Raw genomic sequence first — 547,299 nt, forward strand, 5'->3', positions numbered from 1 at the left:
AGAAACTGTTTAAAGAAAGTTCTGCTCGAGGTTATAAACTTAAGCAGGCATTATGTATATATATTTATTTCTAGTGAAATAAATTCATGGGGTGTGTTTTATAACAAATCAGAGAGGAATGAAAATGGTATACAGAGACTAGCACAGGGGTTCTCAAATTTTCTCCATCCACTGCACCCCTTTATCCTAATCAACGCTTATCCGCGGCTCCCCAGAGCAGTTTAACAAAGAATCTCTTTTATAAAACTTCGGGTTGCTCCGCGGTTCCCCCGACAAAGATTAGCGGCGCTCAGTTTGAGAAACCCTAGACTAGGGAGTGCTTGGTTTTTTTCCCCTCGTTGTTTGACCAGAGAGCCTTCGGTTAAGTGCTGACAAACCGCACGATGGCAGTACATATTAGTAAGCATCGTAAGCCCACGGACAAGTACTAATTGAAAAAAATTAGATAATCTTCTAAGACTTACAAAATTTTGCGGGCACTTTTTATTTTTCCCGAAATACAGGGGAAAGACAAAATAATGTGACACCTGCGCAAAAAACAACACTCAAGGGAACCTGTCGTATCGTGACCTACGTGAGTGTCACTTGAGTATTACTTTCGAAGGTCACAGTCGTATACGCCCGCCCTCTAGTGTGGAAGAGTTCCACTTAGTGGGCGATAATGTGAACACATCAGTCTAGTCGTATCAGTGATAGCGTTCGGATGCGATGTATATTGGGGCGTTAAAACTTTGTTATGGCTGACCTCACAGATTTCGAAAAGAGGCGTGATTGTTGGAGCCCGTCTTGCCGGGGCCACAGTAATAAAAACAGCCACCCTTGGTGTCGGGAGAAGTACCGGAAGAAGTATCGATGGTAATGACACCCTATAGCAAACAGGGAAAGACATCATCTACCAAGCATAACAGTGACCGAAAGTCGAAGATGGCTGATAGACCCAGAAGGGTTTTGAAGCGGATTGTGTGTGGCCAGAAAGCACAAGATAACAGCATCCCAGATAACATCTGAGATGAACACACATCTACAGGAGAAGGTGTATCGACAAAAACTATACGCCGTGAACTGCATGCAGCAAACATACAAGGTAGAGCGGCTATTCCAAAACCATTGGTGAAAACCATGCAATGCCTTGATACGACGAACATGGTGTCACGAACATAAGAATTGGACACCACAACAATGGGAGAATGCCATCTGTTCAGACGAATCACCGTTAACATTATTCCATACTAACGGACGTGTTTACGTTTGGAGAACGCCAGCACAAGCCTATCATGTTGATCGTCTCCTTCCTACTGTTAAGCATGGAGGGGGATCAGTGCTGCTGTGGGGCGCGATGTCTCACCGTGGTCTCGGACCACTTGTTGTCTTGAATGGGCGGGTTAATGCAGCGGTTTATGTCAGTATTCTGGCCAACCTTCTTCATCCAATCGTGCAATATTTGTTTTAACGCTGCGTGCGCTGTAGAAACTTGCTGCTAGGAAAACCTGGCTTAATCGCGAGTACGCGCGCACTCGTTGGCGCTGCTACTGAGCCGCAGGTTTTCGGGTCCCACGTACACGATTCTCCGTATTCGGTAGCGTTTCCTTTTAAAAATAAAATAAATACGATGGACTCTTCGCTCTTTCTCGTATGAAATATTGTTTAATATCAATGTTATTTACATAAACACGGTATGTAATCAATTATTTCTTCAATTAATACCTGAATTATTTTATTTCTTTCTGAATTTTTGTTAAATATTATTGTTCTTTCGTTAGTTTTGACTTTTCATTAGCTCTAAATTTTCATTCCCTATGGAATTATTTTAATTTCGGAATATTCTCTCATTATGGTATTCATTAATTTCAGACTTCATTATGGGATTCATTAATTCGGAATTCATTATAGGATTCGTTAATTTCTGAATTTTCATTGATACACCGAATTTTCCCTAACTGGGTGATTTTTTCCAAATTTTGAACTGCCATTAATGAAGTTATTTTCATTAATTTTCAGCAGTTTTGGAATTATTTATTAATTTTAAATTGTGATCAATCCTTTCATTTGTTTCGACTTTTCACAATTTCCAAAATTTTCATTCATTATGGGATTAATTTCGTTAATTTCGGAATTTTCATTCATTCCAATTTCTATCAATTATATAATGATACTGTACATAATAATCTTTATTTTAATTGTATGATTCATTCCAAATTTTGAATTTTCGTAAATTCTAAATTTTCATTAATTTATGTAAATTCACCTCTAGTTTTTTTTGTAAATTACGGAATCATTTTCCTTTACTTCTGAATTTTCATTAATTAAAATATTTCATCAATCAAGGAATAATTTATCAGAAAATCTGAATTTTTTCAATAGTTTCGAATTATCATCTCAATCCTGATGTTTTATTACTTTTATGTATTCACGTTTTTTATATATATGGCATTTTAATAGATATTTTTCAGCTTTCCCGTACTTTATATTTTAATTAATGTTATGCCTTCATTTTAATACCAACTTTTTTTAATGACCAATATATAACATCCAGGCTGCGGGAGCCACCCAAATGCCAAGGTTCCGAGACCCCGAAAACGCTCGTTCCCTCTGGGCCATGCGTACAGAGTTCACGAATGAGCTGCGTTCCAATATGCGCATCCCCACGCTACGCGTGGGGCGTGCTAACCTCATCGTTCCGCCCACTCGCGAACGCTGCACGCGACTCAATGGTGATGGCGGGGGCACTGATTTCTCAAACGTTATTTAAGTAATCATATGTAAAAATTATGGGAAATTTAGTTAAGGAATTAGAAGAGCGATCAATGTGTTGATGCATGTCATAGAAGAAATGTTTTTATTACCGTCCTTTGCTGCTGACTTGAAGCACTAATAGTTAGCATTTGGAAATTATTTCTGAATAGATGCATATTATAGGAACATTTGTATATTGTTCCGGATAATGTCTCTCACAAGCACTCGAGATGGCAAAGCACGAAGCAATTCGGATTTTTCTGCGTATTTTCTAAGTATTTGCTATACTTTATTTCTATTACCACGCCAATTAATCATAATTTATCATTGAAACAGTGGATTCAGTGAGTGCAGCCAATTTTTTGCCAGTTTTCGGACCCTTGATATCGTAGCTTTTAGTTACTTTCCCCTTTTCACCATTAATTATAAATGTCTTCTTTTAATGCCAGCTTTAGGCATTTTTAGTGCCGGAACTTCCGGGCTCTATTCATGGCCCCCACAAGGGGTGGGCTGACAAGGCTCCGGCCCTGGGGCCCGGGAGGATTTTAATCATTTTTTTGTTTTTTCACGCTATAAATTCATCATAAAGGAGGCCCCGTGAAAGTCTGGTCGGGGGGCCCGTAAAAGATCCCAGCCTAGGGGCCCTGCTTCAGGATGTGGGGGCCATGGCTCTATTCATTACTGACTACAGATCCTGTGAAAAGGAAGTATAACGCGCTAGTCGACTTTTATTTTTTAAAAATTATGCCGTTTCTGGTGCGCCAGATATCGTAAGAAACCGAAGTCTTAATTTAGTTTGTCTTCACTTGATTGCTCCAGAAAAATTACTACTAAACCGAACATTCCTTTGCGGAATTTCTAACGAACTGGTACATGCTGGAATGTGCGTGTAGGTGTTGTAAACCTAAGGTGAAATTTGTTACTGTGTAATGCTAGTTATATGCAGTGCTGCCATCGATTTTCCAGCCTATGGTTGAAATGTAATGATTGAAGATTTGTACCGTTGTAAGCCTGTTGCTCTCTGTGGTGAGAGTTACTAGAGAAGAAGACTGTCGTTTTGAGACAGAAAAATTACTATATGAGGGCATCAACTTTGTGATGAAGTGCATTCTTGTTTCTGGTATTACTGTCCCAAGCTGTCTTTTCCCTCAAGTTCCAACATCTTTGTCGGCAAGGTATGGCTCAAAAGCAGGATGTCACGTGCAGAGGCATATTTACAGGAGGACTTCTCGGGTTATAGCCCAGGGCGACAAATTTGAAAAATTAGTGGTCAAGAAAATTAGTAAACTGGGGGAATAACGCCGAAATCTTCCAAAACTATAAATCCGCCTCAGCCCAGAAACCGAGGGATTAGGTCGGTGAATAACCAAATGAGTGGACTAGAGTTTGCAAGCATGTGAGTGACCAAAACAGTGTGCAAGCATGTGAGCGACGAAAAAAACTAACTTAAAGAATAAGGGACCAAGCCGATGAGTGACCTAGAAAGTTTGCAAGCATGTGAATGATCAAAAATTACCAAGAGAGCAAGGGACCAGGTGAAGAGGGAAAGAGTGACGAAAAAAGCAACAGAGAAACACATGCAAACATAGGAATTAAGAAATAAATGGTCAAGAAAATTAGACTAGTTTTTAGTATTGGAACTTTCTAAAAAAAAGCATTGATGTCTAACTAAAGCTCAACCTGCCGCCCGGGTGCACCGCACTCCTTGCACCCTCGCTTAAGTCACCCCTGTCTATAGTTAAAAATACGAATTTCCATATATTCTGAAATTATTTTTTCATCAAATATGAGTAGTACGTGTACCACTTTCGTTCAGATAAAAATATTTCAACGTTCTTATGTAGACTGACAGATGTCAGCAGAAGCAACACCTTCTAGAGCAGGCTTCTGCTCTGGGTGTTGGCAGAGGCTCGGTTTCTTTCTCTACTCCTCGTGACCATATGACCAGTGGCGTCGGAGCCGGGGGTGCTCAAGCACCCACGGTAATTTGTGACATGGATCCGAGCACCTCCAGAATTGATCCAGAAATTAAAATTTCCGATATAAAACTAAAGACGAGAGCACCCACAGTTTCGAAACATTTCCGACGCCCTTGCATATGACCCACATTTCTCGGGACATTTTTTTTTTCAAAATGTCCCTTTTTTTTGTCGTATATTTCCAACAAAACACACTTTATGAATATTATAAATTATATGATAACAATTTTGATTATAAATATGAACATTCATCTCATATACGTATTTTATCATACGTTCGTTAAAAGCTTTATTTCGTGGAACTGATTGTAATACACTGAAACTTGCAGTTCTGCGATTGGCGGTTTTTTTGGTGATTTTCACAATAATTAGCAACTTTCTCACCTTTGGCATCATTTTCGTTGATAATTGCAGATTTCCCATATTTTTCCCAAGAAAATACGGTCAGCCTAGCGCTACAAAAACATGTGAAACAATCCCCTTTCAAGTATTACGTAAGCAAATTTTTAGCCATTTTTGACCCCCCCCCCCCTTGTCAGCAAAATTTCGTCATCAGCTCTGCCCCTCTGAATCCTAACTCATATTTTCATAAAGGGTGGTTGATGACGTAAGCATTATCCAAACCCCCCTCTCCCCCCCTTGTCATCAAAAGTCAGCAAATCGGAACACCCCCCCCCCCCATCGATGATGACGTAATACTTGAACGACCCCTTACCGAGTAAGGTCAATATCAGCTATAGTAGATATATCTATCATAGCTGGTGTTGGCAAGGCTCCACCCCTTGCGATTCTCAAAATTTCTTACTTGAGCAAGCGAACCCTGATGACGAAGTTTTCAAATGAGGATTTTCCGCTGCTGCTGCGAACTATATGGTGATATTTTCTCAAAGCAGCTAAATTTGCATTTGCGGAAGACGATGCTCCGCACCTCTGAAGGTCGGGCTGACAAGGCAGGGACTGACAGGCAAGCTCAGGGACCCGAGACATTTTTTTTTGGTTTTGCACACTCAAGTCCACTATACAGAGACCCGTGAAAAATCTGGCTTAGGGTCCGCCAAAGATCCCTTCAGCGCCCGGGTGGTGCAGTGGTAAGATGATCGTCGTCCACCATGAGGGTTGCCGTCAGGGTCCACGGTTTCAATTCAGCGGGAAGAATATAGAAAATACGTTCTTTACCTTCTGAGCTTGGGGCGATCACTGACAGATATGGCGCCTTCATTTTCCCACCCAACTCCAACGGTTGGAAATTGTCGTATGGCGATATGACCGAGGTCGGTGTGCACTAAAGTAGCCTAGGGACCCTGCTGCCCACCCAATGCTGCAGGACACCTCTCATCCCCCCCCCCCCCACTAGTGAAATTATAACTTAGTGTAAAAAAATAAAAAAGTGATAAAAGTCATCTCGTCAGCAGAGCGAATACCAGCTCTGCTGAAGCTGGTGTTAGAAGGACCGTCTTAACAACACCATGGGTGTGGCACCAAGAGTGCTGGCCACTTCACTGATTTCGAAAATGTGTCGCGGGGGCCACTTACGTGATCTGTAAATGTGCCGCAGGCCACTCATATGATCAGGAATGTGTTTAGGGTCCCTTAAGAGATCTCAAACAGCGCCCCATGTTACTTAAGTGAAGTGATCACTTTGTAAAAAATGTACGCGAGTCATTTAAGTTATTTGCAAATATGCCGCGAGTCACTTTAGTTGTCTGGGAATGTGTTTTGGGTGACTTAAGTGAACTAGAAATGGGTCGCAAGGTCATTTAAATCAGTGTTTCTCGACCTTTTTCAGCCTGTGTGAGACCATATTTTCTTCTCGTGCCTTCCAGTCTTATCCAAGCCCCCCCCCCCCATCGAAGACCTTCTCTATTTATTGAATTGGATTCAGTCAGAACCAAATTCATAAACAAAATTTTATAAATATGATCGATCTCTGGAACCCTGGGCCAAGCACGGATCCACATTGGGTGGGTCACGACTATGGGGTCCCACCCAATAGTCGAATTATATGGGAAAAACAGGTCTCTGTAAAATACGAAACGATCCAATGAACCTACGCAATAAATCAATCATTTCCATAGGTGTACGCAGAATTTTCTCAATAAGGGGATTTTTAATTTTTTTCTTCTTCTCATGGGAGGGGGGTTTAAGTTTTTTCCTGAAAAATAACACTATAATCTCGGCTTGGGGAGGGGGGGGGTTTGAACCCCAAAATCCCCCTTTGCGTAAGCCAATGATTCTTTCGACCTGATGGGTCCTCACCCTAGGCTAGAGTTCAGTGAGATTCCCTCGTTGGTTTTATGCATGATAGTCTCAACATCATGGGTACCCTGGTATAGCGATGTTCTACTTTACTGTACACAACTCCGGTCATATACCACCATACGGTAGTTTCCAAACAGTGGAGCTGGGTGGGAAACGAAGGCGCCATCTATCGGTGGTCGCCCCAGGCTTGGTAGGTAAAGAACTTGTTTCGGATGTTCCTTTGCCCGGATTCGAACCCATGGATCTTGATTGTAACCTTCATGGTGGAAGACGAGCATCTTACCGCTGCGCCATTCGGGCGCCTTAGTGATGTTTTGGAGCCCCATACTCAGCTGGTAGTAACAGCTTACATATTTGCATACTTACACTCGAAAATCATAGCACCAGATCTCTTCCTGTAGTCCCAATGGAGATGAAGCTCCGGGCTGTAAACACATGGGTAAATGTTGCCCTGGTACCATGGACAGCAATGCTAGATCCTGAAAGTAGCGACATTTTTTCCCACCATATTTTCACTTGGAAGCTTCATTTCTTAACAGTTCTTTGTGGCCCACTTAACCACTTGCCATGACCACCCTAGAACATCCCAGGACCGTGAGGGGACCATATGGCCCCAGGTTGAGAAACACTGGTTTAAATTATCTAGAAAATGGTCGTAATCTGTAAATGTATCGAGGGTGATTTTAAGGAATCTGGTTATGTCCTGCTTGGTTCATTTTTACAAAATTAAGTTTGAAGTCCCGGGCCTCATCAGATGACCCCGAGGGCCACATCTGGACCGCGGAATAGGGGTTGAGGGGATATGGTCCAGTGGTTCACCGACTGCGTTACGCCCATGCATTGTACGACGAAAATTGCTGGTTCAGATGTGTTCTATCGCTCAAAATTTTGCCCATGAGTTTTGAATCACCCTAAAAAACTTCGTTCTCATATCCTGACCCTTCAAACTGCTGAAAAATCGCGAGCCTTTCATATTGGGCCGGACTTGGGGATGCGGTCGCACATATTACGGGCGGTTAAACTGGATTTTATTGCATTGATTACGTATAATATATTTTACGATAACACCTTAAAAAAGCCAGAACTTGAAAATATGTCGATTTATTAACAGACTCATATCACATGGTAGTGAAAGCGCAGCCCCCGCACATCCTCGAATGGGGGTCTTGATTCTTGACAGGATCCGAGACTAAGATTTTTAGCTGACCCCCCTATATTGATTTTCAAGAAAATTTGTTTGTAGTTTTCAGTGTTGGAAAAATATGGTACCGATACCCCCCCCGGTGGTCTTTACAGCGCTATCAGCCCTCGAGAAAAGGGTCTCCCTGGACCCGTCAGACTTGAGGTGCACGTCAGCCCGGTTCAAAATTTTATCCTCATGTATAAGACATTATTTTGTTTTTCACATGTTTCGTTAACGTGAGGCACACGCACAATCCACCTTTTTTTTTTTTTTTTAACCGAGCACAACTCAGGTCTATCGCCATAGGCAATTCACTACCTAGTGAGTTGTGCCGGAAGTGTAAGTGTGTGTACCTAACTGTCTTAGTGCGTATCTAGTGTTGTGTATGATTTTTCAGTGCTGCCATCTATATCTCAGAAGTGAAGTGAGTGATGTGTAGTGACTGAATATTTGTACTGTTTGTAGGCCTGTTGCTCTCTGTGGCGAGACTTTTTAACGGGGAGACCGGCTCGCATTTGCGCCTCGAAGTTGGGAACCACAGAAAACCAACTTCAGCCGACCACCAGCACAATCCACCTGCATTATCCAGCATGCTCAACAGGCAGTGCCGTCTTAAGGCACGGCCCGGGGGCCTCAACAGGAAAGTGGCCTCACAAAAATGAGATCTGGTTGAGATTTTCGAGAATTTGCCTGGTCAGAAAAATCCTTTGGCCCGGGGGCTCATGATGCTCTTAAGACGGACCTGTCAACAGGGCCGGATCTTGAATCCTGCTAACTACGCGGCTGCAGAAGGCGGCCGATTTTTCATGGCACCAACTGAAGGGGTGGGACGAATTTTTATCACCAAAATATTATTCGCTTACACTTGAAAAATGTTCACAACCGGCCCCGTGTGCACTAAGACGGCCCTGCTTACTGGAACCTCCTGAGAGAGGTTTTTTTTTTGACGCGTGCCGAATTTCAAGACTTTTAGCGGGCCTCCCTAAATTTAATTTCGATGGACGTGTAGAGCAAAAATAAATTGATCTCTGGGGGCCTAACCCCTTATCACACCTGTCTCGTAATATTGAAGAGGGCCGAAAAACTGTTCACGCACCTGTGGCAGTCCGGCCCTGCTCTTTCATATATATCAAATCTACAGACATGTTAATTCAGAGAAAAAAAACCAGTTTAACCTCATACTGATTAAATCAGCATAGGGGAGGGGCACATCTCCTCCCTCCTAGGGCCTTGTTTCCAGACATAGCCTACATAGTAAATCTCATTCGAAGGAGAAAAAAAACACACAAGAAAAATAAATCCGTCTCCCTTCTCGTTCAATAATAGAACATAGTTGTTTTCTTTACACTGCAATGTTTCAAAAACACTATATATATATATATACGTTTCCTTTCTTGAGACCCATATAAAGAAAATTTTGATTGGCTGTTCATGTATATCGGAAAGGGTGGTGGAGGGTGAACGTGTGGAGGAGGGGGGGGGGAGTCGTAAGGAAAAAAGGGCTGACCAACCTGCAGTATACCAGCTCTATAACATCGATCATGCCTGGGAATAATATAAATTTAACTGCCTCTTCCCCAAAGCCCCCACCCCCCATCCCACACGTGCCATGGATCGATAATATCGTAATAGTTCTCAAAGCCCCCCCCCCCTCCTCCCCACTCCGTCATTCCTGCCATTCCCGATCCCAGCCATCCTTTTTGCCAACAACAGCCCTCCCTGCTCTGCCAATCGATTTTTCGGTCGTTCCTTTCCGACCAGGAGGCTGGCTGGGCTCTCTGATGGCAAGAGTTTGGCATGCATGCATGTATGATGCCAAAAACTGAGAGAGAGAGATAGGGAGGATGATGGGCTGGGGCTGTGTGTGTAGGATGGATCGAAACTTTGTTTCGTGAAAATTTAATTTACGTAAGGCGAGGGGATAGGTGGTGGGTATAATGCCAGAAAGCTCCAATTTTGAATTTAAAAAAAAAAAATTGAGGTATATATCGTTTTATTTTTCTTTGATAAAAAAATTAAAATGAAAAAAAGTATATATATATATATATAAGCTTCTTTTCTTATGGAAATTTTGAATTTCATCGAAGCCATTAGCGCTTTTGTGAAATATTTTAAAAATAATAACAAATAAGTGAAAAAAGAGCCGTCATTATTCTGCCATCATTAGAAATTTAATCAGATAAGAATTTCAAAGAGGAAATCGTTGAAGGGAAAAAAAAAAAAATTAATTTTTATATTTTTAATAATGATATCGATATTTTTTTCTTCTCCCTTTTGAAGAAATAAACGCGTTTCGAAATTAAAAAAAATTTAATATGAGTGAGTAGCAATGTGTGGAGAAAAGAGACCCGCTGTAGGTAAGAAAAACCAACTTTTTTCTAGAAAAAAAGTATCTGCCGATATAATAAAAATATCGGACAATTTTTTTGTTTTTAAACGCGGTTTTACCGTGGGGTCAGGGGTGTATTTACCAGGGGGGCGGCGGCTAAGCGGGCTATAGCGATGAATCCTCCAAAGATGATGTCACTCTTCGCTGTTAGTTACTTATGAATGTTTCGAAAGCTGGCTGATGCGAAGGTAAATCCAGGTAAGGAAATTCAACTGGGTTTGCGGGGAATCGAACCCAGGCGTCTCACTTCCCGGGTTAGTGTCCTAGACGTCTTTTTCTTTCAAACCGAGCACAACTCCGGTCTATCGCCATGGAAAATTTACTACCTAGTGAGTTGTGCCGGAAGTGTTAAGTGTGTGTACCTAACAGTCTAGTCCAGCGGTTCTCAACCTTTTCTGACTCGCGGAGCCTTTTTTAGTATATTATTTATATGGCGGTACTCTTAAGGCCTCTTTTTTCCTTTATCAAATTTATTTATTTATTTATTTTATTATCCTCGAGTGGCCGCGGAGCACCGGTTGAGAACCGCTGGCCTAGTCTAAGTACATATCTAGCGTTGTGTCACTAGATTTATTATCTTTCAGCACTATTTGTCAGTGCTGCCAGCTATGTTTCAGAAGGGTAATTGATTGAATATTTATACCGTTCGTAGGCCTGTTGCTCTCTGTGACGAGACATTTTAACGGGGAGATCGGCTCGCATTCGCGACTCGAAGTTGGAAACCACAGAAAACCAACTTCAGCCACAACTGTGGCGCCAGTGGGGTTCGAACCCGGACCTCTCGATCACCACAGACCACTAGACTACAAAGCTAACGAATCCCTTTTCTTTAGAGCTCGTATGCGCTGAACGAGACCGTACATGGACAGATTGACCCGAGTTAGGTCAGCACCTCCTGGAGATAGAGATCTATCTCCTAGAGATGAGGTGCTGGTTAGATCTAGCTGTCCATGTACGGCTTCAGCGCATTCGAGCTCTAAGGAAAAGTGATTCGTTGGCTTTGTAGTCTAGTGCGCTCACCCGGCTAGCTCGCAAGCGGCTATAAATCCACCTTTCTGCCGTGGATCATAAGAGCCTCGAGGCGGATCAATGAATTAATCCAACTCTAATTACTAATTGCACTACTAGTTAATCCTGGGATTTTTACGCGCTAAAAATGCAATGTCTTGATGATTGGTAGAAAAACTTGTATTCCAGGTTTTAAGCTAATTAGGGCGGTATTCACCGACATGGTTTAAACTGTAGTCACAATTTTTGGATAAGAGGTCAACGTAGATTGGTTAAAAACCTGAATTTAACCAATATCCGTGTCGATCTCATCAAAAAATTGTGACTACAGTTTAAATCATGTTGGTGAATACCGCCCTTAGGGGGAAGAGAACGCACTCACGGTAACAGAAGTTAAAAAAATATACGTATAGGTATTGAAAAAAAAAATCTCCAAATTAACTCCTTTTTTCATCAAAAATTATACAGGGACGGCGAAACTATATGTTTGCCCCGGGTGACTAAATTCCTTTTTTTTTTTATTGTGGGTCAAAGTGACAAAGAGCCCCCCCCCCCAAATAAAATAGGCCGGTTAAATTATTGAAGGCTTTCACCATGGCCCCCATATACTGGAGCAGAGCCCTTAGGCTGAGATCTTCATGGGCTCTTCTATATTGAAATTTATAGCGTGAAAAAAAAAAAAAAAAAAACACACACACACACACAGAGAGAGAGAGAAAACAAATGATGAAAATTGCCTCGGGATCCCCCAGGGCTAAAGCTCGGCTCCACACTAATTCTTCTCTTCGGAAATTTCTCTCATCAGTTCTGGAATTATTTCTGTAATTAATTTTGAATTTACATGGGGGCTGAAAAACTTTAAAAAAAAATTAACTTAAAATTTCCTCAAGTTCTGAACTTTCATCATTTCGAAATTTTTCTTTAATTTTGGTGTTAATTTGCATGTAATTGTGATTTCATATTTTTTGTATGAATATTTTCCAGCATTCCTATACATTCAACAATAATGTATGAATTTTTTTGGAAAACGATTCCTCTCCTCCAGAAAATACTTAACACCGGGTCCGAAATTTGTTAAAACATTTCAGGTCCTGCCATTATTTTCACAAAGAGCCCAGCGTCTGGTAAGGGCGACTCTACTGATTATCGTTTTCAAAAGGGGTCTGTGCACCCTTGGGAGGTGTGAGCAGAGGCGGATTTATAGTTTTGCCGCCTTTGAGTTGTACAAACTTTGAAGCTCCTTTACTCATTTTTTAGTCTAATTTTCTTGAACACCGATTCCTCAAATTGGCCGCCCTGGGTTATAGCCCGCTCAACCCCCCCCCCCCGTAAATATGCTCCAGCTCTAAGTCAACTCTCTTGATCATTCCCATGCCCACACACTCTCTAGGTCACTCTCATGTCCACACACTCTGTAGATCACTCACTGACTTTACCTCTCCCACTCTAGGTCCCCTGTTACAATCACTATTTGACTTGACACCTTGCTCTTTAGGTCATTCTTTTGGTTACTCAACATGCTTATATACTGTTTTGATCACTCACTGAAGTGGTCTTTCGCTTCCTAGTTCACTCTTTAGGTCATACACATTGCTTGCATACACTCTAGGCCATCCCTTTGCTTACTGACGTGCTTGCACACCCTCTTTCTCGCTCACATGCTTGCAAACTCTCTATGTCACTCGTTTAGCCGCTCACTGACTTAGTCCCTCGCTGGGCAGAGGTGGAACTACGACGAGCTATAAAAAAAATTTGCCACCCTTCTCCCGTGTTCTATTAATTTTCTCAGCCACTCATTCCTCATATTTTCCGCACTTCCAAACTGGCCGCCCTGGGCTATAAGTCCGCTAAGGCACCCCCCCCCCGATGAAAATACACCACTGAATGCTGAAAAGTATGTATACAAAATACGAACACGCAATTGGATGCCATTCACGCACACAAATAGTTCATGAAACTTCCGAATTTCGAAAATAATGAAACACTTATTCCAGAGCTAATGAAACACTTATTCCAGAGCTAATGAAAACTCGGAATCGATAAGCGATTCAATTCCGAATTCTCATTAATTCTAAATTTTGATTAGTTCTGTGATTATTTCTTTCATTACTTTTCCCGGGGGAAAATAATTCCGGAATTGATAAAAATTCGGATTCGATAAAAACTTCAAAATTAATGAAATTTTTCCTGAACTACTGAAATTCTCAAAACCAATAAAAATTTAGAATTAACCGAAGAAATGATATAATAATTGAATAATATGAATCATACATGCTGAACATACGGACCACGAGTCAAATGTGACCCTCAGAGTCATCTGATGTGGCCGGGACTTCAAATATAATTTTGTAGAATTGAACCAAGTAGCACACATTTCCAGATCACTTGACACTAGAAAGACAGGCAGGAATCTGTGTGACCTCATACCTTTTTCCGGCAAATTTTTGAACATTTTAATATTTTAGAGCATATTTTTATGACACAGAATAGAGTTATAACACAAAGAATTAGTGGATGAAACCACATTGATATCTATTAATATATTTCTATTATTATTTAGTTTTTAAAGCATTCTGTGCAAACGTCGTCTCTCGTCTGTCCTCGCCAGTCAGTGTTCTAGATTAAAAAAAAAAAAAATGCACACAATTCCAGCAATGTGGAGTACGTATCTGTAAGCAATGAGTTTCTCGTAAAACATTTTGGAATCCTTGCCGTCCTATTGGCGAGGGAGGGTTCCCACAATATTCCATACACTTTCATCTGCAATATTTTCGCTACCGTAGAAGGGATAGAGTATTAAAATCTCAAATATTTATGGTATCAAGTTCACATTTGGGTGTGGTACAAGGTTTTCATTGGTGGCTTCAATGTGGTCTGCGTTTATTGTTTTCAGTGACAGTTTCATTTTGCATCAGCCGAGGCAGCGGTTCTCAACCGGTGCTCCGTGTGTACTTGCCGGGGGCTCCGCGGCCACTCGAGAATAATAAATCAATAAATTTGATAAAGAAACAAAAAAAAAAAAGAAAAAAAAAAAGGCGTAAAGGGTACCGCCATATAAATAATGTACTAAAAAGGGCTCCTCGAATTAAACAGGGCTCCACTAAAAAGGGCTCCTCGAGTTAAACAGGGCTCCGCTGTAGAAATTATTCACTGAAAAGGACTCCGCGAGTCAGAAAAGGTTGAGAACCGCTGAGCTGAGGCATTGTTGGACATATTATTTAATTCTTATTCATACATCCACCCTCAATACTGTTGCTTACTTCGCAAAGGTTTTTCCTGGGGTGGTTTTCATTCTCTGAATTCTCATCATTACCACCACTGTTTCTGGGGAAAGAGTGAGGGAAGTAAAAAAAATGTAAGGAAAGAACATGTATATAGTACTTGCTATAAAGAAAGAACAGATCCCGGATAATACAGATTAAGGAATTCATCGGATGATTTTGTATTTAAAGTTCTGTATAAAATACAGTGAAAATTCGATATACATAACGATACTGGACCAAAAAAAAAAAATATTTGTAGAGGAATTATCGTTATATATATATAGAGGCAACATCATATCATCACGTGTCATCACATTTATGTTGCTGTTGGCAACTTTTCAAAAATCGACATTCACCAAAAAATGCGCTTTTGAGTATTTATTCGCTGCAAAATATTTCAATTGATTAGCTGATAAAAGAAATTCAGCTAAATGCATATTGCTTCCGTAAAGGGGGTTTATCGTAATACACGTTGGTGTATGACACAAAAAGTATCGATACCGAACACTTTCGGTGATGCCCAATACCGATATTATTAGACGTCCTCGGAAGAACTGAAACGTGTGAGATGAGTTAAAAAATATACTAAACGATAGATATTTCGAGCGAAAAATAGATGAAAATAACCGTTGTAGCAGTTTCGAAATCCTTCTAGAAATATATTGCTATAGAGGGGTATATCATAGTAAAGGATATCGTTTTGTCGAGAGAAGTTTAACATTACAGACTATAGGTTACTGCAAATAAGATTTGGAAAAATACCGTTGTAGAGGGATTTATCGTTATATTGAGTATCGTTGTAGCGGGTTTCACTGTATATGTATCTGTTTTGTGAGCTTTGCTAATAAATTGAGCATAAGATCATTTTAACGTTGAAAACAGTTATTTTGACACGACCCCTCTCTGAAATGTGTTTTTCCTGTCATATAACCTCTATTCGTCGGTCACCTCCGCAGATTGAAACTTTTTTGAGGAACGCCGACTGGGCGTCTTAGAGGAGTTTCACTGTATATGGAAGGGTCAGTGTGACACCCCCCCCCCCCGTCGAAAGGCGTGTATCTCCGTTGCTAAAAACTTGCAAAGAAAGACAATGAAAAAAGCTGTGGAGTACAATAAGAATATGGTAATTCAGGAAAAGTCGAGAAATTTTTGAGCTTTTGATTTACTTTTACTTGAGATATGGGAGTGAAAAGAGCAGAAAAAAGGGTCACACAGACCCCGTCCATCTTTCTAGTGCTAAGTGACCCGCGGAATAATTAAAGATCAGTTGGGTGACCTGCGGCACAGTTCCACAGCACTTACGTGGTTCGCGACACGTTTTCAAACGAATGAAGTGGCTTGCACTCTTCTAAACGTTGAGCACCTTTGATATAAGTGATACAGTGGTTCTCAACCCCTGGGGCAATATGCCCCCCCCCCCCCACCCTTGCGGTACTGGAATATTCTGAAGCGGGGGATCACGAGTTAAAATCGAGTAAAGTACATCTTTTAAGTGAAATACGGTGGGAATAAAACTGTATGGATTTTCAGAATCTACCAGAGTTCCCTCATACAACCCGGTGTTCATCGTACTGCATAGGCCACATGGACTTCATGACCCCAAATGATGAGATCTGGTACTATCGAGCTCAAGTATACAAATATGTAAGCTGCTACTTCCAGCTGAGTATGAGGCTCCCAGAACAGGCTCTCCAACATGAAAACCTGCCCCACCCCCATCTCAAGAGGGAGGTTCACCAAAATTGCAAGACCTTGCAGAACTTTTGTTCACTATAAATTTACTGAAAAAGTCAATTCAATAAGTATGAAGGGTCTCGTTTTAGGGTATGGGGGAATGCTGTATAAGTCAGGGGTTCACAAGGGGCTGTGGGAGGAAAATAAGATGTAATAAATTAATAATAATAAATGAATTAGTGAGAAGTCTTCGATAATTTTTTTTTCATTAATCTGCGCCGTTGCCCCACCCGAAGAACGGGGGAGGGGTTGCCCAGCTTTCTGTTAAAGCCAGATTTATGTTAAAACGGCCATGTATTGGACTACGCGCTAACTGGTTCGCCCAAGGGCACACTGTTCAGACGGCCCTACTTATAGCTTATAAAAAAAATATATAACCAAGCGTGTTTCGAGTATAGAAAATAATTTTCGAGACTTCCGAGGTTGCATTCCTCCTGAAACGCAGTCGTAATAGGAAAGTGTAGGTGAGTCTAGCCAACACCAGCTATATAACCCCTAGGCTAGTTTATTTATTTTTTTTCAAACTAAGATTTTTAGTGGACCCTTTCGATGGTTTTTTACTAAAATTATACAGAGTAAGGAAATCGAAGAAATATAAGATATAAGGCCACACACACAGGCCAGATTTTTTTTAGCGGGCCCTTTATTTTGATCTTCTCGTGGATTTATTTCGTAAAAATTTAAAAAAATATAAGTGATCCCCCTCAGGCAACATACCCTCTAAGTTTTTCCCTACCTTTTTTAGACCCGTTTTTCTAGTTCCCTCAAGGCATTTCTACCATTTTCAGATATTTGGCGTTAGAGGCGGCGCACGCGCACACTGTTTAGCCTTAAGCACTTCACGATCAAGGACGTAATATTGCGTCCAAACGCCAGTGGAATAAATTGAAACAAATTCTCTCTGTTTTATTTCCTTTCTCGTCATCATCGCGAAGCTTTCTTGTAACCCTATATATTTTTTTCTCCTCTTCGTTTTTTCTATACCCTGATAGTGAGTTTTTTCCCACAACTACAGTATATGCGCTACTGCAAAAGCCCGAAGTTGCCCACTTTGCAAACTGGCCAGCCCAGTTGACCCGGCCAATATCTGAACTTAGAGCTTTAGCCGGTCCCATATAGATCTTTAAAATGTCGATATATAGGTTCCTTGATCGTCAGGATTGCCATAGCTAAGCATAATAATTATGGTTAGCTATGGCTAATTATACGTTACCACAATTATCATAAAAAATACGCCAAACGGGTGTTAATCCGGAATTAGAGATCGATAGATATATGTAATTTCGGACATTGGCTGGGGTCAACTGGGCTGGTCAGTTAGCGAAGTGGCTAACTTCGGACTTTGGCAGTAACATATACACATGAGTGAAAGAGAACGACGACCCTACAATGGTGGGGCTAACAGGGCTTCAGCCCTGTGGGCCGGGATGAATGTCTTCATTTTTTGTATTTTTCAAGCGGCCCACCAAAGGCCCCAGTCTAGGGGACCTTCTCCAGGATGTGTGTGTGTGTGGGGGGGGGGGGGCATGGGACACGGTGAAAAAAAATGAAGGGAGCTCATTCATGAGACAAAAATTTTCTTTAATTCCTCCATAAACATTTTCATAGTTGAAGCTCAGCCATCTCGTTATAAAATTACAATCTATACCCGCGGCTTCGCTCACGTGAATTTGGTAATCTGAAAATTACTCGGCGATGATTCCCCCCCCCCCCCATAACATTTGAAGGCCTCATGATTCCTCCCCCAGCCCCTTGAGGGCTGAATTTTCGGAATTCCCATCTTAGTGGGTATCTAAATGTAAAATATAACACTGAAAAAATTTCATATTCATAGCTTGAGTGGTTTCGACTCGTCGTGATTTCTCTATGTAACCTTTGAGCCCCCTTTATCACCTCCCCTTAGGGGTCGAATTAAAAAAAAAAATTCTTCTTAGTCTTTGTTTCACTAAATAAAACTATTCACCAAATTTCATAATTATAGCTTCGGTGTCACGACAGTTCAGCGCAATGATTGTGTTTTGTAAATAAAGATTCTCCCTTCCCACTTTGTCCAGACTTAGGACCGGCATACTTTGAAATGATTTTAAAAAATAAGAGGTGCGGTTAGAATTTTTTTGACACAAATATGTCGTCACCATGAGAAATGTATCATATCATAAAAAGTGGTTACGTTTGCAGCTGAAAAAATTATGTGCCATTCCTCTCAGAAATTCATCTGATGCGATTCTCGTAATTTTCAACTATTTCAAAAATTCTTTTTTCAGTGTCCTCAGCTCTTTTACGACACAGTATTTCTTTGACCGAAGATGCACTGCTCCAATTTAATTTCTGTTAGTTTCTCCTCTTTCTGCAGATCCGTTACGAATTTTCAAACATTGGGATGATGGACCTTTGGGGATGGACCCATTGGGATGATGATCTTCAACCTTTTTCCTAATCACGAGCACTGCCTGCACCCATCAGCAAAAGAAGAGCACCCTTTCGGCAAGTTTGACATACCAATGCATAGTGCCGCTGAATGAATTATGCCAGCCCTCCGTATTATTATCGGTTTTTGCTAAGCCGTCAATAGCGGCGTCGAACTGACTCCATAGTTCTATAGCAAATTTTTGATCTCTCCGACGATTTCTTCGTGTTGGCCCTCCAATCCAGGTGTCTTCGAAATAATTTAAAATATCATATGAATCTTCTTCGTTGTCTATGTAGTACTCGCTATCTAACAAATCAATAATGTACATTGGCGAACGCAAAGGGGGTTAGAACCCCCCCCCCCCCATTGAGCCAAGATTATAGTGCTATTTTGCAGGAAGAACGTAAAATCCCCCTCCACCCCTCAGAAAACATTCTGAAAACCACTCTAGAGAAAATTCTGCGTACGCCTATGGTAATGTATCATCAGTTTTAAGTCTGGAAAAAGTGGAAAGGGAATTTTTATTTATAAAACACAATCACTGCGCTGAATTGTCGCTGCACTAAATTATTTCGAGCTGAATTGTCTGCACTGAACTGTCGTAGATCCATAGCTTCGGCGGTTTCGGCTCGACGTGATTTTTCTCTATGTAACCTTTAAATCCCCATAGGGTCGAATTTCAAAAATTCCTTTTTAGTGAGTCCTTACGTCATGAAATAAAACTACTCACCGAATTTCATAATTATAGCTTCAGCGGTTTCAGCTCGACGATGATGAATCAGTCAGGATATGTTATTATATATATAGATTGAAAAATATATTAATATAGACAAAATTATAATAGTTTCACACACAAACACTGATAGTTTTTCACTTCTGTTATCGTGAGCGCAGGGCCCAGTGTAGCCGCATATGTCCGTCAAACACCCCTCATCCCCCTAAAGACAGCTCTGTATGCTTGCGTGTGGGGGGGCATGACCTTAGAGGAGATATATATATGAGAAGGCAAATGCACGATTGCTTTGAGTGACGAAGACAAAGTACAATTGAACCCCGATTTAACGCCACCATTTATTTTGCAGGATTTTGACGCCATAACGAGTTTGGCGTTATATCGAATCACAGTTTAACACGTGTTTGCCCTAGAAAAGAAAAATTTGTTCATTTAAAATTTCTGGCGTTTGGAACGGGGGTTGCGAGACATTGGAGGGAGCGCTGTAACGTGGTTTCGACCGTGCATACTGTATTTGTAACCAATTTCGGCCTTGAATACAATGTAGGGTCTGATTTAGAGTGAGCAAAGTATGGGCATTTTCCCACGGCCCATGATTTTGTGGGCCTCAAAATTTAAATGACATAGATTTACTGACTTACCAAACATCTTTGACCTTGAAGTATTGCCTGAGGCTTTTATGGTCGGCGTTCAATGAGTTGCAAGGGGTTTCCGACTATTAAATCATGGTCTAGGACAGAGGTCTTCAACCTTTTTCCAGTCGCCACGCTGTTATTTTGATGGTGGCTGCCTGTGTCCACCATCAAAATAAGAAATTCAATTCGAACGTTGATCCAGTGCTCGCGAGCACGAAATCGGTCACGAGCATCGAGCAGTTTGGGTGCTTCAGGGGAGCACCATGGTGCTCGCGACCAACGGGCTGAAGATGCCTGGTCTAGGACATTTTTCTTCCAAACGTTTCGCCTACACCTGTAGCAGAATCTTCTGAGGTTAAACACCACCACCTACATAAGAAGGCCTCCGCACGAAGCTCGTGACGTCACTGAAGAAGGCCATCTCACCTATAGCCATCGGATATACTGCAGAAAAGGGTAAAGATGACGGATGCGTCGGCCTGCTATATTCAATGGATATAAATGAAATGGTCTTCTTCAGTGACGTCACGAACTTTGTGCGGAGACCTGCTTCTATAGGTGGTGTTGGGTTAAATGGACGTAGGTCTCTGCGGCAAGCGAGAACGACAAGGTACGAAGCCTATCTCGTTCATCGCGGAGACCTAATCCGTTTAACCTCAGAAAATGCCCGCCACAGATGTGGGCGAAACGTTAGGAAGAAAATGTCCTAGAGACCATGACGTAATAGTCCGGAAACCGCTTGCAAGTCATCTTTGACCTTATTCGCAGGGGGCTCAGTGATTCCTGCTTTTCCCATTGCCGCACGAAACCCGAATGTCGTGTCCTGCTACTATACGAGAGATGAATTTTTTTTTGCGGGAGGGGAGAATGAAAAATTGCCAGAAAAATATGAGAGTGAATACAACTCTCGTAGGTGAGATGAATAAATTCATATACCATACAGTGCTGGGTTGGTGGCAAAATGAAAAAAAAAGGGAAGAAAACCGTGACACACACTCTCTATTCATCCTCTAAATACATCTCTTCATATAAAATTGATTTTCTGTATGTGTGTTCCCTATACAAATCTAGAATTTTAGACCGATCTCCGCTTTTTGCATACACACTAAATACGACTGGGCTTAAACGATAGACTACTTCAGAGATCTTCAACCTTTTTCCTAATCACGAGCACTGCCTGCACCCATCAGCAAAAGAAGAGCACCCTTTCGGCAAGTTTGACATACCAATGCATGAAATCAGGATGATTTCAATCCATAAATACAATTGGTACAAGGTGTTGATGATCAAGTGCTCGCGAGAGCAAAATCGGACATAAGCATCGAGCACTCTGGGGGCTTCAGGGAGCACCATGATACACTCGGTGCTCGCGAGCAACGGGTTGAAGATACTTGCCCAAGTTGGGCTACTTTAAAAGTTCGTCAGAGCTGGGAAAAAAAATGTCCAAAATGGGCGAAAAAGTGTCAGGCAACACTTGAAGAGCTAAAGTAAAAAATTTTGTCTAATCAGCGAACGCCGTTTGAATACGGGCTTCCCTAAATCATTGAGGCTCTTGGTAAATGCCTTGCCTGCCCATGCAGAAATCAGACTCCGCGGAACTCGTCAACAACAACCTACGTAGCCAGATAACCGAGAAGCCAACTACCGGGATTTCCTTCGTTTAATCCACAGATGCAAATTTCGCTACTTTGAGATAAAAATGTCATCGTAGAGAACCGTTGATATAATATAATGTTAATCTTATGTCTAGGTAGCGTATAGTGTTTCTCAACCTTTTTGATTTCACGGACCACTGTACAGAAGGTCAATGCCTCGCGGATCCCCAGTAGTGAAAGTCGATGCTTCGCGGGGCCTCTCTAGTGTCAGAAGGTCAATTTGACGCCACTCTCCCATAAAATTCGGAATATATTGCTTTTCTATAATTCACATATCATAAAATACAGTAAAACCTAGACGAGTCGTCATTCGAGTTATCGAGAAATTATGACGTCTTAAGCGAGGTGTGCAGTCAGTTTCAATGTCAAGGACTGTGGGTGGATATATCCTATAAATTAAAAAAAATAATACAACATTTATCAAAATATGAATTAAAACTACAATATTAATAAAATTTATAGATAATAATAAAAAAACGAAGTTTGAACTTCTTAAGAAAGCGTTCTTTTGAGCGTTTAGTATCAAACTTACTGTATCATGATTGAATACACTCGTAAAGTTACGATTTATAAGCGAGTACTTTTTTAATTTATACTGATCAGAGTAAATGTTAGAATACTTAGCATTTCTCTACAACACGATTGATAAATATTAATTTTATATGTACGTGACACATTTAATTTTAGTGATTTGAATTTTTTTATCAGTAACTCATGGTACAAACATGAGGTAACCTCGAACACAGGGCCGACTTTGCACTGGAGGGGTCCCTGGGCAGGGCAAAACAGACATTAGAGAGCATTTTCAACTGGGAAAAAATGTCTGGTTTTTATCAACTTATCAACAAAGATATTTTGTTTAAATTTGAACCTCGAAATTAATGAGGGGGGGGGGGAAGGCATGCAGGAATTAGGTCTAGCTAGAACAGTCCTTAAGGCTTCAAGAACTTGTCTTTTTAGTCGGAAAATGACTTCCTCCGTGTCACTTTCTTTAACTGAGCTGTTCTGTTTTGGTATATCAGACTTTTATGGTCACTTTTGAACATATAGCAGTGTTGTTTTATCAAGCTTTTTATTCAAAGGAAGACAAAGAATTCATCTGTGTTCCTCTCTTTCTCAAACTTTTCCATAACGTCGAGTTAACCGAAATTAAAGACGAGTAACCGAGGGTTTAATAACATTTCTATCTATGATAGCTGGAAGATTCCATAGTATTGGATAGTAAACACAATTTCACAGCTCAAAATGTGTCATTCATACAATCGTAGTAAATGAAAATCAGTGAACCCCTTATAAAGTACTCACTGTGATCACGGGTTGGAAAAACACTGGTTATAGTAAAAAAATTTCATTCATCAGTAATGAAATCATAAAGAATGGAAAAGGTTGTGCGAGCATTTTTGCAGAGAAATTTTTTTACTCTATACACAGGGTGCATAGCTAACTGCCTCGAACTGCAAATTACTGGCGAACCGCTGATCCTGAAGGCGTACTTCCAGTTAGAAAACGTATCCAAATAACGTGTGGACCTCACATACGTCATTCATATTGCGAGGGGGGTCGTATAATTATGAAAATAAAAAAAAATTAACTTTTTATACGGACATCGTGTGCTCAAAAATCCCGTTGGGAAGTCGTTGCCCTCTGTCTCTCCTGAGGCCAACAAAAGAAATTCTACGTTTCTACGTTTCTTTGTCAAGGTATTTAAATTAAAAAATGGGGGGGGGGGGCATTTTCCGTTAGTTTTTACGCTGTTTTTTCCCAATTAAACATCAAATAAGACGCAGCGATGAAAAACCCGCAAGAAGAAATTCCGATGTTTTTTGACGTATAACAACACTATGTAATAAAAAAAAACTTTTCCTTTGTCCTTGGGTAAAAGTTGTTATTTCTGTGTTTACGCTTGATCCGAATAACCATGAAAATTATGATTATTTTCCTCAAACTTTGTTTTTGTGGTGAGAAGATCGATGTTTGCGAATTGGTCATTTAACATTATCTGATTGGATGACTGGAACATTGAAAATGATGGAAAAATAACTTTTCGCACAGTTAATGAAAACTGTAAATAACTTTTTCTAGACGTTTAACAGAAAATAAAATTTGAGTTAAAATAAAATTTTAAAAATAATGGGACTTTTTTCCTATCTTTGTTCCTATATACATTTCATATTCCCTTTCTTTTTGCTCCCAAAAATAATTTTCATGATATTTTCGATGTGGTCTCCCTTATACATTATAGATTCGATAATTCTTTGGTGAAGGTACTTTTTTTCGGTAACCCCACTTATGCTTTCTTTGAATTTTCCTAGATGAGCGGGGAGGATGCGATGTGTCATGGTGAAACATTGGATATTCTATATTTGTATAGATTTTCATGTTTTTACACAAGCTCAAGATGGTTTTTGGTCCAACGTTTACCTAAGAACCCGAACAGATATATCTCAAGCTTCTTTATCGGCCTTTTGACTTTTTTGGGAAGTTCTTTGTATTATACCCTCTTTACTGGACTTACAGTACATATGACGCATCGCATCCTCCACGCTCACCTCGAAAAGCTCAAAGAAAGCATGTGTGCTTACCCAAAAGAGCACTTTTCACCAAAGAATTCTCGACTTGGAGCATGCGTATATAAGGGGAAACATATCGAAAATATTTTGAAGATTATTTTTGGGAGCTGAAACGTGAAATCAGAATGAAGAGTGGAAAAGTCCCATTATTTTTTAAATTTAAAATTTTATTTCCTGTCAAACGTCTAATTACGTGACATATTTTAAAAGTTATATTTACAATTTTTAAAACTATTATCAGTGCGGAAAGTTCTTTTTTTTTACGTGAATATGTCTTTCAAATCACCTGACGATACTGGGAGAATTCACACAAAGTTGCGTGACGGAATTCTTTGAACACTCATATCGCAGGAAGTACGCAACGCAAGTCAAAAGCAATGGTATCGTCAGATGCACATTGCGAAGGTGCATTCAATGATATTACGTACTCTGGTTTCAATATTCCGTCCCGTCTGAACCAGGCCCACTGCTCTGATTCATAAAAAATGGTTTTCCGCTATACCTCGAACAGTTCACAACGAAAATAGATGACATTGGTATCATTTGTTCAGTACGATTTGAAGGCACAATAGCGTATTCATGCCAAAACTTGCGGCCGTGTCTATCACACAGCATACGAATATACCCCAAATTATTTTTTTTGTTTTCAATATTCCAGTCACCCACTCAGCCAATGGTAAATGACCAATTTATAAATATGGATCCCCTCACCACAAAACAAAATTTGAAACATAAAAAATTATTGTATTCAGTCATTTTAAGCTGCAAACCATTGGGAAATATAGGCTTTTAACAGAGGACAAAATTCGTGTTATATAGTGAAATTCACTGATAAGATACGCAGCGTATCTTACACGGGAAAATAGGACAATATAACTTTTGAAGCACCCTGTACAATAAATGCCCTTTCACTTTTCACAAGCAAGGAAAGATATTCCATAAATTGTGCTCCTTTCGACGCAGAATTTGGAAAAGAAAAAACGACAAAAGGAGTAGAAAAACGAAACAAAAAAAAAAGACCAAATAGGAAAGAGACCAGAAAAATATTAATAATGAAAAAGTAATAATAATCCCTCTTTTTTTCCTATTTTTTCTTTTCCGCTAGCATGGGGATATTTCATCGTCAGAGTGGGGATTTTCCTCCTCCTGCTGCGTAGGGGAAAAGGGACGTCAAAAATAATAAAAAAATCCCTAAAACCTCATTCTTGTATCACCATCGAGCGGAGCAGCGCGTTGTTGTCCCTACCACGTCAATCAGACTTACTTTTATTTTTACTTGTGTGTGTGTGTGTGCATCGATGTAGAGGAAATTATATATAAGTACGTATAACATTTTCTCTAGCCTTTTTTTTATTTTTAATATAATATTCGAATAATATTTTAATTATTATCGCGAATCATCGCATTTGTATTTGATTCATAATGAGATCTCATTATGGTCACGGAACTGATCTTGTTGAGGTTATGTATGTAGATGTGAATTTTTTTTTTCTTTTTACTGTTGTTATTGTTGTGGCTATAAAGTTAGAGATCGTTTTTGTTTGTTACTTTCTTAACAATCGGATGTCATTCATGTTCGTAGTACTCGAGAAACTCGATTCGCCATTCCGATCTTTGTGTTATTGAGAAAATTCTAGGGTAAAATTATTTTGATCTCTTCTATGGAAGAAAAGAGTATTTGGATATAGAATTATGCTAAAGATCGGGAATTTTCTCGTGGCTTTCAATGACTGTATTGTCTATTATAATGAATTGATTGTGTGCTTTGTTTAGGGGACAAAAATAATTTTTTAATTGTTCTTGACTTTGAAAATTAGATCTTAATATAATTATGTCTGTCAGATTTAAATCAAACATTATAGAAATTCTACTACAAAATCTCTACAAAATTCTTAGGCATGGAACCAACCGAGTATATTGGTTTGGAGATGTTGGCATAAATTTCTAGTTTTGTGTTCACCTTAGACTAATTTATAAATCACACAGAAAATTTCAGGAGCCAATCTCTCAATACCAATTTTTTAAGTTGCTTTGATCTGATACCTGGGATTTATATCATCTTCTTTACTAACATTGTTCTACTATAAGCTACATATTTCAATCTTAAAACTGTGATGTTTTGGGCTATTAAAGACAATTTTTGACTCTAAAAACTAATAGGCCTACTTCAATCTAGCTTTGATCATTTTAGCGTGTCTACTATCATGGCCAAAAATTTCTAACTAAGAGAATTGCAAATAATTCCCTGTAGCCTATTCTCAAAGCTCTTATACAAAGATTTAAACTCAAAAAATTAACTTGCGATGGACAATAATTGAAAGGCATAAGGCCAGGTGAAAAATGATAAAAGAAGTTGCAGTAAGAATTTTTCTTAATTTTTTTCAGGGATTATGAATAGAAAGATGAATATCTTGGAAACTTATTCAAAAATTCAAAACACTTTTAGTAAATTTTTTTTTCTGATTATCAGTGTAATTTAGTTGGAAAAACTGTAAGGCTGCTTGTCTTTTCTCACGGTACTTACCTTATTTTCATATCCTAAATGGCATTTTCACGAGCTTCTCAAGTTATTCAACATGGTTTTTTTCAGCAAAGTTCAGTTCATAAAGATGTAACAAGGTAAGAGACTATTTCTTATGGAAAAAAGGTAATATCCCTGTTTTAAAACAGTGTAAATTGTGTTCTTGAGAAATTGCATAGAATTATATAAATAAGCATGTCTAAAAAATATACTGGTTAATAATTTCTTGAAGAATGGCAAATGTTATTGTGGTCATAAAAATACAATTAGGCCATCTTCTTCAACAGATTAGCAGAGAAGAATAGCAATAATTCAAGATGTGAACAAGAAAATATCGGCAGAGAAAATTTCAAGCAATTTAGACCAGTAGAAATGTAAACAGTAGAGAATTTAGAAATATCCACAGTAGAGGATTAGGAGGTTTGCATACAGTAGTGGGTTCAAAATTAAAGGCTGCCCTGACCATCTTTTATGAGAATACACAGTGATGAGATTGGATTTCGCTAAAAACATTCAATTTTAAAAGGGATATATACATTTGAAATTAAAAATAGTTTTTATATGAAAAGACTACATTTTTTTTACCATTAACCTGTTTAAAATTGAATGCTTTTTCCAAATAATTTCTTAAGAATTTGAGTTTTTAAATTTTAATTCTCATGAATATTTGAAGGAAGTGAATATAAAAAAAATAAATTTCATGAAATAAAATTTTTCAGCAGTTTTTAATAGCTTTCTAAATGTGTGTACACAAACACACACATTAAACAAAATACTGTATACAACAAATATATTATATGTTACATAAATGTGATAAATCAGTAATTATTCATAATTACCAAGTTTTAGAAAATTTGATAAATTTTCATTGCATTTATCACTTTTACCGGTGATTATGAATAATTCTCAAATGGAGTTGGTAAGTTTGATAAATATGGGAGAAATCATGCAGAAATATCACTTTATTTCAACAACAGTTCTGCCCGTATGAGATGCGTGCACTACGCATATTTTGCCATAAAAATTAAATTAAATTGAAATTTCCAAGGCCTAGTTCATGTTGGCTTTTGTTGAATTCATGACCAACATTACCGATCAAATTCATCATTCTAGACGGAAGTTCGAGCATAATATCAGAAAAATTTAAGTAATTGTTTGACGATTTATCATACCAATCAATAAGAGCTGGGGATTATACATAATCTCCGGTAAAAAGTGATAAAAATGAAATGAAATTTATCAAACTTACCAAAATGGTTGGCAATTATGTATAACCAATTATTATGCATAGTAATCGGTTACATAATTGCCAACAAATTGATAATATATGTGGACCGGATGTGTATATATATAATAATTAACAGTATGTGAGACATATAATGTGTAACCTCTTTTTTTTGCTCCAAAGTTACACATATGTGAATCTCCATTTATAAGGTAATAAATGGTTTTTATAATGATTCCTTTTTTCCAGTTAACACCTGAGGTACACATATGGCCTTAACTCAGATGGTCCTAATAGATAGACTCGAATTAATTTTCTTTTTAAGGGCATTTTGACATACAATGAACACAAATCAATAATTTTTTTTGTAGTAGTTTTTTGGCTCAGGCGTGAAGAGGGTATATAAGCCTACTACTATTTTTAGAAGTAGTTATATATTATTATGCAAAACTGTCATTGTCTGTGGGGTGGGTGAGTTATCATTACATTCTTTTTAGATAAGAGATTCAAAAATATTTGTCATAAATTCCTCATTCTGAAAAGCATATTTTGTTCAAGTTGTGAGAAACTCGAATGAACTCACTAGCTTGCCAAATCTTGCAGAGACCTATATTTCGGTTAAAACTTTATAAAACTCATTACTTCAATTATTTACTACCAAAAAATTATATTAAAACATGTAATAATGACTCGTGACATTTGAATTTTCCCAAAACATAGAACTTTAATTAAACTAAATCTAAAATGGAATCGTTGAAAACTGAAACTACAACAAAGTCCATTGAATTGCCAATTTAATATTCTAATTTTTAATTTATAACAAGGAAAATGAGCAAAAATTTACTCAATTGTGAAAGTACACTGGTCCTTCTTTCCTAAACCGTCCAGAACATCCAAAAGCTGTGCAAGTGGTGATCATTCTAATCAAAAATAAGACAGCAAGTGAAAATCGTCAATCAAACAGCCATAAGGAAAGCATTGTGAGCGAGGTTCCCTGACCTGTCTTTTGACCCGCAAGTCACGTGACTCCAATCCTTTCCTCAAATTGTAACCCTTTGCGCTTCCTCTATGCACTATTATTACTCTTTGGTTCTAACTAGCAAGAATGGTTTATGAGGATATAAATCAGTTATATTAAAATACAGTTTTAAAAAAATTGATCAGACTGTTTAAGTTATGTCAAGAATGCAAATGTATTTAGTGATATAATTATTCAAAAATGCAGGCTATGTTTTAATTATTGTAATTTTTTTAATTTAGGAAGCTATGAACAAAGAACAAAGAATTTATTGCAATTCATAAGCTGAGTACTTTTGGAAAAATGTGCTGCACATAGGCAAAAAAAATAAAAAACATCCAAGAAGTAACTACAAGATACATACATGATGCTGTTAGCATGGAAGTACCATGGCTGATGATAAATTTGATGATAAGGTAGCAGAAGATGAGTTCAGCTTGGCTAAGGTGAAAGAAGAAAAACTTGATCCAAAGGAAACAACCCACGCTGACACTTCAGATCATGACAAAGATGTACTGTTGTGTGAACCTATTTCTGCAGAATCTGATGTCAGATCTCAAGCCAGTTCTCCAGAGCCATCATCATCGGATGACGAGGAGGCTTTGTCTCCTAGAAGTGCAATTTTATTCCACTATTCGGACTCGGATACTGAGCCAGATCCGTCTTCCTTACCAGTCGACCATGCAAGTTCACATGGCTCATTCGGATGGGCGGTGATAGGAGATATTCAATTCCCATATCTGAAGCGCAACGGAGAAGGTTTCGTGGCTGTGCGTATGGTCGAAAGCAAAATCATTGGCACCTACATCAGTATTCTTCCATGGACCGTGTTCGCATGCACCAATATAAGAAGCTATTATGTGACACCGAGTGAAGCTAATTTGCTAAATGAAATCAATAGTTTCCATTGCGAGTATTTCTTTGGTTATGGAGTTTACTCTGAACAAGATGTTGTTGTCTCTTTAGAAGACACTGCTTGGTTCTATGAATTCCTAGAGAGCTGCCGAGCAAAAATACAGCCAGAAAGTACAAATTCATATTTTAAAGAAAAATGCGGATTCATCACGATTAATTGTTCACCGATCCCATATGTAAGGAAAGGAACACATAAGTTCATATTGTATAACATGGTTTATCAGGAAGGCATTTCAGCATCGTGTACAGAAATTATGTCTGAGTGGGATTTCGCTTATTTTCGATTTTTGAGTTTGGTTACAAATATCGATCAAAGATTTTTGAAAGTTGGTGCAACTTTGTGTGCTGTTGACGATCTTGAAGGACTGGATGAGGCTAAAACTGTGGAAGAATGGTGGCCAACAGCACCTTTTCCATGCCAAACCGATAAGCCAGATAAAACATTGTCTTCCCATCTAGTTTTACCAGGGTACGAAGACGATATACAGTCTGTTAAATCCAAAACCAACAAAGACGAAGAATATGCAGAAGATCTCAATGAGATTCAGAAATTTAACAAAACCATGGAGTTTGATTGGTCTTCGTCCTTCAAAGATTCATCTACAGCTGATGAGGATAGTTCGAAAAGAGCTGATTTATTTCCATCATCGTTAGAGAGTTTGTTATCATCTGCATCTTCAGAAAAACCAAATTTCTTGATGGACAAAGAAGTTTTATCGAGTCCATTGACCGGAGGACCAGACTCTCGTATCAGAAGTAGACTTAGCTCGCTTGCAACAAGCAGGCCCAGACCCTACCCACCACCTCCACCTCTTGTGAGAATTCAACAAGATTCTGGTTTTAATATTCCTCTGAGGCAGATTCCTGATGATGGTGATAAAAGTTGTCAGCAGCCTGCACCATATTCGTGTTCAAATCCACAGATGATGTCTTCTGGGTGCATGTCCTGGACACCCCCTGATTGGATGTCGAAAGATAGTGAACAGATCAAGGAAAGTGTTTCTACTGATCCAGTTGCTAGTTTGGGCAGCGAATCTTGGACTGCTGTACCTACGAGTTGCCACGTAACAACATCTGGCTCCTTCAGTTACGTGCAAAGTAACAGCAGCGAGAAAAATGTTAGAGAAGGTTTTGATGCTACTCACTATGCCATGTTTCGAGAAGACAGACACAGTGGTTTTTACAGAGGGAGTCCACGATCAGCAACGAGCACTGGCACTCCCCATCATTACCCAACTCCGCCGCAGTCTTCTCCAATGCCTCATGTTGATTTCCATCCCCTATCTGCGTTGGCAGACTTTTTTGGCACAGCACCTCGCAGTATCATCGGACTGTGCAGTCCGCCACCATCTCCAGATGTGAGAAATGCAATATCAGTAAGTCCTAGGGGTAGCAGCAGTGATATTCCACATTCGATCCGTCTTGCCGAGATTCAGTGCTGCTACCTCTTAGCCACAAACACTGAACCGTTCAATTTCAGATCTGAGTTGGTCGTGCCGATTTCTGAAGTGGTCAACAAGTTCCTTAAAGGCAAATCAGTGCATTCCTGCCAAGTCACTCTAGAAAGTGATTTCGGGTTCAAGCTGTATGATTGCACCAGGTAAACATGCTCAATTCCTCTTTCATTATCCATTGCCATCTGGTTTCTTTTTTTTACTTTAGAGCTAGCTGGGCTTGACGAATCGAGTCCAACTTTTCTAGGACTTGGTGACGTCTTTCTGTGGCAGACAAGCCAACATAAACTTGAAAAATTTTAGGTCCCCATCCCCTAAAGTAGAATATTCCAGAAACTGCTATGTATGTTGCATCACAATCTGGGGAAGATTTTCAAGGAAAGAGTAGCAATCATTCCCAGTCAGCTAAGGGCTCGTTGCAGAAAAATGTAAAACAGTCTGCTTTGAGGCCAATTTCTAAGTTTGTCTGGGATTTTTCATGCCACTGGCAGTACACAATTAGAGTAACGCTACAAACGAGTATCATTATTGAAAAAACTGAAATGGCAAAACAATCTTACATAAGGCTTGGCATGGATTTTTATCGCCAATTAGCAGGCATCACTATAAATAACCAATACCAAATAGCAAAATAAAACCCTGTCTTTCTCAAACTGAACGGCACAACCATTGGTTACATTTAGTTCTTGACAGGTGCAGATCTAGTGCAATGTGTTAGGAGGAGTGACTTATTGTGTAGGTTTGTTGGGTTAACCCATATTTTATAAGATAGACCAATTTCCCCCATACTATTCACCTGGGCGGGACAAATCCCAGGTGCCAAGGCAACTTGAAAAATTAGTATTGGTGCCTAGAATTTTTTGTGTGGGATCGTTAAACAACATTTTGTGTGGGAGTTTGAAAACAACATAAAATTTTCAGAACTTATTTTAGCACGTCCACTAGCATGAAAAGGGATAAAAAAAGGTTATTTTAAACTATTTTTTTTCTTGGAGAAAAATATGCTTGGCTCCTGAGAAATTTGGCTGGCGCCTAAATTTTTCTTCAATTTGTAAAGCAATATTATCAACCTCTAGGTAGGAAGAATTTGATCCCCCAAAATCCATGCCTACTTCTCAATGTCTCTCCACCTAGAGGTATCTTAAGAAATCTTCGGAGGCCTTTAGTCCCAGTTTCATATATTTTGGGAGGTGGGGGGAATCAAAAAAATCATACATTTTTTCCATAAATGCATGATGTTGAAAAAATATTAATCCAAAAAAAAACCATGTAGACACAATTAAATGCAAAATAGCACATAAATTAATGAAAATGTCAAATTAACGAGAATCCAGTACAGGAAAAATAATTTTGAATTAATGAAAGAAATAATTTCAAAACTAATGAAAAGTAAGAAGACACCAACGAATAAGGCAAATACATGAAAATAAAAAGTCCTAATGCAGTCCTATTTTCGTGAATTTGCCTTATTCGTCGGTGTCTTCTTAATATTCTTGGACAAAGTTGATCAACTCTTCTAATGAAAAGTAGGCCGTAATGAAATTGTCTGAGAACAAATTAAAATTTAGAATTCAATTTAAAACAAGAAAAAATAATTGAAAGAAATAATTTTCCAGAATTGATGGAAGCTCAGAATGAATGAAAGAAATAATTCCAGAATACCATACTTGAAGCTTGATACATATTTTTCCACTTCTACCACTGTAGGTATGGGCTTCCCCAAAACATAGGGCTCGATGGACGTAACCCATGGAGGAAAGAATAACAGGAGGTGACATCAGGAATGAAAATTAAAGCCGCTGTGGCAACCCTATGGGCTGACGAGTAAGCCCAAACAAACCACTCTTTTCCCTATACTTAACATGTGTTTTGCCGGATCGAATTCTTTTAAAATATTAATAACTAAATAAATTTAACCGCTATGACTGTTTAATGCATCTTCAGGTAATCTACATGATCCAATAAAGGGGAAAAATAAAATCTCATCCTTATATAAGGGGTTGTTATATTTTTAATTTATTTTTGAAAAAGGGGAAGATCACTTTTCACTCTCGACTCATCATAAGTTTTTAGTTCAGTGCTTCAATTTATTTTAAAAATTTTATGCATCACATTAATGTCTATGGGAATATGATTAATTAAAATAATATGAAGTTGCAATAAAATGCAATTTCATAATTTTTTTCTTTTAACTGTTTATCTTGCCTTTTTGTTTCGTTCATCATTATGATAGATCCGGGACATTTCGAAAGTGTTTCATGCCCGTGGGTGCTTGTCTTAAGCTTTACATGAGGAATTTTTATTTCTGAATCAGTTCTGAGGTGCTCGAGCACCTTCTGACAGGGCCGTAGCTAGGATTTTTGCCACCTGGGGCGATTCAGCCGTCCGGGGCAAACAGCATTTTGCCGCCCCCACGCCTCAAAGTACTGGAAGTGCTCGAACGTCGTCCGCCACTGTGTATTTATGGTTTTGCTGCCTGTAGGCTGTACAAATTTCGCCACCCTTCTTCTGTTCCACTCTCATATTCTTAAATACGTATTACTGGAAATATATGCCGCCCATCCGAACTTTCCTCTATGTAGACGTAGTATTGAGAAAAAAATAAAAAACTTTTTTTACGAGCCGCGATAAGTCATCTCTCTGGCCTATAGTATTTAGAAAAATAATCTGGGCTGTTTTTTTTTCTTCGAAAATTTGACAAAAAAGTTTCGAATTGAATTTAAAATCTAAAATTGTGTCTGTGTCTGAGTTTTTACCTGGAATGGAGAAATACATATTTCTACAATATTTTAATATAAACAGCTGAAAGGCATTATATATATATGCTAATGTTTTGCATACATAATGTTTTTCGCAAAAAAAGTCAGATTTTTTCAAACACCGCTTGTTCAAGTGTCTTTAAACATTGTCTTTCTCTCAGCACTGAGGTGTTACATACTTTGGCATAATTTTTTTTAAATTGAAATGCCGAGAAGAAATTTTGTGGCACAAGATATGGGTAAATTTTGGTTATTTTTGCAAAAGGTTTTATGTTGTTGAAGTTAATATTCGAAAACAAATAACAACTAAAGTTGTAAAAGCTCTCGTTCATTTGTATAAATATATCCAAAGAATTTGAGGGAAAAAAATCGAGTTCCTAAAGTGAATAGTAAATTTTTAAATGATTTTTAAAAACGGGAATGTTTCTCATAGGAAAGCATGGGAAGCCACGGTTTGTTTGGGCTTACTTGGTCCCTTTAATAGAGCGATCACTGGCTTCATCTGGCAACCCAGATTCCTCATGCTTTCTCAAGGGAGGCGCTGGTCGCGTCACCTCCTGTTATTCTTTCCTCCATGGACATAACCTCACCTGTCGCACACACAGGACAACTCTGGGGATATCCTAAACTACTATAGATATATAGCTTTCATCGCTCAAAATTTGTGGATGGGAAAAAAATTGCCAAATTACAGCATGCCTTAAAATAGAACTTTTAACCCTTTAAGTAGTTTTTGAAACTTTCCTGATCCGCATTATAACTGCCTCATTGGAAATAGAAGCATGTTAAGAAACCTAGATATTTCGGGATGTCCGAAATAAAGCAGATCAAGTTTGACGAGATATCTTGGGATTGCCACTGTAAGGGTTAAACAGGGTGACCTTCCTGTCAAAATTATGGTGATTCCATTTCTGAACAAAAAATATACTAATTCATGATGTTGTTGTTCCCTCTCCTATAGGTTACAGCAGGAAGCCTATGCTCAACATTATGTATCAGTTGAATTAGGAAGCAAATTGGTATCAGTGACAGACTTGAAGAGCTGCATAAATAAGCTGAGAGAAGATCACGAAGCTGAGAAGAAGAACAAAGAAGATGAAGAAAGAAATCTCAAATCCTCGACTACCAATGAAAACGATCCTACAGATTTAGTGTTCAAAAAATGGTGCGATGATGGAGATATTTGAACCAATGAACTTCCAGCAGTGGGAGTGAAGATGTTTCTTTTTTTCAGTAGTATTATGTTCATAGTTATTTGATAAACATTGAGAGATTTACAGAGAGAAAGAGCATCACTGTGCATTATTGAAATCCCCTAATTATACTGTTATTTATTACATTTTTCGCTTTATGTTGTGTTGCTGTTTGAAAATTGAGGGAGAAAAGTTACCATTTGATTCACAACCTCTTCCCCACCTTTTTTTCATATGTAATGCAACACACTAATCTCAGTCTTTAAAACAGTAAGGGCCTTACTAGAACAGTTTCTCATACTGACCACAACCTCTGACTTATGCTGACTTATTTTTTTTTCTGCGGAATAACAGAGTAAAGATTTGATAACCAACCCAAGTGAGATTTCTGTACACATGGTTATATACAGGGTAGGAGGAAAAGCCACGACACATTTTAAAAATTAATAAAAATTCACCCAATTAACGTAAAAAGTGCAGTTTCCAAAATGCTTATCATAAAGTAGAACTTTTTCGGATAAATTAAAAAAATATATATATATATATTCCAACATTTCACTCACAGATGGTGCTGTGCCACAAAAAACTTGACATAACGCATAAAATTTAATACAAACACATTTGGTGCATAATTAATGCTTAGTACGTTTCAAAATGCATGAACCTAACATATTTCAATATATGAGCACCCTCTGTATAACTCGGGCTACATTTAAACGATTCCCAATTTCAACCCCAGTATCTGCTAACATCGATTGTGAAAGAGTTTCAATCACTTCCGTGATTCTTGTCTTCAGTTCCTTTATGTTGGCCTAAACTTAGTCTTTGATATATCACCACAAGAAGAAATGAAAGGGGTTTAAATCTGGAGACCGAGTTATTGTGATTTTTTTTTTTTTTGAATGGCAATAACAGATTTGATTCGAAAATACTAACCTACACGGTTCGTTCTTTCACTGGGTGAGTCTTTTCTTGAATGACTGTATCAGATATAGAAGCTGGGTGTGTTTTTTGCATGGGGAAACAGGACACTAGCTTGGGGCCCACAAATTTTCAGAGCCCCAAATTGGCTACCTTTTGTATTTTAGGCATAGCCCACATGCTCCCTACCCCTGCATACGCCTCTGACTCAAAGAAGACTATACATAAGGAAACTCCCAAAATTCATACTTGCCCAGGGCCTGAACGTAATAGGAACAGTCCCTGATCAGAAGACAGTGTTTTTCAGATTGTATTTCATTGTGCTTATCCCTGGTGTTTAGCGACAAGATGCGAACAAGCATGCCAAAATGCAAAACAGTTTATTCCTTCATCCTGAAAAATAAGGTTTGTGAATTTTGTTGACCTGTGTTGTGCTATATACACTATTTATGTGTTATGTTCTGTGACTAAAATTTGTAAAAAAAATTCAGTTTATGAAAAAAAACTCTGCCAGTGCCATCTATGTGTGCGAGTGAAATTGTAATTTTTTTTAATTTATCAAAAAAATAACTATGCTATGATAAGTATATTAGTGTAAACCACACTTTTTTTTCTGTTGCCAATCAGTAGAATCGTGACAAGGCATTTCTGAACCCCTAGGTGCCATCACACACTGATAGGGAATCACAGCCCTATTAATACATTTAGCATAATGTTATCCCCAAAATATCGTATAGCACACTAGGATGCAGCCACACACCTTTTTGGAGGAATCACGGTATTATAACAATATTTATGCAAGTTTGAAAGTGCTTGTTTGGCCACATCATGTTGCAGGTTGGACACCCCTGATCCATACCTTAACATGCATTCAATAATATTTTTTCGGATAGGCCAGGGATTCTCAAACTTTCTATATTTTCGATATGCACTCGGTAATGAATTTAGTGTTAGAAAAACTGCATGGCACCCTATATCATCACTACAGTATGGTTGGGAATCGCTCTTCTTCCTATGTAATTTTATTCTCTAAACATCTCATGGGACCTATTAAGTACAACATTTGGAAATGAGGTAGACAGTGATATTAGACATCATATTTGCTATACATAATGTAGAGTACTTGATATGTACCAAATTTTATTTTATATGTCTTCATCTTTTCCTTTGGCATATGGTCCCAAGTTCCGTTTTTATTTGTTGCAAACTTTCTTTTATTTTTTATATATTTTTCAGACTGCATTTATGATGAAAAAAAAATCGACGCTTGACTTCATATGCATATTTTTTATTTTTATTAATCTCTTCCATTCAGAAATCACTGAAGGATCAATTTTCAATCAGTAGTTTTGTGTCATGTGATTACTATTTTATGATTTTATTTATTTCCAATATTGATCAATTCATTACTATTAATCTAGTCTTTTTTCTACCTCGCATACTGTCTCATTCGATTCCCCCTCTATATTTTTCCTTTCCCCCAGCGTTATATGGTTTTTCCTTCAATATACTCGAAATGACTCTGATTTTTACAGGATGCAACATGCGAATAATTGCAGCAATAAGAACCAAATTATTCGTCGGATTCATACTATGCAACTTTGTATATATAAATACAGAGTACCTGAAGATGTGATGACATATATATGCATGAAAAATATATGCCAGCAAAATGCAAAATATAAGTACAAAACTAATGATATTGCTTGAAATGTGAACAAAAAAAGGGGGATCAATAGGGATCCTCTTCAAGAATGAATACAAAATGTGAAACGACATGAAAAAAAATTATATTTTTTTTATGCTTTTTCTTAAAATGTCAAATTATATCGTTTTCCATTCATAGAGATTTATTTACATTTATGAGTAACATTACTCTATGTATTTTTTTTTTTAGTTCTGCTTGTCGAATACAAAAACTTTCAATGCTTAATTTATTGCTTGTAAGGACTGAGCATTTATCATAGTCAACAAATTGTCCATGTGAGATTACTGCCGCTTGGTTACGACAAAAAACAGCATGCACGTTTGTATGTTATGAAAGAGGAACAAGGTGGGGAAACCAACCTTTTTCCAGGATAAATTTAGTTTGCGCGTCATATAGAATGACACAATATATAGCATACCTGCCAACTTGGGAGAATGAGAATTAAGTTTTTGCGTGGATCCAGATTCCATGCAAAAATAAATATAAGTGATTTTTGCAAAAATATGACATCACCATGTCATTACTACTTTAACAGGACATACAGACTTGATGGGACAAATGGTCAAAGCAGATTCAAGTCCTTTTGTCAATTTAGGAATACAGGTATTCCTGGCATGCTGGTCTCCCCTCACTGTTTCCTGACATGCAAGGGAATACAGTATACACACATACCTTCCAGTAGGCACCAATTTGTTAGAAATTCCCCAGAGGAATATTAATGAGGTGCTTGTATGGTTTAATGGTTGTGGTAAAACAACATGCTTTTGTGGTGGGTCTTTGGCACCTTTTTTTTGTTGTACCCTCTATGTCAGAAAAGATTCTGACAAGAGCCAAGCGGATATCAAACTCTTGAAAACTTAGAACATCATTTCAAATATTGTTGCATTCAAGTATTTGATTTCTCAGTGCCAAATGACTAATACCCAGTGTTCACTAATTGTCATCGGTTCTCCCTGCACATACTGCAAACCGTCAAAAGACAATGGGAGCAGTTACAAGATTCACCATTTCAATAATATGCCTGACTGAATACTATTATCATAGCAAGCTAAAACCGGCCAGTAAACCACTGAAAATCTGTTGACTAAAGCATTTTACATGCATTATTTGAATTTGGTGATCAGTTACAGTTCTATTGAATTTGTAGATTCATAAAAAAAAATTTATGACTATTCTTGACTTTTTCTTTTCGACGGCATTATAGAATAAATGGGAGTTTCCCCACCACAAAATACATTACACTTTGTTTTGTTTTTTTTCGTCAAATGTATTTTAAACCAGAGTTGCTTTGATTATAAAATTAAGTTTAGTGTGTCTGTGTATATTTAATATATACATTACATTGTGGAAAATCTGTATATAAATGTGTCTCAAGTTGGGAAATGTGAGTTTAATAAAGGATTACGTTGATATGCTGTAGCAGAGTAAATTATTCTTATCTTTCTTTTGCTAATTTCCAGAAATTTACGATAAAAACTCTGCTGCTGTAACGAACTAGTTGAAGAACTACGGATATTGGCAAAAATACAGAAGAGTTTTGCAAATGTTTTTAACATACACTCATTGCCATAAGAATTTGTGCACCAAGAAATAATTGTGGAATCGAACGAAAGTTGGCCTGAAGGTACATGTCGGGCAGATATGCAAATGATTAGAAATGCAGCGTGATTGCGCATTGCGTAATGCCACTAGAGGGCGTTGAACTTCGTTCTCCTTGGAGTATAAAACAGGTAAGCAGAGCTTGCTGGAGTGTATTTAATCGTTTGGAAAGGAAATGCTGAGGTAGACATGCCGTTCCCCCGCCGTCGAAGACCATATGAGCAGTTGTCAGAGTTCGATAGGGGAAGAATCATCGGGATGATGGAAGCTGGGTGGTCAGCTCGTCAACTAGGCCATTCTGATTTTACTGTGAGGAGGTGTTGGGACCAGTGGACAGAAGAGACGTCATTTACATGGCGACCAGGTTCAGGACGCCCTCGACAGACCAGTCGTCGAGAAGACCGTCACATCATCCGAAACACACGCGTAGAGCCAACTGCCTCATTGGCCGCTATCCAGACACAGGCAGCAGCTTCACTACGGGCCCTTGTGTCTTCCCGAACCATCGCAAGGCGCCTGACTGAAGGACATCTGGTATCGCTGCGTCCATTACGTGTGCTGCCAATGACACCCACCCACCAACGCCTCCGTTTGGAGTGGTGTCGAGCACGACGGGATTGGACTGCAACGGAATGGAACCAGGTCGTCTTCAGCGACGAATCAAGATTCAACTTGAGCAGTGATGACAATCGTGTTCGTGTGTGGAGGCCCCGTGGTGAACGCTTCAATCCTGCCTTCGCTTTACAGCGACACACCGCTCCCACAGCTGGTGTCATGGTATGGGGTGCTATTGCTTACGATACACGGTCACCCCTAATATTGATCCATGGCACAATGACAGCCCAGCGGTACGTCCATAACATCCTTCAATCACATGTGTTGCCACTCATGGCAGGGCTCCCAGGAGCCATTTTTCAACAAGACAATATTAGGCCACACACAGCACGGATGTCACAAGACTGCCTCTGCCACATTACCACCCTTCCCTGGCCTGCTCTATCCCTAGATTTGTCACCAATCGAGCATATCGGGGATCATTTGGGACGGCAAGTTGGACACCCTACGAGGTTGGTCGGACTAGAGGCGCATTTACAGCAACTGTGGAACGAGATGTCTCAGGACATCATACGGAACTTGTATGCCTCAATGCCCGCTCGTATCGCATGGTGCATTCGCACTAGAGGGGGTCCAACAGAGTACTAAAACTTCTGTTCATCTGTACTTTTTTCTGCAATAAATTATCTTTTTTCTTGGATTTTTTAATCACTTACTTATATCAACGTAGTACTTACATGTGTAAAATTTTGTTTCATTTTGACGACTTCTTCTGGGTGCGCAAATTTTTATGGCAATGAGTGTATATATACTGAGTAGTTCAGAACTCTATGTAAAATTTTTGATCAGAGATATAAAGAATATCTAAACAAAAACTGCAGATGTAAAACACTTTTATTTTGCTATTTTTGGCTATGACACGATTTTGAAAAACTAATTTTAAAAATTGTGAAATTTGGTCTGAAGTTTTGATTTTTATCCTAGAAATGAGTGGCAAATTGAAGGAATGAATCACCCCTAGAGGATGTGACAAACCAAATACAGTCAGCGATCATTATATTGCTTCCCCCAGACACTATATTGAAAGTTTGAAAAAAAAAAACTATTCGAGAGAATTCCATACTTGGACAGAATAAACTATTATACAACAGTATGACTCAATAATCTGGCCGTCCAGTAATCAGACGTTTTTAGGCGGGGGTTTCCTTCGAGCATAAGAAGAGGAAAACATGTCACTGCATGTCTGTGCACAGAAGTTTATATTATTTGAATGATTTTGTCAATTAACTCCCAGTAATCCATCGCAGCCTGTTCTGATATTTGCCGGATTAGCTAGAGTCTGCTGCATTTATTTCCTTATAATACAAGCAGTTATAGTGAAAATGAATTATATTAGAAAATTGTAATAAATAATTACATGTACACACTTATGTACCAAATTCTCCAATATCGAGGTCAAACACAAAATCTGTACATTTCTTCGTGAAATAGGAGCGGGGCAAAGCCAAGTTCTAATCTTATATTGGATTGAAAATAACATGGGATGAATAGGAAAAAATTAGGACTTTGTGTGCCGGTTGTTATAATGGAACTTTTGCAATGACGCATGATTGTTGACATGTTATGTCTGAAGTCCTTTCAACATGCAATACAACTCGGATCACAGTGGCAAAAAATAGTTTTATGAAAAAAACATTTGACTCAATGCATATTATATGTAACTGACACTTGAGATCATTACAACAGTCAACTTTATAATAGTGTATTATGAAGTAATCTGGTGGAAAATATGTGTACAAATAGAGATACAATCTATGTTTGTTATAATGATTCCACACACGCATTATAGCATTCATTCCATTACAATGACCTGTAGGAAAAGTCTCAAATATTTTCGTATAACACTGTCTCATATTTTTTCTTTTGATACGATGACCACATGCCATCCCGGACGATTATAAAAATATACAATTCTTTTGCATTGATTTTTTTAGTGAGAGAGAGAGAGGCTGACATAAATAAATGTTTTTAATGTTTTTATTTATGTCCGGAAATTTTTTACCACCTAACGCAACCCAACCTTGATACAGTGAAATCTTGATATAATGATATTCTGTGAATCAAGAAATCACTGTATAGTAATACTCTGACCTACGCTACCCCGAGTTGCGTGATTTCAGAGTTATGCGAATTTTTGTGAAAAATTCAAATTTTTGTGAAAAATTCAAATTTTTGAAATTCAAGCATAATTCATGTAGAAGAGTACCATAGCATTATAGCCATAGTAAGAAAGAAAAAGACAGGTTTTCTTTCTAAAATTTGGTTCCAGTTAAATAATATATGCTCTATGGAAAACTGCACCCCGACTTACACAGTTGTCGCCAGTCCCACCTATCACATATCTTTGGGGGTATTACTGTACTTTGTGTATTTCAGAAAAGAATTGGTTCACTTTGGGCAAAATTTGCTTCTTTCATAACAAACACAATTGCTTGAATGGTAGGGTATTGGATGTTTTAAACACTTTTGTGAAACATAATTTATGCTCATTCTTTGATTGATTAAATTAATAAGCATATATATCATGTCAATATAATTCTTAAACCAGAGAGAGAGTTTGTGTTTTTCAAACAATTTTCTTGTTTTAAAATTTTTTCGGAAACGCTAGAAGAGAAAAAATGTGGGAAGTATCAATTTTTGGTGCTCCGAAAAACCCATCATTGTCAGGACATTTTTTAGTGCAGTTTTTTCCAGCAATGGCAAAAATTTACCACCTTGAAAACTTATGAATTCTTACGGTAAAGTTTGTATTAAAAACTATCTTATTTATATGTAGAGAAATAATCAGATGCACAATAATGCCTCACATGCATAAATGGGCGGAAAAGTCCATTTTTGCCAGGACGGTTTTTACTGTAATTTTTTTTACACCTGTGGAAAAAACTCGCCAACCGTGGATTAGATGTAACTAAATTTCGACTCAAGTCTTGAAAAAAAAACAGTATGTCTGATAAAAAACTGAACTGCAGCAATTGTGTTTCCTTATTCTGAAAACTTTCATTTTTAATTTTCCCCCATGTGAATTTCTTCTTGTACTTGCACACCTATGAATTGAAAACAACAATTCATAACATCAGGTTATCAGAGGACCATACCTGCTGGCTAAACATTCATACTGCTCTAGCTGTTTCTTAGTTATGCTTGGATGTATCAGCTTCAAAGCAGAATCAAAATGTTCTTTGGTGACTCTGCATGAATTTTTAATTGCACTGAGACCAGCCTGCAAACAATATTTACAGAAATGAATCGTTAATTTGTGCAATGACAAAAACATCTCACTACTGGCATCATCCATACTTTGCATGAGTTAAGAACAAAAGAGCATACATTGCTTTTCCTTGGTAGAGGGATACAATAACTATAAGTAATTTCCTGGATCTTACTAGCTCAACCCTTAAGATGTGTGTGTATTTTAATGTATGAATTCACAAAAAAAATGTATATGAAAACACAAAAAAAATTATATTTTTCTGGTCTATCCCCACTGAGGCAATTCATGAGTATTTACCCCAGCCAAAATAGTCTGTTGGGGAACCAGCATATTGTCTCTGTATAAAGTGTGTATTCAGGGGATGGCATATCCATCTCCAAAACTAGAGGTGAAAATTTTCCAATGAGAGAAAATGTGACACTTGTTTTGTTGACATGTGACAAGGTGACACTGTGACAAGGTTATTTCATAGAAGTTGAAAACCCATTCAGCCAACCACATCTGTTGGGCACAAGGAGGTAACTTATGCACGGAGCACACTGAAGTGATATGACCACAGCACTGACACGGATTGATTAAAAACATGAAATTGGTATTGATTTCAAGTTTTTAACCAATCCATGCTGATGTGTTATGGTCATATCGCTTCAGTGTGTGCACTGTGTGTGGGTGGGGGGGGGGGTTCCTGTCATGTGCAAAGCCTATGCAATAACTATTACATAGGCACAGTAGTTTATCCATGAAGTACTGTTGAAAATAGGTTATCTTGCTCAAAAAATGTCTCTGTCCCATAATATTTAGCTTCATTGATTGAATATAACTATAGCTACATGTATATGTAGCTATAGTTTAAAACAAAATTTAGTAATAGTCATAGTTTATAGTAAAATTTAGTAATTAAAACAAAATTTAGTAATTGGACTTAAATGTTTCCCAATATGCATCTAGATATATCAAAATTCTGTTTTACTCAGCCAAATTTCATTGAGAAGTGAAAATACTCCAAATTTTAGGTAATTTTTTTTAATAGGTCACTGATGAAAAACTACCCCCTCATTTTTACAAAAATACCCTTTAAATTTTCAGAGAGGAGTGAAATTACTCTTCAAAATTATATTTTCAGGTAACACCAGTTGGATCCAATACCCACAATCGGTTCCATTAATTTATTATGATGACTGTTAAAATTTTAAGCAGCAAAATAATAATTTTAAATCAATATAATGACTATGAAAAAAAATTAATAAAGCAGGGCTGGACAAATCCCAGGTATCACCATGGAGACTAAAATATTGGTATTGGCTCCTAAAATTTTCTTTGTGTAGTAACTAAATTTCAGGTTTAGAACAGCACAAAATGCTTGGAATTTATAGTAGCATATCTGCCAACATGAAAGAGGGTCACTATGCCCTGAAAAAGTCAAAAGAAGCATATGTCGGACCTTTATCTCCTGGTAAAATTTTTTAGTGCCTAAAAATTTTTTCTGACACCTAGATTTTTTGCAATTTGTCTAGCACTGGCATAAAACTTAATCCTGATACGAGTAATATTTTGAAACAACCATATGCTTTTGTGGGTGACCATGCCATCATGTTTCTTATCGATAGTAATGTACTGCAGATATGGATTCAAGGTCGTCTGGAACTACAACTAATTGTGTAGGTTTGTAGAAACGTCCCTTATATTTAATGCGGCAGACCAATTTTTTATTATCATGGACTACACTAATCTTGACATGCTAGCAAACATTAATCGAGGATAATTGATTGAATAAAAATGTGATCAATCATGATTATGATGAGAGAGGGAAAAAAGTGTTATCTTACCATTCTGCAAAGATTTTTCAAATCAGCCCCTGAAAATAATTCAGTCTTACTCGCCAAATACTTCATGTCAACATCTTCTGGCGCCATTTTGGCAGTCATAGATTTCAGAATAGCCTCTCTTTCCTTAAGAAAAACAGAAATACATTATTTAAAATGATTCATTGAAACTAACATGTATATTGCAGAATTTCTATGACACTCCTTAGAGATCACTTCTAAAAGCGCAGTGCAAAATGTGTGAATTACAAGATACAATGTTAAGTCAAGGCAGACCGAATGGTTTTACTGCATTGTTTATTATTTTTTACAGGGATTTATTTACATGTTACTGTTCAATGCCAGCAAGATCATTTTTGACAAATGAAGCACTTTCATTTCTGGTTCTTTGCTGAGCATTGTAAATATTGTTAATGCCTCTGCATGCCCTAAAAATACAGACGACAGTGGAATGCTATTGGGTAGCATCAGAATCACCAAACCTAGAATAGGCCTATGTATCCAACTGCTTTTGTTATGCAAACATTGTTTCACAGAAAGACAAAATGTTCACCTTAATTTTTAATGATGGATGTTAGTTACTGTCTAAGACCATGAAGTGGTAAAATACAAAAATCACTTTTTCCATCCAGACAGAAGTTTTTAATGACTATGTTACTTGTTGAACCCTCAAAACTAAGCAAAAGAAAAATTAATACATCAAATGGTCCACATACAACCCTCAAATAATCTGAAAAAATGATACAATTTCTGCTTTGGCAGAATCCAAGCCATTACATTTGCATTATTTGGCAATATATCAATATGATTCCCCTCTTCATTTAAAAACAGTTACACAAATTTTGGTGACAGGATTTAGTAAAAAGTACAAGTGGGAGCCCTGATATTGTATCATAATCAACACTTTGCATTTTCTTTTGTTTTATTGATTTTGTTTACTAATTATTTCCTGTATAGCTATGAATGGCCGATTCATTATACACGCCATAGGTTGGGAATGACTTCCTTACAGATATGTCTTTGAAGAGTTGATCAACTTTGCCCAAGAATATTGAGAAGACACCAACGAATAAGGCAAATACACAAAAAATAATAAAAGTCCTAATGCATTTCAACACCAATGGGTGCCGTCTTCAGAGGAAAAATTTAACCACTAGTCTCGCTGACCGAGTTTCCCACTTGGGTTGAATACCAAATCTTAATGCTCGGTTGATCAGCGGAAGAAGTACGTCTGTTCACTTCAAACGTTGTGGTCAGAATGAAGCTGTGAGCCTGCGTGAGATACTAATGCAGCGTCCTGATTGGACATTTGCGGAATAGTGCTATCCGATTAGTCCATTCGAATTTTCTTGTAATTCCCGCAAACAACATGTACTCAATGTATGTATATATATATATATATACCATTTTTAGTTTATTTTCAAAAGCCGGGGGTGGGGGGCAACGACCCACCTGACCCCCCCAAATGACGGGCCTAGAGAAATGTCACACTTGAGTGAATCAAATTACAGCTGACACATCACATCAACAAGACTTGCATACTGTCCCTAGAATCATAGGTGAAAGTCTGTAGTGCTATGGTCAAAACCAGTTTGTGGATTAGCAGAAAAAGAAAAGAAAGAAAGCAGAAGTCAGGCAGGCTTCATTTCTTTTGTCCCAAGAGGAAACAAATAAAGCATATGTAGATGTATATTAACATACGTTGGACAGCAGCAAATGAAACATTTCCAGAAAAATAAAGATATGACAATTTTGCCATTTAAGCATGAAAAACATTTGACATTTTGAAGGCACAAATCCATCAAACACCAATATACAGTGAAACCTCTCCAGAAAAATAATTGATGTAACAATAAATCCCTTAAATAATATGAGGGGCAGCAATTTAACGTTAGATTATAGATACTTCCAAACAAGACTTGAAAAATACTTTTTTGTAGCCCTCTACAACTGATAAATAATGAAAATGAGGCAGCAATATAATTTTCACGACTTGGACATGAAATCCCAATTTACGATTTTTATAAATGAAAAAACAAGGTAGAATTTTTTTTTGGAAAAATTACGGAAGAAATACAGGAATATAAAGGAAAAAAAGGTATGTAGAATTTTTTTCCTTCATGAAATTAAATTTTAAGTGCAAAAAAAAATCTCGCCGCGTGGGGAGAACACAGGGCCGTCGTTTCAACTTGTTCCGGGGGGGGGGGGGCGGCAAAGCACATGTACTGTGTATGTATATATATATCATTTTTAGTGTATTTTCAAAAGCCGGGGGGGGGGGCAACTGTCCCCCCCTAAATGACGGGCCTGGCGGAGAAACAAAATTTTTTCCCCATTTTGGAAATGTGAGAATTTCATATATAGGCAGATGACTCCCTAATTTTGGAGGCAGTAAGTAAGGGATAAAAATCTTACTTTATAGGCAGGTAAGTATGATATATACATATTAAACCCATATATAATAACTAATAATCAATAATATAATATTGTCTACCTTTACATCTGGAAGTGGTACGAAGAGCAAAGAGTCAAATCTCCCAGGCCTTAACAAGGCATCGTCAATCAAATCTATCCTATTGGTCGCAGCAACAACTATAACATTTTCATTGGATCTGTTCTCATAGGTATTCTATAATTACAGACAATACATAACTCTATAAAAACATTTTTATTCACAATTCAACTTCGAAAAAACACATGAATTTTATGGCCCAAATATAAAATCACATGATTATACAAGAATATGGTTATAGTGTTTGAGACCACAAAGAATTTTCTGTGAATTCATTGAAAAAGGAACACACTATAGTTTAGAGAGATATAGATGGCTTTTTTCTTTCTCAGCCAGAGATATCAAGGAAACAGTTATTTTCCGGATATTATGCTGAGGTGAGCTCGGAAAGAAAAGTCATCACGTCTCCGCCGGGACTCGAACCCAGGCCTTCTTGCATACCGGGCAAGCATGCTACCATCTACACCACTGGAGACACATGAATCTGCCTTCCTAATTTCACGCACTGTGTCGTGAGGCGCTGAAGTAGAGGCATTAGTAGCCTCTCTTAACTTCAGGAAAGAGAGGCTACTAATGCCTCTACTTCAGCGCCTCACGACACAGTGCGTGAAATTAGGAAGGCAGATTCATGTGTCTCCAGTGGTGTAGATGGTAGCATGCTTGCCCGGTATGCAAGAGGGCCTGGGTTCGAGTCCCGGCGGAGACGTGATGACTTTTCTTGAGGCGCTGAAGTAGAGGCATTAGTAGCCTCTCTTAACTTCAGGAAAGAGAGGCTACTAATGCCTCTACTTCAGCGCCTCACGACACAGTGCGTGAAATTAGGAAGGCAGATTCATGTGTCTCCAGTGGTGTAGATGGTAGCATGCTTGCCCGGTATGCAAGAGGGCCTGGGTTCGAGTCCCGGCGGAGACGTGATGACTTTTCTTTCCGAGCTCACCTCAGCATAATATCCGGAAAATAACTGTTTCCTTGACACTAAAGTTTGTTTCAGGTTAACTTTGCAGTGGAGAGAAAGGTAAAGAGTGTATTCCTTCGCCGCAAAATGTAGTTCCCATACATCGGAGGTTTCTGATGATCATTTATATAGAATATTTCAAATTTTTTTATGATTTTGAAAAAGATACTGAAAAAATACCGTTTTGAACCAATGTATATTCGTTTAAAATTTTTAAATTAGAAAAATATTGGTTACCATTATCAAAAATCCATGGCGAGCTCAAGAACATTTTGGCGCGATTTCCAAGAAATTTCCCCCGCCAATATTACTATCGTGCTTTTTTTTTTTTGATTGCTCAGAGAGAGAGAGAGTTATATATATATATTATATCGTCATTTTGTTGAATTTTTTCCGATACAATTTTTCATTCAGTTTTGCATGTAGTTATAGGCCTACACACCCAGACGAATATTCAATCAGGTTTTTTTTTCTCGCGAAAATAACCTCCAACGAATTCAGATATTCACTCATAGATTACAGGAAGTGTCCCTCTTTCACGACAGTGCCGATACCGTTGTGAGAGGCTCTCTTTATGGGGGTAGGTTACGGTACCAGACCCCCCCCCTCTTTTTTTTATATATATTTCTTGCCGTGTTCGTAGGATAGGGGTGGTTTCTGAATTCCAATAGCCGATAGCGGAGGGTGTTGGCATAAGTAATGTCTCTTTTTCACCCACACCAACTTCCTCCCCCACAGCAGAGGCTGTTCCTCCAGATGACCCTTTAGTGTCTCTCCAGATAAATATAAATAAGCAAGAGAGAGAGACCCACAATGGTTTAGGCTTGCAGTGTATTTTTTTCTTCTGTGACAGTTGTATCTTGCTTTTCACCAGAGATAGACACGCTAAAACGTTCTCCGTTCTTTTTGGCAATGATGCATAAAGCACGTTATTGAAAAAGAAGAGGAATTTTGGATTGCAGGTGGCCTGATGGAACACATGTTGGAGCAACAACAATTAATAAGTAATAGAGAATCAGATTTCTACAAGAGGCGAGAGAGAATCAGAGAATCTACAACGTCAAGTGAGGATTCCATAGAATGGGAATCCGTGAAAAATGACTATAACTGTAGTGATAATAAGTGGCATCGACGTATATGCGTTCGGGTGAATGAGCGGCGGAAATTTCGGCAAGAAAAGTGAGTAAAAGAATTCTAAATTTTGCCTTATCATTTTTATTATTATTATTATTTGGGGCTATTCCCAAATTCAAACGTGAAAACCGGGTTAATAGGAGTTACTGAGATACTTTTCAATAAAAAAAAATGATTTCAAAAACCGCAACTTTGATTTCTGAAAGTATCGACAATGATTTTTTTTTTTCATTAGCTAATTTTTTGTTACTAACTGACTGCAATTTTTTCTGCAAGCATTACATTGCACGTAAAAAATATTTTTTTCTGCGCGATTGGCGAGAATCAGCCATACCTTACCGAGGCCGCGCATCGATACATAGGTTAAGAGGCTTTCGTTGTCATAGCAACGAGTGATGCGGTTCCCTCGTAGCTTCCTCTTCACTGCAAAGTTAACCTGAAACGGACTATAGAAATATTAGTTCTCTCTCTACACATTACTTTCCTGTAAAGAACAAAGGTCATTGACAATTAACATAAACAAATTTTCAGCAAACGTGTCACTTTGCGATATAATAGTAATACGACACCTTAAAATCTTCTGCGATAGTCATTGACCAATTTTATTAGGTTATTTACCAAACACCAACTCTGGCCATATCGCTGTACTGCAATTTACTGCCATTAATGAGCTGAGTTGGAAATGAGGGTGCCATCTATCAGTGGTCGCCTCACACTCGTTAAAGAAAAATATCTTATCTATAGCCTTTTCCCTGGGTTTGGACATAGGACTGTGACAGAAGCCTTCATGGTAGTGGGTGGTAGACAAGCATCTTAATGCATCAAAAATGCTACTTGGGCACTATTTGGAGGTACTACTTCACCAAACACCAACTCTGGCCATGTCGCTATATTGCAATTTACTGCCATTAGTGAGATGGGTTGGAAGTGAAGGCGCTGTCTATCGGTGGTCGCCTTGAGTTTGTTAAGGAAAATATCTTATCTATATCCTCCCTTGGGTTCGAACCCGGGACCCTGACAACAATCTTCACGATGGTAGACGAGCATCTTACCACCATGCCACTCTGGGATAGTTTTTTGACGCCGCCTTATTATTTTTCTCCCGCAGGTCACCCGATTTGGAGGTACTGGCATACCACCCTAGAGTAATGATTTAGCTCCAAGAGATTTTTAATTTTTAAACCCTATGCATGAATATACATATTTATGCATTTCTATGCATACAATAAAACTTTTCTCTTTTGTGGACAATGACGGGACAAAAAAACTTGTTCATAAAAGAGGAGTAATCGTTAATCAGAGGCTTTAACAGCATACGTTTATTATAAGGGGACAATTATCATCTGCTTGTAAAAGAGGGGTGTCCGTTAAGAAGGGTTATACTGTATTTTGTACTTTGTTGCAGATCAATGTTGCACTTTCAGGTAGGGAAGCAACTGGGAGGGAAGCAGGCGGGTCTTGTGCCCCAGCGCTGGACCAGAGGGAGCACCAAAATGCGCACTTGCCCCGGGTGATGAAGCATCTAGTTGAGGCCCTGCTTTCAGGCATGTGATGGTGTTGCTATAAGACACCATCTTCATATAACTGCACCATTGAGAATATGGATTCCAGCACAAAAATAAACAAACAAACATAAAGTCTTTTGTGAACAAAAAAAAACCAATCTCACACATATTCTACTCAAAAACTTACATCTTCCGATTTTAAGTTTTCGCCTTCTAAGATCTTGTGGGACACGGAGCATGATTTTGACAGCGTGCCTAATATTAAGAGAACTTAATTATTAAATATTTAAATGCACATATTTTGGGTAGAATTCATGCACAATGAAAAAGAAAAACTAAATAAAAGGCGAAGCTTTACCAATGCCATCCATTTCATTCAGTAAAGCAGATAGGACTTTCTCTTGTATTCCACGGTGTGAACTTGAGTAGGACCGTTTTCCAACAAGACTCTCAATTTCATCAAAAAATATAACAGTAGGTGCACAAAGCCTAGCTTGATTGAACAGCTGTGAAATGCACATGAAAACAGTTCATTATATGATTTGAAACCAAGCTGGGGGAAAAAAACACTTTCATTTAACAGATCTTTGTTTTTCACTATGAGTTTGTCTTGATTGTTTATTTCATTAGGATTTCATTAGAATAAGGTTGTATTGAATCGAAACTTTTCTCATTTGCCATGTTTTATCCCTGAAGGGGAGTGAGTTTCTTCAAAATATTTTAGCAATAACAGCCGTGAAGTAGGTGCAAATGACGAAATATATGTGTAAATATGTCCAAATATATGTGTAAATATAAGTCAAAATATATGTGTGTAATAGATATTATCATTCAATTCAGAAAAAGCGGTACATAATTGTATTCAGAATTGGTCTACCTTTTGTGGTAAAGATGGATGGGACCAAGACCACCTTGTATTATTGAGAGTGTGGATTACTCTTCCCCCCCCCCCAATTAAAAAAGTAAAATGGTAAAACAAACTTTTTTACATAAACGAAAGCTGTGGGTTACTTTAATAAAGTTTGTGGCAAAAAAAAGGCCTTTATTTGACGAAATAATTTTCTTCTGAACTTTTTTACTTAATCGTATCAGTTTTGCTCCCAATTCAACAACCTAACATTTATAGCACACACACAAAAAGATATACGATAATAAATTTATACATAGCCTACCTGTATAATAGACTTCTCAGAGTCTCCCACGAAAGGGCTGTATATCTGAGCTGGACTCGCAAACAGAAATGTTGCTCTACATTCTGTAGCTAAGACACGAACTAGAGTAGTCTTACAGCAGCCGGGAGGTCCATAAAGCAGAACACCGTGTGGACAAGGAATGCCCACCTTCGAGAAAGCGTTTGGGTGAAGCAGTGGCCATTCCACATACTGAAAAATCAATATATGAACATGAACTGTCATATTCAAGAATATCAAAAAACAAGGGCGTAGTGAAGGGGTGGGGGGGGGAGGGTCTGGTCCCCCAAAATATGAGAAAATGACTAAAAAAAGGGAAAGACATGGAGAAGTCTATTGTTCTATCACTTTGGTCCCCCCCCCCCGTGAATGAAATTTCTGGCTGCGCCCGTCAAAAAACATGTTGTGAAACATAGGGTATGTTTTACCACTGATAATGCCCCTTCGTCCCGAATTCGCCCCCATTATATAAAGTATATATAAATATTATAGTTTATAAATAAACTATTCTATTACAAGAAAACTTTAAGAATATTTAAATTTTGTTTCTTAGTCAACATTCCAGGGAGTTATCTGCAATTGAATTTTCGAAATGTTCCGTTTTGAAATAAAATTAGTGGAAATATTGCCTTTTGTTTCAAACTAGAGCTGGTTAAGTCAGCATTGAAAATTTCTACCCCACCTGTTGATTCCAGAATGTTTCACATAACCATTACAACTCTTTCATGAGCAACATAAGAAACACGATCATTCGACAGTGGAATTTCCCTCAATCATTACACTCCACTCATATTTAGAAAACTGATGGCAGATGCCAGCACTACTACTACTAAACCAGACATGCACCTCGTCCATATTCCTCTGTGGTACTTCTAACGAATTGGTACATGTTGGAATGTGTGTGTACGGATAGTGAACCTTCCATGAAGTTTGTTTCTGTGTAATGCTTGTTACATGTAGTACTGCCATCTGCAATCAATTTTTTTTAAACTATGAGTTTTTCTCTCAACTCATAGTAATCGAAGAGTAATGAATGAATAATTATACCATTGAAGGTCTGTTGGATGAGACTTTTTAACAGGGAGATCGGCTCGCAATCGCGCCTCGAAGTCGGGAACCACAGAAAAACAACTTCAGCCGACCACTACTGCGCAGATGGTGGAGTTTGAACTTGGATCCTTGCGATGTGAGTACGGCACTATGACCACCCAACCACCACCTGGCAGATGCCAGCATTACACAGAAATAAACTTCACAGAAGGTTCACAACAAGCATACACACATTCCAGCATGTACCAATTCATTAGAAGTTCTGCAGAGGAATATGGACAAGGTGCATATGTGGTTTAGTAATAGTAGTGGTAGAATTTCCCAAAATGGACACTCCTGTTAGCGAACACCTTCACTAACGAATACTTTTTAAATTACATCAACGAGACTTTATGTCAGAGGTCTTCAACCTTTTTCCAGTCACGAGCACTGCCTCTACCCATCATCAAAAGAAGAGCACTCTTACGGCAAGTTTCATATGAATGCATGAAATGACGATAATTTCAATCCTTGAATGCAATTCATCCAAGGTGTTTAATTGCAATGTTGATCAAGTGCTGGCGAGCATGACATCGGACAAGAGCATCCAGCACTTTGGGTACTTCAGGGAGTACTGCGGTGCTCACGAGCAACGCATTGAAGATGCCTGCTCTATGTATTTCACTATCCATTGATAGACTTTTTGAATGAAAAATACTGAAATGAATGAGCAGGTTCAATATGTTCCCTTTTGGTAGAAACAACAAACTTTACATTATAATTTTCTAACAAAAATATTCCCATTGGATTAAATCCTGTTGTATGATCCGATACAGCTCATCCAAAAGATTCAGAAACCATTAGAAAGTGGATTTCGGAAGAAAAAAATGTGTAATTGTTCCCCTTTTTAAAAAAATAAGCTCCTCAATCTATCTTACCAACTTCAGTTTCTTCTTGATCATCTCCAAACCTCCAATATTCTCCCAGTTGATTAATTGAATGCCGATTTGAAATTTTGATCCTTTCAGGAGCGAAGGCTTCACAACAGAAAGAGCCGCTTCAAAATCTTGTGTCGAAAGAACTCTTTCAGGCTGAAAAAACCCATAAAAATAGGCATCATAAGTTAAAATAATTTATGAAGCAATTTCATAGAAGAATTTTTTCCAATCAATCTAGCGAAATTCACGCATACAGATTGACGAATATGCTTTTCATGAGCACAACAGTTCTGATGAAGTTTATCACACATCTGAACTGCAGTGTAGAGTTTACATAAGTTTATTACACATCTGTAGTGTGAACGTCTAAAAAATCCACACCAGAAAAATGAGAAATAATCTCAACAAACCGACTGTTCAAATTCATCTCCACTGTGCAGGTTTCTAAATGCTTCATCACACAGTTGAGACAGATCCGAACCCAGATAACCCGGCGATTTCTCTGCAATTTCAGAAAAATTCACATCGCAATCATAATCGGACACCAAAACCTTCAGGATAGATTCACGTTGCGCTGCATTTGGTACTCCAATATGAATCTAAAGCAAAAGAAAAGATATAATTACATAAAGAGAAACCCACCATCCTGAACCCCCATCAGTTCAAATATAACACTAAGTACTACTTAACTAAACATGCACCTCGTACACATTCCTTAACGGAATTTCTAACGAATCAACACATGCCAACGTTATTTATGCCATTGAGTTGCAATTGCTTTGTATTCTGACTTCTATTTTTTTATGCCAGATTCTATTTCATGTTTTGTCAGTATCGTGTTTTAGGCTTACCTGCTCTCTGTGGAGACACTTTTTCAACTGGGAAACCGGCTCACGTTCATGTCTCGAAGCTGTAAAACCAACTTCAGCTGACCACCACTGTGCCGTCAACAGGTTTTAACCTGCAACATGTTTGAACCCTGTTGACGGCACAGTGGTGGTTGGCTGAAGTTGGAAACACTACACATCACTAAGTACTGTTTTCCCCTGCATTAGCCAGTAAATATTCAGGGAGACCAGCATGCCGGGAAATACAAGTATTCCCCGGCATGATGGGAAATTTGAATCGCAGAATTCTGTAAAATTCTTAAATATCTTTATTATAAAAATCCACTGAATTGGCTGAATGCATACTAAGATCCTTATTAAAGCTCGTTTTTACTAACATGCTTGGAACCAACTAGACCCTCAACATGGGAAAAAATATTTATTTCATTCAAATAGAGCCCAACTCAGGTCTATTACCACGGGCAATTCACCACCGAATGAGTTGTGCTGGAAGTGTGTGTGTGTGTACCTAACAGTCTGAGTATATATCTAATGTTGGGCCTGGTTTTTCTCAACGCTGCCATCTATATTTCAGAAGTGAAGTGTAATAATATGAAAAAATCTGGTGTCCCATCAAACGACATGCTGAAGCCGAATAATGCAGGAGAAAAACGGCAATTTGAAAGAGGGGTTGGAGTAGCCAATGGTTGTCCTCATAACCAACAAACAATGAAAATATGGGTCCATTCCAGATGTGCGGTATCATTTTTTTTTTTTTTTTGCCAAGTTTTTGACTACACCAAAATGAGATATGTTGACAACACTATCCTCTCTGGCACATTTTTTGGTATTCCTTACCATTCCGCCCGTGACCCTAGCAAATAATGTTAAATTGGGTCTGGTGGTAATAAGCAAGGGTATACTGGGAAAAAATATGTATGTGAGTAACATCATGATGACAGTACTAAATTGATGATACCTCCTTCACAAACCTGCCAGGTTTCCTCAGCACACGACTAACAAACTTCGAGGAAACAGCAGTGCCGAAAACTGTGATATTTCTCGACAACAACATGGAATCTAATAACGCTGCAACAAGACAATGAGCTTTCGATTCTTCTTTGCCAGTTAGGGAATCGAGTCCTTTGAACAAAATCACGAACCGATGAGCCGAAGACATCTTAGACATTTGTGATGCCAGAGCAAAGACATCCTGCAACTGCTGCGATTTCATGTGAACAAGTTCCGTCAAATGAACAACATGTAAGTACGCTCGCAAGTCATGAGCAAGTTTTTTGACAAGCAACGTCTTTCCTCCTCCAGAAGCTCCCGTAACAAGTATCGTATTATGATAGTTATAGTCCTGGGATTTGCCGAATGAAATGAAAGATTTTAAATACCGAAGGTGATCTTCCATACCGCCAATTTTGACACCTCGTAGGCTGTCTATCTGTTTCACTTGCATGCCCGATATCAAACCGGTGATGTCCAAGGAAGTTGTATCCGTCACTATCCCTACCTCATTATCATAAGTATTCAAAATGTCGATTTGTTGGATGCCGCACATTTTCGACATTGGATGTCCGGAGCACTTTACCACGCACCCACTCGCGACAGCGTATTGGCGGAGTATTTGGCGGATCCATTTTTTAAACTTGTCGATTCGATGAGACCATCTTATACAACATCTAATATCCTTCATGACAATTCGAACCTGTATCTTGGCGACTGGTTCCGGCGCGCATCGTTGGAAGTGATCGGGAAAAGACGCGCGCGTGATAAAGGACATCCGAGTTTCGCACGAACTAACGGTGTCTTCGACTTCGACGAAACTCACTGGCGCCACTTGAGCGTAGACTTTGCACACGATTCGAGAATCCTTCAAACTTATGATGACGTAATCCCCGACTCTGATGTCGTGGTTTCTCAATATAACATCGGGAAAACGACACTTTTGAGTGTAATGGTTGTTAAAAGTAATCAAAACTTGCTCTTCGGTTTCCATTTTCGCTTCCAAGCACATGCTGTTGTTTACATCTAGTGCAGTTGTAGTAGTTGTTGTTGTTGGGATTTACAAAATAATGTAAGTTGGATAACTCAGACCATATTTTATGAGAAATTCCTAATTTGAATCAATCGTATTTTGACGAAAGATATTCAGAAAACAAGCTTAATGACTAGGGTGATCATACGCCCCGTATTTCCCGGAACAGTCCCGGTATTTTCTGTTTTGTTAGTTGTCCCGACTTTTTGGCAAAAGTGTGCCGGTTTTTCCCGTATTTTACGCGAAGCCTACTTCGTGTCATAATGTCAAAGATTGACATTATTTTTCAGATCATAAATTATTTTATGATAATTACATCTATAAATGAGAATATTAATCTCCCACATTTATCTTGGTGAATGTTTTTTTCGTGGAATGCATTTCAATACACTGCGATTTGCAGTAATGGTTCATTTCCAACAATTGTGATTTCTCCGTAATTTCAATAATATTTAGCAACTTTGTTTGGTTTTTGGCGTCATTTTTGGCGATAATTAGCGATGTCCCGTATTTTTCCGTATTTGGAATCCCAATTTCCCATATTTCTCTCGACAAAATATAGTCAGCCTATTAATGACTGTTCGATCCGTATATTTTACGGAAAACTCCCGTGTTTTTCTATGATTTTAAACCATTTCAACCTTTTTTTAAATAAAATTGTCCCGTTTTTCAATGAGGCTTTTAAAAAGACCTAATAATCATCAGTTTGAGGGTCAGCCAAAGAATGATCTCCGAAACACACTTTCTTTTCCTTTCTTTCAAACCGAGCACAACTTAGGTCTATCGCTATCTATTTGCAATTTACTACCTAGTAAGTCGTGTTGGAATTGTTTGATTTTTCAGTGCTGCCATCCATATCTCTTGCTCCCTGTGGCGAGACTTTTTATAGGGGGGAGACTCGCTCGCATTCGCGCCTCGAAGTTGTGAACCACAGCAAACCAACTCCGACTGACCACGATTGGGGCGAATGTGGGCCCGAAACATACTACACAGGCGATTAAAATAAATATAAACTATATCTAGTGGCTTTACACTACACTGCTCTGTGAATTTCAATTTCCACAAATCAGGATTCACAGCGTTTCTGACATAACGTGAAATTACGTAACGTCAGTGTTAGAGCCTCTTGAAAAAACCTCTTATCTATCTATATATATAAAATTGATTTTCTGTGTGTTCATGTTCTCTATACAAATCTACAATTTTAGATCGATCGTCGCCAAATTTTGCGTATATACCAAATGGGACCCGACTTGAACGATAGGCTACTTTAAAATTTCGTCAGACCAGGGCAAATGCCCCAAATGGGCAAAAAACTGTCCGGCAACAATGGTTTTTGGGCCTCAACAATCACTTTCCGAACGTTTACTTTGGTTACCGTGGTTCCCTAGCAATGCGTTTCAGACGTGTATATGCCTTTACAACGGTTTGTCACTTCTTTAATCCTTTTAGTATATGTATGATAGTTTATGCCTTTATAATGGTTTGCCACATTTTCAATATACTCTCAGTAATGAGGCTTTTTGAATAGATGATATAATCATTATCAGCATCACTTTGAGAGTCAAGCAAAGGATGATCCTCATAGAAATCACTGTTAAAATTTGCCGATTTTACTGTAGAAATGTGGAAATTTGGTGGGGGTTTTTCGTCACACATCAATAATTTTAAAAATTTTATTGAATTCTAGATTTTTGAAACATTAAGTTCGCTTAGAGAGATATAACGAAGCCCAGGAGATTAAATATGAAGTAATTAGCAAGACCTACTTTTGAGTTGGACATTCATGCAATAACATTGATTTCAACTTTTTATTTATATCTTCTCAAGCATGAAAATTAATGTCTCCGTATTGTCTTTTGATATTCAACTGCTTAAATTCATATAGTTTAGGATGCTTTAAAATTAATTATGGGCCCGTAAAAAGTTACATCGAAAAAATTCCACAGCTTTAATTAAGCATTTTTTGAAGCAGAAACAGGCAGAGATTGATAACTTGAAGTTCAGGGGGGGGGGGGGTCGAAATACCTAGCACCCTTTTAAATAAAGAAAAAATGTATATTTATTTTTACGTTTCTTTAAATCTATAGATTTGTTTCTTTCATGAGTCGCGCAGGAAGTCGCCATATTGGTGAACTTAGACACGGTTCGCATGTCCCTCAAAGAAAGAGGGAGATATCGCATGATCCAAAAAGCCTCATTGAAGAAAACCCGGGCAGCGCCGGGTATTATAGCTAGTATAATATATAGATGGTCTCTGTCATGAAGGCGTCTTATTAGTCAGTGTAGTGTATTTCGGCCCTCAGAGGGCCATTCAAGTGTTACGTCAGCATCGGGAGGGGGAGGGTCTCCATATTTGTTGACTTTTGATGACATGGGGGGGGGGGTAATTGAATGATGATTACGTAAACAACTCACTCTTTGTGAAAATATTAAATATTCTTGATGACATTTTTAATTTCCATCTTCACTAAATATGCCAAATGAGTCAACGCGAAAAACATTCCCTAGTGTTTGTGGGTAATTAAACCACTGGTTCTTAACATTTTTTCCATCCCGCACCCATAGTGCAATAAGACTTCCCCTTGGATAATCAGTTTTCTATTCGTTATTATTCTTTCCCATAATCATTATTATCTGTATTAATTAATTTTTATAAACTGTTTTATACTTGTTATTTAATTCATTTTTAAAGAAACTTTTTATGGCTACCGTTAATATTTATTGTTTTAGATTTTTTTAAAAATAAATTTTAAAAAAATGAGACTAAAAAAGTTACTGTTTTTTAAACATTTTTCGTAGTTTAGGAAAAAAATTCAGACTTGTTGAATCCACTTATTAATTCCAACCGGCACAACAGTATACAGGGTGTCCTGTAAGCATATACGTACGAAGGATTTTCTCGAGAGGGGGAGGGGGCGTTAAATTTTTTTTCCTTCTGTGAACAGATTTTTTTTTACGTTCTTTCATGCAAAATAACACTATAATCTCGGCTAAACAGGGAGATTGGGTTCATACCCTTATATGAACAAGTACGAACCTTAATCGAAAAAGAAACTTTTGCTACTCAGATTTCATGTAATACATTCCTATAAGTGAAAGTTCAAAGATAAGGTGTCAAAATGCCCGTGTGATTTCTGTTTAAGAATCGAAAAATTCAATTTTTATCATCCTTTCAATTTTCCTGAATATAACCAGTCAACATATAATTTTTTTGAATCTTGCACCCCCAAAAATGCTCTCCCGCACCCCCGGCTAAGAACCACTGACTTAAGCTAACACTCCTATAGATAAGTTCTCTATGAGCCGCCCTCACACCCTGCCTTATTTGTGGAGGGGCGGGGAGTATCGGCTAAAAGTTTTTATATCCACTACATACCTCTTCCTTGAGTGAGTTACTGGACTTCCGTGTATAAGCGGATATATGCTCTTCGAACGGGGGAGGGGGGAGGCAGTTCACTGAAGGTTTCAATGATCGAAGAGGGATTGTCTACTTTCACCCTTCCACCTGTGCAAAGAATACAATTTTTTCTGTGAAGGGGTGAAGAGGTTATCACCAATGCTCCGGGACAAGAAAGGAAACTACAATTCCTAGAAAATAATTTTCTCCTATGGTTAAACGGTATGGTTAAAATTATGGTTATAATTTTCTCCTATGGCTATGGTTGCAACTACACTCATGTCCATAAATTAAGGATAATTCAGAATCACAGGGAAATCGAAATCTAAAGTAAAAATAGGATGCCGATAGTACATCACAATGACGAGAGTGTAAGAGGGGGATATATAAGGAATGGTGGCAAAGAAGTAAAATTGTTCACAAGAGTTCTGTAAGGCGCTCAGTGCCATAACCGAATAACTATGACACAGAGGACGCATGTGGATGATTTTTTACGTGGTAGAATTATGGGCCGCCTGGAATGTGAGCGTACTCAAATGGAAGTATCCGAGGAACTTGGAATTGTCCAAAGTGTCATCTCTAGGCTTTGGCAACGATTCCAAGATAACGGAAATGTCAGTAGACGTTACAGTACAACATATAGAAACGTCCTCTCCACTTGTCAATACAAGATTCATCGAAAGACTGGTTATTTGTGGAGATGAAGATTACAAGGAAGAAAATTCACCACTGCCCCCACGGGGACTCGAACCCCGGTCTCTCGCTTGTCGGTCTCTCTCACAAGCGAGAGACCGGGGTTCGAGTCCCCGTGGGGGCAGTGGTGAATTTTCTTCCTTGTAATCTTCATCTCCACAAATAACCAGTCTTTCGATGAATCTTGTATGTTACAGTACAGGTCGCCCCCGAGTTACAACGCCGAATGAAGACCGGTATTTGGCAGTAACTGCCAAAAGAAGCAGACGGAGCATAGCATCCGACCTGTCTCGTCAGCTATCTGCAGCCACGGGTACCACAGTTTAAGGCAAACCGTGTACAGACGTTTGGGAGATATTGGTCTATATGCTCGCAGGCCTGTCAGATGTGTTCCGCTCACGGCAACTCACTGTCGGCAGCGATTAGCCTGGAGTAGAGAACATGCAATGTGGACATCGTCACAGTGGGCTTGTGTGATGTTTTCCGACGAGTCCAGGTTTAGCTTGCAGCCTGATTCACGTCGGACTTTCATATGGAGAACGCCAGGTACCCGTTACCACCAAGACAACATCATTGAACGACACCGTTACGGTGGTGCAGCATTGCTCGTTTGGGGTGGAATTATACTGGGTTACAGAACAGATCTGCATGTTCAAACCGGAACCATGAAAGCCCAAATTTATCGGGACATCATTCTGGAACAACATGTACGTTTGTTTAGGGGTGCCATGGGCGCAGAATTTGTGTTTATGGATGACAACGCCCGTCCTCACCGAGCAAACATCGTAAACGAATGCCTTGAATCTGAGGATATAACCCGTATGGAATGGCCAGCATTCTCACCTGACTTGAATCCGATAGAGCATGTGTGGGACATGCTTGGCCGACGAGTTGCAGCCCGTCAAACACCTCCTACATGTGTACCGGAACTTCAGAGAGCATTGCTTGCTGAGTGGAGTGGTCTTCCCCAAGATCAGACCGATAATTTGATACTCAGCATGCCTAGGCGTTGTAAGGACTGTATTTCATCGCATGGGAGACATACAATGTATTAACCATCATACCAACCATGTAATAGTAAGTTTTTGTAAAGGAGATATTTTTTACAATTGCTCCAGGGAACAAAAATCGTAGTTTTTATGAATGGTATCATACATACACCATCGTTTTTGTTCTTTATCTTTTGTTTAATAAATGGGCTTTATGAATAAGTAACGTTTGTTTTGTTTCTGAACCTTTATTTGCCGGAGCTGGCATTATCCTTAATTTATGGACATGAGTGTAGTTTGTGCAAAGGTGATATAAGTGAGAAGCAAAAGTCTAGAGCAGTGGTTCCCAACCTGGAAAGAATTTTTTGGGTGTGCGAGATGGGGAAAAAAAAAACCATTACAACATGTTGACTGATTATTCAGGAAAATTAAAATCATGATGAAAATTGAATTTTTCGATTCTTAAAAAAATATGAATTAAACCAATATTTCGACGCCTCATCTTCTAACTTCTACTGGCGAAAATGTGTAATACGAATTTTGCGTCGTAAAAGTTTCTTTTTCGATTAGCGATCGTACTTGTTTTTCATTTCGGTTGAGAAAAATATCATTATTTACTAAGTTATTTCGTGGTTTGTTATTAGCATGTTGTGCTTAGAGATGTAAATGTCGTGAACACGCGTGACTGAGGAAAAATGTCAAAAAATTCAGTAATGTGTCAAAGAAACATTAATTTATAGTCGTTGTGGCTGGAATCAAAAAAGTGAGGAACTATTTTTAATGAATTTTTTTTGCAAATCTCTAAATATAATAAAAAAGTTTAACTTTTTTTTAGTTTCGTTTTTGAACTCATTTTCAAAAAAAATGAAGCCAAAGTTAAATATTAACAATAGCCGAAAAAACATTAGCAATAAGTAAAAGTAAAATAGAAATTACTTACTAGATAATTAAGGTAATCAATTACAGAAAAAAAACCGAATTCTCTAACAGATAAAAACGTATTATCCAAGGGGGGTTCGGGAGGGGAAGTCACATTGCTCTGGGGGTGCGGGAAGAAAAAAAGGTTGGGAACCACTGGTCTAGAGTATTTGTTTTTTTACTCTATTCCCCTGATAAACTTGATCATTCGTGGTGTGGGGCCATCCTGTGTTATCCGAAGTTATAAATTTAAAGAGTAATTTCACTCCTCTCCAAAATTTTAAGGAGAATTTATAGTAAAAAGAGAAGTATTTTTATTATTATTATAATTGAGAAATAACTCTACTAAAAAAATTACCCAAAATTTGAAAGAGTATTTTCACTCCTCAACGAAATTCGGAGATTTAAAATTGAATTTTGATGCGTGAATCACCGCCAAAGATGCTTAGGAGCCATTCAAGTATTACGTAAGCAGATTTTCAGCCATTTTTGACCACCTCCCCCCCTTGTCAGCAAAACACTGAACCCCCCCCCCCCGCCCCCTGCCCCCGTCAGCATAATTTCGTCAGCAGCTTAGAATATTTCATATCTTCAAAAAGGGGTGGTTGATGACGTAAGCAACCTTCAAACCCCCCTCCCCCTTGTCATCAAAAGTCATCAAATCCGAAAACCCTCCCCCTCGATGCTGACGTAATACTTGAATGACCCCTTAGGACCAACCTTGCTGTCGAGAAAAATTTTTAATCATTGACTAGTCAAGATCAGACACATCCTGCAATAATTCCATCCAATCGCATGGATGGATAAGAAAGGAATTTACTCCGAATTACTCAAATGACTGTTTTTAAGCAACTAACATATCTGGAATTTAGAGCAAACGTGATGAAGAAGACGAGAGCTCAATACTCGGCACTAGCAATACAATACTCGGTAACAATATAACTAACTCATATACAATACTCAATACTCGGCTACTTCACCAACTAGCAACGGCAATCTATACCATTCTACTTTATTATTTAATGTGTAAACCATTAATCAATTAACTTGAAACAAAAGATAAAAATATTGTGTTTTGTCTATACATAAAATCACGTGAAAACAGAGCCGCAACTAGGGGGGAACAGGCGGATCTCGTGCCCCGAGCGCTAGACCCGAGGGGCACAAATTTCATTCTGAAACCTCCCTTTCAACATTACAAGGGGGGCGTCAAAATGCGCGCTTGCCCCGGCTGACCAAGCTTCTAGTTGCGGCTTTGCGTGAAAAGTTCACTACAGTAGTGTCAGACGGTGCTGGTCAGACTCACGCACAATCGAACTGTAGAGGGAACACAAAAAAGTTTAAGGGGCGTTGGGGGGTACAATGAATTTCTTATAAAGAAATTTTTTTTTGAGTTATCAGCTTTTATGCAACATTGAGAATTAACAGGAATTGATTATAATTACACATAAATGTATTTTCTTTCGATATTTTTATTTTTTTAAACATTTTTTTGCATCAAAAATAAATTTTCGATCATCTTGGGAGAGGGGGGAGGGGACACGTGCCGCCTATGCCTCCCCCATCCCGCATCCGCCTCTGTTCTCTAATATGCGTTAGGAGGGTGGCAGAGCTGAGAGAAAGAGATGAAATTTTGCTTATGATCAAAAATGGCCAAAAATCTGCTGACGTAATATTTGAATGACCCCCCCCCCCCCCCCTAGCGATAACTGACAATTTCCCGTATTTCGGATCTCATACTTTTCGGTTGAAAATATGGTCAGTCTAGTCATCACGAAAATTGTGGATAAAAATGGCATGAATTTTTAATATCATAATTTTTCCTTTGTGACTTAACATATTTCTTTTGGGAAAAATATGGGAATTAGGAATCCTAAATGCAATCGTCAATTGTCACCAAAAAGAGTGCCAAAAGCAAGCGAATCTGCCAATTACGACTGAAATTACTGAAAAATTGCCCAATTGCAGAAATTAGGCGCTACTGCAAAATCGAAGTGGAATGAAATGTAATTTGAGGAAAAATAACGGTAAGCATGACAAAATTTTCAGATGGATATTTTTAATCATAATTTCGTAATACTGTATAATTAATATACTTGGAAAATTACACAGGGCAACACATAATTTGGTGCCAGGGTATTTTTTACTGATTTTATTGCTGAAGACAAGTATATGACATTAGTTTTTACCCACCAGCTCTTGTTTGTGAGATACGGCAACACATCAAATTAGGCTTACGGTATAGACGTTAAATAATAATAATAAAAAAATTCCTTAAGAACTTTTGTAAAGTATTTTAAGAGGGTTGGTGCACGCAAATTTTCCAAAAAACATATTTTACAATTTTTAAATTTTTAAATACTATGAAATTTTTTCTGCGTCTAACTGTGTTCAAGTTTTTGTTCTACATGTATTAAAAATTTTTTTAAAGTATTTTAATACAAACTGCAGGCAGGCATTGCACATGCTAATGTTTTTCACTAAAATTCTTTTTTTCTCAAAACCAAGTTTTTTGTTAGATAAGGAAAATTTTTTCAAACATCACTCATTCAAATGTCTTGAAACTTTGTGTTCTCTCAAAATTATGGTGTTACATACTTTAACACGAGCATTTTTGTATTATAATTATTTTAAAAAATTTTATGGCACAAAATATGGGTAAATTTTGGTAAAAAGTTGAATTTTGAAAAAGTTGCATGTTGTTAAAGTTAAAATTCAAGAAAAAAATAAACAATTAAAATCCTAAAAGCTCGTGTTAAAGTACAGTATGTAACACCATAGTATTGAGAGACACGAAGTTCCAAGACATTTGAATGAGCGGTGTTAGAAAAAATGTTCCTTATCTAACAAATAACTTAGTTTTGAGAAAAATGCATTTTAGTAAAAAACATTAGCATGTGTAATGCCTGCCAGCAGTTTGCATTAAAATACTTTAAAAACATTTTTAACACAGGTAGAACAAAAACTTGAACACAGTTAGACGCAGAAAATTTCATATAGTATTTAAAAATTGGAAAATGTGTTTTTTTTTGGAAACACTAGGTACATAGGAACACCTTCTGTTTTAGAAGGTGTTGTCTCAGCACTGTCAAGGCGGAGACTGCTGACGTCATACTCCCTCCCAGGCCCGTAACCAGAAATTTCGTTCGGAGGGAGACCAAAGCGATAGAACAATAGATTTGGCCATCTTTTTTCCCTTTTTTCGGTCATTTTCTCATGTTTCTGGGGGAGCCAAAGCTCCAAACCTCCTCCTCCTCGCTACGGCCTTGCTCCCACCAGTAAAATAAGCTCGATGGGCTGGCTGACTACTGCTACTACTACTAAACCAGACATGCACATCGTCCATATTCCTCTGCGGAACCTCTGCCGAAATTGGTACATGCTGGAATGTGCGTGTACGTGCAGTGAAACCTGATGTGAAGTTTGTTTCTGTGTAATGCTTGTTATGTGTAGTGCTGCCATCTACCACACATTTTTCAAACTATGACTGAAGTGGTAGAAGGCGGAGATCAAAAGCCAGAAGATGTACGTTTTTGAGTACAATATGAGTGGTTTTTTGTTCTTAAAAACTTTATATTTGATTATCTATTTTTGTACTGGAATCCATATTCTCAATAGTGCAGTTACATGAAGATGGTGTCTTATAGCAACACCATCACATGCCTGAAAAGTGCAAGTTTAATTAAAAACTGATCTGAAACAAAGTACAAAATACAATAAAATAAAACCCTTTTTAATGGACGTCCCTCTTTTGCAGCCATATAATAAGTTTCCCATTTATAATAAAAGTATGCTATATTCAAGCCTCTGATTAACGATTACTCCTCTTTTATGAACAAGTTTTTTTTTGTCCCGTCATTGTCCACAAAAGAGAAGTTTTATTGTATGCATAGGAACGCATACATAAATATGTATATTCATTCATAGAGTTTATACCTGTACCTCCAAATAACCCCCGAATGGCATTTTTGTAAGATCCTTGTCTACCACCTACTACCGTGAAGGTTGTTGTCACGGTACCAGGTTCAAACCCGAGGAAAGATTTAGATAAGATGTTTTCCCTAACGTCTTGAAGCGACCACTGATAGATAGTGCCTTCATTTCCAACCCATCTCATTAATGGAAGTAAATTGCGATATGGACAGAGTTGGAGTTTGGTGAAGTAGCCTGGGGACCCTGCTCCAGGATATGGGAGGGGGGGGGGCATGGTATCTATTTTTATTTATTTTATTTATTTTTCAGTTTAAGATATGTCATAAGATTACAATATATAACATATTATTAGTCGACAAGAGGCCGTGGCCTGTATAGTCGACCGTAGACAATTTTCTGTGAGCAAACTGTAAATAAAAGAACAGTGCTAAATGTGTTAAAGAAAATACATTTAGCACTTTCAGTACTCAGAAAATACATTTAGCATCAATCAATATAAATAATAATTATAAATATATATACATTCTTATTTATATACATTTACAAATACATTAATTGCATACATTTACAAATACATTAATTGCATACATTTACAAATACATTAATTGCATACATTTACAAATACATTAATTATATTCAAATACAATTCTCATATATCATATTCTCATTCATCAATACATTCAAATAAATTTCTTATCTGATGGTGAGGAGTTAGTATTATGGCACACGCCGACATACAAGTAATAAGAATTTCGCTATTGTATATCAAAATATACATCAATATCGTCCATTAATAAGATTAATTTGAAAATGGCTTTTTTAAATTTTGTGTTGGTAGGTAAATTTTGTATTTCTAAAGGTAATGCATTGTAAAATTTAGAAGCCAAGTAGTAAAAATGTTTCCGGAAAATTTCTTTTCGACAGTGTGGTATAGTGAAAATTTCAGTTGGTCGTCGCAAAGGTACATTATTATTTGCTATACATAATGGTTTATTCCGGTATAAAGTGAGAAGAATTCGGTATATAACATTATATCTCAAAGGTAATAAGTTTAAGGTTCTGTATATTGGAGTATGTGGAGGACTAATACTATTCATGGTTCTAAAACATCTATATTGAATTGACACTATTGATTACAAATTTTTTTTATAGTCTCCACCCCAGATTATTATACCATAGTTTATATATAGCAGAATAAAACAAAGCATAATATAAATCATTCAAGAAGTTGGTTGTAACTAATCTATGTCTGACCCTCTCAGTTTCTTAATGTTTCCAGTTCAGTTTCAAGTCATTCACACTCATATTCGAGCTATGAAAATGTGGAAATAATTTCCCCCTTTTACTTCAATAAAGAATCAAAACTCAAACTGAGAGTTGAAAAACTGTATCGGGGGGAAATACGATGATGTCCCGTAAATTACGATACCTATGGTCACGTCTTTCCCATTCATTGACATCACAGCGTCAACAAAACCGACAAATCACAAGCGGTGATGCGGATCCGCCTGCGAAACCGGTAGAATGTTTTCGCGCATGCTCGTTGTTGAAAATCACGTCTCCGGTCAACATCGAGTTGAAGCGAGGGATTTGAATCGATGTTGTCTGTCGGCTGCTGGAGTAACGACAACTCGTTCGTCCGGTATGTGCATGTGAGTGAGGAGCGACTTGTTTGTTGTTGTTGTTGTTCGTGTGTGGACGCGTCTCCCCTCTTTATTTAAATGTCTTCTAAAACGTGGGATGTTGTTCGCTAATACCAATAAGAATTCTTTTTACGAGGACTATGACGTTTTCGAAGATCTAGGAAGGTGAGATCATTTAATGAATTTGTCGTCATGAATTTCATGTTTATATTCATTACAAAAAGAATGAGAGAAATCTCATCAATATTCTTCAAAAAAGCTGCCCCCAGGTTGCAAGATACAGGTTGTAAAATTTATTTTTATTTTTTGAAATTGTGCGGATGATTACGCGTTACGGTTGTTCACAAACTGACAGTTACCGTTACTTCTATCATCGGGCCCATGGGAAGCCTTACTTAGCTTCATCCCATGGGCCTGAGATGGATGTAAATTTCTTTTTCAGTGCCGTCTTAACGCATGGACCCACCCGGGCATGGCCCGAGGACCCTCAAGAGGAGAGGGGCCTCACAAAAATGAGAGAAGTGATTGAAATTTTCGAGAATTTTCCAGGTAGGGTCTTAAAAACATCACTTGGCTCGGGGGCCCATGATGCTCTTGAGACGGCCCTTCATTTGAGCCTCCAATAAATTTTGTGAGGGGACTGAGCCCTGGACCGTCTTAAGAGTATAATGGGCCCCCGGGCCAAGTGGTTTTTTGAGGCCCTACCAGGTAAATTCTAGAAAATTTCAACCAAATCTCATTTTTGTGAGGGCCCCCGGGCCGATGCGTTAAGACGGCACTGGCTGAGCCCCAACTTCAAGTTAATTTTTGAAAAAACAATGCAATGCACCTTCCTCTACCTTGCGTGCGTGCTTGAGTCCCGTATATACGGGACGACCAGCAATTTTCAGCCCTCTCCAATGTTTTCTTCACGTCGGCGCCTCTGGCCACCAGCATTGCTCAACATCCTGGAAGAGGGCACCTAGGTTGGGACCTTTGATGGGTCCCCACACTTTTCACGTGCTCCTTTATGGTGAATTTATAGGGTGAAAAAAACAAAAAAAAAATGATGAGAATCGTCCCGGGCCCCAATGTTGGAGCCCTGTTAGCCCCCCACGCTTGTGAGAGCCGTGGCCACCAAATTCGTCAGATCAGAGATTCACAAATTTTTATGCTCGTATAACTTAGAAATGACATTGCAATGTTATAAACATCTCGGGTGGTCTCGACGGCAGTCGTGGACGAATGAATGAATAAGAATAAATGATAGTATTATAACCCCAGGTTTATAGAATATATACAAGGTTTATAGATTATAACCTCTTTGGGCGGATCTAAAGCTCGCTGTTGGGAGGGGTGATTTTACAAATTGCTTAAACAAGAAGAAAAAAGTTTCAGCATGGCATATGTACCGCATTTCCTCCCGTATTTTTCGTGCCAATCGTGTTCGCTATCCCGACTTTTTTGAAAAACGTCCCGGTTTTACCCGTTTTTTTAGCGAAGTTTTCTTGAATTTGTTGTTGCGATATTATCATATATTCCGAGAATTTCACGAATTATCGCATTTCGCTTGCCCCCCCCCCCCATATATCCGCGCCTGCTCGACAACATCATGAGCCCATGGCCTGGTGCAGGCCCCATAGGTTGAAACGTCGCATTTGGCGGGCCATCCAGATCAGATTTCTCACGGGCCCCATCAACAGCGAATTTATAGTATGAAAAAACAAGAAAATGACGAGAATCGTCCCGCCCCCCCCCCCAGGGCTGGAGCCCTGTCAGCCCCACCGTTTGAGGGGGCATTCATGAGCCTCAGGCAAAGTTATATCCCATGGCCCCTACCTAACGCATGGCTCCCACAAGGGTAGGGCTGACAGGGCTCCGGCCCCGGGGTCCGGAACGATTCTCATCATGTTATATGAATTAACTACAGAGAGGCCCGTAAAAAATCTAGCCTGGGCCCGCCAAAAGTTCCAGCGTAGAGGCCGTGTTCCAGTATGTGAGGGCCATGACCTAGCACGAAGTGTACCCATCTACCAATTTTCATAGTCAAAAATCATGGTATATTTCTTTCAAACCGAGCATAACTCCGGGCTATCGCCATGGGCAATTTACTACCGAATGAGTTGTGCCGAAAGTGTGCGTGCATCTAGTGGCCTGAATTACTGTTGTGTCTGATTTGTCAGTGATGCCATCTATACTTCAGGAGTGAAGTGTAACCATTGAAATATTTGTACCGTTGTAGGCCTGTTGCTCTCTGCGGCGAGACATTTTAACGAGGAGATCGGCTCGCATTCGTGCGGTTCCCTTCGAAGTTGAGAACCACAGAAAACTGATTTTAGCTGGTGGGGTTCGAACCCGGATCTTCACTGCGAGTCAGGCACTATGACCACTCGACCACCACAGCGGTGAACATGCTACCAAATGAAATTGTCCCGAGCCTTCCAGTGCCTTCTTAACGCATAGAGCCCACCCGGGCACGGCCCGGAGGCGTCAACAGAAGAGGGGCCTCAGAAAAATGAGAAGTTGAATTTTTCGAGAATTCGCCAGGCAGAGCCTCCGAAAAATCACTTGGCCCGGGGACCCATGACGATATTAAGACGGCCCTTCCGCCCTTATACACTTGAAGCCTCTCTGGTTGCACCCATGAAGTAAGAGTGTCTCTACTCGAGACGCGCTGAACGAAACGCTGAATCAACGCGGTACACGGGTCGGGAATCACAACCCCAGGGCCTCAACCAGGTGTAAGTGGGTCTGGTAATAGAACTTGAAAAAAAATTTAATGAAAATTTAGGAATTACGAAAGAAATTATTTCACAAATCGGTAACAATTCAGAACTAATGTAAAAGAAATAATTTCAGAATGGAAAATTAGAACACAATCATTGATCAAATCAATTTGAAGTAAATTTCAGAATTAATCGACGGAGTAGTTTTATATAAAATATGGGGGAAAATAAATGAACAAATTCACAGAAGTGATAAAAATTCAGAATAAATTGAAGAAATGATGATCTCAGAATTAATGGAGGAAGTAATTTCTGAATATCTATGGAAATTCAGAATTTAATGAAATAAATAACTGGTAATATTTGATGCAAATTCAGAGTAAACAAAAGATTTAATTTCAGAATTAACGAAAGACAAAAGTAACGTCAGCATTAATGAAAGAAAGAAGTAATTTCAGAATTTATGAAAATTTCGGAATGAATGGAAGAAATGATGAAAGAAGTAGTTTTTTCAGAATAAATGATGAAAGAAGTAATTTTGGAACCAACGAAATAAATAATTTTAGAATCGATGAAAATTCAAAATTGATGAAGTAAATAAATGGTAATGATTGATATGGAAATTCAGAACTGATGAACGAATTTTATAGAATTGATATAACAATAATAAAATACATATATCTAGTCACAGCCCTGGGTTAGCACACCAGCCCCACCTCTCGGTGAATAAAAAAAAAAAATCCGCAATTGCCGATTCCCAACGGCAGCGTTCAACATTTTCTCGCTTTTTTTTAATACTCACCGAGAGGTGAGGTTGGTGTGCTAACCCAGGACCGTGACTAGATATATGTATTTTGTCAGCAAGGACAAGCACGTATTTTTGCTCTTCGTGTAATGTAGAAGTAGCCGTTAAAGGGTGAATCCGCCCCCCTCCCCCCAGTTGCGAAGCCTGCGGTAGCAATCTTTTTCTGTGGTCACGTTGTCGCCCTTTCTGTTGTACCTCCTCCGCTTCGAGAAAGTTTCTGATAAGGACAAATTTAGAATTAATGGGAGAAATAATTTTTGAATTAAGGAAAGAAAGAAATAATTCCAGAATTAATTTTGAATGCTGTGAGAAGCATTTAATTTCAGAATTAATGAAAGAAACGGTCTCAGAATACATCACTGTCTCCCAATTTTTTTGATTAGGCGTACCCGCCCCCCTTCCCCCTCCCTTAGTGAAATTCAATGCATCGCGGACAACCTGCAGCAAAGGTAAATTTGGAGCACTTCCCTCTTTCCCTCTCCTCCATAAAATCCAAAACGTATTATTTTGTGTAAGTTGCATATGATAAAAAATTGATGCAATATAAACTACAATTTTACAGCACTAAATGTGTCAAATTCATGCAATGGTAGGGAATTGAAAAAATGATGCAGCGGATCCTCTTAGAGCAGCGATTCTCAACCTTTTTTGACCCACGGAGCCCTTTCCGGTGTATAATTTCTATGGTGGAGCCCCGTAGGCCTATTTTTTATTTATTCATCAAATTTACTGACTTATTTTTATTATTCAAAAATATTAATAATTATTTTTTTTTAATTTACTGGTTTTTTTTTTACTTTCATCGAGCGGCCGCGGAGACCCCTGGGAGTTCACACGGAGCCCTACCACGGAGCACCGGTTGAGAACCGCTATTTCTACCGGTATAAAGAGTAATAGAGGGTACTCATGGACCCCAGGCTTTGGAACACTGGAATTGATGGAAGAAATTTAATGGTTTCGGAATTAATAAAGAATTTCAGAATCGATTGAAAATTCTAAATAAATAAATGAAAGAAATCATTTTTCGGAGTTAATCAAAGAAATGGTTTCAGATTTAATGAAGGTCATTTACAATTTAGAAGCCCTTGTTTGACTCGGGATTCCGGGGCCTAAACGTCCACTTTTGGTAGCATAATCATCTCATCACCATTGCTTTGAATCTTAATTTTATTAATGGCTCTATTTTTGCCGCAATGCCGTCAAAATTTCCAAATTAAATTCAGTAATGAAGAATTGCGCATCTCGTTCCAACATTGCAAGCTCCAAAAACAAATAATAATAATGATTCATTCAAGTCATAAAGAAATACATCTTTCTCTAAAATATCTTGAATAATAACCAATAAGTAAAAAAAAAAAAGCAAACTTCTGGGTAGAGGTCAAGCCTCCGGCCATTAGTCACACATTATTATTATTATTATTATACAGTATGTAATCATTCAGTCATAGCAGGAATTCCGGGCGAAAGCTTCTCAAGGAAAATAGAAGACATGGAAAGGAGAGGACACTTTAAAAAGAAATCTCTTCTTTGCTCAAATGGCGTAGAAAAAGGAAAAAAGTAGAAAAATATACCACGAGAAAGAAAATAAATTAACAAAAGAAGAAGAAGAAGAAGCCTTTGACCGCTCAACGACTCACGCCATGTCAGGTCAGGTGTGGCGTTCGGTTGCACTTTGGCCACCTCTTGAGCCCTTTTTTATTTTAGCTCAGCTTTTTTTTTCTCTTTCGTTTTGTGATTTTCAATTCCATGTTAATTGCGGAAGAGTAAAGAAGATTTATTGGACGTATGCTTTACCTATTGTAGCTGTTAATCGCTGGTGCAAACACTAAAATTCGGCTGTTCTATACTTTCAGGAAGTTATTATTTCGTAGACAGGGTTGTTGCGCGGGCTGCAGCAAAGCCTCCGAGATAGTCCTGTCAACCTATAAGGCTTTCGCTGCTGCGAAGTCCTTGGGTGTTTCCATATCCAGAGGCGTATTTGCAGGGGGGCTATTGCATAGGGCTGCAAATTCTCAGAGGGGGCAGCAAATTTGAGGAATGAGTCATCGAGAAATAAGAGAAGAATGAGAGAAGGGTGGCAAAATTTGATATCGTAAGAGTGACTTATAGCAGTGGTTCTCAACCTTCAGAAGCCCGTGGTCCGGTTCATTTATTTTTTGTAATCGGAAGGCTCGTTCACACACACATAACACGACCAACAGAAAATGGATGGAGGAAAAGGAAACAGCTAATCACTCGCGGCCCGGTATGAATGATGTCAAGACCCGATAGTCCGATACCGAATTGAGAAACACTGACTTAGAGAGGTGTATGAGCACGTGAGTGACGAAAGAGTAACCAGAGAGTGAATGACCAAAAGAGTGACCTAGAGAGCGAGGGAGTAGGTCAATGAGTGACGTAGAGGGTATGTAACAATGGGAGTGACCAGGTCAGTGAATCATAAAAAGAGTGATTACGAAAGTGTGTAAGCATGTCAGTGACCAAAAAAAGAGGGATTTAGAGACAGAGGCGTATTTACAGGGGCGGGAGTCAATCCGTATTCGGCGCTGAAAATTTGAAAAACGAGTGGTCAAGAAAATTAGAGTAGAATGGGAGAAAGGGCGACAAAATTTGTGTAGCCCACAGGCGGCAAACTCAGCCTCTGTCCACATCTAATAAGCTTACCTGTGGGAAATGCCGTCTTAAGGCATGGGCCCGGGGGCCTCAAGCGAAGAGAGGCCTCACAAAAATGAGATCTGGTTGGAATTTTCGAGAAGTTGTTTGGTAGGGCCTCAGAAAAATCAATTGCCCCGGGGGCTCATGATGCTGTTCAGATTGCCTGTCAGCACCGGTTGCTTTTGCGTGGCTGTGTCTCTGATCAGTGTCGGCTTGGGAATTGTAAAGCGGAGTGCGAAAATGATATTGAGGCCCTCTGCAATCCATTCTTAAAAATGTACTCATAAATTTAAGCTATGGCTTTGTGTATTTTATTGCGGTTTTTTTTTTTCAACTTCGAGGCGCAAATGCGAGTCGGTGTTCTGCAACCCCACTGCGCCTTCTGTAGTTTCCCCTTTGTGGGGGGGGGGGGAGCAGGGTCTTAATAGCACCATTAGCCCTCGGGGGGAAATAGATTCTCTGGGCATGACTCCCTTTCGGACTTGAGGTGGCAGCGACCCCACAATTCAAATATTTTTACATTTCTTAGACATAATTTTTTTCCCCACGCGTCTCGTTAACATAAGGCTCCCTATCCACTTGAACTACCCTGTGGGCCTCCTATGCCCATGTGTTAAAACGGCCATGCATTCTGGAACTTCCCCGGAAATGTTCTTTGACGCACCCGAATTCATAGTCTTTTGGGGGGGGCGCATAAATTGATTTTCAGTGAATGTGTAAGCAAGAATGAGAGTTATAATCTCTAAGCTTAATTCCTATCATATCTCTCGGGCGTGTGGCATACATATAAAAAATGAAGAGGGCCGTAAAACTGTTCTTGCACTGGGTCGCTGAATGACGAAGTCCGGTACTGCCCGCAGTGACACGAGTCACAGTTCCAAAACGCTTAAGATTCCCGTGTTGCTATTCCACGTCACTGAATTAGTCCACGGACATTTACAGATCACTTTAGTAACCTGTGACGCATTAACAGATCACTTTAGTATAACCTGTGGCGCATTAATAGATCACTCGAGTGACGATTCGTGGCATATTAACAGATCACTCGAGTACTGTGCACTTCCAATGTTCTTAAGCTGCCTGCGGTGCAGTTTCACATCACTCAAGTTATTTACGGCCCAGTTCCAGATCATTCAAGAAGCTCACGACGTAGTTTCAGATCACTCAAGTGGCCTATGGCACATATTCACATAACGTCAGTGACCTGCGGCACACTCCCAGATCACTTGAATGAACGGTATATCCACAGATAACGTGAATGAACGGTATATCCACAGATAACGTGAATGAACGGTATATCCACAGATAACTTGAGTGACCCCTGGCATAGTTCCAGATCACTTAAGCGGCCGGTATGTTTGCAACGCACTCCCTTAAAGGCTGAGCACCCTCGCTGCAGAAATCTATAATTTTATCAAAATGTGTTTACGCTAATTCAATTTCATCATCGCCTTCCCTGAAGAACTGTCACCTGTGGCCAGGGCCGTCTTAAGAGCATCATGGGCCCCCGGGCCAAATGATTTTTCTGAGGGCCTACCAAGCAAATTTTCGAAAATCTTAACCAGATCCCATTTTTGTGAGGGCCCCCTTTTCTCTTAAGGCCCCCGGCTGGGCCCATGCCTTAAGACGGCACTGCCTGTGGTGGCCCCCCCCCTATATCCAAGAACGTAGAAATTTGAAACAGAAATCATTCAGGAATATTCGGAACGATTGCCTTTTCATTTATTCTTCTCCCATTTTCTTTGCCCTTCGGGCAGTATAACCGCTTTGTAAAAAGCCGATTATGAATTTGTATATATAACTCTCTTGAGGGATATGTCTGAAGGTTTTCTTACACAAGCTGTTTCTTTGAGCCTGATGGATGTTATAGTGTAGTTTTTTTGTACGGCTTCATTCGTTATGTGTAGCACGGGCGAGGTTTTTAGCACGCTTGGTTTGAGCTTGTGTTTTTTGGGGTTTTTTTCTTCTTCTTTATAGTAGTTATTCCCAAAGCCTTGGGAATTTCATCTTCTTTACTCGTTTTTTTTCGTAAAAAACCGCTTCAGATTTTCTCTTCGATGACATCTCGTGTGTACTCCGACGAAGAAGAAAAAAATGTTCGACATGTTTATGACTAAAAGTCATTCACCCGATTCTTATTTACTACGCGGGCTGTTATACGCATATTCAAATTTTTTATTTTCTAAGTAGCTTCTTATTTGAAATTTGGACTTTTTTTATTACGTGATCTAAACAAGGTAGTAAGGAAACTCCGTAGGCCACATTTCACTGGCGAACTGCAGGAGGCTTCAAATTCGAAGAAGTGTCCGGATAACGTGTAGACCTTAGCTACGTCATTCACATCGCAAGGGGTTGCTTTTCTATTAAGATATAAAAACTTACTTTTTATACGGGCAACCTGTCCTCAAAAGCCCAGTTATAAAGTTGTTGCCCTGTCTCTTCTGAGGGCAAAAAAAAAAAAAAAAAATTCACTGTGCTAAGTGCAATATTCATTGATTGATTTCAAAAATCGGTGGAAAGATAAGAAAGAACTAGGGCTGGGAATCGATTAAAATTTTTAACAAGTTAATCAAAATTTTTTTTATCGATTAATCGAATTTTAATCGAATTTTTTTTTTTTTTGTGACCATATAATACTCTGATAGATGCTATAAAAATATATTTTATTCATTTTACTCACCTATTCGGTAGATGTAAAGAAATATAGGAATAGGTTAAGAAATTAAGGCTGCCCTCTTGAAAGAATTTGATAAGCTGAATGCATTTTGGCAAAATCTGGAATTTCTTCACTTGGATCGTTTCTTTATATTTTTTTAATTGATTATTTTAGGTTATTATTCACTGATTTCGAAACTACTTTCGCTTATACTGTTGCTTGTTTTCCTAGAAACTCCTCTCGAATGGTACTTTGTGAGGAGATGAGCCGATGCTTCCAAGAATACGAAAAACTACTGTTAAATAGTGGAGACAATAAATTTTCGTCGTCTTCTAAAACTCCTGTCAAACTCAATTTGAAATTGAAATCATCGGTTTTCGTTGAATCTAATTTGATCAAAATATTGATTCAAATATTTTTAAATATGGTCACTTATCCGAAATGTTCTGCATAGAACATGATTTATAAGACATCTAATCGGTTTTTTCAAAATAAATAAAGTTAATTCACAAACTTTTAATAAAAATTTTAATCGAACTGATCGAGTCGATTAACTCAACTAAAATTTTTAACTGCGGTTAACAGTTGATCGATTAACCGATTAATCGGACCAGCCCTAGAAAGAACAGCTAACAGTCAACGCTTCTTTCTTTGACGTATGATGTTCATACCCCCCCCCCCCCGATTTCTCAATTCTGAATAGCTCCGAATATTGCACTTAAAAACGTGTATTATCTATTTATTTTTTCTTGTCGGCCTTAGAAGAGACAGAATCAAACAACTTTCTGATTGGGTTTTTTGAAGACAGGGTGCCCGTATAAAAAGTTAGTTTTTGTATTTCAATAACTATACAACCCCTTGCAATATGTATGATGTATCTGAGTTTTAGACGGTATTTGGATATTTTTTCTAGTTGGAAGTATGCCTTTAAGATCAACGGTTTGTCAGTAAAATGTGGCCGAGGGACTTTCCTTACTATCCTTTATATCAGGGGTTCTCAAACTTTTTCCACCAGCTGTGCCCCCCCCCACCCCCCCTATTCAATGCTTATCCGCGAGCTTCACTGGCTCCCCAGAGCTGTTTAACAAACAATCTCCACGAAAAACCTTTGTCAGGTTCACCACTCCGCGGCACCCCGACACAGGTTGTAGATGTACTAGGGTGCCGCGGCGCGCAGTTTGAAAACCCCTGCTGCATATTGGTTATTATAGCTATCGATCAAGTGTGGACCAGTGTTTCTCAACCTTTTCCTGTCCATGGCCCTCTTCGGACCATATTTTCTTCTCGCGGCTCCCGTCTTATCATCCTGGGCTCCCCTCTTATCATCCTGGGCTCCCCTACCTTCGTCCAAGAGCGAGATCTTTTCTGCTGCTTATCGAACTGAATTTAATGAAAACAAAATTTCAAGCGAACAAAAATTTTCTAAATAAAATTGACCTATGGAACCCTGTGGCAGACACGGATCCAGAAGGAAAGGGGGCGGGGGTGATCATCCCTTTCAAGAGCCGAATTATATAGGAAAAATAGGTCTGTGTAAAATATACGAGACGATCCAACGGACCTACACAATAAATCGAACTTACCGACACATTACCCTGAGTCCGCGCCTACCTTGGGCTAGGGAATCAGTGAGCTTCCTTCTTGTGAGGGTTTTAGGCATGAGCTTCTCAACATCATGGGTTTTTGGGCAAAGTGATGTTCTGGGGCCTCATACTCAACTGAAAGTAACAGCTTACAAATTTATATACTGATATTTGAAAATCATATTACCAGATCTCAACATGTAGGGACATTATGGTTCCAGGTCACACCTACATGGGTCCCATAGGTTAAGATAGCACTGGTTCTATGGATAGTCCCATTTTTTCCCCCACCATATTTTACTTGAGAGCTTTGTTCCTGCACAGCTATCTGTGCCCCCCCCCCGACTTGTCCTGGCTCCCCCTCATCTGATTTTCACCCGTGTCCTCCTTAGAGCGCAGGTTGAGAAGCACCGAAGTGGACTATTATGATTGAGTTTGAACTTCGAAAGCTACTCAAAATCGCATATGATAAGCATAGTGTATGATACAAGGGCTGACAAATCCCAAGTGTCAGGTCGCCACGGCGACTAAGAAATTGGTATAGGCGCCTAACATTTTCTTCGCGCGGTTACTGAATTGAGATCTGAGAAGGCGGTCACTATGTCCCAGAGAAGTCGGAAGAAACCTTATTCTTGACCTGTCTTGGGGGAGGGGGGGGGGAATGTTTGGCTCTTAAAAATTTGTCCTGACGATTTTTTTAGTGATTTGTCACGTGTGGACTTTTTAATAATAAAAATTTCGGTTCAGTTGGGGGCCCCCCCCTGCACTCGATAACCAAAGTTCCGTTGGTGGCGGTCCGTCCGAGTGCATTGAATGTCACAAATTGTAGTCGTGTTGGCCGTACAACGAGAAATCGATGTCATGTTTGCGTCACGTGGAGTGCTGGTTCAAGTCAGTCTCTTTAACACTGTCATGCCTAATTCTTTCTCTTTTACACTGCCATGGTTGAAAAAGTGACCAGTTGATGTGAAATGAGAAAAATGAATGCTTATATTTCAGCAAACTTTTCATCAATCACCATCAGTATTTCATTCATTTACAATCGACTTCCCACACAGTTGGGAGCAGATTAGTTCAAGAAGTTGTTACTATCGGGATGGTTCTCATACGTGGTCATGGGTCTGGGACTATAGGAAAGGAAGTCTGCTATTTGAACTTTCGGCCATCGAGATCTCGAAGACCAAAAATATCGTAGAAGTTTTATTCGTTCGGTTTGTTTTCTTTTTTGCCATGGCAGGCATTACCTTTTTTTTAAGCTATACTCTGCAAGTCGTGGATGAAGTTTTATTCCAGAGCTGTATTTGTCTCTCCCCACCCCCCGTCCTTGGAAATCATCAACCGAATCGTTTTGTTCAGGATTTTCTCGTGCGAGAGGAAAAGTTGTTCAGTTGTGTTCTTGTCTCTCTTCTCACAGAAGTAGGATACGTCGTCTTTTTTTTTTCTTCTCTACACAGACGTAATTACTTGTTTATACTGTTTATCGTTGCCATCTTCTCGCGTGAATCTACTCGAGCTTCTTTTTTTTTTTTTTAACTCGCTTCCTTGAACGGCCTTGAAAAAAAAATTAAATCCGCTGGAGGGCTGGAAAAATAGTAAGAAATGCAGGATTTTTACGCGCGTATAAAAGTCCATTGATCCTACAGCGAGACACTTCGACAAACGATCGTGTGTAATAAGCTGCACACGGGGCGTTTCACCAAAAGTGTCCGAAAGGAATGTAAATTATACGGTTCGTTTCAAGATTCGAATTTACAAAAATAAGGGGAAATTTCGCTCGATGATATTACATTTTACACAGCTCTCAATCGAAGAAATTTCTGCTAGTAAAATTTGTGGCTCCCCGTATTATAACGAAAGGAAAATTTTCCCAATAATAATTACGGCGTTTTCGTTATTAAGTTGTTTACGTTTCCCCCCTGAAAATAGCACTATAATTTCGGCTCGTGGGGAAGGGGGTACCCCTTTGCGTACGCCAATGTCTACGGTAAACATCGATAGCCAACTGTGAACTCGACCGCTGACTGACACCCGGATAGACGATAGCCGGACAATTTTGCGAGATTCGTGATTTCATCGCTGGACGATTCTACCCAAGATCTAGAGATTTCTTTGTCAACTGTTGCCGGACGATTAATAGATTATGGACTAAAACTAATTACCTATCATACTTCATTGCTAACTGTCTAAAAATCGAGAGAGGGAGAGAGCGCCCCTTCATTTCCGGATGCATCCATCCCCGTGGGCACCTCGATATCCTCATGAGGTAGGATGTGGCTGGTCTTTTGGGGTCAGGAAGACTTCCAACTTCAAAACATAGAAGGCAGATGACAGCACCAGTACAACACGAAACATGCATAAATATGACAACATGAATACATTAGGGCTACTCGAACTTAGAAATTCCCCAGAGGAGTGTTTACGAGGTGCGTGTACGATTAAGTATAGGCAGTAGCAGGGCCCCCCCAAGCTGGGATCTTTTCGATCATTCCAGCCTCACTCTATAGTGAATTTATAGTGTGAAAAAAAATAAAGAACGATAAGAATCGTTCTGGGTCTCCGGCTGGAGCCCTGTCAACCCCACCCTTGTGAGAGGCATGCCTCGGGATTCATTATAATGTCAAATGTGGCCCGCGCTGTATCAAAGGTTGAAGAAGCTTGCTTTGAAGTGAAACACCCCGCGTATGTGTGTTCACATGCATTGCGTGTGTAAATTTGTTTCTGTAGAACATCCCCCCCCCCCATTTTAATTTAACAATGTCCTTATTTCTGATTGCATAACTTCCAAGTGCGCGCGCGCGCGTGTGTGTGTGTGTAGAAACAAGTTGATGTTCGTGCTACTTTTCCGAACACCCCTAATTACTGATGGTTTCTCGGGGGCGGGCAGCCGACGATTTGTAATCGATTTTCAGCGTCAGTCCTATAAGCTCTCCCGCTTTCAATGAAAAAGAAAAAAGAAAAGAATTTTCTATCTGTTTTTCTTAATTGATTTTAAGATCGATTATACTTAATTAAGTTCTCTACCTAGATGGGGGATGTTTCAGAACTGCCGTAGACCGAAACCGATGATAAGAATCGATCTTGGCAATCATGCTTCGAACTACTACTACTGCCATGAAGAATATCGTTTACGAGGACGATAGGTATTGTCAAGAACAAAAATCACCCAATTTAATGGGTCCACATCTTAAGATTTTATCCGCTGACCTGCTTTTTATTGAGAGTTTCGAGAATTCTTACCACCAAAAAAGCTGCAAAGTTATGAAAAGGGAAGGGCTATCAATGCGTTGAAAGGAATCATAGAGAAATACAAGAAAGATGTTCGTATCTTGAACCATCTTTTTCCCACTGACCTTTTTATCCGTGGTTGTTAATAATTAGTCCGTTGAGAATTTCAATGGCTTTTCTGTGCATCGACTGACCGGCCAAGGAGCATCGATTCCGACCATTTTGACATGAGGTACATAAACTATGTATTGCTTCAATGATCCCCTTGAATAGAGCTATAACTTCTTAGTCTATTGCGTGTATTGAAGTAAAATGTATGTGTGTGTCCTATATGACGGGACTGAATTGTTTATACGTAACCTGTTGACCTGATCTTGGGTCGCCATCACCCTTTTTTCCCCATCTCCTTATGGGCTATTGGCGTTAATTTTCTTCAAACCATCTCTAGAATCATGTTGGATGTAGGTATATAACGTATTTTTAGATCATTGTTGGAATTTTTTTCGATTCATGCAGAGCTTGAAATATCTCTCAAGAATCGATTCTCGAAAACAAAATGTACTCCCGAATCGTTTCTTTTTTTCTTCTTCGACCGATCTTGAAAAGTCATCATTTTTTCAGTCATGGTGAGTATAGTAGACCAGTGGTGCAGGACCGTCATTTCAACTTTTTTCGGGGGGGGGGGGGGCAAAGAACATATACTCAATGTATTTATAATTATATATATATATATACTATTTTTTTAGTGTATTTTCAAAAGCCGGGGAGGGCAACGCCCCCAACCCAAATGACGGACCTGCAGTGGTGATTTCCAAGCTACGAATGCCCCCCTACTCGTAATACTCGAAAGGTTAGATTTCCTCTAAAAATTAGTAGCAGCCTTGCCGACCCCTAGATAGGTATAGAAAAGTCCTTTATACGTTAGCGGTGGCTCCTTAGGAATGTTAACGTGGGGACGTATCTGGTTTTTCCTGTGGGTGATACAGCACCTATTTTGTAGCACTCGGCCGAGCACCCCCAGAATTAATTTAGAATATCAAAATTTACCAGTACGCTCTAATCGGCTGATCGATCATTCACGGACCATTGGGCGGCTCGAGGCGAAATCTCTACTCGTGCGCCCCCTGCATTCCCCTTTCTGAATTTATTCTCATCCCAATAATTCCTAACAAAAAAAAGTTTTCTTTTTAATTTTTTTTTCGCTTTTTCACCTTGGTTTTGGCGTCCCTTCCAGAGCGACGCTCCTGCACCACTGTAGTAGGCTATCACATGCCTCGCACAAGTGTAACAGGCACATACGTGGGTTGATTTTTTTAATAGTGGCTAAAGTATTGCAGCAATGCCTTCAAACGGAGCTAGGCCATTTAGTTTATACCACAAGTTGAATGCTTACCCTCCCTCAGAGCAAATGAACTCGCCTACCCCTCCATGCACATGCGCAATGATAACAAGTACAGAGCAGTTGTTGATGAGCCGGTCGGAATACTGCCGCAATGTTTTCGAAGCAAGAGTGGAGGAGCTGGTTAATAACTGAATGTGCTAGCGGTCGCAATGCACGACGGTGTCGCAAAGGACTAAGCAGTCCTTTGTAGTAGACCTACTAAACCACACAGGCACCTCGTTCCATATTCCTCTGTGGTATTTCTAACGAATGAGTACATGTTGGAATGTGCGTGCATGCGTTGTAAACCTAACGCGAAGGTTGTTTCTCAGAAATGCTTGTTGAGTGTTAAACCAGTGCTGCCACCTACCTTCTGAATTTTGAGGCGGACCATTTGTCACCAAGGACTGTAAGAGGCTTGCGGCGTATCTGCATCACCTTACTGAACAGTAGCAAGGTGGGTAGGAGCCTTGAGAGAGAGACACGAAAATGTGTCACGCTTTTTGCACCATTCAAAGATTAAGCGGTACCCACCGTATCGAAAGGCTTAGGGAACGCATTGCACGCAACACTGGTGGTTACATCCAAGGCATATAAACAGGGCCGCAACTAGATGCTTGGTCACCCGGGGCTAGTGAAAATTTTGGCGCCCCCTTGTAATGTTGAAGGTAGGTTTGAGAATGAAATTTGTGCCTCCTCTCTAGTCCAGCGCCCGGGGCACGAGACCCGCTTGCTCCCCACTAGTTGCGGCCCTGCATATAAAACTTTGAACTTTCTACGTATACTTTTCTTTCTTTTTTTTCAAACCGAGCACAACTCCGGTCTAACGCCATGGGCAAGTTTACTACCGATTGAGTTGTGCTATACGTATACTATATACATCTAACAAATAAATACAGTCGACGCTCGATATAATGACCTCCTTTGTCCCTGTTGAAAACGGACGTAATATTAGGAGGGTCATTATCAGTGCCGTCTTAACGCATGGGCTTCAAAAGTAGAGGAACCTCACAAAAATGAGATATAGTTAAATTTTCAGGCGTAAATTTGGCCTCAGAAAAATGAGAAGTAGTTTTATTTTTCGAGAGTTCGCCTGGTAGAGCCTCAAAAAAGTCACTTGATCCGGGGACCCATGATGTTCTTAAGACGGCTCTGGTCGTTATATCGAAAGGAAAACATATCATAGTCGTTATTGGGACTTATCCTACCGGTCGTTGTAATGAAATGGTCACTATAACATGGGGTCGTTATAACGAGCGTCGACTGCAGTTACCACTGCTAAAAAATCAACCCATGTACTTATTTAGATCCTAAAAAAAAAACTGGCAAAAAAAATTGTGGATACTGTCTGAGAAGGCGGATTGTCAATTTCGTTATACGGGATTGAAAATCGAAAATTCTCACGTTATTCGAAGTTAGTAAAGAAAAAAAAAAAGAAATGCAGAGATTAATTATAGAAAATAGAGCTATTCGCCATTGTGTGATATATAACCTCATAATCAGGATATCATCAATCATCTGCTTATGGATCACAATGTATATAATATATTGGTTGGAAAAAAAACAAAAGAAATTTCTCGGTTGGATAAACTTTGGAAGGCGTAAAGCGAAACAAAGGACAATGTGAAAGAATGCCTAGGTTTACTTCATTTTTGCCCTTCGCCACCTGTGGGTGATTGACGTGATCTCTGCAACAGAAGCCATAAGAACATGAAAAATAACTAAAGCATGCATCACCACATGCTTACAGACGTCATCATCCAGTTCGAGTCCAAAAGAGAGGAAGGAAAAAAAAAGAAGAAAAAATGATTCTGTGTGAGTCATGTTCCAAACATGTGCGTACTCGTAGTTCCATCTTGTTATTTACATTCCGGAAAAAAAAAAAAAGACATGCAAAAAATGTGTGCACGCCTAGACAACTTTCGAAATCTCTGTAAACATGTTACTTTTGAAAATACAGAGGCGTTATATAACCCTATTACATAGACGCCAGAACCTAGGAGCTGAGGCCATTTGAGCCCCCCCCCCCCCCAATAAATTTTGTACAAATAATTTCTGAAAAAACAATGCAATGCTTCCTCCCAATTCCCTCTCCCGTATATACGGGATGACCAGCGACTTTCAGCCCCCCTGTCCCCAATGTTTTCTTCATGTGCGTCTCTGCCCTACAAATAGGGAGACGTTTGTACACGGATATATGGATCGATCGGAAGTGTTTTACATTCGTGGGTGCTCGCCTTGAGCTCCACGCGGAAAATTTTAATTTCTGGATTAATTCTAGGGGTGCTTGGGCCCGTGTTACAAAAAAAAAACAAAAAAAAAAAACGTGGGTGCAGAAGAACCCACAGCATCCGCATTTTCTTCAAAACGATCACGCCTGGAATATATGCTACTCAGTGGTAGCATGTGTATTCCATGCCTATCGCCATGGACAACTTGCTAGCGAATGAGTTGTGCCGGAAGTGTGCATTTGCCATGTATTGTTTTAACTATGAGTGAAGTGTGACTCAGTATTTCCACCGTAACGCGAGACTGTTTAACGGGGAGATCGGCTTTCATTCACGCCTAGCAGTGAACCACAGAGAATCAACTTTAGCCGACCACCACTGCTCCGCCGTTGGTGTTCGAACCCGGGTTCTCATGATACGAGTCCGTCACTATGACCACACTACCACAAGAGCGGTATTCTCGGCTCCGACGCCACTGGTGTTTTTTACAATGCAATCGCATAACCTCTTGAGTGTCCCGTCTCGTGACTTCGGAGATATACATAACAGAGGTTGGCAACCACTGCTTTTCAACCATACATAACTGTGGAATTATGAATTGGTATTGGTGTGTAGGTAAGTGTATGCATATGTGTGGTCTTACAGTATTTATGTGGCCAGAATTATGCTCGTTTCAGGTTTTTTTTTCTGGTGATGCCATCTCTCTTCCGTATTTTGAAATGAAAATGGTAAATGCCTGAATTTTTCTTGTTATGCGGATACAGGCTCCTGTAACTGAAGGGGCGGATCACCGAAGTATAGTGAACGGAGTGGATGATTGCCCACCTCCACCATCCCGCCTTTGTCAATAATACAGTTTTTCGGGGAACGGTGGGGAGGGGCTATTGCTCTCTCATCCTTGCATACGCGTATGTGTTGCGGGTCCGCCTGCAATTTATTCTGTTGTGACTCAGTTAAATGGGACACCGGCTCGGCATCGAAGCTGGAAAACCGATAAAACCAGCTCCAGCCAATCACCACTGTGCCGCAACCCAGGTTTGTACCTGCGCCTTCACGATGAGAGTCCAGCACGATACCTATACGACTGCACAGCACGTGTACACCCTACATGCTCAACCCATGGTCCAAGAGCCAGATCTGGCCCTCGGGTCATCTGAAAAAAGTGGCCCGCGACCTGAAACTTTTTTTTTCAAATGAACTAAGCAGAACATAACCAGCTTCACTTAAGCACGCTGCTCTAGATTACTTAAGTGGTTCGTGGTACATACTAACTCCACTGAAGTGGCTCGCGGCATATTCTCAGACCACTTAAGTAACCTGCATCGTATTCGAGGACCACTTAAGTGATCTTCAGCACGTTTACATATCACTTAAGTGACCTGGTACGATCGCTTGAGTGGCTCGCAGCAAGGCCGCCTTAAGAGCATAATGAGTCCCGGGCCAAGTGGTTTTTCTGAGACCCTACCTGGCAAATTCCAGAAAAATTTAACTAGATCTCATTTTCGTGAGGCCCTTCTACTCTTGAAGGCCCCGGGCCGCGCTCAGGTGGACCCATGCGTTAAGACGGCCCTGGCTCATGGCACATTCTTACTTCACCGAATCGGCCAAAAGCACATTCTTACTTCACTGAAATGGCCTGAGGCACATTTTCAGTTCACTTAAGTGGTCAGCGAATATGCCACGGGCCACTAAAGTGACCTTCAGCATACAAGAAGACCACTTAAGTGACCCCACAAAACATTTACAGATCACTCAAGTCACATGGGTGCTGTTTCAGATCACTTAAGTTACCCACGATACGTTTTTAAACCAATGAAGTGGTCATGACCCCCCCCACACTTTCTCTCGGGGCCCCCCATGATTGGTATCTTTGGTGGGCCCCTCTGTAGTGAATTCATATAGCGTGAAAAAACAAAAATAATGGTAATCGTCCCGAGTCCCAGGGCTGGAGGTTTTTCACCCCGCAACTAAGGCCGTAGCGAGAGGAGGGGGTGGACTTGGGGAGTCTGGTCCTCCCCGAAATGTGAGAAAATGACGGAAAAAAGGGAAAAAGATGGTCAAATCTATTGCTCTATCACTTTGGTCCCCCCTCCTCGAAATGAAAGTGCTCGCCTTCCGAACGAAATTTCTGGCTACGTGCCTGGTCTCAGCTATGTTGGGACCATGGAAGTGGCCCGCACTCATCAAAACAGTTGAGCACCCTTGGTGTGCACGGTAATTTTGTGACAGCTGCGCATGCTCGGCTTAAATGGAATATTCATCAGAGAAGCGGTAATTTCTATGTTCAAATTAACTAGAAATTGGTTTCCCAATTCAGAAAATTGGAATTTCGTCTTTAAAAAAAAAGACATTTTCCTTAAAACGAAGCTGTCAAATAGTATTGATGATATAGAGCTTCTAAGGGCTTATCTAAATAATTATAATCACGACCAGGCACGTATATTTTAACGAGTTCCCACATTCACTAATGTTAATGAACTTATTATAAGACTTTACGAGGGGGAATCATATTCAACTGAATATTTGATCCAGATCAGAATTAATCCCCTGTCAGGTTTACAGAATAGAGTGTGTAATTATCCGTTCGATAAACTCATTCATAATTTCTGCTCGAATTAATCTTTCTTGAAGTCGGGCTCGAATAACACCAGAATCGTGATTATGCAGCGATGAAAATCTCCGTCTTACGATTTACTACCACCGCATGTGCGATATGCTATTATAATTGATCCCATTAGAATGCATCAAGACGCATAAGCAGTGCTTGCTACACGCCGTATATCCCTCTTCTTGTCACATTGTGAACTATTTTCGGATGTGGAATGATTTTCAGAATCAATTAACTCAAGTATTTCAAGGTGTCTGTAGGCTTTTTCATGTTTTCTATTGGATTTTCTGCCTTTAATTCTCGCATTACTAACATCATTTCCTCATCGTTCTAATGACTTCGCGTGATACAGTTAATGTGGCCCTACATAGAAGCAAATAAGGAATCATTCTAGGCTTCTCGCTTCGGGAATGGGGGTGGGACACATGTAGTAAATGAAAATGATAAATTCCCTTCCCCAATTATCAGCTACGCAAGTGATTTCTTTTCTCCAAGACACCAAGTGTACTTGACTTTCAGGAGAGTGCGGGCTACTTCATTGGTTTGAAAACGTGTCACAGGCCACTTAAATGATCTGAAAATGTGCCGCGGTTCACTCAAGTGTTCCGGATTTGTACCTCGGGTCAATCAAGTGATCTGTAAACGGGTCAATCAAGTGATCTGTAAACGGGTCAATCAAGTGATCTGTAAACGGGTCATTTGAGTGATCTGGAACTGCACCACAGGCCGCTTAAGTGCGCTGGCACTGTACCGCGGGTCACTGACGCAGTGATGGCTGAGTCAAGTGGTCTGTAAATATTTCACGGGGCATTTTAGTGATATGGAACTACACAATTAGAAAGGGGGGGGGGGACAGGGAGGATATGGTGTCCCGGGTGCTGGACTAGCAAGAGCACCAAGTTCTTTTTTCCGTTCAAAATAACGGGGGGGGGGGGTACGCCAAAATGAATTATATCCCTGGATGAGAGTAAATTTTCGTTCATAGTTGTAGTGCCGACTAAACCGCAGGTCACTTGAGTGATTTGTGAATGGCCGCAGGCCGCTTAAATGCTCTGGGACTGTCCCGGGAGTCTCTTAAGTGATCTAAAAATGTGCCGTTCAGTTCATTTTTACAAAATTAGGGGTCGAGGTCACGTGCCTCAGGGGTCATTCAAGTATTACGCCATCATCGATGGGGGGGGTCCGATTTGCTGACTTTTGATGACAAAGGGGGGGGGGAAATCAAAAATGGCTAAAAATGTGCTTACGTAATACTTGAACGGCCCCTCAACAGATGACTGAGAAGGCCACATTTGGCCCGCGGACCATAGGTTGAGCATCTATGAGCATCTTTGCACCATATGGGCAACAGCTCTTCCAGCCAGGCACGGAGCAGCGAGGAGGAATGTCTAATTTTGTAGTTTCATGAGATCGCAAGTATTTTTTTCGAAGAATTTTTCGCACGATATCCGGCTCTCGGGAGCGATGGCTCCTATCATCCGTCCCTCCTCCGGATCCGCGCCTGGGCCGTTGTACCATCTAATGTCAGTTAAGGAAAAGCTTTTGTTTTCTTCTGAATCTGTTTTTGGATGATATCGAAACCAATGTTTATACACTGAAGACTTCATTTTTAAGACAACCCTTCTTGAAAGGGTTATTATTATGCAAAATGAGTGTAAATTTTTTTTGTGGCCCCCATATTAGGCTCGGGCCCTGGGACACTGCCCCGGTTGTTCCAGCCTAGTTACGGTCCTGGGCTAGAAGAGGTGCTGAATTCACTTAACTGTTTCCAGGGCCATCATTTCAACTTTTCCAAGGGGGGGGGGGCAAAGGCGTACTAAATGCATGTATATACGTACATCGTTTTAGTGTATTTTCAAAAGCCGGGCCTGCCTGTCCCTCTAAATTATACGAGCGTGCCAGAATGCATGCTTGCCCCGGTTGACAAAGTATGTAGTTGCGGTCTATATACAGCAGATTCCGACACGCATAAATTCGTTAGAACAGCGGTACGCAAACTTTTGAATCGTGGGGACCCCCCCCCCCCCCACCCCTTCTGACCAAAACATTTATCGGCGACCATATGTTCAAAACATGACCTGACCATATGCCACGGTTTTCTGGGACCACCTGATTTTTTGTCAGTAAACGTGCTGACCCGAACGCCCTTTTCGGAACGCTTGTTTCGCTTTCAATTAAGTGATATTGACTTCCAAAGATATTCATCTTTTTTATTATCATATAAATATTTACTTTGTTTTTTTATGTACTTAGTGTCTCTTATGCAAGATAGAAGTGTATAGTCCTCTTGATTTTCGTATAGCCTACAGGGTGATTAAGCAAGAATCATCCGATTTTAAAATGATTCTACACTTGAAATCAACAATTAAAAAAAATTGTTCATAAAACGTAGACACATTTCTCCCCGTATATTCACATATCACTTATCATTCTATTCTGTGTTTTTAATTTTTAAGAAATATGCTATTTTAAAATCGGGTGATTCTCTCTCCAAGCCACCTTGTAAAAGTACTAACTTGATATCGTCCACCGCATGCCAGAAGCATGAATGTACAAATTTTCCTTTCTTTTTAATCAGCTGTTTGGATACCTTGTTTTGTTTTTAAAAAGGATTTTAGTGAAATAACTTCCATAGAGTAACATGGGTGGAGTTTTTAACATTCAAACGTCATTTCCCACGGTTTTTTTTGCAAGGACATTGCACATTCGTGATTCTGGCGTGACGGAGCCGATATATTGATTATTGTGCAAGTAGAATTTGATAAAATTACATTGTACAATACATGGTAATTAGCTCAGCTGAATAAAGGCATTCTTTAGTTTCGACATATTTTTAAATAAAAATGAATTTCTTATTTGGAAGTTTTTATTTTGTGTGAAGAATTTCGCAACACCCCTCGTTCATTGACGCGACCCCCACGGTTTGCGTTCCTCAGAGGGATGTTTATAAGGTGCATGTACGGTTTGGTAGCACCTCGCCTGTATTGGCGAAAGAAGCTTCCATGAACTGTAAGGGGTCATTCAAGTATTACTCCAGCATCGATGCGGGGGGGGGGGGGTTCGGATTTGCTGACTTTTGATGACAAGGGGAAGGGGTTTGAAGGTTGCTTACGTCATCAACCAACCTTTTTTAAAGATATGAAATACTCCAAGCTGCTGAAGAAATTTTGCTGACAGGGGGTGGGGGTCAAAAATAGCTGAAAATCTGCTTACGTAATACTTGAATGGCCCCTAAAAGCTGGGAAACTTTGTTATGAACGTAGCGCCGCCTGGCGGACATAACAGAAACTTTTTTCTTGTCAAAAAAAAAAAAACTTGATCAACCGCAGTCTGACTTTCTTAGGAAATATGTTCCGGTTCTGTTGCGTAGTATCATGCCTTTTGGTGCTCATTTCGTTGCCATACATTCATTATTTTTCATCGCAATATAGCTTTTGAAATGCTTTTGAATCACCCTGTATACATCTCTCACCTGGTTGCTTCACGCGTCGTGTAGCTCAAAGCATTAGCTCTCTGTTCACCGGAAAAGCCTAAAGAAAATCCTCTCCTTGACTATATATAGGGCAAGAGGATTGACAACGTTCGTTGGACAATAATGATATACGACGACGACGAGCTGCATCACGAACAGGGAGAGATTAACACGAGAGAAAGAAGCACTCATTGCACAGGAATGGATGTTGCGGGGGCGCAGAAGAATACTCGACTGAACTATTAAATAAAATACAGTATTATTCTTTATGGATAGGAAGACGTGATCGCATTGTTTCGACTCAAGACGATTTTGTTTTAAAGCCTTCTTTAGAATAAAGGGGAACGATAATAACAGTAATGCTCGTGGGCGGAATTGCATTTTGTTCCGCATAGCACTGAAAAAAAAAGAAGAGATCGCAACAATGTTATTATCAATCCTTTATCTTTATTTATCTCTTTGACAAAGAATATAATGGCAGTGATACTCATGTAGGTTTATGCCGTTACATGCAGCTCTAGTATGAGAGACGGAAACTACACACTGGGTGATGCATTTTCGACCCGATGTGAAAAATAATTTTGCGTCCCTCTAAAATACTGTATTTATTTTGTCAACAAAAAATTATAAAAAATCGGGCTGTAGTCCTGTCAGCCCCACCCTTTTGAGGGGGGACCATGGGCTTAACGCATGGATTCATCCTGGCATGGCCTATGGGCCTCATGTGATTGATGTTCTCCAGAACCTGGGGGCTGAGGCTATTCTATCCCCCCTCCCTAATAATTAATGAATACAATACAATGCAATGCAACCTTCCTTCTCCTGCGTACGAGCTTGAGTTCCGTATATACTGGACAACTGACAACTTTCAACCTCCCAATGTTTTATTCATGTCGGTACCTCTGCCTCACGTATACGGGGAAGGGGGGGGGGAGGGAGGGGCGTCGGAAGCGTGAGCTCAGAGTGTGTCGCTCAAGCCTTTATGTGGGAAATTCTCATTTGCGAATTAATTCTTGGGGTGCTGAAACTTGTTCTACAAAATACTGTGGGTGCTTGAACACCTACAACAACCCTCAGCTCCAATGCCACTGGAGTTTTCCTACAATGATTTTCGAGAGCAAGTATGTAATCAATAGATCAGTGTTTTCCACAGTGGAAGTGGGCAATATCATCCCCTGGGTTTGATGGAAGGATCGGGGGGTGTGGGGGGTAGAAACTTTGAGTTTAGTATGGGATCCTATGGGTTGGCTTTGATAAGTATGTTGGGGGCAATGAAAAGAAAAACATTTTGAAGAAGTGGGTTATGAAACAAAAAGTTTCGGAAACTATGTAGTGGACAGATAGCTCCTGCTAGATCAAGGTGGGGAGGGGGGGGGGTGCAAACAGGGCCGGCCTTAGACCTAGTGGCGCTCGGTGCAAAAACAGTAGTCAGCGCCCCCACTCCCCAAGCTTTGATCTAAAGTGATGTGTCGGAGGAGGCGACCGTAAAATATGAGACAGATTCATTCTCCCATACACATAGTCTATGCTCCCATATTATCAGACTCTTGGTGCGGTGATCACCCCCACGCCCCCCCCCTCCCCGATTGGATATTAATGGAAGAAGAAGCCAGAAAAGTTTTCTTCCTAGAATGGGATTACTGCTATTTTCAACTTTTAAACAATCATAAAAACCACGATTTACGCAGTCATTACGTGTTACTCATCACAAAGGACTTTTTCTTCATACTCATTTTAATTGAATTTTTATGGTAAAGTATACGTGTAGTATCACGTACGGTCTAAACCATAGTTTCACAACCTTTTTTCGCAATCTAAACCATAGGATTTCGGATTTGCTGACTTTTGATGACAAGGGGGGAGGGGGGGTTTGAAGGTTGCTTACGTCATCAACCACCCTTTTTGAAGATATGAAAAATTATAAGCTGCTGACGAAATTTTGCTGACAAGGGTGGGAGGGGGGGGGTCAGTGTTTTGCTGACTTTTGCTGACAAGTGGGGGGGAGGGGGTCAAAAAGGGCTAAAAATCTGCTTATGTAATACTTGAATGACCCCTGTTTTTCGGACACCAGAGGGACAAAAGAAGTCGCCCGTTAAAAAGGGGTGACCATTAATCAGGTGTTTGAAATGCATACTTTTGTTATTCAAGGGGAAATTATTATTTACCTATTTTTGTGCCCCTGACCTCTCCTCAATTAAAAAAACAAAAAAAAACTAAGCTTCAATCGCTTCGTTTTGATGCGTTCAAAGGAACGGCGACATTTTATGTCATAACACATCACATCGAACTTTTTTTGCCCTTTTACCTTGGATTTGGCGCCCCTCCTAGAACCGGCAGAAATCATTTTCCCATTTTTTCGCCCTTTTATCTAGGACTTGACGCCCCTCCTAGAACAGACACAAATAATTTTTCCCAGTTTTTTTTCACGTTTCCACTTCGGATACAACGCCCCTCATAAAGCGGGTAGAAATCATTTTTCTGTGTAATTTCTTTCGTACTTTTACGTCGGATTTGGCACCTCTACTAGAGGGGGGCAGAACTCATTTCCCCCCTAACTTTTTTCTCCCTTTGTACCTCGTACTTGGCGCCCCTCCTATAGCGGGAGCAAATAATTTTCCTGAATTTTATTATTTTTGCTCTTTCACTTCAGATTTGACGCCCTTCTAGAGCACATCCAGTGCGATCGAGCTTCCCCTGGTAGCACTACTAAGAAAATCTGGCGAGTCGGGAGACGGACCAATCAAAGTGATCGGGGGGGGGGGGGAATGCATCAAAGTGCATGGGTTTTTTCGTGTGAGAGAGAGCACACATTTTTGTTTCTCTACCTATACCATGTAGGAACGGAGCCCAAAGGATCCTTATTTAAAATTTAAAGTCAGCAAATCATAGGTTTCAATTCATTCATTTTTTAAAAAATATTTATTCAATATATATATTTTTTAAATAATGTACTGTGTTGGCGATTCGATTCGGCGTTTTTAATACAAGGCAGGAAAAAAAGAGGCAGAAAGCCTCTGGCTCAAAATCTGTCCCGCATAAAGTAACACCTTCAATTTCTGCAATACATCCCACAACATAGGGAACCCCCCCCCCCTCCCCCAGCTCTCGTTAGGAGAAAATTGGGTGACCAAGGGAGATTCCTCTATTCTTTTTATTTTTTATAGCGTAACAAAAGAGAAAGAAGGTTGTCTTTCCCCCAAAACCCCCTGCAGAGGTAAACGAAAAGAAAATAACTAAAGTTTGTATGTATTTTTGTCTGACCAAAATCGCTATGTACTAGCTGTACTGTACGTATATAGGTGCACTGCCCATCGATTTTTTTCTTTTTGAAAAATAACCGTAATATTATATACACTCAAACCTTCAATTTTTTTTCGCATCTCGGCCATTTTTCGTGTATATTTTATACAGTTATATATTTTTTCAAATACGTACCTGAAGATATTTTCTAGTGATGTATATCTAACGGGTTTCGCCGCCCCTTATCATTTGGCAACCGGTGCGATTACACCAGTCACACTGCCCTAAGATCTCCCTTGGGGGCAAAACATCACTTTGCACTGGATCCTATGGTATTGCTAAAATAAGTATCCAGAGTGGTTCACTGTTGAAAACACTGTGATGGTCGGTTGAAGTAGATTTTCTGTGGTTTCTAGCTACTAATGGGCATGACCCCCACAACCTAGAGCGGGGCCTCTAGGCTGTCAGTCCAGGCACAAAATGGGCTCTGTCCCTTCCGGGATGTAAGCCCTTTACCCATGTGGGTTGGGACGGCTGGGGAGGAAGCGACCCTAGGCTGAGCCTCTGCCGGGCTCCCAGACCAGACTTTTCACTGGCCTCTCCCCATAGTTAATTTATAGCTTAAAAAAACAAACACAAAGAAATGATCAGAAACCATGCTGGAGCCCTGTCAGCCCTGTCTTTATGGGGGCCATGATAATGGGAGCCAGTTTCCCATTTGAAAAAGTCTCTCTCGTGAGAGCAGGCAGATCTTCAACACAATACTTAAATAAACAAGAAAATTCAGACATTGCCCATTTTCACTTCAAAATATCGATGACAGACGGCAGCACCGGTATAACAAGCCTCACTCGACAACATCAATACATTTGAGATGGACACACACGCTCGCATGTACACACACACACACACCAGCATGTATACTGATACATTGAAAATTCCCCAGAGGAATATTAATAGCATTTATTTACCTTCAGGAGAAAAAAAAATCCAGTGTTTTCCCGAACGGAAAAAATATTTTTTGAAATTTTTATAACTGGATGGGAACATTTGGGTTTGGAACGTAATATGCAGGGCCGTCATTTTAACTTTTCCCGGGGGGGGGGGGGACAAAGAACATCATGTACTCAATGTATATGTCTCATTTCTAGTGTATTTGTTAAAGCTGGGGGGAGGGGCAACCACCTCCCCCAAATGACGGGCCTGACAATATGTTAATTATATTATAGTTATATAGGCTATGTATATAAACGTTTATAAAATCCCTTTGCAATATTATTTTCCTGATGAACCATTGAAAGAAAGTGAATGCCAACTGTTACGAATATAATTTATATGCTCATTTATTTTTTCCTCATCTTTCCAGTGGTCATTTTGCTATTGTTAGAAGGTGCATTGAAAAGTCTACTGGGAATCAGTATGCCGCCAAGTTCATCAGGAGACGCAGGACTACAGTCAGTCGAAGAGGAGCTACAGCTGAAGATATATTGAGGGAAATAGAAGTTCTTCGCCAAGTCAAGCATGAAAATGTGATCAGTTTGCATGACGTTTATGATGGGAAACAGGAGATTGTTTTAGTTTTAGAGCTGTATGTTTTGATTTTTATTTCTTTCTTTCTTTTGTTCTCACATAACGGAAACATTTGTCATCATCCAAACATTCAGACCTTGAATATTATTATGCTAATAATATTGCCTTATAGGGATAGTATAACCATTATTTCACTGCCATGCTGATCTTATTTCGATTTGATTACAGATAATTTGGCCTTAGGCTATCAACAAATTCAGATGAAATGGGAAAATTATAAGGAAAAAAAACGTATACAGTAAAACCTCTCTTAAATAAAAACATCCCTGAGATGTGGTCATGGCTCTTTTATGGCCAAATAATAATTTTCCCTTGTATAATAAAAGCATGCATTTCAAATCCCTCACTAATGGTTACGGATCTTTTTTTTGTCCCACCAGAGTGTTCACAAAAGAGTGGTTTTACTGTATTTAGTGAAACCTGTATGAAACGGAATGTCTATAGACAAATAATATTCCGTTTTAGACAGATTTCCGTTTTATAAAGGTGTAATTGAAAGCAGCTAATCATTGAACAAACTGTATTTTGATTCTGTTTAAAACAGGTTTCCGCTTCATACAGTGTCCATCTTAGGCAGGTTTCACTGCACATTCTAAAACTCTTTGTTCTGTCAATTTGAAACCACATTTCTTTTATCAATTATGAATTTATAGATTATTATTTATAGACAATTATTTATAGATTCTGAAACTATGCATGTCTTCTCTCAAACCTAAAAGTAGTACAGTGAAACCTCTCTTTTGCAGACACCGGTAGGACAAAAAAACCCCCCATCCTTATAAAGGGGGTGACCGCTAATGAGGGGTTTGAAATGCATACTTTTATTATACAAGGAGAAATTACTATTTGGCCGTAAAAGAGGGAGTGACCACATCTCAGGGGTGTCCATTAAGAGGGGTTTTACTGTAATTCCTTAAATTCAGAATATTAATCGATTCTGAAATATTTTCTTCCATTATTTTTTGTATGATTTCTTTCATTATTTTGGAATTTCTTTCCTATAAACCATTTAAGTGGGCTGCAACGAGTTATGAAATCATATCCTCTCGAAAACTTTAGGCACCCCTGTTATACTCCATGTATTCTGAAGAAATTCTATTTAACATAATTATGTTTCCTATTTACACATATCATAACTGGACGAAAATAATTAATATTAATTCTTGAGAAGCTTTCTAAAGAAAAAATTCCTTCCAGAAAATTATTTCGTTTTTGAAATCCTATGCAATCTTATGGAAATTTAGAAATGATTATTCTATTTTCTTCATTTTGTAGTGTCACCGGTGGTGAACTGTTTGATTACATTAATCAGAGAGAAAAGCTCGATGAAAGGGAAGCAAAATCTATTGTCAAGCAAATACTGAAAGGACTAAAGCATTTACATGACAAAGGCATTGCTCACTTGGATATGAAGGTAAAGACTGCCATTTTCATACAAGCATTTTGTTTTGCTGAAGCTCAGTAAAAGGACATCAAACGTCAATTTTTACAACAAATCTCTGGAAAGAAATGCCATTTTCTCAGCCTGCAACACATCAAGGAAAGAGATTTCCTGGGCAGTAATGCTGAGAGTAAATTTGAAAAGAAAATTTTTTCGTCCCCGCCCAGGAATCTAATCGTGGTCCTCTTGCAATCTGGGCAAATGTACTGACAAATAGACCACAGAGACGGTTTTTTTCTCATTATAACACACACTGTAGCTCAGTGTTTCCCAACCTTTTTTAAACCATGCCCCACCAAAACATATCTGAAATCCAGATGTCCCCCTGTAATTTTTTCAATGGGTACCCCCCACTCTGGTGAAACTTAATAGTTTCATATCAAAGGGTTTTTTTTGTTTTTTTCAAATGTAAGAACCATTAGTTTTTGCTTTGCCTCCTTATATTTTAAAACTAGGGGTCTTTGCCTCCTTCCCATTTCTGTGTAATTTTACTTAGTCAAAAAGCAGTGGTTCTCTCTCTCTCAATCAGGGTTATTTGGAGATAGAGTAGGAGGTGGGGCTGTGAGCTGGATGAGAAAACAATTAACTCATTGTTTTCACATTGGTATACACAGAATATTATTTTTAAAGGAGTTCATGGCTTTCATTTTTCTTCATTTTATTGGTACAGGGGGTCCATGGACTTTATCTTACTGGCACAGATTTTCCGTGAAACACAAGATATTAATAACGCTTAGTCAAACCCCTTCTACTGAAAGAGAAAAACAAACAAAGAAGTCATCAAGAAATTGTTGAAAAATTAAAAATTTGAACTGATATAAAAAATGAAAGAGGAGTTTTCAGAAGGTTACACGTCTTTATAGAAAAACTCAAATTGCCCCTCTAAAAAATCAAAGTGCCCCGTTCTGGAACATGGGCCCAACATTGAGAATCACTGCTGTAGCGTGATGTGCTGAGTAGAGACATAGTTGCTTCCCTTAACTTAGTGGTAGGCCCAAAGGGGGGAGGGGATATTCTTTCTTATTACAACACACCCTACCGTGCGTGTTATAATAAGAAGGAAGTACACTGCTCGAAACAATTAGGGGAGCAAGCAAAAAAGTGAAGAAAACCGTGCGAGACAGCCACGTATTGGCATACAATGGATAGTACACGCGTATCAATGCACAATACAGAAAAAAGACGTAAAAAAATTTGGAATTAAGCTTTAATTCTTTGAAAATATGGAAAAAACATGAAAAGATGATTTAGGGCAACAATTTGGTTACATGTAAACGATAAAAAAAAGTACTGTTTAGACATGATGCATGAGTTTTAATAGGGCGTGTGGTCTCCTCAAACAGCTAAGACTGCTGCACACCTGTTTGCCATGGATGGGATGAGGTTATCGATCAGACTTTGGGGAATACTGTTCCACTCTTCAAGAAGTGCAATCTGCAAGTCTCGGACAGTAACAGGCGGCCTTGGTCGCGCAGCAATGCGTCGTCCGAGCATGTTTGGGACATGCTCGGACGACGCATTGCTGCGCGGATTCAGGTCAGGAGAGCACGCTGGCCATTCCATACGCTGTATTGTTTCAGCTTCAAGCATGTTCTCCACCAGACGAGCTCTATGCGGTCGGGCATTATCATCCTGGAAAACAAAGGAATCTCCAATGGCTCCAGCGTAAGGGATGACATGAGGTCACAGTATCTCGTCTGCATACCTTCGGGCCGTCAAAGTGCCATTCCGAATGATATGCAGGTCCGTACGTCCGCCTATGCTGATTCCACCCCATACCATCCAATCAGCTCGTCTGTATTGTGACCTTTCACGAACGAATGCGGGGTTATTTCGAGTGCCCCGGTCCCTCCATACCAGAACACGTCGGGTGTCACACTCCAGACTGAATCGGGACTCGTCTGTAAACAGCACTTGGCTCCAATCATGTTGCTCCCAATCTCGATGTTCAGCAGCCCATCTTCTTCGGGCCGCACGGTGGCGTGGGGTCAACGGAATGCAGACCATTGGCCTACGTGCATAGAGCCCTCCCTCATGAAGCCGATTACGTACTGTTTGGCTGGACACCCTTCGTCCTGTTGCCAAGAGCAACCGTCTTTGCAGCTGCGTAGCATTCTCTGTTCCGTTTCGACGGGCTGTTAACCGTATATACCGGTCATCAGTTGCTGTAGTGACGCGTGGCCGACCTTGCCCTGGTCTAACATTTCCTGCTTCTTGTAATCGATTCCACAGCCTTCCAACAACACTTCTGGCGACTCCAACAGCGTCCGCGACACTACGTTGTGTTTGCCCGGATTCCAGTCTGCCTATAACACGCCATGCCATGGATTCCGGTAAATCACGTTGTTGAGACATCATCAAGTCACCTTGTCTCAAAAAAAAAATACTGCGCAATCGAATTTCACAGTTACGGCAGTAAAACAGACGTTTCTGCAACATCCCCATTTCTGCCCTTATCTCCTTTTTCTGGTTTTTGACGTCATGAACTTTGATTTGCATATGAAGTTTTCTTCTTCCGTTTCCTGCTAGGCTTTAAATTATGGATGATTCATTTTATGTTACTTATCGGTATACATCTTTGCGTAATTTTGTTAAAACCATGTGCTCCCCTAATTGTTTTGAGCAGTGTAGTTACGTCAATGAAAGCATTTCAATGTGTTTGTACTTAAAAAGAAAATCAGGATCATCACAGAGTCCTCAAAGCTTAAACGCTGTCATCATCCCCCCCCCCCCGACCCAGGGTTGTCTTTAGTGGGGGAAGAGCATTACTATCCGAAAAATCTCTTTCCCAAATAAGTAGGCCTAACTGTTTGTAGGTAGGATTACCAGATGCCCATCTTTTTTATGTCATTTCAAGCATCCTCTTAAGTTTCCATCCTCTTAAGAAACCCTTTGGATCTCGGGATCACCCTTTTGTCCTCTTTTTCAGGTTTCTGGATTTTTTTTTCTGCTGAAATTTTCTTTTTTTCCTCTGGAACATATATCGCTTCATTGATATGAGAGTTTTTGTGGGGCTTTTTTTTCACATTTTTACACGCTTTGACGAATCGTTTTCGAAATTCCCAACAACAACCCAACTTGCCTCCAAGCAGGGCAGATGCTATCGTAACCATGGTCCAGCTTGCTCCAGGATATATGAAAAAGACAGAGAAAAAAGCTCTGGAAGAAGAAAACCACAGCATCCATTATGAGAACACGATATTGCTTGCTAACCAACATCTATTGCTGTAAACTAAAGTAGGGAGGGGGTGTTACCACTTTCATTCAGAAATAGAGGGAATCTGATGCAGAAAACACTCTGCTGAAAAACTCAATGCTGATTCCTATGGTGATTTACAAATTGCCTGTGGCAAAAAAGCAACACTCTGGAAAGGAAAAAAACCTTCTGAGGGTAGAACAATAGAACTGACCAGGTGGTAGGAACAATTCATTATAAGCGAAGGGAGACTTATTTAATCTTTTTTTCTTTTTTGCTCTTTTCAGCGGTTTTGTTTTAGTTGGGAAAAATTGTGGCAGTTTTTTTGGTCAGTATAGTGTTCCTATCTGTTGTGGAAATTAGCGAAAATGGCGTCATCAAGGGTGCACATGCAGGCATCCTCCTTTCTCAGTTTTTGAACATGGTAACACTATTTGCAGGACCATCTTAATCATGTCATGTGCTCTCTGGCAAAATGATTTTTCTGAGGCGATCAACCTAACAATGAATTCTTAATAATTTGTATGATCAATCTTGAAAATCTCTTAACCAGATCTCATTATCATGCTCCCCTCCCCCCGCAAAAGAAGCTTCCCCGGACTGTGTCTGGGTGGGCCAGTTGAATTTCAGTTTGAAGACCCTAGTTTATTCACAACAAATCCTTCATAATTTCCTGGTGTATTGGGGGGGGGGGAATTGATATAATTCCCTGTATAGTATAATGATTATTCAGGCATGAAATTTTTCATTGCATACAGATCGGATATGGACCGAGCCATCACACAGTTAGTTAGTGCATACAGATAAGTCAAATGACAGCACTTAAACACATATACATGTAACAGGTGTTGTGTTCCTCAGAAACAAACTTCACGTTAGGTACAGAACAGGTACATGGAATATTCAGACATGCATAAATTCATTAGAAGTTCCTCAGAGGAATGTTAATGAGGTGCATGTGCAGTTTAATACCTTATAGTATATGCGGAACAAATTTTAAAACCGCAACAGGGAGGGGTCATAAAAATGAGAGGAATTTTTCAACCACATAAGGCATTCACAACCTTGTTAGAAAAGAAAATTGATGCGATGTAGCAACCAACTGGAATTACCCTGACTGACTCATATTGGCTTCCCCCCGATTCAAAGCATTTGATTGAACGTGCAACAATATTTCACTGTCAGTATGTTGTTGCTTTTTGCTTTATTTCATTATTATTTTTGCAATTTTTCAGCCTGAAAATCTCATGCTTTTGAATCATGATGGTCTCCAGGTCAAAATGATAGATTTTGGTCTGTCGAAAACCATCTCATCTAAAGAGTCTATCCGTGAAATAATGGGAACACCTGAATTTGTCGGTAATTACTCTTTTTCTTTTTTGTTGGAGTGAAGATTAAATACACCTTTAACTGGATACACCCTATATTATATTTATTTGCATTCATAAATTTCATTTTAAAAAATTTGTATGGATGTTTAGTATTATTTTATGAATTCCCAAATTATATATATAAAGTTCCATGGGTTTATAAAACTTTTAAAAGATGTGAACTTCTAGGTCAATTTTCTTCAAAAGGTTGTTCACAGACCACTCTATCTGATCCATAAAAGCAGAAGCATACACAGGGAGGATATAGGGTGCTTGTTTCTGGCGGGACCATCTAAAGAGCATCGGGGGCCCCCAGGCCAAGTGATTTTTCTGAGGCCCTACCCTTGAAAATTTCAAGGGGGTTCTCATTTTTTGTGAGACACCCGGGCCGTACCTGAGTAAGTCCATGCATTAAGACAGCTCTGATCTTTGGAAGAGATTCTTTCCCTCTCTGTAATCCACCATCCCCCCCCCCACATCTGAAAATGATAGTTTTGCATAAGGTTGCTAAGATATCAGCAGGAATATATGTATTTCAAAACAAAGCATATCATGCACAATGTCCTTGGCTTCCTTAATACATAGATGAATACAGGGGAGGGCAAAAGGGTGATCTCCCCACCCATTCAATGAAAAAATTGTATTATTAGCATAAGTGGGAGGGCTCATGTGAACATTCGCCCCTCCGCACTCACTACACACACCCTTGGTAATTCCCCCCTCGTTGGTGGAGCCTGTATCCCCTTATGGCTCAATGTATTTTCCCAGGGATCCGTAGGAAAAGTGCCAATTAAAAGATTTCAACATTGGAGGGATTTCAGATAATCAGGTCGTAGCTTATTCACACCTTTTAATTTTTTAATTTTTTAAATGCTTAATTGCTTGCTTAATACTTTAAGCTAGTAGATTTCATTTAGATATGTTTTTTAAATTACTTTTCTATAGTTTCAAATAACAAATACAACTACAGAAACGAAACTAGCAGAAGTTTGTAATGCAAAACCTATGATGTGAATAAAATATTGTTGTTCTTGTTTACCTGTATTTAACATTTTTTGACTATGTTTTCTAGCTCCAGAGATAGTTAATTATGAGCCAGTATCTTTGGCCACAGACATATGGAGCCTTGGGGTCATCACATATATGCTGTGAGTATATTCATAATAATATACACAAAAATTCAGAGACTGCTGCCACATGTAAAAACACAAAACCTGCACAGAGCCTGACATTTCTGGTCTTTGATTTTTCCGCTCAATTGTCAGTTTTCCCCCTCTAAAACAGTGGTTCCTTAATCAGGGGTCTTTGGACTCATCGAGGGGTCCTTGGAGAGGTTTCAGTGGGTCTGTGAGCTTTTGGATGAAAAAGTAATTAATTTATTGTTTTTTTACATTATTATATACAGAATATTATTCTGTAGGGGTGTCCTTCATTTCACTTCATAAGAGGTCAGTGGCGTTCATCTTATTGACGAAAAAATGGTTAAGAACCCCTGCTCTAGAACATTGTGGTTATGGTTTCCTGTAGAAAAGAAAAGTTCTAATATAATGTTGCTAACATGAGAAGAGGTTTCTATTGATTTGTTGTTTTTCAGGTTATCGGGGCTTTCTCCGTTTTTGGGTGACACTAAGCAAGAAACTTTCTCCAACATATCAGCCGTTGATTTCACATTTGATGACAATCTTTTCGGTGATGTAAGTGAGGATGCCAAGAATTTCGTCAGTGGGCTGCTGGTGAAAGATCCCAGGTATGAATAAACAACTTGAGCTCCTAATCCTATTTCGAGAACTGTCCTGAGCCATTACTTTTATACACAGGCAAATCCACTATAAATTAGACATTTTCAATAGCAGGTAATGCTTTCAATTTTGAGCCATCATGCAGCAGTAAAATGTCATCTGCTATTAGTAATGTGGTATGTTGAAATGTCAGATTTTTGTTTTTTCTCAGAGGTGATCAGCTTGAGTGAGTGAAATGTTTCTGCTACCACTTAACCATACATGTGCCTCATAAACATTTCTCTGGGGAATTGCTCAAAAATTGGTACCCGCTAGAACTTGTTGCGCTTGTGTATATATGTGTGTGTGGCATTGACATATTTATTTTGTGAGAGGTATGCACCTTTCATGTTATATTGCTGCTGCTATCTGTCTTCGATAGTTTTGGGGGAAAATTGCAAATACATGAATTCTCATGTTATTCAAATATCATGTTAAAAGTCTGCCAGCTCTCTTCTGGAGAGTTCTTTTCAGATGGGAGACTGGGGCTCACATTTGTACCTTGAAATTAGAAAACAGCATGAATTCTACGTGAAACCATAACTTTAGCACAAGGATTTGAATAAAATAAGATAAGGAGCTGATATAAAAAATTTTATATTCCTTTTTTCCCTCATTATAATATGTATGGTGTTGTGATGCTATTGATGTGTTTGTGTCTTTCTTTATCGAAGAGGCAAATTTTGAACTGATTTTGATCAAGATTTACAATAGGTCACAGAGCCTGCCTTTTCATACTAGAGTCAAAATATGAAAAATATTCTGGTCAGAAATAAGATTGTTGAATGGTTTTAATATGGGAAGAAAAGAGTGATTGAAGCAAAAAAGGCTTTTGTGGCCATCATGTAAATTAGGATTAAATTCTCACAATTCATTCTCACAAGTGGCGTAATTCTTGAAAATGTTTGCCACTCATGTGAATGAAACGTTGAAAGACAAAAAAATATACTTCACGTTGGCCAAAAATCCCTAAATCTTTTACATTTAATTCTAAAAGACTGATTTTTCACATGAAAACTATGGCATATTCTGTAAAAGCATAAAATGAGCAATGACATATTTACGGGGGGAGGTTCAGCAGGCTATATAGCCTAGGGCAAAAAGTTTGAGGGAGTGGCAAATTCAAAGAATGTGTGACCGAAAAAATTACTAGAATCTGAGAAGGGTGGCAAAACCACAATGACCAAACAAGTGACCTAAAGAATTTGCATGCGTGTGTGTAAAAACATCAGTGAGCAAAAGAGTGACCCAGAGCATGTATGAGCATGTGAATGACTAGAATGAGTTAGAGAGTATGTGAGCATGTGAGTGACCAAACACTCAAAACTGTGAGCATGAGAGGGACAGACGTATTGCAGAAGGGGGCAAGCTAGTTATAGCATGGGACAACAATCTCGAGGAATGAGTAGTCCAAAAAATTAGACTAGAATGGGAGAAAGGTGGCGGAATCATGTAGCCCACACGTGCCAAAACTGCTTCAGAAAATGTGTGATGGTATATCAGGTTGCTGCAAAGATTAATTGCAATATTCTTCAGCTGGAATCAAAAAACTGACATAATAAATGGAGTGGCGTTTCAAAATGGTGACAGTAATAAAGAAGTCAATAATTATAATAAGAAGTTTTGATTTTATAATTTTTTATCTCAGCATCAACATATTCTTTGTTATGTTAAACTTGTGTTGGAAAAATTATTGTTTTCCAATAATATCACACAGTTGTCTATATTTTTCAGGAAGCGTTTGACAGTGGACCAATGCCTGAATCATTGCTGGATTATGGTAAGCTTTGGCTCAATAAATTCAGGTTAGGAGGGGAAGAGGTGTAGTTTTACCATCACCTTTGTTTTCTGTACAGCTTATGATTAGATTATACATTCAATTTTTTACCTCCTCCCTTCCGCCTATGCTAGTAATACAGATATTTTTGGGGAACTGGGGCAACCCTCCTGCACCCTCTTCATGTTCAGCCTATGCTCACATGCTTGTACTCTGTTTTGGACACTCACATACTTGCACAAGCTCTATGTCACTCACTGATGTGGTCCCTTGCTCTATAGCTCACTTGTTTCTTAATTTGCATGCTCAAAACTTTCTCGGTCACTCTTTTGGTCACTGACCTAGTCCCTTGCTGTCAGGGCAGAGACAGATTTATTGAGGGTTATACAAATTATGCAGCCCTTCTCACATTCTACTTGGTCATTCAAACCTGCTGCTCTGGGCCATATCCCATGTTTACATGATTTGACCCATCACCATGTAAATTCCCCAAATATGCAAGAACCCAAGTTGACTCCCAGCAGGGCAGATGCTATTGTAAGCATGGCCCTAGCATGCTCCAGAATAATACAGTCGAATCCCGTTGTAACGAACTCCAAGTGACCGGAGAAATCACTTCGTTATAAAGGAATTTCAGGTTGTTTGCATTGTTCCTATGCAAACTTATTTGAGGAATTAGAAAAGTGTTTGTTAAAACGAGATTTTTGCTATAACAGTATTCGTTAAAACGGGATTCGACTGTATGAAAAAAGACAATCCGGAATACAGCTCTGGAAGAAGAAAACAGCAACATCCCTTTTAAGAGTTGAGTACCATTATTTGCTCATCAACAGTTAATGCTATATATTGAGGGGTGTTACATCTTCTATTCAGAAATAGAGATAATGTAGGATGTAAAAAACACACTCAATGCTGATTCCTATAGTGATTTACAAATCGCCTCTGACAAAAAAGAAAAAAAACACACAATGTTCTGCTCCCAAAAGGAAAAAAGTTCTCAGGGTAGAGCAATAAAACTGACCAGATGGTGGGAACGTGTCTGAGTGGTGCAGTGATAAGATCCCTAGTTTCCATTCTGAAAGTTACTGTCAAGGTCCATGGGTTTGAATCCGGGCATAGAACATCAGAAACACGTTCTTTACCTTCCAAGCCTGGGGATGACCACCAATAAATGGTGCCTTCATTTCCCACCCAGCTTCACTGGTTGCAAATTGCTGTATGGCGATATATGGCTGGGATTGGTGTGCGATAAAGTAGATGGTGAGAACAATTCATTATTCGAATTGTTATTTGTTTTTTTATGCTCTTCTTAGCTGTTCTGTTTTAGTTGCGTAAAATATTATTGTGATTGTGGGCTTTAATTTTTTTAGCCCTCTAGCAGGGCCGTCTTAAAAGCATCATGGGCCCCGGGCCAAGTGATTTTTCTGAGGCCCTACCAGGCAAATTTTCCAAAATTTGAACTAATTCTAATTTTTGTGAGGTCCCTCTTCTCCTGAGGCTCCCGGGCCATGCTCGGGTGGGCCCATGCCTTAAGACGGCACTGAGGACACCTCATATACAAAGGGGTGCCAAAATGCGCTCTTGCCCCAGGTGACCAAACAGCTAGTTGCGGCCCCCTGACAGTATATAAATTATTTGCAGATCAGCACATAAGCTAGTCGGTTTCAGAGGAGATCATAGCTGCTGTGGTGGTCGAGTGGTCATAGTGGCGGAATCCCATTGTGGGGACCCAGGTTCAAACCCCCCCCCCCCCCCCCCACAGCACAGTGGTGGTGACTGAAGTTGGTTTTCTGTGGTTTCCAACTTTGAAGCACGAATGGGAACCAATCTCCCTGTTAAAAACTCTTGCCACAAAGAGTGACAGGTATACAATGGTACACATATTCAATCGTTACCCTTCATTCCCAATTCAAAATATACAGGTAGGTGGCGAAAATTGACACACTATATAGTGCAGTGTACTGTTAGGCACTCACACTTCTGATACAACTCAATCAGTATAAAATTGCCTGTGGTGATAGGCCAGAGTTGTACTCAGTTTGAAAGAAATACAAATATAAATACAAATACAACGCCACAACAGACAAAATGCCCAACGAGATGGCAGAGAAAAAGATGTCCATAATAAATATGGATGTCATATATTTCAAAAATACAGCAACCCAATTAAAAATGCAATTACAAACAATATATATACATGATTAAATATTATACAATGCCCATAAGAATGCTTATGGTTGGGCTTATTCTAAGTATGGATAGCTTCTCGATTTATCCCAACATGTTTATCGTATTTCTTTTTAAACGTGACAATTGTGTTACAATTTACTACCTTCGGGGGTAAGTTATTCTATTTATTAACAATCCTGTTAGAGAAAATTCCCTGTGACACCATAACCTTGCATTGTTCCTAACCAATCAATACTGGTGTCCCCTTGTAAAACCAGTCGATTGATGGTGTACTAATAATTCATGGTCCAACCTATCCATCCGTTGAAAATTTTGAACACTTCGATCATATTTCCCTGACACCTGCATTCACCCAATGTAAACTTATTCAAAGAATGAAGTCTCTCTTGAGCCAATAAGGACACACGTAGCTCTTTTCTGCACCCCTTCAACCAAGTCTATGTCCCTCTATAGGTATGGTAAAGAAAGAAAGGAGATCATATATAGTTGCCTTGCCTGTCATCACCTGCTTCATGTCTACAGTCACAGTAGTGTGCAAAACGTCTTCCTTCAAGGGACTAGACTATGGCATAACAGTGTGAAAAGATGTAATATATAATTTCACATCTAATTATAGATGTGCATTTGAAGCAATAAATATATTTTGAAATTGAAGAATAATTATATTATACACTTAAACCTGTCTTGAACGGAATCAAAATGTAGTCTTGTCGAAATTATTTTTGCTGGACGTGCACCCTTATAAAACAGAAACCTGTGTTAAACAGAAAATTATTTTGGTCTTTGCAATTTTGTTTCACACAGATATACTTTAAATCATAGTCTCCCAAACTTTTTGTTCCATTGCCCCCTTCATCAGAAATTTTTTCCTCTTATCGCCCCAAACTCACGTAAACCCCTATGTTAAATCAGTAGGTTCTATCGCCCCCTTGGACCATTCCATCGCCCACCAGGGGGTGATATTGCCTACTTTGGGAAACACTGCTTTAAATGATAGCAGTAGACTTTTATGCTAATCTGGGACATATCAGAAGAGGGTGTGCCAGATTACTGGAAGTCAATTGAAAAAGCCCATTTAAATAATATACACTTCTGCACACAGACATACAGTGAAATTTTTTCCTCTTCTATACTTGCGAAAAACTCATTTAAAAATGCTGGATTACTGGATGGACTGGATTAGTGCATGACCGGCTTATCAATAGTATCTACTATATATACAGTAAAAGCCCTCTTAAAGGAAACCCCCCCCCCATCACCAAATGCAGTCACCCCTCTTTTATGGCCAAATAATAATTTTCTCTTGTATAATAAACGTATGCATTTCAAACACGTGATTAACAGTCGCCCTTCTACTGACAGATTTTTTTGTCCCGCCAATGTCCACAAAAGAGAGGTTTTACTGTACCTTCAAAACAGACGACAATTAGTTTTTCTCTGATTTATTCGTCAGTAAAAAGAAAAAAGTGTCAGGTTTGTAATTTAAACATACATTTTATTTTTTAAAGTTCGTACAGATACTATAATTTCTAAAAGAAACAAGACATTTATTGCAAGTGCTCCATTTGCAAAAACAGTCACTCTATAACCAGTGCCATCTTAACGCATGGGCCCACCTGGACACGACCTGAGAGCCGACAAGAGTAGGGGGGGGGCCCTCAGAAAAATGAGAAGTAGTTGTATTTTTTGAGAATTTGCCATGTAAGGCCTAAAAAAAATCACTTTGCCTTAGGGCCCATAATGCTCTTAAGACGGCCCTGCCTATAACATCTGAGTCAGAAATGATAAATGAAAAAAATGGTCATGTGAAATATAACTGAAAGGTTTCCCTAAAAAATCCTTGTATTTTTTTATTTTACCTTAAAATTGTGTGTGAGCAGTATAAGAAATCTACTAAATTAGTATCAACATATTGCATTAGCTATAAAGATTTTTTAGGGGAAAATGCATATGAACCCACGTAGATAAAATGCTGCATGCCTCAAAGCATAACCTTTAAACACGTTAATGGCACTGCCTTTTTTCCAGAAATTATGACAAACTTTTTTTGTAATACATTGAATTGCACTGAACCTGATTAATTATTCTTGGTAGGGAAAAGAGTATTCTGTTCATCAAAGTCAGAAGAGAAATTTTAAAGTCATTCAATCATGGAAGGTAAGAATATCATCACATTTTCACTGCTTCATTTATTTTTTCAATTCCATATGAGTATGCCATAATTTTCTGCATGTAATCCACTAATTATATGTGTATGCTGGAGGTAAAAGGCACCATGCCACAAAAGGGAAATTTTACCGGAGCGCCTTTTTGTAAGATTTTTGTAGCATGCCTTTCTCTATGGAGCTCGCTTGTTTTATAAAGTGAATATCCCTGTTATTTATTGAAATAGGACTGCGCTATATACTTGTGTGTAGGGTAACAAAATTTCTAGAAATTAATAGTATTATTCCAATATTGATGAACATGGACATAGTATCTTTTACCTCCGGGATACAGACATGTATACAGGCATCTATCCAGACTTTTATTTTGTTGAGTCCTGTTTTTGTGAAAATTTTACTTATTTTTTTGTGAAAAGGCCATTCATTTTGTAAAAAATTAGTAATTTTTTGGGAAATGAAATAATCTAGTTAGTTTATTTTGAGAGAAACAAAATTCCAAATTCATGTTTTCATTAATTTGTATTTAGTGAAGGGTCTGTTTTTCAGATCCTGAATTTTGTGAAGGGTCCAGAAAACGGACCCAAATTTTGGCCAAATAGATCCCTGGTATAAAGAGAATCTGATGGTGAATAGTTACAATTGGAAGAATCAAAGGTTAACCTGAAACTAACCAAAAAACTTTAAAAAATGTTGGTCAGCAAATTAACCAACCAATTAGTTATCACCAATAATGAAATCTTAAGGAATATAATATGTTAAATTAACAAACATTCTTTTCCATTCCTTAAGATTTCATTATTGGAGATAAATAGAGCCGAGAAGTTTAGGCCTTAAAAATGGCCAAAATAGGCAGGCAAAATAGTATTAAAAATGGCCAAAATGGGCGCTAAAGAAAGACATTTATAATTAATGGAAAAAGGGAAAAGTAACTAAAAGCTATACAATATTAAGGGTGTGAAACCTGGCTGAAAAATTGATTGTGTTCACTGAATCCACTGTTTTAATAATAGATTATATTGATGCTTTGCTAATAACTGCATTATTAGCAAAGTTGACATTATTATGTGCAAAAAAAGGGGGTTCTTCAAGGTTAGGTTGGTGTGTTTGATTTAGTTTAATACTTGATATGTAATTTTCTGTCATACAAAATAGTGCTAGCTGAAACTGAAGAATAATTCTATGAAAACTGTTATTAAGGTTGATTAAGGTTATTATAAGATTAACTGTTGTAAGGTTTTTCGTTTAGAATTATGCAAAAAAGCATTTTAATAATAACAAAATATTTTTCTGCAAAATTTTCAAATGTTGAGCTTTGTAATCGGTTTGCATCGATTAAAAAAAAACCAAAATTCTAGATTTTTTGCATATCTAAAATAACTTGCCATGGTTGTTTGCAGTGCATTGGTTGATTTTTAGTGGTTGCATTAGATGAGTTTTGATTGATCATTTCAACTTTTCTGGGGGGGGGGCAAAGAACATGTACTTGATGTATGCATATATGCATATATAATTATATTAGTATATATATATATATATATATATATATATATACCATTTTTAGTGTATTTTCGAAAACTGGGCCCCCCCCCCCCAAATGACAGGCCTGGTTTTGCATATCTAAAATAACTTGCCATGGTTGTTTGCCATTGTGGTGGTCGAGTGGTCATAGGGACGGACTCACATTGTGAGGTCCTGGGTTTGAACCCCACCGTCGCCACTGTTATGCACCTACTAATAAATCTACACTGTGCAGGTAATTTTGTATCACTAGTTTATATTATTCAGTTAGTTACTATATACAATATTAGAATTAAGATTGAATCCCTTTCCAGGCACACATATGCTCTCAATCCATAATAATGACTAGCCTTTTTAGTCTTTACAGTGGCTATGCTCATACATCACAGCCACAGTGGTGATCGGCTGAAGTTGGCTTTCTGTGGTTCCCAACTTTGAGGCACGAATGTGAGCCTATCTCCCCGTTGAAAAGTCTTGCCACAGAGAGCAACAGACCTACAAATGGTACAAATATTTCAATCATTGCACTTCACTTCTGAGATATAGATGACAGCACTGAAAAATCATATACAGCACTAGGCACACACCCAGAATGTTAGGTACACACACTTACACTTCTGGCACAACTCACTTTGTAGTAAATTACCCATGGTGATAGACCTGAGTTGTGCTCAGTTTGAGAGAAAGAAAAGTGCATTTATTTATTAAAAAATAAAATAAAAGTTACACAAGCTCCAAGGCTGGAGCCTTGTCAGTTCCCACTCCACCCTGTTGAGTCATGATGTCAGCTGATGGGCTATCGATGCAGTCATCAGTCAGCTATTCATCTGCAATGATGTGCAATGCATGAGCAAGACATGTTATGTGAAGTATGCGGAGAGGAAAAACCTTTCTTACTTATTCTTATTTACATGTTTAATCAGCTTTTATACATGGGGTTGCTTGCATATAGAGCTTTTAGTTTCAATGTAAATTTTATGGTATGTTGATAGTTGTTTGAAAGCCCTATGTATAGCAGAGATGAAAAGTCTGTCATTTCTATGCCTAACATTAATTTTCCTGTCTGTCAGGCACCTACACCTATTTGTGTTTAAATGATGAGGTGGGGAGTGGGTGGGGGGACCTTGCTGATAAGAATTAATACTGAGGATTGAATATTTTAAAAACAGAAATTTTTTGGAAGTTCTCATTGCTAAGGTGTCCAAGTTCTACAGAATATGGCTTCTAAAATTCATGAATAAACATGAAAAAATGCCAAAATAGGCATTTTCAACAGGAAAAATTCAAAAATACATTGTTCAAAGACAATTCAAAAAGTTTGATAATAAGCAAAGAAGAAAAGGCATTTATGGCATTTTCCTGAACTTCCGGGCTCTAATGAAAATGGTAAAAAAATTTGCTTGAGCGAACTTTAGGCAGAAAATTCTGGTAGTTGGCATTAATTATCGCTTTTGACTGCACTTCAAAATGTGCTGCCAGTTATGTATTTTTTTCCCAATTAACCTGTAAATCATATTAAAAAAGGATTCTTCCACCCCCCCCCCCCAGGGACCGGGGTGTAGACATATATTGAGCCCATGAGCTGAAGCCCAGCTCATATATGTCACCATCTTCATAATTACTGTAGAAATATATATATTGAGCTTGAAGCTTACTCACCTACAATAACTTATGCTTATGGATTGGCCGAGATAGTTTTTGCTCATATAGAGTATGTAGTTGTATCTTTATTACTATTTTCAATTATGTGTTCACTCTTATAATATTAAAAAGCTTAAAAAAATAAGGAGTTTTTTTTCAAGTGAACCAACCTTTTATTGCTACTGCATTGTACAGACAGTTTCTATGTCTCTACTGCAGACATTTTATTTCATTTCATACCATCCAGGCTCTATCACCCATTTTCAATTTCAGCCATTACCCCGAATGAAAGGCTGGACAGTGTCAGGTGCTTTATTATGCATGTATGAATGCCATATGTGCACACACAACAATAAAACACAAAGAAAGAGCAAAAATAAAATAAAATAAATAATTACAATAATATAAATAGCTAAAAAAAAATTACAATAGCAATAAATTTGCAAAATTTAAAAAACAGCTCTTAAATATTGCAGCCATACAAACAGATGCCTGATTTGGTGGGTTACATGCTTTTGAGATAAGTCTCGACATTTCCAACCAGCCCAGGTGCCGGCCAAAGTGACTGTTGCATGCTCTCAATTGCGCCCTTCTGCACTTGGTTGAACTCAGCCATGTTGTTGTTGACTGGCCTGGGTGCCGGACAAAGGGACTTTGTATCACAGGTTTTTACTTAAGCCCCCAGTGATCGCTTGAGCTTAACCATATTTCTGAGTTGTCAACTGGCCCAGGTGCCAGCCGGAGAAACTTTGTGTTGCGGGCCTCCAGTCGAGTCCAGAAGTTGGTTTTCTGTGATTCCCAACTTCAAGGCACAAATGCGAGCAGATCTTTCCATTAAAAAGTCTCGCCGTGGAGAGCAACAATGGTACAAATATTCAATCATTGCATTGCACTTAGTTTTTGAAATATAGATCTCAGCACTGAAAAATCGGACACAACACTATATACACACTCAGACTGTTAGGTACACTCTTCCGGTAGTAAATTGCCTATGGTGATAGACCAGAGTTGTGCTTGGATTGAAAGAAAGTTGAGCCCCCAGCTCTCTGTTGAGCTTTTGTCACCTTATTTTAGAGTTGCTGACCGGCTTACTACAGACAGTAAACTTTGGTTAGTTTGCCTTCCTTCCTCCCCAATCAAATCATTCCATTATGCCTAAGGGCAGATGTGGATCTAAGGGAGGGAATCGTCTCTTCCTATAGCAGGAAATAAAATGGGAATGAATGCCCCTCTCTCTGTTCTGTAAACTATAGGACCTACATTCACTGTTTGCCTTTTACTCCTGTTTATTCACCCTTCCTGATGCATAGCCCTGGGTCCGTGCCTGCCTAAAGAGCATCATTGCTTTCTTTGGGAAAAACCTATATTTTTAAATTTCAATTTCAAAGGCAGCAACCATGAGTTTTGAACGTCTTTTTCATTTTTTTGTTAAAAAATGTTTTTGTGTTCTCATAATATTTTATTCAATTCTTATAATTCATTAATTATTATTATTGTCATCACTGAATTTTAGAAAGCATTTTATGTTGTTCGCAAACTGAACGAGTTGCAAGAGAGAAGGAATTCCAAATCTGATGTATCCATTGCGAACCGAAGCATTTCCATGCAGAGTTTCAGTTCTCACAGCGTTGATGTAAGTAAATATTTCTGCTTATTCGTGATGCACGAGAACATGATGTTAACAGTAAACCATGTTTAAACACCAAAATTCAGATGTGAAATCCAGGGCCGCAACTAGATAATTTGTCACCCGGGGAAAACCCACATTTTAGCGCCCCTTGCCATATAGAAGAAGCAGTTAAAGAGAGAATTCGGCGCCCCTTCTGGTCTAGCGCCTGGAGCACCAGACCCGCCTGCTCCCCCCTAGTTGCGGCCATGGTGAAATCGATATCACAGTTGTAAGCACATTGTTTGATATATATATATATATATATAATTAAACCTGAGCTATTCAAAATTAACACTTGAAACATTTCAAGACATGGTTATCAAATAATTTTAACTTCCACATGAGAAATCATCGCCTACTAACGAAAAATATATTTTTATTTTTTAATTGAGATAATTATAGTGAAGGAAACAATTTTTAATTGTGGGTTGCTAACCATCCAAAAGCATTTTAAAGCAAAAGAAATTGAGTAAAACAGCTTATAAAAGATATTTTCTTACATTACAAATATATGGATGTTTGCTTTGGAGGGGGGCACAGGCCCCTATGCCCCTCCTGTGTAATTCTCTGTGCTCTGCCTGGTGATACAAAATGCTTGAGCACTCACAGCACCTCCAGCTTTGATGCCACCGGTCTTTCAATTGCACAAACTTTTGGTTGGAACAGTATGAATATCATACTCTATATGTGTTCAAAATTAAATGCAAGGTACTTATAATTAAACTTGGCATGTTCCGAGCTGCCTAAAGAAGTAATTACCCCTTTTAGAAAACTTTACGAATCTCTTAATAAAGAAATGGGGGCAGGGGAATTTTTAATGCCCTTTCTCAAAGAAAGAAAAGATCCACATAGTATGAAATCATGTTCATTAAAAAAAATTTTCAATAGCAAAGTATGTGTTCTGGTAATCCCTCTGATCTGCTTTTCTGGAGCGTAATGCGTCTTGGACTGGAGTATGTCATAATGTTTCGCGGAGACGTACAGAGGGACATCATAGACTTGATTGAGCTAGTGCATGAAAGAACTATGTGCGCTCTTGTTGGCGCACAAGACTTGAGCTATAAAGAAAGACGATTTCTCGAATATGTTTACATTGAAGAAACACAGGTGTCGGGGGGGGGGGATATGATAGAAGTGTTTACAATTTTCATTGGGATGGATAGGATGGACCACAAGTTATCAATGCACCGTCAGTCAACGGCTTTGACAAGGGGACACCAGTATTTTTTAGTAAGGGAAAATTCGGGGTTGTGGTGTCTCCGATTTTTGGTTTTCTAATAAGGTTGTCAATGAATGGAATAATTTACCTCTGGGGATTGTGAATTCTAACAGAATTGACACATTTTAAAAGAAATATGAAGCTTATAATGGGAAGAATTGAGAAGCTATCCATGTTTAGATAAGACAGCCATGATCTTTTTTCATGGTAAGATCGTTTCTTTTATGGTATTATATATTACTTTTTTGTTAGTTTTTCGTGATATATGCTCAAATATATTGTCTATCTCATTGGGCCTGTTGTGGCCTTTGTGTTTGTACTTGTATATTGGATTGCTGTTTTTAGTTATATTCAACATTCTTTTTTATTTGGACATTTTTTCAGCCACCTTGTTGAGAAATATGCCTGTTTTGTGTTATGGCCTTTAAATTTGTAAAGTGAACATCATTACTCTTTAGTGAAAAAAATGAGAATGGAAATGTTTCTGTGTGCTGGATATCTTTAAATAACATGCCATGAAGCTTGAGTAGTTTGGTCATATTTTAACAAAATATTAGCATGTGAGCTACAATTTCCATTTGAAACACCCATGAATGTGGGAACCCATTTATTTTGTTTTCAATTTTTTTCTTGTCTTTTCACTAGGCGTTTTCAAAGTTTCATAACTTCTGATGGATAGTTAAGGTTTTAGACAGTTCAGAATATGCAAATTTTAATTGTAGACATCCTGCGTGTATATAAGATGATGTATCATAGGACCCTAGAATGTACCCTGGATACTAAAGAATTTTGATCCTTTAGTATAAAAGTACTATCAATTCACATTCAACAATCATGAATAAAAACTTAATCACAATTCTTATTATCTTATATTACAATCTTAAATTTATCTTTTTTTTTAAATCAGGATTCTTATTTACTTTTTCATGATATTTCATTCTCCTCTTCCTATTTTTATATCTCAAACTTACTTCCTGTTCTTCTTCATGTTTTATTTCTTACTTTTCTTTTTTCCAGATACTCACAGCACTCTTCTTCTTTGTTTCCTAAGCACATTACTGGTGTTAAATAAACATTAGATGTGATATGTAAGCTGTGTTTGCTTCTTCCTCTATTCCCTTCCTACCTTCTTTGAACAGGTATCCCCTGCTTTATGCAATTTTGCTATAACACAATTTTTAAAAGTTGATTTTAGGAATTGCAACATGCGAAAGTTGGCTTGGAGTTTAACTTTTATCATGGAAATGGGCTTGCAAATTGAATATTTATGACATAGTTATGACCTTTGATGATGAAATACGTTGGATTTGATGATGTAGCTGAGAAAAATATGAGAGAAATTCTCAGATAAAACTCACCCGATCTTGCTGATGAACAACATTTGAACAGTATTGACAATGCCATGAGAAATTTAATTAAAAAAAACAATTCTAGTGAGACTAGAATTTTCATATTTGTGAGAAATGTGCAGAATTCTCCGGCTTCGCTACTAAAGTTTTTATGAGACAAAAAATGCTGCTTGTGTGCCAAATCTAGACTGTTTCATTAAAAAGAGTTGTCATCCTATCATACCAGGCTCTTCAGGAAAGAAAACATCCACAATCACTAGAATCAATCAAAAGTAGTGAAGACAGAAAAAGTACAGTAGAACCTCTCAATAATGGACACCCTTGGGCCCGAAAACTTTGTCCGCTAATGGGGAGGTAGGATATACAATGGAATCTTGTTTATGCGACTTTTACATTTATACGACGTGAAGTTCGGCTTCAGTCACAATTGGTTCCTATACAATTTAATGTTAAAATGCATATGTCACTGTGTGCACATGTGTAAAAGTGATACACTGGTGCTTATGCATAACTACCAATCGTCTCAATGAAGAAAGTTTTATTAAGTATTTCACATTCATCACTTTTACTGGCAATTATGCATAATTTCCAAATAAAGTTGGAAAGTTTAATAAATATGGAAGAATTTATAACCTTTCTTCTCTTTATTAAACCAATTAATTATTTTTACCTGTACATGACATATACATTACACATATTTCACAATAAAAATTAAATTAAAATGAGTGTGAAGAGAAGATAAAAACATTCATAACAACATATTGGCAGTCTTGCAATGCTGGCTTTCTTCACGCGCATCAACAAACCAACCCTACATTATCATTTGAATTCACCATCCTAGACTATAGTTATGTTCAGTTAAGTAATTAATTGATGGTTTATCAATTTACCAACATGAGTTTGGGATTATACATAATGTTAGTTGAATATGATAAATTCTCTGTTTATGACCAAAAATGAATAGATTATGAGTTTGGAAAAAACTAGAGTTTGTCTCATTTTACTCTGATCTCACTATTGAGTGTTTGCTAACAGGGAGTAAAATACACTAAAGCCCTATTTCGTGGGACCGGATATCAGAAAAGTGTCCGTTAATGGGAGGTATCTGTTAATGGGGAGTGTCCATTGGAGAGGTTCTACTGTATGAATTTAATTCATTCATATTGCCTAAATTCAAGGATTTATTCATAAGTTCGAATAATTAATTCATTAAAAAAAAGTCCCTTTGCATTTTTAAATTTTTGTAATCCTTCTGAAGAGAACCAACATTCCCCCATCCCTATTTTTCCCATGTTGAATTTAACTCACTTTATGTGATTTTGTCTTACGCGACAATTTTGTGGAATAAATTAATCACGTAAAGCGAGGGACGCCTGTATATATGTTATTGAAAAACTTAAATAATATTTAGTTTTGTTATCACTTCCTTTGCAGAGTGTTTGATAAAAAGTTTTAAAAGGTTATAAGATATATAATGAGTCATGCAGTAAAGGGATGTACCTTGAGCCACTGTGGGGCCTATGTTTATTCTTTTGGTAGAGGCCTGCTGATGGATCGGAATGAGGGAGAATACAGGAGAATTTCTTCTGAGAAGTATTTTATTTACCAGACTTCAAAATGTATCATTTTAATTGAAAAGAAATTGATTGAAACACATTTTCTCAAAAAACTTTTAATCAAAAAAAAAAAAAGCATTAATTTTTTATTAGGGGGCCGTTCAAGTATTATAATGTTGGCAGACTTTTAGGCATTACGGATCACTTGAGTGATACACTGCACAGTTTCAGAGCATTTAAGCGGCCCGTATACATTTCCAGATCACTTCGATCCGCAAAGCATTTAAAGTACTGTACAATTACTACAGGGTGATTACCTAAGTCCCTGTGTAAGGCGCCGGAACGTAGGGGCTGAGGTCATTTGAGCCCTCCCCTCCCCCCAATAAATTTTGTAAGGGGGCTGAGCCCCCAATAATTTCTGAAAAAACAATGCAATGCACCCTCCCTCTCCTGCGTACGTGCTTGAGTCCCGTATATACGGGATGACCAGCAACGTTAACCCCTCACCCAATGTTTTCTTTATGTCGGCGCCACTGCTGGGTTTATTCTAGAGATATACTTCCAATTAGAAACAGTATCCAAATAAGTGTAGATTAAAGATACGTCATTCATATTGTTGTAATTCATAGCTGTATTGTTATAAAAAAAAACAGACATCCCGTGCTCAAAAACCAATTAGGAAGTTGTTGTTCCGTCTCTCCTGAGGCCAACAAAAAATATCACATTTCCAACTGCTATATTCGCTGAGATATTTGAATTCAAAAATCGCTGAATGAAAGTGATAGAACTAGAAAATGAAATAAAGAGGGAAAGAAAGAGCCTAATAAACTAACAGACAAGCTCATTATTCTGTTCTTTCCTTTCTTTTGAGGGGTTTTGAATTGAAATATTTTATCGAAAATTACACTTAGAAATGTGCATGTTTTTTTCTTCAGGACAGAGACAGAGCAACAACTTTATAATTTGGTTTTTGAGGACAGGGTATCTGCATGAAAAGTTAATCTTTACATTTTAATAACTATATATACAACCATTTGCAATGTGAATTACTTATCTGAAATTTACACGTTATTTGGATACTTTTTCTGATGGGCAGTATGCCTCTGGGATCAACGGTTCGCCATTTATTTGTGGCCCAGCAAGAGTCAAAATCAATAACTGTGTTACACTAGAACCATGAATGCTTAAACCTAGTGCCGTCTTAACGCATGGGCACGTCCCGGGGGTCTCACAAAAATGAGATCCGGTTGAAATTTTCTACGATTTACCAAGTAGGGCCTCCGATAAGCCCGGGAGCCCACGATACTCTTAAGACGGCCCTGCTTAAACCACAGTTTCCTAAAGTTTTTTTTCCATCGTCCCTTCTTTAGAATTTTTCTTCTCTCATTGCCCCAACTCAAGCCAACCCATAAGATCCCATGGCTTACTCGTAGCTTTCTACCGCACCCTTGGATCATTCTATCGCCCCCCCCCCCCCACCAGGGTGATATTGATCGCTTTGGGAAATAATGGCTTGAGCGAATAGAGATTGCACAATTCGGCGGCAACCTTATCTGTTAGAAATTCCTCGGAATATAGACTAGGTCGCCGTTCGGTTAGTTAGTTATTAATTTGTGGCGAAGGGACTTGAGTGACACCTTGTATACGAAATTGTCCGTAGACATTGCATTCCTGGAGTGGAAGGAATTATTGGACATTCTGTATTTTGATTGAAATCTTCAAAGAGTATGAGTTATTTACCCCAGTCCAGCGAATGCGATTCGCTATATACGGGAGTTCCCCGACCGGAGCATTTATATTTTTTCAATTAAAAAAAAAAATTCATCGTACCCTAGGGAGTACCATTGCTCCCCGAGGTTAACAATTTACATTACATCAGGGCCGTAACTACGGTTTTTGCCGCCTGGGACAAACATGATTCAGCCACCCCACAACTTTAAAATTCGAAAATTGTAATGGTGTTCTCTGTTTTCACCTAAAACTTCCGCTTCCTAAATTTTTCCGCCCAGGGCAGTCCCCCCCCCCCCGCTCCCCTCTAGTTACGGCCCTGCATTACATTACAATTTTAATAATAGAGAACTGCATGATTACAGCTCACATTATATCCCGAGCAGCACCATTAACATGACGCGAGCAGGAATTTGATGCTCTCGAGGTTATTACATTAAAGACACTGTTTATATGTCATTATTATTTTTCTCTTACATAGCTTGCTTTAATAAATATTCATGTGTTTTAACAGCCTTCCAAATAGTGTGAATATGTGATCCATTCATATTATTTAACATCGACTGGAACATACTCACGTAAACCAGTTCGAAATTATATAAATTTATTCAAGTAATATGCCATGAATAAATAAAAAAAATTCCTATATATTAACATGAATATCTTCATAAATTAAAATGAAAATTAACAAAAATTTTAGTGTGTTATTTGTCACTAATCACATAAAACTTGCTATTTGAATTTTGCTGTATACCAATAATCTTTATACATGTCATACTGCAGTGATGTATACACAGTCGATCCCGATTATAACGTTCCCACTTATAACGTTTCCGCTTAGTGCGACTTATTTTCACACGGTCTCACTTCTAAATAATTCTCATTAAGATTTCCCGTTTAAAATTTTTTCTCGCTTACAACATTTTTTATGGCGGTTTTTTGAAAAACGTTATAAGCGGGATCCACTGTATATATATATCTTTATGTGAGTTACATTAAAAACTTGTTATTGCAAATAATTGATATATTATTAACTCCTCATTTGAAACACACACATGTCAATTATTTGGATAAGAAAGAGGTTGTATAAACATTTTATAATGCAAATGAAGGGAATCACCACAATACGACTATTTATAAATACTTTTATAAATAGTTATTATACGCTTATAATGAGAACGGAACCAACTTATTTATAACGGCACTTTTGCTTCCGTTTCTATGACGTTTTCCTATGAAATTATTCTCAGAGGTCACCATATTGAGAGAATTACGTTTGGTGTTCTACCCAACGAAAGGATTTATTACATGTTGGACGCGCCAATTTCCTTATTTGTATGACCCGTGCATAACTTTTTTTTATTGTTAGAAGGTCTTGAAAAGTTCAATCTCGTTTGTAAGGACACGGACACCTCATATATCGAAAAAATTCCGTGGAATCTTCGATGAACCGAGTTTGCCTGTGATGCGTAATTATCAGTATGCATTAGAAACCATTGCTACATAATCGCTTTATGCAAAAAGGGTATAAGTTCGAAAAAAGTTTCGGAAAATAGGTACACCATCTACCTATCTGTACTTCTCTCCCCTTGTTCAGAATGAGAAGTGTCGTATAAATAATTTCAAGCCCATTTTAGTGCCCCTGTGTAATGCAGAAAGAGCAGTCAAAGGGTGAATTTGGTCCAGTACCCGGTATACCGGACCAACGTTCTCCCCCATAACCTTTGTTCTTCTTTGGCCCTGTGTTCTTCAACCTTTTTAAATCTGCGAACCGGTAAAAATAGTTGAACAACATCGCGGACCAGTGGAAATGGGCGAAATAATTTACACACCACCAGGCAAAAATAAATAAATATCAAAAATAATTTGCCGACCGGCAGATTAATCGATTAATTTCGATTCGATACTTCTTAATGGAAAAAATAAGATCCGAAAATAAAAGTAATTGGATGGAATTTTTTTTAACGGTTTTTCCTGAATACAGCGCCCAAAAATCCATGAGAATCAATCATTAATTCTCAGACAACTTTTCCCGCAATAATTTTATCATTCTAAAAACGTCGAAGCTTTTCCGTCGCAAGCTTGTGTAATTATATATCTAATGAATATTATTTACTTTGAATTTTTAATAACATCAGTTTATTGTACATGAAACTATGCTGATAGATGCAATTGACGGGAAGCTTTCCAACTTATAAGGACATTTCCATCAGGTGCAGCTAAATTAGATCGAATAAAATGCCGATTAAGCTTGATTTAGAAACGAAAGGAAAACTGCTTGATTTTATATCCCACTTTTTGAAAATCACCTTTAATTAACGAAAGCCAGATTTCACGAATTAAGTGAGATTTCTCATTAAGAGTAGTATTTTATAATTGTTTTCTTCTCTCCTTAATGATACACACTAACGTTTTCGTTTGCGCATTCATGCGCATTATCCAATTATTTCTCGAGGAAACAATGAACATGTGAACATGGCTCGTTGATTACTCGCTTCCTCTATTTTTTACTTTTTCTCCGATTGCGCTTATTTTGTTGCTGCTTTATAGTATTTCTTTTTTTCTTTTTCTGCAAAGCCTTCGTTTAAGCGATTTCTTGCTTTTCCAAAAGGTATTGTTTTTTGTTTTTTTCCCCACGCTTGACGTAAGAAGTCGCTGACATTCGTTGCTTGGCGGAGCGTTTAAAACAGCATTGCAGCCACGTGACGACGAAGGCGACACACCACAGTAAATCCAATCAGAAATGCAAAGACAAGAGAACCCCGAAGGGCTTTTATTTTTTCGCGGAGACAACAAACACATCATAACCCAGGTAACTGGCCTGGAGCCAATACAGAAATCGTCGCACGCGGCCGTGGACAGACGTTCGTTTTCATTTATTTATTTATCATTTACGAGATCCCACGTCTTTGATCGATGATTAGAGGCCCTGGTGCGACGTATAATGAGTGGAAAACCAAGTGTTGCGCTTTGAACGTCCCTTGCTGTTTTGACTCCGATTGGATATGAATGTATTGAATGAATTAACGTGTTATGAGAAATCATATTGAAAGTGTGTGCTTTAAACATCTCGAGATGTGCGTGCTCCGATTTGTGTTGAGCCTCTTTTGGATTTCGTAATATTGCGATAGCCTATTCCAAGGCGAAATATCGTGCAACAACTTGGTTTGATTCGCAGAGAATCATCCTTTTTGGATTGGTTTTCTTACTCCCTCCTTCTTGATAGTCGATTCAGATATGTTACGGGTTCATAGAGATGATTGCGCCTAATAAGTTATGCGTCATGCATCATGGATAAAAGTATCGATGATCTTGGTGATATTATTTACTTCGATCAATCCGAAGAGAACGTCGCCGATTACATTGTGGTGTCGACCATGGTAAGTTGGAATCACTTTCATACAGTTTATGTGTCAAGTCCTCATGTAATCAGTGGTTTAATTAGCGCGTTGCTCGATGGTCTCTCGGGGAAAGTATAGCAACTCAGATTTTTGTTCAGAAGATTTTTCAGGCGAGTTTTTAGGTTGTTTAGGGTCTTGTCTCTCACTGATGTGTGGTGATGGCTAAACAACTTTCTAATATTCATGACTTTGCTTGCAAAGTTTTCATAAATGAAGTCGCGAGAATTGTAAAGATGTTTTGTCATACCTTATAGCTGGACTATCTCGACAACATCCCAGGCCGAGCAATCCACTGAAGCTTACATCTGATGTTAATTACTCTACAAGATCTTTAGTAGCTTCGTACACCAAGACACCCAGGGCCGGCCGCCTTAACAGCACCGTGGCTCCCAGGCAGAGTGATGTTTTTGGACCCCTATATAGTTCGAAGTACCTGTCTACCAAGTTACTTTGCGTCAAAAATTCAGAGCTCATAAATTTTGGGACTTCGAATGTAAACAACCTTCTCTGACTAACCGGATATCTTTGACGCTGATTGTATGAGCGCCCCCTTCCCCTTTAATGCTAGTTTTGTCCTGGACCACTTTCCGGAAGTTGAAGTCGGGGCCCTGTTGATTATACGGGTCTCGGCTAACGAAGACAATTCGTTCCGTAACAAAATTTACCCTAGCCCAGTGTTTCTCAACCTTTTTTAGACCATGCCCCACCAAAGCATATCTGGAATCCAGATGTCCCGCAATTTTTCTGAGTTTATCCCCCCCCCCCCCCACCGGTGATACTTCATAGTTTCATAAAAAGTATTTTTTTTTGTAGAATCATTAGTGTTTTTGCTTTGCCTCCTTAAATTTTTAAACTAGGGGTCTTTACCCCCCCCCCCCCCCCATTTCTGTCTATTTTTACTTAGTCAAAAGCAGTGGTTCTCTCACTCTATCTCTTAATCAGGTTTCCTCGCACCGCGGGGTCTGTAGACTTCATCTTATTGGCACAAATTGTCCGTAGGACACAAACCATTAAGAACCCTTAATCAAATCTTTTCCACTGAAAGAGAGAGGAGAAAAAGAAATCATCAAGAGATATTATTAAAAAGTTTGAACTGACATGAGTTCGGAAGGTTCCAAGTCTTCATAGAAAAACTCAAATTCCCCCCTCTTATTTCTCATAAGTTCTTATGGGAAATCGTTTAATTCGTTCTGAGTATCGCCCAAATTTGAAAGTAAGTTTTATAAAGTGCTAAGAAGCACTGTAAAAGACACAAAAAATTGAGTGAAGGCTGAGCTGAACAGCTTCATAATTGCATGAAGGATAATTTAAAGGAAGGTGATATACTGGAGGTCTTTTTATTTTTCATCATATGCACACAATCCCCCCTCCCCCAGTCGGGTTCGTGGGAGACTTTCTGAGTGATGTGTGGTAATTTCCGTTGGAAACTAAATCTATATTAGGGCTTACCCGTTAGACTCCACCGTGTGAATCGAGATACCGCAATATGACTCGTTGGCCATTGGGCTTCATGGACATTTTTTGGCCCTGAAATGTCTGAGAAGTTGAAAACCCCTTCTTTAAACAAAGTTAATAGTCTTTTGGGCTTCCTCCACGTGGATAGGGGTTTTATTTTTGAATAATAAGAACTGTATGCTACGGAAAAGGGAGCAGAGGCATATGCAGGACCCACAGGGGGCCTAGGGCGAAAGGAAGGTTAGGAACCACTGTGATGGCATGTGCATCCATATAAACAGAACATGCGTTAACCCCTCCCGTCCCAAAACACTAGTCGTTCCCTTGTGATAGGAATTTCTGGCTGCGGTCCCGTTTCACTGTATTCCAAAAATACCGTGAGGAAAAATAGTTAACTCTAAACATTGGTCGGAATCAGGTGCAGGTTCCAACCAATGCAGATTCCAACCCGAAACAGATATTCGAATCAGAAAATCTGCTGGATTGGAATACCTTTCTTCGGGTATTGGCTATTCGGATCAGTTTGAAAATGAAGGTCTTCCGGTCCAATTATCTCCATTTTAAAAACAGCGATCCTAAAACTCTTAATCGCAAGCATGATATGGTACACGCTTTTGTATAAACAAGGCCATAGAACTCTTGGATTGATTATATTTTCAAAATTATTGAATCATTGAACCCACCCATAGAGAGACGGATTTATGGTTCACTAATTCCCCAAATTTTCCGCCCTCTGAACTTGACACCCTCTGCTATAGCCCACTTAGTTCCCCACGACTTTGAGTTACTCAAATCTGGTGGTGAAATCTTTGGTCACTCACAGGCTGTCATGGACGACGGTCTGTTCCACTGGACTCCCCTGCCCCCCCCCCCTTTATCACACGGGTTAGTTGGACTGAGGTGGGAAAAAGGTGTGAGATTCTGTACGTACGAACCCCCCCCCCCCATAGATAAGATTCACCGAACTTCACATAGTGTTGGCAGTACAGTAAAGCAGTGTTTCTTAATCTTTTTTTGCCCGTGGCCCCTTCCGACCATATTTTATTCCCGTTATCCTTTTGTCTTATCCAGGGGCGGTACTCTTCCTACTTTTTGTTTTGGTTTTTTGAGGAAGTTTATAGTGAACAAAAATTTCATACTTGGCTGATCTCCGGAGTCCGGACCCCTGATCCCATGAGGGTTCATGAGGGGGGGGGGGGTCTACTCTTGAAAATACTACCTCAAAACCATAGGCCCTTGGGCAAAATGACGCTCTGGAGCTCCGTTTTCAGTTACAGAAGTAACAACTTTCATATTTAATTATTTTCGAAAATTATGGTTTCACATCTCTTAAATAAGCTTTCTATGTGGACATCAGGCACGGAGCCATGGTCGTATGAACCCACGCGGCCGCTCTGGTTCTATGCAGGGGTCATCTTAACAGCATCAGTAGCCCTTACCTGGCTGGAAGAACCTACCAACAAATTTACATATCCCCTCCCCCCAAAAAAAACCAAAGTATCAGATTTCATTATCATTAAGCCCCTCCCGCTCCATGTATTGTAGATCCTTGGGCCGTGTCCAGGAGGTTCATGCGTTAAGACAGCCCTGATTCTATAGGCAGGTCTGCTGTATTCTGAAAGTAATCACACGTTTTCCAACCATATTCTATTTATAGAAACTTTATTTCTTCACACTTTGCGGGCTCGCAAAGGTTGAGAACCATTGCTCTAGGTCAGTGGTTCTCAACCGGTGCTCCGTGTGTCCTTCACAAGGGCTCCACGGCCACCCGAGGAAAATAAAATATATGAGTAAATTTGATAAATAAACAAAAGAAAAAGAAGCCTCTGTGGAGCTCCTTCATAGAAATTATAAACCAAAACGGAGGGTTCCGTGCGTCAAAAAGGTTGAGAACCGCCTCTCTAGGTCAGTCTTTTGTTTGCTCGCATGCTTCCACACCCTCTTGATCACTCTTTTGGTCGCTCACTGACCCGGTCCCTCGCTCTCTAGGTCACTCTTTTGGTAACACACATACATGCTTGCACACTCTGTAGGCCCTTCGTTTGTTGTTCACAGACCTAGACACCCCCCCCCCCCGCATTCCAGGCAGAGGTGGATTTATGGTTTTTCCACCCTGGATTTCCGCCCGCTTAGCCTCCTGTAAATACACCCTCCCCTTTAAAATATTTAGTAATTACATTCTCTGAAATGTGTATCTCCCCCCCCCCCCCTCCCATTTCCATGGACAACGTTTCCATGGAATGGAAAGTATTCCGGAAATCACACTGATAATGATTTCCGTGAATAATAACTTTAGAGATTTGATGCAGAAATTTCATGAAAAATATTTCTGATTCCCCCTCCTCCCTGAATTGGATTTTATTTTACGGCACATACTGCCGAGGGATTATTCGGCGGATTTGCTTAATCCAAGTGTAAAAGAAAAGGACGGAATTTTTTCTTTTGCTGTGTAAGTATTTTGTGGGGAGAGAGGTAGGAGGTTTGTGGTTACTTAACTGTTTTTGGAATGTTCGGCGGTGTATGTCGGATCCGGATCAATCGCCCCAGTTATCAAGTGAAGGACTTCTTATCTTGTTATGGTCATGTTTCATAGGATATGGGAAGTCGAAGTACTGCAAAGCAGGCAATATAACGCATAGTTAGACACAGGTTTTTGTATGAATTTGGAATTTTAGCTTATCTCTCTCTCTCTGAAAAAATAAAAATCGATTTCATAAGTTATTTTCACATTTATACATATCATTGCTCTGTGCGATGCCTTAACCATTCATCAGAAAGTTATGTAACTTTCTGAAAGTCCTTCGGAGCCTTTCCAAAGACCTGGAATTCTCGTATATAACTTCTGTTGCGGAATCACCGTTTTCGTAAAACAGTTTCACCAGCAAAGCACGCTCTTGCTTATTCAACGTCACATCCATTGCTAGAGTAATGACAATCAAACCTTTTAGGTTTGTGAGACAATATTTCACCCAGATGGCCTTAATGAAAGCTGAATATTTTCGAAGTCCGTATCACAGCTGGTTAGGCTCGTCGAAGTTAATATAAAACAGTGTTTCTCCCAAAGTGGGCAATATCTATCCCCAGGGTATGTTTTCAAACCTTTGTCATCTGCGGCTTCTTTGCTAATTCACGGTTCATCTTCGGTTCCCGAGAATAAAGATTAGTAGATATTATACCTTATGAAAGAACCACTTCAAAGCATAGCATAAACAGGCAACCAAATCAATATCTACAGCTTGCCGCAACCTGTCTAGGAGCCGCGACTCACACTTTGAGAAACACTTCCCTAGAATGCTATGGAAAGGTTCGGGAGGGGGTGATACGCGGTAGAATACGCGCTTAAGAAAGGAGCAATAAAACAAAAAAGTTTGGGAAGCTCTTTTATAAAAGCTGAAAGACTTCTAGTTCCACGAGGAAGCGGAATAACTTTCTCTAGGCCCGTATAAAAGCTAAATACTTTTTCGAGGTCCGTATGAAAGCTGAGTAAGTTCTTTGAGTTTCACACGAAAGCTGAAAACTGAGTTCGAAGTTTTTACAAAAGCTGAGTAAGTGTTTTGAGGTTCATATAAAAGTTCTAAGTGGGTATTCCAAAGTATGTAGGCGCTATCATGTAAAAGCTAAGTAGGCGTTACGAGGTTAATTGAAAGTTAAGTACGTGTATACCATGTTCATTGAAAAGCTGAATGACTTCTTCGAGATCCGCTTGAAAGGCGAAAGTCTTCTTTGAGGCCTATATAAAAGCTGAAAGAGTTTTCGAGGTGCATGGGTAAGCTAAATGCTTCTCTTCCAGGTATGTAGGGAAGCTATGAAGATCACCATAAAAGCTGAACAGGTTGTGTGAGGCCACCATAAAAGCTGGATAACTCATTTCAAGTCCGAATATAAACTAAACCGCTCAACTTCTTCGAAGTCGGTGTAAAAATTGGATAAGTTCGAGGTTCATATCGATGCCCCAGTTCTAAAAGGCAACAACTCAGAAAGTTGCATTTTTGAGTTATGCACGCCAAGAGAACGGTGGGAAAAATATTGCAAAACTGCAACAGCTTCCAACTTAGCTTACACGCACCTTATTGTAATTAAATCAGAGTTGATTCCCGTTCAGCTCCATACAAAGTGAATCTTTAAAATGCAGATGATCTCAAAACATTGTTTGAGTTTTGAGTAGTGCCGTCTTAACGATTGGGTTCATCCAGGCATGGCCTGGGGGGCTTCAGGAGAAGAAGGGCCTCGGAAGAATGAGAAGTAGTTGAATTTTTCGAGAATTGGTCAGGTAGGGCCTCAGAAAAATCACTTTGCCGGGGGCCAATAATGCTCTTACCATCCTGGATACGATCCTGGTTTTGAGTTGTTGCCTTTTTGATTTGGGCCGTCGATATAAAAGTTGACTGACTTCTTCGAGATTCGTTTTTTTATCTTCATACCGGTGTGACCTTGGAATTAAAATCAAAATAAATTAATCCTCTCCCTCTTAAAAGTCGAGAAATCGGTGATTTTCTAGTTCAAAACCTCTCGAATCTACGCCAAGGTCGAAAACAATATTAAAATGAAATTATTACCGATTTCCTCAAACTTTCTCTTCTTACGTTGACTACCGAAAAATAATTTCCCATATTTATTTCCTGTTATTTTCCACATAATCATCATCGTTGTTTTTGTTTTTTCAGCGGGAAATATTTCAAACTACTTTTCTATGTAGTATATATTAATTTTTATCATTGCCATTGACCTTCCTATACGCATTTGGAGAAAGCTCTTTTCCTTTCCACCCTTTTCTGAAGGCAGCGAATTATATAAGGCAGTCATTGTAACGAAATCCGAGTCAGTGACATTAACTGCTATAGAGAATTATTATCTATTTCTTTCTGAAAGTAATTTTGAGGTTGGAAAAGAAGTTTTTCGAAAAATCTGCGTGAGAGGTTTTTATTATACTTTCCAGATTTTAAAGGGGTGAAATCGCTTTTTTTGAGCCTAATGCCGAATGAAAAATACCATAGATTCTTATCTCTGATGGCATAATAGCGATAATGATAACAATAATCGGGAGAGAGCACACGTTGATAGTATAATTCCTTCTGTGTAAGGTAAGTTATTTGATCATGTCATTTAAGCTTTAGGGGATTCTTTCTTATCTTTCTTTATCGTTTTGCCTCGATGATTTACTGAGGGCATATTATGTGATGGTCAGTCCTGATGAGAGGGCGTTGCGTATTTTAGAATTTCTGGACTCAGTTAAATAAGTGGGGCTTATAAAGTGATAACAGAGTAGATTTTAATCCTGATTAGAATTTCAGCTCATTTTGAATGAAGTCCGACACGGTCTTGTACATGCTCAGGGCAATGGCTGTTGCTACTTAACCATACACGCACCTCGTAAATATTCCTCTGGGGAATTTCCAACAAATTGGTACAAGCTAGAACGTGTGTTACGAATGTGGGTGGCCTTAATGTATTTATGCTGCCAGAGTTGTGTTTGTTTCGTTATCTTGCTGGTGCTGCTGTCTGTCTTATATATTTTGAACTGAAAATGACAGACGCCCGAATTTTCGTTTGATATAAGTATATCGTGTTAGAGCCCTTCCTTGCTTCCTGCAGAGAATTTTTTTTCAAATTGGGAACCGAGTTGCATTCGCAACCTACGTATGCTAGGACTTGACGAGTCCTACGTGGTATGTCACCATGGTAGCTAGAAATTTGTATTTGTGCCTGAAAATTTTCATGCGTAATTACTGAATTATAGAGTTCATGGACAGTAGAAAAGTTTCGAAAGTATCATGTCAGCATGTTTACCATGATGGGGAAAGTTTCACAAAGTCCTAAATTTGAAAAACCCTGTGTTATTTTGAGCCATTTATCTGAATAAATAAAATAATAAAAGAAAATAAATGAATAACAATAAATTTAAAAAATATAATACGGTCGAATCCCGTTTACCGATATAGCGAAAATCTCGTTTTAACGAATACCGATATAGCGAAAATCTCGTTTTAACGAATACCGATATAGCGAAAATCTCGTTTTAACGAACACTTTTCTAATCCCCCAGATAAGTTTACATAGGAACAATTCAAAAACCTGCAATTCCTTCATAACGAAGTGATTTCTCCGGTTTCTTGGAGTTCGTTATAACGGGATTCGACTGTAATAATAATTGGCCCCTAAGAAATTTTGCTACGTTTCGTTTTCGATTTGTGAAACCCTGATGTTTATGTTACGGTAAATGTGATAAACCAGTGAGAGAGATTAACCACAATCACCAGTTATTATGCCACCACAATCGGCGCGGTAAGTTAAATTTATTTTCTCACGTTTATTACTTTTACCGGTGATTGGGCATAGCCGTTGTGTGGGCATGTGGTCATCATGCTGGACTGCTGTACCAGTAAGAACGCAAAACAGGCGCAACTCTCACAACATAAATACGTTTTAGGGGGCTACACGTACAACTCAGAACACACATTTCGGCATGTACCGATTCGTTAGAAATTCCGTAGAGGAATTTGTACGAGTTGCATGTATTCTTAAGTGGTAGGAGTGCTTGTGCATAGCTCTGGAATGAAGTTGGTAGGTGTGATAAATATAGAAGAAATCATAAGAGAGAAACATCACTTAATCACTCAAATTCAACCAGTTATCAATATCTCCCGTATGTGATGAATGCACTAGAAATATTTCACCACAAAAATTAAATTGAATGGAAATAAGTGTTATAAGGATAAACAAACGTACAAATATTATTTTCAGTTTTGTAGTATTAGCTTTCTTCATATTTATCACAGCATTTTTTAAAAATTTTCAACATCACCAATCGAATTAATCATTCAATACTGCAGTTCGAACAAAATGTCCGATAAATTAAAATAAATCATTGACCATTTATCTTATTTACCAATACGAACTCGGGGGATTATACATAATTATCGGTAAATGTGATAAATTCGCAAAATTTATCAAACTCACCAGTAGTCGATTATGTATACACAGGGTGATTCAGAAAAGATGGGGAAAAATTTTAAGAGGTTATAGCACACACCAATACGAACGATTGTCATCAAAGAATGCATGGTCTAACATGAAACGCGTTAGTGCGTTTCGAAACGGCCGCTCTGCAAGCGTTAAAACGACATTCCTGTTAAAATTTATCTGGAGAAAAAGAACATGCATGCAGATGTAACCTGGGGAAGAAGAAGGAAACCGTATGTAAATCTGAGTCACAGTGAATAAAAGTTGCGGACTCCAGCCCTGTAAAGTTATTCCAGCGTGCAACCGTTCTAACAGTTGTAACGTACGGAATAATGGCGCACTTTAGTAACACTGGGTCCGCGCCTTTTATTCACTGTGACGTAGATTTGCATATGGTTTCTTCTTCCCTAGGTTACGTTTTCATGCATGGTGTTCTTTTTCTCCAGATAAATTTCAACAGGAATGCCATTTTACCGTTTGCGGAGGAGCCGTTTCGAAACGCGTAGTAATAGTAGTATATATATCTTTAGTTTATGTGTTAGAGACATGATATGCGTAAACGTGGTATTTATATGACGTGTCACTTCTAAACCGGAACATACTCTGCAGCGATTATTGTCCATTTCAGTCGCATCAAGGTGATTTCATGCACTCACCTGTGAATTGGATTCTCATTAGGACCCGATGGTTTGATTTCCAACGAGCATCGATCGCGATCATGTAGTTTGTTTCACGCAATTTGATCGGTACCCTTTTTTTTTAGCCTGATTCCTTTTTGCTTTATATGGCGGTGATTTAAGTTGAAATGAGGCGTGGTAAAAAAACATAAAAATACAACTCATATTTTCGCTATCTTTCTGCAGACTAGACCGAAAGAAAGACTGTCATGTCATATGATAACATACCGAGAACCATGGAATTTTCTGGAGCATGACGTTTTGAGCATTGCGCTAGTTCTGACATGGGTGAAAATTGTGCCAAAGTTTATTTTTTCTTCTCTTTAATCTTTTCATTGATCAAAATGTGTGTCTCGCGTACGCGTGACGTTTTTCAATCCAAGGTAATGAGCGCTATAAGTTTTATACTCGTTTTTATTAATGATGAGCTCGTGACACACACATGGATGACATCAACGCGATTTCGACGACGAAGAAGGTAACTTTTAAAATTCCATGTACATTCATTGTTGTTCATTTGTGATTATTCTCCGCCTCTTGATCACGCGTGTGGCACGGCACGGTAAGTACCCGTGCGTAATGGTCTTGAAATAAGTGGGGGAAGAAAATGTAGTTGTTTCTTTTCTGTTTTTAAAGGAAAATCATACTTTTTTTTTGGCCAGTACATACAAGTGATTGTTTGTTTCTGTGCAGTTAAAATCATGTAAGAAAATCGTGCTGTTTTCGGGAAGTACATGCAAATAATATTGCGCAAAGCATTGCTGAATGAAAGCACAATAGGCAGTTGTTACCTCTAACATTATCAATGTTTAAGTTAGCCTGCAATAATGAATTGTTGAAGGATGTAAATACCAGTGCCTTAGCTAGGGAAGGGATGCAGACGTATTTGGTGACCGGGGCCCTGAGTTCTACCTTTACATTTGGGTGGGGGGGGGGGGAGAGGAGGAAGCCAAAATGCATGCTTGCCCGGCCTGACTTAATTATCTAACTACGTCCCTAACGATTCCAATGCAACACATTTTTTTCAATTTCGCTCAAATACCATGTTAAAATTCATGTTGATACTTTGTAGGTTCTGCATCCGTGGAGTAGGGGGGATGATCTTATCTACTATGACTACCCTCCTCCCACTTCCCCCCGATATGAAACTGTGGTTGTGGAATCACGTGATTGAGTGCACTATCTGACTTCAAGTGAGGTCCGAAGAAATTTCCGGGGAAAAGTGGTCATGCTGAAAGGTGACCACTTCAGAGAAGTTTTGTTCTGATTGGAAATGAAGCAGTTCACTGTTAAACATCTAAGGCACCCGTGGAGTTGCATATAAGCGGTACGAACATGGTAGCGGCTAGTTTCCGACTCTGCGAGTCGGCACTGTTACCTTAGATTGGTTAAAAAAACCTGAAATTCAGGCTTTCCCAGGATTTTTAACTAATCCATAACAGTGCTGACTCACAGAATCGGAAACCAGCGTACGCTATGTTCGTACCCTTATGAGGAAAGCTGGTTGAAAGGTAACCCTAAGTGAAAGGTTTTTCTTTAACCAGCTTCGCTAGGATTGTTGTTTCGTATCTTTAAAAGCTCTAGATCGTTGCCAATACCAGAAGGTTGGCTTTCATTAGAAATGGTCTTCACTAGGCCGATATAGCCCTAGCTCGATATCGTATACACTGAGTGTCCACTTTATTATGACCGCCTGATAGTTTTCAGCAAATGAGCTATGGCGTCACACTATTTTGTTATTTCGGGAATGGAAACATAATTTTTGAACTCAAACATTGTAGTACCTATTCATTCACATTTTTAGGATGCCGACAATAAGTTAAAAAAAAAAAAAGAACTAGTTTATGATCAACCGTGTCACAAAAAGCTGCAAATGATTTTTAACTTCCACATAACATTTTACTTGCTTTGTGAAATACCTGTATGCATTTTCATGTAAATAGCACGTATATCCACAAAGATATAAAGGTTTCTTATAAAAATTGCAATTTTCATCGCATGTTTTTGCGTAGAACATGCGGAGTTTCAATTTTAATTTTTCTGAACAAAATTTGACACTATACATAAGACACCCAGGAAAAAATTGTAACTAATCGGTATGCGATTAGAAATGATTTTAGTTACGCATGCGCAAGAAATATCAGTTTTATTTTCTCACTTGGTTGCCAGATATTTTATGCAACTTGTACAAAAATTCCAGTTGAGTGTCGTGAAAATTCAAAAAGATATCGGTGATACAGTGAGCGGTAATTTGTTACTTGTTGAAAGTAGCTCGATGATAAGGGATTTTTATGACAAGGGGCTTTGACTTTTGATGACAAGGGGAGGGGGAGGGGGGGTTTGAAGGTTGCTTACGTCAACAATCACCCCTTTTTGAAGATATGAAATATTCTAAGCTGCTGACGAAATTTTGCTGGCGGGGGGGGGGGGAAAGGTAAAAAATGGCTAAAAATCTGCTTACGTAATACTTCAATGGCCCCATCATACACGTGTGCTATGCTGAAGCATTTCTCTTATATAGCGTCAGACATTCGTACAGCTCATTCGCATTATGCCGCGGGCTTATTCCCGAAATAATCAATATCCATATATCTCCCTGCTTCTTCTACGGAAAAAAATAGACATTAAATCATCCTCACATTAATCATCCACTTATCCCGAGAGGAGCTTCGTTTCATGTAAATTGTAACCGAGAGGTGCACGACGTTTTCCGTTTTCGACGCGTGAAATTTCTACCTCTCTCGGGGCTACAAATTCATGTACTTATTGTGTTATGTGGATCGATACTACACTGCTGGCCACCGTAAATACAACACCCTGAAGGAAGCATGCAAATAATATGAAATTTACAACATGCATCAGCGGAGGTGAGATATGCAAATGATTAGAATTTCAGCGCAGACGCACATCACGCGCGCCTGTGGCGCCACTTCAAAGCGCTATTTAAGGCTTGGAGATTTCGACGATTTGAAGTACGGCAATTGTGTTTTTCTTGTGGTTTTTTCAAAAAAACGATCAATTATGCCTCGTAGAAAACAGCGATCATCTTTTGATCAAGTATCCGAGTTCGACAGAGGAAGGATAGTGGCCTACCGAGATTGTGGATTATCTTTCAGGGAAATCGGTAGTCGTGTTGGACGAAACCAAACCACTGTAATGCGGATATGTGATCGTTGGATGCAGGAGGGTACGACGGACCGACGTGTTCGATCGCATCCACCTCAGTGCACCACTTCACGTGATGACAGGCGTATTGTGCGTATGGCAGTGACGGATCGCTCAGCCACATCACGAACCATAGCACAGCACATTCAGTCTGTACCGCATCATCCAGTGTCTGCGCGTACCATTCGACGCCGTTTACAGCAGAGTGGTCTGTCCGCAAGACGTCCATTGCTTCGTCTACCCTTGACGCAGAACCACAGACGTCTCCGCCGCCAATGGTGCGATGAAAGAAGGATGTGGACGGCACAATGGAATGAAATTGTCTTTACTGACGAGTCACGCTTCCGTCTGCAACACCACGATGGTCGGATTCGAGTCTGGAGACACCGTGGAGAGAGGATGCTGAACAGCTGCGTTATGCACCGCCACACTGGTCCTGCACCGGGCATTATGGTATGGGGGGGTATTGGATATCACTCTCGCACTCCTCTAGTACGCATTGCCGGTACTTTAAAAAGCCAGCGCTACATCTCCGAGGTGTTGGAGCCAGTTGTCCTTCCTTACCTTCAGGGCTTGCCCACAGCCATATTTCAACAGGATAATGCGCGACCACACGTGGCACGCATTGTCCAAAGGTTCTTCGTCAATCGCCAGATTGAATTGCTTCCCTGGCCAGCTCGCTCTCCGGATCTTTCGCCGATAGAAAACATGTGGTCCATGGTTGCTCAACGATTGACCCAGATTACATCCCCAGCTGCCACACCAGATCAACTTTGGCAACGCGTGGAAGCTGCTTGGTCTGCTGTACCCCAAGAACACATCCAAAGTCTCTTTGAATCAATGCCGAGGCGTGTGGCAGCGGTGATCTCCAACAATGGCGGCTACTCTGGCTACTGATTTTGGCAGGAACCACACTTCACAGAAGTCTATAAATTTAATCATTTGATGCTTGGTCAACATGTTATCTACAAAATAAATATTGTTGCGATATCTCTTGTCTTTCTTGGTGTTGCAATTTGGGTGGCCAGCAGTGTATTTGCAGGAACATCTTTCGCGGGCCGGATACTGTGTACAACGGGGCTCTGTAACCATTATTTATTTATTTATTTACAATAACTCCAGAAGGCATGAAACGCACTTATACTGGGGGGAAAAATAATAAAAATAATAGTCCGAACGCGAAACACTTCGCATACGGAGTCAGGTCGAAATCCTCAATAGCGGAAGCAAACCTTGCGTAGGAGGCGCATACAAGTTCTGATGGAAGACTGTTCCATATTCTCGCCACACGGCATCTATATCCGTGGAAAAAGCAATCTCTTCTGGCCGTTGGTATTCTTATTTGGGAACGATGCCTACGTAGGTTAACTCGCCTGTCTATGATCTCAAAGAAAGGTTCTCTCGATAGTATATAAACAATTTGGTGGACTGATTTGTAGCACAACTTCAGATCTGCAGCGATTCTACGTCATTCCAGCGAGTGTAAACCCAGAAATTGAAGTTTCTGACAATAAGATAGACCGCTCATGTGTCAGGTATTCGTTTAGTAAATGACCTCTGTGGCTTTTCAAGGAGCTTTGTCCTTGATTTTGTAAGGACTCCATACTTGCGAACAGAACTCCAGAGTCGGGCGAACGAACACACAGAAAGCATATGACAACGTATGCGCATCACACTTACGGTATGTCGTACATAACATATATGAAATTCTATTAGCTTTGCAGACTATGCCATGATAATGATCATCAGCGAATTGCAATAGAGAGATGGGTGACACAGCCTGAGTAATATCGTAAGTGTACAAAGTAAATAAGATCGGGCCTAATTTTGTGAAATCATTACCGTTTGAAACTTTACTTTTTCTGCTGGTAAAGTATACAGTGTATCCTGTAAGTCCTAATTTGGCCTTTATCATCATCAACCGTTCGATCGTCGTACAGGTATGGTGTTACTTTAAAAAATGCTCAAAATGTGTTCAGAAATCACCCTGTATTATTTTCGAGAGTGTGTCGTAGAATAAAGAATCTAAATTTTTATTTGATCACCCTGTCCCAAAAAACCCAATCAGAAAGTTGATGCTTTCTTTCTTCTGAAACCAAAAAAAAAATCCATGTCACTATTCGGTGAGATATTTGAATTCAAAAATCGGAGAAAAGTTTGGGAAAAGCAACATGAATCAGGGAAAGAAGTTCTTCCCAAATTTTTCTCTAAACCAAAATAAAAATAATAATCCATGTCATCGATTGCAATATTCTGTGAGATATTTAAATTCAAAAATCGAAGAAAAGTTGGGGAAGAACAACACGAATGAGGGAAAGAAGTTCGTAGTCTTGTCGTTCTTCTCCAACTTTTGTCTAATTTATTAATTCAAATATCTCAGCGAGTATTGAACTTAAATCGTGAAATTTTTTTTGTTTGCCTCAGGAGAGATAAAGCAACAACTTTTTAATTGAAAGTTAGAGACCGTATAGAAATTAAGATTTTATTTTATTTTATGACACACTGTATTTTTGCTCCCGAAAATAGTACAGGGTGATTTCTGAACATATTTTGAGCATTTTTTAAATTGACACCATATCTGTATGATGAACGGTTGACGAGATAAAATGAAGGCCGAATTCCTAGACCTACAGAACGTGATGTATATTCTCATAATTTATTCCGTCTCGTAGGCGCACACATTATTATTAACGACACCATTTTATATATAATACCGTTTTAATTCCTATTTCTAAACGACTGAACCGTTACGGTTACGGTGGAAAATGGGGGCTCAAGTAATCAGGAAACTGACGCTTCCGCATTTCCGAAAGCCGATTCATCTTTTTTCGTGCCGCTCCGTTCTGACGGACACTTGCAGCTTCTCGCTCATTTAGACCCGTCAACTTAATTAATGTTCTTCCAATGAGCTGACGCGGACTTGCGCGTGATCGATATGCATTATAACAACGTCTTAGGGCATTCGAAATTCGTGAAAGCAGTGAGCGGGAGGTGAAATTAAGGCAATCAATTTGTGAACGCTTCGTGAAGGGGGGAAAAAAATATAGATCGGAAAATAATGTGAGAAACTGCAACGGATTATGTTTGGTCCAGCGGTTCGAGGTTCTCAGATTAAAATTAATAATTTCTTTGCTGTCTGATCTCTATCTTTGAAAACAATCAAGCGTCGTCAAGGTGTAATTTCGAATGTTATCTTCCCCGTATGAGAGCATATCAATGAACTTCCCCATGACCACTCTTTATAATACTGAATGAATTCATTTGTTGATTAGTGGGTAAAGCATGCGGGAGTTGTGTTTCAGACGTCGATACCATGTGGGAAATAAGGACCTTTTTCTACAGTTGGATGAACAGTTTTTAAATTATTTTCATTGGTCATGGTTTAAATTCCTACAGGCTTTTTTCGTTATTGTGGAATATACGCAATTGTGGGAGCAATTAAAAGGTATTTTCTAGTGCCCATCCTGTTGTACCCAGAATCTTTATATACTGCCCTCCCCTCCCCCCCCCCTTCGGCAAAGAGATATTCTGTAGTGTCCTCTCCTCCTTTATAAGGTGGATAATTGCAGATTGCCCCAATTTACAAGCTACTATAGCCGATATGATCAAATCAGGGATGTCATTGCCAGGGTACAGAGCCGTCTTAATAGCACCATTGGAGTCCCGAGAAAAGTAATGCTATGGGGCACCCTACGCAACTGGAAGTACTCGCTTCCCCAACTAATATCCATACTCGAAAATCACAGTACCCAATCCCATCATCACGAGGAATCTCTATGCACTTGAGGTCCGAGGCCACGCCCGCGTGGAAAGGGTTCGCCCCCTTGTTTTTTTCTTGGGGGGGGGGGCAAGAAGAGCATTTTCTCTGTTGTTTCGATTATCTCACTTATCTAATAAATCTGTGTCATATCCATGTTTCCGCTCTTTCCTGAATTTCTGTCCCTTTCTTTGCTTTTTTCTGAATTTTTTATTCTCCGCCTCTGCCCCTTTTCTGAACTTTCGCTACTCCTATCCGAATAAATTATTCACACCCTTTCTGAGGATTCGGGTGTGTAGAGTATAGTCGCACCGGGCGAATAGAACTGAAATACATCGACTACATGTTTCATCTTTAATTTGACTACTTAACAAGCCAAAAAAAAAAAAAAATTGCTAGACATTCTATCAATTTATATAGATATGTGTCGGGGCGCGGTAGCCCAGGTCGATGAGATACTCACCTATAGTACCAAAGGACAGTGGCGTCAGCCGGGGGTGCTGTGGGTGCTCAAGCACCCACGATAATTTGTGAAATGCATCCGAGCACCCCCAGAATTGATTCAGAAATTAAAATTTTCGATATAAAACTAAAGATGAGCACCCACAGTTTCGAAACACTTCCGACGCCCCTGCCAAAGGATGTTTAGAGGTGTCGCGAGTTAGATACCCGGTTCGTCCTTGTCAGAAAACTTTCTTGACACAGGGATACGACAAAAACGGGGATACGAAAAAAATTGCTGCCGCAGGGAGTCCCCCGTCGAGGGGTTAGTGCACCAACCTCTCGATGAGTATAAAAAAAACAAACCTGCCGTTCGGAATCGGCAATAAATTGTTGGTCTAGGCCCCCGTGTGCAGAAAATGACCTTGGTGCGACAAAAATGATCAAATGATCATTATAGATACGTATCATTATTAACTAACCGTATTACAGTCATGTTCCGTTATAACGAGATTCAAGGGAACAAGAAAACTAAAATTTAGATCGCTATATCCGATCTAATAAGGGAACATTTTACGGCAAGAGACTAAAAATTTCGTTTCCCATACAACGCTGTAACGACAGGGGGAGGGGGGACATGGGGCTTTCTCTCCGAAACGTAAGGAAAATGACTGAAAAAAGGGGAAAAGGACTGTGAAACTGAAAGATACCCAGGCCACATCGCCATATAGCAATGTCGGCTCATTGTCCTCACGGACTGGATATAGCCTATATACGTATCTATATCTCTGGCAATTTATTCATAAAAAAGCATTACATTACAAAATATACATTACAATCATAACAACTATAAAATATAATCTAAGTATAAAATCATAATCTAAGGAAACGATGACCAAATTGATGACCGTTGTTCGACCACTTTGCCCCCCCCCCCCGAACGAGGGGGCCTGTATCTATATATATTTTTCAAACTGTACACGGCTCTTTCTCCATCGTCTCTTGACAATATTCTTTTATATCCGGAGGGTCGACAGTATTATAGGGTGAATCGAAAAAGTATAGGAAATTTTTTGTTTTCGAACTTACTTTTGGCTTGGGGTTTGAAAGTTGGGTCTTATATATATATGTTGCATAATTTTTTTATTGAAATCCACTCATCTTCTGGTGTCCAAGTGCCCCAAAACTAGTTAAAAATTGACATTTTCATGAAAATTTATATTAAAAAAATTTGAAATTATTTTTTTGACGTGGGGTGGGGAAGTTTTGTCTTGGGCATATTAGTTTGCATACTTTTTTTTATTGAAATCCATTTATATCTTCTGGTGGCACAAGCGACCCAAAAATAGTTAAAAATTCACTTTTATGAAAATGCATTAAAAATTTTAAATTAATGAAAAATGTTTATAAATTTTGCAGAGTATTCAGGTATTAAAGTATAAACTTATAAATAATAATAATTTTATAATAATGCATGAAGTATAAATTTAAAAATTAAAGCAATAAATCATAAAACTTATAAAAATTGAACTTTAAAATGGCTTTTCTAATTGTATTAATTTGAAGATTTACATATTTCTAAATGTAATGCTTTTTGGTATTAAAATGTTTCATATATGGCTTCTTGATTTTATCTTATTCAATATGAAGCCGTGTCTTCTTTTTCCACACACACTTTTCGACGCCTAAGACACTACACGAAGGCATCTTTCAACTGCTTGGGTATGGCATGAATATTTTCACCATTCCTTCCAACTTTTACCATACTAAATAATTTTATGCATTTAATAATAAACAATAAATGATCTTTCATTCTCTGCCTATACTATTTTTCCTGTGAAATCGATTATTTAACTTTTTTTTATTCAAAATTTGCATAAAAATTTTCAAAAATCGATTTTTGGCAAACATTTAAGTGTCTTGGGGCACCGGAAGAAATTAATTGAAGTTGAAAAAAATTTGCATTTATGTTGTATGCTTAAAAGACAACTTTTGCACCCAAAGCCGATTCTTTTATCCACATTCTGATTTTTCGATGCATCCTACTGTATATGCCTTATTAACCAACACCCGCACATTTTAGAGGGCCACATTAATGTTTCCACGCGCAATTAATTCGTTTGTTCCAAAAAAACCAGCAAAATTCCATAGCCCAAGGGGCACCCAGTTGATAAAAACGAAGAAAATTCCTATATATAAACGTTGAAATTTATTTTGAATTGTTTTAAAGATGAATTGTAGAAATAATGGGCGGGGGGAGGGGAGATGATGTATCTGCCAATCATTTCTGTCAATTTTAGAATGAGTGATGCTCCATTCTAATTTAATGGATACGTTACCCTGCCGGAGTTGATCGTTTCGTCGATAACTATAGTGTGAGATCGTTTTGGCAAATATCGACATGATTCCGGTATTTTAAGACCGATTCACACATTCTGTGAACATTACAGTTCGATCTGAATCACCAGCGAAAAGTAAAAAAAACCCACTCCGCTTTGGAACGATTATTATTATTTTAATTTGGTCTCTGCGTCGCATCCAGGAGCCGATCGATCGGGCCTTGTCTACTCTGGTCTCCTCTTCAATGGAAAAGGTGCTTTTTGGGGTTGGGCTCGCTTCTCTCTCTCTCGCTGCCGCGGCTTGCCGTGGGATACAGATCCTGTGACCAGAGAAGGAGCGTCGGATTTGCATGGTTATGGTGGTGGTGCGCGTGGTTTTTGTGCATATTGAATTTGAGCAAGTCTGTGCTTATTATCCGCCGAAACTGACATTACCCGGAAGCTAACTTTACAGTCTTCATATCGTATTTTAGCTCAAACCTTTCTGGTTTAGTAGTCGGAAACATCTGTCAATTTTCTGGTGGTTCGGTAAGATGACAATTCTATCCCCCAAATAGTCGAATAACCAATATTTTCATTGATTTAATATCTCATGTGCGTTCATGTTTTGTTCTAATGTGACAGCTGCGGTGACATATGTGAAGTGTTATGAAAATGCAGTATGTGAGTGTGTGACTTATTATAATTATCGAAAATGAACCCCCCCCCCTTATTAAGTTATCATCACATTAAATTTTTTTATTGGAAAAAATAACAAAGATATTTAAGGGTTTGGGAATTTGAATGGGTTGCTACTAATTTTATGAAGATTTTTGTATTAAGCTTTGATGCCACTTCTACCCAGGGGCGTCGGAGCCGGGGGTGCAGTGGGTGATTGTCTGAGCAACCCCAGAATTAATTCAGAAATCAAGATCTCCTATATGAAGATCAAGTGGAGCACCCAAAGGTCTAAAACACTTCCGACGTTACTATCCATGAACCCTCCACTAGATTGAGGCAGACATCCCAAGGACCCGATGTGATTCTTATCAGTTTTTTGATTCACTACGAACAGGGCTCATGAAAAATCTGAAGGAAGGATCCCGCCAAAGGTTCCAGCCTAGAGGCCCTGCTGTACTCTTGTAACACTAATTTTGTAAATTAAGAGCACATTATAAGAGGTTGACTCGCTTGAGTTTCATTAACAGAAGTCGCATATTAATGAGAAGAAATCAAGAAATGTTATCTCAGTATGGTATGGAAGTGGTGGTGTGTGGTGTTATCATCTCATGTCAGTTTAGGAAAAGTTTGTTTTCTTCAAAACATATCTCTGTATTAAATCAAAACTTCAATTAATGGATTTGAAGTGACAAACCATGAATTAATTGATTGGATTAAATGAAAATAGTAATTAATGATAATAAAATATTTTCTAAACTCACTGGCTTGTTTTAATTGTGGATTATAATAGAATCTGGTCTGAACCATGCGTTCTTCGAACTTTTTACAACTACGGACCAGTGAAAGTAGGTGAACAATTTCGCGGACCTTCGAAAACGGGAGAAATAATTTGTAGACCAGCAGAAAATAATTAGATAAGACAACCACAATTTTTTATGTTTTTTTCTCGCGATAATAGCTCTTATTTTGGATAGCATTTGACATCCATATTTTTTACGGGCATTTTGCCTGTTGCGGCTTTTGTAGTTATATAAATAAATATCAGAAATAATTCGGAGATCAGCGAAAAATGAATAAATAAGAAATATAAATAAAAACTAATATAGAGAGATGTGGTATAATAAGTTTAATAAATCTAAAACTATTTAGCAGCTATATGAATTGGGAGAAATATTTCGTGGATCAGCACTGGTCCGCGCAAAAGCTGTTGAAGAACACCGAATCAACTTTTATGCGGACCACATGAGCTCACTGAGGCATACTTCCGATAGGTAGGCCACCCCAGACCATCACTTTACTCCATGATGATGCTGAGATAGCTCAGTTTAATTGGCTTAACTGAGTTATGAAATTACTTCGGTGCCTGTTATGACGCTTTTTTTTAACGAAAAGATTTTAACCCTTCAAGTGGCATTGACGAGTTATCTCGCTTTCTTAAAAGCCGTTTATTTTAGCAAAGACAAGCCCAGATATTTTGTAAAGTTTATTTCTCAGTGGAACACTTCTCTCTATACCCCCCTTAGTTTGCACCCGCTGGAAATCGGGAAAAAGCCCGCTTTGTTGTAAAAGATATGGCATTTTAAAGGGGGTTTTAGTGATTTCTACTATGCCGCTTAAAGGGTTAAAAAAATCTTTATTTTTATTATTTAATGACATCAAAAACGTGCATAGAATGCTAGGAGTGAAACAATTTTTTTTATATCTTCTTTTCATTCCGCCACATCTTTTTCAAGGAATAATTTTACTTTGTTTATGCTACGACTGTGCGTTACTTAATTTTCGTTTATAAAAATGATTTCTGTCTGTTTTTCCTGATTAGCAAGACGAAAACTTCGTCGTGGCTGCCCTTTTCTGTGCTGTGGAAGAGTACAACCTGGCTGGCCTAGAAGAACTTTTTACAGTTTCTAGCATTGACGTCAATCAATGCAACAGGGTTAGTATACTTTTCTCTTCAATTTCAAAGTAACTTCCAACACATGCTCAAATTCAGACAAGAAATAATAATTCTTGAATTCAACTGCCCCCTTAATGTTTTTGAAAATCAATATGAACCGAATATAGAATAGAGAACAGAATATTTTCCTTTTTGATGAGAATAGTAAAAAACAATCCCTTTTTAGAGTAGACTTTTGCAGTAATCGATAACCTGATGCTTACGTGACACGAGAGTTCAAATATTTACCATATCTACTTCAAAATACAGAACAAAGATGGCAGCACTAGCAAGAACACGAATCAAGCACAACTCTAACAACACAAGTACATTAGGGCTATGCTTATACATACACTCACACAACGCATTCCAACATGTACCAATTCGTTAGAAATTCTCCGAGGAATGTACGTATACGAGGTGCATGTTTGATTAAGTAGTAGTAATCGATAACCACTTTACATTTTCATAAAAGCTTACATAAATTAGGAAAATGTTTTGTCCACAGATAAATTTTAGAAATTACCCACAAAATTTTTTTAGTCGCCTTGGTGACCTGGTGCCCAGACGCAAATTTATGGTTTTTCCATCAGTGGGCTACATGCATTTTGCAGCCCTTTCCCCCCAGTCCAGTCCAGTCCTTTTTTTTACTACTCTTTCCCTAAATTCGCCACCTTGTGCTTTAACTTGCTTGCCCTCCCCCTCCCCCAGCAAATACACCTGTGTCTCTAAATAACTCTTAATTGGTCGCTCCCATGCTCACACACTCTCTAAGTCACTCTTTTAGTCATTCACATGCTTGCACGCCCTGGTCGCCCACTGACATGGTTCCTTGCTTTATAGGTCCCTCTTTTGATCATTTACACATGCTCTAGATTATTCTTTTGGCCATTCACATATTTGCAGGTGCTCTAGGTCACTGTTCTAGTCATTCACAAGTTACCCACTCCCGAGATCACTCTTTTGGTCATTTACATGCTTGCTGGTGCTCTAAGTCGCTCTTGTGCTCACTCACATGCTTGCAAACTCTGTAGGTCACTCACTGCCCTAGTCCCTTGCTGTCTGAGCGGAAGCGGGATTTATTGAGGTTTATACGAATTTTGCAGCCCTTCTCCCATTCTACTAACTTTCTTGGCCAATCATTTCTAGAATTTGTCGACCCTCTGAACTTGCCTTTCTGGGCTAAGCCCAAAGCTGTAGCGTACCTTCTTGAGGTCCAGGGCAGACATTTTCTTGGGGACCCTTAAAAAGAAAAAAATTATGCAAAATATGTGTAAATTTTTTTGTGAGGCCCCGATTCCCCTAGCCTAGTTACGGCCCTGGTTAAGCCCCCCCCCCATAAATACACTGCTGATGTTTGACACTTGTCAAGCCCTGCTGTAAATCATTGTGTTATTGATACTGTTCTAAATCTTAATAATTTCCTGAAAGTTTAAAACCCATTATTAAAGTTATTTACGTGAAGAAATTTGCACTTGCAGCGTGGAGAGTCAGCAATTCACCTAGCAGCTGGTATGGGTCAGCTTGATATGGTCAAGTTCCTGCATTTGAAAGGTGCTGATGTCTTTCAGCTCGATAGTGTGAGTAAATTATTTATGAAATTCATTTGCTTTGATGTAGGTTTCATTTACCAATGTGATATTTCATATTAAAGTCACTTTCATATTAAAATTTTTTAATGTGTTTTAAATATATAAAAATTAGGTTATTTTTGGTACATATTGTATAAATTTTTTTCATAATTTCTTCAATTTGTCTAATTATTACACAATGAGAAACTCGATGGTATTTTATGAAGTTTTGATGTTCAACTAAACCAAATTTTTAGTTGGCATTCACCGTGATCAAACATTGGCATAGCAAATTACTCCTTGCAACATTGGCTTCAGAAGTGTTTTGGACCTGTGGGTGCTTAGCTTGAGATTTAGGCAGGAAATTTTGATTTGTGAACTAATTTTGTGGGTGCTCACCCCTACAACACACAATACTCGCTGCACAAAAATCTATACTTTGTTCTGAAACATATCCTGTAGACCTCCTTATCAACTTTTTTGTGAATCCACTGAGAGGTCTGCAGGGGTTTTTTTTTTGAAAACCACAAATCAACAGATTAAACTGTGAAATCTGATGAAATGCATAGTAGAAGTTATACATTATATTGAATTTTAAGAATTTAATTTGTGTATAATATGATGTGAAGTAACTGATTTTTTCTTATTTCATGTTTAGCATGGAGATAGCACTATTTACTGGGCAGCACGTCAGGGACATGAAGATGTAATGAAGTATCTCTATCAGCAAGGCGTTTCACTGAATACTCAGAATAAGGTAAATACACGAGAAGTATATATACACACATATTTATCATTTATCATGTACAATTTATCACCACACTTACGAAAATAAATTGTAGCTGTAGATATTTTGTGTTTTCATACATGAAGATGACTATATAGGTCATTCTCACGAAATTGGACAACAAATGGAAAAAAAGTGACAAAAAATATCGAGCGAAAAGCCAAAAATTCTTGGGGAAATTCCTTTACTCGTTAATAAGTAAAATATAGTAGCAGTAGAATTTGTTAAAAATTCATTTTGAAAAGAATTAATTTAATTTTGACCATATTAAGAGATATGCAAATCCGATGAGGCATTTTGCCTGTTTTAGCACTTAACTTGACATTTTGAAGACAACATCACATGCTTGACACTTGAAACGTGTTCCATATATTTTGGTAGCTCATTTTCAACTTGAACAAGCACTGATACTCTGATATTTTTTTTATCAATTGCATTTTCATTCTTTTTTTTTGGTATTTCTTGCTCCTTTTTTTCATCAGTTTTATGGAGACAACAGATTTCTAATTTGTCTGTGTTTTGCTAGATCACTAGTTAGTTGCATTCTCAAAGCAAAGCCTTTAGATGAAACATTACTACTATTACTTAACCATACATGCACCTCGTACACATTCCTCTACGGAATTTCTAACAAATCAGCACATGCTGGAATGGGTTCTAAGTGTATGTGTGGCCCAAATGTATTTAAGTTGTTGAGTTGTGCTTGTTTCGTGTTCATGTTGCCAATCTGTCTTCCATTTTCTGAAGTAAAGAAGGAAATAAATGTGTGCTTTTCAGAAATAATAGATGTCTCATAACTGAAACACGTGGTAAAGTGAAAATAATTTTTGATTGTATATTTCTCACAAAAAAGCCAGGAGAGGAACATTTTAATAAAAAACTTGCCTCTTTTTTTCCTAAGTAAACCTAATTTGTGAATTAATTTACAATTCTAATAGATTAAAATGGAGGTTCAAGTGAAGGTTACATTTTTCTCTCTTAATCTTTTCAACATAAAATGTTTAAGTGGCAACTAGTGTCATAACCCCCCACAAGGGTGGGGCTGACAGGGCTCCAGCCCTGGGGCCCGGGACAATTATCATAATTTTTTCATGCTATAAATTCAATATAAAAGGAACTGTGAAAAGTCTGGTCTCGGGGTCCCACCAAAGATCTCAGCCTCCGGGCTCCGATCTAGTACGGGGGGCCATGACTGGTGTTGTAGGTCTTGAACCGATATTTTCCAAATTTCCAACAAATGGGGAAAAAAGCTGGGAAAAATTTTCATTTGGCTATAAACTATTGATAAAAATATTTAAAATTATGAAAAAGATGAAATACAAAAAGGTATAAAAATAAAAATATATATTATTGAAAAAAAGGATATCTTTTTCTTTTAGGATAAGAAGTTATCTTTTTAAAATTTGAAAACTAAGCCTGAGGACAGCCAGGAGAAGGACATTTCCTTAACAAATGAAAATTTGTTCAAGCAAATTTTAAAAATCTATTGATGAAAAAATTAAAAACAGAGTGGTGACTTTTCAAAAACTAGAATATGAATAGAAAATGATGAAAAAAAAATGTTGTGTGTCAAATATATTTAATGTAAACTGCTGGGGACACAATTTAGACCAATTCGTAAGAGTGATCCATATAAGTTATAGCCTATCTTTATGTATCTTATAGGCAGGTGATACACCTCTACATGTATCATCAAGGTATGGTCATGCTAACGTGGTAGAGTTTCTTTGTTCGAATGGCTGCAGTATCAACCAAACTGATGAAGTGAGCAAAATTTTGATTTATATATGTTATATAATCTATAATCAGTTTATCATCATACATGTTTATATTTATATAATGCATCATTTAATTTGATTGTGGACTTGAGAGATCCATGATTCAAGGAGTAAGATTCATAAGGTAAGATAATTAAGGGCTGCCTTAAAGCATGGTGCAGGGGGGGGCCCTCAAATGCATAGCCTGACCATAATGAAAATTAGTACTATGATTTCCTAGAGTAAATTTGTAGGCAGGTACTTCAGTAGATAAGGGACTTCTTTGGATGTTAAGATGACCCTTGATTCAGTTTTCATTTGATATTCACACTTATATGTGACCCTTACCACTATTCATCAGTTTTATCATTTGTGCTGATTAGAGTATTTACGTTATTTTAGAGGGTTGTGTGAATTCGTGTGGTTTGATATGTTTTATTTAAATTTATAAAGCATTGAAGCCTTAAAACCTTGTTTGTATTACAGCATGGTGAAACCGCTCTTCATGTTGCAGTTTGGCACGGTTTTCCGAAAGTTGCTGAAATATTATGCCAGAATAGTGCTGGGCCAAATCTCAAAAACAAGGTGATTTAGTTATTTTTGGTATAGCCTATATGTATATATTTTCTTTTGCTATTGACTCTAGAGCAGTAGTTCTTAACCATGGGTCCATTAAGCCTTTGGAGGCCCTTGGGACATTTCAAGGGGTTCATGGGGATGGAAAAAACAAAATTAACTTACTGTTTTTAATATATGTTGAATATAGTTCTGTAAAGGAATCCATGGCTTTCATCTTATTGGCAAATGGGGTCCCTGGCCTTTGTTTTATTGGCACAAACAGGATCCATGGAATATGAAAGGTTGAGAACCCCTGTTCCAGAGACTACTTTAGGTTTTTCCTTTTTTTTCCTTCTTCAGGCCAGGGGGTGTACACTTCTTTCAGTCTGTGGGACATATATATAAGATGGTTACTGTTCATGTTCTCTGTGGTATTTATTGTGTTATGGAAATTCATATCCATCCTTCAGAAACACTTTCCATGGACGTAATAGAAATTCTTTGCAGGCTGAAGGTTGTGCACCCGTGCTCTAGAGTAGACTATTAACACTGGCACAGACTCTGTATCATTTGCCTTTTCTATACATGCATAGCCTCACTAATATCTGAATAGAATGTTAATGTTTTTTTTAAACAATGAAATCACTTTATGATTAAAAGCGAAATTTTATCTATGATTTCAAAAAAGAAGAAAAATCAGTTTGAATATAATTTTCTTTTACTGTGAATTGAAGGCACGTTTCTTTGTCAGGAAGGGGAAACCCCTCTGCATTGTGCAGCAGCTCGAGGGCAAGTGGACAGCATACGATGCCTTTTAGAAGCTGGAGCAGATGCTGATCTTGTCGATAAGGTTTGTTTTTTTATATATTATTTATTTAATACAGAAACCACCTAACCACCTATCAAAGCGCATGATTATAACAGTGTGAGAAATAATGGCTATTTGTTTTTTTATTTTCCTACATAGTATGGCTATACACCCCTCCATTTGGCTCTCAAAAGGCATCACTTAGCTGTGGCCATCTTGCTTTTGCATGCCGGATGTCAGATTGATGTATTGGATAACGTAAGTGTTCAAATTTTGACTGGGTTTGAAAGTATCAAGAAATTTTCAATTATATTTTTTTCAAGCTTTTAGTCAAAACAATTCAGTAATGTATGTAAATGTCTGACATGTCATAATTTTCATGTGAATCCAGTATAAGCAGTGGCGGATTGAAGTCGGTCGAGGCCCGTGGCGCAAAAGAAAATATTGGGCCTCTTAAATTAGAAAAAAAGTGTGAAGTTTGGGTTTTTCAGAGCCCTTTATAGCCCGCGCACCGTTAAATCCGCCTCTGAGTATAAGAAAAACTTGCTCAAATTCATGTTTTGTAATCTAATATTTGTTTATGATACTGAAATTTTTTGTACATGGTTCATGGTTTTTTTTCTGTTCCTAATCAATCTTATCACCCCTGGAGAAGTGCTTATGTTGGATAAATACAAATACAAAGGCCATAACAGACAAAATGCCCAACCAGGTAGCTGAAAAAAGATGGCTATAAAGAATATGGATATATCGAATGTATATATAAGCTATAGTCAAATCCTGTTATAACAAACTCCATGAGACCGGAGAAATCACTTCGATATAATGAAATTTTGTTACAAAGGAATTCCAGGTTTTTGCATTGTTCCTATGTAAACTTATTGGGGGTTAGAAAAATGTTTGTTGAAACAAGATTTTCTCTATAATGATATTCATTAAAACGAGATTTTTTTGCCATAATTGTGCATTTGTTAAAACAGGATTCGATTATATTTAAAAATACAGCAACCCAATAAGAGCAATAAAAAAATCAATAATTATGGTAAATATGCTGCCCATAAAAAATTATTGTTGTCTCTACTATATGAGTAGCTTCTCAATTTATATCAATATGTTTATTGTATTTCTTTTTAAACGTGTTGATTGGGTTGGAATTCACGACCCCCAAAGGAAAGCTATTGACTACTCTATTAGAGAAAAATTCCCTATGACACCCCAACCTAGAATTATCTCTTACCAAACGATACTGGTGTTCCCTTGTCAAAGCAGTTGATTGACGATGTATGGTCCATTTCATCCATCCTATTGAAAATTTAAAAAAATTCAATGATATCACTCCAACATCTGCACTCTTCCAATATAAACGTTTTCAAAAAATCAAGTTTCTCTTCATAGATAAGCCCATGTGTCATCAAGAGCACTCATGGCTCTACTCTGCACACCCTCGACCAAGTCAATGCTCCTCTGTAAGTATGGTCTACAAAACCTGATGGCATACTAAAAGAAATTAAGGCTGAACTGAGCCCCGGAAAATTGGAAGGATCAGTTGAGGAGAACAGTCATTTTAGGAAACGGTCATTGTGTGTCTGGATTTTAAATGAAAGAAAGAATCAAACCCATAATTGACTGTTTAGGATGAAAAAACCTTCACATTTAGCAATGACAATGTTTAAACTCAATTAACTATACTTTTTCATTACTGATGACAAAAAAAAGTAGAAAAACTAGACATTTTATAGATCTTTAACAACACTTTTTTTAAAATTATGTTATTTCATCTATGCATATCATATATGACCAAATCCATTCCACTGGTATAAATGTGATACTATTAACAGCAAGGGGAAGCTCCAATCCACATTGTTGCAAGGGAAGGACTATTACCACTGGCACAGACACTGTGTGCATTTGGCTGCAAAGTGGACATTCAGAACAAGGTCAGTTTGTTACTGTTTTAAATTATGAATTAAATGATAACCTAATCTGTATATATAAAATTGATTTTTTGTCTGTCTGTGTGTGTATGTTCTTTGTACAAATGTACAATTTTAGACCAATCTCCAATTCTACAAGTATACCAAGTGGGACCCGACTTGAATGATATGCTACTTTAACCTCTTTACGATCACGGGCGTGATATTATGTCCAAACTCCAGTGGAATGAATTCAAACTCTAATCCACACTCCGATCCAATCTATGTCTTTTCTTTCCTCTCTCTTCACCATTGTGAAGCTTTATAGCAACCCTATTATCTAAGGAAGATTTACTCCCCCACACATATAATGTACCTTTTTGCTTTACAGCCTACATGTAACAGGGAGAAAGAGAACATATAGGATGAGGGCATGGGCGGAGTCCCCCCCCCCCCAGTGTCAACGGTGGAGTAGACTGATCTAATGTATATATGTATATAAGAATTGACATCATCATCATTGTGCCCCCCAGTAATAATGGCCATGCCCTTCAGACTTCCAAGTCTATCTCCGCCTATGGATGAGGGTGAAAAAAAAGGAGGACTCTAAAAGAAACTATCTTATCTATGATACTTTTTCTTTTTATATATATATTCCCCCCTTCATCCTTCATTGTTTTTCTACCTTTCGGTTAGGTTAAGACAGGGTTACCATATTTATCTGCAATTTGTTAAATGAAGATAATCCAAATTTCTCTTGCCAAATGCTTGTACATGAAGTGGTTAAAAGTTCGTCTGAGTAGGACAAATGCCATAAATGGGCAAGAAACAAAAACAAAAACTGTCAGCAACAATGGCTCTTAGGGCATAACAATGACTCTTGTAATGTTTACTTAGGTTATCATGGTTCCCTAACAATGCATTTTATATACATATATGCCTTTATTATGGTTTGTTACTTCTTTAGTTCTGCCAGTATATGGGGAAAACCTGGGCAGCACAGGGTATTACAGCTAATCTTTCACACATATTTTTGATAATACATTGACTTCTCGTTACAACACTCTTTGTAATAGTGATGATATTTTGTGCCTTCTGTTAGAACTGCTCTAAAATGTTCAACTATCACAAGAACCTGGATAAAGTCATCAATGATATTGATCTTTATTGGTTGTCTTTTGGCAACATGCTGTGATGTAATACAAATACAAATACAATGCCACAACAGGCAAAATGCCCAATGAGGTGGCTGAGAAAAAGATGCCCTTAAAAATATGGATGTCATACATTTCAAAAATACAGCAACCCAATTAAAAATGCAATTAACAACACTGTTAATTGCATTTTAATTGGGTTGCTGTATTTTTGAAATATATGACATCAATGAGTGATTACTGTATTATGTTTTTCTTTGATGGTGAATAATCCGCTGAAAATAAAAAATTTTGACTGTTTAGTAGTTATTGGCTAAGTTATAATGAATGTATTTGAATCATTCAAGGAACAAAAATAGATATATTGGTACGAGAAAACAAAAACATAGAATATGATTTCCCCCCCCCCCCAAGATTTCTGATTTATTTTTGTTTTGTATTTTCCAATAGATGGGATACTATCCATTACATCTTGCTGCAAAGAATGGGCACATTGAGGTTGTTCGCTGCCTGTGTTTAGCCGGTTGTGATATCGAACAAAAAAATAAGGCAAAATTCTATTTTCTTATTTCTATTATAAAGTTTTTCTCCTCTCTTCTATATTTTTTGTTTTCTGAAATGTTGCAAAGTATTTTTCAGATTGGTGGTGACAAAAATATGATTTACATATATTTTTTCAAATGATCACAGGATGGTATAGCTGCAGAGATTACGGCTTTGGCTCAAGGGTATAATGAAGTAGGAGACTTACTGAATCGTCTTCGAAATGTAAGTCTTTTGTAATACCTCCAAAACTTATCAAATTATCAATAGCATACATGTTTTTTTCAAATGTAGAATTTTTTGATTTAGTGGTTTTGAAAATCAGCCGCTTGATGAAATCAAAGTCATCAAGCTAATAAAGGAGGCGTTTTTCAAGTAATTAGGCTTATAGAGTGTCTTGTGAGTCCTATAATTCAGCCTTTATCTTACCAACCATTCTTTGTAGAGGTATAATTTCAATTTATAAAATGCTAAAAATGTGTTCAAGAATCACTTTGTATCAGTTTTAAGAGTGGAAAATATAGTGTCATAAAATGAAAAATAAGAATTTTTATATGCCGCCCCCCCTTCTTCCTCCTCCAACTATCAATTAGAAAGGTGTTGCCCTATCTCTTCTGATGTAGGGTTACCAGATCCGGACAACATAAAAGTGAATAAAAATGAACAAATATCAATCCATCTCCTTTCACATATAATGAGTTGTTCCCACCATCTCGTCAATTTCATTGCTTTGCTCAGAGCAAAGCAAGAGGTTTTCTTTGGCAGACAGCTTTGTATTTCATTACATTTATTGGCATTTCTGAAAGCTTACATAGCTTTGTTAAATGCTATTCTGAATACCTCCACTTCCTCCAACTTCAGAACAGAGCACAAGCTGTTTGTAAGCCAACAATAGTATTCTCAAAATGGGGCACATATCAGACCAGGGGTATGCAAGATTACCGAAAACGCTGGTCTACACAGGTAAAGACTACACAGGTCTTCGAAAAAACAAAGAGTTTTAATTATTTATTTAAAAACTACTATACACCATATTTTCTTTTACAAAATGCTATATATAAAAAAAGGAATTGAACTTTAAATATCAATTTAGAATATTATACATTTTAATAATCTACTGAAATGCGTTTGCATAATGAGAATCTGTGCATCTCTTTTTCGTGACAGAGTAAAAATATATAATTATACCTGGTAACTGTATTATTTCATTGGAGTAAAAAAAATGGTTGCACGAGGCATATTCCTTTGCAAGGTCAACCAATTTCCCACTTTTCCTCAAGCTTCTCAATAATTTTTTTTTTACGAGAGTTACGTTTCAACTGCAGTGGCATTACACACACAAGACAAACAGAGATGTTGACAAGACACTATCACGAATGAAGAAGACTGGCAATCAAATTGAAGCAAAGACTGAACTGATGATGGGTGGGTTCATCATCAATAATTTTCAATCCACTGCTGGATCAGAGAAGGTCTCTGAATTTTTCCATTTTGCTCTGTCTGATGCTGATGAGCCATCCAGTTGACTCCAGACACTTTTCTGATCTCGTCTATCCATCTTGCATGGGGACTCCTTCATGTACGTTTAACACCACAGGGGTACCAATCTAGAATACTTGTGGTTCATCTGTTGTCCTGTCTTCTTGCAATATGTCCAGCTCATTTCCATTTTAAACGTTTAATTCTTTCCATGATATCATATACCTTTGTGTGGTTGCTTATCCAAGTGATTCGTTTTCTGTCTCTTCTTGTGATGCCTAGCATACATCTTTCCATGCTCCTTGGTGTTGTCTGTAGCCTTTGTATTATTTGCTTGTGAGTGTCCATGTTTCAGCTCCATAAGTCAGTGCTGGTAGCACACTGGTTAAACACTTTTCTTTTCAGGCGGAATGGCATATGACACTTCAGAATCACACAGTTTTTTGCCGAAAGTGCTCCATCCAATCCTGATACTTCTGTTTATTTCATTAGTGATTCCGTTGTCCATGGTAATTTCTTGTTGCAGGTATACATAGCTTTCTACTTCTTCTATCTCTGTGTTGTTGAGCAAAATTGTCCTCTTCAACGCGAAGAGGTTGAACATAACTTTAGTCTTTTGTAGATTCATTTTAAAGCCCACCTGAATACTTGCCTTCGTAAGTTCTTGTATTATTTCTTCTAGTTCGTCTGGATTACTATTGATAATAACAATGCCATCTGCAAAACGCAAATGGTTGTGAGAAATTCTCGATTTACAGTAAAACCTTGTTAAGTCGTAATTTTTCTTCAGGCCCTTCCAGCTCTCATAGACAACAATGTTATTAAACCCTCATTTACTTGTCGCTAATTTCGGTTAACTCGTCACTATGAAAAAGATTGAGAAAGAGGAGCAGACTATTTTTATGGCTCTCATTAAAAAAAGAGCTTATTAATAACATTGCCATATGCTTAAAAGTCACCATAAAATCCTATATACCCAAACGGAACAGTTTAAGTGAAGAAAGTTATGCTGGAGAAGTTCATTTGCCGACTAAGGTTTTTGGAACGTTGGGGACTGTTCAAGCTAGATCTCATTTCTGCATGGGCTCTACTGGAGAAATTGCAAGACACCCAGGCTCTGTCGCAATAAGCAATGTAAGCACTCCGTTCCCCCCACCCCTCAGGGCATCTCTGGCAAAACCAAAATTTATTGATACGTCAAAGATTACATATAGTGCAAGGAAATCAAACATTATGTAAATCGAAGAATCAAATTAATCAAGTCAAAGTGCAACGGGCACGGATAATAAATAGTAATAGAAAGCATGGGCTCTACTAATTTAGGGCTTGAAATTTAAACAAAATATCTTTGTTGAAAAAAATCACATTCTTTCTCAAGTTGAGGTCTTTTGTTTACTTTTAACTGCCTAGAGCCCCTCCATCAAGTCAAAAGTGTTCGAGATTACTTTGTAGTTGTATCATAAACTACTGATGAAGAATTAAAACACTAAAATTAAATTTGATGTATATGTAAAATTAATGTGCAATAGAGAGTTCTATTATGAAGGAAATCTACCTATTCTAACAGTTGCTCTGTTAGTCTAAATTAAAAATTGCTAGTATAAATCAAAATGTACATTACATTTTACCACAATAATTTAAGTAATGAGAGATAAAAAAGAAAAAAATTGCTATTATTTTTTCTTTCGCAATCTATAAATTTTATTAATATTGCTATTTTGATTCATACTTTAATAAATGTCATATTACTTTAAATTTATACGGTTTTCACAACATCGCACATTAAAACTGACAGCACTCCGCTTAAGCCGTCATAATTTTTCGATAACTTAAGGTGACGACTTATCAATGTTTTACTGTATTTTAATTCCTTTCTCATCTCAATCCAGTTTTCTGAATACTTCTTCTAAAACAGCGGTAAAGAGTTTTGGTGAGATAGTATCACCATGTCTGACTCCTTTCCAAAATTTAATCTTTACTTTTCCTTTATCCAAACGAATTGTTGCAGTTGCTTTGTCATATATTTTCTTGATGATATTGATGTAAGTCTTCTCTACCCCAATTACATCTAGAGCTTTAACAACAGCAGATGTGAAAACAGCGTCAAACGCTTTTCTCAAAATCAATGAAGGCCATACACGATGGTAATTTGTATTCCTTATGTCTCTCTATGAGTTCCCTAATTGTTTGATGTGATCGATTGTACTGAATCCATTTTGAAATCCTGCTTCTTCTTGTGGTTGGGCTTCTTCCAATTTGGATTCAAGCCTATATGTCAGCACTTTGGTGAAGATTTTATAAATTACTGATAAAGAAACTGATTGGTCGATAATTCTTGATATTTTCTTTTCACCCTTTTTGTAAAGAAGAACCATCATTGAGTTATTCCAATCTTCAGGCACATCTGATTTTATCAGAAAATTTGTGAACAAAAGCAGCTAGCATACTAGCAAATTGTTCTTCTTCTTTAATAATGTCTATTGAAATCCCCTCTCAACCTGGGCATTTTACTTTTATCATACATATTATAGCCTTGTAGACCTCCCCTTTCATCACAGGTGCTACTTGTACAAATTCAGCTCCATTTTCTTTTCTTCCTGCTCCCTTTCCTCTATTAAAATTCTGTTCTTCATGTTCGTATAGAGCATTATAAAATTCCTCAACAATACTAATAATTTAATTTCCATCTTTTGTGATGGTTCCATCTTTCCTTTTTAGTGCAGAAATTTCCTTTCTTCCAACACACAGTTTTCGTTTTGCTGATTTTAAGCTCCTATTATCTTCCAGTGCTTTTTTTACATTATCACAATTAAACTTAAACTTCCTGACATCTTCTGTAATCTGCTTTCATACTGTCTTACAAAATTCTGCATATTCCACTTTTGATTTAGAGCCATTCTTCTTAATCTGAAATTCTCTCCAGTCGTTCATCAGTTTCTCTTTGTTTCTTCTGTTGCAATAGTGGTTCTGTGAGGGAGTTATATATACAATGCAGAATATTGTTTGGTATTGTTTCTCCTGTAAATAGCAGAGCCACGTAGTGATATATTTTCCATTTCTTTACATTCACAATGAGACAACACTCTTATAGATGAGATCTTTTATTACAGGCATATAGTACCAGGACTGCAACTAGGAGGGAGCAATCAGGCCTTCTTTCCTGGGTGCTGGACTGGGGGGTGGGGGGGACCAAATTCACTTTTTAACTGCCAGCCTGGCCTGTTTTTTTTTTTTTCCATTTGTATTCCTCTTTGTTTTTCTTTGTGTTTTTATCTTGTCCTTTAATCTGTGTAATATGTTTATGCGCAATGTTTTTGCTCAAGAAAATGGTCTAGAGAGAGAACAAAATAGTAGGAAAGAAAATGCTGGATTATCAAGAATCTATACTGTATTGTCAAAATGTTTCAGTTTTCTCTTCCAGAGCTGTTTTTATATTATCCCAGAGCAAGCTGAGCTGTGGTTGGAGTAGCATCTGCCCTGCTTGGAGTCACCTTGGGTTCTTGTCATAGGCGGAGATAGACTTGGATGTCTGGGGAAGGGGCACGGTCATTATTGCTGGGGGGCACGATGATGATGATGTCAATTTATATATACATTTATACATTAGATCAGTCAACTCCACCTTTGACGCTGGGGGTACAATGCCCCTCCCCCGCCCCTCCCGTATCTCCGCCCATGGTTCTTGTCTTGTATTCTGGGAATTTCGACAGCGAATGGTCAAAGCATGTAAACATGTGTGGAAAAATACACTCACGCAAACAATCTTATCAATGAAGAGATATATGTGTATTTCACAGGGTGAAAAAAAAAATTTCCCAGAGAAAAAAAGAAAAATAATTCTTCAAACCTGAAAAGGAGGACAAAAGAGCAAATTTTCTAATTCATTGGAAGACGTTTGAAATTACATGAAAAAGGAGGACGTTTGAAAACTCTATTCTGAAACCACCCGAAAAAAGTTACACTTTTCTAAATGTTACATTTGCTGAGATATTTGAATTTAAAAGTCAGAGAAAAGTTGGGAAAACAGTATAAACTAACAAAATACGCTTTCCCCTCCCCCCCCCCCATTTATGCTGTTCTTTCCCAACTTTTTGAACTCCAATATCTTGGTGAATATTGTTCTTGGAAATATGGAATTTTTTGTTCTCAAGAGAGACGGGGCAACAACTTTCCCATTAAAAGTTAGAGGATGGGGAGACACTGTGTATTTTCACTCTCAAAACTGGTACAGAGTGATTCATGAACACATTTTGAGCTTTTTTTTTTTAAAATTAGAACCATACCTCTACAACAAACGGTTGATGGGATAAAGGGTGAATTAGGACTTACAGGGCACTCTGTATGGTTACTTGTCTTTGCATGTGTTATTAATCATGCCAAAAAAATTAACTAAAGAATCAATTTATTATTTCATTCAATATTTCAGATGCAGATTCGTGATGACTACATTTCTCAGCTGATACCCTCCACACAACCCATCAGTAGAATCAAGATCAAATTTCTTGGACAGAGTGGTGTTGGGAAAACCACTTTCATAGAATCGCTCAAGTGTGGATATTTCACTTCATGGTTTCGAAGATCCAAAGGTTCGCTTTCTCCCATGGTTAGCAGAACAAAAAAAGGTGTGCTGGACGTTTTTTTTTTTTGCCTTCATAGGCTTGATATATTAAATCAGTGCCTCTCAAAGTGGGCAATATCGCCCCGACGAGCAATTGAACAGTCCGGGGGGGGGGGGGTGATAGAAGTTACAAGTATAACATAGGATTCTATGGGTTTGCTTGATTCGGGGTTCGGGGGAGGGGTGGGGGGTTGATGAGCAAAAACAAATTCCGAAGAAGAAGAAGGGTTTAGAAACAGTATTAAGATGGTATTTGACCAGCATGTTCAATACAGTACGGAACAATAAGTCTCTGAGAAGAATGTGTTCTTTCAAATTTTTATAAATCTGGGGGATTTTTTCTTCTATTAATGTTCCCTTTTCCCGGGAAACAAATACATTATATAACTTTCTTCCTTGTTATGCTTATTATAGGGGACCATACAAGCAAATCTAGTATTGAACTAAATAGCTCAAGTACTGATGAACTTCATCTGAGCTTTGAAGCAAATCTTGACTCCTACACTAGAGGAATTGATGTTCAGCAAGTTAGCATATCCGGTGAGTTATTGTATACTATTTAATGGTTTTTTGTGAAGTTTTAAACTTTGGTCTGCAGACCAGTTGCATCCATTCAAGAACTTTATCTGACCCACAATGCATTGCTGCACATTGTACTTCTCAAATGCCTGGAATGATGGCTTAAAGATCGGAAGAGTATGATTGGTATTACTAATGTCATGTCGTTAGTATCAACGGTATCATTTGTCCAGTGTTGTAACTAGGGTTTTTTTAGCCCGGGGCAAACATTATTTTGCTGCCCCCCCCCCCACCTCTAGTTCCGGCCCTGCATTTTGCTACTAAAAATTTTGGGCACTCTTAATGCATTAAAGAAGTTTCAGAGGCTAAAATTGTGCCCTGCCTTCCATACACTCCTGGCGTTATATCTCAGCAAGTTTCTATTTCTGACTGCATGAAATCACAAATGCTTAGGGTATCTTCAAAGTTTCGCATATAACATTTTCATATTGGCCTTCATGCTTTCTAGATACAGTGAAATTTCAATACAATGAAACTCTGCGGAGTAGGAAAAAACATTGTTGTAGAGGGATTATTGTGATATTGATAGGCATTAGACTTGGCATTTCCAAACAAGACGTAAAAAAATATCATCGTAGAGAGATTTTTCCTTATATTTAGTATCATTTTAGTGAGGTTTCACTGTGTATACAAGGCTGTCTTGAACCCCATGAGCACTTTAAGACATTCCCATTAGATCTTTGCTGAACTTTGCTTCAGCTACAGGTGTCTACTAGGAACATTTTTTTGGGGGTGGGGAGGATAGTACAGTAGAGCTCTGGTCACAGTACTAGATTGGATGGAACTACCTATCCATAAGTCTAAGTCTAACCCCAGCATTGCCGGATGCCTTGCATATGTAGAGAGCCTTCTCGATAATGAGATACGGCACTATGGTTTTTGAAAATAAATAAAACTATTGCGGTATTTCATACCAGGTAAAGGGGAGGGGGGGAGGGTAATCAGAAATATCACTGCTGGCCCAAGGGCCCTTGAGACAGGTCTGGTTAGGTCACTTGTTGAACACATCTGGACATATGTCTGGATATATATATATATGTATACATGTATGATCTATCTTCAAGTAGCCAATGCCATATAGACGTTGGTACCAAGCTACCAGATTAGAGTACCTTTAAACCTTCTATTTGTGTTGAGATCATTACTTACATGCTATACATTAAGGCTTTTCTAATTGAAGTGAACGTTGAAAATGAAAGCAATAATCTTTTGATAAAAAAATTTCCAAATTGTTTTTAGTGGACCTATACTTGTACTCTACAAGTATACTTTATTCTTAATTCAATGGCTTAATTCATTACGAAATGGGGCTGCTGAGGTTCTATTCAAACTGCAAGGCTCCCACGTGTCCTACTTTTTCTACTTTTTGGTAAAATGTCCTACTTTTTTTACCAATTCCTGTCAACAAAATTGGTGTAAATGTTTTTAAATAAAGAGGGAATCATCAGTATATTGCCAAATGATTCAAATGTAGTAAATTACAATTAATAATTCTGCCAAAGCAGAAATTCTATCAATTTTCCAGATTTGGGGGATTATATGGACCTTTGGTTTATTAATTTTTCTTTTGCTTAGTTTGAGGATTCAAAAACTCATTTAGTGTCAATATTCTGAGCAGTCATTAAAAACTTCTGTCTAGATGAAAAAAATAATTTTATATTTACTAATTCACATGGTTTTGGCCTATTCATTGTACAGTAACTAATATTCATCATTCAAAATTATGGTGCACATTTTGTGTATAGGTGCAACAACAGTTTGCATGACAAAGCCGTCTGATACATAGACCTATTGTATATTTTGTGGTTCTGATGCTAATCAATAGCATTCTATTACCTTCTGTATTTTTAGGATATGCACAGGGGCATAAACAACATTTACAAAGCCCTACAAAGAGCTAAAAATGAAAATGCTTTGTTTGTCAAAAATGGTCACACTGACATTGAGCAGTAAAATGCAAACAAATCCCTTTGAAAAAAGAATAGACAGCGGTGTAGAACCATCCAGCACCTTGAATTATTAGCATTGGGCCTTGTAATTTAAACATTTTGCACTCTGCTTTTGGAAGTGGTCTCTAAGGAATGCCATTCTTAAAAAAACCATACATGTCTTCACAATTTGTTGTGTATCAAAGGAGAAAGTTGACAGACTGGATGTTGTAAGACTCCTAGAAAAAAGAATGTAATATATTGTTAGGAGAGACAGAAAAGAATTTTTTGTGGTTGCTAAGTATGCTGTTTTTGCCGAAACCATGTCATTTCTGTCATTTTGCTTTGGCTCAAATCAATCTTATTGGATACTAAAATAGTGCTATGAAAAAAAAAATTGTTTTAAATGATTTTTTTTTATTCTGCTATGAGATTATGTTGTATGGGGGGGGGGGGGTACCCTACCCTGTTCTATTTTTTCTTATTTTTTCAGTGGGAGTCCTGAAACCAGAATTGCTTTCATTAATGGGAAAAATGAAACAAAACACATTCTTGGAGGATTGAAAAAAACCACAGAACAAGAAAAGTTTTAAAACAGGTTTCGAAACTCTTCAAGACCTCAAACTTTTGAGACATGGATTATCAAGACTTTACTGCATATTTTTAACTTATAAGATTTAACAATGTAATCAATATGAAGGGTTGGGGGACGGTTTCAGAGTCTAAAAAAATCTAAATTAATGTTTTTGCTATTTTGTATAGCTCATCACGGTCTCTTTTAACTGTATAAAACACCAGAGGCAAAAATGTCCACTTAAATAAAGGAAGAAAGATATGGCATAAGGGAGGACAATGATTTTAGTCACAGTGCACAGATGGAAAAAATTCCCAGAGTACAGCACATGTGCAGAAAGTGATATTTGAGTGTGTGTGTGTGTATTTGTTTTGCTTTACTGATGTGTAGTTTGTGCTTTGTACTTATGAATTTGTGGTTAGTTTATGTGTAAAACTATCACTGGGTATAGGTTTATGTTGTGTCCTAAACGAAGGTCCTATGTCAAGATTCCAGAGGAATAGATGGAAGTTATAAGAAACGGTCTTGTAAAACCATATCCTTTCATAGTGATTGACTTCTAACAAGAAATTTTTAAAGCTTGGACAGATTTGTTAAAGCCTATGTACCAGAAAAAATACCCACTGATGACGAGACCAATCAGATGCTTTAGATAGTTCTACACCATGTTTAGTGAACCACCATTCCAGTTTCTTTGGTAGTTACACCAGCCATGAAGTTACTGTTAAAAACTAGCAAAAAGGAAGAAAGGACCATCAACAAGAGAAGGACATGCCTATCGAAAAATTGGAAGTTTTGTACAAGGCTCCAATTCTAATCTCTCACTCGAAGTACAATGACCTGCAATCTTTGACAAGATTTTTCATCAATCCAGAAGCTAAGAGCCTTTCTCATAACAACTTGACAGGGGATGGACACGAGAGTGATGATGATGCATACTTGGAGTATATAAATGACATTTGATGAATAAAGATTATAAAAAAAAATTTACCATTGAATATTCTTCGGCACTAACCAGCAATGATTTTTTATCTACTATATAATTGATTATATCATATAATTGATCTTAATTGATCAAATATCATAATTATTCAAATTTTATGCAGTGTGTGTGTGTGTGTGTGTGTTTGATTTCAGAATCCTGCTCAAACTATATGGGGGTGGGGGCGGGGAATGAAGCCAAGAAAAAAAAGTTTACATACAACAATTTTTTTTAATTTGCTTTTTTTAAAAATAGTTTGTTTTCAGTTTTAAATAACATGTGCCGTGATATAAAATTAAAATAGAGTTTCTAACATTGTAATTAAAACAGATTTTTTAAGAAAAACTTTGTTTTTCGTCTGAAAGATTTTGTTTTATTTACTGAAACCATTTTTCCAGGTGTTGGTGATGTGAGCCTTTGGGAATTCTCTGGATATGGATCATATTATATGCTCTATGACACTTTCATTGGCAATACTAATTGTCTTCACGTCGTCATGTTCAACTTGACTGATCCATATGAGCTACAAGTGCAGCAAGTTCTCTTTTGGTTGTCTTTCTTGCAAGCCAGAATCCCCCCACAAGAGCCACTTGGTATGTATATTCTTATTGCCATTGAACCAGTTTATGGATTCAAACTTTGAGGTCACTGTAGTTATTTCAAATAATGCATATGTTTGAGCTCATTATAGTGATACCTTGGCTAGTGAAGATAACTTGTTTTGAAATCACTTTCATTAGCCGAAACATGATTTCCCATAGATTTACATGGAAAATCATTTAATTTGTTTGGAAATAATAATTAGTAATATAAGTTTTTGCCCCCTTTATCCAGGTCACTGTGGCAAAAGTGCCAAGCCTGCCAAAGTGGTCCTTGTGGCGACTCACGCTGATGTAGCTAATTGCCACAGGCATTCAACGACTGGTGAATACATGAGTAGTGAGGCATCATCTGTGCTGCATGTAGCCATACAAAAATATCAGTACATATTTGATATGCACAACACTGTTTTTGTTGTGGATGCTCACGTTGTTGGTTCACCTGCCATGAAGAATCTTAAGCAATATTTCAGTACTTGTAAAGAGAAAGTGACGCAGGTAGTAGTTGCATTCTTGTTTTTATTTCTAAATGAATCTTACACCCGATCCACTAAATTGGAGGTTTTCAACCTTTGTGATATCATGGGGCGAATTGAATCTACAAGAAGCTTGGGGCCCCACCAATGCATACTGAGGTATTTATAATTGCAAGATGAAATCTCCCCCCCCCCCAAGTTTACGAGATGTTTCTCACGTAATTTGTAGTGAAAGCATAATACAAGGGTCAATGGGGCCCAGAGCTAAACACGGGCGTAAATAGTGGAAGAATAGTTGAAGAATTTCCTTTATTCTGAAATTTTATTTCTTTCAGTGATTATGCTGCTATTTCTTAATTATGAAATAATTTCTATCACTAATTACAAAAACATTTCTTTCACTGTTCTTGGGGTTTTTCCCCCCACATAATTTTGAAATTATTTACAGTTATTTTTTCCAAAAATTGTGGAATTATTCTTCCCTGATTAGAAGTTTTTGTCAACTACGTAATAATTTTAATAATTCTGAATTTATTTCTTTCATTAAGGTGTTTTTCAGCATTTCTACAAATTCTGTCATTAGCTGTGCCTTTTTGGATGCAGACTTTTGCATTGATAAATATATGAAATCAGGAGCTCCAAAAGCTTCCTCTGCCTCAAGGTACCCCAAACAGTCTTGGAAATGCGTCAAATGCACTGCCTTACTGGTGAATCTGGAAAATGGTCTCTCAATTCTAAATACTGCATCATACCTCTTAGTGACCTGCAGGCTCAATGAGATTTTTTCAATTTAATCATCTAGTTTCATCCATTTGTTTGAAAACGGTTGGCAGAAAGCTCTAATGGCCATGCATTGAAGACCCCTGCTCTAAATATTCAATATTCAGATATGATCTGATGATGAAATTTTCTCATTGCACATTTGCTGCTTTATTCATATTAAATACAGGTGAAATTTGTGAAACGGCTTCATAACCGTATGCACTTGAAAAGTATTAATGCTGTCTTTTTATTGAGAAACTTTTCTACACAAATTTTGCTATATTTTTACAGGGTCTTCCAAAAAGCACCGTCTTTTTAGATAATGTGATAACTCAGATGCAGAGCTGGCGAAAAACCCTGTGCAACTTTCCGGCTGTGTCGTGGCCACATTTCATCGGGATGGTCCACTCGCAAGTCAATCCTCTTGCTGGAGAAGATCACATGAAAGAACTCATTCAGCAACTCCAGTTGATGGGAGAGGTTAGTAGCAATAGTTATAGAATTTAATAACATGAATTAATTGCCATCTAATAACCTGGAATTTTTCAATTTCAATAAAGGTAAAGTAAATGAAAATTAGAATAATAAGGTAATTAAATTCCAAACAATTATATATTTTCAGGCTGTGCTATGAACAGACATGCATCTATGATTGCTCCCCCACCCCTCCCTATAGATAATATGGGAGGAAAAAGAATAGATTCTATAAAATACAGAGTGTATCGTCACTGATTTTTGCTACACAATAATTTGTTTCCCTGTACCTTAGCACTTTTTCCTGTATCAATGCCTGATTCAAAGTCTCTCACTTTTAACTTTTAGGCTGTGGGAATGGAGAAATGCTTGGAATGGAGAAATGTGGTTGGAGAAATGCTTCTCTCAAAACAGCAGAATAAAAAAATTTCCTCTTCTTTTTAGTTGTCTTTTGTGAAAGATAGATGCCACTCAAAAGCAGATATTATCTTTGACAGAATCAAAAAATAGTCCCATCATTGATGAATGGTTTTATGTGCACCTTAACAAAACAAAATCCTGTCAAAAATGAAATATTATTTCAGTCTCTTGAGAGAGAGATGTTCCATTTCATACAGATTTCATTGTATAGTACATTAAAAAAATTTGATACTGAGAATCTGGGTTTGAACTCACAATCACACAAAATGGCGATTACTGGAAGGCAAGCACTCTATCATCTACGCAACAACAAACACCCATCTTATATAGTACACATAAATGTGTTAGAAAATATAAAAATAATAAAAATATAAGGAACTAGAATATGTATGCATGCACCATCAATTCGTCATTTTAAGAACTTGATGTCAAAAAGGAAAAAAATTCAGATCATCACGGGATGATTGAGCAGGTTACTATGCTGATAATCTGTAGATGATGGGTGCATTCTGAGGGTTAAAAGAACAATCATTTTCAAAGATTTCGAAGAAAACTAATCAACATATTTTTTTATTCCTTTTGTATTCTTGCCTTCAGGTTCTGTACTTGAAGTCAGATATCCAGGACATGGTTATTCTAAATCCTTCTTGGCTGTGCTCCAGTGTCATAGGTAACCTCCTGTCGCAAGAAAGCATAGAACAAGCAAGAGTGACTGGGATATATTCTGTTAATGACGTTCAACTCCTGTTCCCTGACACGGATGCTCTGGATCTTCTTCAAGTAAGCTTTAGAAAAATTTTTTCGTTATTTTTTGTAAAGAAAGAGTTTGATTGATTTGGAGTATCAATTTCATTAGAATTTGATCGTATTAAAAGCATGCTTTTTATATATACTTTAATGCGTAATTAATAATATTTTATATTATTATTTTATATAATAGTTTCTATTTACTATACGGTGATACTCCAGCTAACAAAAATAATTCATTCTAGAATCACATTTGCTAACCGAAATCTTCATTAACCGAAACCTTATTTCCCATGGGTTTCTATGAAAAATCATTTAATCTGTTCCAGGTACTGCCCAGAATTTAAAGATAAGGGTTTTAACCCTTAACTGGCTTTGTGAAAATTCTGTGCATAGCTGGCATTGTGTTGCCATTTCGACTCTAGCAAGCATTAATGCATTTAAAAAATCAACAAAAAAGAGTTTTCATGAAAGCAATGGGTTTTTTACATGACTTCATTCTTCTATCAATTAAGTCACTAAATAATTTTTCAAATTTCTTTAATTACTTTCTCAGATTGTTTCAAATTACATATTGAATGTTTTTAATGCAATTTTCATTATTACAAAATCAACAGATATGATTAAAGTATACTCAGAAAATAAAATTTATAAATTCAAATAGTATTTAGTACATTTTCATGAGCACTAAATTTAGTCTTATCCAAAGTCTGAAACAAGTCTGAACACAGTCCTTGCAAACAACATCATGACATGTTCATCACACAGATCTTATGTACCCTTCACTAATGGCACTGTCCTCATTCTCAACCTTGGATATCCGATGTCTCACAATTAATTTGAAACCGCTATCGAGAAAACTGGTGCTCTTTCCAGACATCATTTTGATCTGAACACTCCGGTCCTCAGACAAAAACAGCCTTACGCAAGTGGTGTGGTCATTTTCACCCACTTAAACTTTGATGAATGATATAAAGGAAGGAAAAAGAAGAAGAACAACAAGTAGAACAAATTTGTCAAACATGTCTAAACAACTAGCGTGAAAGGTACTGAAAATAGGATGGTCCAGATGCATTTCTTTCGAAAAAAGTGGCAACATGAGCAATGTATGGGGCCGAGATGATATCACCACGACAGTTAAGTGTTAAAACACCCAGAAGCGCTATCAAAAAGACAAAAACTGACCTAAGGAAAAAATAAACAGCTTTAAAATTGGGTATATGAGAATTTACAGAAAGATAAGACACTGGAGGTCTTTTTATTTTACACGATTATAATGTTTTGTTGGCTTTAAATGATTGAGAAGTATGTTTTAACACTTAAAAAAACACTTTAATAATGAAGTGGTTAATATATCAGAAATTGGGAGAGATAAAAAAACATGCTTTCCAGACTGCGTGGTCTGGTTGAGTGTCCAGTGTTGTCAGATTTGTATCTTTTTTGTCTTTATAATTTCCGGCAACACAGAATAACATGGAACTTGAGTCATGGTGCACTAGATACACCACGCTATGTACACAACGAACACCAACTTTCGTCTATTAAAGGCTGGTGTTAACACAACCCAGTTGAGTTAGTAGGTATCCCCTTTCATTTGTGATTTGGTAGAAAACCATCTTAACAAATGGGCTCACCCAAGCATTTTACGGTGCTTCAAGAGAAAAGGGGCCTTACATGAAGGAGATATAGTTGAAATTCGGGAGTAAGAGCATCTAAATTTGTCTGAGAGGGCCTCAGAAAAATCACATGGCCCAGAGGTCCATGGTGCTTTCAAGATGGCCGTGGATACATGCTGGTGTTGAAAGGTTGAGTTTCTAGTTTCGACACTGTACAATTTGATGCTAAGAGTCTTGCACTGAAAGAACCCATACGCTGAAAACATAGGTTCCTTTTTCCATTAGCTGAATCTTTACATTTTGTATAAAATGGTTCAGAAAATTTTAGAAAGAGAAGTGAACATGTACATCTGGAAAAAGATTTCGAGCTGGACAGGAGTCTATAGGACTCAAGTGACAGTATGTGCATCCATATCAGCAAAAATGTTCATTAGCGGAATCCGTATTCATTAGCTAAGGCCGAGGTATCTAGGAAAAAAATTTCGTTAGCTAAGGTATCACTTTATTATGGGTTTTTGTTTTCGGTAATTATGCTTTTCTGTATTGTAAAATATTTGTGCTGGTTTAGATGAGATCTTAATTCATAACTTTTTGCATTTTCAGGTACTCGAGGCAATAAATGTATGCAGTCAATGTGAGAATGACGGAGATACCGAGTATGAATTCCCATGTTTCAATATGGTTGAAACCCTAGATGGCTTGTGGGAGCCTACAGATCAACGTTACATTGGTGGAGTTTATGGTGGCATGCAACTTTTATGTCAGAATGGCATAAAACATATGGTTTCATGTTTAGCACCACGCTTGCAGGTATTTAATCATTTAACCATGCATATTTATTCAAACGTGTTTCTTGAGTATGAGACGTCCAGTAAATATAAAGTCTTTGTCCCCACTTTCCCAACAGTCCCCAGTTACCTTGTTTTTATTAACTTTCCCGAAGTTAACTGCAAAAAAATTGCAGTTTTCATCTTGCACTTCAAGATTGGGAATCATTTCCTGATGATGCCAAGCATTACAGTTAGGTAAATGTGTTGTGTAAACTTCAATTTATGATTTTCTAGTAATAGTAGCCTGAAAAAAATATATTCTCCAGACAACAACTGCAAAAAATTGATCAAAATTCTGAACTGCATTTACCTCACATTAGATGTCGGTAATTTTGAACATTAACTGAAATTTCTAGCGAGTTCAGATTCAGATATCCACTGAAATTCATCCTCGACTATGATCTGACAATATATTGCAGCATATCCTTGAGTTGTTGAATAGTGTGAATGATGTCATAAATTCATAAAGGATTTATTCACCCTTACGACAGTTCCACATAGTACATTTTGGTAATACAGTCTACTTTTGTTATAACAACCCTTCTCCCATCAGATGTTATATTGAGTGGTCGTTATACCGAAAGGAAAACATAGGGTAGTTACATGAAAACATTTGAACTTATCCTACCCATTGTTGTAATGCATTGTTTCCTAAACTTTTGTTTCATTGCATCTCTTCTCCAAATTCTTTTTCTTCTTATCACCCCCAACTCAAGCCAACCCATAAGATCCTATTCTAAACCCAAAGCTTCTACAGCCCCTTATAGCCCCCACAAGGGTGGGGGTGATAGGACTGTAGCCCTAGGCATGGGCGGAGATACCGGGGGGGGGATGTGGGGAAAACTGCACCCCCCCCCCCAGCGTCAAAGGTAGAGTCGACTGATCTAATGTATATGTGAATTGACATCATCATCATCGTGCGCCCCCAGACTTCCAAGTCTAACTACGCCTATGGCCCAGGATAGTTCTACTAATTTTCCTTTTTTTCATACTATAAATTCACTATAAAGGGGCCTGTAAACAGTCTGGTCTGGGGGGCACACCAAAGGTCCCAGTGTGGGGACCCTGCTCTAGGGTGTGGGAGTCATTGGCCCCCCCCCTCCCGCGGACAATTTCATCTCCCTTCCCAGGGTGTGATATAGCTCAACATAGAAGCTCTGCTAAAATGACAAAATGAATAATTCAGGTATAAAATTATATGTTGCTGCAATACAGAAACTTGGTCACCTCCGAACAATGGCGACATCTTCTATGAACATAATGCATCCTATTGGATTAACATTTAGGTTAACCTCAGAGAACAACGATTAACATTTAGGTTAACCTCAGAGAACAACGATTTCCGAATAACTGTCACTTATGTAAATTGAAATGAAAGAAAAAAAGATGCATTATCACTTAAGAAAAATAACCCTAAAGATTTGCTTTGAAGGAATTTTTCCCTCCCTTGAGTCTTTTTGACATAAAAATAACTACTGGTACTTTTTCTGCATCAGTAATTTCCAAAATGTGGTCCGCTGACCCCAGGTTTCTCAAGTAAATGCTAATGGTTGCACTAGACACGTTTCAGAAAGAGCAAAGCAGAATTTATGGTCAGAATGTAGCAAGCGGCCATGTCATAGACCAGAGTGTCATTTTCCCCCATTCCCAAGGGTGCCGGGTAAGCACTAATTGAAAATACTGCCCAAGAAAAATAGCTGATTACATCAGAGGATGAATCTGATCTAAAAAATGCATGCCCCAAGATACAAGGCTTACAGCGCAGCTGTACAAACATAGGCGGAGATAGAGTCGTAAGGCTGGGGGAGGGGGGGGCGCATGATGATGATAATTTAAATTCATATGTACGCATATACATTAGATCAGTTGGCTCTACCTTTGACACTGGGGGTGGGGCGCTCTCGTATCTCCGCCCATGTGTACACATTTTTCCTAATGAAATTTTTACATGAAATTAATGATAGAAAATCACAAATAAAATTTTTCATGAAAAAATTAATGTTTCTTCAACACAAAATAAATGCCATGTGCTACAAAACACCTTTGTCTAATTAAATACAGTGTGGGTTGTTATAATTCTACAAGCAATCAGAAAATTTGATATATGTTTCAGGAATACTGAACCTACTAACAATGGTAACCTCCTAATAATGGCCACATTTGCTCGGTCCTGTTAAAGGCTGTCATTGAGAGATTTCACTGTATGATTATAATTTTCCACACAGTCATTGTAATACATCTACAATAGTTGTCTGGGTTTGATTAAATTTTGCTTATAGTTCGAGACATTTTATAACTCAATTGCAAGCGTGAATTCATCATTCTAGAAATATTATTTGGGCCTTAAAAATAATTGATTATGATATTTTAGAATTTGAATACTTATTAGAATTGTCATTTATTACTCTATATAAAAATCTTCATAAGCTTTCTTTTATCTTCATAAGCTCTCAGTAGATGTTGCAACCAATGTAAACCATACATCATAAGTTTGACAGTTCATTTCTCATTCATGTTTTTATTCATGTATCAGGTTGTCCTGAGAAGATCTGCTCAAGAAAACGCTGACCCGGAGAATGATTTGTATCAGTGGTCTCAAGGAAGTAAATTTTGCACCGGTCAAATAGAAGGACTCATTACTTTAACCAGTGATAACGAAGCATTCGATGTGAAAGTGAGGGGTCCTGCAGACATGAGATCAGAATGGTATAGTTTTATTTTTAGTCTTTTTATTGTTATAGCTATTCTTATATGGTCCTTCATGAGAAATCGTGAAAACTGTTTTCTAAATCGACTAAAAATTTGACATTTAATTGACTTTTTACATTGATATCTTACTTCCGCTCATGTTGTGTAAATTTTTTTTAAATATTACTTTTATCTTGGTATTTCAGCTTTTTCTTTTTGGAAGATCTCATAAGCTTAATAGAACAGATGTTTTCTGAAATCTGTCCAGGACTTGTACTGGAGCGCCACTACATGAGCAGCAAACAACTTTTTGAACACAAGTCAGATGTAGCAACTTTCTCACCAAAGTCTGTGATAAGTACTCTGTTGGACAATGGCATTTCCAGTGCCGTCGAGGACCCTAAAACAGGTGTTCAAGAGGAACTTGTAAATCTGATTCTCTTCGGTGCTCACCAGTTACTACATCAACCATCAATGCAGAGTGGGGGACATCCGGTTATGACCCCAGATCTTCATGCTTCCCATCTATCTCTCCTCACGCGTCAGATCCTCTGCACATTATTAGATCCCCAAGAGTCTATGGGTAGAGACTGGTGTATGCTTGGCGTGCTCCTTGGCATGACGGACAAGCTACCAAAATTGGATCCCGGTGACAACCCAGCATTGAGCCCTACTTCTTGTATCCTGACAGAATGGTTCAAGCTCCCAGAAAGCACGATATCAGCTTTGATAAATAAGCTCAAAGAACTGGGCAGAACTGATGCTGTGGATGCGGTGCTACATACGTCGCCTATTATTAAGTTATTTCCCTCTGAGCGGGTTTCTCAAGAGGAAGTTATCGGCATCTATAGTGATTCACGTACTTCAAGTTCAAACATATCTAGATAGATGCATTACATTTTTTCACCTCTATCTCTCTATCTTTGCTCTTGTACAGTTAAGATTTATTTTTATTTTATAATCATGCGCCTATCAGAAATTTCTTAAATACACAGTCAGTAAATAGGATGGTTTACTCTTGGTGCAAACTTTAAACAAGGCCCCTTGTGGTAAGGCCGTAGCAAGGAAGGAGGACTTGGGTGTTTGATACCCCCCAAAATGCAAGAAAATGATGAAAGAAGGGGGAAAAAGATGGCCAGATCTATTGTTCTACCAGTTTGGTCTCCCCCCCCTCCCCCCCCCCCCAAGTGTAAGTGGCCCACCTCCAAATAAAATTTCTGGCTACGGGCCTGATTTGTGGTAACTCTGACTGAATGTTTGTGGGACAACAACACTGCTTTGATAGGTGGACAGGATGAGATAGCGATCTGACTGCTTCAAATATAGAGCCTAGCATGTCATGAGAGACAATGATTTCAAGCGCTGAGCTTTTTTTCTTTTAAACTGAACTTAGCTCAGGCTTTATCAACTTTTTTGTTGATTTTAATAATTATTCTGATTAATAGACTGGATCATGTTGAGCTGAGAGTGAATGCCAGAAGTTTCTGAGAGCTCATTTATTTTCTTTTTTATCAGCCTTTCTTCAGCATGGCTTAAACTTCCTTAGCATGTGGGGGGGGGGGGGACAGAGATTAACATGCTTCTATATCATCTTGGAGAAGAACAGAGAAGAGATTATTATTGATTTCGTTTAAATCATTGGGGAGTGCATGTGATTCCAGCATGGTAAAATTTTATTGTCTTCTGCCACACCCAAACAACCAGTATGTTGCTCTGATGGTGCCGGTATGAAGAATAAGTACCTAGTGGTGCAGGGAAAAGTTCTCATCAAATGGCTAATATACATTGTAAGCACCGTTAAATGGCAGTTCCAAGTAGAGATACAGGTGTCAACATACTTATTTAAAGTTTTCACTATAAAAAATACAGTTTCTAAAAATATGATGTATCTTGATTGGATGTTTACTGCAGTGGTATTGCAAACAGGGATTAATAATTATTCTCTCGCCAAGTGAGCATAATTATGTCTTCAGTTCTGTTATTTGAAGTGCACAACATCGGAATAACCATGCCTTTCCCTGTCTTTCTCTCTCCACCTCTGACAGCAATTATCTGGGGGGAGGCTTGCCTTCCTGCTCATCGATTTACATACTTACTCTCGTAACGAATCTCATTTATCCCTCTGGCTCCAGCGTCTCTGAATGCACTCATATGTTGAACTGACTGACACATTGCTTGCTTTTTAATTTTGGTAAGTGAAATTGTCATGTATTTGCTTCGGATATGGATGACAAATTTCATTCATATGTAAAAAGAAATCTGTCAAAATTTGCGATAAAATATGGCTAATAAATACTCAAGCTAAATCTATCAAACATGTATAATAATCTTATGTGCAGTATATGAAATTATTATAGTGTTGTGCCAGTCTTCCAGTTGATAATATACTAAGCATGATCACTTAAAGTGGAATCGCTCAAAGTCTGTGTGAGAAAATCAGACATTGGATTAAATTTAACATTAGTTCAGAGACAACATAACTTTGATCTGTCCAATTTTCAAACATTTCTCTCTTATCTGTATTATATCGATCTGTAAATAACAATATTATCTATTTCGAGCATGTTCTCAAATAACTTTGGTAAATTTTGGAATGATATTTTGCTAGAAATCGTCAACACTATTTGTTTACCTAGCGGTGTAGATACGTACATGTAGATCTTTGAAGTGATTGCCAGATGTATATATATATATATATACACACATACCAGGTGGCATAAAACTTTATGTAAAGGCTTTGAGGGGAGAAGATGGAAATTTAGCATATTCACACGGGGAAGTGTGAACGGAAATTACACCCAGAAGTATAGTGCGACTATGGAGGAAATATGGCATCTGACCTTGCATGACCTTCATCACGGAAAGGGAGGGTTCATTCTTCGGTTGGAAGAAATGCAAGAAAAAAAACTCCAGTAGCAACCCTGGAGGATGTTCATTTTCTTTTTTCCCCCATTTCTCCCTACTGAAGCAAGAACCCTCAGAGGTCATCTTTCCGTGGTCACACTATAAAGTTACCTGTCCCGAAAACTCCGAAGGGAGGACGAACGAGCCCCCCCGTCTTGGCGACTTTACTTACTTTTGTTTACAACAAACGTTACCACTATGAAGAAAATAGTGTACTAACCCCGAAACAGAACCGCTGTGCCTTATGCTTTCTGCTTCTTGTCATTCGACCTACCACATCCAAAATGCATTATTGGCGGATTATCCTCTTATGCCTGGAAATTACGAAATGTTGTTTGCTTTTTTCTGAGCTGTTTTTTTTTTTTGGCCTATGTTTTTCATACTAGCCTAACTGTATGATAGTCGGCTTGGAAGCAACGTGTTAGATCTGGGGGGCGGGGGGGAGTCTTTTACGCATGGTACGCGGGCCACATGCGGCCCTCAGAGCTGTTTGTCGTGGCCCAATTTTTTCACTATTTTTAGAAAATAGTTGAAAAACGATTAAGTTTGGAATCTAGAAAATATGAAAGAAATAATTTCGGAATTAGTGAAAAACATAAATCAATGAGAAAAATAATTTCGTAATTTGTGATAGAAATAATTTCACAATTAATAAATTGATAATTAATTAGTTATAAATTATTTCAAGCTATATAGAAGGAAATGCTTTCAGAATTATTGAAATAAATAGTTAAGGCACCATTTAAAGTGGTTTCAGATTAAATGGTGTTTTCATAATCAATTTAATTAGTTAGAAACTTTTCCAGAATTGGTGCAAAAAAGTGACTTCAGAACTTATCAAAATTGATAATTAGTAAAAAATAATAACAGAACGCATTAAAGTCTTCTGTTATTTTTGCCCCAATATACATCTCGGGAGGAAGGCATTGGCTCCTTCTATGTAAATATGTCACTGTGAATGACACGAGTAAGCCCTTGTAAATCTGGATTCTTCAGTATGAGTTTGGTGGCCGTACGGGAAATTTCAATCTGGCCCGTGGTATAAGTTATTGTTATCGAAGTTCTCCACTGAGATTGGTAACAGGATGTAAATATGCGTGCTTAGAAACACTCGTGGATACACAGATATGTAGGAGATTTCGATTTTATGAGTTGATTTTGAGGTCGCTTGGTCCGTTCTAAAATATTATAGATACGGAAGCGCTCGTGTTTATGACGCCACTGATTCATATTGCCGGCGAACAGGGTCTCCCATCACCTTCGGGTGGCATTTCCGGTCACACTTTTGATGCTGTACATCTTACTCGAAAACCTTGCTTGAATCTCCCTGTAAACTAAAAAAACCAAACAAATGAAAGAATGGACCAAAGAATCCATGCAGGAACAAAAGTGGGATGGACATTCATTCAGGAATTCACACTTCATTCACATGAAGATTCATTCAGGAGTCGTATATTACTTATAAAAAGTTTTTTTCCAGGTTATAATATAGTCAAAACCCAAGAACATCATTAAATGAAGGTTTTTTTTCTCTCAAAGTTAAAAATACCTTGAAATTGACGTCACAAAAATGGTAATTATGTCCAGCGTGAAGACGTCATCTAGACGTCACTTAACGACGAGATTTAGACGTTGAATAATCCGCGCTCAATAATTTGACAATTATCTCTATGTACGATAGAACAAATGAAATTTGTTCCGTAATATACATGAATAATAAATTTGTGCGTGTTCTCTTTGAGACGATAACTTACACCACACTTAAATTATGGTAAGTTTCGGTTAAGAGGAAATTGATGATTAAAACTATGTATGTCTATATATATGTATTATTGATATTGCAAGGCAAAAAAGGCCGTATATATTTAAACAATATAACTTCTCTGTTTAAAAAAAAATAATTTTTTATGTCAAGTATTAAAAGTGACGATCTCTGTTTATAAGACTGTAAAATATTATGTATGCGAACAAAAAACTAAGCATTTTTGTTGTTTAAAACGCTTCAAATCATTCCTTTTCCATGTAAATAAAGCTCTCAAGTTTAATATGAATTTGTGTTGAATGTCTTTTTAAGAGCTTTTCTTTTGCGTTCAAGTCGAAATAGGAATCACCATTTGTAACGCTTCAGCAAGAATATGGTTGCCAGATTCCGAAAATTTAAACTAAGGAACACGTCGACTCTTACTAATGAAAAACTTTTATTCGGAGCAACTGATATCGCAAAACTCTGAAAATGCTCTCTCAGAATCCAAGGATTTCGCGGATCGCCAGTTGGGAGCAAATGGTTTTTAGGGCAGTAGTTCCCAATCTTCCATGCTTCAATTACCCCTCTGGAAACACCTAGGAGCATTTTTTTTTTCAAGCCGAGCACAACTCAGATCTATTGCCATAGGCAATTTACTACCTAGTGAGTTGTGCCTGAAGCGTAAGTATGTGTACCTAACAGTCTGAGTGCGTATCTAGTGTTATGTATACCGGGCAACGAAAAAGCAGACACCGCAGCTCGAACAACAACTAACATTGACAATAACCTTTTGGTACCTGCCAGTGACCACTTCTCAATCCTCCGAGAAGTGATGCATCGCCACTGGCAGGATCATTGGAACCATCAGATGAATAATAAACTTCATGCCATCAAGCCCACACTTGGCCATTGGCGTTCGAGCTGCAGAACTAACCGAAAGGAGGAAGTTCTGCTTGCCCGGTTGCGTATAGGACATAGTCGCCTCACACAATCATATTTGTTATTACGGGAGAGTCAACCGCAGTGCCCACATTGTCAAAGTCCATTGACCATTGCTCATGCTTTTACTTGTTCACATCATCGTCATCATTTTACGACCGCTTTTGGTCAGAATCATCTCTCACTTCATGACATTTTATCTGACCATGGTGATGCATCTCACATTTTTAAATTCATTAAAGCCATTGGTTTATACGACAAATTATAGTTTTTACAATTTATGTCATTGTTTTATGTTGCTTTTTTATCATGCTCAGTTTTAGTTTTTGGCATGACAAAAGGACATTTTTGTTATTTTTATATTTGTTTTGGCGCAGTTTGACCAAATTGGTCAAAATTGCGCCAATAAATTTAAAATCCAAATATAAAATATATATGAAAAATGACCGAGATGAGAATTTTTTTCAAAAAAAAAAACAAAACAAAAAGGTTTGAGTGTATATAATAGTTCGGTTATTTTTCGGAAAGCCCGATCACTGGCCAGTCTCCCGACTCGTCAGACTTTCCTATTACTTCAATCAGGGGCAGCTCGGTGGCACTGGATGTGCTGTAGAAGGGAGTCAAATCCGAAGTGAAAGGGCAAAGAAAAATTATTTGTGCCCGCTGTAGGAGGGGACCAATTCTGAGGTAGACAGGGAGAAAAAAAGTTAGGGGAAATGATTTCTGCCCCCCTCTAGGAGAGCCAAATCCAAGGTAAAAGGCCAAAAGAAATTCGACGTACGTTATGACATAAAATATAGCTGTTTCTTAGAACGCATCAAAACGAAGCGATTGAAACAAAAGTTTTTTTTAATTGGGAAGGTCAGGGGGCCCAAAAATAGGTCCCACTCGGGTAGAGATTTTGTCTCGAGCTGCCCCTGAGTGCAGCATATGTGTGTATATATGAAAAATTTTAACAAACCATACATATACACAACTGAACATCTTTTCGGAGTTTCATGGATCTTGTTCCAGATACCCGGTGAGTAACGGTAAAGCCTCCCATGAGGCTCCTAGACAGTATCTCTGTTCTGTCTAAGAGGCCTTGGTAAGGTGGCCACAACGGGACTGTAAAAAGACATAATTTCCTTTCAAGAAATTAATGAGGAACGTATGTTGGAAATCGAATTTGATATTTTTTTCCAACCGACTTTCAAGAAGAGCCGAAAACCGCAATATAAATTCGATCGAAATGAAAATCTGGTGATCCTAATAGTGAAATTGTCGATTTTAATTTTTGTTGTATTCGTTTTCTATAAGATTTGTAAGAATTTTAATCATCTTAAAATTTCCTCGACGTTAATCTTGAATAAGAATCCAAAAATTGAATTTTGCTGCTTATAATCCGCAAACCTCGCTAGTGTGAGGAAAAAAAGACACCATGTATAGTCCGCAGCGGTATATAACCCCCACATGAGAAAATTTAATTTATCAATATGAAATCACTCTCAAGAAGGAGGGGGCTGTTGTGTAACACGGTTTTGTAGAGAAAATGTCAATTTTTGTACTGGCATCTACCCAATCTGAAAAATCTACCAATGTTTTTGTTAATAAATTTTTAACGTAATTAAACTAATGAAGCCGTAGATACGACGCAGTGGTTTATCCGCACTAAAGCCACGTCGAAGTTAAGACTTTTTTCATGCAAATTCGATCCATAATAAGAAATTCATTTCCGACGTTTTGTTTTTATTTCAACGTAATTTTTTTAAACGTATAATCTACGGACGCAGAATAGGGTAGGTTAATAGGGACTTCCATTCAAATATGGAAATAAAGTAGTGTACCTCACATATTCAAAACAAACAGCGACAAATCCATTTCGAGTTAGAGAAATTTCGGCTGTCTTCGTATATTCGAAATGAGGTTTTTTGAAGCTGAAGAAATATAGCATTAAATGTATGTTACGGTAAATGCATTGAATCGGTAAAGCATATCGGTAATGCATAATCACCAATCGTCTCGGTAAGTTCGATAAATTTCGCAACATTTATCACTTTTACCGGCGATTATGCATAATCCTTTTATAGCACCCTGTATGAACAAACGTGCGGTTGCTTCTTTTCGCTTTAGATACTATTTTTTTAACCTCAGGGATGTTCAGCCCAAACTTCAAGAATTGTGCGTTATCGTTGAAATTTAAGCCGAAGTTCCCGAGGTTAAAAAAAAATCTACAGAGAGGAAAACAACCCCTTCCTAGTGCCGTCTTAACGCATGGGCCCACCCGGGCACGGCCCGGAAGCTTCAAGAGTAGAGGGGCCTCACAAAAATGAGATCTAGTTAAAATTTTCTAGAATTTACTAGGTAGGGCCTCAGAAAAACCACTTTTCCCGGGAGCCCATGATGCTCTCAAGACAGCTCTGTCCCTTCTCCAGGGCCGTAGCGTGCTTTCTCGGGGGCAGTCTTTTCTTGGAGTCTCCTTGAAATGGTTATGCTCAAAAAAGAAGGAGTTACAAGCGCCCCCCTCTCCCCCTTTCAGCTCGTTGCACCGCCCAACTTGCTCAATTAAATAACTATGAAGAAGGTAGATTCTTTTGACGAGTACCCTGCATAAATGTGTGACGTTTTGCTTTTTTTAATGTTTTTAAATTTCTTAAATAAATCAAACAAGTTGGGTTTTTTGCTTGTTTACAAGTTAAATAGCAGTATTCCCATTCTAGAAGAAGTTTTTCGGACTTTTCGTCCCTTAATATCCAACCAAGAGGTGTGGGGGTGATCACCACACCAAGAGTCTGATAATATGGTGGAATAAATCTGTCCCGTATTTTATAGGACAAGTAATGACTAGCAAAAATTTCCTCCTCCGACATGATTTGCGCCTGGGGGGGGGGGGTGCGCGCCACTTGGTCTAAGACCGGCCCTGCACATGGGTAATAATAATGAACGATAAGATAACCCTCCTGAATTCGTCATCGCCCATTTGCGCCCCATTCATTGCAGCTTTAACGAAACCATGCAGTTGATCCGCTAATGACTCATAAAGATTTGCACATTTTTACATTCACGTCATTATTCTGTAGAAATTAGTAGGTTTACTCTTGATACATGGGGCCTTACCCGGACACAGCGCGAGGACTTCATGATCATTAGATCTGTTTACAATTTGCGAGAGTTAGCATGCAAATTGGCAGGCAGATATTTTTAGCTAGGTAGGGAAGCCTCAGAAAAATCAGTTTGCCTAAGGGCCCCATGATGCTGTTAAGGCCCAAGCTTACTTTATAGAAATTGCACGAAATTTCATTCCAAAAACTCAGCATTAACGTGATTACGTTTCTCATGAATTATTTGTTACTGATGGAACTTGCGTTCATGTGAAGGAAGTAGGTTGAATCTCAGGAATGCCAGCTACTCATATATAATAAGGTGAGGTCAGCGCGAACGCTAACCCCGCTACCAAAAATTATGCGCCCCAAGCAATCGCAATTTGCGAATGTGGCGGAATTCAGCCAACCTAAGTGCAATGGAGGGCCTCGTCCCGGGAGAGCCGCCTTCCTGATCACGGCATCTCCAGCGCCAGGTAAGTATGCTAATATTGCTGGTTAAATTTCTCATATAAAACTACTTCAAAATTTTTTTAGCAGTTTATTTAAATCTTCAAAACATTATTTACAATTTTTTTAAGAGCCATATATAGATTTCTAGAATTTTTTTTGTGATTTTTTAATTTTTAAACTGACCTGCACAATATTTTTCATAATCTCTTAACCAACTTGTTGATGATTTTGCACAATAGATGGCAGTACACACGTTCGTTTCATGAAGTCCTAGCTTCATCTGAAATATAAATCATCTACGTATATGTATAAAATTGATTTTCTGTGTGTGTGTGTGTCTATGTTCTCTATACAAATCTACAATTTTAGATCGATCGTCGCCAAATTTTGCATATATATCAAATGGGACCCGACATGAACGATAGGCCAGTTTAAAATTTCGTCAGAGCAGGGCAAATGCCCAAATTGGGCAAAAAAACTGTCGGACAACAATGGTTTTTGTGCCGCAACAATCACTTTCCGAACGTTTACTTTGGTTACCGTGGTTCCCTAGCAATGCGTTTCAGACGTGTTTATGCCTTATTAACAATGGTTTGTCACTTCTTTAATGCTGCCAGTTATGTATAATAGTTTATGCCTTTATAATGTTTGTCACATTTTCAATACTCTCAGTAATGAGGCTTTTTGAATAGACGTCATAATCATCACCAGCATCACTTTGAGGGTCAGGCAAAGGGTGATCCTCACAGAAATCAGTGTTAAAATTGCCAATTTTACTGTAGAAGTGGAAATTTAGTGGTGTTTTCCGCCACATCAATAATTTAAAAACTCTATTGAATTCTCGATTTTTGAAGTATCGAGTTCGCTTAGAGATACGAAGCTCAGAAAATTAAATATGAAGTAATTCGCCGGATCTACTTTTGAGTTGGATATCCATGCAATAATATTGATTTCAACTTTTTATTTACATCTTCTCAAGCATGAAAATTAATGTCTCCGTATTGCCTTTTAATATTAAACTGCATAAATCCATGTAGGTTAGGATATTTTAAAATTAATTATGGGCCCGTAAAAAGTACATCAAAAAATTCCGCAGCTTTAATTAAGCATTTTTGGAAGCTGAAACACAGGCAGATGGACAACTTGAAGTTCAGGAGGAGGGAATCGAAATACCGAGCGCACATAAAAAAAAAGAGGGGGGGGGGGGACTATTCATTTCCACGTTTCTTTAAATAAGATTTGTTCATTTCATGAGTCGCGCAGGAAGTCGCCATATTGGTTAACTTTAGACACGGCTTGCATGTCCCTCAAAGAAAGAGGGAGATATCACGTGATCCATAAAGCCTCATTGAAGAAAACCTGGGCAACGCCGGGTATTATAGCTAGTAATAAATAAATACGATATACTCTACACCAGTGTTTCTCAAAGTGGGCAATATCGATCTCCCGGAGGCGATGGAAGAGTCCGGGGGGGGGGGGGCAATAGAACCAAAGGGTTTAGTACAGGATCGTATGGGTTGACTTGTGTTGGGGGCAATAAGAAAAAAAAAATTAATGTGGGGGGAATGGAGCAGAAAGTTTTCGGAACTAAAATGCTCTACACCAGTGTTTCTTAACCGCCGGGTCATGACATCGATCAAACCGGGCCGCGAATGATTCAAAACTGTCTCATTTTTCCCATTCATTCCCTATTAGTCGTGTGTATGACAGGGCCTTCCCTTCACAAAAGAGAAATCAACCTTGCCGCGGGCTTCCAAAGGTTGTGAGCCACTGTTCTATACACTAAGACGACTGGAATAAGGTCATTTGATCATTTTTGTTGCACCACGGTCATTTTTTGCACACGAGGGCTAATTAGACTGGGACCTACGACTGGAATAAAGCTATAACTATTATCTAGTGGCTAAGATCAGCGGTTTTCAACCTATTTTGACTCGCGGAACCTTTTCTGGTCAATAAATTTCTATGGCGGAGCCCCGTAGGCCTATTTTTTTAATTATTCATCAAAGTTACTGATTTATTTATATTATTTAAAATATTTATAACTATTTTTTTTTTTCAAATTTACTGTTTTTTTTTACTTTGCTCGAGTTGCCACGGAGCCAATAGGGAGTGCACACGGAGCCCTTGGGGAGCGAAGAAGCGTTTCTAGATCCATGTGTCCTTAGCAGGGCAGGATTAACCATTAAGCAAAATGAGCACGTGCTTAGGCTATCAGAAGGAAACGGGCACCACAAAAAGGTCAAATTGAATTTTTAAAGTACATTTTTCCAGCTTCAACCATACGATGTGATAGAAGATCCAGATCCTGAAATATAAAGAACACTTGATTGTATAGTTTAAGTTTCCGAGTTTTAAATTTTCGGATGCACCCAGGGGCGGTCTTAGGGCAGTGCGACCGGTGCAGTTGCCATGGACGCGAAATGAGAAGGGGCGCCGAAACGCGTTAAATATACACTACTAGAAAAATATGTTTAAGATACTGTTAAGGTATTTAAAACAATAACTAGAAATGTACATGAAAAATGACCGAGATGTGAAAAAACTTGGAGGTTTTTGTGTATATAATATTACGGTTATTTTTCGAAAAGAAATGTGAATAAGAAAAAAAATCGATGGGCAGTGCACCTATATACGTACAGTACATACCGATTTTTACCAGATAAAAATACACGCTCTCTCTCGAACTCTTTTCGTTTACCCCTGCAGGAGATATTGGGGGGGGGGACGCAATTTCTTTCTCTTTTGTTGTGCAGTAAAAAATAAAAATAATGGAGGAATCACCCTTGATCACCCAATTTTTCTACTAACGAGAGCCAAAGATCTGCTCCTGTTTAGAGTATTACATTAATTGAAGGTGTCTTCTGATGTGAAAAAGATTTTTATCCAGAGGCCTTTCATGCTTCTTTTTTCTCGACTTGTATTACTTTTATTAAAAACGCAGAATCGAATCGCCACTACAGTACAGTATTTCGAAAAAAATATTGAATAAATATTAAAAAAAACCAATGAATGAATTAAAACCTATGATTTGCTAACCATTTAAATAGGGATCCTGCACGTGGGCCTCGTTCCTACCTGTCACACGAGGAGAAAGAAAAATGTGCTCACACGAGAAAACGCATGCACTTTAGCGCCCCCAATTACTGGACAGTCTTCCGACTCACCAACCTTTCCTATTAGTTCAACCAGGGGCAACTCGGTGGACTGGGTGTGCTCTAGAAGGGTGTCTAATGCGAAGTGAAAGGGCAAAGAAATTAGGGAAAAAAAATTCGACATGATATGTGTGCTATGACATAAAATATCGCTGTTCCTTTGATCGCATCAAAATGAAGCGATTGTAACAAACGTTTTTTTTTCAATTGGGGAGGTCAGGGGCCCCAAAAATAGGTCCCGCTCGGGTAGAGATTTTGTCTCGAGCCGCCTCTGAGTACAACGTATGTGTGTGTGTCGAAAATTGTAACAAACCGTTTATACACAAGTGAATATCTTTTCGGAGTTTCATGGATCTTGTTCCAGATACTCGGTGAGTAACGGTAAAGCCTCTTATGAGGATTGGCTCCTTGACAGTATCTCTGTCTACGAGGCCTTGGTAAGGTGTGGCCACAAAGGGACTCTAAAAATATTTTCCCTTTGAAGAAGCTAATGAGGAACGTATGTTGGAAATTAAATTTGATTTTTTTTAAACAGCTTTGCAAACCATATTCACAATCATGACCCTCCCCCCTCAATTCTGTTTTTGAAACTAAGGAAAAAGTTTGAGGTGCAAAATATGTATTGCTTTATTCCATTGGTATCGTTGTCCCTTAGATATGCTTCACAGCATTGGTTTGCACCTTGGTAAGGTACTAGGTGTAAGAGTGATGATACGTCTCATCAAATAGATTTATTAATTAAATAGTGTGCCAGTTTATTAAAACATGCAATTTTTCCACTATGTTATACATTATTTGGAAATATGAATCATAGTGAGAGAACTTAATCTAGATGCCTGTAACTGTAAGGTAAGCTTATATATTAATTACGATTTGAGGCACAGTGGTAAATATTTGGGAAAAATATTGCGAAACATTTGGATTGGCGCCGCGAAACAAAATAAAAAAAATTCTAGAACTAAAAGCTCTTAGGAAAGGGAAAGATAACATCTGAAAAGAGAGAAATGCGAGATTTTCCAGGAGTAGATTGTGTGTGTGTGTGTGTGTGTTTGTGAGTGGTCCTTTTGTTGCCATTAAAAGATGTATTAAGAACAGTTGGAAGTTAGATTAACTGAGCAAATTCGAAATAATAGAACCATACATTGTGAACTCCTCTTTCAGAACAGTTCGCTATGTACAAGTCTCACAAACACCAATCGTTTCGGTAAGTTTGATAAATTTCGCAACATTTATCACTTTTACCGGCGATTATGCATAATCCTTTTATAGCACCCTGTATGAACAAACGTGCGGTTGCTTCTTTTCGCCTTAGATACTATTTTTTTAACCTCAGGGATGTTCAGCCCAAACTTCAAGAATTGTGCGTTATCGTTGAAATTTAAGCCGAAGTTCCCGAGGTTAAAAAAAAATCTACAGAGAGGAAAACAACCCCTTCCTAGTGCCGTCTTAACGCATGGGCCCACCCGGGCATGGCCCGGAAGCTTCAAGAGTAGAGGGGGCCTCACGAAAATGAGATCTAGTTAAGATTTTCTATAATTTACTGGGTAGGGCCTCAGAAAGACCACTTGGCCCGAAGGGGGGGGGGGCCCATGATGCTCTTAAGACGGCTCTGCCCCTTCCCAGGGCCGTAGCGTGCTTTTTCGGGAGCAGTCTTTTCTTGGAGTCTCCTTGAAACAGTTATGCTCAGAAAAAGGAGTTAAGAGCTCGTCCCCCCCCTTCCATTCGGCTCGGGGCAGCGCCCAAGTTGCCTCAGAATAGTTACGGGCCTGCCCAAGTTGAAAGGGCCCGGTGATTTAGCTGGTGTTTGCCTGCCCCTTCTGTTTCTCAGTACTGGGACCGAAATGGATAATTTCAAAGGAAGTTCACGAGTCATAAATATGAAAGAAATCATACATAATTTCACTTTAATTTAACCATTATTATTATCAGCTTTGATGCGTGCACTACATGAATTTTACCATAAAATTCAATTAAAATAAGTATGAAGAAAAACAGGTAGATATTTCGTGATGAGTATCCTGCATAAATATGTGACGTTTTGTTTTTTTAATTTTTTTTAAAATCTCATAATTAAATCACACGAGTTGGGGTTTTATGCTAGTTTACTAGTTAAATAGCAGTAATCCCATTCTTTCCAAGCTAATTCCAAGCTTTTCCGACTTCTTCGTCCGTTAATATCCAACGAAGAGGTGGGGGCGATGGGGACGATCACCACACCTAAGAGCCTGATAATATGATAGAATGAATCTGTCCCTTATTTTACGGGACAGTAATGACCAGCAAAAATTGCTTCCTCTGACACATCACTCTGGTTTCGCGCCTGGGGGGGGGCGGGGCGCTGACTACAGTTTTTGCACCGGGCGCCACTAGGTCTAAGACCGGCCTTGAGGCAAGGTTGCAACTAGAGGACAACAACAGGTGAATCTGGTGCCAGGTCAGAGGTAATTTTATAATTCAACATAAGAAGAAGACACGAAAATACGTGTTTGCCCCTGCTGACCAAGCATCTTGCACTGGCCTTGAACATGCAGGTGAGAAATCATTGGTTTTGAAGGTATGTAAAAACTATATACCGCATGAGAGGGAAATAAGAAATTACAACACGGACCCTTAATTACGGTCGGACCTAACTCAGGTGAAAGCTGGCAATTGCTAACAGTGCCACCAGTCCATGTACGTTCCCGTTTAGCGCACACGAGCTCTAAGGAAAAGTTGAGATATTCTTTGTCTTTGTGGTCTAGGGATCTCACCCGGCAAGCGCGAGGATCTGGGTTCGATTCCCGGCAAGAGCAGTTGAATATAATCTTTCCTAAATTCATCTTCGTATCAGCCAAACGTAGAAAACCTTCGTATGGAGAGCGGAGAGTGACATCATCCTCGGAAAATACAGTTCGTCACAAAATAAGAAACCTAAATTTTTATTCAGTTCCCCCGTCCTCTAACGTGCAAATAGAAAGTTGACGCCCAGTCTCTCCTGATGCCAACAGAAAAAATTCAATGTTTTAAGTGATATTCGCTAAGATATTTGAATTCAAAAATTGGAGAAAAGTTATAAAAGGACAGCAAAAACTTACAGACACAACGCTCCTTTCCCTCATTCATGCTGTTCGATATTCGAATTCAAATCCCAACGAAAGTTGGGATTTGATGAATCTTGCACTTATAAACGATGATTTTTTTGTCATCGGGAGAGACAGGGCAATAATATTTCTCATTGGCTTTTTTAAGCACAAAGTCTGCGTTTGAAAAGTAAATTTTTTTCATTTTAAATAACTATACAACCCCTTTGAACGATCGGTGATCGTTTTTAATTATTTATTTCTTTTTTTATCAATTAATCTCATTATTAGTTTTGTAAACTGGCAATAGTGAGTCGAATTCTAACCGTCGTGGTGACAAGTCGTACAACATGCATTTTGCTCGCGTATGTTTTGTGTACCAAATAAATATATTTGGCGTGGTATGTCGGTTCGTAATTGTGAGCAAGTGGCCGCGAAGCAAAGCTCCAAGAAATCAGCAGCCGTAAATAGTGAAGCGCCACCCTTGCAACATGAATGATGCATACGAGTTCTACACGCTATTTGGATATTTTCTTTAATTCAAAGTATGCCTCTAGGAACAACGTAAAATGGTCAATAGAGCCTGGGCTGTACACGGTATGAAATGAAATGATTCGCCAGTAAAATGCGTTGGGTACTGGAAAGTGGCAAACTGTAGGTACTAGTAGCCATGCACCCTTTTTAGATACGGTGTATATAAGTTGTAATATAGATTTGGTATATAGGCTTATGTATATCAGCTATATGGCTGAGAAGCAGTAAGTCTTTCGTCTTAGCTAAATGGCCGAGAAGCGACAATTTACTTGTCTCAGCCAAATGGCCTAGAAGTGACAATTTATATATCTTAGCCAAATGGTCGAGAAGCGACAATTTATTTATCTCAGCCACATGGCTGAGAAGTGACAATTTATTTATCTTAGTCAAATGGCCGAGATGCGACAGTTTATTTATCTTAGCCAAATGGCCGAGAAATGTCAAGTTATTCCGATTGGCCAAACTGCCGGGAAGCGGATTCACCTTAGCTATACGGCAGACAGTGGTAAGTGATTTATATCAGCTATATGGCTGAGAAGCCGTAAGTCTTTCATCTTAGCCAAATGGCCGAGAAGCGGCAATTTATATATCTCAGCCAAATGGGCGAGCAACAATTTGTCATTTATCTTAGCCAAATGCCAGAGAACCGACAATTTATTTATCTCAGCCAAATGGCCGAGAAGTGACAATTTTTTCATTTTATCCCCCTAAATACGGATTATCACTAAATTTTCCCAAAAAATTGTAATTTATTGTTTTAAATGCAATTTGCTAATTACTGCTGCAGTTGCTGAAGGGCGTGGAAATAAAGGGCCGCTGGTACAAATCTCAATAAACAAAAATATATTTCACGAAAAAAATATTCAAATGATCATTGACCATGTTTCGTTGAGAAAAATACGGTAAACCGGTATCTTTTATAAACGAATACGTTAAATTCGAGACATCACCCATTGTCATCAAAAACATTGTTAGAAGTAAGTAACCGTAATAAAAATTTTTAAAAAAAACATGTCAAACGTGACGTTAAATATGCGAGATGAATATTTATAATTTTTGCCATAATTATCATATAATTTATATTATGAAAACACTTTGTATTCGCGATTATATTACAAATTCAAATAAGTATCATTGAAAAAAAATGGGACAAATTTGTGGAATTACAGGAATATCTCTTAATACGAGACACAAGTGGTGCGTCATATTGTTTCAGACGTTTTACTGGTGCTTGTTTCCAGAAAGTTGAGAGACACTATTCTATACTTATTTCATATTCAAAACGATGTTTTCAATATGAATGTGCTGCCATCTAGGGAGAAGATGCTAGGCACATGTTCTTGATGAAACAAATAATTATAACATTTTTCAACAAAAAAGCAAAGATTTTATCCAGAAAACATGTAAAAAAACATAGACAATAAATAAAAATATTATAGTTATTTCCGTTTATGCAAAAATATATTGACGGTTAAACTTTTCTTCAGGCAACAATATTGATATAATTTCTCAAATCATAAATGCGTATGCTCTGGCTTCTCTTCAACCTTCGAGCTAATCTTTCGCCTTTTACTAAAGATTACCGTGGAGAGGAGCAACATAAATGAGCTTAAGGAAATTTTTGGGACCCCGAGAGGGGTTTATTATTGTTCATGTAGTGAAGTGGTGGGTCCGCGCCAGACCTATCTAGAGAAAGGCGTCATAGTTGCTATGGAAAAACAGGTCGCGAATTCCATATTTTGTCAGGTGCTCGCTCTTCTATCATTTTCGTCTTATTTTAAATTTCATCCTTAAATTTTATTTAATTTTCAAAAGGCCCTTCTAAGGATCAAATTTCTTTCTTGAGCCGGTATTACGCTATAAAAGTTTGACGAAAGTCTTTTATAAAACTTGAAGAATGTTAGCACATCTGTTACATTCAAGCCAACTTAGCTAATCCGCCAATTGGTTGCATTTATCAAGTTTTATAAACGAACTTTTATCAACTTTTTATAGTGTAATGCCGGATTTGAAGTTATATTTGTTATTTTTTTTCATCTCGTTGCTTTTTTGTCGAGTTTTTAATCGTTACCTTTGTTGATTTTTTTGACGTTATTTGATATGGCGAGTGGTGGAGCATCGAGTTGCTTCTTAGGATGTGAAAGAAGTTCAAGAACTGAATGGGCTCATTTCTTTCGCTTTCCGAAAGACAGCAGGTTAGCTTCAATTTCGGCCGGTAAAAGGTTGACCAAAGCTGGTTTTAAGACATGATATTTACCGTAGTGTGTGTGTGTGGAGGACCTAGCCTTGAAAGTGGAGTGTCAATCAAAATAGACATGGGCGTGGCTAAGCCAAGGTGCTCGCGCTTATTTCGCCTCTCACACTACAGTTTTTATTGCGCCTACCTTCAATGCATTGTGGGAACGCTTACTCTTTAACCAGCTTTGGTTCACCCCTCCTAAGCTGGCAATTTGACTTTTTTAATGGAGGCTTGGAACCTTATAAACTCCCTTCATTTTTTATATCAGTTATATTTTTGAACAATTTTTTCTTTATGGCCTTTTTATTTTTCTCTTTCAGTGGAACGGTTCTTAATGTTTTGTGTTCCAAGGAAAATAAATTTCACGGACCCTCTCCCGTGCCTATGAAATGAAGGCCACGAACTCCTTTAAAAAATTATACTCTGTATAGCAATGTAAAAACAATGAGTCAATTGTTTTTTCATACAAGCTCACGGCCCGCCGAAGTCTCTCTGAGGACCCCAAAGTAAGAGAAACACTGCAATGGGGGATAGGGTATCAAAGATCCCTGGTTTCAAAATTTAAGGAAGCAAAGCACAAAATAATGGTTGTAAAAAATATTATGGGACTATGAAGTTTCACTGAGGGAAATTAGGATTTCAGAGATGCTTTGACGGGGCATGGCCTAAGAAAGGTCGGGAACCACTGCGTCAGAGCCTCCACACATAGCTCCGCCATGGTTCTTCATTAGTCCTCACTTCTCAAGTAAATCAGTTCCACAGGCCGCCAACAGTATTTTTTCCCCCAAACTTTTTTTCCGTTCTTTGAATTTGAAGATCTCAACGAATCTTGCACTTATAAACGATGATTTTTTTGTCATCGGGAGAGACAGGGCAATAATATTTCTCATTGGCTTTTTTAAGCACAAAGTCTGCGTTTGAAAAGTAAATTTTTTTCATTTTAAATAACTATACAACCCCTTTGAACGATCGGTGATCGTTTTTAATTATTTATTTCTTTTTTTATCAATTAATCTCATTATTAGTTTTGTAAACTGACAATAGTGAGTCGAATTCTAACCGTCGTGGTGACAAGTCGTACAACATGCATTTTGCTCGCGTATGTTTTGTGTACCAAATAAATATATTTGGCGTGGTATGTCGGTTCGTAATTGTGAGCAAGTGGCCGCGAAGCAAAGCTCCAAGAAATCAGCAGCCGTAAATAGTGAAGCGCCACCCTTGCAACATGAATGATGCATACGAGTTCTACACGCTATTTGGATATTTTCTTTAATTCAAAGTATGCCTCTAGGAACAACGTAAAATGGTCAATAGAGCCTGGGCTGTACACGGTATGAAATGAAATGATTCGCCAGTAAAATGCGTTGGGTACTGGAAAGTGGCAAACTGTAGGTACTAGTAGCCATGCACCCTTTTTAGATACGGTGTATATAAGTTGTAATATAGATTTGGTATATAGGCTTATGTATATCAGCTATATGGCTGAGAAGCAGTAAGTCTTTCGTCTTAGCTAAATGGCCGAGAAGCGACAATTTACTTGTCTCAGCCAAATGGCCTAGAAGTGACAATTTATATATCTTAGCCAAATGGTCGAGAAGCGACAATTTATTTATCTCAGCCACATGGCTGAGAAGTGACAATTTATTTATCTTAGTCAAATGGCCGAGATGCGACAGTTTATTTATCTTAGCCAAATGGCCGAGAAATGTCAAGTTATTCCGATTGGCCAAACTGCCGGGAAGCGGATTCACCTTAGCTATACGGCAGACAGTGGTAAGTGATTTATATCAGCTATATGGCTGAGAAGCCGTAAGTCTTTCATCTTAGCCAAATGGCCGAGAAGCGGCAATTTATATATCTCAGCCAAATGGGCGAGCAACAATTTGTCATTTATCTTAGCCAAATGCCAGAGAACCGACAATTTATTTATCTCAGCCAAATGGCCGAGAAGTGACAATTTTTTCATTTTATCCCCCTAAATACGGATTATCACTAAATTTTCCCAAAAAATTGTAATTTATTGTTTTAAATGCAATTTGCTAATTACTGCTGCAGTTGCTGAAGGGCGTGGAAATAAAGGGCCGCTGGTACAAATCTCAATAAACAAAAATATATTTCACGAAAAAAATATTCAAATGATCATTGACCATGTTTCGTTGAGAAAAATACGGTAAACCGGTATCTTTTATAAACGAATACGTTAAATTCGAGACATCACCCATTGTCATCAAAAACATTGTTAGAAGTAAGTAACCGTAATAAAAATTTTTAAAAAAAACATGTCAAACGTGACGTTAAATATGCGAGATGAATATTTATAATTTTTGCCATAATTATCATATAATTTATATTATGAAAACACTTTGTATTCGCGATTATATTACAAATTCAAATAAGTATCATTGAAAAAAAATGGGACAAATTTGTGGAATTACAGGAATATCTCTTAATACGAGACACAAGTGGTGCGTCATATTGTTTCAGACGTTTTACTGGTGCTTGTTTCCAGAAAGTTGAGAGACACTATTCTATACTTATTTCATATTCAAAACGATGTTTTCAATATGAATGTGCTGCCATCTAGGGAGAAGATGCTAGGCACATGTTCTTGATGAAACAAATAATTATAACATTTTTCAACAAAAAAGCAAAGATTTTATCCAGAAAACATGTAAAAAAACATAGACAATAAATAAAAATATTATAGTTATTTCCGTTTATGCAAAAATATATTGACGGTTAAACTTTTCTTCAGGCAACAATATTGATATAATTTCTCAAATCATAAATGCGTATGCTCTGGCTTCTCTTCAACCTTCGAGCTAATCTTTCGCCTTTTACTAAAGATTACCGTGGAGAGGAGCAACATAAATGAGCTTAAGGAAATTTTTGGGACCCCGAGAGGGGTTTATTATTGTTCATGTAGTGAAGTGGTGGGTCCGCGCCAGACCTATCTAGAGAAAGGCGTCATAGTTGCTATGGAAAAACAGGTCGCGAATTCCATATTTTGTCAGGTGCTCGCTCTTCTATCATTTTCGTCTTATTTTAAATTTCATCCTTAAATTTTATTTAATTTTCAAAAGGCCCTTCTAAGGATCAAATTTCTTTCTTGAGCCGGTATTACGCTATAAAAGTTTGACGAAAGTCTTTTATAAAACTTGAAGAATGTTAGCACATCTGTTACATTCAAGCCAACTTAGCTAATCCGCCAATTGGTTGCATTTATCAAGTTTTATAAACGAACTTTTATCAACTTTTTATAGTGTAATGCCGGATTTGAAGTTATATTTGTTATTTTTTTTCATCTCGTTGCTTTTTTGTCGAGTTTTTAATCGTTACCTTTGTTGATTTTTTTGACGTTATTTGATATGGCGAGTGGTGGAGCATCGAGTTGCTTCTTAGGATGTGAAAGAAGTTCAAGAACTGAATGGGCTCATTTCTTTCGCTTTCCGAAAGACAGCAGGTTAGCTTCAATTTCGGCCGGTAAAAGGTTGACCAAAGCTGGTTTTAAGACATGATATTTACCGTAGTGTGTGTGTGTGGAGGACCTAGCCTTGAAAGTGGAGTGTCAATCAAAATAGACATGGGCGTGGCTAAGCCAAGGTGCTCGCGCTTATTTCGCCTCTCACACTACAGTTTTTATTGCGCCTACCTTCAATGCATTGTGGGAACGCTTACTCTTTAACCAGCTTTGGTTCACCCCTCCTAAGCTGGCAATTTGACTTTTTTAATGGAGGCTTGGAACCTTATAAACTCCCTTCATTTTTTATATCAGTTATATTTTTGAACAATTTTTTCTTTATGGCCTTTTTATTTTTCTCTTTCAGTGGAACGGTTCTTAATGTTTTGTGTTCCAAGGAAAATAAATTTCACGGACCCTCTCCCGTGCCTATGAAATGAAGGCCACGAACTCCTTTAAAAAATTATACTCTGTATAGCAATGTAAAAACAATGAGTCAATTGTTTTTTCATACAAGCTCACGGCCCGCCGAAGTCTCTCTGAGGACCCCAAAGTAAGAGAAACACTGCAATGGGGGATAGGGTATCAAAGATCCCTGGTTTCAAAATTTAAGGAAGCAAAGCACAAAATAATGGTTGTAAAAAATATTATGGGACTATGAAGTTTCACTGAGGGAAATTAGGATTTCAGAGATGCTTTGACGGGGCATGGCCTAAGAAAGGTCGGGAACCACTGCGTCAGAGCCTCCACACATAGCTCCGCCATGGTTCTTCATTAGTCCTCACTTCTCAAGTAAATCAGTTCCACAGGCCGCCAACAGTATTTTTTCCCCCAAACTTTTTTTCCGTTCTTTGAATTTGAAGATCTCAACGAATCTTGCACTTATAAACGATGATTTTTTTGTCATCGGGAGAGACAGGGCAATAATATTTCTCATTGGCTTTTTTAAGCACAAAGTCTGCGTTTGAAAAGTAAATTTTTTTCATTTTAAATAACTATACAACCCCTTTGAACGATCGGTGATCGTTTTTAATTATTTATTTCTTTTTTTATCAATTAATCTCATTATTAGTTTTGTAAACTGGCAATAGTGAGTCGAATTCTAACCGTCGTGGTGACAAGTCGTACAACATGCATTTTGCTCGCGTATGTTTTGTGTACCAAATAAATATATTTGGCGTGGTATGTCGGTTCGTAATTGTGAGCAAGTGGCCGCGAAGCAAAGCTCCAAGAAATCAGCAGCCGTAAATAGTGAAGCGCCACCCTTGCAACATGAATGATGCATACGAGTTCTACACGCTATTTGGATATTTTCTTTAATTCAAAGTATGCCTCTAGGAACAACGTAAAATGGTCAATAGAGCCTGGGCTGTACACGGTATGAAATGAAATGATTCGCCAGTAAAATGCGTTGGGTACTGGAAAGTGGCAAACTGTAGGTACTAGTAGCCATGCACCCTTTTTAGATACGGTGTATATAAGTTGTAATATAGATTTGGTATATAGGCTTATGTATATCAGCTATATGGCTGAGAAGCAGTAAGTCTTTCGTCTTAGCTAAATGGCCGAGAAGCGACAATTTACTTGTCTCAGCCAAATGGCCTAGAAGTGACAATTTATATATCTTAGCCAAATGGTCGAGAAGCGACAATTTATTTATCTCAGCCACATGGCTGAGAAGTGACAATTTATTTATCTTAGTCAAATGGCCGAGATGCGACAGTTTATTTATCTTAGCCAAATGGCCGAGAAATGTCAAGTTATTCCGATTGGCCAAACTGCCGGGAAGCGGATTCACCTTAGCTATACGGCAGACAGTGGTAAGTGATTTATATCAGCTATATGGCTGAGAAGCCGTAAGTCTTTCATCTTAGCCAAATGGCCGAGAAGCGGCAATTTATATATCTCAGCCAAATGGGCGAGCAACAATTTGTCATTTATCTTAGCCAAATGCCAGAGAACCGACAATTTATTTATCTCAGCCAAATGGCCGAGAAGTGACAATTTTTTCATTTTATCCCCCTAAATACGGATTATCACTAAATTTTCCCAAAAAATTGTAATTTATTGTTTTAAATGCAATTTGCTAATTACTGCTGCAGTTGCTGAAGGGCGTGGAAATAAAGGGCCGCTGGTACAAATCTCAATAAACAAAAATATATTTCACGAAAAAAATATTCAAATGATCATTGACCATGTTTCGTTGAGAAAAATACGGTAAACCGGTATCTTTTATAAACGAATACGTTAAATTCGAGACATCACCCATTGTCATCAAAAACATTGTTAGAAGTAAGTAACCGTAATAAAAATTTTTAAAAAAAACATGTCAAACGTGACGTTAAATATGCGAGATGAATATTTATAATTTTTGCCATAATTATCATATAATTTATATTATGAAAACACTTTGTATTCGCGATTATATTACAAATTCAAATAAGTATCATTGAAAAAAAATGGGACAAATTTGTGGAATTACAGGAATATCTCTTAATACGAGACACAAGTGGTGCGTCATATTGTTTCAGACGTTTTACTGGTGCTTGTTTCCAGAAAGTTGAGAGACACTATTCTATACTTATTTCATATTCAAAACGATGTTTTCAATATGAATGTGCTGCCATCTAGGGAGAAGATGCTAGGCACATGTTCTTGATGAAACAAATAATTATAACATTTTTCAACAAAAAAGCAAAGATTTTATCCAGAAAACATGTAAAAAAACATAGACAATAAATAAAAATATTATAGTTATTTCCGTTTATGCAAAAATATATTGACGGTTAAACTTTTCTTCAGGCAACAATATTGATATAATTTCTCAAATCATAAATGCGTATGCTCTGGCTTCTCTTCAACCTTCGAGCTAATCTTTCGCCTTTTACTAAAGATTACCGTGGAGAGGAGCAACATAAATGAGCTTAAGGAAATTTTTGGGACCCCGAGAGGGGTTTATTATTGTTCATGTAGTGAAGTGGTGGGTCCGCGCCAGACCTATCTAGAGAAAGGCGTCATAGTTGCTATGGAAAAACAGGTCGCGAATTCCATATTTTGTCAGGTGCTCGCTCTTCTATCATTTTCGTCTTATTTTAAATTTCATCCTTAAATTTTATTTAATTTTCAAAAGGCCCTTCTAAGGATCAAATTTCTTTCTTGAGCCGGTATTACGCTATAAAAGTTTGACGAAAGTCTTTTATAAAACTTGAAGAATGTTAGCACATCTGTTACATTCAAGCCAACTTAGCTAATCCGCCAATTGGTTGCATTTATCAAGTTTTATAAACGAACTTTTATCAACTTTTTATAGTGTAATGCCGGATTTGAAGTTATATTTGTTATTTTTTTTCATCTCGTTGCTTTTTTGTCGAGTTTTTAATCGTTACCTTTGTTGATTTTTTTGACGTTATTTGATATGGCGAGTGGTGGAGCATCGAGTTGCTTCTTAGGATGTGAAAGAAGTTCAAGAACTGAATGGGCTCATTTCTTTCGCTTTCCGAAAGACAGCAGGTTAGCTTCAATTTCGGCCGGTAAAAGGTTGACCAAAGCTGGTTTTAAGACATGATATTTACCGTAGTGTGTGTGTGTGGAGGACCTAGCCTTGAAAGTGGAGTGTCAATCAAAATAGACATGGGCGTGGCTAAGCCAAGGTGCTCGCGCTTATTTCGCCTCTCACACTACAGTTTTTATTGCGCCTACCTTCAATGCATTGTGGGAACGCTTACTCTTTAACCAGCTTTGGTTCACCCCTCCTAAGCTGGCAATTTGACTTTTTTAATGGAGGCTTGGAACCTTATAAACTCCCTTCATTTTTTATATCAGTTATATTTTTGAACAATTTTTTCTTTATGGCCTTTTTATTTTTCTCTTTCAGTGGAACGGTTCTTAATGTTTTGTGTTCCAAGGAAAATAAATTTCACGGACCCTCTCCCGTGCCTATGAAATGAAGGCCACGAACTCCTTTAAAAAATTATACTCTGTATAGCAATGTAAAAACAATGAGTCAATTGTTTTTTCATACAAGCTCACGGCCCGCCGAAGTCTCTCTGAGGACCCCAAAGTAAGAGAAACACTGCAATGGGGGATAGGGTATCAAAGATCCCTGGTTTCAAAATTTAAGGAAGCAAAGCACAAAATAATGGTTGTAAAAAATATTATGGGACTATGAAGTTTCACTGAGGGAAATTAGGATTTCAGAGATGCTTTGACGGGGCATGGCCTAAGAAAGGTCGGGAACCACTGCGTCAGAGCCTCCACACATAGCTCCGCCATGGTTCTTCATTAGTCCTCACTTCTCAAGTAAATCAGTTCCACAGGCCGCCAACAGTATTTTTTCCCCCAAACTTTTTTTCCGTTCTTTGAATTTGAAGATCTCAACGAATCTTGCACTTATAAACGATGATTTTTTTGTCATCGGGAGAGACAGGGCAATAATATTTCTCATTGGCTTTTTTAAGCACAAAGTCTGCGTTTGAAAAGTAAATTTTTTTCATTTTAAATAACTATACAACCCCTTTGAACGATCGGTGATCGTTTTTAATTATTTATTTCTTTTTTTATCAATTAATCTCATTATTAGTTTTGTAAACTGACAATAGTGAGTCGAATTCTAACCGTCGTGGTGACAAGTCGTACAACATGCATTTTGCTCGCGTATGTTTTGTGTACCAAATAAATATATTTGGCGTGGTATGTCGGTTCGTAATTGTGAGCAAGTGGCCGCGAAGCAAAGCTCCAAGAAATCAGCAGCCGTAAATAGTGAAGCGCCACCCTTGCAACATGAATGATGCATACGAGTTCTACACGCTATTTGGATATTTTCTTTAATTCAAAGTATGCCTCTAGGAACAACGTAAAATGGTCAATAGAGCCTGGGCTGTACACGGTATGAAATGAAATGATTCGCCAGTAAAATGCGTTGGGTACTGGAAAGTGGCAAACTGTAGGTACTAGTAGCCATGCACCCTTTTTAGATACGGTGTATATAAGTTGTAATATAGATTTGGTATATAGGCTTATGTATATCAGCTATATGGCTGAGAAGCAGTAAGTCTTTCGTCTTAGCTAAATGGCCGAGAAGCGACAATTTACTTGTCTCAGCCAAATGGCCTAGAAGTGACAATTTATATATCTTAGCCAAATGGTCGAGAAGCGACAATTTATTTATCTCAGCCACATGGCTGAGAAGTGACAATTTATTTATCTTAGTCAAATGGCCGAGATGCGACAGTTTATTTATCTTAGCCAAATGGCCGAGAAATGTCAAGTTATTCCGATTGGCCAAACTGCCGGGAAGCGGATTCACCTTAGCTATACGGCAGACAGTGGTAAGTGATTTATATCAGCTATATGGCTGAGAAGCCGTAAGTCTTTCATCTTAGCCAAATGGCCGAGAAGCGGCAATTTATATATCTCAGCCAAATGGGCGAGCAACAATTTGTCATTTATCTTAGCCAAATGCCAGAGAACCGACAATTTATTTATCTCAGCCAAATGGCCGAGAAGTGACAATTTTTTCATTTTATCCCCCTAAATACGGATTATCACTAAATTTTCCCAAAAAATTGTAATTTATTGTTTTAAATGCAATTTGCTAATTACTGCTGCAGTTGCTGAAGGGCGTGGAAATAAAGGGCCGCTGGTACAAATCTCAATAAACAAAAATATATTTCACGAAAAAAATATTCAAATGATCATTGACCATGTTTCGTTGAGAAAAATACGGTAAACCGGTATCTTTTATAAACGAATACGTTAAATTCGAGACATCACCCATTGTCATCAAAAACATTGTTAGAAGTAAGTAACCGTAATAAAAATTTTTAAAAAAAACATGTCAAACGTGACGTTAAATATGCGAGATGAATATTTATAATTTTTGCCATAATTATCATATAATTTATATTATGAAAACACTTTGTATTCGCGATTATATTACAAATTCAAATAAGTATCATTGAAAAAAAATGGGACAAATTTGTGGAATTACAGGAATATCTCTTAATACGAGACACAAGTGGTGCGTCATATTGTTTCAGACGTTTTACTGGTGCTTGTTTCCAGAAAGTTGAGAGACACTATTCTATACTTATTTCATATTCAAAACGATGTTTTCAATATGAATGTGCTGCCATCTAGGGAGAAGATGCTAGGCACATGTTCTTGATGAAACAAATAATTATAACATTTTTCAACAAAAAAGCAAAGATTTTATCCAGAAAACATGTAAAAAAACATAGACAATAAATAAAAATATTATAGTTATTTCCGTTTATGCAAAAATATATTGACGGTTAAACTTTTCTTCAGGCAACAATATTGATATAATTTCTCAAATCATAAATGCGTATGCTCTGGCTTCTCTTCAACCTTCGAGCTAATCTTTCGCCTTTTACTAAAGATTACCGTGGAGAGGAGCAACATAAATGAGCTTAAGGAAATTTTTGGGACCCCGAGAGGGGTTTATTATTGTTCATGTAGTGAAGTGGTGGGTCCGCGCCAGACCTATCTAGAGAAAGGCGTCATAGTTGCTATGGAAAAACAGGTCGCGAATTCCATATTTTGTCAGGTGCTCGCTCTTCTATCATTTTCGTCTTATTTTAAATTTCATCCTTAAATTTTATTTAATTTTCAAAAGGCCCTTCTAAGGATCAAATTTCTTTCTTGAGCCGGTATTACGCTATAAAAGTTTGACGAAAGTCTTTTATAAAACTTGAAGAATGTTAGCACATCTGTTACATTCAAGCCAACTTAGCTAATCCGCCAATTGGTTGCATTTATCAAGTTTTATAAACGAACTTTTATCAACTTTTTATAGTGTAATGCCGGATTTGAAGTTATATTTGTTATTTTTTTTCATCTCGTTGCTTTTTTGTCGAGTTTTTAATCGTTACCTTTGTTGATTTTTTTGACGTTATTTGATATGGCGAGTGGTGGAGCATCGAGTTGCTTCTTAGGATGTGAAAGAAGTTCAAGAACTGAATGGGCTCATTTCTTTCGCTTTCCGAAAGACAGCAGGTTAGCTTCAATTTCGGCCGGTAAAAGGTTGACCAAAGCTGGTTTTAAGACATGATATTTACCGTAGTGTGTGTGTGTGGAGGACCTAGCCTTGAAAGTGGAGTGTCAATCAAAATAGACATGGGCGTGGCTAAGCCAAGGTGCTCGCGCTTATTTCGCCTCTCACACTACAGTTTTTATTGCGCCTACCTTCAATGCATTGTGGGAACGCTTACTCTTTAACCAGCTTTGGTTCACCCCTCCTAAGCTGGCAATTTGACTTTTTTAATGGAGGCTTGGAACCTTATAAACTCCCTTCATTTTTTATATCAGTTATATTTTTGAACAATTTTTTCTTTATGGCCTTTTTATTTTTCTCTTTCAGTGGAACGGTTCTTAATGTTTTGTGTTCCAAGGAAAATAAATTTCACGGACCCTCTCCCGTGCCTATGAAATGAAGGCCACGAACTCCTTTAAAAAATTATACTCTGTATAGCAATGTAAAAACAATGAGTCAATTGTTTTTTCATACAAGCTCACGGCCCGCCGAAGTCTCTCTGAGGACCCCAAAGTAAGAGAAACACTGCAATGGGGGATAGGGTATCAAAGATCCCTGGTTTCAAAATTTAAGGAAGCAAAGCACAAAATAATGGTTGTAAAAAATATTATGGGACTATGAAGTTTCACTGAGGGAAATTAGGATTTCAGAGATGCTTTGACGGGGCATGGCCTAAGAAAGGTCGGGAACCACTGCGTCAGAGCCTCCACACATAGCTCCGCCATGGTTCTTCATTAGTCCTCACTTCTCAAGTAAATCAGTTCCACAGGCCGCCAACAGTATTTTTTCCCCCAAACTTTTTTTCCGTTCTTTGAATTTGAAGATCTCAACGAATCTTGCACTTATAAACGATGATTTTTTTGTCATCGGGAGAGACAGGGCAATAATATTTCTCATTGGCTTTTTTAAGCACAAAGTCTGCGTTTGAAAAGTAAATTTTTTTCATTTTAAATAACTATACAACCCCTTTGAACGATCGGTGATCGTTTTTAATTATTTATTTCTTTTTTTATCAATTAATCTCATTATTAGTTTTGTAAACTGACAATAGTGAGTCGAATTCTAACCGTCGTGGTGACAAGTCGTACAACATGCATTTTGCTCGCGTATGTTTTGTGTACCAAATAAATATATTTGGCGTGGTATGTCGGTTCGTAATTGTGAGCAAGTGGCCGCGAAGCAAAGCTCCAAGAAATCAGCAGCCGTAAATAGTGAAGCGCCACCCTTGCAACATGAATGATGCATACGAGTTCTACACGCTATTTGGATATTTTCTTTAATTCAAAGTATGCCTCTAGGAACAACGTAAAATGGTCAATAGAGCCTGGGCTGTACACGGTATGAAATGAAATGATTCGCCAGTAAAATGCGTTGGGTACTGGAAAGTGGCAAACTGTAGGTACTAGTAGCCATGCACCCTTTTTAGATACGGTGTATATAAGTTGTAATATAGATTTGGTATATAGGCTTATGTATATCAGCTATATGGCTGAGAAGCAGTAAGTCTTTCGTCTTAGCTAAATGGCCGAGAAGCGACAATTTACTTGTCTCAGCCAAATGGCCTAGAAGTGACAATTTATATATCTTAGCCAAATGGTCGAGAAGCGACAATTTATTTATCTCAGCCACATGGCTGAGAAGTGACAATTTATTTATCTTAGTCAAATGGCCGAGATGCGACAGTTTATTTATCTTAGCCAAATGGCCGAGAAATGTCAAGTTATTCCGATTGGCCAAACTGCCGGGAAGCGGATTCACCTTAGCTATACGGCAGACAGTGGTAAGTGATTTATATCAGCTATATGGCTGAGAAGCCGTAAGTCTTTCATCTTAGCCAAATGGCCGAGAAGCGGCAATTTATTTATCTCAGCCAAATGGGCGAGCAACAATTTGTCATTTATCTTAGCCAAATGCCAGAGAACCGACAATTTATTTATCTCAGCCAAATGGCCGAGAAGTGACAATTTTTTCATTTTATCCCCCTAAATACGGATTATCACTAAATTTTCCCAAAAAATTGTAATTTATTGTTTTAAATGCAATTTGCTAATTACTGCTGCAGTTGCTGAAGGGCGTGGAAATAAAGGGCCGCTGGTACAAATCTCAATAAACAAAAATATATTTCACGAAAAAAATATTCAAATGATCATTGACCATGTTTCGTTGAGAAAAATACGGTAAACCGGTATCTTTTATAAACGAATACGTTAAATTCGAGACATCACCCATTGTCATCAAAAACATTGTTAGAAGTAAGTAACCGTAATAAAAATTTTTAAAAAAAACATGTCAAACGTGACGTTAAATATGCGAGATGAATATTTATAATTTTTGCCATAATTATCATATAATTTATATTATGAAAACACTTTGTATTCGCGATTATATTACAAATTCAAATAAGTATCATTGAAAAAAAATGGGACAAATTTGTGGAATTACAGGAATATCTCTTAATACGAGACACAAGTGGTGCGTCATATTGTTTCAGACGTTTTACTGGTGCTTGTTTCCAGAAAGTTGAGAGACACTATTCTATACTTATTTCATATTCAAAACGATGTTTTCAATATGAATGTGCTGCCATCTAGGGAGAAGATGCTAGGCACATGTTCTTGATGAAACAAATAATTATAACATTTTTCAACAAAAAAGCAAAGATTTTATCCAGAAAACATGTAAAAAAACATAGACAATAAATAAAAATATTATAGTTATTTCCGTTTATGCAAAAATATATTGACGGTTAAACTTTTCTTCAGGCAACAATATTGATATAATTTCTCAAATCATAAATGCGTATGCTCTGGCTTCTCTTCAACCTTCGAGCTAATCTTTCGCCTTTTACTAAAGATTACCGTGGAGAGGAGCAACATAAATGAGCTTAAGGAAATTTTTGGGACCCCGAGAGGGGTTTATTATTGTTCATGTAGTGAAGTGGTGGGTCCGCGCCAGACCTATCTAGAGAAAGGCGTCATAGTTGCTATGGAAAAACAGGTCGCGAATTCCATATTTTGTCAGGTGCTCGCTCTTCTATCATTTTCGTCTTATTTTAAATTTCATCCTTAAATTTTATTTAATTTTCAAAAGGCCCTTCTAAGGATCAAATTTCTTTCTTGAGCCGGTATTACGCTATAAAAGTTTGACGAAAGTCTTTTATAAAACTTGAAGAATGTTAGCACATCTGTTACATTCAAGCCAACTTAGCTAATCCGCCAATTGGTTGCATTTATCAAGTTTTATAAACGAACTTTTATCAACTTTTTATAGTGTAATGCCGGATTTGAAGTTATATTTGTTATTTTTTTTCATCTCGTTGCTTTTTTGTCGAGTTTTTAATCGTTACCTTTGTTGATTTTTTTGACGTTATTTGATATGGCGAGTGGTGGAGCATCGAGTTGCTTCTTAGGATGTGAAAGAAGTTCAAGAACTGAATGGGCTCATTTCTTTCGCTTTCCGAAAGACAGCAGGTTAGCTTCAATTTCGGCCGGTAAAAGGTTGACCAAAGCTGGTTTTAAGACATGATATTTACCGTAGTGTGTGTGTGTGGAGGACCTAGCCTTGAAAGTGGAGTGTCAATCAAAATAGACATGGGCGTGGCTAAGCCAAGGTGCTCGCGCTTATTTCGCCTCTCACACTACAGTTTTTATTGCGCCTACCTTCAATGCATTGTGGGAACGCTTACTCTTTAACCAGCTTTGGTTCACCCCTCCTAAGCTGGCAATTTGACTTTTTTAATGGAGGCTTGGAACCTTATAAACTCCCTTCATTTTTTATATCAGTTATATTTTTGAACAATTTTTTCTTTATGGCCTTTTTATTTTTCTCTTTCAGTGGAACGGTTCTTAATGTTTTGTGTTCCAAGGAAAATAAATTTCACGGACCCTCTCCCGTGCCTATGAAATGAAGGCCACGAACTCCTTTAAAAAATTATACTCTGTATAGCAATGTAAAAACAATGAGTCAATTGTTTTTTCATACAAGCTCACGGCCCGCCGAAGTCTCTCTGAGGACCCCAAAGTAAGAGAAACACTGCAATGGGGGATAGGGTATCAAAGATCCCTGGTTTCAAAATTTAAGGAAGCAAAGCACAAAATAATGGTTGTAAAAAATATTATGGGACTATGAAGTTTCACTGAGGGAAATTAGGATTTCAGAGATGCTTTGACGGGGCATGGCCTAAGAAAGGTCGGGAACCACTGCGTCAGAGCCTCCACACATAGCTCCGCCATGGTTCTTCATTAGTCCTCACTTCTCAAGTAAATCAGTTCCACAGGCCGCCAACAGTATTTTTTCCCCCAAACTTTTTTTCCGTTCTTTGAATTTGAAGATCTCAACGAATCTTGCACTTATAAACGATGATTTTTTTGTCATCGGGAGAGACAGGGCAATAATATTTCTCATTGGCTTTTTTAAGCACAAAGTCTGCGTTTGAAAAGTAAATTTTTTTCATTTTAAATAACTATACAACCCCTTTGAACGATCGGTGATCGTTTTTAATTATTTATTTCTTTTTTTATCAATTAATCTCATTATTAGTTTTGTAAACTGGCAATAGTGAGTCGAATTCTAACCGTCGTGGTGACAAGTCGTACAACATGCATTTTGCTCGCGTATGTTTTGTGTACCAAATAAATATATTTGGCGTGGTATGTCGGTTCGTAATTGTGAGCAAGTGGCCGCGAAGCAAAGCTCCAAGAAATCAGCAGCCGTAAATAGTGAAGCGCCACCCTTGCAACATGAATGATGCATACGAGTTCTACACGCTATTTGGATATTTTCTTTAATTCAAAGTATGCCTCTAGGAACAACGTAAAATGGTCAATAGAGCCTGGGCTGTACACGGTATGAAATGAAATGATTCGCCAGTAAAATGCGTTGGGTACTGGAAAGTGGCAAACTGTAGGTACTAGTAGCCATGCACCCTTTTTAGATACGGTGTATATAAGTTGTAATATAGATTTGGTATATAGGCTTATGTATATCAGCTATATGGCTGAGAAGCAGTAAGTCTTTCGTCTTAGCTAAATGGCCGAGAAGCGACAATTTACTTGTCTCAGCCAAATGGCCTAGAAGTGACAATTTATATATCTTAGCCAAATGGTCGAGAAGCGACAATTTATTTATCTCAGCCACATGGCTGAGAAGTGACAATTTATTTATCTTAGTCAAATGGCCGAGATGCGACAGTTTATTTATCTTAGCCAAATGGCCGAGAAATGTCAAGTTATTCCGATTGGCCAAACTGCCGGGAAGCGGATTCACCTTAGCTATACGGCAGACAGTGGTAAGTGATTTATATCAGCTATATGGCTGAGAAGCCGTAAGTCTTTCATCTTAGCCAAATGGCCGAGAAGCGGCAATTTATATATCTCAGCCAAATGGGCGAGCAACAATTTGTCATTTATCTTAGCCAAATGCCAGAGAACCGACAATTTATTTATCTCAGCCAAATGGCCGAGAAGTGACAATTTTTTCATTTTATCCCCCTAAATACGGATTATCACTAAATTTTCCCAAAAAATTGTAATTTATTGTTTTAAATGCAATTTGCTAATTACTGCTGCAGTTGCTGAAGGGCGTGGAAATAAAGGGCCGCTGGTACAAATCTCAATAAACAAAAATATATTTCACGAAAAAAATATTCAAATGATCATTGACCATGTTTCGTTGAGAAAAATACGGTAAACCGGTATCTTTTATAAACGAATACGTTAAATTCGAGACATCACCCATTGTCATCAAAAACATTGTTAGAAGTAAGTAACCGTAATAAAAATTTTTAAAAAAAACATGTCAAACGTGACGTTAAATATGCGAGATGAATATTTATAATTTTTGCCATAATTATCATATAATTTATATTATGAAAACACTTTGTATTCGCGATTATATTACAAATTCAAATAAGTATCATTGAAAAAAAATGGGACAAATTTGTGGAATTACAGGAATATCTCTTAATACGAGACACAAGTGGTGCGTCATATTGTTTCAGACGTTTTACTGGTGCTTGTTTCCAGAAAGTTGAGAGACACTATTCTATACTTATTTCATATTCAAAACGATGTTTTCAATATGAATGTGCTGCCATCTAGGGAGAAGATGCTAGGCACATGTTCTTGATGAAACAAATAATTATAACATTTTTCAACAAAAAAGCAAAGATTTTATCCAGAAAACATGTAAAAAAACATAGACAATAAATAAAAATATTATAGTTATTTCCGTTTATGCAAAAATATATTGACGGTTAAACTTTTCTTCAGGCAACAATATTGATATAATTTCTCAAATCATAAATGCGTATGCTCTGGCTTCTCTTCAACCTTCGAGCTAATCTTTCGCCTTTTACTAAAGATTACCGTGGAGAGGAGCAACATAAATGAGCTTAAGGAAATTTTTGGGACCCCGAGAGGGGTTTATTATTGTTCATGTAGTGAAGTGGTGGGTCCGCGCCAGACCTATCTAGAGAAAGGCGTCATAGTTGCTATGGAAAAACAGGTCGCGAATTCCATATTTTGTCAGGTGCTCGCTCTTCTATCATTTTCGTCTTATTTTAAATTTCATCCTTAAATTTTATTTAATTTTCAAAAGGCCCTTCTAAGGATCAAATTTCTTTCTTGAGCCGGTATTACGCTATAAAAGTTTGACGAAAGTCTTTTATAAAACTTGAAGAATGTTAGCACATCTGTTACATTCAAGCCAACTTAGCTAATCCGCCAATTGGTTGCATTTATCAAGTTTTATAAACGAACTTTTATCAACTTTTTATAGTGTAATGCCGGATTTGAAGTTATATTTGTTATTTTTTTTCATCTCGTTGCTTTTTTGTCGAGTTTTTAATCGTTACCTTTGTTGATTTTTTTGACGTTATTTGATATGGCGAGTGGTGGAGCATCGAGTTGCTTCTTAGGATGTGAAAGAAGTTCAAGAACTGAATGGGCTCATTTCTTTCGCTTTCCGAAAGACAGCAGGTTAGCTTCAATTTCGGCCGGTAAAAGGTTGACCAAAGCTGGTTTTAAGACATGATATTTACCGTAGTGTGTGTGTGTGGAGGACCTAGCCTTGAAAGTGGAGTGTCAATCAAAATAGACATGGGCGTGGCTAAGCCAAGGTGCTCGCGCTTATTTCGCCTCTCACACTACAGTTTTTATTGCGCCTACCTTCAATGCATTGTGGGAACGCTTACTCTTTAACCAGCTTTGGTTCACCCCTCCTAAGCTGGCAATTTGACTTTTTTAATGGAGGCTTGGAACCTTATAAACTCCCTTCATTTTTTATATCAGTTATATTTTTGAACAATTTTTTCTTTATGGCCTTTTTATTTTTCTCTTTCAGTGGAACGGTTCTTAATGTTTTGTGTTCCAAGGAAAATAAATTTCACGGACCCTCTCCCGTGCCTATGAAATGAAGGCCACGAACTCCTTTAAAAAATTATACTCTGTATAGCAATGTAAAAACAATGAGTCAATTGTTTTTTCATACAAGCTCACGGCCCGCCGAAGTCTCTCTGAGGACCCCAAAGTAAGAGAAACACTGCAATGGGGGATAGGGTATCAAAGATCCCTGGTTTCAAAATTTAAGGAAGCAAAGCACAAAATAATGGTTGTAAAAAATATTATGGGACTATGAAGTTTCACTGAGGGAAATTAGGATTTCAGAGATGCTTTGACGGGGCATGGCCTAAGAAAGGTCGGGAACCACTGCGTCAGAGCCTCCACACATAGCTCCGCCATGGTTCTTCATTAGTCCTCACTTCTCAAGTAAATCAGTTCCACAGGCCGCCAACAGTATTTTTTCCCCCAAACTTTTTTTCCGTTCTTTGAATTTGAAGATCTCAACGAATCTTGCACTTATAAACGATGATTTTTTTGTCATCGGGAGAGACAGGGCAATAATATTTCTCATTGGCTTTTTTAAGCACAAAGTCTGCGTTTGAAAAGTAAATTTTTTTCATTTTAAATAACTATACAACCCCTTTGAACGATCGGTGATCGTTTTTAATTATTTATTTCTTTTTTTATCAATTAATCTCATTATTAGTTTTGTAAACTGACAATAGTGAGTCGAATTCTAACCGTCGTGGTGACAAGTCGTACAACATGCATTTTGCTCGCGTATGTTTTGTGTACCAAATAAATATATTTGGCGTGGTATGTCGGTTCGTAATTGTGAGCAAGTGGCCGCGAAGCAAAGCTCCAAGAAATCAGCAGCCGTAAATAGTGAAGCGCCACCCTTGCAACATGAATGATGCATACGAGTTCTACACGCTATTTGGATATTTTCTTTAATTCAAAGTATGCCTCTAGGAACAACGTAAAATGGTCAATAGAGCCTGGGCTGTACACGGTATGAAATGAAATGATTCGCCAGTAAAATGCGTTGGGTACTGGAAAGTGGCAAACTGTAGGTACTAGTAGCCATGCACCCTTTTTAGATACGGTGTATATAAGTTGTAATATAGATTTGGTATATAGGCTTATGTATATCAGCTATATGGCTGAGAAGCAGTAAGTCTTTCGTCTTAGCTAAATGGCCGAGAAGCGACAATTTACTTGTCTCAGCCAAATGGCCTAGAAGTGACAATTTATATATCTTAGCCAAATGGTCGAGAAGCGACAATTTATTTATCTCAGCCACATGGCTGAGAAGTGACAATTTATTTATCTTAGTCAAATGGCCGAGATGCGACAGTTTATTTATCTTAGCCAAATGGCCGAGAAATGTCAAGTTATTCCGATTGGCCAAACTGCCGGGAAGCGGATTCACCTTAGCTATACGGCAGACAGTGGTAAGTGATTTATATCAGCTATATGGCTGAGAAGCCGTAAGTCTTTCATCTTAGCCAAATGGCCGAGAAGCGGCAATTTATATATCTCAGCCAAATGGGCGAGCAACAATTTGTCATTTATCTTAGCCAAATGCCAGAGAACCGACAATTTATTTATCTCAGCCAAATGGCCGAGAAGTGACAATTTTTTCATTTTATCCCCCTAAATACGGATTATCACTAAATTTTCCCAAAAAATTGTAATTTATTGTTTTAAATGCAATTTGCTAATTACTGCTGCAGTTGCTGAAGGGCGTGGAAATAAAGGGCCGCTGGTACAAATCTCAATAAACAAAAATATATTTCACGAAAAAAATATTCAAATGATCATTGACCATGTTTCGTTGAGAAAAATACGGTAAACCGGTATCTTTTATAAACGAATACGTTAAATTCGAGACATCACCCATTGTCATCAAAAACATTGTTAGAAGTAAGTAACCGTAATAAAAATTTTTAAAAAAAACATGTCAAACGTGACGTTAAATATGCGAGATGAATATTTATAATTTTTGCCATAATTATCATATAATTTATATTATGAAAACACTTTGTATTCGCGATTATATTACAAATTCAAATAAGTATCATTGAAAAAAAATGGGACAAATTTGTGGAATTACAGGAATATCTCTTAATACGAGACACAAGTGGTGCGTCATATTGTTTCAGACGTTTTACTGGTGCTTGTTTCCAGAAAGTTGAGAGACACTATTCTATACTTATTTCATATTCAAAACGATGTTTTCAATATGAATGTGCTGCCATCTAGGGAGAAGATGCTAGGCACATGTTCTTGATGAAACAAATAATTATAACATTTTTCAACAAAAAAGCAAAGATTTTATCCAGAAAACATGTAAAAAAACATAGACAATAAATAAAAATATTATAGTTATTTCCGTTTATGCAAAAATATATTGACGGTTAAACTTTTCTTCAGGCAACAATATTGATATAATTTCTCAAATCATAAATGCGTATGCTCTGGCTTCTCTTCAACCTTCGAGCTAATCTTTCGCCTTTTACTAAAGATTACCGTGGAGAGGAGCAACATAAATGAGCTTAAGGAAATTTTTGGGACCCCGAGAGGGGTTTATTATTGTTCATGTAGTGAAGTGGTGGGTCCGCGCCAGACCTATCTAGAGAAAGGCGTCATAGTTGCTATGGAAAAACAGGTCGCGAATTCCATATTTTGTCAGGTGCTCGCTCTTCTATCATTTTCGTCTTATTTTAAATTTCATCCTTAAATTTTATTTAATTTTCAAAAGGCCCTTCTAAGGATCAAATTTCTTTCTTGAGCCGGTATTACGCTATAAAAGTTTGACGAAAGTCTTTTATAAAACTTGAAGAATGTTAGCACATCTGTTACATTCAAGCCAACTTAGCTAATCCGCCAATTGGTTGCATTTATCAAGTTTTATAAACGAACTTTTATCAACTTTTTATAGTGTAATGCCGGATTTGAAGTTATATTTGTTATTTTTTTTCATCTCGTTGCTTTTTTGTCGAGTTTTTAATCGTTACCTTTGTTGATTTTTTTGACGTTATTTGATATGGCGAGTGGTGGAGCATCGAGTTGCTTCTTAGGATGTGAAAGAAGTTCAAGAACTGAATGGGCTCATTTCTTTCGCTTTCCGAAAGACAGCAGGTTAGCTTCAATTTCGGCCGGTAAAAGGTTGACCAAAGCTGGTTTTAAGACATGATATTTACCGTAGTGTGTGTGTGTGGAGGACCTAGCCTTGAAAGTGGAGTGTCAATCAAAATAGACATGGGCGTGGCTAAGCCAAGGTGCTCGCGCTTATTTCGCCTCTCACACTACAGTTTTTATTGCGCCTACCTTCAATGCATTGTGGGAACGCTTACTCTTTAACCAGCTTTGGTTCACCCCTCCTAAGCTGGCAATTTGACTTTTTTAATGGAGGCTTGGAACCTTATAAACTCCCTTCATTTTTTATATCAGTTATATTTTTGAACAATTTTTTCTTTATGGCCTTTTTATTTTTCTCTTTCAGTGGAACGGTTCTTAATGTTTTGTGTTCCAAGGAAAATAAATTTCACGGACCCTCTCCCGTGCCTATGAAATGAAGGCCACGAACTCCTTTAAAAAATTATACTCTGTATAGCAATGTAAAAACAATGAGTCAATTGTTTTTTCATACAAGCTCACGGCCCGCCGAAGTCTCTCTGAGGACCCCAAAGTAAGAGAAACACTGCAATGGGGGATAGGGTATCAAAGATCCCTGGTTTCAAAATTTAAGGAAGCAAAGCACAAAATAATGGTTGTAAAAAATATTATGGGACTATGAAGTTTCACTGAGGGAAATTAGGATTTCAGAGATGCTTTGACGGGGCATGGCCTAAGAAAGGTCGGGAACCACTGCGTCAGAGCCTCCACACATAGCTCCGCCATGGTTCTTCATTAGTCCTCACTTCTCAAGTAAATCAGTTCCACAGGCCGCCAACAGTATTTTTTCCCCCAAACTTTTTTTCCGTTCTTTGAATTTGAAGATCTCAACGAATCTTGCACTTATAAACGATGATTTTTTTGTCATCGGGAGAGACAGGGCAATAATATTTCTCATTGGCTTTTTTAAGCACAAAGTCTGCGTTTGAAAAGTAAATTTTTTTCATTTTAAATAACTATACAACCCCTTTGAACGATCGGTGATCGTTTTTAATTATTTATTTCTTTTTTTATCAATTAATCTCATTATTAGTTTTGTAAACTGACAATAGTGAGTCGAATTCTAACCGTCGTGGTGACAAGTCGTACAACATGCATTTTGCTCGCGTATGTTTTGTGTACCAAATAAATATATTTGGCGTGGTATGTCGGTTCGTAATTGTGAGCAAGTGGCCGCGAAGCAAAGCTCCAAGAAATCAGCAGCCGTAAATAGTGAAGCGCCACCCTTGCAACATGAATGATGCATACGAGTTCTACACGCTATTTGGATATTTTCTTTAATTCAAAGTATGCCTCTAGGAACAACGTAAAATGGTCAATAGAGCCTGGGCTGTACACGGTATGAAATGAAATGATTCGCCAGTAAAATGCGTTGGGTACTGGAAAGTGGCAAACTGTAGGTACTAGTAGCCATGCACCCTTTTTAGATACGGTGTATATAAGTTGTAATATAGATTTGGTATATAGGCTTATGTATATCAGCTATATGGCTGAGAAGCAGTAAGTCTTTCGTCTTAGCTAAATGGCCGAGAAGCGACAATTTACTTGTCTCAGCCAAATGGCCTAGAAGTGACAATTTATATATCTTAGCCAAATGGTCGAGAAGCGACAATTTATTTATCTCAGCCACATGGCTGAGAAGTGACAATTTATTTATCTTAGTCAAATGGCCGAGATGCGACAGTTTATTTATCTTAGCCAAATGGCCGAGAAATGTCAAGTTATTCCGATTGGCCAAACTGCCGGGAAGCGGATTCACCTTAGCTATACGGCAGACAGTGGTAAGTGATTTATATCAGCTATATGGCTGAGAAGCCGTAAGTCTTTCATCTTAGCCAAATGGCCGAGAAGCGGCAATTTATATATCTCAGCCAAATGGGCGAGCAACAATTTGTCATTTATCTTAGCCAAATGCCAGAGAACCGACAATTTATTTATCTCAGCCAAATGGCCGAGAAGTGACAATTTTTTCATTTTATCCCCCTAAATACGGATTATCACTAAATTTTCCCAAAAAATTGTAATTTATTGTTTTAAATGCAATTTGCTAATTACTGCTGCAGTTGCTGAAGGGCGTGGAAATAAAGGGCCGCTGGTACAAATCTCAATAAACAAAAATATATTTCACGAAAAAAATATTCAAATGATCATTGACCATGTTTCGTTGAGAAAAATACGGTAAACCGGTATCTTTTATAAACGAATACGTTAAATTCGAGACATCACCCATTGTCATCAAAAACATTGTTAGAAGTAAGTAACCGTAATAAAAATTTTTAAAAAAAACATGTCAAACGTGACGTTAAATATGCGAGATGAATATTTATAATTTTTGCCATAATTATCATATAATTTATATTATGAAAACACTTTGTATTCGCGATTATATTACAAATTCAAATAAGTATCATTGAAAAAAAATGGGACAAATTTGTGGAATTACAGGAATATCTCTTAATACGAGACACAAGTGGTGCGTCATATTGTTTCAGACGTTTTACTGGTGCTTGTTTCCAGAAAGTTGAGAGACACTATTCTATACTTATTTCATATTCAAAACGATGTTTTCAATATGAATGTGCTGCCATCTAGGGAGAAGATGCTAGGCACATGTTCTTGATGAAACAAATAATTATAACATTTTTCAACAAAAAAGCAAAGATTTTATCCAGAAAACATGTAAAAAAACATAGACAATAAATAAAAATATTATAGTTATTTCCGTTTATGCAAAAATATATTGACGGTTAAACTTTTCTTCAGGCAACAATATTGATATAATTTCTCAAATCATAAATGCGTATGCTCTGGCTTCTCTTCAACCTTCGAGCTAATCTTTCGCCTTTTACTAAAGATTACCGTGGAGAGGAGCAACATAAATGAGCTTAAGGAAATTTTTGGGACCCCGAGAGGGGTTTATTATTGTTCATGTAGTGAAGTGGTGGGTCCGCGCCAGACCTATCTAGAGAAAGGCGTCATAGTTGCTATGGAAAAACAGGTCGCGAATTCCATATTTTGTCAGGTGCTCGCTCTTCTATCATTTTCGTCTTATTTTAAATTTCATCCTTAAATTTTATTTAATTTTCAAAAGGCCCTTCTAAGGATCAAATTTCTTTCTTGAGCCGGTATTACGCTATAAAAGTTTGACGAAAGTCTTTTATAAAACTTGAAGAATGTTAGCACATCTGTTACATTCAAGCCAACTTAGCTAATCCGCCAATTGGTTGCATTTATCAAGTTTTATAAACGAACTTTTATCAACTTTTTATAGTGTAATGCCGGATTTGAAGTTATATTTGTTATTTTTTTTCATCTCGTTGCTTTTTTGTCGAGTTTTTAATCGTTACCTTTGTTGATTTTTTTGACGTTATTTGATATGGCGAGTGGTGGAGCATCGAGTTGCTTCTTAGGATGTGAAAGAAGTTCAAGAACTGAATGGGCTCATTTCTTTCGCTTTCCGAAAGACAGCAGGTTAGCTTCAATTTCGGCCGGTAAAAGGTTGACCAAAGCTGGTTTTAAGACATGATATTTACCGTAGTGTGTGTGTGTGGAGGACCTAGCCTTGAAAGTGGAGTGTCAATCAAAATAGACATGGGCGTGGCTAAGCCAAGGTGCTCGCGCTTATTTCGCCTCTCACACTACAGTTTTTATTGCGCCTACCTTCAATGCATTGTGGGAACGCTTACTCTTTAACCAGCTTTGGTTCACCCCTCCTAAGCTGGCAATTTGACTTTTTTAATGGAGGCTTGGAACCTTATAAACTCCCTTCATTTTTTATATCAGTTATATTTTTGAACAATTTTTTCTTTATGGCCTTTTTATTTTTCTCTTTCAGTGGAACGGTTCTTAATGTTTTGTGTTCCAAGGAAAATAAATTTCACGGACCCTCTCCCGTGCCTATGAAATGAAGGCCACGAACTCCTTTAAAAAATTATACTCTGTATAGCAATGTAAAAACAATGAGTCAATTGTTTTTTCATACAAGCTCACGGCCCGCCGAAGTCTCTCTGAGGACCCCAAAGTAAGAGAAACACTGCAATGGGGGATAGGGTATCAAAGATCCCTGGTTTCAAAATTTAAGGAAGCAAAGCACAAAATAATGGTTGTAAAAAATATTATGGGACTATGAAGTTTCACTGAGGGAAATTAGGATTTCAGAGATGCTTTGACGGGGCATGGCCTAAGAAAGGTCGGGAACCACTGCGTCAGAGCCTCCACACATAGCTCCGCCATGGTTCTTCATTAGTCCTCACTTCTCAAGTAAATCAGTTCCACAGGCCGCCAACAGTATTTTTTCCCCCCAAACTTTTTTTCCGTTCTTTGAATTTGAAGATCTCAACGAATCTTGCACTTATAAACGATGATTTTTTTGTCATCGGGAGAGACAGGGCAATAATATTTCTCATTGGCTTTTTTAAGCACAAAGTCTGCGTTTGAAAAGTAAATTTTTTTCATTTTAAATAACTATACAACCCCTTTGAACGATCGGTGATCGTTTTTAATTATTTATTTCTTTTTTTATCAATTAATCTCATTATTAGTTTTGTAAACTGGCAATAGTGAGTCGAATTCTAACCGTCGTGGTGACAAGTCGTACAACATGCATTTTGCTCGCGTATGTTTTGTGTACCAAATAAATATATTTGGCGTGGTATGTCGGTTCGTAATTGTGAGCAAGTGGCCGCGAAGCAAAGCTCCAAGAAATCAGCAGCCGTAAATAGTGAAGCGCCACCCTTGCAACATGAATGATGCATACGAGTTCTACACGCTATTTGGATATTTTCTTTAATTCAAAGTATGCCTCTAGGAACAACGTAAAATGGTCAATAGAGCCTGGGCTGTACACGGTATGAAATGAAATGATTCGCCAGTAAAATGCGTTGGGTACTGGAAAGTGGCAAACTGTAGGTACTAGTAGCCATGCACCCTTTTTAGATACGGTGTATATAAGTTGTAATATAGATTTGGTATATAGGCTTATGTATATCAGCTATATGGCTGAGAAGCAGTAAGTCTTTCGTCTTAGCTAAATGGCCGAGAAGCGACAATTTACTTGTCTCAGCCAAATGGCCTAGAAGTGACAATTTATATATCTTAGCCAAATGGTCGAGAAGCGACAATTTATTTATCTCAGCCACATGGCTGAGAAGTGACAATTTATTTATCTTAGTCAAATGGCCGAGATGCGACAGTTTATTTATCTTAGCCAAATGGCCGAGAAATGTCAAGTTATTCCGATTGGCCAAACTGCCGGGAAGCGGATTCACCTTAGCTATACGGCAGACAGTGGTAAGTGATTTATATCAGCTATATGGCTGAGAAGCCGTAAGTCTTTCATCTTAGCCAAATGGCCGAGAAGCGGCAATTTATATATCTCAGCCAAATGGGCGAGCAACAATTTGTCATTTATCTTAGCCAAATGCCAGAGAACCGACAATTTATTTATCTCAGCCAAATGGCCGAGAAGTGACAATTTTTTCATTTTATCCTCCTAAATACGGATTATCACTAAATTTTCCCAAAAAATTGTAATTTATTGTTTTAAATGCAATTTGCTAATTACTGCTGCAGTTGCTGAAGGGCGTGGAAATAAAGGGCCGCTGGTACAAATCTCAATAAACAAAAATATATTTCACGAAAAAAATATTCAAATGATCATTGACCATGTTTCGTTGAGAAAAATACGGTAAACCGGTATCTTTTATAAACGAATACGTTAAATTCGAGACATCACCCATTGTCATCAAAAACATTGTTAGAAGTAAGTAACCGTAATAAAAATTTTTAAAAAAAACATGTCAAACGTGACGTTAAATATGCGAGATGAATATTTATAATTTTTGCCATAATTATCATATAATTTATATTATGAAAACACTTTGTATTCGCGATTATATTACAAATTCAAATAAGTATCATTGAAAAAAAATGGGACAAATTTGTGGAATTACAGGAATATCTCTTAATACGAGACACAAGTGGTGCGTCATATTGTTTCAGACGTTTTACTGGTGCTTGTTTCCAGAAAGTTGAGAGACACTATTCTATACTTATTTCATATTCAAAACGATGTTTTCAATATGAATGTGCTGCCATCTAGGGAGAAGATGCTAGGCACATGTTCTTGATGAAACAAATAATTATAACATTTTTCAACAAAAAAGCAAAGATTTTATCCAGAAAACATGTAAAAAAACATAGACAATAAATAAAAATATTATAGTTATTTCCGTTTATGCAAAAATATATTGACGGTTAAACTTTTCTTCAGGCAACAATATTGATATAATTTCTCAAATCATAAATGCGTATGCTCTGGCTTCTCTTCAACCTTCGAGCTAATCTTTCGCCTTTTACTAAAGATTACCGTGGAGAGGAGCAACATAAATGAGCTTAAGGAAATTTTTGGGACCCCGAGAGGGGTTTATTATTGTTCATGTAGTGAAGTGGTGGGTCCGCGCCAGACCTATCTAGAGAAAGGCGTCATAGTTGCTATGGAAAAACAGGTCGCGAATTCCATATTTTGTCAGGTGCTCGCTCTTCTATCATTTTCGTCTTATTTTAAATTTCATCCTTAAATTTTATTTAATTTTCAAAAGGCCCTTCTAAGGATCAAATTTCTTTCTTGAGCCGGTATTACGCTATAAAAGTTTGACGAAAGTCTTTTATAAAACTTGAAGAATGTTAGCACATCTGTTACATTCAAGCCAACTTAGCTAATCCGCCAATTGGTTGCATTTATCAAGTTTTATAAACGAACTTTTATCAACTTTTTATAGTGTAATGCCGGATTTGAAGTTATATTTGTTATTTTTTTTCATCTCGTTGCTTTTTTGTCGAGTTTTTAATCGTTACCTTTGTTGATTTTTTTGACGTTATTTGATATGGCGAGTGGTGGAGCATCGAGTTGCTTCTTAGGATGTGAAAGAAGTTCAAGAACTGAATGGGCTCATTTCTTTCGCTTTCCGAAAGACAGCAGGTTAGCTTCAATTTCGGCCGGTAAAAGGTTGACCAAAGCTGGTTTTAAGACATGATATTTACCGTAGTGTGTGTGTGTGGAGGACCTAGCCTTGAAAGTGGAGTGTCAATCAAAATAGACATGGGCGTGGCTAAGCCAAGGTGCTCGCGCTTATTTCGCCTCTCACACTACAGTTTTTATTGCGCCTACCTTCAATGCATTGTGGGAACGCTTACTCTTTAACCAGCTTTGGTTCACCCCTCCTAAGCTGGCAATTTGACTTTTTTAATGGAGGCTTGGAACCTTATAAACTCCCTTCATTTTTTATATCAGTTATATTTTTGAACAATTTTTTCTTTATGGCCTTTTTATTTTTCTCTTTCAGTGGAACGGTTCTTAATGTTTTGTGTTCCAAGGAAAATAAATTTCACGGACCCTCTCCCGTGCCTATGAAATGAAGGCCACGAACTCCTTTAAAAAATTATACTCTGTATAGCAATGTAAAAACAATGAGTCAATTGTTTTTTCATACAAGCTCACGGCCCGCCGAAGTCTCTCTGAGGACCCCAAAGTAAGAGAAACACTGCAATGGGGGATAGGGTATCAAAGATCCCTGGTTTCAAAATTTAAGGAAGCAAAGCACAAAATAATGGTTGTAAAAAATATTATGGGACTATGAAGTTTCACTGAGGGAAATTAGGATTTCAGAGATGCTTTGACGGGGCATGGCCTAAGAAAGGTCGGGAACCACTGCGTCAGAGCCTCCACACATAGCTCCGCCATGGTTCTTCATTAGTCCTCACTTCTCAAGTAAATCAGTTCCACAGGCCGCCAACAGTATTTTTTCCCCCAAACTTTTTTTCCGTTCTTTGAATTTGAAGATCTCAACGAATCTTGCACTTATAAACGATGATTTTTTTGTCATCGGGAGAGACAGGGCAATAATATTTCTCATTGGCTTTTTTAAGCACAAAGTCTGCGTTTGAAAAGTAAATTTTTTTCATTTTAAATAACTATACAACCCCTTTGAACGATCGGTGATCGTTTTTAATTATTTATTTCTTTTTTTATCAATTAATCTCATTATTAGTTTTGTAAACTGGCAATAGTGAGTCGAATTCTAACCGTCGTGGTGACAAGTCGTACAACATGCATTTTGCTCGCGTATGTTTTGTGTACCAAATAAATATATTTAGCGTGGTATGTCGGTTCGTAATTGTGAGCAAGTGGCCGCGAAGCAAAGCTCCAAGAAATCAGCAGCCGTAAATAGTGAAGCGCCACCCTTGCAACATGAATGATGCATACGAGTTCTACACGCTATTTGGATATTTTCTTTAATTCAAAGTATGCCTCTAGGAACAACGTAAAATGGTCAATAGAGCCTGGGCTGTACACGGTATGAAATGAAATGATTCGCCAGTAAAATGAAATGATTCGCCAGAAGTGACAATTTATATATCTTAGCCAAATGGTCGAGAAGCGACAATTTATTTATCTCAGCCACATGGCTGAGAAGTGACAATTTATTTATCTTAGTCAAATGGCCGAGATGCGACAGTTTATTTATCTTAGCCAAATGGCCGAGAAATGTCAAGTTATTCCGATTGGCCAAACTGCCGGGAAGCGGATTCACCTTAGCTATACGGCAGACAGTGGTAAGTGATTTATATCAGCTATATGGCTGAGAAGCCGTAAGTCTTTCATCTTAGCCAAATGGCCGAGAAGCGGCAATTTATATATCTCAGCCAAATGGGCGAGCAACAATTTGTCATTTATCTTAGCCAAATGCCAGAGAACCGACAATTTATTTATCTCAGCCAAATGGCCGAGAAGTGACAATTTTTTCATTTTATCCCCCTAAATACGGATTATCACTAAATTTTCCCAAAAAATTGTAATTTATTGTTTTAAATGCAATTTGCTAATTACTGCTGCAGTTGCTGAAGGGCGTGGAAATAAAGGGCCGCTGGTACAAATCTCAATAAACAAAAATATATTTCACGAAAAAAATATTCAAATGATCATTGACCATGTTTCGTTGAGAAAAATACGGTAAACCGGTATCTTTTATAAACGAATACGTTAAATTCGAGACATCACCCATTGTCATCAAAAACATTGTTAGAAGTAAGTAACCGTAATAAAAATTTTTAAAAAAAACATGTCAAACGTGACGTTAAATATGCGAGATGAATATTTATAATTTTTGCCATAATTATCATATAATTTATATTATGAAAACACTTTGTATTCGCGATTATATTACAAATTCAAATAAGTATCATTGAAAAAAAATGGGACAAATTTGTGGAATTACAGGAATATCTCTTAATACGAGACACAAGTGGTGCGTCATATTGTTTCAGACGTTTTACTGGTGCTTGTTTCCAGAAAGTTGAGAGACACTATTCTATACTTATTTCATATTCAAAACGATGTTTTCAATATGAATGTGCTGCCATCTAGGGAGAAGATGCTAGGCACATGTTCTTGATGAAACAAATAATTATAACATTTTTCAACAAAAAAGCAAAGATTTTATCCAGAAAACATGTAAAAAAACATAGACAATAAATAAAAATATTATAGTTATTTCCGTTTATGCAAAAATATATTGACGGTTAAACTTTTCTTCAGGCAACAATATTGATATAATTTCTCAAATCATAAATGCGTATGCTCTGGCTTCTCTTCAACCTTCGAGCTAATCTTTCGCCTTTTACTAAAGATTACCGTGGAGAGGAGCAACATAAATGAGCTTAAGGAAATTTTTGGGACCCCGAGAGGGGTTTATTATTGTTCATGTAGTGAAGTGGTGGGTCCGCACCAGACCTATCTAGAGAAAGGCGTCATAGTTGCTATGGAAAAACAGGTCGCGAATTCCATATTTTGTCAGGTGCTCGCTCTTCTATCATTTTCGTCTTATTTTAAATTTCATCCTTTAATTTTATTTAATTTTCAAAAGGCCCTTCTAAGGATCAAATTTCTTTCTTGAGCCGGTATTACGCTATAAAAGTTTGACGAAAGTCTTTTATAAAACTTGAAGAATGTTAGCACATCTGTTACATTCAAGCCAACTTAGCTAATCCGCCAATTGGTTGCATTTATCAAGTTTTATAAACGAACTTTTATCAACTTTTTATAGTGTAATGCCGGATTTGAAGTTATATTTGTTATTTTTTTTCATCTCGTTGCTTTTTTGTCGAGTTTTTAATCGTTACCTTTGTTGATTTTTTTGACGTTATTTGATATGGCGAGTGGTGGAGCATCGAGTTGCTTCTTAGGATGTGAAAGAAGTTCAAGAACTGAATGGGCTCATTTCTTTCGCTTTCCGAAAGACAGCAGGTTAGCTTCAATTTCGGCCGGTAAAAGGTTGACCAAAGCTGGTTTTAAGACATGATATTTACCGTAGTGTGTGTGTGTGGAGGACCTAGCCTTGAAAGTGGAGTGTCAATCAAAATAGACATGGGCGTGGCTAAGCCAAGGTGCTCGCGCTTATTTCGCCTCTCACACTACAGTTTTTATTGCGCCTACCTTCAATGCATTGTGGGAACGCTTACTCTTTAACCAGCTTTGGTTCACCCCTCCTAAGCTGGCAATTTGACTTTTTTAATGGAGGCTTGGAACCTTATAAACTCCCTTCATTTTTTATATCAGTTATATTTTTGAACAATTTTTTCTTTATGGCCTTTTTATTTTTCTCTTTCAGTGGAACGGTTCTTAATGTTTTGTGTTCCAAGGAAAATAAATTTCACGGACCCTCTCCCGTGCCTATGAAATGAAGGCCACGAACTCCTTTAAAAAATTATACTCTGTATAGCAATGTAAAAACAATGAGTCAATTGTTTTTTCATACAAGCTCACGGCCCGCCGAAGTCTCTCTGAGGACCCCAAAGTAAGAGAAACACTGCAATGGGGGATAGGGTATCAAAGATCCCTGGTTTCAAAATTTAAGGAAGCAAAGCACAAAATAATGGTTGTAAAAAATATTATGGGACTATGAAGTTTCACTGAGGGAAATTAGGATTTCAGAGATGCTTTGACGGGGCATGGCATAAAAAAGGTCGGGAACCACTGCGTCAGAGCCTCCACACATAGCTCCGCCATGGTTCTTCATTAGTCCTCACTTCTCAAGTAAATCAGTTCCACAGGCCGCCAACAGTATTTTTTCCCCCAAACTTTTTTTCCGTTCTTTGAATTTGAAGATCTCAACGAATCTTGCACTTATAAACGATGATTTTTTTGTCATCGGGAGAGACAGGGCAATAATATTTCTCATTGGCTTTTTTAAGCACAAAGTCTGCGTTTGAAAAGTAAATTTTTTTCATTTTAAATAACTATACAACCCCTTTGAACGATCGGTGATCGTTTTTAATTATTTATTTCTTTTTTTATCAATTAATCTCATTATTAGTTTTGTAAACTGGCAATAGTGAGTCGAATTCTAACCGTCGTGGTGACAAGTCGTACAACATGCATTTTGCTCGCGTATGTTTTGTGTACCAAATAAATATATTTAGCGTGGTATGTCGGTTCGTAATTGTGAGCAAGTGGCCGCGAAGCAAAGCTCCAAGAAATCAGCAGCCGTAAATAGTGAAGCGCCACCCTTGCAACATGAATGATGCATACAAGTTCTACACGCTATTTGGATATTTTCTTTAATTCAAAGTATGCCTCTAGGAACAACGTAAAATGGTCAATAGAGCCTGGGCTGTACACGGTATGAAATGAAATGATTCGCCAGTAAAATGAAATGATTCGCCAGAAGTGACAATTTATATATCTTAGCCAAATGGTCGAGAAGTGACAATTTATTTATCTTAGTCAAATGGCCGAGATGCGACAGTTTATTTATCTTAGCCAAATGGCCGAGAAATGTCAAGTTATTCCGATTGGCCAAACTGCCGGGAAGCGGATTCACCTTAGCTATACGGCAGACAGTGGTAAGTGATTTATATCAGCTATATGGCTGAGAAGCCGTAAGTCTTTCATCTTAGCCAAATGGCCGAGAAGCGGCAATTTATATATCTCAGCCAAATGGGCGAGCAACAATTTGTCATTTATCTTAGCCAAATGCCAGAGAACCGACAATTTATTTATCTCAGCCAAATGGCCGAGAAGTGACAATTTTTTCATTTTATCCCCCTAAATACGGATTATCACTAAATTTTCCCAAAAAATTGTAATTTATTGTTTTAAATGCAATTTGCTAATTACTGCTGCAGTTGCTGAAGGGCGTGGAAATAAAGGGCCGCTGGTACAAATCTCAATAAACAAAAATATATTTCACGAAAAAAATATTCAAATGATCATTGACCATGTTTCGTTGAGAAAAATACGGTAAACCGGTATCTTTTATAAACGAATACGTTAAATTCGAGACATCACCCATTGTCATCAAAAACATTGTTAGAAGTAAGTAACCGTAATAAAAATTTTTAAAAAAAACATGTCAAACGTGACGTTAAATATGCGAGATGAATATTTATAATTTTTGCCATAATTATCATATAATTTATATTATGAAAACACTTTGTATTCGCGATTATATTACAAATTCAAATAAGTATCATTGAAAAAAAATGGGACAAATTTGTGGAATTACAGGAATATCTCTTAATACGAGACACAAGTGGTGCGTCATATTGTTTCAGACGTTTTACTGGTGCTTGTTTCCAGAAAGTTGAGAGACACTATTCTATACTTATTTCATATTCAAAACGATGTTTTCAATATGAATGTGCTGCCATCTAGGGAGAAGATGCTAGGCACATGTTCTTGATGAAACAAATAATTATAACATTTTTCAACAAAAAAGCAAAGATTTTATCCAGAAAACATGTAAAAAAACATAGACAATAAATAAAAATATTATAGTTATTTCCGTTTATGCAAAAATATATTGACGGTTAAACTTTTCTTCAGGCAACAATATTGATATAATTTCTCAAATCATAAATGCGTATGCTCTGGCTTCTCTTCAACCTTCGAGCTAATCTTTCGCCTTTTACTAAAGATTACCGTGGAGAGGAGCAACATAAATGAGCTTAAGGAAATTTTTGGGACCCCGAGAGGGGTTTATTATTGTTCATGTAGTGAAGTGGTGGGTCCGCGCCAGACCTATCTAGAGAAAGGCGTCATAGTTGCTATGGAAAAACAGGTCGCGAATTCCATATTTTGTCAGGTGCTCGCTCTTCTATCATTTTCGTCTTATTTTAAATTTCATCCTTAAATTTTATTTAATTTTCAAAAGGCCCTTCTAAGGATCAAATTTCTTTCTTGAGCCGGTATTACGCTATAAAAGTTTGACGAAAGTCTTTTATAAAACTTGAAGAATGTTAGCACATCTGTTACATTCAAGCCAACTTAGCTAATCCGCCAATTGGTTGCATTTATCAAGTTTTATAAACGAACTTTTATCAACTTTTTATAGTGTAATGCCGGATTTGAAGTTATATTTGTTATTTTTTTTCATCTCGTTGCTTTTTTGTCGAGTTTTTAATCGTTACCTTTGTTGATTTTTTTGACGTTATTTGATATGGCGAGTGGTGGAGCATCGAGTTGCTTCTTAGGATGTGAAAGAAGTTCAAGAACTGAATGGGCTCATTTCTTTCGCTTTCCGAAAGACAGCAGGTTAGCTTCAATTTCGGCCGGTAAAAGGTTGACCAAAGCTGGTTTTAAGACATGATATTTACCGTAGTGTGTGTGTGTGGAGGACCTAGCCTTGAAAGTGGAGTGTCAATCAAAATAGACATGGGCGTGGCTAAGCCAAGGTGCTCGCGCTTATTTCGCCTCTCACACTACAGTTTTTATTGCGCCTACCTTCAATGCATTGTGGGAACGCTTACTCTTTAACCAGCTTTGGTTCACCCCTCCTAAGCTGGCAATTTGACTTTTTTAATGGAGGCTTGGAACCTTATAAACTCCCTTCATTTTTTATATCAGTTATATTTTTGAACAATTTTTTCTTTATGGCCTTTTTATTTTTCTCTTTCAGTGGAACGGTTCTTAATGTTTTGTGTTCCAAGGAAAATAAATTTCACGGACCCTCTCCCGTGCCTATGAAATGAAGGCCACGAACTCCTTTAAAAAATTATACTCTGTATAGCAATGTAAAAACAATGAGTCAATTGTTTTTCATACAAGCTCACGGCCCGCCGAAGTCTCTCTGAGGACCCCAAAGTAAGAGAAACACTGCAATGGGGGATAGGGTATCAAAGATCCCTGGTTTCAAAATTTAAGGAAGCAAAGCACAAAATAATGGTTGTAAAAAATATTATGGGACTATGAAGTTTCACTGAGGGAAATTAGGATTTCAGAGATGCTTTGACGGGGCATGGCCTAAGAAAGGTCGGGAACCACTGCGTCAGAGCCTCCACACATAGCTCCGCCATGGTTCTTCATTAGTCCTCACTTCTCAAGTAAATCAGTTCCACAGGCCGCCAACAGTATTTTTTCCCCCAAACTTTTTTTCCGTTCTTTGAATTTGAAGATCTCAACGAATCTTGCACTTATAAACGATGATTTTTTTGTCATCGGGAGAGACAGGGCAATAATATTTCTCATTGGCTTTTTTAAGCACAAAGTCTGCGTTTGAAAAGTAAATTTTTTTCATTTTAAATAACTATACAACCCCTTTGAACGATCGGTGATCGTTTTTAATTATTTATTTCTTTTTTTATCAATTAATCTCATTATTAGTTTTGTAAACTGGCAATAGTGAGTCGAATTCTAACCGTCGTGGTGACAAGTCGTACAACATGCATTTTGCTCGCGTATGTTTTGTGTACCAAATAAATATATTTAGCGTGGTATGTCGGTTCGTAATTGTGAGCAAGTGGCCGCGAAGCAAAGCTCCAAGAAATCAGCAGCCGTAAATAGTGAAGCGCCACCCTTGCAACATGAATGATGCATACAAGTTCTACACGCTATTTGGATATTTTCTTTAATTCAAAGTATGCCTCTAGGAACAACGTAAAATGGTCAATAGAGCCTGGGCTGTACACGGTATGAAATGAAATGATTCGCCAGTAAAATGAAATGATTCGCCAGAAGTGACAATTTATATATCTTAGCCAAATGGTCGAGAAGTGACAATTTATTTATCTTAGTCAAATGGCCGAGATGCGACAGTTTATTTATCTTAGCCAAATGGCCGAGAAATGTCAAGTTATTCCGATTGGCCAAACTGCCGGGAAGCGGATTCACCTTAGCTATACGGCAGACAGTGGTAAGTGATTTATATCAGCTATATGGCTGAGAAGCCGTAAGTCTTTCATCTTAGCCAAATGGCCGAGAAGCGGCAATTTATATATCTCAGCCAAATGGGCGAGCAACAATTTGTCATTTATCTTAGCCAAATGCCAGAGAACCGACAATTTATTTATCTCAGCCAAATGGCCGAGAAGTGACAATTTTTTCATTTTATCCCCCTAAATACGGATTATCACTAAATTTTCCCAAAAAATTGTAATTTATTGTTTTAAATGCAATTTGCTAATTACTGCTGCAGTTGCTGAAGGGCGTGGAAATAAAGGGCCGCTGGTACAAATCTCAATAAACAAAAATATATTTCACGAAAAAAATATTCAAATGATCATTGACCATGTTTCGTTGAGAAAAATACGGTAAACCGGTATCTTTTATAAACGAATACGTTAAATTCGAGACATCACCCATTGTCATCAAAAACATTGTTAGAAGTAAGTAACCGTAATAAAAATTTTTAAAAAAAACATGTCAAACGTGACGTTAAATATGCGAGATGAATATTTATAATTTTTGCCATAATTATCATATAATTTATATTATGAAAACACTTTGTATTCGCGATTATATTACAAATTCAAATAAGTATCATTGAAAAAAAATGGGACAAATTTGTGGAATTACAGGAATATCTCTTAATACGAGACACAAGTGGTGCGTCATATTGTTTCAGACGTTTTACTGGTGCTTGTTTCCAGAAAGTTGAGAGACACTATTCTATACTTATTTCATATTCAAAACGATGTTTTCAATATGAATGTGCTGCCATCTAGGGAGAAGATGCTAGGCACATGTTCTTGATGAAACAAATAATTATAACATTTTTCAACAAAAAAGCAAAGATTTTATCCAGAAAACATGTAAAAAAACATAGACAATAAATAAAAATATTATAGTTATTTCCGTTTATGCAAAAATATATTGACGGTTAAACTTTTCTTCAGGCAACAATATTGATATAATTTCTCAAATCATAAATGCGTATGCTCTGGCTTCTCTTCAACCTTCGAGCTAATCTTTCGCCTTTTACTAAAGATTACCGTGGAGAGGAGCAACATAAATGAGCTTAAGGAAATTTTTGGGACCCCGAGAGGGGTTTATTATTGTTCATGTAGTGAAGTGGTGGGTCCGCGCCAGACCTATCTAGAGAAAGGCGTCATAGTTGCTATGGAAAAACAGGTCGCGAATTCCATATTTTGTCAGGTGCTCGCTCTTCTATCATTTTCGTCTTATTTTAAATTTCATCCTTAAATTTTATTTAATTTTCAAAAGGCCCTTCTAAGGATCAAATTTCTTTCTTGAGCCGGTATTACGCTATAAAAGTTTGACGAAAGTCTTTTATAAAACTTGAAGAATGTTAGCACATCTGTTACATTCAAGCCAACTTAGCTAATCCGCCAATTGGTTGCATTTATCAAGTTTTATAAACGAACTTTTATCAACTTTTTATAGTGTAATGCCGGATTTGAAGTTATATTTGTTATTTTTTTTCATCTCGTTGCTTTTTTGTCGAGTTTTTAATCGTTACCTTTGTTGATTTTTTTGACGTTATTTGATATGGCGAGTGGTGGAGCATCGAGTTGCTTCTTAGGATGTGAAAGAAGTTCAAGAACTGAATGGGCTCATTTCTTTCGCTTTCCGAAAGACAGCAGGTTAGCTTCAATTTCGGCCGGTAAAAGGTTGACCAAAGCTGGTTTTAAGACATGATATTTACCGTAGTGTGTGTGTGTGGAGGACCTAGCCTTGAAAGTGGAGTGTCAATCAAAATAGACATGGGCGTGGCTAAGCCAAGGTGCTCGCGCTTATTTCGCCTCTCACACTACAGTTTTTATTGCGCCTACCTTCAATGCATTGTGGGAACGCTTACTCTTTAACCAGCTTTGGTTCACCCCTCCTAAGCTGGCAATTTGACTTTTTTAATGGAGGCTTGGAACCTTATAAACTCCCTTCATTTTTTATATCAGTTATATTTTTGAACAATTTTTTCTTTATGGCCTTTTTATTTTTCTCTTTCAGTGGAACGGTTCTTAATGTTTTGTGTTCCAAGGAAAATAAATTTCACGGACCCTCTCCCGTGCCTATGAAATGAAGGCCACGAACTCCTTTAAAAAATTATACTCTGTATAGCAATGTAAAAACAATGAGTCAATTGTTTTTCATACAAGCTCACGGCCCGCCGAAGTCTCTCTGAGGACCCCAAAGTAAGAGAAACACTGCAATGGGGGATAGGGTATCAAAGATCCCTGGTTTCAAAATTTAAGGAAGCAAAGCACAAAATAATGGTTGTAAAAAATATTATGGGACTATGAAGTTTCACTGAGGGAAATTAGGATTTCAGAGATGCTTTGACGGGGCATGGCCTAAGAAAGGTCGGGAACCACTGCGTCAGAGCCTCCACACATAGCTCCGCCATGGTTCTTCATTAGTCCTCACTTCTCAAGTAAATCAGTTCCACAGGCCGCCAACAGTATTTTTTCCCCCCAAACTTTTTTTCCGTTCTTTGAATTTGAAGATCTCAACGAATCTTGCACTTATAAACGATGATTTTTTTGTCATCGGGAGAGACAGGGCAATAATATTTCTCATTGGCTTTTTTAAGCACAAAGTCTGCGTTTGAAAAGTAAATTTTTTTCATTTTAAATAACTATACAACCCCTTTGAACGATCGGTGATCGTTTTTAATTATTTATTTCTTTTTTTATCAATTAATCTCATTATTAGTTTTGTAAACTGGCAATAGTGAGTCGAATTCTAACCGTCGTGGTGACAAGTCGTACAACATGCATTTTGCTCGCGTATGTTTTGTGTACCAAATAAATATATTTGGCGTGGTATGTCGGTTCGTAATTGTGAGCAAGTGGCCGCGAAGCAAAGCTCCAAGAAATCAGCAGCCGTAAATAGTGAAGCGCCACCCTTGCAACATGAATGATGCATACGAGTTCTACACGCTATTTGGATATTTTCTTTAATTCAAAGTATGCCTCTAGGAACAACGTAAAATGGTCAATAGAGCCTGGGCTGTACACGGTATGAAATGAAATGATTCGCCAGTAAAATGCGTTGGGTACTGGAAAGTGGCAAACTGTAGGTACTAGTAGCCATGCACCCTTTTTAGATACGGTGTATATAAGTTGTAATATAGATTTGGTATATAGGCTTATGTATATCAGCTATATGGCTGAGAAGCAGTAAGTCTTTCGTCTTAGCTAAATGGCCGAGAAGCGACAATTTATTTGTCTCAGCCAAATGGCCTAGAAGTGACAATTTATATATCTTAGCCAAATGGTCGAGAAGCGACAATTTATTTATCTCAGCCACATGGCTGAGAAGTGACAATTTATTTATCTTAGTCAAATGGCCGAGATGCGACAGTTTATTTATCTTAGCCAAATGGCCGAGAAATGTCAAGTTATTCCGATTGGCCAAACTGCCGGGAAGCGGATTCACCTTAGCTATACGGCAGACAGTGGTAAGTGATTTATATCAGCTATATGGCTGAGAAGCCGTAAGTCTTTCATCTTAGCCAAATGGCCGAGAAGCGGCAATTTATATATCTCAGCCAAATGGGCGAGCAACAATTTGTCATTTATCTTAGCCAAATGCCAGAGAACCGACAATTTATTTATCTCAGCCAAATGGCCGAGAAGTGACAATTTTTTCATTTTATCCTCCTAAATACGGATTATCACTAAATTTTCCCAAAAAATTGTAATTTATTGTTTTAAATGCAATTTGCTAATTACTGCTGCAGTTGCTGAAGGGCGTGGAAATAAAGGGCCGCTGGTACAAATCTCAATAAACAAAAATATATTTCACGAAAAAAATATTCAAATGATCATTGACCATGTTTCGTTGAGAAAAATACGGTAAACCGGTATCTTTTATAAACGAATACGTTAAATTCGAGACATCACCCATTGTCATCAAAAACATTGTTAGAAGTAAGTAACCGTAATAAAAATTTTTAAAAAAAACATGTCAAACGTGACGTTAAATATGCGAGATGAATATTTATAATTTTTGCCATAATTATCATATAATTTATATTATGAAAACACTTTGTATTCGCGATTATATTACAAATTCAAATAAGTATCATTGAAAAAAAATGGGACAAATTTGTGGAATTACAGGAATATCTCTTAATACGAGACACAAGTGGTGCGTCATATTGTTTCAGACGTTTTACTGGTGCTTGTTTCCAGAAAGTTGAGAGACACTATTCTATACTTATTTCATATTCAAAACGATGTTTTCAATATGAATGTGCTGCCATCTAGGGAGAAGATGCTAGGCACATGTTCTTGATGAAACAAATAATTATAACATTTTTCAACAAAAAAGCAAAGATTTTATCCAGAAAACATGTAAAAAAACATAGACAATAAATAAAAATATTATAGTTATTTCCGTTTATGCAAAAATATATTGACGGTTAAACTTTTCTTCAGGCAACAATATTGATATAATTTCTCAAATCATAAATGCGTATGCTCTGGCTTCTCTTCAACCTTCGAGCTAATCTTTCGCCTTTTACTAAAGATTACCGTGGAGAGGAGCAACATAAATGAGCTTAAGGAAATTTTTGGGACCCCGAGAGGGGTTTATTATTGTTCATGTAGTGAAGTGGTGGGTCCGCGCCAGACCTATCTAGAGAAAGGCGTCATAGTTGCTATGGAAAAACAGGTCGCGAATTCCATATTTTGTCAGGTGCTCGCTCTTCTATCATTTTCGTCTTATTTTAAATTTCATCCTTAAATTTTATTTAATTTTCAAAAGGCCCTTCTAAGGATCAAATTTCTTTCTTGAGCCGGTATTACGCTATAAAAGTTTGACGAAAGTCTTTTATAAAACTTGAAGAATGTTAGCACATCTGTTACATTCAAGCCAACTTAGCTAATCCGCCAATTGGTTGCATTTATCAAGTTTTATAAACGAACTTTTATCAACTTTTTATAGTGTAATGCCGGATTTGAAGTTATATTTGTTATTTTTTTTCATCTCGTTGCTTTTTTGTCGAGTTTTTAATCGTTACCTTTGTTGATTTTTTTGACGTTATTTGATATGGCGAGTGGTGGAGCATCGAGTTGCTTCTTAGGATGTGAAAGAAGTTCAAGAACTGAATGGGCTCATTTCTTTCGCTTTCCGAAAGACAGCAGGTTAGCTTCAATTTCGGCCGGTAAAAGGTTGACCAAAGCTGGTTTTAAGACATGATATTTACCGTAGTGTGTGTGTGTGGAGGACCTAGCCTTGAAAGTGGAGTGTCAATCAAAATAGACATGGGCGTGGCTAAGCCAAGGTGCTCGCGCTTATTTCGCCTCTCACACTACAGTTTTTATTGCGCCTACCTTCAATGCATTGTGGGAACGCTTACTCTTTAACCAGCTTTGGTTCACCCCTCCTAAGCTGGCAATTTGACTTTTTTAATGGAGGCTTGGAACCTTATAAACTCCCTTCATTTTTTATATCAGTTATATTTTTGAACAATTTTTTCTTTATGGCCTTTTTATTTTTCTCTTTCAGTGGAACGGTTCTTAATGTTTTGTGTTCCAAGGAAAATAAATTTCACGGACCCTCTCCCGTGCCTATGAAATGAAGGCCACGAACTCCTTTAAAAAATTATACTCTGTATAGCAATGTAAAAACAATGAGTCAATTGTTTTTTCATACAAGCTCACGGCCCGCCGAAGTCTCTCTGAGGACCCCAAAGTAAGAGAAACACTGCAATGGGGGATAGGGTATCAAAGATCCCTGGTTTCAAAATTTAAGGAAGCAAAGCACAAAATAATGGTTGTAAAAAATATTATGGGACTATGAAGTTTCACTGAGGGAAATTAGGATTTCAGAGATGCTTTGACGGGGCATGGCCTAAGAAAGGTCGGGAACCACTGCGTCAGAGCCTCCACACATAGCTCCGCCATGGTTCTTCATTAGTCCTCACTTCTCAAGTAAATCAGTTCCACAGGCCGCCAACAGTATTTTTTCCCCCCAAACTTTTTTTCCGTTCTTTGAATTTGAAGATCTCAACGAATCTTGCACTTATAAACGATGATTTTTTTGTCATCGGGAGAGACAGGGCAATAATATTTCTCATTGGCTTTTTTAAGCACAAAGTCTGCGTTTGAAAAGTAAATTTTTTTCATTTTAAATAACTATACAACCCCTTTGAACGATCGGTGATCGTTTTTAATTATTTATTTCTTTTTTTATCAATTAATCTCATTATTAGTTTTGTAAACTGGCAATAGTGAGTCGAATTCTAACCGTCGTGGTGACAAGTCGTACAACATGCATTTTGCTCGCGTATGTTTTGTGTACCAAATAAATATATTTAGCGTGGTATGTCGGTTCGTAATTGTGAGCAAGTGGCCGCGAAGCAAAGCTCCAAGAAATCAGCAGCCGTAAATAGTGAAGCGCCACCCTTGCAACATGAATGATGCATACGAGTTCTACACGCTATTTGGATATTTTCTTTAATTCAAAGTATGCCTCTAGGAACAACGTAAAATGGTCAATAGAGCCTGGGCTGTACACGGTATGAAATGAAATGATTCGCCAGTAAAATGAAATGATTCGCCAGAAGTGACAATTTATATATCTTAGCCAAATGGTCGAGAAGCGACAATTTATTTATCTCAGCCACATGGCTGAGAAGTGACAATTTATTTATCTTAGTCAAATGGCCGAGATGCGACAGTTTATTTATCTTAGCCAAATGGCCGAGAAATGTCAAGTTATTCCGATTGGCCAAACTGCCGGGAAGCGGATTCACCTTAGCTATACGGCAGACAGTGGTAAGTGATTTATATCAGCTATATGGCTGAGAAGCCGTAAGTCTTTCATCTTAGCCAAATGGCCGAGAAGCGGCAATTTATATATCTCAGCCAAATGGGCGAGCAACAATTTGTCATTTATCTTAGCCAAATGCCAGAGAACCGACAATTTATTTATCTCAGCCAAATGGCCGAGAAGTGACAATTTTTTCATTTTATCCCCCTAAATACGGATTATCACTAAATTTTCCCAAAAAATTGTAATTTATTGTTTTAAATGCAATTTGCTAATTACTGCTGCAGTTGCTGAAGGGCGTGGAAATAAAGGGCCGCTGGTACAAATCTCAATAAACAAAAATATATTTCACGAAAAAAATATTCAAATGATCATTGACCATGTTTCGTTGAGAAAAATACGGTAAACCGGTATCTTTTATAAACGAATACGTTAAATTCGAGACATCACCCATTGTCATCAAAAACATTGTTAGAAGTAAGTAACCGTAATAAAAATTTTTAAAAAAAACATGTCAAACGTGACGTTAAATATGCGAGATGAATATTTATAATTTTTGCCATAATTATCATATAATTTATATTATGAAAACACTTTGTATTCGCGATTATATTACAAATTCAAATAAGTATCATTGAAAAAAAATGGGACAAATTTGTGGAATTACAGGAATATCTCTTAATACGAGACACAAGTGGTGCGTCATATTGTTTCAGACGTTTTACTGGTGCTTGTTTCCAGAAAGTTGAGAGACACTATTCTATACTTATTTCATATTCAAAACGATGTTTTCAATATGAATGTGCTGCCATCTAGGGAGAAGATGCTAGGCACATGTTCTTGATGAAACAAATAATTATAACATTTTTCAACAAAAAAGCAAAGATTTTATCCAGAAAACATGTAAAAAAACATAGACAATAAATAAAAATATTATAGTTATTTCCGTTTATGCAAAAATATATTGACGGTTAAACTTTTCTTCAGGCAACAATATTGATATAATTTCTCAAATCATAAATGCGTATGCTCTGGCTTCTCTTCAACCTTCGAGCTAATCTTTCGCCTTTTACTAAAGATTACCGTGGAGAGGAGCAACATAAATGAGCTTAAGGAAATTTTTGGGACCCCGAGAGGGGTTTATTATTGTTCATGTAGTGAAGTGGTGGGTCCGCACCAGACCTATCTAGAGAAAGGCGTCATAGTTGCTATGGAAAAACAGGTCGCGAATTCCATATTTTGTCAGGTGCTCGCTCTTCTATCATTTTCGTCTTATTTTAAATTTCATCCTTTAATTTTATTTAATTTTCAAAAGGCCCTTCTAAGGATCAAATTTCTTTCTTGAGCCGGTATTACGCTATAAAAGTTTGACGAAAGTCTTTTATAAAACTTGAAGAATGTTAGCACATCTGTTACATTCAAGCCAACTTAGCTAATCCGCCAATTGGTTGCATTTATCAAGTTTTATAAACGAACTTTTATCAACTTTTTATAGTGTAATGCCGGATTTGAAGTTATATTTGTTATTTTTTTTCATCTCGTTGCTTTTTTGTCGAGTTTTTAATCGTTACCTTTGTTGATTTTTTTGACGTTATTTGATATGGCGAGTGGTGGAGCATCGAGTTGCTTCTTAGGATGTGAAAGAAGTTCAAGAACTGAATGGGCTCATTTCTTTCGCTTTCCGAAAGACAGCAGGTTAGCTTCAATTTCGGCCGGTAAAAGGTTGACCAAAGCTGGTTTTAAGACATGATATTTACCGTAGTGTGTGTGTGTGGAGGACCTAGCCTTGAAAGTGGAGTGTCAATCAAAATAGACATGGGCGTGGCTAAGCCAAGGTGCTCGCGCTTATTTCGCCTCTCACACTACAGTTTTTATTGCGCCTACCTTCAATGCATTGTGGGAACGCTTACTCTTTAACCAGCTTTGGTTCACCCCTCCTAAGCTGGCAATTTGACTTTTTTAATGGAGGCTTGGAACCTTATAAACTCCCTTCATTTTTTATATCAGTTATATTTTTGAACAATTTTTTCTTTATGGCCTTTTTATTTTTCTCTTTCAGTGGAACGGTTCTTAATGTTTTGTGTTCCAAGGAAAATAAATTTCACGGACCCTCTCCCGTGCCTATGAAATGAAGGCCACGAACTCCTTTAAAAAATTATACTCTGTATAGCAATGTAAAAACAATGAGTCAATTGTTTTTTCATACAAGCTCACGGCCCGCCGAAGTCTCTCTGAGGACCCCAAAGTAAGAGAAACACTGCAATGGGGGATAGGGTATCAAAGATCCCTGGTTTCAAAATTTAAGGAAGCAAAGCACAAAATAATGGTTGTAAAAAATATTATGGGACTATGAAGTTTCACTGAGGGAAATTAGGATTTCAGAGATGCTTTGACGGGGCATGGCCTAAGAAAGGTCGGGAACCACTGCGTCAGAGCCTCCACACATAGCTCCGCCATGGTTCTTCATTAGTCCTCACTTCTCAAGTAAATCAGTTCCACAGGCCGCCAACAGTATTTTTTCCCCCAAACTTTTTTTCCGTTCTTTGAATTTGAAGATCTCAACGAATCTTGCACTTATAAACGATGATTTTTTTGTCATCGGGAGAGACAGGGCAATAATATTTCTCATTGGCTTTTTTAAGCACAAAGTCTGCGTTTGAAAAGTAAATTTTTTTCATTTTAAATAACTATACAACCCCTTTGAACGATCGGTGATCGTTTTTAATTATTTATTTCTTTTTTTATCAATTAATCTCATTATTAGTTTTGTAAACTGGCAATAGTGAGTCGAATTCTAACCGTCGTGGTGACAAGTCGTACAACATGCATTTTGCTCGCGTATGTTTTGTGTACCAAATAAATATATTTAGCGTGGTATGTCGGTTCGTAATTGTGAGCAAGTGGCCGCGAAGCAAAGCTCCAAGAAATCAGCAGCCGTAAATAGTGAAGCGCCACCCTTGCAACATGAATGATGCATACAAGTTCTACACGCTATTTGGATATTTTCTTTAATTCAAAGTATGCCTCTAGGAACAACGTAAAATGGTCAATAGAGCCTGGGCTGTACACGGTATGAAATGAAATGATTCGCCAGTAAAATGAAATGATTCGCCAGAAGTGACAATTTATATATCTTAGCCAAATGGTCGAGAAGTGACAATTTATTTATCTTAGTCAAATGGCCGAGATGCGACAGTTTATTTATCTTAGCCAAATGGCCGAGAAATGTCAAGTTATTCCGATTGGCCAAACTGCCGGGAAGCGGATTCACCTTAGCTATACGGCAGACAGTGGTAAGTGATTTATATCAGCTATATGGCTGAGAAGCCGTAAGTCTTTCATCTTAGCCAAATGGCCGAGAAGCGGCAATTTATATATCTCAGCCAAATGGGCGAGCAACAATTTGTCATTTATCTTAGCCAAATGCCAGAGAACCGACAATTTATTTATCTCAGCCAAATGGCCGAGAAGTGACAATTTTTTCATTTTATCCCCCTAAATACGGATTATCACTAAATTTTCCCAAAAAATTGTAATTTATTGTTTTAAATGCAATTTGCTAATTACTGCTGCAGTTGCTGAAGGGCGTGGAAATAAAGGGCCGCTGGTACAAATCTCAATAAACAAAAATATATTTCACGAAAAAAATATTCAAATGATCATTGACCATGTTTCGTTGAGAAAAATACGGTAAACCGGTATCTTTTATAAACGAATACGTTAAATTCGAGACATCACCCATTGTCATCAAAAACATTGTTAGAAGTAAGTAACCGTAATAAAAATTTTTAAAAAAAACATGTCAAACGTGACGTTAAATATGCGAGATGAATATTTATAATTTTTGCCATAATTATCATATAATTTATATTATGAAAACACTTTGTATTCGCGATTATATTACAAATTCAAATAAGTATCATTGAAAAAAAATGGGACAAATTTGTGGAATTACAGGAATATCTCTTAATACGAGACACAAGTGGTGCGTCATATTGTTTCAGACGTTTTACTGGTGCTTGTTTCCAGAAAGTTGAGAGACACTATTCTATACTTATTTCATATTCAAAACGATGTTTTCAATATGAATGTGCTGCCATCTAGGGAGAAGATGCTAGGCACATGTTCTTGATGAAACAAATAATTATAACATTTTTCAACAAAAAAGCAAAGATTTTATCCAGAAAACATGTAAAAAAACATAGACAATAAATAAAAATATTATAGTTATTTCCGTTTATGCAAAAATATATTGACGGTTAAACTTTTCTTCAGGCAACAATATTGATATAATTTCTCAAATCATAAATGCGTATGCTCTGGCTTCTCTTCAACCTTCGAGCTAATCTTTCGCCTTTTACTAAAGATTACCGTGGAGAGGAGCAACATAAATGAGCTTAAGGAAATTTTTGGGACCCCGAGAGGGGTTTATTATTGTTCATGTAGTGAAGTGGTGGGTCCGCGCCAGACCTATCTAGAGAAAGGCGTCATAGTTGCTATGGAAAAACAGGTCGCGAATTCCATATTTTGTCAGGTGCTCGCTCTTCTATCATTTTCGTCTTATTTTAAATTTCATCCTTAAATTTTATTTAATTTTCAAAAGGCCCTTCTAAGGGTCAAATTTCTTTCTTGAGCCGGTATTACGCTATAAAAGTTTGACGAAAGTCTTTTATAAAACTTGAAGAATGTTAGCACATCTGTTACATTCAAGCCAACTTAGCTAATCCGCCAATTGGTTGCATTTATCAAGTTTTATAAACGAACTTTTATCAACTTTTTATAGTGTAATGCCGGATTTGAAGTTATATTTGTTATTTTTTTTCATCTCGTTGCTTTTTTGTCGAGTTTTTAATCGTTACCTTTGTTGATTTTTTTGACGTTATTTGATATGGCGAGTGGTGGAGCATCGAGTTGCTTCTTAGGATGTGAAAGAAGTTCAAGAACTGAATGGGCTCATTTCTTTCGCTTTCCGAAAGACAGCAGGTTAGCTTCAATTTCGGCCGGTAAAAGGTTGACCAAAGCTGGTTTTAAGACATGATATTTACCGTAGTGTGTGTGTGTGGAGGACCTAGCCTTGAAAGTGGAGTGTCAATCAAAATAGACATGGGCGTGGCTAAGCCAAGGTGCTCGCGCTTATTTCGCCTCTCACACTACAGTTTTTATTGCGCCTACCTTCAATGCATTGTGGGAACGCTTACTCTTTAACCAGCTTTGGTTCACCCCTCCTAAGCTGGCAATTTGACTTTTTTAATGGAGGCTTGGAACCTTATAAACTCCCTTCATTTTTTATATCAGTTATATTTTTGAACAATTTTTTCTTTATGGCCTTTTTATTTTTCTCTTTCAGTGGAACGGTTCTTAATGTTTTGTGTTCCAAGGAAAATAAATTTCACGGACCCTCTCCCGTGCCTATGAAATGAAGGCCACGAACTCCTTTAAAAAATTATACTCTGTATAGCAATGTAAAAACAATGAGTCAATTGTTTTTTCATACAAGCTCACGGCCCGCCGAAGTCTCTCTGAGGACCCCAAAGTAAGAGAAACACTGCAATGGGGGATAGGGTATCAAAGATCCCTGGTTTCAAAATTTAAGGAAGCAAAGCACAAAATAATGGTTGTAAAAAATATTATGGGACTATGAAGTTTCACTGAGGGAAATTAGGATTTCAGAGATGCTTTGACGGGGCATGGCCTAAGAAAGGTCGGGAACCACTGCGTCAGAGCCTCCACACATAGCTCCGCCATGGTTCTTCATTAGTCCTCACTTCTCAAGTAAATCAGTTCCACAGGCCGCCAACAGTATTTTTTCCCCCAAACTTTTTTTCCGTTCTTTGAATTTGAAGATCTCAACGAATCTTGCACTTATAAACGATGATTTTTTTGTCATCGGGAGAGACAGGGCAATAATATTTCTCATTGGCTTTTTTAAGCACAAAGTCTGCGTTTGAAAAGTAAATTTTTTTCATTTTAAATAACTATACAACCCCTTTGAACGATCGGTGATCGTTTTTAATTATTTATTTCTTTTTTTATCAATTAATCTCATTATTAGTTTTGTAAACTGGCAATAGTGAGTCGAATTCTAACCGTCGTGGTGACAAGTCGTACAACATGCATTTTGCTCGCGTATGTTTTGTGTACCAAATAAATATATTTGGCGTGGTATGTCGGTTCGTAATTGTGAGCAAGTGGCCGCGAAGCAAAGCTCCAAGAAATCAGCAGCCGTAAATAGTGAAGCGCCACCCTTGCAACATGAATGATGCATACAAGTTCTACACGCTATTTGGATATTTTCTTTAATTCAAAGTATGCCTCTAGGAACAACGTAAAATGGTCAATAGAGCCTGGGCTGTACACGGTATGAAATGAAATGATTCGCCAGTAAAATGAAATGATTCGCCAGAAGTGACAATTTATATATCTTAGCCAAATGGTCGAGAAGTGACAATTTATTTATCTTAGTCAAATGGCCGAGATGCGACAGTTTATTTATCTTAGCCAAATGGCCGAGAAAAAAATGGGACAAATTTGTGGAATTACAGGAATATCTCTTAATACGAGACACAAGTGGTGCGTCATATTGTTTCAGACGTTTTACTGGTGCTTGTTTCCAGAAAGTTGAGAGACACTATTCTATACTTATTTCATATTCAAAACGATGTTTTCAATATGAATGTGCTGCCATCTAGGGAGAAGATGCTAGGCACATGTTCTTGATGAAACAAATAATTATAACATTTTTCAACAAAAAAGCAAAGATTTTATCCAGAAAACATGTAAAAAAACATAGACAATAAATAAAAATATTATAGTTATTTCCGTTTATGCAAAAATATATTGACGGTTAAACTTTTCTTCAGGCAACAATATTGATATAATTTCTCAAATCATAAATGCGTATGCTCTGGCTTCTCTTCAACCTTCGAGCTAATCTTTCGCCTTTTACTAAAGATTACCGTGGAGAGGAGTAACATAAATGAGCTTAAGGAAATTTTTGGGACCCCGAGAGGGGTTTATTATTGTTCATGTAGTGAAGTGGTGGGTCCGCGCCAGACCTATCTAGAGAAAGGCGTCATAGTTGCTATGGAAAAACAGGTCGCGAATTCCATATTTTGTCAGGTGCTCGCTCTTCTATCATTTTCGTCTTATTTTAAATTTCATCCTTAAATTTTATTTAATTTTCAAAAGGCCCTTCTAAGGATCAAATTTCTTTCTTGAGCCGGTATTACGCTATAAAAGTTTGACGAAAGTCTTTTATAAAACTTGAAGAATGTTAGCACATCTGTTACATTCAAGCCAACTTAGCTAATCCGCCAATTGGTTGCATTTATCAAGTTTTATAAACGAACTTTTATCAACTTTTTATAGTGTAATGCCGGATTTGAAGTTATATTTGTTATTTTTTTTCATCTCGTTGCTTTTTTGTCGAGTTTTTAATCGTTACCTTTGTTGATTTTTTTGACGTTATTTGATATGGCGAGTGGTGGAGCATCGAGTTGCTTCTTAGGATGTGAAAGAAGTTCAAGAACTGAATGGGCTCATTTCTTTCGCTTTCCGAAAGACAGCAGGTTAGCTTCAATTTCGGCCGGTAAAAGGTTGACCAAAGCTGGTTTTAAGACATGATATTTACCGTAGTGTGTGTGTGTGGAGGACCTAGCCTTGAAAGTGGAGTGTCAATCAAAATAGACATGGGCGTGGCTAAGCCAAGGTGCTCGCGCTTATTTCGCCTCTCACACTACAGTTTTTATTGCGCCTACCTTCAATGCATTGTGGGAACGCTTACTCTTTAACCAGCTTTGGTTCACCCCTCCTAAGCTGGCAATTTGACTTTTTTAATGGAGGCTTGGAACCTTATAAACTCCCTTCATTTTTTATATCAGTTATATTTTTGAACAATTTTTTCTTTATGACCTTTTTATTTTTCTCTTTCAGTGGAACGGTTCTTAATGTTTTGTGTTCCAAGGAAAATAAATTTCACGGACCCTCTCCCGTGCCTATGAAATGAAGGCCACGAACTCCTTTAAAAAATTATACTCTGTATAGCAATGTAAAAACAATGAGTCAATTGTTTTTTCATACAAGCTCACGGCCCGCCGAAGTCTCTCTGAGGACCCCAAAGTAAGAGAAACACTGCAATGGGGGATAGGGTATCAAAGATCCCTGGTTTCAAAATTTAAGGAAGCAAAGCACAAAATAATGGTTGTAAAAAATATTATGGGACTATGAAGTTTCACTGAGGGAAATTAGGATTTCAGAGATGCTTTGACGGGGCATGGCCTAAGAAAGGTCGGGAACCACTGCGTCAGAGCCTCCACACATAGCTCCGCCATGGTTCTTCATTAGTCCTCACTTCTCAAGTAAATCAGTTCCACAGGCCGCCAACAGTATTTTTTCCCCCAAACTTTTTTTCCGTTCTTTGAATTTGAAGATCTCAACGAATCTTGCACTTATAAACGATGATTTTTTTGTCATCGGGAGAGACAGGGCAATAATATTTCTCATTGGCTTTTTTAAGCACAAAGTCTGCGTTTGAAAAGTAAATTTTTTTCATTTTAAATAACTATACAACCCCTTTGAACGATCGGTGATCGTTTTTAATTATTTATTTCTTTTTTTATCAATTAATCTCATTATTAGTTTTGTAAACTGGCAATAGTGAGTCGAATTCTAACCGTCGTGGTGACAAGTCGTACAACATGCATTTTGCTCGCGTATGTTTTGTGTACCAAATAAATATATTTGGCGTGGTATGTCGGTTCGTAATTGTGAGCAAGTGGCCGCGAAGCAAAGCTCCAAGAAATCAGCAGCCGTAAATAGTGAAGCGCCACCCTTGCAACATGAATGATGCATACGAGTTCTACACGCTATTTGGATATTTTCTTTAATTCAAAGTATGCCTCTAGGAACAACGTAAAATGGTCAATAGAGCCTGGGCTGTACACGGTATGAAATGAAATGATTCGCCAGTAAAATGCGTTGGGTACTGGAAAGTGGCAAACTGTAGGTACTAGTAGCCATGCACCCTTTTTAGATACGGTGTATATAAGTTGTAATATAGATTTGGTATATAGGCTTATGTATATCAGCTATATGGCTGAGAAGCAGTAAGTCTTTCGTCTTAGCTAAATGGCCGAGAAGCGACAATTTACTTGTCTCAGCCAAATGGCCTAGAAGTGACAATTTATATATCTTAGCCAAATGGTCGAGAAGCGACAATTTATTTATCTCAGCCACATGGCTGAGAAGTGACAATTTATTTATCTTAGTCAAATGGCCGAGATGCGACAGTTTATTTATCTTAGCCAAATGGCCGAGAAATGTCAAGTTATTCCGATTGGCCAAACTGCCGGGAAGCGGATTCACCTTAGCTATACGGCAGACAGTGGTAAGTGATTTATATCAGCTATATGGCTGAGAAGCCGTAAGTCTTTCATCTTAGCCAAATGGCCGAGAAGCGGCAATTTATATATCTCAGCCAAATGGGCGAGCAACAATTTGTCATTTATCTTAGCCAAATGCCAGAGAACCGACAATTTATTTATCTCAGCCAAATGGCCGAGAAGTGACAATTTTTTCATTTTATCCCCCTAAATACGGATTATCACTAAATTTTCCCAAAAAATTGTAATTTATTGTTTTAAATGCAATTTGCTAATTACTGCTGCAGTTGCTGAAGGGCGTGGAAATAAAGGGCCGCTGGTACAAATCTCAATAAACAAAAATATATTTCACGAAAAAAATATTCAAATGATCATTGACCATGTTTCGTTGAGAAAAATACGGTAAACCGGTATCTTTTATAAACGAATACGTTAAATTCGAGACATCACCCATTGTCATCAAAAACATTGTTAGAAGTAAGTAACCGTAATAAAAATTTTTAAAAAAAACATGTCAAACGTGACGTTAAATATGCGAGATGAATATTTATAATTTTTGCCATAATTATCATATAATTTATATTATGAAAACACTTTGTATTCGCGATTATATTACAAATTCAAATAAGTATCATTGAAAAAAAATGGGACAAATTTGTGGAATTACAGGAATATCTCTTAATACGAGACACAAGTGGTGCGTCATATTGTTTCAGACGTTTTACTGGTGCTTGTTTCCAGAAAGTTGAGAGACACTATTCTATACTTATTTCATATTCAAAACGATGTTTTCAATATGAATGTGCTGCCATCTAGGGAGAAGATGCTAGGCACATGTTCTTGATGAAACAAATAATTATAACATTTTTCAACAAAAAAGCAAAGATTTTATCCAGAAAACATGTAAAAAAACATAGACAATAAATAAAAATATTATAGTTATTTCCGTTTATGCAAAAATATATTGACGGTTAAACTTTTCTTCAGGCAACAATATTGATATAATTTCTCAAATCATAAATGCGTATGCTCTGGCTTCTCTTCAACCTTCGAGCTAATCTTTCGCCTTTTACTAAAGATTACCGTGGAGAGGAGCAACATAAATGAGCTTAAGGAAATTTTTGGGACCCCGAGAGGGGTTTATTATTGTTCATGTAGTGAAGTGGTGGGTCCGCGCCAGACCTATCTAGAGAAAGGCGTCATAGTTGCTATGGAAAAACAGGTCGCGAATTCCATATTTTGTCAGGTGCTCGCTCTTCTATCATTTTCGTCTTATTTTAAATTTCATCCTTAAATTTTATTTAATTTTCAAAAGGCCCTTCTAAGGATCAAATTTCTTTCTTGAGCCGGTATTACGCTATAAAAGTTTGACGAAAGTCTTTTATAAAACTTGAAGAATGTTAGCACATCTGTTACATTCAAGCCAACTTAGCTAATCCGCCAATTGGTTGCATTTATCAAGTTTTATAAACGAACTTTTATCAACTTTTTATAGTGTAATGCCGGATTTGAAGTTATATTTGTTATTTTTTTTCATCTCGTTGCTTTTTTGTCGAGTTTTTAATCGTTACCTTTGTTGATTTTTTTGACGTTATTTGATATGGCGAGTGGTGGAGCATCGAGTTGCTTCTTAGGATGTGAAAGAAGTTCAAGAACTGAATGGGCTCATTTCTTTCGCTTTCCGAAAGACAGCAGGTTAGCTTCAATTTCGGCCGGTAAAAGGTTGACCAAAGCTGGTTTTAAGACATGATATTTACCGTAGTGTGTGTGTGTGGAGGACCTAGCCTTGAAAGTGGAGTGTCAATCAAAATAGACATGGGCGTGGCTAAGCCAAGGTGCTCGCGCTTATTTCGCCTCTCACACTACAGTTTTTATTGCGCCTACCTTCAATGCATTGTGGGAACGCTTACTCTTTAACCAGCTTTGGTTCACCCCTCCTAAGCTGGCAATTTGACTTTTTTAATGGAGGCTTGGAACCTTATAAACTCCCTTCATTTTTTATATCAGTTATATTTTTGAACAATTTTTTCTTTATGACCTTTTTATTTTTCTCTTTCAGTGGAACGGTTCTTAATGTTTTGTGTTCCAAGGAAAATAAATTTCACGGACCCTCTCCCGTGCCTATGAAATGAAGGCCACGAACTCCTTTAAAAAATTATACTCTGTATAGCAATGTAAAAACAATGAGTCAATTGTTTTTTCATACAAGCTCACGGCCCGCCGAAGTCTCTCTGAGGACCCCAAAGTAAGAGAAACACTGCAATGGGGGATAGGGTATCAAAGATCCCTGGTTTCAAAATTTAAGGAAGCAAAGCACAAAATAATGGTTGTAAAAAATATTATGGGACTATGAAGTTTCACTGAGGGAAATTAGGATTTCAGAGATGCTTTGACGGGGCATGGCCTAAGAAAGGTCGGGAACCACTGCGTCAGAGCCTCCACACATAGCTCCGCCATGGTTCTTCATTAGTCCTCACTTCTCAAGTAAATCAGTTCCACAGGCCGCCAACAGTATTTTTTCCCCCAAACTTTTTTTCCGTTCTTTGAATTTGAAGATCTCAACGAATCTTGCACTTATAAACGATGATTTTTTTGTCATCGGGAGAGACAGGGCAATAATATTTCTCATTGGCTTTTTTAAGCACAAAGTCTGCGTTTGAAAAGTAAATTTTTTTCATTTTAAATAACTATACAACCCCTTTGAACGATCGGTGATCGTTTTTAATTATTTATTTCTTTTTTTATCAATTAATCTCATTATTAGTTTTGTAAACTGGCAATAGTGAGTCGAATTCTAACCGTCGTGGTGACAAGTCGTACAACATGCATTTTGCTCGCGTATGTTTTGTGTACCAAATAAATATATTTGGCGTGGTATGTCGGTTCGTAATTGTGAGCAAGTGGCCGCGAAGCAAAGCTCCAAGAAATCAGCAGCCGTAAATAGTGAAGCGCCACCCTTGCAACATGAATGATGCATACGAGTTCTACACGCTATTTGGATATTTTCTTTAATTCAAAGTATGCCTCTAGGAACAACGTAAAATGGTCAATAGAGCCTGGGCTGTACACGGTATGAAATGAAATGATTCGCCAGTAAAATGCGTTGGGTACTGGAAAGTGGCAAACTGTAGGTACTAGTAGCCATGCACCCTTTTTAGATACGGTGTATATAAGTTGTAATATAGATTTGGTATATAGGCTTATGTATATCAGCTATATGGCTGAGAAGCAGTAAGTCTTTCGTCTTAGCTAAATGGCCGAGAAGCGACAATTTACTTGTCTCAGCCAAATGGCCTAGAAGTGACAATTTATATATCTTAGCCAAATGGTCGAGAAGCGACAATTTATTTATCTCAGCCACATGGCTGAGAAGTGACAATTTATTTATCTTAGTCAAATGGCCGAGATGCGACAGTTTATTTATCTTAGCCAAATGGCCGAGAAATGTCAAGTTATTCCGATTGGCCAAACTGCCGGGAAGCGGATTCACCTTAGCTATACGGCAGACAGTGGTAAGTGATTTATATCAGCTATATGGCTGAGAAGCCGTAAGTCTTTCATCTTAGCCAAATGGCCGAGAAGCGGCAATTTATTTATCTCAGCCAAATGGGCGAGCAACAATTTGTCATTTATCTTAGCCAAATGCCAGAGAACCGACAATTTATTTATCTCAGCCAAATGGCCGAGAAGTGACAATTTTTTCATTTTATCCCCCTAAATACGGATTATCACTAAATTTTCCCAAAAAATTGTAATTTATTGTTTTAAATGCAATTTGCTAATTACTGCTGCAGTTGCTGAAGGGCGTGGAAATAAAGGGCCGCTGGTACAAATCTCAATAAACAAAAATATATTTCACGAAAAAAATATTCAAATGATCATTGACCATGTTTCGTTGAGAAAAATACGGTAAACCGGTATCTTTTATAAACGAATACGTTAAATTCGAGACATCACCCATTGTCATCAAAAACATTGTTAGAAGTAAGTAACCGTAATAAAAATTTTTAAAAAAAACATGTCAAACGTGACGTTAAATATGCGAGATGAATATTTATAATTTTTGCCATAATTATCATATAATTTATATTATGAAAACACTTTGTATTCGCGATTATATTACAAATTCAAATAAGTATCATTGAAAAAAAATGGGACAAATTTGTGGAATTACAGGAATATCTCTTAATACGAGACACAAGTGGTGCGTCATATTGTTTCAGACGTTTTACTGGTGCTTGTTTCCAGAAAGTTGAGAGACACTATTCTATACTTATTTCATATTCAAAACGATGTTTTCAATATGAATGTGCTGCCATCTAGGGAGAAGATGCTAGGCACATGTTCTTGATGAAACAAATAATTATAACATTTTTCAACAAAAAAGCAAAGATTTTATCCAGAAAACATGTAAAAAAACATAGACAATAAATAAAAATATTATAGTTATTTCCGTTTATGCAAAAATATATTGACGGTTAAACTTTTCTTCAGGCAACAATATTGATATAATTTCTCAAATCATAAATGCGTATGCTCTGGCTTCTCTTCAACCTTCGAGCTAATCTTTCGCCTTTTACTAAAGATTACCGTGGAGAGGAGCAACATAAATGAGCTTAAGGAAATTTTTGGGACCCCGAGAGGGGTTTATTATTGTTCATGTAGTGAAGTGGTGGGTCCGCACCAGACCTATCTAGAGAAAGGCGTCATAGTTGCTATGGAAAAACAGGTCGCGAATTCCATATTTTGTCAGGTGCTCGCTCTTCTATCATTTTCGTCTTATTTTAAATTTCATCCTTTAATTTTATTTAATTTTCAAAAGGCCCTTCTAAGGATCAAATTTCTTTCTTGAGCCGGTATTACGCTATAAAAGTTTGACGAAAGTCTTTTATAAAACTTGAAGAATGTTAGCACATCTGTTACATTCAAGCCAACTTAGCTAATCCGCCAATTGGTTGCATTTATCAAGTTTTATAAACGAACTTTTATCAACTTTTTATAGTGTAATGCCGGATTTGAAGTTATATTTGTTATTTTTTTTCATCTCGTTGCTTTTTTGTCGAGTTTTTAATCGTTACCTTTGTTGATTTTTTTGACGTTATTTGATATGGCGAGTGGTGGAGCATCGAGTTGCTTCTTAGGATGTGAAAGAAGTTCAAGAACTGAATGGGCTCATTTCTTTCGCTTTCCGAAAGACAGCAGGTTAGCTTCAATTTCGGCCGGTAAAAGGTTGACCAAAGCTGGTTTTAAGACATGATATTTACCGTAGTGTGTGTGTGTGGAGGACCTAGCCTTGAAAGTGGAGTGTCAATCAAAATAGACATGGGCGTGGCTAAGCCAAGGTGCTCGCGCTTATTTCGCCTCTCACACTACAGTTTTTATTGCGCCTACCTTCAATGCATTGTGGGAACGCTTACTCTTTAACCAGCTTTGGTTCACCCCTCCTAAGCTGGCAATTTGACTTTTTTAATGGAGGCTTGGAACCTTATAAACTCCCTTCATTTTTTATATCAGTTATATTTTTGAACAATTTTTTCTTTATGGCCTTTTTATTTTTCTCTTTCAGTGGAACGGTTCTTAATGTTTTGTGTTCCAAGGAAAATAAATTTCACGGACCCTCTCCCGTGCCTATGAAATGAAGGCCACGAACTCCTTTAAAAAATTATACTCTGTATAGCAATGTAAAAACAATGAGTCAATTGTTTTTTCATACAAGCTCACGGCCCGCCGAAGTCTCTCTGAGGACCCCAAAGTAAGAGAAACACTGCAATGGGGGATAGGGTATCAAAGATCCCTGGTTTCAAAATTTAAGGAAGCAAAGCACAAAATAATGGTTGTAAAAAATATTATGGGACTATGAAGTTTCACTGAGGGAAATTAGGATTTCAGAGATGCTTTGACGGGGCATGGCCTAAGAAAGGTCGGGAACCACTGCGTCAGAGCCTCCACACATAGCTCCGCCATGGTTCTTCATTAGTCCTCACTTCTCAAGTAAATCAGTTCCACAGGCCGCCAACAGTATTTTTTCCCCCAAACTTTTTTTCCGTTCTTTGAATTTGAAGATCTCAACGAATCTTGCACTTATAAACGATGATTTTTTTGTCATCGGGAGAGACAGGGCAATAATATTTCTCATTGGCTTTTTTAAGCACAAAGTCTGCGTTTGAAAAGTAAATTTTTTTCATTTTAAATAACTATACAACCCCTTTGAACGATCGGTGATCGTTTTTAATTATTTATTTCTTTTTTTATCAATTAATCTCATTATTAGTTTTGTAAACTGGCAATAGTGAGTCGAATTCTAACCGTCGTGGTGACAAGTCGTACAACATGCATTTTGCTCGCGTATGTTTTGTGTACCAAATAAATATATTTGGCGTGGTATGTCGGTTCGTAATTGTGAGCAAGTGGCCGCGAAGCAAAGCTCCAAGAAATCAGCAGCCGTAAATAGTGAAGCGCCACCCTTGCAACATGAATGATGCATACAAGTTCTACACGCTATTTGGATATTTTCTTTAATTCAAAGTATGCCTCTAGGAACAACGTAAAATGGTCAATAGAGCCTGGGCTGTACACGGTATGAAATGAAATGATTCGCCAGTAAAATGAAATGATTCGCCAGAAGTGACAATTTATATATCTTAGCCAAATGGTCGAGAAGTGACAATTTATTTATCTTAGTCAAATGGCCGAGATGCGACAGTTTATTTATCTTAGCCAAATGGCCGAGAAAAAAATGGGACAAATTTGTGGAATTACAGGAATATCTCTTAATACGAGACACAAGTGGTGCGTCATATTGTTTCAGACGTTTTACTGGTGCTTGTTTCCAGAAAGTTGAGAGACACTATTCTATACTTATTTCATATTCAAAACGATGTTTTCAATATGAATGTGCTGCCATCTAGGGAGAAGATGCTAGGCACATGTTCTTGATGAAACAAATAATTATAACATTTTTCAACAAAAAAGCAAAGATTTTATCCAGAAAACATGTAAAAAAACATAGACAATAAATAAAAATATTATAGTTATTTCCGTTTATGCAAAAATATATTGACGGTTAAACTTTTCTTCAGGCAACAATATTGATATAATTTCTCAAATCATAAATGCGTATGCTCTGGCTTCTCTTCAACCTTCGAGCTAATCTTTCGCCTTTTACTAAAGATTACCGTGGAGAGGAGTAACATAAATGAGCTTAAGGAAATTTTTGGGACCCCGAGAGGGGTTTATTATTGTTCATGTAGTGAAGTGGTGGGTCCGCGCCAGACCTATCTAGAGAAAGGCGTCATAGTTGCTATGGAAAAACAGGTCGCGAATTCCATATTTTGTCAGGTGCTCGCTCTTCTATCATTTTCGTCTTATTTTAAATTTCATCCTTAAATTTTATTTAATTTTCAAAAGGCCCTTCTAAGGATCAAATTTCTTTCTTGAGCCGGTATTACGCTATAAAAGTTTGACGAAAGTCTTTTATAAAACTTGAAGAATGTTAGCACATCTGTTACATTCAAGCCAACTTAGCTAATCCGCCAATTGGTTGCATTTATCAAGTTTTATAAACGAACTTTTATCAACTTTTTATAGTGTAATGCCGGATTTGAAGTTATATTTGTTATTTTTTTTCATCTCGTTGCTTTTTTGTCGAGTTTTTAATCGTTACCTTTGTTGATTTTTTTGACGTTATTTGATATGGCGAGTGGTGGAGCATCGAGTTGCTTCTTAGGATGTGAAAGAAGTTCAAGAACTGAATGGGCTCATTTCTTTCGCTTTCCGAAAGACAGCAGGTTAGCTTCAATTTCGGCCGGTAAAAGGTTGACCAAAGCTGGTTTTAAGACATGATATTTACCGTAGTGTGTGTGTGTGGAGGACCTAGCCTTGAAAGTGGAGTGTCAATCAAAATAGACATGGGCGTGGCTAAGCCAAGGTGCTCGCGCTTATTTCGCCTCTCACACTACAGTTTTTATTGCGCCTACCTTCAATGCATTGTGGGAACGCTTACTCTTTAACCAGCTTTGGTTCACCCCTCCTAAGCTGGCAATTTGACTTTTTTAATGGAGGCTTGGAACCTTATAAACTCCCTTCATTTTTTATATCAGTTATATTTTTGAACAATTTTTTCTTTATGACCTTTTTATTTTTCTCTTTCAGTGGAACGGTTCTTAATGTTTTGTGTTCCAAGGAAAATAAATTTCACGGACCCTCTCCCGTGCCTATGAAATGAAGGCCACGAACTCCTTTAAAAAATTATACTCTGTATAGCAATGTAAAAACAATGAGTCAATTGTTTTTTCATACAAGCTCACGGCCCGCCGAAGTCTCTCTGAGGACCCCAAAGTAAGAGAAACACTGCAATGGGGGATAGGGTATCAAAGATCCCTGGTTTCAAAATTTAAGGAAGCAAAGCACAAAATAATGGTTGTAAAAAATATTATGGGACTATGAAGTTTCACTGAGGGAAATTAGGATTTCAGAGATGCTTTGACGGGGCATGGCCTAAGAAAGGTCGGGAACCACTGCGTCAGAGCCTCCACACATAGCTCCGCCATGGTTCTTCATTAGTCCTCACTTCTCAAGTAAATCAGTTCCACAGGCCGCCAACAGTATTTTTTCCCCCAAACTTTTTTTCCGTTCTTTGAATTTGAAGATCTCAACGAATCTTGCACTTATAAACGATGATTTTTTTGTCATCGGGAGAGACAGGGCAATAATATTTCTCATTGGCTTTTTTAAGCACAAAGTCTGCGTTTGAAAAGTAAATTTTTTTCATTTTAAATAACTATACAACCCCTTTGAACGATCGGTGATCGTTTTTAATTATTTATTTCTTTTTTTATCAATTAATCTCATTATTAGTTTTGTAAACTGGCAATAGTGAGTCGAATTCTAACCGTCGTGGTGACAAGTCGTACAACATGCATTTTGCTCGCGTATGTTTTGTGTACCAAATAAATATATTTGGCGTGGTATGTCGGTTCGTAATTGTGAGCAAGTGGCCGCGAAGCAAAGCTCCAAGAAATCAGCAGCCGTAAATAGTGAAGCGCCACCCTTGCAACATGAATGATGCATACGAGTTCTACACGCTATTTGGATATTTTCTTTAATTCAAAGTATGCCTCTAGGAACAACGTAAAATGGTCAATAGAGCCTGGGCTGTACACGGTATGAAATGAAATGATTCGCCAGTAAAATGCGTTGGGTACTGGAAAGTGGCAAACTGTAGGTACTAGTAGCCATGCACCCTTTTTAGATACGGTGTATATAAGTTGTAATATAGATTTGGTATATAGGCTTATGTATATCAGCTATATGGCTGAGAAGCAGTAAGTCTTTCGTCTTAGCTAAATGGCCGAGAAGCGACAATTTACTTGTCTCAGCCAAATGGCCTAGAAGTGACAATTTATATATCTTAGCCAAATGGTCGAGAAGTGACAATTTATTTATCTTAGTCAAATGGCCGAGATGCGACAGTTTATTTATCTTAGCCAAATGGCCGAGAAATGTCAAGTTATTCCGATTGGCCAAACTGCCGGGAAGCGGATTCACCTTAGCTATACGGCAGACAGTGGTAAGTGATTTATATCAGCTATATGGCTGAGAAGCCGTAAGTCTTTCATCTTAGCCAAATGGCCGAGAAGCGGCAATTTATTTATCTCAGCCAAATGGGCGAGCAACAATTTGTCATTTATCTTAGCCAAATGCCAGAGAACCGACAATTTATTTATCTCAGCCAAATGGCCGAGAAGTGACAATTTTTTCATTTTATCCCCCTAAATACGGATTATCACTAAATTTTCCCAAAAAATTGTAATTTATTGTTTTAAATGCAATTTGCTAATTACTGCTGCAGTTGCTGAAGGGCGTGGAAATAAAGGGCCGCTGGTACAAATCTCAATAAACAAAAATATATTTCACGAAAAAAATATTCAAATGATCATTGACCATGTTTCGTTGAGAAAAATACGGTAAACCGGTATCTTTTATAAACGAATACGTTAAATTCGAGACATCACCCATTGTCATCAAAAACATTGTTAGAAGTAAGTAACCGTAATAAAAATTTTTAAAAAAAACATGTCAAACGTGACGTTAAATATGCGAGATGAATATTTATAATTTTTGCCATAATTATCATATAATTTATATTATGAAAACACTTTGTATTCGCGATTATATTACAAATTCAAATAAGTATCATTGAAAAAAAATGGGACAAATTTGTGGAATTACAGGAATATCTCTTAATACGAGACACAAGTGGTGCGTCATATTGTTTCAGACGTTTTACTGGTGCTTGTTTCCAGAAAGTTGAGAGACACTATTCTATACTTATTTCATATTCAAAACGATGTTTTCAATATGAATGTGCTGCCATCTAGGGAGAAGATGCTAGGCACATGTTCTTGATGAAACAAATAATTATAACATTTTTCAACAAAAAAGCAAAGATTTTATCCAGAAAACATGTAAAAAAACATAGACAATAAATAAAAATATTATAGTTATTTCCGTTTATGCAAAAATATATTGACGGTTAAACTTTTCTTCAGGCAACAATATTGATATAATTTCTCAAATCATAAATGCGTATGCTCTGGCTTCTCTTCAACCTTCGAGCTAATCTTTCGCCTTTTACTAAAGATTACCGTGGAGAGGAGCAACATAAATGAGCTTAAGGAAATTTTTGGGACCCCGAGAGGGGTTTATTATTGTTCATGTAGTGAAGTGGTGGGTCCGCGCCAGACCTATCTAGAGAAAGGCGTCATAGTTGCTATGGAAAAACAGGTCGCGAATTCCATATTTTGTCAGGTGCTCGCTCTTCTATCATTTTCGTCTTATTTTAAATTTCATCCTTAAATTTTATTTAATTTTCAAAAGGCCCTTCTAAGGATCAAATTTCTTTCTTGAGCCGGTATTACGCTATAAAAGTTTGACGAAAGTCTTTTATAAAACTTGAAGAATGTTAGCACATCTGTTACATTCAAGCCAACTTAGCTAATCCGCCAATTGGTTGCATTTATCAAGTTTTATAAACGAACTTTTATCAACTTTTTATAGTGTAATGCCGGATTTGAAGTTATATTTGTTATTTTTTTTCATCTCGTTGCTTTTTTGTCGAGTTTTTAATCGTTACCTTTGTTGATTTTTTTGACGTTATTTGATATGGCGAGTGGTGGAGCATCGAGTTGCTTCTTAGGATGTGAAAGAAGTTCAAGAACTGAATGGGCTCATTTCTTTCGCTTTCCGAAAGACAGCAGGTTAGCTTCAATTTCGGCCGGTAAAAGGTTGACCAAAGCTGGTTTTAAGACATGATATTTACCGTAGTGTGTGTGTGTGGAGGACCTAGCCTTGAAAGTGGAGTGTCAATCAAAATAGACATGGGCGTGGCTAAGCCAAGGTGCTCGCGCTTATTTCGCCTCTCACACTACAGTTTTTATTGCGCCTACCTTCAATGCATTGTGGGAACGCTTACTCTTTAACCAGCTTTGGTTCACCCCTCCTAAGCTGGCAATTTGACTTTTTTAATGGAGGCTTGGAACCTTATAAACTCCCTTCATTTTTTATATCAGTTATATTTTTGAACAATTTTTTCTTTATGACCTTTTTATTTTTCTCTTTCAGTGGAACGGTTCTTAATGTTTTGTGTTCCAAGGAAAATAAATTTCACGGACCCTCTCCCGTGCCTATGAAATGAAGGCCACGAACTCCTTTAAAAAATTATACTCTGTATAGCAATGTAAAAACAATGAGTCAATTGTTTTTTCATACAAGCTCACGGCCCGCCGAAGTCTCTCTGAGGACCCCAAAGTAAGAGAAACACTGCAATGGGGGATAGGGTATCAAAGATCCCTGGTTTCAAAATTTAAGGAAGCAAAGCACAAAATAATGGTTGTAAAAAATATTATGGGACTATGAAGTTTCACTGAGGGAAATTAGGATTTCAGAGATGCTTTGACGGGGCATGGCCTAAGAAAGGTCGGGAACCACTGCGTCAGAGCCTCCACACATAGCTCCGCCATGGTTCTTCATTAGTCCTCACTTCTCAAGTAAATCAGTTTCACAGGCCGCCAACAGTATTTTTTCCCCCAAACTTTTTTTCCGTTCTTTGAATTTGAAGATCTCAACGAATCTTGCACTTATAAACGATGATTTTTTTGTCATCGGGAGAGACAGGGCAATAATATTTCTCATTGGCTTTTTTAAGCACAAAGTCTGCGTTTGAAAAGTAAATTTTTTTCATTTTAAATAACTATACAACCCCTTTGAACGATCGGTGATCGTTTTTAATTATTTATTTCTTTTTTTATCAATTAATCTCATTATTAGTTTTGTAAACTGGCAATAGTGAGTCGAATTCTAACCGTCGTGGTGACAAGTCGTACAACATGCATTTTGCTCGCGTATGTTTTGTGTACCAAATAAATATATTTGGCGTGGTATGTCGGTTCGTAATTGTGAGCAAGTGGCCGCGAAGCAAAGCTCCAAGAAATCAGCAGCCGTAAATAGTGAAGCGCCACCCTTGCAACATGAATGATGCATACGAGTTCTACACGCTATTTGGATATTTTCTTTAATTCAAAGTATGCCTCTAGGAACAACGTAAAATGGTCAATAGAGCCTGGGCTGTACACGGTATGAAATGAAATGATTCGCCAGTAAAATGCGTTGGGTACTGGAAAGTGGCAAACTGTAGGTACTAGTAGCCATGCACCCTTTTTAGATACGGTGTATATAAGTTGTAATATAGATTTGGTATATAGGCTTATGTATATCAGCTATATGGCTGAGAAGCAGTAAGTCTTTCGTCTTAGCTAAATGGCCGAGAAGCGACAATTTACTTGTCTCAGCCAAATGGCCTAGAAGTGACAATTTATATATCTTAGCCAAATGGTCGAGAAGCGACAATTTATTTATCTCAGCCACATGGCTGAGAAGTGACAATTTATTTATCTTAGTCAAATGGCCGAGATGCGACAGTTTATTTATCTTAGCCAAATGGCCGAGAAATGTCAAGTTATTCCGATTGGCCAAACTGCCGGGAAGCGGATTCACCTTAGCTATACGGCAGACAGTGGTAAGTGATTTATATCAGCTATATGGCTGAGAAGCCGTAAGTCTTTCATCTTAGCCAAATGGCCGAGAAGCGGCAATTTATTTATCTCAGCCAAATGGGCGAGCAACAATTTGTCATTTATCTTAGCCAAATGCCAGAGAACCGACAATTTATTTATCTCAGCCAAATGGCCGAGAAGTGACAATTTTTTCATTTTATCCCCCTAAATACGGATTATCACTAAATTTTCCCAAAAAATTGTAATTTATTGTTTTAAATGCAATTTGCTAATTACTGCTGCAGTTGCTGAAGGGCGTGGAAATAAAGGGCCGCTGGTACAAATCTCAATAAACAAAAATATATTTCACGAAAAAAATATTCAAATGATCATTGACCATGTTTCGTTGAGAAAAATACGGTAAACCGGTATCTTTTATAAACGAATACGTTAAATTCGAGACATCACCCATTGTCATCAAAAACATTGTTAGAAGTAAGTAACCGTAATAAAAATTTTTAAAAAAAACATGTCAAACGTGACGTTAAATATGCGAGATGAATATTTATAATTTTTGCCATAATTATCATATAATTTATATTATGAAAACACTTTGTATTCGCGATTATATTACAAATTCAAATAAGTATCATTGAAAAAAAATGGGACAAATTTGTGGAATTACAGGAATATCTCTTAATACGAGACACAAGTGGTGCGTCATATTGTTTCAGACGTTTTACTGGTGCTTGTTTCCAGAAAGTTGAGAGACACTATTCTATACTTATTTCATATTCAAAACGATGTTTTCAATATGAATGTGCTGCCATCTAGGGAGAAGATGCTAGGCACATGTTCTTGATGAAACAAATAATTATAACATTTTTCAACAAAAAAGCAAAGATTTTATCCAGAAAACATGTAAAAAAACATAGACAATAAATAAAAATATTATAGTTATTTCCGTTTATGCAAAAATATATTGACGGTTAAACTTTTCTTCAGGCAACAATATTGATATAATTTCTCAAATCATAAATGCGTATGCTCTGGCTTCTCTTCAACCTTCGAGCTAATCTTTCGCCTTTTACTAAAGATTACCGTGGAGAGGAGCAACATAAATGAGCTTAAGGAAATTTTTGGGACCCCGAGAGGGGTTTATTATTGTTCATGTAGTGAAGTGGTGGGTCCGCGCCAGACCTATCTAGAGAAAGGCGTCATAGTTGCTATGGAAAAACAGGTCGCGAATTCCATATTTTGTCAGGTGCTCGCTCTTCTATCATTTTCGTCTTATTTTAAATTTCATCCTTAAATTTTATTTAATTTTCAAAAGGCCCTTCTAAGGATCAAATTTCTTTCTTGAGCCGGTATTACGCTATAAAAGTTTGACGAAAGTCTTTTATAAAACTTGAAGAATGTTAGCACATCTGTTACATTCAAGCCAACTTAGCTAATCCGCCAATTGGTTGCATTTATCAAGTTTTATAAACGAACTTTTATCAACTTTTTATAGTGTAATGCCGGATTTGAAGTTAAAGTTATATTTGTTATTTTTTTTCATCTCGTTGCTTTTTTGTCGAGTTTTTAATCGTTACCTTTGTTGATTTTTTTGACGTTATTTGATATGGCGAGTGGTGGAGCATCGAGTTGCTTCTTAGGATGTGAAAGAAGTTCAAGAACTGAATGGGCTCATTTCTTTCGCTTTCCGAAAGACAGCAGGTTAGCTTCAATTTCGGCCGGTAAAAGGTTGACCAAAGCTGGTTTTAAGACATGATATTTACCGTAGTGTGTGTGTGTGGAGGACCTAGCCTTGAAAGTGGAGTGTCAATCAAAATAGACATGGGCGTGGCTAAGCCAAGGTGCTCGCGCTTATTTCGCCTCTCACACTACAGTTTTTATTGCGCCTACCTTCAATGCATTGTGGGAACGCTTACTCTTTAACCAGCTTTGGTTCACCCCTCCTAAGCTGGCAATTTGACTTTTTTAATGGAGGCTTGGAACCTTATAAACTCCCTTCATTTTTTATATCAGTTATATTTTTAAACAATTTTTTCTTTATGACCTTTTTATTTTTCTCTTTCAGTGGAACGGTTCTTAATGTTTTGTGTTCCAAGGAAAATAAATTTCACGGACCCTCTCCCGTGCCTATGAAATGAAGGCCACGAACTCCTTTAAAAAATTATACTCTGTATAGCAATGTAAAAACAATGAGTCAATTGTTTTTTCATACAAGCTCACGGCCCGCCGAAGTCTCTCTGAGGACCCCAAAGTAAGAGAAACACTGCAATGGGGGATAGGGTATCAAAGATCCCTGGTTTCAAAATTTAAGGAAGCAAAGCACAAAATAATGGTTGTAAAAAATATTATGGGACTATGAAGTTTCACTGAGGGAAATTAGGATTTCAGAGATGCTTTGACGGGGCATGGCCTAAGAAAGGTCGGGAACCACTGCGTCAGAGCCTCCACACATAGCTCCGCCATGGTTCTTCATTAGTCCTCACTGCTCAAGTAAATCAGTTTCACAGGCCGCCAACAGTATTTTTTCCCCCAAACTTTTTTTCCGTTCTTTGAATTTGAAGATCTCAACGAATCTTGCACTTATAAACGATGATTTTTTTGTCATCGGGAGAGACAGGGCAATAATATTTCTCATTGGCTTTTTTAAGCACAAAGTCTGCGTTTGAAAAGTAAATTTTTTTCATTTTAAATAACTATACAACCCCTTTGAACGATCGGTGATCGTTTTTAATTATTTATTTCTTTTTTTATCAATTAATCTCATTATTAGTTTTGTAAACTGGCAATAGTGAGTCGAATTCTAACCGTCGTGGTGACAAGTCGTACAACATGCATTTTGCTCGCGTATGTTTTGTGTACCAAATAAATATATTTGGCGTGGTATGTCGGTTCGTAATTGTGAGCAAGTGGCCGCGAAGCAAAGCTCCAAGAAATCAGCAGCCGTAAATAGTGAAGCGCCACCCTTGCAACATGAATGATGCATACGAGTTCTACACGCTATTTGGATATTTTCTTTAATTCAAAGTATGCCTCTAGGAACAACGTAAAATGGTCAATAGAGCCTGGGCTGTACACGGTATGAAATGAAATGATTCGCCAGTAAAATGCGTTGGGTACTGGAAAGTGGCAAACTGTAGGTACTAGTAGCCATGCACCCTTTTTAGATACGGTGTATATAAGTTGTAATATAGATTTGGTATATAGGCTTATGTATATCAGCTATATGGCTGAGAAGCAGTAAGTCTTTCGTCTTAGCTAAATGGCCGAGAAGCGACAATTTACTTGTCTCAGCCAAATGGCCTAGAAGTGACAATTTATATATCTTAGCCAAATGGTCGAGAAGCGACAATTTATTTATCTCAGCCACATGGCTGAGAAGTGACAATTTATTTATCTTAGTCAAATGGCCGAGATGCGACAGTTTATTTATCTTAGCCAAATGGCCGAGAAATGTCAAGTTATTCCGATTGGCCAAACTGCCGGGAAGCGGATTCACCTTAGCTATACGGCAGACAGTGGTAAGTGATTTATATCAGCTATATGGCTGAGAAGCCGTAAGTCTTTCATCTTAGCCAAATGGCCGAGAAGCGGCAATTTATTTATCTCAGCCAAATGGGCGAGCAACAATTTGTCATTTATCTTAGCCAAATGCCAGAGAACCGACAATTTATTTATCTCAGCCAAATGGCCGAGAAGTGACAATTTTTTCATTTTATCCCCCTAAATACGGATTATCACTAAATTTTCCCAAAAAATTGTAATTTATTGTTTTAAATGCAATTTGCTAATTACTGCTGCAGTTGCTGAAGGGCGTGGAAATAAAGGGCCGCTGGTACAAATCTCAATAAACAAAAATATATTTCACGAAAAAAATATTCAAATGATCATTGACCATGTTTCGTTGAGAAAAATACGGTAAACCGGTATCTTTTATAAACGAATACGTTAAATTCGAGACATCACCCATTGTCATCAAAAACATTGTTAGAAGTAAGTAACCGTAATAAAAATTTTTAAAAAAAACATGTCAAACGTGACGTTAAATATGCGAGATGAATATTTATAATTTTTGCCATAATTATCATATAATTTATATTATGAAAACACTTTGTATTCGCGATTATATTACAAATTCAAATAAGTATCATTGAAAAAAAATGGGACAAATTTGTGGAATTACAGGAATATCTCTTAATACGAGACACAAGTGGTGCGTCATATTGTTTCAGACGTTTTACTGGTGCTTGTTTCCAGAAAGTTGAGAGACACTATTCTATACTTATTTCATATTCAAAACGATGTTTTCAATATGAATGTGCTGCCATCTAGGGAGAAGATGCTAGGCACATGTTCTTGATGAAACAAATAATTATAACATTTTTCAACAAAAAAGCAAAGATTTTATCCAGAAAACATGTAAAAAAAACATAGACAATAAATAAAAATATTATAGTTATTTCCGTTTATGCAAAAATATATTGACGGTTAAACTTTTCTTCAGGCAACAATATTGATATAATTTCTCAAATCATAAGTGCGTATGCTCATAGGAAACATTCGACGAAGCTCTCTCCGTCTACGCTAGATGCTCTGACGTTACATTTCCGGCTGATGCTTTTTATCTCGGGTGAGTCACTTAAAATTATGCGCTTTTCATAATGGTCAGGTTTTGTCCCGCAATCCGCCCCGCTGAAGGCGGAAATATAGTTGATAAATTTGTGCATATTCGTGATAATTTTACCGAACTTTTTGAGGGGGATATTAATGATTTTTTAGAATTAGTCGAACCCTGGCTGGGATATTTTTTTGATAAACAAACGGATCTAGGAGCCCTCGAGGAGGCAGCATGTAATACGTCCGAATTTTTCGATACCCTTCTTGCAAAATATAGCGACTATGCGAATAGTGATGAGGATTTCAAGACCGAGACAGCAGCTCCCTTCGTATCGGGACTGTGCGAGTTTTTTGAGAAGATCAAAGAAGACCCTTGTTGCCATATTATGGCCTTGTATTTTCGTAAATCGCCTCAAATTGACAAATCTCCCGAAAGTATTGCCAAAAGACTGGAAAAATCCAGGAAAAGGAAAAGACCCCATGAGATGAGCCCATCTCCCGACAAGAAATCAATCGCATTCCCCTTTGCTTTTCTCGACAGTTCTCAGGATTCCATTTATGAGCAAGATGGCTCCCAGTCCCATGGAGATAACCCTAATCCTCTCGTGTCTCTTGTGAAAACCGTTGCCACATCTTTTACACAAAGTAACCTACCCATAATACCGTGCATCAACCAGGCTCCCATAATGCCTAGCGAGCTCTTCCCTGACACAGACAACGTTCCCACAATGCCCTCTGATGCTCAAAGTCAACAACAATCATCAGCACCAACATCAGACCCAACCAGCCAATCAGAGCGCAGATCGACTGACGAGGCCCCCTCCCCCTCCAATAATGTAAACAATATCAGAAACGTAAACATTGACGAAACGCCCACTGTTGGAGACATCGAAGATGACGATTTAGAAGGTTTCTCTACGGTTTCCTACAAAAAGAAAAATAGAAACATTCCCCCGATAGTACTCTCAGAATGGGGACCCAGATGGCTTAAAGATTACGCCGAAATAAGAAAACTATGCGAATTCCCCCCAGACGCAAAAACAACACCAACAACGGTATCGATCAAATTTTACTCCGAAAGCGACTACAGAAAGGTGACTAGATTCTGCAATGAAAAGAATTTTAGGTTCTATACCTATCAACTGGAAAACGACAAAAATCTAAAGGTAGTTATCAGGGGTCTCCCCGTGAATGTTCCCCCAGACGACATTGCGGACGACATATTATCGCAAGGGCATGAAGTAATCAAGGTTTCCCGTATGAAGAACTACCGTACAGGTTTCGATTACCCGCTCTATCTCGTCGAGTTTGCCATTAAAGATAAGGGCATATTTAATATCACAGAGATAGCAAGCATTCCTGTTCAAATAGAGCGGTACAAAGGCAACCGCAATACATTGCAATGTCGTAATTGTCTTCGCCTCGGACACAGCTCTATATCCTGCCGAGAACGCCCCCGCTGTGCCTTCTGCGCTCAGCTACACAGCGGACGTGACTGCCCAAACAAAGGCAACATAAATCTCAAAAAATGTTTTTTGTGCAATGGGAGGCATTGCTCAACATACGGAGCCTGTCCAGTTAAACTGAAAAGACAGTCGCAAGAATCAGGAAGACTAATTATTCCTTCGCTGCCAGCGATAATAAGAAATGATCCAGAAATACAAAGAAACACAAACTTACGAACATTCGCCGACATAATCAGACGCACACCCCCATGCCAGCAAACCCAAACAAATGAGGAAGAGGGAAACGCCCCCATGGAGGTCTCCCCTCCCCCTACACTAGCAAGACGCAACTCGTTCACGCCCCTTACTGAAAGGCCCAACTCTCTTGCTTTCACAAAAATCTCCAATTATTACACCAAGAAAGGACCACACCCACTCTTCAAGGGATACTCCCTAAAACAGCATGAGTACGCAACTGAACATGAAAAATCTATCGAAAAACAAAACAAAAAGGAAGTGGAAAAGGTACTACATGAAGTGATAGCCAAGGTAGAGAAAAATCTCGTGAGGGAAGAACCCAACCTACATAATGTAAACACTAACCTGGCTCCGCCCTCCTTTATCGAGCCAGAAGTCGCGGAACCAATCCCGTCTCTTGAATTTGTCCCACACGAAACAAATGTAAATTATGAAATCAAATCAATACTTCTCTCAACACAAAAAATCACTAATCTTGTCAAACCTCCCATAGAGGTAGAAAACAAACTTTCGGAAATCTTCCGAAGCCTAACTGAAGTGCTAGACTTCCTATCAAAAAATAACAACAATTAGTAATCAAAACCGAAACACGGATCTTACGCCTCCAAGACCTTTAACAATTTTTTCTTGGAACGCAACCAGCTTAAAACCAAGTATTGGAGAACTAACAGAAGCCCTCTTTGAACATAATGTGGATGTTTTTCTCTGCCAAGAGACCTGGTTGATCCCAAGCACAAAGATAAAAATTCCTGGTTATCAATGCATAAGGCGTGACCGATTGCACAATCGTGGAGGGGGCGTGGCTGCGTTCATCCGCAATAATATACCATTTAATCCCCTGGATCTTATTGACTCTAATTCTATGGAAGCGGTAGGGATAACTATTCATGTTAATAACACTAATATTAACCTCGTTTCCATTTACAAGCCTCCGAATAACAATCTTGATCTTAATCTCCTCTCCCACATATTTAATACAAACACTCCCACAATAATTGCTGGTGACTGGAATCTGCATCATAAGGCATGGAACTGCAGATATAATCAAACTAAAGGCACTGCACTCTACCACTTCTGCCAAAATAATGTTGTTGATATCATTGCTACTAAAAAAGCCACCCACTTTCCTTCCTTTTCTTTGCATCTTTCCTCTGTCATCGATTTTGCTCTTGCAAAAAACATCGATTCTGCAATCTCTATTTCCTCCCCTGAGCTTGTCGACTCTTCTCATAACCCTATACTAATTAAGATGGATTTCCTTATCTCAAGAAAAATCCCTTTTATTTACAAAACTGATTGGGTTAATTTTTCTAATGAACTCACAGAGTTTCCTGAAATATCGATTAATGATCCGTCAGTAGCCATCATCGATGAGAGCATCTCGCTTATCACAGAAACAGTCAACAACGCCATCTACCACTGTACGAACAAAATAAAGGTAAGCGAACACCAGTACGGCCTATCCAGAGAGTTGCTCACTAAAATTAGGGAAAAAAACAAAGTCAGAAAAAAGTGGCAGCGATTCAGACAGAGAGACGATAAAATCAGATTGATCCAGATGGAAAGAGAAATCAGGGCAGAAATAAGAGCATACAACCACGAAAGGTTCAATTACTTCATGGAGGAAGTGAACATAGCAGACGGGTCCATGTGGAAGGCCCTAAAAATTTGCAAACCAAGGGGAAATATTATCAACCGTATTCACGGGCAAAATGGGAGAATTGTTTTCACCCCCCCGGAAATTGCAGAATCCTTTGCGGACACATTCGAGCAACAGTTTGCTCCAAACGGACTACAAGACGACGAAACACAAGAAAACATTCGTGATACAATTGATGAATTCATGAGAAATAATCCCCCTCCCCTTTCTGAAACACATGATGTTCCGCTCACGTCAATCACCGAATTAAACGAGATCATAAAACTCCTGAAAACAAAAAAAGCCCCAGGGCACGATAAAATTTCTAATCTTGCAATAAAAGCTCTCCCCGTTTCAATCAGAAATTCATTGGTCAACATCTTCAATGCCATGATCAAAATTAACTACTTCCCAAGCTGCTGGAAAACAGCAATAATAAAAGCAATTCACAAACCTAACTCTGATCCCCTTTTCCCCCAAAATTTTCGCCCGATCAGCCTTCTTTCGAACCTGAGCAAATTATTTGAAAGAATTTACATTAAAAGATTAAATAATTTCTGCAACAATAATTCAGTGATTCGTGCGGAGCAGCATGGATTTCGAAAGGAACACTCTTGTATTACGCAGCTCCTACGTACGACAGAATTTCTAATGGATTCCGTAAACTACAAAGAATACGTCTGTTCATTGGCTCTGGATTTCTCGCGGGCGTTTGATCGGACCAATCACAGCACGCTCCTGTTCAAACTAATCAATATGAATTTCCCACCAAAATTTTTCTATTTCATCAAAAATTACCTTAATGAACGTCACTTCAGAGTCCAGATTGGGGATGCATTATCTACTTTAAGACCAGTTCGAGCGTCTGTCCCGCAGGGAAGCGTTCTGGGCCCCCAACTCTTCTCTCTGTACGTGAATGATTTCCCCTCGCCTCAACGGGGCATCATCAGTCAGTACGCCGACGATGTGCTAATTTCAACTAACTGCAGAGACCCTCAAAAAGCTTTTGAAAATCTTCAAGAGACAGTGGACGAGATAGAGAAATATTGCATAGACTCCGATATTGCCCTCAACCATGAAAAATGCAACTTCATATGTTTTCACAAGAGACACAACCCACCAACGGGACCTAATCACCTTATTGTCCTAGGAAACGCCAGACTTGCATCGAAGCCCCAGATCAAATATCTTGGGGTATTCTTTGATAGAAAACTGAATTTTAAAGCACACACTGAGTATGTCCGTATGAAAGCAACAAAGAACCTAGGAATGCTCAATAAAATCTTTTTTCCCAAGAGCGGCCTCTCACTGAAAAACAAAATGTACTTGTACAAATCAGTAATTAGGCCTATTATCACCTATGCTGCCCCAGTTTGGGCATTCGCCACAAAGAAAAATGTTCACACACTTCAAATCTTCGAAAACAAAAGCTATCGAAAATTTACAAGAGCCCGTTGGTTCATGAGGAACGCAGATTTGAGAAGGGATCTATGCACGAATACGTATCTTGATCACGTAAGGAAACTCGCGGAGTCTCAATATGAAATCATCAGAAATTCAGAGTATCGACATCTATCTGAAATTGTGGATTATAATCCAGCGGTCATCCTCAGGTATGGACGGCCACAGAATGTTCTCTTTCGCCCGTGGTAAATGTACAAATTGTATATATTGTAAATAGTGTAAATACACGTTTCATTATTCATTTATTACTCCTTCCAATTTTTTCGTTTTAAACTGCATTTAATATAAAAACCATGGCGAAGAAACATACTACCCCTTCATGCTGAGGAAACTGGCCCTGTCCACCGGATCTCGCTCCCGGCTCATTTGGTGAAGCGTCTACGGAAACCACAGAACATGTTCAAGTGCCAACTGCCAAAAACAACCGAGAAATTACTGTAAAATGAAATATAGGAAGACTTGCCATCGCCTGGTGGAGGCCTAAGCGTTGTGCAGTCAAAATTCCTACTGATACTGAGTACCGCAATCAAGTAGAGCCTTGCACTTGGTCAATGGAGATTGCATCATTGCCGGGCTCCTTATTGTGAGGAAAAGTGAAATAAAATCAGCGTCAATGAAATGACACTGATCTGAAATGCGAAAAAAGAACAAATATTCTCTGAGAACTCAAAGAGAACAAATATCTTTCGAGTACCGCTAGGGAGGCGGCATAGAAACCTCCCAGCGAAGAAACTAAAATGCACAAAGGCAGGCACAGGAACCGTTCCCCATGGGGGAAAATGGACCAACGTGCTAACGCTCGATATCTGTGGACACAGTGAATAACAAACGCACATGAACTGTGCTGGCTGCGTTGAAAAACTGTGTCAACGCAAGAATAAAATGTGCCTGGACCGAGACCACCTCACGAAACTCTCCCCCCAAATCAGCCCAACAAATGGCGCTGACACCTACCTTCTCTGACGAAAAGCATGACCATTTATAGTGCATAATTATAGTGACTCATGATAATTCTCTTTCAGTTGTGGATATGGCATTTTGCCTGAAGTAATCTGTTAAACGAGCTTAGAGTCCCGATTTTGACCTAAATTTCTACACATACAGCTCTACACACTATTCATCACACACACTTTTACACAACAAAATAGGCCAAGTACTTCTTGTGCCCACTGCTAAGACCGGTAGAACGGCCATCAAAAATTGTGCCGCGGGACCGGCGAATCAAGTTCCATTCAGCTCAGCTCAGCAAGTGCGTATGCTCTGGCTTCTCTTCAACCTTCGAGCTAATCTTTCGCCTTTTACTAAAGATTACCGTGGAGAGGAGCAACATAAATGAGCTTAAGGAAATTTTTGGGACCCCGAGAGGGGTTTATTATTGTTCATGTAGTGAAGTGGTGGGTCCGCGCCAGACCTATCTAGAGAAAGGCGTCATAGTTGCTATGGAAAAACAGGTCGCGAATTCCATATTTTGTCAGGTGCTCGCTCTTCTATCATTTTCGTCTTATTTTAAATTTCATCCTTAAATTTTATTTAATTTTCAAAAGGCCCTTCTAAGGGTCAAATTTCTTTCTTGAGCCGGTATTACGCTATAAAAGTTTGACGAAAGTCTTTTATAAAACTTGAAGAATGTTAGCACATCTGTTACATTCAAGCCAACTTAGCTAATCCGCCAATTGGTTGCATTTATCAAGTTTTATAAACGAACTTTTATCAACTTTTTATAGTGTAATGCCGGATTTGAAGTTATATTTGTTATTTTTTTTCATCTCGTTGCTTTTTTGTCGAGTTTTTAATCGTTACCTTTGTTGATTTTTTTGACGTTATTTGATATGGCGAGTGGTGGAGCATCGAGTTGCTTCTTAGGATGTGAAAGAAGTTCAAGAACTGAATGGGCTCATTTCTTTCGCTTTCCGAAAGACAGCAGGTTAGCTTCAATTTCGGCCGGTAAAAGGTTGACCAAAGCTGGTTTTAAGACATGATATTTACCGTAGTGTGTGTGTGTGGAGGACCTAGCCTTGAAAGTGGAGTGTCAATCAAAATAGACATGGGCGTGGCTAAGCCAAGGTGCTCGCGCTTATTTCGCCTCTCACACTACAGTTTTTATTGCGCCTACCTTCAATGCATTGTGGGAACGCTTACTCTTTAACCAGCTTTGGTTCACCCCTCCTAAGCTGGCAATTTGACTTTTTTAATGGAGGCTTGGAACCTTATAAACTCCCTTCATTTTTTATATCAGTTATATTTTTGAACAATTTTTTCTTTATGGCCTTTTTATTTTTCTCTTTCAGTGGAACGGTTCTTAATGTTTTGTGTTCCAAGGAAAATAAATTTCACGGACCCTCTCCCGTGCCTATGAAATGAAGGCCACGAACTCCTTTAAAAAATTATACTCTGTATAGCAATGTAAAAACAATGAGTCAATTGTTTTTTCATACAAGCTCACGGCCCGCCGAAGTCTCTCTGAGGACCCCAAAGTAAGAGAAACACTGCAATGGGGGATAGGGTATCAAAGATCCCTGGTTTCAAAATTTAAGGAAGCAAAGCACAAAATAATGGTTGTAAAAAATATTATGGGACTATGAAGTTTCACTGAGGGAAATTAGGATTTCAGAGATGCTTTGACGGGGCATGGCCTAAGAAAGGTCGGGAACCACTGCGTCAGAGCCTCCACACATAGCTCCGCCATGGTTCTTCATTAGTCCTCACTTCTCAAGTAAATCAGTTCCACAGGCCGCCAACAGTATTTTTTCCCCCAAACTTTTTTTCCGTTCTTTGAATTTGAAGATCTCAACGAATCTTGCACTTATAAACGATGATTTTTTTGTCATCGGGAGAGACAGGGCAATAATATTTCTCATTGGCTTTTTTAAGCACAAAGTCTGCGTTTGAAAAGTAAATTTTTTTCATTTTAAATAACTATACAACCCCTTTGAACGATCGGTGATCGTTTTTAATTATTTATTTCTTTTTTTATCAATTAATCTCATTATTAGTTTTGTAAACTGGCAATAGTGAGTCGAATTCTAACCGTCGTGGTGACAAGTCGTACAACATGCATTTTGCTCGCGTATGTTTTGTGTACCAAATAAATATATTTGGCGTGGTATGTCGGTTCGTAATTGTGAGCAAGTGGCCGCGAAGCAAAGCTCCAAGAAATCAGCAGCCGTAAATAGTGAAGCGCCACCCTTGCAACATGAATGATGCATACGAGTTCTACACGCTATTTGGATATTTTCTTTAATTCAAAGTATGCCTCTAGGAACAACGTAAAATGGTCAATAGAGCCTGGGCTGTACACGGTATGAAATGAAATGATTCGCCAGTAAAATGCGTTGGGTACTGGAAAGTGGCAAACTGTAGGTACTAGTAGCCATGCACCCTTTTTAGATACGGTGTATATAAGTTGTAATATAGATTTGGTATATAGGCTTATGTATATCAGCTATATGGCTGAGAAGCAGTAAGTCTTTCGTCTTAGCTAAATGGCCGAGAAGCGACAATTTACTTGTCTCAGCCAAATGGCCTAGAAGTGACAATTTATATATCTTAGCCAAATGGTCGAGAAGCGACAATTTATTTATCTCAGCCACATGGCTGAGAAGTGACAATTTATTTATCTTAGTCAAATGGCCGAGATGCGACAGTTTATTTATCTTAGCCAAATGGCCGAGAAATGTCAAGTTATTCCGATTGGCCAAACTGCCGGGAAGCGGATTCACCTTAGCTATACGGCAGACAGTGGTAAGTGATTTATATCAGCTATATGGCTGAGAAGCCGTAAGTCTTTCATCTTAGCCAAATGGCCGAGAAGCGGCAATTTATATATCTCAGCCAAATGGGCGAGCAACAATTTGTCATTTATCTTAGCCAAATGCCAGAGAACCGACAATTTATTTATCTCAGCCAAATGGCCGAGAAGTGACAATTTTTTCATTTTATCCTCCTAAATACGGATTATCACTAAATTTTCCCAAAAAATTGTAATTTATTGTTTTAAATGCAATTTGCTAATTACTGCTGCAGTTGCTGAAGGGCGTGGAAATAAAGGGCCGCTGGTACAAATCTCAATAAACAAAAATATATTTCACGAAAAAAATATTCAAATGATCATTGACCATGTTTCGTTGAGAAAAATACGGTAAACCGGTATCTTTTATAAACGAATACGTTAAATTCGAGACATCACCCATTGTCATCAAAAACATTGTTAGAAGTAAGTAACCGTAATAAAAATTTTTAAAAAAAACATGTCAAACGTGACGTTAAATATGCGAGATGAATATTTATAATTTTTGCCATAATTATCATATAATTTATATTATGAAAACACTTTGTATTCGCGATTATATTACAAATTCAAATAAGTATCATTGAAAAAAAATGGGACAAATTTGTGGAATTACAGGAATATCTCTTAATACGAGACACAAGTGGTGCGTCATATTGTTTCAGACGTTTTACTGGTGCTTGTTTCCAGAAAGTTGAGAGACACTATTCTATACTTATTTCATATTCAAAACGATGTTTTCAATATGAATGTGCTGCCATCTAGGGAGAAGATGCTAGGCACATGTTCTTGATGAAACAAATAATTATAACATTTTTCAACAAAAAAGCAAAGATTTTATCCAGAAAACATGTAAAAAAACATAGACAATAAATAAAAATATTATAGTTATTTCCGTTTATGCAAAAATATATTGACGGTTAAACTTTTCTTCAGGCAACAATATTGATATAATTTCTCAAATCATAAATGCGTATGCTCTGGCTTCTCTTCAACCTTCGAGCTAATCTTTCGCCTTTTACTAAAGATTACCGTGGAGAGGAGCAACATAAATGAGCTTAAGGAAATTTTTGGGACCCCGAGAGGGGTTTATTATTGTTCATGTAGTGAAGTGGTGGGTCCGCGCCAGACCTATCTAGAGTAAGGCGTCATAGTTGCTATGGAAAAACAGGTCGCGAATTCCATATTTTGTCAGGTGCTCGCTCTTCTATCATTTTCGTCTTATTTTAAATTTCATCCTTTAATTTTATTTAATTTTCAAAAGGCCCTTCTAAGGATCAAATTTCTTTCTTGAGCCGGTATTACGCTATAAAAGTTTGACGAAAGTCTTTTATAAAACTTGAAGAATGTTAGCACATCTGTTACATTCAAGCCAACTTAGCTAATCCGCCAATTGGTTGCATTTATCAAGTTTTATAAACGAACTTTTATCAACTTTTTATAGTGTAATGCCGGATTTGAAGTTATATTTGTTATTTTTTTTCATCTCGTTGCTTTTTTGTCGAGTTTTTAATCGTTACCTTTGTTGATTTTTTTGACGTTATTTGATATGGCGAGTGGTGGAGCATCGAGTTGCTTCTTAGGATGTGAAAGAAGTTCAAGAACTGAATGGGCTCATTTCTTTCGCTTTCCGAAAGACAGCAGGTTAGCTTCAATTTCGGCCGGTAAAAGGTTGACCAAAGCTGGTTTTAAGACATGATATTTACCGTAGTGTGTGTGTGTGGAGGACCTAGCCTTGAAAGTGGAGTGTCAATCAAAATAGACATGGGCGTGGCTAAGCCAAGGTGCTCGCGCTTATTTCGCCTCTCACACTACAGTTTTTATTGCGCCTACCTTCAATGCATTGTGGGAACGCTTACTCTTTAACCAGCTTTGGTTCACCCCTCCTAAGCTGGCAATTTGACTTTTTTAATGGAGGCTTGGAACCTTATAAACTCCCTTCATTTTTTATATCAGTTATATTTTTGAACAATTTTTTCTTTATGGCCTTTTTATTTTTCTCTTTCAGTGGAACGGTTCTTAATGTTTTGTGTTCCAAGGAAAATAAATTTCACGGACCCTCTCCCGTGCCTATGAAATGAAGGCCACGAACTCCTTTAAAAAATTATACTCTGTATAGCAATGTAAAAACAATGAGTCAATTGTTTTTTCATACAAGCTCACGGCCCGCCGAAGTCTCTCTGAGGACCCCAAAGTAAGAGAAACACTGCAATGGGGGATAGGGTATCAAAGATCCCTGGTTTCAAAATTTAAGGAAGCAAAGCACAAAATAATGGTTGTAAAAAATATTATGGGACTATGAAGTTTCACTGAGGGAAATTAGGATTTCAGAGATGCTTTGACGGGGCATGGCCTAAGAAAGGTCGGGAACCACTGCGTCAGAGCCTCCACACATAGCTCCGCCATGGTTCTTCATTAGTCCTCACTTCTCAAGTAAATCAGTTCCACAGGCCGCCAACAGTATTTTTTCCCCCAAACTTTTTTTCCGTTCTTTGAATTTGAAGATCTCAACGAATCTTGCACTTATAAACGATGATTTTTTTGTCATCGGGAGAGACAGGGCAATAATATTTCTCATTGGCTTTTTTAAGCACAAAGTCTGCGTTTGAAAAGTAAATTTTTTTCATTTTAAATAACTATACAACCCCTTTGAACGATCGGTGATCGTTTTTAATTATTTATTTCTTTTTTTATCAATTAATCTCATTATTAGTTTTGTAAACTGGCAATAGTGAGTCGAATTCTAACCGTCGTGGTGACAAGTCGTACAACATGCATTTTGCTCGCGTATGTTTTGTGTACCAAATAAATATATTTGGCGTGGTATGTCGGTTCGTAATTGTGAGCAAGTGGCCGCGAAGCAAAGCTCCAAGAAATCAGCAGCCGTAAATAGTGAAGCGCCACCCTTGCAACATGAATGATGCATACGAGTTCTACACGCTATTTGGATATTTTCTTTAATTCAAAGTATGCCTCTAGGAACAACGTAAAATGGTCAATAGAGCCTGGGCTGTACACGGTATGAAATGAAATGGTTCGCCAGTAAAATGCGTTGGGTACTGGAAAGTGGCAAACTGTAGGTACTAGTAGCCATGCACCCTTTTTAGATACGGTGTATATAAGTTGTAATATAGATTTGGTATATAGGCTTATGTATATCAGCTATATGGCTGAGAAGCGACAATTTACTTGTCTCAGCCAAATGGCTGAGAAGTGACAATTTATTTATCTTAGTCAAATGGCCGAGATGCGACAGTTTATTTATCTTAGCCAAATGGCCGAGAAATGTCAAGTTATTCCGATTGGCCAAACTGCCGGGAAGCGGATTCACCTTAGCTATACGGCAGACAGTGGTAAGTGATTTATATCAGCTATATGGCTGAGAAGCCGTAAGTCTTTCATCTTAGCCAAATGGCCGAGAAGCGGCAATTTATATATCTCAGCCAAATGGGCGAGCAACAATTTGTCATTTATCTTAGCCAAATGCCAGAGAACCGACAATTTATTTATCTCAGCCAAATGGCCGAGAAGTGACAATTTTTTCATTTTATCCCCCTAAATACGGATTATCACTAAATTTTCCCAAAAAATTGTAATTTATTGTTTTAAATGCAATTTGATAATTACTGCTGCAGTTGCTGAAGGGCGTGGAAATAAAGGGCCGCTGGTACAAATCTCAATAAACAAAAATATATTTCACGAAAAAAATATTCAAATGATCATTGACCATGTTTCGTTGAGAAAAATACGGTAAACCGGTATCTTTTATAAACGAATACGTTAAATTCGAGACATCACCCATTGTCATCAAAAACATTGTTAGAAGTAAGTAACCGTAATAAAAATTTAAAAAAAAAACATGTCAAACGTGACGTTAAATATGCGAGATGAATATTTATAATTTTTGCCATAATTATCATATAATTTATATTATGAAAACACTTTGTATTCGCGATTATATTACAAATTCAAATAAGTATCATTGAAAAAAAATGGGACAAATTTGTGGAATTACAGGAATATCTCTTAATACGAGACACAAGTGGTGCGTCATATTGTTTCAGACGTTTTACTGGTGCTTGTTTCCAGAAAGTTGAGAGACACTATTCTATACTTATTTCATATTCAAAACGATGTTTTCAATATGAATGTGCTGCCATCTAGGGAGAAGATGCTAGGCACATGTTCTTGATGAAACAAATAATTATAACATTTTTCAACAAAAAAGCAAAGATTTTATCCAGAAAACATGTAAAAAAACATAGACAATAAATAAAAATATTATAGTTATTTCCGTTTATGCAAAAATATATTGACGGTTAAACTTTTCTTCAGGCAACAATATTGATATAATTTCTCAAATCATAAATGCGTATGCTCTGGCTTCTCTTCAACCTTCGAGCTAATCTTTCGCCTTTTACTAAAGATTACCGTGGAGAGGAGCAACATAAATGAGCTTAAGGAAATTTTTGGGACCCCGAGAGGGGTTTATTATTGTTCATGTAGTGAAGTGGTGGGTCCGCGCCAGACCTATCTAGAGAAAGGCGTCATAGTTGCTATGGAAAAACAGGTCGCGAATTCCATATTTTGTCAGGTGCTCGCTCTTCTATCATTTTCGTCTTATTTTAAATTTCATCCTTAAATTTTATTTAATTTTCAAAAGGCCCTTCTAAGGATCAAATTTCTTTCTTGAGCCGGTATTACGCTATAAAAGTTTGACGAAAGTCTTTTATAAAACTTGAAGAATGTTAGCACATCTGTTACATTCAAGCCAACTTAGCTAATCCGCCAATTGGTTGCATTTATCAAGTTTTATAAACGAACTTTTATCAACTTTTTATAGTGTAATGCCGGATTTGAAGTTATATTTGTTATTTTTTTTCATCTCGTTGCTTTTTTGTCGAGTTTTTAATCGTTACCTTTGTTGATTTTTTTGACGTTATTTGATATGGCGAGTGGTGGAGCATCGAGTTGCTTCTTAGGATGTGAAAGAAGTTCAAGAACTGAATGGGCTCATTTCTTTCGCTTTCCGAAAGACAGCAGGTTAGCTTCAATTTCGGCCGGTAAAAGGTTGACCAAAGCTGGTTTTAAGACATGATATTTACCGTAGTGTGTGTGTGTGGAGGACCTAGCCTTGAAAGTGGAGTGTCAATCAAAATAGACATGGGCGTGGCTAAGCCAAGGTGCTCGCGCTTATTTCGCCTCTCACACTACAGTTTTTATTGCGCCTACCTTCAATGCATTGTGGGAACGCTTACTCTTTAACCAGCTTTGGTTCACCCCTCCTAAGCTGGCAATTTGACTTTTTTAATGGAGGCTTGGAACCTTATAAACTCCCTTCATTTTTTATATCAGTTATATTTTTGAACAATTTTTTCTTTATGGCCTTTTTATTTTTCTCTTTCAGTGGAACGGTTCTTAATGTTTTGTGTTCCAAGGAAAATAAATTTCACGGACCCTCTCCCGTGCCTATGAAATGAAGGCCACGAACTCCTTTAAAAAATTATACTCTGTATAGCAATGTAAAAACAATGAGTCAATTGTTTTTTCATACAAGCTCACGGCCCGCCGAAGTCTCTCTGAGGACCCCAAAGTAAGAGAAACACTGCAATGGGGGATAGGGTATCAAAGATCCCTGGTTTCAAAATTTAAGGAAGCAAAGCACAAAATAATGGTTGTAAAAAATATTATGGGACTATGAAGTTTCACTGAGGGAAATTAGGATTTCAGAGATGCTTTGACGGGGCATGGCCTAAGAAAGGTCGGGAACCACTGCGTCAGAGCCTCCACACATAGCTCCGCCATGGTTCTTCATTAGTCCTCACTTCTCAAGTAAATCAGTTCCACAGGCCGCCAACAGTATTTTTTCCCCCAAACTTTTTTTCCGTTCTTTGAATTTGAAGATCTCAACGAATCTTGCACTTATAAACGATGATTTTTTTGTCATCGGGAGAGACAGGGCAATAATATTTCTCATTGGCTTTTTTAAGCACCAAGTCTGCGTTTGAAAAGTAAATTTTTTTCATTTTAAATAACTATACAACCCCTTTGAACGATCGGTGATCGTTTTTAATTATTTATTTCTTTTTTTATCAATTAATCTCATTATTAGTTTTGTAAACTGGCAATAGTGAGTCGAATTCTAACCGTCGTGGTGACAAGTCGTACAACATGCATTTTGCTCGCGTATGTTTTGTGTACCAAATAAATATATTTGGCGTGGTATGTCGGTTCGTAATTGTGAGCAAGTGGCCGCGAAGCAAAGCTCCAAGAAATCAGCAGCCGTAAATAGTGAAGCGCCACCCTTGCAACATGAATGATGCATACGAGTTCTACACGCTATTTGGATATTTTCTTTAATTCAAAGTATGCCTCTAGGAACAACGTAAAATGGTCAATAGAGCCTGGGCTGTACACGGTATGAAATGAAATGGTTCGCCAGTAAAATGCGTTGGGTACTGGAAAGTGGCAAACTGTAGGTACTAGTAGCCATGCACCCTTTTTAGATACGGTGTATATAAGTTGTAATATAGATTTGGTATATAGGCTTATGTATATCAGCTATATGGCTGAGAAGCGACAATTTACTTGTCTCAGCCAAATGGCTGAGAAGTGACAATTTATTTATCTTAGTCAAATGGCCGAGATGCGACAGTTTATTTATCTTAGCCAAATGGCCGAGAAATGTCAAGTTATTCCGATTGGCCAAACTGCCGGGAAGCGGATTCACCTTAGCTATACGGCAGACAGTGGTAAGTGATTTATATCAGCTATATGGCTGAGAAGCCGTAAGTCTTTCATCTTAGCCAAATGGCCGAGAAGCGGCAATTTATATATCTCAGCCAAATGGGCGAGCAACAATTTGTCATTTATCTTAGCCAAATGCCAGAGAACCGACAATTTATTTATCTCAGCCAAATGGCCGAGAAGTGACAATTTTTTCATTTTATCCCCCTAAATACGGATTATCACTAAATTTTCCCAAAAAATTGTAATTTATTGTTTTAAATGCAATTTGATAATTACTGCTGCAGTTGCTGAAGGGCGTGGAAATAAAGGGCCGCTGGTACAAATCTCAATAAACAAAAATATATTTCACGAAAAAAATATTCAAATGATCATTGACCATGTTTCGTTGAGAAAAATACGGTAAACCGGTATCTTTTATAAACGAATACGTTAAATTCGAGACATCACCCATTGTCATCAAAAACATTGTTAGAAGTAAGTAACCGTAATAAAAATTTAAAAAAAAAACATGTCAAACGTGACGTTAAATATGCGAGATGAATATTTATAATTTTTGCCATAATTATCATATAATTTATATTATGAAAACACTTTGTATTCGCGATTATATTACAAATTCAAATAAGTATCATTGAAAAAAAATGGGACAAATTTGTGGAATTACAGGAATATCTCTTAATACGAGACACAAGTGGTGCGTCATATTGTTTCAGACGTTTTACTGGTGCTTGTTTCCAGAAAGTTGAGAGACACTATTCTATACTTATTTCATATTCAAAACGATGTTTTCAATATGAATGTGCTGCCATCTAGGGAGAAGATGCTAGGCACATGTTCTTGATGAAACAAATAATTATAACATTTTTCAACAAAAAAGCAAAGATTTTATCCAGAAAACATGTAAAAAAACATAGACAATAAATAAAAATATTATAGTTATTTCCGTTTATGCAAAAATATATTGACGGTTAAACTTTTCTTCAGGCAACAATATTGATATAATTTCTCAAATCATAAATGCGTATGCTCTGGCTTCTCTTCAACCTTCGAGCTAATCTTTCGCCTTTTACTAAAGATTACCGTGGAGAGGAGCAACATAAATGAGCTTAAGGAAATTTTTGGGACCCCGAGAGGGGTTTATTATTGTTCATGTAGTGAAGTGGTGGGTCCGCGCCAGACCTATCTAGAGAAAGGCGTCATAGTTGCTATGGAAAAACAGGTCGCGAATTCCATATTTTGTCAGGTGCTCGCTCTTCTATCATTTTCGTCTTATTTTAAATTTCATCCTTAAATTTTATTTAATTTTCAAAAGGCCCTTCTAAGGATCAAATTTCTTTCTTGAGCCGGTATTACGCTATAAAAGTTTGACGAAAGTCTTTTATAAAACTTGAAGAATGTTAGCACATCTGTTACATTCAAGCCAACTTAGCTAATCCGCCAATTGGTTGCATTTATCAAGTTTTATAAACGAACTTTTATCAACTTTTTATAGTGTAATGCCGGATTTGAAGTTATATTTGTTATTTTTTTTCATCTCGTTGCTTTTTTGTCGAGTTTTTAATCGTTACCTTTGTTGATTTTTTTGACGTTATTTGATATGGCGAGTGGTGGAGCATCGAGTTGCTTCTTAGGATGTGAAAGAAGTTCAAGAACTGAATGGGCTCATTTCTTTCGCTTTCCGAAAGACAGCAGGTTAGCTTCAATTTCGGCCGGTAAAAGGTTGACCAAAGCTGGTTTTAAGACATGATATTTACCGTAGTGTGTGTGTGTGGAGGACCTAGCCTTGAAAGTGGAGTGTCAATCAAAATAGACATGGGCGTGGCTAAGCCAAGGTGCTCGCGCTTATTTCGCCTCTCACACTACAGTTTTTATTGCGCCTACCTTCAATGCATTGTGGGAACGCTTACTCTTTAACCAGCTTTGGTTCACCCCTCCTAAGCTGGCAATTTGACTTTTTTAATGGAGGCTTGGAACCTTATAAACTCCCTTCATTTTTTATATCAGTTATATTTTTGAACAATTTTTTCTTTATGGCCTTTTTATTTTTCTCTTTCAGTGGAACGGTTCTTAATGTTTTGTGTTCCAAGGAAAATAAATTTCACGGACCCTCTCCCGTGCCTATGAAATGAAGGCCACGAACTCCTTTAAAAAATTATACTCTGTATAGCAATGTAAAAACAATGAGTCAATTGTTTTTTCATACAAGCTCACGGCCCGCCGAAGTCTCTCTGAGGACCCCAAAGTAAGAGAAACACTGCAATGGGGGATAGGGTATCAAAGATCCCTGGTTTCAAAATTTAAGGAAGCAAAGCACAAAATAATGGTTGTAAAAAATATTATGGGACTATGAAGTTTCACTGAGGGAAATTAGGATTTCAGAGATGCTTTGACGGGGCATGGCCTAAGAAAGGTCGGGAACCACTGCGTCAGAGCCTCCACACATAGCTCCGCCATGGTTCTTCATTAGTCCTCACTTCTCAAGTAAATCAGTTCCACAGGCCGCCAACAGTATTTTTTCCCCCAAACTTTTTTTCCGTTCTTTGAATTTGAAGATCTCAACGAATCTTGCACTTATAAACGATGATTTTTTTGTCATCGGGAGAGACAGGGCAATAATATTTCTCATTGGCTTTTTTAAGCACAAAGTCTGCGTTTGAAAAGTAAATTTTTTTCATTTTAAATAACTATACAACCCCTTTGAACGATCGGTGATCGTTTTTAATTATTTATTTCTTTTTTTATCAATTAATCTCATTATTAGTTTTGTAAACTGGCAATAGTGAGTCGAATTCTAACCGTCGTGGTGACAAGTCGTACAACATGCATTTTGCTCGCGTATGTTTTGTGTACCAAATAAATATATTTGGCGTGGTATGTCGGTTCGTAATTGTGAGCAAGTGGCCGCGAAGCAAAGCTCCAAGAAATCAGCAGCCGTAAATAGTGAAGCGCCACCCTTGCAACATGAATGATGCATACGAGTTCTACACGCTATTTGGATATTTTCTTTAATTCAAAGTATGCCTCTAGGAACAACGTAAAATGGTCAATAGAGCCTGGGCTGTACACGGTATGAAATGAAATGGTTCGCCAGTAAAATGCGTTGGGTACTGGAAAGTGGCAAACTGTAGGTACTAGTAGCCATGCACCCTTTTTAGATACGGTGTATATAAGTTGTAATATAGATTTGGTATATAGGCTTATGTATATCAGCTATATGGCTGAGAAGCGACAATTTACTTGTCTCAGCCAAATGGCTGAGAAGTGACAATTTATTTATCTTAGTCAAATGGCCGAGATGCGACAGTTTATTTATCTTAGCCAAATGGCCGAGAAATGTCAAGTTATTCCGATTGGCCAAACTGCCGGGAAGCGGATTCACCTTAGCTATACGGCAGACAGTGGTAAGTGATTTATATCAGCTATATGGCTGAGAAGCCGTAAGTCTTTCATCTTAGCCAAATGGCCGAGAAGCGGCAATTTATATATCTCAGCCAAATGGGCGAGCAACAATTTGTCATTTATCTTAGCCAAATGCCAGAGAACCGACAATTTATTTATCTCAGCCAAATGGCCGAGAAGTGACAATTTTTTCATTTTATCCTCCTAAATACGGATTATCACTAAATTTTCCCAAAAAATTGTAATTTATTGTTTTAAATGCAATTTGCTAATTACTGCTGCAGTTGCTGAAGGGCGTGGAAATAAAGGGCCGCTGGTACAAATCTCAATAAACAAAAATATATTTCACGAAAAAAATATTCAAATGATCATTGACCATGTTTCGTTGAGAAAAATACGGTAAACCGGTATCTTTTATAAACGAATACGTTAAATTCGAGACATCACCCATTGTCATCAAAAACATTGTTAGAAGTAAGTAACCGTAATAAAAATTTAAAAAAAAAACATGTCAAACGTGACGTTAAATATGCGAGATGAATATTTATAATTTTTGCCATAATTATCATATAATTTATATTATGAAAACACTTTGTATTCGCGATTATATTACAAATTCAAATAAGTATCATTGAAAAAAAATGGGACAAATTTGTGGAATTACAGGAATATCTCTTAATACGAGACACAAGTGGTGCGTCATATTGTTTCAGACGTTTTACTGGTGCTTGTTTCCAGAAAGTTGAGAGACACTATTCTATACTTATTTCATATTCAAAACGATGTTTTCAATATGAATGTGCTGCCATCTAGGGAGAAGATGCTAGGCACATGTTCTTGATGAAACAAATAATTATAACATTTTTCAACAAAAAAGCAAAGATTTTATCCAGAAAACATGTAAAAAAACATAGACAATAAATAAAAATATTATAGTTATTTCCGTTTATGCAAAAATATATTGACGGTTAAACTTTTCTTCAGGCAACAATATTGATATAATTTCTCAAATCATAAATGCGTATGCTCTGGCTTCTCTTCAACCTTCGAGCTAATCTTTCGCCTTTTACTAAAGATTACCGTGGAGAGGAGCAACATAAATGAGCTTAAGGAAATTTTTGGGACCCCGAGAGGGGTTTATTATTGTTCATGTAGTGAAGTGGTGGGTCCGCGCCAGACCTATCTGGAGAAAGGCGTCATAGTTGCTATGGAAAAACAGGTCGCGAATTCCATATTTTGTCAGGTGCTCGCTCTTCTATCATTTTCGTCTTATTTTAAATTTCATCCTTTAATTTTATTTAATTTTCAAAAGGCCCTTCTAAGGATCAAATTTCTTTCTTGAGCCGGTATTACGCTATAAAAGTTTGACGAAAGTCTTTTATAAAACTTGAAGAATGTTAGCACATCTGTTACATTCAAGCCAACTTAGCTAATCCGCCAATTGGTTGCATTTATCAAGTTTTATAAACGAACTTTTATCAACTTTTTATAGTGTAATGCCGGATTTGAAGTTATATTTGTTATTTTTTTTCATCTCGTTGCTTTTTTGTCGAGTTTTTAATCGTTACCTTTGTTGATTTTTTTGACGTTATTTGATATGGCGAGTGGTGGAGCATCGAGTTGCTTCTTAGGATGTGAAAGAAGTTCAAGAACTGAATGGGCTCATTTCTTTCGCTTTCCGAAAGACAGCAGGTTAGCTTCAATTTCGGCCGGTAAAAGGTTGACCAAAGCTGGTTTTAAGACATGATATTTACCGTAGTGTGTGTGTGTGGAGGACCTAGCCTTGTAAGTGGAGTGTCAATCAAAATAGACATGGGCGTGGCTAAGCCAAGGTGCTCGCGCTTATTTCGCCTCTCACACTACAGTTTTTATTGCGCCTACCTTCAATGCATTGTGGGAACGCTTACTCTTTAACCAGCTTTGGTTCACCCCTCCTAAGCTGGCAATTTGACTTTTTTAATGGAGGCTTGGAACCTTATAAACTCCCTTCATTTTTTATATCAGTTATATTTTTGAACAATTTTTTCTTTATGGCCTTTTTATTTTTCTCTTTCAGTGGAACGGTTCTTAATGTTTTGTGTTCCAAGGAAAATAAATTTCACGGACCCTCTCCCGTGCCTATGAAATGAAGGCCACGAACTCCTTTAAAAAATTATACTCTGTATAGCAATGTAAAAACAATGAGTCAATTGTTTTTTCATACAAGCTCACGGCCCGCCGAAGTCTCTCTGAGGACCCCAAAGTAAGAGAAACACTGCAATGGGGGATAGGGTATCAAAGATCCCTGGTTTCAAAATTTAAGGAAGCAAAGCACAAAATAATGGTTGTAAAAAATATTATGGGACTATGAAGTTTCACTGAGGGAAATTAGGATTTCAGAGATGCTTTGACGGGGCATGGCCTAAGAAAGGTCGGGAACCACTGCGTCAGAGCCTCCACACATAGCTCCGCCATGGTTCTTCATTAGTCCTCACTTCTCAAGTAAATCAGTTCCACAGGCCGCCAACAGTATTTTTTCCCCCAAACTTTTTTTCCGTTCTTTGAATTTGAAGATCTCAACGAATCTTGCACTTATAAACGATGATTTTTTTGTCATCGGGAGAGACAGGGCAATAATATTTCTCATTGGCTTTTTTAAGCACAAAGTCTGCGTTTGAAAAGTAAATTTTTTTCATTTTAAATAACTATACAACCCCTTTGAACGATCGGTGATCGTTTTTAATTATTTATTTCTTTTTTTATCAATTAATCTCATTATTAGTTTTGTAAACTGGCAATAGTGAGTCGAATTCTAACCGTCGTGGTGACAAGTCGTACAACATGCATTTTGCTCGCGTATGTTTTGTGTACCAAATAAATATATTTGGCGTGGTATGTCGGTTCGTAATTGTGAGCAAGTGGCCGCGAAGCAAAGCTCCAAGAAATCAGCAGCCGTAAATAGTGAAGCGCCACCCTTGCAACATGAATGATGCATACGAGTTCTACACGCTATTTGGATATTTTCTTTAATTCAAAGTATGCCTCTAGGAACAACGTAAAATGGTCAATAGAGCCTGGGCTGTACACGGTATGAAATGAAATGATTCGCCAGTAAAATGCGTTGGGTACTGGAAAGTGGCAAACTGTAGGTACTAGTAGCCATGCACCCTTTTTAGATACGGTGTATATAAGTTGTAATATAGATTTGGTATATAGGCTTATGTATATCAGCTATATGGCTGAGAAGCAGTAAGTCTTTCGTCTTAGCTAAATGGCCGAGAAGCGACAATTTACTTGTCTCAGCCAAATGGCCTAGAAGTGACAATTTATATATCTTAGCCAAATGGTCGAGAAGCGACAATTTATTTATCTCAGCCACATGGCTGAGAAGTGACAATTTATTTATCTTAGTCAAATGGCCGAGATGCGACAGTTTATTTATCTTAGCCAAATGGCCGAGAAATGTCAAGTTATTCCGATTGGCCAAACTGCCGGGAAGCGGATTCACCTTAGCTATACGGCAGACAGTGGTAAGTGATTTATATCAGCTATATGGCTGAGAAGCCGTAAGTCTTTCATCTTAGCCAAATGGCCGAGAAGCGGCAATTTATATATCTCAGCCAAATGGGCGAGCAACAATTTGTCATTTATCTTAGCCAAATGCCAGAGAACCGACAATTTATTTATCTCAGCCAAATGGCCGAGAAGTGACAATTTTTTCATTTTATCCTCCTAAATACGGATTATGACTAAATTTTCCCAAAAAATTGTAATTTATTGTTTTAAATGCAATTTGCTAATTACTGCTGCAGTTGCTGAAGGGCGTGGAAATGAAGGGCCGCTGGTACAAATCTCAATAAACAAAAATATATTTCACGAGAAAAATATTCAAATGATCATTGACCATGTTTCGTTGAGAAAAATACGGTAAACCGGTATCTTTTATAAACGAATACGTTAAATTCGAGACATCACCCATTGTCATCAAAAACATTGTTAGAAGTAAGTAACCGTAATAAAAATTTTTAAAAAAAACATGTCAAACGTGACGTTAAATATGCGAGATGAATATTTATAATTTTTGCCATAATTATCATATAATTTATATTATGAAAACACTTTGTATTCGCGATTATATTACAAATTCAAATAAGTATCATTGAAAAAAAATGGGACAAATTTGTGGAATTACAGGAATATCTCTTAATACGAGACACAAGTGGTGCGTCATATTGTTTCAGACGTTTTACTGGTGCTTGTTTCCAGAAAGTTGAGAGACACTATTCTATACTTATTTCATATTCAAAACGATGTTTTCAATATGAATGTGCTGCCATCTAGGGAGAAGATGCTAGGCACATGTTCTTGATGAAACAAATAATTATAACATTTTTCAACAAAAAAGCAAAGATTTTATCCAGAAAACATGTAAAAAAACATAGACAATAAATAAAAATATTATAGTTATTTCCGTTTATGCAAAAATATATTGACGGTTAAACTTTTCTTCAGGCAACAATATTGATATAATTTCTCAAATCATAAATGCGTATGCTCTGGCTTCTCTTCAACCTTCGAGCTAATCTTTCGCCTTTTACTAAAGATTACCGTGGAGAGGAGCAACATAAATGAGCTTAAGGAAATTTTTGGGACCCCGAGAGGGGTTTATTATTGTTCATGTAGTGAAGTGGTGGGTCCGCGCCAGACCTATCTAGAGAAAGGCGTCATAGTTGCTATGGAAAAACAGGTCGCGAATTCCATATTTTGTCAGGTGCTCGCTCTTCTATCATTTTCGTCTTATTTTAAATTTCATCCTTTAATTTTATTTAATTTTCAAAAGGCCCTTCTAAGGATCAAATTTCTTTCTTGAGCCGGTATTACGCTATAAAAGTTTGACGAAAGTCTTTTATAAAACTTGAAGAATGTTAGCACATCTGTTACATTCAAGCCAACTTAGCTAATCCGCCAATTGGTTGCATTTATCAAGTTTTATAAACGAACTTTTATCAACTTTTTATAGTGTAATGCCGGATTTGAAGTTATATTTGTTATTTTTTTTCATCTCGTTGCTTTTTTGTCGAGTTTTTAATCGTTACCTTTGTTGATTTTTTTGACGTTATTTGATATGGCGAGTGGTGGAGCATCGAGTTGCTTCTTAGGATGTGAAAGAAGTTCAAGAACTGAATGGGCTCATTTCTTTCGCTTTCCGAAAGACAGCAGGTTAGCTTCAATTTCGGCCGGTAAAAGGTTGACCAAAGCTGGTTTTAAGACATGATATTTACCGTAGTGTGTGTGTGTGGAGGACCTAGCCTTGAAAGTGGAGTGTCAATCAAAATAGACATGGGCGTGGCTAAGCCAAGGTGCTCGCGCTTATTTCGCCTCTCACACTAGTTTTTATTGCGCCTACCTTCAATGCATTGTGGGAACGCTTACTCTTTAACCAGCTTTGGTTCACCCCTCCTAAGCTGGCAATTTGACTTTTTTAATGGAGGCTTGGAACCTTATAAACTCCCTTCATTTTTTATATCAGTTATATTTTTGAACAATTTTTTCTTTATGGCCTTTTTATTTTTCTCTTTCAGTGGAACGGTTCTTAATGTTTTGTGTTCCAAGGAAAATAAATTTCACGGACCCTCTCCCGTGCCTATGAAATGAAGGCCACGAACTCCTTTAAAAAATTATACTCTGTATAGCAATGTAAAAACAATGAGTCAATTGTTTTTTCATACAAGCTCACGGCCCGCCGAAGTCTCTCTGAGGACCCCAAAGTAAGAGAAACACTGCAATGGGGGATAGGGTATCAAAGATCCCTGGTTTCAAAATTTAAGGAAGCAAAGCACAAAATAATGGTTGTAAAAAATATTATGGGACTATGAAGTTTCACTGAGGGAAATTAGGATTTCAGAGATGCTTTGACGGGGCATGGCCTAAGAAAGGTCGGGAACCACTGCGTCAGAGCCTCCACACATAGCTCCGCCATGGTTCTTCATTAGTCCTCACTTCTCAAGTAAATCAGTTCCACAGGCCGCCAACAGTATTTTTTCCCCCAAACTTTTTTTCCGTTCTTTGAATTTGAAGATCTCAACGAATCTTGCACTTATAAACGATGATTTTTTTGTCATCGGGAGAGACAGGGCAATAATATTTCTCATTGGCTTTTTTAAGCACAAAGTCTGCGTTTGAAAAGTAAATTTTTTTCATTTTAAATAACTATACAACCCCTTTGAACGATCGGTGATCGTTTTTAATTATTTATTTCTTTTTTTATCAATTAATCTCATTATTAGTTTTGTAAACTGGCAATAGTGAGTCGAATTCTAACCGTCGTGGTGACAAGTCGTACAACATGCATTTTGCTCGCGTATGTTTTGTGTACCAAATAAATATATTTGGCGTGGTATGTCGGTTCGTAATTGTGAGCAAGTGGCCGCGAAGCAAAGCTCCAAGAAATCAGCAGCCGTAAATAGTGAAGCGCCACCCTTGCAACATGAATGATGCATACGAGTTCTACACGCTATTTGGATATTTTCTTTAATTCAAAGTATGCCTCTAGGAACAACGTAAAATGGTCAATAGAGCCTGGGCTGTACACGGTATGAAATGAAATGATTCGCCAGTAAAATGCGTTGGGTACTGGAAAGTGGCAAACTGTAGGTACTAGTAGCCATGCACCCTTTTTAGATACGGTGTATATAAGTTGTAATATAGATTTGGTATATAGGCTTATGTATATCAGCTATATGGCTGAGAAGCAGTAAGTCTTTCGTCTTAGCTAAATGGCCGAGAAGCGACAATTTACTTGTCTCAGCCAAATGGCCTAGAAGTGACAATTTATATATCTTAGCCAAATGGTCGAGAAGCGACAATTTATTTATCTCAGCCACATGGCTGAGAAGTGACAATTTATTTATCTTAGTCAAATGGCCGAGATGCGACAGTTTATTTATCTTAGCCAAATGGCCGAGAAATGTCAAGTTATTCCGATTGGCCAAACTGCCGGGAAGCGGATTCACCTTAGCTATACGGCAGACAGTGGTAAGTGATTTATATCAGCTATATGGCTGAGAAGCCGTAAGTCTTTCATCTTAGCCAAATGGCCGAGAAGCGGCAATTTATATATCTCAGCCAAATGGGCGAGCAACAATTTGTCATTTATCTTAGCCAAATGCCAGAGAACCGACAATTTATTTATCTCAGCCAAATGGCCGAGAAGTGACAATTTTTTCATTTTATCCTCCTAAATACGGATTATCACTAAATTTTCCCAAAAAATTGTAATTTATTGTTTTAAATGCAATTTGCTAATTACTGCTGCAGTTGCTGAAGGGCGTGGAAATAAAGGGCCGCTGGTACAAATCTCAATAAACAAAAATATATTTCACGAAAAAAATATTCAAATGATCATTGACCATGTTTCGTTGAGAAAAATACGGTAAACCGGTATCTTTTATAAACGAATACGTTAAATTCGAGACATCACCCATTGTCATCAAAAACATTGTTAGAAGTAAGTAACCGTAATAAAAAATTTTAAAAAAAACATGTCAAACGTGACGTTAAATATGCGAGATGAATATTTATAATTTTTGCCATAATTATCATATAATTTATATTATGAAAACACTTTGTATTCGCGATTATATTACAAATTCAAATAAGTATCATTGAAAAAAAATGGGACAAATTTGTGGAATTACAGGAATATCTCTTAATACGAGACACAAGTGGTGCGTCATATTGTTTCAGACGTTTTACTGGTGCTTGTTTCCAGAAAGTTGAGAGACACTATTCTATACTTATTTCATATTCAAAACGATGTTTTCAATATGAATGTGCTGCCATCTAGGGAGAAGATGCTAGGCACATGTTCTTGATGAAACAAATAATTATAACATTTTTCAACAAAAAAGCAAAGATTTTATCCAGAAAACATGTAAAAAAACATAGACAATAAATAAAAATATTATAGTTATTTCCGTTTATGCAAAAATATATTGACGGTTAAACTTTTCTTCAGGCAACAATATTGATATAATTTCTCAAATCATAAATGCGTATGCTCTGGCTTCTCTTCAACCTTCGAGCTAATCTTTCGCCTTTTACTAAAGATTACCGTGGAGAGGAGCAACATAAATGAGCTTAAGGAAATTTTTGGGACCCCGAGAGGGGTTTATTATTGTTCATGTAGTGAAGTGGTGGGTCCGCGCCAGACCTATCTAGAGAAAGGCGTCATAGTTGCTATGGAAAAACAGGTCGCGAATTCCATATTTTGTCAGGTGCTCGCTCTTCTATCATTTTCGTCTTATTTTAAATTTCATCCTTAAATTTTATTTAATTTTCAAAAGGCCCTTCTAAGGATCAAATTTCTTTCTTGAGCCGGTATTACGCTATAAAAGTTTGACGAAAGTCTTTTATAAAACTTGAAGAATGTTAGCACATCTGTTACATTCAAGCCAACTTAGCTAATCCGCCAATTGGTTGCATTTATCAAGTTTTATAAACGAACTTTTATCAACTTTTTATAGTGTAATGCCGGATTTGAAGTTATATTTGTTATTTTTTTTCATCTCGTTGCTTTTTTGTCGAGTTTTTAATCGTTACCTTTGTTGATTTTTTTGACGTTATTTGATATGGCGAGTGGTGGAGCATCGAGTTGCTTCTTAGGATGTGAAAGAAGTTCAAGAACTGAATGGGCTCATTTCTTTCGCTTTCCGAAAGACAGCAGGTTAGCTTCAATTTCGGCCGGTAAAAGGTTGACCAAAGCTGGTTTTAAGACATGATATTTACCGTAGTGTGTGTGTGTGGAGGACCTAGCCTTGAAAGTGGAGTGTCAATCAAAATAGACATGGGCGTGGCTAAGCCAAGGTGCTCGCGCTTATTTCGCCTCTCACACTACAGTTTTTATTGCGCCTACCTTCAATGCATTGTGGGAACGCTTACTCTTTAACCAGCTTTGGTTCACCCCTCCTAAGCTGGCAATTTGACTTTTTTAATGGAGGCTTGGAACCTTATAAACTCCCTTCATTTTTTATATCAGTTATATTTTTGAACAATTTTTTCTTTATGGCCTTTTTATTTTTCTCTTTCAGTGGAACGGTTCTTAATGTTTTGTGTTCCAAGGAAAATAAATTTCACGGACCCTCTCCCGTGCCTATGAAATGAAGGCCACGAACTCCTTTAAAAAATTATACTCTGTATAGCAATGTAAAAACAATGAGTCAATTGTTTTTTCATACAAGCTCACGGCCCGCCGAAGTCTCTCTGAGGACCCCAAAGTAAGAGAAACACTGCAATGGGGGATAGGGTATCAAAGATCCCTGGTTTCAAAATTTAAGGAAGCAAAGCACAAAATAATGGTTGTAAAAAATATTATGGGACTATGAAGTTTCACTGAGGGAAATTAGGATTTCAGAGATGCTTTGACGGGGCATGGCCTAAGAAAGGTCGGGAACCACTGCGTCAGAGCCTCCACACATAGCTCCGCCATGGTTCTTCATTAGTCCTCACTTCTCAAGTAAATCAGTTCCACAGGCCGCCAACAGTATTTTTTCCCCCCAAACTTTTTTTCCGTTCTTTGAATTTGAAGATCTCAACGAATCTTGCACTTATAAACGATGATTTTTTTGTCATCGGGAGAGACAGGGCAATAATATTTCTCATTGGCTTTTTTAAGCACAAAGTCTGCGTTTGAAAAGTAAATTTTTTTCATTTTAAATAACTATACAACCCCTTTGAACGATCGGTGATCGTTTTTAATTATTTATTTCTTTTTTTATCAATTAATCTCATTATTAGTTTTGTAAACTGGCAATAGTGAGTCGAATTCTAACCGTCGTGGTGACAAGTCGTACAACATGCATTTTGCTCGCGTATGTTTTGTGTACCAAATAAATATATTTGGCGTGGTATGTCGGTTCGTAATTGTGAGCAAGTGGCCGCGAAGCAAAGCTCCAAGAAATCAGCAGCCGTAAATAGTGAAGCGCCACCCTTGCAACATGAATGATGCATACGAGTTCTACACGCTATTTGGATATTTTCTTTAATTCAAAGTATGCCTCTAGGAACAACGTAAAATGGTCAATAGAGCCTGGGCTGTACACGGTATGAAATGAAATGATTCGCCAGTAAAATGCGTTGGGTACTGGAAAGTGGCAAACTGTAGGTACTAGTAGCCATGCACCCTTTTTAGATACGGTGTATATAAGTTGTAATATAGATTTGGTATATAGGCTTATGTATATCAGCTATATGGCTGAGAAGCAGTAAGTCTTTCGTCTTAGCTAAATGGCCGAGAAGCGACAATTTACTTGTCTCAGCCAAATGGCCTAGAAGTGACAATTTATATATCTTAGCCAAATGGTCGAGAAGCGACAATTTATTTATCTCAGCCACATGGCTGAGAAGTGACAATTTATTTATCTTAGTCAAATGGCCGAGATGCGACAGTTTATTTATCTTAGCCAAATGGCCGAGAAATGTCAAGTTATTCCGATTGGCCAAACTGCCGGGAAGCGGATTCACCTTAGCTATACGGCAGACAGTGGTAAGTGATTTATATCAGCTATATGGCTGAGAAGCCGTAAGTCTTTCATCTTAGCCAAATGGCCGAGAAGCGGCAATTTATATATCTCAGCCAAATGGGCGAGCAACAATTTGTCATTTATCTTAGCCAAATGCCAGAGAACCGACAATTTATTTATCTCAGCCAAATGGCCGAGAAGTGACAATTTTTTCATTTTATCCTCCTAAATACGGATTATCACTAAATTTTCCCAAAAAATTGTAATTTATTGTTTTAAATGCAATTTGCTAATTACTGCTGCAGTTGCTGAAGGGCGTGGAAATAAAGGGCCGCTGGTACAAATCTCAATAAACAAAAATATATTTCACGAAAAAAATATTCAAATGATCATTGACCATGTTTCGTTGAGAAAAATACGGTAAACCGGTATCTTTTATAAACGAATACGTTAAATTCGAGACATCACCCATTGTCATCAAAAACATTGTTAGAAGTAAGTAACCGTAATAAAAATTTTTAAAAAAAACATGTCAAACGTGACGTTAAATATGCGAGATGAATATTTATAATTTTTGCCATAATTATCATATAATTTATATTATGAAAACACTTTGTATTCGCGATTATATTACAAATTCAAATAAGTATCATTGAAAAAAAATGGGACAAATTTGTGGAATTACAGGAATATCTCTTAATACGAGACACAAGTGGTGCGTCATATTGTTTCAGACGTTTTACTGGTGCTTGTTTCCAGAAAGTTGAGAGACACTATTCTATACTTATTTCATATTCAAAACGATGTTTTCAATATGAATGTGCTGCCATCTAGGGAGAAGATGCTAGGCACATGTTCTTGATGAAACAAATAATTATAACATTTTTCAACAAAAAAGCAAAGATTTTATCCAGAAAACATGTAAAAAAACATAGACAATAAATAAAAATATTATAGTTATTTCCGTTTATGCAAAAATATATTGACGGTTAAACTTTTCTTCAGGCAACAATATTGATATAATTTCTCAAATCATAAATGCGTATGCTCTGGCTTCTCTTCAACCTTCGAGCTAATCTTTCGCCTTTTACTAAAGATTACCGTGGAGAGGAGCAACATAAATGAGCTTAAGGAAATTTTTGGGACCCCGAGAGGGGTTTATTATTGTTCATGTAGTGAAGTGGTGGGTCCGCGCCAGACCTATCTAGAGAAAGGCGTCATAGTTGCTATGGAAAAACAGGTCGCGAATTCCATATTTTGTCAGGTGCTCGCTCTTCTATCATTTTCGTCTTATTTTAAATTTCATCCTTAAATTTTATTTAATTTTCAAAAGGCCCTTCTAAGGATCAAATTTCTTTCTTGAGCCGGTATTACGCTATAAAAGTTTGACGAAAGTCTTTTATAAAACTTGAAGAATGTTAGCACATCTGTTACATTCAAGCCAACTTAGCTAATCCGCCAATTGGTTGCATTTATCAAGTTTTATAAACGAACTTTTATCAACTTTTTATAGTGTAATGCCGGATTTGAAGTTATATTTGTTATTTTTTTTCATCTCGTTGCTTTTTTGTCGAGTTTTTAATCGTTACCTTTGTTGATTTTTTTGACGTTATTTGATATGGCGAGTGGTGGAGCATCGAGTTGCTTCTTAGGATGTGAAAGAAGTTCAAGAACTGAATGGGCTCATTTCTTTCGCTTTCCGAAAGACAGCAGGTTAGCTTCAATTTCGGCCGGTAAAAGGTTGACCAAAGCTGGTTTTAAGACATGATATTTACCGTAGTGTGTGTGTGTGGAGGACCTAGCCTTGAAAGTGGAGTGTCAATCAAAATAGACATGGGCGTGGCTAAGCCAAGGTGCTCGCGCTTATTTCGCCTCTCACACTACAGTTTTTATTGCGCCTACCTTCAATGCATTGTGGGAACGCTTACTCTTTAACCAGCTTTGGTTCACCCCTCCTAAGCTGGCAATTTGACTTTTTTAATGGAGGCTTGGAACCTTATAAACTCCCTTCATTTTTTATATCAGTTATATTTTTGAACAATTTTTTCTTTATGGCCTTTTTATTTTTCTCTTTCAGTGGAACGGTTCTTAATGTTTTGTGTTCCAAGGAAAATAAATTTCACGGACCCTCTCCCGTGCCTATGAAATGAAGGCCACGAACTCCTTTAAAAAATTATACTCTGTATAGCAATGTAAAAACAATGAGTCAATTGTTTTTTCATACAAGCTCACGGCCCGCCGAAGTCTCTCTGAGGACCCCAAAGTAAGAGAAACACTGCAATGGGGGATAGGGTATCAAAGATCCCTGGTTTCAAAATTTAAGGAAGCAAAGCACAAAATAATGGTTGTAAAAAATATTATGGGACTATGAAGTTTCACTGAGGGAAATTAGGATTTCAGAGATGCTTTGACGGGGCATGGCCTAAGAAAGGTCGGGAACCACTGCGTCAGAGCCTCCACACATAGCTCCGCCATGGTTCTTCATTAGTCCTCACTTCTCAAGTAAATCAGTTCCACAGGCCGCCAACAGTATTTTTTCCCCCCAAACTTTTTTTCCGTTCTTTGAATTTGAAGATCTCAACGAATCTTGCACTTATAAACGATGATTTTTTTGTCATCGGGAGAGACAGGGCAATAATATTTCTCATTGGCTTTTTTAAGCACAAAGTCTGCGTTTGAAAAGTAAATTTTTTTCATTTTAAATAACTATACAACCCCTTTGAACGATCGGTGATCGTTTTTAATTATTTATTTCTTTTTTTATCAATTAATCTCATTATTAGTTTTGTAAACTGGCAATAGTGAGTCGAATTCTAACCGTCGTGGTGACAAGTCGTACAACATGCATTTTGCTCGCGTATGTTTTGTGTACCAAATAAATATATTTGGCGTGGTATGTCGGTTCGTAATTGTGAGCAAGTGGCCGCGAAGCAAAGCTCCAAGAAATCAGCAGCCGTAAATAGTGAAGCGCCACCCTTGCAACATGAATGATGCATACGAGTTCTACACGCTATTTGGATATTTTCTTTAATTCAAAGTATGCCTCTAGGAACAACGTAAAATGGTCAATAGAGCCTGGGCTGTACACGGTATGAAATGAAATGATTCGCCAGTAAAATGCGTTGGGTACTGGAAAGTGGCAAACTGTAGGTACTAGTAGCCATGCACCCTTTTTAGATACGGTGTATATAAGTTGTAATATAGATTTGGTATATAGGCTTATGTATATCAGCTATATGGCTGAGAAGCAGTAAGTCTTTCGTCTTAGCTAAATGGCCGAGAAGCGACAATTTACTTGTCTCAGCCAAATGGCCTAGAAGTGACAATTTATATATCTTAGCCAAATGGTCGAGAAGCGACAATTTATTTATCTCAGCCACATGGCTGAGAAGTGACAATTTATTTATCTTAGTCAAATGGCCGAGATGCGACAGTTTATTTATCTTAGCCAAATGGCCGAGAAATGTCAAGTTATTCCGATTGGCCAAACTGCCGGGAAGCGGATTCACCTTAGCTATACGGCAGACAGTGGTAAGTGATTTATATCAGCTATATGGCTGAGAAGCCGTAAGTCTTTCATCTTAGCCAAATGGCCGAGAAGCGGCAATTTATATATCTCAGCCAAATGGGCGAGCAACAATTTGTCATTTATCTTAGCCAAATGCCAGAGAACCGACAATTTATTTATCTCAGCCAAATGGCCGAGAAGTGACAATTTTTTCATTTTATCCTCCTAAATACGGATTATGACTAAATTTTCCCAAAAAATTGTAATTTATTGTTTTAAATGCAATTTGCTAATTACTGCTGCAGTTGCTGAAGGGCGTGGAAATAAAGGGCCGCTGGTACAAATCTCAATAAACAAAAATATATTTCACGAAAAAAATATTCAAATGATCATTGACCATGTTTCGTTGAGAAAAATACGGTAAACCGGTATCTTTTATAAACGAATACGTTAAATTCGAGACATCACCCATTGTCATCAAAAACATTGTTAGAAGTAAGTAACCGTAATAAAAATTTTTAAAAAAAACATGTCAAACGTGACGTTAAATATGCGAGATGAATATTTATAATTTTTGCCATAATTATCATATAATTTATATTATGAAAACACTTTGTATTCGCGATTATATTACAAATTCAAATAAGTATCATTGAAAAAAAATGGGACAAATTTGTGGAATTACAGGAATATCTCTTAATACGAGACACAAGTGGTGCGTCATATTGTTTCAGACGTTTTACTGGTGCTTGTTTCCAGAAAGTTGAGAGACACTATTCTATACTTATTTCATATTCAAAACGATGTTTTCAATATGAATGTGCTGCCATCTAGGGAGAAGATGCTAGGCACATGTTCTTGATGAAACAAATAATTATAACATTTTTCAACAAAAAAGCAAAGATTTTATCCAGAAAACATGTAAAAAAACATAGACAATAAATAAAAATATTATAGTTATTTCCGTTTATGCAAAAATATATTGACGGTTAAACTTTTCTTCAGGCAACAATATTGATATAATTTCTCAAATCATAAATGCGTATGCTCTGGCTTCTCTTCAACCTTCGAGCTAATCTTTCGCCTTTTACTAAAGATTACCGTGGAGAGGAGCAACATAAATGAGCTTAAGGAAATTTTTGGGACCCCGAGAGGGGTTTATTATTGTTCATGTAGTGAAGTGGTGGGTCCGCGCCAGACCTATCTAGAGAAAGGCGTCATAGTTGCTATGGAAAAACAGGTCGCGAATTCCATATTTTGTCAGGTGCTCGCTCTTCTATCATTTTCGTCTTATTTTAAATTTCATCCTTAAATTTTATTTAATTTTCAAAAGGCCCTTCTAAGGATCAAATTTCTTTCTTGAGCCGGTATTACGCTATAAAAGTTTGACGAAAGTCTTTTATAAAACTTGAAGAATGTTAGCACATCTGTTACATTCAAGCCAACTTAGCTAATCCGCCAATTGGTTGCATTTATCAAGTTTTATAAACGAACTTTTATCAACTTTTTATAGTGTAATGCCGGATTTGAAGTTATATTTGTTATTTTTTTTCATCTCGTTGCTTTTTTGTCGAGTTTTTAATCGTTACCTTTGTTGATTTTTTTGACGTTATTTGATATGGCGAGTGGTGGAGCATCGAGTTGCTTCTTAGGATGTGAAAGAAGTTCAAGAACTGAATGGGCTCATTTCTTTCGCTTTCCGAAAGACAGCAGGTTAGCTTCAATTTCGGCCGGTAAAAGGTTGACCAAAGCTGGTTTTAAGACATGATATTTACCGTAGTGTGTGTGTGTGGAGGACCTAGCCTTGAAAGTGGAGTGTCAATCAAAATAGACATGGGCGTGGCTAAGCCAAGGTGCTCGCGCTTATTTCGCCTCTCACACTACAGTTTTTATTGCGCCTACCTTCAATGCATTGTGGGAACGCTTACTCTTTAACCAGCTTTGGTTCACCCCTCCTAAGCTGGCAATTTGACTTTTTTAATGGAGGCTTGGAACCTTATAAACTCCCTTCATTTTTTATATCAGTTATATTTTTGAACAATTTTTTCTTTATGGCCTTTTTATTTTTCTCTTTCAGTGGAACGGTTCTTAATGTTTTGTGTTCCAAGGAAAATAAATTTCACGGACCCTCTCCCGTGCCTATGAAATGAAGGCCACGAACTCCTTTAAAAAATTATACTCTGTATAGCAATGTAAAAACAATGAGTCAATTGTTTTTTCATACAAGCTCACGGCCCGCCGAAGTCTCTCTGAGGACCCCAAAGTAAGAGAAACACTGCAATGGGGGATAGGGTATCAAAGATCCCTGGTTTCAAAATTTAAGGAAGCAAAGCACAAAATAATGGTTGTAAAAAATATTATGGGACTATGAAGTTTCACTGAGGGAAATTAGGATTTCAGAGATGCTTTGACGGGGCATGGCCTAAGAAAGGTCGGGAACCACTGCGTCAGAGCCTCCACACATAGCTCCGCCATGGTTCTTCATTAGTCCTCACTTCTCAAGTAAATCAGTTCCACAGGCCGCCAACAGTATTTTTTCCCCCCAAACTTTTTTTCCGTTCTTTGAATTTGAAGATCTCAACGAATCTTGCACTTATAAACGATGATTTTTTTGTCATCGGGAGAGACAGGGCAATAATATTTCTCATTGGCTTTTTTAAGCACAAAGTCTGCGTTTGAAAAGTAAATTTTTTTCATTTTAAATAACTATACAACCCCTTTGAACGATCGGTGATCGTTTTTAATTATTTATTTCTTTTTTTATCAATTAATCTCATTATTAGTTTTGTAAACTGGCAATAGTGAGTCGAATTCTAACCGTCGTGGTGACAAGTCGTACAACATGCATTTTGCTCGCGTATGTTTTGTGTACCAAATAAATATATTTGGCGTGGTATGTCGGTTCGTAATTGTGAGCAAGTGGCCGCGAAGCAAAGCTCCAAGAAATCAGCAGCCGTAAATAGTGAAGCGCCACCCTTGCAACATGAATGATGCATACGAGTTCTACACGCTATTTGGATATTTTCTTTAATTCAAAGTATGCCTCTAGGAACAACGTAAAATGGTCAATAGAGCCTGGGCTGTACACGGTATGAAATGAAATGATTCGCCAGTAAAATGCGTTGGGTACTGGAAAGTGGCAAACTGTAGGTACTAGTAGCCATGCACCCTTTTTAGATACGGTGTATATAAGTTGTAATATAGATTTGGTATATAGGCTTATGTATATCAGCTATATGGCTGAGAAGCAGTAAGTCTTTCGTCTTAGCTAAATGGCCGAGAAGCGACAATTTACTTGTCTCAGCCAAATGGCCTAGAAGTGACAATTTATATATCTTAGCCAAATGGTCGAGAAGCGACAATTTATTTATCTCAGCCACATGGCTGAGAAGTGACAATTTATTTATCTTAGTCAAATGGCCGAGATGCGACAGTTTATTTATCTTAGCCAAATGGCCGAGAAATGTCAAGTTATTCCGATTGGCCAAACTGCCGGGAAGCGGATTCACCTTAGCTATACGGCAGACAGTGGTAAGTGATTTATATCAGCTATATGGCTGAGAAGCCGTAAGTCTTTCATCTTAGCCAAATGGCCGAGAAGCGGCAATTTATATATCTCAGCCAAATGGGCGAGCAACAATTTGTCATTTATCTTAGCCAAATGCCAGAGAACCGACAATTTATTTATCTCAGCCAAATGGCCGAGAAGTGACAATTTTTTCATTTTATCCTCCTAAATACGGATTATCACTAAATTTTCCCAAAAAATTGTAATTTATTGTTTTAAATGCAATTTGCTAATTACTGCTGCAGTTGCTGAAGGGCGTGGAAATAAAGGGCCGCTGGTACAAATCTCAATAAACAAAAATATATTTCACGAAAAAAATATTCAAATGATCATTGACCATGTTTCGTTGAGAAAAATACGGTAAACCGGTATCTTTTATAAACGAATACGTTAAATTCGAGACATCACCCATTGTCATCAAAAACATTGTTAGAAGTAAGTAACCGTAATAAAAATTTTTAAAAAAAACATGTCAAACGTGACGTTAAATATGCGAGATGAATATTTATAATTTTTGCCATAATTATCATATAATTTATATTATGAAAACACTTTGTATTCGCGATTATATTACAAATTCAAATAAGTATCATTGAAAAAAAATGGGACAAATTTGTGGAATTACAGGAATATCTCTTAATACGAGACACAAGTGGTGCGTCATATTGTTTCAGACGTTTTACTGGTGCTTGTTTCCAGAAAGTTGAGAGACACTATTCTATACTTATTTCATATTCAAAACGATGTTTTCAATATGAATGTGCTGCCATCTAGGGAGAAGATGCTAGGCACATGTTCTTGATGAAACAAATAATTATAACATTTTTCAACAAAAAAGCAAAGATTTTATCCAGAAAACATGTAAAAAAACATAGACAATAAATAAAAATATTATAGTTATTTCCGTTTATGCAAAAATATATTGACGGTTAAACTTTTCTTCAGGCAACAATATTGATATAATTTCTCAAATCATAAATGCGTATGCTCTGGCTTCTCTTCAACCTTCGAGCTAATCTTTCGCCTTTTACTAAAGATTACCGTGGAGAGGAGCAACATAAATGAGCTTAAGGAAATTTTTGGGACCCCGAGAGGGGTTTATTATTGTTCATGTAGTGAAGTGGTGGGTCCGCGCCAGACCTATCTAGAGAAAGGCGTCATAGTTGCTATGGAAAAACAGGTCGCGAATTCCATATTTTGTCAGGTGCTCGCTCTTCTATCATTTTCGTCTTATTTTAAATTTCATCCTTAAATTTTATTTAATTTTCAAAAGGCCCTTCTAAGGATCAAATTTCTTTCTTGAGCCGGTATTACGCTATAAAAGTTTGACGAAAGTCTTTTATAAAACTTGAAGAATGTTAGCACATCTGTTACATTCAAGCCAACTTAGCTAATCCGCCAATTGGTTGCATTTATCAAGTTTTATAAACGAACTTTTATCAACTTTTTATAGTGTAATGCCGGATTTGAAGTTATATTTGTTATTTTTTTTCATCTCGTTGCTTTTTTGTCGAGTTTTTAATCGTTACCTTTGTTGATTTTTTTGACGTTATTTGATATGGCGAGTGGTGGAGCATCGAGTTGCTTCTTAGGATGTGAAAGAAGTTCAAGAACTGAATGGGCTCATTTCTTTCGCTTTCCGAAAGACAGCAGGTTAGCTTCAATTTCGGCCGGTAAAAGGTTGACCAAAGCTGGTTTTAAGACATGATATTTACCGTAGTGTGTGTGTGTGGAGGACCTAGCCTTGAAAGTGGAGTGTCAATCAAAATAGACATGGGCGTGGCTAAGCCAAGGTGCTCGCGCTTATTTCGCCTCTCACACTACAGTTTTTATTGCGCCTACCTTCAATGCATTGTGGGAACGCTTACTCTTTAACCAGCTTTGGTTCACCCCTCCTAAGCTGGCAATTTGACTTTTTTAATGGAGGCTTGGAACCTTATAAACTCCCTTCATTTTTTATATCAGTTATATTTTTGAACAATTTTTTCTTTATGGCCTTTTTATTTTTCTCTTTCAGTGGAACGGTTCTTAATGTTTTGTGTTCCAAGGAAAATAAATTTCACGGACCCTCTCCCGTGCCTATGAAATGAAGGCCACGAACTCCTTTAAAAAATTATACTCTGTATAGCAATGTAAAAACAATGAGTCAATTGTTTTTTCATACAAGCTCACGGCCCGCCGAAGTCTCTCTGAGGACCCCAAAGTAAGAGAAACACTGCAATGGGGGATAGGGTATCAAAGATCCCTGGTTTCAAAATTTAAGGAAGCAAAGCACAAAATAATGGTTGTAAAAAATATTATGGGACTATGAAGTTTCACTGAGGGAAATTAGGATTTCAGAGATGCTTTGACGGGGCATGGCCTAAGAAAGGTCGGGAACCACTGCGTCAGAGCCTCCACACATAGCTCCGCCATGGTTCTTCATTAGTCCTCACTTCTCAAGTAAATCAGTTCCACAGGCCGCCAACAGTATTTTTTCCCCCCAAACTTTTTTTCCGTTCTTTGAATTTGAAGATCTCAACGAATCTTGCACTTATAAACGATGATTTTTTTGTCATCGGGAGAGACAGGGCAATAATATTTCTCATTGGCTTTTTTAAGCACAAAGTCTGCGTTTGAAAAGTAAATTTTTTTCATTTTAAATAACTATACAACCCCTTTGAACGATCGGTGATCGTTTTTAATTATTTATTTCTTTTTTTATCAATTAATCTCATTATTAGTTTTGTAAACTGGCAATAGTGAGTCGAATTCTAACCGTCGTGGTGACAAGTCGTACAACATGCATTTTGCTCGCGTATGTTTTGTGTACCAAATAAATATATTTGGCGTGGTATGTCGGTTCGTAATTGTGAGCAAGTGGCCGCGAAGCAAAGCTCCAAGAAATCAGCAGCCGTAAATAGTGAAGCGCCACCCTTGCAACATGAATGATGCATACGAGTTCTACACGCTATTTGGATATTTTCTTTAATTCAAAGTATGCCTCTAGGAACAACGTAAAATGGTCAATAGAGCCTGGGCTGTACACGGTATGAAATGAAATGATTCGCCAGTAAAATGCGTTGGGTACTGGAAAGTGGCAAACTGTAGGTACTAGTAGCCATGCACCCTTTTTAGATACGGTGTATATAAGTTGTAATATAGATTTGGTATATAGGCTTATGTATATCAGCTATATGGCTGAGAAGCAGTAAGTCTTTCGTCTTAGCTAAATGGCCGAGAAGCGACAATTTACTTGTCTCAGCCAAATGGCCTAGAAGTGACAATTTATATATCTTAGCCAAATGGTCGAGAAGCGACAATTTATTTATCTCAGCCACATGGCTGAGAAGTGACAATTTATTTATCTTAGTCAAATGGCCGAGATGCGACAGTTTATTTATCTTAGCCAAATGGCCGAGAAATGTCAAGTTATTCCGATTGGCCAAACTGCCGGGAAGCGGATTCACCTTAGCTATACGGCAGACAGTGGTAAGTGATTTATATCAGCTATATGGCTGAGAAGCCGTAAGTCTTTCATCTTAGCCAAATGGCCGAGAAGCGGCAATTTATATATCTCAGCCAAATGGGCGAGCAACAATTTGTCATTTATCTTAGCCAAATGCCAGAGAACCGACAATTTATTTATCTCAGCCAAATGGCCGAGAAGTGACAATTTTTTCATTTTATCCTCCTAAATACGGATTATCACTAAATTTTCCCAAAAAATTGTAATTTATTGTTTTAAATGCAATTTGCTAATTACTGCTGCAGTTGCTGAAGGGCGTGGAAATAAAGGGCCGCTGGTACAAATCTCAATAAACAAAAATATATTTCACGAAAAAAATATTCAAATGATCATTGACCATGTTTCGTTGAGAAAAATACGGTAAACCGGTATCTTTTATAAACGAATACGTTAAATTCGAGACATCACCCATTGTCATCAAAAACATTGTTAGAAGTAAGTAACCGTAATAAAAAATTTTAAAAAAAACATGTCAAACGTGACGTTAAATATGCGAGATGAATATTTATAATTTTTGCCATAATTATCATATAATTTATATTATGAAAACACTTTGTATTCGCGATTATATTACAAATTCAAATAAGTATCATTGAAAAAAAATGGGACAAATTTGTGGAATTACAGGAATATCTCTTAATACGAGACACAAGTGGTGCGTCATATTGTTTCAGACGTTTTACTGGTGCTTGTTTCCAGAAAGTTGAGAGACACTATTCTATACTTATTTCATATTCAAAACGATGTTTTCAATATGAATGTGCTGCCATCTAGGGAGAAGATGCTAGGCACATGTTCTTGATGAAACAAATAATTATAACATTTTTCAACAAAAAAGCAAAGATTTTATCCAGAAAACATGTAAAAAAACATAGACAATAAATAAAAATATTATAGTTATTTCCGTTTATGCAAAAATATATTGACGGTTAAACTTTTCTTCAGGCAACAATATTGATATAATTTCTCAAATCATAAATGCGTATGCTCTGGCTTCTCTTCAACCTTCGAGCTAATCTTTCGCCTTTTACTAAAGATTACCGTGGAGAGGAGCAACATAAATGAGCTTAAGGAAATTTTTGGGACCCCGAGAGGGGTTTATTATTGTTCATGTAGTGAAGTGGTGGGTCCGCGCCAGACCTATCTAGAGAAAGGCGTCATAGTTGCTATGGAAAAACAGGTCGCGAATTCCATATTTTGTCAGGTGCTCGCTCTTCTATCATTTTCGTCTTATTTTAAATTTCATCCTTAAATTTTATTTAATTTTCAAAAGGCCCTTCTAAGGATCAAATTTCTTTCTTGAGCCGGTATTACGCTATAAAAGTTTGACGAAAGTCTTTTATAAAACTTGAAGAATGTTAGCACATCTGTTACATTCAAGCCAACTTAGCTAATCCGCCAATTGGTTGCATTTATCAAGTTTTATAAACGAACTTTTATCAACTTTTTATAGTGTAATGCCGGATTTGAAGTTATATTTGTTATTTTTTTTCATCTCGTTGCTTTTTTGTCGAGTTTTTAATCGTTACCTTTGTTGATTTTTTTGACGTTATTTGATATGGCGAGTGGTGGAGCATCGAGTTGCTTCTTAGGATGTGAAAGAAGTTCAAGAACTGAATGGGCTCATTTCTTTCGCTTTCCGAAAGACAGCAGGTTAGCTTCAATTTCGGCCGGTAAAAGGTTGACCAAAGCTGGTTTTAAGACATGATATTTACCGTAGTGTGTGTGTGTGGAGGACCTAGCCTTGAAAGTGGAGTGTCAATCAAAATAGACATGGGCGTGGCTAAGCCAAGGTGCTCGCGCTTATTTCGCCTCTCACACTACAGTTTTTATTGCGCCTACCTTCAATGCATTGTGGGAACGCTTACTCTTTAACCAGCTTTGGTTCACCCCTCCTAAGCTGGCAATTTGACTTTTTTAATGGAGGCTTGGAACCTTATAAACTCCCTTCATTTTTTATATCAGTTATATTTTTGAACAATTTTTTCTTTATGGCCTTTTTATTTTTCTCTTTCAGTGGAACGGTTCTTAATGTTTTGTGTTCCAAGGAAAATAAATTTCACGGACCCTCTCCCGTGCCTATGAAATGAAGGCCACGAACTCCTTTAAAAAATTATACTCTGTATAGCAATGTAAAAACAATGAGTCAATTGTTTTTTCATACAAGCTCACGGCCCGCCGAAGTCTCTCTGAGGACCCCAAAGTAAGAGAAACACTGCAATGGGGGATAGGGTATCAAAGATCCCTGGTTTCAAAATTTAAGGAAGCAAAGCACAAAATAATGGTTGTAAAAAATATTATGGGACTATGAAGTTTCACTGAGGGAAATTAGGATTTCAGAGATGCTTTGACGGGGCATGGCCTAAGAAAGGTCGGGAACCACTGCGTCAGAGCCTCCACACATAGCTCCGCCATGGTTCTTCATTAGTCCTCACTTCTCAAGTAAATCAGTTCCACAGGCCGCCAACAGTATTTTTTCCCCCAAACTTTTTTTCCGTTCTTTGAATTTGAAGATCTCAACGAATCTTGCACTTATAAACGATGATTTTTTTGTCATCGGGAGAGACAGGGCAATAATATTTCTCATTGGCTTTTTTAAGCACAAAGTCTGCGTTTGAAAAGTAAATTTTTTTCATTTTAAATAACTATACAACCCCTTTGAACGATCGGTGATCGTTTTTAATTATTTATTTCTTTTTTTATCAATTAATCTCATTATTAGTTTTGTAAACTGGCAATAGTGAGTCGAATTCTAACCGTCGTGGTGACAAGTCGTACAACATGCATTTTGCTCGCGTATGTTTTGTGTACCAAATAAATATATTTGGCGTGGTATGTCGGTTCGTAATTGTGAGCAAGTGGCCGCGAAGCAAAGCTCCAAGAAATCAGCAGCCGTAAATAGTGAAGCGCCACCCTTGCAACATGAATGATGCATACGAGTTCTACACGCTATTTGGATATTTTCTTTAATTCAAAGTATGCCTCTAGGAACAACGTAAAATGGTCAATAGAGCCTGGGCTGTACACGGTATGAAATGAAATGATTCGCCAGTAAAATGCGTTGGGTACTGGAAAGTGGCAAACTGTAGGTACTAGTAGCCATGCACCCTTTTTAGATACGGTGTATATAAGTTGTAATATAGATTTGGTATATAGGCTTATGTATATCAGCTATATGGCTGAGAAGCAGTAAGTCTTTCGTCTTAGCTAAATGGCCGAGAAGCGACAATTTACTTGTCTCAGCCAAATGGCCTAGAAGTGACAATTTATATATCTTAGCCAAATGGTCGAGAAGCGACAATTTATTTATCTCAGCCACATGGCTGAGAAGTGACAATTTATTTATCTTAGTCAAATGGCCGAGATGCGACAGTTTATTTATCTTAGCCAAATGGCCGAGAAATGTCAAGTTATTCCGATTGGCCAAACTGCCGGGAAGCGGATTCACCTTAGCTATACGGCAGACAGTGGTAAGTGATTTATATCAGCTATATGGCTGAGAAGCCGTAAGTCTTTCATCTTAGCCAAATGGCCGAGAAGCGGCAATTTATATATCTCAGCCAAATGGGCGAGCAACAATTTGTCATTTATCTTAGCCAAATGCCAGAGAACCGACAATTTATTTATCTCAGCCAAATGGCCGAGAAGTGACAATTTTTTCATTTTATCCTCCTAAATACGGATTATCACTAAATTTTCCCAAAAAATTGTAATTTATTGTTTTAAATGCAATTTGCTAATTACTGCTGCAGTTGCTGAAGGGCGTGGAAATAAAGGGCCGCTGGTACAAATCTCAATAAACAAAAATATATTTCACGAAAAAAATATTCAAATGATCATTGACCATGTTTCGTTGAGAAAAATACGGTAAACCGGTATCTTTTATAAACGAATACGTTAAATTCGAGACATCACCCATTGTCATCAAAAACATTGTTAGAAGTAAGTAACCGTAATAAAAAATTTTAAAAAAAACATGTCAAACGTGACGTTAAATATGCGAGATGAATATTTATAATTTTTGCCATAATTATCATATAATTTATATTATGAAAACACTTTGTATTCGCGATTATATTACAAATTCAAATAAGTATCATTGAAAAAAAATGGGACAAATTTGTGGAATTACAGGAATATCTCTTAATACGAGACACAAGTGGTGCGTCATATTGTTTCAGACGTTTTACTGGTGCTTGTTTCCAGAAAGTTGAGAGACACTATTCTATACTTATTTCATATTCAAAACGATGTTTTCAATATGAATGTGCTGCCATCTAGGGAGAAGATGCTAGGCACATGTTCTTGATGAAACAAATAATTATAACATTTTTCAACAAAAAAGCAAAGATTTTATCCAGAAAACATGTAAAAAAACATAGACAATAAATAAAAATATTATAGTTATTTCCGTTTATGCAAAAATATATTGACGGTTAAACTTTTCTTCAGGCAACAATATTGATATAATTTCTCAAATCATAAATGCGTATGCTCTGGCTTCTCTTCAACCTTCGAGCTAATCTTTCGCCTTTTACTAAAGATTACCGTGGAGAGGAGCAACATAAATGAGCTTAAGGAAATTTTTGGGACCCCGAGAGGGGTTTATTATTGTTCATGTAGTGAAGTGGTGGGTCCGCGCCAGACCTATCTAGAGAAAGGCGTCATAGTTGCTATGGAAAAACAGGTCGCGAATTCCATATTTTGTCAGGTGCTCGCTCTTCTATCATTTTCGTCTTATTTTAAATTTCATCCTTAAATTTTATTTAATTTTCAAAAGGCCCTTCTAAGGATCAAATTTCTTTCTTGAGCCGGTATTACGCTATAAAAGTTTGACGAAAGTCTTTTATAAAACTTGAAGAATGTTAGCACATCTGTTACATTCAAGCCAACTTAGCTAATCCGCCAATTGGTTGCATTTATCAAGTTTTATAAACGAACTTTTATCAACTTTTTATAGTGTAATGCCGGATTTGAAGTTATATTTGTTATTTTTTTTCATCTCGTTGCTTTTTTGTCGAGTTTTTAATCGTTACCTTTGTTGATTTTTTTGACGTTATTTGATATGGCGAGTGGTGGAGCATCGAGTTGCTTCTTAGGATGTGAAAGAAGTTCAAGAACTGAATGGGCTCATTTCTTTCGCTTTCCGAAAGACAGCAGGTTAGCTTCAATTTCGGCCGGTAAAAGGTTGACCAAAGCTGGTTTTAAGACATGATATTTACCGTAGTGTGTGTGTGTGGAGGACCTAGCCTTGAAAGTGGAGTGTCAATCAAAATAGACATGGGCGTGGCTAAGCCAAGGTGCTCGCGCTTATTTCGCCTCTCACACTACAGTTTTTATTGCGCCTACCTTCAATGCATTGTGGGAACGCTTACTCTTTAACCAGCTTTGGTTCACCCCTCCTAAGCTGGCAATTTGACTTTTTTAATGGAGGCTTGGAACCTTATAAACTCCCTTCATTTTTTATATCAGTTATATTTTTGAACAATTTTTTCTTTATGGCCTTTTTATTTTTCTCTTTCAGTGGAACGGTTCTTAATGTTTTGTGTTCCAAGGAAAATAAATTTCACGGACCCTCTCCCGTGCCTATGAAATGAAGGCCACGAACTCCTTTAAAAAATTATACTCTGTATAGCAATGTAAAAACAATGAGTCAATTGTTTTTTCATACAAGCTCACGGCCCGCCGAAGTCTCTCTGAGGACCCCAAAGTAAGAGAAACACTGCAATGAGGGATAGGGTATCAAAGATCCCTGGTTTCAAAATTTAAGGAAGCAAAGCACAAAATAATGGTTGTAAAAAATATTATGGGACTATGAAGTTTCACTGAGGGAAATTAGGATTTCAGAGATGCTTTGACGGGGCATGGCCTAAGAAAGGTCGGGAACCACTGCGTCAGAGCCTCCACACATAGCTCCGCCATGGTTCTTCATTAGTCCTCACTTCTCAAGTAAATCAGTTCCACAGGCCGCCAACAGTATTTTTTCCCCCCAAACTTTTTTTCCGTTCTTTGAATTTGAAGATCTCAACGAATCTTGCACTTATAAACGATGATTTTTTTGTCATCGGGAGAGACAGGGCAATAATATTTCTCATTGGCTTTTTTAAGCACAAAGTCTGCGTTTGAAAAGTAAATTTTTTTCATTTTAAATAACTATACAACCCCTTTGAACGATCGGTGATCGTTTTTAATTATTTATTTCTTTTTTTATCAATTAATCTCATTATTAGTTTTGTAAACTGGCAATAGTGAGTCGAATTCTAACCGTCGTGGTGACAAGTCGTACAACATGCATTTTGCTCGCGTATGTTTTGTGTACCAAATAAATATATTTGGCGTGGTATGTCGGTTCGTAATTGTGAGCAAGTGGCCGCGAAGCAAAGCTCCAAGAAATCAGCAGCCGTAAATAGTGAAGCGCCACCCTTGCAACATGAATGATGCATACGAGTTCTACACGCTATTTGGATATTTTCTTTAATTCAAAGTATGCCTCTAGGAACAACGTAAAATGGTCAATAGAGCCTGGGCTGTACACGGTATGAAATGAAATGATTCGCCAGTAAAATGCGTTGGGTACTGGAAAGTGGCAAACTGTAGGTACTAGTAGCCATGCACCCTTTTTAGATACGGTGTATATAAGTTGTAATATAGATTTGGTATATAGGCTTATGTATATCAGCTATATGGCTGAGAAGCAGTAAGTCTTTCGTCTTAGCTAAATGGCCGAGAAGCGACAATTTACTTGTCTCAGCCAAATGGCCTAGAAGTGACAATTTATATATCTTAGCCAAATGGTCGAGAAGCGACAATTTATTTATCTCAGCCACATGGCTGAGAAGTGACAATTTATTTATCTTAGTCAAATGGCCGAGATGCGACAGTTTATTTATCTTAGCCAAATGGCCGAGAAATGTCAAGTTATTCCGATTGGCCAAACTGCCGGGAAGCGGATTCACCTTAGCTATACGGCAGACAGTGGTAAGTGATTTATATCAGCTATATGGCTGAGAAGCCGTAAGTCTTTCATCTTAGCCAAATGGCCGAGAAGCGGCAATTTATATATCTCAGCCAAATGGGCGAGCAACAATTTGTCATTTATCTTAGCCAAATGCCAGAGAACCGACAATTTATTTATCTCAGCCAAATGGCCGAGAAGTGACAATTTTTTCATTTTATCCTCCTAAATACGGATTATCACTAAATTTTCCCAAAAAATTGTAATTTATTGTTTTAAATGCAATTTGCTAATTACTGCTGCAGTTGCTGAAGGGCGTGGAAATAAAGGGCCGCTGGTACAAATCTCAATAAACAAAAATATATTTCACGAAAAAAATATTCAAATGATCATTGACCATGTTTCGTTGAGAAAAATACGGTAAACCGGTATCTTTTATAAACGAATACGTTAAATTCGAGACATCACCCATTGTCATCAAAAACATTGTTAGAAGTAAGTAACCGTAATAAAAATTTTTAAAAAAAACATGTCAAACGTGACGTTAAATATGCGAGATGAATATTTATAATTTTTGCCATAATTATCATATAATTTATATTATGAAAACACTTTGTATTCGCGATTATATTACAAATTCAAATAAGTATCATTGAAAAAAAATGGGACAAATTTGTGGAATTACAGGAATATCTCTTAATACGAGACACAAGTGGTGCGTCATATTGTTTCAGACGTTTTACTGGTGCTTGTTTCCAGAAAGTTGAGAGACACTATTCTATACTTATTTCATATTCAAAACGATGTTTTCAATATGAATGTGCTGCCATCTAGGGAGAAGATGCTAGGCACATGTTCTTGATGAAACAAATAATTATAACATTTTTCAACAAAAAAGCAAAGATTTTATCCAGAAAACATGTAAAAAAACATAGACAATAAATAAAAATATTATAGTTATTTCCGTTTATGCAAAAATATATTGACGGTTAAACTTTTCTTCAGGCAACAATATTGATATAATTTCTCAAATCATAAATGCGTATGCTCTGGCTTCTCTTCAACCTTCGAGCTAATCTTTCGCCTTTTACTAAAGATTACCGTGGAGAGGAGCAACATAAATGAGCTTAAGGAAATTTTTGGGACCCCGAGAGGGGTTTATTATTGTTCATGTAGTGAAGTGGTGGGTCCGCGCCAGACCTATCTAGAGAAAGGCGTCATAGTTGCTATGGAAAAACAGGTCGCGAATTCCATATTTTGTCAGGTGCTCGCTCTTCTATCATTTTCGTCTTATTTTAAATTTCATCCTTAAATTTTATTTAATTTTCAAAAGGCCCTTCTAAGGATCAAATTTCTTTCTTGAGCCGGTATTACGCTATAAAAGTTTGACGAAAGTCTTTTATAAAACTTGAAGAATGTTAGCACATCTGTTACATTCAAGCCAACTTAGCTAATCCGCCAATTGGTTGCATTTATCAAGTTTTATAAACGAACTTTTATCAACTTTTTATAGTGTAATGCCGGATTTGAAGTTATATTTGTTATTTTTTTTCATCTCGTTGCTTTTTTGTCGAGTTTTTAATCGTTACCTTTGTTGATTTTTTTGACGTTATTTGATATGGCGAGTGGTGGAGCATCGAGTTGCTTCTTAGGATGTGAAAGAAGTTCAAGAACTGAATGGGCTCATTTCTTTCGCTTTCCGAAAGACAGCAGGTTAGCTTCAATTTCGGCCGGTAAAAGGTTGACCAAAGCTGGTTTTAAGACATGATATTTACCGTAGTGTGTGTGTGTGGAGGACCTAGCCTTGAAAGTGGAGTGTCAATCAAAATAGACATGGGCGTGGCTAAGCCAAGGTGCTCGCGCTTATTTCGCCTCTCACACTACAGTTTTTATTGCGCCTACCTTCAATGCATTGTGGGAACGCTTACTCTTTAACCAGCTTTGGTTCACCCCTCCTAAGCTGGCAATTTGACTTTTTTAATGGAGGCTTGGAACCTTATAAACTCCCTTCATTTTTTATATCAGTTATATTTTTGAACAATTTTTTCTTTATGGCCTTTTTATTTTTCTCTTTCAGTGGAACGGTTCTTAATGTTTTGTGTTCCAAGGAAAATAAATTTCACGGACCCTCTCCCGTGCCTATGAAATGAAGGCCACGAACTCCTTTAAAAAATTATACTCTGTATAGCAATGTAAAAACAATGAGTCAATTGTTTTTTCATACAAGCTCACGGCCCGCCGAAGTCTCTCTGAGGACCCCAAAGTAAGAGAAACACTGCAATGAGGGATAGGGTATCAAAGATCCCTGGTTTCAAAATTTAAGGAAGCAAAGCACAAAATAATGGTTGTAAAAAATATTATGGGACTATGAAGTTTCACTGAGGGAAATTAGGATTTCAGAGATGCTTTGACGGGGCATGGCCTAAGAAAGGTCGGGAACCACTGCGTCAGAGCCTCCACACATAGCTCCGCCATGGTTCTTCATTAGTCCTCACTTCTCAAGTAAATCAGTTCCACAGGCCGCCAACAGTATTTTTTCCCCCCAAACTTTTTTTCCGTTCTTTGAATTTGAAGATCTCAACGAATCTTGCACTTATAAACGATGATTTTTTTGTCATCGGGAGAGACAGGGCAATAATATTTCTCATTGGCTTTTTTAAGCACAAAGTCTGCGTTTGAAAAGTAAATTTTTTTCATTTTAAATAACTATACAACCCCTTTGAACGATCGGTGATCGTTTTTAATTATTTATTTCTTTTTTTATCAATTAATCTCATTATTAGTTTTGTAAACTGGCAATAGTGAGTCGAATTCTAACCGTCGTGGTGACAAGTCGTACAACATGCATTTTGCTCGCGTATGTTTTGTGTACCAAATAAATATATTTGGCGTGGTATGTCGGTTCGTAATTGTGAGCAAGTGGCCGCGAAGCAAAGCTCCAAGAAATCAGCAGCCGTAAATAGTGAAGCGCCACCCTTGCAACATGAATGATGCATACGAGTTCTACACGCTATTTGGATATTTTCTTTAATTCAAAGTATGCCTCTAGGAACAACGTAAAATGGTCAATAGAGCCTGGGCTGTACACGGTATGAAATGAAATGATTCGCCAGTAAAATGCGTTGGGTACTGGAAAGTGGCAAACTGTAGGTACTAGTAGCCATGCACCCTTTTTAGATACGGTGTATATAAGTTGTAATATAGATTTGGTATATAGGCTTATGTATATCAGCTATATGGCTGAGAAGCAGTAAGTCTTTCGTCTTAGCTAAATGGCCGAGAAGCGACAATTTACTTGTCTCAGCCAAATGGCCTAGAAGTGACAATTTATATATCTTAGCCAAATGGTCGAGAAGCGACAATTTATTTATCTCAGCCACATGGCTGAGAAGTGACAATTTATTTATCTTAGTCAAATGGCCGAGATGCGACAGTTTATTTATCTTAGCCAAATGGCCGAGAAATGTCAAGTTATTCCGATTGGCCAAACTGCCGGGAAGCGGATTCACCTTAGCTATACGGCAGACAGTGGTAAGTGATTTATATCAGCTATATGGCTGAGAAGCCGTAAGTCTTTCATCTTAGCCAAATGGCCGAGAAGCGGCAATTTATATATCTCAGCCAAATGGGCGAGCAACAATTTGTCATTTATCTTAGCCAAATGCCAGAGAACCGACAATTTATTTATCTCAGCCAAATGGCCGAGAAGTGACAATTTTTTCATTTTATCCTCCTAAATACGGATTATCACTAAATTTTCCCAAAAAATTGTAATTTATTGTTTTAAATGCAATTTGCTAATTACTGCTGCAGTTGCTGAAGGGCGTGGAAATAAAGGGCCGCTGGTACAAATCTCAATAAACAAAAATATATTTCACGAAAAAAATATTCAAATGATCATTGACCATGTTTCGTTGAGAAAAATACGGTAAACCGGTATCTTTTATAAACGAATACGTTAAATTCGAGACATCACCCATTGTCATCAAAAACATTGTTAGAAGTAAGTAACCGTAATAAAAATTTTTAAAAAAAACATGTCAAACGTGACGTTAAATATGCGAGATGAATATTTATAATTTTTGCCATAATTATCATATAATTTATATTATGAAAACACTTTGTATTCGCGATTATATTACAAATTCAAATAAGTATCATTGAAAAAAAATGGGACAAATTTGTGGAATTACAGGAATATCTCTTAATACGAGACACAAGTGGTGCGTCATATTGTTTCAGACGTTTTACTGGTGCTTGTTTCCAGAAAGTTGAGAGACACTATTCTATACTTATTTCATATTCAAAACGATGTTTTCAATATGAATGTGCTGCCATCTAGGGAGAAGATGCTAGGCACATGTTCTTGATGAAACAAATAATTATAACATTTTTCAACAAAAAAGCAAAGATTTTATCCAGAAAACATGTAAAAAAACATAGACAATAAATAAAAATATTATAGTTATTTCCGTTTATGCAAAAATATATTGACGGTTAAACTTTTCTTCAGGCAACAATATTGATATAATTTCTCAAATCATAAATGCGTATGCTCTGGCTTCTCTTCAACCTTCGAGCTAATCTTTCGCCTTTTACTAAAGATTACCGTGGAGAGGAGCAACATAAATGAGCTTAAGGAAATTTTTGGGACCCCGAGAGGGGTTTATTATTGTTCATGTAGTGAAGTGGTGGGTCCGCGCCAGACCTATCTGGAGAAAGGCGTCATAGTTGCTATGGAAAAACAGGTCGCGAATTCCATATTTTGTCAGGTGCTCGCTCTTCTATCATTTTCGTCTTATTTTAAATTTCATCCTTTAATTTTATTTAATTTTCAAAAGGCCCTTCTAAGGATCAAATTTCTTTCTTGAGCCGGTATTACGCTATAAAAGTTTGACGAAAGTCTTTTATAAAACTTGAAGAATGTTAGCACATCTGTTACATTCAAGCCAACTTAGCTAATCCGCCAATTGGTTGCATTTATCAAGTTTTATAAACGAACTTTTATCAACTTTTTATAGTGTAATGCCGGATTTGAAGTTATATTTGTTATTTTTTTTCATCTCGTTGCTTTTTTGTCGAGTTTTTAATCGTTACCTTTGTTGATTTTTTTGACGTTATTTGATATGGCGAGTGGTGGAGCATCGAGTTGCTTCTTAGGATGTGAAAGAAGTTCAAGAACTGAATGGGCTCATTTCTTTCGCTTTCCGAAAGACAGCAGGTTAGCTTCAATTTCGGCCGGTAAAAGGTTGACCAAAGCTGGTTTTAAGACATGATATTTACCGTAGTGTGTGTGTGTGGAGGACCTAGCCTTGAAAGTGGAGTGTCAATCAAAATAGACATGGGCGTGGCTAAGCCAAGGTGCTCGCGCTTATTTCGCCTCTCACACTAGTTTTTATTGCGCCTACCTTCAATGCATTGTGGGAACGCTTACTCTTTAACCAGCTTTGGTTCACCCCTCCTAAGCTGGCAATTTGACTTTTTTAATGGAGGCTTGGAACCTTATAAACTCCCTTCATTTTTTATATCAGTTATATTTTTGAACAATTTTTTCTTTATGGCCTTTTTATTTTTCTCTTTCAGTGGAACGGTTCTTAATGTTTTGTGTTCCAAGGAAAATAAATTTCACGGACCCTCTCCCGTGCCTATGAAATGAAGGCCACGAACTCCTTTAAAAAATTATACTCTGTATAGCAATGTAAAAACAATGAGTCAATTGTTTTTTCATACAAGCTCACGGCCCGCCGAAGTCTCTCTGAGGACCCCAAAGTAAGAGAAACACTGCAATGGGGGATAGGGTATCAAAGATCCCTGGTTTCAAAATTTAAGGAAGCAAAGCACAAAATAATGGTTGTAAAAAATATTATGGGACTATGAAGTTTCACTGAGGGAAATTAGGATTTCAGAGATGCTTTGACGGGGCATGGCCTAAGAAAGGTCGGGAACCACTGCGTCAGAGCCTCCACACATAGCTCCGCCATGGTTCTTCATTAGTCCTCACTTCTCAAGTAAATCAGTTCCACAGGCCGCCAACAGTATTTTTTCCCCCAAACTTTTTTACCGTTCTTTGAATTTGAAGATCTCAACGAATCTTGCACTTATAAACGATGATTTTTTTGTCATCGGGAGAGACAGGGCAATAATATTTCTCATTGGCTTTTTTAAGCACAAAGTCTGCGTTTGAAAAGTAAATTTTTTTCATTTTAAATAACTATACAACCCCTTTGAACGATCGGTGATCGTTTTTAATTATTTATTTCTTTTTTTATCAATTAATCTCATTATTAGTTTTGTAAACTGGCAATAGTGAGTCGAATTCTAACCGTCGTGGTGACAAGTCGTACAACATGCATTTTGCTCGCGTATGTTTTGTGTACCAAATAAATATATTTGGCGTGGTATGTCGGTTCGTAATTGTGAGCAAGTGGCCGCGAAGCAAAGCTCCAAGAAATCAGCAGCCGTAAATAGTGAAGCGCCACCCTTGCAACATGAATGATGCATACGAGTTCTACACGCTATTTGGATATTTTCTTTAATTCAAAGTATGCCTCTAGGAACAACGTAAAATGGTCAATAGAGCCTGGGCTGTACACGGTATGAAATGAAATGATTCGCCAGTAAAATGCGTTGGGTACTGGAAAGTGGCAAACTGTAGGTACTAGTAGCCATGCACCCTTTTTAGATACGGTGTATATAAGTTGTAATATAGATTTAGTATATAGGCTTATGTATATCAGCTATATGGCTGAGAAGCAGTAAGTCTTTCGTCTTAGCTAAATGGCCGAGAAGCGACAATTTATTTCTCTCAGCCAAATGGCCTAGAAGTGACAATTTATATATCTAAGCCAAATGGTCGAGAAGCGACAATTTATTTATCTTAGTCAAATGGCCGAGATGCGACAGTTTATTTATCTTAGCCAAATGGCCGAGAAATGTCAAGTTATTATAGTGGTAAGTGATTTATATCAGCTATATGGCTGAGAAGCCGTAAGTCTTTCATCTTAGCCAAATGGCCGAGAAGCGGCAATTTATATATCTCAGCCAAATGGGCGAGCAACAATTTGTCATTTATCTTAGCCAAATGCCAGAGAACCGACAATTTATTTATCTCAGCCAAATGGCCGAGAAGTGACAATTTTTTCATTTTATCCTCCTAAATACGGATTATGACTAAATTTTCCCAAAAAATTGTAATTTATTGTTTTAAATGCAATTTGCTAATTACTGCTGCAGTTGCTGAAGGGCGTGGAAATGAAGGGCCGCTGGTACAAATCTCAATAAACAAAAATATATTTCACGAGAAAAATATTCAAATGATCATTGACCATGTTTCGTTGAGAAAAATACGGTAAACCGGTATCTTTTATAAACGAATACGTTAAATTCGAGACATCACCCATTGTCATCAAAAACATTGTTAGAAGTAAGTAACCGTAATAAAAATTTTTAAAAAAAACATGTCAAACGTGACGTTAAATATGCGAGATGAATATTTATAATTTTTGCCATAATTATCATATAATTTATATTATGAAAACACTTTGTATTCGCGATTATATTACAAATTCAAATAAGTATCATTGAAAAAAAATGGGACAAATTTGTGGAATTACAGGAATATCTCTTAATACGAGACACAAGTGGTGCGTCATATTGTTTCAGACGTTTTACTGGTGCTTGTTTCCAGAAAGTTGAGACACACTATTCTATACTTATTTCATATTCAAAACGATGTTTTCAATATGAATGTGCTGCCATCTAGGGAGAAGATGCTAGGCACATGTTCTTGATGAAACAAATAATTATAACATTTTTCAACAAAAAAGCAAAGATTTTATCCAGAAAACATGTAAAAAAACATAGACAATAAATAAAAATATTATAGTTATTTCCGTTTATGCAAAAATATATTGACGGTTAAACTTTTCTTCAGGCAACAATATTGATATAATTTCTCAAATCATAAATGCGTATGCTCTGGCTTCTCTTCAACCTTCGAGCTAATCTTTCGCCTTTTACTAAAGATTACCGTGGAGAGGAGCAACATAAATGAGCTTAAGGAAATTTTTGGGACCCCGAGAGGGGTTTATTATTGTTCATGTAGTGAAGTGGTGGGTCCGCGCCAGACCTATCTAGAGAAAGGCGTCATAGTTGCTATGGAAAAACAGGTCGCGAATTCCATATTTTGTCAGGTGCTCGCTCTTCTATCATTTTCGTCTTATTTTAAATTTCATCCTTAAATTTTATTTAATTTTCAAAAGGCCCTTCTAAGGATCAAATTTCTTTCTTGAGCCGGTATTACGCTATAAAAGTTTGACGAAAGTCTTTTATAAAACTTGAAGAATGTTAGCACATCTGTTACATTCAAGCCAACTTAGCTAATCCGCCAATTGGTTGCATTTATCAAGTTTTATAAACGAACTTTTATCAACTTTTTATAGTGTAATGCCGGATTTGAAGTTATATTTGTTATTTTTTTTCATCTCGTTGCTTTTTTGTCGAGTTTTTAATCGTTACCTTTGTTGATTTTTTTGACGTTATTTGATATGGCGAGTGGTGGAGCATCGAGTTGCTTCTTAGGATGTGAAAGAAGTTCAAGAACTGAATGGGCTCATTTCTTTCGCTTTCCGAAAGACAGCAGGTTAGCTTCAATTTCGGCCGGTAAAAGGTTGACCAAAGCTGGTTTTAAGACATGATATTTACCGTAGTGTGTGTGTGTGGAGGACCTAGCCTTGAAAGTGGAGTGTCAATCAAAATAGACATGGGCGTGGCTAAGCCAAGGTGCTCGCGCTTATTTCGCCTCTCACACTACAGTTTTTATTGCGCCTACCTTCAATGCATTGTGGGAACGCTTACTCTTTAACCAGCTTTGGTTCACCCCTCCTAAGCTGGCAATTTGACTTTTTTAATGGAGGCTTGGAACCTTATAAACTCCCTTCATTTTTTATATCAGTTATATTTTTGAACAATTTTTTCTTTATGGCCTTTTTATTTTTCTCTTTCAGTGGAACGGTTCTTAATGTTTTGTGTTCCAAGGAAAATAAATTTCACGGACCCTCTCCCGTGCCTATGAAATGAAGGCCACGAACTCCTTTAAAAAATTATACTCTGTATAGCAATGTAAAAACAATGAGTCAATTGTTTTTTCATACAAGCTCACGGCCCGCCGAAGTCTCTCTGAGGACCCCAAAGTAAGAGAAACACTGCAATGGGGGATAGGGTATCAAAGATCCCTGGTTTCAAAATTTAAGGAAGCAAAGCACAAAATAATGGTTGTAAAAAATATTATGGGACTATGAAGTTTCACTGAGGGAAATTAGGATTTCAGAGATGCTTTGACGGGGCATGGCCTAAGAAAGGTCGGGAACCACTGCGTCAGAGCCTCCACACATAGCTCCGCCATGGTTCTTCATTAGTCCTCACTTCTCAAGTAAATCAGTTCCACAGGCCGCCAACAGTATTTTTTCCCCCAAACTTTTTTTCCGTTCTTTGAATTTGAAGATCTCAACGAATCTTGCACTTATAAACGATGATTTTTTTGTCATCGGGAGAGACAGGGCAATAATATTTCTCATTGGCTTTTTTAAGCACAAAGTCTGCGTTTGAAAAGTAAATTTTTTTCATTTTAAATAACTATACAACCCCTTTGAACGATCGGTGATCGTTTTTAATTATTTATTTCTTTTTTTATCAATTAATCTCATTATTAGTTTTGTAAACTGGCAATAGTGAGTCGAATTCTAACCGTCGTGGTGACAAGTCGTACAACATGCATTTTGCTCGCGTATGTTTTGTGTACCAAATAAATATATTTGGCGTGGTATGTCGGTTCGTAATTGTGAGCAAGTGGCCGCGAAGCAAAGCTCCAAGAAATCAGCAGCCGTAAATAGTGAAGCGCCACCCTTGCAACATGAATGATGCATACGAGTTCTACACGCTATTTGGATATTTTCTTTAATTCAAAGTATGCCTCTAGGAACAACGTAAAATGGTCAATAGAGCCTGGGCTGTACACGGTATGAAATGAAATGATTCGCCAGTAAAATGCGTTGGGTACTGGAAAGTGGCAAACTGTAGGTACTAGTAGCCATGCACCCTTTTTAGATACGGTGTATATAAGTTGTAATATAGATTTGGTATATAGGCTTATGTATATCAGCTATATGGCTGAGAAGCAGTAAGTCTTTCGTCTTAGCTAAATGGCCGAGAAGCGACAATTTACTTGTCTCAGCCAAATGGCCTAGAAGTGACAATTTATATATCTTAGCCAAATGGTCGAGAAGCGACAATTTATTTATCTCAGCCACATGGCTGAGAAGTGACAATTTATTTATCTTAGTCAAATGGCCGAGATGCGACAGTTTATTTATCTTAGCCAAATGGCCGAGAAATGTCAAGTTATTCCGATTGGCCAAACTGCCGGGAAGCGGATTCACCTTAGCTATACGGCAGACAGTGGTAAGTGATTTATATCAGCTATATGGCTGAGAAGCCGTAAGTCTTTCATCTTAGCCAAATGGCCGAGAAGCGGCAATTTATATATCTCAGCCAAATGGGCGAGCAACAATTTGTCATTTATCTTAGCCAAATGCCAGAGAACCGACAATTTATTTATCTCAGCCAAATGGCCGAGAAGTGACAATTTTTTCATTTTATCCTCCTAAATACGGATTATCACTAAATTTTCCCAAAAAATTGTAATTTATTGTTTTAAATGCAATTTGCTAATTACTGCTGCAGTTGCTGAAGGGCGTGGAAATAAAGGGCCGCTGGTACAAATCTCAATAAACAAAAATATATTTCACGAAAAAAATATTCAAATGATCATTGACCATGTTTCGTTGAGAAAAATACGGTAAACCGGTATCTTTTATAAACGAATACGTTAAATTCGAGACATCACCCATTGTCATCAAAAACATTGTTAGAAGTAAGTAACCGTAATAAAAAATTTTAAAAAAAACATGTCAAACGTGACGTTAAATATGCGAGATGAATATTTATAATTTTTGCCATAATTATCATATAATTTATATTATGAAAACACTTTGTATTCGCGATTATATTACAAATTCAAATAAGTATCATTGAAAAAAAATGGGACAAATTTGTGGAATTACAGGAATATCTCTTAATACGAGACACAAGTGGTGCGTCATATTGTTTCAGACGTTTTACTGGTGCTTGTTTCCAGAAAGTTGAGAGACACTATTCTATACTTATTTCATATTCAAAACGATGTTTTCAATATGAATGTGCTGCCATCTAGGGAGAAGATGCTAGGCACATGTTCTTGATGAAACAAATAATTATAACATTTTTCAACAAAAAAGCAAAGATTTTATCCAGAAAACATGTAAAAAAACATAGACAATAAATAAAAATATTATAGTTATTTCCGTTTATGCAAAAATATATTGACGGTTAAACTTTTCTTCAGGCAACAATATTGATATAATTTCTCAAATCATAAATGCGTATGCTCTGGCTTCTCTTCAACCTTCGAGCTAATCTTTCGCCTTTTACTAAAGATTACCGTGGAGAGGAGCAACATAAATGAGCTTAAGGAAATTTTTGGGACCCCGAGAGGGGTTTATTATTGTTCATGTAGTGAAGTGGTGGGTCCGCGCCAGACCTATCTAGAGAAAGGCGTCATAGTTGCTATGGAAAAACAGGTCGCGAATTCCATATTTTGTCAGGTGCTCGCTCTTCTATCATTTTCGTCTTATTTTAAATTTCATCCTTAAATTTTATTTAATTTTCAAAAGGCCCTTCTAAGGATCAAATTTCTTTCTTGAGCCGGTATTACGCTATAAAAGTTTGACGAAAGTCTTTTATAAAACTTGAAGAATGTTAGCACATCTGTTACATTCAAGCCAACTTAGCTAATCCGCCAATTGGTTGCATTTATCAAGTTTTATAAACGAACTTTTATCAACTTTTTATAGTGTAATGCCGGATTTGAAGTTATATTTGTTATTTTTTTTCATCTCGTTGCTTTTTTGTCGAGTTTTTAATCGTTACCTTTGTTGATTTTTTTGACGTTATTTGATATGGCGAGTGGTGGAGCATCGAGTTGCTTCTTAGGATGTGAAAGAAGTTCAAGAACTGAATGGGCTCATTTCTTTCGCTTTCCGAAAGACAGCAGGTTAGCTTCAATTTCGGCCGGTAAAAGGTTGACCAAAGCTGGTTTTAAGACATGATATTTACCGTAGTGTGTGTGTGTGGAGGACCTAGCCTTGAAAGTGGAGTGTCAATCAAAATAGACATGGGCGTGGCTAAGCCAAGGTGCTCGCGCTTATTTCGCCTCTCACACTACAGTTTTTATTGCGCCTACCTTCAATGCATTGTGGGAACGCTTACTCTTTAACCAGCTTTGGTTCACCCCTCCTAAGCTGGCAATTTGACTTTTTTAATGGAGGCTTGGAACCTTATAAACTCCCTTCATTTTTTATATCAGTTATATTTTTGAACAATTTTTTCTTTATGGCCTTTTTATTTTTCTCTTTCAGTGGAACGGTTCTTAATGTTTTGTGTTCCAAGGAAAATAAATTTCACGGACCCTCTCCCGTGCCTATGAAATGAAGGCCACGAACTCCTTTAAAAAATTATACTCTGTATAGCAATGTAAAAACAATGAGTCAATTGTTTTTTCATACAAGCTCACGGCCCGCCGAAGTCTCTCTGAGGACCCCAAAGTAAGAGAAACACTGCAATGAGGGATAGGGTATCAAAGATCCCTGGTTTCAAAATTTAAGGAAGCAAAGCACAAAATAATGGTTGTAAAAAATATTATGGGACTATGAAGTTTCACTGAGGGAAATTAGGATTTCAGAGATGCTTTGACGGGGCATGGCCTAAGAAAGGTCGGGAACCACTGCGTCAGAGCCTCCACACATAGCTCCGCCATGGTTCTTCATTAGTCCTCACTTCTCAAGTAAATCAGTTCCACAGGCCGCCAACAGTATTTTTTCCCCCCAAACTTTTTTTCCGTTCTTTGAATTTGAAGATCTCAACGAATCTTGCACTTATAAACGATGATTTTTTTGTCATCGGGAGAGACAGGGCAATAATATTTCTCATTGGCTTTTTTAAGCACAAAGTCTGCGTTTGAAAAGTAAATTTTTTTCATTTTAAATAACTATACAACCCCTTTGAACGATCGGTGATCGTTTTTAATTATTTATTTCTTTTTTTATCAATTAATCTCATTATTAGTTTTGTAAACTGGCAATAGTGAGTCGAATTCTAACCGTCGTGGTGACAAGTCGTACAACATGCATTTTGCTCGCGTATGTTTTGTGTACCAAATAAATATATTTGGCGTGGTATGTCGGTTCGTAATTGTGAGCAAGTGGCCGCGAAGCAAAGCTCCAAGAAATCAGCAGCCGTAAATAGTGAAGCGCCACCCTTGCAACATGAATGATGCATACGAGTTCTACACGCTATTTGGATATTTTCTTTAATTCAAAGTATGCCTCTAGGAACAACGTAAAATGGTCAATAGAGCCTGGGCTGTACACGGTATGAAATGAAATGATTCGCCAGTAAAATGCGTTGGGTACTGGAAAGTGGCAAACTGTAGGTACTAGTAGCCATGCACCCTTTTTAGATACGGTGTATATAAGTTGTAATATAGATTTGGTATATAGGCTTATGTATATCAGCTATATGGCTGAGAAGCAGTAAGTCTTTCGTCTTAGCTAAATGGCCGAGAAGCGACAATTTACTTGTCTCAGCCAAATGGCCTAGAAGTGACAATTTATATATCTTAGCCAAATGGTCGAGAAGCGACAATTTATTTATCTCAGCCACATGGCTGAGAAGTGACAATTTATTTATCTTAGTCAAATGGCCGAGATGCGACAGTTTATTTATCTTAGCCAAATGGCCGAGAAATGTCAAGTTATTCCGATTGGCCAAACTGCCGGGAAGCGGATTCACCTTAGCTATACGGCAGACAGTGGTAAGTGATTTATATCAGCTATATGGCTGAGAAGCCGTAAGTCTTTCATCTTAGCCAAATGGCCGAGAAGCGGCAATTTATATATCTCAGCCAAATGGGCGAGCAACAATTTGTCATTTATCTTAGCCAAATGCCAGAGAACCGACAATTTATTTATCTCAGCCAAATGGCCGAGAAGTGACAATTTTTTCATTTTATCCTCCTAAATACGGATTATCACTAAATTTTCCCAAAAAATTGTAATTTATTGTTTTAAATGCAATTTGCTAATTACTGCTGCAGTTGCTGAAGGGCGTGGAAATAAAGGGCCGCTGGTACAAATCTCAATAAACAAAAATATATTTCACGAAAAAAATATTCAAATGATCATTGACCATGTTTCGTTGAGAAAAATACGGTAAACCGGTATCTTTTATAAACGAATACGTTAAATTCGAGACATCACCCATTGTCATCAAAAACATTGTTAGAAGTAAGTAACCGTAATAAAAATTTTTAAAAAAAACATGTCAAACGTGACGTTAAATATGCGAGATGAATATTTATAATTTTTGCCATAATTATCATATAATTTATATTATGAAAACACTTTGTATTCGCGATTATATTACAAATTCAAATAAGTATCATTGAAAAAAAATGGGACAAATTTGTGGAATTACAGGAATATCTCTTAATACGAGACACAAGTGGTGCGTCATATTGTTTCAGACGTTTTACTGGTGCTTGTTTCCAGAAAGTTGAGAGACACTATTCTATACTTATTTCATATTCAAAACGATGTTTTCAATATGAATGTGCTGCCATCTAGGGAGAAGATGCTAGGCACATGTTCTTGATGAAACAAATAATTATAACATTTTTCAACAAAAAAGCAAAGATTTTATCCAGAAAACATGTAAAAAAACATAGACAATAAATAAAAATATTATAGTTATTTCCGTTTATGCAAAAATATATTGACGGTTAAACTTTTCTTCAGGCAACAATATTGATATAATTTCTCAAATCATAAATGCGTATGCTCTGGCTTCTCTTCAACCTTCGAGCTAATCTTTCGCCTTTTACTAAAGATTACCGTGGAGAGGAGCAACATAAATGAGCTTAAGGAAATTTTTGGGACCCCGAGAGGGGTTTATTATTGTTCATGTAGTGAAGTGGTGGGTCCGCGCCAGACCTATCTAGAGAAAGGCGTCATAGTTGCTATGGAAAAACAGGTCGCGAATTCCATATTTTGTCAGGTGCTCGCTCTTCTATCATTTTCGTCTTATTTTAAATTTCATCCTTAAATTTTATTTAATTTTCAAAAGGCCCTTCTAAGGATCAAATTTCTTTCTTGAGCCGGTATTACGCTATAAAAGTTTGACGAAAGTCTTTTATAAAACTTGAAGAATGTTAGCACATCTGTTACATTCAAGCCAACTTAGCTAATCCGCCAATTGGTTGCATTTATCAAGTTTTATAAACGAACTTTTATCAACTTTTTATAGTGTAATGCCGGATTTGAAGTTATATTTGTTATTTTTTTTCATCTCGTTGCTTTTTTGTCGAGTTTTTAATCGTTACCTTTGTTGATTTTTTTGACGTTATTTGATATGGCGAGTGGTGGAGCATCGAGTTGCTTCTTAGGATGTGAAAGAAGTTCAAGAACTGAATGGGCTCATTTCTTTCGCTTTCCGAAAGACAGCAGGTTAGCTTCAATTTCGGCCGGTAAAAGGTTGACCAAAGCTGGTTTTAAGACATGATATTTACCGTAGTGTGTGTGTGTGGAGGACCTAGCCTTGAAAGTGGAGTGTCAATCAAAATAGACATGGGCGTGGCTAAGCCAAGGTGCTCGCGCTTATTTCGCCTCTCACACTACAGTTTTTATTGCGCCTACCTTCAATGCATTGTGGGAACGCTTACTCTTTAACCAGCTTTGGTTCACCCCTCCTAAGCTGGCAATTTGACTTTTTTAATGGAGGCTTGGAACCTTATAAACTCCCTTCATTTTTTATATCAGTTATATTTTTGAACAATTTTTTCTTTATGGCCTTTTTATTTTTCTCTTTCAGTGGAACGGTTCTTAATGTTTTGTGTTCCAAGGAAAATAAATTTCACGGACCCTCTCCCGTGCCTATGAAATGAAGGCCACGAACTCCTTTAAAAAATTATACTCTGTATAGCAATGTAAAAACAATGAGTCAATTGTTTTTTCATACAAGCTCACGGCCCGCCGAAGTCTCTCTGAGGACCCCAAAGTAAGAGAAACACTGCAATGAGGGATAGGGTATCAAAGATCCCTGGTTTCAAAATTTAAGGAAGCAAAGCACAAAATAATGGTTGTAAAAAATATTATGGGACTATGAAGTTTCACTGAGGGAAATTAGGATTTCAGAGATGCTTTGACGGGGCATGGCCTAAGAAAGGTCGGGAACCACTGCGTCAGAGCCTCCACACATAGCTCCGCCATGGTTCTTCATTAGTCCTCACTTCTCAAGTAAATCAGTTCCACAGGCCGCCAACAGTATTTTTTCCCCCCAAACTTTTTTTCCGTTCTTTGAATTTGAAGATCTCAACGAATCTTGCACTTATAAACGATGATTTTTTTGTCATCGGGAGAGACAGGGCAATAATATTTCTCATTGGCTTTTTTAAGCACAAAGTCTGCGTTTGAAAAGTAAATTTTTTTCATTTTAAATAACTATACAACCCCTTTGAACGATCGGTGATCGTTTTTAATTATTTATTTCTTTTTTTATCAATTAATCTCATTATTAGTTTTGTAAACTGGCAATAGTGAGTCGAATTCTAACCGTCGTGGTGACAAGTCGTACAACATGCATTTTGCTCGCGTATGTTTTGTGTACCAAATAAATATATTTGGCGTGGTATGTCGGTTCGTAATTGTGAGCAAGTGGCCGCGAAGCAAAGCTCCAAGAAATCAGCAGCCGTAAATAGTGAAGCGCCACCCTTGCAACATGAATGATGCATACGAGTTCTACACGCTATTTGGATATTTTCTTTAATTCAAAGTATGCCTCTAGGAACAACGTAAAATGGTCAATAGAGCCTGGGCTGTACACGGTATGAAATGAAATGATTCGCCAGTAAAATGCGTTGGGTACTGGAAAGTGGCAAACTGTAGGTACTAGTAGCCATGCACCCTTTTTAGATACGGTGTATATAAGTTGTAATATAGATTTGGTATATAGGCTTATGTATATCAGCTATATGGCTGAGAAGCAGTAAGTCTTTCGTCTTAGCTAAATGGCCGAGAAGCGACAATTTACTTGTCTCAGCCAAATGGCCTAGAAGTGACAATTTATATATCTTAGCCAAATGGTCGAGAAGCGACAATTTATTTATCTCAGCCACATGGCTGAGAAGTGACAATTTATTTATCTTAGTCAAATGGCCGAGATGCGACAGTTTATTTATCTTAGCCAAATGGCCGAGAAATGTCAAGTTATTCCGATTGGCCAAACTGCCGGGAAGCGGATTCACCTTAGCTATACGGCAGACAGTGGTAAGTGATTTATATCAGCTATATGGCTGAGAAGCCGTAAGTCTTTCATCTTAGCCAAATGGCCGAGAAGCGGCAATTTATATATCTCAGCCAAATGGGCGAGCAACAATTTGTCATTTATCTTAGCCAAATGCCAGAGAACCGACAATTTATTTATCTCAGCCAAATGGCCGAGAAGTGACAATTTTTTCATTTTATCCTCCTAAATACGGATTATCACTAAATTTTCCCAAAAAATTGTAATTTATTGTTTTAAATGCAATTTGCTAATTACTGCTGCAGTTGCTGAAGGGCGTGGAAATAAAGGGCCGCTGGTACAAATCTCAATAAACAAAAATATATTTCACGAAAAAAATATTCAAATGATCATTGACCATGTTTCGTTGAGAAAAATACGGTAAACCGGTATCTTTTATAAACGAATACGTTAAATTCGAGACATCACCCATTGTCATCAAAAACATTGTTAGAAGTAAGTAACCGTAATAAAAATTTTTAAAAAAAACATGTCAAACGTGACGTTAAATATGCGAGATGAATATTTATAATTTTTGCCATAATTATCATATAATTTATATTATGAAAACACTTTGTATTCGCGATTATATTACAAATTCAAATAAGTATCATTGAAAAAAAATGGGACAAATTTGTGGAATTACAGGAATATCTCTTAATACGAGACACAAGTGGTGCGTCATATTGTTTCAGACGTTTTACTGGTGCTTGTTTCCAGAAAGTTGAGAGACACTATTCTATACTTATTTCATATTCAAAACGATGTTTTCAATATGAATGTGCTGCCATCTAGGGAGAAGATGCTAGGCACATGTTCTTGATGAAACAAATAATTATAACATTTTTCAACAAAAAAGCAAAGATTTTATCCAGAAAACATGTAAAAAAACATAGACAATAAATAAAAATATTATAGTTATTTCCGTTTATGCAAAAATATATTGACGGTTAAACTTTTCTTCAGGCAACAATATTGATATAATTTCTCAAATCATAAATGCGTATGCTCTGGCTTCTCTTCAACCTTCGAGCTAATCTTTCGCCTTTTACTAAAGATTACCGTGGAGAGGAGCAACATAAATGAGCTTAAGGAAATTTTTGGGACCCCGAGAGGGGTTTATTATTGTTCATGTAGTGAAGTGGTGGGTCCGCGCCAGACCTATCTGGAGAAAGGCGTCATAGTTGCTATGGAAAAACAGGTCGCGAATTCCATATTTTGTCAGGTGCTCGCTCTTCTATCATTTTCGTCTTATTTTAAATTTCATCCTTTAATTTTATTTAATTTTCAAAAGGCCCTTCTAAGGATCAAATTTCTTTCTTGAGCCGGTATTACGCTATAAAAGTTTGACGAAAGTCTTTTATAAAACTTGAAGAATGTTAGCACATCTGTTACATTCAAGCCAACTTAGCTAATCCGCCAATTGGTTGCATTTATCAAGTTTTATAAACGAACTTTTATCAACTTTTTATAGTGTAATGCCGGATTTGAAGTTATATTTGTTATTTTTTTTCATCTCGTTGCTTTTTTGTCGAGTTTTTAATCGTTACCTTTGTTGATTTTTTTGACGTTATTTGATATGGCGAGTGGTGGAGCATCGAGTTGCTTCTTAGGATGTGAAAGAAGTTCAAGAACTGAATGGGCTCATTTCTTTCGCTTTCCGAAAGACAGCAGGTTAGCTTCAATTTCGGCCGGTAAAAGGTTGACCAAAGCTGGTTTTAAGACATGATATTTACCGTAGTGTGTGTGTGTGGAGGACCTAGCCTTGAAAGTGGAGTGTCAATCAAAATAGACATGGGCGTGGCTAAGCCAAGGTGCTCGCGCTTATTTCGCCTCTCACACTAGTTTTTATTGCGCCTACCTTCAATGCATTGTGGGAACGCTTACTCTTTAACCAGCTTTGGTTCACCCCTCCTAAGCTGGCAATTTGACTTTTTTAATGGAGGCTTGGAACCTTATAAACTCCCTTCATTTTTTATATCAGTTATATTTTTGAACAATTTTTTCTTTATGGCCTTTTTATTTTTCTCTTTCAGTGGAACGGTTCTTAATGTTTTGTGTTCCAAGGAAAATAAATTTCACGGACCCTCTCCCGTGCCTATGAAATGAAGGCCACGAACTCCTTTAAAAAATTATACTCTGTATAGCAATGTAAAAACAATGAGTCAATTGTTTTTTCATACAAGCTCACGGCCCGCCGAAGTCTCTCTGAGGACCCCAAAGTAAGAGAAACACTGCAATGGGGGATAGGGTATCAAAGATCCCTGGTTTCAAAATTTAAGGAAGCAAAGCACAAAATAATGGTTGTAAAAAATATTATGGGACTATGAAGTTTCACTGAGGGAAATTAGGATTTCAGAGATGCTTTGACGGGGCATGGCCTAAGAAAGGTCGGGAACCACTGCGTCAGAGCCTCCACACATAGCTCCGCCATGGTTCTTCATTAGTCCTCACTTCTCAAGTAAATCAGTTCCACAGGCCGCCAACAGTATTTTTTCCCCCAAACTTTTTTACCGTTCTTTGAATTTGAAGATCTCAACGAATCTTGCACTTATAAACGATGATTTTTTTGTCATCGGGAGAGACAGGGCAATAATATTTCTCATTGGCTTTTTTAAGCACAAAGTCTGCGTTTGAAAAGTAAATTTTTTTCATTTTAAATAACTATACAACCCCTTTGAACGATCGGTGATCGTTTTTAATTATTTATTTCTTTTTTTATCAATTAATCTCATTATTAGTTTTGTAAACTGGCAATAGTGAGTCGAATTCTAACCGTCGTGGTGACAAGTCGTACAACATGCATTTTGCTCGCGTATGTTTTGTGTACCAAATAAATATATTTGGCGTGGTATGTCGGTTCGTAATTGTGAGCAAGTGGCCGCGAAGCAAAGCTCCAAGAAATCAGCAGCCGTAAATAGTGAAGCGCCACCCTTGCAACATGAATGATGCATACGAGTTCTACACGCTATTTGGATATTTTCTTTAATTCAAAGTATGCCTCTAGGAACAACGTAAAATGGTCAATAGAGCCTGGGCTGTACACGGTATGAAATGAAATGATTCGCCAGTAAAATGCGTTGGGTACTGGAAAGTGGCAAACTGTAGGTACTAGTAGCCATGCACCCTTTTTAGATACGGTGTATATAAGTTGTAATATAGATTTAGTATATAGGCTTATGTATATCAGCTATATGGCTGAGAAGCAGTAAGTCTTTCGTCTTAGCTAAATGGCCGAGAAGCGACAATTTATTTCTCTCAGCCAAATGGCCTAGAAGTGACAATTTATATATCTAAGCCAAATGGTCGAGAAGCGACAATTTATTTATCTTAGTCAAATGGCCGAGATGCGACAGTTTATTTATCTTAGCCAAATGGCCGAGAAATGTCAAGTTATTATAGTGGTAAGTGATTTATATCAGCTATATGGCTGAGAAGCCGTAAGTCTTTCATCTTAGCCAAATGGCCGAGAAGCGGCAATTTATATATCTCAGCCAAATGGGCGAGCAACAATTTGTCATTTATCTTAGCCAAATGCCAGAGAACCGACAATTTATTTATCTCAGCCAAATGGCCGAGAAGTGACAATTTTTTCATTTTATCCTCCTAAATACGGATTATGACTAAATTTTCCCAAAAAATTGTAATTTATTGTTTTAAATGCAATTTGCTAATTACTGCTGCAGTTGCTGAAGGGCGTGGAAATGAAGGGCCGCTGGTACAAATCTCAATAAACAAAAATATATTTCACGAGAAAAATATTCAAATGATCATTGACCATGTTTCGTTGAGAAAAATACGGTAAACCGGTATCTTTTATAAACGAATACGTTAAATTCGAGACATCACCCATTGTCATCAAAAACATTGTTAGAAGTAAGTAACCGTAATAAAAATTTTTAAAAAAAACATGTCAAACGTGACGTTAAATATGCGAGATGAATATTTATAATTTTTGCCATAATTATCATATAATTTATATTATGAAAACACTTTGTATTCGCGATTATATTACAAATTCAAATAAGTATCATTGAAAAAAAATGGGACAAATTTGTGGAATTACAGGAATATCTCTTAATACGAGACACAAGTGGTGCGTCATATTGTTTCAGACGTTTTACTGGTGCTTGTTTCCAGAAAGTTGAGACACACTATTCTATACTTATTTCATATTCAAAACGATGTTTTCAATATGAATGTGCTGCCATCTAGGGAGAAGATGCTAGGCACATGTTCTTGATGAAACAAATAATTATAACATTTTTCAACAAAAAAGCAAAGATTTTATCCAGAAAACATGTAAAAAAACATAGACAATAAATAAAAATATTATAGTTATTTCCGTTTATGCAAAAATATATTGACGGTTAAACTTTTCTTCAGGCAACAATATTGATATAATTTCTCAAATCATAAATGCGTATGCTCTGGCTTCTCTTCAACCTTCGAGCTAATCTTTCGCCTTTTACTAAAGATTACCGTGGAGAGGAGCAACATAAATGAGCTTAAGGAAATTTTTGGGACCCCGAGAGGGGTTTATTATTGTTCGTGAAGTGGTGGGTCCGCGCCAGACCTATCTGGAGAAAGGCGTCATAGTTGCTATGGAAAAACAGGTCGCGAATTCCATATTTTGTCAGGTGCTCGCTCTTCTATCATTTTCGTCTTATTTTAAATTTCATCCTTTAATTTTATTTAATTTTCAAAAGGCCCTTCTAAGGATCAAATTTCTTTCTTGAGCCGGTATTACGCTATAAAAGTTTGACGAAAGTCTTTTATAAAACTTGAAGAATGTTAGCACATCTGTTACATTCAAGCCAACTTAGCTAATCCGCCAATTGGTTGCATTTATCAAGTTTTATAAACGAACTTTTATCAACTTTTTATAGTGTAATGCCGGATTTGAAGTTATATTTGTTATTTTTTTTCATCTCGTTGCTTTTTTGTCGAGTTTTTAATCGTTACCTTTGTTGATTTTTTTGACGTTATTTGATATGGCGAGTGGTGGAGCATCGAGTTGCTTCTTAGGATGTGAAAGAAGTTCAAGAACTGAATGGGCTCATTTCTTTCGCTTTCCGAAAGACAGCAGGTTAGCTTCAATTTCGGCCGGTAAAAGGTTGACCAAAGCTGGTTTTAAGACATGATATTTACCGTAGTGTGTGTGTGTGGAGGACCTAGCCTTGAAAGTGGAGTGTCAATCAAAATAGACATGGGCGTGGCTAAGCCAAGGTGCTCGCGCTTATTTCGCCTCTCACACTAGTTTTTATTGCGCCTACCTTCAATGCATTGTGGGAACGCTTACTCTTTAACCAGCTTTGGTTCACCCCTCCTAAGCTGGCAATTTGACTTTTTTAATGGAGGCTTGGAACCTTATAAACTCCCTTCATTTTTTATATCAGTTATATTTTTGAACAATTTTTTCTTTATGGCCTTTTTATTTTTCTCTTTCAGTGGAACGGTTCTTAATGTTTTGTGTTCCAAGGAAAATAAATTTCACGGACCCTCTCCCGTGCCTATGAAATGAAGGCCACGAACTCCTTTAAAAAATTATACTCTGTATAGCAATGTAAAAGCAATGAGTCAATTGTTTTTTCATACAAGCTCACGGCCCGCCGAAGTCTCTCTGAGGACCCCAAAGTAAGAGAAACACTGCAATGGGGGATAGGGTATCAAAGATCCCTGGTTTCAAAATTTAAGGAAGCAAAGCACAAAATAATGGTTGTAAAAAATATTATGGGACTATGAAGTTTCACTGAGGGAAATTAGGATTTCAGAGATGCTTTGACGGGGCATGGCCTAAGAAAGGTCGGGAACCACTGCGTCAGAGCCTCCACACATAGCTCCGCCATGGTTCTTCATTAGTCCTCACTTCTCAAGTAAATCAGTTCCACAGGCCGCCAACAGTATTTTTTCCCCCAAACTTTTTTTCCGTTCTTTGAATTTGAAGATCTCAACGAATCTTGCACTTATAAACGATGATTTTTTTGTCATCGGGAGAGACAGGGCAATAATATTTCTCATTGGCTTTTTTAAGCACAAAGTCTGCGTTTGAAAAGTAAATTTTTTTCATTTTAAATAACTATACAACCCCTTTGAACGATCGGTGATCGTTTTTAATTATTTATTTCTTTTTTTATCAATTAATCTCATTATTAGTTTTGTAAACTGGCAATAGTGAGTCGAATTCTAACCGTCGTGGTGACAAGTCGTACAACATGCATTTTGCTCGCGTATGTTTTGTGTACCAAATAAATATATTTGGCGTGGTATGTCGGTTCGTAATTGTGAGCAAGTGGCCGCGAAGCAAAGCTCCAAGAAATCAGCAGCCGTAAATAGTGAAGCGCCACCCTTGCAACATGAATGATGCATACGAGTTCTACACGCTATTTGGATATTTTCTTTAATTCAAAGTATGCCTCTAGGAACAACGTAAAATGGTCAATAGAGCCTGGGCTGTACACGGTATGAAATGAAATGATTCGCCAGTAAAATGCGTTGGGTACTGGAAAGTGGCAAACTGTAGGTACTAGTAGCCATGCACCCTTTTTAGATACGGTGTATATAAGTTGTAATATAGATTTAGTATATAGGCTTATGTATATCAGCTATATGGCTGAGAAGCAGTAAGTCTTTCGTCTTAGCTAAATGGCCGAGAAGCGACAATTTATTTCTCTCAGCCAAATGGCCTAGAAGTGACAATTTATATATCTTAGCCAAATGGTCGAGAAGCGACAATTTATTTATCTTAGTCAAATGGCCGAGATGCGACAGTTTATTTATCTTAGCCAAATGGCCGAGAAATGTCAAGTTATTCCGATTGGCCAAACTGCCGGGAAGCGGATTCACCTTAGCTATACGGCAGACAGTGGTAAGTGATTTATATCAGCTATATGGCTGAGAAGCCGTAAGTCTTTCATCTTAGCCAAATGGCCGAGAAGCGGCAATTTATATATCTCAGCCAAATGGGCGAGCAACAATTTGTCATTTATCTTAGCCAAATGCCAGAGAACCGACAATTTATTTATCTCAGCCAAATGGCCGAGAAGTGACAATTTTTTCATTTTATCCTCCTAAATACGGATTATCACTAAATTTTCCCAAAAAATTGTAATTTATTGTTTTAAATGCAATTTGCTAATTACTGCTGCAGTTGCTGAAGGGCGTGGAAATAAAGGGCCGCTGGTACAAATCTCAATAAACAAAAATATATTTCACGAAAAAAATATTCAAATGATCATTGACCATGTTTCGTTGAGAAAAATACGGTAAACCGGTATCTTTTATAAACGAATACGTTAAATTCGAGACATCACCCATTGTCATCAAAAACATTGTTAGAAGTAAGTAACCGTAATAAAAATTTTTAAAAAAAACATGTCAAACGTGACGTTAAATATGCGAGATGAATATTTATAATTTTTGCCATAATTATCATATAATTTATATTATGAAAACACTTTGTATTCGCGATTATATTACAAATTCAAATAAGTATCATTGAAAAAAAATGGGACAAATTTGTGGAATTACAGGAATATCTCTTAATACGAGACACAAGTGGTGCGTCATATTGTTTCAGACGTTTTACTGGTGCTTGTTTCCAGAAAGTTGAGAGACACTATTCTATACTTATTTCATATTCAAAACGATGTTTTCAATATGAATGTGCTGCCATCTAGGGAGAAGATGCTAGGCACATGTTCTTGATGAAACAAATAATTATAACATTTTTCAACAAAAAAGCAAAGATTTTATCCAGAAAACATGTAAAAAAACATAGACAATAAATAAAAATATTATAGTTATTTCCGTTTATGCAAAAATATATTGACGGTTAAACTTTTCTTCAGGCAACAATATTGATATAATTTCTCAAATCATAAATGCGTATGCTCTGGCTTCTCTTCAACCTTCGAGCTAATCTTTCGCCTTTTACTAAAGATTACCGTGGAGAGGAGCAACATAAATGAGCTTAAGGAAATTTTTGGGACCCCGAAAGGGGTTTATTATTGTTCATGTAGTGAAGTGTTGGTTCCGCGCCAGACCTATCTAGAGAAAGGCGTCATAGTTGCTATGGAAAAACAGGTCGCGAATTCCATATTTTGTCAGGTGCTCGCTCTTCTATCATTTTCGTCTTATTTTAAATTTCATCCTTAAATTTTATTTAATTTTCAAAAGGCCCTTCTAAGGATCAAATTTCTTTCTTGAGCCGGTATTACGCTATAAAAGTTTGACGAAAGTCTTTTATAAAACTTGAAGAATGTTAGCACATCTGTTACATTCAAGCCAACTTAGCTAATCCGCCAATTGGTTGCATTTATCAAGTTTTATAAACGAACTTTTATCAACTTTTTATAGTGTAATGCCGGATTTGAAGTTATATTTGTTATTTTTTTTCATCTCGTTGCTTTTTTGTCGAGTTTTTAATCGTTACCTTTGTTGATTTTTTTGACGTTATTTGATATGGCGAGTGGTGGAGCATCGAGTTGCTTCTTAGGATGTGAAAGAAGTTCAAGAACTGAATGGGCTCATTTCTTTCGCTTTCCGAAAGACAGCAGGTTAGCTTCAATTTCGGCCGGTAAAAGGTTGACCAAAGCTGGTTTTAAGACATGATATTTACCGTAGTGTGTGTGTGTGGAGGACCTAGCCTTGAAAGTGGAGTGTCAATCAAAATAGACATGGGCGTGGCTAAGCCAAGGTGCTCGCGCTTATTTCGCCTCTCACACTAGTTTTTATTGCGCCTACCTTCAATGCATTGTGGGAACGCTTACTCTTTAACCAGCTTTGGTTCACCCCTCCTAAGCTGGCAATTTGACTTTTTTAATGGAGGCTTGGTACCTTATAAACTCCCTTCATTTTTTATATCAGTTATATTTTTGAACAATTTTTTCTTTATGGCCTTTTTATTTTTCTCTTTCAGTGGAACGGTTCTTAATGTTTTGTGTTCCAAGGAAAATAAATTTCACGGACCCTCTCCCGTGCCTATGAAATGAAGGCCACGAACTCCTTTAAAAAATTATACTCTGTATAGCAATGTAAAAACAATGAGTCAATTGTTTTTTCATACAAGCTCACGGCCCGCCGAAGTCTCTCTGAGGACCCCAAAGTAAGAGAAACACTGCAATGGGGGATAGGGTATCAAAGATCCCTGGTTTCAAAATTTAAGGAAGCAAAGCACAAAATAATGGTTGTAAAAAATATTATGGGACTATGAAGTTTCACTGAGGGAAATTAGGATTTCAGAGATGCTTTGACGGGGCATGGCCTAAGAAAGGTCGGGAACCACTGCGTCAGAGCCTCCACACATAGCTCCGCCATGGTTCTTCATTAGTCCTCACTTCTCAAGTAAATCAGTTCCACAGGCCGCCAACAGTATTTTTTCCCCCAAACTTTTTTTCCGTTCTTTGAATTTGAAGATCTCAACGAATCTTGCACTTATAAACGATGATTTTTTTGTCATCGGGAGAGACAGGGCAATAATATTTCTCATTGGCTTTTTTAAGCACAAAGTCTGCGTTTGAAAAGTAAATTTTTTTCATTTTAAATAACTATACAACCCCTTTGAACGATCGGTGATCGTTTTTAATTATTTATTTCTTTTTTTATCAATTAATCTCATTATTAGTTTTGTAAACTGGCAATAGTGAGTCGAATTCTAACCGTCGTGGTGACAAGTCGTACAACATGCATTTTGCTCGCGTATGTTTTGTGTACCAAATAAATATATTTGGCGTGGTATGTCGGTTCGTAATTGTGAGCAAGTGGCCGCGAAGCAAAGCTCCAAGAAATCAGCAGCCGTAAATAGTGAAGCGCCACCCTTGCAACATGAATGATGCATACGAGTTCTACACGCTATTTGGATATTTTCTTTAATTCAAAGTATGCCTCTAGGAACAACGTAAAATGGTCAATAGAGCCTGGGCTGTACACGGTATGAAATGAAATGATTCGCCAGTAAAATGCGTTGGGTACTGGAAAGTGGCAAACTGTAGGTACTAGTAGCCATGCACCCTTTTTAGATACGGTGTATATAAGTTGTAATATAGATTTAGTATATAGGCTTATGTATATCAGCTATATGGCTGAGAAGCAGTAAGTCTTTCGTCTTAGCTAAATGGCCGAGAAGCGACAATTTATTTCTCTCAGCCAAATGGCCTAGAAGTGACAATTTATATATCTTAGCCAAATGGTCGAGAAGCGACAATTTATTTATCTTAGTCAAATGGCCGAGATGCGACAGTTTATTTATCTTAGCCAAATGGCCGAGAAATGTCAAGTTATTCCGATTGGCCAAACTGCCGGGAAGCGGATTCACCTTAGCTATACGGCAGACAGTGGTAAGTGATTTATATCAGCTATATGGCTGAGAAGCCGTAAGTCTTTCATCTTAGCCAAATGGCCGAGAAGCGGCAATTTATATATCTCAGCCAAATGGGCGAGCAACAATTTGTCATTTATCTTAGCCAAATGCCAGAGAACCGACAATTTATTTATCTCAGCCAAATGGCCGAGAAGTGACAATTTTTTCATTTTATCCTCCTAAATACGGATTATGACTAAATTTTCCCAAAAAATTGTAATTTATTGTTTTAAATGCAATTTGCTAATTACTGCTGCAGTTGCTGAAGGGCGTGGAAATGAAGGGCCGCTGGTACAAATCTCAATAAACAAAAATATATTTCACGAGAAAAATATTCAAATGATCATTGACCATGTTTCGTTGAGAAAAATACGGTAAACCGGTATCTTTTATAAACGAATACGTTAAATTCGAGACATCACCCATTGTCATCAAAAACATTGTTAGAAGTAAGTAACCGTAATAAAAATTTTTAAAAAAAACATGTCAAACGTGACGTTAAATATGCGAGATGAATATTTATAATTTTTGCCATAATTATCATATAATTTATATTATGAAAACACTTTGTATTCGCGATTATATTACAAATTCAAATAAGTATCATTGAAAAAAAATGGGACAAATTTGTGGAATTACAGGAATATCTCTTAATACGAGACACAAGTGGTGCGTCATATTGTTTCAGACGTTTTACTGGTGCTTGTTTCCAGAAAGTTGAGAGACACTATTCTATACTTATTTCATATTCAAAACGATGTTTTCAATATGAATGTGCTGCCATCTAGGGAGAAGATGCTAGGCACATGTTCTTGATGAAACAAATAATTATAACATTTTTCAACAAAAAAGCAAAGATTTTATCCAGAAAACATGTAAAAAAACATAGACAATAAATAAAAATATTATAGTTATTTCCGTTTATGCAAAAATATATTGACGGTTAAACTTTTCTTCAGGCAACAATATTGATATAATTTCTCAAATCATAAATGCGTATGCTCTGGCTTCTCTTCAACCTTCGAGCTAATCTTTCGCCTTTTACTAAAGATTACCGTGGAGAGGAGCAACATAAATGAGCTTAAGGAAATTTTTGGGACCCCGAGAGGGGTTTATTATTGTTCATGTAGTGAAGTGGTGGGTCCGCGCCAGACCTATCTAGAGAAAGGCGTCATAGTTGCTATGGAAAAACAGGTCGCGAATTCCATATTTTGTCAGGTGCTCGCTCTTCTATCATTTTCGTCTTATTTTAAATTTCATCCTTTAATTTTATTTAATTTTCAAAAGGCCCTTCTAAGGATCAAATTTCTTTCTTGAGCCGCTTTTACGCTATAAAAGTTTGACGAAAGTCTTTTATAAAACTTGAAGAATGTTAGCACATCTGTTACATTCAAGCCAACTTAGCTAATCCGCCAATTGGTTGCATTTATCAAGTTTTATAAACGAACTTTTATCAACTTTTTATAGTGTAATGCCGGATTTGAAGTTATATTTGTTATTTTTTTTCATCTCGTTGCTTTTTTGTCGAGTTTTTAATCGTTACCTTTGTTGATTTTTTTGACGTTATTTGATATGGCGAGTGGTGGAGCATCGAGTTGCTTCTTAGGATGTGAAAGAAGTTCAAGAACTGAATGGGCTCATTTCTTTCGCTTTCCGAAAGACAGCAGGTTAGCTTCAATTTCGGCCGGTAAAAGGTTGACCAAAGCTGGTTTTAAGACATGATATTTACCGTAGTGTGTGTGTGTGGAGGACCTAGCCTTGAAAGTGGAGTGTCAATCAAAATAGACATGGGCGTGGCTAAGCCAAGGTGCTCGCGCTTATTTCGCCTCTCACACTAGTTTTTATTGCGCCTACCTTCAATGCATTGTGGGAACGCTTACTCTTTAACCAGCTTTGGTTCACCCCTCCTAAGCTGGCAATTTGACTTTTTTAATGGAGGCTTGGAACCTTATAAACTCCCTTCATTTTTTATATCAGTTATATTTTTAAACAATTTTTTCTTTATGACCTTTTTATTTTTCTCTTTCAGTGGAACGGTTCTTAATGTTTTGTGTTCCAAGGAAAATAAATTTCACGGACCCTCTCCCGTGCCTATGAAATGAAGGCCACGAACTCCTTTAAAAAATTATACTCTGTATAGCAATGTAAAAACAATGAGTCAATTGTTTTTTCATACAAGCTCACGGCCCGCCGAAGTCTCTCTGAGGACCCCAAAGTAAGAGAAACACTGCAATGGGGGATAGGGTATCAAAGATCCCTGGTTTCAAAATTTAAGGAAGCAAAGCACAAAATAATGGTTGTAAAAAATATTATGGGACTATGAAGTTTCACTGAGGGAAATTAGGATTTCAGAGATGCTTTGACGGGGCATGGCCTAAGAAAGGTCGGGAACCACTGCGTCAGAGCCTCCACACATAGCTCCGCCATGGTTCTTCATTAGTCCTCACTTCTCAAGTAAATCAGTTCCACAGGCCGCCAACAGTATTTTTTCCCCCAAACTTTTTTTCCGTTCTTTGAATTTGAAGATCTCAACGAATCTTGCACTTATAAACGATGATTTTTTTGTCATCGGGAGAGACAGGGCAATAATATCTCTCATTGGCTTTTTTAAGCACAAAGTCTGCGTTTGAAAAGTAAATTTTTTTCATTTTAAATAACTATACAACCCCTTTGAACGATCGGTGATCGTTTTTAATTATTTATTTCTTTTTTTATCAATTAATCTCATTATTAGTTTTGTAAACTGGCAATAGTGAGTCGAATTCTAACCGTCGTGGTGACAAGTCGTACAACATGCATTTTTCTCGCGTATGTTTTGTGTACCAAATAAATATATTTGGCGTGGTATGTCGGTTCGTAATTGTGAGCAAGTGGCCGCGAAGCAAAGCTCCAAGAAATCAGCAGCCGTAAATAGTGAAGCGCCACCCTTGCAACATGAATGATGCATACGAGTTCTACACGCTATTTGGATATTTTCTTTAATTCAAAGTATGCCTCTAGGAACAACGTAAAATGGTCAATAGAGCCTGGGCTGTACACGGTATGAAATGAAATGATTCGCCAGTAAAATGCGTTGGGTACTGGAAAGTGGCAAACTGTAGGTACTAGTAGCCATGCACCCTTTTTAGATACGGTGTATATAAGTTGTAATATAGATTTGGTATATAGGCTTATGTATATCAGCTATATGGCTGAGAAGCAGTAAGTCTTTCGTCTTAGCTAAATGGCCGAGAAGCGACAATTTATTTCTCTCAGCCAAATGGCCTAGAAGTGACAATTTATATATCTTAGCCAAATGGTCGAGAAGCGACAATTTATTTATCTCAGCCACATGGCTGAGAAGTGACAATTTATTTATCTTAGTCAAATGGCCGAGATGCGACAGTTTATTTATCTTAGCCAAATGGCCGAGAAATGTCAAGTTATTCCGATTGGCCAAACTGCCGGGAAGCGGATTCACCTTAGCTATACGGCAGACAGTGGTAAGTGATTTATATCAGCTATATGGCTGAGAAGCCGTAAGTCTTTCATCTTAGCCAAATGGCCGAGAAGCGGCAATTTATATATCTCAGCCAAATGGGCGAGCAACAATTTGTCATTTATCTTAGCCAAATGCCAGAGAACCGACAATTTATTTATCTCAGCCAAATGGCCGAGAAGTGACAATTTTTTCATTTTATCCCCCTAAATACGGATTATCACTAAATTTTCCCAAAAAATTGTAATTTATTGTTTTAAATGCAATTTGCTAATTACTGCTGCAGTTGCTGAAGGGCGTGGAAATAAAGGGCCGCTGGTACAAATCTCAATAAACAAAAATATATTTCACGAAAAAAATATTCAAATGATCATTGACCATGTTTCGTTGAGAAAAATACGGTAAACCGGTATCTTTTATAAACGAATACGTTAAATTCGAGACATCACCCATTGTCATCAAAAACATTGTTAGAAGTAAGTAACCGTAATAAAAATTTTAAAAAGAAACATGTCAAACGTGACGTTAAATATGCGAGATGAATATTTATAATTTTTGCCATAATTATCATATAATTTATATTATGAAAACACTTTGTATTCGCGATTATATTACAAATTCAAATAAGTATCATTGAAAAAAAATGGGACAAATTTGTGGAATTACAGGAATATCTCTTAATACGAGACACAAGTGGTGCGTCATATTGTTTCAGACGTTTTACTGGTGCTTGTTTCCAGAAAGTTGAGAGACACTATTCTATACTTATTTCATATTCAAAACGATGTTTTCAATATGAATGTGCTGCCATCTAGGGAGAAGATGCTAGGCACATGTTCTTGATGAAACAAATAATTATAACATTTTTCAACAAAAAAGCAAAGATTTTATCCAGAAAACATGTAAAAAAACATAGACAATAAATAAAAATATTATAGTTATTTCCGTTTATGCAAAAATATATTGACGGTTAAACTTTTCTTCAGGCAACAATATTGATATAATTTCTCAAATCATAAATGCGTATGCTCTGGCTTCTCTTCAACCTTCGAGCTAATCTTTCGCCTTTTACTAAAGATTACCGTGGAGAGGAGCAACATAAATGAGCTTAAGGAAATTTTTGGGACCCCGAAAGGGGTTTATTATTGTTCATGTAGTGAAGTGTTGGTTCCGCGCCAGACCTATCTAGAGAAAGGCGTCATAGTTGCTATGGAAAAACAGGTCGCGAATTCCATATTTTGTCAGGTGCTCGCTCTTCTATCATTTTCGTCTTATTTTAAATTTCATCCTTAAATTTTATTTAATTTTCAAAAGGCCCTTCTAAGGATCAAATTTCTTTCTTGAGCCGGTATTACGCTATAAAAGTTTGACGAAAGTCTTTTATAAAACTTGAAGAATGTTAGCACATCTGTTACATTCAAGCCAACTTAGCTAATCCGCCAATTGGTTGCATTTATCAAGTTTTATAAACGAACTTTTATCAACTTTTTATAGTGTAATGCCGGATTTGAAGTTATATTTGTTATTTTTTTTCATCTCGTTGCTTTTTTGTCGAGTTTTTAATCGTTACCTTTGTTGATTTTTTTGACGTTATTTGATATGGCGAGTGGTGGAGCATCGAGTTGCTTCTTAGGATGTGAAAGAAGTTCAAGAACTGAATGGGCTCATTTCTTTCGCTTTCCGAAAGACAGCAGGTTAGCTTCAATTTCGGCCGGTAAAAGGTTGACCAAAGCTGGTTTTAAGACATGATATTTACCGTAGTGTGTGTGTGTGGAGGACCTAGCCTTGAAAGTGGAGTGTCAATCAAAATAGACATGGGCGTGGCTAAGCCAAGGTGCTCGCGCTTATTTCGCCTCTCACACTAGTTTTTATTGCGCCTACCTTCAATGCATTGTGGGAACGCTTACTCTTTAACCAGCTTTGGTTCACCCCTCCTAAGCTGGCAATTTGACTTTTTTAATGGAGGCTTGGTACCTTATAAACTCCCTTCATTTTTTATATCAGTTATATTTTTGAACAATTTTTTCTTTATGGCCTTTTTATTTTTCTCTTTCAGTGGAACGGTTCTTAATGTTTTGTGTTCCAAGGAAAATAAATTTCACGGACCCTCTCCCGTGCCTATGAAATGAAGGCCACGAACTCCTTTAAAAAATTATACTCTGTATAGCAATGTAAAAACAATGAGTCAATTGTTTTTTCATACAAGCTCACGGCCCGCCGAAGTCTCTCTGAGGACCCCAAAGTAAGAGAAACACTGCAATGGGGGATAGGGTATCAAAGATCCCTGGTTTCAAAATTTAAGGAAGCAAAGCACAAAATAATGGTTGTAAAAAATATTATGGGACTATGAAGTTTCACTGAGGGAAATTAGGATTTCAGAGATGCTTTGACGGGGCATGGCCTAAGAAAGGTCGGGAACCACTGCGTCAGAGCCTCCACACATAGCTCCGCCATGGTTCTTCATTAGTCCTCACTTCTCAAGTAAATCAGTTCCACAGGCCGCCAACAGTATTTTTTCCCCCAAACTTTTTTTCCGTTCTTTGAATTTGAAGATCTCAACGAATCTTGCACTTATAAACGATGATTTTTTTGTCATCGGGAGAGACAGGGCAATAATATTTCTCATTGGCTTTTTTAAGCACAAAGTCTGCGTTTGAAAAGTAAATTTTTTTCATTTTAAATAACTATACAACCCCTTTGAACGATCGGTGATCGTTTTTAATTATTTATTTCTTTTTTTATCAATTAATCTCATTATTAGTTTTGTAAACTGGCAATAGTGAGTCGAATTCTAACCGTCGTGGTGACAAGTCGTACAACATGCATTTTGCTCGCGTATGTTTTGTGTACCAAATAAATATATTTGGCGTGGTATGTCGGTTCGTAATTGTGAGCAAGTGGCCGCGAAGCAAAGCTCCAAGAAATCAGCAGCCGTAAATAGTGAAGCGCCACCCTTGCAACATGAATGATGCATACGAGTTCTACACGCTATTTGGATATTTTCTTTAATTCAAAGTATGCCTCTAGGAACAACGTAAAATGGTCAATAGAGCCTGGGCTGTACACGGTATGAAATGAAATGATTCGCCAGTAAAATGCGTTGGGTACTGGAAAGTGGCAAACTGTAGGTACTAGTAGCCATGCACCCTTTTTAGATACGGTGTATATAAGTTGTAATATAGATTTAGTATATAGGCTTATGTATATCAGCTATATGGCTGAGAAGCAGTAAGTCTTTCGTCTTAGCTAAATGGCCGAGAAGCGACAATTTATTTCTCTCAGCCAAATGGCCTAGAAGTGACAATTTATATATCTTAGCCAAATGGTCGAGAAGCGACAATTTATTTATCTTAGTCAAATGGCCGAGATGCGACAGTTTATTTATCTTAGCCAAATGGCCGAGAAATGTCAAGTTATTCCGATTGGCCAAACTGCCGGGAAGCGGATTCACCTTAGCTATACGGCAGACAGTGGTAAGTGATTTATATCAGCTATATGGCTGAGAAGCCGTAAGTCTTTCATCTTAGCCAAATGGCCGAGAAGCGGCAATTTATATATCTCAGCCAAATGGGCGAGCAACAATTTGTCATTTATCTTAGCCAAATGCCAGAGAACCGACAATTTATTTATCTCAGCCAAATGGCCGAGAAGTGACAATTTTTTCATTTTATCCTCCTAAATACGGATTATGACTAAATTTTCCCAAAAAATTGTAATTTATTGTTTTAAATGCAATTTGCTAATTACTGCTGCAGTTGCTGAAGGGCGTGGAAATGAAGGGCCGCTGGTACAAATCTCAATAAACAAAAATATATTTCACGAGAAAAATATTCAAATGATCATTGACCATGTTTCGTTGAGAAAAATACGGTAAACCGGTATCTTTTATAAACGAATACGTTAAATTCGAGACATCACCCATTGTCATCAAAAACATTGTTAGAAGTAAGTAACCGTAATAAAAATTTTAAAAAAAAACATGTCAAACGTGACGTTAAATATGCGAGATGAATATTTATAATTTTTGCCATAATTATCATATAATTTATATTATGAAAACACTTTGTATTCGCGATTATATTACAAATTCAAATAAGTATCATTGAAAAAAAATGGGACAAATTTGTGGAATTACAGGAATATCTCTTAATACGAGACACAAGTGGTGCGTCATATTGTTTCAGACGTTTTACTGGTGCTTGTTTCCAGAAAGTTGAGAGACACTATTCTATACTTATTTCATATTCAAAACGATGTTTTCAATATGAATGTGCTGCCATCTAGGGAGAAGATGCTAGGCACATGTTCTTGATGAAACAAATAATTATAACATTTTTCAACAAAAAAGCAAAGATTTTATCCAGAAAACATGTAAAAAAACATAGACAATAAATAAAAATATTATAGTTATTTCCGTTTATGCAAAAATATATTGACGGTTAAACTTTTCTTCAGGCAACAATATTGATATAATTTCTCAAATCATAAATGCGTATGCTCTGGCTTCTCTTCATCCTTCGAGCTAATCTTTCGCCTTTTACTAAAGATTACCGTGGAGAGGAGCAACATAAATGAGCTTAAGGAAATTTTTGGGACCCCGAGAGGGGTTTATTATTGTTCATGTAGTGAAGTGGTGGGTCCGCGCCAGACCTATCTAGAGAAAGGCGTCATAGTTGCTATGGAAAAACAGGTCGCGAATTCCATATTTTGTCAGGTGCTCGCTCTTCTATCATTTTCGTCTTATTTTAAATTTCATCCTTTAATTTTATTTAATTTTCAAAAGGCCCTTCTAAGGATCAAATTTCTTTCTTGAGCCGCTTTTACGCTATAAAAGTTTGACGAAAGTCTTTTATAAAACTTGAAGAATGTTAGCACATCTGTTACATTCAAGCCAACTTAGCTAATCCGCCAATTGGTTGCATTTATCAAGTTTTATAAACGAACTTTTATCAACTTTTTATAGTGTAATGCCGGATTTGAAGTTATATTTGTTATTTTTTTTCATCTCGTTGCTTTTTTGTCGAGTTTTTAATCGTTACCTTTGTTGATTTTTTTGACGTTATTTGATATGGCGAGTGGTGGAGCATCGAGTTGCTTCTTAGGATGTGAAAGAAGTTCAAGAACTGAATGGGCTCATTTCTTTCGCTTTCCGAAAGACAGCAGGTTAGCTTCAATTTCGGCCGGTAAAAGGTTGACCAAAGCTGGTTTTAAGACATGATATTTACCGTAGTGTGTGTGTGTGGAGGACCTAGCCTTGAAAGTGGAGTGTCAATCAAAATAGACATGGGCGTGGCTAAGCCAAGGTGCTCGCGCTTATTTCGCCTCTCACACTAGTTTTTATTGCGCCTACCTTCAATGCATTGTGGGAACGCTTACTCTTTAACCAGCTTTGGTTCACCCCTCCTAAGCTGGCAATTTGACTTTTTTAATGGAGGCTTGGAACCTTATAAACTCCCTTCATTTTTTATATCAGTTATATTTTTAAACAATTTTTTCTTTATGACCTTTTTATTTTTCTCTTTCAGTGGAACGGTTCTTAATGTTTTGTGTTCCAAGGAAAATAAATTTCACGGACCCTCTCCCGTGCCTATGAAATGAAGGCCACGAACTCCTTTAAAAAATTATACTCTGTATAGCAATGTAAAAACAATGAGTCAATTGTTTTTTCATACAAGCTCACGGCCCGCCGAAGTCTCTCTGAGGACCCCAAAGTAAGAGAAACACTGCAATGGGGGATAGGGTATCAAAGATCCCTGGTTTCAAAATTTAAGGAAGCAAAGCACAAAATAATGGTTGTAAAAAATATTATGGGACTATGAAGTTTCACTGAGGGAAATTAGGATTTCAGAGATGCTTTGACGGGGCATGGCCTAAGAAAGGTCGGGAACCACTGCGTCAGAGCCTCCACACATAGCTCCGCCATGGTTCTTCATTAGTCCTCACTTCTCAAGTAAATCAGTTCCACAGGCCGCCAACAGTATTTTTTCCCCCAAACTTTTTTTCCGTTCTTTGAATTTGAAGATCTCAACGAATCTTGCACTTATAAACGATGATTTTTTTGTCATCGGGAGAGACAGGGCAATAATATTTCTCATTGGCTTTTTTAAGCACAAAGTCTGCGTTTGAAAAGTAAATTTTTTTCATTTTAAATAACTATACAACCCCTTTGAACGATCGGTGATCGTTTTTAATTATTTATTTCTTTTTTTATCAATTAATCTCATTATTAGTTTTGTAAACTGGCAATAGTGAGTCGAATTCTAACCGTCGTGGTGACAAGTCGTACAACATGCATTTTGCTCGCGTATGTTTTGTGTACCAAATAAATATATTTGGCGTGGTATGTCGGTTCGTAATTGTGAGCAAGTGGCCGCGAAGCAAAGCTCCAAGAAATCAGCAGCCGTAAATAGTGAAGCGCCACCCTTGCAACATGAATGATGCATACGAGTTCTACACGCTATTTGGATATTTTCTTTAATTCAAAGTATGCCTCTAGGAACAACGTAAAATGGTCAATAGAGCCTGGGCTGTACACGGTATGAAATGAAATGATTCGCCAGTAAAATGCGTTGGGTACTGGAAAGTGGCAAACTGTAGGTACCAGTAGCCATGCACCCTTTTTAGATACGGTGTATATAAGTTGTAATATAGATTTGGTATATAGGCTTATGTATATCAGCTATATGGCTGAGAAGCAGTAAGTCTTTCGTCTTAGCTAAATGGCCGAGAAGCGACAATTTATTTCTCTCAGCCAAATGGCCTAGAAGTGACAATTTATATATCTTAGCCAAATGGTCGAGAAGCGACAATTTATTTATCTCAGCCACATGGCTGAGAAGTGACAATTTATTTATCTTAGTCAAATGGCCGAGATGCGACAGTTTATTTATCTTAGCCAAATGGCCGAGAAATGTCAAGTTATTCCGATTGGCCAAACTGCCGGGAAGCGGATTCACCTTAGCTATACGGCAGACAGTGGTAAGTGATTTATATCAGCTATATGGCTGAGAAGCCGTAAGTCTTTCATCTTAGCCAAATGGCCGAGAAGCGGCAATTTATATATCTCAGCCAAATGGGCGAGCAACAATTTGTCATTTATCTTAGCCAAATGCCAGAGAACCGACAATTTATTTATCTCAGCCAAATGGCCGAGAAGTGACAATTTTTTCATTTTATCCCCCTAAATACGGATTATCACTAAATTTTCCCAAAAAATTGTAATTTATTGTTTTAAATGCAATTTGCTAATTACTGCTGCAGTTGCTGAAGGGCGTGGAAATAAAGGGCCGCTGGTACAAATCTCAATAAACAAAAATATATTTCACGAAAAAAATATTCAAATGATCATTGACCATGTTTCGTTGAGAAAAATACGGTAAACCGGTATCTTTTATAAACGAATACGTTAAATTCGAGACATCACCCATTGTCATCAAAAACATTGTTAGAAGTAAGTAACCGTAATAAAAATTTTAAAAAGAAACATGTCAAACGTGACGTTAAATATGCGAGATGAATATTTATAATTTTTGCCATAATTATCATATAATTTATATTATGAAAACACTTTGTATTCGCGATTATATTACAAATTCAAATAAGTATCATTGAAAAAAAATGGGACAAATTTGTGGAATTACAGGAATATCTCTTAATACGAGACACAAGTGGTGCGTCATATTGTTTCAGACGTTTTACTGGTGCTTGTTTCCAGAAAGTTGAGAGACACTATTCTATACTTATTTCATATTCAAAACGATGTTTTCAATATGAATGTGCTGCCATCTAGGGAGAAGATGCTAGGCACATGTTCTTGATGAAACAAATAATTATAACATTTTTCAACAAAAAAGCAAAGATTTTATCCAGAAAACATGTAAAAAAACATAGACAATAAATAAAAATATTATAGTTATTTCCGTTTATGCAAAAATATATTGACGGTTAAACTTTTCTTCAGGCAACAATATTGATATAATTTCTCAAATCATAAATGCGTATGCTCTGGCTTCTCTTCAACCTTCGAGCTAATCTTTCGCCTTTTACTAAAGATTACCGTGGAGAGGAGCAACATAAATGAGCTTAAGGAAATTTTTGGGACCCCGAGAGGGGTTTATTATTGTTCATGTAGTGAAGTGGTGGGTCCGCGCCAGACCTATCTAGAGAAAGGCGTCATAGTTGCTATGGAAAAACAGGTCGCGAATTCCATATTTTGTCAGGTGCTCGCTCTTCTATCATTTTCGTCTTATTTTAAATTTCATCCTTAAATTTTATTTAATTTTCAAAAGGCCCTTCTAAGGATCAAATTTCTTTCTTGAGCCGGTATTACGCTATAAAAGTTTGACGAAAGTCTTTTATAAAACTTGAAGAATGTTAGCACATCTGTTACATTCAAGCCAACTTAGCTAATCCGCCAATTGGTTGCATTTATCAAGTTTTATAAACGAACTTTTATCAACTTTTTATAGTGTAATGCCGGATTTGAAGTTATATTTGTTATTTTTTTTCATCTCGTTGCTTTTTTGTCGAGTTTTTAATCGTTACCTTTGTTGATTTTTTTGACGTTATTTGATATGGCGAGTGGTGGAGCATCGAGTTGCTTCTTAGGATGTGAAAGAAGTTCAAGAACTGAATGGGCTCATTTCTTTCGCTTTCCGAAAGACAGCAGGTTAGCTTCAATTTCGGCCGGTAAAAGGTTGACCAAAGCTGGTTTTAAGACATGATATTTACCGTAGTGTGTGTGTGTGGAGGACCTAGCCTTGAAAGTGGAGTGTCAATCAAAATAGACATGGGCGTGGCTAAGCCAAGGTGCTCGCGCTTATTTCGCCTCTCACACTAGTTTTTATTGCGCCTACCTTCAATGCATTGTGGGAACGCTTACTCTTTAACCAGCTTTGGTTCACCCCTCCTAAGCTGGCAATTTGACTTTTTTAATGGAGGCTTGGAACCTTATAAACTCCCTTCATTTTTTATATCAGTTATATTTTTGAACAATTTTTTCTTTATGGCCTTTTTATTTTTCTCTTTCAGTGGAACGGTTCTTAATGTTTTGTGTTCCAAGGAAAATAAATTTCACGGACCCTCTCCCGTGCCTATGAAATGAAGGCCACGAACTCCTTTAAAAAATTATACTCTGTATAGCAATGTAAAAACAATGAGTCAATTGTTTTTTCATACAAGCTCACGGCCCGCCGAAGTCTCTCTGAGGACCCCAAAGTAAGAGAAACACTGCAATGGGGGATAGGGTATCAAAGATCCCTGGTTTCAAAATTTAAGGAAGCAAAGCACAAAATAATGGTTGTAAAAAATATTATGGGACTATGAAGTTTCACTGAGGGAAATTAGGATTTCAGAGATGCTTTGACGGGGCATGGCCTAAGAAAGGTCGGGAACCACTGCGTCAGAGCCTCCACACATAGCTCCGCCATGGTTCTTCATTAGTCCTCACTTCTCAAGTAAATCAGTTCCACAGGCCGCCAACAGTATTTTTTCCCCCAAACTTTTTTTCCGTTCTTTGAATTTGAAGATCTCAACGAATCTTGCACTTATAAACGATGATTTTTTTGTCATCGGGAGAGACAGGGCAATAATATTTCTCATTGGCTTTTTTAAGCACAAAGTCTGCGTTTGAAAAGTAAATTTTTTTCATTTTAAATAACTATACAACCCCTTTGAACGATCGGTGATCGTTTTTAATTATTTATTTCTTTTTTTATCAATTAATCTCATTATTAGTTTTGTAAACTGGCAATAGTGAGTCGAATTCTAACCGTCGTGGTGACAAGTCGTACAACATGCATTTTGCTCGCGTATGTTTTGTGTACCAAATAAATATATTTGGCGTGGTATGTCGGTTCGTAATTGTGAGCAAGTGGCCGCGAAGCAAAGCTCCAAGAAATCAGCAGCCGTAAATAGTGAAGCGCCACCCTTGCAACATGAATGATGCATACGAGTTCTACACGCTATTTGGATATTTTCTTTAATTCAAAGTATGCCTCTAGGAACAACGTAAAATGGTCAATAGAGCCTGGGCTGTACACGGTATGAAATGAAATGATTCGCCAGTAAAATGCGTTGGGTACTGGAAAGTGGCAAACTGTAGGTACTAGTAGCCATGCACCCTTTTTAGATACGGTGTATATAAGTTGTAATATAGATTTGGTATATAGGCTTATGTATATCAGCTATATGGCTGAGAAGCAGTAAGTCTTTCGTCTTAGCTAAATGGCCGAGAAGCGACAATTTATTTCTCTCAGCCAAATGGCCTAGAAGTGACAATTTATATATCTTAGCCAAATGGTCGAGAAGCGACAATTTATTTATCTCAGCCACATGGCTGAGAAGTGACAATTTATTTATCTTAGTCAAATGGCCGAGATGCGACAGTTTATTTATCTTAGCCAAATGGCCGAGAAATGTCAAGTTATTCCGATTGGCCAAACTGCCGGGAAGCGGATTCACCTTAGCTATACGGCAGACAGTGGTAAGTGATTTATATCAGCTATATGGCTGAGAAGCCGTAAGTCTTTCATCTTAGCCAAATGGCCGAGAAGCGGCAATTTATATATCTCAGCCAAATGGGCGAGCAACAATTTGTCATTTATCTTAGCCAAATGCCAGAGAACCGACAATTTATTTATCTCAGCCAAATGGCCGAGAAGTGACAATTTTTTCATTTTATCCCCCTAAATACGGATTATCACTAAATTTTCCCAAAAAATTGTAATTTATTGTTTTAAATGCAATTTGCTAATTACTGCTGCAGTTGCTGAAGGGCGTGGAAATAAAGGGCCGCTGGTACAAATCTCAATAAACAAAAATATATTTCACGAAAAAAATATTCAAATGATCATTGACCATGTTTCGTTGAGAAAAATACGGTAAACCGGTATCTTTTATAAACGAATACGTTAAATTCGAGACATCACCCATTGTCATCAAAAACATTGTTAGAAGTAAGTAACCGTAATAAAAATTTTAAAAAGAAACATGTCAAACGTGACGTTAAATATGCGAGATGAATATTTATAATTTTTGCCATAATTATCATATAATTTATATTATGAAAACACTTTGTATTCGCGATTATATTACAAATTCAAATAAGTATCATTGAAAAAAAATGGGACAAATTTGTGGAATTACAGGAATATCTCTTAATACGAGACACAAGTGGTGCGTCATATTGTTTCAGACGTTTTACTGGTGCTTGTTTCCAGAAAGTTGAGAGACACTATTCTATACTTATTTCATATTCAAAACGATGTTTTCAATATGAATGTGCTGCCATCTAGGGAGAAGATGCTAGGCACATGTTCTTGATGAAACAAATAATTATAACATTTTTCAACAAAAAAGCAAAGATTTTATCCAGAAAACATGTAAAAAAACATAGACAATAAATAAAAATATTATAGTTATTTCCGTTTATGCAAAAATATATTGACGGTTAAACTTTTCTTCAGGCAACAATATTGATATAATTTCTCAAATCATAAATGCGTATGCTCTGGCTTCTCTTCAACCTTCGAGCTAATCTTTCGCCTTTTACTAAAGATTACCGTGGAGAGGAGCAACATAAATGAGCTTAAGGAAATTTTTGGGACCCCGAGAGGGGTTTATTATTGTTCATGTAGTGAAGTGGTGGGTCCGCGCCAGACCTATCTAGAGAAAGGCGTCATAGTTGCTATGGAAAAACAGGTCGCGAATTCCATATTTTGTCAGGTGCTCGCTCTTCTATCATTTTCGTCTTATTTTAAATTTCATCCTTAAATTTTATTTAATTTTCAAAAGGCCCTTCTAAGGATCAAATTTCTTTCTTGAGCCGGTATTACGCTATAAAAGTTTGACGAAAGTCTTTTATAAAACTTGAAGAATGTTAGCACATCTGTTACATTCAAGCCAACTTAGCTAATCCGCCAATTGGTTGCATTTATCAAGTTTTATAAACGAACTTTTATCAACTTTTTATAGTGTAATGCCGGATTTGAAGTTATATTTGTTATTTTTTTTCATCTCGTTGCTTTTTTGTCGAGTTTTTAATCGTTACCTTTGTTGATTTTTTTGACGTTATTTGATATGGCGAGTGGTGGAGCATCGAGTTGCTTCTTAGGATGTGAAAGAAGTTCAAGAACTGAATGGGCTCATTTCTTTCGCTTTCCGAAAGACAGCAGGTTAGCTTCAATTTCGGCCGGTAAAAGGTTGACCAAAGCTGGTTTTAAGACATGATATTTACCGTAGTGTGTGTGTGTGGAGGACCTAGCCTTGAAAGTGGAGTGTCAATCAAAATAGACATGGGCGTGGCTAAGCCAAGGTGCTCGCGCTTATTTCGCCTCTCACACTAGTTTTTATTGCGCCTACCTTCAATGCATTGTGGGAACGCTTACTCTTTAACCAGCTTTGGTTCACCCCTCCTAAGCTGGCAATTTGACTTTTTTAATGGAGGCTTGGAACCTTATAAACTCCCTTCATTTTTTATATCAGTTATATTTTTGAACAATTTTTTCTTTATGGCCTTTTTATTTTTCTCTTTCAGTGGAACGGTTCTTAATGTTTTGTGTTCCAAGGAAAATAAATTTCACGGACCCTCTCCCGTGCCTATGAAATGAAGGCCACGAACTCCTTTAAAAAATTATACTCTGTATAGCAATGTAAAAACAATGAGTCAATTGTTTTTTCATACAAGCTCACGGCCCGCCGAAGTCTCTCTGAGGACCCCAAAGTAAGAGAAACACTGCAATGGGGGATAGGGTATCAAAGATCCCTGGTTTCAAAATTTAAGGAAGCAAAGCACAAAATAATGGTTGTAAAAAATATTATGGGACTATGAAGTTTCACTGAGGGAAATTAGGATTTCAGAGATGCTTTGACGGGGCATGGCCTAAGAAAGGTCGGGAACCACTGCGTCAGAGCCTCCACACATAGCTCCGCCATGGTTCTTCATTAGTCCTCACTTCTCAAGTAAATCAGTTCCACAGGCCGCCAACAGTATTTTTTCCCCCAAACTTTTTTTCCGTTCTTTGAATTTGAAGATCTCAACGAATCTTGCACTTATAAACGATGATTTTTTTGTCATCGGGAGAGACAGGGCAATAATATTTCTCATTGGCTTTTTTAAGCACAAAGTCTGCGTTTGAAAAGTAAATTTTTTTCATTTTAAATAACTATACAACCCCTTTGAACGATCGGTGATCGTTTTTAATTATTTATTTCTTTTTTTATCAATTAATCTCATTATTAGTTTTGTAAACTGGCAATAGTGAGTCGAATTCTAACCGTCGTGGTGACAAGTCGTACAACATGCATTTTGCTCGCGTATGTTTTGTGTACCAAATAAATATATTTGGCGTGGTATGTCGGTTCGTAATTGTGAGCAAGTGGCCGCGAAGCAAAGCTCCAAGAAATCAGCAGCCGTAAATAGTGAAGCGCCACCCTTGCAACATGAATGATGCATACGAGTTCTACACGCTATTTGGATATTTTCTTTAATTCAAAGTATGCCTCTAGGAACAACGTAAAATGGTCAATAGAGCCTGGGCTGTACACGGTATGAAATGAAATGATTCGCCAGTAAAATGCGTTGGGTACTGGAAAGTGGCAAACTGTAGGTACTAGTAGCCATGCACCCTTTTTAGATACGGTGTATATAAGTTGTAATATAGATTTGGTATATAGGCTTATGTATATCAGCTATATGGCTGAGAAGCAGTAAGTCTTTCGTCTTAGCTAAATGGCCGAGAAGCGACAATTTACTTGTCTCAGCCAAATGGCCTAGAAGTGACAATTTATATATCTTAGCCAAATGGTCGAGAAGCGACAATTTATTTATCTCAGCCACATGGCTGAGAAGTGACAATTTATTTATCTTAGTCAAATGGCCGAGATGCGACAGTTTATTTATCTTAGCCAAATGGCCGAGAAATGTCAAGTTATTCCGATTGGCCAAACTGCCGGGAAGCGGATTCACCTTAGCTATACGGCAGACAGTGGTAAGTGATTTATATCAGCTATATGGCTGAGAAGCCGTAAGTCTTTCATCTTAGCCAAATGGCCGAGAAGCGGCAATTTATATATCTCAGCCAAATGGGCGAGCAACAATTTGTCATTTATCTTAGCCAAATGCCAGAGAACCGACAATTTATTTATCTCAGCCAAATGGCCGAGAAGTGACAATTTTTTCATTTTATCCCCCTAAATACGGATTATCACTAAATTTTCCCAAAAAATTGTAATTTATTGTTTTAAATGCAATTTGCTAATTACTGCTGCAGTTGCTGAAGGGCGTGGAAATAAAGGGCCGCTGGTACAAATCTCAATAAACAAAAATATATTTCACGAAAAAAATATTCAAATGATCATTGACCATGTTTCGTTGAGAAAAATACGGTAAACCGGTATCTTTTATAAACGAATACGTTAAATTCGAGACATCACCCATTGTCATCAAAAACATTGTTAGAAGTAAGTAACCGTAATAAAAATTTTAAAAAGAAACATGTCAAACGTGACGTTAAATACGCGAGATGAATATTTATAATTTTTGCCATAATTATCATATAATTTATATTATGAAAACACTTTGTATTCGCGATTATATTACAAATTCAAATAAGTATCATTGAAAAAAAATGGGACAAATTTGTGGAATTACAGGAATATCTCTTAATACGAGACACAAGTGGTGCGTCATATTGTTTCAGACGTTTTACTGGTGCTTGTTTCCAGAAAGTTGAGAGACACTATTCTATACTTATTTCATATTCAAAACGATGTTTTCAATATGAATGTGCTGCCATCTAGGGAGAAGATGCTAGGCACATGTTCTTGATGAAACAAATAATTATAACATTTTTCAACAAAAAAGCAAAGATTTTATCCAGAAAACATGTAAAAAAACATAGACAATAAATAAAAATATTATAGTTATTTCCGTTTATGCAAAAATATATTGACGGTTAAACTTTTCTTCAGGCAACAATATTGATATAATTTCTCAAATCATAAATGCGTATGCTCTGGCTTCTCTTCAACCTTCGAGCTAATCTTTCGCCTTTTACTAAAGATTACCGTGGAGAGGAGCAACATAAATGAGCTTAAGGAAATTTTTGGGACCCCGAGAGGGGTTTATTATTGTTCATGTAGTGAAGTGGTGGGTCCGCGCCAGACCTATCTGGAGAAAGGCGTCATAGTTGCTATGGAAAAACAGGTCGCGAATTCCATATTTTGTCAGGTGCTCGCTCTTCTATCATTTTCGTCTTATTTTAAATTTCATCCTTTAATTTTATTTAATTTTCAAAAGGCCCTTCTAAGGATCAAATTTCTTTCTTGAGCCGGTATTACGCTATAAAAGTTTGACGAAAGTCTTTTATAAAACTTGAAGAATGTTAGCACATCTGTTACATTCAAGCCAACTTAGCTAATCCGCCAATTGGTTGCATTTATCAAGTTTTATAAACGAACTTTTATCAACTTTTTATATTGTAATGCCGGATTTGAAGTTATATTTGTTATTTTTTTTCATCTCGTTGCTTTTTTGTCGAGTTTTTAATCGTTACCTTTGTTGATTTTTTTGACGTTATTTGATATGGCGAGTGGTGGAGCATCGAGTTGCTTCTTAGGATGTGAAAGAAGTTCAAGAACTGAATGGGCTCATTTCTTTCGCTTTCCGAAAGACAGCAGGTTAGCTTCAATTTCGGCCGGTAAAAGGTTGACCAAAGCTGGTTTTAAGACATGATATTTACCGTAGTGTGTGTGTGTGGAGGACCTAGCCTTGAAAGTGGAGTGTCAATCAAAATAGACATGGGCGTGGCTAAGCCAAGGTGCTCGCGCTTATTTCGCCTCTCACACTAGTTTTTATTGCGCCTACCTTCAATGCATTGTGGGAACGCTTACTCTTTAACCAGCTTTGGTTCACCCCTCCTAAGCTGGCAATTTGACTTTTTTAATGGAGGCTTGGAACCTTATAAACTCCCTTCATTTTTTATATCAGTTATATTTTTGAACAATTTTTTCTTTATGGCCTTTTTATTTTTCTCTTTCAGTGGAACGGTTCTTAATGTTTTGTGTTCCAAGGAAAATAAATTTCACGGACCCTCTCCCGTGCCTATGAAATGAAGGCCACGAACTCCTTTAAAAAATTATACTCTGTATAGCAATGTAAAAACAATGAGTCAATTGTTTTTTCATACAAGCTCACGGCCCGCCGAAGTCTCTCTGAGGACCCCAAAGTAAGAGAAACACTGCAATGGGGGATAGGGTATCAAAGATCCCTGGTTTCAAAATTTAAGGAAGCAAAGCACAAAATAATGGTTGTAAAAAATATTATGGGACTATGAAGTTTCACTGAGGGAAATTAGGATTTCAGAGATGCTTTGACGGGGCATGGCCTAAGAAAGGTCGGGAACCACTGCGTCAGAGCCTCCACACATAGCTCCGCCATGGTTCTTCATTAGTCCTCACTTCTCAAGTAAATCAGTTCCACAGGCCGCCAACAGTATTTTTTCCCCCAAACTTTTTTTCCGTTCTTTGAATTTGAAGATCTCAACGAATCTTGCACTTATAAACGATGATTTTTTTGTCATCGGGAGAGACAGGGCAATAATATTTCTCATTGGCTTTTTTAAGCACAAAGTCTGCGTTTGAAAAGTAAATTTTTTTCATTTTAAATAACTATACAACCCCTTTGAACGATCGGTGATCGTTTTTAATTATTTATTTCTTTTTTTATCAATTAATCTCATTATTAGTTTTGTAAACTGGCAATAGTGAGTCGAATTCTAACCGTCGTGGTGACAAGTCGTACAACATGCATTTTGCTCGCGTATGTTTTGTGTACCAAATAAATATATTTGGCGTGGTATGTCGGTTCGTAATTGTGAGCAAGTGGCCGCGAAGCAAAGCTCCAAGAAATCAGCAGCCGTAAATAGTGAAGCGCCACCCTTGCAACATGAATGATGCATACGAGTTCTACACGCTATTTGGATATTTTCTTTAATTCAAAGTATGCCTCTAGGAACAACGTAAAATGGTCAATAGAGCCTGGGCTGTACACGGTATGAAATGAAATGATTCGCCAGTAAAATGCGTTGGGTACTGGAAAGTGGCAAACTGTAGGTACTAGTAGCCATGCACCCTTTTTAGATACGGTGTATATAAGTTGTAATATAGATTTAGTATATAGGCTTATGTATATCAGCTATATGGCTGAGAAGCAGTAAGTCTTTCGTCTTAGCTAAATGGCCGAGAAGCGACAATTTATTTCTCTCAGCCAAATGGCCTAGAAGTGACAATTTATATATCTTAGCCAAATGGTCGAGAAGCGACAATTTATTTATCTTAGTCAAATGGCCGAGATGCGACAGTTTATTTATCTTAGCCAAATGGCCGAGAAATGTCAAGTTATTCCGATTGGCCAAACTGCCGGGAAGCGGATTCACCTTAGCTATACGGCAGACAGTGGTAAGTGATTTATATCAGCTATATGGCTGAGAAGCCGTAAGTCTTTCATCTTAGCCAAATGGCCGAGAAGCGGCAATTTATATATCTCAGCCAAATGGGCGAGCAACAATTTGTCATTTATCTTAGCCAAATGCCAGAGAACCGACAATTTATTTATCTCAGCCAAATGGCCGAGAAGTGACAATTTTTTCATTTTATCCTCCTAAATACGGATTATCACTAAATTTTCCCAAAAAATTGTAATTTATTGTTTTAAATGCAATTTGCTAATTACTGCTGCAGTTGCTGAAGGGCGTGGAAATAAAGGGCCGCTGGTACAAATCTCAATAAACAAAAATATATTTCACGAAAAAAATATTCAAATGATCATTGACCATGTTTCGTTGAGAAAAATACGGTAAACCGGTATCTTTTATAAACGAATACGTTAAATTCGAGACATCACCCATTGTCATCAAAAACATTGTTAGAAGTAAGTAACCGTAATAAAAATTTTTAAAAAAAACATGTCAAACGTGACGTTAAATATGCGAGATGAATATTTATAATTTTTGCCATAATTATCATATAATTTATATTATGAAAACACTTTGTATTCGCGATTATATTACAAATTCAAATAAGTATCATTGAAAAAAAATGGGACAAATTTGTGGAATTACAGGAATATCTCTTAATACGAGACACAAGTGGTGCGTCATATTGTTTCAGACGTTTTACTGGTGCTTGTTTCCAGAAAGTTGAGAGACACTATTCTATACTTATTTCATATTCAAAACGATGTTTTCAATATGAATGTGCTGCCATCTAGGGAGAAGATGCTAGGCACATGTTCTTGATGAAACAAATAATTATAACATTTTTCAACAAAAAAGCAAAGATTTTATCCAGAAAACATGTAAAAAAACATAGACAATAAATAAAAATATTATAGTTATTTCCGTTTATGCAAAAATATATTGACGGTTAAACTTTTCTTCAGGCAACAATATTGATATAATTTCTCAAATCATAAATGCGTATGCTCTGGCTTCTCTTCAACCTTCGAGCTAATCTTTCGCCTTTTACTAAAGATTACCGTGGAGAGGAGCAACATAAATGAGCTTAAGGAAATTTTTGGGACCCCGAGAGGGGTTTATTATTGTTCATGTAGTGAAGTGGTGGGTCCGCGCCAGACCTATCTAGAGAAAGGCGTCATAGTTGCTATGGAAAAACAGGTCGCGAATTCCATATTTTGTCAGGTGCTCGCTCTTCTATCATTTTCGTCTTATTTTAAATTTCATCCTTTAATTTTATTTAATTTTCAAAAGGCCCTTCTAAGGATCAAATTTCTTTCTTGAGCCGGTATTACGCTATAAAAGTTTGACGAAAGTCTTTTATAAAACTTGAAGAATGTTAGCACATCTGTTACATTCAAGCCAACTTAGCTAATCCGCCAATTGGTTGCATTTATCAAGTTTTATAAACGAACTTTTATCAACTTTTTATAGTGTAATGCCGGATTTGAAGTTATATTTGTTATTTTTTTTCATCTCGTTGCTTTTTTGTCGAGTTTTTAATCGTTACCTTTGTTGATTTTTTTGACGTTATTTGATATGGCGAGTGGTGGAGCATCGAGTTGCTTCTTAGGATGTGAAAGAAGTTCAAGAACTGAATGGGCTCATTTCTTTCGCTTTCCGAAAGACAGCAGGTTAGCTTCAATTTCGGCCGGTAAAAGGTTGACCAAAGCTGGTTTTAAGACATGATATTTACCGTAGTGTGTGTGTGTGGAGGACCTAGCCTTGAAAGTGGAGTGTCAATCAAAATAGACATGGGCGTGGCTAAGCCAAGGTGCTCGCGCTTATTTCGCCTCTCACACTAGTTTTTATTGCGCCTACCTTCAATGCATTGTGGGAACGCTTACTCTTTAACCAGCTTTGGTTCACCCCTCCTAAGCTGGCAATTTGACTTTTTTAATGGAGGCTTGGAACCTTATAAACTCCCTTCATTTTTTATATCAGTTATATTTTTAAACAATTTTTTCTTTATGACCTTTTTATTTTTCTCTTTCAGTGGAACGGTTCTTAATGTTTTGTGTTCCAAGGAAAATAAATTTCACGGACCCTCTCCCGTGCCTATGAAATGAAGGCCACGAACTCCTTTAAAAAATTATACTCTGTATAGCAATGTAAAAACAATGAGTCAATTGTTTTTTCATACAAGCTTACGGCCCGCCGAAGTCTCTCTGAGGACCCCAAAGTAAGAGAAACACTGCAATGGGGGATAGGGTATCAAAGATCCCTGGTTTCAAAATTTAAGGAAGCAAAGCACAAAATAATGGTTGTAAAAAATATTATGGGACTATGAAGTTTCACTGAGGGAAATTAGGATTTCAGAGATGCTTTGACGGGGCATGGCCTAAGAAAGGTCGGGAACCACTGCGTCAGAGCCTCCACACATAGCTCCGCCATGGTTCTTCATTAGTCCTCACTTCTCAAGTAAATCAGTTCCACAGGTCGCCAACAGTATTTTTTCCCCCAAACTTTTTTTCCGTTCTTTGAATTTGAAGATCTCAACGAATCTTGCACTTATAAACGATGATTTTTTTGTCATCGGGAGAGACAGGGCAATAATATTTCTCATTGGCTTTTTTAAGCACAAAGTCTGCGTTTGAAAAGTAAATTTTTTTCATTTTAAATAACTATACAACCCCTTTGAACGATCGGTGATCGTTTTTAATTATTTATTTCTTTTTTTATCAATTAATCTCATTATTAGTTTTGTAAACTGGCAATAGTGAGTCGAATTCTAACCGTCGTGGTGACAAGTCGTACAACATGCATTTTGCTCGCGTATGTTTTGTGTACCAAATAAATATATTTGGCGTGGTATGTCGGTTCGTAATTGTGAGCAAGTGGCCGCGAAGCAAAGCTCCAAGAAATCAGCAGCCGTAAATAGTGAAGCGCCACCCTTGCAACATGAATGATGCATACGAGTTCTACACGCTATTTGGATATTTTCTTTAATTCAAAGTATGCCTCTAGGAACAACGTAAAATGGTCAATAGAGCCTGGGCTGTACACGGTATGAAATGAAATGATTCGCCAGTAAAATGCGTTGGGTACTGGAAAGTGGCAAACTGTAGGTACTAGTAGCCATGCACCCTTTTTAGATACGGTGTATATAAGTTGTAATATAGATTTGGTATATAGGCTTATGTATATCAGCTATATGGCTGAGAAGCAGTAAGTCTTTCATCTTAGCTAAATGGCCGAGAAGCGACAATTTACTTGTCTCAGCCAAATGGCCTAGAAGTGACAATTTATATATCTTAGCCAAATGGTCGAGAAGCGACAATTTATTTATCTTAGTCAAATGGCCGAGATGCGACAGTTTATTTATCTTAGCCAAATGGCCGAGAAATGTCAAGTTATTCCGATTGGCCAAACTGCCGGGAAGCGGATTCACCTTAGCTATACGGCAGACAGTGGTAAGTGATTTATATCAGCTATATGGCTGAGAAGCCGTAAGTCTTTCATCTTAGCCAAATGGCCGAGAAGCGGCAATTTATATATCTCAGCCAAATGGGCGAGCAACAATTTGTCATTTATCTTAGCCAAATGCCAGAGAACCGACAATTTATTTATCTCAGCCAAATGGCCGAGAAGTGACAATTTTTTCATTTTATCCTCCTAAATACGGATTATGACTAAATTTTCCCAAAAAATTGTAATTTATTGTTTTAAATGCAATTTGCTAATTACTGCTGCAGTTGCTGAAGGGCGTGGAAATGAAGGGCCGCTGGTACAAATCTCAATAAACAAAAATATATTTCACGAGAAAAATATTCAAATGATCATTGACCATGTTTCGTTGAGAAAAATACGGTAAACCGGTATCTTTTATAAACGAATACGTTAAATTCGAGACATCACCCATTGTCATCAAAAACATTGTTAGAAGTAAGTAACCGTAATAAAAATTTTTAAAAAAAACATGTCAAACGTGACGTTAAATATGCGAGATGAATATTTATAATTTTTGCCATAATTATCATATAATTTATATTATGAAAACACTTTGTATTCGCGATTATATTACAAATTCAAATAAGTATCATTGAAAAAAAATGGGACAAATTTGTGGAATTACAGGAATATCTCTTAATACGAGACACAAGTGGTGCGTCATATTGTTTCAGACGTTTTACTGGTGCTTGTTTCCAGAAAGTTGAGAGACACTATTCTATACTTATTTCATATTCAAAACGATGTTTTCAATATGAATGTGCTGCCATCTAGGGAGAAGATGCTAGGCACATGTTCTTGATGAAACAAATAATTATAACATTTTTCAACAAAAAAGCAAAGATTTTATCCAGAAAACATGTAAAAAAACATAGACAATAAATAAAAATATTATAGTTATTTCCGTTTATGCAAAAATATATTGACGGTTAAACTTTTCTTCAGGCAACAATATTGATATAATTTCTCAAATCATAAATGCGTATGCTCTGGCTTCTCTTCAACCTTCGAGCTAATCTTTCGCCTTTTACTAAAGATTACCGTGGAGAGGAGCAACATAAATGAGCTTAAGGAAATTTTTGGGACCCCGAGAGGGGTTTATTATTGTTCATGTAGTGAAGTGGTGGGTCCGCGCCAGACCTATCTGGAGAAAGGCGTCATAGTTGCTATGGAAAAACAGGTCGCGAATTCCATATTTTGTCAGGTGCTCGCTCTTCTATCATTTTCGTCTTATTTTAAATTTCATCCTTTAATTTTATTTAATTTTCAAAAGGCCCTTCTAAGGATCAAATTTCTTTCTTGAGCCGCTTTTACGCTATAAAAGTTTGACGAAAGTCTTTTATAAAACTTGAAGAATGTTAGCACATCTGTTACATTCAAGCCAACTTAGCTAATCCGCCAATTGGTTGCATTTATCAAGTTTTATAAACGAACTTTTATCAACTTTTTATAGTGTAATGCCGGATTTGAAGTTATATTTGTTATTTTTTTTCATCTCGTTGCTTTTTTGTCGAGTTTTTAATCGTTACCTTTGTTGATTTTTTTGACGTTATTTGATATGGCGAGTGGTGGAGCATCGAGTTGCTTCTTAGGATGTGAAAGAAGTTCAAGAACTGAATGGGCTCATTTCTTTCGCTTTCCGAAAGACAGCAGGTTAGCTTCAATTTCGGCCGGTAAAAGGTTGACCAAAGCTGGTTTTAAGACATGATATTTACCGTAGTGTGTGTGTGTGGAGGACCTAGCCTTGAAAGTGGAGTGTCAATCAAAATAGACATGGGCGTGGCTAAGCCAAGGTGCTCGCGCTTATTTCGCCTCTCACACTAGTTTTTATTGCGCCTACCTTCAATGCATTGTGGGAACGCTTACTCTTTAACCAGCTTTGGTTCACCCCTCCTAAGCTGGCAATTTGACTTTTTTAATGGAGGCTTGGAACCTTATAAACTCCCTTCATTTTTTATATCAGTTATATTTTTAAACAATTTTTTCTTTATGACCTTTTTATTTTTCTCTTTCAGTGGAACGGTTCTTAATGTTTTGTGTTCCAAGGAAAATAAATTTCACGGACCCTCTCCCGTGCCTATGAAATGAAGGCCACGAACTCCTTTAAAAAATTATACTCTGTATAGCAATGTAAAAACAATGAGTCAATTGTTTTTTCATACAAGCTCACGGCCCGCCGAAGTCTCTCTGAGGACCCCAAAGTAAGAGAAACACTGCAATGGGGGATAGGGTATCAAAGATCCCTGGTTTCAAAATTTAAGGAAGCAAAGCACAAAATAATGGTTGTAAAAAATATTATGGGACTATGAAGTTTCACTGAGGGAAATTAGGATTTCAGAGATGCTTTGACGGGGCATGGCCTAAGAAAGGTCGGGAACCACTGCGTCAGAGCCTCCACACATAGCTCCGCCATGGTTCTTCATTAGTCCTCACTTCTCAAGTAAATCAGTTCCACAGGCCGCCAACAGTATTTTTTCCCCCAAACTTTTTTTCCGTTCTTTGAATTTGAAGATCTCAACGAATCTTGCACTTATAAACGATGATTTTTTTGTCATCGGGAGAGACAGGGCAATAATATTTCTCATTGGCTTTTTTAAGCACAAAGTCTGCGTTTGAAAAGTAAATTTTTTTCATTTTAAATAACTATACAACCCCTTTGAACGATCGGTGATCGTTTTTAATTATTTATTTCTTTTTTTATCAATTAATCTCATTATTAGTTTTGTAAACTGGCAATAGTGAGTCGAATTCTAACCGTCGTGGTGACAAGTCGTACAACATGCATTTTGCTCGCGTATGTTTTGTGTACCAAATAAATATATTTGGCGTGGTATGTCGGTTCGTAATTGTGAGCAAGTGGCCGCGAAGCAAAGCTCCAAGAAATCAGCAGCCGTAAATAGTGAAGCGCCACCCTTGCAACATGAATGATGCATACGAGTTCTACACGCTATTTGGATATTTTCTTTAATTCAAAGTATGCCTCTAGGAACAACGTAAAATGGTCAATAGAGCCTGGGCTGTACACGGTATGAAATGAAATGATTCGCCAGTAAAATGCGTTGGGTACTGGAAAGTGGCAAACTGTAGGTACTAGTAGCCATGCACCCTTTTTAGATACGGTGTATATAAGTTGTAATATAGATTTGGTATATAGGCTTATGTATATCAGCTATATGGCTGAGAAGCAGTAAGTCTTTCGTCTTAGCTAAATGGCCGAGAAGCGACAATTTACTTGTCTCAGCCAAATGGCCTAGAAGTGACAATTTATATATCTTAGCCAAATGGTCGAGAAGCGACAATTTATTTATCTCAGCCACATGGCTGAGAAGTGACAATTTATTTATCTTAGTCAAATGGCCGAGATGCGACAGTTTATTTATCTTAGCCAAATGGCCGAGAAATGTCAAGTTATTCCGATTGGCCAAACTGCCGGGAAGCGGATTCACCTTAGCTATACGGCAGACAGTGGTAAGTGATTTATATCAGCTATATGGCTGAGAAGCCGTAAGTCTTTCATCTTAGCCAAATGGCCGAGAAGCGGCAATTTATATATCTCAGCCAAATGGGCGAGCAACAATTTGTCATTTATCTTAGCCAAATGCCAGAGAACCGACAATTTATTTATCTCAGCCAAATGGCCGAGAAGTGACAATTTTTTCATTTTATCCTCCTAAATACGGATTATCACTAAATTTTCCCAAAAAATTGTAATTTATTGTTTTAAATGCAATTTGCTAATTACTGCTGCAGTTGCTGAAGGGCGTGGAAATAAAGGGCCGCTGGTACAAATCTCAATAAACAAAAATATATTTCACGAAAAAAATATTCAAATGATCATTGACCATGTTTCGTTGAGAAAAATACGGTAAACCGGTATCTTTTATAAACGAATACGTTAAATTCGAGACATCACCCATTGTCATCAAAAACATTGTTAGAAGTAAGTAACCGTAATAAAAATTTTTAAAAAAAACATGTCAAACGTGACGTTAAATATGCGAGATGAATATTTATAATTTTTGCCATAATTATCATATAATTTATATTATGAAAACACTTTGTATTCGCGATTATATTACAAATTCAAATAAGTATCATTGAAAAAAAATGGGACAAATTTGTGGAATTACAGGAATATCTCTTAATACGAGACACAAGTGGTGCGTCATATTGTTTCAGACGTTTTACTGGTGCTTGTTTCCAGAAAGTTGAGAGACACTATTCTATACTTATTTCATATTCAAAACGATGTTTTCAATATGAATGTGCTGCCATCTAGGGAGAAGATGCTAGGCACATGTTCTTGATGAAACAAATAATTATAACATTTTTCAACAAAAAAGCAAAGATTTTATCCAGAAAACATGTAAAAAAACATAGACAATAAATAAAAATATTATAGTTATTTCCGTTTATGCAAAAATATATTGACGGTTAAACTTTTCTTCAGGCAACAATATTGATATAATTTCTCAAATCATAAATGCGTATGCTCTGGCTTCTCTTCAACCTTCGAGCTAATCTTTCGCCTTTTACTAAAGATTACCGTGGAGAGGAGCAACATAAATGAGCTTAAGGAAATTTTTGGGACCCCGAGAGGGGTTTATTATTGTTCATGTAGTGAAGTGGTGGGTCCGCGCCAGACCTATCTAGAGAAAGGCGTCATAGTTGCTATGGAAAAACAGGTCGCGAATTCCATATTTTGTCAGGTGCTCGCTCTTCTATCATTTTCGTCTTATTTTAAATTTCATCCTTTAATTTTATTTAATTTTCAAAAGGCCCTTCTAAGGATCAAATTTCTTTCTTGAGCCGCTTTTACGCTATAAAAGTTTGACGAAAGTCTTTTATAAAACTTGAAGAATGTTAGCACATCTGTTACATTCAAGCCAACTTAGCTAATCCGCCAATTGGTTGCATTTATCAAGTTTTATAAACGAACTTTTATCAACTTTTTATAGTGTAATGCCGGATTTGAAGTTATATTTGTTATTTTTTTTCATCTCGTTGCTTTTTTGTCGAGTTTTTAATCGTTACCTTTGTTGATTTTTTTGACGTTATTTGATATGGCGAGTGGTGGAGCATCGAGTTGCTTCTTAGGATGTGAAAGAAGTTCAAGAACTGAATGGGCTCATTTCTTTCGCTTTCCGAAAGACAGCAGGTTAGCTTCAATTTCGGCCGGTAAAAGGTTGACCAAAGCTGGTTTTAAGACATGATATTTACCGTAGTGTGTGTGTGTGGAGGACCTAGCCTTGAAAGTGGAGTGTCAATCAAAATAGACATGGGCGTGGCTAAGCCAAGGTGCTCGCGCTTATTTCGCCTCTCACACTACAGTTTTTATTGCGCCTACCTTCAATGCATTGTGGGAACGCTTACTCTTTAACCAGCTTTGGTTCACCCCTCCTAAGCTGGCAATTTGACTTTTTTAATGGAGGCTTGGAACCTTATAAACTCCCTTCATTTTTTATATCAGTTATATTTTTGAACAATTTTTTCTTTATGGCCTTTTTATTTTTCTCTTTCAGTGGAACGGTTCTTAATGTTTTGTGTTCCAAGGAAAATAAATTTCACGGACCCTCTCCCGTGCCTATGAAATGAAGGCCACGAACTCCTTTAAAAAATTATACTCTGTATAGCAATGTAAAAACAATGAGTCAATTGTTTTTTCATACAAGCTCACGGCCCGCCGAAGTCTCTCTGAGGACCCCAAAGTAAGAGAAACACTGCAATGGGGGATAGGGTATCAAAGATCCCTGGTTTCAAAATTTAAGGAAGCAAAGCACAAAATAATGGTTGTAAAAAATATTATGGGACTATGAAGTTTCACTGAGGGAAATTAGGATTTCAGAGATGCTTTGACGGGGCATGGCCTAAGAAAGGTCGGGAACCACTGCGTCAGAGCCTCCACACATAGCTCCGCCATGGTTCTTCATTAGTCCTCACTTCTCAAGTAAATCAGTTCCACAGGCCGCCAACAGTATTTTTTCCCCCAAACTTTTTTTCCGTTCTTTGAATTTGAAGATCTCAACGAATCTTGCACTTATAAACGATGATTTTTTTGTCATCGGGAGAGACAGGGCAATAATATTTCTCATTGGCTTTTTTAAGCACAAAGTCTGCGTTTGAAAAGTAAATTTTTTTCATTTTAAATAACTATACAACCCCTTTGAACGATCGGTGATCGTTTTTAATTATTTATTTCTTTTTTTATCAATTAATCTCATTATTAGTTTTGTAAACTGGCAATAGTGAGTCGAATTCTAACCGTCGTGGTGACAAGTCGTACAACATGCATTTTGCTCGCGTATGTTTTGTGTACCAAATAAATATATTTGGCGTGGTATGTCGGTTCGTAATTGTGAGCAAGTGGCCGCGAAGCAAAGCTCCAAGAAATCAGCAGCCGTAAATAGTGAAGCGCCACCCTTGCAACATGAATGATGCATACGAGTTCTACACGCTATTTGGATATTTTCTTTAATTCAAAGTATGCCTCTAGGAACAACGTAAAATGGTCAATAGAGCCTGGGCTGTACACGGTATGAAATGAAATGGTTCGCCAGTAAAATGCGTTGGGTACTGGAAAGTGGCAAACTGTAGGTACTAGTAGCCATGCACCCTTTTTAGATACGGTGTATATAAGTTGTAATATAGATTTGGTATATAGGCTTATGTATATCAGCTATATGGCTGAGAAGCGACAATTTACTTGTCTCAGCCAAATGGCTGAGAAGTGACAATTTATTTATCTTAGTCAAATGGCCGAGATGCGACAGTTTATTTATCTTAGCCAAATGGCCGAGAAATGTCAAGTTATTCCGATTGGCCAAACTGCCGGGAAGCGGATTCACCTTAGCTATACGGCAGACAGTGGTAAGTGATTTATATCAGCTATATGGCTGAGAAGCCGTAAGTCTTTCATCTTAGCCAAATGGCCGAGAAGCGGCAATTTATATATCTCAGCCAAATGGGCGAGCAACAATTTGTCATTTATCTTAGCCAAATGCCAGAGAACCGACAATTTATTTATCTCAGCCAAATGGCCGAGAAGTGACAATTTTTTCATTTTATCCCCCTAAATACGGATTATCACTAAATTTTCCCAAAAAATTGTAATTTATTGTTTTAAATGCAATTTGATAATTACTGCTGCAGTTGCTGAAGGGCGTGGAAATAAAGGGCCGCTGGTACAAATCTCAATAAACAAAAATATATTTCACGAAAAAAATATTCAAATGATCATTGACCATGTTTCGTTGAGAAAAATACGGTAAACCGGTATCTTTTATAAACGAATACGTTAAATTCGAGACATCACCCATTGTCATCAAAAACATTGTTAGAAGTAAGTAACCGTAATAAAAATTTAAAAAAAAAACATGTCAAACGTGACGTTAAATATGCGAGATGAATATTTATAATTTTTGCCATAATTATCATATAATTTATATTATGAAAACACTTTGTATTCGCGATTATATTACAAATTCAAATAAGTATCATTGAAAAAAAATGGGACAAATTTGTGGAATTACAGGAATATCTCTTAATACGAGACACAAGTGGTGCGTCATATTGTTTCAGACGTTTTACTGGTGCTTGTTTCCAGAAAGTTGAGAGACACTATTCTATACTTATTTCATATTCAAAACGATGTTTTCAATATGAATGTGCTGCCATCTAGGGAGAAGATGCTAGGCACATGTTCTTGATGAAACAAATAATTATAACATTTTTCAACAAAAAAGCAAAGATTTTATCCAGAAAACATGTAAAAAAACATAGACAATAAATAAAAATATTATAGTTATTTCCGTTTATGCAAAAATATATTGACGGTTAAACTTTTCTTCAGGCAACAATATTGATATAATTTCTCAAATCATAAATGCGTATGCTCTGGCTTCTCTTCAACCTTCGAGCTAATCTTTCGCCTTTTACTAAAGATTACCGTGGAGAGGAGCAACATAAATGAGCTTAAGGAAATTTTTGGGACCCCGAGAGGGGTTTATTATTGTTCATGTAGTGAAGTGGTGGGTCCGCGCCAGACCTATCTAGAGAAAGGCGTCATAGTTGCTATGGAAAAACAGGTCGCGAATTCCATATTTTGTCAGGTGCTCGCTCTTCTATCATTTTCGTCTTATTTTAAATTTCATCCTTTAATTTTATTTAATTTTCAAAAGGCCCTTCTAAGGATCAAATTTCTTTCTTGAGCCGCTTTTACGCTATAAAAGTTTGACGAAAGTCTTTTATAAAACTTGAAGAATGTTAGCACATCTGTTACATTCAAGCCAACTTAGCTAATCCGCCAATTGGTTGCATTTATCAAGTTTTATAAACGAACTTTTATCAACTTTTTATAGTGTAATGCCGGATTTGAAGTTATATTTGTTATTTTTTTTCATCTCGTTGCTTTTTTGTCGAGTTTTTAATCGTTACCTTTGTTGATTTTTTTGACGTTATTTGATATGGCGAGTGGTGGAGCATCGAGTTGCTTCTTAGGATGTGAAAGAAGTTCAAGAACTGAATGGGCTCATTTCTTTCGCTTTCCGAAAGACAGCAGGTTAGCTTCAATTTCGGCCGGTAAAAGGTTGACCAAAGCTGGTTTTAAGACATGATATTTACCGTAGTGTGTGTGTGTGGAGGACCTAGCCTTGAAAGTGGAGTGTCAATCAAAATAGACATGGGCGTGGCTAAGCCAAGGTGCTCGCGCTTATTTCGCCTCTCACACTAGTTTTTATTGCGCCTACCTTCAATGCATTGTGGGAACGCTTACTCTTTAACCAGCTTTGGTTCACCCCTCCTAAGCTGGCAATTTGACTTTTTTAATGGAGGCTTGGAACCTTATAAACTCCCTTCATTTTTTATATCAGTTATATTTTTAAACAATTTTTTCTTTATGACCTTTTTATTTTTCTCTTTCAGTGGAACGGTTCTTAATGTTTTGTGTTCCAAGGAAAATAAATTTCACGGACCCTCTCCCGTGCCTATGAAATGAAGGCCACGAACTCCTTTAAAAAATTATACTCTGTATAGCAATGTAAAAACAATGAGTCAATTGTTTTTTCATACAAGCTCACGGCCCGCCGAAGTCTCTCTGAGGACCCCAAAGTAAGAGAAACACTGCAATGGGGGATAGGGTATCAAAGATCCCTGGTTTCAAAATTTAAGGAAGCAAAGCACAAAATAATGGTTGTAAAAAATATTATGGGACTATGAAGTTTCACTGAGGGAAATTAGGATTTCAGAGATGCTTTGACGGGGCATGGCCTAAGAAAGGTCGGGAACCACTGCGTCAGAGCCTCCACACATAGCTCCGCCATGGTTCTTCATTAGTCCTCACTTCTCAAGTAAATCAGTTCCACAGGCCGCCAACAGTATTTTTTCCCCCAAACTTTTTTTCCGTTCTTTGAATTTGAAGATCTCAACGAATCTTGCACTTATAAACGATGATTTTTTTGTCATCGGGAGAGACAGGGCAATAATATTTCTCATTGGCTTTTTTAAGCACAAAGTCTGCGTTTGAAAAGTAAATTTTTTTCATTTTAAATAACTATACAACCCCTTTGAACGATCGGTGATCGTTTTTAATTATTTATTTCTTTTTTTATCAATTAATCTCATTATTAGTTTTGTAAACTGGCAATAGTGAGTCGAATTCTAACCGTCGTGGTGACAAGTCGTACAACATGCATTTTGCTCGCGTATGTTTTGTGTACCAAATAAATATATTTGGCGTGGTATGTCGGTTCGTAATTGTGAGCAAGTGGCCGCGAAGCAAAGCTCCAAGAAATCAGCAGCCGTAAATAGTGAAGCGCCACCCTTGCAACATGAATGATGCATACGAGTTCTACACGCTATTTGGATATTTTCTTTAATTCAAAGTATGCCTCTAGGAACAACGTAAAATGGTCAATAGAGCCTGGGCTGTACACGGTATGAAATGAAATGATTCGCCAGTAAAATGCGTTGGGTACTGGAAAGTGGCAAACTGTAGGTACTAGTAGCCATGCACCCTTTTTAGATACGGTGTATATAAGTTGTAATATAGATTTGGTATATAGGCTTATGTATATCAGCTATATGGCTGAGAAGCAGTAAGTCTTTCGTCTTAGCTAAATGGCCGAGAAGCGACAATTTATTTCTCTCAGCCAAATGGCCTAGAAGTGACAATTTATATATCTTAGCCAAATGGTCGAGAAGCGACAATTTATTTATCTCAGCCACATGGCTGAGAAGTGACAATTTATTTATCTTAGTCAAATGGCCGAGATGCGACAGTTTATTTATCTTAGCCAAATGGCCGAGAAATGTCAAGTTATTCCGATTGGCCAAACTGCCGGGAAGCGGATTCACCTTAGCTATACGGCAGACAGTGGTAAGTGATTTATATCAGCTATATGGCTGAGAAGCCGTAAGTCTTTCATCTTAGCCAAATGGCCGAGAAGCGGCAATTTATATATCTCAGCCAAATGGGCGAGCAACAATTTGTCATTTATCTTAGCCAAATGCCAGAGAACCGACAATTTATTTATCTCAGCCAAATGGCCGAGAAGTGACAATTTTTTCATTTTATCCCCCTAAATACGGATTATCACTAAATTTTCCCAAAAAATTGTAATTTATTGTTTTAAATGCAATTTGCTAATTACTGCTGCAGTTGCTGAAGGGCGTGGAAATAAAGGGCCGCTGGTACAAATCTCAATAAACAAAAATATATTTCACGAAAAAAATATTCAAATGATCATTGACCATGTTTCGTTGAGAAAAATACGGTAAACCGGTATCTTTTATAAACGAATACGTTAAATTCGAGACATCACCCATTGTCATCAAAAACATTGTTAGAAGTAAGTAACCGTAATAAAAATTTTAAAAAGAAACATGTCAAACGTGACGTTAAATATGCGAGATGAATATTTATAATTTTTGCCATAATTATCATATAATTTATATTATGAAAACACTTTGTATTCGCGATTATATTACAAATTCAAATAAGTATCATTGAAAAAAAATGGGACAAATTTGTGGAATTACAGGAATATCTCTTAATACGAGACACAAGTGGTGCGTCATATTGTTTCAGACGTTTTACTGGTGCTTGTTTCCAGAAAGTTGAGAGACACTATTCTATACTTATTTCATATTCAAAACGATGTTTTCAATATGAATGTGCTGCCATCTAGGGAGAAGATGCTAGGCACATGTTCTTGATGAAACAAATAATTATAACATTTTTCAACAAAAAAGCAAAGATTTTATCCAGAAAACATGTAAAAAAACATAGACAATAAATAAAAATATTATAGTTATTTCCGTTTATGCAAAAATATATTGACGGTTAAACTTTTCTTCAGGCAACAATATTGATATAATTTCTCAAATCATAAATGCGTATGCTCTGGCTTCTCTTCAACCTTCGAGCTAATCTTTCGCCTTTTACTAAAGATTACCGTGGAGAGGAGCAACATAAATGAGCTTAAGGAAATTTTTGGGACCCCGAGAGGGGTTTATTATTGTTCATGTAGTGAAGTGGTGGGTCCGCGCCAGACCTATCTAGAGAAAGGCGTCATAGTTGCTATGGAAAAACAGGTCGCGAATTCCATATTTTGTCAGGTGCTCGCTCTTCTATCATTTTCGTCTTATTTTAAATTTCATCCTTAAATTTTATTTAATTTTCAAAAGGCCCTTCTAAGGATCAAATTTCTTTCTTGAGCCGGTATTACGCTATAAAAGTTTGACGAAAGTCTTTTATAAAACTTGAAGAATGTTAGCACATCTGTTACATTCAAGCCAACTTAGCTAATCCGCCAATTGGTTGCATTTATCAAGTTTTATAAACGAACTTTTATCAACTTTTTATAGTGTAATGCCGGATTTGAAGTTATATTTGTTATTTTTTTTCATCTCGTTGCTTTTTTGTCGAGTTTTTAATCGTTACCTTTGTTGATTTTTTTGACGTTATTTGATATGGCGAGTGGTGGAGCATCGAGTTGCTTCTTAGGATGTGAAAGAAGTTCAAGAACTGAATGGGCTCATTTCTTTCGCTTTCCGAAAGACAGCAGGTTAGCTTCAATTTCGGCCGGTAAAAGGTTGACCAAAGCTGGTTTTAAGACATGATATTTACCGTAGTGTGTGTGTGTGGAGGACCTAGCCTTGAAAGTGGAGTGTCAATCAAAATAGACATGGGCGTGGCTAAGCCAAGGTGCTCGCGCTTATTTCGCCTCTCACACTAGTTTTTATTGCGCCTACCTTCAATGCATTGTGGGAACGCTTACTCTTTAACCAGCTTTGGTTCACCCCTCCTAAGCTGGCAATTTGACTTTTTTAATGGAGGCTTGGAACCTTATAAACTCCCTTCATTTTTTATATCAGTTATATTTTTGAACAATTTTTTCTTTATGGCCTTTTTATTTTTCTCTTTCAGTGGAACGGTTCTTAATGTTTTGTGTTCCAAGGAAAATAAATTTCACGGACCCTCTCCCGTGCCTATGAAATGAAGGCCACGAACTCCTTTAAAAAATTATACTCTGTATAGCAATGTAAAAACAATGAGTCAATTGTTTTTTCATACAAGCTCACGGCCCGCCGAAGTCTCTCTGAGGACCCCAAAGTAAGAGAAACACTGCAATGGGGGATAGGGTATCAAAGATCCCTGGTTTCAAAATTTAAGGAAGCAAAGCACAAAATAATGGTTGTAAAAAATATTATGGGACTATGAAGTTTCACTGAGGGAAATTAGGATTTCAGAGATGCTTTGACGGGGCATGGCCTAAGAAAGGTCGGGAACCACTGCGTCAGAGCCTCCACACATAGCTCCGCCATGGTTCTTCATTAGTCCTCACTTCTCAAGTAAATCAGTTCCACAGGCCGCCAACAGTATTTTTTCCCCCAAACTTTTTTTCCGTTCTTTGAATTTGAAGATCTCAACGAATCTTGCACTTATAAACGATGATTTTTTTGTCATCGGGAGAGACAGGGCAATAATATTTCTCATTGGCTTTTTTAAGCACAAAGTCTGCGTTTGAAAAGTAAATTTTTTTCATTTTAAATAACTATACAACCCCTTTGAACGATCGGTGATCGTTTTTAATTATTTATTTCTTTTTTTATCAATTAATCTCATTATTAGTTTTGTAAACTGGCAATAGTGAGTCGAATTCTAACCGTCGTGGTGACAAGTCGTACAACATGCATTTTGCTCGCGTATGTTTTGTGTACCAAATAAATATATTTGGCGTGGTATGTCGGTTCGTAATTGTGAGCAAGTGGCCGCGAAGCAAAGCTCCAAGAAATCAGCAGCCGTAAATAGTGAAGCGCCACCCTTGCAACATGAATGATGCATACGAGTTCTACACGCTATTTGGATATTTTCTTTAATTCAAAGTATGCCTCTAGGAACAACGTAAAATGGTCAATAGAGCCTGGGCTGTACACGGTATGAAATGAAATGATTCGCCAGTAAAATGCGTTGGGTACTGGAAAGTGGCAAACTGTAGGTACTAGTAGCCATGCACCCTTTTTAGATACGGTGTATATAAGTTGTAATATAGATTTGGTATATAGGCTTATGTATATCAGCTATATGGCTGAGAAGCAGTAAGTCTTTCGTCTTAGCTAAATGGCCGAGAAGCGACAATTTACTTGTCTCAGCCAAATGGCCTAGAAGTGACAATTTATATATCTTAGCCAAATGGTCGAGAAGCGACAATTTATTTATCTCAGCCACATGGCCGAGAAGTGACAATTTTTTCATTTTATCCCCCTAAATACGGATTATCACTAAATTTTCCCAAAAAATTGTAATTTATTGTTTTAAATGCAATTTGCTAATTACTGCTGCAGTTGCTGAAGGGCGTGGAAATAAAGGGCCGCTGGTACAAATCTCAATAAACAAAAATATATTTCACGAAAAAAATATTCAAATGATCATTGACCATGTTTCGTTGAGAAAAATACGGTAAACCGGTATCTTTTATAAACGAATACGTTAAATTCGAGACATCACCCATTGTCATCAAAAACATTGTTAGAAGTAAGTAACCGTAATAAAAATTTTAAAAAGAAACATGTCAAACGTGACGTTAAATATGCGAGATGAATATTTATAATTTTTGCCATAATTATCATATAATTTATATTATGAAAACACTTTGTATTCGCGATTATATTACAAATTCAAATAAGTATCATTGAAAAAAAATGGGACAAATTTGTGGAATTACAGGAATATCTCTTAATACGAGACACAAGTGGTGCGTCATATTGTTTCAGACGTTTTACTGGTGCTTGTTTCCAGAAAGTTGAGAGACACTATTCTATACTTATTTCATATTCAAAACGATGTTTTCAATATGAATGTGCTGCCATCTAGGGAGAAGATGCTAGGCACATGTTCTTGATGAAACAAATAATTATAACATTTTTCAACAAAAAAGCAAAGATTTTATCCAGAAAACATGTAAAAAAACATAGACAATAAATAAAAATATTATAGTTATTTCCGTTTATGCAAAAATATATTGACGGTTAAACTTTTCTTCAGGCAACAATATTGATATAATTTCTCAAATCATAAATGCGTATGCTCTGGCTTCTCTTCAACCTTCGAGCTAATCTTTCGCCTTTTACTAAAGATTACCGTGGAGAGGATTGGATTGGATTGGATTTTGAATTTTTTGGCGCAAGGACCAATTTGGTCAAACTGCGCCAAAGCAAGACATAAAAATGAGAAAAATGTCCTTCTGTCATGTCAAAAAACTAAAACATATAAAACGGAACATGAAACGTAAAACAGACATAAATTTTAAAAACTATAATTTGTCATAAAAACCAATGGCTTTGATGAATTTAAAAATGCGAGATGCATCGCTATTGTCATTTAAAATGTCATGAAGTGAAAGATGACTATGACCAAAAGTGGTCGTAAAATGATGACGATGATGTGAACAAGTAAAAGCATGAGCAATGGTCAATGGACTTTGACAATGAGGGCACTCTGGTTGACTCTCTCGTAATAACAAATACGATTGTGTTAGGCGACTGTGTCCTATGCGCAACCGGGCAAGCAGAACTTCCTCCTTTCTGTTAGTTCTGCAGCTCGAACGCCAAAGGCCAAGTGTGGGCTTGATGGCATGAAGTTTATTATTTATCTGATGGTTCCAATGATCCTGCCAGCGGTGATGAATCACTTCCCGGAGGATTGAGAAGTGGTCACTGGCAGGTACCAAAAGGTTATTGTCAATGTTAGTTGTTGTTCGAGCTGCGGTGTCTGCTTTTTCGTTGCCCGGTATTCCTACATGACCTGGTACCCAGTATAATTTTACTGTGGTACCATGATGAATGAGGTAATGCAGTTCATGAAAAATGGCATGAATGAATGGATGAGTGTGAAACGTACAGGAACACAGTGCTTGTAATGCGCTGAGAGAGTCACTATAAATGATGCATCGTCGGTGGCGTTTGCGTCGTATATGACGTAGAGCCTGAAGGATTGCGTACAGTTCTGCCGAATAAATAGAGAATGTGTCTGGAAGTTTGAAAGATGTCTCCTCACAGCAGATGTAGGCACAACCGACATGCCCAGGGCTCTTGGAGCCGTCGGTATATATGGGGAAGTACCCATTGTACCTACCCCTGTGCCTAAAGAATATCTGTCGATATATGTCATCTGCTGTGGTGGCTCTAGGGTATAATGATAATGAAAGAGAGACATCTGGCAGAGACTGCTCCCATGGTGCCAGTTGCCAAGCAACTGGGGCCACACGACTGATGTCTAATTCTAGTTCTTCCACAAGTGCCCTCATACGAAGACCGTAAGATGGAACACATGAAGGGCGAGCAGCAAATAGTCTATGAAATGAGGGATTAAAAATGACACGATGAAGTGGATGACCTGGTAAAGACTTCATTTTGATATAATATTTCAAAGAAAGTTGTTGGCGTCTTGATGTCAGTGATGGCTCGTTGCATTCGACATACAGGCTCTCCATTGGAGACGTCCGGAATGCTCCAGAACAAATCCGCAGGGCGAGATGGTGGACTGGGTCGAGCACACTCAGATAGCTCCGAGGTGCCGACCCGTATACAATGGAGCCGTAGTCGAGCTTCGATCTTATTAAAGCTTTATATAAGTGAAGGAGCGACTTACGGTCAGCTCCCCACGATGTAGAAGAGATGACCTTCAAGAGGTTCATCGTCTTCGGATTGGATTGGATTTTCAATTTATTGGCGCAAGGACCAATTTGGTCAAACTGCGCCAAAGCAAGACATAAAAATGAGAAAAATGTCATTCTGTCATGTCAAAAAACTAAAACATATAAAACGGAACATGGAACGTAAAACAATGACATAAATTGTAAAAACTATAATTTGTCGTATAAACCAATGGCTTTGATGAATTTAAAAATGCGAGATGCATCGCTATTGTCATTTAAAATGTCATGAAGTGAAAGATGACTATGACCAAAAGCGGTCGTAAAATGATGACGATGATGTGAACAAGTAAAAGCATGAGCAATGGTCAATGGACTTTGACAATGAGGGCACTGCGGTTGACTCTCTCGTAGTAAAATATATGATTGTGTGATGCGACTGTGTCCTATGCGTAACCGGGCAAGCAGAACTTCCTCCTTTCGGTTGGTCCTGCAGCTCGAACGCCAGTGTCCAAGTGTGGGCTTAATGGCATGAAGTTTATTATTAGTTTGATTGTTCCAATGATCCTGCCAGCGGCGATGCATCACTTCCCGGAGGATTGAGAAGTGGTCACTGGCAGGTACCAAAAGGCTATTATCAATGTTAATTGTTGTTCGAGCTGCGTTGTCTGCTTTTTCGTTGCCCGGTATTCCTACATGACTTGGTACCCAGTAAAATTTTACTGTGGTACCGTGATGAATGAGGTGATGCAGTTCATGAAAAATGGCATGAATAAATGGATGAATGTGAAAAGTAAAAGAACACAATGCTTGCAATGAGCTAAGAGAGTCGCTATAAATGATGCATCGTCGGTGGTGTTTGCGTCGTATATGACGTAGAGCCTGAAGGATTGCGTACAGCTCTGCCGAGTAAATAGAAAATATGTCGGGAAGTTTGAAAGATGTCTCCTCACAGCAGATGTAGGCACAACCGACATGCCCAGGGCTCTTAGAGCCGTCGGTATATATGGGAAAGTACCTGTTGTACCTACCCCTGTGCCTAAAGAATATCTGTCGATATATGACATCTGCTGTGGTGGCTCTAGAGTATGATGATAATGAAAGAGAGACATCTGGCAGAGACTGCTCCCATGGTGCCAGTTGCCAAGCAACTGGGGCCACACGACTGATGTCTATTTGTAGTTCTTCCACAAGTGCCCTCATACGAAGACCGTAAGATGGAACACATGAAGGGCGAGCAGCAAATAGTCTATGAAATGAGGGATTAAAAATTACACTATGAAGTGGATGATCTGGTAAAGACTTCATTTTGAAATAATATTTCAAGGAAAGTTGCTGGCGTCTTGATGTCAGTGATGGCTCGTTGCATTCGACATAGAGGCTTTCCATGGGAGAAGTTCGGAAAGCTCCAGAGCAAATGCGGAGAGCGAGATGATGAATTGGGTCGAGCACACTCAGATAACTCCGAGGTGCTGACCCGTATACAATGGAGCCGTAGTCAAGCTTTGATCTTATTAGAGCTTTATACAAGTGAATGAGTGACTTACGGTCTGCTCCCCATGATGTAGACGAGATGACCTTCAAGAGGTTCATCGTCTTCATGCAACGAGCTCTTAATTGTGCAATATGAGGTTTGAAAGTAAGCTTTTTATCGAATGTGATGCCGAGGAATTTTGTATTTTCTACTATTGGTATTTGACTATTGTTTAGAAACAATTGTGGGTCATCATGTAGGTCTCGACGCCGACAAAAGTGCATAGCGACAGTTTTGTCAGCGGAGAATGAGAAGCCGTTATTATGTGCCCACTTGCTGATCTTGTTGAGTGCGGTTTGCAATTGTCTCTCGGCTGTCCTCATATTCACTGATTGATATGATATCAAGAGATCATCCACGTAAAGTGCGCCAGTGACAGACAACGGGAGTTGGTTCAACACCCCGTTGAGTCTTAAAATAAAAAGTGTAACACTTAAAATGCTACCTTGAGGTACACCTTGTTCTTGAATTTGGGGAGCTGATAATGTGCTTCCGATCCGTACCTGGAAGATGCGGCGAGCGAGAAAGTTCTTAATGAAAATGGGCAAGTTGCCCCGCAAGCCGCTATTATAGAGGTCGGAAAGAATTCCGTGCCTCCAAGTACGGTCGTAGGCCTTTTCTATGTCGAAAAATATGGCTAGCATATGCTCCCTCTTTACAAATGCTTGTCTTATTGATGTCTCAAGGCGTAACAAATTGCATGTTGTGGACCTGAACCGTCTAAAGCCGCTTTGATGTTTCGATAAAATATTGTTAACCTCAAGGTAGTGCATAAGGCGATAGTTGACCATGCGTTCCATGAGCTTACATAGACAACTGGTCAAAGCAATAGGTCTGTAACTGTTAGGTTGCTGAGGATTTTTGCCAGGCTTCGGGAATGCAAGAACAATGGCTGCTCGCCAGGTGTCAGGAAATGAATGGCTGACCCAGATTCGATTGAATAATATGAGTAAATGTGACAGTGATTCTGGTGATAGATGCCGAATCATGGAATAATGAATAGCATCGGGCCCTACAGCTGAGTCAGGACTTCGCTGCAAGGCCGTCGTCAGTTCATGAAGGGTGAACAATGAATTGTACCCCTCCGGTGTAAAAGGCCGGAAGGTGTACGATGTACGTTCGGCTGATGATTTAATGGGATGAAACGATGGGGGATAATTCGCATCACTGGAAACAGCGGCGAAATGAGCGGCGATGGTATCCGCAATATCCCTCACATCACTGATGATAGTGTCATTGGTGTTTAAAATGGTAAGTGGATGAGACTGATAATGACCATTGATTTTTCGGATCCGGTCCCAAATGATTTTGGATGAAGTAGATGAATTGATTCCCGTGGTAAACTTTTGCCAGGACTCGCGTTGAGCCTGGCGCCTGGTTCTTCTTGCTATCGCCTTTGCTTCTAAAAATGCCAACTTGTTGTCATGGGTAGGATACCGCCGGAACCTACTCCACGCTTTCTTTTGTGCTTTAATAGTGAGATTACATTCGTGGTTCCACCAAGGTTTAGGAAATTTAGGAAGTTTCGAGGAGACTTTGGGTATTGTTTCATTGGCTGCTGAGATCATACAACTGGTCACAAGGTCGACACAATGGTCGACGTCGGGTTGCGAAACCATATCCTCCGTGATTTCTGCCTTGACCGTGAAGTCTGCCCATCGGGCGGCCACAAGCTTCCACCGAGGAGGACCCTCAGGTATGCTATGGCTTCGATCAAGGCACTTAACCACTAGAGGGAAATGATTGCTCCCGTGGAGGTCTGGATCAACCGACCAGGACCAGTTGGGCAAGAGTGAAGGTGAGCATAATGATAAATCTATTGCAGTGAAACTATTGTTTGGGGCATGGAAATGAGTGAAACTGCCATCATTCATGATGGTAAGGTCCATGTCATCTAACAATCGTTCAACCATTTCCCCACGAGGGGTGTTGCTGTTAGAACCCCAAATCATGTTATGTGCATTGAAGTCTCCAAGAAGAAAAAATGGTGGTGGTAATTGATCAATCAGTTGTTCTAGATCTCTCTGTAAGAATGTGTCATTTGGTGGCAAATAAATGGAACAGATGGTAATTCTTAGGCCTGTAGAGATTTCCACCGCGATGGCTTGCAGGTTCGTGCGCAGCGTTAGAACGCGCGACGACACATGATGTGGAACCAGCAGAGCAACACCGCGGCAGGCTCTACTCCCGTCATCGTAGTCAATACGAAACAGGGAATGTCGCCTAATGTTCCATGTCTCCGAGGGCTTCGTGAAAGTTTCCTGGAGTGCCACGCAAACAGGATGATAGCGATTGATTAAATCCTTTAGATCTTCGTAATTGGATCTAAGACCACGAATGTTCCATTGAATAATGTTGGCCATAAATTTCAAATGGATGTAGACGGTTCAAGGTCCTTGAACTTATTTCGGTCTAACTTCCGGCGAGTACCACCGGATTCTGGCGGATTATCGAGATCCATGTCACCAATTGATTTGTCATCAAGCAGTGACATGTTTTGTACTGTAGGGTTCTTCTTTGCTCTCTGAATGGCTTTTCTTGAATATCCGGTCTTGAATAGTTTTATTTTAGATTTATTTCCACTATTGAATTTTGGCTTAGTAGCTGTAGTTACTTTGAATGTGTTCGCTGTTGCTTTTCCTGCTTCTTCGGAGGTGGTGGACTCCTTCCGTATTCCAGCAGAGCAACAGCAGCCACAACTATTACATGGTTGGTTAGATGATGTTTGAGTGGATGTATCAGCTATGGGTTCGGTCTGAGTTGTCACAGATGCTTTGGTGACATTGTTAGTCTTATTAGCTGTTGATGGATTTGTTACCATATTAGAGTATGATGTACTAGCTATTGGAGTTTGGTTAGGGATTACACGACGGCGTGCTTCAATATATGAGATGTTATTGTGAACCTTGATCTTCTGGATCTCTTTTTCCTCATTCCATTTCGGACATTTCCTGTCAAATGCGGGGTGGTCGCCACCGCAATTGACGCACTTGAATGGTGAATTAGTGCAGTTGTCCGAAATGTGGTCCCTCTCGCCGCACTTTGCGCAGGTGGGTTGACCACGGCACGCCATTCGTGAGTGACCGAATTTTTGGCAGTTGAAACATCTTACAGGGTTAGGTATGTATGGCCGGATATGGAGGTTATAGTAACCGATTTTGACATCTTTCGGCAATGTTGGGGATGAAAATGTCAGGATTATATTACGTGATGGAGCTAGATTGCCATCTTTGCGGCTCATGATATGTTTGGCAGATGTTACGCCTTGAGACTCTAGCTCCTGGGTTAGTTCATCTTCATCCATGTTAATTAAGTTAGGGTCTGAGATGACACCACGTGAATAATTCAGCGTGGGGTGGATTTTGATTGTTATGGGAATGTCCCCGAGAGATGTGAGCTTTTGAATGAGTTCGGCTTGTTTAGGAGTGTTAGTTTCGACGAGAAGGTCTCCTGAACGGAGAGCCTTCACTGATTTCAGAGTTCCAACTGCGCCATAGAGAGCTTTATCAATCAAGAATGGTGATACTTTTGACAGCTGTTTATTGGTATCAGAGCTATGCAAGAAGAAGAATGAGACAGATGACAGATTTGAAGAAGCGGTTTCTGTGACAATAGTTTCACTTAAAGTAGTTCTTTGACGTTTTGGTGCATTTTTTGTTTTTCCCATATTTGAATGGGTATTGTTCCACTCCCACCCACCATGCCCACCATGGAGCCCTACGAGGGGACGCGCACACGTAACCGGTGAAGGTTAGTAGCAACGTCAGGTTAGGTGGGAGCTATACACCACCAAAGCAGGCGAGCAGACGCGTTCAAGATCCAAGATCGTCGTGAAGCAGCACCAACAAACCTCAACGACGTCCGGCAGGCCCGGCCCCTCTACCTGCCCAGTAGTGTAACCCCTTCAGCCACCGAGGCGACCACAGCCGATTGACCTGGACGGGGCTAATCCAAGCCTCCCGTTTCGGCTGAATCCGAGGCCAAAGCTAGCGCATCAGGCTAACCAGGATCCCCATCTCCAGCCTTACGGGTCTCCACGCACGGCAAACACGCAGGTAGACAGCGTCCCGGATGGAGCATACGCTAGAAGCAATGCCCCATGCGGGAGGACCCCTCCCCGCCGGAGCGGGGCCCACAATGAGGGGTTGGACACAAAAGACAAAAACATGTACAGGACAAAACGAGACGCAAGACATGTACTGCAAGATGTGTCGAAATAAACATGTAATTTGGGCTATTGAAGGTGAAGTATATGAGCACAAAAAGCGATGACAATGACGTGTGATAGATTTGGCGTTACCCAGAGTGCACCACGAGGAGGCCTATCACATTACACCCCTCATCGTCTTCATGCAACGAGCTCTTAATTGCGCAATTTGAGGTTTAAATGTAAGTTTCTTGTCAAATGAAATGCCGAGGAATTTTGTATTCTCTACAATAGGTATTTGACTATTATTTAAAAATAATTGTGGGTCATCATGAAGCTCACGACGCCGGCAAAAATGCACAGCGACGGTTTTGTCAGCGGAGAAAGAGAAACCGTTATCATGAGCCCACTTGCTGATCTTGTTGAGAGCAGTTTGTAATTGTCTCTCGGCTGACCTCATATTCACTGATTGATATGATATTAACAGATCATCCACGTAAAGTGCGCCAGTGACTGACAACGGGAGTTGGTTCAACACCCCGTTGAGTCTCAAAATAAAAAGTGTCACACTTAAAATGCTACCTTGAGGTACACCTTGTTCTTGAATTTGGGGAGCTGATAATGTGCTTCCGATCCGTACCTGGAAGATGCGGCGAGCGAGAAAGTTCTTAATGAAAATGGGCAAGTTGCCCCGCAAGCCGCAATTATAGAGGTCGGAAAGAATTCCGTGCCTCCATGTACGATCGTAGGCCTTTTCTATATCGAAAAATATGGCTAGCATATGCTCCCTCTTTACGAATGCTTGTCTTATTGATGTCTCAAGGCGTAACATATTGCATGTTGTGGACCTGAACCGTCTAAAGCCGCTTTGATGTTTCGATAAAATATTGTTAACCTCAAGGTAGTGCATAAGGCGATAGTTGACCATGCGTTCCATGAGCTTACATAAACAACTGGTCAAAGCAATGGGTCGGTAACTGTTAGGTTGCTGAGGATTTTTGCCAGGCTTCGGGAATGCAAGAACAATGGCTGCTCGCCAGGTGTCAGGAAATGAATGACTGACCCAGATCCGATTAAATAATATGAGTAAATGTGACAGTGATTCTGGTGATAGATGCCGAATCATGGAATAATGAATGGCATCCGGCCCTACAGCTGAGTCAGGACTTCGCTGCAAGGCCGTCGTCAGTTCATGAAGGGTGAACAAGGAATTGTACCCCTCCGGTGTAAAAGGCCGGAAGGTGTACGATGTACGTTCGGCCGATGATTTAATGGGATGAAACGATGGGAGATAATTCGCATCACTGGAGACAGTGGCGAAATGGGCGGCGATGGTATCCGCAATATCCCTCACATCGCTGATGATAGTGCCATTGGTGTTTAAAATGGTGATTGGATGAGACTGATAATGACCATTGATTTTTCGGATCCGGTCCCAAATGACTTTCGATGAAGTAGATGAATTGATTCCCGTGGTAAACTTTTGCCAGGACTCGCGTTGAGCCTGGCGCCTGGTTCTTCTCGCTATCGCCTTTGCTTTTAAAAACGCCAACTTGTTGTCATGGGTAGGATACCGCCGGAACCTACTCCACGCTTTCTTTTGTGCTTTAATAGTAAGATTACATTCGTGGTTCCACCAAGGTTTAGGAAATTTAGGAAGTTTCGAGGAGACTTTGGGTATTGTTTCTTTGGCTGCTGAGATCATACAACTGGTCACAAGGTCGACACAGTGGTCGACGTCGGGTTGCGAAACCATATCCTCCGTGATTTCTGCCTTGACCGTGAAGTCTGCCCATCGGGCGGCCACAAGCTTCCACCGAGGAGGACCCTCAGGTATGCTATGGCTTCGATCAAGGCACTTAACCACTAGAGGAAAATGATTGCTCCCGTGGAGGTCCGGATCAACCGACCAGGACCAGTTGGGCAAGAGTGAGGGTGAACATAAGGATAGATCTATTGCAGTGAAACTATTGTTTGGGGCATGAAAATGAGTGAAACTGCCATCATTCATGATGGCGAGGTCCATGTCTTCTAACAGCCGTTCAACCATTTCGCCACGTGGGGTGTTGCTGTTAGAACCCCATATCAGGTTATGTGCATTGAAGTCTCCAAGAAGAAAAAATGGTGGAGGCAATTGATCAATCAGATCTTCTAGATCTCTCTGTAAGATGGTGTCATTTGGTGGCAAATAAATAGAACAGATGGTAATTCTTAGGCCTGTAAAGATTTCCACCGCGATGGCTTGCAGGTTCGTGCGCAGCGTTAGAACGCGCGACGACACGTGATGTGGAACCAGCAGAGCAACACCGCGGCAAGCCCTACTCCCGTCATCGTAGTCAATACGAAAGAGGGAATGTCGCCTGATGTTCCATGTCTCCGAGGGCTTTGTAAAAGTTTCCTGGAGTGCCACGCAAACAGGATGATAACGATTGATCAAATCCTTGAGATCTTCGTAATTGGATCTAAGACCACGAATGTTCCATTGAATTATGTTGGCCATAAATTAAGTAGAAGTAGACGGTTCGAGGTCTTTAAATTTATTCCGGTCTAGTTTCCGGCGAGTACCACCAGATTCTGATACATTATCAAGATCCATGTCACCAATTGACTTGTCATCAATTAGTGACACATTCTTGAGGGTGGGACATTTTATTGCTCTCTGTATTGCTTTTCTTGAATATCCGGTCTTTTTAGATTTATTTCCAGAATTAATCTTGGGTTTAGTAACAGTAGGTTTTTTGAATGTGTGCACTGTTGCTTTTCCTGCCTCTTCTTCGGAGGTAGTGGACTCCCTCCGTAATCCAGCAGAGCAACAGCAGCCACAACTATTACACGGTTGGTTAGATGATGATGTTTGAGTTGATGTATCAGCTATTGGTTCAGTCTGAGTTGTTACGGATGCTTTGGTGACAACATTGTTAGTCATATTAGCTGATGATGGATTTGTTACCATATTAGAATATGATCTATTACCTATTGGAGTTTGGTTAGAGGTTATACGACGGCGTGCTTCGATATATGAGATGTTATTGAGGACCTTGATCTTCTGGATCTCTTTTTCTTCATTCCATTTCGGACACTTTCTGTCAAATGCGGGGTGGTCGCCACCGCAATTGACGCACTTGAATGGTGAATTAGTGCAGTTGTCCGAAATGTGGTCCTTCTCACCGCATTTTGCGCAGGTGGGTTGGCTGCGGCACGCCGTTCGTGAGTGGCCGTATTTTTGGCAGTTAAAGCATCGAACAGGGTTAGGAATGTATGGCCGGATTTTGAGGTTATAATAACCTATTTTGATATCTTTCGGCAATGTTGGTGATGAGAATGTGAGAATTATGTTTCGTGTGGGAGCTGGATTGCCATCTTTGCGGCTCATAATATGTTTGGCAGATGTTACGCCTTGAGACGCCAGCTCTTGTGTTAGTTCTTCTTCATCCATGTTAGTTAAGTTATTATCTGAAATGACACCACGTGAATAATTCAACGTGGGATGGATTTTGACTGTTATTGGAATGTCTCCGAGAGATGTGAGCTTTTGAATGAGTTCGGCTTGTTTGGATGTGTTAGTTTCGATGAGAAGGTCTCCTGAACGAAGGGCCTTCACCGATTTTAAGGTACCAACTGTGCCATAGAGAGCTTTATCTATTACAAATGGTGATACTTTGGCCAGCGGTTTTTCGGCATCTGAAGAGTGCAGAAAGAAAAATGAGACAGTTGATGAATTTGAAGCAGTTACAGTGACATGTGTTTGGTTTGAAGCAGTTCTTTGACGTTTTGGTGCATTTTGATTTTTTCCCATATTTGAATGGGTATTGTTCCACTCCCACCCACCATGCCCACCATGGAGCCCTACGAGGGGACGCGCACACGTAACCGGTGAAAGTTAGTAGCAACGTCAGGTTAGGTGGGAGCTATACACCACCAAAGCAGGCGAGCAGACGCGTTCAAGATCCAAGATCGTCGTGAAGCAGCACCAACAAACCTCAACGACGTCCGGCAGGCCCGGCCCCTCTACCTGCCCAGTAGTGTAACCCCTTCAGCCACCGAGGCGACCACAGCCGATTGACCTGGACGGGGCTAATCCAAGCCTCCCGTTTCGGCTGAATCCGAGGCCAAAGCTAGCGCATCAGGCTAACCAGGATCCCCATCTCCAGCCTTACTGGTCTCCACGCACGGCAAACACGCAGGTAGACAGCGTCCCGGATGGAGCATACGCTAGAAGCAATGCCCCATCCGGGAGGACCCCTCCCCGCCTGAGCGGGGCCCACAATGAGGGGTTGGACACAAAAGACAAAAACATGTACAGGACAAAACGAGACGCAAGACATGTACTGCAAGATGTGTCGAAATAAACATGTAATTTGGGCTATTGAAGGTGAAGTATATGAGCACAAAAAGCGATGACAATGACGTGTGATAGATTTGGCGTTACCCAGGGTGCACCACGAGGAGGCCTATCACATTACACCCCACCGTGGAGAGGAGCAACATAAATGAGCTTAAGGAAATTTTTGGGACCCCGAGAGGGGTTTATTATTGTTCATGTAGTGAAGTGGTGGGTCCGCGCCAGACCTATCTAGAGAAAGGCGTCATAGTTGCTATGGAAAAACAGGTCGCGAATTCCATATTTTGTCAGGTGCTCGCTCTTCTATCATTTTCGTCTTATTTTAAATTTCATCCTTAAATTTTATTTAATTTTCAAAAGGCCCTTCTAAGGATCAAATTTCTTTCTTGAGCCGGTATTACGCTATAAAAGTTTGACGAAAGTCTTTTATAAAACTTGAAGAATGTTAGCACATCTGTTACATTCAAGCCAACTTAGCTAATCCGTCAATTGGTTGCATTTATCAAGTTTTATAAACGAACTTTTATCAACTTTTTATAGTGTAATGCCGGATTTGAAGTTATATTTGTTATTTTTTTTCATCTCGTTGCTTTTTTGTCGAGTTTTTAATCGTTACCTTTGTTGATTTTTTTGACGTTATTTGATATGGCGAGTGGTGGAGCATCGAGTTGCTTCTTAGGATGTGAAAGAAGTTCAAGAACTGAATGGGCTCATTTCTTTCGCTTTCCGAAAGACAGCAGGTTAGCTTCAATTTCGGCCGGTAAAAGGTTGACCAAAGCTGGTTTTAAGACATGATATTTACCGTAGTGTGTGTGTGTGGAGGACCTAGCCTTGAAAGTGGAGTGTCAATCAAAATAGACATGGGCGTGGCTAAGCCAAGGTGCTCGCGCTTATTTCGCCTCTCACACTAGTTTTTATTGCGCCTACCTTCAATGCATTGTGGGAACGCTTACTCTTTAACCAGCTTTGGTTCACCCCTCCTAAGCTGGCAATTTGACTTTTTTAATGGAGGCTTGGAACCTTATAAACTCCCTTCATTTTTTATATCAGTTATATTTTTAAACAATTTTTTCTTTATGACCTTTTTATTTTTCTCTTTCAGTGGAACGGTTCTTAATGTTTTGTGTTCCAAGGAAAATAAATTTCACGGACCCTCTCCCGTGCCTATGAAATGAAGGCCACGAACTCCTTTAAAAAATTATACTCTGTATAGCAATGTAAAAACAATGAGTCAATTGTTTTTTCATACAAGCTCACGGCCCGCCGAAGTCTCTCTGAGGACCCCAAAGTAAGAGAAACACTGCAATGGGGGATAGGGTATCAAAGATCCCTGGTTTCAAAATTTAAGGAAGCAAAGCACAAAATAATGGTTGTAAAAAATATTATGGGACTATGAAGTTTCACTGAGGGAAATTAGGATTTCAGAGATGCTTTGACGGGGCATGGCCTAAGAAAGGTCGGGAACCACTGCGTCAGAGCCTCCACACATAGCTCCGCCATGGTTCTTCATTAGTCCTCACTTCTCAAGTAAATCAGTTCCACAGGCCGCCAACAGTATTTTTCCCCCCAAACTTTTTTTCCGTTCTTTGAATTTGAAGATCTCAACGAATCTTGCACTTATAAACGATGATTTTTTTGTCATCGGGAGAGACAGGGCAATAATATTTCTCATTGGCTTTTTTAAGCACAAAGTTTGCGTTTGAAAAGTAAATTTTTTTCATTTTAAATAACTATACAACCCCTTTGAACGATCGGTGATCGTTTTTAATTATTTATTTCTTTTTTTATCAATTAATCTCATTATTAGTTTTGTAAACTGGCAATAGTGAGTCGAATTCTAACCGTCGTGGTGACAAGTCGTACAACATGCATTTTGCTCGCGTATGTTTTGTGTACCAAATAAATATATTTGGCGTGGTATGTCGGTTCGTAATTGTGAGCAAGTGGCCGCGAAGCAAAGCTCCAAGAAATCAGCAGCCGTAAATAGTGAAGCGCCACCCTTGCAACATGAATGATGCATACGAGTTCTACACGCTATTTGGATATTTTCTTTAATTCAAAGTATGCCTCTAGGAACAACGTAAAATGGTCAATAGAGCCTGGGCTGTACCATAGCCCACTAAACAATTAAGGCCCTCCAACTCAGAGCGTCACGTGACCTGACGTCATTTTACCCGTCCCAGTGTCCGGTAGCTGCTTGTGGGAAGGAAGAAGACATTCGCCATGTATAGCAGTACTAAATAGATAGTTTCAGCGTGATTTTTTCCTTCGTTTTTTAAAAATGCCTGACCGTTGTTTTGTAACTTCTTGCCATTCCAATTACGACGGAACTACGGAATACTTTTCCGTGTTCCAATTTCCGAAGGAAAAAAAATTGAAAGAGATTTGGATCAAGAAGATTCCTAGGAATGACTTATTGCCAACACACCGTAGTGTAGTATGTGAAAGGCATTTCGCAGAAGAATGCATCGTACGTTTCGATGAATTCGTTTCTAATGGTGAACTGGTGAAGTTAAAAAGACGTCGACCAAAACTAAAAGTGGGATCTGTGCCGACCATCTTTCCCGGTTGCCCATCGTATTTATCTACCACTACTACTCAACCTAGAGAAAGTAGAGACAGTAAACTGAGAAAAGCTGACGAAACCAATCTCAGCAAATTCGTTTGTAATGATAAAATTGCGAACTTTGAAGATTTCAATTCTACATTCTCCAGCAAGATCCAAGTGCCGGACAATGTTTTGGTGTTCAAAACCAGTGAGTCATGTGTTTGCATTTTGTTTATGTGTTTCAATGACATACCAAAAGTAAAAAAAAGTATAAAAGTATCGTCAACTTTAAATGTGCAGGTTTTTGTCGGGGAAAATAAATTGGATGACAAACTTTATTGCCATTTGTTAAATGATGGAAAACTTTCTTTTTGGAGTCAATTAGAAAATTTACTTTCAATTGTGAGGAATAGCCAGGTGAACTATGCTGAACCGAATAGGTATGAAGCAGCATTAGAAAGTCTCCAACTCCTAGCTTCTGAGAATACAGATAATCCAAAAAATCGCCATATCAAGTTTCTATATGAACAGCTCTTGTTGTTTTCAAAAGATAAACACGGCCACAGGTACAGTACTGATGTATATTATTTTGCTTCCAATCTGTACACTGTATCTCCAGCATGCTATAAAGCACTATTAAATTCTGATGTTTTAACACTGCCATGCATTAGCTCTCTTAAAAAATTGATGAATGTTTTAAGTTTGAATGGTTCCCCAATTAATAAGGATAATATTGACTATTTCACATTGAAATGTCAAAAGCTTGGAGATGAAGAAAGGTTGGTGAACCTACTAATAGATGAAATTCACGTGAAGCCAAAAGTGTGTTTCAAAGGCAAAAAAATCATGGGTTATGCTGAAAATGAAAAAAATAAAGAAGCCACCTCTGTTCAAGCATTCATGATAGCATCAGTTTTTTCCTCCTACAAAGAGATTATAGCTCTTGTGCCTGTATGTAAAATGTCTGCAGAAGATCTTTGTTTACTTGTTAAACAAGCTCTGGAATTACTTTTTAGAGCTGGTTTTGAAGTCTGTGCCCTTGTTTCAGATAACAACAGTGTGAATAGAAAGATGTTTACAGCATTGGCCAATCTTGAGAACTCCACATATGTCAACAAAATACCACCTACAGTTATTGCCAACCCAATAAATGGAGCTGACCTCTTCTTACTTTTTGATGCAGTGCATATACTGAAATGCATAAGAAACAATTGGCTAAACCAATTAGATGCTGACAAAACATTTGTTTGTCCAGATCCTTCAGGAGAAAAAGAACTAATTAAACCTCGCTTTGGATTATTAAGAAAAATTTATAATGAGGAAAAATCATGCACTATAAAATATGCATTCAAATTGAATGTTAAGTCATTGTATCCGACAAGCATGGAGCGACAAAATGTTCTTCCCGCAGTGAACATATTTCATGAATCAAATTGTGCTGCTCTGCAAAGACTTTCAGAGAAACCTAATTCTGGAATTTTTCAAGTAGATGACACCATAAAGTTCTTGAAATATGTGAAGCGATGGTGGGATATTTTGAATGTATCTCATCAAAACAAAGGCGCCCATACAAGAAATGAAAACTCCTTTCCTCTAACAGCTGAGGATGCTGAAAATTTCATGTTTCTTTCCTCTTTTGCTGAATGGGCCACAAAATGGCAAAACATGAAATTGAAAGCCAGACATGGTTGCCTTTCTCAAGAAACCTTTCTTGCACTCATTCACACCACTTCAACAATCATAGATGTATCCAAGCGATTGCTAAAAGATGGTGCTAAGTATGTCCTGACAACAAAATTCCACACTGATGCACTCGAATTCAGGTTTTCCCAATATCGGCAGTTGTCAGGTGCAAATTACCATGTTTCCCTTCAACAGGTCTTGGAATCTGAGAGAAAGCTTCGTGTGAAGTCAATGTTGAAATTGCATTCCCACAAATATGGAGAAACGTCATTGACATTATTCTTCAGTGAATTCACTAGTGATTGTAAAATGAATGAAACTGACGTTTCTTCTTTTTCACAGGTTGTTGAAGAAGTGGACATGAAAAATATGACAAATTGTGAATCAGACATAATAACATATATTGCTGGTTACTGTGTTCACAAATTGAAATTAACTTGCAACTCATGCAAGGAATTTTTTTCAGGCTCTTTTGATTTGAGTATTGATTTCAATTTGGCACTTTTGCCTTCCGCCATGGAAAGAGAAATTCACTCTGGTTACTTAGACATGATAAATAGAGGAGGAATGAAAATTCCTTCTGCTGATATTGTATTTTCTCTTTCTGTTTGTTATGTAATTTTTGAAACCCTTATATCTTCCCGATATGAGAAAGCATTTCTTTCATGTGACATAAAACAGCATTCAGTTTTAGTCAAATTGACTGAATTATATTTGAAAGAATGCCTGATTGTTGACTTGGGGGAAACTTGCCCAGAATGCAATTTTTGTTTCTTTGATGGGATTTCTAAAATCATCAAGAGCTTTGCCAATGTTTGTTTGAATAACTATACAAAAAATAAAAACAATGATGCTACATTTGATAAGTTAAAGGCAAAAAAGTCTGGAAAAGCAACTGCATCTTCTTGCTCAAAAGGTCAAAAAAGAAAAATACAAATATATGAAACTTGATCACTTAATGATTACATTTTGATCACAGACAAAACTTTAGATCTAAATGAATTTAAATTTACAAGAATTTGGTTTTTTATCTATCACGTTGGTGTGCATCAGTAAATATGTGTATATTTAATTATAGTTTAGAATTTAGTTAGCTTCAATGTTTTTATCTGTAAATATATGTACCATAGTTAATGATAATTTAGAATTTAGTTATTTTTTATCTGCAAATGTGTATATATGTAAATATCTAATTATAATTTTTCTATTAACGACTATTGATGAACATGTGTGCAAACAATTTGGAAAAAAAAAATTGTAGACAAAGGAAACGTGATCTTAATTTCCTCATCTACAACGTAATATGTACTTGCTCTACAATATACATGAGTATATATAAATATGTGTACAGTTAATGATAACTTAGAATTTAGTTAGTTTTTATCTGCAAATGTGTATCTGTAAATATGTAAATATCTAATTATAATTTTTATATTAACGAATATTGATGAACATATGTACAAGCTACAATTTGGAAAAGAAAGATTGTAGACGAAAATTAACCTGATCTTAATTTCCCCATCTACAACCTAATGTGTACTTGCTCTACAGCGTTAATGTGCATATGTAAATATGCATATAGTTAATGATAATTCAGAATTTAGTTAAGTTTTTATCTGCAAATGTATATATATATATGTGAATACCTAATTATAATTTTTATATTAACGAATATTGATGAACATGTGTGCAAGCTACAATTTAGAAAAAAAAAATTGTAGACAAAAAGAAACGTGATCTTAATTTCCTCATCTACAACGTAATATGCACTTGCTCTACAATATACATGTGCATATATGTAAATATGTGTACAGTTAATGATAACTTAGAATTTAGTTAGTTTTTATCTGCAAATGTGTATCTGTAAATATGTATATATGTAAATATCTAATTATAGTTTTTATAATAATGAATATTGATGAACATATGTACAAGCTACAATTTGGAAAAGAAAGATTGTAGACCAAAATTAACCTGATCTTAATTTCCCCATCTACAACCTAATGTGTACTTGCTCTACAGCGTTAATGTGCATATGTAGATATGCATATAGTTACTGATAATTTAGAATTTAGTTAGTTTTTATCTGCAAATGTGTATATATATATATATATGTGAATACCTAATTATAATTTTTATATTAACGAATATTGATGAACAGGTGTGCAAGCTATAATTTGGAAAAAAAAAATTGCAAACAAAAAGAAACGTGATCTTAATTTCCTCATCTACAACGTAATATGCACTTGCTCTACAATATACATGTGCATATATGTAAATATGTGTACAGTTAATGATAACTTAGAATTTAGTTAGTTTTTATCTGCAAATGTGTATCTGTAAATATGTATATAGTAAATATCTAATTATAATTTTTATATGAACAAATATTGAACATATTTGGAAGCTACAATTTGAAAAAGAAAAATTGTCAACATAAAGAGGCGTGATCTGAACTGCATCTACAATGTAAATGTGTCTATGTAAAATTAAATTATAACCACATGTGCACATTGTAATAAATGTTTATATGTAAAATTAAATCATGTCATTAAATATAAGATGTTTAATTGATGATAATTTAGAATTTAGTTAGTTTTTATTCGTAAATATGTATGCATGTAAATTTTTAATTTTTATTAACAAATATTGATGATCATATGAACAAGCTCACAAGTTGGGAAAGAAAAATTGTAGATGGAAAAGAAACTTGATCTGAATTACTTCATCTACAAAGTAAATATGTGCATGTGTTTTTATTTGTAAATGTATATAGGTAAATTTTTATTTTTATGTAATATATAATTAAGGTTTTTATTAACGAGCATGTAAGAAAGCTTACAATTGGGAAAAGAAAGATTGTAGGTGAAAAAAACTTTATTGGAATCAATCTACAACGTAAATGTGTACATGTAAATATATGTATATTTAACTATAATTAAGAATTTTATATATCTCTATATGTAGAATTTATGTATCTAAGTATTCACATATGTAAATAGTAATTATCTAATGATAGTGAGAAACCCAATTTGCAAATGGAAGTTTATATACTGAATGAAATGTGGACTTTGCCAATTTCATTCACTATTTTGCATCAAAATTTATTGTTGGAATAAAATTTTGTGTAATATATTCTTCAATGTAAAGAAATAAAAACAGTTTGATGCTTTAAAGTGTTAGTTTTTTTTCCGCAGTTTCTTTCATGGAATGTTTTTTGCAGCTTTTTTTTTAAATTGAGTGATGATGAACATATTTTGAAATATATTAATAAAATGGGACTAAATTTAGTTTCCAAGGTCAAGAATAATTGTGTTAATAAAATTCGGTTGGCCAGTTTCTGATATTAGGATGAAAAATCTCAAAAATCAAGTAATTAAATTTTATATATATCGAAATAGTTTTTATTTTCTTTAACAGCATATTGTTCTTCATGAATAAATACTATAGAGATAATTTTGATTAACATGTGTTATAAATTTACGAGTAATCATAGTAGATAATTTTCGTATTAATTTCGCTCAAAAACATATTTGCGGATCAAAAATGATGTCATTCCTTAATAAATCTTACTTTATTTAAAAAAAACATCTTTTTAACGGAAAAATATGATAGTTTCTTGATAAAATGTTAAAAAAAAATTGGATATATATGTGGGCATTTTCATCCAAACTAAACGGAGTTTCTCAAATTGAAACGAGGGATATTTATTTTTTGTATCGCCTAAGAAAGAGCTCCTTGAAAAACCTTCCTATTAGAAGAGCCTTAGCTAAGGGGAAAGACGGAATATGTGACGTCACGCGGAGGAGTTATCTGGCCTTGAATGTCTAGTCGGCCGTGGCTGTACACGGTATGAAATGAAATGATTCGCCAGTAAAATGCGTTGGGTACTGGAAAGTGGCAAACTGTAGGTACTAGTAGCCATGCACCCTTTTTAGATACGGTGTATATAAGTTGTAATATAGATTTGGTATATAGGCTTATGTATATCAGCTATATGGCTGAGAAGCAGTAAGTCTTTCGTCTTAGCTAAATGGCCGAGAAGCGACAATTTATTTCTCTCAGCCAAATGGCCTAGAAGTGACAATTTATATATCTTAGCCAAATGGTCGAGAAGCGACAATTTATTTATCTCAGCCACATGGCTGAGAAGTGACAATTTATTTATCTTAGTCAAATGGCCGAGATGCGACAGTTTATTTATCTTAGCCAAATGGCCGAGAAATGTCAAGTTATTCCGATTGGCCAAACTGCCGGGAAGCGGATTCACCTTAGCTATACGGCAGACAGTGGTAAGTGATTTATATCAGCTATATGGCTGAGAAGCCGTAAGTCTTTCATCTTAGCCAAATGGCCGAGAAGCGGCAATTTATATATCTCAGCCAAATGGGCGAGCAACAATTTGTCATTTATCTTAGCCAAATGCCAGAGAACCGACAATTTATTTATCTCAGCCAAATGGCCGAGAAGTGACAATTTTTTCATTTTATCCCCCTAAATACGGATTATCACTAAATTTTCCCAAAAAATTGTAATTTATTGTTTTAAATGCAATTTGCTAATTACTGCTGCAGTTGCTGAAGGGCGTGGAAATAAAGGGCCGCTGGTACAAATCTCAATAAACAAAAATATATTTCACGAAAAAAATATTCAAATGATCATTGACCATGTTTCGTTGAGAAAAATACGGTAAACCGGTATCTTTTATAAACGAATACGTTAAATTCGAGACATCACCCATTGTCATCAAAAACATTGTTAGAAGTAAGTAACCGTAATAAAAATTTTAAAAAGAAACATGTCAAACGTGACGTTAAATATGCGAGATGAATATTTATAATTTTTGCCATAATTATCATATAATTTATATTATGAAAACACTTTGTATTCGCGATTATATTACAAATTCAAATAAGTATCATTGAAAAAAAATGGGACAAATTTGTGGAATTACAGGAATATCTCTTAATACGAGACACAAGTGGTGCGTCATATTGTTTCAGACGTTTTACTGGTGCTTGTTTCCAGAAAGTTGAGAGACACTATTCTATACTTATTTCATATTCAAAACGATGTTTTCAATATGAATGTGCTGCCATCTAGGGAGAAGATGCTAGGCACATGTTCTTGATGAAACAAATAATTATAACATTTTTCAACAAAAAAGCAAAGATTTTATCCAGAAAACATGTAAAAAAACATAGACAATAAATAAAAATATTATAGTTATTTCCGTTTATGCAAAAATATATTGACGGTTAAACTTTTCTTCAGGCAACAATATTGATATAATTTCTCAAATCATAAATGCGTATGCTCTGGCTTCTCTTCAACCTTCGAGCTAATCTTTCGCCTTTTACTAAAGATTACCGTGGAGAGGAGCAACATAAATGAGCTTAAGGAAATTTTTGGGACCCCGAGAGGGGTTTATTATTGTTCATGTAGTGAAGTGGTGGGTCCGCGCCAGACCTATCTAGAGAAAGGCGTCATAGTTGCTATGGAAAAACAGGTCGCGAATTCCATATTTTGTCAGGTGCTCGCTCTTCTATCATTTTCGTCTTATTTTAAATTTCATCCTTAAATTTTATTTAATTTTCAAAAGGCCCTTCTAAGGATCAAATTTCTTTCTTGAGCCGGTATTACGCTATAAAAGTTTGACGAAAGTCTTTTATAAAACTTGAAGAATGTTAGCACATCTGTTACATTCAAGCCAACTTAGCTAATCCGCCAATTGGTTGCATTTATCAAGTTTTATAAACGAACTTTTATCAACTTTTTATAGTGTAATGCCGGATTTGAAGTTATATTTGTTATTTTTTTTCATCTCGTTGCTTTTTTGTCGAGTTTTTAATCGTTACCTTTGTTGATTTTTTTGACGTTATTTGATATGGCGAGTGGTGGAGCATCGAGTTGCTTCTTAGGATGTGAAAGAAGTTCAAGAACTGAATGGGCTCATTTCTTTCGCTTTCCGAAAGACAGCAGGTTAGCTTCAATTTCGGCCGGTAAAAGGTTGACCAAAGCTGGTTTTAAGACATGATATTTACCGTAGTGTGTGTGTGTGGAGGACCTAGCCTTGAAAGTGGAGTGTCAATCAAAATAGACATGGGCGTGGCTAAGCCAAGGTGCTCGCGCTTATTTCGCCTCTCACACTAGTTTTTATTGCGCCTACCTTCAATGCATTGTGGGAACGCTTACTCTTTAACCAGCTTTGGTTCACCCCTCCTAAGCTGGCAATTTGACTTTTTTAATGGAGGCTTGGAACCTTATAAACTCCCTTCATTTTTTATATCAGTTATATTTTTGAACAATTTTTTCTTTATGGCCTTTTTATTTTTCTCTTTCAGTGGAACGGTTCTTAATGTTTTGTGTTCCAAGGAAAATAAATTTCACGGACCCTCTCCCGTGCCTATGAAATGAAGGCCACGAACTCCTTTAAAAAATTATACTCTGTATAGCAATGTAAAAACAATGAGTCAATTGTTTTTTCATACAAGCTCACGGCCCGCCGAAGTCTCTCTGAGGACCCCAAAGTAAGAGAAACACTGCAATGGGGGATAGGGTATCAAAGATCCCTGGTTTCAAAATTTAAGGAAGCAAAGCACAAAATAATGGTTGTAAAAAATATTATGGGACTATGAAGTTTCACTGAGGGAAATTAGGATTTCAGAGATGCTTTGACGGGGCATGGCCTAAGAAAGGTCGGGAACCACTGCGTCAGAGCCTCCACACATAGCTCCGCCATGGTTCTTCATTAGTCCTCACTTCTCAAGTAAATCAGTTCCACAGGCCGCCAACAGTATTTTTTCCCCCAAACTTTTTTTCCGTTCTTTGAATTTGAAGATCTCAACGAATCTTGCACTTATAAACGATGATTTTTTTGTCATCGGGAGAGATAGGGCAATAATATTTCTCATTGGCTTTTTTAAGCACAAAGTCTGCGTTTGAAAAGTAAATTTTTTTCATTTTAAATAACTATACAACCCCTTTGAACGATCGGTGATCGTTTTTAATTATTTATTTCTTTTTTTATCAATTAATCTCATTATTAGTTTTGTAAACTGGCAATAGTGAGTCGAATTCTAACCGTCGTGGTGACAAGTCGTACAACATGCATTTTGCTCGCGTATGTTTTGTGTACCAAATAAATATATTTGGCGTGGTATGTCGGTTCGTAATTGTGAGCAAGTGGCCGCGAAGCAAAGCTCCAAGAAATCAGCAGCCGTAAATAGTGAAGCGCCACCCTTGCAACATGAATGATGCATACGAGTTCTACACGCTATTTGGATATTTTCTTTAATTCAAAGTATGCCTCTAGGAACAACGTAAAATGGTCAATAGAGCCTGGGCTGTACACGGTATGAAATGAAATGATTCGCCAGTAAAATGCGTTGGGTACTGGAAAGTGGCAAACTGTAGGTACTAGTAGCCATGCACCCTTTTTAGATACGGTGTATATAAGTTGTAATATAGATTTGGTATATAGGCTTATGTATATCAGCTATATGGCTGAGAAGCAGTAAGTCTTTCGTCTTAGCTAAATGGCCGAGAAGCGACAATTTATTTCTCTCAGCCAAATGGCCTAGAAGTGACAATTTATATATCTTAGCCAAATGGTCGAGAAGCGACAATTTATTTATCTCAGCCACATGGCTGAGAAGTGACAATTTATTTATCTTAGTCAAATGGCCGAGATGCGACAGTTTATTTATCTTAGCCAAATGGCCGAGAAATGTCAAGTTATTCCGATTGGCCAAACTGCCGGGAAGCGGATTCACCTTAGCTATACGGCAGACAGTGGTAAGTGATTTATATCAGCTATATGGCTGAGAAGCCGTAAGTCTTTCATCTTAGCCAAATGGCCGAGAAGCGGCAATTTATATATCTCAGCCAAATGGGCGAGCAACAATTTGTCATTTATCTTAGCCAAATGCCAGAGAACCGACAATTTATTTATCTCAGCCAAATGGCCGAGAAGTGACAATTTTTTCATTTTATCCCCCTAAATACGGATTATCACTAAATTTTCCCAAAAAATTGTAATTTATTGTTTTAAATGCAATTTGCTAATTACTGCTGCAGTTGCTGAAGGGCGTGGAAATAAAGGGCCGCTGGTACAAATCTCAATAAACAAAAATATATTTCACGAAAAAAATATTCAAATGATCATTGACCATGTTTCGTTGAGAAAAATACGGTAAACCGGTATCTTTTATAAACGAATACGTTAAATTCGAGACATCACCCATTGTCATCAAAAACATTGTTAGAAGTAAGTAACCGTAATAAAAATTTTAAAAAGAAACATGTCAAACGTGACGTTAAATATGCGAGATGAATATTTATAATTTTTGCCATAATTATCATATAATTTATATTATGAAAACACTTTGTATTCGCGATTATATTACAAATTCAAATAAGTATCATTAAAAAAAAATGGGACAAATTTGTGGAATTACAGGAATATCTCTTAATACGAGACACAAGTGGTGCGTCATATTGTTTCAGACGTTTTACTGGTGCTTGTTTCCAGAAAGTTGAGAGACACTATTCTATACTTATTTCATATTCAAAACGATGTTTTCAATATGAATGTGCTGCCATCTAGGGAGAAGATGCTAGGCACATGTTCTTGATGAAACAAATAATTATAACATTTTTCAACAAAAAAGCAAAGATTTTATCTAGAAAACATGTAAAAAAACATAGACAATAAATAAAAATATTATAGTTATTTCCGTTTATGCAAAAATATATTGACGGTTAAACTTTTCTTCAGGCAACAATATTGATATAATTTCTCAAATCATAAATGCGTATGCTCTGGCTTCTCTTCAACCTTCGAGCTAATCTTTCGCCTTTTACTAAAGATTACCGTGGAGAGGAGCAACATAAATGAGCTTAAGGAAATTTTTGGGACCCCGAGCGGGGTTTATTATTGTTCATGTAGTGAAGTGGTGGGTCCGCGCCAGACCTATCTAGAGAAAGGCGTCATAGTTGCTATGGAAAAACAGGTCGCGAATTCCATATTTTGTCAGGTGCTCGCTCTTCTATCATTTTCGTCTTATTTTAAATTTCATCCTTAAATTTTATTTAATTTTCAAAAGGCCCTTCTAAGGATCAAATTTCTTTCTTGAGCCGGTATTACGCTATAAAAGTTTGACGAAAGTCTTTTATAAAACTTGAAGAATGTTAGCACATCTGTTACATTCAAGCCAACTTAGCTAATCCGCCAATTGGTTGCATTTATCAAGTTTTATAAACGAACTTTTATCAACTTTTTATAGTGTAATGCCGGATTTGAAGTTATATTTGTTATTTTTTTTCATCTCGTTGCTTTTTTGTCGAGTTTTTAATCGTTACCTTTGTTGATTTTTTTGACGTTATTTGATATGGCGAGTGGTGGAGCATCGAGTTGCTTCTTAGGATGTGAAAGAAGTTCAAGAACTGAATGGGCTCATTTCTTTCGCTTTCCGAAAGACAGCAGGTTAGCTTCAATTTCGGCCGGTAAAAGGTTGACCAAAGCTGGTTTTAAAACATGATATTTACCGTAGTGTGTGTGTGTGGAGGACCTAGCCTTGAAAGTGGAGTGTCAATCAAAATAGACATGGGCGTGGCTAAGCCAAGGTGCTCGCGCTTATTTCGCCTCTCACACTAGTTTTTATTGCGCCTACCTTCAATGCATTGTGGGAACGCTTACTCTTTAACCAGCTTTGGTTCACCCCTCCTAAGCTGGCAATTTGACTTTTTTAATGGAGGCTTGGAACCTTATAAACTCCCTTCATTTTTTATATCAGTTATATTTTTGAACAATTTTTTCTTTATGGCCTTTTTATTTTTCTCTTTCAGTGGAACGGTTCTTAATGTTTTGTGTTCCAAGGAAAATAAATTTCACGGACCCTCTCCCGTGCCTATGAAATGAAGGCCACGAACTCCTTTAAAAAATTATACTCTGTATAGCAATGTAAAAACAATGAGTCAATTGTTTTTTCATACAAGCTCACGGCCCGCCGAAGTCTCTCTGAGGACCCCAAAGTAAGAGAAACACTGCAATGGGGGATAGGGTATCAAAGATCCCTGGTTTCAAAATTTAAGGAAGCAAAGCACAAAATAATGGTTGTAAAAAATATTATGGGACTATGAAGTTTCACTGAGGGAAATTAGGATTTCAGAGATGCTTTGACGGGGCATGGCCTAAGAAAGGTCGGGAACCACTGCGTCAGAGCCTCCACACATAGCTCCGCCATGGTTCTTCATTAGTCCTCACTTCTCAAGTAAATCAGTTCCACAGGCCGCCAACAGTATTTTTTCCCCCAAACTTTTTTTCCGTTCTTTGAATTTGAAGATCTCAACGAATCTTGCACTTATAAACGATGATTTTTTTGTCATCGGGAGAGACAGGGCAATAATATTTCTCATTGGCTTTTTTAAGCACAAAGTCTGCGTTTGAAAAGTAAATTTTTTTCATTTTAAATAACTATACAACCCCTTTGAACGATCGGTGATCGTTTTTAATTATTTATTTCTTTTTTTATCAATTAATCTCATTATTAGTTTTGTAAACTGGCAATAGTGAGTCGAATTCTAACCGTCGTGGTGACAAGTCGTACAACATGCATTTTGCTCGCGTATGTTTTGTGTACCAAATAAATATATTTGGCGTGGTATGTCGGTTCGTAATTGTGAGCAAGTGGCCGCGAAGCAAAGCTCCAAGAAATCAGCAGCCGTAAATAGTGAAGCGCCACCCTTGCAACATGAATGATGCATACGAGTTCTACACGCTATTTGGATATTTTCTTTAATTCAAAGTATGCCTCTAGGAACAACGTAAAATGGTCAATAGAGCCTGGGCTGTACCATAGCCCACTAAACAATTAAGGCCCTCCAACTCAGAGCGTCACGTGACCTGACGTCATTTTACCCGTCCCAGTGTCCGGTAGCTGCTTGTGGGAAGGAAGAAGACATTCGCCATGTATAGCAGTACTAAATAGATAGTTTCAGCGTGATTTTTTCCTTCGTTTTTTAAAAATGCCTGACCGTTGTTTTGTAACTTCTTGCCATTCCAATTACGACGGAACTACGGAATACTTTTCCGTGTTCCAATTTCCGAAGGAAAAAAAATTGAAAGAGATTTGGATCAAGAAGATTCCTAGGAATGACTTATTGCCAACACACCGTAGTGTAGTATGTGAAAGGCATTTCGCAGAAGAATGCATCGTACGTTTCGATGAATTCGTTTCTAATGGTGAACTGGTGAAGTTAAAAAGACGTCGACCAAAACTAAAAGTGGGATCTGTGCCGACCATCTTTCCCGGTTGCCCATCGTATTTATCTACCACTACTACTCAACCTAGAGAAAGTAGAGACAGTAAACTGAGAAAAGCTGACGAAACCAATCTCAGCAAATTCGTTTGTAATGATAAAATTGCGAACTTTGAAGATTTCAATTCTACATTCTCCAGCAAGATCCAAGTGCCGGACAATGTTTTGGTGTTCAAAACCAGTGAGTCATGTGTTTGCATTTTGTTTATGTGTTTCAATGACATACCAAAAGTAAAAAAAAGTATAAAAGTATCGTCAACTTTAAATGTGCAGGTTTTTGTCGGGGAAAATAAATTGGATGACAAACTTTATTGCCATTTGTTAAATGATGGAAAACTTTCTTTTTGGAGTCAATTAGAAAATTTACTTTCAATTGTGAGGAATAGCCAGGTGAACTATGCTGAACCGAATAGGTATGAAGCAGCATTAGAAAGTCTCCAACTCCTAGCTTCTGAGAATACAGATAATCCAAAAAATCGCCATATCAAGTTTCTATATGAACAGCTCTTGTTGTTTTCAAAAGATAAACACGGCCACAGGTACAGTACTGATGTATATTATTTTGCTTCCAATCTGTACACTGTATCTCCAGCATGCTATAAAGCACTATTAAATTCTGATGTTTTAACACTGCCATGCATTAGCTCTCTTAAAAAATTGATGAATGTTTTAAGTTTGAATGGTTCCCCAATTAATAAGGATAATATTGACTATTTCACATTGAAATGTCAAAAGCTTGGAGATGAAGAAAGGTTGGTGAACCTACTAATAGATGAAATTCACGTGAAGCCAAAAGTGTGTTTCAAAGGCAAAAAAATCATGGGTTATGCTGAAAATGAAAAAAATAAAGAAGCCACCTCTGTTCAAGCATTCATGATAGCATCAGTTTTTTCCTCCTACAAAGAGATTATAGCTCTTGTGCCTGTATGTAAAATGTCTGCAGAAGATCTTTGTTTACTTGTTAAACAAGCTCTGGAATTACTTTTTAGAGCTGGTTTTGAAGTCTGTGCCCTTGTTTCAGATAACAACAGTGTGAATAGAAAGATGTTTACAGCATTGGCCAATCTTGAGAACTCCACATATGTCAACAAAATACCACCTACAGTTATTGCCAACCCAATAAATGGAGCTGACCTCTTCTTACTTTTTGATGCAGTGCATATACTGAAATGCATAAGAAACAATTGGCTAAACCAATTAGATGCTGACAAAACATTTGTTTGTCCAGATCCTTCAGGAGAAAAAGAACTAATTAAACCTCGCTTTGGATTATTAAGAAAAATTTATAATGAGGAAAAATCATGCACTATAAAATATGCATTCAAATTGAATGTTAAGTCATTGTATCCGACAAGCATGGAGCGACAAAATGTTCTTCCCGCAGTGAACATATTTCATGAATCAAATTGTGCTGCTCTGCAAAGACTTTCAGAGAAACCTAATTCTGGAATTTTTCAAGTAGATGACACCATAAAGTTCTTGAAATATGTGAAGCGATGGTGGGATATTTTGAATGTATCTCATCAAAACAAAGGCGCCCATACAAGAAATGAAAACTCCTTTCCTCTAACAGCTGAGGATGCTGAAAATTTCATGTTTCTTTCCTCTTTTGCTGAATGGGCCACAAAATGGCAAAACATGAAATTGAAAGCCAGACATGGTTGCCTTTCTCAAGAAACCTTTCTTGCACTCATTCACACCACTTCAACAATCATAGATGTATCCAAGCGATTGCTAAAAGATGGTGCTAAGTATGTCCTGACAACAAAATTCCACACTGATGCACTCGAATTCAGGTTTTCCCAATATCGGCAGTTGTCAGGTGCAAATTACCATGTTTCCCTTCAACAGGTCTTGGAATCTGAGAGAAAGCTTCGTGTGAAGTCAATGTTGAAATTGCATTCCCACAAATATGGAGAAACGTCATTGACATTATTCTTCAGTGAATTCACTAGTGATTGTAAAATGAATGAAACTGACGTTTCTTCTTTTTCACAGGTTGTTGAAGAAGTGGACATGAAAAATATGACAAATTGTGAATCAGACATAATAACATATATTGCTGGTTACTGTGTTCACAAATTGAAATTAACTTGCAACTCATGCAAGGAATTTTTTTCAGGCTCTTTTGATTTGAGTATTGATTTCAATTTGGCACTTTTGCCTTCCGCCATGGAAAGAGAAATTCACTCTGGTTACTTAGACATGATAAATAGAGGAGGAATGAAAATTCCTTCTGCTGATATTGTATTTTCTCTTTCTGTTTGTTATGTAATTTTTGAAACCCTTATATCTTCCCGATATGAGAAAGCATTTCTTTCATGTGACATAAAACAGCATTCAGTTTTAGTCAAATTGACTGAATTATATTTGAAAGAATGCCTGATTGTTGACTTGGGGGAAACTTGCCCAGAATGCAATTTTTGTTTCTTTGATGGGATTTCTAAAATCATCAAGAGCTTTGCCAATGTTTGTTTGAATAACTATACAAAAAATAAAAACAATGATGCTACATTTGATAAGTTAAAGGCAAAAAAGTCTGGAAAAGCAACTGCATCTTCTTGCTCAAAAGGTCAAAAAAGAAAAATACAAATATATGAAACTTGATCACTTAATGATTACATTTTGATCACAGACAAAACTTTAGATCTAAATGAATTTAAATTTACAAGAATTTGGTTTTTTATCTATCACGTTGGTGTGCATCAGTAAATATGTGTATATTTAATTATAGTTTAGAATTTAGTTAGCTTCAATGTTTTTATCTGTAAATATATGTACCATAGTTAATGATAATTTAGAATTTAGTTATTTTTTATCTGCAAATGTGTATATATGTAAATATCTAATTATAATTTTTCTATTAACGACTATTGATGAACATGTGTGCAAACAATTTGGAAAAAAAAAATTGTAGACAAAGGAAACGTGATCTTAATTTCCTCATCTACAACGTAATATGTACTTGCTCTACAATATACATGAGTATATATAAATATGTGTACAGTTAATGATAACTTAGAATTTAGTTAGTTTTTATCTGCAAATGTGTATCTGTAAATATGTAAATATCTAATTATAATTTTTATATTAACGAATATTGATGAACATATGTACAAGCTACAATTTGGAAAAGAAAGATTGTAGACGAAAATTAACCTGATCTTAATTTCCCCATCTACAACCTAATGTGTACTTGCTCTACAGCGTTAATGTGCATATGTAAATATGCATATAGTTAATGATAATTCAGAATTTAGTTAAGTTTTTATCTGCAAATGTATATATATATATGTGAATACCTAATTATAATTTTTATATTAACGAATATTGATGAACATGTGTGCAAGCTACAATTTAGAAAAAAAAAATTGTAGACAAAAAGAAACGTGATCTTAATTTCCTCATCTACAACGTAATATGCACTTGCTCTACAATATACATGTGCATATATGTAAATATGTGTACAGTTAATGATAACTTAGAATTTAGTTAGTTTTTATCTGCAAATGTGTATCTGTAAATATGTATATATGTAAATATCTAATTATAGTTTTTATAATAATGAATATTGATGAACATATGTACAAGCTACAATTTGGAAAAGAAAGATTGTAGACCAAAATTAACCTGATCTTAATTTCCCCATCTACAACCTAATGTGTACTTGCTCTACAGCGTTAATGTGCATATGTAGATATGCATATAGTTACTGATAATTTAGAATTTAGTTAGTTTTTATCTGCAAATGTGTATATATATATATATATGTGAATACCTAATTATAATTTTTATATTAACGAATATTGATGAACAGGTGTGCAAGCTATAATTTGGAAAAAAAAAATTGCAAACAAAAAGAAACGTGATCTTAATTTCCTCATCTACAACGTAATATGCACTTGCTCTACAATATACATGTGCATATATGTAAATATGTGTACAGTTAATGATAACTTAGAATTTAGTTAGTTTTTATCTGCAAATGTGTATCTGTAAATATGTATATAGTAAATATCTAATTATAATTTTTATATGAACAAATATTGAACATATTTGGAAGCTACAATTTGAAAAAGAAAAATTGTCAACATAAAGAGGCGTGATCTGAACTGCATCTACAATGTAAATGTGTCTATGTAAAATTAAATTATAACCACATGTGCACATTGTAATAAATGTTTATATGTAAAATTAAATCATGTCATTAAATATAAGATGTTTAATTGATGATAATTTAGAATTTAGTTAGTTTTTATTCGTAAATATGTATGCATGTAAATTTTTAATTTTTATTAACAAATATTGATGATCATATGAACAAGCTCACAAGTTGGGAAAGAAAAATTGTAGATGGAAAAGAAACTTGATCTGAATTACTTCATCTACAAAGTAAATATGTGCCGGATTCGTGATACGAGGATCCGGGTTCGAACCCCACAGTGGTGGTCGGCTGAAGTTGGTTTTCTGTGGTTCCCAACTTCAAGGCGCAAATGCGAGCCGATCTCCCCGTCAAAAAGTCTCGCCACAGAGAGCAACAGTCCTACAACGGTAAATCATTCAACCATAACACTTCACTCATAGTTAGTAAAACTGGGGGCAGATGACAGCACTACACATAACAAGCATTATACAGAAACAAACTTTACGTCAGGTTGCACTACACGTACACGCACATTCCCGCATGTACCGATTCATTGGGGGTTCCACGGGGCGGGGGGGTGTGGGCGGGGTGCATGTGTGGTGTAGCAGTAGTAGGTAGGGGCTCGGGGATCCATGATGTTCTTAAGTCAGCCACCTCGTTGGGCAATTTGCCTGTTGTGGCGTTGTATTTGTATTCTTGTATTCTTGTATGTGTTTTTATTTGTAAATGTATATAGGTAAATTTTTATTTTTATGTAATATATAATTAAGGTTTTTATTAACGAGCATGTAAGAAAGCTTACAATTGGGAAAAGAAAGATTGTAGGTGAAAAAAACTTTATTGGAATCAATCTACAACGTAAATGTGTACATGTAAATATATGTATATTTAACTATAATTAAGAATTTTATATATCTCTATATGTAGAATTTATGTATCTAAGTATTCACATATGTAAATAGTAATTATCTAATGATAGTGAGAAACCCAATTTGCAAATGGAAGTTTATATACTGAATGAAATGTGGACTTTGCCAATTTCATTCACTATTCTGCATCAAAATTTATTGTTGGAATAAAATTTTGTGTAATATATTCTTCAATGTAAAGAAATAAAAACAGTTTGATGTTTTAAAGTGTTAGTTTTTTTTCCGCAGTTTCTTTCATGGAATGTTTTTTGCAGCTTTTTTTTTAAATTGAGTGATGATGAACATATTTTGAAATATAATAATAAAATGGGACTAAATTTAGTTTCCAAGGTCAAGAATAATTGTGTTAATAAAATTCGGTTGGCCAGTTTCTGATATTAGGATGAAAAATCTCAAAAATCAAGTAATTAAATTTTATATATATCGAAATAGTTTTTATTTTCTTTAACAGCATATTGTTCTTCATGAATAAATACTATAGAGATAATTTTGATTAACATGTGTTATAAATTTACGAGTAATCATAGTAGATAATTTTCGTATTAATTTCGCTCAAAAACATATTTGCGGATCAAAAATGATGTCATTCCTTAATAAATCTTACTTTATTTAAAAAAAACATCTTTTTAACGGAAAAATATGATAGTTTCTTGATAAAGTGTTAAAAAAAAATTGGATATATATGTGGGCATTTTCATCCAAACTAAACGGAGTTTCTCAAATTGAAACGAGGGATATTTATTTTTTGTATCGCCTAAGAAAGAGCTCCTTGAAAAACCTTCCTATTAGAAGAGCCTTAGCTAAGGGGAAAGACGGAATATGTGACGTCACGCGGAGGAGTTATCTGGCCTTGAATGTCTAGTCGGCCGTGGCTGTACACGGTATGAAATGAAATGATTCGCCAGTAAAATGCGTTGGGTACTGGAAAGTGGCAAACTGTAGGTACTAGTAGCCATGCACCCTTTTTAGATACGGTGTATATAAGTTGTAATATAGATTTGGTATATAGGATTATGTATATCAGCTATATGGCTGAGAAGCGGTAAGCCTTTCGTCTTAGCTAAATGGCCGAGAAGCGACAATTTATTTGTCTCAGCCAAATGGCCTAGAAGTGACAATTTATATATCTTAGCCAAATGGTCGAGAAGCGACAATTTATTTGTCTCAGCCAAATGGCCTAGAAGTGACAATTTATATATCTTAGCCAAATGGCCGAGATGCGACAGTTTATTTATCTTAGCCAAATGGCCGAGAAATGTCAAGTTATTCCGATTGGCCAAACTGCCGGGAAGCGGATTCACCTTAGCTATACGGCAGACAGTGGTAAGTGATTTATATCAGCTATATGGCTGAGAAGCCGTAAGTCTTTCATCTTAGCCAAATGGCCGAGAAGCGGCAATTTATTTATCTTAGCCAAATGGCCGAGCAACAATTTGTCATTTATCTTAGCCAAATGCCAGAGAACCGACAATTTATTTATCTCAGCCAAATGGCCGAGAAGTGACAATTTTTTCATTTTATCCTCCTAAATACGGATTATGACTAAATTTTCCCAAAAAATTGTAATTTATTGTTTTAAATGCAATTTGCTAATTACTGCTGCAGTTGCTGAAGGGCGTGGAAATGAAGGGCCGCTGGTACAAATCTCAATAAACAAAAATATATTTCACGAAAAAAATATTCAAATGATCATTGACCATGTTTCGTTGAGAAAAATACGGTAAACCGGTATCTTTTATAAACGAATACGTTAAATTCGAGACATCACCCATTGTCATCAAAAACATTGTTAGAAGTAACTAACCGTAATAAAAATTTTTTAAAAAAACATGTCAAACGTGACGTTAAATATGCGAGATGAATATTTATAATTTTTGCCATAATTATCATATAATTTATATTATGAAAACACTTTGTATTCGCGATTATATTACAAATTCAAATAAGTATCATTGAAAAAAAATGGGACAAATTTGTGGAATTACAGGAATATCTCTTAATACGAGACACAAGTGGTGCGTCATATTGTTTCAGACGTTTTACTGGTGCTTGTTTCCAGAAAGTTGAGAGACACTATTCTATACTTATTTCATATTCAAAACGATGTTTTCAATATGAATGTGCTGCCATCTAGGGAGAAGATGCTAGGCACATGTTCTTGATGAAACAAATAATTATAACATTTTTCAACAAAAAAGCAAAGATTTTATCCAGAAAACATGTAAAAAAACATAGACAATAAATAAAAATATTATAGTTATTTCCGTTTATGCAAAAATATATTGACGGTTAAACTTTTCTTCAGGCAACAATATTGATATAATTTCTCAAATCATAAATGCGTATGCTCTGGCTTCTCTTCAACCTTCGAGCTAATCTTTCGCCTTTTACTAAAGATTACCGTGGAGAGGAGCAACATAAATGAGCTTAAGGAAATTTTTGGGACCCCGAGAGGGGTTTATTATTGTTCATGTAGTGAAGTGGTGGGTCCGCGCCAGACCTATCTAGAGAAAGGCGTCATAGTTGCTATGGAAAAACAGGTCGCGAATTCCATATTTTGTCAGGTGCTCGCTCTTCTATCATTTTCGTCTTATTTTAAATTTCATCCTTTAATTTTATTTAATTTTCAAAAGGCCCTTCTAAGGATCAAATTTCTTTCTTGAGCCGCTTTTACGCTATAAAAGTTTGACGAAAGTCTTTTATAAAACTTGAAGAATGTTAGCACATCTGTTACATTCAAGCCAACTTAGCTAATCCGCCAATTGGTTGCATTTATCAAGTTTTATAAACGAACTTTTATCAACTTTTTATAGTGTAATGCCGGATTTGAAGTTATATTTGTTATTTTTTTTCATCTCGTTGCTTTTTTGTCGAGTTTTTAATCGTTACCTTTGTTGATTTTTTTGACGTTATTTGATATGGCGAGTGGTGGAGCATCGAGTTGCTTCTTAGGATGTGAAAGAAGTTCAAGAACTGAATGGGCTCATTTCTTTCGCTTTCCGAAAGACAGCAGGTTAGCTTCAATTTCGGCCGGTAAAAGGTTGACCAAAGCTGGTTTTAAGACATGATATTTACCGTCGTGTGTGTGTGTGGAGGACCTAGCCTTGAAAGTGGAGTGTCAATCAAAATAGACATGGGCGTGGCTAAGCCAAGGTGCTCGCGCTTATTTCGCCTCTCACACTACAGTTTTTATTGCGCCTACCTTCAATGCATTGTGGGAACGCTTACTCTTTAACCAGCTTTGGTTCACCCCTCCTAAGCTGGCAATTTGACTTTTTTAATGGAGGCTTGGAACCTTATAAACTCCCTTCATTTTTTATATCAGTTATATTTTTGAGCCTGGCGCCTGGTTCTTCTCGCTATCGCCTTTGCTTTTAAAAACGCCAACTTGTTGTCATGGGTAGGATACCGCCGGAACCTACTCCACGCTTTCTTTTGTGCTTTAATCGTAAGATTACATTCGGGGTTCCACCAAGGTTTAGGAAATTTAGGAAGTTTCGAGGAGACTTTAGGTATTGTTTCATTTGCTGCAGAGATCATACAACTGGTCACAAGGTCGACACAGTGGTCGACGTCGGGTTGCGAAACCATATCCTCCGTGATTCCTGCCTTGACCGTGAAGTCTGCCCATCGGGCGGCCACAAGCTTCCACCGAGGAGGACCCTCAGGTATGCTATGGCTTCGATCAAGGCACTTAACCACTAGAGGAAAATGATTGCTCCCGTGGAGGTACGGATCGACCGACCAGGACCAGTTCGGCAAGAGTGAGGGTGAACATAAGGATAGATCTATTGCAGTGAAACTATTGTTTGGGGCATGGAAATGAGTGAAACTGCCATCATTCATGATGGCGAGGTCCATGTCTTCTAACAGCCGTTCAACCATTTCGCCACGTGGGGTGTTGCTGTTAGAACCCCAAATCATGTTATGTGCATTAAAGTCTCCAAGAAGAAAAAATGGTGGAGGTAATTGATCAATCAGATCTTCTAGATCTCTCTGTAAGATGGTGTCATTTGGTGGCAAATAAATGGAACAGATGGTAACCCTTAGGCCTGTAGAGATTTCCACCGCGATGGCTTGCAGGTTCGTGCGCAGCGTTAGAACGCGCGACGACACGTGATGTGGAACCAGCAGAGCAACACCGCGGCAAGCCCTACTCCCGTCATCGTAGTCAATACGAAAGAGGGAATGTCGCCTGATGTTCCATGTCTCCGAGGGCTTTGTAAAAGTTTCCTGGAGTGCCACGCAAACAGGATGATAACGATTGATCAAATCCTTGAGATCTTCGTAATTGGATCTAAGACCACGAATGTTCCATTGAATTATGTTGGCCATAAATTAGGTAGAAGTAGACGGTTCGAGGTCTTTAAATTTATTCCGGTCTAGTTTCCGGCGAGTACCACCAGATTCTGATAGATTATCAAGATCCATGTCACCAATTGACTTGTCATCAATTAGTGACACATTCTTGAGGGTGGGACATTTTATTGCTCTCTGTATTGCTTTTCTTGAATATCCGGTCTTTTTAGATTTATTTCCAGAATTAATCTTGGGTTTAGTAACAGTAGGTTTTTTGAATGTGTGCACTGTTGCTTTTCCTGCCTCTTCTTCGGAGGTAGTGGACTCCCTCCGTAATCCAGCAGAGCAACAGCAGCCACAACTATTACACGGTTGGTTAGATGATGATGTTTGAGTTGATGTATCAGCTATTGGTTCAGTCTGAGTTGTTACGGATGCTTTGGTGACAACATTGTTAGTCATATTAGCTGATGATGGATTTGTTACCATATTAGAATATGATCTATTACCTATTGGAGTTTGGTTAGAGGTTATACGACGGCGTGCTTCGATATATGAGATGTTATTGAGGACCTTGATCTTCTGGATCTCTTTTTCTTCATTCCATTTCGGACACTTTCTGTCAAATGCGGGGTGGTCGCCACCGCAATTGACGCACTTGAATGGTGAATTAGTGCAGTTGTCCGAAATGTGGTCCTTGTCACCGCATTTTGCGCAGGTGGGTTGACTGCGGCACGCCGTTCGTGAGTGACCGTATTTTTGGCAGTTAAAGCATCGAACAGGGTTAGGAATGTATGGCCGGATTTTGAGGTTATAATAACCTATTTTGATATGTTTCGGCAATGTTGGTGATGAGAATGTGAGAATTATGTTTCGTGTGGGAGCTGGATTGCCATCTTTGCGGCTCATAATATGTTTGGCAGATGTTACGCCTTGAGACGCCAGCTCTTGTGTTAGTTCTTCTTCATCCATGTTAATTAAGTTATTATCTGAAATGACACCACGTGAATAATTCAACGTGGGATGGATTTTGACTGTTATTGGAATGTCTCCGAGAGATGTGAGCTTTTGAATGAGTTCGGCTTGTTTGGATGTGTTAGTCTCGATGAGAAGGTCTCCTGAACGAAGAGCCTTCACCGATTTTAAGGTACCAACTGTGCCATAGAGAGCTTTATCTATTACAAATGGTGATACTTTGGCCAGCGGTTTTTCAGCATCTGAAGAGTGCAGAAAGAAAAATGAGACAGTTGATGAATTTGAAGCAGTTACATTGACATGTGTTTGGTTTGAAGCAGTTCTTTGACGTTTTGGTGCATTTTGATTTTTTCCCATATTTGAATGGGTATGGTTCCACTCCCACCCACCATGCCCACCATGGAGCCCTACAAGGGGACGCGTACACGTAACCGGTGAAGGTTAGTAGCAACGTCAGGTTAGGTGGGAGCTATACACCACCGAAGCAGGCGAGCAGACGCGTTGAAAATCCAAGATCGTCGTGAAGCAGCACCAACAAACCTCAACGACGTCCGGCAGGCCCGGCCCCTCTACCTGCCCAGTAGTGTAACCCCTTCAGCCACCGAGGCGACCACAGCCGATTGACCTGGACGGGGCTAATCCAAGCCTCCCGTTTCGGCTGAATCCGAGGCCAAAGCTAGCGCATCAGGCTAACCAGGATCCCCATCTCCAGCCTTACGGGTCTCCACGCACGGCAAACACGCAGGTAGACAGCGTCCCAGACAGAGCATACGCTAGAAGCAACGCCCCGTCTGGGAGGACCCCTCCCCGCCTGAGCGGGGCCTACAATGAGGGGTTGGATACAAAAGACAAGGACATGTACAGGACAGACAGACGCAAGACATGTACTGGAAGATGTGTAGAAATAAACATGTAATTTGGGCTATTGAAGGTGAAGTATATGAGCACAAAAAGCGATGACAATGACGTGTGATAGATTTGGCGTTACCCAGAGTGCACCACGAGGAGGCCTATCACATTACACCCCTCTCGGCCTTTTGGCTAAGATCAAAGTGTAGTAAGTGATCTTGCCAGGGATCTTACCAAGAGGAGAGCCATGTGACAGCAAAGATTCGACAGTGTTCCGGTAGAGACGCAACGAGCCACGCCCCTCCAACATCGAAGATGAAGCTGTTTCCTGCGCCATGGTGATGTCTGGCTAGGCGAAGACGACGGCGTGCCCGAAACATGGCCTGGTTGGCGGTTGATGACTCGTGATCCCGGGAAAGGCATCTGTCACATCTCAGGCATTTCAGCCTAGCCGTCGTCCTTGGACCCTTGCCTCATTACATGGCTGGGCCTTGGGCGTGCGGTCAGCGGAAGTGCCTGTTAGCCAATCGGTGGTGTGGCAGTGTTCGGGTCAGCCTCGGAGCTTTGGCTACGCCTGGCGGACTGACTTGACGTGTAGCGGAGTCGCAGCCACGAGGCAACCCCCCCCCCTCCACAGGCAGCAACAGGACCCCTCCCCGCCTAAGCGGGGTCCACAATGAGGGGTTGGACACAAGACAAACATGTACAGGACAAAACAAGACGCAAGACAAGTACTGTAAGATGTGTAGAAAAGAAACATGTAATCTTGGCTATTGAAAGTGAAGTATATGAGCACAAAAAGCGATGACAATGACGTGTGATAGATTTAGCGTTACCCAGAGTGCACCACGAGGAGGCCTATCACATTACACCCCTAGAGAATGTGTCGTGAAGTTTGAAAGATGTCTCCTCACAGCAGATGTAGGCACAACCGACATGGCCAGGGCTCTTGGAGCCATCGGTATATATGGGGAAGTACCTGTTGTACCTGCCCCTGTGCCTGGAGAATATCTGTCGATATATGACATCGGTTGTGGTGGCTCTAGGGTATAATGATAATGAAAGAGAGACATCTGGCAGAGACTGCTCCCATGGTGCCAGTTGCCAAGCAACTGGGGCCACACGACTGATGTCTAATTCTAGTTCTTCCACAAGTGCCCTCATACGAAGACCGTAAGATGGAACACATGAAGGGCGAGCAGCAAATAGTCTATGAAATGAGGGATTAAAAATTACACGATGAAGTGGATGATCTGGTAAAGACTTCATTTTGAAATAATATTTCAAGGAAAGTTGCTGGCGTCTTGATGTCAGTGATGGCTCGTTGCATTCGACATACAGGCTTTCCATGGGAGAAGTTCGGAAAGCTCCAGAGCAAATGCGTAGAGCGAGATGATGAATTGGGTCGAGCACACTCAGATAACTCCGAGGTGCTGACCCGTATAAATTGGAGCCGTAGTCAAGCTTTGATCTTATTAGAGCTTTATACAAGTGAATGAGTGACTTACGGGCTGCTCCCCATGATGTAGACGAGATGCCCTTCAAGAGGTTCATCGTCTTCATGCAACGAGCTCTCAATTGTGCAATATGAGGTTTGAAAGTCAGTTTTTTATCGAATGTGACGCCGAGGAATTTTGTATTTTCTACTATTGGTATTATACTATTGTTTAGAAACAATTGTGGGTCATCATGTTGGTCTCGACGCCGACAAAAGTGCATAGCGACAGTTTTGTCAGCGGAGAATGAGAAGCCGTTATTATGTGCCCACTTGCTGATCTTGTTGAGTGCGGTTTGCAATTGTCTCTCGGCTGTCCTCATATTCACTGATTGATATGATATCAACAGATCATCCACATAAAGTGCGCCAGTGACAGACAACGGGAGTTGGTTCAACACCCCGTTGAGTCTTAAAATAAAAAGTGTAACACTTAAAATGCTACCTTGAGGTACACCTTGTTCTTGAATTTGGGGAGCTGATAATGTGCTTCCGATCCGTACCTGGAAGATGCGGCGAGCGAGAAAGTTCTTAATGAAAATGGGCAAGTTGCCCCGCAAGCCGCAATTATAGAGATCGGAGAGAATTCCGTGCCTCCAAGTACGGTCGTAGGCCTTTTCTATATCGAAAAATATGGCTAGCATATGCTCCCTCTTCACAAATGCTTGTCTTATTGATGTCTGAAGGCGTAACATATTGCATGTTGTGGACCTGAACCGTCTAAAGCCGCTTTGATATTTCGATAAAATATTGTTAACGCATAATTTGATAGTTGACCATACGTACCATGAGCTTACATAGACAACTGGTCAAAGCAATAGGTCTGTAACTGTTAGGTTGCTGAGGATTTTTGCCAGGCTTCGGGAATGCAAGAACAATGGCTGCTCGCCAGGTGTCAGGAAATGAATGACTGACCCAGATCCGATTGAATAAAATAAGTAAATGTGACAGTGATTCTGGTGATAGATGCCGAATCATGGAATAATGAATAGCATCGGGCCCTACAGCTGAGTCAGGACTTCGCTGCAAGGCCGTCGTCAGTTCATGAAGGGTGAACAATGAATTGTACCCGTCCGGTGTAAAAGGCCGGAAGGTGTACGATGTACTTTCGGCTGATGATTTAATGGGATGAAACGATGGGGGATAGTTCGCATCACTGGAGACAGCGGCGAAGGTATCCGCAATATCCCTCACATCGCTGATGATAGTGCCATTGGTGTTTAAAATGGTAAGTGGATGAGACTGATAATGACCATTGATTTTTCGGATCCGGTCCCAAATGACTTTAGATGAAGTTGATGAATTGATTCCCGTCGTAAACTTTTGCCAGGACTCGCGTTGAGCCTGGCGCTTCTCGCTATCGCCTTTGCTTTTAAAAATGCGAACTTGTTGGCATGGGTAGGATACCGCCGGAACCTACTCCATGCTTTCTTTTGTGCTTTAACCCATTTTATCCCACTGTCCTATTTAGAGGACAGCTAAAAAATAACATGTGTAAATCAGTATTTTTTTGTTGCGAATATTTTTTCAGTTGGAACATGTAGGGGTATATATAAGCTTCTGCCAGCGTGAGTTATGTGTCTGTTCCCCCCCTTCCTCCATCTGGAAACTTTGGTTATCCCCCGCTTTAGGGGGCGCTGTTTGTATCTTCTCTTTGTAGTTGCAGAATTCCTTCTCAGTGTACTTTGGATACGTGGCTAGGCATTTTTTATGTAAGAGTACTCTTTCCTTATCATCCTGATGGTTAATTAAAGATTTATTGTTATTAGGTAAGTTGTAGCACATTATTTTATAACTGTCCTCTAAATAGGACAGTGGGACGATGGGCTTGCAATTGTCGCTTATTTCTCCCCTTATAGCTAAGAGTGAAAAAAAACTTTTTTTTTCTCCCTAGCTTTTCCCCCCTGCATAGTCATGTCTAGGCAAAGGTTCCTGAAGTTGGAGGAAGCATTGGAACTACTAAATCGTTTAGATTCAGATGAGAGTGATTTTTGAAATTGATGTTGTACCGCCAGATGCCAGTGAACTAACTGACGAAGATGAAGGGGATGACAATGAAGTAAATGCTGGTGAGATTATTGTAAACGACGCTCCTGGAACTCTGGAGGTTAGAATTGGAGACAGTTTTGAGCCCGAAGCTTCCACAAGCTCTGGTGTTTCGACAACAAAGCGCAGACGAAAAGCTAAGAAGCATCAGTCTTCTTGGGTAAAGATGAAATCACCACAATATACAAAATGGAAAACACAGGATGATTCAATTGCAAATGACTTGCTCGAGAAGATGGAAACTACATTGGGAGGAAAAACTCCATCAGAGCTATTTGAACAGTTTTATTCCAACGATGTTCACGATCATATAGTTAAAGAAACTGTGCGATATGCAACAGATGTAAAAAACTAACACGATTTCTTGACCACAGCTGATGAAATACGTGTTTTTCTTGGAATTTTGCTTCTAACTGGTTATCATTCAAATACCTGTGAACGTGACTACTGGTCAGATGCTGAAGACCTTGGCATTACCCTGGTGAAAAATGCCATGTCACGAAACCGTTTCCAAAAGTTGAAATCTTATTTACACTTTGTGGATAATGGAACAGTGAATCAGTATCTCGAGGATAGATCTTTCAAGGTAAAACCTTTGTTTGACATGCTCAATAATAATTTTATGAAGTTTGGACACTTCTCAGCTAATCAAAGCATTGATGAAATGATAATCATGTATTATGGTAGGAATAGTCTGAAACAATTCATCCGAGGCAAGCCAATACGTTTTGGCTATAAATTCTGGGCTCTCTGTGGAAGTGAAGGATATTGTTACAACTTTTTCCTCTACTGCGGTAAAGAATCTGGTGCAGGAAAGGATACTCCACTTGGTACACGTGTTGTGATGAAACTGACAGAGAACATTCTGAATCCTTCAAGCTACACTTTATATTTTGATAATTTTTTTACCAGCATTGATCTTTTGAAAAGTCTTGGTGAACAAGGTTATCGAGCTACAGGAACCGTACGAGAAAATCGGATAAACCATGAGTGTCCCTTAGAAGGATCTAAGTCTATGCGGAAGAAGGAAAGAGGCACGTATGATTTTGCATTTGACAAGAATTCCGAGATTTTCCTGGTGCGATGGAATGACAACAGTACTGTCACGGTTGCTACAAATTGCAGCACTTTAGAACCATGTATTGATGTGAAAAGGTGAGTAAAGGGACACAAAGATAAAGTTAACGTGAAGATGCCTAATTTAATAAATTCTTACAACAAAAATATGGGTGGGGTGGATCACCACGACTGGTTGGCTGGAATATATGCCGTTAAGATTCGTGGAAAAAAGTGGTACTGGCGACTTTTCATTCGTACACTGGACATGGCAGTGGTAAATGCATGGATAATCCACAAAGCTCTCAACAAAAGCGACGCCCTAAACTTGAAGGAGTTCCGACGAGCAATAACAATGGTATATCTAAAAAAGTCTGTAAGCAGAACAAGAGGTAGACCCAGGATCTCTTCTGTACCTCCAAGTGCAAAAGAAGACATCTACAAAGATGGTGTAGGCCATTTTCTACTGAAGAGGGAAAAACAGCGTCGTTGTCAAAGAGAGGGCTGCAAAGCAAAACCCAAAACATACTGTGGGAAATGCGATAAAACCATTTGTCAGGCTTGCTTTGGGCCTTTCCACCAAGTTTAGTGTCATATTCAACTGAAAATTGAACTCTAATGTAAATAATGAAGTATTATTCGGATACCGTGAAAAATTTTAGTCGGAAATTGCTTTTCCCCAATGAAGAGAGCACTAAAACCTGTAAGTGCAAATTTTATCCCCTTTATCCCAGTGTCCTATTTAGAGGACGGGTCAGATTTCATGTATAAAAAATTTAAAAAAATTCAAATTTTGTATATTTAGTCTATTTAGGTTTGATATACCTCAGAAAATACAATTATTCTCAAATTTGAGCAAAATAAATAAATTGGGATAAAACGGGTTAATAGTCAGATTACATTCGTGGTTCCACCAAGGTTTAGGAAATTTAGGAAGTTTCGAGGAGACTTTGGGTATTGTTTCATTTGCTGCAGAGATGATACAACTGGTCACAAGGTCGACGTCGGGTTGCGAAACCATATCCTCCGTGATTTCCGCCTTGACCGTGAAGTCTGCCCATCGGGCGGCCACAAGCTTCCACCGAGGAGGACCCTCAGGTATCCTATGGCTTCGATCAAGGCACTTAACCACTAGAGGGAAATGATTGCTCCCATGGAGGTCCGGATCAACCGACCAGGACCAGTTCGGCAAGAGTGAAGGTGAGCATAATGATAAATCTATTGCAGTGAAACTATTGTTTGGGGCAAGGAAATGAGTGAAACTGCCATCATTCATGATGGCAAGGTCCATGTCATCTAACAGTCGTTCAACCATTTCCCCACGAGGGGTGTTGCTGTTAGAAGAACCCCATATCATGTTATGTGCATTGAAGTCTCCATGAAGAAAAAATGGGGGAGGTAATTGATCAATCAGATCTTCTAGATCTCTCTGTAAGATGGTGTCATTTGGTGGCAAATAAATAGAACAGATGGTAATTCTTAGGCCTGTAGAGATTTCCACCGCGATGGCTTGCAGGATCGTGCGCAGCGTTAGAACGCGCGACGACACATGATGTGGAACCAGCAGAGCAACACCGCGGCAGGCTCTACTCCCGTCATCGTAATTGATACGGAACAGGGAATGTCGCCTGATGTTCCATGTCTCCGAGGGCTTCGTAAAAGTTTCCTGGAGTGCCACGCAAACAGGATGATAGTTATTGATTAAATCCTTGAGATCTTCGTAATTGGATCTAAGACCACGAATGTTCCATTGAATAATGTTGGCCATAAATTTCAAATAGATGTAGACGGTTCAAGGTCTTTGAACTTATTTCGATCCAATTTCCGGCGAGTAGTACCGGATTCTGTAGGATTATCGAGATCCATGTCACCAATTGATTTGTCATCAAGAAGTGACATGTTTTGTAATGTAGGCTGCTCTCTGAATGGCTTTTCTTCAATATCCGGTCTTGAATAGTTTAATTTTAGATTTATTTCCACTATTGATTTATGGCTTAGTAGCTGTAGTTACTTTGAATGTGTTCGCTGTTGCTTTTCCTGCTTCTTCGGAGGTGGTGGACTCCTTCCGTAATCCAGCAGAGCAACAGCAGCCACAACTATTACACGATTGGTTAGATGATGTTTGAGTTGATGTATCAGCTATGGGTTCAGTCTGAGTTGTTACGGATGCTTTGGTGACTTTGTTAGTCGTATTAGCTGTTGATGGATTTGTTACCATATTAGAGTATGATCTACTAGCTATTGGAGTTTGGTTAGGGATTATACGACGACGTGCTTCAATATATGAGATGTTATTTAGGACCTTGATCTTCTGAATCTCTTTTTCTTCATTCCATTTCGGACACTTTCTGTGAAATGAGGGGTGGTCGCCACCGCAATTGACGCACTTGAATGATGTTGAAGTGCAGTTGTCCGAAATGTGGTCCTTCTCACCGCATTTTGCGCAGGTGGGTTGACTGCGGCACGCCGTTCGTGAGTGACCGTATTTTTGGCAGTTGAAGCATCGAACAGGGTTAGGAATGTATGGCCGGATTTTGAGGTTATAATAACCTATTTTGATATCTTTCGGCAATGTTGGGGATGAAAATGTCAGGATTATATTACGTGATGGAGCTAGATTGCCATCTTAGCGGCTCATAATATGTTTGGCAGATGTTACGCCTTGAGACGCTAGCTCCTGGGTTAGTTCATCTTCATCCATGTTAATTAAGTTATTATCTTAAATGACACCATGTGAATAATTCAGCGTGGGGTGGACTTTGACTGTTATGGGAATGTCCCCGAGAGATGTGAGTTTTGAATGAGTTCGGCTTGTTTGGGAGTGTTAGTTTCGACGAGAAGGTCTCCTGAACGGAGAGCCTTCACTGATTTCAGAGTTCCAACTGCGCCATAGAGAGCTTTATCTATCAAGAATGGTGATACTTTTGACAGCTGTTTATTGGTATCAGAGCTATGCAAGAAGAAGAATGAGACAGATGATAGATTTGAAGAAGCGGTTTCTGTGACAATTGTTTCACTTAGAGTAGTTCTTTGACGTTTTGGTGCATTTTTTGTTTTTCCCATATTTGAATGGGTATGGTTCCACTCCCACCCACCATGCCCACCATGGAGCCCTACAAGGGGACGCGTACACGTAACCGGTGAAGGTTAGTAGCAACGTCAGGTTAGGTGGGAGCTATACACCACCGAAGCAGGCGAGCAGACGCGTTGAAAATCCAAGATCGTCGTGAAGCAGCACCAACAAACCTCAACGACGTCCGGCAGGCCCGGCCCCTCTACCTGCCCAGTAGTGTAACCCCTTCAGCCACCGAGGCGACCACAGCCGATTGACCTGGACGGGGCTAATCCAAGCCTCCCGATTCGGCTGAATCCGAGGCCAAAGCTAGCGCATCAGGCTTACGGGTCTCCACGCACGGCAAACACGCAGGTAGACAGCGTCCCAGACAGAGCATACGCTAGAAGCAACGCCCCGTCTGGGAGGACCCCTCCCCGCCTAAGCGGAGTCCACAATGAGGGGTTGGACACAAGACATAAACAAGACGCAAGACAAGTACTGCAAGATGTGTAGAAAAAAACATGTAATCTGGGCTATTGAAAGTGAAGGATATGAGCACAAATAAGCGATGACAATGACGTGTGATAGATTTAGCATTACCCAGGGTGCACCACGAGGAGGCCTATCACATTACACCCCTCAACAGGATACACGACTGGATGGAGACACATGACTTGAAGGTGGCGGCCGAGAAGACAAGCTAAATGTGGTTCTCCCCAAAGACACCTCCAAGGCTCTCCATAGTGCACTCAACTGCTGAGGTACTTGGGTGTACACTTCGACCCAAAGCTGACTTTTCTTGAACACGTCAAGCACCAGCCAGACAAAGCCAACAGGATCCTTCCCCAGATGCTTTGCTGTGCGGGAGGCAGATGGGGGAATCAACAGCCACATGCGCCGTACTTTGTACATCTCTGTGATCCAGAGGATGATCACCTATCCTGCACCAGTGTGGGGATCAAAACTCACCATGGCCGTGAAGAAAATACTCGACTCGGTCCAGAGAGGCGTACTGCACGGCGCCTACAAACGCCCTCCAGGTGATTACGGGACTAGCCCCCTTAAGGCTCTGGACCGAGTACGAAGCAAAAGTGGCTCTACTAACAATCGATACGTTTATGTCAACAACAAAGTCATCGGGCCAGAGCAAATCCAAAGGAGGGAAACCGGATGGACCACCCACCCAGCTACAGAGGTGAAGGATGCGCAAATATGCCTCTCTGAAGACCGAAATCCAACACCCACAACAATCTTCACAGACGGAACAGCGGCAGCATATGTAATAGCTGAGGGCGGAGCCATCACCGAAAAATGGGCAAAGAGGCATCGGTGTTTCAGGCGGAAACGCAAGCCTTCATGAGGGCCACAAAGAGGGCGGAACAACTGAGCCTCCCTATCAAAATCTACACAGACTCCCTCTCGTCACTATATTCAGTGGCCAACCCGCTTTCCAAGACAAGAAACACCCTCCTCAGGAATCCGAGCATCTCCTTATCCTGGGTCAAAGCCCATGAGGGGAACTGGGGGAACGAGGAAGCGGACGCTCTCGCAAAAACAACGACAAAAAAGACGGGGATTGATCTAAGAATCCCATTCCCGAGGTCATGGGTAAAGTTCAGAGCCAAGAAAGACCTGGTGAAACAGTGACAGCATCAGTGGGACAAGGATATAAAGACCGGAAGGAAGATACACCAGATCCTGCCGAAGGTTCAACTCCAGGACCAGAAGTGGACGAGAGGGATGGTCCTCTTCTTCACGGAGCACGGGCCATTCCCATCCTACCTCAAGAGGTTCCACCTGAGAAGGACGGACGGATGCAGATGTGCTCAAGTGGGCAACCCACTGCACTACGCCACGGAATGCCCGATGACCAAAGAACTGCACTTTGGGACAGCTTCCGAAGAAAATCAGGCACTCTGGAGAATAGAACTGCTGAAACGAAAAGACCGCAGAGAAAGGATAGGAAAGCTCATGGCACTGATCATGAAAGATAAAGACAAATTCATCCCAAAGGGAGCGCCACCCCGGTCAAAACGGGTACGGCATTGCAGAGCACTATCAACAGAGGAAGAGTCATCAACCCTCCCAAGATACTGCCAGGAGAAGCAGGACGACACAATAAGGAGAAGCAATCGGGTTCTGAGGGCAAGCCCAGCAAGAATAACTCTAACAGGAACCGGAGCAAGCCAGCAAAAACACATTTGGAAATATATATCTGAAAGCGTAGCACAAACCAAGTCCGAACAACTCAAGATGCCACAAGTATTGCATCAGTGTATTATAGAATATCGTATTGAACGTATCGCAATATACTCTATAGCATGGAACCATACTGAAACTGGGTCTCTGTAAAAAGTCTACTCAAATACCGCAACCAATCGTATAGACTTTGAATCGACATATAAGCATTGTACTAAAGAGTATCGTACTGAAATCATTACAAAAACCGCGCCCCATGTGGTCAAATGTCGCGAGTGCGGTTGTGGGGAAAGAAACCAAATGTATAAAACTGTATATTTTTCTTGAAACAAATAAACAGTTTTCTGGGGGATTCTTGGGGTCGGGTCGCTCCGGGCTGTTGCTCGGGTCTGTGGGGGTCCTCCCGGTGGCGGGATGGCTGCCTGGGTGGGGGAGAGGCTGCCGTAGTTCGCAGAACACCCTACAGACCAGGCCTTGCAGCAAGGGTCTTAGAAAGAGGGTTGGGGTGCCGGGGGGGGCGTCTTGGCCCGGCACCCCTGACTCTCCCGAGCGCGACCCAAACCGCAAGGGTAAAAGGCTTATATCCCGGGAGGAACAGAGCCTGGGTCGTGACTGGTCTGTCGGAGCCCAGAAACGTCGCACCTGAAAGCAACATCTGGTCGAAAAGTCGTCGGATCTTCAAAATACGAACGAGTCTTCCGACGCTGCGTGTCCGAACTCAGCCAGGACATTAATTATAGTTAATTGTGATTGAATTTTAATTCGCATTAATCCCGCTATCGCTTCTCGGCCTTTTGGATTGGATTTTCAATTTATTGGCGCAAGGACCAATTTGGTCAAACTGCGCCAAAGCAAGACATAAAAATGAGAAAAATGTTCTTCTGTCATGTCAAAAAACTAAAACATATAAAACGGAACGTAAAACAATGACATAAATTGTAAAAACTATAATTTGTCGTATAAACCAATGGCTTTGATGAATTTAAAAATGCGAGATGCATCGCTATTGTCATTTAAAATGTCATGAAGTGAAAGATGACTATGACCAAAAGCGGTCGTAAAATGATGACGATGATGTGAACAAGTAAAAGCATGAACAATGGTCAATGGACTTTGACAATGAGGGCACTCTGGTTGACTCTCTCGTAATAATAAATATGATTGTGTGAGGCGACTGTGTCCTATGCGCAACCGGGCAAGCAGAACTTCCTCCTTTCGGTTAGTCCTGCAGCTCGAACGCCAGTGGCCAAGTGTGGGCTTGATGGCATGAAGTTTATTATTAGTTTGATTGTTCCAAAGATCCCGCCAGTGGCGATACATCACTTCCCGAAGGATTGAGAAGTGATCACTGGCAGGAACCAAAAGGCTATTGTCAATGTTAGTTGTTGTTCGAGCTGCGTTGTCTGCTTTTTCGTTGCCCGGTATTCCTACATGACTTGGTACCCAGTAGAATTTTACTGTGGTACCGTGATGAATGAGGTGATGCAGTTCGTGAAAAATGGCATGAATAAATGGATGAATGTGAAAAGTAAAAGAACACAATGCTTGCAATGAGCTAAGAGAGTCGCTATAAATGATGCATCGTCGGTGGCGTTTGCGTCGTATATGACGTAGAGCCTGAAGGATTGCATACAGCTCTGCCGAGTAAATAGAAAATATGTCGGGAAGTTTGAAAGATGTCTCCTCACAGCAGATGTAGGCACAACCGACATGCCCAGGGCTCTTAGAGCCGTCGGTATATATGGGAAAGTACCTGTTGTACCCACCCCTGTGCCTAAAGAATATCTGTCGATATATGACATCTGCTGTGGTGGCTCTAGAGTATGATGATAATGAAAGAGAGACATCTGGCAGAGACTGCTCCCATGGTGCCAGTTGCCAAGCAACTGGGGCCACACGACTGATGTCTAATTGTAGTTCTTCCACAAGTGCCCTCATACGAAGACCGTAAGATGGAACACATGAAGGTCGAGCAGCAAATAGTCTATGAAATGAAGGATTAAAAATGACACGATGAAGTGGATGATCTGGTAAAGACTTCATTTTGATAAAATATTTCAAGGAAAGTTGCTGGCGTCTTGATGTCAGTGATGGCTCGTTGCATTCGACATACAGGCTCTCCATTGGAGACGTTCGGAAAGCTCCAGAACAAATCCGTAGGGCGAGATGGTGGACTGGGTCGAGCACACTCAGATAACTCCGAGGTGCCGACCCGTATACAATGCAGCCGTAGTCGAGCTTCGATCTTATTAAAGCTTTGTATAAGTGGAGGAGCGACTTACGGTCAGCTCCCCACGATGTAGAAGAGATGACCTTCAAGAGGTTCATCGTCTTCATGCAACGAGCTCTTAGTTGCACAATTTGAGGTTTGAAAGTGAGTTTCTTGTCAAATGTGATGCCGAGGAATTTAGTATTTTCTACAATAGGTATTAGATTGTTATTGAGAAACAATTGTGGGTCATCATGTAGGTCTCGACGCCGACATAAGTGCATAGCAACAGTCTTGTCAGCGGAGAATGAAAAGCCGTTATTATGAGCCCACTTGCTAATCTTGTTGAGAGCGGTTTGTAATTGTCTCTCGGCTGACCTCATATTCACTGATTGGTAAGATATCAACAGATCATCCACGTAGAGTGCGCCAGTGACAGACAACGGGAGTTGGTTCAACACCCCGTTGAGTCTTAAAATAAAAAGTGTTACACTTAAAATGCTACCTTGAGGTACACCTTGTTCTTGGATTTGGGGAGCTGATAATGTGCTTCCGATCCGTACCTGGAAGATGCGGCGAGCGAGAAAGTTCTTAATGAAAATGGGCAAGTTGCCCCGCAAGCCGCAATTATAGAGGTTCGAGAGAATTCCGTGCCTCCAAGTATGGTCGTAGGCCTTTTCTATATCGAAAAATATGGCTAGCATATGCTCCCTCTTCACAAATGCTTGTCTTATTGATGTCTCAAGGCGTAACAGATTGCATGTTGTGGACCTGAACCGTCTAAAGCCGCTTTGATGTTTAGATAAAATATTGTTAACCTCAAGGTAGTGCATAAGGCGATAGTTGACCATACGTACCATGAGCTTACACAAACAACTGGTCAAAGCAATGGGTTGGTAACTGTTAGGTTGCTGAGGATTTTTGCCAGGCTTCGGGAATGCAAGAACAATGGCTGCTCGCCAGGTGTCAGGAAATGAATGGCTGACCCAGATCCGATTGAATAATATGAGTAAATGTGAGAGTGACTGGGGTGAGAGATGCCGAATCATGGAATAATGAATGGCATCGGGCCCTACAGCTGAGTCAGGACTTCGCTGCAAGGCCGTCGTCAGTTCATGAAGGGTGAACAATGAATTGTACCCTTCCGGTGTAAAAGGCCGGAAGGTGTACGATGTACGTTCGGCTGATGATTTAATGGGGTGAAACGATGGGGGATAATTCGCATCACTGGAAACAGCGGCGAAATGTGCGGCGATGGTATCCGCAATATCCCTCACATCGCTGATGATAGTGCCATTGGTGTTTAAAATGGTGAGTGGATGGGACTGATAATGACCATTGATTTTTCGGATCCGGTCCCAAATAACTTTGGATGAAGTTGATGAATTGATTCCCGTCGTAAACCTTTGCCAGGACTCACGTTGAGCCTGGCGTCTGTTTCTTCTCGCTATCGCCTTTGCTTTTAAAAATGCCAACTTGTTGTCATGGGTAGGATACCGCCGGAACCTACTCCATGCTTTCTTTTGTGCTTTAATAGTAAGATTTCATTCGTGGTTCCACCAAGGTTTAGGAAATTTAGGAAGTTTCGAGGAGACTTTGGGTATTGTTTCATTGGCTGCTGAGATCATACAACTGGTCACAAGGTCGACACAATGGTCGACGTTGGGTTGCGAAACCATATCCTCTGTGATTTCTGCCTTGATCGTGAAGTCAGCCCATCGGGCGGCCACAAGCTTCCACCGAGGAGGGCCCTCGGGTATGCTATGGCTTCGATCAAGGCACTTAACCACTAGAGGGAAATGATTGCTCCCGTGGAGGTCCGGATCAACCGACCAGGACCAGTTGGGCAAGAGTGAGGGTGAACATAAAGATAGATCTATTGCAGAGAAACTATTGTTTGGGGCATGAAAATGAGTGAAACTGCCATCATTCATGATGGCAAGGTCCATGTCGTCTAACAGCCGTTCAACCATTTCCCCACGAGGGGTGTTGCTGTTAGAACCCCATATCATGCTATGAGCATTGAAGTCTCCAAGAAGAAAAAATGGTGGAGGTAATTGATCAATCAGATCTTCTAGATCTCTCTGTAAGATGGTGTCATTCGGTGGCAAATAAATAGAACAGATGGTAATTCTTAGGCCTGTAGAGATTTCCACCGCGATGGCTTGCAGGTTCGTGCGCAGCGTTAGAACGCGCGACGACACGTAATGTGGAACCAGCAGAGCAACACCGCGGCAGGCTCTACTCCCGTCATCGTAATCAATACGGAACAGGGAATGTCGCCTGATGTTCCATGTCTCCGAGGGCTTCGTAAAAGTTTCCTGGAGTGCCACGCAAACAGGATGATAACGATTGATCAAATCCTTGAGATCTTCATAATTGGATCTAAGACCACGAATGTTCCATTGGATTATGTTGGCCATAAATTAGGTAGAAGTAGACGGTTCGAGGTCTTTAAATTTATTCCGGTCTAGTTTACGGCGAGTAGTACCGGAATCTGATCTATTGTCAAGGTCCATGTCACCAATTGATGTCATCAATTAGTGACACATTCTTCATGGATGGACATTTGAGCGCTCTCTGTACAGCTTTTCGTGAATATCCGGTCTTGAATGGTTTCTTTTTCGATTTGTTTGCAGAGTTGATTTTTGGTTTAGTATCTGTAGTTATTTTGAATGTGTTAGCCGTTGCTTTTCCCGCTTCTTCTTCGGAGGTAGTGGACTCCCTCCGGAATCCAGCGGAGCAACAGCAGCCACAACTATTGCACGGTTGGTTAGATGATGTTTGAGTTGATGTGTCAGCTATTGGTTCAGTCTGAGTTGTTACAGATGCTTTGGTAACAGTGTTAGTCTTATTAGCTGACGATGAATTTGCTACCATATTAGAGTATGATCTATTACCTATTGGAGTTTGGTTAGAGGTTATACGACGGCGTGCTTCGATATATGAGATGTTATTAAGGACCTTGATCTTCTGGATCTCTTTTTCTTCATTCCATTTCGGACATTTCCTGTCATATGCGGGGTGGTCGCCACCGCAATTGACGCACTTGAATGGTGAATTAGTGCAGTTGTCCGAAATGTGGTCCTTCTCACCGCATTTTGCGCAGGTGGGTTGACTTCGGCACGCCGTTCGTGAGTGACCGAATTTCTGGCAGTTAAAGCATCTAACAGGGTTAGGAATTGATGGGCGGATTTTGAGGCTATAATAGCCTATCTTAATATCTTTCGGCAATGTCGGTGATGAGAATGTCAAAATTATGTTACGTGATGGAGCTGGATTGCCATCTTTGCGGCTCATGATATGCTTGGCAGATGTTACGCCTTGAGACGCCAGCTCTTCTGTTAGTAGTTCTTCATCCATGTTAATCAAGTTAGTATCTGAAATGACACCACGTGAATAATTCAACGTGGGATGAATTTTGACTGTTATGGGAATATTCCCAAGAGATGTGAGCTTTTGAATAAGTTCGGATTGTTTCGGTGTGTTAGTTTCAATTAGAAGGTCTCCTGAACGAAGAGCCTTCACTGATTTTAATGTGCCTATTGCGCCGTAGAGAGCTTTGTCTATTAAGAATGGTGATGCTTTGGCCAGAGGTTTATCGGTGTCAGTAGAATGCAAGAAGAAAAATGAAACGGTAGGAGCAGGTTCAGTGACAATTGTTTCGCTCATAGCTATACGTTGACGTTTTGGTGCATTTGTATTTTTCCCCATTTTGGAGATAGTTTGTTCGGCCCCTACCGACCATGCCCACCATGGAGCCCTACGAGGGGACGCGCACACATAACTGATGAAGGTTAGTGGCAACGCCAGGTTAGGTAGGAACTATACACCACCGAAACAGGCGAGCAGACGCGTTCCAGATCCAAGAGCGACGTGAAGCAGCACCAAGAAACCTCACGAAGTCCGGCAGGCCCGGTCCCTCTACCTGCCCAGTAGTGTAACCCCTTCAGCCACCGAGGCGACCAGCCGATTGACCCAGACGGGGCTAATCCAGGCCTCCCGTTTCGGCTGAATCCGAGGCCAAAGCTAGCGCATCAGGCTAACCAGGATCCCCATCTGCAGCCTTACGGGTCTCCACGCATGGCAAACACGCAGGTAGACAGCGTCCCGGATGGAGCATACGCTAGAAGCAATGCCCCATCCGGGAGGACCCCTGCCCGCCTGAGCGGGGCCTACAATGAGGGGTTGGATACAAAAGACAAGGACATGTACAGGACAGACAGACGCAAGACATGTACTGCAAGATGTGTAGAAATAAACGTGTAATTTGGGCTATTGAAGGTGAAGTATATGAGCACAAAAAGCGATGACAATGACGTGTGATAGATTTGGCGTTACCCAGAGTGCACCACGAGGAGGCCTATCACATTACACCCCTCTCGGCCTTTTGGCTAAGATCAAAGTGTAGTAAGTGATCTTGCCAGGGATCTTACCAAGAGGAGAGCCATGTGACAGCAAAGATTCGACAGTGTTCCGGTAGAGACGCAACGAGCCACGCCCCTCCAACATCGAAGATGAAGCTGTTTCCTGCGCCATGGTGATGTCTGGCTAGGCGAAGACGACGGCGTGCCCGAAATATGGCCTGGTTGGCGGTTGATGACTCGTGATCCCGGGAAAGGCATCTGTCACATCTCAGGCATTTCAGCCTAGCCGTCGTCCTTGGACCCTTGCCTCATTACATGGCTGGGCCTTGGGCGTGCGGTCAGCGGAAGTGCCTGTTAGCCAATCGGTGGTGTGGCAGTGTTCGGGTCAGCCTCGGAGCTTTGGCTACGCCTGGCGGACTGACTTGACGTGTAGCGGAGTCGCAGCCACGAGGCAACCCCCCCCCCCTCCACAGGCAGCAACGTGCCGTACTCTCCTTCGAGAGCCGATTCAGAACACGCCACTAGCCAGGCTGTGTCGCCCATGCAAGACACCCCTCACGATTCGACCGTCGACCCTGACTCGCAGCGGCATGAGGATGAAGGTGGCCCTGACGTTGACTTCGAACCGGACCCCCATCTGGCCAACGAAATGCCCAGGGATCCGCAAATCGGTGATGCCCCCTCCGGCCCTTACCATCGTTGTCTCCGTGCCCTGCTTCAAGACTGGAACGAGGAAAGCTGGCCCGTCTTCTGTGATACCATCCAAGATTTCATCACCTTCGCGCAGAAGCATGTGAAGATCCCTGACCAGCCGCCCAATTCCACAGCGCCAAGGAGAACCGACCCACATAACCATAGGGACATCCAGCGGCTCTATAGACGGAACCGCCGCAAAGCTGTCAAATGCATCATAGGTGACTCGAGAAGATGTGCGGTCCCCCTTGACAATGTCATTTCAAAGTTCCAGTCGAGAAGCACCTTTGATGCCTCTCATCTCCAAAACATCGGTCACCTGCTCAAGTGCAAGTGGATTTATCCCCCTTCTCTACCGCTGAGGGGTCCAGCAGATTGAGGAGAACTGAGAATTCTGCCCCTGGTCCGGACCATCTGACCTACAGACACTGGAGAGGTGTGGACCCAGATGGCAAGGCCTTGGCTTCTATCTTCAATGGCTGCCTGAGGGCTCGCAAGATTACAGAGACGTGGAAGAGATCCCGGACCATCCTCGTCCCAAAGAGTGGCAACTTGGACGAAGTCGGAAACTGGAGGCCGATTGCCTTAACGTCCACGATTTACAAACTCTTCGCAAAGTGCCTGACGCATAGGTTGTCTAGCTGGATAGAAGAAAAAAACGTGCTCTCACCGTCGCAGAAGGGGTTCCTACACCACGATGGAGCCTTCGAGAACAACTTCGTCCACGAGGCCCGGAGGTCTAAGAGGGACGTCTGCTTTCTGTCCCTGGATTATGCGAACGCCTTCGGTTCAGTGCCCCATGCCACGATTAGCCACACCCTCCAGCGAACAGGAGCTGGCCAAGAATTTATTGATGTTGTAAAAGGCATCTACGATGGGGCCACTACGACATACTGCACAGAGGAGGGCTCTTCTGATGAGCTTCCCGTCACTGATGGCGTACGACAGGGGTGCCCACTCAGTGGCCTCCAGTTCAACATCGCTGTCGACCCGGTCCTGCGCGCTGTCCAAGGAGACGGGAAACACAACGCACTCGCCTTTGCAGACGATGTCCTCCTACTGGCTAGCGACACGTCCACTCTTCAGCAACGTGCAGATGAAGCGGCTATCATCTCAAACCATCTTGGACTAAAAATCAACTCCATGAAATGCTTTTCACTACATATGTCACACAATTCCGTGGGCTGCAGACCATCGATATTCAAGATCAACGGGGTATCGGTGACAGCGCTGGCGGACGGATCCTACAAGAAATTCCTTGGAAAGCCGGTAGGCTTCCGTCTAATCCCGGTGGGAAAAACAACAATGAAAGTTTTAAGTGATGGACGTGTTTTCAAGATGCTCCGATTGAAGTGCTGATTTCGGCGCGGCATCCCATGATACAGTGTGGACGTTAGTGACGACTAATAGACCTTGGTTCGAGCTACACGTGGATGCGAATTTCAAGATTTTGTGACGTGTAGAAGCTGAGTTATCATTGTCTCTTGCCTACGAGATGTCTAGTGTGCCATGGTGGCCATCTTTTAGTTGGACCATTGCGAACTTTTATGATTCATCTTAGGCCAATACCGATTGACTGTAATATCTGTCGTTTTTATAGTGATCGTTGCTCTACATTTCTATGTTTATAACTTTATTTACGAAAATCGTGTTGATTAATCTCATATCTGTACGAAATTCTGACATTACTCGAATTTCGATTTATATAGCGCAAATCAGGGCCTCCTCGTCATTGGAGCCATATTATTATTAATCGAAAGGCCTCCTCTTATCCTTAGCGTTCCATTTAATGGCTTTGAAGGCTCGAGCTAGGAAGCTTCGAGTATTGCTTACGGCCTCTTCATTGCATATGTGCCTCAGCCTTGGAGTAATAAATCAAGAATAAGATATCTTTATATTGGCTTGAAACGCAAGAGCCTATTGAAATATTATTTATTATTGAATCGACTTTCTTAAATCAAAGTCAAATCCAGTCATATATATATTCAGGATTGGATTGGATTGGATTTTGGGTTTATTGGCGCAAGGACCAATTTGGTCAAACTGCGCCAAAACAAATATAAAAATAAAAAAAATGTCCTTTTGTCATGTCAAAAACTAAAACTGTGCATGATAAAAAAGCAACGTGAAACATAAAACAATGACATGAATTGTAAAAACTATAATTTGTCATAAAAACCAATGACTTTGATGAATTTAAAAATGCGAGATGCATCGCAATGGTCAGATAAAATGTCACGAAGTGAAAGATGATTCTGACCAAAAGCGGTCGTAAAATGAAGACGATGGTGCGAACAAGTAAAAGCATGGATTGGATTGGATTTCGAATTTTTTGGCGCAAGGACCAATTTGGCCAAACTGCGCCAGAACATGACACAAAAATAAGACAAATGTCCTTTTGTCGTGTCAAAAAACTAAAACATATAAAAAGGAAAACGAACGTAAAACAATGACATGAATTGTAAAACTATAATTTGTTATAAAAACCAATGGCTTTGATGAATTTAAAAATGCGAGATGCATCGCTATTGTCATTTAAAATGTCATGATGTGAAAGATGACTCTGACCAAAAGCGGTCGTGAAATGATGACGATGATGTGAACAAGTAAAAGCATGAGCAATGGACTTTGACAATGTGGGCACTGTGGCCGACTCTCTCGTAATAACAAATATGATTGTGTGAGGCGACTGTGTCCTATGCGTAACCGGGCAAGCAGAACTTCCTCCTTTCGGTTAGTTCTGCAGCTCGAACGCCAATGGCCAAGTGTGGGCTTAACGGCATGAGGTTTATTGGATTGGATTGGATTTTCAATTTATTGGCGCAAGGACCAATTTGGTCAAACTGCGCCAAAGCAAGACATAAAAATGAGAAAAATGTCATTCTGTCATGTCAAAAAACTAAAACATATAAAACGGAACATGGAACGTAAAACAATGACATAAATTGTAAAAACTATAATTTGTCGTATAAACCAATGGCTTTGATGAATTTAAAAATGCGAGATGCATCGCTATTGTCATTTAAAATGTCATGAAGTGAAAGATGACTATGACCAAAAGCGGTCGTAAAATGATGACGATGATGTGAACAAGTAAAAGCATGAGCAATGGTCAATGGACTTTGACAATGAGGGCACTGCGGTTGACTCTCTCGTAGTAAAATATATGATTGTGTGATGCGACTGTGTCCTATGCGTAACCGGGCAAGCAGAACTTCCTCCTTTCGGTTGGTCCTGCAGCTCGAACGCCAGTGTCCAAGTGTGGGCTTAATGGCATGAAGTTTATTATTAGTTTGATTGTTCCAATGATCCTGCCAGCGGCGATGCATCACTTCCCGGAGGATTGAGAAGTGGTCACTGGCAGGTACCAAAAGGCTATTATCAATGTTAATTGTTGTTCGAGCTGCGTTGTCTGCTTTTTCGTTGCCCGGTATTCCTACATGACTTGGTACCCAGTAAAATTTTACTGTGGTACCGTGATGAATGAGGTGATGCAGTTCATGAAAAATGGCATGAATAAATGGATGAATGTGAAAAGTAAAAGAACACAATGCTTGCAATGAGCTAAGAGAGTCGCTATAAATGATGCATCGTCGGTGGTGTTTGCGTCGTATATGACGTAGAGCCTGAAGGATTGCGTACAGCTCTGCCGAGTAAATAGAAAATATGTCGGGAAGTTTGAAAGATGTCTCCTCACAGCAGATGTAGGCACAACCGACATGCCCAGGGCTCTTAGAGCCGTCGGTATATATGGGAAAGTACCTGTTGTACCTACCCCTGTGCCTAAAGAATATCTGTCGATATATGACATCTGCTGTGGTGGCTCTAGAGTATGATGATAATGAAAGAGAGACATCTGGCAGAGACTGCTCCCATGGTGCCAGTTGCCAAGCAACTGGGGCCACACGACTGATGTCTATTTGTAGTTCTTCCACAAGTGCCCTCATACGAAGACCGTAAGATGGAACACATGAAGGGCGAGCAGCAAATAGTCTATGAAATGAGGGATTAAAAATTACACGATGAAGTGGATGATCTGGTAAAGACTTCATTTTGAAATAATATTTCAAGGAAAGTTGCTGGCGTCTTGATGTCAGTGATGGCTCGTTGCATTCGACATACAGGCTTTCCATGGGAGAAGTTCGGAAAGCTCCAGAGCAAATGCGTAGAGCGAGATGATGAATTGGGTCGAGCACACTCAGATAACTCCGAGGTGCTGACCCGTATAAATTGGAGCCGTAGTCAAGCTTTGATCTTATTAGAGCTTTATACAAGTGAATGAGTGACTTACGGGCTGCTCCCCATGATGTAGACGAGATGCCCTTCAAGAGGTTCATCGTCTTCATGCAACGAGCTCTTAATTGTGCAATATGAGGTTTGAAAGTAAGCTTTTTATCGAATGTGATGCCGAGGAATTTTGTATTTTCTACTATTGGTATTTGACTATTGTTTAGAAACAATTGTGGGTCATCATGTAGGTCTCGACGCCGACAGTTTTGGCGGTGTGATAGATTTGGCGTTACCCAGAGTGCACCACGAGGAGGCCTATCACATTACACCCCATGAGGTTTATTATTAACATGATTGTTCCAGTGCTCCTGCCAGCGGCGATGCATCACTTCCCGGAGGATAGAGAAGTGGTCACTGGCAGGTATCAATGTTGGTTGTTGTTCGAGCTGCGGTGTCTGCTTTTTCGTTGCCCGGTATTCCTACATGACCTGGTACCCAGTAAAATTTTACTGCAGTACCATGATGAGTGAGGTAATGTAGTTCATGAAAAATGGCATGGATGAATGGATGAGTGTGAAAAGTGAAGGAACACAATGCTTGCAATGCGCTGAGAGAGTCGCTATAGATGATGCATCGTCGGTGGCGTTTGCGTCGTATATGACGTAGAGCCTGAAGGATTGCGTACAGTTCTGCCGAATATATAGTGAATGTGTCGTGAAGTTTGAAAGATGTCTCCTCACAGCAGATGTAGGCACAACCGACATGCCCAGGGCTCTTGGAGCCGTCGGTATATAAGGGGAAGTACCTGTTGTACCTGGCCCTGTGCCTAAAGAATATCTGTCGATATATGACATCTGCTGTGGTGGCTCTAGGGTATAACGATAATGAAAGAGAGACATCTGGCTGAGACTGCTCCCATGGTGCCAGTTGCCAAGCAACTGGGGCCACACGACTGATGTCTAATTCTAGTTCTTCCACAAGTGCCCTCATACGAAGACCGTAAGATGGAACACATGAAGGGCGAGCAGCAAATAGTCTATGAAATGAGGGATTAAAAGTGACACGATGAAGTGGATGACCTGGTAAAGACTTCATTTTGATATAATATTTCAAAGAAAGTTGTTGGCGTCTTGATGTCAGTGATGGCTCGTTGCATTCGACATACAGGCTCTCCATTGGAGACGTCCGGAAAGCTCCAGAACAAATCCGCAGGGCGAGATGGTGGACTGGGTCGAGCACACTCAGATAGCTCCGAGGTGCCGACCCGTATACAATGGAGCCGTAGTCGAGCTTCGATCTTATTAAAGCTTTGTATAAGTGGAGGAGCGACTTACGGTCAGCTCCCCACGATGTAGAAGAGATGACCTTCAAGAGGTTCATCGTCTTCATGCAACGAGCTCTTAGTTGCGCAATTTGAGGTTTGAAAGTGAGTTTCTTGTCAAATGTGATGCCGAGGAATTTAGTATTTTCTACATCAGGTATTAGATTGTTATTGAGAAACAATTGTGGGTCATCATGTAGGTCTCGACGCCGACAAAAGTGCATAGCAACAGTCTTGTCAGCGGAGAATGAAAAGCCGTTATTATGAGCCCACTTGCTAATCTTGTTGAGAGCGGTTTGTAATTGTCTCTCGGCTGACCTCATATTCACTGATTGGTAAGATATCAACAGATCATCCACGTAGAGTGCGCCAGTGACAGACAACGGGAGTTGGTTCAACACCCCGTTGAGTCTTAAAATAAAAAGTGTTACACTTAAAATGCTACCTTGAGGTACACCTTGTTCTTGAATTTGGGGAGCTGATAACGTGCTTCCGATCCGTACCTGAAAGATGCGGCGAGCAAGAAAGTTCTTAATGAAAATGGGCAAGTTGCCCCGCAAGCCGCTATTATAGAGGTCGGAAAGAATTCCGTGCCTCCAAGTACGGTCGTAGGCCTTTTCTATGTCGAAAAATATGGCTAGCATATGCTCCCTCTTTACAAATGCTTGTCTTATTGATGTCTCAAGGCGTAACAAATTGCATGTTGTGGACCTGAACCGTCTAAAGCCGCTTTGATGTTTCGATAAAATATTGTTAACCTCAAGGTAGTGCATAAGGCGATAGTTGACCATGCGTTCCATGAGCTTACATAGACAACTGGTCAAAGCAATAGGTCTGTAACTGTTAGGTTGCTGAGGATTTTTGCCAGGCTTCGGGAATGCAAGAACAATGGCTGCTCGCCAGGTGTCAGGAAATGAATGGCTGACCCAGATTCGATTGAATAATATGAGTAAATGTGACAGTGATTCTGGTGATAGATGCCGAATCATGGAATAATGAATAGCATCGGGCCCTACAGCTGAGTCAGGACTTCGCTGCAAGGCCGTCGTCAGTTCATGAAGGGTGAACAATGAATTGTACCCCTCCGGTGTAAAAGGCCGGAAGGTGTACGATGTACGTTCGGCTGATGATTTAATGGGATGAAACGATGGGGGATAATTCGCATCACTGGAAACAGCGGCGAAATGAGCGGCGATGGTATCCGCAATATCCCTCACATCACTGATGATAGTGTCATTGGTGTTTAAAATGGTAAGTGGATGAGACTGATAATGACCATTGATTTTTCGGATCCGGTCCCAAATGATTTTGGATGAAGTAGATGAATTGATTCCCGTGGTAAACTTTTGCCAGGACTCGCGTTGAGCCTGGCGCCTGGTTCTTCTTGCTATCGCCTTTGCTTCTAAAAATGCCAACTTGTTGTCATGGGTAGGATACCGCCGGAACCTACTCCACGCTTTCTTTTGTGCTTTAATAGTGAGATTACATTCGTGGTTCCACCAAGGTTTAGGAAATTTAGGAAGTTTCGAGGAGACTTTGGGTATTGTTTCATTGGCTGCTGAGATCATACAACTGGTCACAAGGTCGACACAATGGTCGACGTCGGGTTGCGAAACCATATCCTCCGTGATTTCTGCCTTGACCGTGAAGTCTGCCCATCGGGCGGCCACAAGCTTCCACCGAGGAGGACCCTCAGGTATGCTATGGCTTCGATCAAGGCACTTAACCACTAGAGGGAAATGATTGCTCCCGTGGAGGTCTGGATCAACCGACCAGGACCAGTTGGGCAAGAGTGAAGGTGAGCATAATGATAAATCTATTGCAGTGAAACTATTGTTTGGGGCATGGAAATGAGTGAAACTGCCATCATTCATGATGGTAAGGTCCATGTCATCTAACAATCGTTCAACCATTTCCCCACGAGGGGTGTTGCTGTTAGAACCCCAAATCATGTTATGTGCATTGAAGTCTCCAAGAAGAAAAAATGGTGGTGGTAATTGATCAATCAGTTGTTCTAGATCTCTCTGTAAGAATGTGTCATTTGGTGGCAAATAAATGGAACAGATGGTAATTCTTAGGCCTGTAGAGATTTCCACCGCGATGGCTTGCAGGTTCGTGCGCAGCGTTAGAACGCGCGACGACACATGATGTGGAACCAGCAGAGCAACACCGCGGCAGGCTCTACTCCCGTCATCGTAGTCAATACGAAACAGGGAATGTCGCCTAATGTTCCATGTCTCCGAGGGCTTCGTGAAAGTTTCCTGGAGTGCCACGCAAACAGGATGATAGCGATTGATTAAATCCTTTAGATCTTCGTAATTGGATCTAAGACCACGAATGTTCCATTGAATAATGTTGGCCATAAATTTCAAATGGATGTAGACGGTTCAAGGTCCTTGAACTTATTTCGGTCTAACTTCCGGCGAGTACCACCGGATTCTGGCGGATTATCGAGATCCATGTCACCAATTGATTTGTCATCAAGCAGTGACATGTTTTGTACTGTAGGGTTCTTCTTTGCTCTCTGAATGGCTTTTCTTGAATATCCGGTCTTGAATAGTTTTATTTTAGATTTATTTCCACTATTGAATTTTGGCTTAGTAGCTGTAGTTACTTTGAATGTGTTCGCTGTTGCTTTTCCTGCTTCTTCGGAGGTGGTGGACTCCTTCCGTATTCCAGCAGAGCAACAGCAGCCACAACTATTACATGGTTGGTTAGATGATGTTTGAGTGGATGTATCAGCTATGGGTTCGGTCTGAGTTGTCACAGATGCTTTGGTGACATTGTTAGTCTTATTAGCTGTTGATGGATTTGTTACCATATTAGAGTATGATGTACTAGCTATTGGAGTTTGGTTAGGGATTACACGACGGCGTGCTTCAATATATGAGATGTTATTGTGAACCTTGATCTTCTGGATCTCTTTTTCCTCATTCCATTTCGGACATTTCCTGTCAAATGCGGGGTGGTCGCCACCGCAATTGACGCACTTGAATGGTGAATTAGTGCAGTTGTCCGAAATGTGGTCCCTCTCGCCGCACTTTGCGCAGGTGGGTTGACCACGGCACGCCATTCGTGAGTGACCGAATTTTTGGCAGTTGAAACATCTTACAGGGTTAGGTATGTATGGCCGGATATGGAGGTTATAGTAACCGATTTTGACATCTTTCGGCAATGTTGGGGATGAAAATGTCAGGATTATATTACGTGATGGAGCTAGATTGCCATCTTTGCGGCTCATGATATGTTTGGCAGATGTTACGCCTTGAGACTCTAGCTCCTGGGTTAGTTCATCTTCATCCATGTTAATTAAGTTAGGGTCTGAGATGACACCACGTGAATAATTCAGCGTGGGGTGGATTTTGATTGTTATGGGAATGTCCCCGAGAGATGTGAGCTTTTGAATGAGTTCGGCTTGTTTAGGAGTGTTAGTTTCGACGAGAAGGTCTCCTGAACGGAGAGCCTTCACTGATTTCAGAGTTCCAACTGCGCCATAGAGAGCTTTATCAATCAAGAATGGTGATACTTTTGACAGCTGTTTATTGGTATCAGAGCTATGCAAGAAGAAGAATGAGACAGATGACAGATTTGAAGAAGCGGTTTCTGTGACAATAGTTTCACTTAAAGTAGTTCTTTGACGTTTTGGTGCATTTTTTGTTTTTCCCATATTTGAATGGGTATTGTTCCACTCCCACCCACCATGCCCACCATGGAGCCCTACGAGGGGACGCGCACACGTAACCGGTGAAGGTTAGTAGCAACGTCAGGTTAGGTGGGAGCTATACACCACCAAAGCAGGCGAGCAGACGCGTTCAAGATCCAAGATCGTCGTGAAGCAGCACCAACAAACCTCAACGACGTCCGGCAGGCCCGGCCCCTCTACCTGCCCAGTAGTGTAACCCCTTCAGCCACCGAGGCGACCACAGCCGATTGACCTGGACGGGGCTAATCCAAGCCTCCCGTTTCGGCTGAATCCGAGGCCAAAGCTAGCGCATCAGGCTAACCAGGATCCCCATCTCCAGCCTTACGGGTCTCCACGCACGGCAAACACGCAGGTAGACAGCGTCCCGGATGGAGCATACGCTAGAAGCAATGCCCCATGCGGGAGGACCCCTCCCCGCCGGAGCGGGGCCCACAATGAGGGGTTGGACACAAAAGACAAAAACATGTACAGGACAAAACGAGACGCAAGACATGTACTGCAAGATGTGTCGAAATAAACATGTAATTTGGGCTATTGAAGGTGAAGTATATGAGCACAAAAAGCGATGACAATGACGTGTGATAGATTTGGCGTTACCCAGAGTGCACCACGAGGAGGCCTATCACATTACACCCCATGAGGTTTATTATTAACATGATTGTTCCAGTGCTCCTGCCAGCGGCGATGCATCACTTCCCGGAGGATAGAGAAGTGGTCACTGGCAGGTATCAATGTTGGTTGTTGTTCGAGCTGCGGTGTCTGCTTTTTCGTTGCCCGGTATTCCTACATGACCTGGTACCCAGTAAAATTTTACTGCAGTACCATGATGAGTGAGGTAATGTAGTTCATGAAAAATGGCATGGATGAATGGATGAGTGTGAAAAGTGAAGGAACACAATGCTTGCAATGCGCTGAGAGAGTCGCTATAGATGATGCATCGTCGGTGGCGTTTGCGTCGTATATGACGTAGAGCCTGAAGGATTGCGTACAGTTCTGCCGAATATATAGTGAATGTGTCGTGAAGTTTGAAAGATGTCTCCTCACAGCAGATGTAGGCACAACCGACATGCCCAGGGCTCTTGGAGCCGTCGGTATATAAGGGGAAGTACCTGTTGTACCTGGCCCTGTGCCTAAAGAATATCTGTCGATATATGACATCTGCTGTGGTGGCTCTAGGGTATAACGATAATGAAAGAGAGACATCTGGCTGAGACTGCTCCCATGGTGCCAGTTGCCAAGCAACTGGGGCCACACGACTGATGTCTAATTCTAGTTCTTCCACAAGTGCCCTCATACGAAGACCGTAAGATGGAACACATGAAGGGCGAGCAGCAAATAGTCTATGAAATGAGGGATTAAAAGTGACACGATGAAGTGGATGACCTGGTAAAGACTTCATTTTGATATAATATTTCAAAGAAAGTTGTTGGCGTCTTGATGTCAGTGATGGCTCGTTGCATTCGACATACAGGCTCTCCATTGGAGACGTCCGGAAAGCTCCAGAACAAATCCGCAGGGCGAGATGGTGGACTGGGTCGAGCACACTCAGATAGCTCCGAGGTGCCGACCCGTATACAATGGAGCCGTAGTCGAGCTTCGATCTTATTAAAGCTTTGTATAAGTGGAGGAGCGACTTACGGTCAGCTCCCCACGATGTAGAAGAGATGACCTTCAAGAGGTTCATCGTCTTCATGCAACGAGCTCTTAGTTGCGCAATTTGAGGTTTGAAAGTGAGTTTCTTGTCAAATGTGATGCCGAGGAATTTAGTATTTTCTACATCAGGTATTAGATTGTTATTGAGAAACAATTGTGGGTCATCATGTAGGTCTCGACGCCGACAAAAGTGCATAGCAACAGTCTTGTCAGCGGAGAATGAAAAGCCGTTATTATGAGCCCACTTGCTAATCTTGTTGAGAGCGGTTTGTAATTGTCTCTCGGCTGACCTCATATTCACTGATTGGTAAGATATCAACAGATCATCCACGTAGAGTGCGCCAGTGACAGACAACGGGAGTTGGTTCAACACCCCGTTGAGTCTTAAAATAAAAAGTGTTACACTTAAAATGCTACCTTGAGGTACACCTTGTTCTTGAATTTGGGGAGCTGATAACGTGCTTCCGATCCGTACCTGAAAGATGCGGCGAGCAAGAAAGTTCTTAATGAAAATGGGCAAGTTGCCCCGCAAGCCGCTATTATAGAGGTCGGAAAGAATTCCGTGCCTCCAAGTACGGTCGTAGGCCTTTTCTATGTCGAAAAATATGGCTAGCATATGCTCCCTCTTTACAAATGCTTGTCTTATTGATGTCTCAAGGCGTAACAAATTGCATGTTGTGGACCTGAACCGTCTAAAGCCGCTTTGATGTTTCGATAAAATATTGTTAACCTCAAGGTAGTGCATAAGGCGATAGTTGACCATGCGTTCCATGAGCTTACATAGACAACTGGTCAAAGCAATAGGTCTGTAACTGTTAGGTTGCTGAGGATTTTTGCCAGGCTTCGGGAATGCAAGAACAATGGCTGCTCGCCAGGTGTCAGGAAATGAATGGCTGACCCAGATTCGATTGAATAATATGAGTAAATGTGACAGTGATTCTGGTGATAGATGCCGAATCATGGAATAATGAATAGCATCGGGCCCTACAGCTGAGTCAGGACTTCGCTGCAAGGCCGTCGTCAGTTCATGAAGGGTGAACAATGAATTGTACCCCTCCGGTGTAAAAGGCCGGAAGGTGTACGATGTACGTTCGGCTGATGATTTAATGGGATGAAACGATGGGGGATAATTCGCATCACTGGAAACAGCGGCGAAATGAGCGGCGATGGTATCCGCAATATCCCTCACATCACTGATGATAGTGTCATTGGTGTTTAAAATGGTAAGTGGATGAGACTGATAATGACCATTGATTTTTCGGATCCGGTCCCAAATGATTTTGGATGAAGTAGATGAATTGATTCCCGTGGTAAACTTTTGCCAGGACTCGCGTTGAGCCTGGCGCCTGGTTCTTCTTGCTATCGCCTTTGCTTCTAAAAATGCCAACTTGTTGTCATGGGTAGGATACCGCCGGAACCTACTCCACGCTTTCTTTTGTGCTTTAATAGTGAGATTACATTCGTGGTTCCACCAAGGTTTAGGAAATTTAGGAAGTTTCGAGGAGACTTTGGGTATTGTTTCATTGGCTGCTGAGATCATACAACTGGTCACAAGGTCGACACAATGGTCGACGTCGGGTTGCGAAACCATATCCTCCGTGATTTCTGCCTTGACCGTGAAGTCTGCCCATCGGGCGGCCACAAGCTTCCACCGAGGAGGACCCTCAGGTATGCTATGGCTTCGATCAAGGCACTTAACCACTAGAGGGAAATGATTGCTCCCGTGGAGGTCTGGATCAACCGACCAGGACCAGTTGGGCAAGAGTGAAGGTGAGCATAATGATAAATCTATTGCAGTGAAACTATTGTTTGGGGCATGGAAATGAGTGAAACTGCCATCATTCATGATGGTAAGGTCCATGTCATCTAACAATCGTTCAACCATTTCCCCACGAGGGGTGTTGCTGTTAGAACCCCAAATCATGTTATGTGCATTGAAGTCTCCAAGAAGAAAAAATGGTGGTGGTAATTGATCAATCAGTTGTTCTAGATCTCTCTGTAAGAATGTGTCATTTGGTGGCAAATAAATGGAACAGATGGTAATTCTTAGGCCTGTAGAGATTTCCACCGCGATGGCTTGCAGGTTCGTGCGCAGCGTTAGAACGCGCGACGACACATGATGTGGAACCAGCAGAGCAACACCGCGGCAGGCTCTACTCCCGTCATCGTAGTCAATACGAAACAGGGAATGTCGCCTAATGTTCCATGTCTCCGAGGGCTTCGTGAAAGTTTCCTGGAGTGCCACGCAAACAGGATGATAGCGATTGATTAAATCCTTTAGATCTTCGTAATTGGATCTAAGACCACGAATGTTCCATTGAATAATGTTGGCCATAAATTTCAAATGGATGTAGACGGTTCAAGGTCCTTGAACTTATTTCGGTCTAACTTCCGGCGAGTACCACCGGATTCTGGCGGATTATCGAGATCCATGTCACCAATTGATTTGTCATCAAGCAGTGACATGTTTTGTACTGTAGGGTTCTTCTTTGCTCTCTGAATGGCTTTTCTTGAATATCCGGTCTTGAATAGTTTTATTTTAGATTTATTTCCACTATTGAATTTTGGCTTAGTAGCTGTAGTTACTTTGAATGTGTTCGCTGTTGCTTTTCCTGCTTCTTCGGAGGTGGTGGACTCCTTCCGTATTCCAGCAGAGCAACAGCAGCCACAACTATTACATGGTTGGTTAGATGATGTTTGAGTGGATGTATCAGCTATGGGTTCGGTCTGAGTTGTCACAGATGCTTTGGTGACATTGTTAGTCTTATTAGCTGTTGATGGATTTGTTACCATATTAGAGTATGATGTACTAGCTATTGGAGTTTGGTTAGGGATTACACGACGGCGTGCTTCAATATATGAGATGTTATTGTGAACCTTGATCTTCTGGATCTCTTTTTCCTCATTCCATTTCGGACATTTCCTGTCAAATGCGGGGTGGTCGCCACCGCAATTGACGCACTTGAATGGTGAATTAGTGCAGTTGTCCGAAATGTGGTCCCTCTCGCCGCACTTTGCGCAGGTGGGTTGACCACGGCACGCCATTCGTGAGTGACCGAATTTTTGGCAGTTGAAACATCTTACAGGGTTAGGTATGTATGGCCGGATATGGAGGTTATAGTAACCGATTTTGACATCTTTCGGCAATGTTGGGGATGAAAATGTCAGGATTATATTACGTGATGGAGCTAGATTGCCATCTTTGCGGCTCATGATATGTTTGGCAGATGTTACGCCTTGAGACTCTAGCTCCTGGGTTAGTTCATCTTCATCCATGTTAATTAAGTTAGGGTCTGAGATGACACCACGTGAATAATTCAGCGTGGGGTGGATTTTGATTGTTATGGGAATGTCCCCGAGAGATGTGAGCTTTTGAATGAGTTCGGCTTGTTTAGGAGTGTTAGTTTCGACGAGAAGGTCTCCTGAACGGAGAGCCTTCACTGATTTCAGAGTTCCAACTGCGCCATAGAGAGCTTTATCAATCAAGAATGGTGATACTTTTGACAGCTGTTTATTGGTATCAGAGCTATGCAAGAAGAAGAATGAGACAGATGACAGATTTGAAGAAGCGGTTTCTGTGACAATAGTTTCACTTAAAGTAGTTCTTTGACGTTTTGGTGCATTTTTTGTTTTTCCCATATTTGAATGGGTATTGTTCCACTCCCACCCACCATGCCCACCATGGAGCCCTACGAGGGGACGCGCACACGTAACCGGTGAAGGTTAGTAGCAACGTCAGGTTAGGTGGGAGCTATACACCACCAAAGCAGGCGAGCAGACGCGTTCAAGATCCAAGATCGTCGTGAAGCAGCACCAACAAACCTCAACGACGTCCGGCAGGCCCGGCCCCTCTACCTGCCCAGTAGTGTAACCCCTTCAGCCACCGAGGCGACCACAGCCGATTGACCTGGACGGGGCTAATCCAAGCCTCCCGTTTCGGCTGAATCCGAGGCCAAAGCTAGCGCATCAGGCTAACCAGGATCCCCATCTCCAGCCTTACGGGTCTCCACGCACGGCAAACACGCAGGTAGACAGCGTCCCGGATGGAGCATACGCTAGAAGCAATGCCCCATGCGGGAGGACCCCTCCCCGCCGGAGCGGGGCCCACAATGAGGGGTTGGACACAACAGACAAAAACATGTACAGGACAAAACGAGACGCAAGACATGTACTGCAAGATGTGTCGAAATAAACATGTAATTTGGGCTATTGAAGGTGAAGTATATGAGCACAAAAAGCGATGACAATGACGTGTGATAGATTTGGCGTTACCCAGAGTGCACCACGAGGAGGCCTATCACATTACACCCCATGAGGTTTATTATTAACATGATTGTTCCAGTGCTCCTGCCAGCGGCGATGCATCACTTCCCGGAGGATAGAGAAGTGGTCACTGGCAGGTATCAATGTTGGTTGTTGTTCGAGCTGCGGTGTCTGCTTTTTCGTTGCCCGGTATTCCTACATGACCTGGTACCCAGTAAAATTTTACTGCAGTACCATGATGAGTGAGGTAATGTAGTTCATGAAAAATGGCATGGATGAATGGATGAGTGTGAAAAGTGAAGGAACACAATGCTTGCAATGCGCTGAGAGAGTCGCTATAGATGATGCATCGTCGGTGGCGTTTGCGTCGTATATGACGTAGAGCCTGAAGGATTGCGTACAGTTCTGCCGAATATATAGTGAATGTGTCGTGAAGTTTGAAAGATGTCTCCTCACAGCAGATGTAGGCACAACCGACATGCCCAGGGCTCTTGGAGCCGTCGGTATATAAGGGGAAGTACCTGTTGTACCTGGCCCTGTGCCTAAAGAATATCTGTCGATATATGACATCTGCTGTGGTGGCTCTAGGGTATAACGATAATGAAAGAGAGACATCTGGCTGAGACTGCTCCCATGGTGCCAGTTGCCAAGCAACTGGGGCCACACGACTGATGTCTAATTCTAGTTCTTCCACAAGTGCCCTCATACGAAGACCGTAAGATGGAACACATGAAGGGCGAGCAGCAAATAGTCTATGAAATGAGGGATTAAAAGTGACACGATGAAGTGGATGACCTGGTAAAGACTTCATTTTGATATAATATTTCAAAGAAAGTTGTTGGCGTCTTGATGTCAGTGATGGCTCGTTGCATTCGACATACAGGCTCTCCATTGGAGACGTCCGGAAAGCTCCAGAACAAATCCGCAGGGCGAGATGGTGGACTGGGTCGAGCACACTCAGATAGCTCCGAGGTGCCGACCCGTATACAATGGAGCCGTAGTCGAGCTTCGATCTTATTAAAGCTTTGTATAAGTGGAGGAGCGACTTACGGTCAGCTCCCCACGATGTAGAAGAGATGACCTTCAAGAGGTTCATCGTCTTCATGCAACGAGCTCTTAGTTGCGCAATTTGAGGTTTGAAAGTGAGTTTCTTGTCAAATGTGATGCCGAGGAATTTAGTATTTTCTACATCAGGTATTAGATTGTTATTGAGAAACAATTGTGGGTCATCATGTAGGTCTCGACGCCGACAAAAGTGCATAGCAACAGTCTTGTCAGCGGAGAATGAAAAGCCGTTATTATGAGCCCACTTGCTAATCTTGTTGAGAGCGGTTTGTAATTGTCTCTCGGCTGACCTCATATTCACTGATTGGTAAGATATCAACAGATCATCCACGTAGAGTGCGCCAGTGACAGACAACGGGAGTTGGTTCAACACCCCGTTGAGTCTTAAAATAAAAAGTGTTACACTTAAAATGCTACCTTGAGGTACACCTTGTTCTTGAATTTGGGGAGCTGATAACGTGCTTCCGATCCGTACCTGAAAGATGCGGCGAGCAAGAAAGTTCTTAATGAAAATGGGCAAGTTGCCCCGCAAGCCATATTATAGAGGTCGGAAAGAATTCCGTGCCTCCAAGTACGGTCGTAGGCCTTTTCTATGTCGAAAAATATGGCTAGCATATGCTCCCTCTTCACAAATGCTTGTCTTATTGATGTCTCAAGGCGTAATAGATTGCATGTTGTGGACCTGAACCGTCTAAAGCCGCTTTGATGTTTCGCTAAAATATTGTTAACCTCAAGGTAGTGCATAAGGCGATAGTTGACCATGCGTTCCATGAGCTTACATAAACAACTGGTCAAAGCAATAGGTCTGTAACTGTTAGGTTGTTGAGGATTTTTGCCAGGCTTCGGGAATGCAAGAACTATGGCTGCTCGCCAGGTGTCAGGAAATGAATGGCTGACCCAGATCCGATTGAATAAAATAAGTAAATGTGACAGTGATTCCGGTGATAGATGCCGAATCATGGAATAATGAATAGCATCGGGCCCTACAGCTGAGTCAGGACTTCGCTGCAAGGCCGTCGTCAGTTCATGAAGGGTGAACAATGAATTGTACCCCTCCGGTGTAAAAGGCCGGAAGGTGTACGATGTACGTTCGGCCAATGATTTAATGGGATGAAACGATGGGAGATAATTCGCATCACTGGAGACAGCGGCGAAATGGGCGGCGATGGTATCCGCAATATCCCTCACATCGCTGATGATAGTGCCATTGGTGTTTAAAATGGTGATTGGATGAGACTGATAATGACCATTGATTTTTCGGATCCGGTCCCAAATGACTTTCGATGAAGTAGATGAATTGATTCCCGCGGTAAACTTTTGCCAGGACTCGCGTTGAGCCTGGCGCCTGGTTCTTCTCGCTATCGCCTTTGCTTTTAAAATCGCCAACTTGTTGTCATGGGTAGGATACCGCCGGAACCTACTCCATGCTTTCTTTTGTGCTTTAATCGTGAGATTACATTCGTGGTTCCACCAAGGTTTAGGAAATTTAGGAAGTTTCGAGGAGACTTTAGGTATTGTTTCATTTGCTGCAGAGATGATACAACTGGTCACAAGGTCGACACAGTGGTCGACGTCGGGTTGCGAAACCATATCCTCCGTGATTTCTGCCTTGACCGTGAAGTCTGCCCATCGGGCGGCCACAAGCTTCCACCGAGGAGGACCCTCAGGTATGCTATGGCTTCGATCAAGGCACTTAACCACTAGAGGGAAATGATTGCTCCCGTGGAGGTCTGGATCAACCGACCAGGACCAGTTGGGCAAGAGTGAGGGTGAACATAAGGATAGATCTATTGCAGTGAAACTATTGTTTGGGGCATGAAAATGAGTGAAACTGCCATCATTCATGATGGCGAGGTCCATGTCTTCTAACAGCCGTTCAACCATTTCGCCACGTGGGGTGTTGCTGTTAGAACCCCATATCATGTTATGTGGATTGAAGTCTCCAAGAAGAAAAAATGGTGGAGGTAATTGATCAATCAGATCTTCTAGATCTCTCTGTAAGATGGTGTCATTTGGTGGCAAATAAATGGAACAGATGGTAATTCTTAGGCCTGTAGAGATTTCCACCGCGATGGCTTGCAGGTTCGTGCGCAGCGTTAGAACGCGCGACGACACGTAATGTGGAACCAGCAGAGCTACACCGCGGCAGGCTCTACTCCCGTCATCGTAATCAATACGGAACAGGGAATGTCGCCTGATGTTCCATGTCTCCGAGGGCTTCGTAAAAGTTTCCTGGAGTGCCACGCAAACAGGATGATAACGATTGATCAAATCCTTGAGATCTTCATAATTGGTTCTAAGACCACGAATGTTCCATTGGATTATGTTGGCCATAAATTAGGTAGAAGTAGACGGTTCGAGGTCTTTAAATTTATTCCGGTCTAGTTTCCGGCGAGTACCACCAGATTCTGATAGATTATCAAGATCCATGTCACCAATTGACTTGTCATCAATTAGTGACACATTTTATTGCTCTCTGTATTGCTTTTCTTGAATATCAGGTCTTTTTAGATTTATTTCCAGAATTAATCTTGGGTTTAGTAACAGTAGGTTTTTTGAATGTGTGCACTGTTGCTATTTACCGTCGTGTGTGTGTGTGGAGGACCTAGCCTTGAAAGTGGAGTGTCAATCAAAATAGACATGGGCGTGGCTAAGCCAAGGTGCTCGCGCTTATTTCGCCTCTCACACTACAGTTTTTATTGCGCCTACCTTCAATGCATTGTGGGAACGCTTACTCTTTAACCAGCTGTGGTTCACCCCTCCTAAGCTGGCAATTTGACTTTTTTAATGGAGGCTTGGAACCTTATAAACTCCCTTCATTTTTTATATCAGTTATATTTTTGAACAATTTTTTCTTTATGGCCTTTTTATTTTTCTCTTTCAGTGGAACGGTTCTTAATGTTTTGTGTTCCAAGGAAAATAAATTTCACGGACCCTCTCCCGTGCCTATGAAATGAAGGCCACGAACTACTTTAAAAAATTATACTCTGTATAGCAATGTAAAAACAATGAGTCAATTGTTTTTTCATACAAGCTCACGGCCCGCCGAAGTCTCTCTGAGGACCCCAAAGTAAGAGAAACACTGCAATGGGGGATAGGGTATCAAAGATCCCTGGTTTCAAAATTTAAGGAAGCAAAGCACAAAATAATGGTTGTGAAAAATATTATGGGACTATGAAGTTTCACTGAGGGAAATTAGGATTTCAGAGATGCTTTGACGGGGCATGGCCTAAGAAAGGTCGGGAACCACTGCGTCAGAGCCTCCACACATAGCTCCGCCATGGTTCTTCATTAGTCCTCACTTCTCAAGTAAATCAGTTCCAAAGGCCGCCAACAGTATTTTTTCCCCCAAACTTTTTTTCAGTTCTTTGAATTTGAAGATCTCAACGAATCTTGCACTTATAAACGATGATTTTTTTGTCATCGGGAGAGACAGGGCAATAATATTTCTCATTGGCTTTTTTAAGCACAAAGTCTGCGTTTGAAAAGTAAATTTTTTTCATTTTAATAACTATACAACCCCTTTGAACGATCGGTGATCGTTTTTAATTATTTATTTCTTTTTTTATCAATTAATCTCATTATTAGTTTTGTAAACTGGCAATAGTGAGTCGAATTCTAACCGTCGTGGTGACAAGTCGTTGGATTGGATTTTGAATTTTTTGGCGCAAGGACCAATTTGGTCAAACTGCGCCAAAGCAAGACATAAAAATGAGAAAAATGTCCTTCTGTCATGTCAAAAAACTAAAACATATAAAACGGAACATGAAACGTAAAACAATGACATAAATTTTAAAAACTATAATTTGTCATAAAAACCAATGGCTTTGATGAATTTAAAAATGCGAGATGCATCGCTATTGTCATTTAAAATATCATGAAGTGAAAGATGACTATGACCAAAAGTGGTCGTAATATGATGACGATGATGTGAACAAGTAAAAGCATGAGCAATGGTCAATGGACTTTGACAATGAGGGCACTCTGGTTGACTCTCTCGTAATAACAAATATGATTGTGTTAGGCGACTGTGTCCTATGCGCAACCGGGCAAGCAGAACTTCCTCCTTTCTGTTAGTTCTGCAGCTCGAACGCCAAAGGCCAAGTGTGGGCTTGATGGCATGAAGTTTATTATTTATCTGATGGTTCCAATGATCCTGCCAGCGGTGATGCATCACTTCCCGGAGGATTGAGAAGTGGTCACTGGCAGGTACCAAAAGGTTATTGTCAATGTTAGTTGTTGTTCGAGCTGCGGTGTCTGCTTTTTCGTTGCCCGGTATTCCTACATGACCTGGTATCCAGTATAATTTTACTGTGGTACCATGATGAATGAGGTAATGCAGTTCATGAAAAATGGCATGAATGAATGGATGAGTGTGAAACGTACAGGAACACAGTGCTTGTAATGCGCTAAGAGAGTCACTATAAATGATGCATCGTCGGTGGCGTTTGCGTCGTATATGACGTAGAGCCTGAAGGATTGCGTACAGTTCTGCCGAATAAATAGAGAATGTGTCTGGAAGTTTGAAAGATGTCTCCTCACAGCAGATGTAGGCACAACCGACATGGCCAGGGCTCTTGGAGCCGTCGGTATATATGGGGAAGTACCTGTTGTACCTACCCCTGTGCCTAAAGAATATCTGTCGATATATGACATCTGCTGTGGTGGCTCTAGGGTATAATGATAATGAAAGAGAGACATCTGGCAGAGACTGCTCCCATGGTGCCAGTTGCCAAGCAACTGGGGCCACACGACTGATGTCTAATTCTAGTTCTTCCACAAGTGCCCTCATACGAAGACCGTAAGATGGAACACATGAAGGTCGAGCAGCAAAAAGTCTATGAAATGAGGGATTGAAAATGACACGATGAAGTGGATGACCTGGTAAAGACTTCATTTTGATATAATATTTCAAAGAAAGTTGTTGGCGTCTTGATGTCAGTGATGGCTCGTTGCATTCGACATACAGGATCTCCATTGGAGACGTCCGGAATGCTCCAGAACAAATCCGCAGGGCGAGATGGTGGACTGGGTCGAGCACACTCAGATAGCTCCGAGGTGCCGACCCGTATACAATGGAGCCGTAGTCGAGCTTCGATCTTATTAAAGCTTTATATAAGTGAAGGAGCGACTTACGGTCAGCTCCCCACGATGTAGAAGAGATGACCTTCAAGAGGTTCATCGTCTTCATGCAACGAGCTCTTAATTGCGCAATTTGAGGTTTAAATGTAAGTTTCTTGTCAAATGAAATGCCGAGGAATTTTGTATTCTCTACAATAGGTATTTGACTATTATTTAAAAATAATTGTGGGTCATCATGAAGCTCACGACGCCGGCAAAAATGCACAGCGACGGTTTTGTCAGCGGAGAAAGAGAAACCGTTATCATGAGCCCACTTGCTGATCTTGTTGAGAGCAGTTTGTAATTGTCTCTCGGCTGACCTCATATTCACTGATTGATATGATATTAACAGATCATCCACGTAAAGTGCGCCAGTGACTGACAACGGGAGTTGGTTCAACACACCGTTGAGTCTCAAAATAAAAAGTGTCACACTTAAAATGCTACCTTGAGGTACACCTTGTTCGTGAATTTGGGGAGCTGATAATGTGCTTCCGATCCGTACCTGGAAGATGCGGCGAGCAAGAAAGTTCTTAATGAAAATGGGCAAGTTGCCCCGCAAGCCGCTATTATGGAGGTCGGAAAGAATTCCGTGCCTCCATGTACGATCGTAGGCCTTTTCTATATCGAAAAATATAGCTATCATATGCTCCCTCTTCACAAATGCTTGTCTTATTGATGTCTCAAGGCGTAACATATTGCATGTTGTGGACCTGAACCGTCTAAAGCCGCTTTGATGTTTCGATAAAATATTGTTAACCTCAAGGTAGTGCATAAGGCGATAGTTGACCATGCGTTCCATGAGCTTACATAAACAACTGGTCAAAGCAATGGGTCGGTAACTGTTAGGTTGCTGAGGATTTTTGCCAGGCTTCGGGAATGCAAGAACAATGGCTGCTCGCCAGGTGTCAGGAAATGAATGACTGACCCAGATCCGATTGAATAAAATAAGTAAATGTGACAGTGATTCTGGTGATAGATGCCGAATCATGGAATAATGAATGGCATCCGGCCCTACAGCTGAGTCAGGACTTCGCTGCAAGGCCGTCGTCAGTTCATGAAGGGTGAACAAGGAATTGTACCCCTCCGGTGTAAAAGGCCGGAAGGTGTACGATGTACGTTCGGCCGATGATTTAATGGGATGAAACGATGGGGGATAATTCGCATCACTGGAGACAGTGGCGAAATGGGCGGCGATGGTATCCGCAATATCCCTCACATTGCTGATGATAGTGCCATTGGTGTTTAAAATAGTGATCGGATGAGACTGATAATGACCATTGATTTTTCGGATCCGGTCCCAAATGACTTTAGATGAAGTAGATGAATTGATTCCCGTGGTAAACTTTTGCCAGGACTCGCGTTGAGCCTGGCGCCTGGTTCTTCTTGCTATCGCCTTTGCTTCTAAAAATGCCAACTTGTTGTCATGGGTAGGATACCGCCGGAACCTACTCCATGCTTTCTTTTGTGCTTTAATCATGAGATTACATTCGTGGTTCCACCAAGGTTTAGGAAATTTAGGAAGTTTCGAGGAGACTTTGGGTATTGTTTCATTGGCTGCAGAGATGATACAACTGGTCACAAGGTCGACACAATGGTCGACGTCGGGTTGCGAAACCATATCCTCCGTGATTTCTGCCTTGACCGTGAAGTCTGCCCATCGGGCGGCCACAAGCTTCCACCGAGGAGGACCCTCAGGTATGCTATGGCTTCGATCAAGGCACTTAACCACTAGAGGAAAATGATTGCTCCCGTGGAGGTACGGATCGACCGACCAGGACCAGTTCGGCAAGAGTGAGGGTGAACATAAGGATAGATCTATTGCAGTGAAACTATTGTTTGGGGCATGGAAATGAGTGAAACTGCCATCATTCATGATGGCGAGGTCCATGTCTTCTAACAGCCGTTCAACCATTTCGCCACGTGGGGTGTTGCTGTTAGAACCCCAAATCATGTTATGTGCATTGAAGTCTCCAAGAAGAAAAAATGGTGGAGGTAATTGATCAATCAGATCTTCTAGATCTCTCTGTAAGATGGTGTCATTTGGTGGCAAATAAATGGAACAGATGGTAACCCTTAGGCCTGTAGAGATGAAAAAATTACAGCACAAATCAAAATCTTTGTTCGCGAGTCTTGTCGTATATGCGTAGAGCCTGAAGGATTGCGTACAGTTCTGCCGAATATATAGTGAATGTGTATAGGTGAATAGGATATAACAAGGAGTCTGACAGGGATGCCCACTTAGCGGGTTACTGTTTAATGTCGCAATCGATCCCGTGCTAAGGAGCACTCAAGGAGAAATCCAAACCACAAGATCCTAAGATTAGATTTTAAACATATTGGCGCAAGGACATATTTGGTCAAACTGCGCCAAAACAATGACAATATAAAAAAAGGAAAATTGTCCTTGTCATGACAAGAAAGTAAGCCTATATATAACAATGACGTGGATTGTAAACTATATGTAATTGTAAAAATCAATGGCTTTGATGAATTTAAAAATGCGAGACGCATTGCAATGGTCAGATAAAGTGAAAGATGATTCTGACCAAAAGCGGTCATAAAATGATAACGATGTGAACAAATAAAAGCACAAGCGATAGACTTTGACAATGTGGACACTCTGGTTGACTCTCTCGTAATAATAAATATGATTGCATGAGGCGCCTGTCCTATGCATAACCGGGCATGCAGAACTTCCTCCTTTCGGTTAGTCCTGCAACTCGAACGCCAATGGCCAAGCGTGGGCATGATGGCATGTAATTTATTATTTACTTGGTTATTCCCATGATCCTGCCAGCGGCGATGTATCACTTCTCGGAGGATTTGGAAGTGGCCACTGGCAGGGACCAAAAGACTACTGTCAATGTTCAATGTTGTTCGAGCTGCGGTGTCTGCTTTTACGTCGCCCGGTATTCCAACATGACCTGGTACCCAGTAACATTTCACTGTGGTACCGTGATGGATGAGGTAATGTAATTCATGAAAAATCGTATGAATGAAGGGATGAGTGTGAAAACTGAAGGAACGCAGTGCTTGCAATGCGCTGAGAGTCACTATAAACAATGCATCGTTGGTGGCGTTTGAGTTGTACATGACATAGAGCCTGAAAGATAGCAATAATAAATAGAGAATGTGTCAGGAAGTTTGAAAGATGTCTCCTCACAGCAGATGTAGGCACACCCGACATGTCCAGGGCTCTAGGAGAAATCGGTATATATGGGGAAGTAACTGTTGTACCTACCCCTGTGCCTAAAGAAAATCTGTCTGTATATGACATCTGCTGTGGTGGCTCTAGGGCAGTGGTTCTCAACCTGGGGCCATATGGCCCCCTTGCGGTCCTGGGACATTCTGGAGGGGCCACGGGAGAAAATCAGAAGAAAGGTGATCCACGACAGGTGGTGAAGAGAGTCAGAGAGCTGTGAAGAGAAAAAAGGTTTAAAAGTGAAACATGGTTGAAAAAAATATTACTACTTTCAGAATTCATCACAGATCCGTTCATAGAATCAGGGTCATCTTAACCCTTGGGTCTATGTGGGCATGACCCGGATCTTCATGTCTATAACGAAGGGAGAGGGACTGCACTATATGGGAACTGGTACTATATGATTTTCATATGTAAGAACAGCTTACATGTGAAAATCATAGTACCAAATCGAGTACCAGCTTAGTATGGAGGGCTGCCAGAGCAACGGTTGATGTGTTGGGAGAGTCGATTTATTGTGCATGTTCGGTGGATCATCCCGTATTTTACACAGATCCATCTTTTTCCATATAATTTGACTCATGGGAGAGATAATCCATCATTTGAATCTCCGTGCCTAGCCAGGATTCTAGAGATTGGCCCGATTTATTAAAATTTCATTCATAATAAAAAAATAGAAAGTATCTCACTCTTGGATTAGGGTGGGGGGGGGGGTAATGGATAGGACAGGGGGGCCACAAGAAAAAAATGTGATCCTTCAGGGGCCATGAGCTGAAAAAGGTTAAGAAACACTGCTCTAGGGTATAATGATAATGAAAGAGAGACATCTGGCAGAGACTGCTCCCATGGTGCCAGTTGCCAAGCAATTGGGGCCACACGACTGATGTCTAATTCTAGTTCTTCCACAAGTGCCCTCATACGAAGACCGTAAGACGGAACACATGAAAGGCGAGCAGCAAAAAGTATGAAATGAGGGATTGAAAATGACATTATGTAGTGGATGATCTGGAAAAGACTTCATTTTAATATAATATTTCAAAGAAAGCTGTTGGCATCTTGTTGTAAGAGATGGTTCATTGCATTCCACATAGAGACTCTCCATGGGAGAAGTTCGGAAAGCTCCAGAGCAAATCCGCAGGGCAAAATAGTGGAATGGGTCGAGCACACTCAGATAGCTCCGAGGTGCCAACCCGTATACAATGGAGCCGTAGTCAAGCTTCGCTCTTACAAGAGCTTTATATAAGTGGAAGAGCGACTTACAGTCTGCTCCCCACGATGCAGAAGAGATGACCTTCAAGAGGTTCATCGTCTTCATGCAATGAGCTCTTAACTGTGATTTATGAGGTTTAAATATAAGTTTGTCAAATGTGATGCCGAGGAATTTTGTGTTCTCTACAATAGGTATTTGACTATTATTTAAAAATAATTGTGGGTCATCATGAAGCTCACGACGCCGGCAAAAATGCACAGCGACGGTTTTGTCGGCGGAGAAAGAGAAGCCGTTATCATGAGCCCACTTGCTGATTTTGTTAAGAACGGTTTGTAATTGTCTCTCGGCTGACCTCATATTCACTGATTGATATGATATTACTCACTACTTCATTGAACTTGAAACAATACTGGACCGATTTCATAATTCTCATCTTTTAATTTTAGCCGGTGACTGGAATCTACCCGGTATTGATGGGCATAAAATGCAGTCCCTCTCGGGAAACCATGGTATTAACAATAGAGTTCTCGACATTTTCCAAAAATTTAACCTCGTCCAAACCATCTTGGAACCCACAAGAATATCCAATCACTCAATCTCCACATTAGACCTAATTGCAGTTTGCAACAAAATTCCGGTTTCCAATTTTTCAGTTTTTGATGGCTGTTCCGATCACAAAATCCCTTTTTTAGATTTCTTCCTTCATCATACCATCCCTCCCTTTTTTCGCGCCAGAAAACTTAACTTCAACAAGGCCAACTACCCCCTCATGCAAAATATCCTTCGTACCCACTTTCCTGACTTCATCTCCTCTTCCAACGATATTCAACGTCTCTGGAGTAAATTCAAAGCTGTTATCGATAAATGTAAAGCCACTGTTCCTACCAAATGCTCTTCATGTAAAAGCTTCTTTAACCCTTGGATCAACTGTGACATTATCCATCTCAAAAGAAGAATTCGACGTGACGTCTCTAAACTCAAATTTAACGACTCCTCTACTTTCAGAAACAAAATCTCGATCCCCACCCGTAACCTCAAAGACCTTATTTCTCGCCACAAATCCAACTACTTATCCCACTCATTGCCTTCCTATCTCAAAACTAATCCCTCAAAATTTTGGAATTTTCTTCGCCCCAAATCAGCAGGTACCTCCTCGCTCAAAACTTCCAACTCGGATCTAACCTCTCCCCTCGATCTTGCCTCCGAATTTAACCGGGCCTTCTCCTGTTTTTTTCCTCTGATCCTTCACCCCCCCCCCTCCCCAATACGTCTTTTTCGATTCACTTCATAACTCCTGTCCCATTTCCTTTTCTAAAGCCGGTCTCCTGAATCTCCTAAAAAAAATAAAACCCCACTCTACTGGCCCAGATGGGATCCCCAACCATATCCTAAAATTCTGTGCCAATGAAATTTGCAACTATCTCCTCATTATATTCAACGCCTCACTGAATACTTCTAACCTACCCAATGACTGGAAAATTAATAAAATAATTCCTATCCCATAGCTGCCAACTTTTGAAAATGAAAATTCGGGCGATTTTCGCGCAAACCCGTATTTTATGCTTAAACCACTCCCTAATAAATACAATAGGGATTTTTCCAAATAAAATACGGATTTTCCAAACATAAAAGTTAAAGCGTAGGGAATAAAATCCCTACTCAAAAACTGAAGTCAAATTAAAATAAGGATTGTACAAACATGGAAGTTAAACCCTTGGGAATAAAATTCCTACGCGAAAAAAAAGTGAAATTGGAGGCCAAAACTTCAGTGATGTAAAAATAAATATTGTGTTCAATCAGAAACGCTGCGTGAATGACCCCAAAATCATCGGAAGATGATGGAAAAAAGCGTCAATTTTTGAAGAACACTGACTAAGACACTTGCTTGATTTTTTTCCTTTTTTTTTTTCATTTCACGAGTAATGATTACAGTCTTTCCATGACCGATGATCATGTTCGTAACACAACTTGTACAAAAAGGAAAAGTCGGCCCTCTTCTGGAACGTTTATGAGAGGAAATTCATCGGAATAAGTGTCTTTAAAATTGATTAAATATGTTTTTGCTTATCAGTATTCATGTTTTGTTATATCGCACGTACGTAACTTCAACAAAAGAAATTTTGACCATATGCGCGTCACTATAATCTTCAATTATTATCCAGGACTATTGGCTGCTAAGCCATTTCCCTGCGCGATAAGACAAACAACTTTCTTGTTACCATCATAGGGTTTTGTAAAACTTCCTTAAAAAGGGAATTTCCCCATTTACGACGTGTGGCGTCATTTCAAAAGGGGAAAAAAGTCTTCATGCCCCGAAAGAAATTCGTTAGGGATTGTTTTCATAAGCGGCGATTTTTTTTTAATGAAGTAGGGAATGTTTAGGGACAATTAGGGATTTTTTGTGATTTTCTTAAAAATTTGGGAGATTTAAGAACTTTTCGGGAGGTCGAGCGATGAAGCTAAAATTCAGGAGATTCCCGAAAAATTCGGGAGACTTGGCAGCTATGCTATCCATAAATCTGGCTCACTCTCCCCACCCTCTCAACTTTAGACCTATTGCAATCACCTCCTCTTGCTGCAAGCTCTTTGAACACATAATTGTCAAGAATATCCGTACCCACCTCGATTCGATTAACTTTTTCTTCCCTAACCAACATGGTTTTCGATCATCGTTATCAGTATCTACCCAATTAACACTTTTCATACATGACTTAACAGACTCCATTGATAAAAACCTCCAATCCGACATAATTTTCCTAGATTTTTCCAAAGCATTTGACAGGGTGCCCCATAATAAACTTCTACTAAAACTTTCATACCTTGGACTAAATGTTCAACTGCTGAAATGGGTGGAGGCCTTCCTTATTAACCGTAGCCAGTTTGTCTCGTACAAGAGCCAGAACTCTCCCTTTCTTCATGTCAAATCTGGCACACCCCAGGGCTCGGTCCTCTCGCCTTTATTATTTTTAATTTACATAAATGATCTACCCGACTCCATAAACTGCCGCATTAGACTCTTCGCTGATGACTGTGTCATCTATAAAACAGTGTCCAATCTTTCTGACCAAGAATCTCTCCAACACAACCTTAATATTATTTCCAAATGGTGCTCAACCTGGGAATTACCCCTCAATTTCTCAAAAACTGTTTCTATGAAAGTGACCCGTAAAAGAATCCCTCACGAATTCCCCTATTCTATAAACGACTCTTGGATCTCTGAGGTTTCCCAATATAAATACCTGGGCATTATAATCTCTTCCGATCTCCGTTGGAACCTTCACGTTGATTATATCTTTAATAAATGTCTCCAAAAACTGTTTTTCCTTCCCCGTAACCTAAAATACTCGTCATGTTCGTCACTTGTGCTACCAAACCTGCCTCTCCCTGCCCTCTCCTATGCCTGTGAAGCGTGGGACCCCCCACATCCAAACCAACATGGACAAATTAGAATCTACCCAAAATAAGTCCACTCGTTTCATTTTCAACTGTTGGTCTTCACATGTCTCTATAACGGAACTCAAGCGACAACTCAATATCCAACTGCTCTCCTCTCTTCGACTTATCTCTCGTTTAACTTTTCTTTACAAACTCCTCCATGGGGTTTTTAATATTGACACATCCAATATTCTAATCCAACCTTCACATTTCTCTGTTAGACTCAATCATTCCAAAAAATTACAGCCCATCTTTGCCTCTTCAGATTGTCACAAATTTAGCTTTTTCCCAAGAACTATTATCGACTGGAACAACCTACCATCAAATATTGCAGATTGCACTACAATTTCTAAATTTTCTCATACCATCAATCGACACTTTTGCCATATATAATTCCGCATCCTCTTGTGTAGGCCTCGGCCAAACAATATTGTATAAATAAATAAATATCAGCAGATCATCCACATAAAATGCGCCAGTGACAGACAACGGGAGTTCGGTCAACACCCCCTTGAGTCTTAAAATAAACAGTGTAACACTTATAATGCTACGTTGAGGTACACCTTGTTCCTGAATTTGGGGAACTGATAATGTGCTTCTGATCCGTACCTGGAAGATGCGGCGAGCAAGAAAGTTCTTAATAAAAATGGACAAGTTGCCTCGCAAGCCACAATTATAGAGGTCGGAAAGAATTCCGTGTCTCCAAGTACGGTCTTAGGCCTTTTCCATGTCCAAAAATATGGCATAGCTGCCAACTTTTGAAAATGAAAATTCGGGAAATTTTCGCGCACACCCGTATTTTATGCTAAAACCACTCCCTAATAAATACAATAGGGATTTTTCCAAATAAAATAGGGATTTTCCAAACATAAAAGTTGAAGCGTAGGGAATAAAATCTCTACTCAAAAACTGAAGTCAAATTAAAATAGGGATCTTACACACATGGAAGTTAAACCCTTGGGAATAAAATTCCTACGCAAAAAACAAGTGAAATTGGAGGTCAAAATTTTGATTATTTTTCAATGATGTAAAAATAAATATTGTGTTCAATCAGAAACGCTGTGAACAAACATTCTCCGCGAATGACCCCAAAATCATCGGAAGATGAAGGAAAACACCGTCAATTTTTGAAGAACACTGACTTTTTGTGACGTTTGCTTGATGTTTTTTTTCACTTCACGACTGATGATGGCAGTTTTTCCATGACCGATGTTTATGTCCGTAACACAACTTGTACAAAAAGGAAAAGTCAGCCCTCTTCTGGAACGTTTGATGAAAGGAAATTCATCGGAATAAGTATCTTTAAAATTGATTAAATATGTTTTTGCTTATCATTATTCATGCTTTGTTATATCGCACGTACGTAACTTCAACAAAAGAAATTTTGACCACATGTGCATCACCATAATCTTCAATTATTATCCAGGACTATTGGCCTCTGAGCCATTTCCCTGCACGATAAGACAAACAACTTTCTTGTTACCATCAGAGGGTTTGTAAAACTTCCTTAAAAAGGGAATTTCCCCATTTACGACGTGTGACGTCATTTCGAAAGGGAAAAAATGATGCTCCACAAGAAATTCGTTAGGGATTGTTTTCATAAGCGGGGATTTTTTTAATGAAGTAGGGAACTTTTAGGGACAATTAGGGATTTTTGTGATTTTTGTAAAAATTCGGGAGATTTAAGAACATTTCGGGAGATCGAGCGATGAAGATAAAATTCGGGAGATTCCCGAAAAATTCGGGAGACTTGGCAGCTATGATATGGCTATCATATTCTCCCTCTTTACGAATTCTTGTCTAATTGAAGCCTCAAGGCGTAACAAATTGCATGTTGCAGACCTGAACCGTCTAAAGCCGCTATGATGTTTGGATAAAATATTGTTAACCTCAAGGTAGTGCATAAGGCGATAGTTGACCATGCGTTCCATGAGTTTACATAGACAACTGGTCAAAGCAATAGGTCTGTAACTGTTCGGTTGTTGAGGATTTTTGCCAGGCTTCAGGAATGCAAGAACTATGGCTGCTCGCCAGGTGTCAGGAAATGAATGACTGACCCAGATCTGATTAAATAATATGAGTAAATGTGAGAGTGATTCTGGTGAGAGATGCCTGATCATGGAATAATGAATGGCATGACTTCGCTGCAAGGTCGTCGTCAGTTCATGATGGGTGAACAATGAATCATACACCTCCAGTGTAAATGGCCGGAAAGTATGTATCGCATTCTGCTGATGATTTAATGAGGTGCAACGATGGGGGATAATTTGCATCACTGGACACAGTGGTGAAGTGTGAGGCAATGATGTCTGCAATATCCCTCACATCTCTGATAATAGTGCCATTGGTATTTAAAATGGTGATCGGATGAGATTGATAATGACCATTTATTTTCGGATCCGGTCCCAAATGATTTTGGATGAAATTGATGAATTGATTCCCTTGGTAAACCTTTGCCAGGACTCATGTTGAGCCTAGCGCCTGGTTCTTTTCGCTATCGCCTTTGCTTTTAAAAATGCCAACTTATTTTCATGGGTTGGATACCGCCTGAACCTTCTCTGTGCTTTCATTTGTGCTTTAATTGTAAGACTGCATTTGTGGTTCCACCAAGGTTTAGGAAATTAAGGATGTTTCGAGGAGACTTTGGGTATTGCTTCATTTGCTGCAGAGATGATACAACTGGTCACAAGGTCGACACAGTGGTCGACGTCGGGTTGCGAAACCATAGAATCCGTGATTTCTGCTTTGACCATGAAGTCAGCCCATCGGGTGGCCACAAGCTTCCACCGAGGAGGTCCTCCAGGTATGCTGTGGTCTCGATCAAGACACTTAACCACTAGAGGAAAATGATTGCTCCCATGGAGGTCTGAATCAACCGACCAGGACCAGTTTGGCAAGAGTAAGGGTGAACATAAAGATAGATCTATTGCAATGAAACTATTGTTTGGGGCATTGAGAAATGAATGAAACTACCATAATTCATGATGGTGAGGTCCATATTGTCTAACAGACATTCAACCATTTCCTCATGATGGGTGTTGCTTTTAGAACCCCAAATCATATTACGTGTGTTGTAGTCTCCAAGAAGAAAAAATGGTGGAGGTAATTGATCAATCACAGATCTTTTAGACCTCTCTGTAAGATGGTATCATTTGGTGGCAAATAAATGGAAGAGATGGTAACTCTTAGGACTGTAGTGATTTCCACCGTGATGGCTTGCAGGTTCGTGTGCAACATTAGAACGCGCAATGACAAGTGATGTGGAACCAGCAGAGCAACACAGTAAAATTTTACTGTGGTACCGTGATATATGAGGTGATACAGTATATGAAAAATGACATGAATAAATGGATGGGTGTGAAAAGTGAAGGAGTACAATGCCTGTAATGAGCTTAGAGAGTTGCTATAAATGATGCATCATCGGTGGCGTTTCAGTTGTATATGACGGAAAGCCTGAAGAACAGCGTACAGTTCCGCCGAATAAACAGAGAACGATTCAGGTAGTTTGAAAGATGTCTCCTCACAGCAGATGTAGGCACACTGACATGCCCAAGGCTCTTAGAGCCCTCAGTATATATGGGGAAGTGCCTGTTATATCAACCAATAAGGAATATCTGTCAATATATGGCATCTGCTGTGGTGGCTCTAGGGTACGATGATAATGATCGAGAGACATCTGGTGGAGACTGTTCCCATGGTGCCAGTTGTCGAGCAAATGTGGCCACACAACTGATGTCTATGTGTAGTTCTTCTACGAGTGCCCTCATATGGAGACCGCAAGATAGAACACATGAAGGACAAGCTGCGAAAAGTCCTTGAAATGATAGATTGAAAATGATACGATGAAGTTGATGATCTCGAAAAGACTTCATTTTGATAAAATATTTCAAGGAAAGTTGCTAGCGTCTTGATATCAGTGATGGCTCGTTGCATTCGACATACATGCTCTCCATTGGAGACGACAGCTGCAGAGCATATCCGGAGGGCAAGATGGTGGACTGGGTCGAGTACACTCAGACAGCTCTGAGGTGCCGACCCGTATACAATAGAGCCGTAGTCAAAAAAGCTTTGACCTTACTAGAGCTAAGGAGCGACTTACGGTCTGCTTCCCATGATGTAGAAGGTATGACCTTCAAGAGGTTCATAGTCTTCATGCAACGAGCTCTCAATTGTGCAATATGAGATTTAAATGTAAGTTTCTTATCAAATGTGATGCGAAGGAATTTTGTTTTCTACAATAGGTATTTGACTATTGTTTTGAAACAATTGTGGGTCATCATGAAAGTCTCGACGTCAACATAAGTGCACAGCAAAAATCTTGTCGAAGGAGAAGCCATGAGCCCACATGCTGATCTTGTTGAGAACGGTTTGTAATTGTCTCTCGGCTGACCTCATATTCACTGATTGGTAAGATATTAAAAGATTATCCACGTAGAGTGTGCCAGTGACAGACAATGGGAGTTGATTTAACACACTGTTGAGTCTTAAAATAAAAAGTGTTACACTTAAAATGCTACCTTGAGGTACACCTTGTTCCTGAATTTGGGGAGCCGATAATGTGCTTCCGATTCGTACCTCGTGAAGATGTGGCGAACGAGAAAAGTATAACCAACTATATAGCCCAACTATATAGATTCCAACAATCTCAAAAACACTTGCGTGTTTTATTCTGTTTTCAGGCAGCGAAGACATTGGAGCAGTCAGTGTCTTTTTGACATGCCTCAAGCAAACAACACACTTGGCCAAAACAGATTTTACAGTTTTTCATTTTTTCTTGCATTCCTCAACCGCAACAGTCCATCATTATTGTGAATGGTATTGATGAACTCAATTTCCTTTTGTTCTTTTCATCCAAGAAGTATTCCTTTTGCACAACTTTCAGCAACTTAGTTTCTGCTCTTTTGACTTCTTCATAAGATAATTCTCCAGTCACTTGCAAAGATGTAGAAACATGACAGTTAGAAATAAATCTCAACATCCAGACTATCATTCGAATCATCTTGTCATAGCTTGAGAAATAGTAGTCGAATTGAGATGCATTTCCATCTCCTTTAGTAGCCGACTGGCTCAATGAACAAATAGTTACAGAACTTGATGTAGATTTCTTTTTCTTTCTTAAGATAGCATCTCTGTCAAATGCAAGTTCTGTAGCAGGCCACTCTGCTTCTGGTTGTGAAAGCCATGTAGGTCCCTCTCACCATTTATTTGACAACAATTGTCTGGCTGAACAGCCTCTTGATGGTAGGTCAGCAGGATTGCTAGTCCCTGGTGTATGTTTCCAGGGATATGGATTTTTCAACTTCCTCATCTCCTGTACTTGATTATGTACAAAAACATTCCACGATTCATTTTGTTGTATCCAGGTCAATACTGTGGTATAATCAGTCCAAAATGTTGTTCAATATAACTCCACTGGAGCCCCTTTAAAACAGATTTACATAAGCGAGCTCCCACCGTGGCGGCCAACAGTTCTAAACGAGGGATAGAGACAGGCTTCACAGGAGAAACTCTAGATTTAGCTGCCAATAGATGGACCTTGATGCCCTGCAAACACTTAACACGAATGAAAACTGCAGCGGCATATGCACAGGCACTTGCATCGCAGAAGGTGTAAACACTTACACTTTTCTTAGTCTCTGATTCATGCAAAAAATAACGCTCGATGGACACATCAATCAAAAGAATAAGCTTCACATACCAACCCATAAACTCTTTTTTTCAAATCATCTTTCACCTCACTGTCCCATGACAAGCCATCCTTCCACATTCTCTGTAACAACACTTTAGGTTTCAGCAAAACAGGACACAAGAAACCAATAGGATCAAAAATCTTGTAAGTCACAGAAAGAATTGTCCTTTTGGAAATCTTATCAAAGTCATAAGTCTCCAGCCAATCAAAGTTCATTTTAAGAACATCTTTTTCACGATCCCACACAAGTCTTAGAAATGATGTGAATTTATCTGAGTTGTCTCATCTCCTGTGTACTGCTATCCTCTCAAATTAAAACTTCCCTTTAACCATGATTAAACGAGCTTGGTCAATGAAACATGGAATTTCACATTCATTATCCAGACTGATGACAAGATTATCAACATTGAAGTTCTTGAGGAGTTTCTCAGCAGTGTGTTGACATTTTGAATAATTTAAGTATTTCTTCAAGTGATGATCTAGAACAGCTTCTAGGAGAAATTGACTACTTTTGATGCCAAACACAACTCTAGAATGATGGAGGATCATCAAGTTTTCCTTCTCATTCCACCGCAAGAAACATAGATAGTCGCAATCCTCTGGACATACACTTATTTGTAGAAAAGCCTTTCCAATATCTACAGTGAGACCATACTTGAATTCTCTGAATCTTAGACTGTGGTTAGGAATCAATTCCAACAAATTGGGACCAGGCTCCAAACACTGATATAAAGAGGGAGATCCTACTTTCCTAGCTGAAGCATCAAACACAGGACGCACCTTGAATGTTCCATATTTCTTGACAACCGGTCTATGAGGCAAATAATGTTCTTTTTGTACAGGTTGATTAGTCTCCATGTGAACGATTTTGAAAATAAAATTCACCTAGGAAAATCCATGTCTCCACCAGCACTTGTGTTCTATATGACCACCCTGTTCTCGAAAAATGACACGACATCGTAAAAGCTGTGGCAGGGAAATTCTGTCCCACTCCTCCTTGTATATTTTCCATAGAACCTCCTCCTTGTATATTTCCCATATTTCCTGTGCTTGGACGACGATTTGCAAGTGCCCTTTTAAGTAGTCCAAAGCCACAAAAATCCATCAGACTTGTATCTGGAGACTTGGAGGGTACATGGTTGAATGGGATAACTTTGATTCCTGTGAATTTCGCAATCTGTTTATAACAAGCTTGTAAGTTTTTAGCTGTATGGCTGGACGCCTTGTCCATGTAGATGTGAACTTGGTTTGTGTCAGTTCCGTACAAGGCGGGTATGTCTTTGGTGAAAATTAGTGTCATTACCGATTGCTGAAAGTAGGCTGCATTAACTTTTGTATTTTTTCAGATTTTCTGGATCATGAGCTTCCCTCTGCACGAGTATCCTGCTACCACCATAAATCACTTTGGAAATGCTTCCTTACATTGTCTAACCCATTCTGATCGACCCTTACAATGGACAAGACGATGAATGATGGCTTGAATTTTATTGCTGCCAGAAAGGTAGACCCAATCTTTATCTAGGAAAGCGACAAATTTCCACTTGTTACCTGCCAGATAATTTTCATACAACTTTCGTGCGTTCCTTTTTTGTTCTTTTTTATGCCTATGGGTTAGCAGGTGTGTTTGAGCTTCCCAAACTTTCTGTAATTACAATTTGCCTTTAATTAGTTGGGATATAGTTGTCTCGCTTACTCCAACCTTTCTGGCCATAGTTCTTTGCGTTGGTGGGTTTTCCTGTAGTGTGAAACGCCTGACAACCTGTTCTATGGCTGATGTGACCTTAGGACAGGTTCGCTTTGGAACAGCCTTTGTGGGAGATTTCTTACATGGAATGTCTGAATCACTTATCCGTCTAATGATGTTAATTCCACCTCTATTTTATGATTGCACTAAAGCTGAACTACGCATGGAAAAGTGCTACAACATAGCCTTCCCAAAATGAATTTATTTTAGGCGCCATAACTTTGCATTCAAAACTTGCAGTTCAAAAAAAGAATATCTTCACTCCACACATTCGAAAACACAAATGATTTTCACTTGGCTCCCACGTGCCCTCTAACGACAACCTTCAAAATTCATTCACATGGAGGCTAATCAACCTGTATAGCTTCATCTTCAATGATACCTAAGGACACCCATTCCTTGAAGACATCACCGTATGGATTGAACAAATTATCTGTGTGGAGTCTCTTGGTCGTGGTGTCCAACCTCTTCACAGCCAAGTCCTTATTAGAGAGTAGGGTGGATGATCTTCTCCCGCCAAGGTAGAGCAATTTCATACCTGCCATCTGTATTCACCTGGACAGTCTCTTCAAAAAATCGTTTGGTCAGAATCTCTTCCTGCTTCAGTTTTGTGGCAGTATGATCAGTTATGCCAAGCACATCAAGATCAAAAAGGTCCGATATCTTGGATTCTTTTATAAACATTGCAATGGTTGTTGCTGCTACTGTATATTCATCTTCAAAATGCATGTTAGCCTTTCCCAGCAAAGTCCATCCAAGACAGGTCTCCATAGCAACCAGTCCACATTTGAGAACCCCTTTCTTTCCAGTGAATAACATTCCCGCCACATCAGCTCCAATCAACACGACAACACCTTTTGTATCTTCAACAAAAATTTTCATAAATCTTAATTCGTCCATCCAAAGTCCATTTTGTGCTGAAAAGATGCTGTCACAGATGTTGCCTTATTCAAGAGCATTGAAGTCGTAGAGGAATTTACCATCCAAACTTCCTATTTCTATTTTATATACATCATGAACTTCACCAATTTTTCTCCCTCCAAACAAAGAATGAGAAAGCACTTGTTGGCGCAAAGGTACATATCCTAAAGCAGCAGCTGCTTCTTATTTAATGTATAATTTTTGAGAGCCTGTGTCAAATAATACTCTCACCTTCAAAGTATGCTTCCTTTTGACCAAATAACAATTAAGAGTTTGCAACAGTACTTTCGGATTTGATTTTGAGAACTCCGCCAAATTGATTGACTCTTCTTTATGTAACTTCACAGCGTCTTTGACACATCCCTGTAACCGGTTTGTTACTTGCTAAATCTGGACACATAACAACATGATGACCCTTAGAACAAATAGCACATTTCACAAATTGTTTACATCTCACAGCTCGATGAGACCCCTTCAAACACTTGAAACAATGTTCCTTATCCTTGAGTAATTTCTTTTTCCGCAGAAGTCATCTTTTGAGCCTTGAAACAATTTGAACTTTGTTTTTTGCAATTGTAAACATGAAACCTTTACATCACATGCACTTGCAGTAAACAAACTAGCAGCAATGGGCACCTTCTCACAAGTTGCTCTATGAGATTCACCTTTATTTGGCGACAATTACCTCAAACCAAATCCATCCATTGCGAAATTGATCCATTCTTCAACTTCAGATTTCACAAACTTGAGCAGGCTCTCCAGTCGGATCTGGGGATCACTTCGATGTTCAACATTCAGACTTCTCTGCCAAGCTCTGAGTAGCTTCTCTGGAAGACAGGATTCCACAAGCAGAAAAAGTAGCGCAACACTTTTCTCAGTTGTACTCCCAGAGTCTCCAGAGCACGTATTTGTGACTCCAAGCTATCATCAAGTACACATAACCTGTCTGAGTAACCACGAGATGTGGCATTCTTTAGAACCAACTTCAAAAGTTCCCTGACGTACACCTCTACCAGTAAATCATCACGTCCAAACGACACTTCAAACTGTCCACTGCCTTCTGATAATTTTCCCCGGTGGGTGGAAAACTTTCTGCCGCCTCTCGCATGGGATCCTTCCACCGTTGATTGCAACAAGTACCGGAACTTATCCGATTCAGCAATGTCCTTGTCCACGTGATCTTTTCAAATTGGTTCCAGCCATTCTTTCACCGCACCATCAAATTTTCGCAACTCTTACTTCGGAAACCTAAACTTTCGGTCCGACCCATTTTCACGAATTACCGAGGTGTCAGCACTGCCGTTTCCGTGATGAGGAATGTCGACGATTCTTTGAGTGCTTAAACGAATTCTTAAAGCTCTAAATCGAAAATCCTCTACGATTTCATATTCGGCCTCATCCAAAAATGCTAAAATAGCCGTGTGCGTGCGTGACATACAACCGCTCTGCCTTGTTAAAGTTAAAAATGTTCAGTTCTGTCTTCACAGCCACTGACTGCACATCACTGGTAGAAAGCAACACTTCCAATTTGTTACATGATTTCGTAAAAGCAGTTCGTTGTGCCGCTCTTGTTTTCTTCAAAGTTTCCATTTCGCGATTGAAACACACAGGAAAAAAAATTACGGGAAATACGACACTAATAATCGACAGTCCCGCCGAAGATACCAAAAAATGTTCAGTTGGAAACGTGCTGGCCGGGGAAATTAACTTCTACCAGCATCGCGAGTTCAATAATTAATTTAAAACAGCGACAAAAAACTTAACGTGTCTTCATTTACTTCCTTTCAAAGGAACACAACAACGACTGGTCTGGACTCGCCAGCTTGAGAAACTAACTGTTGCCACTTACATGAACAAAAAAAAAAAATAACAATTATAAAAAATATCCGAACAGCCTACACAAGACTTGACACTCATGTCTCTACTAAAGATCGACTATTTGTTTATTACCAAAATGTTCGAGGTCTTCGAACTGAAACCCATGATCTTTTTTGTAATATGTAATATGTTTAACGGAAACATTTCTTGTAAATGATATATGTAGTGATGAATTATTTGACAACAGATATACAGTCAAACCTCGTTAATGAGTCACTCTTCGGAGAGCAAAAATATGACCTCGTAAGCGGAGTGACTCATTAAACGGAGTAATCCATAGCTGAGCCAATTCCTGTCTGAGGACAATTGGGACTTCAAAAAAGTGACCCGGTAAGCGGAGTGACGTGATAACCGGGTGACGCACTGACGAGGTTTGACTGTATATAGTTTTTAGACGTGATCGTATACAGCGACTCCCATAGGTTAAGAGGAGTTGGTATGCTTCTCGCTATTAAGAATAGATTTGTCAGCTCGTCTACTGAAACTTCCAACATTTGGGTAACAATAACTTTCTCAATTTTTTAGCATTCATATATGTGTATCTATTTTCCACCATCGTCTAGTCATTCATCGTATAATGAATTTTACAATACAGTTGATATTTTTTCTAATTCTAAATCTGATATTTTAATTTTTGGAGATTTTAATATGTCTTCGATCGATTGGCAATCGAGTACTCATATTAGTTCTTTCTCAACTGTTACATGTGAATTGATTTTGTTTTGGGCCATTCGTTTTTCCAATTAAATAACGTTGTAAATTGTTATGGTAGAATTTTAGATCTTGTACTGGCTGATGAAAATTGCTTTCGGTTTGAGCTTCATAAAACAATGAATCCTCTGGTAACTGAAGATCCGTATCACCCAGCATTAGAGACTTCAATTTATTCAACGTTGTCTAAACGTATTGCAATAAACTCTAATTGTGATTTTGATTTGAGATGTAATTTCAAGAAAGCTGATTTTTTGCTTTAACTGATTTGTTATGCTCTGTCAATTAAAATTTTTTGTTAAAATTTTCCAGTGTTGATGAAGCCTATGATGTTAATTATGACATATTTAATAAGTGTATTCCTAAGTTCAGGACTAAACAAAGTAAATTCCCACCATGGTTCTCCTCTGATATTGTTGGATTGATCAAAAGAAAGAATAGGTTACTGAATTCATATCGGATGATCTGCGCAGTGGTTGAAATTAAGCGTAAAATACGTCTTCAGTATAATGATTATATTTCTTCACTTGAAAATGATATTAAATGACCATAGCGATGCATCTCGCATTTTTAAATTGATTAAATCCAATGGTTTTTATAACAAATTATAGTTTTTTACAATTCATGTCATTGTTCTACAATTCACGTTGCTTTTTATCATGTGTAGTTTTATTTTTTTTGACATGATAAAGGACGATTTTTCTTATTTTTATATAATTTGTTTTTGCGCAATTTGATCAAATTTGTTCTTGCACCAATAAATCCAAAATGATATTAATCACAACCCTCGTAAATTTTGGTCTTTCTGCCGAAATTTAAGATCCCGTAATTGCTTTTTCAGTGTCATGTCTTATTGTGGTAGATCATCCTCTGATTTTCCTGTTATTGCTGAATTTTTTAAAGGTTTTAGTTGAGTTTTTCGAGCTCCAACGACTTGCCTGTGACTGAACTACCAAGTTATGATTTTTCGAATAGTTGTTTTTTTTTAGTTCCATTACTGAACAAGATGATTTGTCTGCTATAAAAAAACTCAAAAGTCGTAAAGGCCAAGGCGATGATGTTATTCCCCCATACATACTTAAGGGTTGTGGCTCATATCTAACTGGCCCTCTGTCTATCGTTTTTAATATCTCTATTAGTTCAGGTGTCTTTCCTGAAATTCGGAAGAATTGCTCAGTGTTGCATGTCTTCAAAAATGGGGATAAATCTGATGTTTTAAATTATCGACCTATAGTTGAAATTAATTCTATTTGTAAGGTATTTGAACATGAAATACCTTGAACGTGGACATAAATTCTTTATTCCATGAAACAATTTATGGCCACGTTCGTTCCTGGTATTCTAGTTGTCAGCATTGTTTTATTTCCAAGAGATCACCAACTAATTTAGTCGAATTTTCTCAAGTTATAGCACAAACTATAGATAATATGCAGCAAATTGATGTTGTTTATGCCGATTTCTCAAAGGCTTTCGATTCAGTCAATCATATTATTATTCTTCAGAAGATCAGGGGGTGGGGCTTTTCTGGACATCTGCCCAAGTGGATTGAGTCATACTTTAGGCTCCTTTCACACGGAACGGATGCGGACGCGGGTCCGTATACCCTTTCACACGAGCACTAAAGATGCGGGCGAAACGCTTGCATCTTTAGTTTGAAATTCGTGCATAAAAACTATTTTTTCGCAATTTTTTTAATTATTTTTCTCCTTCAACCTTGATTCAGAGTGCCCATTGGCAGCCTAGAGCCATTCTTCGGTGGTTTAATCTAGAGCCCCATAGAATATGAGTATAAAGATGCCTTCATTCCGATCTTCACAAGTAGTCGATGGGAAAAAATATCTTGAAATATTTTCAAAAGATTTTGAAAAAAAATCTGTCTTTTCGGAAAAATATGAAAGAAAAATTCCAAAAAACATCCAAAACATCGATGTTCAAAAAACAAAATCAGGAGATATCAAAGACTTTGCAAGTAGAAAAAAAAGGGGAGGGGTGGAGACTTTCAAAATGTCTGTGCTTAGAAATATTCACATCACAATTCTGTATTAGGCCGGGATTACACTATAAAGTTTTGTAAAAGCTCTTTGATTGCAACTGATGCACTTATTGGTTGAATTTTTCAACTTTTATAAAATATCTTTTATAAAACTAAAAATTCTATAATAATTCGTTCAAAAATGCAACTAATAAGCTAATCAGTTGCGTTTGCTCGAATGCACCCGTTAAATTTATTAGTTGCTTTTTCCAAGTTTTATAAAATAACTTTCATAAACCTTTCAAAGTGAAATCCCATCCCTAGATTAGTCACTTTTAATATAAATATAATATAAGAATAAAAATATATAATATATAATAATATATAATATATAATATATAATATATAATAATATATAATATATAATATATAATAATATATAATATATAATATATAATAATATATAATATATAATATATAAAAAATAATATAAGTATAAATTTTTTGCGGGGCGGGCAACGTCGCCGGGTATCAGCTAGTCTTATATATAAACTAGCTGATACCCGGCGACGTTGCCCGCCCCGTTAAAAATTTATATATGTATAGCTTATTAATTACTTCTTAATCAAAAAAATTTCTGCATCAAGTAAGAGAAAATTACTTTTATATTTAAATATTTTAATTAAAATCTTCAGGCAATCGCTTGTGGATACACAATATTTTTTCTTTTTCCATCTGGTGTGTAGATGTACAAATTTTTGCTATTACCAACACGCGAACAGGTGACGAAAAGGTGTCCGCGTGAAAAACAGGGCTCAAGTAGCTTGATACCTGCCACTGCTAACAACTGGCCTTGCACTTTGTTGATTGTCATGGCAAAAGCTAAACGAATCGGGAACTGTAATCGCTTTAAAGTGAATGGCATTTCTTCAGTGATAATTGGGGTACGTGGAATGTGAACGTGTCTTCTCCTCCGGAACATCCAGTTAGAATCGTTGCTTCAATGATGTAAGTGTGCAATTTCTTCACACAGAGTCTGTTGCCATTGCAGAGTATCTGTGTCTCCAAATTTCTTAAAAGCATTATAGGTGCTCCGACTTTGAGGATCAAGTTGTGTGGTGGCACACCCGGAATATCCAAAGAGTTCAGAAATTCTGCAGGATACAGAACTGTCTGCGCTGTGTCTCTGACAGTGTCAACCGATTTGTAAGATGTGGAGTCTCCCGGAATAATTTTTAGGATTTTTCCGTTGATCTTGTTCACACTCATTTTTCGGTGCCAGAATCGCACTCTCACAAAGCCACTCATAGTTTCGGTGATTTTGTTGAATGTTTGGGAAGACTTTGTCTGCAAGTTCTTGAACTGAGTTTATATATATATAATAACTGGCAAAATCCATTTGGGAACGTTATCAGTCCAGTGCTTGGGTCTACGGGAATTCTTCCATTGCTAAGTTTGATCAACTGATGTGAAAATGATAGCAGTGCTGAGTCATTTTGCAGTTGAACTCGCATGTTGGTGGATAATGATAATTTTTTAGCTTCGTGCCAGAGTGTTGATGTCCTAACAAACTCGAGGCGACCACCGATAGACAGAACCTTCACTTCCAACCCATCTCACTAATGGCAGTAAATTGCAATGTAGCGATATGGCCAGAGTTGGTGTTTGGTGAAGTAGAGTGCTGAGGATTTGAGGCAAGCATTGAGTTCATCAGCTGGCGTAGAACATTTTTATTCCCTGTTTTATCGTCGTAGTTGTTGTTCTCTGTTGTTAGTGACGTCAGATATCCAGCTTCTGCTGCGAATATTATTCAAACTCCTTTTAAGCACTTTTTAAATTGAAACTATACCTCAACGATGGGTGGTTGATGAGATAAAGGCCACATTAGCACTTACAGGACACCCTGTATACATGCAAGCAAAAATATCTGGCGCTTCCAGGGTTTCCTTCAATTACTGGGAGTATTGGAAAAGAGCCAAACCATTATAAAGGAATAAACTGTAATGATGGCAGCGTTAAAGATGTGACAAACCATTGTAAAGATATATACACGTCTGAAATGCATTGTTGGAAACCACGGTAACCAAAGTAAACGTTCCGAAAGTAATTGTTGAGGCCCCTAAACCATTGTTACCCGGCAGTTTTTCGCCCATTTCGGGCATTTGCCCAGCTCTGACGAACTTTTAAAGTAGCCTACGGTTCAATCCCGGACCTGTTTGGTATATATGCAAAATCTGGCGACGATCGGTCTAAAACTGTAGATTTGTATAAAGAGCATACATACATACATACATACATACTTTCACATTTATATATAAGATGTGAAAGTATGTATGTATGTATGTATGTATCTCTTTATACAAATCTACAGTTTTAGACCGATCGTCGCCAGATTTTGCATATATACCAAACAGGACCGGGATTGAACCGTAGGCTACTTTAAAAGTTCGTCAGAGCTGGACAAATGCCCGAAATGGGCAAAAAACTGTCGGGCAACAATGGTTTTGGGGCCTCAACAATCACTTTCGGAACGTTTACTTTGGTTACCGTGGTTTCCAACAATGCGTTTCAAACGTGTATAATGCCTATACAATGGTTAGTCACATCTTTAATGCTGCCAGTATAACAGTTTATTCTTTTATAATGGTTTGTCACTTTTCCAATCCTCCCAGTAGTTGAAGAAAACCCGGGAAGAGCCAGATATTTTTGCTTGCCAAGGGGCCATTCAATTATTACGTCAGCATCGATGGGGGGAGGGGGGTTTCCGATTTGCTGACTTTTGATGACAAGGGGGGAGGGGGTTTGGATGATGCTTACGTCATCAACCACCTTTTATGAAGATATGAAATATTCTTAATGGCATCTTATTCGGTGCTACAAAAACGGAAAAACCTTTCGATAGTTATTGGGCACGTGAACTAACATTCTACCTATTGATATAAGTCTTCTACAGAGCCACTTTAATGATCTCTAAATGTTTTACGGATCCTTAAAGTGGTCTGGAAATGTTTCCGGGCCACTTAAGTGCTCTGGAAATGTTTCCGGGCCACTTAAGTGCTCTGGAACTGTGCCACTCATCACTCAAGTGATCCGTAATTATGCCGCTTATTATTATCCGTAATTATTTCCACTTAAGTAATTTGGGAATGTTCCGCGGGTAACTTGAGTGATGTAGAACCACACTGGGGCCGCTTAAGTGCTCTAAAACTGTGCCACATGTCACTCATGGGATCTCAAATGAGCCACTGGCCACTTAAATGCTCTGGAATTGTGCCACGGGTCATTTAAGCGAGTTGTAAATGTGCCGCTTAGTTCATTTTAACAAAATTAGGTTTGAGGGGGCAAGCCACATCCGATAACCTCCAGGGCTACATTTGGTCTGCTGGTCAAGTTGATATATGGCTTAAAGGGTGGGTAACAGTGAGTTTCTTGAAGTGAAATTTTGAGTTCTTACCCTTGAAATAGCATTGAAATTAACATAAATCGACTAATAAAATAACATATAAAGTATATATTGAGTAAGGTATTTTCGAAATTTTAATTTTTTGCATTGATTGTTTTCTTGCATTAAAAATATTTTTTTCGTCTGTGGGGGGAGGCGCACGAACTCCCTATGCCCCTTCCGGCGTACGTTTCTGATCCCACCAATAGGAGGTAGGGGGTGCGTCAGGATGTAGGAGGCAGTGATGACAAAATCTTGCTCACAAGGGGGGAGGGGGTCAAAAATGGCAAAAAATTTGCTTGCGTAATAATTGAACGGCCCTCTATATATACAGGGTGTCCTGTAAGTGCTAATGCGGCCTTTATCTCATCAACCGCCCAATGTATAGATATAGTTTCAATTAAAAAAATGCTTAAAAGGCGTTTGAATAATATTCGCTGCACAAGCTGGACGCATGACGTCGCTAACATCAGAGGACAACAACTGCGACGACAAAACAGCGAATAAAAATGTTCAACGCCAGCTGATGAACTAAATGCTTCCCTCAAATCATCAACACTCTGACACGAAGTTAAAAAAATATTATTATCCACCAACATACGAGCTTCAACTGCAAAATGACTCAGCACTGCTATCATTTTTACATCAGTTGATCAAACTTGACAATGGAAGAATTCCCGTAGATCCAAGCACTGGACTGATTACGTTCCCAAATGGATTTTTCCAGTTGTTAAACTCAGTTCAAGAAGTTGCAGACAAAGTCTTCCCAAACATTCAACAAAAGCACCGACACCATGAGTGGCTTTGTGAGAGAGCGATTCTGGCATCGAAAAATGACAGTGTGAATAAGATCAACGAAAAAATCCTAAAAATTATTCCGGGAGACACCACATCTTACAAATCGGTTAACACTGTCACAGACACAGCGCAGACAGTTTTGTATCCTGCAGAATGTCTGAAGGGATATTTTTTGGATATTCCGGATGTGCCACCACACAACTTGACCCTCAAAGTCGGAGCACCTATAATGCTTTTAAAAAATTTGGAGACACCAAGACTCTGCAATGGCAACAGACTCTGTGTGAAGAAATTGAAGGATTACATCACTGAAGCAACGATTTTAACTGGATGTGCCAAAGGAGAGAAGACGTCTTCATTCCACGTATCCCAATTATCACAGAAGAAATGTCATTCACTTTCAAGCTATTACAGTTCCTGATTCGTTTAGCTTTTGCCATGACAATCAACAAAGCGCAAGGCCAGTTGTTAGCAGTGGCAGGTACCAACCTACTTGCATCCTGTTTTTCACACGGACAGCTTTTCGTCACCTGTTCGCGTGTTGGTAATCCCAAAAATTTGTACATCTACACACCAGATGGAAAAAGAAAAAATATTGTGTGTCCACAAGCGATTGCCTCAACTTTTAATAAAAATATTTAAAATAAAATTAATTTTTTCTTACTTGATGTAGAAATTTTTTTGATTAAGAAATAATTAATAAGCTATATATATATATATATATATATATATAAATCTTTTACGGGGTGAGCAACGTCACCGGGTATCATCTAGTCTTATATATAAATGTGAAAGTATGTATGTATGTATGTTCTTTATACAAATCTACAGTTTTAGACCGATCGTCGCCAGATTTTGCACATATACCAAACAGGTCCGGGATTGAACCGTCGGCTACTTTAATAGTTCGACAGAGCTGGGCAAATGCCCGAAATGGGCCAAAAAACTGTCGGGCAACAATAGTTTTGGGCCCTCAACAATTACTTTCGCAACGTTTACTTTGGTTACCGTGGTTTCCAACAATGCGTTTCAGACGTGAATATATGCCTTCACAATGGTTTGTCACACCTTTAATTCTGTTATTATAACAGTTTATTCCTTTATAACGGTTTGTCACTTTTCCAATCCTCCCATTAACTGCAGAAAACCCGGGAAGCGCCGGGTATTTCTGCTAGCCTATATACAGGGTGTCCTGTAAGTGATAATGCGGCCTTTATCTCATCAACCACCCATCGTATAGGTATAGTTTCAATTTAAAAAATGCTTTAAAGACATTTGAATAAATTCGCTGCACAAGCTGGACGTATGACGTCGCTAACAACAGAGAACAACAACTACGCTGACGCCAACTGATGAACTCAATGCTTACCTGAAATCTGCAACACTCTGGCACGAAGTAAAAAAAATTACCATTATCCACCAACATGCGAGTTCAACTGCAAAATCACTCAGCACTGCTATCATTTTCACATCAGTTGACCAACCAGTAGACCCAAGCACTGGACCGATTACGTTCCCAAATGGATTTTGTTAGTTGTTAAACTCAGTTCAAGAACTTGCAGACAAAGTCTTCCCAAACGTTCAACAAAATGACCAAAACCATGAGTGGCTTTCTGAGAGCGATTCTGGCACCGAAAAATGACAGTGTGAACAAGATCAACGAAAAAATCCTAAAAATTATTCCAGGAGACTCCACATCTTACAAATCGGTTGACACTGTCACAGACACGGCACAGACATTTAGTTCTGTATCCTGCAGAATTTCTGAACTCCTTTGGATATTCCGGGTGTGCCACCACACAATTTGACCCTCAAAGTCGGAGCACCTATAATGCTTTTAAGAAATTTGGAGACACCGAGACTCTGCAATGGCACCAGACTCTGTGTGAAGAAATTGCACAATTGCATCGTTGAAGCAACGATTCTAACTGGATGTGACAAAGAAAAAGAAGTCTCCATTCCACGTATCCCAATTATCACAGAAGAAATGCCATTCACTTTCAAGCGATTACAATTTCCGATTCGTTTAGCTTTTGCCATGACAATCAACAAAGCGCGAGGCCAGTCGTTAGCAGTGGCAGGTATCAACTTACTTGAGCCCTGTTTCTCACACGGACACCTTTTCGTCACCTGTTCGCGTGTTGGTAATAGCAAAAATTTGTACATCTACACACCAGATGGAAAAAGAAAAAATATTGTGTATCCACAAGCGATTGCCTGAAGATTTTAAAATAAAAGTAATTTTCTCTAGCTTGATGCAGAAATTTTTTTGATTAAGAAATGATTAATAAGCTATACATATATACATTTTTTACGGGGCGGGCAACCTCGCCGGGTATCAGCTAGTACATATATAATCTTAAGTTTTTTTCTTCGTTGTTTCCTTATGCTAAATATGAATGGATCATAAAAAATTATTAATTAATGCATCACATCTTGAGAATTTTTTCAAATTTATTAAGTTTTTGATGTATTTGCGCTTTTTCCCTAATGAATCAGTTATTTCCTTCTTTTTATTCTCTTATTAGTCCCATTAATTCTGATATGTGTTCGCCACCGATTACTTCTGCGTACAGTACTTCGCAGAAAGTGAGAACGTTTGTTAAGGCCAGTCGAGTCTTGCAATTCATTCTTTTTGCCTTTTCTCTACGCTCTTTAATTTAACATAATTTAAGCATTTAAAACTTCATTTTGTGTTAATTTCTTTAAGCGACTTTCTAAATCGGTGCATTGCAGCTTAAAATTTGAGCTATGATCATTTATAAGTATTCGTTAAAAATCTAAATTTTTTTCAGAGTGACGCACATTCAGTTTGAAATTAAAAAAGAAAAAAAAACAGACATGTTTTTAATTTTTCAGTATTAAAGCTCAAATAATCTGCGGTTTTCAGAGCAATAATCTGCCATTTTTAAAGAAATTTTCTCAAATTCAAATCTATTCCGCGTTTGTATAGGCAAGCCTCAGCTATGGCATGTTGAAGAAAAGTCCCTGGCGTCAGCGGAGTAGAAGATATTTGCAGCTAATTTCACCTTTTTCATAAACTAAACATGCTAAAGTATGTTGAGAAATAAATTTCAGGAGGTCACATCAGGTCATTTTTTTACTTGGTATTAACAATAATTTATTTTTTAATAAAAATACCAAAAGCGAAATTCAAAATGTATTTCTAAATTGCTAACACACGTGAAGGAAAATAAATTACTGTCTAAAATTCCCTGGAGGGCTACGAAATTTCTGAACGAGAGCGGCTCTGTAAAAGGTTTACATTGATGTGCGGTATACTGCTACTTGAATCACCACATCTGGCTGGAGCTCCGTCTGAGCGAAAACTAAGAGGTGATGAACGAAAAAAAACCATACGTCGAGAAGCCGGGGTTTATTCACTCCTCATCTGTGAAAAAATCGGGGTCGAACGGCAAAACTTTTTTATTGGGTTTTGGCCACGATTTTCGCAAAATGCACCACTGTGCGACGTCCGGACCCGCAGGAACATTTCCTAAGTGCGGGGAAATTTCGGCTCGTCTGAAAGGCTCAGTATATTCGAATTGTTAAAACTTCTTCCGGACCTGCGTCCGCATCCGCTCCGTGTGAAAGGGACCTTACTGGGAGATCTCAGAGAGTAATTTTTAATGGTTGTAAATCCTATCGTTATGCATGTAATTTTGGTGTTCCCCAGGGGTCAATTTTGGGTCCCTTACTTTTTATTTTATTTATAAATGATACCTCCCAAGTTGTCGCCTGACGTCAATAAAAACGTTTTTTGGAAGTCATAAAATGTCTCAAACACGACGTGATGAAATGGTCATTATGTCCATTTTGGAAACGTCAAAAAATGACCATTTTTAAATAGTTCGACTTTCACAAGATAGGTAACGCTGTTCGGAGAGACAGAAATAAACATGACTTTATGGTGCAGGTCGGAATCGAACTCAGTACGGTTGAGGATTGTCCTTCTGTATTTCACACCATACCTCTACCGATCGCGCTATCAAGCAGCAACTATCGGGTGTTATTTAATGAAGACTTTAAAAGTATTGATTAGTTATATTTCAATTACCGTTAAGTAATCTTGCTGAGTTTAGCCGATATGGCAGTTATTTATTCGTTTTCTTTTATTTTTTTATCCTTGAAAAATATAGTAATTTAATTCAAGATATACAGAAGACTGGATGTTGTGAAGATATTTATTATTTGAGATGTTAATTTTTTAAGGAAGGAAAAAACCCATCTCTGCCTCTACCGGGAGTCGAACCCGGGTCCCTCGATTGCCGGACGAGTGCTCTGACCACTAAGCTACAGAGGAGATAGAGATTTTCCTTCTCTAAAGCGTATATAGAGCGTTTTTCCTTCCTTAAAAAATTAACATCTCAAATAATAAATATCTTCACAACATCCAGTCTTCTGTATATCTTGTATTAACAAGTGGAGAGCGACATTCATGTCATATATATAGCCCTCTGGTGGCTCGTCGTCCATGAGCTATTAGCTGATCGGTTTCACCGTCCATTGCACGGTTCCGTTCGGCATATATACGCTCTAGAGAAGGAAAATCTCTATCTCCTCTGTAGCTTAGTGGTCAGAGCACTCGTCCGGCAATCGAGGGACACAGGTTCGACTCCCGGTAAAGGCAGAGATGAATTTTTTCCTTCCTTAAAAAATTAACATCTCAAATAATAAATATCTTCACAACATCCAGTCTTCTGTATATCTTGTATTAACAAGTGGAGAGCGACATTCATGTCAGTAATGTAATTATAAATAAAATTATTTGCGTTATTTATAATTATCGAAAAAAAAAGATTTTAAAAAATTAATTTTTTTAGTGCAATGTACACGTCAAAGAACTCGTTGCATCTTTTTCAGTTGTTGACAGATTTCACAGATCCTCTGATCTTCCGTAAAAAACATGATATGGATGCAATTATAATTTATATAACGTGTTGATAAATTTATATGAACAATTACTCATTGAAAAGTTTTATACAAATACAACGCCACAACAGGCAAATTGCCCAACGAGGTGGCCCGAACCCTTTTTTACCCTACGTAGGAGCCCTACCTACTACTGCTACACCACGCATGCACCCCGCCCACAACCCCCCGCGGAACCCCCAACGAATCGGTACATGTGGGAATGTGCGTGTACGTGTAGCGAAACCTGACGTGAAGTTTTTTTGTTTCTCTGTAATGCTTGTTATGTGTAGTGCTGCCATCTGCCACCAGTTTTTCAAACTATGAGTGAAGTGTTATGATTGAAAGATTTTTCGTTGTAGGACTGTTGCTCTCTGTGGCGAGACTTTTTAACGGGAAAATCGGCTCGCATTTGCGCCTTGAAGTTGGGAACCACAGAAAACCAACTTCAGCCGACCACCATTGTGGGGTTCGAACCCGGATCCTCGCATCGCGAGTCCGTCACTATAACCACTCGACCACCACAGCGGCAACAAACGAAATCGCAATTAAAAAGCACTTCAATTATGTGACAACCAGTAACGAATAGGCCTAGGGTAATTTTGAAACACTCTCTAAATGTTCCTTAACAAACATTTTGGATAGTTTTGATGTTTTCATCCGGAACAAAATTTTCAGTTCGAAAGAAATTCGTGATGCAAAATCATTTACGCCATTTAATATCACGTCATATTTGACGTCAGGCGTCTACTTGGGCGGATTGTATCGATACTGAATGCTTAATGTTTGCTGATGTAAAAATTTTTCATTAATAATGCTGATGACGCTGCTAGATTGCAAGAATCTATTAACAAACTTAATTTATGGTGAAAAACCGGGACAACTTTGCCAAAAAGTCGGGACTGTTAAAAGAACAAAAAATAACGGGACTTTCCAGGGAAATACAGGACGTATGGTCACTGTACCAGCGAGCAACCACAAGGTTCCAGAAATCGTACAGATGCGCGCGCGTCTCAGTTTTTCTTCCCCACGCTGTATTTTCTTCTTGTTCTTGTTGCACGTGCTCTGTGTGATCTTCTATCTTCCTTTTGATGTGGTCCGACCGAAAAGTCACTCGTGAACAGCATGGCGAAATTATCACTTAAGTAGTTTTAAAATCCCCCCTTTTCACATGGTTGTGAGGTACGTGTTACAAGCTTGCTACGCTCTATCCCGCAGGTATAACGGATATTATTAATATTTTTATTTCAGCAGACATGGGATCACGGTAAGTGCCATTTTAAATTTACAGGTAATATAATTTGAATTTATTCTGCCGAGTCCCGTCGTGGCTCATTTTTCATAATAGGGGTGACCTCAAGATCTCCAAATAACGAAAATATATTTATCAAATAATTAGCGGTTATATTCGAGAGACAAATGGCGTCTGCTATCCTCTAAATCAGTTTCTCAACCGCCGGGCCCTCATATTCATCCCGGGCCGCGAGTGATTAGCCGTTTCATTTGTCTTCGTTCATTTTCCGTTGGTCGTGTGTATGGCCGGGCATTCGACTCTCATAAATGAATGAAACCGGGGCGCGGGCTTGAAAAGGTTTAGAACCACTGCCCTAAATTGTCGCTTTCGCCGCCCGAATTGGAGCGGATATACACACGGACAACACCCTTCAGGGCAGTGGTTCTCTACCTTCAGAAGCTCGCGGCCCGGTTTCATTTATTGGAAAGCCCGGTCAAACACACGAATAACGGGAACAAATGGAAGAAGGAAACGGCGAGCTGTCCTCGCAGCCCGGTATGAATGATGTCAGGGACCGGTACTGGATCGCGGTCCGGCGGTTGAGAAACACTGCTGTAGGGGTTATAGCATTTCCTCTCAGGTGAAAAGAATTTGAGGAATGATGAATTAATTTAATGTGCGTGCATATGTTACTAGCAACAACTGTCTAACATGTTGCAATATATGCCAGGAGTTTCCTTATTGTGTATTATTGATACTTATATGGTGGTATTGAAATTATCGAATTATTACTTATAGTAATAATCAGGGTTGGGTTTTTGACGTCAAAAATGACGTCAAAAACTGGTTTAAACCGTCAAAAACTGTCGAAAACCTAAATGAATGCCTTTTGATAATGTTTTGAACATAATAGGTGTACAACATGATGAAAAACTTACTTTTTGGCATATTACAATGTTTTATTTTTAAACATTAATTTATTACAATAATTAAAACAAAATATTAATTATAATTTGCACTTTTGAATTTTTCAACATAAGAGTCTAGAACATATAAAATATAATTTTATGGTTTATTTATCTAAGCTACTCATTACCTGTGTTCAATTTGCTAAGCGGAATAGAGTTGCTTATTCAAAATATGTATGATAGGGCATCAGGGTTAGGTTTTTGACCCCCAGAAACTAACTCTGTATTAAAACTATCAAAATCTTACTGTCAATGATGTCAAATAGTTTTTGTTAACTTGATAGATATGTTAAATAACAAAATACTTACTTTTATTTAGATTAAAGGGTTTTATATTCAGAATTATAATTACTGAGGAAAAATATATATTTTGATATTTTAAATTTTCTGATCTGCCCAAAATTTTATTCCATATAAAATTTCTGACGCAGCATCTGTTAATGCACTAACTAAACTCATTTATTTTCGCCTGAAAATTTCTTAGATCAGTGTGTATAAATTCACACAGCTTTAAAGAGTATTTTCAACCAAAGCAGAGCTGACAAGACTTGATACCCAAAGCATTTGTTTTGCACGTTTGAATACAGCTTCAATTGGAAAACCATTGCATTATAAATACTAGTAAATGTACCATATCATAGTGCAAAAGTAAGAATAAACCAAGTTTGACATATACAAGCTAGCATTGCCAAATTAAATGACATTTTAGTCCTACAATTTAGTATTTTGATCGCTAGATATATTTCAATGTTATGTGCAATAAGAGTATTGTTTTAAGTATCAGTGGTTATCTAGATAATTTAATAATAACAGAAATCAACATTACATACATGATCTAATAAACTTTTTTAAACACTTATCTGTTGTAAAAAGAGTACAGCAGATAGTTTATATCAATGCATATATATAAGCAGTTGAAGAAATTTTGGAAGGTAAAGAATCATCTTGAATCAAAGAATGTCAAATCGTTCCACAGTTTTCCCTTCAATGTTCATGTTATGCTTTATTCAAATTTTATAAGGAAAAAAAACATATATTGTCCAAAATAATTCTGTCGGGAGTAGAAAATTATTTTAGAATCTTATTAAATATTTATTCTTTGTATAACATAGTCACTTTAAACATTACATGCAATTAACGTGTGCATTATCAATGGGAATTTTTATATCGAAAAGCAATATTTAATGTTTTTGACGGAGGGTTTTTGACGTGACAGTTTAAACTGCGGTTTAAACCGTCAAAAACTGCCATGTGTCAAAAACCTGCCAACCCTGGTAATAATAGAATACTTGTTTCTAGCTTTGCATACAAACTCAATTATACATAAACTTTGATGTCAAATTAAATGCCAGACTGCAAAAAATAATTTTCTGAGCAGCCAATTACTGCTTCTGGCAGAGGGAATCAATTAAGAGCCCAAATAAGTAACATTGTTAAGCTATTTTGAAACTTCTGGGACTACGGAATGAAAAATAAGCGTCTGATGGACCTTCCTGTATGCCGTGGGGAAGGTGATAGTTGCAAAGGGAAATGCACCATTCAAAGGAAGCTGGATTGACAGTGGATAATCTAACAATCGGGGAAGGGGGAGCACTGCAACGTTTGTTATGAAAATTGAGTGACTATCATTTATTATGCCCAGGGTTGTCAGAAAGTATTTTTGACCTGTCTCTGCTCACTGGGATGGCTCCCCTCCCCCGTAGAAAATCAGATTGTCAATGTATTTGTGAAAGGAAAAAAATATGATGGGGGGGGGGTGCTCGGGTGGATTGTTTTAACCAAATGTTTTTTTTATAAAATCTGTACTGAAATTTCTCATTCCTACTGCATTTTCTAACTTTGCATTACATTTTGATGCTGTCTTACAATCCTCATTCATGGATTTGCTTATCACAAATATGTGGTGGTGTATTATCTCACAGGCTCTTTTCTCCTTTCACAAAGAAGCAGCAACAGTAATGACTTCATTGCCATGCTAAGGCCAGGTTGTCTTATAATCCAAAAATACACCAGCTGTCCCTAAAGGGCAATGCCCTGTGCATTAGTTAAATTAATTCAGACATTTTTTATTTTATTTTCATATTTCTATAAATAGCACCACATCTTGTATTGTATATCACCACCAGGTTTAATATTGATTTTTTTTTTACGTTCAACATTATCTACAGTTGATCAAGGTTCTACTGTACAGTAGCAAAAGCCCGAAATTGGCCAGTTCCTGAAGTGGCCGGTGATCCCTGTCTAAATAATTTTCAGTTAGAAATTCCTTGGAATATGGACTGGATCACGTTTGATTAGGATGGACACTGATAAGTGATTTATGAAAAATCAGCTATATACAAGGTGATTATAATTAAAAAGTTCCGATTTCGAAACACTAATGAGAACTTATTCGAATGGCTGGAAAATTTGCATGGATCCATTGCATGAAGCAATGGAATTTTCTTTGGTGAAAGAAAAAAAAACTAAAATGTTCAAATAGATAGATGCTGTACTTGGCCAGCGGTATAATGTTTTGCCCAACCACATTTCGGCGCTTCAACAGCATTAGTGTGTGAATAGCTGGGCTGGACAGATGCCAGGTTGACTAGAAAATCAGTTTTGACACCTATAAAATTTTACATGCACCATTGCTAAAATAAATTATGAATAAGAATTCTTTTTTTGATTTCGTAATGTCTTCCAACATGAGAATGGTCATAAAGTCCCAGAAAAATAAAAAAAATATCCTGGATTGCTTTTTCTTGGGGAAAAACCATGGTTTGCTCTAATGAATTTGACTGGCGCCTTAATTTTTTTTTTTTTGATTTGTCCAGCCCTCGTGGATAGCACAACGTTTATCAAGTCATTGTAACACTAGCAAAGCAGCTGTTGAATAACTATTTTGACAATAACAAGATGACACCTGGCTGCTATGCTCACTTGACAGGTGTTTGCTACTATAACCATTGTAACTTTCGGCTTTAGGAATACCCCATGTGGAGTGGTCGGAATGCAAACTTTGGTGAATTGAAATCATATGGTAATAATGTGGATATACTTTGACAGACTTTAGTCTTGTTGAACAAGCATTTTTATGCTTTTACCTCACAGCCAGAACATTGTGTATCACTTATTAAACATTTCGCGTGTAAAGGCCCGTTTACACGAGGCAAGCGCTTTAGTGGGCAACTTAATTTTAACTTACCGATTCCTCTTGAAGGTGTCCACACGATTTAGTGGTAAGTAGATGCTCATTTGATAATTTTTACAGAGGTGAGCGCAGTTAGCGCATGCGCGCTTCAGTCTACTCAAATCCACGGAGAGAGAGAGACGCAACGCGCGGGAGTATAATAGCAATAATTTTTTATTTATCTGGCATTCAGAGAGGTGCTTTTTTTAAGCTCATAGCTTTCGTAACGATGGATGAAGATGATCAGGTAGAACTTACGAATACTGTGATCAGAGCCACATTATATGATCTTTTTTTTAAAGAATATAAATTTATTCACTTAAATAAATTTATTCAATAAAAAAGGGGAAACTATATCACTTGCACGAGAGCAACACACTGAGCAAGAAGTAGGTCACGCAAGGGAAATAGTTCGCTTGTCCCCTTTTTTCGCCTCTGCACCCACGTAAGAGGGGCGAGAGATGACGCCACAGGGGAAAAAAGAATACACAACATATTATAAACTTATGTAAGTCATCGAGAAGAAATATAAGATTTCTCTATTTCTCCTCTAAGTTGTAAATATCGATTATATGATATTTTAATCAAAGTTGAAGAGGAGATAAATTATGAATTATGGAAGCCGAAAATACTGGAGAAGATTCTTGGCATTTGTAGGAAATTCTAAGGGTTAAAAATTAAATAATAAAAATTCATTAAACAAAAATTATTTCCAAATTTTCGAAATCATTATTTTTTAATTTAATCTATAGAGATGACATCTTTATGTTAAATATTTGATCGTGTATTTTTACAACAGATGGCAGCAAATTCGTTCTGGACGAGAAAAATATTCGAAACCCCCCCCCCCCCCCCTCCAGTTTTTGATATATAAATCCTCCCCACCAGATAAAAAAAATTGAAGATTCAAAAATATATAACTCCTGACATCACGTCGACAGAATATTCCATAGCTTTTCCCAACATCGAATAATTTTAGCTTGTTTGAACAAGGTAATTTCCATTTCTATAGTTCAACAAACATTCATGGCGAAGATATTTTTCAATAAACTTGAAGATTGTGTCCTCTGGCCACCTCACCATCCAATATTTCGGCGGAATTCGAGCGAAACTTCAGGAGACGACGGAGTATGAACAGGTTCACGCTTGAGATCAAAATAAACCCCTCCGTGAGAGAGTAAAAAGACCCCTCCAGAGCGGCAGGTCACGCCCACTAGCGCATGCGCATAGGTCTACTTAACCGGAAAAAATAGAACCGTTCTTATCTGACTTACCAACTAAATCACTTCTGCACTTGCGCACTTGTCAACTAAAGCCGTGTAAACGGCCTTTATCCTCTGCATACATCGTATCGTACTTGGCAACTAAAAATTAAGTTACCAACTAAAGCGCTTGCGTCGTGTAAACGGGCCTTTAGTTTAGCTGTTTAAATCAGGGTTGTAAAAAACCCAGCCCGGGCGGGTTTTTCTAAAAAAAACCAGTGTTTTTTTGGGTAGAAAACCCGGGGTTTTTTGGGAAAAATGGTAAAATTGAATTTCCTTTTTCCACAACTTCAAAATATGTAACTTAAACATGTATGTATAACAGGGTGGGTTGAAAAAAATGAAGTTTCATTTTCAAATTGCTATAGTGCGGAAAAGTTGCCTCTTTTAATAAGAAGAAAAACAACATAAAAAATTTTAAGATCAGTTGATATCTTCCGGTCGCGCATAGTACTTGAAGATTATGAAAATTGACAAAACCGAACATTTTTCTTAATTTTTTAATATTACTTAAAATTTTACGATCGACATGCAAAAGTTTGTTATGCTTATTTTATGGTTCAATAAAGTAAAATAAATTAAAACATCATTGATATTTCAATGTTTATCGGTTGCGCAATGTGTTCGAAAAACTGCAATTGACTAAATTTTTGCAAGTTTCATTGTGCAAAAGTTAGACTTTAAACGTGAACACTTGGAAAAGAAACAATAGAAGAAACTGTAAACCAGTAAATCCTAGTCAATTTTGGTAACTATAATGTAAAGTACATAATACACTCTTACTTTGGATGGTTGATTGGATAGAGTAGGTGAAACTCAATGTGCAGCCACCTCTTCATGGTAAATTCTGGGTCATTTTGTTCTGACAAAGCAAGAAGAGAGCTGTACAATGAAACTTGTAAAAATTTGGTCAATTCCAGTTTTTCGAACACATTGTGCGACCGATAAACATTGCAATATCAATGATGTTTTAATTAATTTTACTTTATTGAACTATAAAATAAGCATAAGAAACTTTTGTACATCGATCATCAAATTTTAAGTAATATTAAAAAATTAAGAAAAATGTTCAATTTTGTCAATTTTCATAATCTTCAAATACGATGCATGACCGGAAGATGTCAATCGATTTTAAATTTTTTACGTCATTTTTCTTTTTATTAAAGGAGGCTACTTTTCCGCACTATAGCGATTCGCAAATAAAATATTTTTTTCGACCCACCCTAATGCTCATCCTTTATGTGTACATCTTATATTATGTCTAAGTATACATTTTTGATGAATGTTAAACTATGTATTTGATCAATAAAATTACCCATGATTATAAGTGAGGGAATAATTGTTCCCACACAAACACACCCACTTCTGTGTAATTATATCTGAACCTTCAGTTGTATGCAGAACTGCAGCAAGAAAATTGTTTGTGGTAAAATAAATGAATTTGGAGATAATGAAGATTCTGAGAAATCAGAATGGTGCCTGAATTTTTTTTTTCTCCGAATTTTTCAGACCCCGCTTTAGAAAATGTAACCAAAAGTGTCCTGGAGAGGGAAGTTTGGGTTTTATTTGTGACATATGTCAAAAATAAAACCTTTCAGCTATGTAACCAGAACCACAGTTTTTTTTTATAATTGAACCCAAACTTTCAGGAGCTTGAGGAGGATTCATTACTCTGGAGGTGTTTTCCACTTGTCCAAATTAGCCATTTTTGGGAACATAAAACCACAGAATAACTTGAATTATCATTAAACATTAATGTCAATAACATTATATATTAATTTCACTTTATACAAGAAACCTGTCATGTATAGCAACAGACCTACAGAATGCCTTCATCTGGCTGACGATTTTAACAGGCAAATTTTCCGGGTCGGGCTTATATTATCAGCATCTTGAAAAATCAAGCTAAGGCTTATTTTCTGCTTAGGTGTTATTTTCACATAAGAAAAACTATACTTTTTGTTCTGTTTCAATTGAAGATGTTCGTTGCCAATGTTCAATTCAAGAATCCCTCAGTAATTTTCTTTTCATTATAAGATAATGTTATTTTTGTCTCTTGATATTTCAGTTATGAAAGTCTGATGTACCTGTATAAAACTTATAAAAAAGTATTGCAAAAACATGTAAATATTTTTTGGATGAAAATTCAGTTTACATACATTGGTTCGCTTCTTCACAGATGCTTCAATTTATTTATACAAAGATTTGTGTGTGTGAAAAATTGTGTATTATAAATAAATTTCTGTAGGTATGCTTATCACATATATCGGGTATATTTTTTAAACTAAGGTCCATGGTTACAATTTTCTGTTTGTGATTTCTTGTAAAATATTTTAATATGTGGATCTCATACTTAAATGCTTACATAAAAAAGGTAGAAGAATTATAAAAAGGGTGTTTGTGATGCCAAAGATTCCAAAGTTTGTGATTAAAAGAAATTATTTATTATCTTTTTGTTCCTAAAAAATCATTAAAAAAATATTTAAAAAATATACTAAACACTGCACTATGCAACAATTTTTGGAATACATAAACAGCTCAAACTAAAATTTTAACCTGAAAGTAACACATTTTCTTCAAAAACAAACAATAATCCCTAAAAAAACCCGGGATTTTTTGGGGAAATGGGCTTTAACCCAGCCCGGGAAGGGGGGGGGAATGGGTATCTACCCGGGGAGCAAATTTGACAACCCTGGTTTAAATGACTTCATTATTGTGGTTTCCATGAATTATGAAATCGTGCGATGCTAATTAAGTTGGCCCTGACTGGCTATCGTTTCCATTCTGTGAGCGAATTTTCCTTGTGCTGGATGAGTACAGCACATACATTTTAAAGTATCTTTTCTCCTTCTCCATAGAAAATTTCATTGCTAAGTGATAATATATTAAGGACAACTATCCTTAAAATATTATATCAAAATGAAGTCTCTGCCAGATCATCCACTTTATCATGTCATTTCCAATCCCTCATTTCATAGACGTTTTGCTGCTCTTCCTTTATTTGTTCCGTCTTACGGTCTTTTGCAGAAGAAGGGCACTTGCAGAAGAAATACAAATAGACATCAGTCGCATGGTTTCAGTTGCTTGGCAGTCTCTGCCAGATGTCTCTCTATCATTATCATACTCTAGAGCAGTGTTTCCCAAACTTATTCAGCCCATCGCCCCCTTTCCAAAATCAAAATTTCTCATCGTCTCCCTGGAAGTGATGTTAAAAACATTAAAAATTTGAAAGATGCAGTGACGAATTTTCGATTTTTTTGCATCAATGTTTTCCTGAAACATTTCTAGTATAAAAAGGGTTAAAAATTCCGAAATAATTACAATTAAGAAAATTACAGTAAACTTCGTTGTAAAACAAAAAAAAAATTAAATTTGTGAATTGTAAAAATATGCATCAGAGTTTAAGCTAGATTAAAAAATTCCTTTCGCAAAAAAAGCAAAAATGGGTAGAAAAGCTTTAGCAAAATGCTGCAATGCTAATATTATGATTGGTTTGATGCCTACTCATTCCGTACCTCCTGTACACATTTTTGCGCAAGTGGCTACCATTTCTTTTGCATTCTAAGATTTTCTTTCACATTTTGTAAAAAATGCGACTGTAGCGTAAACCCTGATATGCATATAACACAACATGCATTTAATTGCATTTATTGTGGTCAAAGTAATATTAGCATCACACAAAAAATATTCATTAATGTTAAAATACAGATTAATAATGCATATTTAAAAATACAGATGCAAAATTAAAATTGTTACTTAGTTTTAATAAAACTAATTTTATTATTAATAGATGTTTTCTAAGTGTGATTGTCGCTTGGTTTTATTATAAGCAGCGTTCTCAAATCCGGACAATTGAATATACGTAGGAGATTTTAATTTTTGTCAAAGATTTGTGACTGCATTCAAATGTCTCGCACATGAAAAATGTTCAGCTACATTAGAACCTCCTCAATTACGAACACTCACGGTAGGGCCATCGTAAGCGCATCATGGAGGAGCCCCCCCAGTGATTTTTCTGAGGCCCTAACTGGAAACTTCTCAAAAATTCAACTACTTCTTGTTTTTCTGAGCCCCCTCTTTTCTTCAGGAACCCATGCGTTTTAAGACGGCTCTGATTAAGGTACAGTCCCATGAGTTTGCTAAGGGACCCTTGGTAAGAGAGTTAAAGATAATAAGTCTTTGTCAGGATCCGCGGTCGCCTCGGGGAAGCAATTTTGAAGCAGCTAGTGCTGCTCACTTGTTCTTTCAAAAATATATAAAGAATTATTTTAAGAAAATGGAAAAATTCAATTTATATATTGAAGCTTATAATATTATCATGAGCTTATAATCTGAAGCTCTGTATACATTTTTCTAATATTGTATTTTTATATTTTTTCATGGTCTTTTTCGTCCAACATGTTTTTTAGAAGGCAGGCAACGGGAACAAGGGTTGGCATTTTTAATGCAATTAGGCATAGCCAACCTTCAGTAAACGCCTGCACTTTTTGAACCATGCATGGGGTCCCCCCGATGATCCACTGCATAGGTTCTATTTCACTCTCATAAAATTCAATTCTTTTTCTTGAAATACCTCTTTTTTGTATATAGGCCTAGGGTCAGGTGGGGTAAAATGGTCATAAAAAGAGGTGTTTTCATCTTTGAAGAGGTATAACCATGTGACTTTTTCAAAAATAGGATATCTTTTGGCTGATATTTTACATTACATTCTTAGAGAGTATATTAGCACATTTTTCAAAAATATTTTTTGAGTGTAACAGTTTTTTTTCTGCAACTTTTTAGACCTCACTTTTATGACCACTTTACCCCATGGGGTGGGGTAAAGTGAGTAGTGCATGGGGTAAAATGGTCATACCAAATAATAATGAAATTTTAAGAAAATAATCAGTGGGCATTGAAATTTTATTTAACACATTTATCAAACAATCATTCTATACTTTTAAATTTATAACTTTTAATGTACTCTATGGTTATAAAGCTCGGCTTCATTAGGATTTTCAAATACAACTGATCTCTTATTTCATCTATGTCCTTATTTTCTGGAAAGGTATAAAAATTCATTATTTAAGCTTTTTCAAGATATTCAACAGATAATAAATCCTTATTAATCACTTGTCTGATAATTTGCATTATTGGTTTTTGTTCTCTTCATAATAAATCAGCACCCCACACACACAGCCTTCTGACATTTTTCATAAAGTTTGAATAGTTATAGATTTGTGTCAGATCTTCAAGAAATTTTTTCTTTGGCTATGGGAGTTTAGTGTAATTTTCGCATATTTATTTTGTGGCAGTCAAAGTTCAACTATTTCCTTAATTAAGATTTCTCCTATTCTATCCTGAACATGTTTTCATTTTGCTCTTGAGCTCTGTATTACCCTTTTGTTTACAGCTGAGATTAACGAGGGCAAGGTAGTCAGTATGTGGCTCGTTTCAAGTCTCTCATCAGACACAACACTGATATTAGCTAATTTTGACACTTTCTAAGTTCAAGTCAGCCACTCATGCAGTTGATTCTGTATCTTTACTTCCCTTGGTTGTGAATTGTGAAAGTTCAACATCTACGAAAGGGATGGGGGGGGGGGGGTTGTTCACATTGAGCAAGATTTCAAGCCTTCAATACTAGTCTCCTTTGCATGGTAACCGTGATTTTCTACTAGAATCCTTTTGTCTTGACTTGTTAATGATCCATCTTCCTTAAGTCATATGGAATCTTTAACTCATGTTCTTGCAGCTCACATGATACTCTAATGCTCTTTCCAACAGCTAACAATACTAATGGAAGAATGTCGGAGTACTGTTGTATATTCTTTTCACATATAGGTTCAAACACCTACTTTCCAAGTGCATGTTTGCTCTGGAAAAGAAAAAAATTGAACTACATTAAATAAAAAGTAAATTGAGTAAAAAAAATCTTATAAGTTCAATTATATGTTAGGCAAAATAGCTCCTAGCAACTAAGTGTTAGTTAAGCCTAATGCTATGACCACTTTACCCCACATTGTTTAAATTACTATAAAATATGAAGTATAATGATTACAACTTACCAGTGCATGGAATAGTGTTCTTGAGATACTTCTGGAGTGCCCTGTACAGCCAATCTATAAAAAGTTTTAGCAACTAAAATGGTAGAGAGAAGTTATTCAGGCACTCAAAAAATGGAACCCGAGTTTCAACAACAAAAAAAATTTTCATTTCCACTAAAATGTTGCTTGGCATTATATTTTAGGTGAAAAACTTTGCTACTAGCAAGTGAAAGTTAAAACAGAAATTTGGTAGTAATATCAATTGAAATTCTTAAGTTATGCCATTTTATGTTCAGTATGACCATTTTACCCCACTTGACCCTATATATTTTAAATGGAATTAATGCAAACTACTTGGCGGTTTCGATGTTATGGTGACCGTCTTAGAAATATTCGCACATGGCTATCCAATTAGAATTAGTGTTGTTGTAACGCACTAAATACGTAATCGTGACTCTCTGAAGCATGGGTCCGCAACCAAATTTACCTGAAAATCTACTGCTTTATGATTTTTCCCCCTTTGAAATGATCAGAGGTGGGACGAGAGTCTCAGCTATTTCGTTTTTATTTTAAACACTGCCAAAAAATTATTCTAGTTTTGTCTTTGAATTGTCGATTGGTAAATATCCAATCTTGTACATTTGCAATTAAATACGTTTACAATTTAGAATTGTAATAATCTTTTCCCTCATAAATTAAGGGAAGAACCTAAGATAAAGGCAAATAGGGAAGGAAACTATGAATTCTCGAAGCATTTCGTTACACTATGGGTTTAAAGGATGAATACAACCACTATCAATGCAGATGGGGTATCCCACTTGTGTTGATTACCAAATTCTAAGCACATCGGGGAAAAAGTCAAACTCTGGTAAGAATCAAGTGTGTCCATCACGTGGGCAGTTGGGCACTTAATAAAATGTGATACATAATTGTTCATTTCGATGAGCAAGAACACTAATAAATGATATGAACTCAATGTTCAACAATAAAGTTTGTAAAAAAAAAATTCAAAATTTAATCGTTAAAATAAGTTTATTTTTGAAATTATCGATCTTGGCAGCTTGTGAGACATTCATTGGTGTTTTTGGTTTGGTTAACAAAGTAAATTCAGAAACAAACTCGAACGCAAGTATTTTTTGTTATATTACCTTATTTTCTGTCATGCTATTTCGGGTATGAACAGTTCCATAGGAAAAAAATTCAGATGAAACCACATTAATTAAATGTAAAAATACAATTAAAAAAATCCTTTCAGAAAGATATGATTGATAATATAGTTATATCGAGTAATATTATTAATATAGAACTCAAAAAACCAACGATGGTCATTGGCATTTATTTCCGTGTATTTTTAATGAATATTGTTAGTTTTTTGCATTCTACATTGCTAAAAAGGTAATTCCATCATACTATTAATATACTGTGATGCTTGAGAATGAGTTGATTTTGAATTGAGTAAAATCACTCTTGAAAGGTCTTATGAAAATGCATCGTTTTCTTTCAAGGAAAAGCATTACATAAGTCACCGAAAAAAAAAAAAAGTTTTAATAAATTTTCTAGTAAACTGACGCCATCGCGAGAAGAAATTTGTATCCGATGCTGAAGGAGACTGTACCCCCCCCCCCTATCCGTATATGCTTCGCAATATTCGAAGGAGAAACTATGCTTGTTTTCGGAGATAGTACCAAAATTTCCCTTTTATCCTTATTGTCATAATCAGCACGGTTACGGATAGTGCTCTTGATAAGCATTGATAGATAGCGTAAGCACCGAAACCTAGGAGATGAGGTCCTTTGAGCCCCTCTTCCCCCAATACAATTTTTAAGGGGGTACTGAGCCCCCCTCAATATTTCTAAAAATAAAATGCAATGCATGTTCTCTGTCCTGCGTACATGCTTGAGTGTGTATACGGGACGACAAGTAACACTTTATGACCTCTTCCCCCCCCCCCCCCCCCCAAATATTTTTTTCATGTTGCGCCTCTGATAGATAGTACTGCCCCAGTGGCTTACTTAAGCCATGAAAATTAGTCAATATCAGAGGATTTAGTAACATCAAAATTTTGATGAAAAAAATGTTATTGTACTTACGGGTGTGAACTCAACAAACATCTTCCACATTATTCATTTCTTTTCGGACACCATCGAAATTACAAATAGAACCACAAAGGCCCCAAGAGGCAATTGCCCAACAAGGTGGCTGAATCTGATATGCATGTTTGAAACGTGAAGTGGTCCATCCGTTGTGTAACAAACACTTTAGATGTGACTTTTTTTTGCACGAAAATTCAAGACTGCTCGTCTGTAATTCATATTTGGTACTTCCACACACGTTATCTTTGGGTTTAAGTAATTCACGAACTTGAACGAATACATTACAAAAATTTTCTATTACAGCAGTTCCTCAAAGTGAGCGTTAGGGTTCCTAGTGGTGTTGCGCGTGACGAGCTGTTGACCATTGATGTTTGTCTGTTCCCAAGCAGTTCTTTTATAAAAAAACCATTATATATATATATATATATATATATATATATATATATATATATATATATATATATATATATATATATATATTATATATATATATATATATATATATATATATATATATATATATATATATTATATATATAAGGCCATAGCTGTAGGTGATGCTAAAATCATGGCGCCCCCCCCCCCTCCCACTCGCATCCTGCTGCAGGGTTCCGAGGCTAGGCTGTTTGGCGGGCCACAATCTGTATTGAATTTATTAGGTGAAAAAAAAGACGAGAATCGTCTCGGGGCCTGAAACCAGAACACTGATACCAGCTGCACTTTTTGGGGGACGATAGCTCCAATAATGAATAGTCATTAGCGAAACCAGTCATTCCCAGATGGTGTTGAAATCTGCGACAGAAGACTTTGTCGATCAATTACAGTTACAATACAACTGGAATGTACAGTGTATATTCAAGGGGGAGGGGGGGGGAACTTGAGCTCTGCTTCGTTAACAGATGAAACAAGTACAATTACTGTGTTCAAATAATCTTCGTTTTTTTTTTTGCCCATAGCATGGATATTTACGAAGGCTTTCTTCGGAAAAGGGTCCCAGTTTTTTCCTCTCGTCCTTCCATCACCCCCTTATGCCCATTTGTAGCCCCCCAATCGTGTCTGTAGCTGGTATCGCCCCCTTGATAGTCCCATTGCCCACTTTGGGAAACACTGCTCCCCCAAAGCAGAATATGCCAGAATCTGCAATGTATGTCGCTGAACAATTAGTGCTACTGCAGAACAATCTGGAAGAATTTTTAGCAAAAGTGCAAAAAACACTACTATGGGGATTTTTACTTATAGAACATTTGCAGTCAGCCAAGGTTTCGTTGCAGAACAATGCAAAACATTTTGCTTTGGGCCACTGCTCCAGGGGCACCACAGCAGATGTCATATCGACAGATATTCTTTAGACACAGAGGCAGGTACAACAGGTACTTCCCCATATATACCGACGGCTCCAAGAGCTGTGGGCATGTCGGTTGTGCCTACATCTGCTGTGAGGAGACATCTTTCAAACTTCCCGACACATTTTCTATTTATTCGGCAGGACTGTCTGCAATCTATAAGGCTCTGCGTCATATACGATGCAAACTCCACCGATGCTGCATCATTTATAAAGACTCGGCGCATTGCAAGCACTGTTTTACTTTTCACATTCATCCATTTATTCATGTTATTTTTCATGAACTGCATCACCTCATCCATCACGGTACCATAGTAAAATTTTACTGGATACCAGGTCATGTTGGAATACCGGGCAATGAGAAAGCAGACAACGCAGCTCGAAAAACTAACATTGACAATAGCTTTTTGGTACCTGCCAGTGACCACTTCTCAATCCTCTGAAAAGGGATGCATCGCCTCTGGCAGGATCATTGGAACAATCAAATAAATAATAAACTTCATGCCATCAAGCCCACACTTGGCCACTGGCGTTCGAGCTGCAGCACTAACCGAAGGGAGGAAGTTCGGTTGTGCGTAGGTCACAGTTGCCTCATGCATCGTACTTGTTATTACGAGAGAGTCAACCAGAGTGCCCTCAGTATCAAAGTCTATTGACCATTGCTCATGCTTTTACTTGTTCACATCATCGTCATCATTTTACAACCACTTTTGGCCAGTCATCTTTCACTTCGTGACATTTTATCTGACCATTGCGATGCATCTCACATTTTAAAATGCATTAAAGCCAGTGGTTTTTATAACAAATTATAGTTTTTTAAAATTCATTTCATTGTTTTACATTTCACGTTGCTTTTTATCATGCATAGTTTTATTTATTGACATTACAAAAGGAGTTTTTCCTATTTTTATATAATTTGGTATGGCGCAGTTTGATCAAATTGGTCCTTGCATCAATAAATTTAAAATCCAATCCAATTGATGGCAATCCAGCTCCATCACAATGTAATCCTGACATTCTCATCAGACATTTGCTAATAGACATCAAAATCGATAATTATAACCTCAAAATACTGCCATATATACCTAAACATTTCAGGTAATTGCAGTGCAACATCTTTCAAGGGCATCAGTTTCGGTGGCGATCACCCTGTATTTGTCAGGAAATGTCTGAAATGGAATGAAGAAAAAGAGATCCAGAAGATCAAGGTCCTCAATAACATCTCGCATATCGAAGCACATTGTCGCATAATATCTAAGCAAACTCCAATAGTTGTTAAATCATATGTAAATATGACATCTCAATCACCAACTAACAATGTCACCAAACTTTCTATTACAACTCAGACCAAACAAATAGCTAACACATCTACTCAAACTTCATCCAATCAACCATGAAATAGTTGTGGCTGCTGTTGCTCCGCTGCATTCCGGAGGGAGTCTACCTCAGAAGAAAAAGCTGGAAAAAAGCAACGGTGAACACATTAAAATGATCTCTAGCACTACTAAACCTAAAATCAATTCTGCAAATAAATCAAAAAAGAAACAATTCAAGGTGGTATTCCAAAAAAGCCATACAAAAAGCACCGAAATATCCCACCGTTGAAAATATATCGCTAGTAGATGACACATGGTTTGTCGACATGGATCTCAACAATTCTGCAGGATCTGGTGGTACTTGCCGGAAGATTGAATATATTCAAGGACCTTGAACCTTCCTCTTCAATTTAATTGTTTAATTTGATCAGAATCACCCTTCAGTTCGTGACATTTTATCTGACTATTGTGATGCATCTCAGTTTTAAATTAATCAAAGCCATTGGTTTATGCGACAAATTATAGTTTTTTACAATTCTTGTCATTGTTTTGCGTTTCACGTTGCTTTTTATCATGCCCAGTTTTATTTTTTTGACATGAAAAAAAAAGGACAATTTCTTATTATTATAAAGGGTTGGGGTTTTGCCGGGCAAAAAGTGGAAAAAACCAGGCAAAAAATGTCAAATTATTCTTTTTAAGTGTACTGCATGGTAATTGTGGTTTAACGTAACCTACACATTCTTTGAGCCAATCACCTGGAGAATGATGGTTCCTGAACTACTTTTGTACTTCGATTACATGTTTTGTAACTGTTGATGGCTGCATCTTCTTGGTCAAGACATAATACCAATGACTAGAGCATTCATATGTTATAAGTTCGGTATCTTTCAGTTCAAGCCGCATTTTTTCCATGTTCTTTGCATTGCCTGTTACAACACTATATTATGTTTCTGCATTTTTCAGTTAAATATTCAGCTGTTTTTTTTCGTTGCTCCAGAATATTCTGCATGAGTTTTCCTCGATCTGGATACAAGCTGCAGTAATTGGATCATTATGTATATTGCTCCAACCATCTACTATCATAGCTGCCAAGTCTCCCGCATTTTTTGGGAATCTCCCGAATTTTAGCTTCATCGCTCGACCTCCCGAAAAGTTCTTAAATCTCCCGAATTTTTACGGAAATCACAAAAATCCCTAATTGTCCCTAAAAATTACCTACTTCATTAAAAAAATCCCCGCTTATGAAAACAGTCCCTAAGGAATTTCTTGTGGGGCATGAAGCCCTTTTTTTCCCCTTTTGAAATGACGTCACACGTCGTAAATGGGGAGATTCCCTTTTTAAGGAAGTTTTACAAACCCTCTGATTGCGTTCCCATTGGCGTTCGAGCTGCAGAACTAATAGCATACCTGAGGGTCCTCCTCAGTGGAAGCTTGTGGCCGCTCGATGGGCAGACTTCACGGTCAAGGCAGAAATCACGGAGGATATGGTTTCGCAACCCGACGTCGACCATTGTGTCGACCTTGTGACCAGTTGTATGATCTCAGCAGCCAATGAAACAATACCTAAAGTCTCCTCGAAACTTCCTAAATTTCCTAAACCTTGGTGGAACCACGAATGTAATCTTACGATTAAAGCACAAAAGAAAGCATGGAGTAGGTTCCGGCGGTATCCTACCCATGACAACAAGTTGGCATTTTTAAAAGCAAAGGCGATAGCGAGAAGAACCAGGCGCCAGGCTCAACGCGAGTCCTGGCACAAGTTTACCACGGTAATCAATTCATCTACTTCATCGAAAGTCATTTGGGACCGGATCCGAAAAATCAATGGTCATTATCAGTCTCATCCGATCACTATTTTAAACACCAATGGCACTATCATCAGCGATGTGAGGGATATTGCGGATACCATCGCCGCCCATTTCGCCACTGTCTCCAGTGATGCGAATTATCCCCCATCGTTTCATCCCATTAAATCATCGGCCGAACGTACATCGTACACCTTCCGGCCTTTTACACCGGAGGGATACAACTCATTGTTCACCCTTCATGAACTGACGACGGCCTTGCAGCGAAGTCCTGACTCAGCTGTAGGGCCCGATGCCATTCATTATTCCATGATTCGGCATCTCTCATCTGAATCACTGTCACATTTACTCATATTATTTTATCGGATCTGGGTCAGTCACTCATTTCCTGACACCTGGCGAGCAGCCATTGTTCTTGCATTCCCGAAGCCTGGTAAAAATCCTCAGCAACCTAACAGTTACCGACCTATTGCTTTGACCAGTTGTCTATGTAAGCTCATGGAACGCATGGTCAACTATCGCCTTATGCACTACCTTGAGCTTAACAATATTTTATCTAAACATCAAAGCGGCTTTAGACGGTTCAGGTCCACAACATGCAATATGTTACGCCTTGAGACATCAATAAGACAAGCATTTGTGAAGAGGGAGCATATGCTAGCCATATTTTTCGATATAGAAAAGGCCTACGATCGTACTTGGAGGCACGGAATTCTCTCCGACCTCTATAATTGCGGCTTGTGGGGCAACTTGCCCATTTTCATTAAGAACTTTCTCGCTCGCCGCATCTTCCAGGTACGGATCGGAAGCACATTATCAACTCCCCAAATTCAAGAACAAGGTGTACCTCAAGGTAGCATTTTAAGTGTTACACTTTTTATTTTCACTTGAACGAACTCCCATTGTCTGTCACTGGCGCACTTTACGTGGATGATCTGTTGATATCATATCAATCAGTGAATATGAGGACAGCCGAGAGACAATTGCAAACCGAACTCAACAAGATCAGCAAGTGGGCACATAATAACGGCTTCTCATTCTCCGCTGAGAAAACCGTCGCTGTGCATTTTTGCCGGCGTCGTGAGCTTCATGATGACCCACAATTATTTTTAAATAATAGTCAAAAACATATTGTAGAGAATACAAAATTCCTCGGCATTACATTTGACAAGAAACTTACATTTAAACCTCATATTTCACAGTTGAGAGCTCGTTGCATGAAGACGATAAACCTCTTGAAGGTCATCTCCTCTACATCGTCGGGAGCTGACCGTAAGTCGCTCCTTCACTTATATAAAGCGCTAATACGACCAAAGCTCGACTACGGTTCCATTGTATACGGGTCAGCACCTCGGAGCTATCTGAGTGTGCTCGACCCAGTTCATCATCTTGCTCTCCGCATTTGCTCTGGAGCTTTCCGAACTTCTCCCATGGAAAGCCTCTATGTCGTATGCAACGAGCCATCACTGACATCAAGACGCCAACAACTTTCTTTGAAATATCATATCAAAATGAAGTCTTTGCCAGGTCATCCACTTCATAATGTCATTTTCAATCCGTCATTTCATAACTTTTTGCTGCTCGACCTTCATGTGTTCCATCTTACGGTCTTCGTATGCGGGAACTTGTGGAAGAACTAGAATTAGACATCAGTCGTGTGGCCCCAGTTGCTTGGCAACTGGCACCATGGGAGCAGTTTCTGCCGGATGTCTCTTTCATTATCATTATACCCCAGCAGATGTCATATATCGACAGATATTCTTCAGGCATAGGGGGTAGGTACAATAGGTACTTCCTCATATATACCGATGGCTCCAAGAGCCCTGGGCATGTCGGTTGTGCCTACATCTGCTGTGAGGAGACATCTTTCAAACTTCCCGATATATTTTCTATTTATTCGGCAGAACTGTACGCAATCCTTCAGGCTCTACGTCATGTAAGACGCAAATGCCACCGACGATGCATCATTTATAGTGACTCTCAGTGCATTGCAAGCACTGTGTTCCTTCACTTTTCACACTCATCCATTCATTCATGCCATTTTTCATGAACTGCATTACCTCACTCATCATGGTACCACAGTAACATTTTACGATGACGGGAGTAGATCTTGCCGCGGTGTTGCTCTCCTGGTTCCACATCACGTGTCGTCGCGCGTTCTTACGCTGCGCACGAACCTGCAAGCCATCGCGGTGGAAATCTCTACAGGCCTGAGAATTACCATCTGTTCTATTTATTTGCCACCAAATGATACCATCTTACAGAGAGATCAGGAAGATCTGATTCATCAATTACCTCCACCTTTTTTTCTTCTTGGAGACTTCAATGCTCATAACATGATATGGGGTTCTAACAGCAACACCCCTCGTGGGGAAATGGTTGAACGTCTATTAGACGACATGAACCTCGCCATCATGAATGATGGCAGTTTCACTCATTTCCATGCCCCAAACAATAGTTTCACTGCAATAGATTTATCGTTATGCTCACCTTCACTCTTGCCCAACTGGTCCTGGTCGGTTGATCCGGACCTCCACGGGAGCAATCATTTTCCTTTAGTGGTTAAGTGCCTTGATCGAAGCCATAGCATACCTGAGGGTCGTCCTCGGTGGAAGCTTGTGGCCGCCCGATGGGCAGACTTCACGGTCAAGGCAGAAATCACGGAGGATATGGTTTCGCAACCCGACGTCGACCACTGTGTCGACCTTGTGACCAGTTGTGACCAAAATGAAGTCTTTGCCAGATCATCCACTTCATAATGTTATTTTAATGACGTCTCCAATGGAGAGCCTGTATGTTGAATGCAACGAGCCATCACTGACATCGAGACGCCAGCAAATTTCCTTGAAATATTATATCAAGATGAAGTCTTTTCCAGATCATCCACTTCATCGTGTCATTTTTAATCCCTCATTTCATAGACTTTTTGCTGCTCGACCTTCATGTGTTCCATCTTACGGTCTTCGTATGAGGGCACTTGTAGAAGATATACAAATAGACATCAGTCGTGTGGCCCCAGTTGCTTGGCAACTGGCGCCATGGGAGCAGTCTCTGCCAGATGTCTCTCTTTCATTATCGTTATACCCTAGAGCCACCACAGCAGATGTCATATATCGACAGATATTCTTCAGGCACAGGGGTAGGTACAATAGGTACTCCCCCATATATACCGATGGCTCCAAGAGCCCTGGTCATGTCGGTTGTGCCTACATCTGCTGTGAGGAGACATCTTTCAAACTTCACGACACATTCTCTATTAATTCGGCAGAACTGTACGCAATCCTTCAGGCTCTACGTCATATACGACGCAAACGCCACCGACGATGCATAATTTATAGTGACTCTCTCAGCGCATTACAAGCACTGTGTTCCTTCACTTTTCACACTCATTCATTCACCCATGCCATTTTTCATGAACTACATTACCTCTCTCATCATGGTACTGCAGTGAAATTTTACTGGGTACCAGGTCATGTAGGAATACCGGGCAACGAAAAAGCAGACACCGCAGCTCGAACAACCACCAACATTGATAATAGCCTTTTGGTACCTGCCAGTGACCACTTCTCAATCTTCCGGGAAGTGATGCATCGCCGCTGGCAGGATCATTGGAATAATCAAGTTAACAATAAATTGCATGCCATCAAGCCCACACTTGGCCATTGGCGTTCGAGCTGTAGAACTAACCGAAAGGAGGAAGTTCTGCTTTCCCGGTTGCGTATAGGACACAGTCGCCTAACAGAATCATATTTGTTATTACGAGAGAGTCAACCGCAGTGCCCTCATTGTAAAAGTCCATTGCTCATGCTTTTACTTGTTCACATCATTTTACGACCGCTTTTGGTCAAAGTCATCTTTCACTTCATGACATTTTATCTGACCATAGCGATGCATCTCGCATTTTTAAATTCACCAAAGCTATTGGTTTGTACGACAAATTATAGTTTTTACAATTTATGTCATTGTTTTATGTTGTTTTTTATCATGCACAGTTTTAGTTTTTGACATGACAAAAAGACATTTTTCTTATTTTTGTCATGTTTTGGCGCAGTTTGGCCAAATTGGTCCTTGCGCCAATAAATTGAAAATCCAAACCAGGCACAGCCTCGCTCGGTGGAAGAACCTCCACTCCGCGAACCTGGTGAAGTCCCCGGTCTTGTGAAAGTGCGTCGAGGCCTTCGCTTTGGAGAACGAGTGGAATGTCTTCCCCTGATGGTGGAGGCCTGCCAGGCTGTCGGCGTGGTGGTTCCGAAGGCTGGATCTAAGAGTGCGGAATACTGCTTTACGATCCGTAGTGCTGTTCACGCCAGTTGTCAGAGTCACTTGGTGGTTCTCCTCGAGTTGCCACTGGACGTCGAGGTTCCACGCTGTCATCCTAGCCCTCCACCAGATTGACGTGGTAGGGTTGGACGTCTGGTGATAGGCGGTGCAGGACAGGAAGTCAGCCGCTTACTGTAGTGTCGGCTCTCGTCGTATGCAATATTCGACGTAGTCCAGCAGATCGGACCAGGCTAGCTCCCTCACGATGTTGTCCTGCGATGTCGGCAAGTTGTATGCAGCGTCAACACTCGCGATATCATGGTCCACAGCCACCTCCGGTATCCCAAGAAGACTCCTCTGTGTGTCACCGTACAGGTAGTGATTACTACCCCTTGCTGGCAGATACAGCGTCGTCTTTGTTTCGGCACGCAGCCTGTCGTCTAGCTTCTTACAAGCTCCTTTGCTTCTCTGCGCCGTCTTTCTCGCTCAGGGCCCGATGTTCTTTTCCGTTTCGGCGCTCCGGGGGTCCCGTAGTCTCGATGAAGTGCATGACAGAGTGTTTCTTTGGAACTGCATTTAGAACTGAGCTGGTAAGCTGAGGAAATTTGGCTAATATGCGGTGGTATGGAGAATCACCAGAGATCGGCGTTAAACCAAAAGAGCCGTTTTGGGATTCTAAACCATTCACTGATAGCGATGTTTCATTATCGATCAAACGAGAATTTTTAACATCTATAAGCAAACCAAATCTTTCCAAAAAGTCGGCTCCAATAATGGGATGTGAAACATCTGCCACAGTGAAAACGAAAGGAAAGTCCCTCCTTAGTCCAAGATTCAGAACTAGATTTTTGTTGCCAAACGTTTGGATTTCGGATCCATTTGCAGCATACAGTGAGAGTTTGTGAGGTTTTGTCAAGTTAGTCAGGCGTTTCGGAAAACAACTGATTGATGCGCCAGTGTCAGTTAGAAATCGGAAACCCGTATTAACGTCGATGACAAATAGGCGACTATGGAGAAGGCTTTCGTCAGCTGTCGCCGAAACAGACGAGCCCACTAGTTTTCCTGAAACTGACATGGAGGAATACATTTATGAGCTTTTTTTCCAAACTGCTCATGGTACCAGCAAAGCCTTCCGTTTTTCAAAGCATCGCCGAATTTATTTCGGCTACGAGATTGAGATCGTTTGCGATAACCGCGAGATGGTCTAGGAGATCGCGAAAGCCTTTCAAATGATTGCCGTAGCGAAGCAATTTCGTTTTTCAAATCATCAAACTCTGAAGTGTGAGACACAGCTGAAGTATTAGATGACACATTAGAAACCTCACATATTTTGTCGGCTATTTTCGCTAACCCAATTAACGGTTCACTAGAAGCTTGTAATATTTGTTGGGAGTGCAAAGGTAATCTCTGCATCCAGAGATTTCTCAAAATGTCACTTTCCATTTTACCCTCAGCTAACGTTTGCATTTCGTGCAAAAGCTGGGACGGGCGTTTGTCGCCTAGTTGAAGCTCCTGGAGTAACATTCGCAATTTGGAAGATTCTGATTGTTGAAACTGCTCCAGCACGCGAGTTTTGAGAGTCTCGTACATGTGCTGTTGGGGAGGATTGCGAACGATATTAGAAACATAGTTCAAAACTTTGCAATCAAGAGCTCCTACAACGGCGTGAAATTTAGTTTCATCGGCGGTTATGCCTGCCGTTTTGAATTGTGACTCAATTTGAAGAAACCAAATCTCTGGATTTGCTTCCCAGAACGGAGGGGCTCGAAAGGCAACACGTGAAACTTCAGCTGATGCAATAGGTTGAGCCATGACAAATGCAAGTATGGAGACCGGCAAATCAAGAGTAGAAAGTTTATTCCTCACCTTGAATTTCCAGGAACGTCTCTATATTGGGTAGAAACGAGTAGACTTGGCTTGAAAAAAAAAAAAAATATATATATAGTATATCCAAAAGACTAGGAGATTAGACAAGTTTCATCTTTGAAGAGCGTACGAACGGAAAGCACAAGGCGCGAAAACGAAATTTAAACGATGGAGAAATTAACTTCAATGTCCAAAATCAGATGCGTCCTATAGGTCACCAGTGATCCGATGCTTGTAGTGACGACATAAAACGTAATGAAAACTTAACGATTTAATATACGAAAGAAACATAACGAGGAGGATGACACGTGTATACAAATCGGTGGTATAATTCCAACTGGCATTTTTCTTTTTTTTTACAATCACCAGGAGCGTGAGGAGGGCGCGCCATCTATACAGATAAGAACGCACTACAACCTCATATATATCGGCATATTGGCCGGCACCATATCGGCATCCTCAGATATTGCGTGACAATTTACGGTACATTATGCTGCTAACATTATATACAATTACATACTATTCTATCCGTGTCGCGAAACATCAAACAGGTTCTTTAAAACACTATATGAACATTGCGATGTGTTAATTCGATTACACTGTATGCTGGATGATTCTATAAAAAGGAAGAAATGTGCATCACTTCCGGTGTAGGACGCGGGAACGTTATAGTCGATAATGTTGTGTTATCAAAGCTACTGGGGGAATGGAACTTGTTTATCATTGTTACAAGTGGCAGAGCGCAGCGCCTCGAGTCGGACCCAAGGATTTTCTTCACAGCTTGCCTACGGTTCCGACGATAGTCTCTATGTCTGGGTGATTATGGGCGTTTATTTCTCTTCTTGGCTCCGGTTGTTCTCCCAGGTTGGGAAGCTTCACATGATCCTGGGCGACACTTGTGAATTCCGCCACTAGATCACAAAAACTACTCAAATTTTCAAGGGACATATTGGCGATAGCTTCCCGGAAACGTGGGATGAAGGGGGAGGATGGAGCGGCGTTACTTTGCGGGTGGCTATCTTCGATCCTCCCCCCCAGACTCAGGAGGATTGTCCTCCAGCTGGTCCACCAGGACCGCAGCTTCCTCTTGCGTCATTTGGCTTCCCAGTTCGCTGACTTGTGAAGTAGTGGTACCTTGGTTGTGCGGACCGTCAGCGTAGGGGGCTGTGGGGTCCGTGGCAGTGGGTCGTCTAGCAACCTGTGGGGCCGAAGGTGGGTCATCTAGTGGTGGTGCGTCGTGGACGGGTCTGCTGTGTGTGATTGCGACCTCTCTGATGCTAGCGTGGAATGGTTTGTGTGCTGATACGAAGGGGGGAAAAGGGGAGATGAGGACTGTTGTTGAGGTATACTTAGAAGGTTGTTGTTATTGGCGGCTCTCCCTGAAGTGATTTCGCAGACCTCTGCCGCTTGGGAAGGAGTCTGGGCACTGGAACCTGCAAGGAAGGTCAATCGCTGCCATGAGGGAGCGCCCGCGTAGGCAGCAGTGGCGATTAACCCTCTTCCCCTTTATTTCGAGGCGGCAGTGGCCACACAACCTTGAGCTTTCAATGTCCAAGTTGTGGTCCGCCAGTAGGTGGCGCAGGAGGGACTGCTTCATAGCAGTCCATCGTTTTGACTTGAACATCTGGCTTCCCAGTTCATTGACTTGTGAAGTAGTGGTACCTTGGCTGTGCTGGGGCTGTGGGGTCCGTGACAGTGGGCCTATGAGGGGGCGGGCGTCGTCTAGCATCCTGTGGGGCCGAAGGTGGGTTACCTAGTGGTGGTGCGTCGAGGACGGGTCTGCTTATGTGTGCTTGCGAGCTCCCTGATGCAAGCGTGGAGTGGTTTGTATGCTGATACGGAGGGGGAATATGGGGGGGGGGTGAGGACTGATGATGAGGGGTACTCGGAAGGTTGTTGTTATTTGTGCCGCGTCCGTGGCTCGCCCTCAAGTGATTTCGCAGACCTCTGCCACTTGGGAAGGAGTCAGTGCAGTCTGGGCACTGAAACCTGCAAGGAAGGTCAATCGCTGCCATGAGGGATCGACCGCGTAGGCAGCAGTGGCGGTTAACTCTCTTCCCCTTTATTTCGAGGTGGCAGTGGCCACACCAGAACCTTGAGCTCTCAATGTCCAAGTTGTGGTCCACCAGTAGGTGGCGAAGGAGGGACTGCTTCATAGCAGTCCATCGTTTTGACTTGAACATCGAGCGGCAGTTCTCTTCCGTGCACTTCATCGGGCAAGCAACTGGAAAGGAAAGGTGCAGCGTTAGGCCGGTTATTTTGCACTTCCTGTCCTGAACAGAAACGGGGGATGGAGGCACCTGACTTTGAGAGATGAGATGCGTCACAGTGGCGCGAGACTGGGGTTGTTGCAGTTGCCTTGTAGCAGCCTGGGCGCTGTTGGAGCTAAAAGTTTCGTGCAACTCAAGACTACGTATATTTGCCCCAGAGGGAGACTGCGAGGAATGGCTGTCCGCTCCATGGAGAACCCCCGGCATTTGTGTCTCGGGCACCTCAGATCTCGTACCTGGCGGCGATGTTTGGGTTGGAGCAAGCTGACTGTCCAATATCGGGAGGTCACGACGAGCTTGAAATGCTCTTTGTTCTCTGGGCTAGCGGAATTACACCACTTTGTGACGGTGGACCTTGGGAAAAATGATTTGACGGCCCGGTGGGCACCAGAGGGAGGTCTCTTCGATTTATTCTTTTTCTTCCTCTTGGGTGAACCGTTGGTCGACCATTCCGGCGTTTGTGTGGTGGCGTCGCTGCAGGAGCTAGAGGCGGACGCGTCTTTGGCCGCAAAAGCACACTAGCGAGAGCCACAGTCGCCTGTAGCACTATGCGGATTACTCGTCCAGTCTAGATTGTAATCCCCATCAGCGCCGCGAGAAACACGCTGTGGGGGTCACCTCCCTCGAAACCGAAGCGTGAGATCGAACACGCATGTCAGTGGCGTCTCATCATTCGCTGTATACGACACGTCTGAAGGATCACTTGCAGGATTCTCATCGCGGCTGACACTGGCAGGTGGAAGCATAAGGTTAGTGACGCCCGAGGCACAAACGTCGTTTGCCACAGATGATGTGTGGGTTGTCTCGCGAGAAACGCATCCACGAGGGGACTCTTCATGAGTGTCCTCTGCTGGAAGGCCCTTGTCGCATGGGCCATTCATGATCTGGTCGTCACCATTGGACTCATCCGCTGAAGTCGGGTTGTGCGCCTGCACGGAGACACCAACATTCCGAGAGTAAATAGATGGCAACGTCATGTTGCGAGGATTGTCCGCGTCGCGATGAGCAAGGACCTCGTCGAGAGAACCCTTCATGCCACACTTTTTAGCAAGGACCGCGATCGCCAGGAACTCGGAGTAGGCTTCCAATCGTGGGTCGAGTCTCGGAGTCGATGGCATCAGATCGCTCACCTCCGCGGACGTTGGACGCGTTGGATGTAGAGGTGATCCAAACAAGGATGCGTCCGCCGAGAGGAAGAGGGCTCGTTCACTGTCCAAAGGAGACGTTGGGCCGTCAGATGGCTTTGTGTTCGGCAGACCCTCTATACAAAGGTTTCCATTTGTCGAGGCGCGTGGACTCGGTGTGAGATCTGTTGCGGATGACTAGAGCGACTCAAGTAGCGTGATGTCTTCCGGTGTGAAGTCGGAAAGAGCTGTTATCGCTGACCATCTCGTTCGTTGCATCTAATTCCGTGGAGTGGCAGAGCAGTGTGGTAACGAGGTCCGACTGGTTTTCTGCTGGAGAGCTCCTCACTGACCCGGTGGAGATTGAGTTTAGCTCCCTCAATGGGGCTGTGCAATCAACAAACCAGTCCTCAGCGTCCGTGTCGATGACGAGTTCTCACTTCTAGCCGGAGGGACATTAGCATTCCCTGTTTCAGAGGCATCTTGCGCAGTCGCTGGGTGGGGCCTTGGTGACTCCGGGGAGCTGAAGAGGGCATAGCTGTGGCATCGTGACTCGGCAGCGCCTGGTAATGGGTCCGAGTAGGTACGTCGCGCAAAGCCAGGGGCAGATCTTGGTGCGGATTTTAGGTTGAAGCTGGGCGTCCGGGCCTCTGACTGGACCGTTTCACTTGGCGGCAGTAGGATTGTTGGGTGCAGTGGCGTAGTGTTCCGCGAGAAGTCTTCCAGGATGGGAGACCAGAGAATATTGAATCTGACGACGTTGTTGTGGCGCCCATTCCGCATTTCAATCGGTGAATTTTCAGCCAGACAGTTGGCGGGAGAGTCAGGTACAGCACCATTTCCTTCAGCACGGTACGGCGATTCGTGAGAAGTGATACCCCTGTCGTTCCTCGGTTTCTTCGGCATGGTTATTACTGATGCGTTGCAGGTCGATTGTCTCGATAATGAATGACACTAGCTAACTGTGGTTAGACTCGACGCACCCTACCCACAACCCGATTGGCGGCAGATGCCCGTGACCAGGGCAGGGGAGATAAAGGGGGTCTGAAGGACCCCAAGAAACCCATTGGTGGGGGTTGGAGACGTTTATGAGACTCCGTTAGGGCTGTGGAGCCTTTAAGAGGAACCTTGATACCAGTGGGGAGGACCTTTTAGGAGGTCCTACCTCGCCCGGGGGGATGAGGTCGCAGTATCTCGTCCGCATACCTTCGGGCCGTCAAAGTGCCATTCCAAATGATATGCAGGTCCTTACGTCCGCCTATGCTGATTCTACCCCATATTATCCAACCAGCTCGTCTGTATTGTGACCTTTCACGAACGAATGCGGGGTTATTTCGAGTGCCCCGGTCCCTCCATACCAGAACACGTCGTGTTGGATGATTCATTTTATGTTACTTATCGGTATACATCTTTGCGTAATTTTGTTAAAACCATGTGCTCCCCACCCTTCGTCCTGTTGCCAAGAGCAACCGTCTTTGCAGCTGCGTAGCATTCTCTGTTGTTTCGACGGGCTGTTAACCGTATATACCGGTCATTAGTTACTGTAGTGGCGCGTGGCCGACCTTGCCCTGGTCGACGTCTAACATTTCCTGTTTCTTGGAATCGATTCCACAGCCTTGCAACAACACTTCTGGCGACTCCAACAGCGCCCGCGACACTACGTTGTGTTTGCCCGGATTCCAGTCTCCCTATAACACGCCATGCCATGGATTCCGGTAAATCACGTTGTTAAGACATCCTCAAGTCACCTTGTCTCAAAAAAAAAAAAAATACTGCGCAATCGAATTTCACAGTTACGGCAGTAAAACACGTTTCTGCAACATCCCGATTTCTGCCCTTATCTCCTTTTTCTGGTTTTTGACGTCATGAACTTTGATTTGCATATGAAGTTTTCTTCTTCCGTTTCCTGCTAGGCTTTAAATTATGGATGATTCATTACTGGAACAATCAAGTTAATAATAAACTGCATGCCATCAAGCCCACACTTGGCCATTGGCGTTCGAGCTGCAGAACTAACCGAAAGGAGGAAGTTCTGCTTGCCCGGTTACGCATAGGACACAGTCGCCTCACACAATCATATTTGTTATTACGAGAGAGTCGGCCACAGTGCCCACATTGTCAAAGTCCATTGACCATTGCTCATGCTTTTACTTGTTCACATCGTCATCATTTCACGACCGCTTTTGGTCAGAGTCATGTTTCACATCATGACATTTTAAATGACAATAGCGATGCATCTCGCATTTTTAAATTCATCAAAGCCATTGGTTTTTATAACAAATTATAGTTTTACAATTCATGTCATTGTTTTACGTTTGTTTTCCTTTTTATATGTTTTAGTTTTTTGACACGACAAAAGGACATTTTTCTTATTTTTGTGTCATGTTCTGGCGCAGTTTGGCCAAATTGGTCCTTGCGCCAAAAAATTCGAAATCCAATCCAATCCGATGATTCATTTTATGTTACTTATCGGTATACATCTTTGCGTAATTTTGTTAAAACCATGTGCTCCCCTAATTGTTTTGAGCAATGTAGCTTGTCGTTTAGTGGATCGCACGATCCAAGGGCGTCTACAACGATGGCTCCAAAGCGGACGTCCGTGTACCTCTCCTTTAGAAGATTCACGAGGGGGCGGTACTTCTCATCCTTCACCTTCCTTGCTATGGCGAAGGCTTCTGGACCGTTCTCAAACGGCACGGTCACGTCCAGGACCAGTATGGAGTTGTCTTTCTTCGAGATCAAGTCTGGACGCAAGGTGGAGCCCATCACAGGACGGTTTTCCGATAGGATCTCCCACCTTCCGCTTGCCGCCTTCTTCAGTCTGTCGGCCCCCCCCCCCCATGTAGGATTGGTATCCCATGTATCTTGTCCCCATGTAGGAGACGTACAAGATATTAAGCTGATAAGAACAGATTTAAAAAACATTTATTCATGTTCTAAGTGAGATTTTTACATGGCCCGGTATGGGTCTTAGTTTCTTCCTTTACCAGGGAATAGAAGTATATTGTTCGATCCTGAATATGCTTATAACAATTAGTTGCTGGTTGACATATTACGAACGGGGTACAAGTTAGATGGTGCGAGGACATATACAAGCAAAGAGTGGGAATATATACAAGCATGTTACATACAATTTTGCGGAAATTTATATACAAACAAGTCCGGAAGCGGTCGGAAATATTTTACAAGATGAATATGCAGATGGGAGATGTGTTACATAGCTTTTGCGGGTATATGCAGAACATTAGTGCAGAAAGTTGCAATACAGGATGATATGCGGAATTTTAAACATATGTTTCAATACAAGACATTATGCATACAGAGCGGGACTATACAAATCAAAATGTGGAGGATTGCGTTCTCCAGACCACTGTGGAAACATTGCAAGAGTGGTATTTCAATTTTCAAGAGAAAAGCGGGTAAAAGCGATACACACTAAAAAGAGCGAACTGCGGAATATTACACTACATGATGCGAAAAAACGGGTTATAAAGAAATTTGCGGAGATATTACCAGAATGTCACTGAAATTCTGTTACACAAAAAATGCAGAATGAAAACAAAACAAGAAATTTTTGCGGGCAAAGATACATTGTAAGACGGCGTGTGAAAACAAGCGGATTATTAAACAGGCATGTGATGATTCGGAACGTAAGCACAGTGTTACATTTGATATGCGGCATGATGCAGTTAGTTCAAAGCGATTAAAAGTTCTTTGTGCACATCTTCCGTGATTGGTCTAGTGTCCATCTGCAGGCCTTGGTGTTGCACGTGAGTCTTGTCGGTCTCCTGTGATGAACTCTGTATATATGTCTCTGGATCTCCCGATTGTGTCACTGACGATTAGCTTCTGCATCAGTGAGCTGTATCGCCTGGTGCACAACCTAGAGATGAGGCGATTGTTCTGGGGGTCCCAGGACCCGAGCGCACCCACAACAATGGCACCAAACCGCACATCGGAGTATCTTTGTCTTAGTAGGCCGTAATACAGGCCGGCGGCCTGTATTTTTCTTCTTTGTGTCGACGTGCATTCGTGAAAGCATCCGGGCCATTCTCGAAGGGAACCGTCACGTCTAGAACCAATATGGAGTTATCTTTTTGAGAATGATGTCTGGTCTTAGAGTGGAACCCATGATTGGACGGTTCTCCGAGAGAATTTCCCAGCGACCACTTGCTGCTTTCTTTATCCTGTCCATTATATTGTTGTGTCGTGACGTGTACAGTGGGCTGAATGACATGCAGTGGTCGAGTACATGAGGAAGTGTTTCACTCTGGAACCCGCATTTCCGACACCTTTTAGCAGCCGGGTCATCGTGGTGCCTGTATCCATTTAAGGGAACCAGACCTAATCTCGCCCGGTGCACAAATCTCCAGTCTGCAAACCTAGTGAAGTTGCCTTCACGGTGATAGTGTGTAGACGTTTTGGACTTGGAGAAATTGTGCCAGGTCTTTCCTTGGTGGGCTTTTAATACAAGGTCTAGTGTGTTTTGTTTCCGGATTATTTGGTGCAAAGTCTTGAACACTGCTCTTGTTTCTGTCACTGTTACGTCCCCACTTTTTACCGCTACCTGGCCGTCTTCGGTCAGGTCCCACTCCAGGTTGAGATGATGTGCTGCCATCCTGGCTCTGGACCACACTGAGGCTGTCGGGTTCGAAGTGTCTCGCCGCGGAGAGGGAGTTAATTTCGACGATGGATGGGGCTCGGGTTTTCTCAAGCAGGAAGCAACGTAAGATCGGAGGTCTGACCAGGCCGTCAAGTGCACTACCGGGTCTCTTGATGTCAATAGCTTGAAGGCTGTGTCAATATAAGCTATATCCGCATCAACTGAGGCCTCCGGGATACCAAAGAGGCCTGAAGCCGTTTCTCCATGGAGGTACCCATTTGATGCCCTGGGGGGAAGGAACAGTGTGCCCTTTATCAATGGGTGCAGCGTTTCGTCAACTTTCCTCCAGTCCGTCTTCCTGCGTTGGGCCGTTCGGAGTGCGAATTGTACAGATAAGTAGAAGGTCTTGAGTGCATCAATCCTTTGCCAGGGTGCAAGGCTTGATGTTAGTATGTCCCTTCCGGCCTGGATGCTCTGCTCTAAGGAACACTCGTCGGGAAGGAGTTTAAATCCTATTGGTTTCCCAAGCAATTTCCTGTGGCAACCATCGGTTATGGCGGGAATGGGGCGTCCATTTATATTAAATGTCGTATTTCGACAGCCTGCTGGGGGAGTGCGATAGGTGCATTGAGAAGCATTTCTCTGGGTTAATTGTGAGGCCCAGACTTGTCGCTATCATTGAAGCGTCGTCAATTTGTCGTTGTAGTGTTACCGGATTACTGGCCATTAGGAGGACGTCATCCGCGATCGCTAGTGCTCGCCGTTCTGCTTCGTCCTGCTGGATCGCACGGAGAACGGGGTCGATGGCTAGGTTAAACAGTGGGCCACTCAGAGGGCATCCTTGACGGACACCGCGAGTGATCTCGAGGGCCTCTGACACTCCTCCCTCCGAAACGTAACACGTTGTCGCTTCATGGTAAATGTCCTTTACCAGCTGGATGAACGGTCGCCCTGCGCCAGATTGATGTAGCATGTGCCAGATGACTGGGTGAGGGATCGACCCAAAAGCGTTTGCTACGTCTAGTGACATTATGCACACATCTTTTCAAACTTCCCGACATATTTTCTATTTACTCGGCAGAGCTGTATGCAATCCTTCAGGCTCTACGTCATATACGACGCAAACGCCACCGACGATGCATCATTTATAGCGACTCTCTTAGCTCATTGCAAGCATTGTGTTCTTTTACTTTTCACATTCATCCATTTATTCATGCCATTTTTCATGAACTGCATCACCTCATTCATCACGGTACCACAGTAAAATTTTACTGGGTACCAAGTCATGTAGGAATACCGGGCAACGAAAAAGCAGACAACGCAGCTCGAACAACAACTAACATTGACAATAGCCTTTTGGTTCCTGCCAGTGATCACTTCTCAATCCTCCGGGAAGTGATGCATCGCCACTGGCAGGATCATTGGAACAATCAAATTAATAATAAACTTCATGCCATCAAGCCCACACTTGGCCACTGGCGTTCGAGCTGCAGGACTGACCGAAAGGAGGAAGTTCTGCTTGCCCGGTTGCGCATAGGACACAGTCGCCTCACACAATCATATTTATTATTACGAGAGAGTCAACCAGAGTGCCCTCATTGTCAAAGTCCATTGACCATTGTTCATGCTTTTACTTGTTCACATCATCGTCATCATTTTACGACCGCTTTTGGTCATAGTCATCTTTCACTTCATGACATTTTAAATGACAATAGCGATGCATCTCGCATTTTTAAATTGATCAAAGCCATTGGTTTATACGACAAATTATAGTTTTTACAATTTATGTCATTGTTTTACGTTCCGTTTTATATGTTTTAGTTTTTTGACATGACAGAAGGACATTTTTCTCATTTTTATGTCTTGCTTTGGCGCAGTTTGACCAAATTGGTCCTTGCGCCAATAAATTGAAAATCCAATCCAATGCACACATCTTTTTTCGTTCTCTTTGCCGGTTGTATTCTCTGGTCTAGAAGGAAGTTATTCTCAAGGACACCATCCTGGTGGAGGAAACCTTTCTGTGAGGGGGATAAAACGTTATGTTCCTCCATCCATGTTGACAGGCGTTTGCCCAGGCATCCCGTGAAAAGCTTGTAGATAGCTTGTAGATAGAGCAATGGGCCTCCAATTCCCTACCTGGTTGGCGACACCACCTTTCGGAACCAGGATGGCTCTCGAACTCTTCCATGCTTCCGGAATCCTTCTTGCCTTCAGGCAGCAATTGAAGATTGCCGTGAGTGCGCTTGCCTCTGGGTCAACCCCCAACTAGTGGTTACATGTTAGCCTATCTGGGCCTGGTGCTGAATTCTCCGCTCTCTTGAGTCGTCCCAGAACCTCCGTAGTGGAGAGGGGAGAAAGGTCTATCTCTTCTGGAGCTGGTCTCGGGCTTCTGATTGACTGGAGTGAAGAGTCGTCAAAAGTACTCGAGGACTGGGACTTCTCGATGATCACCTCCAGTGGTAGAGCACATCGCTCCGAGTCGGCCCCCAGAATTTTCTTTACCACTTGTCGCCGGTTTCGACGGTATAACCTCTGGATGTCGCGATGGTTTTGTGCATTGATTTCTCTTCTTGGGCCCTGACGCTCAGCCAGATCGGGCAGCTGCACGTGGTTCTGGGAAAGATCGTGAACTCCTCAACCATATCGCAGAATGCACTCCAGCTGTCGTCTGACAGATTCTCCAGGGCTTCCCGGAGTCTGGGGATGAAGGGGGAGGATGGAACCTCATTGCTTTGGGGATTACCAAGTGCATCGTGTATGATCTCCTCTCCCTGTTTCGTCACCATTGGTTGGTCATCCGTATCGCTCGCTAGGTCTGCGACATCGTCATGGAGCAGCAGGGTCTCCCTCTCACTACCTCGTGAAGCGGAAGGGCTCTGGTTCTCTTGAATATTTGTTTGTCGTGTGGGGCTTGCCGCCGCCTCACCAAGCGGGGGCGTCTGTTGTCTCACACCCTGTGGGGCAGGCCGGTTGTTCGAAGCGAGCGGTGCGTTTTGCACCTCGCACCTCTGGAGGAAGCCTGCGGAACCACTAGTGGTGGGCCGTAGGTCCTGTATGTTGGGGGACTGTTGAATAACTGGATAGCTGTGGCGGAACAAATCGTGGGCTGTTGTCACCTGGTTCTGGGCCATGCCTAGCTCTCGTGTGGTTTCGCAACCCCTTCCCGCTCGGGAAGGAGTCTTGGCAATTTGGGCATTGAAATTTACAGGGAAGGGCCGAAGTTGTCGTTAATTGGAGACCCCGTAGGCAACTGTGGCGCTTCACTGTCTTGTTCTGGATTCTGAGGTGGCAGTGACCACACCAGAATGTAGATCCTACCATGTCCAGCCTGTGGTCTGCTAGAAGGTGGCGGAGGACTGATTTTTTCATGTCAGTCCATCTCGTAGACTTGAAAATCGAGTTACAACCAACCTCCGTACACCTCATAGGGCAGGCAACTGGGAATGTCAAGTGTAACTCTAGGCCGGTTCTCCTTGGTCTTGTGTGTTGGGTGAATTGCGGAGCCGTGGTTGCTAGGCTTGGTGAGATAGGGTGCAGAAATTGGCTTTGGGTCTCCCCTTGTGTATGTACAGTCGTCACCGTCATCACATGGGTGTTCCCATGTGGGGACGGTGGCGTGGGCAAGCGGGACGAAAATAGCAGCGAAGTGTGGGCCGGTGAAGCCGGGAAGGTGACCGGAGAGTGCTTCGACGAGGTCACAGGTCGTGATTCATTTCGGCCGTCTTGTAGGAGTTGAGTCAATGGTCCCGCTTGGGCGAGTAACCTTGCGTGAGACATGGTGGGTGCCATTGATTGCACCTGTACTACTGAGAGCTGACTCTCTGGCACCTCATACAGTTCTTCGGCTTGCAACCGGTGGTTGTCATGTACTTCCTGAGACTCTGGGATTGGAAGGAGATTCTGTGCACGTAGTGCCGCCTTGGAGCGTTGAGCAAGGGGCAGCGTACTTTGTTGCGATGGGAGCGGTGGCGTTAGCAAATTTGATGGGCCCGCTGCCGGTTGGGGGGGGGGGTCTTGCGTACCATTGTGAGTAGGTGATCGTTTCCCCTTCTTTTTCTTTTTCCTCGGTTTTTTTGTTGCCCTCAGTATGTCTGTTTGTGTGGAGACATTCCTAGACGATGAGGAGGACGACGTACTCACCTCCGGGGATACCCCATGTTGTTTGGGAGGGGAGGTAAGGGGCAGCAGTTGGTCGTCTATGTCCACATCTATTACTAGCCTGCCTGTTTGTGATGACGATGATGCAGCGTCATCCATGATGCCTCCAGGGGGTTCCGGCGAGGCGCAGACAGTTCTGTTCTCCGACCCATTGAAAGATGAACCATGCCCTGACATTCCCTCTTCAGTTTGCAATGCGGGTGGTCTCGGTGTCACAAGCATTGGCCCTGACGTCGGAATTGAAGGGAGGGGCCTCTCAGAGTTGTCTGGGGCATCGATTTCCGACAATACGCGGTGCGCTGATTCGGGTGTCAATCGCAGACTGCTTCTACCTGATCCATCTGGTGAGGAAACGGAGTGAAGAGACACTGAATCGTGGGAGTGGACCAGCTGGTGATGTATTTAGGGGGAGTGGATGCATAGACGAACTCTAGAGAGGGAGCTTCGTTCGCACGTGAGGTTGTAGGATCATCATTTGTTGGTTGCGGCGAACGTTCCGTCGGGTTCGGCCCCAGAGAGCGTTGTTGGCTGCCGGGTATTCTGGAGAGTCTGGATGGATGATGTCTAGGACCGAAACTAGTATTGTTGGGTGTAGCGGTGTTACTTTCCCTTGGACCAGGTCTCCAGAAGAGTAGCGGGCATTGACCAGTCCGTGGGCTGACACGTGTATTGAACCGTCTGAGGCACCACTCGGCGGCGAAGAAGGGTCAGACAAGCTTAATGCTCACGCATTCGTCTAGGCGGCCGAGTGATTGGTGTCTTCACCCGTTCCATCACTGGTGTTCAGCAGATTGACGCTGCACGTGGTTGAGTTGGCGGGCTTGGAGGCGTACCAGGGTAGATGGTGGGAAGGTCAAACGCCAGATCCGTGACATCAAGGAGACTTCCCCGGTCCGAATTCGATGAGTTTTCAGATTCATAGTGGTTCGAGCCTCCGGCGTCGTCTGAACTTTACTGCTTCAGAGGTTTCTTGGCACGTTGGCTGTAGATTCGTTGCGCAATATTGGAGAGATCTGGAGATTAGGACTAAGCGTACCCTACGCGTGACCCGACCGGCGGCAGATGTTCGTGACCAAGACGGGGAGATAGGAAGGGCCTTAAGAGCCCTGTCAGGCCCATTGGTGGGGGGGGGGTGGAGAACTTTAACAGGTCCTTAAAGAGGACCACTAAAACCAATAAGAGAACCGGGGGGGGGGTGGGTCCTTATGGGCCCTTTAAACCCAGGGACACAGACCTGCCCACAAGTCCTCCTGAGAGTTCCTTGTCCCGTCAGGGAGAGCCCGCCAAACCATGAAGCTAGTGACAACGATTCACCAACTCCATGGTTCGACGACCTAACCCTGCCAAGGGGAACCCCGAAGAGGCAACGCGAAATCCCAGGAGTGCGAGACCTTGAAGAGGTCTCACGGTAACCAACCCATAGGGAAGGGACCTTTAATAGGTCCCACGTGAGCCAAACCCACAGGGAATGAGAACCTTTAGGAGGCCTCGCGAGAATCCAGGGAGAGAACCCAGTCTCTGCGTCGGCTGAGGCCGCGAGTTCACCGTAGCGCTTGCGGGTCCCGTGGGCCTGATCTCCCGAACACCAGTCAGGAATTCTATGTATGTGTCCCTGGAGGCCCGGATGACGTCCGACACTATCAGCTTCCTCATCAGTGCCGCGTAGGATCGAGAGCACAGCCTGCTGATGGCCCGGTCGTTTGCAGGATCCCAAGAGCCCAGGGAACCACGATAGCTGCAAACTGCTGTATGAGTGGATCGTACTTTTCTTCCTTGTTCCGTCTTGCCTGCTGAAAAGCCTCTTGGCCATTTTCGAACGGGATGGTGATGTCAAGCACCATTAGCGAGTTACCAACCGGGCCGCAGGTTCGATCCCATAATGGGTCGATTTTCGGAGAGTACGCTCCATCTACCCTCTGCCGCCGCCTTTATCCTTTCGATGACCTGGTTGTGTCTCGCGGTGTATCTGGGGCTGTTGGACATGCAGTGTCCCAGGACATGGGGCAGCGTTTCCTGTCTGTACCCACATCGCCGGCACCTCTTGGCTTGCTCGTCTCCATAAAATTTGTACCCGTTTAGGAGCCCCAGCCTCCTCCACTCTGCGAACCTCGTGAACTTCCCGGATTTGTGGAAGAACGTGGAGGCCTTTGCTTTGGAGAAAGAGTGGAAGGTTTTCCCCTTAATGTTGAAGCTTTGCCAAGCTGTTGGGGTGGTGGTTCCTGAGGCCAGCTCGGAGGGTGCGGAACACCGCCTTTCGGTTGATTAATGTAAAAGTCGCCCAGTGTTCTTTTCGTTCCAACCCCTGGATAAATTGCATATACAGAGCGTCCTTTTGTTGTTGTGTCCCATTTCCTTTGCCATTCCCTGATGTTTTCCTTCTTCAGTTTAGTCTTGATCTGTGCTTTACTATATTTAGTTGCAAGATCAATTTGGCTATGTAGTGTTCCAGATTTTGCCAATTTGTCCACATATTCGTTATGTTTGTTACCCGTGTGGACCTTGACCCAATGCAAATTTACTACCCTTTGGAGACATATCTCTTTAATTATTTTAGTTTCTTCTTCATACCTGTCTGGTCTTTTCAACGTATTCAGACACGACATGGAGTCGGTATAAAGGTCTACTTCTTCGATTCTCATCGATTCTATTCTTTCCAAAGCCATTTGGGGTGTAATGTGATAGGCCTCCTCGTGGTGCACTCTGGGTAACGCCAAATCTATCACACGTCATTGTCATCGCTTTTTGTGCTCATATACTTCACCTTCAATAGCCCAAATTACATGTTTATTTCGACACATCTTGCAGTACATGTCTTGCGTCTCGTTTTGTCCTGTACATGTTTTTGTCTTTTGTGTCCAACCCCTCATTGTGGGCCCCGCTCCGGCGGGGAGGGGTCCTCCCGCATGGGGCATTGCTTCTAGCGTATGCTCCATCCGGGACGCTGTCTACCTGCGTGTTTGCCGTGCGTGGAGACCCGTAAGGCTGGAGATGGGGATCCTGGTTAGCCTGATGCGAAAGCTTTGGCCTCGGATTCAGCCGAAACGGGAGGCTTGGATTAGCCCCGTCCAGGTCAATCGGCTGTGGTCGCCTCGGTGGCTGAAGGGGTTACACTACTGGGCAGGTAGAGGGGCCGGGCCTGCCGGACGTCGTTGAGGTTTGTTGGTGCTGCTTCACGACGATCTTGGATCTTGAACGCGTCTGCTCGCCTGCTTTGGTGGTGTATAGCTCCCACCTAACCTGACGTTGCTACTAACCTTCACCGGTTACGTGTGCGCGTCCCCTCGTAGGGCTCCATGGTGGGCATGGTGGGTGGGAGTGGAACAATACCCATTCAAATATGGGAAAAACAAAAAATGCACCAAAACGTCAAAGAACTACTTTAAGTGAAACTATTGTCACAGAAACCGCTTCTTCAAATCTGTCATCTGTCTCATTCTTCTTCTTGCATAGCTCTGATACCAATAAACAGCTGTCAAAAGTATCACCATTCTTGATTGATAAAGCTCTCTATGGCGCAGTTGGAACTCTGAAATCAGTGAAGGCTCTCCGTTCAGGAGACCTTCTCGTCGAAACTAACACTCCTAAACAAGCCGAACTCATTCAAAAGCTCACATCTCTCGGGGACATTCCCATAACAATCAAAATCCACCCCACGCTGAATTATTCACGTGGTGTCATCTCAGACCCTAACTTAATTAACATGGATGAAGATGAACTAACTCAGGAGCTAGCGTCTCAAGGCGTAACATCTGCCAAACATATCATGAGCCGCAAAGATGGCAATCTAGCTCCATCACGTAATATAATCCTGACATTTTCATCCCCAACATTGCCGAAAGATGTCAAAATCGGTTATTATAACCTCAAAATCCGGCCATACATTCCTAACCCTGTTCGATGCTTCAACTGCCAAAAATACGGTCACTCACGAACGGCGTGCCGCAGTCAACCCACCTGCGCAAAATGCGGTGAGAAGGACCACATTTCGGACAACTGCACTTCAACATCATTCAAGTGCGTCAATTGCGGTGGCGACCACCCCTCATTTCACAGAAAGTGTCCGAAATGGAATGAAGAAAAAGAGATTCAGAAGATCAAGGTCCTAAATAACATCTCATATATTGAAGCACGCCGCCGTGTAACCCCTAACCAAACTCCAATAGCTAGTACATCATACTCTAATATGGTAACAAATCCACCAACAGCTAACAAGACTAACAATGTCACCAAAGCATCTGTGACAACTCAGACCGAACCCATAGCTGATACATCCACTCAAACATCATCTAACCAACCATGTAATAGTTGTGGCTGCTGTTGCTCTGCTGGAATACGGAAGGAGTCCACCACCTCCGAAGAAGCAGGAAAAGCAACAGCGAACACATTCAAAGTAACTAGAGCTACTAAGCCAAAAATCAATAGTGGAAATAAATCTAAAATAAAACTATTCAAGACCGGATATTCAAGAAAAGCCATTCAGAGAGCAAAGAAGAACCCTACATTACAAAACATGTCACTGCTTGATGACAAATCAATTGGTGACATGGATCTCGATAATCCGCCAGAATCCGGTGGTACTCGCCGGAAATTAGACCGAAATAAGTTCAAGGACCTTGAACCGTCTACATCCATTTAAAATTTATGGCCAACATTATTCAATGGAACATTCATGGTCTTAGATCCAATTACGAAGATCTAAAGGATTTAATCAATCGCTATCATCCTGTTTGCGTGGCACTCCAGGAAACTTTCACGAAGCCCTCGGAGACATGGAACATTAGGCGACATTCCCTGTTTCGTATTGACCACGATGACGGGAGTAGAGCCTGCCGCGGTGTTGCTCTGCTGGTTCCACATCATGTGTCGTCGCGCGTTCTAACGCTGCGCACGAACCTGCAAGCCATCGCGGTGGAAATCTCTACAGGCCTAAGGGTTACCATCTGTTCCATTTATTTGCCACCAAATGACACATTCTTACAGAGAGATCTAGAACAACTGATTGATCAATTACCACCACCATTTTTTCTTCTTGGAGACTTCAATGCACATAACATGATTTGGGGTTCTAACAGCAACACCCCTCGTGGGGAAATGGTTGAACGATTGTTAGATGACATTGACCTTGCCATCATGAATGATGGCAGTTTCACTCATTTCCATGCCCCAAACAATAGTTTCACTGCAATAGATTTATCATTATGCTCACCTTCACTCTTGCCCAACTGGTCCTGGTCGGTTGATCCAGACCTCCACGGGAGCAATCATTTCCCTCTAGTGGTTAAGTGCCTTGATCGAAGCCATAGCATACCTGAGGGTCCTCCTCGGTGGAAGCTTGTGGCCGCCCGATGGGCAGACTTCACGGTCAAGGCAGAAATCACGGAGGATATGGTTTCGCAACCCGACGTCGACCTTGTGACCAGTTGTATGATCTCAGCAGCCAATGAAACAATACCCAAAGTCTCCTCGAAACTTCCTAAATTTCCTAAACCTTGGTGGAACCACGAATGTAATCTTACGATTAAAGCACAAAAGAAAGCATGGAGTAGGTTCCGGCGGTATCCTACCCATGACAACAAGTTGGCATTTTTAAAAGCAAAGGCGATAGCGAGAAGAATCAGGCGCCAGTCACAACGCGAGTCCTGGCACAAGTTTACCGCGAGAATCAATTCATCTACTTCATCTAAAGTCATTTGGGACCGGATCCGAAAAATCAATGGTCATTATCAGTCTCATCCGATCACTATTTTAAACACCAATGGCACTATCATCAGCGATGTGAGGGATATTGCGGATACCATCGCCGCCCATTTCGCCACTGTCTCCAGTGATGCGAACTATCCCCCATCGTTTCATCCCATTAAATCATCAGCCGAACGTACATCGTACACCTTCCGGCCTTTTACACCGGAGGGGTACAATTCATTGTTCACCCTTCATGAACTGACGACGGCCTTGCAGCGAAGTCCTGACTCAGCTGTAGGGCCCGATGCTATTCATTATTCCATGATTCGGCATCTCTCACCAGAATCACTGTCACATTTACTCATTTTATTTAATCGGATCTGGCTCAGTCATTCATTTCCTGACACCTGGCGAGCAGCCATAGTTCTTGCATTCCCGAAGCCTGGCAAAAATCCTCAACAACCGAACAGTTACAGACCTATTGCTTTGACCAGTTGTTTATGTAAGCTCATGGAACGCATGGTCAGCTATCGCCTTATGCACTACCTTGAGGTTAACAATATTTTATCTAAACATCAAAGCGGCTTTAGACGGTTCAGGTCCACAACATGCAATTTGTTACGCCTTGAGACATCAATAAGACAAGCATTTGTGAAGAGGGAGCATATGCTAGCCATATTTTTCGACATAGAAAAGGCCTACGACCGTACTTGGAGGCACGGAATTCTTTCCGACCTCTATAATTGCGGCTTGCGGGGCAACTTGCCCATCTTCATTAAGAACTTTCTTGCTCGCCGCATCTTCCAGGTACGGATCGGAAGTACATTATCAGCTCCCCAAATCCAAGAACAAGGTGTACCTCAAGGTAGCATTTTAAGTGTAACACTTTTTATTTTAAGACTCAACGGGGTGTTGAACCAACTCCCGTTGTCAGTCACTGGCGCACTATACGTGGATGATCTGTTGATATCATATCAATCAGTGAATATGTGGTCAGCCGAGAGACAATTATAAACCGCACTCAACAAGATCAGCATGTGGGCTCATAATAACGGCTTCTCTTTCTCCGCTGACAAAACCGTCGCTGTGCATTTTTGCCGGCGTCGTGAGCTTCATGATGACCCACAATTATTTTTAAATAATAGTCAAATACCTATTGTAGAGAATACAAAATTCCTCGGCATTACATTTGACAAGAAACTTACATTTAAACCTCATATTTCACAGTTGAGGGCTCGTTGCATGAAGACGATGAACCTCTTGAAGGGCATCTCGTCTACATCATGGGGAGCAGCCCGTAAGTCACTCATTCACTTGTATAAAGCTCTAATAAGATCAAAGCTTGACTACGGCTCCATTGTATACGGGTCAGCACCTCGGAGTTATCTGAGTGTGCTCGACCCAATTCATCATCTCGCTCTACGCATTTGCTCTGGAGCTTTCCGAACTTCTCCCATGGAAAGTCTGTATGTCGAATGCAACGAGCCATCACTGACATCAAGACGCCAACAACTTTCTTTGAAATATTATATCAAGATGAAGTCTTTACCAGGTCATCCACTTCATAATGTCATTTTCAATCCGTCATTTCATAGACTTTTTGCTGCTCGACCTTTATGTGTTCCATCGTACGGTCTTCGTATGAGGGCACTTGTAGAAGAAAAACAAATAGACATCAGTCGTGTGGCCCCAGTTGCTTTGCAACTGGCACCATGGGAGCAGTCTCTGCCAGATGTCTCTTTCATTATCATTATACCCTAGAGCCACCACAGCAGATGTTATATATCGACAGATATTCTTCAGGCACAGGGGTAGGTACAACAATTACTTCCCCATGTATACCGATGGCTCCAAGAGCCCTGGGCATGTCGGTTGTGCCTACATCTGCTGTGAGGAGACATCTTTCAAACTTCACGACACATTCTCTATTTATTCGGCAGAACTGTACGCAATCCTTCAGGCTCTACGTCATATACGACGCAAACGCCACCGACGATGCATCATTTCAGCCACAGTGCCCACATTGTCAAAGTTCATTGACCATTGCTCATGCTTTTACTTGTTCATATCATCGTCATCATTTTACGACCGCTTTTGGTCAAAGTCATCTTTCACTTCATGACATTTTAAATGACCACAGCGATGTATCTCGCATTTTTAAATTCATCAAAGCCATTGGTTTTTATAACAAATTATAGTTTTACAATTCATGTCATTTTTTTACGTTTGTTTTCCTTTTTATATGTTTTAGTTTTTTGACACGACAAAAGGAGATTTTTCTTATTTTTGTGTCATGTTTTGGCGCAGTTTGGCCAAATTGGTCCTTGCGCCAAAAAATTCAAAATCCAATCCAATCCAATGTCGAGCCCGCGCCGCATTTGGAGAGCGCGTTGGTAATGGTTGCGTGCGGGATGGATTCAAACGCGTTTGCCAGGTCAAGGGACATCATGCAGAGGTCCTTCCCAGTTCTATTTTTCAATTGCGTTCTTTGTTCGAGAACATAGTTGTTCTCGAACGTTCCATCGTGGCGGAGAAACCCTTTCTGCATCGGTGACAGGATGGAGTGGTCCTCTAGCCAAACCTGAAGGCGCCTCGTGAGACACCCTGCAAACAGTTTGTAGATTGTTTGGTTCAGCGAAATTGGCCGCCAATTCCTCGGATCCGCTTTGTCACGCCCCTTCGGTATTCGGATCGTCTTTGACTGCTTCCAGCTTGCCGGCACTTGCTTTGCTTTCAGGCAGCCATTAAATATTGCCGTCAGGGCCTTGGCTTGCGGGTCTACTCCCCTCCAGTGCTGGTACGTGAGGCGGTCGCTTCCAGGGGCCGTGTTCTCCGCTCTCTTCAACCGCTGCAGCACCTCCGTACTGGAGAAGGGGGAGAGATCGACCTGATCCGTGGCTGGTTGGTAATCGATGCCATGCAGCGTGCTCGCATCGAACGGCTGGTGAGCGGCGAAGACATCCACGATCTCGCTCACTGGGATGGAGCACCTTTCATGTTCTTTCCCGAGCACTAACTTGACAGCACGGTTACGCGGGTTTAAACGCTGTATGTCGCGGTGGTTGTTGGCGTTGGCCCCCATTCATCACTTCTGCTTCCTCCGGAATCCTCACGTGGTGATCTTCGGCAAACGTGATTAGCTCGTCGATAACAGCGCAGAACTCCGTCCAGGATTCCTGCCGGAAGTCGTTTAGCAGCTCCCGAAGTCTCCTTGCGAAGGGTGCTGATGGCTCCTCATTCACTGCGAGTCCGGTATCTCAATCCCTGGGCCTTGCGATGCCAGAGGGCGCTCATCGACCATTTGCGTGTCCGGTACTGGTAGCCGACCATGGGCTCGAATCGCTGTTTTCGAGCGCTGGTGGAGAGGCAGCACCGACCTCTGCGTGAGGGTCACTGCGTTGGTCCAGCTGCACGTGGGGGGGGGGGGACTCGTCTCGAGTTCCTGACTTCCCGGTTGTGTTTTGTTGTTCTTTTTCTTCTTTTGCTTCCTGCGCAATCGGTAAGTTTGGGTGGACGCGTCTGCAGATGTCGACGACTCGCTGTCCTCCGTTGCCAAAAAAAATCGATCTTTACGTTCTGGGCGGCGCAGTGGAGTCGATTATCCAGTCCTCGAGCCCTACGTCGATGACTAGCCGATCCGGTGATGAGGAGGTAGAGGCACTGGCCCTTCCCGGAAACCCGTAAGGGGTCTGTTGAGCAGGCGTCACACGTTGAAGACACTCGGTCGGTCTGTTGCTTCTTTGGGACGTGTGTGCAGCCTCGTCCAGTTTCGACGGCGGCCCAACGTCGTGTACGGGCAAGTCCGGAACGGTTACTGTTCGGAATGATGGCAAATTTCTCGCATACTCCTCGTTGTCGGTGCCTGGTGTAGGGACCCTACGTGCGGATCCTGGTGTGGGCAGTTCTAACGTTCCCGAGTTCATCTGGTGAGAGCCGGAAGGGTGAGATGTTGAACCTCGGCAGTTGTCCGGCTGGTGATGAGCTCAGCGCCGGCGGGGTTTCGGTCTGTATTGGAGACCTGCCAACGTCTTCTATCGCAGGGGGCATCCTAGCCTCTGGCGAGGTGAACAGAGCATAGTCCAAGTTCGTGGTCAAGTCACCTGGTCGAACAATGTCCAGCACAGACGCTAAGGTGCGGAGGCGTTTCATCCAGTGGATCGCTCCTGTACCCGTCTTCTACCGCGTGGGGCGTCACAGCTTCCGGCGAACTGAACAGAGTTGTCCACATTCGTGGTGGGGCTACCTGGTTGAACGGTTTCCAGCACAGACACTAGCACTGTGGGATGTGGAGGTGTTTCATCCAGTGTGTTGCCTTCCTCGGACAGCGTCTGCGCATATGTACTCCCACTCACACCAGGTCGTGGTCGCTGCGTAGTTCTGATGAGTTGAGTTTGACCCTGATGGTGCGGCTGTTCCAGACGGTGATCCGTTATCCAATGCCGATGATTCTTCGTCCGTGGCAGGAGTGACCTGTTGGCCTGACCCTGGCGTCACGATCACTCTCCCGTTTCTGAGCAATTTCACCATGTCTGATGTGTGTTAGATGTTAGGTGATGCACTTTTAGCGCTAATGTTAGACGAAGCACTGTTAGCGCGTTAGTTGCGAATGCGGATGCTCTTACTTGGTCGATCGCTTGCTTTTCTTTCACTTCTGACCAAACGACTAGCGCACCTTACGCATGACCCGTTCGCCGGCGGATGAGCGTGACCAGGGCAGGGGAGATAGAGGGGGTCTTAAGGACCCTGTGAGACCCATTGGTGGGGGCTGGAGAACTTTAGGAGACTCCGTTAGGGTTGCCGAACCTTTAAGAGGAACCTTGATACCAATGGGGAGGACCTTTAGGAGGTCCTACAGAGCCCGGGGGGATGAGCCCTTAAGGGACTCTGAAAACCCCCCGGGGGGGGGGGTTCCCACTAGTCCCCTTGGGAGCTCTAACTCTCGGTGGACAGACCTCGCCAAATCCTGGAGCTAGTGGCAACAGTTCACTAACTCCACAATTCGGCGGTCTCTGCCCGACGAGGGGAGCCCTGAAGAGGCCACGCGAAGACCCAGGAGTGTGAGATCTTGAAGAGGTCCCACGGTAACCAATCCAGAGGGAAGGGATCTTTAAGAGGTCCCACGTGAGCCAAACCGACAGGGAAAGAGAACCTTTAGGAGGTCTCGCGCGAACCCAGGGAGAGTTGAGACCTTTAATAGGTCTCGCAATAGAGGGGATTGAGGCACTTTAAGAGGTCCCGAGAGACCGAAGTTGAGGACCTTTAAGAGGCCTCGAGAGAGAGGGGGGAGGGAGGGAACGAGTGGGCATCATGTATAGACCCGAGTTATGGATGTGGGGCAGCCCCATTGGGGAAAGGTGTCAAGTCAGTCCGCCAGGTGTAGCCAAAGCTCCGAGGCTGACCCGAACACTGCCACACCACCGATTGGCTAACAGGCACTTCCGCTGACCGCACGCCCAAGGCCCAGCCATATAATGAGGCGAGGGTCCAAGGACGACGGCTAGGCTGAAATGCCTGAGATGTGACAGATGCCTTTCCCGGGATCACGACGAGGAGTGGAGGAAGAAGAGAGCAGGGTTGGTCACGAGTCCTCAACCGCCAACCAGGTCATGTTTCAGGCACGCCTTCGTCTTCCTTTAGCCGGACATCGTTGTAGAGCAGGAATCAGCTTGGCTTTGGATGGTAGAGGACCCGTGGCAGAACTTCGATGGGGCGTGGCACATCAGGTGTTGGCTGGAACGCCGTCAATCGTAACAGCTACCTGCTGGTTGTCAGTGAGCTCCCACACCAGTCCAAGGTTCTCGGCTGCCATGCGGGCTCGCGACCATACGGACGTGGACGGGTTGGAAGTGTGGCGGGCAGCAGTACGGAATAGGAAGGAGCTGATCTCAGATACGGTAGGGTTGTCCTTCCTCAAGCATGTGGCTTCAAATTCTCGAAGGTCTCTCCAAGCGACGTCCCGAACAGTCGTGTCATTAGATGTCAGGAGTTTGAAAGCCCCATCGATGTTGATGATATCAGCGGCAGCTTCGGGGACTCCGAACAACCCCTGGCTGGGGTTGCCGTGGATGTAGGTGTTACTCGCCCTCTTTGGCAAGTATAGGGTGTTGCTCTTCTTCCGCTGGACCGTTCGCAAGGAGTACTGCATCGACGGAAAGAAGGATTTGACGGCATCAATCCTCTGCCACGGGGCCAAGCTCGAGGTAAGGAGATCCCTACGTACTGGATGCACTGGTCTATCGAGCTGTCGTCCGGCATCAGATGGAACCCGGTTGGCTTCCCTAGGAACCACTTATGGCACCCATCCAAGAGTGCCTGCACTGCTACTTCATTTATCCTAAACGTGGTGGGTCTGCAGCCCACAGGACTGTGCGATAAGTGCAAGGAGAAGCACTTCTGGAGCTTGATGCGAAGACCGAGCTTGCTGGAGATGATGGCCGCTTTGTCAGCGTTCCTCTGTAGGGTGTCTGGGTCCTTTGCAAGGAGTAGGACATCATCAGCGAAGGCTAGTGCATTGATTTCGCCATCTCCTTGGACGGCGCGTAGCACGGGGTCAGCGGAGATGTTGAAGAGTAACCCGCTTAGCGGGCACCCCTGCCGTACGCCTTCTCTGATGGGGAGTTCTTCGGAGACGCCCTCCTCGGTGCAATATGATGTTATGGCTCCGTCGTATATCTTGCGGACAATCTCTGTGAACTCTTGGCCGGCCCCGGCTCGCTGGAGAGTGTGGCTAATAGTGGGGTGAGGTACCGACCCAAATGCGTTGGCGAAGTCCAGGGACAGGAAGCAGACGTCTTTCTTGGTCCTGCGGGCCTCTAGGATGTGTTGTTCTAGGAGGAAATTATTCTCAAACGCCCCATCGTAATGTAGGAAGCCCTTCTGGGATGTAGAGAGGACGCTGTGCTCTTCTATCCATCTAGAGAGTCGTTTGGCTAAACATCCCGTAAAGAGCTTATATATTGTGGATGTCAGGGCGATGGGGCGCCAGTTTCCTACCTCCTCGAGGTTGCCGCTTTTCGGTACTAGGATGGTACGCGACTGCTTCCATGTCTCCGGGATCTGGCGTGCCTTCAGGCAACCATTGAAGACAGCAGTGAGGGCTTTGGCGTCGGGATCGATCCCCCTCCAGTGTTTATAGGTGAGCCGGTCGAGGTCCGAGGGGCCGAGTTCTCTGCCCTCTTGAGTCTGTTCAGGACCTCAGCAGCCGTGAATGGTGAGAGATCGACCGGCGTCGGGGCGGATTGGGGATGATCGATTGTCTCCAGTGAACTAGCGTTGAACGAGCTCTGCACATGAAACTTCGCTACTATATCGTCGAGGGGCAACGAGCACCTCCTCGATTCTTCTCCAGAGATGAGCATCACGGCCCGTCGCCGGCTCCCTCTGTAGAGGCGCTGTATGTCCCTGTGGTTGTTTGGGTTGATTGCCCTCGGCGACGCGTGGGTAGTTGGTCGTTCTGGGAGTTTCACGTACCTCTGGGAGAAGCTGGTGAATTCTTCAACGATGTCGCAGAACGTAGACCAACTACTTTCATCCCAGTCACGGAGGCAATCGTGCATACGACGAAAGAACGGGTCTGAAGGGACGCTGTTGCTCTGGGGATCAATGGAAGCGCTAGCAGTCTGGGATGGATCATGTGCATCGTCATCAACGTCTGGGATGTCATCGAGTTCTCCCTGCTGGGATACCGGGGGGTCACCCTGAGTAGCTGGGGGACATCTTGTGTAGGTGACCCAGGCTGGCTAGCGGTGTGTCGTGCACCCGCTGCAGGGGGGGGGGCAGTGACCTTCTTGCGGATGAGGAAGAGGCGGGCGCTCTTAACGCTTCTGCGTGACCTGCCTCTGACCTCTGATGATCGCTGCTCTGTTGGCCATGACCCGTGCTGCGTGTGTGGTTTATTAGGCCCACATGCGGTAAGGAGGCTGGGCACGTCGGGGCTTGGGTGGTTGGTTATCAGGCACGCTTAGCGGACCAGACCTCAGTCATCGGTGGTTCCTGACTCTCCTGCACTGGAACCGTTGATTGCAGCGACTGCACCAAAATACGGATTCCTCGATGTCAATTTTGTGTTCGGCGAGAAGGTGTCGAAGAAGAGACTGCTTCATCGCAGTCCAAGCTTTGGCCTGGAACTTGAAGCTGCAGCTCCTCTCCGGGCATCTCATCGGGCTGTCAACTGGAAACGATAGATGGCGTGAGAAGGCCTCTAACAAGCACGTTGTGGGTGTAGGCCTGTGACCTTGAGTGGGTGATGGCGGAGGTGGTGATGGAGAAATCTGGTGAACGTTTCGCTGCGCTGGGACTGAACTACTTGCAGGCGTGGACGGGGGGGGGAATGACGGGTTGCCTCGAGCCGAGATGAGAGCCCGGGACCATGGTTGAGTCCGATGAGTTACTCGATGCTCCGGTAACTCGTTCGTCTTCGAGCTGGGGGAATGCGTTCCCAGGGGGAGACCGTGGTGCAAGGTCAGAGGACCCATCGGCGTTTCCGGTGCTCACGCTGTGCCAAGACGACGGCCTTTGAGTTTCTGGCACCACTGTTCTCGTTCCTGGCGACGACGGCGGGCTTGAGCTCAGCTGGCTTTCGGAGATTGGAAGTTCCCGCCTTGCCTGAAGCGCTCTCTTTGTCCTGCTGGCTAGTGGAAGGTTGCTCGACTGTGAGGGCGCTGGGGGTGATGTAGCTTTTGATGTGCCAGCGATGATCCGGACTGGCACCTCCGGCGGAGGCTTCTTCTTTTTCTTCCTTTTCCTCTTTCTCTTTGCCTGTTTGCAATGCGGCATCGCTGTGTGACGTTGAGTCAAACGAGTTGGAGCACTCCGGGGCAACCCCGTGTGGGTCCGACACACTTGCTGGTGGGTCAGATACACTCAGTTGGAGGGCGATGCACTCTCTTCCACTGTTCTGGTCTCTGGACATCTGCGTGGTCTCTTCCGACATCGTTGCGGCAGCGAGCAGTGAGCCATCCGGCACACAGGACAGAGGTGAGTCGCCCGAGATGAAGAGGTCCCGCTCCAGTTCCGAGGAGGCTGGCGATAGCTCATGGGCGGAGTTGGGTGCCTGGTACGGAGCTGCCTCCAACACGGCATTTGAGGGTAACAGTTCCGGCAGGCGTTCTGATGACGTGTTTGCCGGTGAGACTACCAGCGTGGATTCTTCTGCGGAGTAGCGGAGGCTAAAGGAGCAACTGCTCGTCCCGTCTCGCGTACCACTCGCTCGCTGACCCGCTCCTTCACTCGTATCTGGGTTTGTGGTTCCGTTGGCACTAGCACACCAGACCGCTTCCCCATGGTCAATGGTTAATCGACCCGGTGACCATGAGTCGTTGGACCTTTCACCATCAGCAAATTCATCACCTTCTGCCATGAAATATACATCAGATTGGGCCTCAGGCAATTCACAGTTCTGGATGTCAGGGGACCACGACGTGTTGCTCGTCCTTCACATATCGCATTCACGCTTTCACTGCTGGTACCAGAATCGCCATCCACGGAGAAGGATTTGGGGCGGCTCGTGAGCATACCCTCACTCTCGTTATCAGGATTCCACAATGGGTTCCTGGGCTCGCCACTGGTGTCGTCTTCTACCACGGGTGGGAATCGGGCTCGAGATTGGAAGTCTCACTAGTCGCGGTGGCAGAGTCCCCCTCCGGAGACTCGAAGAGAGCGAATGACGCCGGAAACAGCTTGGATGCTCTTGGTGTGCAGTCTGCGGTGGTCACTCGACGCGCCAATCCTGGAGTCTATATCTTGCCTTCGTACCTGGTTCTGGAACTGAGGTTGGTTTAGTGTTCTCCCCGATGATTGCCTCACTCCGGAGACAAACTCTACGTAAATGTCTCTAGTTGCGGCAATTGTATCGCTCACGATGAGTTTACGCATTAGGGTGGCTTATCGTCGCGCGATAGGGCGCGAGACCGTCTTATCATTCGCCGGGTCCCAGGAGCCAAGTGCGCCCACGATAATTGTCCCGAATCCGACGTCTTCATATCGCTGTCGCAGGAGCTCCATCAAGGGGCGATATTTCACCTCCTTCGCGTTCCTTGCAGTTTCGAAGGCCTCTGGACCGTTTTCAAAAGGTTTCGTTATGTCCACGACGAGGATGGAATTATCTTTCTTGAGGACGAGGTCCGGACAGAGGGTCGACCCCATGATTGTGCGGTTCTCAGCCAGGACCTCCCATCGACCACCTGCCGCCTTTTTAACTCGCTCCACTACGTTGTTATGCCTATCGGTATACAACGGGCTGTAGGACATGCAGTGGTCTACCACATGCGGGAGTGTTTCTTGTTGGTAGCCACATTTCTTGCATCTTTTGTCAGCCGGGTCCCCGCCGTATCTGTAGCCGTTCAAGGGCACCAGCCCGAGGCGCGCCCGATGAACAAACCCCCCTCCCTGTGGAAATGGGTTGATGCCCTCGACTTCGAGAAGTTGTGGCAAGTCTTGCCCTGGTGAGGCATAGACTTCAGATTGGCCGAGTGTTTCTTCCTCTGGAGATCTCGGAGTGTTCGGAAGACCAGTCTTCTATTCGTGATCGTGACTTCACCGGCCCTTACTTCAACCTGGCGGGATTCCGTCAGCTCCCACACTAGGTTTAGGTGCTCCGCCGCCATTCAAGCCCTGGACCAGACGGACGTTGTGGGGTGTGAAGTGTGTCTTGCTTCTGTTCTGGACAGGAACTCGTTGATCTCGTCTATTGTCGGAGTCGGCTTCCTAATACAAACTGACACGAAGTCTTGGAGATCTGTCCATGCCGGGGTGTAATGTGATAGGCCTCCTCGTGGTGCACTCTGGGTAACGCTAAATCTATCACACGTCATTGTCATCGCTTTTTGTGCTCATATACTTCACTTTCAATAGCCAAGATTACATGTTTTTTCTACACATCTTACAGTACTTGTCTTGCGTCTTGTTTTGTCCTGTACATGTTTATGTCTTGTGTCCAACCCCTCATTGTGGACCCCGCTTAGGCGGGGAGGGGTCCTCCCAGACGGGGCGTTGCTTCTAGCGTATGCTCTGTCTGGGACGCTGTCTACCTGCGTGTTTGCCGTGCGTGGAGACCCGTAAGGCTGGAGATGGGGATCCTGGTTAGCCTGATGCGCTAGCTTTGGCCTCGGATTCAGCCGAAACGGGAGGCTTGGATTAGCCCCGTCCAGGTCAATCGGCTGTGGTCGCCTCGGTGGCTGAAGGGGTTACACTACTGGGCAGGTAGAGGGGCCGGGCCTGCCGGACGTCGTTGAGGTTGGTTGGTGCTGCTTCACGACGATCTTGGATCTTGAACGCGTCTGCTCGCCTGCTTTGGTGGTGTATAGCTCCCACCTAACCTGACGTTGCTACTAACCTTCACCGGTTACGTGTGCGCGTCCCCTCGTAGGGCTCCATGGTGGGCATGGTGGGTGGGAGTGGAACCATACCCATTCAAATATGGGAAAAAATCAAAATGCACCAAAACGTCAAAGAACTGCTTCAAACCAAACACATGTCAATGTAACTGCTTCAAATTCATCAACTGTCTCATTTTTCTTTCTGCACTCTTCAGATGCTGAAAAACCGCTGGCCAAAGTATCACCATTTGTAATAGATAAAGCTCTCTATGGCACAGTTGGTACCTTAAAATCGGTGAAGGCTCTTCGTTCAGGAGACCTTCTCATCGAGACTAACACATCCAAACAAGCCGAACTCATTCAAAAGCTCACATCTCTCGGAGACATTCCAATAACAGTCAAAATCCATCCCACGTTGAATTATTCACGTGGTGTCATTTCAGATACTAACTTAATTAACATGGATGAAGAAGAACTAACACAAGAGCTGGCGTCTCAAGGCGTAACATCTGCCAAACATATTATGAGCCGCAAAGATGGCAATCCAGCTCCCACACGAAACATAATTCTCACATTCTCATCACCAACATTGCCGAAAGATATCAAAATAGGTTATTATAACCTCAAAATCCGGCCATACATTCCTAACCCTGTTCGATGCTTTAACTGCCAAAAATACGGTCACTCACGAACGGCGTGCCGCAGTCAACCCACATGCGCAAAATGCGGTGAGAATTACCACATTTCGGACAACTGCACTAATTCACCATTCAAGTGCGTCAATTGCGGTGGCGACCACCCCGCATTTGACAGAAAGTGTCCGAAATGGAATGAAGAAAAAGAGATCCAGAAGATCAAGGTCCTCAATAACATCTCATATATCGAAGCACGCCGTCGTATAACCTCTAACCAAACTCCAATAGGTAATAGATCATATTCTAATATGGTAACAAATCCATCATCAGCTAATATGACTAACAATGTCACCAAAGCATCCGTAACAATTCAGACTGAACCAATAGCTGATACATCAACCCAAACATCATCATCTAACCAACCGTGTAATAGTTGTGGCTGCTGTTGCTCTGCTGGATTACGGAGGGAGTCCACTACCTCCGAAGAAGAGGCAAGAAAAGCAACAGTGCACACATTCAAAAAACCTACTGTTACTAAACCCAAGATTAATTCTGGAAATAAATCTAAAAAGACCGGATATTCAAGAAAAGCAATACAGAGAGCAATAAAATGTCCCACCCTCAAGAATGTGTCACTAATTGATGACAAGTCAATTGGTGACATGGATCTTGATAATCTATCAGAATCTGGTGGTACTCGCCGGAAACTAGACCGGAATAAATTTAAAGAACTCGAACAGTCTACTTCTACCTAATTTATGGCCAACATAATTCAATGGAGCATTCGTGGTCTTAGATCCAATTACGAAGATCTCAAGGATTTGATCAATCGTTATCATCCTGTTTGCGTGGCACTCCAGGAAACTTTTACGAAGCCCTCGGAGACATGGAACATCAGGCGACATTCCCTGTTCCGTATTGATTACGATGACGGGAGTAGAGCCTGCCGCGGTGTTGCTCTGCTGGTTCCACATTACGTGTCGTCGCGCGTTCTAACGCTGTGCACGAACTTGCAAGCCATCGCGGTGGAAATCTCTACAGGCCTAAGGGTTACCATCTGTTCCATTTATTTGCCACCAAATGACACCATCTTACAGAGATCTAGAAGATCTGATTGATCAATTACCTCCACCATTTTTTCTTCTTGGAGACTTCAATGCACATAACCTGATATGGGGTTCTAACAGCAACACCCCACGTGGCGAAATGGTTGAACGGCTGTTAGAAGACATGGACCTCGCCATCATGAATGATGGCAGTTTCACTCATTTTCATGCCCCAAACAATAGTTTCACTGCAATAGATCTATCCTTATGTTCACCCTCACTCTTGCCCAACTGGTCCTGGTCGGTTCATCCGGACCTCCACGGGAGCAATCATTTTCCTCTAGTGGTTAAGTGCCTTGATCGAAGCCATAGCATACCTGAGGGTCCTCCTCGGTGGAAGCTTGTGGCCGCCCGATGGGCAGACTTCACGGTCAAGGCAGAAATCACAGAGGATATGGTTTCGCAACCCGACGTCGACCACTGTGTCAACCTTGTGACCAGTTGTATCATCTCTGCAGCAAATGAAACAATACCTAAAGTCTCCTCGAAACTTCCTAAATTTCCTAAACCTTGGTGGAACCACGAATGTAATCTCACGATTAAAGCACAAAAGAAAGCGTGGAGTAGGTTCCGGCGGTATCCTACCCATGACAACAAGTTGGCGTTTTTAAAAGCAAAGGCGATAGCGAGAAGAACCAGGCGCCAGGCTCAACGCGAGTCCTGGCAAAAGTTTACCACGGGAATCAATTCATCTACTTCATCTAAAGTCATTTGGGACCGGATCCGAAAAATCAATGGTCATTATCAGTCTCATCCAATCACCATTTTAAACACCAATGGCACTATCATCAGCGATGTGAGGGATATTGCGGATACCATCGCCGCCCATTTCGCCACTGTCTCCAGTGATGCGAATTATCTCCCATCGTTTCATCCCATTAAATCATCGGCCGAACGTACATCGTACACCTTCCGGCCTTTTACACCGGAGGGGTACAACTCATTGTTCACCTTTCATGAACTGACGACGGCCTTGCGGCGAAGTCCTGACTCAGCTGTAGGGCCTGATGCTATTCATTATTCCATGATTCGGCATCTCTCACCAGAATCACTGTCACATTTACTTATTTTATTCAATCGGATCTGGGTCAGTCATTCATTTCCTGACACCTGGCGAGCAGCCATAGTTCTTGCATTCCCGAAGCCTGGCAAAAATCCTCAACAACCTAACAGTTACAGACCTATTGCTTTGACCAGTTGTCTATGTAAGCTCATGGAACGCATGGTCAACTATCGCCTTACGCACTACCTTGAGGTTAACAATATTTTATCGAAACATCAAAGCGGCTTTAGACGGTTCAGGTCCACAACATGCAATTTGTTACGCCTTGAGACATCAATAAGACAAGCATTTGTGAAGAGGGAGCATATGCTAGCCATATTTTTTGACATAGAAAAGGCCTACGACCGTACTTGGAGGCACGGAATTCTTTCCGACCTCTATAATTGCGGCTTGCGGGGCAACTTGCCCATCTTCATTAAGAACTTTCTCGCTCGCCGCATCTTCCAGGTACGGATCGGAAGCACGTTATCAGCTCCCCAAATTCAAGAACAAGGTGTACCTCAAGGTAGCATTTTAAGTGTTACACTTTTTATTTTAAGACTCAACGGGAGTTGGTTCAACACCCCGTTGTCTGTCACTGGCGCACTCTACGTGGATGATCTGTTGATATCTTATCAATCAGTGAATATGAGGACAGCCGAGAGACAATTGCAAACCGCACTCAACAAGATCAGCAAGTGGGCACATAATAACGGCTTCTCATTCTCCGCTGACAAAACTGTCGCTATGCACTTTTGTCGGCGTCGAGACCTACATGATGACCCACAATTGTTTCTAAACAATAGTATAATACCAATAGTAGAAAATACAAAAGTCCTCGGCATCACATTCGATAAAAAACTTACTTTCAAACCTCATATTGCACAATTGAGAGCTCGTTGCATGAAGACGATGAACCTCTTGAAGGTCATCTCGTCTACATCATGGGGAGCAGACCGTAAGTCACTCATTCACTTGTATAAAGCTCTAATAAGATCAAAGCTTGACTACGGCTCCATTGTATACGGGTCAGCACCTCGGAGTTATCTGAGTGTGCTCGACCCAATTCATCATCTCGCTCTCCGCATTTGCTCTGGAGCTTTCCGAACTTCTCCCATGGAAAGCCTCTATGTCGAATGCAACGAGCCATCACTGACATCAAGACGCCAGCAACTTTCCTTGAAATATTATTTCAAAATGAAGTCTTTACCAGATCATCCACTTCATCGTGTCATTTTTAATCTCTCATTTCATAGACTATTTGCTGCTCGCCCTTCATGTGTTCCATCTTACGGTCTTCGTATGAGGGCACTTGTGGAAGAACTATAATTAGACATCAGTCGTGTGGCCCCAGTTGCTTGGCAACTGGCACCATGGGAGCAGTCTCTGCCAGATGTCTCTCTTTCATTATCATTATACCCTAGAGCCACCTCAGCAGATGTTATATATCGACAGATATTCTTTAGGCACAGGGGTAGGTACAACAGGTACTTCCCCATATATACCGACGGCTCCAAGAGCCCTGGCCATGTCGGTTGTGCCTACATCTGCTGTGAGGAGACATCTTTCAAACTTCCAGACACATTCTCTATTTATTCGGCAGAACTGTACGCAATCCTTCAGGCTCTACGTCATATACGACGCAAACGCCACCGACGATGCATCATTTATAGTGACTCTCTTAGCGCATTACAAGCACTGTGTTCCTGTACGTTTCACACTCATCCATTCATTCATGCCATTTTTCATGAACTGCATTACCTCATTCATCATGGTACCACAGTAAAATTATACTGGATACCAGGTCATGTAGGAATACCGGGCAACGAAAAAGCAGACACCGCAGCTCGAACAACAACTAACATTGACAATAACCTTTTGGTACCTGCCAGTGACCACTTCTCAATCCTCCGGGAAGTGATGCATCACCGCTGGCAGGATCATTGGAACCATCAGATAAATAATAAACTTCATGCCATCAAGCCCACACTTGGCCATTGGCGTTCGAGCTGCAGAACTAACAGAAAGGAGGAAGTTCTGCTTGCCCGGTTACGCATAGGACACAGTCGCCTAACACAATCATATTTGTTATTACGAGAGAGTCAACCAGAGTGCCAAAGTCCATTGACCATTGCTCATGCTTTTACTTGTTCACATCATCGTCATCATTTTAGGACCGCTTTTGGTCATAGTCATCTTTCACTTCATGACATTTTAAATGACAATAGCGATGCATCTCGCATTTTTAAATTCATCAAAGCCATTGGTTTACATGACAAATTACAGTTTTTACAATTTATGTCATTGTTTTACGTTTCATGTTCCTTTCTATGTTTTAGTTTTTTGACATGACGAAAGGACATCTTTCTTATTTTTATGTCTTGCTTTGGCGCAGTTTGACCAAATTGGTCCTTGCGCCAATAAATGCAAAATCCAAATCCGTCCGAATCGAGTATTGTAGCGTTGGGAAGAAGAACGTCTTCATGGCGTCAATTCTTTGCCATGGCGCAAGGCACGAGGACATAATGTCTTTGCCACGCTGGATGCATTCCTCTAGCGAGCTTTCGTCAGGCAGCAGGCGGAAGCCCACGGGTTTTCCGAGAAATTTCTTGTGGTTCCCATTTGCCAGTGATTGGATGGAGTTCACGTTGAAGGAAGCGTTTCGGCATCCGGCTGGTGAGCTTCGCAGGTGTAGTGAGAAGCATTTGTCCGGGTTAATTTTTAGCCCTAGTTTGGCAGAGACCTCGCTTGCAGTATCGATTAGGCGTTGTAGGGTGCTTGGGTTCTTTGATAGCAACAAGACATCGTCGGCGTAGGCGAGCACGTTGTGTATGTTGTCTTCCTGCACCGAGCGTAGGACAGGGTCGACAGCCAGGTTGAACAACAGACCACTCAGTGGGCAGCCTTGACGAACTCCTTGTGTGGTTATTAGGTCATCGGAGGAACCGTCTTCAGTGTGGTAACTCACAAATGGGGCGGATGGCGAGTTGTCATTCTGAGGATCCAACGCGGGGGTGGCATGTGGTCTGTTTCCCGGTCTTCTGAGCTGTTTTCTTCCGGGTCTACGTCGGCACCTGGAGACATGTCATTGGGTGAGCCCGAGATTGGTTCAGTTGATTGTGTGGTGGTGGCTTCTGGTAGGCCTACGTCATCGTTGGTGGTCTGTGTCGTTGGTTTCAGCTGTGGCCTCTGTGACGCCGTGGATGGGTGTTGTGGCTGTCGTGAGGTGAGCGGCCTCTGGTCGTGGACGTTATCACGTGCGTGCCTCTGTCTTACGTGGTTCTTGAGGCTGCTCTTTGTCGCGAACGCGGCTTCACAGTCACTATATCTGTGCTGGAGGGTCGATTCAGCTTGATCCAAGAGTGGGCAGTTCCGAAGGCACGGGTGGTTTTTGACGCACCTCTTCTTGACCGCTCCCCTGCACATGCTACACCAGAACTTGGAGGTAGCCACGTCGATGCCATGGTCAGCGAAGAGATGTCGGAGTACAGATTGCTTCATCGCCGTCCAGGTGATTGATTGGAAGCTTCTCCGGCAGCCTCTTTCTGGGCAGACAATCGGCTGTGGAACAGGGAACATCATGTGGAAGGTGCCGTTGATTATTTCGCACGGTTGGCCATTTCGCATGGGGCATAACTGTGGTGGCGATCGTGTTTCGTGTCCAAGAGGCAAAGAGAAAATAAAACAAAAAGAACAAAACAAATTCAATATTAATATGTTCGTTTGATACTGCGCAAGCGAAGAATTACGACAGTGCGAGCAAGAGAAACAATGATGCAGAGAAATGAGACCGTTAAGAGACCAATTATCGTATTCTAGGGAAACTCATTAACAGTGGAGATTTTGACATATGTGCGGACAATTACAAAAACAATAAGCGCTTTACGGATTTTCTATACATTTGCGAAGTATTTTCGGGATTGTGAAAAATATATACACATCATTCTTATGAAGCGGGAGTATTACAAATTTTCAGGAGATTGACATGGTGCTGACAGTCGTTTCAGCATGTGTTATACAGTTAGTTTGTCAGTTCATGGTATTGTGGCACTCGTGTCGATGGTTGTCTTGTCTGGGTTTGCTGTCTGATTCCTGTGATAAATTCGATGTACACGTCTCGCGATCTGCCGATGGTGTCACTCACTATTAGTTTTTTCGTAAGCGTGGAGTATTGACGGCAACAGAGTCTAGCGACTAGTCGATCGTTTTTAGTATCCAAGAGCTCCTACAATGATGGCCCGGAAGCGAACGTCTGAATACCTCTGCTTCAGTATGTCTACCAGTGGACGATATTTTTCTTCTTTCAAGCGTCTGGCATTCGCGAACGCCTCAGGACCATTTTCGAACGGAATGGTGATGTCCAATATTAGGACCGAGTCTTCCTTTTTCAGGATGATGTCGGGTCGGAGGGTCGAACCCATGACTGGGCGATTCTCTGAGAGAATCTCCCATCTTCATACCGCCGCTTTTTTCAGTCTCTCGACAACTGCATTGTGGCGTGCTGTATATAGAGGGCTAAAGGACATGCAGTGGTCAAAGACGTGTGGTAGGGTTTCGTTTTGGTATCCACACCTCCTGCACCTCTTGGCCGTGGGGTCTCCTCCGTGCCTGTACCCATTCAGGGGTTCCAGTCCAAGCCGTGCACGGTGTACAAATCGCCAGTCTGCAAATCTCGCGAGAAGTTGCTGAGCGTTTTTGCCTGGTGAGCCATGGCTGCAAGATCGAGGGTGTGCTGGTTCCTGACGATTTGGTGGAGGTTGCGGAAGATTGTTCGTCTGTCGGTAATTCTACTCTCCCCTATTTTGATGGCGACCTGGTTTCCGTCCGCAATGACCCATTCCACTCCAAGATGTTCTGATGCCATGCGGGCCATGGACCAGACTGAGGTAGTCGGGTGAGATGTGTGAGGGGCCGCTGTTCGGGATAGGTAGGAGTTGATTTCCGATATGGAGGGGTTGTCTCTCCTCAAGCATCTTGCGACGAATTCTTTCATGTCTCTCCACGCGATCTCTCTTACTATGGGATCTTTGGATGTTAGGAGTTTGAATGCTGTGTCAATGTTGCTGATATCAGTATCAACTGCCGCTTCAGGGACTCCAAACAATCCTTGGCGGGAATCACCGTAAATGTCACCGTTTGTCGGCGTCGAGACCTCAAATTGCGCAACTAAGAGCTCGTTGCATGAAGACGATGAACCTCTTGAAGGTCATCTCTTCTACATCGTGGGGAACTGACCGTAAGTCTACGGGTCAGCACCTCGGAGCTATCTGAGTGTGCTCGACCCAGTCCACCATCTCGCCCTTCGGATTTGTTCTGGAGCTTTCCGGACGTCTCCAATGGAGAGCCTGTATGTTGAATGCAACGAGCCATCACTGACATCGAGACGCCAACAACTTTCCTTGAAATATTTTATCAAGATGAAGTCTTTTCCAGATCATCCACTTCATCGTGTCATTTTTAATCCCTCATTTCATAGACTTTTTGCTGCTCGCCCTTCATGTGTTCCATCTTACGGTCTTCGTATGAGGGCACTTGTAGAAGAAATAAAAATAGACATCAGTCGTGTGGCCCCAGTTGCTTTTCAACTGTCACCATGGGAGCAGTCTCTGCCAGATGTCTCTCTTTCATTATCATTATACCCTAGAGCCACCACAGCAGATGTCATATACCGACAAATATTTTTTAGGCACAGGGGTAGGTACAACAGGTACTGCCCCATATACACCGACGGCTCTGAGAGCCCTGGGCATGTCGGTTGTGCCTACATCTGCTGTGAGGAGACATCTTTCAAACTTCACGACACATTCTCTATTAATTCGGCAGAACTGTACGCAATCCTTCAGGCTCTACGTCATATACGACGCAAACGCCACCGACGATGCATAATTTATAGTGACTCTCTCAGCGCATTACAAGCACTGTGTTCCTTCACTTTTCACACTCATTCATTCACCCATGCCATTTTTCATGAACTGCATTACCTCACTCATCATGGTACTGCAGTAAAATTTTACTGGGTACCAGGTCATGTAGGAATACCGGGCAACGAAAAAGCAGACACCGCAGCTCGAACAACAACCAACATTGATAATAGCCTTTTGGTACCTGCCAGTGACCACTTCTCAATCCTCCGGGAAGTGATGCATCGCCGCTGGCAGGATCATTGGAATAATCAAGTTAACAATAAATTGCATGCCATCAAGCCCACACTTGGCCATTGGCGTTCGAGCTGCAGAACTAACCGAAAGGAGGAAGTTCTGCTTTCCCGGTTGCGCATAGGACACAGTCGCCTAACAGAATCATATTTGTTATTACGAGAGAGTCAAATCTTTCACTTCATGACATTTTATCTGACCATAGCGATGCATCTCGCATTTTTAAATTCACCAAAGCTATTGGTTTGTACGACAAATTATAGTTTTTACAATTTATGTCATTGTTTTATGTTTTTTATCATGCACAGTTTTAGTTTTTGACATGACAAAAATACATTTTTCTTAATTTTATATTTGTTTTGGCGCAGTTTGACCTTGCGCCAATAAATTTAAAATCCAATCCAATCCCGTTTCTGGTCTTGGGTGTGGCACAGAGTTCTGCCGGAGGTCTGACGGACTCCGGATATAAATTCAATGTAAACAACCCTCGTGGCCGCGATCGTATCGCTCACCACCAGCTTCATCAGGGTGGCGTACTGGCGTGAGCACAAACGCGAGATGACTCTGTCATTGGCCGGGTCCCATGACCCTAGAGCACCCACAACGATTGCACCGAAACGCACATCCGAGTAACGCTCTC

General features: G+C 39.1%; 5 protein-coding genes and 57 non-coding genes across 64 annotated transcripts; 59 read left to right on the top strand and 3 right to left on the bottom strand.

Annotated features, from left to right (window-relative positions):
• The first annotated feature begins 25,752 nt into the window (after positions 1-25,752).
• Positions 25,753-39,675, top strand: LOC149065958 (uncharacterized). 2 transcript variants are annotated; one of them, XM_089253280.1, is made up of 3 exons: positions 25,753-25,871; positions 29,558-31,830; positions 35,405-39,675. In XM_089253280.1, the coding sequence occupies exons 2-3, from the start codon at positions 29,705-29,707 to the stop codon at positions 35,628-35,630; spliced, it is 2,352 nt and encodes a 783-aa protein (XP_089109406.1). In that variant the 5' UTR covers positions 25,753-25,871; positions 29,558-29,704; the 3' UTR covers positions 35,631-39,675. The 2 variants fall into 2 exon arrangements, with proteins under 2 accessions (XP_089109406.1, XP_089109407.1); XM_089253281.1 differs by lacking the exon at positions 25,753-25,871 and adding an exon at positions 26,988-27,170.
• A 2,405-nt stretch (positions 39,676-42,080) lies between these two features.
• LOC149065959 (ATPase family gene 2 protein homolog B-like) lies at positions 42,081-57,627 on the bottom strand. Its single transcript, XM_089253300.1, has 9 exons — positions 56,583-57,627; positions 55,187-55,375; positions 54,777-54,929; positions 52,792-53,001; positions 51,978-52,125; positions 51,807-51,874; positions 48,008-48,142; positions 45,517-45,639; positions 42,081-43,699 (listed from the first exon to the last, which is right to left on the bottom strand). The coding sequence occupies exons 1-9, from the start codon at positions 57,624-57,626 to the stop codon at positions 43,553-43,555; spliced, it is 2,217 nt and encodes a 738-aa protein (XP_089109426.1). The 5' UTR covers position 57,627; the 3' UTR covers positions 42,081-43,552.
• An 11,526-nt stretch (positions 57,628-69,153) lies between these two features.
• LOC149065960 (death-associated protein kinase 1-like) lies at positions 69,154-179,571 on the top strand. 2 transcript variants are annotated; one of them, XM_089253288.1, is made up of 28 exons: positions 69,154-69,388; positions 97,148-97,369; positions 98,647-98,785; positions 103,244-103,367; positions 104,451-104,526; positions 104,973-105,125; positions 106,891-106,936; positions 111,218-111,280; positions 115,961-116,080; positions 146,643-146,756; positions 148,238-148,336; positions 148,986-149,084; positions 150,780-150,878; positions 151,358-151,456; positions 152,181-152,279; positions 152,397-152,495; positions 154,076-154,174; positions 155,755-155,853; positions 155,995-156,072; positions 161,753-161,948; positions 162,359-162,484; positions 166,406-166,600; positions 166,842-167,107; positions 168,136-168,324; positions 169,336-169,518; positions 171,705-171,911; positions 174,465-174,637; positions 174,826-179,571. In XM_089253288.1, exons 1-28 carry the CDS (start codon positions 69,321-69,323, stop codon positions 175,505-175,507), a joined length of 4,212 nt encoding a protein of 1,403 aa, XP_089109414.1. In that variant the 5' UTR covers positions 69,154-69,320; the 3' UTR covers positions 175,508-179,571. The 2 variants fall into 2 exon arrangements, with proteins under 2 accessions (XP_089109414.1, XP_089109415.1); XM_089253289.1 differs by having other exon boundaries at positions 69,197-69,388; positions 166,842-167,104; positions 174,826-175,638.
• A 4,037-nt stretch (positions 179,572-183,608) lies between these two features.
• On the bottom strand, positions 183,609-183,770 carry LOC149065961 (U1 spliceosomal RNA). The gene has a single exon (XR_016195459.1). It is a non-coding gene; the product is annotated as a U1 spliceosomal RNA (small nuclear RNA).
• An 8,243-nt stretch (positions 183,771-192,013) lies between these two features.
• Positions 192,014-192,129, top strand: LOC149065962 (U5 spliceosomal RNA). Its single transcript, XR_016195476.1, has one exon. It is a non-coding gene; the product is annotated as a U5 spliceosomal RNA (small nuclear RNA).
• Positions 192,130-195,520: 3,391 nt separating this feature from the next.
• LOC149065963 (U5 spliceosomal RNA) lies at positions 195,521-195,636 on the top strand. The gene has a single exon (XR_016195487.1). It is a non-coding gene; the product is annotated as a U5 spliceosomal RNA (small nuclear RNA).
• A 3,391-nt stretch (positions 195,637-199,027) lies between these two features.
• On the top strand, positions 199,028-199,143 carry LOC149065964 (U5 spliceosomal RNA). The gene has a single exon (XR_016195498.1). It is a non-coding gene; the product is annotated as a U5 spliceosomal RNA (small nuclear RNA).
• A 3,391-nt stretch (positions 199,144-202,534) lies between these two features.
• On the top strand, positions 202,535-202,650 carry LOC149065965 (U5 spliceosomal RNA). Its single transcript, XR_016195509.1, has one exon. It is a non-coding gene; the product is annotated as a U5 spliceosomal RNA (small nuclear RNA).
• Positions 202,651-206,041: 3,391 nt separating this feature from the next.
• LOC149065966 (U5 spliceosomal RNA) lies at positions 206,042-206,157 on the top strand. The gene has a single exon (XR_016195520.1). It is a non-coding gene; the product is annotated as a U5 spliceosomal RNA (small nuclear RNA).
• Positions 206,158-209,548: 3,391 nt separating this feature from the next.
• LOC149065967 (U5 spliceosomal RNA) lies at positions 209,549-209,664 on the top strand. The gene has a single exon (XR_016195531.1). It is a non-coding gene; the product is annotated as a U5 spliceosomal RNA (small nuclear RNA).
• A 3,391-nt stretch (positions 209,665-213,055) lies between these two features.
• LOC149065968 (U5 spliceosomal RNA) lies at positions 213,056-213,171 on the top strand. Its single transcript, XR_016195540.1, has one exon. It is a non-coding gene; the product is annotated as a U5 spliceosomal RNA (small nuclear RNA).
• A 3,391-nt stretch (positions 213,172-216,562) lies between these two features.
• On the top strand, positions 216,563-216,678 carry LOC149065969 (U5 spliceosomal RNA). The gene has a single exon (XR_016195547.1). It is a non-coding gene; the product is annotated as a U5 spliceosomal RNA (small nuclear RNA).
• Positions 216,679-220,070: 3,392 nt separating this feature from the next.
• On the top strand, positions 220,071-220,186 carry LOC149065970 (U5 spliceosomal RNA). Its single transcript, XR_016195548.1, has one exon. It is a non-coding gene; the product is annotated as a U5 spliceosomal RNA (small nuclear RNA).
• Positions 220,187-223,394: 3,208 nt separating this feature from the next.
• On the top strand, positions 223,395-223,510 carry LOC149065971 (U5 spliceosomal RNA). The gene has a single exon (XR_016195549.1). It is a non-coding gene; the product is annotated as a U5 spliceosomal RNA (small nuclear RNA).
• Positions 223,511-226,682: 3,172 nt separating this feature from the next.
• On the top strand, positions 226,683-226,798 carry LOC149065972 (U5 spliceosomal RNA). Its single transcript, XR_016195550.1, has one exon. It is a non-coding gene; the product is annotated as a U5 spliceosomal RNA (small nuclear RNA).
• A 3,171-nt stretch (positions 226,799-229,969) lies between these two features.
• Positions 229,970-230,085, top strand: LOC149065973 (U5 spliceosomal RNA). The gene has a single exon (XR_016195551.1). It is a non-coding gene; the product is annotated as a U5 spliceosomal RNA (small nuclear RNA).
• Positions 230,086-233,476: 3,391 nt separating this feature from the next.
• Positions 233,477-233,592, top strand: LOC149065974 (U5 spliceosomal RNA). Its single transcript, XR_016195552.1, has one exon. It is a non-coding gene; the product is annotated as a U5 spliceosomal RNA (small nuclear RNA).
• A 3,209-nt stretch (positions 233,593-236,801) lies between these two features.
• LOC149065975 (U5 spliceosomal RNA) lies at positions 236,802-236,917 on the top strand. The gene has a single exon (XR_016195553.1). It is a non-coding gene; the product is annotated as a U5 spliceosomal RNA (small nuclear RNA).
• A 3,172-nt stretch (positions 236,918-240,089) lies between these two features.
• LOC149065976 (U5 spliceosomal RNA) lies at positions 240,090-240,205 on the top strand. Its single transcript, XR_016195554.1, has one exon. It is a non-coding gene; the product is annotated as a U5 spliceosomal RNA (small nuclear RNA).
• A 2,469-nt stretch (positions 240,206-242,674) lies between these two features.
• LOC149065977 (U5 spliceosomal RNA) lies at positions 242,675-242,790 on the top strand. The gene has a single exon (XR_016195467.1). It is a non-coding gene; the product is annotated as a U5 spliceosomal RNA (small nuclear RNA).
• A 3,391-nt stretch (positions 242,791-246,181) lies between these two features.
• Positions 246,182-246,297, top strand: LOC149065978 (U5 spliceosomal RNA). Its single transcript, XR_016195555.1, has one exon. It is a non-coding gene; the product is annotated as a U5 spliceosomal RNA (small nuclear RNA).
• Positions 246,298-249,688: 3,391 nt separating this feature from the next.
• On the top strand, positions 249,689-249,804 carry LOC149065979 (U5 spliceosomal RNA). Its single transcript, XR_016195556.1, has one exon. It is a non-coding gene; the product is annotated as a U5 spliceosomal RNA (small nuclear RNA).
• Positions 249,805-252,273: 2,469 nt separating this feature from the next.
• On the top strand, positions 252,274-252,389 carry LOC149065980 (U5 spliceosomal RNA). The gene has a single exon (XR_016195468.1). It is a non-coding gene; the product is annotated as a U5 spliceosomal RNA (small nuclear RNA).
• Positions 252,390-255,744: 3,355 nt separating this feature from the next.
• On the top strand, positions 255,745-255,860 carry LOC149065981 (U5 spliceosomal RNA). Its single transcript, XR_016195557.1, has one exon. It is a non-coding gene; the product is annotated as a U5 spliceosomal RNA (small nuclear RNA).
• Positions 255,861-259,251: 3,391 nt separating this feature from the next.
• LOC149065982 (U5 spliceosomal RNA) lies at positions 259,252-259,367 on the top strand. Its single transcript, XR_016195558.1, has one exon. It is a non-coding gene; the product is annotated as a U5 spliceosomal RNA (small nuclear RNA).
• A 9,533-nt stretch (positions 259,368-268,900) lies between these two features.
• On the top strand, positions 268,901-269,016 carry LOC149065983 (U5 spliceosomal RNA). Its single transcript, XR_016195560.1, has one exon. It is a non-coding gene; the product is annotated as a U5 spliceosomal RNA (small nuclear RNA).
• Positions 269,017-272,407: 3,391 nt separating this feature from the next.
• Positions 272,408-272,523, top strand: LOC149065984 (U5 spliceosomal RNA). The gene has a single exon (XR_016195561.1). It is a non-coding gene; the product is annotated as a U5 spliceosomal RNA (small nuclear RNA).
• A 3,283-nt stretch (positions 272,524-275,806) lies between these two features.
• Positions 275,807-275,922, top strand: LOC149065985 (U5 spliceosomal RNA). The gene has a single exon (XR_016195562.1). It is a non-coding gene; the product is annotated as a U5 spliceosomal RNA (small nuclear RNA).
• Positions 275,923-279,205: 3,283 nt separating this feature from the next.
• Positions 279,206-279,321, top strand: LOC149065986 (U5 spliceosomal RNA). The gene has a single exon (XR_016195563.1). It is a non-coding gene; the product is annotated as a U5 spliceosomal RNA (small nuclear RNA).
• Positions 279,322-282,604: 3,283 nt separating this feature from the next.
• LOC149065987 (U5 spliceosomal RNA) lies at positions 282,605-282,720 on the top strand. Its single transcript, XR_016195564.1, has one exon. It is a non-coding gene; the product is annotated as a U5 spliceosomal RNA (small nuclear RNA).
• A 3,391-nt stretch (positions 282,721-286,111) lies between these two features.
• Positions 286,112-286,227, top strand: LOC149065988 (U5 spliceosomal RNA). Its single transcript, XR_016195565.1, has one exon. It is a non-coding gene; the product is annotated as a U5 spliceosomal RNA (small nuclear RNA).
• A 3,389-nt stretch (positions 286,228-289,616) lies between these two features.
• LOC149065989 (U5 spliceosomal RNA) lies at positions 289,617-289,732 on the top strand. The gene has a single exon (XR_016195566.1). It is a non-coding gene; the product is annotated as a U5 spliceosomal RNA (small nuclear RNA).
• A 3,392-nt stretch (positions 289,733-293,124) lies between these two features.
• Positions 293,125-293,240, top strand: LOC149065990 (U5 spliceosomal RNA). Its single transcript, XR_016195567.1, has one exon. It is a non-coding gene; the product is annotated as a U5 spliceosomal RNA (small nuclear RNA).
• A 3,392-nt stretch (positions 293,241-296,632) lies between these two features.
• LOC149065991 (U5 spliceosomal RNA) lies at positions 296,633-296,748 on the top strand. Its single transcript, XR_016195568.1, has one exon. It is a non-coding gene; the product is annotated as a U5 spliceosomal RNA (small nuclear RNA).
• Positions 296,749-300,140: 3,392 nt separating this feature from the next.
• Positions 300,141-300,256, top strand: LOC149065992 (U5 spliceosomal RNA). Its single transcript, XR_016195569.1, has one exon. It is a non-coding gene; the product is annotated as a U5 spliceosomal RNA (small nuclear RNA).
• Positions 300,257-303,648: 3,392 nt separating this feature from the next.
• LOC149065993 (U5 spliceosomal RNA) lies at positions 303,649-303,764 on the top strand. The gene has a single exon (XR_016195571.1). It is a non-coding gene; the product is annotated as a U5 spliceosomal RNA (small nuclear RNA).
• A 3,391-nt stretch (positions 303,765-307,155) lies between these two features.
• On the top strand, positions 307,156-307,271 carry LOC149065994 (U5 spliceosomal RNA). The gene has a single exon (XR_016195572.1). It is a non-coding gene; the product is annotated as a U5 spliceosomal RNA (small nuclear RNA).
• A 3,392-nt stretch (positions 307,272-310,663) lies between these two features.
• LOC149065995 (U5 spliceosomal RNA) lies at positions 310,664-310,779 on the top strand. The gene has a single exon (XR_016195573.1). It is a non-coding gene; the product is annotated as a U5 spliceosomal RNA (small nuclear RNA).
• A 3,392-nt stretch (positions 310,780-314,171) lies between these two features.
• Positions 314,172-314,287, top strand: LOC149065996 (U5 spliceosomal RNA). The gene has a single exon (XR_016195574.1). It is a non-coding gene; the product is annotated as a U5 spliceosomal RNA (small nuclear RNA).
• Positions 314,288-317,591: 3,304 nt separating this feature from the next.
• LOC149065997 (U5 spliceosomal RNA) lies at positions 317,592-317,707 on the top strand. Its single transcript, XR_016195575.1, has one exon. It is a non-coding gene; the product is annotated as a U5 spliceosomal RNA (small nuclear RNA).
• Positions 317,708-321,098: 3,391 nt separating this feature from the next.
• LOC149065998 (U5 spliceosomal RNA) lies at positions 321,099-321,214 on the top strand. Its single transcript, XR_016195576.1, has one exon. It is a non-coding gene; the product is annotated as a U5 spliceosomal RNA (small nuclear RNA).
• A 3,392-nt stretch (positions 321,215-324,606) lies between these two features.
• Positions 324,607-324,722, top strand: LOC149065999 (U5 spliceosomal RNA). The gene has a single exon (XR_016195577.1). It is a non-coding gene; the product is annotated as a U5 spliceosomal RNA (small nuclear RNA).
• Positions 324,723-328,114: 3,392 nt separating this feature from the next.
• Positions 328,115-328,230, top strand: LOC149066000 (U5 spliceosomal RNA). Its single transcript, XR_016195578.1, has one exon. It is a non-coding gene; the product is annotated as a U5 spliceosomal RNA (small nuclear RNA).
• A 3,304-nt stretch (positions 328,231-331,534) lies between these two features.
• Positions 331,535-331,650, top strand: LOC149066001 (U5 spliceosomal RNA). Its single transcript, XR_016195579.1, has one exon. It is a non-coding gene; the product is annotated as a U5 spliceosomal RNA (small nuclear RNA).
• A 3,348-nt stretch (positions 331,651-334,998) lies between these two features.
• LOC149066002 (U5 spliceosomal RNA) lies at positions 334,999-335,114 on the top strand. The gene has a single exon (XR_016195570.1). It is a non-coding gene; the product is annotated as a U5 spliceosomal RNA (small nuclear RNA).
• Positions 335,115-338,467: 3,353 nt separating this feature from the next.
• Positions 338,468-338,583, top strand: LOC149066003 (U5 spliceosomal RNA). Its single transcript, XR_016195580.1, has one exon. It is a non-coding gene; the product is annotated as a U5 spliceosomal RNA (small nuclear RNA).
• A 3,389-nt stretch (positions 338,584-341,972) lies between these two features.
• Positions 341,973-342,088, top strand: LOC149066004 (U5 spliceosomal RNA). Its single transcript, XR_016195581.1, has one exon. It is a non-coding gene; the product is annotated as a U5 spliceosomal RNA (small nuclear RNA).
• A 3,353-nt stretch (positions 342,089-345,441) lies between these two features.
• Positions 345,442-345,557, top strand: LOC149066005 (U5 spliceosomal RNA). The gene has a single exon (XR_016195465.1). It is a non-coding gene; the product is annotated as a U5 spliceosomal RNA (small nuclear RNA).
• A 3,389-nt stretch (positions 345,558-348,946) lies between these two features.
• On the top strand, positions 348,947-349,062 carry LOC149066006 (U5 spliceosomal RNA). Its single transcript, XR_016195582.1, has one exon. It is a non-coding gene; the product is annotated as a U5 spliceosomal RNA (small nuclear RNA).
• Positions 349,063-352,451: 3,389 nt separating this feature from the next.
• On the top strand, positions 352,452-352,567 carry LOC149066007 (U5 spliceosomal RNA). Its single transcript, XR_016195583.1, has one exon. It is a non-coding gene; the product is annotated as a U5 spliceosomal RNA (small nuclear RNA).
• A 3,389-nt stretch (positions 352,568-355,956) lies between these two features.
• On the top strand, positions 355,957-356,072 carry LOC149066008 (U5 spliceosomal RNA). Its single transcript, XR_016195584.1, has one exon. It is a non-coding gene; the product is annotated as a U5 spliceosomal RNA (small nuclear RNA).
• A 3,353-nt stretch (positions 356,073-359,425) lies between these two features.
• Positions 359,426-359,541, top strand: LOC149066009 (U5 spliceosomal RNA). Its single transcript, XR_016195585.1, has one exon. It is a non-coding gene; the product is annotated as a U5 spliceosomal RNA (small nuclear RNA).
• Positions 359,542-362,894: 3,353 nt separating this feature from the next.
• On the top strand, positions 362,895-363,010 carry LOC149066010 (U5 spliceosomal RNA). Its single transcript, XR_016195586.1, has one exon. It is a non-coding gene; the product is annotated as a U5 spliceosomal RNA (small nuclear RNA).
• A 3,389-nt stretch (positions 363,011-366,399) lies between these two features.
• Positions 366,400-366,515, top strand: LOC149066011 (U5 spliceosomal RNA). Its single transcript, XR_016195460.1, has one exon. It is a non-coding gene; the product is annotated as a U5 spliceosomal RNA (small nuclear RNA).
• A 3,283-nt stretch (positions 366,516-369,798) lies between these two features.
• LOC149066012 (U5 spliceosomal RNA) lies at positions 369,799-369,914 on the top strand. The gene has a single exon (XR_016195461.1). It is a non-coding gene; the product is annotated as a U5 spliceosomal RNA (small nuclear RNA).
• Positions 369,915-373,303: 3,389 nt separating this feature from the next.
• Positions 373,304-373,419, top strand: LOC149066013 (U5 spliceosomal RNA). Its single transcript, XR_016195462.1, has one exon. It is a non-coding gene; the product is annotated as a U5 spliceosomal RNA (small nuclear RNA).
• A 3,072-nt stretch (positions 373,420-376,491) lies between these two features.
• On the top strand, positions 376,492-376,608 carry LOC149066014 (U5 spliceosomal RNA). The gene has a single exon (XR_016195469.1). It is a non-coding gene; the product is annotated as a U5 spliceosomal RNA (small nuclear RNA).
• Positions 376,609-390,205: 13,597 nt separating this feature from the next.
• Positions 390,206-393,875, top strand: LOC149066015 (uncharacterized). The gene has a single exon (XM_089253303.1). The coding sequence runs from the start codon at positions 390,366-390,368 to the stop codon at positions 393,264-393,266; it is 2,901 nt and encodes a 966-aa protein (XP_089109429.1). The 5' UTR covers positions 390,206-390,365; the 3' UTR covers positions 393,267-393,875.
• Positions 393,876-397,628: 3,753 nt separating this feature from the next.
• On the top strand, positions 397,629-397,744 carry LOC149066016 (U5 spliceosomal RNA). The gene has a single exon (XR_016195463.1). It is a non-coding gene; the product is annotated as a U5 spliceosomal RNA (small nuclear RNA).
• Positions 397,745-401,133: 3,389 nt separating this feature from the next.
• On the top strand, positions 401,134-401,248 carry LOC149066017 (U5 spliceosomal RNA). Its single transcript, XR_016195559.1, has one exon. It is a non-coding gene; the product is annotated as a U5 spliceosomal RNA (small nuclear RNA).
• A 9,806-nt stretch (positions 401,249-411,054) lies between these two features.
• Positions 411,055-411,170, top strand: LOC149066018 (U5 spliceosomal RNA). The gene has a single exon (XR_016195464.1). It is a non-coding gene; the product is annotated as a U5 spliceosomal RNA (small nuclear RNA).
• A 55,990-nt stretch (positions 411,171-467,160) lies between these two features.
• LOC149066019 (uncharacterized) lies at positions 467,161-467,706 on the bottom strand. The gene has a single exon (XM_089253287.1). The coding sequence runs from the start codon at positions 467,704-467,706 to the stop codon at positions 467,161-467,163; it is 546 nt and encodes a 181-aa protein (XP_089109413.1).
• Positions 467,707-547,299: the final 79,593 nt, after the last annotated feature.

The sequence above is a fragment of the Pholcus phalangioides genome, unplaced genomic scaffold, assembly GCF_987345545.1.
Source record: "Pholcus phalangioides strain wild (caught in Gottingen) unplaced genomic scaffold, Ppha-v1.0 ptg000036l_1, whole genome shotgun sequence".
NCBI classification, from domain to species: Eukaryota; Metazoa; Arthropoda; class Arachnida; order Araneae; family Pholcidae; genus Pholcus; species Pholcus phalangioides.

What these genes read in the sequence shown, in the direction of transcription:
- LOC149066019 (XM_089253287.1), bottom strand. Translation starts at nt 467,706, where the DNA reads ATGGAGACTAATCAACCTGTACAAAAAGAACATTATTTGCCTCATAGA.
- LOC149065958 (XM_089253280.1), top strand. Translation starts at nt 29,705, where the DNA reads ATGGCTGATGATAAATTTGATGATAAGGTAGCAGAAGATGAGTTCAGC. An exon ending in AAGCTGTATGATTGCACCAG is followed by an intron (nt 31,831 to 35,404) that starts GTAAACATGCTC and finishes CCTCTCCTATAG; the next exon opens with GTTACAGCAGGAAGCCTATG.
- LOC149065959 (XM_089253300.1), bottom strand. Translation starts at nt 57,626, where the DNA reads ATGTGCTTGGAAGCGAAAATGGAAACCGAAGAGCAAGTTTTGATTACT. An exon ending in GAGATGAATTTGAACAGTCG is followed by an intron (nt 54,930 to 55,186) that starts GTTTGTTGAGAT and finishes GGGTTTTTTCAG; the next exon opens with CCTGAAAGAGTTCTTTCGAC. An exon ending in AAAACTTAAAATCGGAAGAT is followed by an intron (nt 48,143 to 51,806) that starts GTAAGTTTTTGA and finishes CTGTAATTATAG; the next exon opens with AATACCTATGAGAACAGATC.
- LOC149065960 (XM_089253288.1), top strand. Translation starts at nt 69,321, where the DNA reads ATGTTGTTCGCTAATACCAATAAGAATTCTTTTTACGAGGACTATGAC. An exon ending in ATTGTTTTAGTTTTAGAGCT is followed by an intron (nt 97,370 to 98,646) that starts GTATGTTTTGAT and finishes TTCATTTTGTAG; the next exon opens with TGTCACCGGTGGTGAACTGT. An exon ending in ATGTCTTTCAGCTCGATAGT is followed by an intron (nt 148,337 to 148,985) that starts GTGAGTAAATTA and finishes TTTCATGTTTAG; the next exon opens with CATGGAGATAGCACTATTTA.
- LOC149066015 (XM_089253303.1), top strand. Translation starts at nt 390,366, where the DNA reads ATGCCTGACCGTTGTTTTGTAACTTCTTGCCATTCCAATTACGACGGA.